At 48.3% G+C, this 536,707-nt stretch overlaps 195 protein-coding genes across 195 annotated transcripts in view; 95 read left to right on the plus strand and 100 right to left on the minus strand.

Moving 5' to 3' along the window:
• Positions 1 to 3,978: 3,978 nt before the first annotated feature.
• Positions 3,979 to 4,997, plus strand: PEX2_056450 (uncharacterized protein; the record flags this gene model as incomplete). The annotated part of the gene is made up of 2 exons (XM_016742919.1): positions 3,979 to 4,011; positions 4,068 to 4,997. 2 exons carry the CDS (start codon positions 3,979 to 3,981, stop codon positions 4,995 to 4,997), a joined length of 963 nt encoding a protein of 320 aa, XP_016595641.1.
• Positions 4,998 to 6,250: 1,253 nt separating this feature from the next.
• On the plus strand, positions 6,251 to 6,781 carry PEX2_056460 (uncharacterized protein; the record flags this gene model as incomplete). The annotated part of the gene is made up of 1 exon (XM_016742920.1): positions 6,251 to 6,781. The coding sequence occupies one exon, from the start codon at positions 6,251 to 6,253 to the stop codon at positions 6,779 to 6,781; it is 531 nt and encodes a 176-aa protein (XP_016595642.1).
• A 38-nt stretch (positions 6,782 to 6,819) lies between these two features.
• Positions 6,820 to 7,278, plus strand: PEX2_056470 (uncharacterized protein; the record flags this gene model as incomplete). Its single annotated transcript, XM_016742921.1, has 2 exons — positions 6,820 to 6,984; positions 7,198 to 7,278. 2 exons carry the CDS (start codon positions 6,820 to 6,822, stop codon positions 7,276 to 7,278), a joined length of 246 nt encoding a protein of 81 aa, XP_016595643.1.
• Positions 7,279 to 8,119: 841 nt separating this feature from the next.
• PEX2_056480 (nitronate monooxygenase) lies at positions 8,120 to 9,446 on the plus strand (the record flags this gene model as incomplete). Its single annotated transcript, XM_016742922.1, has 4 exons — positions 8,120 to 8,132; positions 8,259 to 8,520; positions 8,595 to 9,096; positions 9,156 to 9,446. The coding sequence occupies 4 exons, from the start codon at positions 8,120 to 8,122 to the stop codon at positions 9,444 to 9,446; spliced, it is 1,068 nt and encodes a 355-aa protein (XP_016595644.1).
• A 3,861-nt stretch (positions 9,447 to 13,307) lies between these two features.
• Positions 13,308 to 15,214, plus strand: PEX2_056490 (putative PB1 domain protein; the record flags this gene model as incomplete). The annotated part of the gene is made up of 5 exons (XM_016742923.1): positions 13,308 to 13,322; positions 13,381 to 13,530; positions 13,583 to 13,918; positions 13,968 to 15,113; positions 15,185 to 15,214. 5 exons carry the CDS (start codon positions 13,308 to 13,310, stop codon positions 15,212 to 15,214), a joined length of 1,677 nt encoding a protein of 558 aa, XP_016595645.1.
• Positions 15,215 to 15,533: 319 nt separating this feature from the next.
• On the minus strand, positions 15,534 to 15,893 carry PEX2_056500 (uncharacterized protein; the record flags this gene model as incomplete). The annotated part of the gene is made up of 1 exon (XM_016742924.1): positions 15,534 to 15,893. The coding sequence occupies one exon, from the start codon at positions 15,891 to 15,893 to the stop codon at positions 15,534 to 15,536; it is 360 nt and encodes a 119-aa protein (XP_016595646.1).
• A 574-nt stretch (positions 15,894 to 16,467) lies between these two features.
• On the minus strand, positions 16,468 to 17,385 carry PEX2_056510 (Phenazine biosynthesis PhzF protein; the record flags this gene model as incomplete). The annotated part of the gene is made up of 1 exon (XM_016742925.1): positions 16,468 to 17,385. One exon carries the CDS (start codon positions 17,383 to 17,385, stop codon positions 16,468 to 16,470), a length of 918 nt encoding a protein of 305 aa, XP_016595647.1.
• Positions 17,386 to 17,686: 301 nt separating this feature from the next.
• PEX2_056520 (uncharacterized protein) lies at positions 17,687 to 18,990 on the plus strand (the record flags this gene model as incomplete). The annotated part of the gene is made up of 3 exons (XM_016742926.1): positions 17,687 to 17,806; positions 17,889 to 18,691; positions 18,750 to 18,990. The coding sequence occupies 3 exons, from the start codon at positions 17,687 to 17,689 to the stop codon at positions 18,988 to 18,990; spliced, it is 1,164 nt and encodes a 387-aa protein (XP_016595648.1).
• Positions 18,991 to 19,479: 489 nt separating this feature from the next.
• PEX2_056530 (aspartate aminotransferase) lies at positions 19,480 to 20,969 on the minus strand (the record flags this gene model as incomplete). Its single annotated transcript, XM_016742927.1, has 4 exons — positions 19,480 to 19,581; positions 19,665 to 20,507; positions 20,588 to 20,719; positions 20,790 to 20,969. The coding sequence occupies 4 exons, from the start codon at positions 20,967 to 20,969 to the stop codon at positions 19,480 to 19,482; spliced, it is 1,257 nt and encodes a 418-aa protein (XP_016595649.1).
• A 1,712-nt stretch (positions 20,970 to 22,681) lies between these two features.
• Positions 22,682 to 24,425, minus strand: PEX2_056540 (RING-H2 finger protein; the record flags this gene model as incomplete). The annotated part of the gene is made up of 4 exons (XM_016742928.1): positions 22,682 to 23,123; positions 23,212 to 23,746; positions 23,799 to 24,186; positions 24,243 to 24,425. The coding sequence occupies 4 exons, from the start codon at positions 24,423 to 24,425 to the stop codon at positions 22,682 to 22,684; spliced, it is 1,548 nt and encodes a 515-aa protein (XP_016595650.1).
• A 1,630-nt stretch (positions 24,426 to 26,055) lies between these two features.
• On the plus strand, positions 26,056 to 28,083 carry PEX2_056550 (uncharacterized protein; the record flags this gene model as incomplete). Its single annotated transcript, XM_016742929.1, has 4 exons — positions 26,056 to 26,120; positions 26,224 to 26,542; positions 26,599 to 26,765; positions 26,808 to 28,083. 4 exons carry the CDS (start codon positions 26,056 to 26,058, stop codon positions 28,081 to 28,083), a joined length of 1,827 nt encoding a protein of 608 aa, XP_016595651.1.
• A 603-nt stretch (positions 28,084 to 28,686) lies between these two features.
• PEX2_056560 (phytanoyl-CoA dioxygenase family protein) lies at positions 28,687 to 29,931 on the plus strand (the record flags this gene model as incomplete). Its single annotated transcript, XM_016742930.1, has 1 exon — positions 28,687 to 29,931. One exon carries the CDS (start codon positions 28,687 to 28,689, stop codon positions 29,929 to 29,931), a length of 1,245 nt encoding a protein of 414 aa, XP_016595652.1.
• Positions 29,932 to 30,959: 1,028 nt separating this feature from the next.
• PEX2_056570 (serine/threonine protein kinase) lies at positions 30,960 to 33,929 on the plus strand (the record flags this gene model as incomplete). Its single annotated transcript, XM_016742931.1, has 1 exon — positions 30,960 to 33,929. The coding sequence occupies one exon, from the start codon at positions 30,960 to 30,962 to the stop codon at positions 33,927 to 33,929; it is 2,970 nt and encodes a 989-aa protein (XP_016595653.1).
• A 558-nt stretch (positions 33,930 to 34,487) lies between these two features.
• On the minus strand, positions 34,488 to 35,523 carry PEX2_056580 (putative mitochondrial genome maintenance protein Mgm101; the record flags this gene model as incomplete). The annotated part of the gene is made up of 2 exons (XM_016742932.1): positions 34,488 to 34,761; positions 34,907 to 35,523. The coding sequence occupies 2 exons, from the start codon at positions 35,521 to 35,523 to the stop codon at positions 34,488 to 34,490; spliced, it is 891 nt and encodes a 296-aa protein (XP_016595654.1).
• A 190-nt stretch (positions 35,524 to 35,713) lies between these two features.
• PEX2_056590 (uncharacterized protein) lies at positions 35,714 to 36,212 on the minus strand (the record flags this gene model as incomplete). The annotated part of the gene is made up of 4 exons (XM_016742933.1): positions 35,714 to 35,782; positions 35,957 to 36,021; positions 36,071 to 36,102; positions 36,154 to 36,212. The coding sequence occupies 4 exons, from the start codon at positions 36,210 to 36,212 to the stop codon at positions 35,714 to 35,716; spliced, it is 225 nt and encodes a 74-aa protein (XP_016595655.1).
• A 103-nt stretch (positions 36,213 to 36,315) lies between these two features.
• PEX2_056600 (biotin--[acetyl-CoA-carboxylase] ligase BPL1) lies at positions 36,316 to 38,599 on the plus strand (the record flags this gene model as incomplete). Its single annotated transcript, XM_016742934.1, has 5 exons — positions 36,316 to 36,382; positions 36,445 to 37,081; positions 37,133 to 37,699; positions 37,758 to 38,029; positions 38,091 to 38,599. The coding sequence occupies 5 exons, from the start codon at positions 36,316 to 36,318 to the stop codon at positions 38,597 to 38,599; spliced, it is 2,052 nt and encodes a 683-aa protein (XP_016595656.1).
• Positions 38,600 to 38,769: 170 nt separating this feature from the next.
• On the minus strand, positions 38,770 to 40,134 carry PEX2_056610 (uncharacterized protein; the record flags this gene model as incomplete). The annotated part of the gene is made up of 1 exon (XM_016742935.1): positions 38,770 to 40,134. One exon carries the CDS (start codon positions 40,132 to 40,134, stop codon positions 38,770 to 38,772), a length of 1,365 nt encoding a protein of 454 aa, XP_016595657.1.
• A 369-nt stretch (positions 40,135 to 40,503) lies between these two features.
• PEX2_056620 (dienelactone hydrolase family protein) lies at positions 40,504 to 41,465 on the minus strand (the record flags this gene model as incomplete). Its single annotated transcript, XM_016742936.1, has 3 exons — positions 40,504 to 41,014; positions 41,086 to 41,167; positions 41,228 to 41,465. 3 exons carry the CDS (start codon positions 41,463 to 41,465, stop codon positions 40,504 to 40,506), a joined length of 831 nt encoding a protein of 276 aa, XP_016595658.1.
• A 1,153-nt stretch (positions 41,466 to 42,618) lies between these two features.
• Positions 42,619 to 43,617, minus strand: PEX2_056630 (alpha/beta hydrolase; the record flags this gene model as incomplete). Its single annotated transcript, XM_016742937.1, has 2 exons — positions 42,619 to 43,533; positions 43,585 to 43,617. 2 exons carry the CDS (start codon positions 43,615 to 43,617, stop codon positions 42,619 to 42,621), a joined length of 948 nt encoding a protein of 315 aa, XP_016595659.1.
• Positions 43,618 to 44,303: 686 nt separating this feature from the next.
• PEX2_056640 (Aldehyde dehydrogenase, C-terminal) lies at positions 44,304 to 49,487 on the minus strand (the record flags this gene model as incomplete). Its single annotated transcript, XM_016742938.1, has 7 exons — positions 44,304 to 45,837; positions 45,889 to 46,504; positions 46,553 to 47,162; positions 47,218 to 47,718; positions 47,904 to 49,057; positions 49,107 to 49,306; positions 49,363 to 49,487. The coding sequence occupies 7 exons, from the start codon at positions 49,485 to 49,487 to the stop codon at positions 44,304 to 44,306; spliced, it is 4,740 nt and encodes a 1,579-aa protein (XP_016595660.1).
• Positions 49,488 to 50,664: 1,177 nt separating this feature from the next.
• On the plus strand, positions 50,665 to 51,555 carry PEX2_056650 (dihydrodipicolinate synthase family protein; the record flags this gene model as incomplete). The annotated part of the gene is made up of 1 exon (XM_016742939.1): positions 50,665 to 51,555. The coding sequence occupies one exon, from the start codon at positions 50,665 to 50,667 to the stop codon at positions 51,553 to 51,555; it is 891 nt and encodes a 296-aa protein (XP_016595661.1).
• Positions 51,556 to 51,730: 175 nt separating this feature from the next.
• Positions 51,731 to 53,863, minus strand: PEX2_056660 (uncharacterized protein; the record flags this gene model as incomplete). The annotated part of the gene is made up of 3 exons (XM_016742940.1): positions 51,731 to 52,771; positions 52,818 to 53,740; positions 53,800 to 53,863. 3 exons carry the CDS (start codon positions 53,861 to 53,863, stop codon positions 51,731 to 51,733), a joined length of 2,028 nt encoding a protein of 675 aa, XP_016595662.1.
• A 1,045-nt stretch (positions 53,864 to 54,908) lies between these two features.
• On the plus strand, positions 54,909 to 56,493 carry PEX2_056670 (alpha-hydroxy acid oxidase; the record flags this gene model as incomplete). Its single annotated transcript, XM_016742941.1, has 9 exons — positions 54,909 to 55,002; positions 55,061 to 55,094; positions 55,147 to 55,249; positions 55,318 to 55,552; positions 55,618 to 55,770; positions 55,844 to 55,918; positions 55,977 to 56,230; positions 56,286 to 56,362; positions 56,418 to 56,493. 9 exons carry the CDS (start codon positions 54,909 to 54,911, stop codon positions 56,491 to 56,493), a joined length of 1,101 nt encoding a protein of 366 aa, XP_016595663.1.
• Positions 56,494 to 57,228: 735 nt separating this feature from the next.
• Positions 57,229 to 57,634, plus strand: PEX2_056680 (uncharacterized protein; the record flags this gene model as incomplete). Its single annotated transcript, XM_016742942.1, has 3 exons — positions 57,229 to 57,366; positions 57,443 to 57,501; positions 57,589 to 57,634. The coding sequence occupies 3 exons, from the start codon at positions 57,229 to 57,231 to the stop codon at positions 57,632 to 57,634; spliced, it is 243 nt and encodes an 80-aa protein (XP_016595664.1).
• A 333-nt stretch (positions 57,635 to 57,967) lies between these two features.
• PEX2_056690 (uncharacterized protein) lies at positions 57,968 to 59,564 on the minus strand (the record flags this gene model as incomplete). Its single annotated transcript, XM_016742943.1, has 3 exons — positions 57,968 to 58,071; positions 58,120 to 59,287; positions 59,346 to 59,564. The coding sequence occupies 3 exons, from the start codon at positions 59,562 to 59,564 to the stop codon at positions 57,968 to 57,970; spliced, it is 1,491 nt and encodes a 496-aa protein (XP_016595665.1).
• Positions 59,565 to 60,352: 788 nt separating this feature from the next.
• Positions 60,353 to 61,981, plus strand: PEX2_056700 (cytochrome P450; the record flags this gene model as incomplete). Its single annotated transcript, XM_016742944.1, has 2 exons — positions 60,353 to 60,757; positions 60,821 to 61,981. 2 exons carry the CDS (start codon positions 60,353 to 60,355, stop codon positions 61,979 to 61,981), a joined length of 1,566 nt encoding a protein of 521 aa, XP_016595666.1.
• A 651-nt stretch (positions 61,982 to 62,632) lies between these two features.
• egl3 (putative extracellular endoglucanase/cellulase) lies at positions 62,633 to 64,314 on the minus strand (the record flags this gene model as incomplete). The annotated part of the gene is made up of 4 exons (XM_016742945.1): positions 62,633 to 63,624; positions 63,687 to 63,784; positions 63,848 to 63,912; positions 63,976 to 64,314. The coding sequence occupies 4 exons, from the start codon at positions 64,312 to 64,314 to the stop codon at positions 62,633 to 62,635; spliced, it is 1,494 nt and encodes a 497-aa protein (XP_016595667.1).
• Positions 64,315 to 65,659: 1,345 nt separating this feature from the next.
• On the minus strand, positions 65,660 to 66,148 carry PEX2_056720 (Ribosomal protein L7Ae/L30e/S12e/Gadd45; the record flags this gene model as incomplete). The annotated part of the gene is made up of 3 exons (XM_016742946.1): positions 65,660 to 65,815; positions 65,873 to 65,992; positions 66,044 to 66,148. 3 exons carry the CDS (start codon positions 66,146 to 66,148, stop codon positions 65,660 to 65,662), a joined length of 381 nt encoding a protein of 126 aa, XP_016595668.1.
• Positions 66,149 to 67,504: 1,356 nt separating this feature from the next.
• PEX2_056730 (NRDE family protein) lies at positions 67,505 to 68,518 on the minus strand (the record flags this gene model as incomplete). Its single annotated transcript, XM_016742947.1, has 2 exons — positions 67,505 to 68,401; positions 68,453 to 68,518. The coding sequence occupies 2 exons, from the start codon at positions 68,516 to 68,518 to the stop codon at positions 67,505 to 67,507; spliced, it is 963 nt and encodes a 320-aa protein (XP_016595669.1).
• Positions 68,519 to 69,200: 682 nt separating this feature from the next.
• On the plus strand, positions 69,201 to 70,313 carry PEX2_056740 (HVA22/TB2/DP1 family protein; the record flags this gene model as incomplete). The annotated part of the gene is made up of 3 exons (XM_016742948.1): positions 69,201 to 69,229; positions 69,295 to 69,444; positions 69,509 to 70,313. The coding sequence occupies 3 exons, from the start codon at positions 69,201 to 69,203 to the stop codon at positions 70,311 to 70,313; spliced, it is 984 nt and encodes a 327-aa protein (XP_016595670.1).
• Positions 70,314 to 71,498: 1,185 nt separating this feature from the next.
• Positions 71,499 to 76,364, plus strand: PEX2_056750 (putative eukaryotic translation initiation factor subunit eIF-4F; the record flags this gene model as incomplete). The annotated part of the gene is made up of 6 exons (XM_016742949.1): positions 71,499 to 72,143; positions 72,288 to 75,197; positions 75,254 to 75,574; positions 75,639 to 75,722; positions 75,779 to 76,152; positions 76,214 to 76,364. 6 exons carry the CDS (start codon positions 71,499 to 71,501, stop codon positions 76,362 to 76,364), a joined length of 4,485 nt encoding a protein of 1,494 aa, XP_016595671.1.
• A 1,207-nt stretch (positions 76,365 to 77,571) lies between these two features.
• PEX2_056760 (universal stress protein) lies at positions 77,572 to 79,111 on the minus strand (the record flags this gene model as incomplete). Its single annotated transcript, XM_016742950.1, has 3 exons — positions 77,572 to 78,300; positions 78,355 to 78,745; positions 78,801 to 79,111. The coding sequence occupies 3 exons, from the start codon at positions 79,109 to 79,111 to the stop codon at positions 77,572 to 77,574; spliced, it is 1,431 nt and encodes a 476-aa protein (XP_016595672.1).
• Positions 79,112 to 81,088: 1,977 nt separating this feature from the next.
• On the minus strand, positions 81,089 to 81,889 carry PEX2_056770 (uncharacterized protein; the record flags this gene model as incomplete). Its single annotated transcript, XM_016742951.1, has 1 exon — positions 81,089 to 81,889. One exon carries the CDS (start codon positions 81,887 to 81,889, stop codon positions 81,089 to 81,091), a length of 801 nt encoding a protein of 266 aa, XP_016595673.1.
• A 5,058-nt stretch (positions 81,890 to 86,947) lies between these two features.
• PEX2_056780 (uncharacterized protein) lies at positions 86,948 to 87,642 on the minus strand (the record flags this gene model as incomplete). Its single annotated transcript, XM_016742952.1, has 2 exons — positions 86,948 to 87,553; positions 87,616 to 87,642. 2 exons carry the CDS (start codon positions 87,640 to 87,642, stop codon positions 86,948 to 86,950), a joined length of 633 nt encoding a protein of 210 aa, XP_016595674.1.
• Positions 87,643 to 88,957: 1,315 nt separating this feature from the next.
• PEX2_056790 (S53 family peptidase) lies at positions 88,958 to 91,355 on the minus strand (the record flags this gene model as incomplete). The annotated part of the gene is made up of 8 exons (XM_016742953.1): positions 88,958 to 89,030; positions 89,086 to 89,228; positions 89,291 to 89,922; positions 89,976 to 90,066; positions 90,116 to 90,233; positions 90,287 to 90,769; positions 90,822 to 91,085; positions 91,147 to 91,355. The coding sequence occupies 8 exons, from the start codon at positions 91,353 to 91,355 to the stop codon at positions 88,958 to 88,960; spliced, it is 2,013 nt and encodes a 670-aa protein (XP_016595675.1).
• Positions 91,356 to 92,217: 862 nt separating this feature from the next.
• PEX2_056800 (phosphoribosylaminoimidazolecarboxamide formyltransferase/IMP cyclohydrolase) lies at positions 92,218 to 94,261 on the minus strand (the record flags this gene model as incomplete). Its single annotated transcript, XM_016742954.1, has 4 exons — positions 92,218 to 92,373; positions 92,440 to 93,925; positions 94,017 to 94,143; positions 94,243 to 94,261. 4 exons carry the CDS (start codon positions 94,259 to 94,261, stop codon positions 92,218 to 92,220), a joined length of 1,788 nt encoding a protein of 595 aa, XP_016595676.1.
• Positions 94,262 to 95,087: 826 nt separating this feature from the next.
• On the minus strand, positions 95,088 to 96,266 carry PEX2_056810 (INSIG family protein; the record flags this gene model as incomplete). The annotated part of the gene is made up of 2 exons (XM_016742955.1): positions 95,088 to 95,456; positions 95,544 to 96,266. The coding sequence occupies 2 exons, from the start codon at positions 96,264 to 96,266 to the stop codon at positions 95,088 to 95,090; spliced, it is 1,092 nt and encodes a 363-aa protein (XP_016595677.1).
• An 828-nt stretch (positions 96,267 to 97,094) lies between these two features.
• Positions 97,095 to 99,521, minus strand: PEX2_056820 (uncharacterized protein; the record flags this gene model as incomplete). The annotated part of the gene is made up of 4 exons (XM_016742956.1): positions 97,095 to 98,299; positions 98,369 to 98,422; positions 98,482 to 99,021; positions 99,089 to 99,521. The coding sequence occupies 4 exons, from the start codon at positions 99,519 to 99,521 to the stop codon at positions 97,095 to 97,097; spliced, it is 2,232 nt and encodes a 743-aa protein (XP_016595678.1).
• A 1,585-nt stretch (positions 99,522 to 101,106) lies between these two features.
• PEX2_056830 (DEAD/DEAH box helicase) lies at positions 101,107 to 103,224 on the minus strand (the record flags this gene model as incomplete). The annotated part of the gene is made up of 1 exon (XM_016742957.1): positions 101,107 to 103,224. The coding sequence occupies one exon, from the start codon at positions 103,222 to 103,224 to the stop codon at positions 101,107 to 101,109; it is 2,118 nt and encodes a 705-aa protein (XP_016595679.1).
• An 817-nt stretch (positions 103,225 to 104,041) lies between these two features.
• On the minus strand, positions 104,042 to 105,289 carry PEX2_056840 (uncharacterized protein; the record flags this gene model as incomplete). The annotated part of the gene is made up of 8 exons (XM_016742958.1): positions 104,042 to 104,229; positions 104,321 to 104,484; positions 104,540 to 104,603; positions 104,657 to 104,737; positions 104,788 to 104,891; positions 104,956 to 104,972; positions 105,040 to 105,117; positions 105,179 to 105,289. The coding sequence occupies 8 exons, from the start codon at positions 105,287 to 105,289 to the stop codon at positions 104,042 to 104,044; spliced, it is 807 nt and encodes a 268-aa protein (XP_016595680.1).
• Positions 105,290 to 105,535: 246 nt separating this feature from the next.
• Positions 105,536 to 106,122, plus strand: PEX2_056850 (mitochondrial 37S ribosomal protein uS13m; the record flags this gene model as incomplete). The annotated part of the gene is made up of 3 exons (XM_016742959.1): positions 105,536 to 105,538; positions 105,710 to 105,949; positions 106,078 to 106,122. The coding sequence occupies 3 exons, from the start codon at positions 105,536 to 105,538 to the stop codon at positions 106,120 to 106,122; spliced, it is 288 nt and encodes a 95-aa protein (XP_016595681.1).
• A 353-nt stretch (positions 106,123 to 106,475) lies between these two features.
• On the minus strand, positions 106,476 to 108,013 carry PEX2_056860 (WD repeat WDR12/YTM1 family ribosome biogenesis protein; the record flags this gene model as incomplete). Its single annotated transcript, XM_016742960.1, has 2 exons — positions 106,476 to 107,818; positions 107,887 to 108,013. The coding sequence occupies 2 exons, from the start codon at positions 108,011 to 108,013 to the stop codon at positions 106,476 to 106,478; spliced, it is 1,470 nt and encodes a 489-aa protein (XP_016595682.1).
• A 216-nt stretch (positions 108,014 to 108,229) lies between these two features.
• Positions 108,230 to 110,859, minus strand: PEX2_056870 (uncharacterized protein; the record flags this gene model as incomplete). Its single annotated transcript, XM_016742961.1, has 3 exons — positions 108,230 to 109,046; positions 109,106 to 110,640; positions 110,707 to 110,859. The coding sequence occupies 3 exons, from the start codon at positions 110,857 to 110,859 to the stop codon at positions 108,230 to 108,232; spliced, it is 2,505 nt and encodes an 834-aa protein (XP_016595683.1).
• Positions 110,860 to 111,706: 847 nt separating this feature from the next.
• On the plus strand, positions 111,707 to 114,981 carry PEX2_056880 (putative zinc metalloprotease; the record flags this gene model as incomplete). Its single annotated transcript, XM_016742962.1, has 3 exons — positions 111,707 to 112,601; positions 112,651 to 114,722; positions 114,784 to 114,981. The coding sequence occupies 3 exons, from the start codon at positions 111,707 to 111,709 to the stop codon at positions 114,979 to 114,981; spliced, it is 3,165 nt and encodes a 1,054-aa protein (XP_016595684.1).
• Positions 114,982 to 115,450: 469 nt separating this feature from the next.
• On the minus strand, positions 115,451 to 115,780 carry PEX2_056890 (mitochondrial 54S ribosomal protein bL34m; the record flags this gene model as incomplete). Its single annotated transcript, XM_016742963.1, has 1 exon — positions 115,451 to 115,780. The coding sequence occupies one exon, from the start codon at positions 115,778 to 115,780 to the stop codon at positions 115,451 to 115,453; it is 330 nt and encodes a 109-aa protein (XP_016595685.1).
• Positions 115,781 to 116,530: 750 nt separating this feature from the next.
• On the plus strand, positions 116,531 to 117,046 carry PEX2_056900 (uncharacterized protein; the record flags this gene model as incomplete). The annotated part of the gene is made up of 1 exon (XM_016742964.1): positions 116,531 to 117,046. One exon carries the CDS (start codon positions 116,531 to 116,533, stop codon positions 117,044 to 117,046), a length of 516 nt encoding a protein of 171 aa, XP_016595686.1.
• A 315-nt stretch (positions 117,047 to 117,361) lies between these two features.
• PEX2_056910 (zinc metalloprotease) lies at positions 117,362 to 118,994 on the minus strand (the record flags this gene model as incomplete). The annotated part of the gene is made up of 5 exons (XM_016742965.1): positions 117,362 to 117,594; positions 117,652 to 117,844; positions 117,900 to 118,646; positions 118,708 to 118,890; positions 118,980 to 118,994. 5 exons carry the CDS (start codon positions 118,992 to 118,994, stop codon positions 117,362 to 117,364), a joined length of 1,371 nt encoding a protein of 456 aa, XP_016595687.1.
• A 1,132-nt stretch (positions 118,995 to 120,126) lies between these two features.
• Positions 120,127 to 122,326, minus strand: PEX2_056920 (translation initiation factor eIF2 subunit gamma; the record flags this gene model as incomplete). Its single annotated transcript, XM_016742966.1, has 8 exons — positions 120,127 to 120,157; positions 120,217 to 121,021; positions 121,085 to 121,202; positions 121,274 to 121,306; positions 121,384 to 121,397; positions 121,693 to 121,880; positions 121,936 to 121,957; positions 122,059 to 122,326. The coding sequence occupies 8 exons, from the start codon at positions 122,324 to 122,326 to the stop codon at positions 120,127 to 120,129; spliced, it is 1,479 nt and encodes a 492-aa protein (XP_016595688.1).
• Positions 122,327 to 122,931: 605 nt separating this feature from the next.
• On the minus strand, positions 122,932 to 124,459 carry PEX2_056930 (putative 60S ribosome biogenesis protein Mak11; the record flags this gene model as incomplete). Its single annotated transcript, XM_016742967.1, has 2 exons — positions 122,932 to 123,492; positions 123,545 to 124,459. 2 exons carry the CDS (start codon positions 124,457 to 124,459, stop codon positions 122,932 to 122,934), a joined length of 1,476 nt encoding a protein of 491 aa, XP_016595689.1.
• A 673-nt stretch (positions 124,460 to 125,132) lies between these two features.
• Positions 125,133 to 129,651, plus strand: eaf1 (MYB and HSA domain protein; the record flags this gene model as incomplete). The annotated part of the gene is made up of 5 exons (XM_016742968.1): positions 125,133 to 125,176; positions 125,257 to 125,385; positions 125,484 to 128,287; positions 128,353 to 128,510; positions 128,566 to 129,651. The coding sequence occupies 5 exons, from the start codon at positions 125,133 to 125,135 to the stop codon at positions 129,649 to 129,651; spliced, it is 4,221 nt and encodes a 1,406-aa protein (XP_016595690.1).
• Positions 129,652 to 131,429: 1,778 nt separating this feature from the next.
• Positions 131,430 to 133,325, minus strand: PEX2_056950 (uncharacterized protein; the record flags this gene model as incomplete). Its single annotated transcript, XM_016742969.1, has 1 exon — positions 131,430 to 133,325. One exon carries the CDS (start codon positions 133,323 to 133,325, stop codon positions 131,430 to 131,432), a length of 1,896 nt encoding a protein of 631 aa, XP_016595691.1.
• Positions 133,326 to 136,612: 3,287 nt separating this feature from the next.
• PEX2_056960 (DUF4419 domain-containing protein) lies at positions 136,613 to 137,218 on the minus strand (the record flags this gene model as incomplete). The annotated part of the gene is made up of 1 exon (XM_016742970.1): positions 136,613 to 137,218. One exon carries the CDS (start codon positions 137,216 to 137,218, stop codon positions 136,613 to 136,615), a length of 606 nt encoding a protein of 201 aa, XP_016595692.1.
• A 2,465-nt stretch (positions 137,219 to 139,683) lies between these two features.
• spp2 (spliceosome ATPase-activating subunit SPP2) lies at positions 139,684 to 141,273 on the plus strand (the record flags this gene model as incomplete). Its single annotated transcript, XM_016742971.1, has 1 exon — positions 139,684 to 141,273. One exon carries the CDS (start codon positions 139,684 to 139,686, stop codon positions 141,271 to 141,273), a length of 1,590 nt encoding a protein of 529 aa, XP_016595693.1.
• A 289-nt stretch (positions 141,274 to 141,562) lies between these two features.
• On the minus strand, positions 141,563 to 144,596 carry PEX2_056980 (U3 snoRNA-associated protein UTP13; the record flags this gene model as incomplete). The annotated part of the gene is made up of 3 exons (XM_016742972.1): positions 141,563 to 144,279; positions 144,332 to 144,359; positions 144,423 to 144,596. The coding sequence occupies 3 exons, from the start codon at positions 144,594 to 144,596 to the stop codon at positions 141,563 to 141,565; spliced, it is 2,919 nt and encodes a 972-aa protein (XP_016595694.1).
• Positions 144,597 to 144,928: 332 nt separating this feature from the next.
• PEX2_056990 (uncharacterized protein) lies at positions 144,929 to 147,838 on the plus strand (the record flags this gene model as incomplete). Its single annotated transcript, XM_016742973.1, has 4 exons — positions 144,929 to 144,964; positions 145,218 to 145,574; positions 145,631 to 145,866; positions 145,921 to 147,838. 4 exons carry the CDS (start codon positions 144,929 to 144,931, stop codon positions 147,836 to 147,838), a joined length of 2,547 nt encoding a protein of 848 aa, XP_016595695.1.
• A 713-nt stretch (positions 147,839 to 148,551) lies between these two features.
• On the minus strand, positions 148,552 to 150,445 carry PEX2_057000 (ubiquitin carboxyl-terminal hydrolase family protein; the record flags this gene model as incomplete). Its single annotated transcript, XM_016742974.1, has 2 exons — positions 148,552 to 149,717; positions 149,785 to 150,445. 2 exons carry the CDS (start codon positions 150,443 to 150,445, stop codon positions 148,552 to 148,554), a joined length of 1,827 nt encoding a protein of 608 aa, XP_016595696.1.
• Positions 150,446 to 150,772: 327 nt separating this feature from the next.
• pre1 (proteasome core particle subunit beta 4) lies at positions 150,773 to 151,505 on the minus strand (the record flags this gene model as incomplete). The annotated part of the gene is made up of 4 exons (XM_016742975.1): positions 150,773 to 150,850; positions 150,908 to 151,031; positions 151,105 to 151,354; positions 151,409 to 151,505. The coding sequence occupies 4 exons, from the start codon at positions 151,503 to 151,505 to the stop codon at positions 150,773 to 150,775; spliced, it is 549 nt and encodes a 182-aa protein (XP_016595697.1).
• A 396-nt stretch (positions 151,506 to 151,901) lies between these two features.
• Positions 151,902 to 153,722, plus strand: PEX2_057020 (ribosomal RNA-processing protein RRP9; the record flags this gene model as incomplete). Its single annotated transcript, XM_016742976.1, has 1 exon — positions 151,902 to 153,722. One exon carries the CDS (start codon positions 151,902 to 151,904, stop codon positions 153,720 to 153,722), a length of 1,821 nt encoding a protein of 606 aa, XP_016595698.1.
• Positions 153,723 to 154,688: 966 nt separating this feature from the next.
• PEX2_057030 (uncharacterized protein) lies at positions 154,689 to 156,489 on the minus strand (the record flags this gene model as incomplete). The annotated part of the gene is made up of 3 exons (XM_016742977.1): positions 154,689 to 155,990; positions 156,211 to 156,330; positions 156,394 to 156,489. The coding sequence occupies 3 exons, from the start codon at positions 156,487 to 156,489 to the stop codon at positions 154,689 to 154,691; spliced, it is 1,518 nt and encodes a 505-aa protein (XP_016595699.1).
• A 1,001-nt stretch (positions 156,490 to 157,490) lies between these two features.
• On the minus strand, positions 157,491 to 158,779 carry PEX2_057040 (uncharacterized protein; the record flags this gene model as incomplete). Its single annotated transcript, XM_016742978.1, has 3 exons — positions 157,491 to 157,934; positions 157,997 to 158,348; positions 158,403 to 158,779. The coding sequence occupies 3 exons, from the start codon at positions 158,777 to 158,779 to the stop codon at positions 157,491 to 157,493; spliced, it is 1,173 nt and encodes a 390-aa protein (XP_016595700.1).
• A 1,975-nt stretch (positions 158,780 to 160,754) lies between these two features.
• Positions 160,755 to 161,509, plus strand: PEX2_057050 (coiled-coil-helix-coiled-coil-helix domain-containing protein; the record flags this gene model as incomplete). The annotated part of the gene is made up of 4 exons (XM_016742979.1): positions 160,755 to 160,831; positions 161,037 to 161,144; positions 161,299 to 161,326; positions 161,468 to 161,509. The coding sequence occupies 4 exons, from the start codon at positions 160,755 to 160,757 to the stop codon at positions 161,507 to 161,509; spliced, it is 255 nt and encodes an 84-aa protein (XP_016595701.1).
• Positions 161,510 to 162,493: 984 nt separating this feature from the next.
• PEX2_057060 (60S ribosomal eL36 domain-containing protein) lies at positions 162,494 to 167,245 on the plus strand (the record flags this gene model as incomplete). Its single annotated transcript, XM_016742980.1, has 11 exons — positions 162,494 to 162,635; positions 162,839 to 163,005; positions 163,086 to 163,262; positions 163,367 to 163,710; positions 163,779 to 164,055; positions 164,108 to 164,876; positions 164,937 to 165,049; positions 165,101 to 165,832; positions 166,148 to 166,276; positions 166,680 to 166,865; positions 167,162 to 167,245. The coding sequence occupies 11 exons, from the start codon at positions 162,494 to 162,496 to the stop codon at positions 167,243 to 167,245; spliced, it is 3,120 nt and encodes a 1,039-aa protein (XP_016595702.1).
• Positions 167,246 to 167,767: 522 nt separating this feature from the next.
• On the minus strand, positions 167,768 to 169,302 carry PEX2_057070 (putative UBX domain protein; the record flags this gene model as incomplete). Its single annotated transcript, XM_016742981.1, has 2 exons — positions 167,768 to 169,106; positions 169,166 to 169,302. The coding sequence occupies 2 exons, from the start codon at positions 169,300 to 169,302 to the stop codon at positions 167,768 to 167,770; spliced, it is 1,476 nt and encodes a 491-aa protein (XP_016595703.1).
• Positions 169,303 to 169,650: 348 nt separating this feature from the next.
• pup3 (proteasome core particle subunit beta 3) lies at positions 169,651 to 170,466 on the plus strand (the record flags this gene model as incomplete). The annotated part of the gene is made up of 4 exons (XM_016742982.1): positions 169,651 to 169,653; positions 169,698 to 169,749; positions 169,807 to 170,261; positions 170,323 to 170,466. The coding sequence occupies 4 exons, from the start codon at positions 169,651 to 169,653 to the stop codon at positions 170,464 to 170,466; spliced, it is 654 nt and encodes a 217-aa protein (XP_016595704.1).
• A 651-nt stretch (positions 170,467 to 171,117) lies between these two features.
• PEX2_057090 (uncharacterized protein) lies at positions 171,118 to 171,846 on the minus strand (the record flags this gene model as incomplete). The annotated part of the gene is made up of 1 exon (XM_016742983.1): positions 171,118 to 171,846. One exon carries the CDS (start codon positions 171,844 to 171,846, stop codon positions 171,118 to 171,120), a length of 729 nt encoding a protein of 242 aa, XP_016595705.1.
• Positions 171,847 to 171,898: 52 nt separating this feature from the next.
• On the minus strand, positions 171,899 to 172,585 carry PEX2_057100 (epoxide hydrolase family protein; the record flags this gene model as incomplete). The annotated part of the gene is made up of 3 exons (XM_016742984.1): positions 171,899 to 172,009; positions 172,066 to 172,193; positions 172,264 to 172,585. 3 exons carry the CDS (start codon positions 172,583 to 172,585, stop codon positions 171,899 to 171,901), a joined length of 561 nt encoding a protein of 186 aa, XP_016595706.1.
• Positions 172,586 to 173,865: 1,280 nt separating this feature from the next.
• PEX2_057110 (Major facilitator superfamily domain, general substrate transporter) lies at positions 173,866 to 177,591 on the plus strand (the record flags this gene model as incomplete). Its single annotated transcript, XM_016742985.1, has 10 exons — positions 173,866 to 174,418; positions 174,467 to 174,721; positions 174,767 to 175,135; positions 175,186 to 175,271; positions 175,797 to 176,041; positions 176,111 to 176,282; positions 176,330 to 176,581; positions 176,672 to 177,182; positions 177,233 to 177,269; positions 177,324 to 177,591. The coding sequence occupies 10 exons, from the start codon at positions 173,866 to 173,868 to the stop codon at positions 177,589 to 177,591; spliced, it is 2,748 nt and encodes a 915-aa protein (XP_016595707.1).
• Positions 177,592 to 183,255: 5,664 nt separating this feature from the next.
• Positions 183,256 to 184,513, plus strand: PEX2_057120 (TauD/TfdA dioxygenase family protein; the record flags this gene model as incomplete). The annotated part of the gene is made up of 4 exons (XM_016742986.1): positions 183,256 to 183,460; positions 183,514 to 183,843; positions 183,899 to 184,273; positions 184,329 to 184,513. The coding sequence occupies 4 exons, from the start codon at positions 183,256 to 183,258 to the stop codon at positions 184,511 to 184,513; spliced, it is 1,095 nt and encodes a 364-aa protein (XP_016595708.1).
• A 1,135-nt stretch (positions 184,514 to 185,648) lies between these two features.
• On the plus strand, positions 185,649 to 186,478 carry PEX2_057130 (glutathione S-transferase family protein; the record flags this gene model as incomplete). The annotated part of the gene is made up of 3 exons (XM_016742987.1): positions 185,649 to 185,779; positions 185,842 to 186,047; positions 186,105 to 186,478. The coding sequence occupies 3 exons, from the start codon at positions 185,649 to 185,651 to the stop codon at positions 186,476 to 186,478; spliced, it is 711 nt and encodes a 236-aa protein (XP_016595709.1).
• A 1,813-nt stretch (positions 186,479 to 188,291) lies between these two features.
• On the plus strand, positions 188,292 to 189,012 carry PEX2_057140 (glutathione S-transferase family protein; the record flags this gene model as incomplete). Its single annotated transcript, XM_016742988.1, has 2 exons — positions 188,292 to 188,345; positions 188,401 to 189,012. 2 exons carry the CDS (start codon positions 188,292 to 188,294, stop codon positions 189,010 to 189,012), a joined length of 666 nt encoding a protein of 221 aa, XP_016595710.1.
• Positions 189,013 to 192,201: 3,189 nt separating this feature from the next.
• Positions 192,202 to 195,057, plus strand: PEX2_057150 (CheY-like superfamily; the record flags this gene model as incomplete). The annotated part of the gene is made up of 1 exon (XM_016742989.1): positions 192,202 to 195,057. One exon carries the CDS (start codon positions 192,202 to 192,204, stop codon positions 195,055 to 195,057), a length of 2,856 nt encoding a protein of 951 aa, XP_016595711.1.
• A 494-nt stretch (positions 195,058 to 195,551) lies between these two features.
• On the minus strand, positions 195,552 to 199,100 carry PEX2_057160 (endo-beta-1,2-glucanase; the record flags this gene model as incomplete). Its single annotated transcript, XM_016742990.1, has 10 exons — positions 195,552 to 195,662; positions 195,728 to 195,900; positions 195,968 to 196,239; positions 196,298 to 196,367; positions 196,421 to 196,688; positions 196,753 to 196,876; positions 196,935 to 197,185; positions 197,239 to 197,584; positions 198,173 to 198,264; positions 198,324 to 199,100. 10 exons carry the CDS (start codon positions 199,098 to 199,100, stop codon positions 195,552 to 195,554), a joined length of 2,484 nt encoding a protein of 827 aa, XP_016595712.1.
• A 1,252-nt stretch (positions 199,101 to 200,352) lies between these two features.
• Positions 200,353 to 201,988, minus strand: PEX2_057170 (glycoside hydrolase family 1 protein; the record flags this gene model as incomplete). The annotated part of the gene is made up of 4 exons (XM_016742991.1): positions 200,353 to 200,495; positions 200,547 to 201,043; positions 201,102 to 201,388; positions 201,461 to 201,988. The coding sequence occupies 4 exons, from the start codon at positions 201,986 to 201,988 to the stop codon at positions 200,353 to 200,355; spliced, it is 1,455 nt and encodes a 484-aa protein (XP_016595713.1).
• A 433-nt stretch (positions 201,989 to 202,421) lies between these two features.
• Positions 202,422 to 204,022, plus strand: PEX2_057180 (putative MFS hexose transporter; the record flags this gene model as incomplete). The annotated part of the gene is made up of 2 exons (XM_016742992.1): positions 202,422 to 202,574; positions 202,631 to 204,022. 2 exons carry the CDS (start codon positions 202,422 to 202,424, stop codon positions 204,020 to 204,022), a joined length of 1,545 nt encoding a protein of 514 aa, XP_016595714.1.
• A 322-nt stretch (positions 204,023 to 204,344) lies between these two features.
• On the minus strand, positions 204,345 to 206,043 carry PEX2_057190 (Major facilitator superfamily domain, general substrate transporter; the record flags this gene model as incomplete). The annotated part of the gene is made up of 4 exons (XM_016742993.1): positions 204,345 to 204,588; positions 204,649 to 205,479; positions 205,530 to 205,771; positions 205,828 to 206,043. The coding sequence occupies 4 exons, from the start codon at positions 206,041 to 206,043 to the stop codon at positions 204,345 to 204,347; spliced, it is 1,533 nt and encodes a 510-aa protein (XP_016595715.1).
• Positions 206,044 to 206,614: 571 nt separating this feature from the next.
• PEX2_057200 (DUF427 domain-containing protein) lies at positions 206,615 to 207,051 on the plus strand (the record flags this gene model as incomplete). Its single annotated transcript, XM_016742994.1, has 3 exons — positions 206,615 to 206,695; positions 206,752 to 206,938; positions 207,017 to 207,051. 3 exons carry the CDS (start codon positions 206,615 to 206,617, stop codon positions 207,049 to 207,051), a joined length of 303 nt encoding a protein of 100 aa, XP_016595716.1.
• Positions 207,052 to 207,777: 726 nt separating this feature from the next.
• PEX2_057210 (p24 family protein) lies at positions 207,778 to 208,615 on the minus strand (the record flags this gene model as incomplete). Its single annotated transcript, XM_016742995.1, has 3 exons — positions 207,778 to 207,927; positions 208,008 to 208,387; positions 208,456 to 208,615. The coding sequence occupies 3 exons, from the start codon at positions 208,613 to 208,615 to the stop codon at positions 207,778 to 207,780; spliced, it is 690 nt and encodes a 229-aa protein (XP_016595717.1).
• Positions 208,616 to 208,911: 296 nt separating this feature from the next.
• PEX2_057220 (SANT/Myb-like DNA-binding domain-containing protein) lies at positions 208,912 to 210,720 on the plus strand (the record flags this gene model as incomplete). The annotated part of the gene is made up of 3 exons (XM_016742996.1): positions 208,912 to 209,005; positions 209,064 to 209,181; positions 209,244 to 210,720. 3 exons carry the CDS (start codon positions 208,912 to 208,914, stop codon positions 210,718 to 210,720), a joined length of 1,689 nt encoding a protein of 562 aa, XP_016595718.1.
• A 267-nt stretch (positions 210,721 to 210,987) lies between these two features.
• PEX2_057230 (uncharacterized protein) lies at positions 210,988 to 213,416 on the minus strand (the record flags this gene model as incomplete). Its single annotated transcript, XM_016742997.1, has 2 exons — positions 210,988 to 213,209; positions 213,272 to 213,416. The coding sequence occupies 2 exons, from the start codon at positions 213,414 to 213,416 to the stop codon at positions 210,988 to 210,990; spliced, it is 2,367 nt and encodes a 788-aa protein (XP_016595719.1).
• A 1,611-nt stretch (positions 213,417 to 215,027) lies between these two features.
• Positions 215,028 to 216,380, minus strand: PEX2_057240 (Aldolase-type TIM barrel; the record flags this gene model as incomplete). Its single annotated transcript, XM_016742998.1, has 7 exons — positions 215,028 to 215,120; positions 215,182 to 215,521; positions 215,573 to 215,804; positions 215,865 to 215,973; positions 216,026 to 216,154; positions 216,209 to 216,252; positions 216,308 to 216,380. The coding sequence occupies 7 exons, from the start codon at positions 216,378 to 216,380 to the stop codon at positions 215,028 to 215,030; spliced, it is 1,020 nt and encodes a 339-aa protein (XP_016595720.1).
• A 3,542-nt stretch (positions 216,381 to 219,922) lies between these two features.
• On the plus strand, positions 219,923 to 220,993 carry PEX2_057250 (uncharacterized protein; the record flags this gene model as incomplete). Its single annotated transcript, XM_016742999.1, has 1 exon — positions 219,923 to 220,993. The coding sequence occupies one exon, from the start codon at positions 219,923 to 219,925 to the stop codon at positions 220,991 to 220,993; it is 1,071 nt and encodes a 356-aa protein (XP_016595721.1).
• Positions 220,994 to 222,465: 1,472 nt separating this feature from the next.
• On the plus strand, positions 222,466 to 224,304 carry PEX2_057260 (glycoside hydrolase family 72 protein; the record flags this gene model as incomplete). Its single annotated transcript, XM_016743000.1, has 4 exons — positions 222,466 to 222,570; positions 222,625 to 222,662; positions 222,716 to 222,741; positions 222,797 to 224,304. The coding sequence occupies 4 exons, from the start codon at positions 222,466 to 222,468 to the stop codon at positions 224,302 to 224,304; spliced, it is 1,677 nt and encodes a 558-aa protein (XP_016595722.1).
• A 456-nt stretch (positions 224,305 to 224,760) lies between these two features.
• Positions 224,761 to 225,235, plus strand: PEX2_057270 (uncharacterized protein; the record flags this gene model as incomplete). The annotated part of the gene is made up of 4 exons (XM_016743001.1): positions 224,761 to 224,769; positions 224,867 to 224,938; positions 225,004 to 225,074; positions 225,166 to 225,235. The coding sequence occupies 4 exons, from the start codon at positions 224,761 to 224,763 to the stop codon at positions 225,233 to 225,235; spliced, it is 222 nt and encodes a 73-aa protein (XP_016595723.1).
• A 1,245-nt stretch (positions 225,236 to 226,480) lies between these two features.
• On the plus strand, positions 226,481 to 228,646 carry PEX2_057280 (uncharacterized protein; the record flags this gene model as incomplete). The annotated part of the gene is made up of 3 exons (XM_016743002.1): positions 226,481 to 228,375; positions 228,472 to 228,545; positions 228,612 to 228,646. The coding sequence occupies 3 exons, from the start codon at positions 226,481 to 226,483 to the stop codon at positions 228,644 to 228,646; spliced, it is 2,004 nt and encodes a 667-aa protein (XP_016595724.1).
• A 2,053-nt stretch (positions 228,647 to 230,699) lies between these two features.
• On the minus strand, positions 230,700 to 233,984 carry PEX2_057290 (putative short-chain dehydrogenase/reductase; the record flags this gene model as incomplete). Its single annotated transcript, XM_016743003.1, has 11 exons — positions 230,700 to 230,762; positions 230,816 to 231,540; positions 231,597 to 231,622; positions 232,030 to 232,362; positions 232,426 to 232,650; positions 232,703 to 232,931; positions 232,983 to 233,050; positions 233,104 to 233,366; positions 233,416 to 233,496; positions 233,550 to 233,651; positions 233,706 to 233,984. The coding sequence occupies 11 exons, from the start codon at positions 233,982 to 233,984 to the stop codon at positions 230,700 to 230,702; spliced, it is 2,394 nt and encodes a 797-aa protein (XP_016595725.1).
• An 807-nt stretch (positions 233,985 to 234,791) lies between these two features.
• Positions 234,792 to 236,093, plus strand: PEX2_057300 (M20 family metallopeptidase; the record flags this gene model as incomplete). The annotated part of the gene is made up of 1 exon (XM_016743004.1): positions 234,792 to 236,093. The coding sequence occupies one exon, from the start codon at positions 234,792 to 234,794 to the stop codon at positions 236,091 to 236,093; it is 1,302 nt and encodes a 433-aa protein (XP_016595726.1).
• Positions 236,094 to 236,796: 703 nt separating this feature from the next.
• PEX2_057310 (Amino acid/polyamine transporter I) lies at positions 236,797 to 238,548 on the minus strand (the record flags this gene model as incomplete). The annotated part of the gene is made up of 1 exon (XM_016743005.1): positions 236,797 to 238,548. The coding sequence occupies one exon, from the start codon at positions 238,546 to 238,548 to the stop codon at positions 236,797 to 236,799; it is 1,752 nt and encodes a 583-aa protein (XP_016595727.1).
• A 954-nt stretch (positions 238,549 to 239,502) lies between these two features.
• Positions 239,503 to 241,981, plus strand: PEX2_057320 (5-methyltetrahydropteroyltriglutamate--homocysteine S-methyltransferase; the record flags this gene model as incomplete). The annotated part of the gene is made up of 4 exons (XM_016743006.1): positions 239,503 to 239,513; positions 239,572 to 239,893; positions 239,953 to 241,878; positions 241,937 to 241,981. The coding sequence occupies 4 exons, from the start codon at positions 239,503 to 239,505 to the stop codon at positions 241,979 to 241,981; spliced, it is 2,304 nt and encodes a 767-aa protein (XP_016595728.1).
• Positions 241,982 to 242,676: 695 nt separating this feature from the next.
• PEX2_057330 (Proline iminopeptidase) lies at positions 242,677 to 243,891 on the minus strand (the record flags this gene model as incomplete). Its single annotated transcript, XM_016743007.1, has 4 exons — positions 242,677 to 242,745; positions 242,811 to 242,929; positions 243,019 to 243,669; positions 243,774 to 243,891. The coding sequence occupies 4 exons, from the start codon at positions 243,889 to 243,891 to the stop codon at positions 242,677 to 242,679; spliced, it is 957 nt and encodes a 318-aa protein (XP_016595729.1).
• Positions 243,892 to 244,869: 978 nt separating this feature from the next.
• On the plus strand, positions 244,870 to 245,758 carry PEX2_057340 (uncharacterized protein; the record flags this gene model as incomplete). Its single annotated transcript, XM_016743008.1, has 4 exons — positions 244,870 to 244,970; positions 245,024 to 245,212; positions 245,294 to 245,495; positions 245,585 to 245,758. 4 exons carry the CDS (start codon positions 244,870 to 244,872, stop codon positions 245,756 to 245,758), a joined length of 666 nt encoding a protein of 221 aa, XP_016595730.1.
• Positions 245,759 to 246,260: 502 nt separating this feature from the next.
• Positions 246,261 to 247,658, plus strand: PEX2_057350 (metallophosphoesterase family protein; the record flags this gene model as incomplete). The annotated part of the gene is made up of 4 exons (XM_016743009.1): positions 246,261 to 246,390; positions 246,440 to 246,897; positions 246,964 to 247,247; positions 247,313 to 247,658. The coding sequence occupies 4 exons, from the start codon at positions 246,261 to 246,263 to the stop codon at positions 247,656 to 247,658; spliced, it is 1,218 nt and encodes a 405-aa protein (XP_016595731.1).
• A 291-nt stretch (positions 247,659 to 247,949) lies between these two features.
• PEX2_057360 (tyrosinase family protein) lies at positions 247,950 to 249,267 on the minus strand (the record flags this gene model as incomplete). The annotated part of the gene is made up of 2 exons (XM_016743010.1): positions 247,950 to 248,679; positions 248,735 to 249,267. The coding sequence occupies 2 exons, from the start codon at positions 249,265 to 249,267 to the stop codon at positions 247,950 to 247,952; spliced, it is 1,263 nt and encodes a 420-aa protein (XP_016595732.1).
• A 1,167-nt stretch (positions 249,268 to 250,434) lies between these two features.
• PEX2_057370 (uncharacterized protein) lies at positions 250,435 to 252,043 on the plus strand (the record flags this gene model as incomplete). The annotated part of the gene is made up of 5 exons (XM_016743011.1): positions 250,435 to 250,861; positions 251,176 to 251,230; positions 251,286 to 251,348; positions 251,410 to 251,508; positions 251,575 to 252,043. The coding sequence occupies 5 exons, from the start codon at positions 250,435 to 250,437 to the stop codon at positions 252,041 to 252,043; spliced, it is 1,113 nt and encodes a 370-aa protein (XP_016595733.1).
• Positions 252,044 to 252,408: 365 nt separating this feature from the next.
• On the minus strand, positions 252,409 to 253,383 carry PEX2_057380 (3-oxo-5-alpha-steroid 4-dehydrogenase family protein; the record flags this gene model as incomplete). The annotated part of the gene is made up of 1 exon (XM_016743012.1): positions 252,409 to 253,383. One exon carries the CDS (start codon positions 253,381 to 253,383, stop codon positions 252,409 to 252,411), a length of 975 nt encoding a protein of 324 aa, XP_016595734.1.
• A 681-nt stretch (positions 253,384 to 254,064) lies between these two features.
• On the minus strand, positions 254,065 to 257,529 carry PEX2_057390 (ubiquitin-ubiquitin ligase UFD2; the record flags this gene model as incomplete). Its single annotated transcript, XM_016743013.1, has 6 exons — positions 254,065 to 254,162; positions 254,216 to 254,365; positions 254,418 to 256,461; positions 256,513 to 256,723; positions 256,782 to 257,413; positions 257,500 to 257,529. The coding sequence occupies 6 exons, from the start codon at positions 257,527 to 257,529 to the stop codon at positions 254,065 to 254,067; spliced, it is 3,165 nt and encodes a 1,054-aa protein (XP_016595735.1).
• An 889-nt stretch (positions 257,530 to 258,418) lies between these two features.
• PEX2_057400 (J domain-containing protein) lies at positions 258,419 to 259,602 on the minus strand (the record flags this gene model as incomplete). Its single annotated transcript, XM_016743014.1, has 3 exons — positions 258,419 to 258,960; positions 259,020 to 259,271; positions 259,332 to 259,602. The coding sequence occupies 3 exons, from the start codon at positions 259,600 to 259,602 to the stop codon at positions 258,419 to 258,421; spliced, it is 1,065 nt and encodes a 354-aa protein (XP_016595736.1).
• A 546-nt stretch (positions 259,603 to 260,148) lies between these two features.
• Positions 260,149 to 260,642, plus strand: PEX2_057410 (uncharacterized protein; the record flags this gene model as incomplete). The annotated part of the gene is made up of 2 exons (XM_016743015.1): positions 260,149 to 260,215; positions 260,311 to 260,642. The coding sequence occupies 2 exons, from the start codon at positions 260,149 to 260,151 to the stop codon at positions 260,640 to 260,642; spliced, it is 399 nt and encodes a 132-aa protein (XP_016595737.1).
• Positions 260,643 to 260,873: 231 nt separating this feature from the next.
• Positions 260,874 to 261,749, minus strand: PEX2_057420 (nicotinate-nicotinamide nucleotide adenylyltransferase; the record flags this gene model as incomplete). The annotated part of the gene is made up of 1 exon (XM_016743016.1): positions 260,874 to 261,749. One exon carries the CDS (start codon positions 261,747 to 261,749, stop codon positions 260,874 to 260,876), a length of 876 nt encoding a protein of 291 aa, XP_016595738.1.
• Positions 261,750 to 263,542: 1,793 nt separating this feature from the next.
• PEX2_057430 (uncharacterized protein) lies at positions 263,543 to 264,791 on the plus strand (the record flags this gene model as incomplete). The annotated part of the gene is made up of 3 exons (XM_016743017.1): positions 263,543 to 264,172; positions 264,226 to 264,423; positions 264,480 to 264,791. 3 exons carry the CDS (start codon positions 263,543 to 263,545, stop codon positions 264,789 to 264,791), a joined length of 1,140 nt encoding a protein of 379 aa, XP_016595739.1.
• A 194-nt stretch (positions 264,792 to 264,985) lies between these two features.
• On the plus strand, positions 264,986 to 265,225 carry PEX2_057440 (uncharacterized protein; the record flags this gene model as incomplete). Its single annotated transcript, XM_016743018.1, has 1 exon — positions 264,986 to 265,225. The coding sequence occupies one exon, from the start codon at positions 264,986 to 264,988 to the stop codon at positions 265,223 to 265,225; it is 240 nt and encodes a 79-aa protein (XP_016595740.1).
• A 580-nt stretch (positions 265,226 to 265,805) lies between these two features.
• PEX2_057450 (uncharacterized protein) lies at positions 265,806 to 267,350 on the minus strand (the record flags this gene model as incomplete). Its single annotated transcript, XM_016743019.1, has 1 exon — positions 265,806 to 267,350. The coding sequence occupies one exon, from the start codon at positions 267,348 to 267,350 to the stop codon at positions 265,806 to 265,808; it is 1,545 nt and encodes a 514-aa protein (XP_016595741.1).
• A 564-nt stretch (positions 267,351 to 267,914) lies between these two features.
• On the minus strand, positions 267,915 to 269,930 carry PEX2_057460 (TCP11 family protein; the record flags this gene model as incomplete). Its single annotated transcript, XM_016743020.1, has 2 exons — positions 267,915 to 268,961; positions 269,016 to 269,930. The coding sequence occupies 2 exons, from the start codon at positions 269,928 to 269,930 to the stop codon at positions 267,915 to 267,917; spliced, it is 1,962 nt and encodes a 653-aa protein (XP_016595742.1).
• Positions 269,931 to 271,355: 1,425 nt separating this feature from the next.
• cp9 (putative serine carboxypeptidase) lies at positions 271,356 to 273,005 on the plus strand (the record flags this gene model as incomplete). The annotated part of the gene is made up of 2 exons (XM_016743021.1): positions 271,356 to 271,596; positions 271,651 to 273,005. The coding sequence occupies 2 exons, from the start codon at positions 271,356 to 271,358 to the stop codon at positions 273,003 to 273,005; spliced, it is 1,596 nt and encodes a 531-aa protein (XP_016595743.1).
• Positions 273,006 to 275,436: 2,431 nt separating this feature from the next.
• Positions 275,437 to 276,034, plus strand: PEX2_057480 (actin-binding ADF family protein; the record flags this gene model as incomplete). Its single annotated transcript, XM_016743022.1, has 3 exons — positions 275,437 to 275,699; positions 275,798 to 275,928; positions 276,009 to 276,034. 3 exons carry the CDS (start codon positions 275,437 to 275,439, stop codon positions 276,032 to 276,034), a joined length of 420 nt encoding a protein of 139 aa, XP_016595744.1.
• Positions 276,035 to 276,658: 624 nt separating this feature from the next.
• PEX2_057490 (ankyrin repeat domain-containing protein) lies at positions 276,659 to 278,353 on the plus strand (the record flags this gene model as incomplete). The annotated part of the gene is made up of 1 exon (XM_016743023.1): positions 276,659 to 278,353. One exon carries the CDS (start codon positions 276,659 to 276,661, stop codon positions 278,351 to 278,353), a length of 1,695 nt encoding a protein of 564 aa, XP_016595745.1.
• Positions 278,354 to 280,065: 1,712 nt separating this feature from the next.
• PEX2_057500 (uncharacterized protein) lies at positions 280,066 to 283,260 on the minus strand (the record flags this gene model as incomplete). Its single annotated transcript, XM_016743024.1, has 4 exons — positions 280,066 to 282,163; positions 282,221 to 282,576; positions 282,633 to 282,744; positions 282,845 to 283,260. The coding sequence occupies 4 exons, from the start codon at positions 283,258 to 283,260 to the stop codon at positions 280,066 to 280,068; spliced, it is 2,982 nt and encodes a 993-aa protein (XP_016595746.1).
• A 488-nt stretch (positions 283,261 to 283,748) lies between these two features.
• PEX2_057510 (uncharacterized protein) lies at positions 283,749 to 283,904 on the plus strand (the record flags this gene model as incomplete). Its single annotated transcript, XM_016743025.1, has 1 exon — positions 283,749 to 283,904. One exon carries the CDS (start codon positions 283,749 to 283,751, stop codon positions 283,902 to 283,904), a length of 156 nt encoding a protein of 51 aa, XP_016595747.1.
• Positions 283,905 to 284,128: 224 nt separating this feature from the next.
• Positions 284,129 to 284,997, minus strand: rsm25 (mitochondrial 37S ribosomal protein mS23; the record flags this gene model as incomplete). The annotated part of the gene is made up of 2 exons (XM_016743026.1): positions 284,129 to 284,477; positions 284,567 to 284,997. The coding sequence occupies 2 exons, from the start codon at positions 284,995 to 284,997 to the stop codon at positions 284,129 to 284,131; spliced, it is 780 nt and encodes a 259-aa protein (XP_016595748.1).
• Positions 284,998 to 285,450: 453 nt separating this feature from the next.
• PEX2_057530 (pentatricopeptide repeat protein) lies at positions 285,451 to 287,814 on the plus strand (the record flags this gene model as incomplete). Its single annotated transcript, XM_016743027.1, has 1 exon — positions 285,451 to 287,814. The coding sequence occupies one exon, from the start codon at positions 285,451 to 285,453 to the stop codon at positions 287,812 to 287,814; it is 2,364 nt and encodes a 787-aa protein (XP_016595749.1).
• Positions 287,815 to 288,152: 338 nt separating this feature from the next.
• Positions 288,153 to 289,842, plus strand: PEX2_057540 (putative RecQ family helicase RecQ; the record flags this gene model as incomplete). The annotated part of the gene is made up of 4 exons (XM_016743028.1): positions 288,153 to 288,235; positions 288,287 to 288,408; positions 288,466 to 288,500; positions 288,550 to 289,842. 4 exons carry the CDS (start codon positions 288,153 to 288,155, stop codon positions 289,840 to 289,842), a joined length of 1,533 nt encoding a protein of 510 aa, XP_016595750.1.
• A 513-nt stretch (positions 289,843 to 290,355) lies between these two features.
• PEX2_057550 (KH domain-containing protein) lies at positions 290,356 to 292,459 on the minus strand (the record flags this gene model as incomplete). The annotated part of the gene is made up of 9 exons (XM_016743029.1): positions 290,356 to 290,379; positions 290,434 to 290,962; positions 291,063 to 291,271; positions 291,329 to 291,496; positions 291,552 to 291,604; positions 291,672 to 291,693; positions 291,883 to 292,041; positions 292,097 to 292,176; positions 292,246 to 292,459. The coding sequence occupies 9 exons, from the start codon at positions 292,457 to 292,459 to the stop codon at positions 290,356 to 290,358; spliced, it is 1,458 nt and encodes a 485-aa protein (XP_016595751.1).
• Positions 292,460 to 292,707: 248 nt separating this feature from the next.
• PEX2_057560 (acetolactate synthase regulatory subunit) lies at positions 292,708 to 293,932 on the plus strand (the record flags this gene model as incomplete). Its single annotated transcript, XM_016743030.1, has 3 exons — positions 292,708 to 292,731; positions 292,788 to 293,689; positions 293,755 to 293,932. The coding sequence occupies 3 exons, from the start codon at positions 292,708 to 292,710 to the stop codon at positions 293,930 to 293,932; spliced, it is 1,104 nt and encodes a 367-aa protein (XP_016595752.1).
• Positions 293,933 to 295,021: 1,089 nt separating this feature from the next.
• PEX2_057570 (uncharacterized protein) lies at positions 295,022 to 298,048 on the minus strand (the record flags this gene model as incomplete). Its single annotated transcript, XM_016743031.1, has 5 exons — positions 295,022 to 295,363; positions 295,444 to 295,619; positions 295,680 to 295,997; positions 296,066 to 297,010; positions 297,067 to 298,048. 5 exons carry the CDS (start codon positions 298,046 to 298,048, stop codon positions 295,022 to 295,024), a joined length of 2,763 nt encoding a protein of 920 aa, XP_016595753.1.
• Positions 298,049 to 298,433: 385 nt separating this feature from the next.
• Positions 298,434 to 299,573, plus strand: argB (ornithine carbamoyltransferase; the record flags this gene model as incomplete). The annotated part of the gene is made up of 1 exon (XM_016743032.1): positions 298,434 to 299,573. One exon carries the CDS (start codon positions 298,434 to 298,436, stop codon positions 299,571 to 299,573), a length of 1,140 nt encoding a protein of 379 aa, XP_016595754.1.
• Positions 299,574 to 300,332: 759 nt separating this feature from the next.
• Positions 300,333 to 303,522, plus strand: PEX2_057590 (Monooxygenase, FAD-binding; the record flags this gene model as incomplete). The annotated part of the gene is made up of 4 exons (XM_016743033.1): positions 300,333 to 301,305; positions 301,368 to 301,674; positions 302,033 to 302,111; positions 302,170 to 303,522. 4 exons carry the CDS (start codon positions 300,333 to 300,335, stop codon positions 303,520 to 303,522), a joined length of 2,712 nt encoding a protein of 903 aa, XP_016595755.1.
• A 1,086-nt stretch (positions 303,523 to 304,608) lies between these two features.
• Positions 304,609 to 305,638, minus strand: PEX2_057600 (cut8/STS1 family protein; the record flags this gene model as incomplete). The annotated part of the gene is made up of 2 exons (XM_016743034.1): positions 304,609 to 305,468; positions 305,563 to 305,638. 2 exons carry the CDS (start codon positions 305,636 to 305,638, stop codon positions 304,609 to 304,611), a joined length of 936 nt encoding a protein of 311 aa, XP_016595756.1.
• Positions 305,639 to 306,122: 484 nt separating this feature from the next.
• On the minus strand, positions 306,123 to 309,769 carry PEX2_057610 (ATP-dependent RNA helicase MTR4; the record flags this gene model as incomplete). The annotated part of the gene is made up of 4 exons (XM_016743035.1): positions 306,123 to 306,303; positions 306,352 to 306,917; positions 306,974 to 309,545; positions 309,672 to 309,769. 4 exons carry the CDS (start codon positions 309,767 to 309,769, stop codon positions 306,123 to 306,125), a joined length of 3,417 nt encoding a protein of 1,138 aa, XP_016595757.1.
• On the plus strand, positions 309,678 to 310,152 carry PEX2_057620 (cytochrome c oxidase VIIc family protein; the record flags this gene model as incomplete). Its single annotated transcript, XM_016743036.1, has 4 exons — positions 309,678 to 309,740; positions 309,796 to 309,970; positions 310,030 to 310,062; positions 310,127 to 310,152. 4 exons carry the CDS (start codon positions 309,678 to 309,680, stop codon positions 310,150 to 310,152), a joined length of 297 nt encoding a protein of 98 aa, XP_016595758.1.
• A 445-nt stretch (positions 310,153 to 310,597) lies between these two features.
• On the plus strand, positions 310,598 to 315,048 carry PEX2_057630 (Elongator subunit IKI3; the record flags this gene model as incomplete). Its single annotated transcript, XM_016743037.1, has 9 exons — positions 310,598 to 311,735; positions 311,789 to 311,881; positions 311,933 to 312,492; positions 312,542 to 312,695; positions 312,751 to 313,093; positions 313,156 to 313,424; positions 313,484 to 313,617; positions 313,668 to 313,947; positions 314,009 to 315,048. 9 exons carry the CDS (start codon positions 310,598 to 310,600, stop codon positions 315,046 to 315,048), a joined length of 4,011 nt encoding a protein of 1,336 aa, XP_016595759.1.
• Positions 315,049 to 316,182: 1,134 nt separating this feature from the next.
• Positions 316,183 to 316,458, plus strand: PEX2_057640 (uncharacterized protein; the record flags this gene model as incomplete). The annotated part of the gene is made up of 1 exon (XM_016743038.1): positions 316,183 to 316,458. The coding sequence occupies one exon, from the start codon at positions 316,183 to 316,185 to the stop codon at positions 316,456 to 316,458; it is 276 nt and encodes a 91-aa protein (XP_016595760.1).
• Positions 316,459 to 316,820: 362 nt separating this feature from the next.
• On the minus strand, positions 316,821 to 318,089 carry mvd1 (diphosphomevalonate decarboxylase MVD1; the record flags this gene model as incomplete). Its single annotated transcript, XM_016743039.1, has 2 exons — positions 316,821 to 317,964; positions 318,019 to 318,089. 2 exons carry the CDS (start codon positions 318,087 to 318,089, stop codon positions 316,821 to 316,823), a joined length of 1,215 nt encoding a protein of 404 aa, XP_016595761.1.
• Positions 318,090 to 318,284: 195 nt separating this feature from the next.
• Positions 318,285 to 319,151, plus strand: PEX2_057660 (cytochrome c1 heme lyase CYT2; the record flags this gene model as incomplete). The annotated part of the gene is made up of 1 exon (XM_016743040.1): positions 318,285 to 319,151. The coding sequence occupies one exon, from the start codon at positions 318,285 to 318,287 to the stop codon at positions 319,149 to 319,151; it is 867 nt and encodes a 288-aa protein (XP_016595762.1).
• A 379-nt stretch (positions 319,152 to 319,530) lies between these two features.
• PEX2_057670 (SNAP receptor PEP12) lies at positions 319,531 to 320,406 on the minus strand (the record flags this gene model as incomplete). Its single annotated transcript, XM_016743041.1, has 2 exons — positions 319,531 to 320,049; positions 320,110 to 320,406. The coding sequence occupies 2 exons, from the start codon at positions 320,404 to 320,406 to the stop codon at positions 319,531 to 319,533; spliced, it is 816 nt and encodes a 271-aa protein (XP_016595763.1).
• Positions 320,407 to 321,180: 774 nt separating this feature from the next.
• PEX2_057680 (nucleoporin NDC1) lies at positions 321,181 to 322,978 on the plus strand (the record flags this gene model as incomplete). The annotated part of the gene is made up of 2 exons (XM_016743042.1): positions 321,181 to 321,353; positions 321,406 to 322,978. 2 exons carry the CDS (start codon positions 321,181 to 321,183, stop codon positions 322,976 to 322,978), a joined length of 1,746 nt encoding a protein of 581 aa, XP_016595764.1.
• A 426-nt stretch (positions 322,979 to 323,404) lies between these two features.
• PEX2_057690 (AAA-ATPase Vps4-associated 1 family protein) lies at positions 323,405 to 324,205 on the plus strand (the record flags this gene model as incomplete). Its single annotated transcript, XM_016743043.1, has 4 exons — positions 323,405 to 323,515; positions 323,613 to 323,891; positions 323,967 to 324,040; positions 324,091 to 324,205. 4 exons carry the CDS (start codon positions 323,405 to 323,407, stop codon positions 324,203 to 324,205), a joined length of 579 nt encoding a protein of 192 aa, XP_016595765.1.
• A 4,809-nt stretch (positions 324,206 to 329,014) lies between these two features.
• On the minus strand, positions 329,015 to 330,558 carry dspC (dual specificity phosphatase YVH1; the record flags this gene model as incomplete). Its single annotated transcript, XM_016743044.1, has 4 exons — positions 329,015 to 329,456; positions 329,542 to 329,892; positions 330,161 to 330,388; positions 330,515 to 330,558. The coding sequence occupies 4 exons, from the start codon at positions 330,556 to 330,558 to the stop codon at positions 329,015 to 329,017; spliced, it is 1,065 nt and encodes a 354-aa protein (XP_016595766.1).
• Positions 330,559 to 335,379: 4,821 nt separating this feature from the next.
• Positions 335,380 to 337,514, plus strand: znfA (putative C2H2 finger domain protein; the record flags this gene model as incomplete). Its single annotated transcript, XM_016743045.1, has 3 exons — positions 335,380 to 335,705; positions 335,804 to 336,931; positions 336,986 to 337,514. 3 exons carry the CDS (start codon positions 335,380 to 335,382, stop codon positions 337,512 to 337,514), a joined length of 1,983 nt encoding a protein of 660 aa, XP_016595767.1.
• Positions 337,515 to 338,560: 1,046 nt separating this feature from the next.
• PEX2_057720 (putative acyl-CoA thioester hydrolase) lies at positions 338,561 to 340,184 on the minus strand (the record flags this gene model as incomplete). Its single annotated transcript, XM_016743046.1, has 5 exons — positions 338,561 to 339,111; positions 339,173 to 339,354; positions 339,409 to 339,705; positions 339,762 to 339,826; positions 339,891 to 340,184. 5 exons carry the CDS (start codon positions 340,182 to 340,184, stop codon positions 338,561 to 338,563), a joined length of 1,389 nt encoding a protein of 462 aa, XP_016595768.1.
• Positions 340,185 to 341,343: 1,159 nt separating this feature from the next.
• On the plus strand, positions 341,344 to 342,611 carry PEX2_057730 (uncharacterized protein; the record flags this gene model as incomplete). Its single annotated transcript, XM_016743047.1, has 3 exons — positions 341,344 to 341,384; positions 341,460 to 342,511; positions 342,565 to 342,611. The coding sequence occupies 3 exons, from the start codon at positions 341,344 to 341,346 to the stop codon at positions 342,609 to 342,611; spliced, it is 1,140 nt and encodes a 379-aa protein (XP_016595769.1).
• A 977-nt stretch (positions 342,612 to 343,588) lies between these two features.
• On the minus strand, positions 343,589 to 345,094 carry PEX2_057740 (pepsin-like aspartic protease; the record flags this gene model as incomplete). The annotated part of the gene is made up of 1 exon (XM_016743048.1): positions 343,589 to 345,094. The coding sequence occupies one exon, from the start codon at positions 345,092 to 345,094 to the stop codon at positions 343,589 to 343,591; it is 1,506 nt and encodes a 501-aa protein (XP_016595770.1).
• A 2,990-nt stretch (positions 345,095 to 348,084) lies between these two features.
• PEX2_057750 (uncharacterized protein) lies at positions 348,085 to 348,844 on the minus strand (the record flags this gene model as incomplete). Its single annotated transcript, XM_016743049.1, has 2 exons — positions 348,085 to 348,526; positions 348,633 to 348,844. 2 exons carry the CDS (start codon positions 348,842 to 348,844, stop codon positions 348,085 to 348,087), a joined length of 654 nt encoding a protein of 217 aa, XP_016595771.1.
• Positions 348,845 to 350,573: 1,729 nt separating this feature from the next.
• Positions 350,574 to 352,223, minus strand: PEX2_057760 (FMN-dependent alpha-hydroxy acid dehydrogenase; the record flags this gene model as incomplete). Its single annotated transcript, XM_016743050.1, has 4 exons — positions 350,574 to 350,746; positions 350,803 to 351,472; positions 351,528 to 352,033; positions 352,091 to 352,223. The coding sequence occupies 4 exons, from the start codon at positions 352,221 to 352,223 to the stop codon at positions 350,574 to 350,576; spliced, it is 1,482 nt and encodes a 493-aa protein (XP_016595772.1).
• Positions 352,224 to 353,275: 1,052 nt separating this feature from the next.
• Positions 353,276 to 354,460, plus strand: PEX2_057770 (3'-5'-exodeoxyribonuclease; the record flags this gene model as incomplete). The annotated part of the gene is made up of 5 exons (XM_016743051.1): positions 353,276 to 353,308; positions 353,381 to 353,558; positions 353,616 to 354,106; positions 354,161 to 354,351; positions 354,409 to 354,460. 5 exons carry the CDS (start codon positions 353,276 to 353,278, stop codon positions 354,458 to 354,460), a joined length of 945 nt encoding a protein of 314 aa, XP_016595773.1.
• A 3,002-nt stretch (positions 354,461 to 357,462) lies between these two features.
• Positions 357,463 to 358,080, plus strand: yphA (tyrosine phosphatase family protein; the record flags this gene model as incomplete). Its single annotated transcript, XM_016743052.1, has 3 exons — positions 357,463 to 357,578; positions 357,631 to 357,829; positions 357,889 to 358,080. The coding sequence occupies 3 exons, from the start codon at positions 357,463 to 357,465 to the stop codon at positions 358,078 to 358,080; spliced, it is 507 nt and encodes a 168-aa protein (XP_016595774.1).
• A 557-nt stretch (positions 358,081 to 358,637) lies between these two features.
• PEX2_057790 (class I SAM-dependent methyltransferase) lies at positions 358,638 to 361,546 on the minus strand (the record flags this gene model as incomplete). Its single annotated transcript, XM_016743053.1, has 6 exons — positions 358,638 to 359,312; positions 359,361 to 359,954; positions 360,008 to 360,179; positions 360,635 to 361,114; positions 361,166 to 361,440; positions 361,502 to 361,546. The coding sequence occupies 6 exons, from the start codon at positions 361,544 to 361,546 to the stop codon at positions 358,638 to 358,640; spliced, it is 2,241 nt and encodes a 746-aa protein (XP_016595775.1).
• Positions 361,547 to 362,699: 1,153 nt separating this feature from the next.
• Positions 362,700 to 362,948, plus strand: PEX2_057800 (Integrase-like, catalytic core; the record flags this gene model as incomplete). Its single annotated transcript, XM_016743054.1, has 1 exon — positions 362,700 to 362,948. One exon carries the CDS (start codon positions 362,700 to 362,702, stop codon positions 362,946 to 362,948), a length of 249 nt encoding a protein of 82 aa, XP_016595776.1.
• Positions 362,949 to 363,490: 542 nt separating this feature from the next.
• PEX2_057810 (uncharacterized protein) lies at positions 363,491 to 364,075 on the minus strand (the record flags this gene model as incomplete). Its single annotated transcript, XM_016743055.1, has 4 exons — positions 363,491 to 363,567; positions 363,634 to 363,799; positions 363,852 to 364,000; positions 364,045 to 364,075. 4 exons carry the CDS (start codon positions 364,073 to 364,075, stop codon positions 363,491 to 363,493), a joined length of 423 nt encoding a protein of 140 aa, XP_016595777.1.
• Positions 364,076 to 368,978: 4,903 nt separating this feature from the next.
• Positions 368,979 to 370,987, plus strand: PEX2_057820 (putative amino acid transporter; the record flags this gene model as incomplete). Its single annotated transcript, XM_016743056.1, has 6 exons — positions 368,979 to 369,552; positions 369,598 to 369,911; positions 369,963 to 370,122; positions 370,178 to 370,189; positions 370,238 to 370,442; positions 370,495 to 370,987. The coding sequence occupies 6 exons, from the start codon at positions 368,979 to 368,981 to the stop codon at positions 370,985 to 370,987; spliced, it is 1,758 nt and encodes a 585-aa protein (XP_016595778.1).
• Positions 370,988 to 372,117: 1,130 nt separating this feature from the next.
• Positions 372,118 to 375,098, plus strand: PEX2_057830 (uncharacterized protein; the record flags this gene model as incomplete). Its single annotated transcript, XM_016743057.1, has 5 exons — positions 372,118 to 372,358; positions 372,425 to 372,674; positions 372,810 to 372,931; positions 372,984 to 373,023; positions 373,076 to 375,098. 5 exons carry the CDS (start codon positions 372,118 to 372,120, stop codon positions 375,096 to 375,098), a joined length of 2,676 nt encoding a protein of 891 aa, XP_016595779.1.
• Positions 375,099 to 375,512: 414 nt separating this feature from the next.
• PEX2_057840 (Haloacid dehalogenase, type II) lies at positions 375,513 to 376,313 on the minus strand (the record flags this gene model as incomplete). Its single annotated transcript, XM_016743058.1, has 1 exon — positions 375,513 to 376,313. The coding sequence occupies one exon, from the start codon at positions 376,311 to 376,313 to the stop codon at positions 375,513 to 375,515; it is 801 nt and encodes a 266-aa protein (XP_016595780.1).
• Positions 376,314 to 377,308: 995 nt separating this feature from the next.
• Positions 377,309 to 378,400, plus strand: PEX2_057850 (ankyrin repeat domain-containing protein; the record flags this gene model as incomplete). The annotated part of the gene is made up of 2 exons (XM_016743059.1): positions 377,309 to 377,387; positions 377,457 to 378,400. 2 exons carry the CDS (start codon positions 377,309 to 377,311, stop codon positions 378,398 to 378,400), a joined length of 1,023 nt encoding a protein of 340 aa, XP_016595781.1.
• Positions 378,401 to 378,492: 92 nt separating this feature from the next.
• PEX2_057860 (Short-chain dehydrogenase/reductase SDR) lies at positions 378,493 to 379,341 on the minus strand (the record flags this gene model as incomplete). Its single annotated transcript, XM_016743060.1, has 1 exon — positions 378,493 to 379,341. The coding sequence occupies one exon, from the start codon at positions 379,339 to 379,341 to the stop codon at positions 378,493 to 378,495; it is 849 nt and encodes a 282-aa protein (XP_016595782.1).
• A 1,892-nt stretch (positions 379,342 to 381,233) lies between these two features.
• PEX2_057870 (uncharacterized protein) lies at positions 381,234 to 381,452 on the minus strand (the record flags this gene model as incomplete). The annotated part of the gene is made up of 1 exon (XM_016743061.1): positions 381,234 to 381,452. The coding sequence occupies one exon, from the start codon at positions 381,450 to 381,452 to the stop codon at positions 381,234 to 381,236; it is 219 nt and encodes a 72-aa protein (XP_016595783.1).
• Positions 381,453 to 383,195: 1,743 nt separating this feature from the next.
• On the minus strand, positions 383,196 to 385,239 carry PEX2_057880 (RAD52 DNA repair protein RADC; the record flags this gene model as incomplete). Its single annotated transcript, XM_016743062.1, has 5 exons — positions 383,196 to 384,223; positions 384,272 to 384,455; positions 384,511 to 384,690; positions 384,756 to 384,842; positions 384,895 to 385,239. The coding sequence occupies 5 exons, from the start codon at positions 385,237 to 385,239 to the stop codon at positions 383,196 to 383,198; spliced, it is 1,824 nt and encodes a 607-aa protein (XP_016595784.1).
• Positions 385,240 to 385,575: 336 nt separating this feature from the next.
• On the minus strand, positions 385,576 to 386,636 carry PEX2_057890 (UBA and UBX domain-containing protein; the record flags this gene model as incomplete). Its single annotated transcript, XM_016743063.1, has 3 exons — positions 385,576 to 386,082; positions 386,151 to 386,494; positions 386,555 to 386,636. 3 exons carry the CDS (start codon positions 386,634 to 386,636, stop codon positions 385,576 to 385,578), a joined length of 933 nt encoding a protein of 310 aa, XP_016595785.1.
• A 1,191-nt stretch (positions 386,637 to 387,827) lies between these two features.
• On the plus strand, positions 387,828 to 389,013 carry PEX2_057900 (uncharacterized protein; the record flags this gene model as incomplete). Its single annotated transcript, XM_016743064.1, has 7 exons — positions 387,828 to 387,867; positions 387,932 to 388,002; positions 388,073 to 388,095; positions 388,160 to 388,218; positions 388,273 to 388,388; positions 388,447 to 388,530; positions 388,582 to 389,013. 7 exons carry the CDS (start codon positions 387,828 to 387,830, stop codon positions 389,011 to 389,013), a joined length of 825 nt encoding a protein of 274 aa, XP_016595786.1.
• A 654-nt stretch (positions 389,014 to 389,667) lies between these two features.
• On the minus strand, positions 389,668 to 391,194 carry PEX2_057910 (sphingolipid delta(4)-desaturase family protein; the record flags this gene model as incomplete). The annotated part of the gene is made up of 3 exons (XM_016743065.1): positions 389,668 to 390,483; positions 390,562 to 390,840; positions 391,006 to 391,194. The coding sequence occupies 3 exons, from the start codon at positions 391,192 to 391,194 to the stop codon at positions 389,668 to 389,670; spliced, it is 1,284 nt and encodes a 427-aa protein (XP_016595787.1).
• Positions 391,195 to 391,424: 230 nt separating this feature from the next.
• On the minus strand, positions 391,425 to 393,110 carry PEX2_057920 (methionine aminopeptidase 2; the record flags this gene model as incomplete). The annotated part of the gene is made up of 7 exons (XM_016743066.1): positions 391,425 to 391,481; positions 391,540 to 391,626; positions 391,678 to 391,839; positions 391,892 to 392,155; positions 392,207 to 392,808; positions 392,907 to 393,014; positions 393,071 to 393,110. 7 exons carry the CDS (start codon positions 393,108 to 393,110, stop codon positions 391,425 to 391,427), a joined length of 1,320 nt encoding a protein of 439 aa, XP_016595788.1.
• A 591-nt stretch (positions 393,111 to 393,701) lies between these two features.
• PEX2_057930 (ankyrin repeat domain-containing protein) lies at positions 393,702 to 394,973 on the plus strand (the record flags this gene model as incomplete). Its single annotated transcript, XM_016743067.1, has 1 exon — positions 393,702 to 394,973. One exon carries the CDS (start codon positions 393,702 to 393,704, stop codon positions 394,971 to 394,973), a length of 1,272 nt encoding a protein of 423 aa, XP_016595789.1.
• Positions 394,974 to 399,013: 4,040 nt separating this feature from the next.
• On the plus strand, positions 399,014 to 399,715 carry PEX2_057940 (uncharacterized protein; the record flags this gene model as incomplete). The annotated part of the gene is made up of 1 exon (XM_016743068.1): positions 399,014 to 399,715. One exon carries the CDS (start codon positions 399,014 to 399,016, stop codon positions 399,713 to 399,715), a length of 702 nt encoding a protein of 233 aa, XP_016595790.1.
• A 341-nt stretch (positions 399,716 to 400,056) lies between these two features.
• PEX2_057950 (porin) lies at positions 400,057 to 401,331 on the minus strand (the record flags this gene model as incomplete). Its single annotated transcript, XM_016743069.1, has 5 exons — positions 400,057 to 400,206; positions 400,283 to 400,981; positions 401,048 to 401,136; positions 401,192 to 401,225; positions 401,284 to 401,331. 5 exons carry the CDS (start codon positions 401,329 to 401,331, stop codon positions 400,057 to 400,059), a joined length of 1,020 nt encoding a protein of 339 aa, XP_016595791.1.
• A 360-nt stretch (positions 401,332 to 401,691) lies between these two features.
• On the minus strand, positions 401,692 to 403,951 carry PEX2_057960 (asparagine synthetase B; the record flags this gene model as incomplete). The annotated part of the gene is made up of 9 exons (XM_016743070.1): positions 401,692 to 401,734; positions 401,793 to 401,897; positions 401,958 to 403,216; positions 403,276 to 403,424; positions 403,487 to 403,522; positions 403,581 to 403,607; positions 403,682 to 403,737; positions 403,800 to 403,850; positions 403,926 to 403,951. The coding sequence occupies 9 exons, from the start codon at positions 403,949 to 403,951 to the stop codon at positions 401,692 to 401,694; spliced, it is 1,752 nt and encodes a 583-aa protein (XP_016595792.1).
• A 1,589-nt stretch (positions 403,952 to 405,540) lies between these two features.
• PEX2_057970 (E2 SUMO-conjugating protein UBC9) lies at positions 405,541 to 406,201 on the minus strand (the record flags this gene model as incomplete). Its single annotated transcript, XM_016743071.1, has 2 exons — positions 405,541 to 405,794; positions 405,910 to 406,201. The coding sequence occupies 2 exons, from the start codon at positions 406,199 to 406,201 to the stop codon at positions 405,541 to 405,543; spliced, it is 546 nt and encodes a 181-aa protein (XP_016595793.1).
• An 851-nt stretch (positions 406,202 to 407,052) lies between these two features.
• PEX2_057980 (uncharacterized protein) lies at positions 407,053 to 408,196 on the plus strand (the record flags this gene model as incomplete). Its single annotated transcript, XM_016743072.1, has 3 exons — positions 407,053 to 407,241; positions 407,331 to 407,708; positions 407,957 to 408,196. 3 exons carry the CDS (start codon positions 407,053 to 407,055, stop codon positions 408,194 to 408,196), a joined length of 807 nt encoding a protein of 268 aa, XP_016595794.1.
• Positions 408,197 to 408,305: 109 nt separating this feature from the next.
• On the minus strand, positions 408,306 to 409,592 carry PEX2_057990 (HNH endonuclease signature motif containing protein; the record flags this gene model as incomplete). Its single annotated transcript, XM_016743073.1, has 1 exon — positions 408,306 to 409,592. The coding sequence occupies one exon, from the start codon at positions 409,590 to 409,592 to the stop codon at positions 408,306 to 408,308; it is 1,287 nt and encodes a 428-aa protein (XP_016595795.1).
• A 990-nt stretch (positions 409,593 to 410,582) lies between these two features.
• On the plus strand, positions 410,583 to 411,302 carry PEX2_058000 (uncharacterized protein; the record flags this gene model as incomplete). Its single annotated transcript, XM_016743074.1, has 1 exon — positions 410,583 to 411,302. One exon carries the CDS (start codon positions 410,583 to 410,585, stop codon positions 411,300 to 411,302), a length of 720 nt encoding a protein of 239 aa, XP_016595796.1.
• Positions 411,303 to 411,683: 381 nt separating this feature from the next.
• On the minus strand, positions 411,684 to 413,480 carry PEX2_058010 (uncharacterized protein; the record flags this gene model as incomplete). Its single annotated transcript, XM_016743075.1, has 4 exons — positions 411,684 to 411,782; positions 411,848 to 411,940; positions 411,997 to 413,246; positions 413,309 to 413,480. 4 exons carry the CDS (start codon positions 413,478 to 413,480, stop codon positions 411,684 to 411,686), a joined length of 1,614 nt encoding a protein of 537 aa, XP_016595797.1.
• A 1,718-nt stretch (positions 413,481 to 415,198) lies between these two features.
• On the plus strand, positions 415,199 to 415,944 carry PEX2_058020 (BTB/POZ domain-containing protein; the record flags this gene model as incomplete). Its single annotated transcript, XM_016743076.1, has 2 exons — positions 415,199 to 415,372; positions 415,432 to 415,944. 2 exons carry the CDS (start codon positions 415,199 to 415,201, stop codon positions 415,942 to 415,944), a joined length of 687 nt encoding a protein of 228 aa, XP_016595798.1.
• An 824-nt stretch (positions 415,945 to 416,768) lies between these two features.
• On the minus strand, positions 416,769 to 418,039 carry PEX2_058030 (uncharacterized protein; the record flags this gene model as incomplete). The annotated part of the gene is made up of 2 exons (XM_016743077.1): positions 416,769 to 417,535; positions 417,592 to 418,039. 2 exons carry the CDS (start codon positions 418,037 to 418,039, stop codon positions 416,769 to 416,771), a joined length of 1,215 nt encoding a protein of 404 aa, XP_016595799.1.
• A 635-nt stretch (positions 418,040 to 418,674) lies between these two features.
• On the plus strand, positions 418,675 to 419,471 carry PEX2_058040 (ubiquinol--cytochrome-c reductase subunit 7; the record flags this gene model as incomplete). Its single annotated transcript, XM_016743078.1, has 4 exons — positions 418,675 to 418,790; positions 418,995 to 419,103; positions 419,170 to 419,223; positions 419,382 to 419,471. 4 exons carry the CDS (start codon positions 418,675 to 418,677, stop codon positions 419,469 to 419,471), a joined length of 369 nt encoding a protein of 122 aa, XP_016595800.1.
• Positions 419,472 to 419,986: 515 nt separating this feature from the next.
• Positions 419,987 to 421,481, minus strand: alkA (DNA-3-methyladenine glycosylase II; the record flags this gene model as incomplete). Its single annotated transcript, XM_016743079.1, has 4 exons — positions 419,987 to 420,050; positions 420,104 to 420,226; positions 420,328 to 421,266; positions 421,330 to 421,481. 4 exons carry the CDS (start codon positions 421,479 to 421,481, stop codon positions 419,987 to 419,989), a joined length of 1,278 nt encoding a protein of 425 aa, XP_016595801.1.
• A 4,489-nt stretch (positions 421,482 to 425,970) lies between these two features.
• Positions 425,971 to 427,271, plus strand: ecm33 (GPI-anchored protein Ecm33; the record flags this gene model as incomplete). Its single annotated transcript, XM_016743080.1, has 3 exons — positions 425,971 to 426,028; positions 426,084 to 426,912; positions 426,968 to 427,271. 3 exons carry the CDS (start codon positions 425,971 to 425,973, stop codon positions 427,269 to 427,271), a joined length of 1,191 nt encoding a protein of 396 aa, XP_016595802.1.
• Positions 427,272 to 434,039: 6,768 nt separating this feature from the next.
• On the minus strand, positions 434,040 to 434,252 carry PEX2_058070 (uncharacterized protein; the record flags this gene model as incomplete). Its single annotated transcript, XM_016743081.1, has 1 exon — positions 434,040 to 434,252. One exon carries the CDS (start codon positions 434,250 to 434,252, stop codon positions 434,040 to 434,042), a length of 213 nt encoding a protein of 70 aa, XP_016595803.1.
• Positions 434,253 to 434,879: 627 nt separating this feature from the next.
• Positions 434,880 to 435,995, plus strand: PEX2_058080 (putative HLH DNA binding domain protein; the record flags this gene model as incomplete). The annotated part of the gene is made up of 1 exon (XM_016743082.1): positions 434,880 to 435,995. One exon carries the CDS (start codon positions 434,880 to 434,882, stop codon positions 435,993 to 435,995), a length of 1,116 nt encoding a protein of 371 aa, XP_016595804.1.
• Positions 435,996 to 438,116: 2,121 nt separating this feature from the next.
• PEX2_058090 (ANP1/MMN9/VAN1 family protein) lies at positions 438,117 to 439,563 on the plus strand (the record flags this gene model as incomplete). The annotated part of the gene is made up of 4 exons (XM_016743083.1): positions 438,117 to 438,289; positions 438,398 to 439,008; positions 439,074 to 439,124; positions 439,181 to 439,563. 4 exons carry the CDS (start codon positions 438,117 to 438,119, stop codon positions 439,561 to 439,563), a joined length of 1,218 nt encoding a protein of 405 aa, XP_016595805.1.
• A 2,192-nt stretch (positions 439,564 to 441,755) lies between these two features.
• Positions 441,756 to 443,781, plus strand: PEX2_058100 (Zn(II)2Cys6 transcription factor; the record flags this gene model as incomplete). The annotated part of the gene is made up of 6 exons (XM_016743084.1): positions 441,756 to 441,838; positions 441,906 to 441,977; positions 442,032 to 442,454; positions 442,513 to 442,734; positions 442,793 to 443,070; positions 443,141 to 443,781. 6 exons carry the CDS (start codon positions 441,756 to 441,758, stop codon positions 443,779 to 443,781), a joined length of 1,719 nt encoding a protein of 572 aa, XP_016595806.1.
• Positions 443,782 to 444,099: 318 nt separating this feature from the next.
• Positions 444,100 to 446,005, plus strand: PEX2_058110 (serine hydrolase domain-containing protein; the record flags this gene model as incomplete). Its single annotated transcript, XM_016743085.1, has 4 exons — positions 444,100 to 444,655; positions 444,712 to 444,822; positions 444,875 to 445,139; positions 445,198 to 446,005. The coding sequence occupies 4 exons, from the start codon at positions 444,100 to 444,102 to the stop codon at positions 446,003 to 446,005; spliced, it is 1,740 nt and encodes a 579-aa protein (XP_016595807.1).
• A 550-nt stretch (positions 446,006 to 446,555) lies between these two features.
• On the plus strand, positions 446,556 to 447,140 carry PEX2_058120 (uncharacterized protein; the record flags this gene model as incomplete). The annotated part of the gene is made up of 4 exons (XM_016743086.1): positions 446,556 to 446,641; positions 446,721 to 446,776; positions 446,878 to 447,041; positions 447,111 to 447,140. 4 exons carry the CDS (start codon positions 446,556 to 446,558, stop codon positions 447,138 to 447,140), a joined length of 336 nt encoding a protein of 111 aa, XP_016595808.1.
• A 921-nt stretch (positions 447,141 to 448,061) lies between these two features.
• Positions 448,062 to 448,733, plus strand: PEX2_058130 (iron-sulfur cluster assembly scaffold protein; the record flags this gene model as incomplete). The annotated part of the gene is made up of 2 exons (XM_016743087.1): positions 448,062 to 448,509; positions 448,576 to 448,733. 2 exons carry the CDS (start codon positions 448,062 to 448,064, stop codon positions 448,731 to 448,733), a joined length of 606 nt encoding a protein of 201 aa, XP_016595809.1.
• Positions 448,734 to 449,500: 767 nt separating this feature from the next.
• On the minus strand, positions 449,501 to 451,570 carry PEX2_058140 (ABC1 kinase family protein; the record flags this gene model as incomplete). The annotated part of the gene is made up of 4 exons (XM_016743088.1): positions 449,501 to 449,748; positions 449,809 to 450,381; positions 450,441 to 451,045; positions 451,128 to 451,570. The coding sequence occupies 4 exons, from the start codon at positions 451,568 to 451,570 to the stop codon at positions 449,501 to 449,503; spliced, it is 1,869 nt and encodes a 622-aa protein (XP_016595810.1).
• Positions 451,571 to 452,243: 673 nt separating this feature from the next.
• PEX2_058150 (serine/threonine-protein kinase) lies at positions 452,244 to 456,792 on the minus strand (the record flags this gene model as incomplete). The annotated part of the gene is made up of 10 exons (XM_016743089.1): positions 452,244 to 453,081; positions 453,141 to 453,591; positions 453,651 to 453,855; positions 453,912 to 454,787; positions 454,841 to 455,644; positions 455,698 to 456,130; positions 456,183 to 456,247; positions 456,307 to 456,336; positions 456,394 to 456,528; positions 456,601 to 456,792. 10 exons carry the CDS (start codon positions 456,790 to 456,792, stop codon positions 452,244 to 452,246), a joined length of 4,029 nt encoding a protein of 1,342 aa, XP_016595811.1.
• A 687-nt stretch (positions 456,793 to 457,479) lies between these two features.
• On the minus strand, positions 457,480 to 458,721 carry PEX2_058160 (dihydrofolate synthase; the record flags this gene model as incomplete). Its single annotated transcript, XM_016743090.1, has 1 exon — positions 457,480 to 458,721. One exon carries the CDS (start codon positions 458,719 to 458,721, stop codon positions 457,480 to 457,482), a length of 1,242 nt encoding a protein of 413 aa, XP_016595812.1.
• A 582-nt stretch (positions 458,722 to 459,303) lies between these two features.
• On the plus strand, positions 459,304 to 460,639 carry PEX2_058170 (uncharacterized protein; the record flags this gene model as incomplete). The annotated part of the gene is made up of 2 exons (XM_016743091.1): positions 459,304 to 459,314; positions 459,391 to 460,639. The coding sequence occupies 2 exons, from the start codon at positions 459,304 to 459,306 to the stop codon at positions 460,637 to 460,639; spliced, it is 1,260 nt and encodes a 419-aa protein (XP_016595813.1).
• Positions 460,640 to 461,296: 657 nt separating this feature from the next.
• On the plus strand, positions 461,297 to 462,149 carry PEX2_058180 (kinase-related protein; the record flags this gene model as incomplete). Its single annotated transcript, XM_016743092.1, has 2 exons — positions 461,297 to 461,336; positions 461,473 to 462,149. The coding sequence occupies 2 exons, from the start codon at positions 461,297 to 461,299 to the stop codon at positions 462,147 to 462,149; spliced, it is 717 nt and encodes a 238-aa protein (XP_016595814.1).
• Positions 462,150 to 463,476: 1,327 nt separating this feature from the next.
• Positions 463,477 to 466,569, minus strand: PEX2_058190 (NACHT nucleoside triphosphatase; the record flags this gene model as incomplete). The annotated part of the gene is made up of 6 exons (XM_016743093.1): positions 463,477 to 463,585; positions 464,043 to 464,594; positions 464,650 to 464,978; positions 465,045 to 465,259; positions 465,328 to 465,931; positions 465,988 to 466,569. 6 exons carry the CDS (start codon positions 466,567 to 466,569, stop codon positions 463,477 to 463,479), a joined length of 2,391 nt encoding a protein of 796 aa, XP_016595815.1.
• A 4,614-nt stretch (positions 466,570 to 471,183) lies between these two features.
• On the plus strand, positions 471,184 to 474,121 carry PEX2_058200 (Regulator of G protein signaling superfamily; the record flags this gene model as incomplete). Its single annotated transcript, XM_016743094.1, has 6 exons — positions 471,184 to 471,447; positions 471,510 to 471,613; positions 471,674 to 471,799; positions 471,875 to 471,964; positions 472,018 to 472,801; positions 473,300 to 474,121. The coding sequence occupies 6 exons, from the start codon at positions 471,184 to 471,186 to the stop codon at positions 474,119 to 474,121; spliced, it is 2,190 nt and encodes a 729-aa protein (XP_016595816.1).
• Positions 474,122 to 474,644: 523 nt separating this feature from the next.
• Positions 474,645 to 475,592, minus strand: PEX2_058210 (uncharacterized protein; the record flags this gene model as incomplete). The annotated part of the gene is made up of 1 exon (XM_016743095.1): positions 474,645 to 475,592. The coding sequence occupies one exon, from the start codon at positions 475,590 to 475,592 to the stop codon at positions 474,645 to 474,647; it is 948 nt and encodes a 315-aa protein (XP_016595817.1).
• Positions 475,593 to 477,125: 1,533 nt separating this feature from the next.
• PEX2_058220 (putative GPI anchored cell wall protein) lies at positions 477,126 to 477,795 on the plus strand (the record flags this gene model as incomplete). Its single annotated transcript, XM_016743096.1, has 3 exons — positions 477,126 to 477,229; positions 477,289 to 477,434; positions 477,503 to 477,795. The coding sequence occupies 3 exons, from the start codon at positions 477,126 to 477,128 to the stop codon at positions 477,793 to 477,795; spliced, it is 543 nt and encodes a 180-aa protein (XP_016595818.1).
• Positions 477,796 to 478,894: 1,099 nt separating this feature from the next.
• On the plus strand, positions 478,895 to 481,679 carry PEX2_058230 (ribonucleotide-diphosphate reductase subunit RNR1; the record flags this gene model as incomplete). The annotated part of the gene is made up of 3 exons (XM_016743097.1): positions 478,895 to 478,913; positions 479,048 to 479,205; positions 479,262 to 481,679. 3 exons carry the CDS (start codon positions 478,895 to 478,897, stop codon positions 481,677 to 481,679), a joined length of 2,595 nt encoding a protein of 864 aa, XP_016595819.1.
• A 922-nt stretch (positions 481,680 to 482,601) lies between these two features.
• PEX2_058240 (Glycosyl transferase, family 25) lies at positions 482,602 to 483,902 on the minus strand (the record flags this gene model as incomplete). Its single annotated transcript, XM_016743098.1, has 4 exons — positions 482,602 to 483,367; positions 483,417 to 483,484; positions 483,533 to 483,676; positions 483,732 to 483,902. 4 exons carry the CDS (start codon positions 483,900 to 483,902, stop codon positions 482,602 to 482,604), a joined length of 1,149 nt encoding a protein of 382 aa, XP_016595820.1.
• Positions 483,903 to 485,802: 1,900 nt separating this feature from the next.
• On the plus strand, positions 485,803 to 487,469 carry PEX2_058250 (F-box protein; the record flags this gene model as incomplete). Its single annotated transcript, XM_016743099.1, has 3 exons — positions 485,803 to 486,565; positions 486,688 to 486,942; positions 487,033 to 487,469. 3 exons carry the CDS (start codon positions 485,803 to 485,805, stop codon positions 487,467 to 487,469), a joined length of 1,455 nt encoding a protein of 484 aa, XP_016595821.1.
• Positions 487,470 to 489,499: 2,030 nt separating this feature from the next.
• Positions 489,500 to 490,937, plus strand: PEX2_058260 (RlpA-like double-psi beta-barrel domain-containing protein; the record flags this gene model as incomplete). Its single annotated transcript, XM_016743100.1, has 3 exons — positions 489,500 to 490,360; positions 490,463 to 490,648; positions 490,698 to 490,937. The coding sequence occupies 3 exons, from the start codon at positions 489,500 to 489,502 to the stop codon at positions 490,935 to 490,937; spliced, it is 1,287 nt and encodes a 428-aa protein (XP_016595822.1).
• A 384-nt stretch (positions 490,938 to 491,321) lies between these two features.
• PEX2_058270 (fumarylacetoacetate hydrolase family protein) lies at positions 491,322 to 492,430 on the minus strand (the record flags this gene model as incomplete). The annotated part of the gene is made up of 4 exons (XM_016743101.1): positions 491,322 to 491,428; positions 491,497 to 491,866; positions 491,940 to 492,076; positions 492,154 to 492,430. 4 exons carry the CDS (start codon positions 492,428 to 492,430, stop codon positions 491,322 to 491,324), a joined length of 891 nt encoding a protein of 296 aa, XP_016595823.1.
• Positions 492,431 to 492,901: 471 nt separating this feature from the next.
• PEX2_058280 (uncharacterized protein) lies at positions 492,902 to 494,615 on the minus strand (the record flags this gene model as incomplete). Its single annotated transcript, XM_016743102.1, has 7 exons — positions 492,902 to 493,239; positions 493,303 to 493,442; positions 493,495 to 493,650; positions 493,702 to 493,858; positions 493,912 to 494,266; positions 494,317 to 494,508; positions 494,565 to 494,615. The coding sequence occupies 7 exons, from the start codon at positions 494,613 to 494,615 to the stop codon at positions 492,902 to 492,904; spliced, it is 1,389 nt and encodes a 462-aa protein (XP_016595824.1).
• Positions 494,616 to 494,865: 250 nt separating this feature from the next.
• PEX2_058290 (cupin domain-containing protein) lies at positions 494,866 to 496,008 on the plus strand (the record flags this gene model as incomplete). The annotated part of the gene is made up of 3 exons (XM_016743103.1): positions 494,866 to 495,112; positions 495,205 to 495,639; positions 495,704 to 496,008. The coding sequence occupies 3 exons, from the start codon at positions 494,866 to 494,868 to the stop codon at positions 496,006 to 496,008; spliced, it is 987 nt and encodes a 328-aa protein (XP_016595825.1).
• Positions 496,009 to 497,181: 1,173 nt separating this feature from the next.
• Positions 497,182 to 497,664, minus strand: PEX2_058300 (uncharacterized protein; the record flags this gene model as incomplete). The annotated part of the gene is made up of 1 exon (XM_016743104.1): positions 497,182 to 497,664. One exon carries the CDS (start codon positions 497,662 to 497,664, stop codon positions 497,182 to 497,184), a length of 483 nt encoding a protein of 160 aa, XP_016595826.1.
• Positions 497,665 to 501,753: 4,089 nt separating this feature from the next.
• PEX2_058310 (putative arsenite efflux transporter ArsB-like) lies at positions 501,754 to 504,065 on the minus strand (the record flags this gene model as incomplete). The annotated part of the gene is made up of 3 exons (XM_016743105.1): positions 501,754 to 502,101; positions 502,187 to 503,928; positions 503,990 to 504,065. 3 exons carry the CDS (start codon positions 504,063 to 504,065, stop codon positions 501,754 to 501,756), a joined length of 2,166 nt encoding a protein of 721 aa, XP_016595827.1.
• A 1,413-nt stretch (positions 504,066 to 505,478) lies between these two features.
• On the plus strand, positions 505,479 to 510,488 carry PEX2_058320 (uncharacterized protein; the record flags this gene model as incomplete). The annotated part of the gene is made up of 12 exons (XM_016743106.1): positions 505,479 to 505,639; positions 505,699 to 505,835; positions 505,921 to 506,616; positions 506,697 to 507,284; positions 507,344 to 507,472; positions 507,856 to 508,452; positions 508,504 to 508,977; positions 509,036 to 509,228; positions 509,275 to 509,424; positions 509,480 to 509,970; positions 510,022 to 510,231; positions 510,295 to 510,488. The coding sequence occupies 12 exons, from the start codon at positions 505,479 to 505,481 to the stop codon at positions 510,486 to 510,488; spliced, it is 4,020 nt and encodes a 1,339-aa protein (XP_016595828.1).
• A 360-nt stretch (positions 510,489 to 510,848) lies between these two features.
• PEX2_058330 (acid sphingomyelinase family protein) lies at positions 510,849 to 512,821 on the minus strand (the record flags this gene model as incomplete). The annotated part of the gene is made up of 3 exons (XM_016743107.1): positions 510,849 to 512,481; positions 512,533 to 512,618; positions 512,684 to 512,821. The coding sequence occupies 3 exons, from the start codon at positions 512,819 to 512,821 to the stop codon at positions 510,849 to 510,851; spliced, it is 1,857 nt and encodes a 618-aa protein (XP_016595829.1).
• Positions 512,822 to 514,033: 1,212 nt separating this feature from the next.
• On the plus strand, positions 514,034 to 517,678 carry PEX2_058340 (putative MFS monosaccharide transporter; the record flags this gene model as incomplete). Its single annotated transcript, XM_016743108.1, has 5 exons — positions 514,034 to 514,081; positions 514,396 to 514,791; positions 514,917 to 515,048; positions 515,136 to 515,604; positions 515,652 to 517,678. 5 exons carry the CDS (start codon positions 514,034 to 514,036, stop codon positions 517,676 to 517,678), a joined length of 3,072 nt encoding a protein of 1,023 aa, XP_016595830.1.
• Positions 517,679 to 518,338: 660 nt separating this feature from the next.
• On the minus strand, positions 518,339 to 520,042 carry PEX2_058350 (Major facilitator superfamily domain, general substrate transporter; the record flags this gene model as incomplete). The annotated part of the gene is made up of 1 exon (XM_016743109.1): positions 518,339 to 520,042. The coding sequence occupies one exon, from the start codon at positions 520,040 to 520,042 to the stop codon at positions 518,339 to 518,341; it is 1,704 nt and encodes a 567-aa protein (XP_016595831.1).
• Positions 520,043 to 522,790: 2,748 nt separating this feature from the next.
• PEX2_058360 (uncharacterized protein) lies at positions 522,791 to 523,009 on the minus strand (the record flags this gene model as incomplete). The annotated part of the gene is made up of 1 exon (XM_016743110.1): positions 522,791 to 523,009. The coding sequence occupies one exon, from the start codon at positions 523,007 to 523,009 to the stop codon at positions 522,791 to 522,793; it is 219 nt and encodes a 72-aa protein (XP_016595832.1).
• A 308-nt stretch (positions 523,010 to 523,317) lies between these two features.
• On the plus strand, positions 523,318 to 523,902 carry PEX2_058370 (SAM-dependent methyltransferase; the record flags this gene model as incomplete). Its single annotated transcript, XM_016743111.1, has 1 exon — positions 523,318 to 523,902. The coding sequence occupies one exon, from the start codon at positions 523,318 to 523,320 to the stop codon at positions 523,900 to 523,902; it is 585 nt and encodes a 194-aa protein (XP_016595833.1).
• A 4,422-nt stretch (positions 523,903 to 528,324) lies between these two features.
• Positions 528,325 to 528,996, minus strand: PEX2_058380 (uncharacterized protein; the record flags this gene model as incomplete). The annotated part of the gene is made up of 1 exon (XM_016743112.1): positions 528,325 to 528,996. The coding sequence occupies one exon, from the start codon at positions 528,994 to 528,996 to the stop codon at positions 528,325 to 528,327; it is 672 nt and encodes a 223-aa protein (XP_016595834.1).
• Positions 528,997 to 535,760: 6,764 nt separating this feature from the next.
• PEX2_058390 (glutamate dehydrogenase) overlaps positions 535,761 to 536,707 on the plus strand; it is a gene marked incomplete at both ends in the record, with an annotated part of 1,585 nt that continues 638 nt past the window's right edge. Inside the window, 3 exons of the mRNA XM_016743113.1 lie at positions 535,761 to 535,809; positions 535,950 to 536,080; positions 536,140 to 536,707. The exon at positions 536,140 to 536,707 is cut by the window's right edge and continues 638 nt beyond it. Of these exons, the coding sequence (XP_016595835.1) occupies positions 535,761 to 535,809; positions 535,950 to 536,080; positions 536,140 to 536,707 (748 nt within the window). The remainder of the gene's footprint in view (positions 535,810 to 535,949; positions 536,081 to 536,139) is intronic.

Consider the following 536,707-nt stretch of genomic DNA (forward strand, 5'->3'; position numbering starts at 1 on the left):
CCTTCTTATTGATAGAGGGGCGGATATCAACGTCCCGAATAATCAACAAGAGACACCTCTCTATAATGCTTCCCTCAAAGGTCATACTGAAGTTGTACGCCTCTTACTAAATAAGGGGGCAGATTTTGATTATCAGACCGAAGAAGGATGGACGCCAGTGAACATTGCCTCCAATAGAGGATTCTCAGACATTGTTCTCCTTCTTATTGACAGAGGGGCAGGTATCAACACCCAGACTAAGTTTGGAGAGACGGCTCTCCTCCGCGCTTCCTACCAAGGTCGTATTGAGGTTGTCAAAATTCTTATTGCAAAGGGAGCAGACCTTGAAATTGCGAATAACTATGGCTATACACCGCTGATCCTGGCTTCCCGGGAAGGCTTTTTGGATGTTATTACTGTGCTACTCGAGGAGGGAGCAGTAATGGAAGCTGTGGACAATGGTGGTAGAAAGCCCCTATACACGGCTATATTGAAAGGCAAGCTGGAAGTTACCAATCTGTTGCTCGAGAATGGGGCGAACATTGCTAGCGTGACCAAAGGTGGCCACACGCCTTTACATGCCGCTTCATTCGCCGGTTCCATGGAGATTGCCAAACTTTTGCTCAAGAAGGGCGCGGTTATCGAAAGCGTGGCGAGAGGTGGTCTCACGCCTTTACATGTTGCTTCATTGAATGACTCACTCGACGTTGTCAATATTCTGCTCGAAAAGGGGGCGGACATTGAAAGCGTGGATATCTGTCTAGGGACTCCGTTACACATAGCTTCGGCTTCGGGTCATCTAGACGTTGTTGATCTACTGCTAGAGAAGGGTGCGGCTATTGAGAGTGGGAATTTTGATGACAGAACGCTCTTACGCTACGTGTCACCATATGGTCAACTAGAGGTCATCAGCAACCTCCTTCGTTCTCAAAAGCTCAGGATTGATATTCGGATTAGAAGAGGCTGCACGCCACTCTTCTATGTTGTCGCACGAGGCCCCAAAAAAGTGGTGAAACTTCTTCTCCCACGCCTCGCTGCAAATTCGAAGGATCGGTATAGCGTGATGCGATTATTAGCCACTGCAAGAAACGGTTATGAAGAGACCATCGAACAATTGATCACGCTAGCAGGGCTGCAGTCAAAGCTGGGTGGACTTGGTCGAGACATGATCTGGTGGGCGATAGGGATTGGGCGCGGTCGCATCCTTGGTCTGATACACCAGTGGTGCTACACACGAAGCTTTGGTGCTCGAATCCCTCAAGCTAGCGACGACAAGCTATGGTATTTGGTCAATTTGGACCTGGGGCGGATTTGCGATGCGTGCACTCGGCCTATCCTGATTGATACTTCATATCGCCGATGTGAAGGTTGCAACAATTTCAACATTTGCTTAGAGTGCGTGGGAGTCAAAGTGAAATGCCTGGATACTGCTCATGAGTGGTTCCCTTGTGGGCCTGGTGGTTTGGGGGAGGACGAGACGGATGAGAAGGACGAGGTTACGAAGAAGAAGGATCGGGATGATAACTGAGGCGCTCGCTCAATTGTATAATATTCTGCTTGCACATCGCAGAGTGTAGGAATCTTCGGCTAGAATCCTCGTTTATGTAGCCAAATCCATCATCAGCCTCCATAACCAAGGATATGGCAGGTTTTACTGCCGATTCGAAAGTATTCGGGCAACTGGTTATAGACAAAGCTCAATAGCCAGGGCAGGGTCAAGGGCAGCAGTTCCATATGAAAGTTTGATTTGTAGGTCTGTTTTACTGATTTAACTCTTAACACTGATCAAGTGTGGTGTGCAAAGACTTGAGACATTAATGAATAATATTCGTCTAAAGAAGATTCTGCATCACGATTCCTTTCGTAAACGTAAAGCTCTCTCCTAGGACCTCACATGCTGGAGATGACCAGTCCTGGATGACAGCATCTCTATCTGTGATTCCTAGTAGAGATTGTAATAAAGTGGTGGTGAAGAAAAGGGCCGCCGAGAGCGGTATAGAAGTAGGAGGCATTTGTTCCGAGTCGAACATGAAAGGCAAACTGATGTAGATCTCCTGCAGCAGGAGTGAAATGGCGGTATATGGCTGGTCATGTGTTAATATGAAATCATTACCTGGCAACCCTTCGGGTGACAGGATATCGAAATTGTCAATGACTATCCTGTTCGCTAGAATGCGGGCTAGACGATAGTAGTTCCACATTCGAGCATACCAAACATCCCGATAAATGTATTGTGGCCCTTTAGAAAGCTTGTGATAGGCCCACGACGCAGGAAGTGAAGTTTCCCAGTTTTGGAGGGCTTGATCACTTTCTATGGCCAGTGCAACTAGCTGGCTGGGTAGAAAAAGGCTCTGGTTCGCCAATCCACGAATATTCACCAGGGTACCCATGATAGCAAATAGTCTCATTGCTGATAACAAGGGATCTTCGTTGTCTAGTGCGGCATTTGATGACGCTCCAAAGCGACCTGGCAATTCTAATAAAAGGTATGGGACCGTTTTGCCACTGATGAGGCACGCAAGTGCCTTGAACGTATTAGTACTCAGCAATTTCTTGCTCTCTAATGGCATATCAACGTACTGTGGTGTAGCAGATCTCTATAACTTCTTTCACCGGTGAAATTGGCAAACCATTGGTAGAACATAAATAGCCCAAGAATGCAGCAGCGCCGTGGACATGATTTTGCCAGGCATGCGAAGAGGAGGGGTTATCGCATGTTATCATCTGAAACATCAACTATCCGTCAGTCTTGTGGTGAAATTTATATTAGTGGGACATCAGAGCACAGAACCTCAAAGATAGACAAAATAAAACTTCCAGCGATAGATTGTTCAATTCCAGAGGGCTGAGGGCCGATAATCGCTTTAGTGAGGACTCTTATAGCAAAATTATATTTTTTTCGCGCCAGATTCATCATATTGGGGTCTTTGTGGACAACGGCGAGTGCAGCGAGACCAACAGAGGTAAGGCTGATAGTAGCAGAAGATGGGTTCTCCGCACGGGAATCCATCCAATGCTTGCATCCATCCCCCAAGATGGTAAAGTTGTCAGAAAATACTTTTTGTGCAAGTTCTTCGATATTGAAAGTGGGTTGTGTTGCGAATAGGCTCCGACAAGTAGCGTACTTGTTAGCCGTAGTCAACCCGGTACTTGAAGAATGCAACTTTTTAATTGTGGACTTGGTCTGGTCTCGAAAAAGTAGATCTGACTGAGACCTATAACCAGTGCAGGCTAGACCGGCTCGAGCGCACTGACTACATCTTGGCCGGAGGAGATTGCACTGTCGAGTTGTTAGTAGGAACAAGGGTGTAGATAATTTTTGTGAATCAAACCTTGATTCTCCTAGACCTGCAGTTCCCACAAGCCGGGCTAGCTCTGGTGGATGCCATGGATGGTGGCAAAGTGAGTTTCCGAAATAATTCAGTCAAAGGACGTTGCAATGGGAGCTGCACTGCCGCTTGAGCACCAAACTTTGTTTCTTTGCAGCTAACAAAATGACCCACGGTGTATTTTTAGTGTGGCTATTGAGGCAGTAAAGATAGGGTCAGATATATTGTGAGTCTTGAGTTGTCCTCCAGAGCTAGATAATCCAGGCGAGGGTGGAGTAAGACTTCGTTAAACGACCCCTCATTGGTTGTAAAGACTGCGCTAATCCACGACTGACTTACCCAAATGGGAATAGCGCTAACATCAATGGTGATTTGCATAGAAGTGGGATTGGAAGACACTATACCACGACTGGCTTGTCTAATTGGGAATAGAGCTGACGGTGTGATCAAATTATTTGCTATGCTATGAATGAATTGCCTAATGCAGATAATGTCAATGACCATACGTAGGGCCATATGTTGAGTCACATTTCTAAGTATAAAAGGAGGAGAGACTAACTTGTCTTCGTTATTATTATCTATTTCTCATTCGATTCCTACAGTACCTTGTTTCCATCATTTTTAAATTCCTCTCTATACACTTCCCTTTCAAATATCACTTCCATCTAAAATGAAACCTATCCGGAACGTCGCACTATTGGGGGTTAGTTCATCAACAATAAAATGGTTGTGTTTGTTATACTAATGTGCGGTCAACAGAAAGGATGGCTGGGATCTGCAATCTTGGAGCAGCTCGTGAATAGTGGCTTTCAAGTCACCGTGCTGAGTCGCACAGCTCGCTCTGTAGATGAACCCCCTTCCAGCGTCAAGACTGTGCAAGTCGATTATTCGTCCATCGACAGTCTTGTAGCTGCTCTCCAGGGTCAGGATGCCGTGGTTTCCACCGTCGGTTCATCCGGTATTAGCGCACAGAAGACGGTCATCGACGCCAGCATTCAGGCTGGTGTCCGACGCTTCATTCCTTCCGATTTCGGGGCGCTTACGACCAGACCTGGAGCAGAGTCACTTCCACTGAACGCATTATGGATAGACATCCAGAAGTACCTCAAAGAAAAGGCACTAAGCGGACAGATCGAGTACACACTCTTTGCTGTTGGGCCCTTCCTAGAATTTGTCATGTCGATGCCATTTTTGACCGACCTTCAGACTCAGACTGCTCCACTTTATGACAATGGCGAACATACTTTCAGCTCAACTAGTGTGTCGAGTGTTGCGAAAGCCGTTGCTGGTGCTTTGAAGAATGCCGCAGAGACCAAAAACCGCTTGGTCAGCGTTCACGACATAGTGCTGACTCAAAACAAAGTTTTGAATCTGGCAAAGAAGTACTCGGGGCCTGATCTCAAATGGGTTGAGAATCCAGTGGACGCAGCGGCTGAGCTTGGGACAATTCTCGAAAATACCAAGCAAAGCGACCTGGACCTCTTCAAAACACTTGCGCTACTGAAAGCTGCGCTCTTGGGTGGCAAGTTTGAAGCTGAGTTCAAGAACTTGGATAATGACCTTGTTGGAGTGCGCCTTCTTTCAGATGATGAATTTGAGAAGATCTTTGCCACAGCTTTTAAGCCAAGTCAAATGATTGCACAGGAGGACCTTGAGGCAAATGTTGAAGGGATTCAAGGCGAGGCTTAGTAAGAAGCTAGAAAGGTGCAGATTTTATTACAAGGACTTTTATTCTGTATATGTGTTTCCTGTTATTAAGTGCTCTTGAAGAGAATTTGATTTTCTTTTTCTTTCTTTTCTTTCTTTTTTCCCCATTTAACACAGCCTAGCGAATATTTCTGGTTCTGGTGGATTTAGCCATAGGTACACCCTGCGAGGGGCATAACCATAAAAGGCAGGAAAGGCGAGAAACTTTGACTTTGACATATCATCCGACATACCCGAGCTTGGCCGAAGGAGGCAACGTACTCCGCAACTGCTCGCTCTTTTGATATTATTGAACAAGACCCTTCACTGTCAAAATGAACAGCCCCACAGAATATCGTGGCAAACAGTGTGGCTGAGTCGGTGGATTATAGGAACCGACTTGGAGTCTTGAATGGATAACATAGAATATAGGATGCTGAACAAAATGCCTGAGTGCTGGACTTCAAACTGTTAAAATCCGTATCTTACTGAGGAATTGTTTGAGCTCTTGGGTGGTGGATAGCATTCAGAGGTCATATCATCAACTTTTTAATAATCGGCTGCTTTGGTGGTGGTTTATCTAGATGGATGGAATATGCCGAGCTGAAAGGTTGCCACAGGAGACTGACGTAAAATGCGAGTCTGTCAAGATACCGGGCAGCTGCGGACCACGGTGGACAATCTTGGAAGCCATGAAGAACTGATGTCAAGGTATCCGTTTTTTTTTGGCTCTCAGAGGTGTTTCGGATGGAGACTGGGGTGTCCTATTTGCGAACCAAATTCGTTGAATGATTGGATCGATCTGAAGTGTAAGAATCGAAATTCTGGAAACGCGAGTTCCACTCGCAAGCTGATGACGAAGTGTTCAAGATGACGAAGCGTTCGAGACCGTTTGTGGAAACCTCAGCCGCATGTTCTAATTGGTTGGTTGATCTCGGAAGCCAACCTTATTGACTGAACCCACATGTATAATTGTAGTTTATCCACATCCTTCGAATCTTTTTGGTCCTCTCACAAAGTTTCATCCTCATCCGGACGACTCCACCAGGCGCAATAAAAAGATGGACATCCGCAGATATGGCATCCTTTTTCTTTCTTTCTTCAAACACATTCTTTGATCTTCAAGTCACTCTTTTTCTTGAAGTCAGTCATTCATTCGAGGTTGATCCTCCACCACTGTCACTTTAGTATCTCTGTAAACCAGGTGAACTATTTTCCCCTACCACTTTCACTCTTTCAATTTACAATCTTCCATCATGACTTTCAACGTCTTCCTTACCGGCCTTCTCGCTGCCACCGCTGCTGCCCTCCCCCACTCCGCTCGATCCGGGGAATCCGGCGCCGTTGAGACCCGCGATTCCAGCAGCGGCAGTCTTCAGATCGTCAACAACATGGGTACCAACGTCTACCTGTGGACCACCTCATCTGAGGCTGGCACTATGCAGACCATCAGCACCGGAGGTGACTACAGCGAAGGCTGGACCACCAACTCCGATGGTGGCGGTATCTCCATCAAGATGTCCACCAGCGAGAGCGAGGAGAGCGTCCTTCAGTTCGAGTACACCCAGGATGGTGACACCCTTTACTGGGACATGTCCTCCATCGATCTTGACTCTACTTCCGAGTTTGTCAAGTCGGGCTTCACCGTTGTCCCCAGTGACTCGAGCTGCAAGACTGTCTCGTGTGCCGCTGGCGATGCGGACTGCAAGGATGCTTACCAGCTCCCAGATGACGTGAACACCTACTCTTGCTCCCTGAGCGCCGGTTTCACTCTGACTCTGGGATAAATCCTCGTTTTTTTCTTTTCTTAAAACCGGCAGGACCGATGGATTTTTGTTTTTGTTTTTGTCTTTTTTCTTTATCATTTGCAGAATTTTACTGCCTCCTTGGGTGCGTTTATACACTCTTGGAAATGTATATAAACTTCTGCAGAAGTGGATATATACTAGCAGTGAGCTTATCAAGCATCACTAGCACAATACAAGAATGTGTTTAAAAAGAACATATCCCGACTATCTAGGAGTAGGTGTAATTTGATGTTCACCCGATTCGCCCTGCACGTCTCAACGGGTTTCTTGTTATTGGTATTAACCTACTGGGAGTTTGTGTAAATGATGGGGAATTTGGATTTTGTTGAAATCATGGGACTGATGAAGCTCTTGAGGTGAGTTATTGTTGAGGCTCTGTCTTAAGTATATACTAGGGCCTTGCTCCTCTTTACTACAAGACTGATACTTCTCACTCCTCTCTCCCTCTCTCCAGCAACAGATATTTCAATCCATAGTCTTTCTTGCTTTCGCTCCACCACCAGGTGTTGACGGACACAAGCATAATATAGCCACATCCTTTTTTGTCTATTTCTGAAGTTATCATGCACACTGCGGTTAATTTCACCATGAGGGGTGCTTTACCCCTTTATTCCAGTCAATCTATAGAATAGACAGGCTCAATTGGGACTTGAAATGAGTAATTCGTCCACATCCATCCTCTTGGGGCATATGAAAATTTCCGTAAAGAACACATCGTGTTTTGCCGTGCCCTTCAGGATTAAGAAACGGAAATTCTAAGCTAGTCAAAGGTACATTGGCAAACGTGGTATGATGCTTGCATATTAGGCTGGTGGACCGGTGATCCAGCCAAATATCACCGTTTTCGGTAGATGGTTTGCGCCGAGTCTGACCTGGTTTCTTCCTTTCGTTCAATAGCATCAGTCCTGCTCAATTTGTGATATATGCTTGTAAATCTTGTGCTTCTGAAACTCAACACTGTGAGATGTAGATTTAGCTGCGAGAAGTGACCTTTTGATCCCAAGGACCGGTGAATTAAGGGGTTTTTCCTCGTACAAGAAAAAATAATGGCCGATGCGGAGGACAGGGTAACCCCGGTAGTAAGCGGAATCTGCATCTTGGATAGACACGTGAAGATTTCTGCCTTAGGTGTCGACCTCGAACCCCGCTACAGTGCGGGTCGTGACTAATCTCTCGGTCAAGTCGGGGGGACCGAGGCTCATCGCGAGTCTGTGAACCACCGAGGTTGCTTTGCTTTATAGGTCGGTTACACCCCATCCGTACCTCCTCTTCCCCAGGTTTTCTTTTTCCATCACCTTCACTCCACATATCTTCAAAATGGCGTCTCCTCGTAAGTGACTTATATCCTCTATGTTTATTTACCCTGCCCATTATTTCCATGTGATCTCCTATATGACGATGGCTCCACATGGGCCCCATCGCCACAACATCGATGTTAACCATAACTGCTGAACAGAACAAATCCGCACCCCGATCACTGATCTGCTCAAGATCAACCACCCCGTCCTGCTGGCAGGCATGAACGTGGCTGCGGGGCCCAAGCTGGCCGCCGCTGTCACCAACGCTGGTGGTCTCGGTGTGATCGGTGGCGTTGGCTACACCCCCGAGATGCTGCGCGAACAAGTCGCCGAACTCAAGAGCTATCTGAATGACAAGAACGCTCCCTTCGGTGTCGACCTTCTCCTCCCCCAGGTTGGCGGCAGTGCCCGCAAGACCAAGTAAGAACTTTCGATCGCTGCGGCACTTTTTCCATCGTTGACACGTGCTAATCCCGTTTTGTTTCGGCAAATAGCTACGACTACACCAAGGGCAAGCTCGGTGAGCTCGTCGATATTATCATCCAAGAAAAGGCTAGCCTCTTCGTTTCCGCCGTCGGTGTTCCCCCCAAGGCTGTTGTCGAGAAGCTGCACGGTGCCGGCATCCTGTGCATGAACATGATCGGTCACCCCAAGCACGTCCAGAAGGCCCTTGATGTTGGCGTTGATATCATCTGCGCTCAGGGTGGTGAGGGCGGTGGTCACACTGGTGATGTCCCCACTACCATCCTCATCCCCACTGTTGCCAAGTTGGTCGAGGGCAAGAAGAGCCCTCTGACCGGCCAGCCCGTGCAGGTCATCGCTGCCGGTGGTCTGTTCAACGGTAGCTCCGTTGCTGCTGCTCTTATGCTCGGCGCCTCCGCTGTCTGGATCGGTACCCGCTTCATCCTGTCTGACGAGGCTGGTGCCCCCGCCGCTCACCAAGAGGCTGTCCGTACCTCCAACTTTGAGGATAACATCCGTACTATTATCTTCACTGTATGTATCCCCTGGCTATGCTTTTAACGAGATGTTCAGGTTGCTAACAAACGATATAGGGTCGTCCCCTCCGTGTCCGCAAGAACCCCTACATCGTTAACTGGGAGGAGAACCGCCACGAGGAGATTAAGCAGCTCACCTCCAAGGGTATTATTCCCGTCGAGCACGATATGGAGAACTTGCCCGATGATGTCGACGATGAAACTCTGGACAATGCCCGCCCCTTCCTGATGGGCAAGGTTGCCGCCGTTGTCAACGAGAAGAAGTCTGCCAAGGCTATCGTTGATGAGCTCGTTGGAGATGCCGCTATCCTGCTCCAAAAGGGCAACAAGATGGTTGCTAAGCTGTAAATATACTATTCCCCTATATGTCTCGGTTTCTATAGTCATCTTCAGCGTTGAATAATCAACCTCGGCCGGGAATATTCCCGGCCGAATTTTGGAATTTACCTATTTTATTTTGCTCGACGTACCTGGATTTGTTTGATATGCACGGAGTAATGTAGTTAGCGCTGTGTAATTCCCTCTCAAGCCCGTTACGGAGTTTCCCTGTTATTTCGAAAACCTTCCATGATCCAAAAAAAGCTCTTAAGCGCCGGGGTGGGGTACACTATCACCAACCACTACTCAGTATTCCACGTGGAGATTACATCCACAATCCCTGTCACCGGCATGAACTAGTCAATTCCTGATATAAATAGATTTTTTATCCTTGCTTTTCTCATGAAAGGTAACTATGCTTCCCGTGTCTACATGTGCTCGCATGCTGTCGATCGGTGTTATACTTGCTTATTTTGCTTAATTAGATTAGCACACGAAGACAAGCAAAGATGTCAGTTATGCAGAAGCTTGGTACAGCCCATGCTGTTTAAAATATTTATCAAAACTTAACTCAGAACGTCCTCTCGTCGCGAAAGGGGTCGGCATGAAGATTATTGGAGGTAGCTGAAACACATGTATAAACGGACGTCGAGTGATATCCCTGCAGGCGTATCTGCAATTATTTCCTTCTTTCTCGCACGGACTGTGACGAGAAATGCAACTCTGATGAATGACCATGCGCAATATACGGGTCGTCCACCGCAAACGCACGAGATATTCCTACAAATTGAGGCGTCCATTCAACGACAATCTGGACAAACAGCCAAGATGCTGCACGCCACCTTTATTGAGTTCCAAGTAGGCATAGGAGATGACTAGACGGCTACTATAGTCTCTCTGGGCAGGCTTAATCGGTTGGACTCAATTAACACGCAAAAAGAATTGCAACGCAAGGTACACACATGATGCAAGTGGTTCAATCGGCGATGTGCAAGTGGGTCCAACAGCCCTACCTACATCCATGGATGCGTATGTAGGTAGAACATATCGGGCTTAGCTCCAAGCATTAGGCTTACCAACTATGGAATTCCCCGAGCCAGGCAAAAGAGGTCAAACTTGTTGGTTTACGTATCAATGTCACAATTAGTTGGCTGAGTACTCCGTAGCTAGAAGTTGGATGCACGGCTAGTGCATTAAGCCAATGGCATCATAGTTCAATAATCGAAGGCCCAACACCCGATAGTTCAGCCAAGTATAGAGAGCATCTAGCAATTACATGCAGCACATGAGGTGCTCGAGCAACACAAAGCTAATTCAAAGCGGTTTGACGCGTTCCTGTTGGAAATGGTCTGTAAAGCTAATGAGAAGCAAAGCGGAGATTTCAGTTACTAAATATAAAAGTGAGTGCAGGATGGTGGACCACTGAGCAAAAGAGAGTCGATTATGACCAATGATGATTGATATGACGCTCTAGGAAGCATCCCTAGATCGTAGCACACAACGACCATCCGTGACTTGGTCCTCTAACTCTCAACTCACCGTATTCCTTCGTGTCTATTTTTGTACATATAGATACCTTCCACGTGCTCATTGGCTCTCACGCGTAATTACTCAACAGGATATCTAAGAAGATAAAAGGATCGCCATCTCCTCATTTTAAACCGCCCCAGTTACACATTCTGCAGCTGCTTATCTACCTAATAATAGACTGGTCCATCAATCAGCGGTCTATGCCCCGCAAAATAACCAAGAGAGCCTGAGGATCTACACCCACCGAGTTCTCAATGATCTCACATGATGTGATATTTTCTGTGCGTATTGCAGCTGTGCCGTCTTGCAGGCCCCGCACGTTGGTGGCGGACTCCGGAGAGATTCTGGCCTATGATTCACGGTTATATCAGGGTCTAGAATGTGCTGATCTCTTTAGGTACGGCACTGAGCCGTCGAGATTGAAGAATACTTGCCAGTCTTCTGGTGGATTTGAAATGCAGCACGATGTCGATGTCCTTCTCAGTGTTTGGCCAGGCTCCGCCAGTGCAGGCCTGAGAGCCGTTGAGAAATTAACAATATCTAGATTGTCACGTTTCACCCATCAATCAATATGTCTACCATTGCGCTGTACGGTTCGTATGCGCATAAGAATGGTATCCTGTCCATTGTTTGTAGGTATCAACTTTAGAATGTCTGGTGAGCGGATCGGGCCGGTTCTATAGTGAACCATGGGAATTGAACACTCAGATTACCTCGGGACCTTCGGCTAGTATAGACTATAACTGCAGGTATATTGTATTGATGTTGAAGTTAGAGGAAAGTCCATGAACTTCAATTGACCTGGAACAGTTACTTACTGTTGAGGTGTTGATGTGGGCCGACTCGGTGGTGCTATGTTGGGCCATCGGCCGTTCTTACCCGGATATACACCACCGACTAGGACTTGGCGAGAAGATAATCACAAGCCCAACACACGTTCAGACCAAGATACCAAGTCGTCCACTTCAATACAAGCAGGATGGGGGATATTCAGTTTGCTTGTGTAACACCTCAAACTGAACCATAGTACACCGGAGGTCGAACGTCGAGGGTGAGCACTAAAACGGAAAGGGAAAGGTCGTGAAGTGTATATATAGCCTTGTGGAGAGAGCATTGGCCCCAGGGATTCTAGGAGGATGCCTCTAGGACTATGTATGGAGTAGCAATTCACTATCTCGAAGAACCCTAGTTCCTTTTCAAGAATGGGGAGCGAGATGTTGGATAATCCATACACTCGGGCCCTGTCCAACTCTAAATAAAGCACTGCAAGCGCCGTGGCGGGGAATGTATTGAAGTGACAGGGGGGCCGAGGACCAATGAACCATGGATTCTTCCACGCGATAGACCAGATTCAAATTCCAAGAGAAAATCCCCGCACTGTCCAGACGCGGCCTTTTGTGATAAGTCAAGATCACAGTTCAATTATAGAGTCAAGTCAAAGTCAAATCAATCTTTTAGAAGTCAAAGCCCATGAAAGATTGGGTGATTGAGGAGTTAAGTTGGCGTGTCACTCATAATATGTCGAAAATCTGCCCACTCACAAGCTCGGCAGTACGAAACCCCTTCTGTGAGATCCTATTGACCAAGACGTGCATAATTACTGCAGCAAAGCGGGTTATTTTTGTCCCATCACTCGGTCAAAGTAGCCTTTCCAGTACTTCCATCTTTTTCCCCTGCCCCTCCGTGCAGCCCCTCTGCAGGTTCTCTAAGATTTGGGCTTTTTCTTTGCTTTTTTCTTTGGATTTTGTTAATTTAATTTTATTTGACTCTACAATTTCATCTTTTCTTTTTTTTTCTTTTTTTTTCCTTTCTTTCTTTTCCCCCCCCTTACCCTCCTTATCCCGCTAAACCCCTACAATCCTTCTGTCCAAGTTGCTGGGTCACCCCCTCATCTCCACTCTCCAACCGTCAAAGAGGTTAAACCAATTACTTCCTCAATTGTATCTGATATCACCGATTTTGGAAGTGATGATATTTCTATAAATAACATTTCCAACTGATATCCCAGCCTTTTCACGTCAATCTCGGGATATCACACGGAATTATTGGACTTCAACCCGCCAATCCGCCGGTCCTACTCCCCGCAGCTCGTTCCGCCCCATCAGGTTGTTCTTGGCCCCTTTTAACTATCAACCCTAAGGTTTTTTCGTCACACCGACTGAGTCCTTGGCTATTGGTGCCGATTATATTACCTGCGCTTTCCCGGCTTTGCGCTGGTGAGCCCACGACAAACTGGCGGCTTCTACGGAAATATTACCGTGCCCTAGAGAGTTGGATGGAAAGTACCGACAAAGGCTTTCCCCAATCTATATCATCTAGGCACAGGAGACTCGGGTCAATAATTTAATAGATTCCACGACAATGTCGCTCAAACAAGTAAGTAAATCTGATGTGAACTCGGAACATTACGCATACTGACATTGGGGTCCAAAAGGAAATCGAAACATGGGTGCAAGCCCTCGATGCCTATGACAATCAAGAATTCAACGAGTCCCTGCGGTGCTTCGATCAGATTGCCGACACATCAAAGATCTTGTTCAATTGTGGAGTGATATATGCAACCCTAGGCGAGCATCATAAAGCAGTAAGTGAACTGATGAGATGTTTTCCCCAACAGCTGATTGATTTTGGTACAGGTAGAATGCTACCAACGTGCTGTCGGCCTAGACCAGTATCTAGCAATCGCTTACTTCCAGCAAGGTGTATCTAATTTCTTGATCGGGGACTTTGAAGAAGCGTTAGCCAACTTTAATGACACCTTGCTGTATCTGCGAGGAAACACTTCCATCGACTATGAACAATTAGGTCTTCAATTCCGCCTCTTTTCATGCGAAGTCCTATTCAATCGCGGTCTCTGCTATATCTACCTCCGACAAATGAACCCAGGCATACAGGACCTCGAGTATGCAGCCAAGGAAAAGGTTACCCCGGACCACGATGTGATTGACGATGCCATTCGCGAGAATGCAGATGTATGTAGACTCTACTAACCCACTGCGATGAAAGCTAATTTAGATATAGGGCTATACCGTCTTCTCAATTCCAGTGGGAGTTCTCTATCGCCCCAACGCAGCCAAAGTCAAGAATCTCAAGACAAAAGACTACCTAGGCAAGGCTCGATTAGTTGCCGCATCGGACCGCAACCAATCATCAGACCACCAATGGAATCCAATGCCCGTCGATAAAGAAGCCCTCCAAGGACGCGAAGGCGTCTCCTTCGCCGCATCCCACCTAGTCCGCCAAAACCTCAGCAGTCGCACCCGCCAACAATCCGAGCCACCCCTGAACCGCAACGTATTCCCCCCAACACCACCACCAGACGACAGATCCGTCAGCACAGCATCCGGATCAGGATCAGCATCCGGCCACCACCGAACATCATCTCTCCGAACCGTCCGTCCACCACGTCTCGACCTAGATCGCGCAGGCGCCAGTCTAGACCGCCGACCCTGTCCCCCAGAACAACCATCCACCGAGAAGCCCCGGATAGGAACTACGCGAACAGCCTCCGAGCCGCGCGGACCATCCTCACGACAGAACAGCACGCGCGGATACACACCAGAAAGCAGCAGTCGAGGCAGCTCGTCCCGCGAACAAGCCGGCCACCGCAGAAATCTCAGTGACATAAACCCAAAGACAAATTACGCACCGGAACCAGACTACGGCCACACAGAGCCGTACTCAAGCCAGCGCAATCTAGCAAACGCAGGCTGGGGCCGCGGATCCCGCCACCAACCACCCCAATACATCGACGAAGCAGAAGAGTATAACAGCGACGCATACGACGCGACAACCCTCAATGACGGCGCTTTCGAGCTCGTCGCTGCTCCACCGGCTGGACCGAGCCAGTCAGCGCAACAACGCCGTACTCGTTCTCCGACACGGTACTCCCGTCATGCGAATCCGCGAAGACCGGAGACACAGAAATTTAGAGTTAAAGTACACGCTCCTGATGATACGAGGTATATCATGATCGGGCCGACGATTGAGTTTGGGGAATTTGAGAACCGGATTCGGGAGAAGTTCGGGTTCAAGTGTCCTCTGAAGATGAAGGTGCAGGATGATGGGGATATGATTACCATGGTCGACCAGGAAGATCTGGATTTGCTAGTTAGTTCGGCGAAGGAGGTTGCTCGACGGGAGGGAAGTGAGATGGGGAAGATCGAGGTGAGTTTATCTGTCCTGGATCCCTTTTTTTTTTCGAGAATCGTTTTTTCCTGACTGGTTTTGTTCTTTAGATATGGGTGGAAGAGCGTTCGATGATTTGATGCATGACTGGATTTTCTTTCTCTGTTGATATTAGCATGATTTTGTCTATACCCTGATTTGCGTATTTAGCATGAAAATACGTCCAATGCATGAGAAATGTTAATGTAATTTTCTTATAATTTGCGTTTACACTTGAGAGAGCGTCGTAGGTAGGTAGGATTGTCTACTACTTAAACCAGGAAGAAGCTTCGCTTGAGACGGCATAAGATTGGGGGTGTTGAGAGGTCTATTGCCGAGATGGAGTGATCTCCTTACACCCTTTGCCATGGTGGAAATTGAATAAAGGCATGAGCGTTGATTATTGTACTAATGGTACATTCAAAATGGCATCGTTCGCTTCGCAGCACATGTACATGTACTAAGCGAATGTCTCCGTTGTTTCCGCATATCCTGCTCATTTTCCAACAGTATCTTCTGCACACAGCGGGTTCCTCTAGGATCGTGCTTCACTCGGTCGTCATTGAGGATGTTTGTGAGAGTTGCTTTGACTTGGTGGTGGTAGTCGCGGATTTGGTCATTTGTGGCATCTGTGGCATTGCCAAAGCTCGACACTAGCGGATCTTTTTGGCGAGGCATGGAGTATGAAGTGATTGATCGTGTGATAGATGGAGGGGAGTGTAGGGTGGGCAGTTCGGTAGATGTTGCTGCTGAATGCCTGTTCTGAGATGGACGCACCATTTTGGATGTGTGTATGATGGAAGATGGAATTATTGGATTTTATGGTAGAAAATAAAGGTAAACTCGCCTTTAAGTAAGAAATATATCTGATACAATAGAGGCAAAGTACCAAGCTGTGTCACTGAGGTGACGTCTGGCCGGCATATCTGAAACCTGGCTGATTCCTTGTCTGCCACGAAACGATACGTTTAATGTTAGAGGTATAAACATGGTAGTTTCCGCCAATCGCAAGTTGATTTACGCTTAGACTTTGTCTCGAATTTCAGATCCTTGTCAAAGGATGTGTCTATGACCTATCAAGAGTAGTATGTGATGCTAGTCTCTAGCCTGCAGGGTTGTCGCCACTTGGGGGCTTGTGCATGACAACTACAAGGATGGGCTATATCAGACTCTTATTTTATGTCCATCATTCCCTAGCTTGGTCATCCTCTATGATATAATGTAAATATCCTCAAGGATCTAGAATTAACCGGCTAGGCAATGTGTTCATATGTGTCAATGTGTTTCAATTCAGACTTGCTTCAGGCGTTAGCTAGATGTCCATAATAAAATTACTCCGTGTCTCTCCAGTCTCCTATTCAGTATCAGTCTCCCAATACTTTGTCTTTCTGGTCTCTCCCTTCTCCGTCTCAAACTCGGCAGTGCCTCCAATCCAACAGCCCACAACGTTACCTCCCCATAGCTTAAACCTCAAATCCATCTCACGATAACGGTCCTCGTCCAAACGCTGTCTAATCTTAAGTCTCTGGTTAGGGTCGAAGATCGTGCCATTTAGCATGATCGCAATAGCCAAAGCAGTCGCAGTATCCTCCCAATCTCCAGCATGTTTAGGGATCTGCCTCACTTCGTATTCATGCGGGTTGTGGTCGTCGGCAGCATACAGGCACAAACCATTGCTTTTAATCTTTTCAAGAAGCTTTTTGCTGAGAGGATATTCCAGGTCCAACTCATTCAACTTTGCAATCGATATGATCGGAATCATCGTCTTTACTATTTTGTTCGTGCCAGCATTCCGGACTTGTATTCTAGGTGTTATGTCATCTCCATCAATCTCCAACTGAGACAGTATGGCGTTGATGTGGTTTTGAGGCACCTCCTCCATGACTGAACAAATCGGGTAGGAGAATTCAACCCAGGTGCTGTCTTTGTCTGCAGTCTTCGTGATCATCGCTTCAACACGACCGTTCTTACTCCGGATGCGGAGGTCGTTCCTCGACATCTTTCCAAGCTTCGACAGGAGCCACACAGTTCCGATCATTGCATGGGCACACTTATCTAGTTCATAGAATGGGTGCCAGAGGTGGATCTCATAGTCGCAGTCTGAGCCAGCGCGTGGGGGGAAGGCGAAACCGATAATGTGGTCGTGGTTTGAGGCAACCTCTTGCATTTCTTCATTGGACATACGCTTGTCGCTTACCATGACTAAAAGGGTACCGTCACCATCTGGACCTCCAGGAGAGACTCGCAAGAGGTGAACTTGGGCATCCTCCATTGTGGATGGATGTGGTGTAGGAAGTGTAGTAGATTGGTTAGATAGATGGGTTGGTTCTGTATGGATACAATACCACTTGAGAAATGATGAGTTGCATGATGAAGAGTACGAGAACGAAATGCCAAGGACAGTTTATATAGTTAGTGACATTCCTCATCCCATCTCTGTACAACTCATACCCCGGGCACAAACAAATACGGGGTGCGGGAAAGACCACCCGCGCAGTGACGTTGAATGTTGATCGACAAGTGTACAGTTGTATAGCGACACTACACACATTTCAGACCATGCCACTCCCACAATGACCGACTTAACACCAACCCTCAACAACCTGCTTTCAAAGCAAGGCTCATCAGTCCCGCAAGCCAGAAAACCCTGTACAGAAACCGCCGACGAGTTCTTAAAGGAGGCATACCGAATCGTAAGCCATGCCCTCCGCACTCATTCACACCCACTATACCAAACCCCAACAAACCAGAAACAAAATCTAACAAAAAGCCCAGAACTCACACATCCACTCCCTCCTCCAATACCTCCAATCAATCCGTCACGCCTACCTCTCAACAACGCAACCACAACGCCGCAACCAAAACACAAGCACCCCCAACCCCAAAAATGCGCCCCCAACCACACAAACAAACCTCACAGACCCCGAACGTGACGCAGTCGACACATCAACAGCTCTCCTCCTCCGCGACCTAGCAACCTCAATCGCAAACCTCTCCTCCGCCGAATCCCTCCGCCAAGAAACATCCTCCACCCTCCTCCACAAGAAATACGGCCACTCCGCCGCAGGAGCCCTCCTCTGGCGCTGGGCCGGTGGAAGCGGCGCACTAGACAGCACCAGCGACGACAATGAGGGTAAATCCGCTGAGCAGGTGCAGGCAGAGGAGAGCGCGCGGTCGTTAGCAACTATCCGCGAAAGCGTGCTTTGGTTTCTGCGTCGCGGGCTTGAGAGTGCTGTTGGTGTGCAGCGTCGGATGGTGGAGAAGAGGATTGAGAGGGTTCGCGAGAAGGAGAAGAGTGTGCTTTATAAGGTTGCTGCGGGGAAGACTGCTGGTGGTAGTGGGAATGGGGGGAGGAAGGTGTCTGTTTCTGTGTCGGAGAGGACTGGAGCTGGAGCTGGAGCTGGAGTTACGGGTGGGGGTTCGTTCGATCCTACTTTCCAAGCGCCTGATGCGGCGGTTCTGAGTGAGGCGGATACGGCTCGGATCGAGGCGCAGCTTTCCCCAGAGCAGTTGCAGCTTTTTGCTGAGGAGAATGATTCTATGCTTAGGCATTATGAGGATACGTTGGGGAAGGTCCAGTATGTTTCTCTTTGATTGCTGGGTTTGGGGGATGGTGCTAATGATGTGCTCTTTTAGAAACGCCGAGAAATCTCTCCTTGAGATCTCCTCTTTGCAAGAAACACTTGTCTCTCACCTCGCTACGCAGGAAGAACATATTTCTCAGCTTATCTCGGACGTGGATACCACGCAGACGAATGTTGGGCAGGGAAATCGTGAGCTGAAGCGTGCTACGGAGCGACGGAGTACGGCGCAGGCTGTCTTCTGGGGTACTGTTGGGTTGTGTACCTGGCTTGTGGTGTGGGATTTGGTCTTTTAGTCCCCATACTGCTGGACAGGTAATATCTCATGAGCTTCAGGATGCATTTTTATACGATACCAGATACCATATGTCTATTACATTGAAATGTAGCATATTATCTCAAGGTCTCTTGCTCACCTATGTTGTAGGACGTGGTAGCTCTTGTTTGGCTGTTTGGATTTATACTTCCTGCAGACCATCGAATAAAATAATACCACAACAATTTTCAATGCCGCAATGCTATACATATACCTATGATTTATATGTCATGCGTGTTATGCATGTGATACTACGTAAATGCAAACCCAGACCCACGAGGTCTATCGAAGGGAACGAGAAATGCGAAACCAAGACCGAAGTCTCAAAGTATGGTGAATTGATGCGTCATGAAAGTCCTTCCAAACTTTCACAAAAAAAAAAGCTTGAGTTCCAAAAGCAAATAGAACGCCAAACCAAGTCTCATCGAGCGTTTCCACTCTATGTCAAGACCGGGGTATCAGGTAGGTATCACAACTTAGCAGAGTCACGAACAACACTATCAACCGCCTCAGCGAAGTAGTCAATGTTATTCGTGTTCAAGCCGGCCATGGAGATGCGGCCGTTCTTTGTCTATAGGGAAAAAGAGAGTTAGCAACCACAATCCCAGACAACATATAACCAATACACCAACAAGAAAGAAAGAAAAAACATACCATGTAAACATGCCACTTAGAGCGCAGCGTCATAACCTGCTCTTCAGACAGACCAGTGAAACTGAACATTCCAATCTGCGAAGTAATATGATCCCACGAACCAGGCGTACCACGCTTCTCAAGACGTTGCCGTAAACCCTGTCTCATCTCCAAAATGCGACCACTCATCGTGCGCAGATCTGCCTCCCACTCTTTGAAGAGCTCAGGATCATTCAGTACGCGACTAGCGATACGCGCACCGTACGCAGGCGGGTTGGAGATCTCCGAACGCTGCAGAATAGCAAGCTGGGACGCGATGTGCGCGGACGCAGCAGCCGCATCCGGACCAGGCGCGGAGACGAAGTGGAACGCTCCCGTGCGCTCACCGTAGAGACCGAAGTTCTTAGCGAAAGACTGCGCAACGCATAGCTCGAAGCCCTGCTCGACGAAGTAGCGGATGGCCCAGGAGTCGCGGACCAGATCGCCGGATGCGAAGCCTTGGTAGGCAGTGTCGAAGAAGGGGAAGTGGGAGCGGGCGCGCATCAGGTCGGCGATTTGCTTCCATTGGTCTTCGGTGGGGTCGACACCTGTTGGGTTGTGTGCGCAAGCGTGGAGAAGGATTACGGAGCCTTGGGGGGCGGCTTCTAGGGCTGCGATCATGCCGGTGAAGTCAAGGCCTTTCGTCTTGACGGAGAAGTAGGGGTACTTTGCGAGGGTTAGGCCGACGTTTGTGAAGATTTGGTTGTGGTTTGCCCATGTTGGGTTGGAGAGGTAGATTGCGGGCTTTTGGGGGTGGAATTTCGAGAGGAAGAGGCCGCCGAGGTGGACGGCGCCGGTGCCTGAGATGGTTTGCAAGGTGCAGATCTAGTGGGGGAGGGTTAGTTTGGTTTTGTGGAGGCGGGGGCGGGGTATTGGAAGGTATTTGGAAGGACAGAGGTACGTACTCGTTTTTCGCTAATTGCAGGGCTGTCTGCGCCGACGATCAGCTTCTGGGCTGCGGAGGTGAACTCTGCGAGACCACCGATGGAGAGGTATTCGTGGTTGAGGGTGGGATCGTTGTGGATGGCGTCATCGGCCTACAGATGTTGATGTTAGATAAATGTGAGCTCTGGAGGGATAGAAGAATAGAAGAAGTATGGATATTACCTTCTTGACAACAGGCAGAATCCAGGGCTTTGCGTTGTTGTCGCGGTAGGCACCAATGCCCAGATCAACCTTCTTATCGGAGGGGTCTTCACGATACGCCTTCATAAGACCGAACAAAGGATCTTCGGGTGCGGCAGCCACAGTGGCCGCGGTAAATACTGAGGGATTAGAGGAACCCATGATGTGTGATGATAGGGAGGAAAGACGATCTCTTGCGGATTGAATCGAAGTCATGGTGAAATTATATAACCGAGAATATCCAACGTAAGTTTTTTTCCCCGGAATCCGACACCGAAACGGGATATTCCTGCTTGCGTTCACCGGAATGGAGTGAGGGGGTGGGGTTTGTTTTGCGGGAATCAGCACGCGCTGTTTTGTAATCTGAAAGAATTATTGTATGTTGTACATACGATGAAGTATTTTAGTCTTTTATGTCTCTCTTATATTTATCTAGCTCTATATCCTCGGCGCACAAGATACCGAGGGACGACTTGCGGTATCTTTCTCGTTAGACTTCACATGCTAGTATATCTACAACTGTAGAATATAACCATGAATTATAAGTTATTCTATAGTCACACACAATACAAGTACAAATCAAAATAACCCCCGGATTGAAATCTCCAACATATTCCCCTCTCCGACAGGCTACACCCGCCGACGAGAAACAGTGTGTCATACAACGCCGACGGAAAAAGACGCAATGTGGGGACCCTTCTGGAAGGCCAAGCTTGTTGCATGATAAGTCTCGGCTCAGGGGTTTGTATGTCTTTGTCCGTACGGAGACCGGAGTTCTATATTATCAATTACACTTGGCATATGTGTACTACAGTAATAGTGTCGGAGTGTTCAATTCTGCACACGTAAGACCCTTTCCCTCTTCCAAGCAATTCTAGAACTCCATATGGTAACTCCATATGGGTATGTGTCATTCCCCCACACTTGTGAGGGGACGAAAATAACTCAGGAGGATCCCGGGACGGAGAAATAAGCAAAGAACTTGGGGATTAACAATTAGGGCGGACTTTCTCCGATTCCATTCCCCCACAAAGTAGAGATAATATATCATCAGAGCGTTATTATGCTAGTTTATGAACGTAATTAATATGTATCTAGAGAGATCTAAGTAATAATGTATCCCTCACGTACTCCACACCGGATATACTTCATCGGGTGAAACCAGATTTTATGTCAGCCGCTGATGCAATCATCCCGATATCAGCCAATCGGTCAGAAGGTAACTCGTGCCTGGCGATCTTTAACATCATGGGTATGTTATAGTCTTCCCGGGTTATGAGCTTTAGTAAGGTCTTATGCATATTTCATAATGACCTCGGGAACGTTAGAAGATAAGTGATATGATCTGATATTGGTTCTCGAGATAAAGCCGCGGAACCCATGGTACTGCTCCCTGCTGACCTGGCACAGCCTCAACTATATTTGTAAGAATATTTGACGACAAATAGGATGATAGCTCGTAAATCGATGATGCGGATGAATATCAATCCATGGATCCGAGTCTAGACCTCCTGTCCTCGTGATAGAAATATATCTCTATCTAGATATATGCACCTAAACTCAAATGTATGTAAATTGATATGTATGTGACCCTAAATTCATGATATACAGGAAAGTATATGCAGAGAAGAAACCAGCAGATACAGATAAGTCACTGAGAAAACCAGTCTCTCTTTTCCTTCAACCCCCATTCAAAGAAAACGCCAATGCTCTTTCAAACAATCCATAAAGTAAACACGAAAAAAAAATAAATATCATAACCCATAAAAAAGCAAACGCCATGTAGCCTCCTACCGAGGACCTGAAATCATCTGAATCGTAAATCGAAAATATATGCAAAACATAAAAGGAGTGATATGTAAAGGAGTGAATCATCATGCAGTAGACGGCGTGAGATGGACGGGCGCCGGAGCCGCCGGAGAAGGCGCAGCATTGTCGGCATCAGCGGAAGACTCAGCCTCAGCACCGTGAGCGCGTGTTCGGATACGGAAGCGGTCGCGTAGACGGGTGGTCAGACCACGACGTGATCCTTCCTCGGGCGCAGACTCGCCTTGGTTTGCTTCGCGGACGCGTCGGAGTGCCGCAATGCGCTCCTCGACGGTGGCATCGCGCATTCGTCGGGCGTTAAGGGGTCCATGGAGGTAGTTGGTTAGACGGCGATGCGTGTGGCGGGCTTGCTGGCGGGCTTGCTGGCGGGCCTCTTCTGTTGTTAGGACGGGTCCGCCTTCTGTGGGTTGGTCGGCTTGGTCGGCTTGGTCGGTGTTTTCTTCAGTTTGTTCCGGGTTTTCGGGCTGGGGTGGGTTGAGGTCAATGCGACTGTGATATGGTTAGTTTGGTTCATGTATGGAAGTTGATATGTTTGATATCAAAATCAATATCAATATCAATATTAAATAAAACCTACCAAAGGGGACAGGTGCCAGACACGTTCATCAACCATGGATCAATGCATTCCATGTGGAATTGGTGATTACAGGGTAGGACACGTAGGTCTTGGCCCTTGATGAAGTCATCTGTGCAAATCGGACACGAGAAGTTACCTGCCTCAGGCATGTCGGTCTTGGCTTCGGGGGCTGTGGCAGTGGGGCGCTCGTTATCATCTGGGGTTGGCATTTCGGACTCGTGGGGCGTCGATACGCCCGTATTTCCATCGGCCTGGTGTTGGGAGTGCTCGCGAGCAGCATCCTCAGAGCCCATAGACATTTCAACGTCTCTTTTGGCAGCCTCCACGTCATCGTTTTTGTCATCAAACTTGACCACCGGTATAGTGTCTAACATGGCTCGAGCTATACCTCGGGCTCGGCTTTGCCGGACTCGCCCGGCAATTCGGCGAGGGCCGTATCGCTCTGGATGGCGATGAGCCCGGACGGCACCCGTGATGATAATACCCAGGAATAGGGCGGTAATGATACCCGTGATACTGTACAGGATGATCATGGCTGGGGGAGAACGTTAATGGACTGGACAAGGTAGAGGAGTCGGGATGCGAACCTGTGTTGGGACTATCACCAGAGCCACCTGGGTCACCATCGGAAGGAACAGCTGAGAGATACGACATTGAGACGATACTGATAGTTGTTGGTTTATCGAAAGCACTGAGGAGTGCAGAATACCCGGCTTGGCTTGTGAATGTGAAGATATTGGGATAGCGTGCGACGGTCTGATCATCGGAAGTGAAATTGCAGCCGGTAGCTGTTTTGCTGTATAGCAGAATGGCTGCAGCGGATTGAGCAGAAGTGACGTATTCAATTGTCTCGTCAACTCGGATATTTCCGGTATAGTCCTCCTGGTCGCAGGATATGCAAGCGATTTGCGAGCTCTTTAAATCGAGGGAATTGCTTGGGATGACTTGAGTGGCAGTGCCAGAAACATTAAAGGACTGGTAGATGTCAGCAATGCCCCAATATTTCGAGCGTATGCGTATGCGTATAGCACCTTGAGTTGGGCCGTGGTTGATTGAATCAGCGACTCAGCTAAGGGGACAAGCTTCTGGCCAGTCAAATTGCCACCCTCAATTTGAAACCCAGTGGATTGAATTTGGATTGTAGTATTTGATGGTAGCGAGACAACCTCTGCTTGAACTGAGAAGAACAAGAGAAAGAAAAGAAACAGCCCCATTATGCGGGAGACGGCGGAATCGAAGAAATAATGTGGGGGTCACATTAGTCAAAATGGATCATACAAAAAGAAGAGAAACCGGGAAAAGTAGAAAATGAGGGGAGAGGATCGGCCCTAACTGGGGGGATCCAAGCGGATAAGAGGGAGATTAGAAGATTTCTTTTTTTTTTATTATAAATTGGATTATTTCAATTATTTCGACTATTATGAAGTAGATTATTGGATTATTGGATTATTGGATTACATGATTATATTTATTCAGATAAATTATGTACTTTGTACGGAGTACTTTATACATAACTACATGTATGTACTTTCTCTACAGAGTACGGAGTACTTCGTGTCGTATAGATACGTTGTAGATATGGCATGATGTATCTTTTATCTCGTACTCCGTACTTGAATTGACTATCGAATGTGATAATGCCCATTGACGATCACACTACATCTATCACATTGTGAACGTCATCGCTAAACTTACCCTCAAGTAAGGGTAGATCCTTCTATGATGCACCAAGCATCGTTCTCGTATTCGGCCGATTCGCCCAACTTGCCGATTAAAAATCCCGGACTTCCGTTCATTGTCTTACTTTTTTTACGTCTTGGGCTCTTTGCTTTTTATTTCCCACTTCCAACCCCCCCCCCCCGACATGAGAGATTTAACTTGATCATCCCCATGGTCTGATCTGACATACTGATCTGACACCTTCAATAGACTTCTTCAGCTCTAGGATTATTGTTCCACGATCAACGCTTCCCCCACAGATACCTATTAAATCGATGCACCCCATGTATTTTGACCCACAAAAGAAAAGAGACAGAAAGGAAACCCCAAAAAAGCAAAGAAGAAGAGGGGGTCTCTCACAAAAGGACCACTCAAAAGGACCAAAACCTTATTAAGTTCTTTGATGTTCAGTGTCCAGTGTCCAGGCCGAGAACGAAATCTGGAGAGGCGAACACCCGGGGAGACATGTTTTAAGTAAAGTTGTGTTCTAGTTTAAGTCCCCGCTTTATTAGTATCTGATAGAAATCTATATAATGATACACTTATACTCCGTACTTATAATTCTACATTCTATACTCCGTATCGTGTGATCTTAATCCTACTAACCAATATTTCTCCTAAATCAGGGTTCTCATAGTGGCGAAAAGAGTAGGGCCTCGGCTCTCATCAGGCCCGGAGTGCATTTGTTAGTACCTCCGTATATCACTGTGGGAAAAAAACAAAAAACCCAAAAAAAAAAAAAAAAAAAAAAAAAAAGAAAAAACAAAAGAACGAAAAAAACAAGACAAGAGAAACACAGTGTAAATAAAGTGAAATAAAGTGAAATAAAGTCGGATAAGACAGCTCTAGATCACCTTAATATCAGAAAAGATAGAACGTAGTAAAAAAATAAAACAAAAAACCACAGTATATGTATTAATAGAAACATCTCTCTCTCTCTCTCTCTCTTCTCTCATTTTTAGCTTCGTCCCCCTCTCTGAGCGGCAAAACCCGCCCTTCACAAAGTTCAATTCTTCCTTCCCCATCCTTCTCCATTTTTTCCCCGTCATCAACTCGCATCTCCTTTTTAGGACATGTCGTGAAAAGAGGACCTGATTTGCCTTCATCAACTCCGTGGGCAGCATCATGCCCGAGACTGCCATCCCGAGCCGGGCCTGGCAACACCGCTTTGACGGGAAGCCAATCTCCCCGTAAGCCCTTTCCATAGACCTTCCGGGGAATGAGCGATGACCTAGGATGCCATCTATAGTCTGAACCCTCTTAAGTGTCCTCTAACCCCGTATCCTTTCCTAGGACCCCCGCCATCGCCGAACTCGATATCGAACGGAATGAGTTAGCCCACACTTGGAAACGGTTTATCAGCCTCCTCCTACCCCAGGATCAGGTTCAATGGGAGGAGCGACCACAGACGGTACTCGACGTGAAGACCTTACTCGGCAACATCAAGACATTCTGGATGTCTCGTCCCCGACCACGGGTCTTTAGCGACTCCATGGACCTGTGCGATCGACTCCTTCCGACGGTGGACACTCACGCGACCCTTCTTTCTACTCTGCCGGACCATATGGCCTATAGCCCCTTATTCTATGGAGTCGTCCAGTCAGTGATTAAGGTGCGTGGTCCGTTTATACACACGTGTCTCCTCCCATTTGCTAACGTACGGGTCAGGCGTCGTCACATTATCCACGGGTAATGGAAGGCTTAGCTACTGCCTTGCTAAATATTCACGATGCTCTAGGTCTCCCTAGTGATCCTAGCCTAATCTCAAGCGCCGTCCAACATATTACGAAAACCTACACTCTAATATTCTTCTTTTTGACCGAATTCATGGACTGGTATGTTCGGAGGTCCACGTGCCAGTTGCTGAACATGCATAGCCAGGATGTGTACTCCGAATTTCATCATCTGGTCATCTATATACAACTGCAAGCACAGAATTTTCCATGGCAACATGCGGTCATGGACGTCGACGATGAAGAGGAGGACCCGTATAGCCCTCGGGCACTGTGGGAGGAATCTCGACTCAGCCAAGTAGGACGCCGGGGAAAGGATCGTCGGATAGCGGCACAAAATACCATCACTCGTCGACTCATCTGGGAGATTCAGCAAGACGCAGAGGAGCGTAATCGGTATAGGGAGGGTCGGGATCGGTTGTTGGCAGAGACATTGAGTTCTGTGCGTGAACAACTACAGCCGGTCAATGAACAGAGCAGTGGCATCGTTTGCATAACCACGCCTCCAGCCCCAAATATAGGTAGGAAGGCATACGCATTTTACAGCTCGATCCACCCATCTAACCCAATTTTGATAGACACATCTTCTTTCGAATGGTCGAGGGGATCCAAGCGCCGCCTCGCACGACTTGAGATTCAAAGCTCATCCAAGCACCTCCAAGACTTCTTCGATAGTGATGATCAGATTTGCGACTATGAATCCGATGTCAAGGTCGTCGCCGAGGGTAGTATCGTTGCATCTCTACAACAGTGGGCCACCAGTTCGCGATCTCAGGCCCTAGCCGTGGGCGGGACTCAACCTACCGCTTCCCTCGACCCAGTGGCTCTAATTTCAGCCTGCTATGCCTCCTTCGCACGTCAAGCTCGATTGCCTGTCGTCTCTCATTTTTGCACCCTTCCTAGCCAGGAGGCCAAAGGGCTGAATCTACACGAGCAAGGCTTAATTGCCCTCACCTACAGTATTATCCGGCAATTAATCAACTGGCTTCCTCCTGTAGTCGACAGCGACGCTGTACTGGATCTCAGCGCCGAGCGGTTTCGCCAACTAGACGGAACGCTCACCAGCTGGAAAGCCGCTCTATCGCTAGTCGATACCCTCTTACAATCCGCCCCACCATTGCTGGTTTTTATAATCGACGGTCTAGACGCCATCCACAATCCGTCTACTGACGGAGCGATCCGCGAATTGGTCTGTGTGCTGCTCACCCACACCCGGCGCCAACCCCAAGGCGGTCTCAACGGGCAAGGCCCTACTCTCCTTATGAAGGTCCTCTTCACCGTTACCGGAAGACCGAGTGCCCTCGTTGAGACGATGTCTGAACACACACTCATCCTCAACGAATCCAACAAATCCAACCAACCCACGCCGTCCGAATCGGTCCTCACATCGGATCTCGGAGCGGTCATGATGAATGCATGAATTGCCACGGGTGCCCAGTGCCCAGTCACGCACCGTTTACGAAATTCTTTTCTGCTCCTGCTTTTGGCTAAAAAAGACGTTTTTGAAATTCAAGCATAGATTTGCGTGGGTTGGGAATATTTGGATCTTATGAAACAGGCACAACACGGATGCCACTTATTTTATGCATGGGGGTTTGCCTCTCTTACAAGGCAAGGCTTTCCTGTGCTCGGCGTTCTCCTGTTGCTTTTTGGCGTCCGGGAGGACCGAATGGTTTATTTGGCTTCTTTTTTGTTTTTGTGCTTCAGTGGTAGCGGTAGACCTGTACTATACTGCTTGATAGCTGTGATACCCATCTAGGTCTAGAACTCTTTTTGCTATTCTTTCTCTCTTATTTTTTTTTCTCTCGAAACTTCTCACCTGTAACGGAAACCATTTCCCGAGTCGCAATTTGATGTCCAGTACTCCGTTCTCCACTCCGTATGTCCGACCTCAATGCGGGGAGCCCGATGGACATTGGTTTCCGCCCGAAAAATATTTAAACGATTTACCGAAGGCATCAATTAGGAAAAATACACATACATTCCCCTAATATATGTTGGATTCCGATAGATATACGCAATAATGAACGGCCACGGAGTTACATCTCGTCTCTACTCCCCCTCCACCCCCCAACTCCCCGAGTTCAAAGACATCTGCTCGCAAACCACAAACCCAGCAACCTACCCACTAGCCTGCGAAGTCCAATCTAACATCCCCATCTACGACCTCTCCGCCCTCGAATCCACAGGCCTAACCTCAGACCTAATTAATCGTCTCCAAGATGAATGGCATCACATCCTCCACACAGGCCCAGGCGTCTACGTGCTACGATCTATGTACGCACCCACAAAATACTCAACAACCCTGAACACCACAAACACCGCCTTCAACGCAATCATCGCCCGCGAAGCCGCACAATCAAACAAGAAAGGAGACCACTTCGCTGTAGGCGGCACAAATGACCGCATCTGGAACTCCTTCTCAAAACACGCCCTCCAAGACCCACCCTCCTTCATCGACTACTACTCAAACCCATGGCTGGCAGCAGTCGCTGAGTCCTGGCTGGGTCCGGCCTACCGTGTGACTGCCCAAGTCAACGCAGTGCACCCGGGCGGCGCGGCACAGGAAGCACACCGCGATTACCACCTCGGCTTCCAGGAGGAAGTAGCATGCAAGCGCTACCCGGCTGCGACGCAGCTAACATCGCAGTTCCTAACGCTGCAGGGAGCTGTCGCGCATACGGATATGCCTGTCGCTAGCGGGCCAACACGCTTCCTACCTTTTAGTCAGACATACAAGTCTGGGTATCTGGCGTGGCGAAAGCCTGAGTTCCGCGCATTCTTTCAGGAGAGTTATGTTGCGCTTCCGTTGAGTTTTGGAGACGGGTTGTTTTTCAATCCGGCGCTTTTCCATGCTGCTGGGGCCAATCAGATGGATCCTGAGAATGGGGGGTTCAGACGGGTTGCGAACTTGCTGCAGATAAGTAGTGCGTTTGGAAAGCCTATGGAGACAGTTGATTCGGTGCCGCTTGTTGATGCCACTTGGGATTTACTGGTTGAGCGGTTCCGGGCTGCTGGCGGGGTTTTGGCGGGACAGGAACTTGGTCCTGAGACCCATTCGTTGCAGCAGATGGAGATTAGGGCCTTTGTGCAAGCTGTTGCCGAGGGTTATCCTTTCCCGACGAATTTGGATCAGAGACCACCAGCCCTGAGTGGAATGGCACCGGAGAGTGAGCAGGATATTGTTGTGCGGGGGTTGGAAGGTGGTTGGGATAGGAAGCGGGTTGTTGCTGCGCTGGAAAAGATGCATCTTGACTCGCGGGCGTGAAATTGGGGTTGGGTATTTTTGACCACCCCCTGCGGTCCAGGATAAATTAAATAATATTATTAGGTCTGATGCATCTAGAATCAGCCTTGTGTCCTCCTTCCCCGTTGGCTAACCAAATACTCCGTAGGGTGTGTTTGATCTCAAGCCACCCGCTGATGTGAGGTGCTCATTGGACGATCAGACACATCGAGATGTGGGGTGGTAGTGGACCTGCATGTGGAAACTCGCGTTCACGGTCCTGTTTGAGGAGTCTTCGTACTTTGTAAGTACGGAGTAGTATTACAGGGGAGTATGTATAAGGCGAAATGGAGAAGAGGGTCTTCAATAGTCTAGAGTCGATCGGTAATATAAGGACACGGACTAAGAGAAAAACAACGAATGATGAGGCTGGAAGGATTCCACAGGGGGGGAAGAAGGCGGTCTCACATTTTTGCCCGTTCCCCCCCAACGGGTCCTGCTGAAACACGGCATGTCCGTTGGATGTGTCCATGAATTCGCGTTTTCTACTTTAACACTTGCTCTTCTTTCTTACACACACTCTCTTGCACTTGACATTCTCTTGGATTTAGTCATTCGTTTATTGTACATATGTACTTTGACGGCTTTTGGTTGATCTTTCATTAACGCACCCAATTCGCCGATCCACATCTCCACCTACGTCCTGACCATTGACATTGAACGATCGACTACCGAAGTTCTACGCACACTGGTCCGGGAATCATAGCCACCCATAACTTGACCGCTGTCGCGTGAAAAAAAGTGCGGCCGCGGAAGTTTTTGGTTCACCCGGCGAGGGGGAGGCGAAAAACAACAGGGTTACCACCCATTGGTGTACTATAACGGGACTATTTTTTTTCGCGAGTCTCCACCATACGCACGAAAGCCTCCGCAATCGAACCCATTAGTTTAGGGGCCGATCTGCATTGACTCAATAAAGGCCCTGCTTGCCCTCCGAGCTCCTTGCGATGGGAGGTTCGAGTCTTTCTACCAGGCGACTGACGGCTCACCGATTCGAGCAGCTACCCGACATGCCAGACCATGGCAATGGGATGTTGAATCCCAATGACGTGACTATTGATATCCCTCTGACGGAGACCACTTCGCGTGGTCAAACGGGCGCCCGTAAATGGAACACGAACACTAGCCCCCAGGACGGTATCTCGCAGACCACGGAGAAGGAACCTATCATTGGCAACCATCAGCGTGGTCCTGGCGGCAGGCGTCGCACCGATACCGATATCAATGAATTGTCCGGAAAGCCGGCTGAGTCGCCCGAGGACGGCACTATCAACCGTATGGGCCGTTTCTACCAAGCTGTCCTGAATTACTCCCTCATCACTCGTTACTTGATTTATGTTCTTCCCATTGCGATTTTGATCGCGATTCCGATCATTGTGGGCGCTACCGTTGCGCCGAATGCCAAAATTGGCGGTGTGCATATCTACTGGTTTTTTACTTGGATTGAGATCGTCTGGGTCAGTCTGTGGGCAGCCAAGATCTTCGCCCGTTACATTCCTTATTTCTTCCAGTTTTTGTGCGGTATCGTCAGCTCCGGTACCCGCAAGTATGCGCTTATTCTGCGCGCTCTCGAGACCCCCATTGCGCTCTTGATCTGGTCTATTGTTTCCCTCGTGACCTTCCTGCCTGTTATGACCTTGAATCCTAGTAAGCAGGACTCCGGCGACACGGGTGTTAAGGCGTGGGAGAAGTCTATCAAGAATATTCTGCTTGCGCTGCTCCTCTGCAGCCTCATCTACTTGTCCGAGAAGGCCCTTGTGCAGCTCATCTCGATCAGTTACCACCGCAAACAGTTCGACGCCAAGATCCAGGTCTCTAAACGCAATGTGCACTTGGTCACTCTCCTGTTTGAGGCTTCGCGCAACATGTTCCCTGTGTACTGCCCTGAATTCAAAGAGGAAGATTCGCTCATTTTCGATTCCATCCTGGCTCAGGCTGGCACCTTGGGTGGCAAGCGGTCATCTGCAATGCCCCTCCGCATGCTCCGTCAAGTCGGCAGGAACGTCGGCCGTGTCGGCGACAAGGTCACCGCCGCTTTTGGACATGTCGCATCGGAGCTTACTGGTAAGCAAGTATTCAACCCGACTTCGACGCACACCATGGTTATCGAGGCCCTTGAGCGCAAGCGTCATGCTGCTGCGCTGGCCCGCCGCATCTGGATGTCGTTTGTGGTCGAGGGCCGCGAAGCTCTGTACATGGATGACATTGTTGAGGTCCTGGGTGCTGAACACGAGGCTGAGGCCGAGGAGTGCTTCATGGCCCTTGACAGGGATGGCAATGGTGATATCAGTCTTGACGAGATGGTCCTGACCATCACCGAGTTTGGACGCATGAGAAAGGCCCTGCACCACAGCATGCACGATGTCGACCAGGCTATCCGTGTGCTGGACAACCTGCTCATGTGTGTGGCTGGTCTAATTGGTGTTCTTGTCTTCATTTCTTTCGTCACCACTGGATTTGGTACCGTCATTGCAGCTGGTGCCACTTCGCTGCTCTCTCTCAGTTTCGTCTTCTCCGTTACCGCTCAAGAAGTCCTTGGTTCCTGCATCTTCCTCTTCGTCAAGCATCCCTTCGATATCGGCGACCGTGTCGAGGTCAGCGACAAGCCTTTCATCGTTGAGCGTATTTCGCTTCTTTTCACTGTCTTCCGCAATGTTACGGATTCCCGCATCACGCAGGTGCCTAACAACATTCTGAACAGTCTTTGGGTTGACAACTTCACTCGCGCCAATGCTATGCACGAACAGCTCATCATCCCCGTGGCCTTCGACACTAGCTTCGCTGAGGTTCAATTGCTGCGCCAGGAGATGGAGAACTTTGTTCGTGACAAGGAGAACAGCCGTGACTTCCAGCCGGATATCGACATCGAGCTCGATGGCGTTGGTGATATGGACAAGCTCCAGCTGCGTGTCGACATCCGTCACAAGTCTAACTGGTCTAACGAGACTATTCGCGCTGCCCGGCGATCCAAGTTCCTGTGTGCTTTGGTCCTAGCCGTTCGCAAGATCCAAGTTCGCGGTCCAGGTGTTGCCCTTCCCGAAGAAGAGACTGCCGACGCCGCAGATGCCGATGACAAGGGTGATGATTCCGGTGCTGGTGCAGGCGCAGGTCGCCGCAAGTCTACCCAGGGTGGCGGTGCGGACTCCTCCAAGCCCGACCCCGGTGTCGCCGCTGCCGCCGCAGGCATCCTCAACTACGAGAACACAGCCCAGTCGACAGGATACGACCAAACCCGTTCAGGAACAATCACCCACCGTGTCTCCACCCATACCAACGCCGAGCGCGAAGCCGCTATCGTCGAAATGCTCAACGCCCGCTCCCCAACCGTCGACGCTGGCCGCGATGACTACGACAGCCACGAGAACGCCCTCCACCGCACTGTTACCAACGCTTCCCACCAAGGCAACCAGCTAAACGTGCACAACGGCAGTGAAGGCATCACCCGCGGTCTATCAACCGGCCACCGCAAGCTCGGCGAACGCGTCTCCTACAACGAGCACGATCACTACTCCGCCCCCAGAAACGCCCCTCTCTCCCCAGTTCCCGCTGGCATGACCCCGTCCTCAAGCCAGGTGCCCATCCTCGAGGCCCCTCAGCCAGGCTCCCGTGGCAGCGCCCGCTACGAGCCCCGTCCCCACTCAGGCCAGGACCAACACCAGAGCACTGTCCAGATGGTCGGGTCCCCAGACCCTAACCCCTTCAACGGTGGCTACTATGCCCACGATACGGGATACAATCAGATTCCGGTCGGCGGCTACAGTGCCGAGAACACACCGGCACGCGAGCGCCGCGACTCGAACCCGAATATCTCCGGCGTGACGGCGTCAAGCAATTACCAGCTCTCAGATCGATATGACCCTGTCTCCCCGCCGTCTATCTACTCCCCGCCCCAGCCGGCGGCTCCACAGCAGGGTGCGGCCTACAACACTGCCCCACTGAGGAAGAAGGATAAGTCTCCTTATGGGGAGCGTGAGACTTGATCGTTCCTTCTTTGTTTCTTGTATCAGTAACTCTCTTTGATTACCCATTCTTGGCTACCTACTCTTTTTTTTCCCTTTCTTCTTGGGTTGTGCATATTATGCGTGTGATGTCGATAGATTCTTTTCTCTGCGTTTTTTGAGCCGCATCAAAATTTCATCTCTTGGTGGTGTGCGGCTATGAAGCTATGCTATTCCTTATTTTTGGGGGTTTAAAATCAAATTTACTTTCTTTTTTTTTTCCAGCTCTCTTTTAATATGATTTTTACTGTATAACTACGGCATCTACATGTCAGATAATAGGCAAGTGACATGAAAATAGAGCAGAAAGTTGTCAGTCTAACAGGCGATGTATACTTCATATTGGGAGAGAGCTGTGATGTAGCAATTAATACCCAGAGAAACCGATGAAAACACTCCAATGAAAATACCGAGTAGAGAAACAGATAATATTCCCATAATCCAACATATCCAATACAAAGTGATATAATACAAGTCTGACCGAGTCTAGGTAAAAGCTAAAGCCCATCTAGTCCCAACATCCAATTTCATCTTCCCATCCTATTTACCTCCAGTCTCCTTCCAGGGATATCCAACAGGATCATCCTTCCGAATCCAGATCTTAGTCTTCCTCTTATTAACCACATGCTCAACAAATACCTCGCGCGTGTACTTGGCCTTGTACTTGCGGATCCAGCGCGGGTCCCACAGTTCACTCGCAATACCTAGATCCTTGCAGCAGCGCACGAGCGCGTTCGATCTACAGCCTTCCGTAGCAGTGGGGATTCCGTCCGGGGAGAAGTAGTCCTGTTCACCGCGGGCGACGGAGACGAGGCTGGAGTGGGAAGTGTGTTAGCTGAGCGTTCTTGTTCCAGGTCCAGTTCCTTTACTGATACAGGCTAGGATAAATCGAAATCAAGACTGGTTGACAAGCTTGCAAGATTGTAAAAAAAAACCCAAGGAATAGCAAATCTGCTTACCGTCCATTACAAACAAGGGCATACTCCCTCGTCACCGTCTTCGGCGTAACGATACTCTCACTCCGCGGCACGAGACCCCACCCACCAGGCCCAAAAGCGCGGTTGAGAATCCGTCGGTATTTGATCTCCGGAAGGTAGAGGATACCATCGGGCTTGATCTCGACCTCGTCCGGTTCCGTCTCGGCCAGCAGGATATCGGCTGCTTTTTTGGGGAACGGTTCGGCGGATAGACCATGGAAGGAGCGCGTCCAGTCGATTCTTTCTTCGGCTGGGCTCTCGAGCTCGAGGGGTTTGTCTGATAGGCCTGTTTTGGAGATGTTTTCGGTTGTTGCGCGGCTGGGGGTTGAGCCTGGGACGCGGGATGCGGGGACGCCTGTTGGGATGGGTGTTGAAGCTGAGGGTGCAGGCTTTGTGGCGGAGGATGAGGGTGAGGGGGAGGGCTTAGTGGTGGATTGATTGTTCTGGTTTTTGGTGGTGTAGCTGATTGCTCTTTTGGTCATCGGGTTGAAGAGCTGGCTGACTCTGGGATTGGGGGCTCTTGAGAAGCGCGAGAGCTGTGTCGCATTTTGGAGGGTCTCGATTGCCCGCCAGGACTGGATACGAAGAGGAGCAGACATCGTGGCTTGTATTATTGATAGGGGAAGGAGGAGGGAGGTCTTGCAACGAGGTGAATATATGCGATCACGTGATATGGATTCGATAGCTTTATTCTGTTAATGGTCGGATGGTCGGATGGTCGGGTATGTATTGAGTGGGATTGATTGAAATGGGCTATTTGAACATGGTATTATAGATGTGTAGAGTACATTATGCGTCTTTGGTCTGCGTTCGCTGGTCGTTGCCCTGGCGCTTCCAGCACTCGCGGAAAGCTTCCATCTGTGTTGACTAGAGTCAGTATGATCTAGATAGCTGAAGCTGTTTGCTGTTGCTGCCATTCATTTGACTCCGGAGAGGTGGTATAATGATCATTGCAGAACTAGCCCTCCAATAGCTTTCAATAGCTTTCAGGTGGCCTGATACATGTTCAGATTGGTGGATATTATAGCTCACCTCTTTTTTGCATTCACGCCAGTCCTTCTTTGCGTAGTAGCAGTCATTCATCTTATCCTGCTCAGCTGATATGTATTAGTTTCACATCTGTGACTCGAATTGAGTATAACTTACTATGACACCCTGTGCTGAAGATCCGCTTGTCCCTGCCATTGCAGTTAGCATCACACATACCAGACAAATGAAAAAAGCCTCACCAATCATCCGGCTCATCATCATCCGGGACAACAGTTGTCTTCTCCACGTTATTCGACATGGCTGGGGTATGGTAACAAGGAAAGTTGGAGAAAGGCGGTTGGCCTCGGCGGAAGATGGAGAACTATCTTATCGCGCTGATTTCCCTTTGCAACGAAACAACAATGGCGACGCCAACGGGCAATAGCGCTGATTTCAGTGGCAAAAAGCTCAATGTCCTAGTTTACTCCGGTTCGCTCACTTTCCTCAGCCTGGCAGCTCTGCCGTTTTCTGACCCGACGACTTCTCAACAGGAAATGGAACCACCGTTGAGTCAGTCCGTCACTGCCTCTACACCCTCCGCCGTCTACTCGCCAACCACTATGCTGTCATCCCGGTGACGGGCGATATGCTCCTCAACGAGCCATGGATTACTACGTGCGCCATGCTGGTCATGCCCGGCGGCGCGGATTTGGGATACTGTCGCACACTTAATGGTGCGGGGAACCGGCGCATCGCGCAATTCGTTCGCAATGGTGGGCGGTACCTCGGTCTGTGTGCTGGTGGCTACTACGGATCCAAGCGTTGTGAGTTCGAGGTCGGGGATAAGACAATGGAGGTTGTTGGAGATCGCGAATTAGCTTTCTATCCGGGCATCTGTCGGGGCGGGGCATTCCCGGGCTTCGTTTACCATAGCGAGGCGGGGGCACGCGCTGCGGAGCTTGAAGTGGCTAAGGATGCTTTGAACACTGGCACGGTGCCAACCAACTTCCGGTCGTACTACAATGGCGGTGGTGTCTTCGTTGATGCGGCGTCGCTCGCAGACAAAGGGGTTGAGGTTCTTGCGAACTATACTGAAAAGTTGAATGTCGACGGAGGGGATGGTACGGCTGCTGTTGTCTACTGCAAAGTCGGTAGTGGAGCAGCAGTTTTGACCGGACCTCATCCTGAGTACGTTTTGAATTTGAATTGGCAGGGTTGATTCGCTGACTTGTGAACTAGATTTGCGGCTGTTAATCTGGATCCAAAGGCGGGTGGGCCTGAATATGCCGACATGGTGGCGGCTCTCGCTGCCGATGACAAGGAACGGACTGACTTCCTAAAGGCTTGTCTGTCCAAACTTGGACTCGAGGTCACGCAGGACACGACAACAGTGCCTTCACTGTCATCTTTGCACGTGTCTGGAATCGATGCCGATGGTCCCATGGATATCTTGTCAGGTCTTGGAGCTACATTTACCCAAGAGGGCCAGACCGAGTATCTCAAGGACGAGCACGATACGTTCCGCATTGAACGTCCTGGAACATGGAATCTTGGCGAACTAGAAGAATCGCTCCCCGCAGGATCCTCGGAGTCTAGCGATGGTATAGTCGATTACCAGGCAATCATCAAGCGACTTGTGTTCCATGATGATATCCCATCTTCAAAACTGACTCCATACTTCAATCACCATGCATTCTATTCCCACCTCCGTCAATATCAATCCGAGTCCAAGGGAGAGGCCACAACATTTGGCTCTAATCTCTTATACGGAGAGGTGGTGACTAGCACGAACACAATCCTTGAAAAGTAAGCATTTCGGTTGATAAGTATGGTCCTGGTTGGCTTTGTCTCTAACGAGCAACAGGAACACGAAGCTGCTTCGTCAGCTACCGCAAGGGTTTACGGCTACCGCTACAGCACAGATTGCTGGACGCGGTCGCGGATCCAATGTCTGGGTCTCACCAGCAGGTTCTCTCATCTTCTCAACTGTGGTGCGCCACCCGATAGACAAGATTCAGTCAGCACCGGTTGTGTTCCTTCAGTACCTATCAGCCATGGCAGTAGTCAGAGGAATCAAGAATTACGCCAAAGGCTACGAGAAGATCCCGGTCAAACTTAAATGGCCGAACGATATTTGTACGTGCCGGGTGGTTTATTTTATTACTACAAGTTGTTTGTTAATAACCAATCTCTACAGATGCACTAGATCCAGATGATCCCGAACAGAAACGGTATACAAAGATCTGCGGCATCCTTATCAACTCCCATTTCATGTCAAACGAGTACATCTCCGTCGTCGGTATTGGTGTCAATGCCACCAACGCCTCTCCGACAACCGCGTTGACCACTCTCGCCGCACGCTACGCCTCCCCGGGCGCTGCAGCCGCTTCACCTGTCATGCTAGAGAGGCTCCTAGCTCGCATTTTGACTACCTTTGAAGCCTTATATACCCGCTTCTTGCGCACGGGCTTTGATCGTGGCTTTGAGGCTATGTATTATGAAGACTGGCTACATATGCACCAGATTGTTACGTTGGAGGAGGAGGGCGGGGCTCGCGCGCGCATTCAGGGTATTACCCGTGATTGGGGTCTTTTGCTAGCCGAGGAGTTGGGGTGGAATGATCGTCCTACGGGACGTGTGTGGCAATTACAGAGTGATAGTAACAGTTTCGACTTCTTCCGTGGACTAGTGAAGCGGAAGGTATAGATCAAACCAAAATAGATAAATAGGTCGAAATATCCATGTCTATAACTACAAGTTTACTATAATTTTCCTCAGGGACTAGCCAGGCAGAATCACTGTCATCATCGAGCGGCAGTCGCAGGTCATGGATCTTGCCAATATTCTTGAAATGATAGGTATCAAGCCGAACATGGTTAGGGTGCCATCGACTCGGCCCAGGAGACCCATCGTCGAATACACTCGTCCACTCTCCTTAGCGACTCTTTCTCCGCCTCGACCTCAAACCATTCCCGATGCTCCTTCCCGCACTCAGGACATTGTCCTAAGTCTCGAACACGGAGAGCCGCTAGCTCCAGGTGAATGAGCCGTTCCACGCGATGCACATGCGGAACTTTCCTTCCCGGTACTAAAGAGGCGGAAGGAGCCCTATTCCGGCTACTGTGGGATGGGGGCACCCTAGTAGGGGATGGTGACGAGGATGATGATGGCGTATAAGGGTAGTAACGGATCAACGTCAAGTCATAAGAGCATTGTTTACTCCATTCAGCGAGTCGACGGTGCACATTGCTTGTGCGTCCGATTTTCAGCCGGAGCGTTCCGGGCGTGGTTGGTGTTGGGTTAGAGGTGAGGGCATTGAGGTCTTGTGCTGCACGGATTGCTTCGCTAACGCTGCGTGGCTGGGTGGGTGGGCGGAGGTGGTTGCTACTTTGTGGGGCTTGGGGTAGCAGAGAAGATGCTATGTCTCGCGGTACTGCGGATTCAGCACTCCGTGTTGTGGTAGTTGTTTGGGGCGTCACCCAGAACATATAGATATAGCCTTCGTCGTCGGCACTGGAGATTGGTTTTGCTAGTTCTGTGGTAAGAATGGATGTTGTCTGTGGGGAAAGCGTGGACGGAATCCACGATGACAAGGATTGTGTTTGTGGGAAAGAAGGCTTCCCCGTGTCCGACAAAGACGGCCGGGATATCGGAGGAGTGGGTGACACTTGTGCATGCTGCGGCTTTCCGGCTGAGGCAGGCAGTTTGATCTTTTGGCTCGAATTTGCAGAAGCCGAAACACCACTTGTCGGGCGAGGAGGTTTGGGCCGCTGAACTGAGGTGGGCTTGTCATCCTCGCCGCTGTCCTCCAAGATTTGGAAGCAACAGAAAATAGTCTTTTTCTTCGGCCGACGCTTTTCACTGGGCCTACTTTGATTTGTCCGCCTTTTATGGGGAGGTTTTGGCCCTTGGGAGACTGGATCATCGTTTATTTCTAGCACACCCAGTCGATCCATTAATGTATCGATGCTTGTCCTCGTCTTAGCCGGGGTGATGACAGCCGTAGGGGGATTCGCCGAAGAGTCCTGATCTTTGTGCTGCCAGCAGTACAAAGATGCCACATCTATAGCTTCTTGGCGAGGATCCTTCTTTCGAGGATTAGAAGCAGTCGATGGATTCGGAGATGCTAAAGAGCGGCGGCAGGGCCGACCTTGGGCGGTTATGCCTCTACATGTTGTCGCTGGGTTTCGAGAATCCGAGCGAGGAAGCAAAGATTCTGGAGTGTTTGAGATTTGAGGCATGTATGAATGCAAGCGATCAAGCAAAAGAGATGGTATTGCTGCGACGTGAACTTATTGAACAGGAAACCATTTGGGGCAAAAAAGACACTAAACCGCATGGACTGCGGTGAGCTTCCAGAATGCATTCTCCACTTGGAACTTGGACCACGTCAGTGGGACGCAGAAGGGACATTTTGTTGTTTTGATTTCGACGATTTTGGTTGCACCGCCACATCAAGGCGGTGCAATAAGTGGCTGTGTCCATGCTGTCACTGCCCCACAACTATTCTTACATCCACTCGCTTCCTACTTTCTGCAACATACTATACTTTCTTTCACTCACTTCAATCGATTAAACTCAATATAGAAACTCAATATCTCTCCAGTCTATTAATACTTTTCGAACCAGGCCAGTGCCTGATTCTCTGCTTCATCGGCCTGTCTACTCGCATCTTCCAAAACAAAATCAGCCCTGACACAAAAGCCATGGCCGGCTCCCTCATATACCACCACTTCTCCTTTCCCAGAACTGGACTCGCTGGCGAATACTTGTTTGATCTGCTCAATATGTGGAGGCTTCAAAAATATATCTTTGTCCCCAACCGCAAAGCTCACAGGGATTTTAATCTTCTCAATCTCGATAGGAATCTCGAGAAGACTAGGATGGCCTGTAAACCCAGCATTAAGCAGTGGCTTTCCGTTCGAGGCTATGTCCGCTCCAGCAGCGAGATTGACGATATGCTTTCCACCCCAGCAGAAACCTGCTCCGTAGAGAGGAAGCTCGGCACCTTCGTTCTCGCGCACGGACTTGAAAAAGTCCCGGACAATAGGCCATGATACTTTGAACGTATTGTAGTACATGAAGGGTAGCATTTTCGTCAGCATTGAGGCTAGGTGGTATCTATAGCTTGGATTAGTGACCGTTTTATACAAGTGCGATCCGGGCGTCTGTTATTTTAGATATCGACTTACGGCTTCATAAGCCAGGATGTGAGTCCACTTGTCTTTAGCACCCCTTTTGTGGCAGACATCATACTGACTGGGGCCGCATGCCCTAATATTACTATCAGTAAGCTATCCAGCCTGAGGGGTCTCTGATGACACTAGGACATACCGTTCATGAAGTCAGGCAGGTAAACGAGATACTTCCCCTTTTCAGCGTAGTTGTCTGCTAGGATTCGATTGTTCACAAACTCCCAGCCGAAGGCGTCGGGCACTATGATGATAATGCCCCGATGAGGTACATCATTTAGAGGCTTGGTCGTGTAGGCCTGTAAGCCATGAAGAGAGGTGACTTCGCCACGGGGAGTGCCTTGGTGGACATGGCCACTAAAACAGTTGGGGCATGACATGTTGAACTGTAAGGTCAGGAGGCTGATAGTTGCACGATGTAAAGTGCAAGAGACGAAGGACTTCCGAAAGGGGGGGAATTCCGCTTATTTTTGGGGGGCGTTCGGCCCAACAGACTTTCGGCTAGCTATTCGTGAAGGATTCCACGAGCTCGTGTTAATGTATGGAGTACTCCGTACTCCGTATTTGGTTAATATATATTATCGGATAAGCAACTGACCATGTCCACATGTGCAGGCTTCAGATGACATGTGGTGGCAGCCTTGCAGCCTGAGGCCTGTTTGCTCCTTCCTAACAAATCGATCCCTCTTTCATGCCCTCATCGTCTTCCTCTCCATTGCTTTGTTGTCATCTTCACACAGCCTGCTCAGGTGGGAATCAACTCTCAACTCAATGAGTAACAAACACTACTGGGCGTAGGCCTCTTTAAATCCCCGAAAGTCGAGGTTTTGCTCTTATTGAGCCAGTAAGTCGCGTCCCAATATATCTCTACGCGTGACAGCTAGAGCTTATACTGACAACCTAAGGTCTTAATCGTTCTCCTCAAATGAAGATCCACAGAGGTCGGGTGGTACTGACTTATGTGTATTGGACGCACTAAGACGACGATGTCTGATTGAGAGGATCGCCGGCAAGTCGCGCCTAGAAAGTCGCATTGAAAAATGGGAAAGACAGAATACACCTCTCCCAAGATTGATCATATCACCTTCAAAATTACATTGAAGACAAAAGCCCACCCTGCGATAGGCCGCGGTGTAGGTTGGCAGTCAAGCCCGCAATAACAGCCACAATTTGGGCGATGAGGCTTATGGGCGCGAAGAACTTTGGCAACTCTAGTCAGTTGCACTTCTCGGTTTTTTCTGGATTCCGCGTGCGGCTCATATATGGTCTGCCAGGCCGGATACACATTCATTCATTGCATGCAGAGCAGGGGATCATCGCACCGATAGCAATGACTCTCTTCCCTATGATTGACTAGTGTGGTTGACATACTAACGATCAGAGTAATCATGGCATAGATTTGCTGTTATAGATATATCTATTGGCTTCTTAAATTCCTAGATCGAGTCTAAGCAGATGTCCACGGCACCGGGGGTAGATCATGTGCATTGAAGCGCATCTTTGATGTGAAGTAAATAGTGTGTCCGTGTACTTTCACACCGAATTAATCCATTTTATCGCACGGAACACGTTCGTGTAAAACTCCCCCGAAGCCTTCACCAGAACCAGAGAAGGATATGACCAGAAATAATGAGGATAACCAGGATAATCATCATACATGATCGGTACACCAACTTCCTCCAGAGCCACTTTCATCAGTCGAGAGTCATCTCTCAATGTATCAGTTCCACATTCGACAATATAGACCTTCTTCAGATCTTTCAAGCGCGGGTGGAGGAGAACCGAGAAATATTTGTCTCCCGGCGGCGGCGCATAGGAATCCAAGAAACATTTCATCGCGGCCAATGTGTTGACAGTGTGAATAGCATTTTCTTCGTAAGAAGTAAATTGCTTCTTCTTGTCTTCCGGTACTGCATCAGGGTGCACAGTGCAAGGAACTAAAGCCACAATGCCTCTGACTTTATCTCCAAGTCCGGAATCGATAAGTCTCAATGCAACACCAAAAGCAAGATTAGCGCCTGCCGAGCCTCCCATGAGCACAACGGATGAGAGCGAGAAGTGCTCGAGTGTCCATAGGGTTGCCTCAACACAGTCGTTGAGACCGTGGGGGAATTTGAATTTCGGTGCCAGTCTGTATCCAATACTGACGATTTTCATGCCGGTGCTCTTGCTGATGTGTCGGCATGCAGCATCTTCGTGGTCAACGCTTCCCATAATCCATCCTCCACCATGCATAAAAATGCCGACTGGTTCGTCACCTGTCGCTGATGGAGGTGTGAAGACTCGAAGCCAGGCATCTTTCAGTTTGATATCTTCGGTTTTGACTGAATCATCAGGTAGCGGGATTTCGTATTTGGATATAATCTTTTGCGTATTGACCTCGGAATCTTTGAACAGGTCTTCAACTGTGGTGCCGGTCATGAGCAATGGTCCAATTTCTTGGACAAACTTTTCAAGGTCAGTATTTATTATATCTTGTGGTGGTTGTATGCAATTTACCTCATTCCATGCAGGCGCATATATTGGTGCCATCTTTGATTTTGAGACTAACAAGGATACGTAGGATGTTAAAGATGGTTATTTGCTGGTGGAAAAGTTAAATTATATACTACAGTCTTGATACAATAGCTACGGGGTAAAGTAATGATGTTTATTCTCTCTAATTAGATACTTGGTAATATCTAAAATTATGAATGATAGTTGAAGAGTGATAATGACTCATTATTATCATTATTTAAGCTTATTATGCTTATTTCCAAACGAGACTAGTCATGGCGCATCCATACTCATAATGACTCATGCATGCTAGCGACAGTAACCTTTGAACTCTATTATTTTGGACGCTAATTTATAAATTTATAAGAGATGAATGAAAAGAGACAAAAAGTTGGTTTCATTTTGCGTTGGCCAAGTAATTCAGTCTTGTATCGGCCCCCTAACCCTAGGCAGACACCGAGTAGAGTCCGGAAGACATAAAAGCATGGGATGGATGCATTTGATCACGATTGATACATTAATCATAAATTTATTGAGCAAGGTTATCATAATATATATTAAATGCATTCGATAAAATAGCCAATCATCTATTTGAGCATTCTCGGAAGCATAGTGTACAGTCAAACTAAAGCGAAGTGTGGTGCGGATATAAAATGACCTACGCTTACAATCATACATACATGTAAAGATCCAGTGTTTACTGTGCTTATATCACTTCCATTTCAGTGCTCATCTCCTGCTGCTTCTTGATCACTGGGTAGCTTTAGGATTTCCCTTAGCGCAACAGCATCCTCATCACTATGGATCCCAAGTGCAACACTAATACGCCCCTGCTCAAACATGCTCCCTACATATACTTTTACCTCTTCCACAAAGTATCGCAAAATATCCAGTTTCCCACTCGAGACAGCGGCGACAAGTGCATTGTTGGCCTGATGCGGTAGATTCACGCCTGCTTTTGCCTCCTCCACCAGATATTTGACTACGACGAGACTTCCCCAGCTGGCAGCCTCAAGCGCACAGTTGAAAAATTCCTCATCATCCTCAAGATCCACATCAATGTTTGCTTCCTCCACGAGGTATCTCACAACATCCAGCCTGCCATTGAAGGCAGCGGCAACGAGCACATTGCCATGGACTCTCACATGAACTAGAAGATCCACGGCTGGTTTGACCTCCTCCACAAAATATCTCAAGATGTCCAAGTTTCCACGTGTGGCAGCAGCAGCCAGCGCACTGCCGTAATCCCCACTCTCAAGCGGGAGATTCACGTCTGCTTTTGCCTCCTCCACGAGGTATTTGACTGTATCCATCATATTACACGAGGCAGCGGCTGCAAGGGCGCTTCCATACCTGCTATTGACATGGCATTGGTTGACGTTGACTCCCTTTGCAATAAGAGTAGCACACAAAGGTATGCAATTATTCATGGCGGCCATCATGAGCAAATCTTCTCCACGGGTATTTTCTTGGAATGGGTCAAAATCATTGCTGTCACACCACTCTCGGAGAGTCTCTTCATACAGTGAGAGGTGAGCTATAGCGAACATTGGTGTTGTATTTGGGGCCAGACCTTCATGGTCTATGAATTGAAATGGAAGATCGTGCTCGGAGACGTGATCAAGCCATCGAATGTAGAAGACGCTACTTCTGCCAGGTGAACCAAGGAATTTCTTAAGCAAAATGACAGACTGATCTTTTTCGGTCTGCCCAACAATGTAGACTGGCCAGCAGGTCTGAGTGTGCTGAGAGAAAGGATGTGCCGGATTCAATGGATCCTCGGAGCTTCCAGGAAGTGTTGCTGGGCCAAATGTTCTCATAAGAGACAGAAGGCACACCTGCGCACAGTAAGAGCGTCCTTGTTCATATATTTCATGGGTCTTCTCGAGATACTCCCGCGCTGACAGGTGGAAGTATCTCCATCGACCATCGGTATCAACTACCAGCAAGTTCTCACAGATTGAGAGCAAAGACTCTTGCTGGATACAACTCGCCAACTTGATGTTTTCGTTCTCAATAAACATGCGAGTGGCGGAGAGGAGCTCCTCACTTGTGAGTGGATAAGGAGAATACAGCACCCACTTAAGCGCACATTCTGCTATAGCTTGTTCCGGGGGAAATCGGGTGCGGATTTTCTGGCATATTTGGTTGTACATCTCATCCAGTCCCTTTGGGAGATTTTCCAGTGCGTAATGAATTGATTCAACGGTGTTGCATTGTATCATCTGCTTTATCTGGAGGGCAGCCCACAGGAACCTGTTCTCCTCGTTAGCATAGAACTTGTTCGCTCGTCAAATGGGGTCTTACATGTTGTCGCATTTGTCAAGAATAACTCGAATAATCGTGTCCTTCATAGCGTTCACATCCGATCTGGGATGCTTCTTTCCAAATTTATCCATCTCGTTGGTCACAAACTTCTCAATGTCCTTTTTGTTGTCCTGGGCCTGGATGATGACAGTTGAACTTGAGCCATATTTTGCGCTAATGTTCTTCTCAGGCCGACTAGCAACAAAAAGCTTTACTCTGCCTTTGTCTTTAGTCTCGGCAATGGCACTGTCAAGCGCCTCGATCAGGATATCAAGTTCATCGTCAAGAACTTCATCCAAGCCATCAAGAATGATGAAACTTGTTGAATATAAGTTGAATGATTCCACGAGCTGACGATGGCATTCCGAGGAGCCGAGTCGTGACGCTCTATCAGTTGCTCTTCCCCGTGCATCTCGAAGGCTTTTCCTGACCGATTCCGTACTACTCTTTGGGGCAGCAAACTGACGAACTAGGCTTCGAAGCACTGGCAGTGCTTCCCGCCGATCTTTCTCGTCTTGGTTGCAGAAGAAATAGCCAAATCCCTCCATCTGTGATCCCTTCGTGTCCATCATATGCTTGACTACAGCTGAAGTCAAAAAGGATTTTCCCGTGCCAGCTAGCTTTTGTCAGAGGCATAATATCTTTTAAAGTTTAACAAACTCACGAGATCCTTGAAGCCACAGGGTACTGTGCGAGGGTGAATCCATCCACTCGCGAAATCTCTCATCTTGAACAAGCCAATCGCCCGTGTTGGGCTCTCTTCTTTCTTCGATCTCATCGTGATGACGGCCATACTGTATACCTGAGACCCATCCGAGAAGGTCCCTCCGTTCTTGGTCATTGACCCACTGGAAGACGTGTTCCATATGACGAGTGATTCTGTTGAGGGAGCTTTGAGCTTCTTGGAGATAATCTTTGAACTTAACTTCCTGATGAGCGTGAGCCGTATCTTCGCACTTGCCAGCCGCTTTTACAAGCTCCTGTTCCAATTTTTCCAATTCTAGCAGCATGTCAGATGGCTGCGTGTGGTCAAAGATAGCCTGGCAAAATTGCACGGCAGTGTTAGATGAAAGATCAGACGATGTGACCAGCAGTTCCAACACGCATCCATACAACGCGACAATTGCATCGTGAAGTCTATTAACGACGTCCTTTCTCCCCGTCCTCTCGGGGTTGTATATCTCATAGTAGACCTGGCTGCAGAAGATAGCACCCGCCACTTTGTCAACAACAGAAAGCAGGGCGCTTTTTTCTTTGTCGAAAGTATCGACCCCCTATAGTACTCACTGTGTAAGTATTAGTCTTTAGTTTCTGATATAAAGAACCAACCTGGAGGATTGACTTTGCCACAGTCCACACTCCTCCAGCACCGGGGGCTGGTGCAAATTGAATGGCTACATCCCCAATTCTCTCTGCCCAGTGGACAATCTGGACAGTTGTTTCTCTCACTGGGAGCTCATGGTTTCCTATTCGGACCTTCCAATCTTTAGCCAGGCTTCTATCCCGCTGTCTTTTGGCCTCTATTTGAAATGATTTGATCTGATCGATCATAGGCTCAGAGCATTGTCGATTCATGCCTCGTTTCTCGAGTTCTTGTTGCGATTTGCGAGGCAACTTGCCAAAGGCTTCAAGCCACAAGTCACGCTCATCGGTTCCTAATACCTGGGTTATGAGGTTGATATCCGCATCTTTAGGGGCTCGAGGTGAAAGAACTGCTTTGCCATTGCTTCCAGATGTTGTACCTGAATGATTGATAGGATCTTCTGGTGGTGTGCGACGTTTCAATTTTGACACAAGAGTTTTGAAACCCATGATTTCTTCTCTGACCAACTAGAGGTAAAGACGTCTTATTGATCTTAGAAGTGTGGGTTTACCCCTCATTTCTGCTGGGCGCTTACTATAATCCATACTATCACTATCTACAATACAAGGCAATTCACAGCTTGAAAAATCTATATTTATATCGTGCAATCTACTTCATGATATCATAGCTTAGTACCCATATTCACATGAACCGCCTTAGTCTGGCTATATGCCTCCAGACCAGCCTCTCCCAACTCGCGCCCAATGCCACTCTGCTTCACGCCACCGAAAGGAATGCGCGGATCGCAGTCTTGGCTACTGTTAATCCAGACCATACCAGACTCAATCTCAGCGGCCACGCGGTGAGCACGCTCCAAATCACGCGTAAAGACAGCTGCGCCTAGACCGTAGGTGGTATCATTGGCGCGACGAATAGCCTCTTCCTCGTCATCGAAGGGGAAGATCACCACGACGGGACCAAACACTTCTTCACGGGCAATGCGCATAGAATCCGTTGCATTGACAATAACAGTAGGTTGAATAAAGTACCCATTCTTATTCTTCTCGTCAGTCGGTGTGTGCGCAGCACCACCAGTGAGAATAGTAGCTCCTTCGCTCTTGGCGATCTCAAAGTAGGAGAGGATACGATCATATTGCGCGCGTGTCACCTGCGGCCCGTGGAAGACGGACTCGTCCCACTGGTCGCCGATCTTCACAGCCTCCACTGCCGTCTTGTAACTAGCAGTGAATTTCTCAATGATATCGCGGTGGACGAAGATCCGAGAGGTGGCGGTACAGATCTCGCCTTTGTTAGACATAATACCGCCGTGCGACCACTTGACAGCCTGATCCAGATCCGCATCAGGGAAAACCAGTAACGGGGACTTGCCGCCTGTCTCGAGCGTGATGTTCTTCAGTGTGCCAGCGGCCATCTTCATAATCTCCCGGGCGGTCATTGTTGATCCTGTGAATGCGACCTTATCGATCAATGGGTGTGAAGCGAGCGCGGCGCCGGCCTCGCGCCCGTAACCATTGACGATGTTTACCACACCTGGAGGGAATCCGGCCTTCTTGATCAATGTACCAAGAATAAGAGCGCTGAGTGGGGTCTGTTCGGCCGGCTTCAGGACAACTGTGTTACCACATGCTAGTGCAGGGCCAAGCTTCCAGGTGGCCATTGAAAGGGGGTAGTTCCATGGGATGATCTGGCCAACTACACCGATGGGCTGGCGGATTGTGTAGGCGAACTTTTGGGGAGTTGTGGTGATGGTTTGGCCGAAGGTCTTATCAGCCCAGCCACTGTAATAGCGGATTGTCGAGATTGCCTCGGTGAGATCTTCATCGACGGCGACGTGGTATGGTTTTCCTAACTTAAATGAGCAAATTATCTTTTTTGGGGTAATTTTCGCACATACCATTATCCCAAGCTTCAATAGAAGCGAATAGCTCTCTGTTCTCCTCTATGAGATCAGCGAGTCGGGCCATTAACTGGCCCCGCTCTGTTGCGGGCAGTAATTTCCACGAGGGGTGGACCAGGGCCGCTTTGGCAGCCTTCACGGCACGGTCGACATCTTCGGCACTCGCGGCTTGAACGGTGGCAATGGGCTTGTCGGTACTAAAAAATAGTTAATGAGATGTACGGAGCAATTCCGATAATCGGTAATGACATACGCGGGGTCAAGAGATGTGATGGTCTGGCCTCCTGTGGCGGGCACAATCTCGTTATTGATGAAGAGGCCGGTGGGCTGCTTATAGCTGTGCCCGTTAGGGGTGACAATATCAATGAAGAGATCCATTTTGTTATTGAGTTAAACAGTTTTCAGAAATTCCAAGTCTCAAGGCGCGTGGGGTATGATATAGGGACATTCCTCCAATGAGGTTAAGCCCCTTCAGGCAAGTCCTTCCGATATACTCTCCGCGAATGTTAGCGATATTAGTGGATGGAATACAACATAGATAGAATACTCCGTAGTGAGTCTCAATTTATCTTAATCTTAATAATGTGAAATTATCTGATTATTCAATAGACATACCAAACTCTCATGTCATTCTCATGTCACATTAATATATGTTTACATTCTTGCTTTTGCTGTTAGCCACGTTCTCAGCCCTAACGTGCCACTGAAGTTGCATTTTGCTCTCGGGCTCGATTCGATGTAGCTGAATATTTTTATCCCAACAAGAATAGAATATGTTACAAATGCAAGGTTGACCTAGGAAGAAGCAAAGAAAATGAAGTATTGTGGAAGCTCAACGGAGCTGAAAAGCGACGAAGGATGTAGTTACGCAGAATGTCTCCTTGGTACGAGGTTCCTCTAGAGAAATAAGATGAGTCCTAACTGAATATTGATCCTAGTACATTCCCAAACAAGCTTAAATCCTCTAAAGGGTACCCAAAGTGAATATTAATTGACCTTTGAAGTCCTCCGTACCGGTATCGGAGATGCAATGACATTAAACGGCCTTATTTAGACCCTGCAGATAAATCAATGTGAGATATATCCTGATCGGTCCAAATCACAAGATGCATACGAAGCTATTGATGTAATTACAGTCAAGTGTGTGACCATTAATAGCCTGCATGACACGATCTTAGCTCTATCTATGTACCGTCAAGCCTTTCAAATTCTAAACGACTTGGGCAATCTTATCGATATAATGTACAATCCCTTTGAAGCAAAATCACAATATAAAGAACATAGAATTAAAAGGAAAAGAGGCCAAAAGAGCAAGAAGCCTTCATTCCGATGATAGTGATACATCCTAAATAGGAAACCCGTCCCGAAAAGGAAAGTCACTCCTCTACAACATGGAGTGAACAGAATCTTGAATATAGAAACAGTAAGAGATTCCATAACCAAGTCGCCTATATCTAGATCACGACCACTTCCTACGATTCAATTATACTCAACATCTTTCCAACCAAACAACCAAACCATCTCTCCCTCACTCTATACCTCAACAACCTCCATAATGGCCTCTCTCCACGGAATCATGGTGGCCCTCATCACCCCCTTCACAGACGACAAGACCGCAATCGACGAATCTCGTCTCGAAGCCCACATTGAGCACCTGATCACAGCAGGCGTGCACGGTCTCGTTCCAGGCGGCAGCACCGGCGAATTTACCACAATGACAGTCGCCGAGCGCAAACAGCTAACCGAGCTCTGCGTTAAATTTGCCGCTGGTCGTGTCCCCGTCGTTGCCGGAACAGGCAGTCTCTCCTCCGCTGAGGCCGTCGAGCTCTCCGTGCACGCCGCGAAAGCCGGTGCCGTCGCGACAATGGTCGTGCCACCCTACTACGACCCCGTCAGTCTGCCAGAGCTGCACGAGCTTCTCAACGAGATCCACACTGCCTCTGGTCTGCCCATTGTCTTCTATAATATCCCCGCTGCGACTGGGATCACGCTGTCCCCCGCTGAGATTGCGGGTCTGTCGAAGGTCGGCGTTAAGTACCTTAAGGATACCTCTGGTAACGCGCCGGCACTGACGGAGCTTATCTTCGGTCTGTCCGATCAGATTGTCTCATTCAATGGATGGGATACTTTGACTTTCTATGGTCTTGCTGCTGGTGCGCCGGGTGGTGTCTGGGGTGCGGCGAATATTATTCCTGAGTTGGCAGTTGAGCTTTATGAGGCTGTTTCTGTCAAGGGAGATCTGAAGCTTGGGCGCGAGATCTGGGCCAAGGCTTGGCCGATTTGCAAGTTCCTTGAGTCGCATAGCTATGCCGCTGCTGTTAAGACTGGTGTTGAGTTGATTGGGCAGCCTACTGGTGGTCTGCGCAAGCCTTTTGCTCTTCTCAATCCTGAGTTGACAGCGGAACTTAAGCAGTTGTTGCAGAATGCTGGGGTTAAGACTGTTTAGTATTTGCTGTTGTGGATTTAATTATTTAGAATGCTTTATGTCGGAATGAGAATGCGACAAATATTATCTACGGACTTTATTGAATATACAAACTTGGAGTCATCTTCTTCATTGCGTCATAAAAGTGCATATTACAAATCGTAAAATATAATCAAGACGAAAATAGCCAACTGTGTCAACAAAATAAGGGCCATGTCTGTCCTTGCTTTACAATATCAACCCACGATGGCATCGACTCACCCCGGTTCGCAGTCAGATGCTCATCCTGCTTGCGCCATACCTCAGTGATAATATTTCTAGCAGTTCCAAAAGCAGCAAATCCGCATACTGAGCTTGCACTATCCAACATACTCATGATCGCCTCTCGCCTTGTACTTGAGATTGCCTCACATCCTGCGATAAACAACGGCCACGCCGTTCCAGGTCCAGTGGGATCATCTTCGGTTAATGTCGCACTGCACGCCTGAAGCGATGCAATAACACTATCAACATGACCCTGCAAAGCAGCGGGGTGTGTCTGTCGAATTCGTTTGTAAAAGAAAATTACTAGAGCTGCATTCAACGCCTCCACCATATGACCGTGCGTTTTTGAATCAGGGTGGAGCTCCAGGACTCCGGCTCTTGTTCGGCCTAAGCTGAAAGAACAGATCATGTTTTCCAGGCGCGTGCTACGTCGTTGTAGTGTTTCCCATGCTTCGAGGTTCATGGTCTGACCTGCTTCACGGGCAACGCGGAAAGTCTCCAAAACGTTGGCTAGTCTTGTTGTTTGCGAGACAAGGCTAAGCCATGTTTCTGGGATGCCATAAATTTGCTTGTATAATGTTTCGGGATAACTTCGTGAGTCCTGAAGGTGGATGTCATGAAGTCCCGAAGTTTGATCCTTGGGTTCATCAATATTCAGATCACTATCTGAGTTTTGTGTTTCGAGGCGGAGGAAATCGTCTAGCCGAGGATTTGGCTCAGTACTTGCCATTTCTTCTGAGTCCGGTGTGTGTCGGGATTGAAATCTAGAACCAAGCGCTTCAAACGAAGAGGAAGAGAGGTTGTAGTCATGTAGAACAAATGTGCTTTCGCCGACTATTCTTAGCCAGGTGTAGACGTGATGCAAAAGCCGTGCCTTTTTCGAAATTCGAGTCTTTGAAAGTCCTCGAAGACGCAGTAACCGCTCTGCATCAATCATAAAACACCGGGCGTGTTGTTGTTGACCAGACATGATCTGTGAGAGTCAGAGTCATTCAATTAATGTCAAAGGGCAAACTCACCGTGTACTGTATGAGAATGCATGCAGCCATCAGCTGGTCTTTATATTTTGCTTTCTTTAAACCTTGGGTTTCTGAATGGAAAGAAGCTTGCATGTGATCCTTAGCTTGGAGGTATGCCTGATTGGCAACCTTCCACCAATACTCAGGTGGGTTTGTTGATATTGTCGAGGGGTTCAAAACAATGTGAATAGCAGAGCAGGCGAGCAAGCCATACAAGTTTGCAAGTTTAGCATGGCTGATCTTTTCTGTCCCAAGAAAGGTCGAGTCACTGTATGTAACCACCGCCGCCGGGACGTTCAAAATCTTCCAGGGCGACTTTTGTCGACAGGGAATGGCCATTATGTGTGGGATCACAATATCCTGGAAATGTTTAAGCAGGAATGGTGCATCTTTCAATGCATCTATATCAGCAGAAATAAGCTCTGCTGGTGTCTGTTGTGTTGTGAAAGTTTGCAGTAGATCATCGCTGTGGTTTGAGTCAATAGGTAGCAACCCCATCTCTTGACTCATATCAAATGATATATCATTTGGCATACTCAGAGCACCGTTTGTTGCAAACTCTGTCTGATCTAGACCAAAACTCAATAGGTCGGACCAATGGAGGAAGTCGTCAATCTGAGACAGGGAATCAAGTATTGGAGAGGGAGTAGGCTCTTGCAGTTTCTCAGGAGCCACAGTGTTATCTGCTTCAGCTGCAGAATTTGTATCAGACTTGACGGTTTCAATTTCGTGCACCAATTTCTGCTCTGGCTTTTGTGTTGCTGAAGAGAAATCGAGAACCGCAAAGGGTCCAATGACGATATCACCCTCGAGTGACCGTTCAGGGTCGCGCAGTCTTGAGTCAACCTCTGCCAGCGATGCATCAATGGAGCCTGATATAAGATCAGACCCAAGGGCAGTGCTCATAGAAAGTCTAGATTGCTCTAGAACATGGGTCAACACCAACGGATCCAGTTTGTCTCATACTGTCAGGGCCATGTACCTGAATAAAGATACCGGCGAGTTCCCCGAGTACTCTCAATCTCCTCATCGCTACCAGTGCGCATCCAAAAGACCTGATCGGAATATCCCTCGCATTTCACGCCTAATGCTCGGCAGGTACGACAAACGGGCCGTTTCTGATCACATTTCACATGCCGGCGTCTGCAGGTGCTGCACCCTCCCAACGCGTGGGACCGGCGAGGTCTTAATCGCTTAGATGGCACCATTCTCGGAGGATTCGATAGATTCGATTCAAAAGGAGCTTCTTGCTAATTCAATTCCATTTTGGAAAATAGAAAGTCGAAGTCATAGCCAACCCCGCCAAAATCGGAATCGCCTTCTTCAATGGGATGTCTTATCGGCTTATCTCCCCGGAATCACCTTCCCTCATCTTTCGTTTCGTTCCTTTTTAACATCAATTCCATATCACCTCTCTGTTTGTCCTATGTTGTAGATCATAGTTGGACAACCAAAACAGAATATGGGTCAGTTAGGTTGAGAATACAGCTATCGACCCGTTTTGCCTAATTTTATTCCGTAGTGGATGCCGCCGTGGACTTCATACCATTGACAACTTAAGAACGCTGAACATCTTTTCAGAACTAACTGTTAATAATAACCATAATTGACACGACACTCGCTCCAAATACCGAGAAAACAATGTTTTCAACATGAGCAACTTTGGTTTTCTTTTCGTAGAGCCTTTTCCTCTCAGGCTTAGACCCAGCACTTAGCTAGCCCATGCGCAACATCCTCGACGCTCTTGTATGACTAGCGCTAGCACTATACTATATTTTTATAGGTCGTAAATAGTAATTTGATAAAAGATCTATGAAATTAGACATCCTTAGCCCGTGACACCGTCCACGAAATCTTAATCTAGCAAGCGGTTCCGATGATCATCTTCCACGATAGGAAACTAAACCCAGGAACTAATCAGTAGCAAAGAGAAGCTCCTTGTGTGCAACTCAATCCGGCAATTGAGAATGGCCTCGGAAGAAAAGAGCTCGTCTGGGGTCCTTCTTATTTGAACAGTGCCATCGTCACCTTGCCCTATCCATTTTTCTTAGGCAATTTTCATCATCACATCCCAACGGGCACAATACAACAATGGCTCACCGCGGAGAGACCCTTCACAAGGATGTATGCTGCATTGCTGACCTGAAGAAAATGGGGAGCAGTCGGCTGGCTCCGATGGTCAGAGGTGAGTACCATGAATAGTTCACAACAGCGATTCATTGTGCCAGTGCTGATCCCGATAGACTACTACAATGGAGGAGCTATGGATCTAATTACGTATGGAATTCAACAGCACAGCGACTAGTCTATCCCCCTAACATCAGACTAGTCTCAACGAGAACGAAGCAGCCTACGACCGGTACAAGATCCGCCCCCGGATCTTGGTCAATGTCGACAAAATCGACACAACCACAGAGTTCCTCGGCAGCAATGTGTGTTACTCTGTTTCTTCCTCGCAGAAACAAATACGCAAGTGTAAACTCTAATACTCAAATCACAGGTCTCACTCCCATTCGGCTTCAGCCCCGCCGCATCAATGAAACTCGCCCACCCAGATGGCGAGCTCGCGACCTCGCGCGCAGCCGCAAAATACGGGCTCTGCATGGGTCTGTCGTCGTACTCGAATTATCCGCTCGAGGACGTCGCCGCACAGGGAGCGGGTAATCCGTATGTGATGCAGATGTGTGTACTACGGGACCGGTCGATTACGCTTCAGTTGTTAGAGCGAGCGGAGAGTATGTATCTTGAATGGTTATCTTCCATTGTTTCATTGACCGGGCTGAGCTAATGCCCTTTTCAGAGGCGGGATACAAGGCGCTGTTCCTATCTGTTGATGTACCTGTGCTAGGCAAACGTATCAACGAATACCGGAATGAGTATACCATCCCGGATGATATGTCATGGCCGAATATTCTCAGCCACGGAGCGGATCACTCAAACCGCACTGAGTACGGTATGTCTTGTGAAGTTGATCTGTGGAGTTGGTATGAGGTTATGGAGGGCATGCTGATGTTTATATTTTGCAGATCCCAGTTTGGATTGGGAGGAAACGATTCCTTGGTTAAAACAGAATACTTCTCTGAAGATCTGGCTTAAGGGTGGTATGTTTGCGCTGTCGAGTGAATCAAAGCAGGTGACAGTTCCACTAACGATTGGCAGTAACATCCCCCGAAGATATAGAGCTGGCCATCAAATACGACGTCGACGGTGTCGTCATTTCGAACCACGGTGGTCGGCAACTAGACGGTGTGCCGTCAACATTGGATGCATTGCGGGTCTGTGCCCCTGTAGCTAAGAATCGAATCCCGATTGCAGTGGATGGGGGTATCCGACGAGGCTCAGATATCTTCAAGGCGCTGGCTTTGGGGGCTAGCTTCTGTTTCATTGGAAGAATTCCGTTCTGGGGGTTGGCTGTATGTGTTGGCTTCTTCTTTGCTTTTTTATTTCATTTCCAACTGACCAATGCAGTACAACGGACAAGAAGGTGTTGAATTGGCGATTCGGATCCTCCGCCAAGAACTGCGGATCACCATGGCATTGGCCGGGTAAGTGATTCTTCTGGAATGCATAAAAAGAAGAAAGAAGTCTAATCGGAAGCAGGTGCCGGACGATCAGCGAAATTCAAAAATGTTATCTTTCCGTTTTGCAGCCGGACGGAATCCTCTCAAAGTTGTGATGGGTATTTGCTTCGATGGATGATTTATTATACTTCCCTTCTATTATACATGATCTACGGAGTGCAATTCTTCCTTGCATAGAAGATATGTGCAAATGAGGTCTCAATCAAATGTCTCACATTCAAAGAAACGTCAGCAATACGATTACCTGTCTAATACAAGCCGCTTGCCAAGACCTTGGCAAGCCTCCCCACAGGGCTGAAGGGCCGAGTCGGGATTTTCAAGTTTCCACCTGGGCCTTTTTTCGTCAAGCTCAAAGAGGCTGTGCAATAGATAACCATCTAGTATGTTGTACGGAGTACTCCGTAGGCTTAGACTGTACAGACGTACATAGCCACAGTTCTAGAAGTAAATATAGAAAGAAAACAATCCTCTCTTACGTAGACTGCAAAGCCTCAATGTGTGGACCAGGCAGCATCATTCGGATTAGTCCCTAAACCTAGGTACCTCAACTCCGTACTCGTATGTTGTACACTCAGCTAAGCCGAAAGTATTGGAATGCGTACGGAGGAAGCGCGTAATCTCCTTTGTTGGGCGCTAGTTGTTTCATTTCCCTCATTTCACTTAATTTTGGCCGATCCTCCACATTATTGGGAAAACTACATATAGCGCCGTTTTCTCTTTTCTCTTTTCTTCTCTTTTCTATATTTTCTTCTACATCTACAACATCACTACCTTCCAACCTTATACCTTATACCTTATACAACCCTATACAAATACTACATACTACCACAATGTTCAACTTCAACTTCTTCAAGTCCGCCCCGGCCAATGAGCCCGCCACTGACGGCTGGAACGCCAACACCGTCACCATGCAGCCTACTAGCCCCGCTGCCCCCTCAAGCAACCAGAACGTCGTCTCTGAGCAGCCGGTATGTTGATATCCTACAAAATACATAACTCATATTTCATATTGCCAAAACAAATATTAACATCTATCGCATCTAGGCCAGCCAAGAACAAATGCAGCTGCGCGGTGGTGGCGGCGGTGGTGTCTGCTGCGGAGTGTACGTTCCCCCTCTATCCCCCGAGTCCAAGCCACAGAGTCATACTCGGTGCGCGCAATAAAATTACAATAAACTAACTTATCCCAGTTGCGCCGGTATCGCTTGCTTCGAGTGCTGTGAGATTTGCTGCTAAACGATCGGATGAGATTGGATTGTGGCCGTCGATGCGCTCATGCGACAACTGTTGATGTCCTTCCTAAACGGGAATCATCCTCTACCGCGTGGCCTCGGCGGTCTTTCACGTGATGCGATTTGATGTGATTTGATTTGATGGACTTCCCTTTTTTTTTGCTATACTGGATCTTTCTACGCTATACCCCAGAACAATGCCAGTAATGGAGTTCAATTTCAGATTCTTATGTTCGGTTTAACTCGTTTTGATATATGTAGATGATCATTGTCGTGGCTCGTGAAGTAGTCATTATATTCCATGGACAGGTCGGTTGTCAGTCTTTTGGTGTGTCGGCTAAGTAAAAGGGCGACGGGAGATCGCTGATCGCAATGCGGCGTCTACGTCCCATACTCGGAAACCTGGGGCGCGGCCGAGAATTCTGAAGTTTGCGAGGAGTACTGCGCTCATGTCAGTGATATTAACAAAAGAATCGACGGTTAACTCACAGTCAAAGAAACACTCAACATCCAAACTATACGACGACGAAGTCAAGGACTCCGACTCCATCTTCTCAACAGGAGTAGTCCCATCAGACGAAGCATAGAGACTAGAAACCGTCTCCCGATCCGGCGAAACCCCATACAGAGCTCCAACCAAAGCCTCAGGAACATCAAGCCTCACCGCCGACCCCTCAAGCATAAGACCCCGATGCTCCAAATATCCCTGCACATCATGACAATCAAACCACTCCCCATCGAGATCCAGCAAACGAATCCTCTCCTCCGCACCCATCCGCACCCTCCTCCCATCCACCATTCCCTCTAACATACCAACAACCGGCTCACGCTCCCCACTCCAATCCTCATCCCAATCCTGAATCCCGCCCCGCTGCAAAATCCTCTCCATCCGCCGCAAAATCTTCCCAGGTCTCCGACTATTCTCGGGATACACGGGGTTCCCGTCGCCATCCACGCGCGGGAAATGCTTCCCCGCCCCGCCGAGCGTGTAGAACGGCATCTTAGAGAACTCAAGCCCGCTCCCGATCTCGGAACGCAGCGTGCGTCGGAAACTCCGTCTTATGCCGGCCATGTCGTGGATGCAGGGCACGAGTCCGAAGACGCGGATTAGGAGGGCCGGATCGCTGCGTGCGTCGGTTATCCAGCGGTAGGTGTGCTCGAGGCTGAATCTGTGCAGGCGGCGGGAGAGGTTCGATTCTTGGTGGCTGTAGGTGTAGATTGTTGTTGTTGGGAGGATGCGGTTTATTAGTGGGGATGGGGAGCGGGCGCGGTTGTATAGTGCGTATGGAGAGGAGATGTTGGGGTCATTCTTCTGAGGATATGTGTGGGACACTTTGTAGCCGAATGTGTCCTTGTTTCTCGATGGACGGTTGGTATGCTCGAGTTGGAGATCATTGTTGTTTTCGGAGGTGGATCGCGTCTTGTTTATTTCTGCTAGGATGAGTTCTCGTGTGCGGGCGAGGTAGTCCACGCTTGGTTGAAGAGTCGAGTCGTTGTTGAGGTTATTGACTGCGTCGGAGTGCGCTCCGTCTAGGTGATTTGATACATTCTGTAGTGTTTGCTCTAGTAGATTGACACGAGACCTGAGAGTCTGGATGGTATTCTCCTTTTTGAGACGATAGGTACGTTGTGCCCGTCGGATCTGCAGACGGCGTTCCTGTGGAGCTGGTCAACTATGTTCGGATCTTTCTATCGCAGGGCCGATCGGGATCTACCTCGATGGCAGTGGCATCTTTAGCCTCTAATCTCGGTCGGCCTCTTTTCCGCACGGGACGATCCGGAGCAGCCGAATTTCTGTCGGTCACTTGGTCGGGGATCTCCGGTGCTTGGGGTCCCTTTCGGGGTCTTAGATGGCTTTCATTGGAGGTGTTTATGGATGTTTCTTCTTGTTCTTGTGACAGTTCCAGGTAGGATCTTGACGATAGCATGTCCATCCCGAGTCTTTGTATCTGCAATTTTGAGCTTAAATAGTAATAGTCCAATTGTTGTGATTATCAGAGGGCACCCAGTTGAGGTTGAGGTTGAGATTGACGTTGAAGTTGATTACAATTCATTGATCACTCATCTTTGGGAATAACCTCGGCCTAGCCAAGAACGCCAATGCACTAATGCGCTAATGCGGACAGGGGTTTCCCCACTGACTTACTGATATTTGCACGTCACCAACTATGCACATACAAAAAGTACAAGATATTTATAAAATTATCCAAGTTGTGCACATTCCAGGACGTTTGCTGTCACACGAGAAACCCCGTTATTTTATTCTGACACCCAGACCTCTCCATGTGCGAAGTACAGGTGACTTCTCTTCTCCCATACCGTGTCCCGCTAGGACCTCATGTCGGGTGATACATTCAGAGGAACCTGGAATTGGAAATTACCCAGAGAATAGGACACCTATGAGATAATACGGTGACTCCGACGCAAACTCGGGTCTAAAGACACACCAAGTAACAACTCCGAGATCCAGATCGGTGCAGAAATTACTTAGAGTGCGAAATCCGAATTGCCGATCGAATATGACATCCACTGCGACTGTCATTGGCTATTTGCCCCTAGCTTTGTGGCGATCATACCTAATCCTTGTTACGGAGGCTTTCCCCACTTATGCTTGGACCCCCGAGGCAGTTACATTCTTATAAGACCAGCTTGATTTCTTGCAACCCTCTGGAAATCCAAACCCTCTAACAGAACGCGACCAGAACGCGACCAGAACACGACTATGACTCTGTCATTCGTCTTGGGTTTTGCGGCCGCAGCCGTCGTGCTGCAGGTCATTCGTATGGCAATCAACTCATGGCAACATTCGCGTAATGCTAAAAGCCTGGGTTGTGGCAGTGTGCCAATGTACCCGTGCAAGGATCCTTTGGGAATCGATAACCTGAAACAGTCCCTGGCGGCAGACAAGGCCAAACTAGTACCTGAGTTGGCCGAGGAGCGTGTCAAGATCATTAGTGAACAGGAGAACCGCTATGTCACTACATTCTCCATCCGGAACCTCGGTCGCACCCACATTTTCACTATCGACCCTAAGAACATCCAAGCTATTCTGGCTACGCAATTTAAGGACTTCGAGCTTGGTTCTGTCCGTCGATATAGCTTGCATCCGCTGCTGGGCACTGGTATTGTGAGTCACATGCTATACCTTATTTATTCTCTGTCTCCAATTCTGGGTATTGACTGCCTATAGTTCACCGCGGATGGAGAGGAATGGAGTCGCTCCCGGGGCCTACTTCGGCCTCAGTTCACCCGCGAGCAGATCAGTCAATTGGATTTAGAAGAGGAGCATGTGCAAAAGGCCATGCAGGCTCTACCCGTTGCAGCCAACGGATGGACCACCACAACCGACATCCAATCGATCTTCTTCCGCCTGACCATCGACTCCGCCACAGAGTTCCTCTTCGGTGAAAGTGTCGAGAGCCAACTAGGCGCTCTAAACGGTCTAAACAGACCCGAGGACTCCTTTGCCAACTACTTCGACAAGTCCCAATGGGTCTGCGCGCAGCGCAGCCGCTTCGAGAAACTAGCCTTCCTCGCCGAGAACAAGGAAACCAAATTCTCCGACAAACAAGTCCACTCGTTCGTCGACAAAGTAGTCTCCAATGCCCTCGCAGCTTCCGAAGCCGAAAAGAAAGCCTCCCCCGACGAAAAATCCTCCTACGTCTTCCTCGAGGCCCTCCTAGAAGTAACCCGTGACCCTATCGAGCTCCGCTCCCAACTCCTCAACATCCTCCTCGCAGGCCGCGACACAACCGCCTCCCTGCTAAGCTGGACAACCCTCATGCTATCCCGCCACCCAGAAGTCTTCACCAAACTCCGCGAAACAATCATCTCCAACTTCGGCACCTACTCCAACCCCCAGAACATCACCTTCGCCACCCTGAAATCCTGCCAGTACCTCCAGCACGTGATGAACGAGGTCCTCCGTCTGTACCCAGTAGTCCCCTTCAACCGTCGCAACGCAACCCACGACACGACGATCCCGCGCGGCGGCGGTCCGGACGGGCAGGATCCCGTCTACATCCGCAAGGGCCAGTCGGTTATCTACACGACGCATGTTATGCAGCGTCGTAAGGACCTGTGGGGTCCTGACGCTGACGAGTTCAAGCCTGAGCGCTGGATGAGTCGGAGACCTGGTTGGGAGTATATCCCCTTCAATGGGGGGCCGCGGATCTGTATTGGACAGCAGTTTGCGCTTACGGAGGCTGGATATGTTATTGTGAGGCTTTTGCAGCGCTTTGATCAGATTGAGAATGTCTATCCTGATCAGAAGATTCGGTATGGTCTTACTTTGACTAGTGCGCCTGCTGATTTGGTTACTGTGCGTTTGCACCAGGCTGAGGATGCGTGAGGTGGTTGGCGATTTATTATTTTCTTTCTGTGGTTCTTAGGCGTCTGGTTGGGTTTGCCCAGCTAGCACTAAGATCTGCTTCAGTACGTTAATTTGTATCGGTTTCTTCCTGGCAGAGTTACTCTTCGGGGTATGGGCCTATGATGATGATGAGAACGACGTTTTTACCTACCTGTTGCATGTGGTTATGAATTCACTTTATATTATCTGGATTTATCTTTGCTAGGGAGAATATTCATCAGTTTCACATCCAAGATGTTAATCTAGGGTATACAGTATCCACATAAAAATATTAAGCACTGATATGTTTCATCAAATCAGAGACAAGGTTGATATTTCAGCACTGGCCACGGGTATTGAGCATATCAGAATAATACCGAGACCCACTGGATATATCGGGGGAAAAGACAGTTTGTTGCTAGAAATATAGGAAATCGGTTCTATAACTACATCAAACCCTATAAAAGACACACACAGTATTTGTGAAACATTCGAATAGAATTTATATATATATAATCGAAATAAATCGAGAAGAAAGAAGAAGTAATGTATAAGTGTAAATGAACAGGCAACCCTGGAAGAAAACGCTCACACCAAGCCACCAATCAATAAAATCTCCCCTTTTGGCTTAATCAACACGAGGTTTACCCCTTAGTTGACACACTGGTAGTAGTAAGGGTTCTGCTTAACGCAGGTGGTACCAGTCTCGCAGACAGTGGGGCCAGTCCAGTTGATGCCACCGCACTGGTAGTAGTGCTTAGCAACGTTTCCGGAAGAGGGGCTGGCAGAGGCGGTAGGTACCTGAGTGTAGGCCTTGGCAGTGGAGGTGGCAGCAGTGGTGGCAGCGGCAGTGACAAGGGTAGTAGGGGCGACAGTGGTGGTGGAAACAACGGGAACAACAACAGCGGCGGAAGTCTCAGCGGGAGCGGAGGTAGTCGCGCTGGAAGCCTCACTCACGGAGCTGGGGACCTGGACGTTGCTGTTGGGGGTGGAGGTAACCTCGATGGCGGCGGCAGTGGTGGTGGAAGTCTGGGCAGCGGTGGTGGTAGAGGTCTTAGCGGCGGTCGAGGTGGAGGAGGAAGAGGTGGAGGAGGAGGAGGTAGAGGCAGTGCCGTCGACGAAGTACTTCTCGAGGATGGGGAGGTAGGTAGAGTAAGCAGGGCCGTTGCTGGGCTCCAAGCTGTACATGTAAGATCCCCACATGGGACCGGCGGACCACCACTCGGCGCCCATCCAGACGTCGCTGTTCTCGGACATGTAGGCGAGCATGCCCTCGACGGCGGCCTCGCAGTTGGCGTTGACACCACCGGCGAACTCGCCGATGAAACCACGCTTGTTGTTGTCCTTCAACCAGGCGGTGGCGGACTGGAGACGCTCCTGGCCGATGGTGGCGCTAACGCAGGACTCGGAGGTACCGGAGCTGTCGCCGTCAAGGTACTGGTGCATCTCGTAGACAATCTTGTCCTCAGAGTCAGTAAGGGCCTTGAGGTTGTCGTTGTTGGTAGTCCAGGACCAGGCGCCGCTCCAGGCGTTGCCTTCAACGAAGATGTACTGGCTGGTGGCACCAGCGGCACGGATGGCGTCAATAGCGGCCTGGTTCAGGTCCAGGACGAGGGTCTGGTCGAGGTCGTGGTACTCGTTGTCTAGAGGATGATGTTAGTAGATAGTTTGATAGGGTGAATTTTACTATTGGGTGACGGCTTACTGGTGTCGAAGATGACCTTCTCGTCGGAGGCGAACTCGGTAGCAACGGTCGTCCAGAAGGCCTTGAAATCGGAGGTCGAGGTGATGATGTTGCCATTGCTGTGTATCGAGCATTAGTATGATGCCAATAATGGTGGGCAATTCTGTATTTGGTGCGCTTACTATCTTCCGTAGTTGTGGGGGTCAAGGACGGCGTAGGCACCGCTGTCGGTGATGAACTTGATAGTCTATAGAACGAAACTGTTAGACCTCAGGGGGAGAACAATAGCCACGACAGACATATCACGTACAGACTTGAGGTCGGCCAGGTAAGTGGCATCGGGGGTTCCGGTAAGGCTGGTAGGCACCAGGCGCTCCATCAAGAAGGGCACACGGAAGACGTTCATGCCGGCATCTCTCAGGATCTGAATCTGGGAAGTCTTGGGCCAGGCGTAGTCTTGGTTCAGAGTACCGGGGATGTTGCTGCCGAATTCGGCACCAGACTCGCTGACACCGACCCAAGTGAATCCACTGGCAGCACGCTTCTTGATATCAGCGCTCTGCTTGGTGGGAACAACGTCTCTTCCTCGGGGGTATGCGCAGGCCACGGTGGCGGCGCTGGCAGCCAGAACAATGTTGGTGAACTTCATTGTGAAATGTTAAAGAGAGTGAGTGTCGAGTTTGACGGTAAAAGAATGTGATGGAAGAGAAGTAAAAGAACGAAAATCAAGAAACCAGTCTTGAAGTTTGAATGAATGTGAATGAATGTGAATGAATGTATGCAAGAAGCAAGAGTGAAACCTGCGGAGGCCGTCTGTTATATAGCCATACCCTGCTCGGAGGCGTCAAATAGTGCTTGGTCTACGGGGTAGACTAACAGGCAATCCAAGACAAAGTGGGTTCCTTGTTTGAGATCTCTCATAGAGAACCGCCTGGAAACCCTTTCGGCTCAATTATGACCGGTATACCGGGAAACGCTAACCCTGACGGCAGAGGAGGAGTCCCTTCTAGATGGCGGATCTCTCCACCACCGAAGGACCCGGTTAAAACGGTCGAACTTCCCAAAGACCACTAGTTCAGGCACGAGCGGCCAAGGATATTGTACGGAGTAAAGCCCCATATTGTCCATAGCCCACACCCAATATGTGGGAGATTAGCAGTCAACACTTAGCTCCATCGCCTGATTACATGTGGAGACGAAATCGCTAAAGGGAGTCAAAGCCGGTTCAGCTTCCATTTCGTTAGTTTAGACCAGTCTCGTCCTCGAAAAGGGTGCAATCTAAAAAGAAATTGTTCTGATACACTTGCGGAATCGGCTAACCCGTCTTGGGTGTAGTGGCCGAAAAACGAAGCGCCGGGTAAATGAGAAATGCTCAAGATGAAACATCATGTGGCATTTAGCTTCATCACTGTTGGTTCCCCGGCATAATTTTCCAAAAGGAACCCGGAGGGTCCTCTGCAAACCTGTAAAGCAGGGAAACTCATATCGAAGCCAAAGTAGGGATTATCCACAATTCTAATTAGTCCCGGACATAATTTATAACCCGAATGATAGGAGTTCAGGAGATGTTTTGGGACTTTTGAAAGATGCATGTGATATGCTCCGGTCCACTGGGGTAACACTGGGGTGGTGACCTCCCCTCTCGTATCCGGAATCAAAGCAGTCGGAGCTGCTGAATAGATTTCCTGTGATGCCAAGAGAAGGGCTACCACGGGGTATAAAATGGACAGAGGACAGACCACATGTCAAAATTGGACACCCCGCCTACCGCCTTGAAATGTACGGAGTATCATACCGGACTTTCCAGCGGATCATTTACAATACGCACATTCTATCCTTAATTTCTTATGGTTTGGATTTGCTGCAAATAAATTAGACTAGGAGTTCCAATTTATTATCATATTGGCTAATTCTGGTGTGATCTGCAATTGTAGCCATTCCCAAAATCAGTGGTTCCGTATCCAATCCTCCTGGTCATGTCTAAGATGGACATCTTAGATCATGAGACGCTCGACCTGGTTCTTGATGGCACGGATCTGAGCGGTCAGGTCACTGGCCTCGTTGGTAGTGATAGAGGCAGCGATGACGGGGCGGGAGACACCAGTGGCACGGCCGAGAGCCATCTTGCTGGGGACGTAAACGTAGGGAACCTAGTTTAAATAATTAGTCCATATGCTCGGTGGAGGGCTTGAAGGTATTTAACTCACGTTCTTGTCCTCGGCCAAAAGAGGCAAGTGAAGGACAATAGCGAGAGGGCTAGTATCCGCGGCCATGATGACAAGCTCACTAGTACCCCGGTTAAGGGACTTGGTGCACTCGTTAGCGCCCTAAGACGATGGTTAGCTTAATCTGAGAAAATGGTGAAAGCGGATACAAACCTTCTTCAGTTGGCGGTAGTGAGCGGCCTGCTGCACAAGGTCGAGGAGGCTCTGGGCAAGGGCCTCATCGGCGATGGGCCAGGCGGCGCTAGTATCTTCAGCCATTGTTTATGTTGTAGTTGAGAAATTAAACACCAAATCTTAAGAAATGGCTCACTCGGTGGATCACGGCCGTGTAATTGCAACGGAAAATAGAAGGTATATAGATTAAAGTTATGTTGAAGACGATCGTGAGAATTTTTCTGAGCAGACCGTTTTCATACACCGCCTACTAAATTTGCACATTTTCTGCCATGTCAGTGCTTACCGCTCTTTTTCTATTGGTCACCCTTCGGCAATCCTATCGGGTCCACCGCCACCCACACCTTGAAAAAAAGAAGTTTGGTTGACTCCTGGAGACTAGAGTCATTCCATTGAGGATTTAATAAAAGCTATGCTATTTTATAAAGCAGTATCAGCAGAATGTAAGGACGGCGTCTGACGTGCGAAAAAAAATTAGATCAGTGGTCTGTATATGTCAAGATCTATATAATTGGATTCGTCGACAAAGTGCTTTTTATACTACTCTTCAGCTATGGTTAATGAATGAATGAAAAGTCTTACATATACAAGTCTACAAAGCATGCTTTTTGTTGCCGTTTTCACAAAGCCGCATAACCGGCCAACTATTCTTGTCTATATATTTGTATTCGCCAACAACGTGTTTCACTCCAATCCAACTACAGATAGGGAATAAGTAGATTATACCACCATATATTCGTGGCACTGTATTTCGATAAATTCGGCCTAATACGGCGAGCAAAAAAAAAAAAATACATACTGAGTAAATAAGTTAGTATCTGCCTTTAGAGTAGCGCATATTTAGAAAGGCAATACTATCACTCTCTTTGGACATCCTAGGGAGAATATACTGGCCTAATGCTTTCATTGCCATCGTTCCTTTTTTTATTTTTCTTATAAAATAAGAAGGTACAGGGCCCGAGGCGATTGAGATGAGCTGCTTGCCGATTTGGGTAAATTATATTCGCGTGACGTGGGCTTCGAACTACAGTAGGTGCCCACGTGACTTCCCAAAAGCGTATTATTCAAAAAAGTAGTAAAAACAAGCCACATCTTATCTCCATAACGAAGGACATGGAAAAGAAAAAAAAAATAGGTAGCTTCTCTTTGATTGAGCGTGTCATCCTTAGTGCAGGGGCCATGCTAATCTTCTCTGTATATTTTCATTTGACCATATGCCCCGAAGGGCGAAAAGATATCCTTAAAGTTCTCTATAACCTCGTTTTTGGGCAGAAAACTACCGCCTACTTGTTTTGTCATCAAATTATTCGAGCTGTGATTGGATGTCTCAAGCTTACTTGTCACGTGGGGTGGCAGGCTTCAATTCGAATTCTCAAGTAATACTAGTGTGCATGCATTAATCAATTATGGAGTCTAGGTATTCACTAAGCTTATAAGAAGCTACTCCGTGATGTTGAATTCAAATGAATGATCGCCTTGCCCGATCGGCACAGCCTTCGCATCATTGTCATACAGCGTTCTTTCAAAATATCGGACTCGCCCATCTGGTCGTGCCAGGAGAACAGTTTGTTTCTGCGTCCCATATGACCCACAAGTGTAACTCTGGTCAGGGGGTCCATTTGTCGGGGACTCATCCTCTACCCGAGCCGCAGCGACTTTCTCTGCGTCTTGGTCACGATCATTTGGACCACCGATGACAGGAACGAAGATGGTCTTGTGAAGATGATGGATGTATGTCTCAATTGTGGCATTCTCATCTGGCAGTCGTGGTAGACTATCAGTGTTGAGAACCTGCAGTAGACGATCAATCAATGCATCCTCGTCCGCCCCGTCTCCCTTTTGTACATGCTCATCAATAGCAGCTTCCATCAACTGCTCCCCATCAATAATCTTTGGCCAGGTCCTGTCATCAAAGCTTGTGTTGCTAAGCCCACGCGTCTGGTTTTTCTCCGTTGCCACCCAGGTGATCTGGTCCATGTCTGTGGAACGGTTGGAGACGATGGCCAAGGGCTCGTTGATATGTCCACACACCAGACTGAACCCCCCCACCTGTTTTGCTTCTGGGCTTGCCACGATGCCTTGTACAAACTCCGTGGTATCTTCTCGCTTGTCGGTGGACCCGATCAACCAGCTGTTGACGATGACGCCCCGGCTGTAGATTCCGATAGCTGCGGTGGTCGTATCCTCACGGTAGTTGGTTAGAACTGCCACCTTGCCATGCTTGGTGACCCCCATCCAAGTGCCATGTGTAGATCGGGCTAGGTCTCGTGAGCCGAGGACATGTGAGGCTGGCTCCGGCCACCAGTCTGGGGATGATGTGGGACGGTGGAGGAATTCCTAGATATGTTAAGCTTGGTATTTTACCACTTAGAGTGAGAATATACTTACATCTCTGTTGTTGATTATGATCAACGAGTATTCCGGGTGGGCAGTTGAGATCAATGCGATACACATAATTTAGGTTTCCGAGGTCCACCGGGGTAGTTGAACGTGCGGGGGAATAACAATGCAGGATTCACGGATTTAACAGCAGGGTGTATATAAGATAGAGTAGAAGTAAGGACTTTAAAGAAAATGTAATGCTGGAAGAGAAAGAGGAACGGGCCATCATATGTCGAAAGGAACTAGTTAAGGCATCTCGGGTGATTGGGCCACTCGTTAGCGACATGTGCCTTGTCGGGCTTGTGCCTCCAGTACCATATTTAAGATAATAACATGATTCTTAAAAACAAGATCTAAAATATATGGAGATCTATGTCCGAGATATCCATTGTCTTCCAAACACATGACTGAATCATTAACAATGCAAAACAAAAAAAAAGGGTCTCGCGTGACGTCAACACATTGATTCTTTGCCCAAATGGGAAATGCAGTTCTCTTGAATAAGGGAGTCTATCGTGAAATGATTTAGGTGTACGGGGTACGGAGTACTATTTCTATTTTTACAGTTGCGACTGTTTGATTTCTTTTTTTAAATCATATATACCCCTGAACTATCTTTGTTGCCTTGTTCTCCTCTTTTTATTTTTTTTTTGTTCAACTTCGGTGTTCGTCTCAGATCAGCGGGGCTGACTGAAGACACAAAATCCCCAGGGATTTTCTTTTTTTCACATCTTCAATTCACCCAGGCTTCATCATGTTTGGAATCTTTGCGGACTTGTTGTCGTAAGTTCAAATCATCATATACCCCGGGAAAAGATCCGCAACCTAACGCAGATCTATCTCTATAGCTCGGTCATCACGATCCTCTTCCCCGTTTTCGCTTCTTACAAAGCTCTTCGTTCTTCTGACCCCTCACAACTCGCACCATGGCTGATGTACTGGGTGGTGCTTTCAGTAATTCTGTTGGCTGAGTCCTGGACAGTCTTTATCATCGGATGGTATAGTTCAACCTGTTCCGTTTTAAGAGGATCTTAAGCTAATTGTGACTCGATAATTGTTCAGGTTCCCATTCTATAGCTGGATCCGCCTCGGTTTCATGTCCTATCTTGTCCTCCCTCAGACGCAAGGGGCGCGCTTACTGTACCAAGACTACGTGGACCCGTTCTTGACACACCATGAGCGGGAGATCGAAGAGATGATCGGCCACACCCATGAGCGGGCCAAGGCACTGGGTCTTCAATACTTCTACCAAGCCATCGATTTGATCCGGCAGAAAGTCTTGGGTCTCCCCCCGCAACGCCCCACGACACCCCCTCAGCCAGGTGCCGCTTCCTACGCGCAGTCGCTACTATCGCGGTTCAACATCCCCGTTGCCGGAGCTCCCGGGGCGGCCGCCAACACAAATGATTGGTTTTCTGTTCTCAGCACTGCCGTGGGGTCAGTCACATCTGGAAAGACCCGGGAAGCGCGGGACGAGGAACTTTCGGCCAGTGGCAATCTTCTCCAGCGCCAGATGCAGTCTATGTCTGGGGCCGAGAAGGCTCACTTTATTTCCTCGCAGCGAGAGCTGCTAGATCACCTCAGGTCGACTCTAGCACAGGAGGAGCAGAGCACCCCTCGAGGTGGGCTTGAGGCTGATGATCTTGCCTACGGCGTGCCGTTGCGTAAGAACCGCAGCGAGAACTCGTTTGAGGTGGTTGATGATGAGGATATAGGTCGTCGCTCGGAACGAAAGACTAGCAGTGGATGGAAATCTGGTTGGTTCAACAGCGAGCAAGATTCCTCTGCCTCATCTGGTGCTGAATTTGCGGCGCGGGCTGTCGATGAGATTGCCCGGTCGCGCGCCGCCGGGCACGATCGATCATGAGTTTGTCCGCGGAGATGTTCCGCTTTTAACAGGGGTGTATCGAGTAGAACAAGAAAACCAAAATAGAACTTGAACAATTTGCTCTTGCTGGGTGAGAGATGGGGATGGGAGACATGCAATGTTTCCATGGGATGGGGGTTTTCCTTTGCTAGATAACAGTTTATTCGAATTTGAATTGAATATTAGCTGAAATATCACTAAGAACAACCGAGGATGTTAAGCCGAATCCCTCCGGTCGGAGGAATAGCCTTGCATAAAAGAGTTCACGCAGATGCACTGCAAGGACGGACGGACGGGGGGGGGATATGGGGAAGTATTTGATATCCCTGTGCCTTGATGGCTACTATTGAGTGTTATTGAGCCAGGGGTGCATTTAGGAGATAAGAAGGGGAACCATCTATGACATGTATACATAGTGTACTTTTAAATACCCGAGTACCTAAGTATCTTGTATAGATGTAGATGTAGTAGATGTAGATATGGGGTCATCATAGTGGCAAACGGGTAAAATGGGGCATTTGGGGACATAAGGAGGGTCTGTCAGGTTCCAGATGAATAGAAAGGACTCAAGAGGCATAGTAGAGTCATAGTTATTGTTTGGTAATATCTATGGGTCACTCATTTTATGTACATTGAGGCTTATATATACTATACTTCACTATGTAACTATACACTGTACTCCATAGATTCTTTGTAACAGGTGGGTGGCGTTGTAGACATAGTCCCTCTCGATCTTTTTCTATTTTACTCTCACTTCTCTTTCGGAAATTTCATTAATTTCATTGTTTCTAGAGATTCTTAAGAGAATCCATCACATAAAACACATTCAAAGGTACGTTGGTCGACACCGGAACCCAACTCTCTTTCGTTCTGCACTTTCGTTTTCCACAAACCCGAATATTTTTTTTCACCTTGAATTTTTTCCCTCCCACCATCCTCTACCCTTTGAAACAACCCTTTTAAATCCACACTGTCGACCAAAACGCTGCTCTTGCTGCGTACCTGGTCTTCTGTGTATTTCGGAAACTCGTTTTCCTTTTTTTTCTTATCAAGTTTCATCCCTTTTAACGACCTGCAGTTAGGTTTGGATGTGGCCTTGTTACGCCTCCGCGTACTGACATCACCTTCGTCTTTTTTTCACGAAATTTCCTCCCTCTTCGCGCGTTTAGACGTACAACCTGTCTAATGAGCTCGAACCCTCCTCAGTCGGGCAACCAAGGACAAAGCACCGCTACTCCCGCCGCTTCGACCCAGCCCGCATCCTCTACCCCCCTGGCTGCCACCCAGGCGCCAGCCAGATCTTACGCAAACGCAACTAAGAAGTCCGCGACGGACTCTACCGCCGCACCCGCCACCGTGGGCGGTTCAGCGCAACATGGGCAGTCGAGCTCCGTATCTGTGAACGGCAAACCCATGCAAAATCAATCTCAACAGTCGGCCTCTTCTGGCGTGACCATTGTCAATGGAGCTCCCACTGCTTCGGCTGCTTCCTCCGGCGATCACTCTCGCAAGCCCTCTGTGACCATCACATCGAGCGGTACCTCCGGCTACATGCCCAACGGCGGTGGCCCGGCCAGTCGGCCCAACAGTCTTCAGTTCGGATTCCAGCAGAGTTCTCCCAACATGGGTGCTCCCGCTGTGCCGGCCTCTAACCAGGCCCAGGCTGGACTTGGTGCCCCTTCGACAAACCCCCGGGTGACTTCTCCTCAGACTTCTCCCTCGCCTATTCCTCAGCCCGCATCCAGCGGCGGTCGCCCACCCCCATCGACTTACCAGGCGCAAGGAAATGTGCCGAACTTCGGTAGCTTCGGAGAATCTGCTGATGCCAACGTAAGTTTCTCGACTCCTTCCCTTTTGAGTGATCTTGGGCGCGCAAATGTGGATAAAGCGTGGCACCACCTGTGCGCGACTTTTTCTAAGTCCCCATCGTTTTTGTACTTGTTTTTGCTCACATAGATGTGTTCGATTTCATAGGCTTCTCTCGCACACGGTGCTCAGCACTTGCGTCGCGAGTCCTCCCAATCTACCCACAGCGATATGAGCAACCACATGGGCAACGGCCCCGGACGTTCCAGCTACCAGGGTGGTCGCGGTCGCGGTTACTCCCAGACCGGCTACCAGGGACAGCAGATGCCATACTCTCCTAACCCCGGTTTCCGTCAGACTCCCAACCAGCCGCGAGGCGGTCCTAACATGGGTCCCCAGTTTCACGGCTCAAACCAGGGCCGTCCTTTGGCGCCCTACCCGAACTCGCCTCACCAAGCCAACCGCAGCCCTGCCCTGGCCAACGTTAACCCTACCACTCCTCAAATGAACCAGGTTCCGATGGCACACCCCCAGATGCCTCAGCAACCTTACGGTTACGGTCAGCACATGGGCCCTCAAGCTGTGAGATCCCCCCCTTCTCGTACTTCCCAGGATCCCTGGCGTCGTCCCCAAAGAAACCTTACCAGCTCTTGGAGGCGCAAAGACAAACCTGCATACTCACCCGAGTGCCCCGTGGATCTTGCGCCTGAAAGTGGCCAGTTCGAACAGATTCTAACAATGGTTAAATTTCAACAGTCATTCCCCAACGCCTACGATCCCAACTACGCTGGTTACTACAACCCGAATGGTGGTTACTACATGGGCCCGCCGTCTCCCCAACCTCGTGCTGCTGGCATGCCCTACAACCCTCAGTACATGGGACAGCAATTCCCTAACCCCATGCCTCAGGCGACCCCACTTTCACGTACTCCCTCCCAGGTATCTACTGATCGTCCAGGTTCGAGCGTCGGCCAAGGACCGGCACCCACTGGTCCTGCTGTCGCAGGCCACACCCACACTGGCAGCCGCGCATCCAACAGCCCCGCTCCCAAGCCTCACTTCATCATCCCCTCAGCTAAGAAGAGCCCAATCATCATCAAGGACCCTAACAGCGGCTCAGTCAAGACCTTCGAAAAGAACCCCGCATCCCCTGCTCGTGCCACTCCTTCGCCCGTCAAGTTCACTCCTCCTCCCACATCCACTCCTCCCCCTCGCACTGCCAGCGCGTCTGAGCACACTCGTACCGAGAGCAAGCCGAATGCCACGAAGACCGACGAGGAGAAGAAACAGGAGCTGAAGGATGCCGTTCGCCTGAAGATTCAGCAGGACGAGGCTGCTCAGAAGCAGCGTCTGGCTGATGAGGCAGCTCGCAAGACCACCGAAGCCAAGAAGGATGATACTGAGTCTGTCCGGGCTGCCGTTGAAGATCTTAGCATCAAGGATAAGGCCGCTCCCGTCGAGGAGCCCAAGAAGGTGGTTGCTGCTGAAGAATCAAAGGAGGTTGCTGCCCCCGCCGAAGAGCCCAAGAAGGCTCCTGCTCCAGCCCCCGCCCCCGCTCCCGCCCCCGCGGATGACGATGAGATCGACTTTGATGCCATCGAGCGTGAAATGGCCGAGATTGAAGCCAAGGAGCGCGCCGCTGAGGAGGACTACAACCGCGCTAAGCAAGCCAAGAAGGAAGAAGCCGCACGCAAGGAGCGCGAGGAACTTGAGAACTACGAGGCCAACATGAAGAAGGCCGAGGCTGAGGCCGAGGCTCGCGAGATTGCCCGCGAGAACGCCGCCCGTACCGGAGGCGGCGAAGCCGCCCAGGATGATACCAAGGATGCGTTTGCCTCGCTCAAGAAGGGTGGATACAGCGCCACTGAGTCTTCCACCCCTGCCGACAGCGGTGCCGCTACTCCTGTTTCATCCGACATGGGACCGCCAGCCAAGCCCGCCAGCGCTATTCCCAAGAAGCCCGCTGGCCTCAAGCTCGATACCCCCAAGCCCACCGAGCCCCAGCAAGCAACCGCAGGCATGAAGTCTTTGCAGAGTGCCAAGTTCTTGGAAGACCTCAGCAAGATCACTTACCCATCGACCATCACCCCTCCCAGCACCGAGATGAACTCTGTTGCGCCCGAAGGCCGCAAGTTCCACTACGATCGGGACTTCCTGCTGCAATTCCAGGCTGTATTCAAGGACAAGATCTCCATCGACTGGGACGCCCGTCTGCGGGACACAGTCGGTGATCCCACCGACTCTTCCCGTCCCCAGTCCGCCCGCACTCCTAGCATGGGTAGCCGTGCTGGCTCTCGTAGCGGCACCATGGGTCCCTCAGGAGCCTTCCCCAGCATGGGCAACTTCACAGGCCGACCTGGTCAGATGCCCCCTATGGGTAGCGGACCGATGGGCAGCCGCAATGCGTCCTTCCAATTCGGACGGGGCGGCCCTGGTGGCATGGGTCCTATTGGAAACATTCGCCAAAACTCTGCCGGTGTTCCTCCTCGTGGCAGCTCGAGCAAGGGTCCCCGCAACGACAGCCGACAGAAGAAGCACGGTGGCCGAGGAGACGAGGCGCAAAACAAGTCGATGCCTCTTACCGCCGGCATGGATCTGAAGGCAATTCAAACTACCGCAACTGGCTGGAAGCCTCGCAGTGTTGGCCAAGGTGCTGCTGGTCCCGCCCCTGGTGGTGATACCGGCTACTTGGCACCGGATGTCGTGCAGCGCAAGGTTAAGTCTGCTCTCAACAAGATGACACCCGAGAACTTCGACCGTATCTCTGGTCAGATCCTTGCGATTGTCTCCCAGTCCAAGGATGAGACCGACGGTCGTACCCTGCGCCAGGTCATCCAACTCACATTCGAGAAGGCTACTGATGAGGCTCACTGGGCCCCTATGTACGCCAAGTTCTGTAAGAGCATGCTGGAGAGCATGAGCCCAGAAATTAAGGATGAGAATATTCGTGACCGAAATGGCACCGTTGTCGCTGGTGGAAGTCTGTTCCGCAAGTACCTGCTCAACCGCTGCCAAGAAGAGTTCGAGCGTGGCTGGAAAACCAACCTGCCTGATAAGCCCGAGGGCACTACTGAAGAGGTATGTCGATATGCAGCTAAACCTTGTTTTCTCCCTGTACTAATAATCGATCACAGATTGCAATGATGTCTGATGAATACTACATCGCTGCTGCCGCTAAGCGTCGTGGTCTTGGTCTCGTCAAGTTCATTGGTGAACTTTACAAGCTTGGCATGCTTACGGAGCGTATCATGCACGAGTGTGTTAAGAAGCTTGTGGACTACGAGGGTATCCCCGATGAAGCCGAGGTCGAGAGTTTGACCAGTCTGCTGCGCACCATTGGTGCCAGTCTCGATGCCTCTGAGAAGGGACCTGCCATGATGGACGCCTACTTTGCTCGCATTCACCTGATGGTTGAGACACCCAACTTGCCCAGCCGTCTTCGCTTCATGCTTCTGGTAAGTTTCTCCCTAGTTACTCGTCTTGTGGGAGTAAAAGAAAGAATACTAACATGGTTTCCAGGATATTATTGATCTGCGTTCCGCCCGCTGGGCCTCCAAGGATGCCGATAAGGGTCCTCAGACCATCATTGAGATTCGCGAGGCTGTAAGTAACCTGCATCGCTGTAACCCACCGTATCTCATCTCTAACTCTTGAAACAGGCTGCCCGTGCCGCACAAGCCGCTGAAGCTGAACGCCAGCGCCAGTCCAGCAACCGTGGAGGCGGTGGCCGCATCCCCATGGGTCGCGGTGACGCCCGCGGCTTCGGATACGGAAACCAGGCCCCTCCCCCCGATTACGCCTCTAGCAAGGTTGGCACTGACGATCTCCGCCGCCTGCGTGCGACTCGCAACACCAACCAGCCCATGTCATTCAGTCCTTCCAGCCTTCTCGGCTCGCGTACCAACAGCGGCCGCAAGAACCTCGGTCCCGGCGGTAGCCTAGTCCGTGGTAGCGACGACAGCGCTGCCAGCAGCCGCACCGGCACTCCTACCGGTAGCAAGAAGGAAGACAACTCTTCCATGAATGCTTTCAGGTACGCAACCACCCCCAATGCTTTTCTCCTCCGGAGCTCCCCATGCTAATACCCTCCCCAGCGCGCTTGCTGCCCTTGAAGATCGGGATAACATGGCCACCTCGCCGCCGTCAAACCCCACTTCCCCGATGCTCACCAAGTCGCAGCCCGCGGCCGCGGAGCGTCGTCCCTCAAAAACCCCGTCTATCAAGGACGGCGAATCCACAGCATAGAAAGTCCTTAGGAGTTAATGATCAACGTTTTCCATTTTCTTGGTTCACAAAAAGATTTCTTCATTTTCGTCATTTTTCATTGTTTTTTTCCCGTGAGGAAAGCCATGCGCCTTTGTTTTTAATCGGTCGTCCCTCTGCATTTTCCGACTGGTCGGTTATCCCCTAGGACTTCCTTTTTTTCTCACTTTATCACGGCTGGTTTTACTTTTTTGAACTTCTTTCGAAAAAGGGACCCGATTCATAGTGTACAATTTTGACATCTTTTTCAATTCTTATTGTTTCTTTTTCCCTCTTCTTCTTCTTCTCTTTTCTTTGAATTGAGAAATGGGTGTCGAACCGTGATTGAGAGTAGGACTTTGCTTGCAATTGGACTTGCTGAATCACTTTCTATTTCATATTCCTGTCTTCTGCACATCTAGTAGGGGGATTTTACTGTGGAAGTGGAAACTGGCATGGAAAGGCTGATTATGACGGTGATGAAGGGTTTGATGATGTTTCTTTTGCTCTTTTTCTCTTTCTCCATTCTCGTGCTTTGCATATTCTCCCTTTTGCTCTTGCCCTTGCTTTTCTCTTGACCTTGTCCTTTTTTCTCAATACCCGGAGCAACACTCAGCTTTAATGTGATTGAATGAATGCTTCGCCTCCTGGCTACTTATGATATCTTTCTCTATAAGAAACTAGGACCTCCTCTATTGTATATAGATCCATGTAAGTGTACTAAATGTGACTATGGACTTCTGATAGCCTGGATCAGTATCCATAGGTAGACCTGGACTTACTTAGGTATACTACTTAGTGACTACGAGTAATCAAATAGTTACAGGAGATCTACACATCTGTAGGAGACTAGGCAATCAATGTCTATGGATTCATTCGGTGAATTCTCACTGTAGGCACAAGAGGGGAGAGAAATACACATGGCCAAAACATGTGAAACGTGTAACCAGGTCAGAACATCCCGAAGAACAATAAGCGATGAGGGTATTGAGCTGGGGTATAACTGTCAGTCCCGTCGCGAAACGACGTGATTCCCGACGTTTACTCCGTTTGATAGCAAGAGACCGAAGCAACGTGAGGTGTGAAATCGGATGGTTCGTATGGATCGTGAGTATGCGAGAAAGCGCGACGGTGTAATGTATAGCGCAATGCGCGCAAAATGGCAGAAATGGAGATAAAGAGCCACTACAGACCAGGCAAGCCATGCTTTTCAGGATTCAGATTCCTTCGTGTTGTCGCTTTTGTCGTTGTCATTATCTGACACTTCAATCACCGGGATAGACACGGGATTCTTGGTTGAGTCGGAGGGCTCATTCGCCTCATGTGGCCTGTCAACCTCGGTAGGGAAGACTGACTCGGGAGAATCGGGATGATCGGATGGAGACGGCGAGATCACAGTCTTGTCCAGCGAAGGCGAAGGAGATGGCTGAACACTATTGCTAGTAACGACGCTCTCCTGAGAGCTACCTGCTGGACTTCCGATACCAGGACTCGACATAACCACTGCATCCAGTGAGTTCCGAATAGGGTAAGTTGAGTCGGAGTCATCGTGGCTAATGCTGCTACGGTCTGAGACCGACAAAGAACTGCGCGAGGCCGCATTCGCGTATGATGCGGGGAGTCCAAGTGCCTTCGCTACTGCAGCCTCCTCGTCTGGCAGCATGGAAGTGCTGCTATCGTTGCTGGGACTGGCGCCGAATATCTGACTGCCGCGCTGCTCACTCATTTCCAGGATATGGTTGTAGCTGCGCCGTGTTGGGTCTGCGCGGCGCTTCTTCTTTTTCTTTTCGCGCTTCGGTGAAGGTCGAACGACTATCACCGGGATGGGTGATTGCTGGAGGCAGTATTTGGACACGGAGCCTGGGAGCAGACTGTGCACTCCTTTCAGGTTGCGTCCTCGTGTACCGACTACAAGCATTGCAGGCTCGTATATGCGGATCTAGGGGATGTTAGATTGGTATGGGGTAACAATGGGGGTTCTTGGGAATGTTACCATGCGTTGAATGATGCTCTCAACCTTGCCCACAGCAAGTTCCAGCACCAAGCTAATCGCCTTCTCATCCTGGCTGTTTTTCTGGATTACCTGCTCAAATAACTTTTCAGCCTCCTCGCGGTACTTTCGCTCTTCGATTCCGACATCGCTGGCTATGCGAGAGTCTTTCTCCACCGCTCGAAGACAGACGATCTCGTCCCCGTCATCCACCAGCTCGTCGATGAGCCATTCAAGGGCGAATTCGGAGTAATCATTTTGGTCGGTTCCGCACAAGAACGTCCTGCTGCGACGTGTGCTCTGGTAGCCTTTGTGTTTGTAGTTTAACGTGAGGGAGAAATCGGTAGCATCGAAATTATCAAAAGTGTCGAAGGAGACTCCTCGCTCGTAAGTTCTGCTTTATATATTAGTACACGCCATTTCACATATATTTTCTGAGCAAAACATACTTCGGCGGTGGTGGAGACGGCCCTCGGTTCAATTGGGCAGCTTTTTGTTCCCTTTCCTTTTCTTCCAATAATTCCCTCGTCGGGGTATCCCCATATGACAGCCGCTTTTCCTTGAAGCTCGCCGAGCGAGTGGGGAGCTGTGCCTCTGCAGCGTCGACGCTAAATTGGATGGACCTCCGTTGGCTTCTGGGCTTGACCTCACCAGAAAGGCTGCGGGTGTTGCCGGACCCCGCAACAGGGATCGTATGATCCCTGAATTCGGGTCGCCCTGCAGACTCCGATGAGACTTTAGGAGAGGTTGGCACAGACATTAGGAGGTTTATCTTCCGCGCTGATGCAAATGAACAGGGGTATAACGGGTCTGTTGGTTTTCGTGGAGTGTATATTGACGTGAATGACGAGAGGTAAAAGCACGTATCAGCGGCCACGGGGTTGTTGAGGGTTCCACAGGACCAAGCGGGGTTTTGATATCATGTTTTGAGAGAGCCCTTTCAATGGAAACCAGTAAGATTAATGGTCACGAGTCATCTTGCTCGAGCTGGAGAGTGACGGATGCAGCGAGGGGTCAGGACGGTTGGTCAGGGCGGTGATCACTTATCGATAAGATTCGGGAGCTCAACTGTGCTTATGTAACACCGACAGGGGTCCACGGGCCCAGTGATTGACACAACCCTATATAATTAGAAGCTTCATTTGTGTTGACTAGTTCATATGGGGAAGAAGCTATTAAAATTCATGTTAGTTCTATCTGAAACCTTAACTTGGGTACTAGGCTTAGATGGGAATGTCAAAAAAGAAAGAACCCTGCCCTTCTACTCCGTACTTGTAGATATATATATTCACATTTAAGAAGCAAAAGGTTGGAAAAGTTCTCGGGAATACCAAGTCAACGCTATATACTCCGTACTGTACTCCGTATAGCATCAATTCCCGAAACAATAATAATCACAGATTATACATAGGAAAGTATCTTGCACAAAGTATGCCTTTTTTACCGCCTTCACATCTAAGAAGACATTTCAAAAGACCAACTAGAAAGACATCTCAAAAGACCAGCTAGAAAGACATCACAAGGCCGCAAACGCGGCCGACTATTCTTGTAGTAATAATACGTGATAAAAGGAGTACAGATTAGCATATTGCGACATCTCGGGCAACATATTCCGTCCTAAGCCACAATCAAAGGACCCACGTAGTTTATGATGTTTATGCATATAACATGACTAACTTCATATTTCGAGAACCTCCGACATCCGCACGGATACAGAGTATCAGATAACGGAGAATGATGCCAGATAGGGGAAGATCTCTTGCAAATAACCCCAAAGAGCCGAACCAATAACATAACCAGTCCAGATCGCCCAACAATCGAAGAGCATACCCAAAACGCCTAAGCCCCCCAGCCTCAAGATTTTCACTCACTAGCCCAATCTACTAACCCAATCTGGAGCCCGCACTACCTTACTTCTAACAAAGCCAAGGTATCCATTCGAAGCAAAAAGAAGCGAAAAAAAATATAACCCCCCCCTCCTTAACCAACCTCCGTGGAGTGTCCGGACACGTACGGAGTAAATAATAATGAACTAGTAAAACCCTTCAGACTATCAACGCGTAGCGGCGCCCTATGCCGACCTAGCCGCGATGATCTCACACTATCTGCCCTTGGCTCTGATCTATCTATCTTATCCGGCGGTGAAGATCATGGCGTGCTGGCGAGCTGCACTTCCATTTGGCTGGGAACGCGCTCGGACCCGCTGATCGACGAGGTCACATGTGCGATTCTGCCGGTTTGAATAGGACTATTTACTGTACTATAGACCAAGGAGTACTTGCTACGGAGTAGATGGAAGTTTGTTGAGGATTTAGAATTTTTATTGAATTTTGTTTTCTGAGGGGAAGTCAAGACACTTTTCGTGTATATCGGTTGGGATCACAATGTCTTCCCCCCGTGTTTTTCAACGCTCCAATGCACAGTCTCGACCTTTGAAGGGAGAGCTGAATGTTGGGCCGCTATCACAGATAGCCAAGAGATGAGAGAATATGTAATAAAATGTCCATATGACATGAAAAACAATGAAATGTCCAAAATGGAGATTCGCCAGATGCGACCGAACCAAAAACGCCAGAAAATAGAAGATGAGAGATGGTAAATATAAGCTCGCTCCAAAGACATCGTCATTAAAGCATCAGGGTATCACGTATATATCGCTTGATTAGGGCACACAAGGCAGAGAGAGAGGTGAAGAGTGTAGTCGGGGTCGTAACGGAGTGGGAGTGATCGAGCTTAATCAATAAGCCTCGATCATGGTTTGCTCTTGTGTACCAAAATACCCTTGCTCAAAGAGATGGGGTTGATCAGAGCCTGCCAAGGCAATAGCCGTAGTAGCAGGCTCCTTTTCATCGAATGCCTCCAGCGTGGGCTGGGGCGGGGAAGGTGGTGTCGCCTCGTCCTCGGACTCTCCGTCTGAATCAGCGAGGAGCTCAGGTGGTGACTGTCGTGAGGGTGAGCGAGTCAAGCTCAGATCGTCCAGATCCTCCGAATCGTCGTACTCAAAGTCCGAATCTGTGTCGTCGGCGTCGTCATCCTCCTCCAGTAGATCATCTTGGAAGTGAGCCACCGGTGATGGAGCACGGCGGCGGACGGGAGGTGTGTTGATAACGAATTCAGACTCATCGTAGTCGGAGTCGTCGCTGTCGCTGAGTTCAGAGTCCAAATCGGACGCATCCTCCGGGTCCCAGTCTTCCTCGGGCTCTTCGACCACACTCGAAGCCCATTGGATGTGTTGACGAGAGGAAGAAGAAGAAGAAGCCTTGGTGGCTCCGCTGACGGTCTGGTTGAACCAGCGTTCTTGTTCACGCTCGGCATCGGCAAGATCGTACATCAGCGAGTCGAGGAGGTTTGCGTGGCCAACGAGCAAGCGCAGGTCGTGGTCTGCCCGGGAAGCTTCACGAGTGAGCTTCTTCCGGGCGGTGTGGGCGAGATAGTATGTCTGAGTGATGCTCATTTTCTTTTGTTGGCGGCGACGGAGGAGAGAGTCGAAGTAGGGGGAGGGTTTGGAGGTATTAGAGGTAACAGATGAGGAGTCCATGGTGGGCCAGACGAGCTTTTGAAGGATTATTGGGTATGACTCTTTGGTGGTGACTCAATTAGGCGTCATCCAGTCACAGTGGATCGTCGTGGGGCGGTGTGATAGAAGGGATAAGGGAGTAGATCAACTTTGTTATACATGAAAGTATACTGTGATAGATCAGATGTTGCTTCCGGGGGGACGAGATCGATAGTGTAACAGGTTTAAAAAAGTAGATCTTGGATCTTGGAGATATCAGAAACAATTCCAGGACAAGAGGTTTATATTTAATCTGACAAGGCAGGCTTTTTCTTTTTTTTTTTTCTTTCTTTTTTTTTTCCTTTTTCCTTTTAGTCCGATCGACCCGAAACGGAGTTTACGGAAGATGAGAGATCCACCGGAAATAAAAAAAATGGAGAAAGGGTATACGCCGAGCCCCGAGTTATGAATAATGCACTGTTCGCTTTCAAGGTTCCCATTTTCTAGATCTTCACCGCTACGTTACACACTGTGCTTAGATACTTACAGCATAGGTACTTATTTACATATATAAGAAGTACATATTCTCCAATGTACTTAATTCAAAATGTCCAATTTTTCAGATAATGCAAGTGAGTCACATACAACGGCGCTCGGATGACCAATCCGCCGTGCCGTGGTCCGTATCGGAGGATAACAAACCGATCGGAATATCGGTGGCACCTTTTGCCGTTTATTGTATTTTATTATTTTGTTGCCTTAATTCCTTAATTCCTTAATTCCTAATTCCATTTTTTTCCTTTTCTGGTTAGTTTGATTACAGATACAATCTTTAAGGTTCTCCATAGAACCTTGGAACTAAGGTTTTGGATTACATAGCAGTTCGATTTCCAATCACAGTATGCCAAATCACATCATCTATCTTCCAAGGTTGTATAAGATATAAGATTTCACTGTAGCTGACAATTGCTTTGACCACATGTCGACGTGTCGGGATCCTATCTAGGTATCCAAGTTGACAAATTATCCAGTGAGTTGGCATGTCAGCATGGAGGCTCTTGGAACATTGAACCTTGGAAGCCAAGCCACCTTGCCGTATGCGTATTTTGTATTATGCAACACTACCCCTCGCCTGTACTCCGTACTCTCCCTAGACGAGTACGACCACTGCATAGCCTTGGCAGCAGTGACAGACTAGCATTCCCCAGGAATTCGAGATTGACCAGGAATCCATGCATGGGTAGGCTGTGCGGTGGGGACGCCCAAGAAGGTACTTTAGTGACTATTGGCATGTTGTATGCACAGATCCTCATGAGGCCATGAGGCAACATAGTTCCAACACTACTCCGTACCCCAGAACGGTTCGCTCATCGGTTCTACAGCGTTGCCTACGAACGTAGAAAGTAGGTTGTACGTTGTACATTCCACATGTGACACACAATGCGGCATTGCCGGATTTCATTGGTCCCCACATAAAATCTGCTCAAAACAGAGAGAGAAGCCTGACACTGCGCCCTGCAAGGAGGGGGTTAGATTAGGTGTTTCTCGCTTCAGGATACAGGTACAATGTATAGTCCTTACTGCATACCTGACCATGATAGCGTGTTTGGCATGCGTCACATAACTTCAAACCTGCCAAGGTCAGGTCACTGGTTTTCAGATGTCAGCCTTGGACCTTGATCTTGGCGTATTAGTAAGGTAAGGTCCATGCGGATATCACCGAAGCAAGGTCCACTCCAGTCGCTTTTCAGATGACCTAAGCACTTAAAAAAGGTCCACCTGGGCAGGTGGTTCGCTCGCATGGCTTACCCTTTCGAAACACTTCGAATCTCCACTTCATAGCCCTACGGTATACCCGAATACGAAATGTCTCAATTTTTTTTACTGATTATTTAGGCTTTAGGCTTCTCTCATGGAAAACGTTCTAGGTATGTAATTTGTCTTCTAATCTTCAATCAATGATTAACAATATCGACTGAATACGAAGAATTTCCCAATTAGGAAATGATGAGGTCAACAGGTAAATCTAGCCACAGTCTAGAACAATTGAATTCAGGGTCTATGTTGTGGGGATACGGAGATAATACAAAACAATAATCATCGGGCAACGACGCCATGGCTGGTTGTCAACCACTTTATTGAACGCCCAATAATCGACATCGGATTTTCGGCTTTTGACTAAATTTTCCGAGATCCACTGTGACTGGTATGACATCAAGGACTTTAGCTTCGGACATTTGTCATGTATTACCGTTGGCTGAGAGATGGATTCTGTTGATTCTACAAGTGGAGGATTCCTAGGTTACTAATTTATTAGGGATGATGTGAAATATAGCATGTACCTATTGCCTGATGGGCTGAGATCAAGGAAGAACACGGAGTACTCCGTAGACGAGAATCAATTATTTGCTGATCATCATTCGTCCAAAATAGGCGACATGGTTCGCTTGAGGCTGATAATGATTGATGCATAGATTATGCTAATTTCTTAATAACCAGCATAAACACAAACCAAGTCTAACCATTAGAATCTATGCTTTGGTGCCCGTGCTTATGCCTTCTTAGGTAAGTAGCTCGGCCCTCTGCAGACAGCATTTCTCCGGTTCTCGGCTGAAAACTCAGCTCCGTCTCCGAGTTCCGTGTCCGCGTGGATCGTGCACTGTGCACCCTTTATGCTATGGTATGCATTCTCAATCCACGTTAAACCCGTTAGAGTTTTGGCTTTTGTTCACATTAGTTATAGCTATCATTCACGGGTGATCGACACGTGAAAAAAGAAGAATGTGACTCGATCACGGGACTTCGTTGCCGGTGCTCGGAACTGATCTTCCTCCACCGCCAGATCGAGGTTAGTTGCGGGCTGCTGGCTATACGGCACATGGCTACGGGGCTAGTCGGATGAAATCGTCCGTGTGGATTCAATATTACTCACTTTGATGCTCCGTACTCCGTATATCGTAGTTCCTCGTGACTCATGATGATCATTGAGGCATTTTTTTTTTCTTGAAGTTGCAGTTAGCGGGTTTCTCGTTGCACCCATGTGGATTTGTTGAGATATATACGGAGTAAATTGATTTGAGCTATCCGCTGCTACTACTCCGTAGTTATACTAACAAACTTACATTGTCGTACTGCATATTTCGGTCAGATGATAATAGTGAAGATATAGGGCGGGCGGTTAAGCGGCACCCCGACGTCCGCGAGTGGACCCGTTCCTGGCCTGAAACCTATCATTTCCAGCGTCGATTTCACAGGGTCCTCAGATTCTCCTGTATCTTCAAATCCTGGAAGTCCTTCAATGTCCTATTATATGTTCGGCAAACAATTCCAGAAACAAGCTATTACTCGTGGATGTTAAGATCAAGAATCAGGGGTTGTTGATAGCCTAATCACGTCCGTTTCATTCTAGCTAAATGGGATATTAGTAATTAAAGTGCCTTTGACTGCTTCTCCTTGAAGAGCCCCTAGAAAAAGCATGCTGCTGGCGCCGCAACTGATATAGTAATCGACAAACCCTTGGATTGGGAGTTCTTTATAGAGCGTTGTTTAGTAGTCGATGTCTTAGTTGATTGCTTATTATAGTCTTATCTTAGTTCCCGCTTTCTAGTTTATTCGAGGCTGTAGCTACCTGGACTAGGAACCTGGGGATTACTTCGAGAAGCGATCAACCGAACAACCTTATCTCTCCACACCCACCACGTGCAGCACTGACCACGCGATTCTCTACAAATAGGTACAGTAGCTCATTGGTAGGAAATCTGGTCATATTGCTAGGGAAGGTGATACGAGTGGGCCACGCAAGGCGTTGTCAGGTTGATTCTTCCAGTAGTCGTATACTTCTCTCAAATATTAGCTATGTATGTCTCTCAGTATGAGCACTTTACTATGTAAAACTCCGAATAGCTTGTGAACTAGAATTCACTTGACGATGGCCCATTACATGACTACTGGGGGTGATTCTAGATAAAAAGATATCCAATATTGGAGATGATTTTGAGGTTGTGAGGTTTTGTTTGATCCTACACAAGAATACTTAGCCGCGTTTGCGGCCTTCCAAGCTCATGACGTCTTTTTGATTACTTTTTGGTGGTTTTATATGTCCTATGTTTTATAATTTTTTTTATCCTTAATTTCATAGATGGACCGCAGAAAAAGGCAGAAAAAAAAGACTTGATTTGTGTACACTAGGGAACTAGAGACTGCGTGGAGATTGTGAAGAACTGGGTATTGGAAGCAAGCAGGCTTTTAGCGGAGAGACCATGTATGTACGTGTTCGCAGTGGGTACTTGTATATACAGACAGGAGAGTATACTAGAAAACCTTCAGTCAAGCATAGTCAATTTCACATTGGTCAAGGACCTCATATCCGAGAAAAGAATTCAATAGGTCAAGACTACGACAAGCTTGGTCAAATTTGGCTCAATTTCTCTTCTTGGCAAGCCCCTCAAAGGGCCTGGTCATTGGATTTTAGATTATCATCTGTTCCACAACGGCCTACAAATTCTGCGGTGAATATCTCTAGTTGGAAAGCGCCACCCTCACTTGACAGGGTTGAATATAGTATATGTGGAATCGCTTATCGATTCATAGTGCGTCTAGATTACTCTAACTCGCGCAAAATTAGGTGTTCTTTTTATAAATACCTCTTTGCCACCTGCAAGCAAATGAGCAGTGCGTGTAATTTGTCAAAACAAAGAACTAAGCAACTGTAGAGTTGTGAACAAAGCTGGGAAACAAACTTCCAGGGCATGATCTGCGCTTTGATCAATCTCTAGCCTATATGTCTCCATAGAGACTCGCTTGTTCATTAGTATCCAATATACATGTATGGTAGAAACTAAGCCATGTGATGGCGTTGCCAATCTACATCTAGCTGCGCCGCACTACCTAGCATAATCAATATAACTACAAAAAGAAAATACAGACCATTAGCTTAAAAAGAAAGATAATTGATTCACGCTCAATGAGCCATGCTCAGATTAACAAACAGTGGATGGTCAAGTGACGCCCAGGACGCCCAGCCAGCACCAGTCACCAGGAACTCCAGCAAAAACACAACCCTTCAAGATTCAGCAATAAAACGCATCCCTTCAAGACATATCACCTCACATATGGCCTGTAAAACAGTTCGTTGCCAAGGTGATCAAGAACAGCAACAGAATGGTCAGGGTCCATCATACGAAGATCAGCATAAGCAAGAGCACGATCAATAGTCATCTCAATGTCGTGCAGGTTATGGGTGTAGCCATGTAAGCGAAGCTTGTGCAGAACAGCCCTGATCCAGTTGACACAGTTTTGGGGAGGATAAGCACCCTTAATCGGCAGCTGAACAGACTGGAGGAGGAGCTTGATGGTATCCGGGCCGATTCCGTCGTCAACTTCTCCGATTGCCATTCTGACGAGAAGGGAGTCACACGACTCCGGGTGGACATTGGTCTTGACTCGGTAGGTCCATTGGAAGTCGGGATTGAGGTCGCGTCGCATCACTGGGTCAGGCGAGGATCCGTCAGTCACGTCGTAGGCGTGGTAGCGTTCGGTGTTCGAGTCCAGGACGAGGATGGCCCAGTGGTAGGCGGAGAAGCCGAGACGCTTTCGGTAGTCGCCAAGAGACAGCTCGCCGCGGTGGTAGACGGCCACGAACAGCTGGTAGATGTCGGTGGGTGGGGAACCCGAGATGGGCCCGCGATCCGGGGGAGCATCGCTGAGCTATGTGTATACTCTTGTTAATTACTATTCTGTGGGCTTCAATTTTGAAGGATTATACTCACAGGAAGCTCAATTGGAAACATAGTCATGATGCCTCGGAATTTGCACGCGTGTGTGTGGTTGGGACTGGTCGAGGTTTTGTTTACTTGCTTTTCTCCGGTCGAGCTCTTAAGCGGAAGCTATCAGCGGCTTATTTGCCTTTTCTACGCTACCGCCCGAAGGATGTTTTGATGACAATCTGGTCGTAGATGCCTGCCTAAGATGTTTTTATGAGACCGGCAGCTCATTGATGATAGAAACGGACGGAAACGGGGTTTTTATATCCCCGGTTCATAGATATTTGAAGCTATACAAATCCTCCCGCACGGACCACCCTGGCGTATAGTTCGAAGGCGGCCACCCACCCCCCTCGATTTTCGAGCATCAAGGACCGAAGCTATGTATAACTAATAGTAACTTAAACGAAACTAATACATAAGAGAAAAATGAGAAACAAGTCAGAGGAATTAGATCAATCGAAAATGGAGACTGTCTCTAGCTGCCTGGTAGACCAAGATGATTCTCACATTTGGGGCACTTTAGCATAAACCATGATAACACTTAGTGACTGTATAATTTCTGACAGGCTTTGTTATTTGAAAGAGAATAGATAACTTGTGCTCTTTCAAATAATCTGGATTCATGCATATGGTGACATGTCTGTATTTGGTGAACATGTGCGAGACACATATTTTGTTGAAATCCCAGTCGATTAAAACGTTGATGGGAGTCAACGGACCTTCTTTCCCTCTGAAATCAGTCCATATAATCTTCCAACAGCGGCATAGGCCGAAACATATACTATTTCCAGGGTACGCGTGGGCCAATTTAAATGCTATCGGCTTCGGTGATCTTTTCTAACTCTAGTCGGCTCTGATGCTACGCTATTAAATATACTCTAGTGGGCATAAACCCGTCTCAGCTAGGTAGGATGAAGATATTTTGTTTGCTCTCTTTGTCCTAAACGAAGCACAGTAACCCTGACGGTAGCCTGCAGCAGAGCTGTAGCCTGTGCGTAGCTGTTGGTTTAGAATCATTCATTCAATAACGAGAATGCAGGAAGAAGAGAGTTAGAATATACAAAAAATTCACTCAAGCATCTCATTTTGCACTTGGTGGTCCAAGTGCTCCATAAAACCATCTCACATTGAATATACACATAAATAACAAAGATAAAAAAGGAGGCACAGCCTGGACATGAAAATCATAGAGAAATCCCCATACAATAGCCAAATGCGGACCGCTGGCTTCTTAAGGGGACTCTCGGTAGTTGCCCAGAGTAACTCGATACTTGATGTTCATCAAGGCGACACTTGAAAACACTCAACATGCAAGTCTGTTACACAAGATCTGCCCTTATTCATCTCAAGGCAGAGACAAGAACAGCTTCTTCATCTCAGGGAAGTTAGGTGTGCCCAGTCCGGTAGCGGGATCCCATCTGCATGGCACGTTAGTAAAAAGCCTATCGTCAATGTACAAAAGATTGTACTCACCCTGGAATAGCACTGAAACCCTGCGTATCACATCCAACATTGGTACCGTTGGTGATATCATTGAGGACGCGTGGGTGAGCGTAAAGCACGGGGTTCACGAAACCAACAGGGCCCTTGCCCTTGTGAATACGTTCCTCGTTAATCTACCAAGAGCAGAGCCATTAGCACCAGACAATCAACAAACAAATTCGGAGCCTCAACTTACCAAGTTCAGAACCGAAGCGAACAACGGCGACGCCAAGCTAGAGCCGTAGTAGTGTTCCCTGATTCCACCAGTGTAGGCAGGGAACACAGCGCCATTAGCCGAGACATCAGGATAAGCACGACCAATGCGGTTGTAGAGACCCTTTGTCGTGTTAAGGTCGACTTCCAGCTCAGAGTAGTACGGGTAGGTCAGCTTCGCCTTCTCGAAGTACTTCTCCACGGCTTCCTTCTGGTAAGCGGGCTGCGGGAAGTAGTTGGAGAAGCCACCAGAACTGCTGAAGTTGGCAGCAGTACCACCCAAGTTAGCGTGCATCACGCTCTCGGCATCCTTGACGGTCTGGTCGGCGTAGAGCATGGTGCCACCGACGGAGGTCACGTAGGGGCAGTTAGAGGGGTACTGGGGGTTGAAGATCTTTCCTTCGGGTCCGAGGCATCCGTTGGCGGATCCATCGCCGTGGAAGGAAGCAACACCGTAGTCGCCGGAGGCGAAGAGGATGGAGTGACCCTGCAGGCCGAGCTTCAGGAACTCATTGCATTGACGCTTGGTGTAGGCGACGGGGAGATCGGCCTCGGCTTGGCCGTAGGAAGCGCTGATGACATTTGTGGGCTTGTAGATTCCGCATTGGAGCTCGCCTGTTTTTGTGTAAGTGATCAGATCATTTTGATTGGTGGAAATGGTATGTTACCTTTGTAGCCACCGGCACTGGGGTTAGGGTAGACCGGATCGATATCGGGGTTGTCGCCCGTTTCACCGTAGGCACTGTATGTACAGTAAGACTGGGGTTGTTAGCAAGATACATTTGATTTTTGGAAGAATATAACATACACCATCGAGAGCGTCAAGGAAAGTGTTGAACAGGTTAGTGGTCGCAACCTCCTGAGGCTCATAAATCTGGTCATCAACCTGGTAAAGGGTCACGGTCTGGGGGTAGATGAGGGAATAACTGGTGTTGTTAGAAAAGAACAGAATAGCAAGTAGGGGGGAAATAGTACTTACGCCATATCAATGTCAATGTCCGATTCACCAGTATTCAGCGGGCTGTAATCAGGCACCGAGAAGTTGGCTCCATCAATCAAGGCAGGAATGGGGTAAGTACCCTGGGGAACCCAAGGAGCATAGTTCTTGTAGTAGAGATCAATATCAGTCTTGGAAAAGTAGTCACCCTGCTCGTAGAGACCAAGCGAGTTGCCCTCGGCTGCCTTTTTGGCCTCGGGGATGTGGTACAAGGCCCTGATGCAGGCCGGGGTAATGTCAGTTCCACACTTCTGGAGATCCGCAGGAAGCGACTTCGCCTTCTCAGAAATAACTGCAGTGGTGGCAGACTCATCGATGCCCTTGGAATGAGCCAAGTGCGACATGCGCTTGGCCATGTTGCTCTTCTTGTCAATAGTACTGAGCTTCTTCTTGACAATGGGGCTGAGCTTGACACCAGGAGTAACATAGTCAATGTGTGCCTGGATGTGCTCAGGGACGTGGTACCTAACACTGTTAACAGAGTCCAAAGTAGTTAGAAAGCAGGAAGAAGACTTACTCCTCGCAGCCAATCTTTATGCTGGAAGTGCTGGCATGCTCATGTTCATAGAACTTAGTCTTGAACAATTCCTCTACTTCATGCGCGTAGGCATCAAAAGCCAACCATCCCTTGTTATCGGTGTGGACAATCCGGGATTCATGAATCCCAGACGACTCAAGCCAGCGACGAACAGCTTCAACCGAATCCTTGGAAGGAGCGAACAGATCATGAACTTCCTCTGAAGTCCAATACTGTCCGTACTTGGGAGAGCTCGGGTCAGAACTATACAAGTATTAGTGACCCCACATACCATGGAGACAAAACACATATAGAAACAACATACACAGCCATGAGATACTCATCACCCTTCTCCAAATTGTTCTGGGTAAGACCAATGCGAACAGGCAGCACGGAATCGCGCTTAATGCGCTCGCCCTTCACCCAATCCACATGCTCACTGCGCTTTTCGTGCAAAACATGCTTCACCGGTGCTGGGACTGCTCCAGAAAGAGCAGCGATCGCCAGAGCGACACAAACCTGACGTACCAACATCTCGAGAAATAATGGAGCTGTGATAGTACCTGATCATCCTGCATGGACAGGGGAATCCCTTCCTTGATATAGACGCGGGAGCAGCTAATCGCGATGGTATGATTGTAACCTCAATTTCCCCATTTTGAAATGGCGAAAAGGTACCAATTAAATTAGACAGGTCTGATTGGATATGACCTGTAGTATCTGCATAATGTTTGAGACACCAAAAGCGGGATTCGACATCCGACACGAGAGATCAATATCCCTATTGGGGATATTGGTCTCGATATCTCCGGAATAGCCGAAGAGTGAAGATAATCGCAACTTCTGGGGCTTATTCTCTCAATATTGTGTGTCATTGCTTGGTTTGGCTTGGTCTTGCTTGGTGTTTTTGCTTTTGTCTTATCTCAGAGGCGCGTGCTAGTCTGATGAACACCCCCTCGGTACTGCGGAGCTCCGACGGAGAAATCCTTCCATATTGCAACGATTCATTTTGAGCTAAACTAGCGCGAGGGGAAGGCGTAAGACTTGTTCAGACTTTAGGCATTCGTCAAAAAAAAAACAAGCATCGGGTCTCGGCATCAAACTCTAAATGCGACATATTAGGGCCAATGTCGTGAGGGCAGAGGGGGGAAAAAAAAGGGGCAACTCGTACTTTATTTTCCTTTTTCGGTACTTGTTGAGATAACAAAACTACTATATAGCACGTGTACTCAAAATATATGTATAAATTTATCTAAATCAAAAGGAAAAACCTGACATCATCATCATATCGAATAGCCATCAGTGGAAACCACAGAGATGGCATCTTTTTTTTTTTTACGAGAGGAAAAGGGGAATAGAGGAAAAGAGACCGAAAGACGACAACCAGTAGAACAATCTAGTGGTGGAAGAGACGGACGCCCTGCTCGACGAAGGTGATGCCCAGCTTCTCAGCAGTCTCGAAGACAGGGGTGTCGTTCTGGCTGCCAGTGGGAGCGGCGATGTACTTGACACCTGAGCGGGCGGCACGGAAGACGTTGTCGATGAAGGGGAACTAGTGGAGACAATTAGCATTTACCACGGAAGAGAAGATAAGCGGACATGAAAGGGGATTACATACGAAGGCATCGGACGAGACAGCGACCTCGCCGAGATTCTGGAGCCAAGCCTCACGCTCCTCCTGGGTGAAGGGAGCAGGGACCTCCTCAAAGACACGCTCATACTCGGCGGTCTCGGCCTCGGTGCGGGGGGTCTGACCGGAGCAGAGCAGGTCGATGGCGTTGGACTTGTCAGCACGCTTGGTTCCCTGCTTCCACTTGATACCGATGACGCGCTCGTGGAAGCGCATCCACCAGTTGTCGGCCTTGTCACCAGCCAGACGGGTGCAATGAATACGGCTCTGCTGGCCGGCGCCCAGACCGATGATTTGGCCGTTCAGGGCGTAGCAGACGGAGTTGGACTGGGTGTACTTGAGAGCAATGGTGGCGACGGTCAAGTCACGGAGAGCAGCCTCGGGGAGAGAGGTGGTGTTCTTGGGGGTGATGACGGTGTTGAAGGTCTTGCTGGGGGAGATGACAACGTCGTTGCGGTGCTGGGTCAGCTGGACACCGTACAGAGTGCGGGTCTCCTCAGGGGCCGGGGTGTAGTCCTCGTCCATCTGGAGGACAAGGTACTTGCCGCCCTTCTTCTTGGAGAGGATGGCCAGAGCCTCAGGTTCGTATCCAGCGGCAATGACACCGTCGGACACCTCACGAGAGATGATCTTAGCTGTGGGGACATCGACGATGTCACTGAGGGCCAGAATGTCACCGAAGCTGGACATGCGGTCGGCACCACGGGCACGAGCGTAAGCCTGAGCCAGACCGGAGGTCTCGATATCCTTGATATCGTCGACCATGTACACCTTGCGCTCCTTCTCGTTCAGGGGCACACCGATAGCGGCACCTGCGGGGGAAACGTGCTTGAAGCTGGCAGCGGCGGGGAAGCCAAGAGCCTGCTTGAGCTCCTTAACCAGGGGCCAGGCGTTCAGGGCATCGAGCAGGTTAACGTAACCAGGAGATCCGTTGAGGACCTTGAAGGGCAGCTTGCCCTGAACCATGTAGGCAGAGGCGGGCTTTTGGTGGGGGTTGGTGCCGTAGCGCAGAGAGAGCTGCTGCAGACCGTTGCCAGCATACTCCTTGCGGAAGAAGGCTGAGATAGCGGAGTCGTAGTCGGCAGTCTGCTCGAATGCCTTGAGGGCGTACTGCTTGCGGCTAGCCTCGGTGATGGCGCCCGCCTCGAGCTCCTTGAGGAAATCGGAGTAGTCACGGGGGTCTGACAGGATGGTCACACGCTTGTGGTTCTTGGCCGCAGCGCGGAGCAGAGTCACACCGCCAATATCGACCTCCTCTACGGCCTCATCGATGGTGACGTTGACCTTGGCGACGGTCTCCTTGAAAGGGTACAGGTTGCAGACGACGAAGTCGACCTTGGAGATCTTCTGCTCGGCGAGATCCTTCTCGTCGGACTCAATATCACGGGCGAGGATACCACCGTGCACGGCGGGGTGGAGGGTCTTGACACGGCCACCGAGCATCTCGGGGGCGTTGGTGATGGCGGAGACATCCCTGAAAATTAATTGTCAGTTCCTGGGCTTTTTATTGATCACAACGATTTTTTTTGTATTTCGTTGCATCATTGACGACAGAGATAACTCACTCGACAGGGAATCCAGCCTCACGGATCATCTTGGCGGTACCGCCAGATGCGAGAAGACGGACTTCCTGCTTGACCAGACCCTTGGCCAGGTCAAGCAGACCAGTCTTGTCATAGACGGAGATGATAGCTGTTCAATCCCAAAATGATGATATTAGAATTGATCCTGAACTGCTTGGAATAAAATATATCATAGTCCGGGGAACTATGAAGTCCAAGAGTAACATACCAGTCTTTTGTTGAGACATGATGGATCCAACGGTCGACACTAGATCTGTTAGAGAATGAATTCCCAAATCCAACCGGCAATTGAAATCAATTGATATCAGGAATCGAATAACATACCTAAAACAAGCGAAGAGGGTATAACAATTGACGAACAGAAGAAAAAGAGGAAAATATGACTCGCGGGGTTGGACCTTGGACCGATTGCGGCGGGGCTCGATAGCAAAAAGCTGTGTTACGTGATCGACTTCAGCCCACTATGGCACCAGCCAATCAGAGACCGGCATTGTCAAGAGGGTCTTAGCGCGACACGTGATCTTGGGCTACAAAAGAGATTTCTCAGAGGCGCCATCTTCTCTTTCTTTTTTCTTCTTCATGAACAACGCAAAACTCACATTCTACTCAAAAAGCGTTCCTACGAAGACTCGTCTGATGAAGTACGGAAATCGTATAGAGAATGGAGACCAAGTGCCAACTGGCAAAGGTGTCGATCTTGGGTGCAGTGCCTGCTGACCTCTGGTCATGTAGTAGGGATTGCAATGATTGATTCTACATACCAATCGAAAATAATAAATATCATTGAAGCTTTTGAAACTTATTACTTTTTGATCTTCGTATATCATTATAAATCTTAGGGTTCTTGACTCCGCAGCACAATTTCTTTTTTGCGTAGCGAATTAAGTCATAGCGGAGCCGATTTGACTTGTATTACAATTCTTTTATCAGATTTATCAGAGCCATAGTTATTTCGAATATACATTAAAACGTTTCATGCCCTCCATACAAGGCCGTTCCCCAGTAAAGCTCGAGTCGATCCTGAACCACTAAAACTCAGCCGCTTTTCGAGCTTCATGGCTTCATGACATCTCTAATGCCAGCTCCGATGGCAAGCTGACGGCCAACATTTCCAAAGCAGACGCACGCGCAGAAAATGACACTGGCAACCCAAGTACGGACTGCAATGCTCTCCTGTGTAATGCCTGCACCCAGCACATTCTCCAGTCCTGTTCCATTCAGAAGACTGGCACCTAATGATGGGCCGGTCGATGTGGGCACAAGCTCTGGCTTGAGGCCGAGAACCACTCCCATGCCAGTCAATCCAACGGTGGTCGAGAGAACGAAGCCAGTCGTGGTGCGGTCAATCAGATACCAGAGAACGGGGTTGGCGAGCGCGAGGGTCAACGATGCTTGCGTGGTAGATTCCCAAGGGAGTCTCCGCTATATAAGAAAAATCAACATGTCAGCATTGTCCCATAGAAATAGAGAAAAAATAGGAAGTGTAAAAAACAACACCTGACCACTTACCATAGCAAACGCAATTCCAACAAACGCTCCAACACTGCGGGCAACAGTAACCCAAGACGGGGTGCGATCCTCACTCTCCTCCTCATTGGTACCCGCGAGCTTCGAATCAGGCTCGCCCTCGCGCCAGCTATCCAACCAAGGAAGCAAGTTACCCAGAGCAATACCAGCAAAACCCCAGAAGCCCAAATATTGCCATGAGTCGTAGTAATGAATATTCTCCAGCTTGACAGGTGTAATCCAATGGTTCTGATGAAGATGAACCGTGATCACACCGTAAGCAAGACCAAATCCAAAGAGCAGCACGCTGCTCAATGCCTGCGGCAAGATCACGCCCCGGAACAACCCATGGCTCAGCCGAGACCGAGTCCTCCGCAACGCCATCCGCCGCGGCTCGATGGCCGATTTCTCTGCTGCGCGCTGCAATGGCTCGGGCGGGAACTCTGCTGCCGGGCTGTTGGCTTCCGTGCCCCAAGGGCTGGACTCGTCGCGGAATCCGTCAAACGCCGTGGGCGAGTAGATCCCGTATAGCGTTGATGAGGTCAGGTTCATCACTGATCCTGTGCGACTCACGCTCGTTGAGTTCGATGTTTCTGCTTGCGGGTTCAGGTACTCGGGGCCTGTTGACTCGGCCGGTGTTGGGGGTCCGGAGGACTCCGTTGAAGCGGGTGTCAGGTCGAATGGTCGTCTCGGGCGCGGACGCAGGATGCGAGGCTGTTCGTTCATGATGGGTAAATGGATTATGGTTTGTGTCGTGTGTTGAGTTCAAGTCTTCTCGTTTCTGTTGGGTTTTCCGGGGGAAACAGAGTCTCCGATGGCCGGCGCAACCAAAAAAAAAAAAAGAGCAAAATCTGTGGTTTGTTTGTCCCACGCGTTTAGGTGATCCCAATGTTATAGGTAGAGCTTCAATATATTGTACAAGCTGCTTTGTACGCGTCTGGGAATGTGTTAGAGGCGAAATGTGTAAATATGGGGAAAGGAGAGAATCGAGCGGGATATGACGCTTACCGGAAATATAAACTTCCTCGATGCAATTGGACAACAAGGGTTACCTTGCTATTTATGTATATCAAGCTAGGTCGGGGGAATTCAAGGAAGAAGAATATGAAACAAAAGTACGAATATGAAGTGTCTCAACAATTTTACCTTGGGAATCCGCTTCGTATTGTTGGCCACACCACTCTGCAGCAATTGTATCCACTCTGAGACCGGACACCCGTACTCGTATGACTGAGCTTCTAACCGAGCTTCTGACCGAGCTTGTGGGTTGAAATGGGTATGAATTATTTTGAGATTATGGGAAAGAAACAATCCAAAGCTACATATGTATGGAAGTGGGCAGATGTATGAGGAGACAAAGAGGGGGAGAATTATCACATGCAGTGCACATCAGATGTCAAGGTAGTACTGGCCACTTATATCAAGGGCTTAGATGAAATTGACTTGAAATACAACCATTCCGAAAGGGAATGATACGCCTAGAACACAGGAGAAAGGACAAAAGAAACAGTAGATCGTGATACACAAGATTTCAAAACAAAAACGCCAACCCTATTAGTCTTCCATCGCGTCGTCTCCGTAACCTTCCCCGCGTGGGCCAGCTGGACCCCTCGGGGCAGGGGACGAAGCTTCATGTCGTGCGTAACCATTGGCGCCTTCATAGGTAGAGGAATTTTCGTCACCGTCCACGTCATCTTCGTCGTCCTGATCGTCAGAGAAGTCCCCTTCCTCATCGGCTCGGAGAGGGGCACCTCCATCATCTTCTTCGCCAGAAACTTCGCCAAGGAGTTCGCGGTCGAGATCGTCCAGCTCTCCCTCCATGTAGTCATCGGGTCCGTGCTCCGGGTCCCAGGTTGGGGTACCCATAGCTGAGGGCACGGCCCCCAAGCCATCAGGATGGCCGTGATTGCCCTTGGCATGTGACGCTGCAGCTTTCTTGGTAGTGCCAGGAGTGCCTGTTACACCCGTAGACTTGCGCTTGGCAGCAGCACTAGGGCGAGGACGTGGGCGGGATCGGTTGTTGGAGCTTCGCACATCAGCTTCCAGGGCCGCCTTGGCCTGGTATCGCTCCTCTCGCTCCCTCTTGCGATCCTTCTTGGGACCATTAGCTTCAGTGTAATCCCAGCGATCGAGTCGGCGAGCAGCTTTTCGCACTACAGAGAGAAAGACGTTTGCACATTCTCCAAAGTCATCCTCCTCTTCCGGGTTCGGGAAGAGACCACCCTTGCCCCACGAGGTTTCTTCGTCGTCTGTATCGTAGCCCTCGGGTAAACCCTGAAGCAAGCGACCGTAGCGCGCGAAAGGAATCTCAGTCTCCCGTTTAGCACGGAGAACGCGGTATGCGTTTGATTTACGTTTGGCGAGCAGATAGTCAATCCTCTGCCGACGATTTTGCTCAACAGCTATCTGGTGCTGTGTAAGTGGCCGCATCCGACGCATAGTTGGTGCTGAAGAAAGCGAAGGCTCAGCAATGAAGCGATTAAGAACTGGATGGTTGGGGCCTGGGGGGGCGGGGGAAGCATCAGGGGTATGTTCCATCCTCGTTTTCAAGATAAGTCGCTGCTGGCCCACGGTTCGATTAAGTGATGACTCCCGCTTGGCCTGTTTGGGGCGCGGACGAGAGTGACCAGGGGTCATTTCATCATCCTCGTCATCCAAGCTGCGTTTAGCAGAAGGGTGAAGAGGGGTAGACATAGCGGAGCCACGACCTCCCATACCAGAGTAGTCTCCTGCGAATGATTCTTCGTCAAAGCCATATTCTGCGGGTAGGAAAGGTTAGCGTTCCGAGAACGTGTATATAAGACAGCTATTCAAAATGGCCTGCTCACCTTTCTTGGGTCGCTTGGGAATGCGTGGTAGTGGTTCCTCTTCTTCTAGGATGCCTGCATCAAATGTCAGTCAAGTCCTATTTTCAACAGTAGTCAGAGCTAGGCACACGTACGCTTGCGTTCTAGTCTTTTGGACTCCCCATATTCCTGTTCCTCAGGTGTATCCAAATTCTCCTCACTAGCTTGTTCCTCTGTCAGGATATCAAAGGCAGGTACTTTCAAAGGAAGGCCCTCAGCACCCTCGCCTTCCACACCTGGACCGAACGGATTGTTCAGTGCAGCCTCGCGACTGAAATCACTCTCTAGATACCACCACATCAGCCAAAGGAACGCCCTAGCGCGACTTTGGCTGCTTAGTGTAGATCTCATGACCAGGTCGAAGAAGTCTCGCGGAGGAAAGAAGTGTGTTTCCGACACTTTGGGGGCATACTGCGCCAGAACAAAGATCAAGTTCACTGGGTTGGTCCGAGGTATACTCTGTCGTTTAATCTTTTCCAGGGTATTCGGTTGGTCTACATCCTCTGAGGCTCCCTTAAGAATGGACTTGAGACGAGGAGCATCCTGCAGCTGCTTATAGGCATTGGAATCCTGATGCGCTTGTAGTGAGGGGATCGAGTGGTAGGTTCGGAGTTGAGCACGCATTTCGGGGAAGACTAGAAACCAGAGAAATAGCGATTAGCACGGAGGTAAATTATGTTATGGCATAGCTTGCAAGCGTACAGTTCAGAGTAGTGTTCATGCGACCGAAGTTGACCAGCAGACAGACCATAGCCATATTAATAGCCGCGGGCTTGTCGTTTTGCAATTTATCCTTCAGAATCTTGCTGGTCTTGCTGCTCCGGGCCATTGCATTGATGTAGACATCGGCGAAGTCCATTCCCTTCTGTCCGTCGGGATACCGCGTAAAAACGGGCGTCTTGTCCTCAAAGACCAGCTTCAGGAATTGATACTGGATATCTTTGCGCCATAGAGGTATGCCATCATCTTTCTTCAGGTGTCGAATCTTGTTGCCGGAGTAGACAGAGCCAATTGTGCCGTTCGCTTGCCGCCTTGTACCGACCGTCGCGCTGGCGGTCATGCCGTGAGACTGATCATCCGCAGCCTCGGAAGCCGCAAAGGACTCATCCATCATGCTATTTTCGAAATCGGCCATGTTGGGCTCTTTGAACTGGTAACAGATCGGCGATCAGATTCTAGGAGAATCGCAGGTTGTAATATGAAGTGCCCCCTAGGAGGCGGCCGATGAAAGAGGCAGATGTAGTATAGGAGAAAAGAAACAAAAAGCGAACAGATAAAAGTGAAAAGGAGTGCCAAGTAAAAAAAAAGGGAAAAGGGAAAATGAAGGTCAAAAGCCGGAAAAAGAGGAAGAAAGCAGAGCCGAGTGGCCCATGAAGGTATAGCTGGTGTGATATCTACCCGTATCAGAGACCTCACGCGTTTAATATGCGGCTACGCTAATGCCACGCATTTTTGGATTTGCAATTTAGAGAGTAAGCAACGTGATAAAGTACCGTTGAACTAATGAACTAATGTATATTATTAAGGCATTCTAGCCCTGGGGCCTCTAGGGCTTGGAATATGTACCTTTGGTGTATATTTTTCAAATATTTGTCAACAAATTTACCGATATATATCTTGAATCCTACTGCGATTCTACATCCTACTGGAATCCTACTTCATGGACTAATATAATTGGAAACACTTTTTCGAAATTGCATTGGATAAGAGAACTTTCCTTCTCGTGGCCATTGGTTCATTTTTTTCCTCCCAATTCGAACCCGAGAATTCATAAGTATACCAATTATTCCAGCGGCGACAGCGTCCTATCCCCAAGGTCCGAGAAAAATGATCAGAATAGACAAGGAAACGAGGCAAGGTGCTCCTATTCGGAGACAATCAGCCTCCACGGACCCGATAGCAGAGGACATGCAGTTGCAGGTCAAGCCAACGCCATACAGAATGCAAAGAATACCCATTTTTGGTTTCGAAAAACACCAGCCGCGCCGTGAGGTGTAACGGCGAGATAACCGGTATTTGAAACAGCCCGGAGAAAGAAAGCGCCCGTTTTTGTTTTCGAAAGAAAATCGACTGCAGAACGCACGAGGGCAGCAACAGAAACAAATGTCCGCCATGAGATACCGACGCTGTAAAAAGTCTATGCTGCATATGATGAATGCAGCCATAACAACACCGAAGATGAATGCGAAGAGAAAAAGAGAACTTTTCGAGATGATGAAAAGTCATCAATCTCCGCTCGGCGCACGCGCGTCACTCGAACGTGTCCCCGGTAGGGACGCTCGAACATAAGGGGTATCTGACGAGAGCGGACATAGGAAAAAAAAAGACAACGCATTCTATGATGTTCATGCAGTTTCGATCATAGGTTGCCCGAAGAGAGAAGTGGTGTCTCCCAGGAGCAAAAAAAAAAAGACCGGACTGCGCGAATGCCTCGTATCCATACAAAGCAATATTGAAAAGCCATGAATAGAATCAGCGAAGAGAGACATGAGGGGAACAACAAAGGAAACCAGATTAAAGCATACGCAAACGTGGAAAATATGAATCTAAAACAAGCATAAGAAAGTCGTGCAGTCATGACAAAGCCGTCCCTGAGAGATAGCACAGGTAGAAAAGAACTCAGGGACTCAATCTGATCGTATCCGTCAACGAGAGACAAAAGAAAATAAAGCAAGGGAGCCAATCAGACCCGAGGGCATCGTCAAAAGACCACGACTGATTTACCACCAGGAGGATGGGCCGGAGGAGCCGGAGGGGTTGCCGTAGCTACCACCGCCGCCGCCGCCGTAGCCAGCACCACCACCACTACCTCCGTAAGAGGGAGCGGCAGCACCGCCGTAGCCGCTACCGTAAGAGGGGGCAGCACCACTGGAGCCACCGTAACCGCCGGAACCGCCGAAGCCACCACCCATGCCACCAGGGACACGACGCACGTCACGAGTGGCAGTAGCGCCACGGCCACGGCCACCACCACCACGGCCACGTCCGCTGAATCCGCTGCCCTCGCGGGCAATGCTCTCCAGGAAAGCGGGAACCTCCTGGTGGGCCTCCTTCAGGAGCTCGAGCAAGTCACGAACAACACCACGGTTGCCACGGTTGAAGAATGCAGTGGCAATACCGGTGTTACCGGCACGACCAGTACGACCAATGCGGTGAACGTAGTCATCAATATCGGTGGGGAGATCGTAGTTGATAACGTGGGTCACGTTAGGGATATCGAGACCACGGGCAGCAACGGCAGTAGCAACCAGAATGGGGCAGCGACCGTTACGGAAGAGCTCTAGAGCACGCTCACGCTCGCGCTGGGTACGATCACCGTGAATAGCGGTGGCAGGGAAGCGCTGGTTAATGAGGAAGTCGGAGAGCGAGTCGGCCATGCGCTTGGTCTCAACGAAAATGAGTGTCAGACCAGTGCTGCCATGGGTGTGGAGAATGTCCAGCAGAACGGAGCGCTTGTCGGCATCCTCGACATACTCGACCTTCTGGGTGATGTTCTCCGAAGTACTTCCGACACGACCAACGGACAAGAAAATGTAGTCCTTAAGGAAATCACGAGCAAGCATTTGGATATCGCGGGGGAAGGTGGCCGAGAACATGAGGGTTTGGCGATCATCAACACCGGGCATATCCTCACCCTCGACAATACGGCGAATTTGGGGCTCGAAACCCATGTCCAGCATGCGATCAGCCTCGTCAAGAACAAGGTACTTGATGTTAGCCAGGGAGATACGGCCACGCTCAATCAGATCAACCAGACGACCGGGGGTGGCAACGAGGAGATCGCAGCCACGCTCGATCTGACGAAGCTGGGAGCCGATGTCTGCACCACCGTACACGACGCAGGGACGAACCCACGAGCGGTAAGCGAACTTGCGGGCCTCCTCGAAGATCTGAGAGACCAGCTCACGGGTGGGAGCAAGAATGAGAGAGGTAGGGTAAGCCTTGCGCTGGCGGCCGTAGCTGAACTGACCACCACCACCACCCTGGGCAGGGGCGGCAGAGGGACCGCTCTGGAAAGCCTGGGAGAGAATGGGGAAAAGGAAACCACCGGTCTTTCCGGAACCAGTCTGGGCACAGGCCATAAGATCACGGCCGTTCATGACGATGGGGACTGAGTATTTCTGAACGGGAGTAGGGATGACATAGCTGGCGAGCTTGATGTTGGCGATCAGGTGGTCGTCCAGAGGGGGGTTAGTGAACTGGGTAACAGGCTCTGGGACGTCGTTTCCGGAGGCCTCGACGGGGATATCATCGTAGTTGGCGAAGTTGATTCCAGTCTGCTGCTTAGAGGGGTCGTTGGGAACTCCGAACAGCTCGCGCTCCAAGCGAGCATTGGCGGGGCCGGGAACGTGCTTGCCGTCGCGCCACTGGCCATCGCCCGAGCCGCGAGCTTGCTGGGAGCCACCACCACCGCTGTAGCCGCCACTGCCGCTGCTACCACCACCATAAGAAGATCCTGGGTTACCGTAAGCATTGGGATTGAAGGGTCGGAGTTTTCCATCGGGAGTCCAGCTGGTCATACCGTTCGCGGGGCCACGAGGGCTGAAGTTGGGAGCGTTAGCGTTGGCCCAGTTGCCACCACCGTCACTAGAAGATACAAAATCAGTTGTCGCTTCATGAGGTTCAGTCTTTTGGGTACTGTACCGAGGACCACCGAAGCCAGGTCCAGAAGGGGCAGCGTCGGCGTTAGCACTAGGCCCGGGGGCGGGACCAGGACCGGGACCACGCTGGCGAAGGTGAGGAGGAATGTAGGCAGCACGGCCCACAGGGGCGTTACCCTGGGGGGCGTGCTGAGACTCGTTGAGGGAAAGGTTTCCCATTTGCAAACCGTCGGCCATTTTTGCGGTTGAAAATGTCTATTGCGGAACAAGAGTTAGAAGCTGTCCGATATCGACCAAAGCAGGTGAAGCTGCTATGGCGTACAGTTTTTTTCTGCTTCGCCGGAAGATGGTTGGTCGTAGATAGAGCGCAAGTGGTTTGGAAAAGATACTTGCAAAGAATAAAATGTACCTTTAGAGAGAGAAGAGAGAGAGAGAGAAATAGAGAGAGACGGTGAAAAGATCAAATCGCTTTTCTGTTTCAACTCGATAAGAAAAAAAAAAAGATCGAGTGGCAAACAAGAAAGCTCAGTAAAACCACAGAGAAGATGAAAAATGCAAATCTCCCGAATCTAAGAACTCTAGAGAGAAGAGAAAGAGAGAGAGAGCGTAGTGAGAAAAGGGATGATGGAGGGGGGTTGAATCAAGAGAGAAGAGAACGGGTGGATGAAGTCTGTGGGAAGGAGGCAACAAAAGTTGGAGAGTTTGGGGCGCTGTGTGGCTATTGGAAGTACTTTACAGGAACCTATTTTTATGTGTGAGCACCCGCCTAACAGAAGTACCGATCAAGTACTTACCGCCACTGAAGAAATTTCTACTCGCCAGTTGCTGCTCGCGGGCGGTCTGGACGCCGTGTCTGACTAAGACAAGAGGCAAATGATCTGAGTGGATGATTTTCCAGTCCACTAAAGTATATCACCACCTACGTGACCAAGGTAACATCCATGAATATGATCTATCAAGTTATGATGATGAGAGTCATCGGAAATTGAAATTCAGGGGTTTAGGGCGGGGGTTAAGGTTCAAAAATAATGTATAGTTGATCTAACATGATCTCTTACGCATCATACTGTTCTTTCTCTTGCTGTTGCTGCTGGCCTCGCCGACGGGCAATCCAGATACCTACAACGGCGACCAGAAGGAAGAAAATAACGGCCGGCTGCAGGTAGTTGGATGGTGTAGCGGCCTCGGGAGCATCGGGGGCATCGGGAACTTTGTCGGTCACACCCGGCTGTTGGTCGAGTTCTTAAGATATCCAAGATCATCAGCCACTTCCGACCAGCAGCAGAGGAAACATCGCGCAGACAGTCACCTGTCTAAAGCTCATCGCGGCTACCTTTGTCCTCAGTCTCGGGCTCAAGCTCGAGCTCACCGCTCTTCACGATCTTAACAGCCAGCTTGGGCTTGTCGCCGGATCCCTTGGGAACGTTTTGGATCTTGTCGACAATCTCGTAGCCCTCAAGGACCTCGCCGAAGACGACGTGGCGGCCATCGAGCCAACTGCGTAGTTTCAGTTAGTTATTGCACCAAAGGAATCATTGCAAGGGATACGAACGAGGTGACAGCGGTGGTGATGAAGAACTGAGAGCCGTTGGTGTCCTTGCCGGCGTTGGCCATGCCTAAGAATGGTCAGATGCCTGTGAGATCAAATCAAAGGAGTGGAAATGCCTACTCAGTTGGCCCTTCTTGGTGTGACGCAGCTTGAAGTTCTCATCCTTGAACTTGTTGCCGTAGATCGACTTTCCGCCGGTGCCTTTACACACTTAGTATCATGTAATATAACCTGCTCGGAGGTTCACAAACCATCACCCTTGGTGAAGTCACCGCCCTGAATCATGAAATCCTTAATAACACGGTGGAAAGTAGAGTCCTGGTAACCAAAGCCCTTCTCGCCAGTAGCCAGAGCGCTAGAAGTGGGTTAGCATATACAGTATAATCGTTGGAGACTTTGACATAGCAAGTTCACCATACCGGAAGTTCTCAGTGGTCTATAGAAATGATAATGTCAGCAATAACTCTCAATCGCCGATTCCATAGGGATATAGTTCTACGAACCTCAGGGACGGTCTTGCCATACAAGCCCATCACAATGCGACCAAGGGACTCATCTCCATGCTGAATATCGAAGTAAACCTATCACCAAAGATCAGTACGGCTTGCATATAGACCGATCCAGAACATCAATGTCAATCACCTTGGAGGTAATCTTAGGGCCGCGAGGCTCCTTAGCTTCTTCAGCCTGAACCAGCGCAAAGCCGACGGCGAAGACCAAGAAAAGGGACACAAAAAGATTCCGGAAATACATGCTTGCTAATTGCCACTGCTCTGGTCGGATACAGTGAAAGGGGAAGATGAAGCAATTGGGAAGGGGAGAAGGCCAGCTTGCAATGGCGTGCGGAGAATAGACGGGTTGGTGCCGAGAAATTCAGGCATCAAAGAGCTACGGAAAAACGTTAAACGTTGACGGAGGATTTCTCCCGGAGTTCAACGAGAGCAACAAGTGACGGCTCCATACGATTGTCAGGACACCAGCCGGCCAACACAATTCAAGATGGTATGATAGACACCGTCAAAATGCAATACATCCTCTAAAGAAACCCCGCTAATAAATCTTAGGTTTTTATCCTTGGTGTCAATTTCCCCGAGCGGAACCTGCTCAAGGCAAGCCAACCCTCATTGCGCCCGCAACCTCGATTTCCCGACTAACATGCATTGAGCGCCACAGAAATCCCTCGAGACCTTCTTCGGAATCGGTAGCAACAGCTCCGGCCGCCTCATGTCCCGCTTCAACATCCACCCGACCTGCCGCGTCGGCGAGCTGGCCAACAAGCAGGTCCTCGACCTCACAGCCGTGCTGTCCGATATGAAAATTGAGAACGATCTGCGCAGAGAAGTTCTGAACGATATCAAGCGCATGAAAGAGACCGGAACTTACCGCGGCCGACGTCATGCGCTGGGCTTGCCTGTGAGGGGACAGCGGACACGGACTCAAGTGGGTTTCCCTTTTCCCTCTCGTGCTCTCTTGATATATCAGCTTGCGCTGCTATATCTCAAAGACTCTATGTGAGTTAATTGCTGACAAATGCTCAATAGATCAAAACTCCTGTCAAGTTGAACCGCATGGAGCGCAGACTATAAATTTGATGGTGTCGTGTTCGATTGTTACTTTTATGGGATTGTCTCACTATTTTGCGCGAGAGGCATGGATTTGGCGTTTTTGATTCATGGCAGTCGACTTTTGCCAGTTTGTATGTGAATGGAACCCCTCTGTGGATGTATTATAGGCTAGACATAAACCCGGGGTGAATGGAAGCTTCAAAACAAAACTACATGTACGGCAAAGTCGTATTGACTGTCAGATTGCAGTTTGATATATATCCAATTCCGAGCTAGAGATATACGCGAAGATGGAAAAGTAAGGAGAAAAAAATATGTGTAAGTCTAAACTTTTGCCCTCAACCAAGTGTTAAACGCCAGGCCCATATGTGCACTCATGCCTTCGAAGACAGCACGCCTTCGCCGCGGTTGATCTGGATCCGCTTATCCTCACCTGCGCTGACAATTCCCACCGTCTTGTCCCAGCACACGCTGAACACCTTGACACCTTCACCGCCAACCCGCTTGCTATCCGACTTACCCTCCTCCTCGAGGCTCTTCCGGGTAATCGAGTAAACACTCTCACCAACAACACCTTCCTTGTCGGTCTTGGTGGAGCGAATATCCCAAATTCTGCAAGTGCCGTCGTGGCTACCGCTAATGAGACCGTATGTGCTGTGGGGGTCACGGGCCAAGCTGACAACAGCGTTGGTGTGGCCTCGGAGAGTCATGGCAGCTACAGTCGTGGCAGATGCACGGGGGTCAATCAAAGTGATGTGGCGGGCGGCAGTACCGGCAGCCAAAAGGCTAAGTTCGGGGAGGTGCTCGAGCGAGAGGAGTGAGTGTGATGTGGTGCGAGTGTCAACCAGAGAACCAGTGACCAAATCCCAGGTCCGCAGGGAGTGATCCCATGAGGCCGAGTATCCAACTGTAGCATCTTTTCCGTCGAAGATAGCAGCAGAGACAGGTGCCGTGTGAGCTGACAGAAGAGTCAAAGGACCACGGTGAGGTGTGGTGACGGATGTGTTCAGCTTGCGGCGCTTTGTATTCCGAGCATTGCTAGAAGGAAGCAAGTTCTCCGGTGCTGCCGGAGCATCGGCCTTCTTAGTTGACCAGAATCCAACGGTGTTGTCTGCAGAACCAGTCAACAGACGGTTGGACTTGGCATGAACTGCTAGGGACTCAATTCCAGCCTTGTGACCGTACAGCTCCAGCTGAGGAGAGATTTTGCCGGTGAAACCACCTTCACCCTCGGTATACTTCCACAATCGGACCGTGCGATCAAGACCTGCCGATGCGATCTGGTTCGGGGAAACAAACTTGGCGGCTCTGATAGAAGCGGTGTGGCCACCATCGGCGGCGGCAGGAGAGGTTGCGATAGTCTCAGCAGACATATTCCAGATGCGAAGCAGACCATCATAGCTTCCTGATAGGATTCTTTCCTGGCCCTTGGTGAAAGTCGCACCTGAGGCCCAGGATGCAGCAGGTGAAGTCGTAGAAAGGACGTCTGTTGCGCTAACCCAGTCATCGTGCTGGAACGAGGCAATGTGAAGGGGCGGGATCAGAGCTCGAACATATTCAATTTCGAGGGTCGTCTCAGCAGAGATACCGTTGTCGACCAAATATTCATCAATCGAGGTCCGCAAAAAAGTTCCATTGATCAAAAACTCAAATGGAATGGGCTTTTCGCTTGAGAGAAGGTTGTTCACAAGGGTCGACAGCGCATATCGTCGAAGTCCTTTTTAAAGGAAGAGTCAGTACTTGATATTACCATTTATAATTTTTGATCGGCAATGGGTCTCTCACCAGTAGGAACAAGAATTGGGCCGGTGCTTTCAGGCAGAGCAATATCCTCCTGCTGGCTGATAAGCTGCACTCGAACTTGTCTCAGCGCAGACTCTGCTGCAGCAGAGGTGACCAAATCTTCACTCATTGTAAAATCGTTCAAATTGCTGCCGATGTTGCAGATGGAATCTTTTTTGGTGGCTGTCGCATTTTCGGCGGGTGAGGAAAAAATACGGTGACCCGTGCGGCACACTTACGCAGAGCGCGGAGATGGCTCCACTCGGTCTACATAGTTGATTGCAATACACTGTAGCTTTGCCATATATTTAGTGAATACGTTGTATTTCTATTGCGTGGATGGGATTTATCCTCTGGGCGCTCTTCGAATCTCTGAAATAGCACGTCGCCGGTAATCCGACTCTGCAAACAAGGCCTCAATCAGGTCAATCACTTCCTCAACAGAGAACTCCAAGCCCAGCTCCCCTTCGAGCCAAAGGAATTTGATATCTGCGAGGGAGCTCTCCAGGATATTGATCATATACTGGAAACGGAGCCAGCTCGGAACGTAGACGGCAGTGACAGGCAATGCCTCGGCATCACCATTTGTTTCAGGTATGAAGAGGTCCTCCAGTTTTGAGAGTTGATTACAGAAGGAGACCAGTTGCCGTGACTGATCCTCCGAGATATCACCCAAATCTTCAATGTCAATGACCACCTTGTTGATCACGGTAGACAAGAGAGATCCAACTGATTGGAGCAGCGCGGAATGAGACAGTATAGGTTGCCATTCCTTGTAAACATCGCGAATTCGATCGACGGTTGCACTAACAGAATTCTCACAGTCTGCTTGGAATGGCTGCTCAGAGCATTGTCCAAATCCTTGGGCCCCATCAAGCAGATCTGTGACAATCGTGCGCTGCGTCTGCATCTCTTTGCTATACGCAAGTTTGCCAAATTTCTCCAAAGCTTCAACATCGGACTGAAGTCTGGAGAGTTCATGTTCTTCGACCAGTTTCCGAATTTCATCGGCAAGGTACAGGCTATCATTATACAGGTACATCTGCCCTGAGGTAAGTTTTAGTGAGTAGAATGTGGATGATGTAGCTTTGAACATAGCCAGGATCAAGGTTGGCAATGCAAGAAGACCAGCACCAGAAGAAGCGACACGGGAATTGGCATGGCTAAGCTCTAGTTAGTTTGATGCGAAAGGGAGAAAAACGTTGAAAAAGGCACGACTTACGCAGGCTGCGAAATATCTTTTGAGTCGGTGATTTGCTGCTGAACGACCCCAAGAACAGACTCGGGGATATCGGTGATCGTGAAGACTTCCTTCAGGGTGACCTCTTTTGGTGATGCGGACCCAGTTGTATTCTTCTTGCCGGTTGGGTTTGTCGCTGCCGTGTTCTGGGGCTGCGAAGACTTATTATCGACTTTATGGTCATCTTCCTCTTCATCCCCCCAGCCCCAGGCATCATCGGCGTCATCATCTTCTGTAGAAGCAGCTGCCTCTGATTTGCCCTGATCGGGGGTTTCATCAATGTCCTCGTCATCAAGACCCCACGCACTAACATCTTCCTCTTCTTCCTCGGGCTTTGCTGTTTCTGCTTTCTTGGGCTCATCTTCTTTGTCGTCATCCCAGTCCGCGTCCCAGTCATCATTGCCAGCATTCTCCAATAGAGCACCCTCGGTCTGAGAAACTTTTTCCTTTTCAATTCGTTCGACCTGTTTAGTGGTTCCCTGACTGGCGGCAAGGACTTTGCGAACACTATCGAGCGAGTCGACTCTACGCCGAGTCAACCACAGGCGTGGAGCTTGGTTGACCCACGAGACGAGTTCTTCTTGGCCAGTCCAACCCCAAGACTCTATCTGCTTGGTGAACCGTAGAACATGGTCCAGGACGTTCTCAAACTCGGCGAGACCACCTAGATCGGTGGGAATAGCGGAGGATAGCCAACCGGAGATCGCCTTCGAGGAAATAGTTACAATAAACGATTCGGAGAAAGTTGCGGACACCGATGACGGTAAGTTTTGTCGCAAGTAGCCCAAAACGCTGGAAAGCCGATCCAAAGTCTCCAGTGCGGTTGTCTTTGAGGCCTCAGGCTCAATGCGAATGCTGTTCTCCGTCACCACCACACCATGGCTGGTCCCATCCGGGTGAGGTAGCAAGATCGGATTTACGATCGCAGACAAGAGATCCCTTTGTAGTTTCTCAATGGCAGATGTGAGGATATCCAGTCGGGCCAGCGACGTAATAGTGTTCTCAAGAGAATCTGCATCTGCATCTCCGCTGGAGACATGGAATTCGCCTTGTTGTCGGTCAAATTTCAATTGATCGGCCCAGCGCGAACGAAGCGCCTCGACAATCTCGGATCGCAGCAGTGAGACCTCGTCAGATAGTATACCCATCACATTTGTATTGGTAAAGAAGGCATCCTTTCCAACAGCTGCGTCGGTAGACTCCAATTGCTCAATGGCGGTGGTGATCTGGCCATTTCTGAGAGCAGCTCGCCCTGTTTCCAACTGCTGGCACAAACGGTGCACCTCCTCTAGGGTACCCGCTACGGCCTGATTGAAGGCAATCTCCGTCTCAACCAAGGCGACTTTCGCCCTCGCATCTTCAACCTTCGCCTGCAGGGGTTCGGTGTGTTCATGCTGCGCGACTATTTCTCGCGCAGTCAACCTGGAGCGTTCTATGTCGGCGTGAAGTTGTTTCGCTTGGACAATCCAGTCGTCGGCATCGAAGGTGTTCTCGCGACTCAAGGAGCTAATCTCATTCTAATAAAGTAAAGCAGCGCTGGTCAGTGATCACCACGTGTGTAGATGAACATTGGGATTTCGTACCTCTACCTGCTCACGCGCCTTCGATATAAGCTCAAGTTCCCTGGCAAGAGCAGCTGCCGGGAACTTACCAGCAACTACACTCTCCTCAGGATACGTGCCCTCGGCGACGAAGCCAAGCACCGCCTGGCACAGTTCCTCGGTATTGCCTGTCATGACGCCAACTTTTTCGTAATGAAGCACCAATTTTCAAGGAACACGAGCCTCGGAGCTTCGGAGATACAAAGTGTAGATGCACATGTAAAGGAAGAGTTGAGCTGTCAACAACCCGTGACTTCCCAAGGTTTGGGCGTCACCGCCCCCCACGTGGTGTATATTGGTGTATGCTTTTCGCTCTAGATCTATAAATTCACTAGAATTTGAATAAGACTATATATCCTTTGAATATGACTGGTTGCAATTAATTGGAAATCTAATATTTCTCTCTTTGTTATAATAAATTCTTTCAGTTGCCCGCTTTGTAAGGAAAACCGGAGACTGAGGTCTCCCCCAAACTTGAAAAATTCCGGGTCCAACACCCTTTTGAAGACATCTCAGACTCACCGTGTCTCGAATTCTCCCCCTGAGTCGGAGAACGTGTTTTCTGTAAGTCAATTTGATTCGCGTTCTTAGTCCTTCATTGCCTATGGAGGGGTATCAAGTGCATCAACCTTCTATCCCCAAATTTCTCCTCGCCACCCCACCTATGTCAATTATCCTTGTCGATATGTCGCAGGCCTGCTGGATATGTCCTTTCGGGACATGTTTTGGAAAACATCCTATTATTGCTGCTTTTGTTTCTATTCTATTCGAACCCAACTTGGAGTGAATATGCTTCTTTCATCCGAGTTGTGGTTGTCGTTCTTGTTATCAGACTATTCCCTGGGCATCCATCCATCATGAACGGGCTTACCCTCATGACTGTATCGAATTCCTAATCAATGGATAAGAATTGCTAACGAAAACAACCAGACTGTCAAGCTTCCGGCGAAATATCTTCACTGGGTCTGTCCCATTGATCAATATGTCGCCCTCGGTGCAGAACAGTCACTTTAAACTGCTGCAGCAGTTCAAGCCTGATTACTCGCCGAGCGAGTTCACTCAGTATGAATCACAGCGCACCGGCATGAGAGTGGTCGTTATCGACCAACCGGGTCCCAAAGTGAACGGTTACTTTGTGCTTGCTACTGAAATTCACGATGATTCGGGTGCTCCTCATACTCTGGAGCACTTGTGCTTCATGGGTTCCCGCAATTACCGTTACAAGGGCTTCCTAGACAAGCTGGCTACCCGGGTATACTCCAGCACCAATGCCTGGACCGCAACTGATCACACTGCCTACACACTGGATACCGCAGGCTGGGAAGGCTTTGCTCGTATCCTGCCAGTCTACCTGGAGCATGTGATTGCTCCTACTCTGACTGACGAAGGCTGCTATACTGAAGTTCACCACGTCGATGGCTCTGGAAATGATGCCGGTGTCGTGTATTCCGAGATGCAGGGTGTGCAGAACAATACCGCTGAGCTGATCGACCTAGCAGCCCGGCGATTGACCTACCCGCCTGGTGTGGGCTTCCGCTATGAGACAGGAGGTATGATGGAACAGCTTCGTGTCTTGCCCGCGGAACGAATTCGCGAGTTCCACCGTGAGATGTATCAGCCCAAGAACCTGTGCCTGATCCTCACCGGAGAAGTCGACCAGGACAACATGCTGGAGATCCTGGATAAGTTTGAAGACACTATCTTGGATGTCATTCCTAGCCCAGAGGCACCATTCAAGAGACCTTGGGTGGATTCCAAGCAGGCTCCCTACTTGGAGAAGTCAGTTATTCAAAAGGTCGAGTTCCCCGAAGAAGATGAATCATTTGGTGAAATCGAAATTCGATTCATGGGGCCCGACTGCACTGATACCGTGCTATGTAAGATACAAACCCCCAATATTGAGATAAAATACTTACAGTATCATAGCCGGGGCACTTAATGTGTCCCTTTTGTACTTGGCCGGTTCATCTGCAGCTCTGCTAGAGAACATCATTGTTGAGAAAGAACAGCTCGCCAGTGCCGTTTACTACGCAACTGAGGACCACCCTAGCATGGAGGTTCGTTTCACATTGACCAGCGTGGAAACAGAGAAGTTGGAGAGCGTTGAGAAGAGATTCTTTGAGATTCTCCAAGATGCAATGACCAAGGAATTGGATCTGAAGTACTTGAAAGAGTGTATCGCTCGACAGCGCCGAACCTGGAAGTTCTCGACTGAGTCTTCTGCCTCTTCCTTCGCAGAGTACGTTATCTCTGATTTCCTGTTCGGAAAGCGCGATGGCTCGACCTTGATGGATGTCGCAACTCTGAAGGAATATGATGTCCTTGAGACCTGGACCGAGGACCAGTGGCGCTCTTTCATCAAGAAATGGATCTCGGATGCGGCTCACGTCACTATCCTGGGCGTCCCATCCAAGAAGATGTCCGCCACATTGAAAAAGGACGAGGAGGACCGGGCCGCCGCGCAGAAGGAGCGTCTCGGCGAGAAGGGCCTCAAGGAGCTTGCCGACAAACTCGAAAAGGCCAAGGCGGAGAACGACAAGGAGATTCCGCAGGAACTTCTGGAAAGGTTCGCTATCCCTGGAACCGAGTCAATCCACTTCATGGAGACCAGCACGGCTCGTTCAGGTGCTGCCCTGAAGGCCGGGCGCCCCGACAACAAGGTCCAACCCCTTGTGGATGCCGACAAGTCTGACCAATCCCTTTTCATCCACTTCGAGCATATTCCTAGTAGCTTTGTTCAGCTTTCAGTTCTCATCTCAGCTGATTCTGTGCCCGTTCAGTTGCGTCCATTGCTTTCCATCTACACCGAAGCGTTCTTCAACATTCCGGTGCAGCGTGATGGCAAGACGATTGACTTTGAGCAAGTCGTGGTGGAATTAGAGAGAGACACCGTCGGATACTCGATGGAGACTGCTCGCGGTCTTGGAAACTCGGAGATGCTCCGTGTCTCCTTCCAGGTCGAGCTGGAGAAGTATGCGAACGCCGTCGGTTGGCTGCAGGAGCTGTGCTGGAAGTCCGTCTTCGACGTGGAGAGGCTCCGCGCCATCAACTCCCGTCTCTTGGCCGATGTGCCCGACTCCAAGCGCAGTGGTGATGACATGCTTGCTGCTGTACATGTGATGGTTCACTACGCAGAGGAGTCGATCACCCGTGCCCGTTCTACTTTGGTCAAGGCTCGCTACCTCAAGCGCGTCAAGCGTCTGCTCGCTGACAAGCCTGAAGAAATAGTGAGCCGTATGGAGGAGATCCGCAAGTCTCTCTTCCAACCCGACAACGTGCGCATCATCGTCATTGCCGATCTCGAAAAACTCCAGAACCCCGTCTCGGCCTGGAAGCCCTTCGCCGACACTCTGGGCACCAGCACTGAGTTGCGGCCTATCACTGACCGACGATCCCGGCTGAGCGATGCCGGCAAGGTCATTGGCGGCAAGTCTTACATTGTCCCCATGCCCACTGTCGACTCGTCTTTCGCCTACGCCACCGCCCGTGGTCTGGACTCGTACGATTCCCCGGATCTGCCCGCACTGCTGGTCGCGATTTCGTACATGAACGCTGTCGAGGGTCCCCTCTGGGTTGCAGTCCGCGGAACTGGTCTGGCATACGGTACTAACTTCAGTTACAACATCGACACTGGCTTTGTCAACTTCGATGTGTACCGGTCCCCGAACTCCCACAAGGCGTTCGAGTCTAGCAAGCAGATTGTCGAGAACTATCTGTCCGGTGCTACGCCTTTCGATCCTTTGATGCTTGAGGGTGCTATCAGCAGCATCGTGGTCAACTACGCCAATGAGCAGATGACTGCCGCAAATGCCGCCCAGGGCAGTTTCATCCGCCAGGTCGTGCGCAAATTGCCCAGCGACTATAAGGAGAAGATGCTCAAGAACGTGCGCGCTATCACCACCGACCAGATCAAGGGTGCTCTGCGCGAAATTATCTTGCCGTTGTTTGATCCCAAGACTGCAAACTTGGTTGTCACCTGCGCGACTGTGTTGGAAGAGGTGAGTTGTTCCCTAAGCTTCGCTTTGTAGATATAGATTGCTAACTTTTGATTGCGAATAGACCATCAAGCAGGGCTTCGAAACTTCCGGCTTCACTCCCACAGTTCAGCCTCTTAAGGAATTCGAGGATGACTATGGTCTGAAGGTTGGTGATGAAGAAGATGAGGACGATGAGGATGAGGACGAGGACGAAGATGATGATGACGAGGACTCCGAGACCGGATCGGAGGATAGCGAGGACGAAAGCGACGATGAGTGATATGTTTGATGAACAATATATCCATCGGTAGCGAGGTAGATCACATAGACGAAATTGTAGTGTCAAAAGACTCTACATAAGACAGTGCTGAATCTACTCTTTTACTTGCTCCAAACAAACTGCAACCCAGTAAACACCTCGATCTCGACTGAAACAAACAAAGCTGAAAAATTCGCACTATATGAAATGTAGTCACACACATCCTCAAGAGAGGTAAATATGGTACACGCCAGAACAAGACCCGCCAGCAACCAACCGTCTTGCCTGAACATCCAATCTTGAAGACTACAATAGCTCCAAGAATGGATAAATCGGTAATTGACCCCCTACTTTCTTCCCACCATCACAGTGAGACGGTATGGGTTCTAATCAATCCAACCGCACCCCCGTGACCTTTATGGTATAAATCCCGTCATATCCCACGGACAACCCCCGAACAATTCAAAGGTCGGACCCAGAACGAATAAAATTACCAACTCAACTCCTTCCGGCCCTTAAGAGTCCTCCGGATAAGAGTCTTACGCCCATTCCTATCCTTCTTGCGCGCCAGGTATCCATGGCGGCGCTTCTGGACCCGTCGTGACGGACGGAACGTCACACGGCGCACGCCTAGGGAGGCACTTGCGGAGAACGAGCGGGACTGCGAGGGTGCCTTCTGGGAGAGGAGTGATGACAGGGGTGAGAAGGCGGAGGCGGTTGCGGTTGTAGTTGGCGAGGAGAGGCGGGCGCCGAGTGTTCGCGAGGGTTGGAAGCGGGTTGGCGTAGAGAGGAGGGAGGAGAAGGATCGGGATGAGAGCATTGTGGAGGGTGTGCTTGATTGTTGCGGAATTTGAGCGAATCTATTGTCGGGTGGAGTAGATATGTTAGCTATCCGGTTGGTTTCAAGGCTGGAAAGGTTGTTGGCTGCTTTGAGTACCTGTTCATCGGGGTTCGCATGGCCGATGTGGTGGCCCGGAAGGTTGAGGGCACGGCCCTGGCGCGGAGGCAGAACATTCTGACGACCCTGGCTTTGTTTGGAGAGCGATTGAGGTGGGGTGGGAGAGCTTTCTGGAGTTGAAGATCGAGTGAGGCCTGGTGGACAAGACGCGGCGTCGGAAGACAGAAAATTAAGCGCGGAGCCGCTGGCACGGACCCGCCTAGAGATGTATGGCTGCCATAATGTACAGTCAATTTCGTAGGGGATATAGAGGATGGAATTGGTTTGATTTTAAGTGTAAGCATCTTCTTATATCCTATATCTACTATATAACTATGTTCGTTTGGCTGTCAATAAATATCCAACTATAGTTGCAGCGCATCCCGTTAAGAGGATCTACCCGATCGGGACTAGCGTCACCGAACTTTTTTGATCTCGAGATGCGAAATGCTCAACGTCGCTCGTGCAACTCTCCGTCCTGCTCCCAAATTATACTGAACTCGAGAGAAACTCTACTCCCAGTTCTACCAATCCCACAACCAGGCCAAACCACTCCATAATCACCGCCACCACCGCCCTTCAACTTCAAAAAACCACCCTCTAAACCCGGCGAAGAATACCAATTCCACCAAAATGGCAACCCAAGGTCCTCAGGCCCTCCCCCCGGTCACAGTGCAAAACACACAGACCATCAGCCAGACCGCCGCGCATGAATTCCTAGCCGCCTACCTGGACCGTGCCGCAACAGACCCATCGTTGCAACCCAACGCCAGTATCAGCGAGCACGGTCCCATCTCACGGACAACCACCGCAGCGCCGAACCTGATCCTCCACAACCTGAAGCGCGTGCAAGCGGGTCTAGCTGGTGAGCTGCTCGGTCGTGATCTGACTGTCGCGAAGCAAAACCCCGGAGAAGATTATTTGGATGTTGCTGCGGGTATTCCGCAGACCAACAACCACGATCAGCTGGACGATAGCAATGATCTTATCATGAATGATGCTGAGTTCGGTATGGAGGCTGAGGCTTTCGCGGATCAGGAGGCCGGTGTCGATAAGGAGGAGCGCAAGCGCAAGAAGAAGGAGAGACGGTTGGCGGAGAAGAAGGGAAAGGCCCAGGCGAAGGCTGAGGAAGCTGAGGAATCCGATTGAGTCTGTGGTGTGGGTATATATTTGGTTGTGGGCGTTGCTGCATTGGGTCGGAGTCTCTTTTCTTTCATTCGTTCTATTGCTCTATACTCTGAGCTGGGTTTGGGTCTTGGACGTACAAAAAAGTACTGCATTTCATGTCTGGACAAAAAGTGTCATTTAGAGTTTAGACGGATTGCTACAATCCAATCAATACATAATGGAACATTTCCAAGCCTCGCTTTTTTCTCTCCTCGAGATTGGTGCCCCAGCATGTCACTAACACCAAAAAAAAAATTCCATATCATATGAAAATCGCCAGTAACGCAGGTATCCAGTTTACAGCTCGCGGTCCGCGGCCTTGACAGGCTTTTCACTGTCTTCCTCCTTGTTGCTGGTGACCTTGCCACCCTTCCAGCCAAGCGCAGCAAGACGCTCGGTGAGAATGGGGTGGGAGTAGTGGTAGCTGGCATAAATTGGATCGGCGTCCATAGTGCTCAGATTTTGGATCTGAAGCTTCAGGAGCGAGGAAGCGAGCTTGTCGGAGTAACCAAGTTTCTGGGCAAATTCATCTGTGAAACGCTGTTAGTACAACTGAGCGTGTATGTAATAGATCGAACGGAACATACCGGCCTCAAATTCGAACTTCCGGCTAAGGATGTTCATGAGAAGCTTCACAACAGCATCCATAGGAGCCAGGGCGTCGGAGAAGAGCAGGAAACCAATCATGATAGGCTGTTCCTTGACAAATCCGAAGGACTGGTACAGCGACTTGTTGTTAACAAAGACAGAGAAGAGAGCGAAGATGTAGAACATGTGGGCCTAGGTTCCATAGTTAGTGATAACTCGCTAGAAGGGCAACTGAGCAAATTCATACCTGGGCAATGCCGAACAGCTTGGTGGTGTGGCTGAGACTCCAGTGGCCAAGCTCGTGGCCCAGCACAGCAACAACCTCCTCAGGCTCGGTCTTCTCAATCAGGGTATCGTAGATAACAATGTGCTTCTTCCATGGCAGGCCGTAGAAGTAGGCATTGCTGTGGGCACTACGCTTGCTGCCGTCAATGACATGCAGCTCAGACAAAGGGAACTCGAGTCTCTTTGCCAGGTTCTCAACACCAGTCTTGAGTTCACCGGGCTGAAGAGGAGAGAGCTTGTTGAACAGAGGCAGAATTGCAATGGGGTAGATAGTAATGGCGAAGACCTGGAGAAAGACACCGAAGAGCCAGAGGTAGTAGTAGAACGAGCTGTCGAACTTCTGCACGATCTTAAGAATGGCACTGATAATGGGAGCTCCCAAAACAATTCCAAGCATCTGACCCTTGAGCATATCCGTAATCCAAAGCTTGAGCGTCTGCTTGTTGAAACCGAACTTCTCCTCGAGCACAAAAGTGTTGTAGTATGAGACGGGCAGCGAGAGGATAGTGCTTAGAATGTTGAAACCGAAGAAGAATACCAATGTTTGACAGATTTCGCCTTGGAACCGACCGGGGAGGTACCGAGCCAGCAGCAGACCGCTGATGCCCCAGATCTTGGGGAGGACATCGCCGTAAATGAATGCAAGGTTTTGGATTTGACCGTAAAGACCGGAAACGAAGCTGAACTTGGCCTTTGCGCGACCGTATGCCTATGATGATATTCCAATGAGCCTCTATATATGTTATGACGTTGCATCATCGTGTTCATACCTGACTCTGGTCGAAGACCTTCTGGGTAACCTCCCCTGCGAGAACCTGGGGAGGCTTTGTCCGTTGCAGAAACTTGTACTGTCGAAGTGAGAGGAAACCTTCAAGGACGAACTGGCCCAGTGAAAAGCCCACGAGCACGTTCTTCCATGGGAAGAGCGGGCGATCGAGCAAGCGCGCCAGTTGCTAAAGGAAGACAGTTATCAGCGACGTGTCCACGGTGGAAAGCAAATTCACCATGTAGAAATGATGGTTTCTCAATCAAATCAACTTACCTCGAGGATATACATGATTGAAATCGCGCAACTAGGCGAAGGAAGGGGACGTTGTTCAAGTCAGAAGATGCTACTTTGTTATTATCGGCAGCCTTAGTCAGATATCATGCATGATGGCCCCGGGGGCATTCTATGGGGCCTAACGCAACGTCGATCTCAGTAATTAAACCTAGTATTAATGAACTAAAGTCTTGTTCATTTAGGCCGAATATCTAACGTACGACATGAGGAGTTATTATGAGTTAACTTTTTGGATTTTGTCTACCAACATTCAAATGTAAAATAACTTGTGCAAGTGCCATCGCTGAAGTCTATAGAACTACTAACAGTCGAGCAGAACAATACTCGAAAATTGTATATCATCTATATTTTTATTCTCTTGGTATCGCTTAGCTTTCTCTAAATATAACAATATCAAGTAGCTCAGGGCGCATGGTCATCCATTTGCGAGGCAATACGAGTGGTCGTACTCCGAGGTGTGAAATATATACATCCGACATGCGGACTATATATTGGGAGCCTCTACCCTCATTTGCAAATGTTTTTATTTTTATTTTTACCAGACGAAGAGCCTCATAAATCGATTAAACATGCAGAAGCTCTTAAATTGTGCCGGCCCTAGTTTCCCTGCATTTTAAACCACAGACCTGTATAGGCCTATCTACATAAGATCCCGATGATGCAGACAAAAAAATGAGCAATGAACAGGAAACCTCTTGAAAACAACTCCCTCGTACGATGGAAATAAAAAGCACATATCTTATTCGCCGACCTCACTTGCACTCCGTTCGTCGTCCGTCCCTCAGATCAAAACCTAGCATGCAGTCACGGACCAAATAAAATGGTCGCTGACATGCATGCAGCAGGTAAACTGATCGAGGTGGCGACAATACAAGATTGCATGTCTCCTCCATCTTCTCTATTCAGCCGGGGGAATCAGTTAAATCACGTCTTTAATTTTCCGACTCGTCATGACCATAAACTTTTTTGCAATCATAGATTGCAAGACTCGTGTTCGAGGGTTGGTGGGGTGAGATCGTTGTTCGGCGATATAGCAAGATTTATGTGCAAATCAAATTCTCCGACATAACGGACCCCATTCCCCAAGCTCCCCATTTCGAACTGGGAAATCGTTCAAAGGATTGCTTTACTGCTGCACAGGCTCGAGGGTGTTACCACTGCAGATCGAAATAGTTAGCATTTGTCATCAGAAATAATATCAAACCCGTAGACTTACGCAACAATGTTGGCCCATCCAATCAGACGCCAGTGCTTCTCGATTCTGCGAGAGATGGCGATCTTCTCGCCAACCTCAGTACAGGCGGGACTGGTCAAGCTGAGCTTAGCGGCATCGGCCTTGACACCGAGGACCTTAGCACCAGTAGCGGTGGAACCAATGTTAACCATCAGAACTTCGTTCTTAGCAAGCTTGGCAACCTTGGCCTGCTTGCCGTCGGCGGTCTTGACACCAAGAAGGCGGCGGAGCAGGAAGTAGTTGACTTCAATCTCGGTGTAGATAGCGGGAAGACGGCCACGGTGACCGAGAACGAAACCGACGAGACGATCGGCACGGCAAAGGGTGGGGTCGACACGGGTACCAACACCGATCAAACCACCGGGAACGGCAAACTTGAGGTCATTGTGCTCAGCGAAGAGAGACACAATGCGGGAGAAAATGGGTCGGCACTGGATCTTGCCCTGCTCGTCCTTGGTGACGAGACCGGGGCGGATCTCGATCTCATCGTTCAGCTTTACAACACCGGTAAGGATAGAACCACCGGCAACACCACCCTTGAGCTCATCGATCTCGGCACCGGGCTTGTTGACATCGAAGGAACGAATGATCATCATGTGAGGTGTAGCCTCGAAGTTGCGGATAGGGATAGGGATCGTCTGGACAAGTGCCTCGTTGACAGCATCGATGTTGTACTTCAGCTGAGCGGAAATGGGGATAACGGGCGAGCCATCAGCAACGGTACCACGGATGAACTTGAGAATGGACTGGTAATGCTCGAGGGCATTATCGCTTCGCATGAGATCGACTGTTTTATTTTCAAACGTCAGTGCTTCATTTCATCGACAGTTGGTAAGAAACATGATTTTACCCTTATTTTGGAGAATGACGATGTGGTTGAGCTTCATAATCTCAATGGCAGCCAAGTGCTCCGAGGTCTGGGGTTGGGGGCAAGTTTCGTTTCCGGCAATCAAGAGGAGAGCGGCATCCTAGTAAAATAATGTTAGCTCATCGCCGATTCCTTGAAATCCCAATAGCTGCAGTGGGGGATGAAACCTACCATGACCGCGGCTCCTGAAAGCATAGTGCTCATCTGTGCAAAGCTGATTAGCATGAACTCCGAAAAGAGAAGCCGAATTTCCCTAGATGCGCAAGGGAATGAATACTAACCAGAATATCGTGACCTATGATTGAATATTAGCAGTGTTCCAACTTTGGACAGAGACGGATTTAGCGAACATACCAGGGCAATCGACGAAACTTTTTTTTTGTAAATAGAAGGTTAGCTTATACTTAATAGATAAAGGAGGAACCTCCAGGTTGAGAGGTAGACTGGGGATTGATAATACCTGAGGTGACGCTGTATGAGATGTTAGACTAGGACCACTTGAGGAAAGGCTCTGAGATGGGACTTCAGAGGGGAAGGAGCATGAGTACATACAAGCAACTGGTAACGGCCTGTGCATCCTTCGCGCTCACATGGCGGGTCGACTTCCTTCTCACTCTTGAAACTCTTGTAACATGTGGGCCGGGGGCACTCGGGGCTGTCACACTTGTAAATCTTCGCGTTGGCGTAACCAAGCTTAATGGTAATGTTGCGCTCAAGCTCGTTCTTGAAACGGACGGTTTGAACCTCAGAAATGGCCTTGACGACGGTAGATTTTCCGCTAGAAGTATATTAGTTTGTGTGTAGGAAGAAAAAGGCGAGAAAGGGTATCTAACTGAGCGACATGTCCGATCGTGCCTGATAATCACGTCAGTAAATTTGTTATCTAGAAAAATGGAATCCAATAGATGTAGTGAATTTCTGAGCGCAGAAGCTTTCAAAAACTAACAGTCACATACCAATGTTCTGAGTAGCTTGGCGGGCAATGATCTCAGGCGAAAGAGGCGTCAATTTTGACAGGTCGAGGGTTTCCGGGTTAGGCTGCTCGGGCAGTTCTGGGCGCTTCGGTTGAGGAGCAGAGTCAGCCTTCTTCATAGCAGACTTGAGAGGCTTCTCCTCCTGCTCAAGGGGCTCCTGGTCCTCGACCTCTCCGCGAGCATTGTGGGCATCGAGTAAAGGTGAGCCGGGCTGGGATCCCTCGTCGGAGAAATCGCCGTTGGAAGCCATATTTGCAAAGTAGGATAGAAATTCAACTCGCGATCAGCAGCGGTGTTGAATAAAAGCGCAAAGTGGTTAGGCAAAGCTGGTGGATAGAAGGTGGAAGGTCGGATGAAAATTGCTTCCCGCGGGCGATATGATAATGAAAGAATGTAGGTGGGGGATTGTGTGTAGTGGAGAGCCGGGCGGTGTCTGGATGGCAACTCTACATTTCCTCTACGTTATGACGGTTTTAGTAAATATATTTGATATACAATTCAATTGGGCGTTTGTTTCAGTTATTCTATGTAGTTTTGATGATGTATCTCGGTTTATTGTGGGTGATTCACTCATCTTTGCCTAAGAAAATCCCTGACGACTAATATAGTTGCACCATCAGGTGCGCCACACAGGGTTTTATAGAGTAGTGATGGTAGTGACATACTATGTTGTACAACATTCTTAGTTGAGTTGAGCTTTCAGATATAAAAAGAAGAAATAGTTCAAAACATAATCATAATTATTCTCTAGGGCAATAGACTCGGGCTTTTTTTTTTTTCATACTCATGATACATTGGTTGCCTGGGGATCTATTTGACAGTACAAAGGGTATAACAGTTGAGAACAATGAGAGGTTACTCATCGTCACTATCACTCGATGACTCCACCTCATCTTCAGAGTCATCTTCGGAGTCTATCAGTGTAGACGGATCCTCCGCAGGCAACATGACGAAGGCAGCCAAGCATGTGATGCGGTTACCAGTTTCATTGGTAGCCAAGAGCTTTCCAATCTGAGTCGTATCCTTCTTTTCTTGCTTTGCTGCAGAAATATCTTTCCCAGCAACCTTCCAAATACGGACGACTCCGTCGCTGTTGCCGGTGACGACCAAGAAGTCGTTGCGGAGTTCCTTTGCTTGACCTTCAAGATTGAGAATTTCGAAATCCTTGATGCGGCCAGGGAACCCAGCTTCCTTTCCACCAAGCTGAGCAACAGGGGTAGCATGGGGAATTGAGCATTCAGTATCCTCCTCCGCTTCTTTCATTTCTTTGGTCGAATAGAAGATCACTCGACCATCCTCTGTAGAGACAGCCAAGAAATCTTCCTTTTCACCACCCTTCAAAGGCAAAGAAACATACTTCATCTGGTGAAGTTTACTCCGTGGGCTAGGAAGAACTCTGCATCTGGGAATCGAGTCCTGTGCTAATAGTCAGAAATTTGATCAATGATATACCATCCAGATAACTTACGATTCCGAACACGACTGCACCCCATTCGAAAGCAACAGCGAACTCCTCTCCCTCAGAGTCCCATGCAATGCGCCGACCTTCTCCAGTGCTCCACCTCGACTCCCTGACACCTTGTAGGACTTCCCTAGTGAAGTTCAACACACCGGCCTTTCTGCCGGTCACGAGATTCCACAATCGCATACATTTCTCTCCTCGTCCAACACTGAGCATAAGCTTCATACTGGGGTGCACTGCAAAGTGGTTTACTCCAGATGGAGCAGCTCCGGGAGGCGCCGTGTCACCGCTTGGTCGACCTTGAACTTTTGGGTTTGGTGCTTTGATAGTTGATACGACGGTCCAGTCACGGGTCTTGGAGACGGAGATTGTGTTGTCCTCTCCGGCTGCGAGTAACTTGGTTCGCGAAGGGAAACTCAACGAGGTAATACTGGCAGTGTGGTGCAACAATGATCCTAGCTCACGGTTCCGGGGGTTTTCGAGGATCTTCTTTCCGGCGAAGGTTGGCACGGAGGGGTAGTCTTCATTCACGGCAGGGGGTGCGGCGGAGATCGAATACAAGTTGATGCGCTCATCTGTACTACCACTAGCCAGCATCACCTTTTGGGCATCGACAGGGTCGGTGGATTTGGGTAGTGGCGACAATGCTAGACAACGAATTGCAGATCCATGGGCTTCGAATAAGAAAGTGTCCATGCATTGAATGGCCGAAGAGTCAGCCTCAGCTTTGGCTTTGAGGCTAGAGGCTGGGACCCCAACAGTGAAGCCATGGAGCACCCGCTCATAAGAGCCAGTGACAACTTGGACAGTAAAAGCTGCATCGAGAGTCTCAGAGGGAGCAGGGACAGATTTGGTAACCTTGGGAGGAGTACCAGCGGCCTTGTCCTCCTTGGGGGCATCGGTTCTCTTGCGTTTCACCATGATTGTTCAAATAATGATTGTGATTTGTATATTGTAGATGTGAAAGCTTGATCTGGAGGGCGGACAACTTTTTTTCTTGATTTTCTGCCGGTGGTTTATCGGCCGCCTTGATAGAAGATAGATGCCTGATTTGAATGCGCCTTATGGCCATAGTTATGAGGTGTCTAATCCCTGATCAAAACTATGCCTGAGGCCTCACATACGCAAGCGGAGAACAACTGAATGCCAGAAAAATAATACAGTGCGTTACCAGTTGATGAGGACAACTTTTTCGAATCACATCAGTCTTTGATAACCATATAATAACCCATTAAAAGAGTAACTATTTTTACACCAAGTTGATAATATATTTTATTATTTTTTTCCTTCATCAAAGGGAATTCTTTTGAAGTACCAGGTACCTGGCCAAGCCGTGTAATTTTTATAGAGGGAGCGAGTAACTGGTTGTACCTAAACCAACATCCTTCCCGTTCTTCCACATTTTTCATACCGCCCTGTAACCTCATTTTCACCCCCTTCGAAAAGATCCTGCTCTAGGTGCTTTTCATCGCCTCCTCCCCTCCACACATCATTTTCATCTTTTTCGAGCGATTTTTTCCATCTGGATGACCTCGCTCGATCAGTTCCCCTTGTTCCCGCGTTAATCGGATGCTGCGTTCCGAAGCTAGACTCCATGCTCCGTGACGAGCTCCTACGATCTAAAAACGATGAGATCGCGTAAGTATTAATTTTTTTTGCGACGGGAATTCGATTGGGAGCCTAGAAAATGATGAATTTGTCGCTAATTTGGTGGTTAGAAACTGTTTGTCGCGCAGAAAGCGCAAGCTCAGCGCATTGTATCTAGCCACGGTCGGGTTTGGCGCGACCGAGGACGCTCATTACCACCAGAAAGAACAGGCCTTCCTTGACGCCAACGATCTATCCAAGTAAGTTCAATCACCTTATCACTATATTAGTGGAATTCACTTTACGTTTATTTATTCATATTGGTTTATAATTTTTCCAATGCTGATTCCCTATCTAGAGGTCGTTATTTCAATGAAGCTACTCTTCCACCGCCAACCCATGTGCGCGCGCGCTCACCAAGTCGAAATGCAATCCCCCCGACAACAGCTGCCATCACCAGTGCCAAACCTGTCGCTGGCATCACTCTACCCTTAACTGTCGATGGCCGAGCTCCGCACGCGACCGAGCCTCAACAGCCCGGAACGCCCGTTCTCGACCAACCTCAGACCGCGACACCTGATCTTGCGCCTACGCCCGTGGACACAACCGGAACACGTCAACCCTCAGTGCCAGCCATCAGCCCTAAGCTGCCGAAGGATCTTAACGTGCCACCGATCGCTGTGCAGTCACTAGACTCATTGCGCTCCGACCGGAAAGGTAGTGTACCGATAGCGGAAACGCCGCCCAGTGCCTACGACCATGACGGAAACCAAGCAAAGATATCTCCCCGCGTACCGAAGCCAGCTGCGACTGGAGTTCCATCACTGCAAATTCCCTCCGATCCTCTTCGAAAGAAACACGAAGTACGACCCTCTCTTACCTTGGGGCTATCTCAACACGAACAACCACCATCACCTGCCTCCTCCATTGACCCCTACAATAATAATACACCCGTTCCAGTTGCCGCATCACCCGACACAAGCCCTGCAGAAGAGGTGGCTGAAGATGTTGGGACGATTGATCGCCCAAAACATAAGCATGACCGACCTGCCCATGCTCGTCCGAGCTTGGTTCCCTTGACCCCAGATGAGCAATTACGCCTCGAAGAAGCTCAGTCAAAAACCGACCAGCCCTTGAATGATGTGATGACTGATCTACCTTCATCGAAAGAGGTCATTCTGGAGAGCGTGGACACTGGAGCCGATACGGATCGCATGGATATCGGCCAGGAACATGAACCCGTCCCCTCTGAAGCGAAACCACTGCAAGGACCCGAGACAACTGCGCGAGACTCGTTGTCGCCAACCGCACAAGTTGAAGCCGCTGTAGATTCAGCTGTCGAGACTCCTACGGCCAAAAAGCTTTCTATTCCAGCTACTCAACCTGGTTCGACACAACTAGAGCGCATGACCACTCGGGTATCATCGGGAGCCATTCGACACAAGTCTGTTTCCGAGATCCTTGGAGAAACCCCTAAGAGCGTTACTCATGATAGAAGCCACCCAGCTACCCCATCTGATCAAGGCACTCCTGACTCTGTTGCAAGAATGCGCTTCAAGGACCGGAAGGAGCGGGAGAAGGAGAGAAGCCGACTCTCGACTGTTGTGTTTCCCAAGCAGCCAGCTCAGCAGGAGAAAGCCGATATGGACCTGACGCACCGAGACATGGATGCAGTTGCCAAGCTGAATGAAGAGCAAGACTATCTTTTCACATTATTCTTGAACAGAGCGTACGCCCCTCCACGGGGAACGAACCTTAATACTCTGCTGGCATCTGCGCACAAGACTTTGAGTACTAGCAATCATCTGCTTGAATACCAAGAACAGATGGATTGCCGTACTCTCCGGCGCATCTATGCTCTTCAAAATGCCAATCGATGGCCATTGCGACAATTAAAACGCTCTGTCGAACCTCCCCGCCAGGGAACGCACTGGGACGTTGTCTTAGATCACATGAAGTGGATGCGAACCGACTTCCGGGAGGAAAGAAAGTGGAAGATCGCTGCTGCAAAGAGTTGTGTCGATTGGTGCGCAGAATATGTCAACAGCGACGTGGAACATCGGACCCTGCTTCGTGTCCAAACAAAGATTCCAACGTCAACTCCGGTAGAAAGGGATTCTTCCAAGGCCGGTCTCAGCCCACCCTGTGACGATGTAGGTGATGAAGTGTTTAGAGTTGGTCATCACACTCCGGATCTCATCCCATCTGCCGAGGAGGAATCAGTCAGTGATGGGTTCAATGATGAGCCTCGGCACGATATTCACGACACAGTCGCCCCCGCTGCTATTTTCTCCCTGGGCTCGGATGAGTTCAACTTCTCAATTGACATGACCCCCGCCGCCGAAAAGTTGTTAGATGAACTGCCGATATATGGACCACTCCAGATCGCCCCGGGCACGAACGCACCAGTATTCAAAGTCTCTCCTGACACAGTTTGGAAAACAGAACTACTACCAGTGTCCAAATTTGCATCGGCGAAGATTAACTTCCACGATGACGATAATCCTCGCAAACGGAGCCGATATGACTACTCCCAGTACGGCAATGATTTGGATAATAGTATCACCGAATTGGCGCCCGAGCAGACAAATGTTGCGCTGTTCCGACCAGAGAACAAGCCCATTCGTGATCGGATTCACCCTGGTCATCAATTCCGGCCTCCAACTGAACACCCCATGCCATCTGTTGGTTTCTTTGAATCGCGTTCGTCCTCACAATGGACTTACGCTGAGGATGATGAACTCCGACGCTTGGTCAAGGAGTACTCTTACAACTGGTCTCTAATTTCCAGCTGTCTTACCCCGTCATCACTCTTTACATCTGGCGCCGAGAGACGGACTCCTTGGGAATGTTTCGAGCGATGGGTAGGACTGGAAGGTCTTCCTGCGGATATGTCCAAGACTCAATACTTCCGAGCTTACCACCAGAGGCTTGAGACTGCCCAACGCACTGTTTTGGCTCAGCAGCAGGCTGCCCAGCAACAGCAGCAACAACAGCAGCAGCAGCAAGGTGCCAACGCTCAGCCTCAGCCACCCGTCCGCCGGAGGACTACTCAGCCTCTTCGGGTCGACCGGAGACGATCTTCGAAGCACCTTGCTCTGCTTGATGCGATGCGAAAGCTGGCTAAGAAGCGGGAAACTATGCTTCAGAAACAGCAGCATGGTATGTTTGGAATAGAAACAGGTCACATCGTACTAAGAACTCCGCTGACATTTCATTTTTTTAAGCTTCCCACCTCGCTTCATTGCGGAAAGCTAATGAGGCTAACCAGCCCAAGCCTCCGATCTCGTCTCCGGCTGAGTTCAGCCGGTTGAAGTACGACAGAGAGATGAAACTGCAGGAAAGGCAGGAACAGTACCGCCAGCAAATGATTGCGCAGCAAAGAGTGAGTGGTTGTTAACGTCCCTACATGACGGCACTGTGGCTTATCCCCCATATAGGCTAGTCTCGCAGCGCAGCGTTCCGGCCAAGTACCTAACCAGCAGCAAATTATGAATGTGCCGGGGCGTAACAACGCCATGCCCCCTACTTCCAATCCTAGCCTACCGGGTGGAACTCCGAACGGAATGACAAACGGCATGCCTCCTGCTGCTGGTGTCAACCAAGCCCGCCCCCTTCCAATGCAGAACATGCCTAATGGTGCACAACCCAATGGCCAGATGCCTAATGGAATGGCCATGAAGATGATGCCCCAAGCTCAAATGCAGCAGACACCAGGGGCACGACCAGGCCTGCCGATGCAAGCCTCTCCTGATAACACACGCGTGATTCGAGAAGCCAATCGATTGCAGGAGCAGCAGCGTCTTCTCCAGTCTCGGCAACAGCAGCAGCACCCTCCTCAGCAGGGCCAGCAATTCCACAACCCGCAATTTGGGTCTCAGGGATCGCCGAACCTGAACATGGCGAATGTTAATGGTACTCCTAATAACCCTGCTATGATGGCTGCCCTCCAGAATCAAGGGGGAATGCAGAGTCCGTCGTTCCACGGTAGTACACCACAAGGCGTCTCAACCCCTTCGCCTCGTATGGGTCAGCCTAATCCTCTTTCGAGCGGTGTTGTGCCCCAAATCAGCACTCTCCAAAGCCAGATTCAACGCACGAACCCGAATATGCCCCCCGAGCAAGTGACCAAGCTGGCCACGGACCGGCTCAACCAATACCAGCAGCAGCAACAGCAGCGCTTGTCCCAACAAGCAGCAATGAATGCTGCCGCAGGTAGCATCAATGCAAATGCCGTTCAGGCTAACTACCAAGTTCCCCACGAGGCTAGTTTCCAGACTCCGAACGGCGGTTCTGCAATGCAGGTCCCTCAAAACCAAGGGTTCTCCCCAATGATGCGGGTCCCCCAGGCTGGTCAGCAAAACCGCGTTGGCCCGACTAGCTCGCCCGCCATGAACGGTGCTGCACCCCAGCCCAGCCGCAGTGCCACTCCTCAGAATCAGCGCAGCGGCAGTGCTCAAGCTGGTGCCGTCCAAGGTTCCAGCAAGAGCCCACACGCTCCGGCAGCCCAGACCGCGACCAGCTAGGAGCTTGCTCAACTTGTCCCCTTTCTTCCCCCCCTGCAATACCTTTGGGAATCCCTTTTCCCTCCTCACTTTACGTTCGTCTGTACATACTTACACTAACCCTTATGCTGATTTATTTTTTCCACTTTGTGCTTCACCGTTGACTCGGATTATCGCGCTACACCTACACCTACCTACACCTACCCCATTTGTTGACCTCTACCGCATGTGTGTTATTTTTTTTTCCTTTGGTTTGTTGAAAATGATGTTTATCATTTACTTTGAACTTGATATGCACTGGCTCTTTTTACACCAGTGCTGCTCTGAATTCTGGGCTTGGGCTTGTATCATTGGGAATAGGCGAAACTGGGACGGACGGATTATTCTAGGAATTGAAATGAATTGTATGATTAGTTTGGAGGTTGTTTTCACTGTTTCTGTGTAGCTACATACATACACTTGTAGGATTCTGCGGTAGCGCTTGCCAATAACCCCAGACCTTCCGTCTCCCTGACTACGTGTTACCTCATTTCTATCCTAAACGACTTGCTTTCTCTAACTCCTGTCTTAGCTGGTCGCAGAAACCCCCCATGAGACCTCCTAATTTATTCATAAAATCCATCTAATGAGCGAGTTGACACCAGGACTCATCTCAAGAGAACCTTGAGTGCATTACACTCTGTCAAAGATGCATCGGCTATGTACATGACTGGTATGGATAAAATCCCATGTGATTTGACTACAACTAACATGTAGACATGTGAAAGAAATACACCTTCCCTATCGAGCCTTTATTCAATGCGTTGCACAAATACCGGTTCAGAAGAAAAGCAGCAACACCAATGATCACGTCCAAGACAAGCCGAGGAGAAGACATCATTGATTCCGCTGCTTACGTTGACAGATACAATTGTATTCAACGTCATCAACCCGCATGGTTCCATTGCAAATGCGGAAGAAGATGACGCAAGACGCGAAAAGAAGGAGCTCAATGAGCTAAAAGGTGAAAAATGATCTCTGAACAATTTGTGAGGATACAATCAAACCTTGGACACTCGGAAGAATCAAGGCTGGTCTGGAAAGTCTGCTTCAGAGGGGATCAAGGAGATGCATTCGGACCTTCTGCATTACCGTGAAGAGAGGGCGATGCAGGTGGAACAGACAAACGGACATACCTTGAACCTTTTCATCGGTGAGCCATTCAAAGTCTGCTTGTATAAATTGCTTTTCTAACAATACCATAGGACATGCTGTCTCTTACATGCGGATATTTGATCTGCGTTACTCGTTTCTTTCCACATAAGCCTACTGTTGTCATCAAGAGAGATGAGCAATGATCCTGCTTCCATTTGTCAATGCCCATAAGCGAAGACACTACCAAAAAAAGTACCCTGAAATGGCCACTGGTGCAAGCCTGCCGTGCTGAGGTGTTGGAATGTAATGGTACAGGTTAGAGTCTCTCAAGGTGATAGGGGATATGATGGAATTTTGAGTGGTGCGGAAATCGCACTGATCCAGCCACCGTTGATAAATACCCATGATTTCAACAGTTCCATATCTGTCGGTCAGTTCAACTGTTCTTCAATACTTACCATTAGATGAAGCCCACTAGTTGTCTCTCCTAGGCAGTTCTCCGATCTTTTCGTTTGGTCTATTCAAGAAGATAATAGACACGAACCAAGGTTGCTACTACGTAAAAAACAGGTAACAATGTGGAGGAATCCTACAAAAGAATCGGCTGGCAGTATATAGAAGTATGAAATAGCTATTTGAGGTAGAAGAAAGGTTGTTGACATCTCTCATGCACAAAATACTAGGAATGAAACCCGTCCTGATGGGTGTCCCAAGGCAAGAGTGTTACCTTCTACCGCTGAGCAGCTAGGTCGAAACTCAGTAGGTAACCACAGTACCTTTTTGCCTTGAAGCCCAACCCACTGATTCTCCCTTATGGATATTTCGACATTCGGCTTGGAAGAATTGGAGGTAGGGTTGTCAAACCTGGACTGAATATCAAGGAACCCAAGGTTGGTACACAGATATGAAACGTCTTGAGCAAATTTGAGGTTGGTAACCATTCCATCAACCTTTAAGGTCTGCACTAAAGCACCTTGGGCAGTATTCCAGAGACGGACTGTTTTGTCAACAGAGCTGGATGCTAGAACCAGACCATCGGGGGAGAACGCCACACACGAAACTGCACCTAAATGGCCTCTGAGGGTCTGCTGCAGGACACCCGTCACAGTATCCCAGAGCCTGACTGTTTTGTCAACCGAGCTGGATGCCAGAATTCGGTCATTAGGGGAGAATGCCACGGAAAGAACTGGGTATGAATGGTCTGTGAGAGTTTGCTGTAAACCCCCTGTGGTAGTCTCCCAGAGCTTGACTGTATTATCATCAGAGCCGGAACATAGGAACCGGCCATTAGAAGAAAATGTTACGGAGAGAACTGAATCTGAATGACCGTTGAGGGTGTTAAATACACCGGTTTCGGTTTCCCAAAGCCTGACTGTCTTATCATCGGAGCCGGATACTAGGAGTTGGCCATTAGGAGAGAAAGTCACAGATAAAACCGTGCCAGAATGTCCCTCTAGAGTTTGTTGTATAGCTCCTGTGGTGGTGTCCCAGAGCTTGATGGTTTTATCTGAAGAACCGGACGCAAGGAGTCGACCGTTAGGGGAGAATGCTATAGACTCAATCGAATCCGAATAGTCTTTAATAGCCTGCTGGAAGCCCCCTAACGCAGAATCCCAAAGTTTGACTGTCTTATCCGTGGAGCCGGATGCGAGGAGTTGGCCATTGGGAGCGAAAGTCACGGATAAAACCGCACTTGAATGGCCCTCGAGGGTATACTCTATAGCTCCTGTCACGGTATCCCAAACCCTGATCGTCTCATCACTAGAGCCAGATGTCAAAAGTCGACCGTCAGGGGAGAATGAAATAGATGAAACCGAATCTATGTGCCCCATAAGACTCCTCTGTAAGGCCCCTGTGGCGGTGTCCCAGAGCCTGATTGTCTTGTCAACGGAGCCAGACGCTAAGATTTGGCTGTTAGGAGAGAATGCCACAGAAAGAACCCAGTCCGAATGCCCCTCCAAAGTATATTGTAGGACTCCAGTAGTAGTACTCCAAAGCCTAATTCCCTCATCAACAGAGCCAGACGCTATGAGTTGGCCATTAGGGGAGAATGCAACCGAACGTATTGCTTCTAGATGGCCTCTTAATGTTCTCTGTAGGGTCCCTGTAGTAGTATCCCAGAGGTTAAGTGTCTTATCCATTGAGCCAGACGCCAAGATTCTACCATCTGGGGAAAACCCCACAGACCGAACTGGAGCTGTATGACCCTTTAGATTCTGTTGTAGGGTCCCCGTAACGACTTCCCAGAGTCTGATCGTCTCATCACTAGAGCCAGAAGCTAGAAATCGGCCGTCAGGGGAGAATGCTATAGAGTAAACGGAACCCGAATGGCCCCTAAGAGTCTGCTGTAAGACACCTGCACTGGTATTCCAGAGCTGGATCGATCTATCAGTGGACCCAGAAGCCAATATTTGGCTATTTGGGGAGAATGACACAGACCGAACCCAATCTGAATGGCCCTCTAGGGTCTGTAACTCTGCGTTCCAAGCCTCTTCGACCTCCGGTGGCCTATGTATCCAGCGGGGAAGCTCTTCTTCAAATTCTCGTCGAATCCTTGCCATCTTTGGCGCAAAAACAAGTCCTGAGCAATAAATTTGGAGGGGGAATTTATCAGCAATTGGTGCATTTTTAAGAACAAATCGCTTTGCATCATGTAGAAATTCGGAAAGTCCTTGTCCTTGGTCCTTATCATCCTATAGAATTAGCGTTGATCACTTATGAATTCTCACAGTTACGGTGACTCTCACGGTGACATACATGTACAGCTGACTGTAATAGTTTGATAAGCCCCACGATTTCTGGCGAAAGACCCAGAATACTCATTGCTTCCATCCAATGCAAGAAGTGCCTTCGGAGGAATGAAAAGGCCTCGTGCATAGTATCCAGGTCCTGGCTTTGCACTAGATGTTGGACCCAAAAGCGGCAAGCGTATTGAAGCTCGGGGGAGAGGCAACGATTCACTATCCGAACATCTATCTCTGCACGTTCGGTTCCTTCACTCGGTAGTCCGCATATATTTTTCCGCAAACTGCGGCATAAATGAAGGCATCTCTCGGTAAGTCTTTGATGGGTCTCTTTCTGCTCTACCCAGAATAAAGACTTTTCACGTGTTCTTGTATCTAGAAGGAAGTCCCGGAATGATAAGTGAAAAGGCCGCACCGGCATTGTCTTGTCTTTTGGCACTCTAAGAACCGAGTGTAACGAGCTCAATCTGAGACTAATCAACCTCTCAGGGAGACCGGTCAGGTTCGAAAGTGAGATGATTGAGAGTGGACTCTCAAGTATCACAATTGTTCCAACCACATCCTTAAACTCTTGAACTAGTCGTCTTATCTGTGCTTCGCTTTGGCCCTTGAGAAGTCGGTTTAGCACGGGAAGGTATGTTCCATCTAGCTTAGATCCTTCACTTTGGTGTGTAAGGATCTCATTCAGACTATCCGTAGGATCCCATTGAGGATCCTTGAATATACGGCACACGGTAGCAGCAAAGATAAACAACGGAACAGATAGATTAACAAGAGCCTCAGTCTCTGCTTCCTTTAGCCAATCAACAGGCAGTAAGCGTTCCTCACGTATTTCTAAAAGATGGTACTTTAGGAATAGTGATATATCGTGTTTTGTGACCGCCTCCGGAATTTCATGAAGAACTACATCCTGATAGTCGTGCTCGGTGAACTTAGAAAATCCTAGACGAATGGCTAGTTCGGGTCTGCTTGTTAAGAAGATTCTGAGGCGTATGATAGTTGACTCTTGTAGCCGTGGAAGCAGTTGAAGTATGACTCGTATATCGCTATCCGCTTCACATTCGTCTAGTGCGTCAATCACTATGACCATGGTTGGTATATGCTGATTGAATCCTTTTAAGCCGAGTAAAGGTTGGAGAAGTAATCTGTTGAATTGCTCCTTTAGCGACTTCGCTCCAATACCCGGGTCCTCATGGAGTGCTCTTCGAACACCAGGGATCAACTGAGGAATGCTAGTCACTAGTTGTCGTGAAAGTGTTGGAAAAAGCTTCATGGCATGTCCTCGATCCCCTTCACCCCTCTTAAAGAAGAAGCTTGCTCCTAGTGACCTAGTTTGCTGGAAGTATCTTGCCGATGTTCGAGAAATGGTTGATTTCCCCGTCCCTGCCATTCCATTTAACCAAAATACACTTTTTCTTTGTGATGATGATTGTCCCCATTCTGAAATTTGGCAAAGCAGATCGGTTCTAGTCCCCGGGAGACATTCATTCTCATGTTGGTCCATATATGAATCAAACTCAGCCCCATGCGCAAGGGGCAAATTGTCAAAATCTGTGTTTTGGTCGATACGCTCGGTACTATGAGTTATGCCCGTGATAAGCGTACTAGATACATGCATAGATATGTTAACTGTTACCTGTTATTGGGAAGAAGAGTTGTAGAACATACATTTGATCAACGTGCAAAGATAAGTTGAACGATGATTTGTATCTCTCGAGATCCTGGATGACTCGTTCCACCTCTCTGCGTTTTAATGGCCATTTCAAGGCTCGAAGGCCGAATCGACTCCACATTTTCTTCCCTTTTCTCAGATCAATCTTCTCTTCAAGGGCACTGAGCCGTGAAGAACAATCGGTAATATTGCCGAGAAGCTGCCCGGAGGTGGATAGCAGTGTGCCATTATGGCTTTGAAGAAACTCCATGAGCTTTTGAAGAATCAAGTTCAGACCGGCAACCGTCCGTTGCAAAGCTATAATGTCGTCACGCGCATCTTTGACCTCCTGAATATAACCCCCACAGAGTTGTAGGACACTCCCCGTCAATTGTATGACGGCGATAACGCTGGCCGCAATATCCATTTACAAACGTAGAAAGACAAGAGTCGTGTACTCCAGTGGGTAGGTAAAATGCGTCAATTTTGGGAGAATATAAGATCTCTTGAGAAAGGAGAGCAAAGAGGGGAATAGAGGGGGATGCACAACATAGACTCCGCCCGTGGGGCCAGCATTTTACTGCCAAGTCAAGAGAGAGGCCAAGGTCTGAGAAAATTACAACATCAACTCGTCTAGTAATAACAACATTGACAACCTTGCCAAGTCTTCTGAACGTTGAGGTATCAATACTCCAAGCGAAAGCGAAATTGAAATGGACGCAACCAACTGACTGACCCGATAGCTTCACTTGCCTTGTCTGACCAACGACCAATCCAATACCCTAGGCGGTTTAGAAACTGGTTTGTAAACTGGTTTGTGCTTTTTGGCACACTTCGGCTTCTCCTTTTCATACATCAACCACCCAGACACCGGCTGAATCGAATCAAGTCCAGTCTCTCTAGTCGAGATAACTGGGCCACAGGGCTGCATCTGGTAGTAATCGTCCACGAAATATGGAAGGTTTCGCGCGTAACTATGGCCCTTAGAACCATCCAGCATTGCCCCACTCGAGGTAGCTTGTATGCCGATCAGCCCGGCCACCATCACAGTGTCGAATTTGTGCCCAACATTATTAACTGTAACTGGCACAGAGACATAGCCCAGAGGAACTTTATCTGTGTCTATGCAGCGTGACAAAGCCTGGTCAAGCCCGAACTCCGTGTCCCGTTTCGCAAAGCCTTGCGAGCATGTTGGAAGGATTTGTTCTGGGTACAGCAGCTTTCCGTCATTACCCCAGAAACAAAACACCGATATCTAGCTAGTCAGGTAGGTTGGTCCGCTTGCCCCACCCCTTCTGTCGGCACATTTGCTCCAGAAACTCAGTACATCCGGTGCTTCGGGGTTGTCGAACGAAGCGACGAAGTTATTCAGAACCGGTCGAAGAAGCTGAGCAAACCGAGCAGGCTCATCCCCCAGCCGAGCCAGCTGAGCAAGTTTCGTCACCATAAGTTCTCAGTCTTCACGATCACCGAGCAAAGTGACCGACGGGATTCCGCACCGTAAAGTGAATTGGTATGAGAAATACTTCTGCATGGAGCCCATGATTATGATAGCTGCTACCACTTCGTCAGACGCAGTCGTGGTGCTAAAAGCTGGCATGATCCAGTCCCGCAGATCCGGATCCACCACACGCTCTTTCATAAACTCTGTCAAGCGCATAGCCATTTCACCAAAGTCCACAGTGTCCAAGGTATCGTTTGTCATGACTTCCAGACGGACTGTATCCTTATGTGCGACGAATAGATGTCGTAGTTCCTCAGAATGTGCAATGACGAAGAAACTGAGCTGTGACAGAATGGTGAACCACACGTCTTCGGGCCGGAGCACAAGGTTGTGGTGTTGACTGTAGGCGTGGAAGACGGCCCAGACAAAGCCATTTTCGGATGCGGAGATATAAGATGTGTCGAAGAGGTCTTTGGTAAATGAGCTCCCGACCAACCTTTTGCTGCCGTCATGCTCCTTTGGACAGGATTGTTCGAAGAGCTCTTCGACCTCGGCGACCCTTTGGAGTTTCCATCCGCGCGGTGGATGCTTGGCTGTAGTGAGGGTGATAGGCATGTTGGAGATAGAGTGAGTGGGTGAGTGAGTGCGAGAGAAAGAGAGTATTGTCGAGAGAATTCCGAGTAGGAGTTCAAGAGATAAAGTAAGAAATAAACCAGTTTGAGGAAGATAAATCGGATGTGAAGAGTGCTGAGAGACTAGAAATAGAAAGGAAGATGAAGATGACTCTAAACCTTCAACATAGGGCTGTACATAAGGAAGGTACCATGGACATGTTCTTTGAGTCACCAATGTATCATCACTCTTACATCTTGCTCATTTGAAAAGAAAAGGAGAAAGAAAAAGGCTCAATATAAATATTCATCATCTCTTAAAATCATCGCTGCCAGGTTAAATCAGGGTTCCGATTGAAAAACGACGTAGAAGTTTGCACAAGACGTCGATGAAGTTTAGCCGCAATCAGAATATAAAAGGCAAAGACAACCAAGGAGAAGACCAAGCCAGCCAAAACGACCTTTTACCAATGTTTATCGCCTTCTGATCTCCCGTAACTTGGACACCCGCACCCCCCAAATGCGTACAGAAGCAGAGCGTATTATTCACAAAGACAACGGTGAGCCATTTGGGACGCATCCTCGAAAGATATTCAGCGCCGAAGGAGCGGATAATGCGACTGAGGACCATATACACGGTGGCTGCCACAAGTGGTGGTGCGCATAGAATGAGCATATCCTGCAAGGCCCATGACTTCATCTCAAATCGAGACTCGTGGGACCATGCTCAGCTGTAGTACTCGAATGTCTCGCCTGGTTTCGTTCATTGTTAGCCGTAGGGATAGAACTCCACCTAGGGTTCAGTTCCAATTTGGCCGGGGTGAAAATTGATGTTCATATTAGCGATATGAACAAGAGTGTAGTCTGTCTATTCGAAGAAAAGAATGGGAATCACAGGGACATATAAAGATCTAACACCGTTGGACCTCTAGGGCTATTTCTACATTCCCAACCGGGAAATTTCTGAACGAATAAGCCCTGGTGTGGGGCATCTCCGGATCCACTTGGATTATGCTTCTTTCGTTCTATTAAGCTTGCCTGTTCGGCATATTTTTATAAATTCTACTATCTCTGTGGCAAGAGAAAGATGAAAAGCTAAGATTCATCCATGGGTGCCCTCCTGCTATATAGTAGACCGATGGATATCTTGAAACAAACTAACCCAACAATAATCACGAAAGGAGTGAACTACAAGACAGGACGGTGGGGTAGTCTAATATTAAACTTGTTGCTTGACCACTTCAGTGGCTCTCTATTTGAATCCCCAAAAAGCGGTGTTAACAAACTTGGAGCTGGAGATTGAAGAGGGAAATCCGATTACGACGTCGAGAGGCAGTATGTTCACAGTTCCTGATTATGTTGCCGGCCCAGATCATCCACTTCCTTCTCTGCCTAGAAGTCTACCTAAGTATTTACAAAGGTAGCCTGTTGTCTTTGATTGCACCAAATGAGTGGGAATCTGATCTAAACAAAGGTCATATTCACTGGCGTCTTTCATTAATCGCTATCACTCTTCTACCCTCAACCATGCCCCCGGTGTTATTGTACAAAACAGAAGGACAAGACAACAATGGAAGTGGAACCATAAAAGAAAGGAACCTTGAATAAGAAATAATTGTCCTCAGAAAATTCTTCGGACAACAGAGAGCTATCTCTGTTATAAAGGTTCCAAAAATTAAAAGCAAGGAGATGAGAACAGAGCTCCTTTTGTTTAAATGCTCCTGACGGACGGACAATGGAGTGCTCAGAAAAGTACAGTCAGTATCCACAGAGGCCTGGGTAAGTCCAACCGATTGGTTCCCGAAGGAGGTCCTTTCTGAAGATCCGCCAGACATGCTTCGTGCCAGCTGAACTAGAACCGAGGCCCTAGCCCAGTTTCAGAGTTGACTGAACCGCAGCAAAGTCCTAATCAGTGCCCTCAGGGTCCCCTTCACTGGACAACAGTAGACATATGTAGCACATGAATCTGGAGCTGAAGAGGTTAAAAAATTTGAAGGGTACTCAACAGGAACCACGATGTGCAATGTGGACCTGGAGTGGTATGAAGAAGGAAGAAAGAAGAAGAGAGAGAAATGGGAAGGGGAGGGGTATTTATACCTTCCCAGTGGCTTAAGGTCATGGGGGAACTGGGGTTGGTGACGATTTTTGTCCCAAAAGGGAAGGCACCTCGCAGGGTTGTGTTGGTGAATGAGGTGATTTTCGTGAGAGTATTTCCCATATGGTGTATTTATTGTATTTCTAGCTAATGGTCTGACTCAAGGCACTCAATTTCTGATGAAGAACTAGACAATGAATATCCGTAAGTTGTATGTAGAGAAGTATGTTATGTCGATTGGATTACCGCCGTCTATAGAAACTCAGATTTAGCCGCGCGCTTCCAATTTTGCCACCGCCCACGAGCTCTCAACTATCGACTGCGCCTCGAGCTCTTTCTTCCCTACTAAGCACTTCATTCGTTTCATCGTTGCGATGTCTTCGCGTGGCCATAGCGAGGGCGGGAAACCGCTGTCCAAACCAATCTCTCTATCTTTATCCAGTTCAAATGGTCCTCCGAAAAAGACCGGTTTCAACCTCCAATCCTCAAATCGCGGCCGTTCCACAAATTCCCCAGCAAACGGCCGGTCGCTGCCCCGGCGACCTCACCAGCTCGGTGACGCCGATGACTCCGACGAAGATGAGGCCCCTCCGGTCCACGAAGAAATCTCAGGGTTCGACACCCACACAGGCGCCGCCATAACCGCGGACGGACAGGCAGTCGCGGACGCAAATAAGCTGCTGATCATCCCCGTCACGAGCAAGAACAACTGGCGCGACCGGGCGGGTGTGAAGAAAGGCAAGAACCTGCTGCCGAGCGAAGTGCAGGCTATGCAGGAAGCGCAAAAGAACGGACAAGCACCTCCCGGAGAGCCTACAGTAGAGACAGATACGCCCAGCATGGCGTACGGCTTGAGCTTTGCACAGCAGTCTGCAGAAAAGGCAGATAGTGGCGCAGCAGTGGACCAAGACCAGGCCATGCCCGATGCGAAACCTGTCGAGACCAAGCCTCTCACCGACGACGAGATTGCCATGCAGGCGCTGATTCGAGAAACTACGGGTGACAATGAACGGAGGTCAGATCTTGTGATTGAGTCTGCTACAAGGGAGGAAGAACCAGTCCACTACAGCGAACTCGGATCTTTCCGAACAGATGTGGCATCCCGACCTGAGCCTGCCAGTTTGGACGCCTACAATGCCATTCCTGTCGAGGAATTCGGCGCTGCGCTGCTACGAGGAATGGGCTGGAAGGATGGTCAATCTATCGGACGAGGCAACTACAGCAGTGCCACAGCTGCAGAGAAGGCGAAAAATCCTCGTGTCCCAGAACGACGACCTGGGTTCCTCGGTATTGGCGCAAAGGATTCTTCCGGCGGCAAGGGAGCCGAAACCGAACTTGGAGCCTGGGGAAAAGCGGCTATGCGCAAGGCGTCGAGGAAACAGGGGGAGGAGAATGACAAGGCTGAGGGTGTGTACATGCCTATCACGATGCGGAATAAGAAAACTGGCGAGCAACTCACCGAAGAGGAACTCGCTGCTCTACAAAAGGAGGCCAAGTCCAAGCCTCCCAAGGAAGACGACTGGCGCGAGCGACGGGATCGCAACCTTGAGAAGAGTGGTCGGGACAAGGATCGAGACCGGGAATACCGCAAACGAGATTACGACGATGAGGAGGATCGTTCTCGTCGGAAGACTGGGTCCTCGCGACGTGACCGTGATCGCAGTCGGTCTAGTGGCCGCCAGTCTTCTAGTCGTTCCTCTCGATATGATGATGACGACAAAAGCAGACGGGACGACCGTTCCTATCGGGATCGAGACCACGACCGGGATCGTCGCCGGGACCGTGATGATGATAAGGACGACCGAAGGAGAGATGGAGATCGAGAGCGGGACAGGGACCGCAGCCATCGATCTCGAGATGATAGATACAGCAGCTCGCGGCACTCGTCTCACTCATCTCGGAATGACCGAGACCGAGATCGTGACCGTGATCGCGACTCTCGTCGGAGTCGTCGCGATGATTAGAGGCTAGATGTTTTAGCTTAGGGGATTGAAGTGCATTGGGGCGTTTGTACAGGACAAATCGATGCTTCTTTGGAGCTACATATTCCCTTCATCTGTTATTTTACCACGAAACTCATCCAAAAAGAGATACCCTGAACAATCAAAAATATATGGCTTTGGCCAAAGAACACTTTCCATGATACACTGTTCAATTCTATAAAGAGATGGCTTTTATCCTTCCCACCCATGGTACTCCAAGAACGAAAGCGCCAAATTCAATGTACAAACAAGGCAAAAGACTAAAGCCAGACTATGCTTCCAACATAATAACGTCCTTCTCATGCTCTTCCTCGTCACTGACATCGCCCACAGTCAAATCACGCAGTCCACCAAGTCCAACACCACCATCCATCTCACCGAGAACCCACTCAACCAGGTAGCTGTCATCGACCAGCTCCTCAACACGCTTGTAGTGTCTCTCAGTGTACGCAGCCAATGCCTGCAGGATATCCTTCAGACCAGCCGCAGCACGACCCTCCTTTCCGCGAACGGACTGGGTCGCAAGCTCCACGAAAGTAGACGCAGGGTAAGAGCGGAACAGAGCATACAGGATGCGCTGTGAGACGCGCGAGGTGCGCGCATTGGTGTTCCAGTCCCGGAGACGGAGCAGGAGTGTGCGCAGATTGGCAGGGTCCAAGTTCTGCAGGACTTCGTCGATGGACGGGTTACCGGACAGACTGGCTGCAGCACGCTCGCGGTCCTCGGCCGGGACGGTTGGGTCGTCTGCGGCGTTGATGGCGGAGGTGAAGAGCGAGAGAAGTCTACCCGGGTGGTTGAGTTGCAGGGCCAGAGTGATGGCTTCACGGTAGGCACCGGCGCGGATGTAGTTCTGCAGCTCTTGGTCCTGTTCGACGCGAGCAGAGCTGGCGTTGACAGCGGCTGTGTAGGTGGATGATGTAGTATCGGTCCAGAAGGTCACTGTTGCGTCGGCGGAACCAGAGGCAATAGCGTAGGGAGTGGTGTTGAGCTTGGAGGATGTTGGCTTCACGTCTGCGCGTGAGCCGGATGGGGTTGGGCTGGCAAGAGCCCAGACTCGGTCGATGTGGTTGTCCAGGGTCGTTTCGAGCTCGCCTGTGTAGGGGGACCAGATCTTGACTAGGCCGTCTGCGGCGGCGGAGGCGATAAGGGGTCGGTCCTGGATGGCGTTTTTGCGCGCTGTGGCGGCCTCTTCGTCATCCTCGTCATCGTCGATTTGGTTGTTCGAGACTTGCGGAGGTGGGAGCCAGAGGACTTTGAGAACACTGTTGGTGTGGCCCTCGAAAGTCAAGAGACAGCTGTAGTCGGACAGACTCCACAGTTTGACGGTCTTGTCACCAGAGCCTGTGACTGCTAGGCCACGGCTCGTGCTAGTACGTGAATCTGAGTTGATGATCGGTGTGCCTTGCGGGGCGAATCGCACCGACCAAACACCTCGCTTATGGCCACGGAGGACACCTACCGACGAGCCTTCGTCGGCGGCCCAGATCTTCACGGTGCGATCTTGTGATGCTGAGGCAAACAGTTCAGATGTAGAATCGATATCAATGGCATTAATATCCTTTTCGTGAGCCTTGCGAGTATAGATGGCCTTAGAATAGTGTGGCTTTTCTCCTGTCAGTGGGGCTAACTTGCTTGTGTCCCATCGCTTGATTGTGCGATCTTGCGAGCCAGTAATTAGGAATGCTGGCGGGTGGTTCAAGGGGTCGTTATATGCGGCACTGCCAACAGGAGGGGGCACGCGCGGAAGGGCGATTGCTCCCAAGGACTCGGCGTGGCCGGTGAAAATAGCAAAGCAAGTATAAGAGGATGTCTTCGGGTCGATACGCCAAAGACGGGCTGTGTTGTCTTTAGCACCAGTCGCTAGCCAGTGTCCTGACCAGTCCGCATCAATGCAAATGATAATATCGTCGTGGCCTTCAAGGTGTGTGACATCAGCACCGAAGTACTCCTCTCCCTGAGTTGAGGGTCGGTCTTCCGAGGGAGCAACTGAAACTACACGAATACTCTCGGTGTTGGTGGCCAAAGCAAGCATCGATCGATCAGGCCCGATGTAAGCCAGATCAATGATCTCGTCGTCATTGCCGGAAATGCGGCGGATAATCGCCAAAGGCTCCAAAGTTGACCCTGGCTTATAATCAGACAGCGACTCGAGCGAGTGGATGCGGAGAGTCTGATCTGCATGGACGGTGAGGACAAAAGGCAGACCAGGCGAATACTGGATAGCCACAACACTTTCGAACTCCTCTCCAGCTTCTTGTTCCTCTGTGATCTCGCTTCCACGGTTGCAATCCCAAACTCGGAGCTTGCCGTTCTCTCCACCGATAACGCACAGTCCGCTATCCGCAATGAAAGCCGCGGCTTCCACACTTTCCAAAACAGGAATGATTCTGCGAGTCTTCCAGGTACGTGCATCCCAGACGATGACAGTCTTGTCTCTGCTGGCCGAGATCAATGCGTTCTCTGATGGAGAAAAGGACATACTGCGGACAAGTGAAACATGTGACTCGAGCGACGCAATGGACTTTCTCTTGTGCAGATCCCATACGCGCATTTTACCATCTTCACTGCCAGATGCTAGGCGGAATCCTGCTGTGGAAACCGTACGGGCAGAGCCCTCCATATCTTCGTCATCATCCTCCGTAGCCTGTTGCTTGGACTTGTTCTTCTTAGACGACTTGGCATCGCTGTCGGCAGTAGGAACCTCGAAAAAGCAAAGCGCAGAAATGACACCACCATGGCCATGGAAAGTGTGAGTGACAAATCCACCTCTGATATCCCAGACCTTGATTGAGCCATCAGCACCACCAGTGGCAAGCAGTGTGCCAGTAGGGTCAACGGCAATGGTCACAACGGGAGCTGTGTGAGGCTTAAGGGTTCGGAGAAGTTTTGCTTCAATGGTCTGAGAAGTTTCGTCGAAAGTTGAGAGGCCGTAGATTCGCATGGACATCGAGCGCGAGCAGACAATGGCGTGTGAGGCGGAAGGCGTGACTGGACAGATTGTCAGTGTTTTATTCTCATTCCCTGGGCATGCAATACTTACTGGCCAAACCTGTGACAATTTCTCCATCCTGCAGCGTTTATGCGGTTAGCGCTTTGCAATTGACGAATATCCCCAAGGTGACAAAACATACCCCCTCCAGGCTAGTAAGCTGGTTACCAGTCTCCAAATCAACGATCAAGGCATCCTCGCCGACGCAGCTCAGCAAGATGCGCCCACTGGCATCCAGCGCGGTGCTACCGCCGGTGTAAATGGGGCGGAGCGTGCGGGACGCCTCAAAAGTGGTTTTGACAATAGCTTTCGACATGACTCTGTAATATCTCGGCGTAAAATCGTAGAATTTAGCACGCCATTGGCCAGTCAAAGAGCCGTAGAGATTGAACGATCGCAAAAAACGGCAGCTTGAGCGGGCAACTTTTTTTGATGTTTGCACTGTTTGTTTGGTGATAAGATATGGCTCGTGCCTCAGGCCAAGTGTAGCCGTATCACTAACCACATGTGTACTTTCAACCGCCAGGCTTTCGTCTGATTGTACTTCATCGCTTGTTATTTTGAGTCCACAGGGCTCGGCAGGTATTGTGTTAATGGTATACTAGAAGGTGATGTGGCTGCGCTACTAGCCCAGTGACCTTGCACGATATGGGTCGACAGGCTTATTTGAACCGGCTCGCTTTGGTAAGCTTCACCTTTTTACGCGCGTACCTCCCCCTATATTTGCAGTTGAAAACCTTGGGTCTATGGACCGTGACAATGGATTATGCTTTATCTCGAGAAGCCTAAAGTCTTCTGAAACCGAACCAGTCACCACCTGACCCTGTCTCATTATTTCTATCCTGATATACAAACCCATCCCAAACGCGTCTTGCCATACATGCTTAATTGAGCGTAGTTCTAAACCTGATTGTACATCACATTGACTGATTTCAAGGGCCGGTCCCCATACGAAGCTCCCGATAATGCGGCAGTTGACCCCTCCACACCAGTCCGCCGCATTTCCAATGTCCATGCAGACAATTATATGCAGCAATATGATTCTCGAGGACACCCTGTTAATCCCGAGTCCAGAACTCTAGGGAAAGAACTCCGGAGAGCAAAGAATGATATCCTTTCAACAATGGGGATTGTCGTCAGTGGAGAAGACCGAAATTCCAGCATCACTAATGAACAGCAAAAGATCAACCAGATTGCGAGTGAAAATGACTTCGGACTTGTCATAACAACTCTTGATCAACTGTTCATCTTCTTTGGTACCTGGTGGACCTCTTCAGTCACCGGTCGAGTACAGGTAAATGCACTACCGACTACTCTAAATGTTGATTGCGCTGACACTCGAATGTTCAGACTTTCCAGCATTATGCCCATTCCGCATTACTCAGTGTCATACAGTCCGAGAGAGATACCGCGGGAATTCTCAACTTCTATTTTTCGGGAATTCCTGCCTGGGCAATGTCCAGTGGGTTGGCTATAGCTCGTGAAACCCCGCTGAAACGGATATTTGTCTCTTTCCGGGATTACGTTCAGTCTTTGACAGGCGACTCACTCGGAGTTCGTTCTCTTTTCGGGCTTTTGTATACAGGGTAAGTATATTCTTCGTCCCTTTAGATATCCAAGACAACTAACCATGATTAAAGGGCGAGAAATGCTGTGCTCATGTTGTCTATGGAGTTCTACATGTACTCCACACTCCAATCTCTTTCCCTTGTGTCTCCATATGGAATTCCCGGCGCGAAACTTTTGCTTCCCTTTGGCAGAGAATCTTTGCTGCAACTGCCACCACTGCCCACTGATTTCTCCCCTCACTCCCTGGGGAATTCGCTCTTGGAATTGTTAATCTCCCCTGGCGTTTTAGTGTTCCTCTATGGGTACTACTTGCGACCAGAGCTTGAGGAGCGTATCTATCGGTTGATCAGACGACACCTTCCGAAGCCAGCCCTTCCGGATGAACTCTCAGTCCGCGTTGCCTTTGAAGAAAACCTGATAGAGTGGGTGGTTCCCACCCTGGGCCGTAGATCAGACGAAGAATTATACCGCGGCAGACTCACACTATTCGAAGACATCAAGTTCGAACTGGCCACATTTCGCAGATGGGTATCATCTATTTTTGGACTAAGATCGAACCAATTGACAGAGAAACAAGCTCTCCAGTCCCTGAGTGATGAGAGGCTTCAAAATCTACGCAATTCGATTGAGTCGTTGCAAAACGAACTTGTCGGAGTCCAGAACAACTTTGTTGCCGAAGAAGGGCCAAATGATCCCGTGCCTAGGCCGCCGGGGATCACTCCCGATGCCCAGGCTGCCGCTCTTGCATCACGAGCACGATCACGACCAGAGGATGCAAGTCGACCCACGCATTTGACTCAGGCAGAATCGGTTATCGGGTTGAATCAGGTGCTTACAAATGAAAACCGTATGTCTCAATCGCCTGGGGAAATGAGCAACGACTATTTCTCCGAGATAGCCACTGCTGGACAAACGAGTCGTCTCTCGGCTACTTCAACCCCGCAGGACGAAACAGCTTCTTTGCAAAATGGTGAGGATTTTGCTACGGACCGACAGAGCTCGCGATCTAATACTCTCTTCTCTCGCTCGTCATCACCAGAAACATCACCTCCCACGTCGCCTCGCGTAAGAGCATCCTTGATTCACCAAAGCTCTGACATTATCACGATGCAGCTTGAGTTGATGGGCCATCAGAACCGTCAACCGCAGATCCAACCCTCAAATCCTGCTCAGCTGAATGCACTAGCGGGCAATAATGTGTCACCATCAAATCCAAATCCAGATGCCATGGACAGACGATCCATAGCCGAGTTCCTTGAAGCTCTGATCTTAAGTCAGGCCCAGCGCCAGGCCCAGCAGCCTCTAGCGGCAGAAGATCCGGATGGCCTCTCAAATATCACTGCCGGACCATCCAACACTCCCCCTCAAGACTTGGGTGCCCCTGAATTAGACCCCCAAATTCCGGCCCCAGAAACTCAAGCCACCGACGCCCCAAATTTAGAGTCAATTGAGGAAGCATTAGGGTCATGGGTTCCAAACATTCTCCCAGATGGCGTGGAAGAACCAAATGACGATGAGCCCACCAATGAATCAAACCTTGTCGCAGATGCAGACCATAATGAAGACGCCCAATCCGACACCCTTGTCCAGCCAATTCTACCCTCCTCCCTGATTCCTAGGCAACTGACGAACACATTGTCTGAAGTCCACCGCGTCACTCTTCTTTCGGCATATCCAGTGGACTCCCTCGCATCCCATCTCGCCGCTGCAATCAGCGGCATCATACTCGCACCGCTTGAAGCACTCTACCTTCGCTCATTGACCCGATCCTGGATTATCTCACACCCTTCCTCCGTTATGCGTCTCTCAGATGTCCATCCGTTGGGTCTTTGGTTTGGCGGACGAACTTGGCCAGACATATGTTCCTATTCCTGCCGACTCGTTCTCGTGAGAGGAATGCAAGTTGCGATGAGAGCGGGGATTTGGGGGTTCCTGGTGGGCTCGACGATGCGGATAGGGAGGAAGTTCTGTGGCTGGGGAACCTTGTAATGAATATTTGTTTCTTTTAGCCGTTTCAATTCCTAGGTCTACCACATTTCCTCTATTTCAATTGTAGTCTCAATGATTACATAGTAACAAGTGGAGTATGTCGATATGTCGATATGCAATTCGAGAAGTAATGAGGGTGTTTTCTAACGGGGTCCCCTTTCTAGCTAGAATCAAAATCAAAACTATTCCTAACCCTCAAAATGTCTGCTCTCTTCCATCTTCCACACTCCTGGAAGCTTGACATCTGGTTGATTTTATCGTAGAAAGTTGTCGGGTCTGGACATCTATCCCTCTCAAACCAAAGCACAGGATAGAATTTGAGTTACCAGATTATAGAAGAGTTGGAAAATGACTTTAGTCGAGAAATGCCGTTTAATCCTAGGATTAGTGCTCACACATCCAAATTTCCTAAGATGTTCTGGCCTTGCCAATACTTAAACTGTCATAGAGCTGTTTGGTCCTAAGAAAAAGCGATGGTTAACCTTTAAAGGTACCTAGTTCACAATTCCCCTTCATTTGTTGTGTAGATTCTTTTGAATTGACTGACCAATAGTGTACCGACCAAATATATAGAAAGTGGAAGATATTGAACAAACAAAAGCATAATGTCGTCATTATTTGATGGTACATTGCATTTACTCTCAAACACAAAAAAACGTAAAAGACAATAGCAAGTTGAAAGCCCAAGCCAACTCAGGTGTAACCATCTCAGATCATACACGCCCCTTTCCTTTGTTTCCCGGCACCTTGCGCCGCTCCCAGACCATGAGATATCCTTCGCGAGTAAACAGTGTCTCACTTTCCGCGCGCTTGACAAACAAATCCTGAATCTCAAGCCACTCAGGGCCCTGCTGCTGCTTCTCTGTGGAACCGCTGTTCTTAGCGCGAGTGTTCTCGGCTTCCATAGCTTTATCATGAAGCTGGACAAGCCATGACACCTTCTCGCTGCCACCACCTGCTCCGCTGGAAGAACCGCCGGCTCCTGACGCAGCATTAATGCCCTTATCCACAGCATCATCCATTGCACCGGGTGCAGCGATGGCGGGATCGAGGATAATGTTTGCGACAAGATCGTAGAGGATTGGCTCGCCGGGTGAGCAAATATTGGGATTTGGCTCGACATAAGGAGACATATCCAAGTTGTGCGGAGAGGGGAAGGTGACAATGGTTGGGTTTCGCTCAGAAACAAAGCGGTTCTTGCTGAAGCGCTTGATATGGAAGAAAAGGTAAGGAGGAAGAGGGTGGAGGAGACGGTGTCGGACACGGTGGGCCAGTTTCTCTGACGCCGTGTAGCCGTTATATTTGTTCAACAGGGTAGTCAAGGGAACCTGTGGGATAATCGACTCCCGGTTGGCAGATTGGAAGAGGGGTGTGGGGGGTAGATCCAATGTGAGGATGAGGAAAGGAGTGACCTGGCTATTGATTGTGCCAGATTCAGTGAATACCAAACGGGCGTTTTGGGTGTCGGAGTGAGCGGTGATAGCTTGGCTTTCAATCCGTACACGGCCCTGAAACGCTGCGTGAACAACACTTGTGGGTGTTGGTGAGGGCTTCTTGGACCCTCCTAAGGCGAGGTGAAGGCAGTTGAGGAACCAAGACAAAAAGTCCACGGGATCTGCCTGGTTTGTGAGAGTGAACCGTTTCGAGGATCGCACGGCAATCTCCTGTAGTAACTCGTGCGGAGACACATGTGACCGGAACGCCTTGGGGTTCCATAGCTTGCGCACCAGCGTGCTGAAACGAAGAATTATCTCTGGTGTGCCAGGCGTAGGGAAGTCGTGGAGGAGGAAGAAATTGCGAATTGGCAAAACGTGTGCCAGTAGTTGAGCTACTACATTAACGTAGTCGTTGGCTTTGATGTTGTTCATGCCGACAAACCCTGGAAAGTATAACAATTAGCCCCCAAAAAAGCCCCCTTTCGATCTTATCACTGTACAGGCTCTTACCTGGTCTGTACCTCGATCCAGAAAGGTCCCAGGCATCATGCACCTCCCTATCGAGCTTGACCACTTGGTTCTTTGTGTAGTGTGGATCAACCACATACTTGATATCCTCCAAACTCTTGTTATTTACTTCGTATCCTTCAGGCAGAACATAGACCTTCTTCGTGCCAATGTTGATGAAGACGTGGTGTCCAACTTCAAGGGCGTGAAAATATGCATGCGATTTTGGACCACGACCCTGGAAGTATTTGCCGCAGACGAGGCATGCGTACACATTGATGTTGGACAGACTGATGGAGCACAGCTTCTCGAAGTCGAAGTCCAGGATTTCACGGTTGATCGTGTCTAGGTACAGGTCGCCGTAGCCTTCCATGGGAGCGCTTTGCCGCTTCGGAGCGCTGAGTGCAGGTGCATCTTCGTCAATATCCGAGAACCCGGAGGGATCTTTTTCGCCCTCCTGGAGCTCCTCTCCTTCTATTTCAGCTGCTCCTAGGACATCCACATCATTGCGATCCTGTCTCAGCTCTTCGCTGCTCGTTGGGAATGCGGGCACTGCGCCGTTGCGGGAATCGAGGTCATTGTCGTCCTCGACGCGCGCCTTTTTCGATACAGGTGAGCCAGAGAAGTCTTGCTCCAAGGGAAGCTCTGCGGGTCTTTTCGACATTGTGAGATGGTTTGGATCGAAAAGTTGGTGGTCCCGGAGTTCTCGACTTTCCAGAGCTCGGGATGCGACTCAGTTGCAAACAAGTCAAACGCCCATGGTCAGACCAATGCCAAGCGTTCTACTCCGTATACAAAATGCTATTCACTTCGAGCGGTGAGCTTATAGGGTTGTATTTGCCTATTATTCATTCAAGACTATCTAGGAATCTACTCCTTACTTGACTTCCAAAGTTGCTACAGCCTAAATCATGCCGACCGTTCGATTATCTCAGAATCAAGGAAAAACGTCATAAGATGTGATACAACAAACGCCGTGGTATGTCGACCTTCAAGCACTCCGGACCACCTTATCGTTATCCACAGGGATTTCTTTCACACCATCCTTCGTCACGACCTTCACCAGCATCTGTGGAAAATTGTGTCAGCATAACGGCATTTGAGCATAGCTTCCTAAATAACTTACGCCTTTGTAGTCAATTGGTAGTCTGCGCTTCAGCTCGTCTGTGCACAGGGTGAGGAGCGCAAGGCCCTCCTCGAGGGAGCAGTCGGGGTGGTGGTGTTTGTCAAGGATAGCGAGGCAGTAGTATCTAGCAGAGTCAGCATCAGTTATCTCTCGCCTGGACTTTCATATCGTCCATCACCGCGGACCATGGAACATACTGGGCATAGCCGTGGGCAGCATATGGTAGGGGCGCCAGTGACGCTAGATAATCAACCCAGTACAGGTGAGGCTTCTCAGTGACTGGATCTATACCACCTAGCAGCAGGTTTACTGTGTAGGGACTCCGTGACCGCAAGCTGCGTGCCAATTCTCCGCGGACGAAATTGGCGACGGCGGAGGGACTGAGCTCGGTGTCGTTGCGCATGCTGTAGAGTGCAGCGTTGGCTTGGATGTATTCGGCAAATTGAACTAGCATAGGTATCTCATTAGCATCTTGTTTATCTCATCGGAGAAGCTACATACCGGTATCTCCAGACTCGCCAGAGAAGGCCATCAATGTGTGCTTGTTCAACTGTCGTGTCTTATCATCCTCGGCCTTGAGAACTGTCGGGCCTCTCATTGCGGCCTTGGATGCAGCAAGAATGACGAAGTCCTTGCCGGCGATACCCAAAAGAACCTCCCTAGCGAACTGTAAGTGACCATTTGTAGAAGCGAGATTGCCATAAACTTACATATTTGCGGTATGGGAGATAAATAAAAAAAATAACAAGCAAGTAGATGATCAGAGAAGACGAAGGGGAGTAGTGGTTAAGTGAGGAGGACCGCGCGGTGAGCTTGACGCCTGGAGCTCCCGTGAGGTCAGCTACCTGCTGAGTCAGCCGCCGCTTAGCGCTTTTTTTTTCTGCCAAAAAAAAGTTGAAGTTTTGATCTCCGCAGTCCGAGTCTTTCCAGAACGCCATACATTCGATTTCTTTATACAGAGATCAAGAACTGACAGGTTTGACAAAACGTCGCCATGTCGTCCTTTTTCACTGTACCCAATTCCCAGCGCAAGAGGAAGAGAGACGACCGCGCCGGAGCCCCAGGATCGAAAAAGCGAGGCGTAGATGCCAAAACCGACGGTGGTCGACGCACCAGAGAGAGAGAAGAATCGATCTCAGGCAGCGACTTGGATGAAGATGCCGCAATCGATACGGCAGAGTCAGGCGACGAAAGTGGATCGGACTCCGAAGATGGCGAAACCGCAGCGGATCGAAGATTGAAACTCGCTGAACGCTACCTGGGTAACATTCAAGAAGAAGTCGACGAAGCTGGATTTGATGCCGCAGATATCGACCGAGACTTGATTGCGGAGCGATTGAAGAAGGATGTCGATGAATTCAAAGGACGGACGTTCCGTCAAATCGCTGCAAAACTATCCGTTCCCACGGCGCCCCATTCCTTTTTCCGCTCAGATACCCAGTCAAACACTGCCATTGCAGTCCACCCGCCATTTGTCTACATTGTTTCCAAGGATAAGACTTTGACCAAGTGGGAATTGGCTACACCTAGTGTTCCAAGCTCTACAGAATCGACCGGCGATAATGATACCTCCAAGCGGCCCCCGCGTCCCCAGCGCAAGAAGCCCAAGCGTGTGAAGTATGCTCGTGGTATGCGCAAAGTTGGCGAATCAGGCGAGGACCAAGGACATACAGGAAGCATCATATCTGTTGCTGTCTCGCCTTCTGGAAAATTCTTGGCCACCGGCGGAACGGACAATAAGCTTATCATCTGGGACGCAGAGACTTTGACGCCAAGCAAGACTTTCTTGCACCACAGAGACTCGGTTTGCAGCTTGTCTTTTGCCCGCCATATCTCCACGATGAGTTCCGGAGAGCAGTTGTTCTCCGGCTCGTACGACCGCACAATTAAGACATGGTCTATCAGCGGAGCGGGTCACGCCTATGTTGAAACACTCTTCGGCCACCAGGATCATGTCACCGGAGTTGCTGCCATGACCATTGATGAATGTGTCAGTGTTGGTGCTCGGGATCGCACTGCCCGTTTGTGGAAAGTTGTTGAGGAAACACAACTCGTGTTCCGCGGCGGCGCTTCAAGAAATGCCCCTTACCACGAAAGCAACATCGACTGCATTGCCCCTCTTCCACCCACTCACTTCGTCACTGGCTCAGATTCCGGCTCCCTCTGCCTTTGGTCGGTCCACAAGAAGAAGCCACTCTACACCGTCCGTCTTGCTCATGGCTTGGACCCGATCCCCCCTCTGAATGTGTTATCACCCGAGACAGACGAGGCGACTGCCGCCCACAACACGCGCCACATGCGCCCCATGCCCCGCTGGATTACCGCACTCGCTACTCTACCGGGTACCGATGTTGTCCTCAGTGGCAGCTGGGACGGTTTCATTCGCGCATGGCGCGTCTCAGAAGATAAAAAGACCCTTATCGCTCTGGGTCCCATCGGTGCAGGCTTACCTAGTACCGTGACACCACCAGACACCCCCTCGCAGCAACTCAACCAGACTCTTGCTCTTGATGCCACCCCTGCGGCTGAACAAAAGGAGCCAGAGCCTTTGATTAAGGGTGTCATCAACGACATCGCTGTCTTCGAACGACGCCCTGAATCTGATATGCCCGGAGCTGAATCTAAAAAGTCCGAAACCGAGCACGAACCTCGTGGTTTGTCCATCATCGCCGCTGTCGGCAAGGAGCACCGATTGGCACGGTGGAAGTGCTTCAACAACAATTTCCATGAGGGCCCCACTTCGGGAGGCCGCAATGGTGCTGTTGTCTTTGAAGTTCCGTTTGCTACTAATGACACCGTGAAGGCTGATGTATAAATTTTGTTCATAATCTTCTTGTCTCGATCTTGGTCATTGACCGAGTAAAATGGGGAGCGTTGCTCGGGGTCAGGTGTATTTGGAGTCACATCTGTGTATTTTACCATTTTTGCATATTTACCGGATTTCTTCGGTGCATTGAAGTATTCAATCATATCCCTATTTCAAGCAACATTGTCCGTGAAAAGTACACCCCGTGATTAGGGTAAAGGCACTACAATCTTATATTGCTTCCATCTAATCTCGTAATGTTCGTTGTTTCAGCAGCCAATGATAGCCAAGGATTCCTACGAATTCTGGGTATGCGTTATATGAAAATGTTTGCTGGCTGTTCTTGTCGGTTTACTTTGCTTTCAGATAGGGTGTCTACCAGGTGGGTCAGTGGCAGATGCATTTGTTTTTTCGAAATAAACTCGTAGACTGTTGTAGATACATGTAGTTATGTATCATTCAGACACAAGTAATATTAACAATAACACTACGAAGTAAGCTAGTGCGCTCTACGAGCAAGTTTGGTAAGAGTATAAGATATGAAAAGTAGGGACTTGATATAATAGGGCCCGGTGAATTTTTCATGTGATCTGATAATGGATTTTTTGGCCACTTTTTATTGAGTGCTAAGAGACTAAGTTCTTCGACTGCAATGGAAAAGGGCAACAAAAGATCAAGATCGAACCGGCAAAGGATAAGTAGGGGTATTCGTAGAGTACGGCTAAGCCAGTGAGAAACAACATGAGGATGGGGTCCAGCCGTTGAAGGCGTCGGAAGGAAAAAAGAGGGAAATAAAAAAGCGAAAAAAGGTCGTGCTTTTGATATCAAGATGAAGGGAAAAAAACAACGCCAACCATGTCCACAGTCCTCTTAGCATTACCCAAGCGCCGCGCTGAAGCCAAAACCCAAAACAAAACATTAAGAGGGTCGATAAGATGCGAAAGCAAATACCGCGTTGGCGGTTGAAAGATTTCTTTAATATGGGGAGAACCTAGCACGTCGCCTCTGTGTAGTTCTTCTCACTGGACCGACAGGCTGGTCTTCGTCGGAATCATCGAGGGTGATCGCATTGTGGGCAGTGGTCCCATTGTGGATAGAACGGCGCGCAGTTGATCTAGCAGGCCTAACAGGCGGCGAAGATTCCTCTTCCTCGGATGAGTCAGGAATTGATTCAGGTGGAGGCCTCGCGGTAAGCCATGGAGCATTGCTGGGGGCTTGGAACCAGGGGGACTGCTGTGGATATTGTAGACGAGCTTGACGAGGCGGTGCCGTCTGGATTGCGTCTTCGTCAGATTCTTCCGAATCTTCCGAATCTTCCTCGACCATCTCTCTATCGTCCGATTCCCCTGAGACTTCCTCTTCGTCCTCTTCCTCAGAAGCCTCGTCGTCAAAGTAAGGTGTGGTGTTTCTGTAATTAAGCCCAGTCGGTATGGGATGGTGGCCACCCTCAACATCATCTACAACGGTACCGGTGGAACGGTCTGATTCAGATTCATACATATCGCCACTCCCGAGGCGATGGGCATCACTTTCAATGAAGGAACTTGTGGGCGGGTGGTCGTTTTCAGCATCGATGAATGAGTCTGACTCGTCATACTCATTCTCCTCTTCGCCTTCTTCCTCTTCCTCTTCTTCGTCGTATTCAGTCCCATTGGTGTTACCTGAAACGAAATAGTTGCCATGACCCATTGGGACCGGCGGTGCCAATGGGATCATGCCAGGTCCATCCATCAAGTTTTCAAGGCGATCGAAAAGCTGCCGGCCAGCACCTGAGGGCCAGTTAGGGCGTCCAGGGAAGGTAGGCCCGTAATAGTGAAGCGCAAAGTTTCCCCAAACACCATCATGGTCGTCGATGTCGTCGAAGTGGTCAGATCCCCCTAGCTCGCCCTCGCCCTCGCCCTCTTCCTCTTCCTCATCCATATCATCATCCAGCGAGTCTAGGTCAGTCTCACTGAAGTCGGCTGAGTCACTGTCATCCGTCTCCTCAGAACCCGGCCGGTATCGATAGCCGCATCCTGCGCAATTGTCTCCTTCTAATTCCCACGAGCAGAGCGGACATCGAACGACTCCGTCCTCAGTGTCAACGAAAGGTTTGGGTGGGGGAGCTTTGGGCTTGAAAAGACCCCCGAATAGACCTCCTTCGGTTGGATGATTATTGGCCTTATCTTGGTCTAGTCTTTCTGCTTCGTCCCTTTGGTTCTTTGTATGCTCTGTGGTCGTTTCTCCCTTGTCTAAAAGCTCAGCTCGACCTGTGAACATCTGCACAACAGCCCGAACCTGGAACATGAGAGATTTGTCAGATACAATGAAATAAATTAAAAATTGGATTCTTAGAGCTCACCAAATAAGCTGGTGCTGGTTGGGTTTTGACGGGTGCTCGGCAATCCGGGCATGTTCGCTTTGATCTTCCACCAGCAAACCATGATGATAGACACTTTATGAAGTATTCCGGTCAGCTAATAGCATCAACGAGATAGTGAAATATAATGAAACTCACTGAGTAGCAGAAAGTGTGCCCGCAGGCGATAGTAAACGGTTCGTAAAGAGGACGGATGCATATACCACACTGTATTAGAGTGCGAATATCATCGACATGGCCTTGGAGGGTGTTGACCAGCTGTATAACGCGCGTTAGTCCACAGTTTTCAGTCACTTCAATCAGATGCGGGAATTGACTTACCCCCGATGCCTCGGCCCCAGAACCACTTCTAGCTGTCATTCTGACCTTCTGGGGCTCTTCAAGAGCTGTTATTTCCACCCTAGGGGTGTGGCCCATCAGCGGGGTGCGTGTGAGGCTTCTTGAGGCGAATGCGCGAGTGTCGACAGGATGCGGTGGGGGTCCCGGAAAGTAAAAATTTCGCGAAGTGGCAAGGTGTAATCAACAAGTTTTCGCAGAAACAAACGCTAAGAAGTCGAAGAACGCTGCGAGAGATAGCGTGACGGTCTGAGATTGAGAGAAAGGCTCGAGGAAGAGCAACAATATGGCCCAGATTCTTTAAGTGAGAGGGCAGATGTTTTGGTGGCCTCAGGCAAGAAATCACATAATCATGAGGAAGGGGCCCCAAGGAGCTTCGACCTGGCAACTTTGGAAGTGACTCGTCACTTTCTTTTATCGATGGTCTTCATATGACAGTCACTAATTTTGGACTTGTCGAACTTTCTCAAAGGTTTTGTGAAAATAATCTGCATGTCAAGTGCAACTGTACACCTCTTACAGGTGAAGGGACTTTTCTATATGAATGAAGCCTTCGCAGACCCTTATAACACAAAGAAGTCGCCCGTTTTTGACTTCGCTTTATCTTTGGTTCCTAGGACAAGACCATGTGAGCCAATGACTTGTATCTTTCTTCAACATTATAGCCGATCAAAGTAAATTCGACCTCACTTGCGCATCTAGATCTTGCATCAACTGGTTCACTAACAGATCATCAAAGACCCTATGCAGCACGATTCAAGAGCCTTCAAAGCCTGTGATTGAACTTGAGGGAGTTTATGTCTCTAGGGTCTGATTAACTTGGAGAAAATACTCATTTAATTCCAATATCCGAGCAACTGCCTTTATTTCTCAATATCTTCTTTAGTGAAAACCAAACAACTTCAATTTCCCATATAACGAAACAAAAACGTCAAATCGTGACCCAAGGACCCCAAGAAAAGACCCGCAAGAATGAAAGCAGCAATCAAATCGTTCAAAATCAATGATCATCTCATCATAAGCTCGTCAGAGCCATATGGCCAGAGCAGGCCAAGTATTTGTAGCTTCCCTGGTACTAAGCTTTACTTTTTAGCAGTGTGGAGCTGTTTCTTGTTCCATTGCTGTTTTAGTTCGTCCGAGCGAAGGTGATTGCCATCGGACATGCCCTTCTGGACTTTGTCATCTTCAACAATCTCCTTATCCATATGCTCCAAAAAATCGATCTGTTCGCGAATGAACAGCTTGAGACTGGCCGTATCAAATTGACGCCTTGCTCTTTTCTGGTCCCGCATGAACCGATTGGCATCACGGAATCGATCCTGAAGCATCTCGAAGCGATACTCCGCAAATTGATGATACAAGTCACCGAGTATTGAGACGGGACGAACCGTTGTGAGAACACTATCATCCTTTATGGATGACGATCGGGGACGGAAAGATGTTACCATTGTGATCCGCTCTGTCATACCCAGTGCCCGAAGCGCTTTATGCTCGATATACCGACCTTGCAGAATCACGGCCGAGCCCTATCCACCTTTGTAAGCTTGGAGTGTTCCAAAGTTGGTAATATGACGGATAAAATGTCTACCATTTGCGGCCCGCGGACCTTCACCACCTCACCGTTTCCATTTCTGAGAGCGGTCTCGCCACCGATCATGTTGGTACAATCGGACAGCATAGTCACGCAAACAAACGGGTAACTATCAGTGTGCCAGTCCACGATAGGACTTTCATCTTCTTGCAACTCCCCTCTGGCCTTGCGCTCTTTATTCTCTGCCGCAGCAGCAAGATCCCTCGATTTATCTTCCTCGCTGCTCACGGAAAAATTGATGTGGCCAATCTCAAAATCCATGGCAGGGACAAGATCAACGCCAGCGATACTTGAGACAATCTCTAGAGTCTCGGGACTTTTCCATGCATCATAAATGAACGGTGCACAGCTTTTAAAAGGGTCAGCACCTTATCCCATAAATGGGTCAATATGCTAGACTCACTCCGCTGCATATCCTCTCAGTTGACATTGGGCCAGGTCACTCGAATATTCGTACTTTTTTCGCACCTCCGGGTTCAAAATCTCCTTTCTCATTTGCTGGACAGCTTCGGCAGAGAACAGTGAGAACGGTTCCGATACACCGATAGGGGAAACCCCTTTGCTACCAGAGAAGCCCAGCTCTTCCATCGTGTACAGTTTCGAGGGTGGGGTGAACTCCAGATGTTTCGACGCATCAAATGTGACAAATTCTGGCATTGAGGCAACTTTCTTCGACGGGAAACCCTCTTTGTTACTGGCCAGCAATGGCCGCTTGCCGATTTGGAACCATGCTGCCGACGAAGGTATCGGGGCGGAAGTCAATGTTTCCACGGTCGCCATCTTGATGCTAGATCATGAGCTTCATGGCTTTCTCTCATAACTTCTATCCCGAAAGAGACAATACTCCATGACAATCAATTATATGTTTGCCAAAAGGAGCATTACCTTCGTTTCGGGGTGGGATAAAACCGAACATACATTTGCTATCTCTGGTTCAAGACCTCAAAGTTGCCGGACTCTGATATTGGGGAAAGTAATAATTGGAGAGTATCTATGTTATTTTAAGGTGTGTAATATGGAATATTGGAATATAAGTGAGCATGTCAAACTATTCAGAACAGCAGAGGCAAAGACGAATTTATACCTTCGATCAGGTCTTCATCGCCCAATCGAATCTCGACCTCTTGCTAGCAATGACAATACGACAAAGATATTAAGCTTCGTTCAATACGAGCACCATCCGTGACTTCATCAACTTTTGTGCATAACCGACCATCTAGCGAGCCAGATAAGCAGGGGACAGGCCTCATGTTCTATGCATGCAAGATTACCATCGATGATTATGGAAATTGTTCCCAATTTCGGTTTAGCATGACTCATAGATCAATGCTCCACCCACATCTCGAAGCAACAGGGTATGCCACCGGGGACTTGAACCTCATTGGCTTCCATTGCCACAAAATCACTCCCCATAGGGCTCCATGGGAGTTCTTAAGATCAAACGGGCGTGGGGGATAAATACAAAACACCACCTAGGGTGTTACCGATACAATACTAGCATTGATGCTCCGGTATGCTATCGAGTGGAAATTTTGACTCGTTTTGGATATAGACTAGTGTAACCATTTCAATAGGGTTGCTTATCACAGGGATTTTCGTCGCTATCTCTGTGGTGTTGATAGCGGCCTCGGTGCCGTTCTTCCATAGATCCTTGGAAGAACTGTTGACGCCCATGTTTCTATCTTTGTTCTCTCTCTCCGTGTTGTTTCGGTTGAAGATATTCGAGTCGATCCTCCAGTCTCATGCCAAGTCTATTTTCTCGCTCGAATCAATACTTCCGGTGTTTACGACCTTTCTGAAGTATGGAAGTATCTCATCTCTTCAGAGTCCCGCGACGAACTGTCCATCGACGCCTCTTCTAGTGACATGTGATGCTTATACAAAGACAAGGATTGATCCTAATCAAGGTTGGATAGTGGGGGTATTTGGGGGAGGGTAAACGGGTAAGTGGAACAATGATTAATAACAGGGCTGGGCACGTGGTCCTTGGGCTAATCCCGTGGCATTTTCAGTATGCTATATGCGTCTCAGTCTTTCAATATGGGCTACCACTTGAGTTTGCTTTTTTTTAACAAAGTACTTTTCCAGTATCTACTTTGCATTCACTGCTCATATTAGCGCCGGTGTCATTTGTAGACAGACCTCGGTCTTAACAGCTTACATATTGCTCAAAGATTGCGGCCACTATTGAATTTGTTGACAAGGCTGGAATTTAATCGGCGACGAGATGAGAGCTCGGCTCTATCGATGGACTGTCTCTACATGTTTCTGCAGAGTAATCTCACATCTCTTGGTATTGTACTGGAGCAAAAAGATACATACCGCAAAGCACCTCTACATTTTTTACTACGTTATCATTCATATGCTGTAGGTAGTGCTCACAAATATATATAGACGGATTAGAACTTTGCACTTTGAAATGGAACCTTAACCTAAATATTTTAGTGGGTCAAATTAGACAAAACTAAATATTATGCATATGTAGATATTTCCTTTTAGAATTATATGGAATTGAAATCAGTAGATAAATACATGGTGTTATGCGGACCTCGGGACTTATGGTTGGGGTATTGGCGGATCTCCGCGCCAAGACTGCGGATCCCCAATTCTTCCTGCGTCCAACACTAACTTCTGCTCCAATCAACCTCCACCTCCAATCTGATTTTCGAGCAACGCTTTGGCTTTCTATTTTATTTGATTAATTCAATTTCATTATCCCATCCAAACACAGGAGATATACAAACTCACTGCGACAATGGCGGCCGAGTCAACGTCAACCCAAGGAGACTCCCACGACAAAACGTGGGAGAAAGCGGAGAGGAAGTTCACACAGTATGTTCCAATGGTTCTTTGGTCCACCTCTTTTTTGTTTATCCCTTTTCAAAATGTAATATGGCGTTTCTGAAGTTACCTATGATCGTGGGCGCGGTCCGTAGATGGACTATGGGGTCTTGAGAGGCTAGCCCGGTAGTTGCATATTCATTGGCCTGAATGCGTGTGGCGATTATCCATACTGATAGCTAACTTGTGATTTTAGTAAACATGCTAGCGAGTACTACGACCCATGCCAAGACTTTGCGGATCGGAGTCTCAAGTGTATGAAACGGAATGCCTTCGAGCGCGAAATGTGCCACGATTATTTTCAGTATGTCAGAACTTCATGTGATTTGATCAATACTTTGACTTGCCCTCCATGCGATGGATGTATCTGGATTTTGATCCACTTCTGGCTAGCTCGCATGATATTGTCATGTTTATCATACGTCTGAGCTTTTTTACTGACTGATTACTTTGTCTAGAGCTTATCGTGATTGCAAAAAGAACTGGGTAAGTTGAATACAGATCTTCATCATTACCGCCTCAATCTCTTGTCTCTTGCAGTTTTTTTTATTCTACCTTCGAGATCCATTCCATCGACTTTGATTATCGATGGACGTCGGGGTATATTCGGTCGCTAACAAGGCACAGCTCACCCAGAAGAAAGTTTCTTTGACGCCTCAGCCCAAATGAGACATCCTCTATCATACCGGATTATGCTTACTGAGAAGATCGACCAATCTCCTTGCTGGCAAGATCCCTCACATCCGCAAAGTAGTTTTGCATGTCAATACGGAAGGTGTGCTCTTTTATCAGTCCAATAATCTGAAGCCTCCCAAAGCCAATATCCTAGCTTTTTTTTGTCGTGAACAGCTATGTGATTCGAACTACTGTTGCGCATCGCGATCTTGCGAGTCTGGTAAAAAATGCTATTTCTGGCAAGTCGAAACGTTTCATGGTCCGGCGCTGACCTGCGAGATAAGCAGCTTTCTCTTTTTGGGGGTTTTTTTCCTGCGGCCTGACTTCTATTGGCGCATCGCACTATCTTTCGAATAATTTCAAGCTTGTACATTAACATTTTCATAACCTTGGGGTCTTATCTACCTTGGCCAGACGTAGAGCTTCTGAGATTCATATTTAGCTTAACACAACCTTCGGGATACAAATGAAAAATAAACAATCAAAGTCTAAAAATACACATACGTTAGAGCTATTTAAGGTTGGAAGCAGTAGGTAGCCTCCCGAGGTCGGGGTGGATGTCTCGAGATTTTGATATGGGTTAATTTCATTGTTTTCAAGTGCGACCTCGTATCCTAATTACTACATAGGGGCTATACTGTATATAAAAATATAAAGCTCTGATTGAAACAGCTTGCTTTTATTTTATACATCTGTCATCCATGTCATTTCTATTTTTGAACAACATACATCGATGGTGCATACAACGCATACTTCAAATGTTGGTTTCTTGCCGGCAGTATGGTGCGGGGACCAACTGACCGCCTACCATTTGGTCTCCTTCCCCGCCAAATAAAAAAGTGACCGGAGTCGATCGTTCAACTTCAACTCAGATCATTGACCATTTTTAGCCCATGCTGTGCTTTGCACAGTGATCAGAATATTCTGCGAAAGACGCCGATTGAATAGTTTTCCCGCAAATTGAACAACACCTACACCATGAGCTCTAACAATGACGCGGTGTTTCTGCGTCGCAACAACCAAATCCAAGATGCCATTGACTCACAGAACATGAAACAGGCCTTACAGCTGCTCGAGAAGCGCATGAAGAAAGGCGAGAATACTCAGTTTTTGAAGGCGAGTGATCCATAGCATTGTTCATTCTGAGATCTACCATCGCCGCGACGCTGTCACAAGTACGGGACCAACTAACACGTGAGACCACAAGAAAATAGGCCTGGAAAGCGAATGTCCTCTTCAACCATGCGGATGAAACCCATAAAAAGAAAGGAATTGCAGAGACTATCGAGCTGTGCAATGCCGACCCACCAATCTCGGATTTAGACTCTCTCGACATACTCCATCGCACGCTGCGGAAGATGGATGACCATACCGAGCTTCGGAGTGCCATATGGGAACGAGCAGCTAAGGCAAAACCACAAGATCATGCTCTTCAGATGAGGTGGTTCACGTTCGGATATGAGGCTGGTGATTGGAAGTCAGCCCAGAAAGTGAGTGGGAAGAAGCACATGCTACACTGGCATCGTATCAAGGCCCAAGTTGCTAATGAGTGCCTTTGTTCTTACTACAGGCTGCAATGAGTCTTCAAAAGAACTTTCCTCGGGAGCGAAAGTACTATTTCTGGGCTATTTTCCTCTGTTATCTCGTTTCAGATGACGTGGCTAGCTCGGACATGGACCGCAAGTTGTTTGGGACACTTGCCTATCGCTTTGCTCAGAAGGCAGTAGCCGATGTCCCCTCTAACCCGGTATGTGCTTTTTCTCCAAAGACTACATACTCACTGGAAGTGAAGATTGGATATAAGATTTGGACATAAATGACTGACTGGACATGATTTATGACCTACTACAGACTGAATTGCTAAGCCCTCCGAGAGCCATACAAACCGCCGAGGAACTTCTCTTGGTTATTCGAATTCTCGAATCGCAGGATCGCTGGGCAGAGGTTGTGCAGGTTCTCAATAGCGAGAATGCTGGTCTCAGCTCTCGGATTGTTAATAACGACAGAACCTTCATGTCAAGCAAAGTCACTAGCTTGGGGGCAGCTGGACTCTGGGAAGAAGGGCACTCATACGCCAAAAGCCTGCTCACCGTGTCTGAAGACGAAGCAGAGCGCAGCACTCTACATGAGCGCGATGATTGGAAATACTGGAACTTGCTCATTGCAGCCGTGCGTCATCTTGACAACATTCCAGGGTATGTATTGCAATATTTTACTTCTGCACCATTAAACCCTCAGCTAACAATGATTGCTTGCTTCGTAGGCTACTTTCCGACACGCAGCAGCATATCGAGAAGTTCATCGAATTCAGCCCAAAGTCCCGCAATGCGCACATTGCTCTCATGGACATAGTCCTAACCGGGTTCAAACGGGGCGAGCGGACAGAGGACGATCTGGTTCTTGCGTGCCAAAGATACTTCGAGCAACACAAGCACAAACTCTATGCTTTTAAAGACTTACGAGGGGTCTTAGAGACCCGTGATGATACTTTGATTCACCGAGTATCTCAGCATTGCATGGACATTGTTGAAGGGAAACCCGTGAGTGCAAATCCTGCTAAACTCAGTCAATGCGAGCTAACCAACTTCCCAGGACGATGCCATTCCATTGATCAATGCGTACAAGCTGCAGTACTGTGACCGGATTTCAGGCAACAGCAATGCATCTAAATCCATTATTGAGACTCTTGTCCGCAATTGCCTTTACTTTTACGATGCATTCACACTTTTAGCAAAGACCCAAGACTCAAAGAATGAAAGCCAACCAGATACTGCTTCCGCGATGGAAAGTCGGCCCACGGATGACTTCTGCATCATTGCTGCAATGGCCCTTCTTCAACCCAGCCCAGCTGGCCAGGCATCTGAAAAAGTCAGCAACACTGCCCTGATTCGCGCCGCCGGGATTCTGGAACGCCTTCTAATAGATTCACCCCATAACTACGAGGCGATTCTTATGTTGATCCGCATTTATCTTCTTCTTGGCGCTGGCTCCATTGCCTTGAGGTGGTTTGGCAAGCTGTCCCTCAAGCAAATGCAGTATGAAAGTGTTGCTCATAACCTCTTCACCCGCTTTGCCACCATCCACCCTCATCCCGCGCCTTCCATTGAGGGTGCGGAGTACAAGGACTTTGATGCGCAAGTTGGATTCATCGCCGCTCTCGACTTTTATCGTAATGCAAACTTCACTATCAAGAACTCTTTGATAAAAGGGCTCGACGATGGGACTTATGTCAATCTAGATGACTCAATCGAGCTTCAAAAACGTATCAGGGACAGTGTCTGCCGGAGAATGTGGGCTCTGGACTTACGGCGGATGCAAAGAATCCGCAAAGGAAAACACTTGGCCCTCCATGAGGACATTGGTCAGTAATTCTCATACTCTCTTGTAATTCTGACATACTTGAATACTAATTACTCTATAGCCCAGGATACATCACCAGCTCAAGACCAGCGGAAGTATGATGGTTTTATGAACCTGGAACGTTGCGATAAATCTCCATTTGAGCACCGATTGCGCGCAGGCCCGATTCCTGGTGTAAGTTCATTTGCTTAAATGACACCGTGGCACCGACTAATATCAATATAGGAAAACTGGCTGGCATCCGCCCGGCTCACTGATCGACTTTTCAGTGTTCTTGAGAGCATTAGTAGTCAGAAGCCAGTCGTCTTGAAGCTAGAGCTGCCCCAAATCGACAAGATGTCGCTGTCCCAGACTGATGATGATCATACCGAGGCCGAAAGGGATGCCACCAAGATTCACGTAGAATTGCTGAAAGTGGCTTTGTTTATGGCTGGATCCAAGGCCCATACTTCTACCGAAATTGAGACTGCTCTTGGCGAGGTAGAGGATTGGTTGAAGGCCAAGAGAGAGGATCTAGCTCTGGAAGACACTAAGAAGTCTTCTCTTATCACGAGAACGACCATCGAGTTCACCTCAGGAATCCCTGGTGCACCAACATGGGAATATTTCCATGCCATATGGACCCTCGTGGAGACCCTCAAGGCTCTATGGAATATTTTCGATCTGGATTCTCGAAAGGCCATTAAAACTGCCAAACTCCCTGCCGAAAAAATGAAGCAACTGAACACTCTTGTTCGTGAAGTTTTCGAGGATGTCCGTTCGAACACCCGAAGTTTGAAACAGGGCCTTGCCGAATCAGCTACTCTCAGTACACTCATCGACATGGTCAAGCTAGGCGATGCAACCGATGAATACGAGAAGCCGCTTCAAGATGTTTTGGAGAAGGTGATGGATGAATCTGCACTCGAATTGTTCTGCGGAGAGCTGAGGGAGAGCTGGGAGGAGGCACTCGATGGAGTGCTGACTGCTAGGCTTTAGTGCCGAATTCCAAACATGCAAGGAATGAATCATGTGTCCATGAAAATACATAGTTAGAGTACATGTAAACCAAATCCATGACAGAATTGATGTTAGCAAGTCAGATGCAATCCATCCATCTAGTAAGAGGTCGATCTATAAAATGAGGGCAAATGACTATCACGTGCGAATGCCAAGACATATGAAACGTTGTGCCTGAGGTGTCAGTGACACACGCTAGTCCCAATTAATACAGCCCTAGCCCTAGTCACTCGCCTACCGCACCAACGCCAAGGCTCCATTTTGCGGTTCCAGGCAAAAGACCAGGCGATTTTCACACGGCTCCCTCACCTCCTCTTCGACAACCTCCGCCAACCCCTTCAGTCAACAACCGTCGAGATGGCCGAACGCTCCGGAATTGTGGTCGGACTCAACGCGGGCCGGGTACGTTTTCACTGTCTCTTTGCACCATGTTTTTCGGTCGTTTGAAGGTCTCCCAAGGTCTCTTCTTTCTCTTCGTTCGGTCTGTTGGTCTATTCAAGACCAGTCGGGTCAAGGTTTATCGCGGAAACACTGGGAATCATCACGGCAAGGAGGATTGCGATTGAATCGTCTTTTGGAAAAATCAAAGACTCGCTGGGGAAAATTTCGATATCACGGGAACACTTTTTTTTGGATTCGACTTTGGCACCGAAGCCAGCACTCGCCTTGCACGCAACCCTGATCAGACCACGCCATGAACTACCCAGACAGACAGACACGAAACGCGAATAGAAGAGAACACTGGGACCTGCGGCCGCTACATGAGACTTGGCGAAACAGACATACTGACTGGGCTCTGATATAGAAAACCACCGCCCTCAACACCCCCAAGACCCGCATCTCGCGCACCAAGGGCAAGTCTTCCCGCCGTACCGCTTTCGTCCGCGAAATCGCCCAGGAGGTCGTTGGTCTCGCTCCCTACGAGCGCCGCATCATTGAGTTGCTGCGCAACGCCCAGGACAAGCGTGCCCGCAAGCTCGCTAAGAAGCGCGTACGTCTACTCTCAATCCTTTTTCCGCTTTCGTCTGGTTGGCTCTGTTACTTGGATTATTTTGGATTTGGGTCGTTTTGGTCGAGGTCTTGCTGTATCGGAACGGTACTGCATGGGCTATGCATGTCAATTCTGCAGAACAAGATTCATTTCAATCTCTGCTTGGATGAGCCCATGCAATTACTGTTCTGTTTACTGGAGACTGAGATCATGACTAAGATCAAACAATTTCCACTGGGATCAGAGCTCGACCAGTCGATTCATCGAGTTAGCACTCTTACTAACTTCGTTTCTAGCTCGGTACTTTCGGCCGCGGCAAGGCCAAGGTTGAGTCCATGCAGAAGGTTATTGCTGAGTCTCGCCGCACCGCTGCCCACTAAATTCCTGTTTTTCTTTCGTTTTAACGACTCGACGCAAAAAAAGCGTGATTCTCGGATCGGAAAGGGGGTTTCGTGGCCATTGGGCGTGCATGAAGGGGAAGGCAAATATGGGATTCCTTCTCTGTCGTATGGAGTGAAACCATAATGAAAACAATTATTCAACCATTTCACGTTTGATATTTGCAATTGAGCCACTTTCTAAATGGAGGTTTACATCGTAGATGGAAATGTGTATGATTGCCGAAGTATATGGAGTGAGCTTTGACTTCATCCATGATATATGTGTGTCGACAGCATCTCAAATGCTATACATATACACCGTGCACTTGTTGTCAGGTCTAGCTTGCTTTTGTCATTGAGGCTATCTATAGAAATGAAATTTGAAAGGCATGTGGCTTAAGTCTATACGCACATCTTAGATTTTTAATGCGTCTTTAAAGGATACGTCACGTAGTCAAGTCATGATCATCAAGAGCAGCACATTTCGCTCACATGAACTATATGCATCTCGTTATCCCAATCTCATTTCTTACCCGGTAGCTTCAGCCACTTAGGAATACCGCCACTCTTCCGTGCCCCGCCGGGCTTATCGCCGCCCTGAGCGCTATTCGGACCCGGCTGTGAAGGAGCGGGCACATCTTCTTCCTTGAGCTCCGGCGGTTGCTCCACCTTGAGCTGTTGAGCCTGGCTCCGAAGCTCGGGGCGTAGAATCTCCGCTCGGCGTTCGTGAACAACCGAGGCAGCGTTATCGGACCAAGAGAAGTTGACAAGCACACGGCCAGCCAGCCCTAGGTCTTTAATCAGATGCTTCTTGTCTGATGGAGGTATGGCGTTTGTATGCTTGGATCGGGATACACCATGGACAGTGAGTGTGAAGTTCTCACTGGCAAACGGTGGAGCAAGACACCCGCGTGCGAATTCATACAACGACTGCCCTGTGTCCGAGGTGCCAAATTTGGCGACCACTTGGCTCTGATCTGGGAAACGGATCTTCACATTGACTTCGTGAATTGCTGCTCGCCTTGCCGCTTCTGCCTCTGCCTTGGCGGCGATCTCGGCATCCGTTGGCAACCGCTTTGGGCGAGAGGACTCGTTGAGTAACCGCTGGTGCAGTTTTGCGTGCTCGATAGAGGGTATGTAATCACTCTCATTGTAGTCTAATTTTGCCGACGAAGGAATGTCTTCCGAGGGAGGGGAGAAGACAGTAATTGTTCGGCCAGAGTCGGCTGTGGAAGTGGCTGGTTCGGAGATAGATGGGGGAGGGGCAACTTCGGCGGTGACGCTGGAAGGCTCTTGAGCAGGCTCTTTGCTTGTATTGTCACCGGGAACTGCTGTGGGCTCTGCACTCTTATCCTGTGTCGAAGGAACCTCATCCTCCGACTTGAAGAATTCGCCAATCTTGAGCATGGCTTCTTCAATAGGCTCCTCGGTCCGTCGGAAACTGAGTCGAATAAGAACATTGCCACTGTTGAAACCTAGCTGGGCTAGGGTCTTTTGTAGATCCGTAAAGCTTGATACTTCACGTTCCAAAATCTGAAGGACGGGGATCTCATAGTACAGTCGTCCGGCGACATCTCCGCCATCGGCAGAGGGCACTGCCCGTGAAGTGAGGTTCCGCACTGGGCCACTCCCTGCAACTCCCGCCTCGAACTTGCGCAGTACCATCCATAGTGTAGTCGTACTAGGGAACTTGTCAAGTATGCGGCCATTCGGGGCATCACGGGCCTCAGATTCGGGCAGCTGTAGGCCGACGGTTACGACTGACGGAGAGCGAGAGAGTTGAACAAGTTCAAGTTTTGCCCCAGAGATGAGACCAGAGAGACGGTAGGAAAGAGAAAGGTCTAACTGCTTGCGATTGTGTCTGTTGCATAGGAAAGTCCAGGTCAGTGTTGTCGTCGGAGAAAAGGAACACCAACTCACTTTAATGAATACTGGCTAGCATTATATCCAAGCTTCGAACATGCTTCTTGTAGGATATCGGTCAAATGTTTGGTGGGAGTGGTCTTGATTGTTGCCCGCCTGGCTGTCGCGTCGATCACCACAACGTGGGCACTCATTTTGTATGGAGAACACTAGAACACTAGCTCTGACAATACAATACAGAAGGTTCAATATCTCAATAAAGCGATATAATATGGACAAATCAAAGTAAAGAAGTAAAAAAGTGTGAAACTCGAATGCGGGGAGAAAGAGGGCGCAGAAAGTAGTCGAAGGTCGCATACGAAACAGGCAGCGGTGCGGGCGTCATCTGAGCTCTCGCGTACCTCAGAGCTTCCCCGTCATCAACTCACCTCCATCACCTCCCCCAACCCGCCCCCTTCTCAACCACATCTTCTCTTCTATTTTCTTGTGCTTTAGCTCTGGAATATCGCTGTTATATTGAATTGCATTGAAACACTGCAATAATGGTAAGAAAAATGCGCCCTTTGTCCCTATCGTCTACGAATCTCAGGACCTCAAAGCTGACCGACTTCTCCCATCACAGTCCAACCCCTTCGATATCAGTATGCCGGAACATTGTCCCTCGTGAATATCAAAACAATATACTAATCGTTCTGCAGATGGCGGTGCCTGTGTCGCCATGGTGGGCAAGGACTGCGTCGCCATCGCCTGTGACCTTCGCCTGGGCATGCAATCCCTGACCATCTCCAACAACTTCCCCAAGATCTTCAACTACGCTCCATCCACCTATCTCGGCCTGACTGGCCTCGCCACTGATGTCAACACCGTCTCCGATCTCTTCCGTTACAAGGTCAACATGTACCGGCTGCGCGAGGAGCGCGACATCGCACCGCAGACCCTCGCCAACCTAGTGAGCTCATCGCTGTATGAGAAGCGTTTCGGTCCTTACTTTGTCAGCCCTGTGCTGGCTGGTATCAACCCAACAACGGGGAAGCCGTTCATCTGCGGCTTTGACAGCATTGGTTGTATCGATTTCGCCAAGGACTTCATTGTCAGCGGAACAGCAAGCGACCAGCTCTTCGGTACTTGCGAGGGTCTGTGGGAGCCTGATCTGGTATGTATCATTGGTGTTATCATACATCCTATGCTCTGTCTAACACGCTTTGTCATCATAGGCACCCGAGGACCTCTTCGAGACAATCTCACAAGCGCTGCTTAGCGCCGTGGACAGAGATGCCCTCTCCGGTTGGGGTGCCCAGGTTTACATTATAGAGAAGGACAAGGTTACCCAGCGGTTATTGAAGGGACGACAGGATTAGATTTGGGGAAGTGGTTGTTTTGGGCTTTCCGTTGGTTTGAGGGCAAATCCCGGCGTCTACGGTCTTCACTGGATGATATGTGCCGTGTACGGTCAATCAATGACGGGATAGCACAAGAGCAACGTGAGAGCGGTTGATACCTGAGCCGAAGGGCAATTTTGTTCTTTGACTCCATGTTTCTCTTACTCCTATCACGATAATAAAAGGCCCCCGTTGTCACGTCACGGTAGTGTTCCAATTTGCATTATAAATCCAACGCATTAACTAGGGAAATAGACAAGGTCCGGTTTTCGAGAATCAGTGACCATCCCAATCTGTCGATTTGATTGACCTTTGCCTTTGTCCAGGCCTTGTAACTTACGGCACGCGGTCTAGCAAGCCTGCAAGGGAAGAGCTAGATGTCTGTCTTCCATTTTTTTGAGTTATGTTGGCAAAGGGTAGTTTTTTCTACACTGTTTCCTTATCCACGAGTCCAATTTCCGAAGAGGCCACTAAGCCAACGTATCGATATGAAAACAAGAACAACACTGAACACAAGTAGACCGAACTCAACAGACAAGATCACTCAAGAAATCGGGTCTTCTCTTATCTCAAAACAACCAACGCGTTGCTAAACGCCAAGTGATCAAAGGGGTCGATCCAGTGAGACCTTCAATAACCATTTCTGTTGGCTACAGCTCCGTAGGCTGGTCCATTATTGCTTAGGAACCTTTTGATATCAGACGCCAGCAACTCTGGGACTTCCCATGCCGCAAAATGACCACCGCGATCATACTCTGTTTCCTGCACAATATCCCCAATGGACCGACACCACGCCATAGGGCACATAATGATCTCCTCCGCGAACTGCGCCACTGCAAAGCGCACACACTGCGGTGCCCGAACCCCGAGAACTTGGTCAAGCGACATATAATTCAGGTCTTTCTTTTCCAGCAGATCCTCCTGAGATTCATCCTCCGAGATAGCCGCACTTCCACTACGCTTCGGCGCCGACGCCTCGTAGTAGATCCTCGTTGACGCCATGGGCCCAGCTGTGGAGAAGTAGTATACACTCACCCAGGTCAATATCTCCTCATCCGTCCAGGAGTAATTGTCGGACCAAGTGTGCATTTTGTCATAGATCCAAGCTAATAATCCGACGGGGCTATCGTGGAGCCCGTAGCCTAGAGTCTGTGGTCGAGTTTCTTGCTGTTTCATGTACGCATTGCCGCCGGTAAAATACCCTAATGTCCGGGCGATGTAGCCACGATCTTTTGCTGAGAATGGCACAGATAGAAGGGATTTGATGAACTGGTAGGGACTTCGCCATGGATAGGGTGGTGTAACGGGAATGAAGTTCAAATGGATGGCTTTGGTGTGTTGAGGGTAGTACTGAGACATGGTGCGGGCGATCATGCTGCCCCAGTCGCCCCCTTGAATCACTACTCTGGAATTAGTTGGTCTCTTTTGGTGGGCGCAGATAGTGCTTGCCGTATTCCTCGTAGCCTAGTGCCACCATCACTTTGTGTAGAGCTTCGGCGTATTGTGCCAGCCCGAATCCTCTCTAATTTGGTTGTTAGGATGCATTTGACTAGTGCTGATGCATAGTATTCAACAGACCTTCTTGACGCCCTGCGAGAATCCAAAATTGGGCAATGAAGGTGCCACGACATCGAATACTGGGCCATCCCCGTTACTCTTAGTGAGAAGGGGGATGAGCTTGGTGGCTTCGAGGAAGCTGCCAGGCCCTGGTACAATAACAAAGAATTAGCAGGCGCGATCAAGACATTGATACAGAAAGTCCTAGGGGAGAGATACACCCATGAATAAAAAGCAATGGAATTGCTTTTGAATTTCCGCTCGGATGATGCACGGTATGTATATTCAGTTCCTCGAAGCCCTCCACTCCTACTCGAACATTGACTTGCTTGAGTTGTTCATTCAGCTTCAGCTCTTGCGCACGCCAGTCAAACTGCTCGCGCCACACGGCGACGAGTCTTTTCATTTCAAGTAAAGGAACGCCCATATCCCACCCTGAAGCATCAAGCTCATCGGGGAAGGTGGTGTGCTCCAGCTTCTGGCGGAGCTGCTGGAGTTGCTCGTCCGGAACGGCGATATTGTATGGGGTAACTGATGTCATTGTTCTAGAACATGTCAATATCAGAGTTGATGAGGATTATTGGGATGGCAAGGTTGCTACATATACACCGGATTTTAGGCTGCGCGACATGGCTTTCCCTTACCGCTCTTTGCTCACTGAGTAACTATGACCTGATTATTTCATAAGCTCAAGGACTTGCCCAGGTGCTCAGTGAGCGTCACCTGAGCAAATTTGGAGAGCAGCTAAGTCAGCAGCTAAGTCAGCAGCTCACCTCGATAAAATGCACCACGCTAGGCCCAGCACTCTTGACTGTTGTCCCTTTACGAAAGGCTGGCGTTATCAATGTGGCGGTCGATCCTGGTTATTTCGCCTCCGGCTGAGAGGTAAATCGGTAGTGGGGCCATATTTATTGGGTTTACTATTCTGCGGCTATACCACTATTTAGCTTGCCGAACCTTGCCTCCACGATACCTTCTCTATATACAGCCTTGCTGCTTACCGCTTGCTCCTAGGAATACGACTTCAGCTCCAGTGATAGATATCCGTAAAAATATTCTAAACCTATCGTTTATACCTATTAGATGATCTAGCCGCTTATAACGAAATTTACAGCTCCTTATTTGCCTAATATATTCTCACTAGCAATTAGAAAATACCTTATTCTAGCTAAAGTATAATAGGAGTTCCTAGGAGGTCTTAGACCTTTCGTATCACTATAATAATTAGTGAGATGATATAGATCCTAGCTTGATTCCTCGGTCTAATTATACGCATTAAAACCCACTTTACTTGCATATAGTCTTTTTTATCATTTACCCGGACGCAAATAGTGTACTTCACCCGATTGAGCTAAACCAACAATAGCCCCTTCCACGCAAGTGAGCTTAATCCGCGAGGCCCGTTCTTCTCTATCAAATACCAGACATCGATATAGACCAATGGCTGTGAGATATAAGCCTTTCATGAACTTAGTCTATATGTTAGTTGTTTAGATGAGATTTATATTGCGCTCCGCAAAGCCCACAAAGCCCACAACCCAACCCAACCCAACCCGCAAATGGGCTGGGATTTGTGACCTCGGGCCTACCGGTGGGCTATTGGCCCGGGGTGAAAGCCCACTGGGCCTTGATGGGGGCCCATTAGGGCCCAAAAAACACCAAACAATACAAATATTCCGAAAAACGTGACTTTTTTAATTACTATATGTATAGACCATTAATAATGAAGTATATTAATCACGTTTAAATGCGCGAGAAAACGGGCTGTTTAAAAATATTAAAAATTGTAAAGGTTCACTAAGAAAGTGATAGTGCTCCTATATGAATATTAAATACATATCTGATATTGAAAGATATATTATCTATGACCAGCTACATGCAGTTGCAGTTTGGGCTGCGCAAGCTGTTGACACTCGTCTGGAGCTCCTGCGAAATCCCGCAACCTCTCTGCCAGAAAGTTATGCCACAAATTCACCACCCCTGATCCTCATCGGTGGTAAATCGCTTGCCACCTATCAGCTCGTCAATGAGCTTTCGACGGCGCTATCCTCCAAATTTTCCTCCTTGGTCCGACTTCCTTCTATCGAGTCTCTCAATACTGTTACCATCCCCGACGGTGCTACCGTTCTCGGCTTGTCCGAATTAGATGAGCCTCTGATGCGAGAGGTGACCGACGAAAGGATTGAAGCACTCAAAGGACTTTGGAGGTCTGTAAGAAACATTTTATGGGTATCAAAAGGCGCTCGGGCCGAACAGCCATATTCATACATGATGTTCGGTATCGGGACGGTCGTCAAATTTGAACAGCCGAATATCAATTTCCGGCTACTGTATCTTGACATCCTGGACAAGGAGACTAGCTCTATCATCTCAGGTATGGTCTTAAAACATCAGCTGATTGATGAATTTTCCCGCTAGGAAGCTGTTGATGATTTGCTCTGGTCTTCTGAACCCGAAGTCTTCATTGAAAACAACCAGATGCTAATCCCACGTCTGTACCTGAGCTCGAGGCAGAATCTCCGGGCCAACTCCTCTAGTCGTGCAATATTTGAGCAGGTTGACCCGGCAAGGGCAGATGTGAAGCTTGTGGGCTCTGGCGACTCTTTCCAACTTGAAGAGGTCTCACCGCTAAGGGTACCCCAATTGAGGTTAACCGGCGGTGCTCCGGTCATGATCCGTATTTGCCAGTCCTTACTGTAGTTTGTCAAACTTGTCTCGATAGGTTGTCACGTCCTCCTCTACAACTTGATCAAGGCAGCTGTCTCCCAGGAAGCTGCCAAGGACCGTGTCAATGTTCAGTTCACGACATGCAGTCGTCAATCTGGTGGAGAATTGATCTGGATCCACCATGCTATTCCTGCGCGTCTTATCAAAGAGAAATCTCCACGAGGTACATTGGTCTTCGTCAACTTTGCAGCACCCGAAGGACCTGACACACACGTGGCACGAACAATGGAAACCTGTGTGCCTGAGGACTGTGTGATAGTAAGTACTGCTTCATTATTCTGCGACAAGCTGTACACTCGCCCTGAAGCCGAGTTCGCCCAGTTGGGCGATGTCCTTCAAGCTGCGTGGAAATCTGTGATGGAGAGTAGTTTACCTATCGGATCGAGGAATTCTAACTTACTAAACGATATACAGGGCCACAGTCCGACAGTCAATTTGTCAATGGATGGATGGCTCAACATGGAGCTGGCTGCAGCGTTCTGACCAGCCGCAACCCCAAGGTTGGTCCAGAATTTATTCGGGCCGTCGATAATATTAGAAATCACGCATTCGATGTCCAATATTAGCGACTCCGGATGATATGACGATATTCTAACATAAGATCACGAATCACGGGACTCGGTACGCCATGCCGTAAGCCTAAGCCGACGTCTACCGAGACAGCAGTCCCGTCTTTTTTAGGGGCAAATGAACAAAGCTTGGACAATTCCCTGGTTACTACGGAGTAGTCATTCTGTGTACCGAAAATCTCACTGCATTGTGAATTAATTCGTCAAGGGAAATGTAGGACTGTATTTGAGATGCATAAACCTAACTAGAGGGCACTATAAATTAGATATACGAAGCACTAGTAGAACGACATGGTATAGACAAGTGGGATGTATAGTCAATCGGCAGAGATAGATCACCTAGGACAAATTGGTTCTCGGCAGTCCGCAAGCTCACGGAAATCTATATAAGGGGAAGACCTCCCAAAGAGTTTCCATTCACCGGGATGGGAGTAAACATAAGATTCACCAATTGAGCACGAAGTTGAGAACGGAACCAAAAGAGTTACCATGAAGAACCCACATCATGAGGATCATGTCAAAGACATCATCGAAACTGAAAATAGTGCATACCCTAATGAGGAAATCATAAACTCCTTCAGTCCAGAGGAGCAGAAGAAAATCATCCGAAGAGTTGATATTCGCTTGGTTGTTACTATGGGATGTTTATTCATTGTCAGTCTGTTGGATCGAACAAATCTCGGAGCTGCCTCGGTTGCAGGGTAAGCCTAATGGATCGCAATTGCCTGTACAGCAGGTCTATACATACATACTCAGCTAACCAAACGCAGAATGCAGAAAGAGCTGGGTATGAACGCATCGAACAATGGCTACAGTATCATTTCGTTGGTATTCTTCGTCACATACACCCTCTTCCAGATCCCTGCCACAGTCATTATTCGCACACTTGGACCTCGAATCTTCCTCGCAGGCATTGTGACTCTCTGGGGAGGCGTTATGATTGTAAGTATGGATGACTTAAAACTAAAGCGTTTTGCTAATGCTCCTAGGGTTTCGGCTTCGTCAAGAACTGGGAATCCATGGCTGGCTTACGCGCAATCCTCGGTGGTCTAGAGGCTGGACTGTTCCCCGGCAGCGTCTATCTTCTTAGTACTTGGTACCCTCGCTACGAACTACAAAAGCGCAATTCTGTGTTCTTCCTTATCGGAAGCGTTGCCTCCGGCTTTGGCGGTATCTTAGCCTACGGGTTATCGCAGATGGATGGGCTAGGCGGGCTTTCCGGTTGGCGGTGGATTTTCATTGTAAGATCCCAAATGCTCTATGCTCTCTGATTATCGCGGGAGATCTGATTGTCACGGGAAGAAGCTATACTGATGATATATGGAAAACAGATAGAAGGCCTTCTTACGTGTGTCCTAGGCCTCGGCTCCTACATTTTGCTAGTCGACTTCCCGGATAAAGCTCCGAAGTCCTGGAAATTCCTTAACCAAACCGAAGCCTCATTTATTATCACGACAATCGAACGTGATAGAGCAGATACCACTTTTGAGCCTTTCTCTCTCCAAAAATATCTAGCATACGGCAAAGACAGTAAGGTCTGGGCATATGCGATCTTATATATGTTAGCTACTATGCCTAGCTATGCGATTGCATACTTTCTTCCGATCATTCTGCAAGAGAGCATGCACTTTTCCGTGGTGAAGGCACAATGTCTTGTTGCCCCACCGTATGCTTTTGCGGGTGTGGTGATGTACATCCAGGCAGTTTACTCGGATAAATGGCGTTTGCGGGGACCCATTATTGTTGGAAACGCGCTTGTGGCGATTCTTGGGCTAGCGCTGCTAGGTTTTCTTAAGGATCCGGCCCCCCGGTATTTTGGAGTCTTCTTAGCTACTGCGGCTGGTGAGTGAACACTCTTGTCTCGTGGCTATAACTACTAATGTCTGTTATAGCAAATGCAAACTGCCCGGCGATGGTATCTTGGCAAAGGTAATAGTGATGCTTCCAGAATGTGGTTTTATCTTGGTTTCTAATAGGCTCTAGCAACAACATCCGCGGCCAATGGAAGCGAGCCTTTACATCTGCGACATCGATCGGTGGAGGCAGTATGGGAGGCATCATTGCGACAACAGTATTCCGCGCTCAAGATGCTCCTGATTACATACCAGGTCTAATCGCGGCTATATTGGCCAATGGTTTGATTGTCGTGGTTGCAGGCCTACTCACACTTAAGTATAATCGGGCAAACAAGCGAGTCGATGCTGGAGGAAAGCCGATTGAGAGAAAGATTGGGTTCAAGTATACGTATTGATAATGCTGTACAGCCAATACAAGGAATGTTAAGGAGAGAGAGTTGTATGAGGAAACAAGACGAAGAGACCCCAGACTAGAACTAGTTAACTACCTAGGTAATCAATCAATATTGACTTGAGGGATTCCAAATATGGTCGACCAATGTTCTTGTAGTTCTTCTTTGGCTCTTATGACATGGTCTGGCAGGGTTTCAGTGGAAAATACAGGAGAGGAAGAAAGAGCTATCATTTTTTTCTGTCAAGCATATGCATCGGGAATATCAAAGTCGGTCGGTTAGAGAGCAGTCTATATCGATGGTCCTTTTTCGCCGTTTCTTCCACTTGGGTCGTGACCTCCTCTTCTGTGAGGTCGCTCTGCTCAGGGCCCTATACCCTGATCATCTCGCCGGTCAGGCCGTAGGGAAGCTGGGCGAAGGCTGGTTTTTAAGGGAAAGAAATAATTGACTGCATTCAGCTAACTAGTAGAGAGAGAAGGAGAGAAAGGAAGATCAATCCAGGCGAGGAAGCAAGGTCCTATCTACTCAAAGCAGAAACGGTTTTAACACGTAGATGAGGGCTCTCTGCAAGACACAGTCGGCCTGGTAGAGGGAAACCAGTAACGCGAAACATGTGCAAACTCTTGCGGGGCGTAGTGTGTAATGGCCGCCACTGGAATAGGGACCGGCCCTGTCATGAGACTGTCTATACAGCCCGAGAGGATGGATGTGTGTGTCAGTATAGAAAGAGTCGGGTTTCAAACACCTCACTTGCACTGAGGCCCTAAGACTGGCTCCAGCTAGTCAAAGCAGTGTCGTCCTAGTTGACTGGTCCCTGGGCCGTGATGTATGCTTACTAATCAAACTGAGAAACGCGTAGCGTGAGAGGCTTTGTCGACCTTGATAATCCCTGGGCACTGAAAAATGGTGCACTAGTCTATGCAAGTAGACCTGTGAAAGCTATGTTGCACTTTATTTCTCTCTGAACTGCTTCGCCCTCAGACGAGGGAGATAGCCGATGACAGCCGAATAGTGCCGAGTCAGCCGGAACGGGAGCTAAGAGGATGGGAATTAATCCGAATGGACCAATGAAATTACCACTATCTTGGCTAGGCCTGATCTATCAAAAACGCCATCAACGCTTAATATTGCTAATAATACGAAGTACATATTGCCCTAAGCACCTGTATTTTACAGCCGAGTCTTCCGGTCCAGGATTGGCCAGTTTCTTATAACCTTTATTACGGAGTATACATAATGTGCTACTTTTACTTTGCTAACTCACAATAGCCCTTGTGCGCTTCACGGAGTATACGGAGACGCCAAGACTAATTGGGCCGGGCCGTCCCTGGCAACCTTAGAAATCACATGTGCGGCAGCATTGATTGATCGGAACAGAGGTGATAAATTCACCCTACACTCCAACATATTCTATTCTAAAAATTTCGGCTATGTAACTATGCTGATACACTGGTTTGATCGCTAGTTAACGGCCATATATTCAACAAATATCACTATACAAAGCAAAGCGTAAGAGAGAAACCAAGGTTCAGGCTAGAAACCTGTCAATCAGACAAAAGCTCTTATGCCATAGCAACTGCGCAAAAATAGAGGAGGAGGAGGAGAAGACGAAGAGGAAGAAGAAGGTAACCAGTAAGGAGCTAAGCTACGATGTGCAGGGCTAAAGAAGCAAGGCGAGTAGACGAAGGCAGTCACGTGAGAAGTCTTAGACAATACACTAATGTACAACATAGAGCAGGGGTTAATTCTGGGGAACCCTCTCGGTCCGTGGATATTCCGGGTAAATTACCCTGTATCCAGCAAAAGCCAAGTATTGGTATTTCCCAAGGTTGGTATTTTGACCACTTCCGTCTGCGAGCGCGGATTGGGTGAACGATAAAACCACCCCCGCAGTTTTAGCGAATGTTGGTACTTACCGGTACTGACATTGCCCATAGCATAGCAGTGTCACATCATTATCGGCTTTTCTGTTCATATTTAGCTATGAATGATTCCAAATGCCCATTTTTATATTTGTATAAATCATAGCTCTCATCAACACAATGGCAACTTCCGCTCCATTTCTTCAAGGTGTTCGTGATCGGGCAAGGATCGTATGCTGCCAGTGTCACGCACGGAAAGTCAAATGTGATCTACAGACTCAATCAGAAGGCACTTGTTCGAATTGTTATAAACATGAATTGGCCTGCCAGTAAGAATTATAAGGTGGCAAGATAACTACGGCATTGCTGACCATTTCTCTCAGACCTCGTCCCAACCGAAGAATGACCGTTAAAGAGAGGTACACAAGGCGAGCGGCGAGATCTCCAAGATCTAATGCACCAGCTTGTCAAGAGAAGCCAGTGACTCCAGAAACCTCAATCATTTGCGAGAAACAAGACCAAGGGTCTAATGTTCCAGCACCTGAACCACTACATAGACAGTACCTTGGCGGAATGACTTACATGCTGCATAATGCCCCTGGTATTCCCCCAAACTATCGCCGGATCACAGCGAACTCAACGACCAAGAACCAGGCGATCTTGACGATAATAGATCCCATGTCACCACCACCGGCAATTTTATTAAGTGCCTATGTTGACGCCTACTTCCAACATGTTTTCCATCGATTGCCTGTCATCGATCGTGCCGATTTCTCTTCTAGCAGGCCTTCGGTAGCTCTTCAACAAGCAATTTGCATGGTGGGAACTATTCTTCGACATCCGAAAGGACCAGATATTCTGGCTGAGAGTGAGAAATATTATTACAATGTCAAGACTCTTATCCACACCAATCACGAGCAGGACCCAATTACAGTTCTTAAGGTCATGTGTCTTTTTTCAACACGCAACATCGCTGGTCCTGTATTATTGACCATCGATTCCCCGTGGCAGTGGTTGGTTATAGCAATAAGAGTGTTGCAGCAAATGGGCCTGCACCGCGAGGAAATATGTGCTGCTTTTGTCAATCCAAAGATTGCACGGAGGATTGCCTGGTCCCTTTTTGTGCGTGTGTCTCCCAAATCTATCTTTACTTTTACTAATGACATCCAGGTTCAAGATACACTTGTATCAGCTGCATTTGGATGGCCTACATCTATCAAAAAACATGAGTTTGACGTTCGACCCCTGACGGAAGAAGATTTCGAGTCTTCTGGTATTCAATCCTTGCTTTTCATCGAGCTAGCCAAGATAATTAGCATTCTGGGTAGTATATTAGACCTCCGGGGGCGGAGTACTAAACATGTGCAAGCAAAGGTACGTGCGCCTCGAGTCATTTAGCACAACATCATCACTCCAAAAAAAATCATTCATACTTACCTCTACGGCCATGACAGCATATAGAGATCTTCCATTCCTTAAAAGATTGGATCCGCAATCTTCCAACGACTATGCACATTTTTGACGCGAATGGTCTTCGAACATACCGGCAAGATGTCTTTGAATTACACCTTACGTATTTTGGCACTATTATATCATATTTTCACCTATTCAACAGCCACGACATGACATCTGCCCCCAACATTGTATCTTTGGTCGCCTCTTCATGCATGGCCCGCTTATACCAGGAGATTGACTATAGGGACGACCTCAGTTATCTTCTTGGTGCACACAATTGGCTGATAATGGTGGCCGCAATACCGCAACTTCTATACAACGCTGCTGAGTCCTCACTAGAGTCAGATAAGTACTGTTCAGAAGAGCTTGACATTCTTGTGTCGTCCTTGGAGCAGCTTCAAGCAAGACTTCCCGGGGCAACGGTGGTATTGAACGCAATCAACAAACTCCGAACTTCACGCAACAGTGGTCGAGTCCAAAATACGACAACAATCTTTGAACCGCGAGAAAATGCTTTTTCTAGCCAAGAGTATGACATGTTAAGCTTCCGCGACTTGTTTCCATTTCCAAATTCACTGTCGCCAAGGCTTTCACTGTGGGATTCTGGGGACATATTCCAAGAGGTGGAATCTCCCACGGGCGCGCCCGACGACCTTGACCGGATCTTAGAAGAGTTCTCGGATCTTTCTCGAATGGCATTTCCCAGTGTACCTCAAGGTTTTTTCTAATATTCTCTTATAATCACTGTCGATTTTGTTTGGATATCAGGATGTTTGATGTTTGTAAATAATCTAGGGAAGCCGCCTGAAATAAGCGTATGTAGTGGGTCCGTTGGAATGGTCTAAGGCCACATGTGTACTGAATACTGCGTAGTAGATTGAGAAATCTCTAGCAGATGATGGGCTTTCTGTGAACTTGCCGACTAGCGAGAATCAATTGCTCCTTGGTCAATTATCGCCTAATTCCTCGCCGAGAAACCTTTCAGACCGTTTCCTACTTTGTGAAGAAAAGCAGATGCCGTATGAAAGAATCAATCGCCGTGCATAGGGATATATAAGCCTGCACAACGAAATTCGGACTTTTGGGCTTCGATTTTAGGCTGAAGAAGACCCAATCAAGCTATAGCAATGGTGTCATAACTAGAACTTCCATGGGCTATTTTAGTTCCGAGGTTGCTTTTTGTTTGAGGCTTTTCACGGTATCTATTATAGTCCATATATGAATTCAGGAGAGACTAGCCATTCCCTTGGTGGCGTGAAAGTTCAAGAGCATGCTTGCCCAAGTATAGTCCATGGCCATAGCGGGGGGCAAGAGTTGACAGAGCAGAAGAAGAACGCTGCCAGGTTCGATGGGAGAGAAAAAATAGCTCCTTCAATCTCGCAATTCCCCAGTTGAGCGCATTTCAGCAACAGTCTAAACCCGGTCTACCCCGTTCCGGTGCGCCGCTACGCTTTAAAGGATGGCAGCTATGGCTTGGTAAATTCAAGGGTGAAATTGGAACATTGGTTTTTCATCATCAGAGGGGAAACATGAGGTATGCGTCTAAGTTGATATACAACCAATGAAATGGCTGGGGGATCAAATTACTACATAGCGGCCTTCTTTTTCATTTGGCCCTAGGGAAGCCGGAGCTACTGTGTCGGCGGGCACCAGCTTTCGGCATCTGACGGCCCGAAAAGAGTGCTGACATAACGGCAAATCACTCTAGATTATTCACTATATAATTTCTCTCGGTAGACGTCGGCTGTTGGGATATGGAGAGGCATTGTTCGGATGTCATTAGCTTTTCCCTTGTACCGCGCCCCGTGGCGTCTGATCGTATGGTGGTGATCCTTTTGTGTTCTAGTCGCCGGCAACACACACTCAAAGGCGTGCTGTTACATCACTAAACATTCTAATCTCGGGGAAGGTGTGCGTGATTGGCGGATACGCTATTTCTGGAGTCGATGTCGAAATCGCCTGCCTATCACAAAACACCCCTGTCCTCTTCTATGCTTGCCAAGTTCTTCCTTCGTTAGTCTACCCCACTTTTCGTAGATGATGCTTCACCCTGCCGAGGAGGCATTCGGCCGCTAGTAGCACTCAAGTTCACAATAATTTCCACCTACCCATTTACCAAGGTCTACTTTCGGGAGGCAGGTGGACGATATTCGTCAGTATTCATCCACAGCGGGGTTGCGATCAAACATGGGCAGAGCACTGTAGCCGATGCCAGATTCGGAATAGAGATACCGGTAGATCTGATGAAATAGGATATAAAACGAACTTCCTTCCCCTCCATTTCAATCAGCACGACTGTATTTCAAGATTCCAAATCCTCTGGACAACGAGTAAACTCCTCTTTACCATCATGGCCCCCTCTTTTACCTCCGAGACCGCAGTCCCTGTTTCACCAGGCCCCGGACAAGCCCCTTTGAAACTCAGTGGTGCTTTGGATGCTTTTGAGTCCTTTGACGTCACGCCAGTCATTGGACGCGAATTTCCCAATGCAAACCTGAAGGACTTCTTGAGTTCCCCGAACTCCGATGAGCTTCTTCGAGATCTTGCCATTACCAGTCGGTCACATCTCATCTCTCATAATAGTTCTAGGCTCATAACCTTATTTTAGTTTCCCAGAGAGGAGTCGTCTTCTTCCGCAAGCAAGATGATATAACAGATGACATGCAAAAGGAATTGGCTCAGCGACTTGGAGAGCTCTCGGGAAAGCCGAAGACTTCTGGATTACATGTTCACCCAATTGCTAACTCACGCCGAGAGCATGGTGTCAAGGACGACGAAATCAGTGTGATCAACTCACAGGAAGGAAAGAAGCTGTACAAATCCCGTGTTACCCGCCACCAGACTGCCAGAAAGGAGTGGCATAGCGACATCACCTTTGAACCTATTCCGAGCGACTACACGATATTGCGTTTGACCGTTCTCCCAAGGACTGGCGGAGGTAAGCATTAATCCTCCTTCTCTTATGATCTTGTAGTACTCATACACAAGTCTAGATACTCTGTGGGCTTCGGGATACGAGCTATATGACCGCCTTTCACCACCTTACCAGAAATTCTTGGAAGGGTTGGATGCAACCTTTTCCCAGCCTCAATTCAATCAGTTTGCAAAGGATAACGGCTTCGAGGTTTTCAAGGGCCCTCGCGGTGCCCCTGAGAATGTCGGAGAAGACCTGCGTGCTGAGCACCCAGTAATCCGCACCAATCCTGTTACAGGATGGAAGAGTGTCTTCGCTATTGGCACTCATGTGGAGAAAATCAACGGATTGAGCGACCAGGAGAGCAAACATCTCACCGACTGGTTCGTAAACTTGATCATGGAGAATCATGATCTGCAAGTGCGCCACCGTTGGCAATCCCCGAATGATCTCGGTATGTCGCCTCGTATTTATGTTTGGAAACTGCTTGTAGCTGACATCTTTGATAGCTATCTGGGATAACCGGTCCACATATCACGCAGCAACTTGGGACTATGAAGAAGTTGGTCCACGGGCTGGCCACCGCGCTGTCAGTCTTGGAGAAGTGCCGTTTTACGACCCAAAGAGCACTGGAAGACGGGAAGCGCTGGAGAGGGAAGCGCTGGAGAGAGAAGCACTTGAGACAGGCAAATAAAGCAGTCATCCCCTTATACCCTCTATCAAGGCAATTGTAAAATATCGCTTGTGATTGTCTGTTACCGTAAATGGAAAAGAGTGTGTCGACGGTTATTTTGTTTTATATATTACTGCATACCAACACGGTATCTTTTTATTGGATTCAATTATCGTCCTGCTTGACTCCCATAGTTCAAAGTTCAAAGTAGAGTATACTGACTCAAAGCCTCTCTGGTCAGTTACGATTTCAATGCCCGCGTTTCGTCATATAATTGTTCGTGATCCCCTTGGATCAAATTCCCCATGAAACTTGGTGTTGGAGAGAAAACTATAGATCTGAGGACAACACGAATTGTAATGAACTCACTGACTGACTGACTCGGAGGAACAGAGAAGAATGGAATGAAGATCAGGATCTATCTACACTACAGTCCTGAACAAATACAATCCATAATCCATATGCGTCTGTGTGTTACGACGAGCCCCTATTTTCTAGCCTAGGTAGAAATTCAATATTCGGAGCTTTCCTTGTCGGGAGAAACTAGCGATATTTTTTTTTGGATCTCAAGACTTGACACATCTTGAGGTTCCATTGCTTTTCTCCGCGAGGGGAACGAGTTCACCAAGCTGCACTTTAGAGATACAGGTGGGGACTATAGCACGGCTAATTCCCGCAGTTTTCGTACCCGACCGTCGCCGAACTCAACCGAAAGGTCAAGCTTCGGCCCGACGAATGACCCCCTTCCACCGAAAAACCAAGACCAAACGACGGAGGCTTCTTTTGGCGACCAAAAGATCCCGCGAGAATGGGGTACTAGTGATTGCTGCCCAGGGAAATAAGTTACCCAACTGGTTAGCATCGATAGCATGGAGCAAGGTCGGACAATATATCGATCGCCAAAAAAACCCTAATTTTCCTATCCTAGTGGAGGCTTAGGCTCGGCATCCGGCTCAGGAAGCGACATAATTAGTGATAATGACATAATTGGTGACCCTTGGAAACTACAGGATGTATACAGCTCAATGTTGAGTCGCAGGGCATAAGAGTCCCCATATACTCCCCGGAGTTGTGTCCTCATACCCTCAGTGCCAGCTCATTCGGACATACTTCAAGACTCTCTACTCTCTTACCCACAGTCCGTGCCTCCCTCACCATGTCGTCTGATATCACACTCTATACCTGGAACACTGCCAACGGTGTCAAGATCTCTATCACCTTGGAGGAGCTTGGTCTCTCCTATAAGACTGAGCCAATCGATATTGGAAAAAACATTCAGAAGGAGGAGTACGTGTATCCTCCACATCCCTAACACAGAAGGTTTCCTGCTAATCACGATCAAAACTTAGGTGGTTCTTGAAGATTAACCCCAATGGCCGCATCCCTGCCCTCACCGACGGCCCACAGCGCGTTTTTGAGAGTGGTTCCATTATGCTTTACCTCGTCAACAAATACGACACCGACCGCAATATCAGCTATGCGCCTGATACTCCCGAGTACATTGAGCAGGTGTCCTGGCTGATGTTCCAAACAGGTGGAATTGGTCCAATGCAGGGTATGTTGGAAAGACGAGATGGATTTCTCGGGCATTTTCTGATTGTCATGTCTCTAGGCCAAGCAAACCACTTCCGACTTGTCGCCAGTGTCCGCTCTAACTACGCCATCAAGCGGTATATCGACGAGACCAAGCGCCTTTACTCGGTCCTGGAATCCCGTCTGAAAGAGAGCACCTACCTGGCAGGCTCTAAGTACACAATTGCCGACATCATCAACTACACGTGGGTCCGCCGTGGTCCTCAACTGCTGGAGATCGATCTATCCGACTTCCCGGCTCTCAAGAACTGGGTAGATGAGATTGACAAGCGCCCTGGGGTGCAGAAGGGTGCGGACGTGCCTCACCTTGACCGTACAGACGAGCAATGGAATGAGATACTCCGAAACTCTCGCACTAGGATTGATGGAATGACCAATTCCGATCAGTATTAAGCGATTGGGATGTATTTTCTTATGTGCTATCCTATCACGAAAGGCATTGTCTTAAGCAGGTGATATCTTGTTTAGTAATACAAAATAAAACCAATACAATAAATACCACGTTCAATGATTTGATAGTGTTCCAAGAGAAACGAGAGGGTTCCATTCCCAGCGAAGTCAGAAGAAGCAAGAAGCACTGTTGTGTGAATGTTCTTTGGGATTGAAAGACCAAACAGGCTCACAGTATGGTCGACCAGCAAACTCCTTTCTCGGCGGAATCAGATCGATCAGAAATTATTAGTCCAGGTCTTCAAAGTCATTTAACTCTGCGTAGAATTCCACCTATTTAAGGTAATATCTTATTATTCTAATCGATTCGATGTGCTTTATTAGTCAAGTTGCTTAAGCCTGCAGAAAAAAAATATTCTGCCTCGAAGTACACCAAGTCTATTTAGCCCTGAAGTCTGAACTGTTTTTGTTCGGTCTTCACACGACAGAACCATCTCCTATTGCTGCTATAGTCCATACCTTAGACTTCTCAAGTCACCATCACCAGTCTCCTGGTCAAACTTCAGACTCCTCAAATTCACCTCACTCTATAACCAACCATCATCTAGCATGGCTACAATCATCGGTGCTCAGGTGACCACCTGTTCCACCCGGCACTTCTCCACCCATCGGCCGCGCCCCGATAGTCGCACGGCTCGCATGGTTGTAATGTCCTACCTCATCTTCAGCGTGGTACTTGCCTTTCGTCGCGCCAGCGCTTGAAAGCTTGCGGCAGAAGAACTCGTAATCCCCAGACAGCAACAAGTGAGTACCCTGGTAGAATTCTGAATGAATGCCATTTGACTTGCGGCATGTCATATGGGAATCCACGACGCTGACGCGATATAGGCTCCATCTCCCACTCTGCTTCCACGCACACTAGAACATAACTATAGCATTTGTGACGTGTATTCAACATTAAATCAGTTCGCCTTTCTTGTGCTGCTTTGTGAATGGGTTCTAATTCTCGATATCGGTGTTGGTGCCGACACGGGACCTCCGATACCATGCATTCGGTCGAGGGTGTTTGATTAGCTGTCTCGACGCCGCGCGCGACTGGATATATGATCTTGAATTGCACAAACATGTTCAGTATATCCTGTCGAAAGCCACATCAGCGCACATTATATACAAATATATCCAGATCAACTCCACGAATGTAACGAGATACCCCTTCATTTCCAGATAGGAATATCCGAGTACACAACACCTTGTGTTCCAGGTTACAGCGCCACCCTTGTAGCCCACTGGACTATATATTTCAGTTCACATTTTCAACTGTACAAGGGAATACCCCAATTCGGTTCCTGAAACTGCTCCGCTGCCCCGTATTTCTCTTTTTCTACCTCCCTATAATTGGGTGAGTTTAATTAGACAGACAAGTCGAGGACAAAAACGACTTCCACGGCGAGCAATCCATAATCTCAGAGGGTCAAGTACAAGCATGAGGTTCGGCTCGGTCGGTTTCCCCACTCCCGCCGCGAGTCGCCTTACCACCCACATGATGATCCACACTCGGAAGTATTTTGACTATAACGGCGGCCTTGCTCGGTTGATTCGGCTTCGGGCAACGCGGCATGAGAAATCGGCGGGGTAGGCTGGCCGCCATTGCCAAGAAGTCCTATTTGGTTCCTGAATATCATGGTAATTACCAATCGACATAGCCCCACAAGCCATTATAAATGTAAAGGAGAAGAGAAAAGACAGATCTATAAACGTTTATCGCGTTATCGCTTCTCCACGAGTCACACACTTCTCTCAGCATCCTCTACACACAATGGCACCATTCGGCAAGATCTGGTCCTACAACCCTAGCCCCCGGGTCATGAGAGTGCGTCCTGCATACTCACTTGTTCCAAGTGGCTGCTAATTCAGGCCTCCAACAGATCCAGGCAGCTGCCAATTTCAATGGTCTGGAGCTGGCCATCCCGGATTTTGTCATGCGCAAGACCAACCGCAGCCCCGAATTCCTGTCTAAGTTCCCGTTCGGCAAGGTGCCCACTTTTGAGGGTGCCGACGGCACTAACCTGATCGAGACGGATGCCATTGCCGAGTATATCGCTCTGAGTGGCCCAGCCGCCGGGCAGCTGATGGGCAGCACCCCTGTCGAGCGGGCCACGATCCGGCAGTGGATCTGCTTTTCCCAGGGGGAGGTCATGGATAACGTGGTGCAGCTGGCTTTGTGGCGTCGGGGGGCCAAGCCCTACGATGAAGCTACTGAGAACAGCGCCCTGGAGCGTTTGGATCGCTCTCTCACCTTCCTCGATTCCCACCTGAAGGACCGCGCCTGGGTTTGCAGTGAGGATAAGATCAACATGGCCGATATCACACTCGCCTCAGCGCTGGCCTGGGGCTTCTCCATGGGGATCGACGCCGAGATGCGCGCCAAATACCCGGTCACCGTCGCCTGGTACGAACGTGTCATTGACGTCGACGAGGTCAAACAGGCTTTTGGCGAGAAGAATTTCATCGAGAAGCGTCAGGTTCCTCAGGTTTAGATAGATCAATCGACTACAAAATTTGCATGCAAACTACACAATAAATGCAGCTACGCTCATAAAAATGCTTCGTATTGACAGACTAAAGATATCATAAACAAAGAGCACCGACATAACATAATGTAATTGGCGCAGTGTTCCAGTCAGGTGACGGACTCTGTTTGCTCGCCCTGTCTCTATATGTGCAACTCGCTAGTAGCTTAGCTTCTTTGTCCTCTCCTTCCTCCTAGACTAATGCAGGGGGTTTCCAGCATCGATGTTACCCGTAGAGTCTGATTCATCACACAGTCAACTCCGCCCTACAGCACACCCTACCGTCCAACAGAACCGACATGATATACATGTCAAACCCCTAGTACAAGAGAGTGCTCCATGCCAAAACATTTACGTTGGTAAGCTGATTGTTGGGCTAATATTTGGCACCTTGGCCTATGTTAAACGCCTTCCTAACCATTCTTTTTTTCAGCTCAGTTAGGGCACCGAGCTGTACCGAAAATTTAAAATACGCCGATCACCTGTTCATATAGTGGCAATCCGTGCCGAAGTATTGGTATCCTAGATCTGCTTGTCATCTAAATAACTAAATCAATCTTATCCATCGTCCTGGGCCTGGCAAAAGTTGAGTTATCTAAGTCTAAACTTGCAGCAGAAGAGGCTCACAGACCGGCCTATCTGAGACCCTATTCCAGAGTTCCAATGTATGATTGAATACTGAGTAGGACAAAGGAATACAAGCTAGTACTACTCATCGCAGCCAAATGAGCATCGTATGCCAATAAGACAGAGTTCTATCGTGGCAATATGGCAGGTCAAAACGACGAGATGGCCGAGCCCACATGCCTAGCAAAACGAATCAAGATTGGCAATTCCATGGCTCAAATCAATTTGACTAAAACCATTGCAATACCAAATCCCTAGAGACGCCATCCATTGACGAAGAACCCCCTTCAGAAAATAGTGGCCTTGATTTGCTCAATAGTTTGAGGCCTACATTTGAAGAGCATGGCTTTCTGCGGAAGCATGCTAGGAACGTCAGTCATGGTTTCAGGGAAATGACGAGGAACTCGTGGCCCCGAACGGCCAAGATCACAATTCTGAATCAAACTGCAGTGTTTCCGAGTACAACCCTTTTATTCTGGGGGTCTAGATCCATATGAAGGGAACTTCCTCGAGTTCTAAGTCTGCATAAATTCTGCTTTGTCTTGGCTAGTGCTAGAATACATTCTACCCTTGGCTTTCCTCGCTCGGACATATAGTGTATTACGTTTCATATGTTGGTTGGATACCTGGATGTTTGATGTTTCTGTTTTAGAGATCAGCCATCAGCCATCAGATAGTTGGTATATAGTCTAGGGTTTCTTTATCCTCATTCCCTATACAACTCTATCTCCTTCACATTCCTTCACATTCTTTATATTGGCTATATGGCCCAATCAGGTTATCGCTAGTTAAATTGATTGTAGTTGCTAGGAACATGAATCACGCTTCTACTGGCTTTGCACTCATCTTAATAGGCGGGAACAATCAACCAGGATGCCTTCAGGCACCGAGACTTTGTACGCTGTACCTCAAAAAGGCTCCTTGATTTTCATATGTCGTGGATAGCCCACCATTCCTTTGTTACAGGTGTCTTTTAGCCAAGCAGAACTCCATAACATTCTATAACAAATCTCCAATAACTAATTATGTACTTAGAGCTTACTCTCGCAGAATATGTTCTCGACCTCGGCAAAGCTATAGTAAAATTGCAAACTTCACGGGTTGAGCAAGGTCCCGGATGGCTTAACGCATTTACCAGAAACAATGTGCTTCACAGGCAGCGAGGTGTGTTATCCTGGTCTAGTGATTAGAAAGCTCCTATGTGGTAATAACCGGTAGGAAAAGGCTCATCTTACCTGCGCTGCCAGCCTGACCAAAGCTGTAGTATCCGGCAAGAATGGGTTGGCATCGTAGAGGATCACTTATGATCCAAAATATAGCGCCTGAACTCCAAGTAGATACATAATCCAGGCAGTGGTTGTGTACTGCAATGCAACACTTTATGGGCCTAATTCTATGTGTAACTCGCCTTCTTTAGGCCTATTCAAGACTACCCCGCCAACGGAATGGACGACGCATTTTGGTAGGCCCGTCGTACCGGAGTATACTATCATTTAGGGATCTCTAAAGTCGACCAGTTCAAACTCGAGGGCGTCATTGCTCGGTCTGGCTTTTTCGAGGCTAGATAGTAGGCAGGCGTTCGGAACCTGGCTGAAATCGGCCGGCTGTGACGTAAACTGCGGGAGTGATACAACTCCCTCAAACTCGGGGATAAAATGCATTCCCTGGGCAATACTAGTCATTTTGACGCGTAGGTCGATTGCCTTCCCGTTATAGACTGCCCGGTCTTCCATAAAGAGCCAGCGAGGCTTGGTCTGGAGTATCCGGTCCAAAATTCCCTTCAAACCTAGATCGCTCGACATCGATGTGAAGATGGCTCCGAGTGCGGCTGACGCAAGGAGGATGAGTGGCGTGTGGGTGCTGTTAGCCGCGATACTTCGATACGATCGCCGCGGCGGACCCCATTAGCTCGCATAGCCTGTGTGCTCCATAGTAGTAGACTGACTCATATAGTCTATAGACAATGTACAACACCTAATATAAATTAGTAGTAGATCTGTTCTATAAATGACCTCAGATGTACCGAGTACCTGATATTCCCGTAGATAATGGCCGGGTAAACCAGGTACCGGGTACCTGATGGCTCATCATTCTGGTCTAGATCCCGCTGATCCTGCATCGCAACCTCCGTGCACCTCCGCAGAATTCGAGAAAAAAACAATGACACACAAAGAGAAGAACGATCATCAAAGGGAAATTCAAGCTTGAGAGAAACTTCAAACTCTTTCTGTTAGAAACATTATTAGCTCTACCTGACAATCTATGAGCTCTTAATAACTCCTGTTTCAGGTCGAGTGTCTAGACCGCCCGGCCCCCATCGAACTAACGGAAAATCCCCTCTCCCCTCCTTCTGGGCCGTCTCTCTCCAATATTTCATATTCTGGTGGATGTATGTCGAAGTCATCTCGATCCATCCACCATACCTATTATTTATACAATTGAATGCTATGGTCGTTGCCCTAGGAATAAACAACCAGACCGAAACAACGAATCCTCGAACCGACCTCACCTTCACTTACCACATGGACTATGCCCGACACGCCCGAGCCGGATGTCTCTCATGCTGTCCAGCCTTGTCCCACCATGCCGTTCCCCTCCTGCAAATCCGAATGCATGACCGGTGAGGGACTAAATGCCGTTCATGACGACGGAGATGTGCAACGGGACTTGGGAACATGGAACGATGGTGCTCAGACCACTGCCATTGAACATTTGGTCACACTGAAAAAGGGTTTGCGGGCATCCGACACCGAGCTGTTCTGGAAACGGCTTATGGAGGACATGACATCTATAACCAAAGCTCAGTATGGGTTCGTTGCCCGGAGGGTGCACGGGAGTGAGCCCATGCCAGATCTAGGAGGGCGGCGCCCGTCCCTTTTTGGTGCAGCTTTCTACTACAACGATGGTTACCAGACCGTTGGTTTGCAGCGAAACAAGTATTTCGCGGGCGGGAACCCCTTGCTGCATATGGACCACGAACGGCCCTGTTTGATCCCCGATAATCTCAGCTCACTTGTATCGTTCGGCGATGACCAATTACCCTTCACCGCCGATGGTTATTTGGCGATTCCTCTATTTTCGGCTGGAAAGTGCCTGGCGCACCTCGGGTTGATGTGGTCGAAAGATGGTCTTCGGCACAGACACCTGTCCTGGTCCTTCCTGGAGATGATTCTCCACTCGCTCGAAGACTTGATTATACAACGACTAGACCCCGGGGAACAAATTCTAGATGAAGTGTTAGATTCTCCGACAACGAATACCTCCGATTTTCACACCTCCCAGACTGCTGCCTTCCACCAAGCCGCTGATTTCAACTCACACCCTCTCAAACCATACGCCCGAAGCTTATCCCATGAGCTGAGGACCCCGATGCAGGGTGTGGTGGGTATGCTTGATGTCATGCACGCTACAGTGCGCGAGGCGATAGAGAGTAAAACTCCTGTCAAATCGGGCGGGATTTTTCAATCTCTCAAGGAGGGGATTGAGATGGTTCAAGATAGCGCGAGACGTGCCGTTGAAGCGGCTGACAATGTCGTTCATGCATACGAGCTCAACATGCAAATCCCAAAAACACCACTCCGGGAGGAGCCCGATAAATTGGGCGGTCTCACCGTCCCACCTACTATACTCGAAACCCGCCCGAGCGTCTTTGTCGAAGGGAAGAATATCGCTGTAAATCCATACAAACGGCGGCGGAGCCTACCGCCAGAAATGAATACACGACCAATACGCAAGCAAAGACTCCGTGCGGCTTCGTCGCGGCAAGAGCTTTCACCTCGCAGCGAAGAAGTCAAGAATGCCGTCCACGAAAGTGAGCAGATCGTACATGCTATCCCAGCCCGCCAGTTCGAAGCTGTAATGGCGAACATGGTCGATCCACGCCCATCCCTCGCAGTTCGACGATCAGCACCTCACTTACTCCTTGAGGGCATTAATGTGAACCTGAGAGGCTCTGCTTTGCGTTTTACTAAACTCCGAGATCTTCTCCGTTTGGTGATCAATGAGTCTCTTCACGTTGGTGGCCGACCGGACTCTGCCGTTAGCAATGCAACCGAGTTTGGTGAAAGGATTGAGATTCGGTCGCGGTCCTCGAATGGTGAATTGTTCACCAAGGTTGTAGACTGGTCTGTAGACCCATCATTACCGGACACGCTTCTTGCCGATGACCGTGATCTGGCTAAACTGATCTCATGCGTCTTTCTCAACGCGATTAAATTTACTAATAACGGCACGATTACTGTTTACGCAACCATTGACCCCAAGAAGAATGATGTTCTTATTCTTGTCCGCGATACTGGCCCGGGAATTCCCGCTGCGTTCCTACCCAATCTTTTCAAGCCATTTGCTCGTGAGGATGCATCGACCACAAGAAGCAAAGATGGCCTGGGCCTCGGTCTCCTTGTGGCCAAGGGTCTTTCACGCAAAATGGGTGGCGACTTGACCTGCGTGCGCTCGTCGACTTCTGGTCCTACACGTGGTACAGAATTTCGGATTCGAATCCCCGTAAACCAACGTGAAGCTGAACTCCGCCCTGCAACTCCCAGTGAGAGTGTTTCGACGCCATCTACCTCTGCAACCGACCAAACACGACAGGGCAGCGTGAGTAGCCTTCTTTCCGACCCATCTTCCTTTAATTCTCCTTTCATCCTCCCCCAAAGCTGTCAGCTGCAACAGCCGACACCGTGTACCACCGACGGAAATATGTCTGAAAGCCCGACACCACAGCGACCGTCATCACAAACCCGTTTGCATCGAACTCACATCTCCGGTGATGCATATGACAAGAAGCTTGGGGAAAAATATCCGCTGCGGTTTCTAGTTGCCGAAGACAATCGAATCAACCGGCGTGTACTGGTGAACATGCTACGCAAACTTGGCTACCGCGATGTACTCGAAGCGGCCGATGGCAAAGAAGCCGTCCAAATTGTTGAAGGCATTCTCTCCGCGTCAAAGCCCTCCACTACCCTTGACGTTAGTCTCGACCCAATGCAAGGCGTCATCAATGAGCCACCTCTGGCTACAAAAATAAAACCCATCGATGTCGTCCTAATGGATCTTTGGATGCCTGAAATGGATGGATATGAAGCCACCTCACGAATTCTCCAGATGGTCGACAACCATCGGGACCAGCATGCTGCCTTTGAACAACCGAACCCCAACAGCCCTGACTCCATGGAAATGGATCCAATTCCCAACAACTTTTGTTCGCCATCACCTCCCAAACCTCCCACAGTTCTTGCCGTGAGTGCCGATGTGAGCGACGAGGCATTGAATCGCGCCTCTAGAGTGGGAATCAAAGGCTATATGACGAAACCCTACAAACTCTCTGACCTTGAACGGTTGATTCTCGAATTCTGCGGTGGTACTAGCAATCCCGTTGTCTAAGTCCTAGTATAACCACTAGGCCCATTGATTGAAGATCATGTTGCTTTCTTGGATTTCAACGTCAAGACCATTATATACCCATTGTATGCGGATATTTCCTTCTTCATGTACAAACCCCTCAATTGCTTTTGCCTTTGGCCTAGAGGCCTCTCAGGTTACGATACGCATTGACTCGGCGATCTATTCATTTTCAACTGCCATATACCATCGTCGTCACTTTTTTGGCCACTTTTATGTTTATTATCCCATTTTGGATACAACGATTGATGATACATCACAAGCGATCACTCTGCACTACATAGAGTCATTGAATGAACATGTAATAAGACATACCGAGTCTTGAGTCCTAGCCAACGTGTTTTTCCCCACTCTAGACAGCCTTATAGCTATACACCAGCACTTAAATCCCGTAAATTTGATCATGACTGTTGTACTATTCTTGTCTTCTATATGAAACTATGATCGTAATCCGCACATGTTGATCTTAGGCTGCTCTAGTTGCAAAGTGTGAAATCAACCAATCCTACATCAGGAACAGCCTCCTGGGGGAGGCAGAAGTCGACGTTTTCTCCTTTGAGATGCGTGAAGACCCGAGAGTACTCAGCCTATTTAGAAGCAATTAGCGAGTTCCCTTCCACAGAGTCCTTTAGAGCCATCCGGGAGAACATACCTCAATGATGTCCACAAACTCATCATATACGTTATCCGCCTTCATCTTCTGACGAACAAAATCGGTCACTCCCCCCAAAATTGCGACTACGGTGGTGACCTTGCTGTCCCAAGTGAGAAGGGCAGAAACTCCAGTTCCATCAACACGAGTGGATTCAGTGCTGCCATAGATATCTGGAGAGTTGTGTCTATTAGCACCATACCAACAGCACCACCTTGATACCTGAAAGAGTTCACTTACTCTGCATTTTCTTAGCAACAACCATGTTTCTCCACCAAGCGAGTCCGACAGACTTGTTGACCAAGATTGTCGGGAATACACTGTACGGCGTAATGACGTCTAGTTCCTGGACAGTCTGGTTCGAGATCGAGGGGATACCAGCGTTTGAGATATAGCCTGTTACATCGCCTGTTGAGGGGTCGGTGATGTTGTTAATTGAGGCGAACATGCCGGGCACTTTCGTGGCAACTGAGTTGCAGGTTCGAACGCGCTCGGCGTTTTTAAATACGCGACTGGATAGGAAAATGTTAGTATATGACAGTCTGTCTCTGCCTTTTGTTGAAGACTCACCGGACAATGTCGATGTCGTAGTAGGGCATCTCCAAAACCTTCCAGGTTTCGTGGCTGGAGAACCAAAAGCCTGTCTCAAGATTTAGTGACTGTTATATCGTCCTCATCTTGGAATCAACAAACCCTTTTGGACAGTGATAGGCCCGAACTCGCCGAGTTCGTAGTCCACGCTCACTAACTGGGATTTCTTAACTTCCCAGAGTGCTTGTTTATCGGCTTTCGACAGACCGCCGAAGAATTGCAGCCAAAAAGTGAAAACTTCGCCTTCGAAAGGGTCGTCGAGTAGATCTTTAGTCTCACATAGATACGACTGATCCGGGTGGTTGACGGGGAGGGACTGATCTTTGATATCAATGACGGTACAAACCCGGCCATTGCCTTTGTAGAAGATCTGATGAACAGACACAATATTAGTGAACCGGTCAAAATTGAACAGGGGATCGTGGCAGATGTACCTTAGCGGCAGTAGTCTTAGTGTAGTCCATCCAAACCTGCCATTTCTGCGCGAGTTCCCGATAGTTCTTATTGCCTGTGTTTTCAAGGGCCTGGATGAAGCCATATACAGCCCATACAAGTTCACTAAACAGATATCTCTTGTTAGCCTGGAAACCAGAACAAGGGTCAAGAATCTACATACCCGTTATCAAGAGCAGGCACGCGGTTGACCCAATCCGATCTTGGAGTCATCTCCAGAGTATCCGCCGAGACCCAGGGCAAGAAACCTCCAAAGCCTGGGTAAGTCTCGTTGAATTTGAGATAAGTCTGCAACTTTTTCTGCATAATAGAAGCAGCTATTTTGGGGGCATCTGCTGTGTTCTCAGGTGAGAGGAACCGAGCAGCCTCTGGAGAGCCCGCAACAGCCTGGGTATACAGCATGATTTGAAGGGACTATTGGGACATGAGCTGAGAATTTCTAAACAATGGGGGAAATGAACACCAACCTCTTTGCTAGCAGCACTGAACGTGTGCTTGGCTGTTGCCTTTCCGGTCACCCAGTCGATATTGGTGCCATCGTAGGAGATACCATTGTTGCTGTTGTATGAGATGTTATTTTGGTGGAACTTGCCCTCCCAATACAGCATGTCGTTGATAAAAGCAGTGGGATCCTGGAGGATCTGCTTTTGGGAATACTGATGGGCAAAACGACATGAGGGCTCTTTGGTATGTCCAGATGCCGATGGTAGAGCATTGACCAGGGTTGTCCATGTCAAGACATGACCAAATTTCTCGTGGAGACGCATATCAGGATTGTCCAAAGTAAAGAATTGGATTGAATGACGAGCTGGGCTGGTTAGACATCAATAAACGGATATCTCGAGTCATATAAATACCATGTGTCTCTGGTTTGAAGTGGGAATCGCGCATTTGCCCGAGCTCCCATGTCCACGAATTATATCACATCACGAGCCTCTGGGGTCCCCGCATTCCGAGAAGCTTTCCCCTGAAAAACGCCGGTAAAATAATCTGATAATGCGCTGAGGGTGCACGCCACCCATGTTAGACGTTTACCCGTTTGTCCGGCTCGTGACTATGCGAATCGATTTCCGCTATAGGATGGGATCTTCGACCAGGATTCTTGTGGGGTCAATTAGCCGAAAGGAAACGGAGAATCGGGGAATTATAGATTGCGTGGGGAAAATCTCAGAATGTTTCCAAGTTCCCCAGACGTTGATCACTTACTTGATTCAGACACCAGTTATTTACCAAGTGAAACATGTTGCAGAAAATATTTTCATTTTTAATTATACAATCTAATTTAGTCACTTGATATAAAACAGCTTATTACATAGCACTATGAAGCTTATTCATAACAACCGTCGCAAAGTGTCTGATGCTTTCGAGTCTAAGCGTGTCAGTATATCAAGGAGCACCGACAGATCATTACGCGCTCGAGCCGACAGAGGAGATGCTTCATGCTGATCGATGATTTCGAGGAGACAAGCTCCTATGAGTCTAATCTTCTCCACCTAGATGGTCATCAGAACTTGTCATTTGACAGGGAAAGCAGAAGAAAGGGAAAACTTACACATGGTTCGCCGTTAATCTGCAATGCCCAGAAAGGGGCATCGCGAATGACTCGCAGAAGATCGCGTGCAATATCAGTTTTTCGTAATAACAGCATTTCATTTGGCGCAGGAGGATAGTAATTAAACTCTTCAAATTTCTGTGTGATTACCATCTTCAGACAGTGCAACGAGACGTATACGTTGGCTGCTTGAATGATATGTAGTCTCGTGAGTCTAGACAGCCGTTGGTTGTCTTTGTTGGCGTTTGACATAAGATGATCATATTGTAAGAAGGAGGGCAGGTCATCGAGAGACGTTGCAAAAAGCACGTAAAGATGGTCAAGCCTGTGACTTTCTTCTGCTGTGGGAGGTTGACGAGGAAGTAAATTCCCATTTTTGTGACTATCCAACAATCGCATCTCTAAAAGCAAATCGGATGCACTTTGCCAGAGCCGAATGTTTGCGTTAAATCCTGCAATGAAACTCTTTTGAGTACTCTCAGCATCTGGAACAGCACTACCCGGTGTCAAGATTGTCTCATCTTCGATCCCTGTTGGATAGCCAATGGTGATGCCAGAGTTGAATGAATATTTGTGAATAGTAATCGGACGATTGTTCAGAATGGCTGCCGATTTATCGCCGATATAGGCAATCCAGAATGCTCGTCGGCGGAACTCTACTTCGAGAGAAGTGAGCCCCTGCAGCGAATCTTCTTCATGCATCTGCATCACTTGGGCCAATCGGGTAGCTTCCCCAAAAATGTGCCACGACAGTCGTGGTTTGCCGGCCGCATGCATGCAGTTGGAATGGAAATATCGAATGGCAACCGAGTTGGCATTTGGGTATTCAAGATCAGCTTCCAGATATGTGGCCAGGCAATTTCTAGAGGCTTGCAGAAATATGTCTGCGATCCCCTCTCCCTCGGGAAAGATGTCTTTCGGAAGGAGAAAGGCTGCTTCTGCACAGACAGCGGTAATCAAAGTGAAAGAAAGATCCGGCCACAGCTCTGGATATTTAAGACTATTCACTCCATATATGAGGCCATCAGCTCTCGAATTCCTTCCTTGGGTCACGAAGAACCCTAGCGCATCTCGGAGACTAGGTTCATGAACAAGTGGAGTCAAGGGATAAAGATATTCAAAGAATAATTCGAAGCAATGATTGATAGTACGCTCTAGATGTGCTGATGAGCTTTGCACAGAAACTACCCGCTCCAAAGCATGCCATCGCTGTAAAGCAGAGGTGATTCTTATCGAGGCGACATCGGAAATAGATGACTGGACTGTATGCACCGTCTCAGGGGATAGAGCGGGATCAAGTACCGCGAGATCGGCGTCCCATGCCTCTATTGGAACTGCAACCGGTGCGGTCGAACTGAGATTTTGAGTTATCGAGCCGTGTTCCGGTACCTGCAAGGCTGATGCCAGGGGACTATGCAGGACATTCGGATAAGCCACATCATGCGACCTTTGTCGCCTTGATTTGGGCCCACGTCTAGCGATAGGTAGGTCAAATGTGCATTGTGTCCGAGCCAGACGGCAGTTGGTGCATATTGACGATTCACCCGAGCAGTCACACTATGATAATTTAGTTTAGAGTGGCAATAGGGATTTTCGTCTCATACCTTTGCTTTTCTCCGACGGCACCGATCGCATGCTCTAGTCGAGGAGCGCGAACGAGATGCAGGGCTGGCCATCACATCTTTTTTGTCGGGAAAACTCGTCGGAGGTTAGGGCAGTTGGGAAGTTGCGTAGGTGGGGGATGTGCCTCGGTCAAATACTCCCATTTCCCCGAAAGCCCCCCAGGTTTTTTTCTTCTTGGCTTTGGGGTAATTCCGAAGCTTGGTTGATTAAATTAAATCAATCAATTTATATTTATTAACACGAGCTTGAATGCCGTGTCTATTACGTTTTTGAAGGTAGGGCTACGACGTAGAAAGTGAAGCAAGAATTCGAGATCAACTGTAATATCTAACAGAATAACGTCCGTCTAGTCTCATGGAAGTTGTTTACAGTGTGCTCTAGGCTCATCAGAATCTATCCCATTGTTCTATTGGGATTCAGAAGAATTGACACCCATGCGTTCATCGAACATGCCCTTCAGCAGCAAAGCGGATTGCTTGGGTGTTCTTTCCAGTGTGTTGTAATCGGTGAAGGTAACGCCGAAGCGAACCCCGTATCCATCTGACCATTCTGGAAGAAGGATTAGCTCAAATATCCTGAAGTATGAAGCAGGAAACATACCTAAATTGTCCATCAATGACCATGCGAAATAGCCTTTGATATCAGAGCCATCCTCTGTGCGCGCTCTTCCGACCGCATCGAGATGATCTTTGAAGTATTGGATTCGGTAGGTATCGTTGACAGCCTCTTCACATGTCATCTTATCCTCGCCAGGACACGGGCATCCATTCTCTGTGATATAGATGGGCTTGCCATATGTCCGATAAACTCGTGTCAAGTGCTTCCGGAAAAGTTCCGGGGTTGACCGAAGCCAATGGACACCACTCTTTTCTCCGACTGATACACCTTGCTTGTTTTCTTGTAGTTCATCCACATTCCCCATGAAGTCAGTCTCAAGCGCAGGTTCATCACGGTGCCGGGCAAATTGGGAAGTGTAATAGTTCATTCCGTAGAAGTCAATGTCGGCCTCTCTAAGTAGAGCGAAGTCTGACTCTGTGAAGCTAGGGAGTCTCTCGCCGAGCTGGTCTCTCATGCATTTGGGGTAGTCTTGTGCTAGACTGTCAAAGATGTTAGTCGCTTGATTCGTTGTATCCTTGAAATTCAACACAAACGTACCAAACGGGGTTCGCAAACCATCCGATGTGGAACTGCATCCGGCGCTCAGCAGCCTGCTGGTCGCGTTCGTCCTGACTATCCCAGGGCTCGTAGTAGTCACCATTCAGAGAGATACCAATCCTTCCTTGTTGAGAAGCCCGGAATTTCCGGTTATATAGAGCGACAGCACGAGCGTGGCTCATGATCAAGGCTTTCCCGACAATCCATGGCTCCGTAGTAGTATCGCCCTCTGTGGACTGTGGATTTATACTGCTTCGCCCGGGAGCATTTCCGCCGGTGGCGTATCCCTAAAAATTGTGTTAGCTGTCGTCTGAAATGGGAGGAAAAAAGAAAAGGACAGGGGGAATAGAGGTACATACAAAGATAGAAACAATCCACGGCTCATTCAGTGTGATCCAGTTCTTGACTCGGTCTCCAAATCTCTCATAGCAAATTTGTGCATATCGCTCAAAGTCAAGCTGCGACTCTTCCACATTTAACCAACCTCCGTATCGATCATGGATACCTTGAGGAAGGTCCCAATGATAGAGGGTGACCCATGGAGTGATTCCCCTGGCAAGCAGGGAATCGATGAGTTTGTCATAAAACGCGATGCCAGCTTCGTTGACTGGGTCGTTCCTTCCTCCTAGCGGAATAATCCGCGACCAGGAAATTGAGAATCGGTATGCTTTCGCGCCGTACTTGGAGAGAAGGTCGAAATCCTCCTCGAATCGGTTGTAGTGGTCACAAGCGATGTCTCCATTGGCCCCTTTGGTCCTAGTAGGTTCAAGGTGGCAGAAAGTATCCCAGATCGATTCCCCGCGCCCATCTTCATTCACAGCTCCTTCGATCTGATAGGAAGCTGTCGCGAATCCCCATTCAAAATCGGCAGGCAAGGATACTGACATATTGGCAATGTTCAACACAAAACCACAGAAACAGTGTGAAGTATTTTGAAAGAGAAGAAGGTGACAGAGCTCTGCACCCAGCAGATTTCAAAGCTATATTCCTCAATAGCCGGGGAATTGTGGCGTTGAAGTGGATGGGGTTATCCCGCCGCACGTCGAAGGATAAACGGCAAAATTGGCATTTCGCCGATTCCCCGAATCTCCAGACCTTCGCATTTTTTCCCCACGGGGCAATTCCCCGCAGAAATACGAAATCATGGTTTCTCTCACATGAAGACCTTTAGGGCTGTCGCAATGCGTAGAACTCGTTGTCTCCACCCGACAGTCTCTTCTATAAGAAGTGCAAGGAAGCCTTCGGGCTAAGACCTCCCATATTTCGATCATAGGCAAGCCCGCTTCAATTGTCCTTTACTCTCAGTTGAAGTCTGCAATCATGGCTCCTGCTGCCGCTCATGCCGCCGAGGGCATTATCTCGTCCATTGACGTGAATGCTATGCCGCCCTTCTGGCGACGCAAGAATGGCATTCTGCTATACTTTCTGCTTACTTCGTCCCTACTCGCAAGTGCGGCTCTCGGTATTGATGGAGTGAGTCATGGTATTTTTTCTACACTGGCGTGCATTTTACTGACGATCTATTATAGTCCATGACGAACGGTATGCAGGTCTTGGAATCCTGGCAAAATCGATTCGGACATCCAGAAGGCGCCACATTGGGTTTCTTTGGAGCAGCTAACGCCATTGGCGGTGTCATCCCGTTCATTTTCCTCAGCTGGATTAGCGATAAGTTCGGTCGTCGTCTACCCACTGCGCTAGGGTCTGCCGTTATCATTGTTGGCGTGATTGTCGAATTCTTTGCCACTTCCTTAAACATGTATATTGGTGGCAAGATCGTTCTGGGCATAGGGTCTTCGCTCATTCAGATGGGCGCACCCGTTTTGATCACAGAGCTGTCCCACCCCAAGGAACGTGTACAAGTCACTACTTTCTACAACACCTCCATCGTTCTTGGCTATGTGATTGGGGCCTGGGCAACATTTGGCTGTTACAGGATAACCAATCAGTGGTCATGGCGGCTCCCTACTTTGATCCAAATTGTCCCCTCGGCCTACCAATTCTGTCTCATTTGGTTCTGCCCCGAGTCTCCTCGTTGGTTGATTGCAAAGGGTCGTACCCAAGAAGCCCGCCAGATCCTCATCAAGTTCCACGGTGAATGTGACCCCAACTCGGAGTTGGTCGCCGTGGAGTGCGCTGAAATCCAGCAGGCCATTGATAAAGAAGCAGAGAGTAACATGAGCTGGAAGGACTTCTTTTCCTCTCGTGCAAATCTCAAACGCCTGTTTCTCTGCTTTTCTACCGCCGTTTTCAGTCAGAGCTCGGGCAACCTGCTCGTCTCGAATTACTTGACCCAGATTCTGAAAGATACGGGCCTTAAGACTCAGTCCGAAATCACACTTATGAACGGAATGGTCACTCTCTGGCAGTATATTGTCGCGATCTTCGTTGCGCTGGTCATCGATAAATTCCGCCGTCGCTTTTTCTTCCTCACCGGTTCCGGTGGTGTTGTTGTCACTTTCGTCGTGTGGACAATCGCTGCCCAGCAGTACCTTGAGCACAACTCTTTGGTGGCCGGTCGTGTCGTTATTGCATGTATATTTTTCTTCCAGGCGTTCTACACTTTCGCGTGGACCAATCTGATTGTCACATATTCGCTGGAAGTTGTGACGCTTCAGATGCGTGCTAAAACATGGGCATTCGTCCTCCTCACCATTCAGGTGGCATCTATCTTCGGAAGCTATGTCAACCCCATTGGCCTGAAGAACCTTGGCTGGAAGTTCTACATCTACTACTGTGTCTGGGTCCTTATTGTCTTCCTCGTGGTCTACTTCTTCTTCGTTGAGACGGCCGGTCCCACGCTTGAAGAATTGGCTTATCTGTTTGAAGGTGAAGATGCCAAACGTGGACTGGTTCACAAGGTCGCGGAGCAAAAGGAACAAGTACAGTATGAAGAGCATGTGGAGACCAAGTCGGCGTGAGATACTACTATTCCTATGGGCAAACCATTATTATATCATGAACATAATTCTTCAGATGAATAAAACTAATTAAAAACAACCATGTTCATCAAAAATGGAAGACCATTTTGATTAAATGTTATAAAAAATAATATTGATGGTACCAACACTGCCTGGGGGTTACTATGTAGTCACCTTGCCTGAGCTGCTCACATACCTATCCTATTGCTCTCCCCTACTCTGCTCTTTAAATCATCGTGTTGCTTTCTAGCTTTGCGCTTGCTCTATATCTCACCAATATACCCTACCACAACTGTCTCCGTGTAATTCGGTTTTGTGGAATTTATTGCGTTCTCTTTCCGCGACTCTCGAAAGGCAATAGCACGCTGAGGATGATGAGAAGTGCGAACAAGGCAGCGCAGACGAAGAGAGGCGTGGTTGTTTCGACATTTGCGTAGCTTCCAACGATAACTCCAACAATGCCTCCGATTCGGTTGAACACCACACAGATGGCATACCCAGTAGCACGGTGTGCTGATGGCAAAATCTCTGGAGTGTATGCATACATAGTTCCATAGTAAATGTTTCTGCAACCGGCTAGTTAGTCAGACAACACGAAACAAAGAAAAAAACAGTGTATCACTCACGTCGCAGCAGATATGGCAGCAGACACGCCAACATTTTGGGCTGGAGTCTTGATTTGCGTGTATGCAAACTGCAAGACCATAGTCAAAAGCGCCCCCAAAGCCATGGTGCCTCGACGGCCAAACAATTTTGTTTCAACCAAAACTCCAGCAATGACAGGACCAACCAGACCAACGACTTGATTGATGGCATAGTTCCTCCAAACTAGATAATTGGAGCTGCTACTGACCTTCGCTCCCTGAGATTTGAGATAATATGGAAGGAACACATGGTATAGAGGGCTAACAACTCCAATCACAAACCAGTTGAGCATGATGACCAGGAACGACCAAGTCAACTGCTTCGTTCGAAAGAGTCCGCTGAAGTGGGCTTTGATCCTGACCGTAGACCAGACTGATTGTTCTGTGTTCTTCACGTCGCCTTCGCTGCGGAGGTCTTCCAAAGTGAGATCAAATTGTCGGTCATATTTTATTGACAAATTTGTTAGGAACAGGATTATCTCCTCATCGCGATTTTGAGAGACAAGCCATCGGGGTGTTTGCACGATGCGAATTAAAAGGACTCGCAATAAGCTCAGCAAAAGCGTGACGCCCCCAATGGTGAAATGCAAGTAACGCCATCCCATATTGTCTTGGTAGGCACACGCTGCAGCTGAGGAACAGCTGTAGTTGCTCATGAATGCCCATGCAAGCAATCCTGTTATGGTGTATCCCACTGCCCACCAGATCGACATGAAGGTCACTAGCCAAGATTTATTTGCCGGTAGGAATTCCAGCAGAGTAACCGAGTCCAGGATATAATTCCCGCCGACGGCCGCGGAGTAGAGGGAAACCCTATAAATTTAATTAACAGACGATCACGTATTAAGAAAGGCAAAACAAACATTGTTGCGAAAGAAATGTATCCAGGCATCCCACCCGCGATGATTGTAAATACCGCCGCAAGCAACAAGGAAGAGTTGAAAGCAAGTCGGCGTCCAATGATATCTGCTGATAGACCCCAAATAGCTGCGCCTGCCAGAAGGCCGATTTGGGATGCCAGAGCAATCCCCTTTAGTCTTTTGTCTGGGCTGCCGTATTGCATGGTAACCGCGGGCATTGCGATACTCTGACATATCACTAAGAGCTAGAGGAAATTTCAGCGGTGCTCTCTTTGTCTGATGGCAAACACAAGTCCCTTACTGAGTCAACGGTGTAGCCAAAGCCGTTTAGGAAGAAAAGCTTCCATTGAAATGGAGTCATACCAATCTTGTCGATGGCAGTGTTGATCAGGGACAGCTTTCTAGCCAAAACGGGGTCAAACACGGAACTATCGAACACATCCTCGGATTCAACGACATAGTTCTCAGCTTCTTTGCTGACTGGCCCCAAGGATCTAGTTGGTTCAGTTTCCGGCATGGCTTCCCTGTGATTTTGCGAGTAATAGATATCGAAGAAAGAGTGAAGCTTTTCAGACCATGGTCAAGAGTTCAGATTATAGGTCTTCTATAAAGCAATATAATAACCATCCAGACACGCGAATGGAGTAAGTCTATCTTAGCCCTGGATAACTTCCACATCTTGGCACCTTAAAACTATTGGTATAACCAGTAAGAAGAAGGCGCCATCGACGCACGATATGAACAAGATTTGCCTGTTTGGGCATTTTCAATCGCCAAGCACTGTAAGAATAGGTCCCTGCAGGTCAATTCCACTATGGGCTACTCCGTAGCTTGTCTACCGTCGGGGCTTTGAATCGGAGGGTTCAAATGGGGTTAACGGTGGATTCGCTTGGGCCTGGTCTTGGCGTGAACGTGGACATGTCCCTCTCCAATGGCGCAATCACATCCATTCTTGTCGAGTTGTATCCTGAAAAGAAGGACAAGGGAGAATACACATATACATTGCCCTATACTGAGAATTTCAGATTCTACCATACCATAACCCAAGAAGAAAATCAGTTTCACGTTCCGTTTCCCGAAACATCATCATGCCCCGAGCTCTAGCTAAAGTGGGGAACCGCATCATCGCGGAGACAGACAGTTGGCAGATTGTGGAGAATAACATCTATGTAAGTTCTTCGAGATTGAAGTTGCATTTAAGATTGACTAACTTCATATTGTACAGTTTCCCCGCTCAGCAATCATCGATGATTCCATTTTGCAAGACTCCGATCGTTCCACCTTTTGCCCTTGGAAAGGCCATGCCTCTTACTGGAATCTGAAGGTGGACGGGCAGACTTTGGAAAACGCAGCGTGGTATTACCGGGAGCCCTACGATGCAGCGGCTGATATCAAGGATCATGTTGCTTTCTGTAAGTCACTCTTCATCGTTTGTTTTGCAACTTGCCGCAATTTCTTGTTATATCTCACACTTCATCTCCGATGAACAGATAGTGACAAGGTCGAAATATCACAAGAGCCATGATAAGGAGGCATATTAGGATGTAGCGATATATATGGGAGTGGGCAATGGTGAGCATGCTGTGTCAGAGGGTTTTCATTTTGCCGGCCTTGAACAGTCTGGGTTCTACCTATATGTTTCTAACGGATTTTGTCCTATATAGGGTAAGTAACCACAAGATTTGCAAAAATGAGTTTAACAAATTTGCTTAAGTCGTAACTGGTCCATGTAATAAGCTTATATATCGTGATTTATATTGAACCACTGAGATGTCGACTGGTATAGTATTGTATGCTGCCCGGAGCGTAGCATCGTTGGATGTGGAGTTTCTCTAAGGATATCACTGTTTGTACGGCCTTGGGTTAGGCAATAGACAATCTTGAGTGGCTACAGTTGGCTTGGGCAAATATCGTTTTCTAGAACGATGTACGAAATACAAGGGAAAGAAGAAAAGACATCATTACATCCATTATCAAGATCGACATCTGACCATGCTCCAAGCACTCCGCACCCTTTTTTGCTGAAACACTGACCGTGTGGCCTAACCAGTTCAAAGGGACTCCGAGAAGTCGAAATACTTTCGACCAGAATTTAAAGATCTGCCGTTCGCCAGAAAAAAACAGTATAACACATGCAAGAACCAATCATCAAGATTCACGTAAACCGGCGTGCGTGACCGCGGCAGAGGCGGAAGGAAGATGCAAGGTATAAGAAACGAGATATGCTGTAGGAAATAAGACAACGCGGGACCTAGGTCAACTTCTGCTTGATGAAGAATGACCGGAGGTGCGAGAGTTGCCAGGCGCAGGCGGCGGACAAAACAGCGAGCTGGATAAGAGTCCAGCGCACGACACGCGAGTTGGTGGTCTCAGACTGGTCACGGAATTCAGACTCACGTTCCTGAAAAAAAAAAAAGAATTAGTATGTCTCAATCATCCATAGAGATCCTAGCCATAGATCGGATACGGGGTAATCCTTACCCGCTGGTACACCTGCTCACGACGGATATCGTGCAAACGGCTGTTCAGATCCTTGACCCGCTGAACGATATCCTTGATTTTGTCCTTGTCCTCAGTCTCAATCTTGCTGGTCTCACCAATGGCAAGGTCGACAGTGAGCTTGACGGCGCCCGGAGAGTTGGACAACCAGCTGGAGGTGGCATCCGTCTCAGGTGTGAAGCAGATTCTATGCTGGCCAGCATCTGCGGCAGAGAAATGAAAGCGTCCAGAGTGGCTGTCCCGCTTGGACACAACGCGGTGATCATTGTCGAAGGTCTCCTCGACGGTGATGTGCATCTTCAAGCCGTGGTCGATCGTGTAGGTACCGCTCTGAGCATTGATGACTTCCGTCTCGAAACGGCCTATTTATGGTAACCATCACAAGTCAGTTTCAAATTCCTTCGTGAAGGCTGTAGAGATTATCGCATACCGGCCACCAGAGTATCCTTGGGCAGGTCCTCAAAGAAGCACTTTGTATGCCGGCCCTCCATGTAGAAGTAAAGGGCATTGGTTGGGAGGAGGAGAGAAAATAACGAGAGAAGAGTCAATGCTGACGCCAGCCATGACGAGGATGTCCCAGTGAAAACCATGATGAGGAGTTGGGCAATTGGATAGTCGCACGGCCAAGTCCTCCTCTCCGTGAAGGTGTCAACATCAGGGACCGCGGTTCCTCACCGCCTGCCGTCTCCGGAATGCCTCCCTTTCGAGCGGGAAGCCTCTGTCGATGGGATCTTAAATTTCGACATTCACTAGTCTTTATTTCATCAAACAAAACCTGCTTTTATCTTTCTGTCGTCGCTTTTTAAAATTTTAATCGCTAAATACCGAAGGAATCCCTCCTTGGTGTCGTATCCAGGCAGATCACCACTCCGATCGAACCGCCAATATGGCCGCGGCCGATGTTCGCGACATGCTGGATTTGCCCGCAGAAGGGCAGCCCAGACCACACAAGAAACAGAAGGTGGTCGAAAAGCGACCGGGTAGGTGTAATGCGCTCTATTAGCAATGGGATAGATTACTGACAGTGTCCCGTTGCAGAGGGTATTACCCGTGAATTGTACGCGCTACTGGGCGAAAGGGCGCCGCCGATCGCGATTAATGAGAACAAATATAAGGGCCGTCCGAAATGGATGAACAAGCTGCGCGTCCGACCGTGGTATGTTGAAGATCCGGCTCTTTGAATATCTTGAATACATGCTGACGTTGGATCATGTATAGGAGCATGGCCCCGTTCACGAACAACGCCCGTTCCGACGGCCTGGTTTTGAACCACTGGCAGAGAAAACACGAGTCAGCGCGACCACCTGCTCCCGCACCTGCACCCGTACCGGCAGAGTCTCAAATGGAAGTGGATCAGCCCAAGGAAGAAGAGAAAGAGGACGTACCGAAACTGCCGGAGCAGGAATATGCCTTCGCCAAGTACAACGTTAAACCGCGTTTGCCCCGTCGATACACAGACGACGAGTACACTCGACATCTTACGAATGATGACTGGTCACGCGAGGAAACGGACTATCTGGTGGATCTCGTCACGGATTACGACATTCGCTGGGTGCTCATCGCAGATCGTTATGACTACCAACCACGAATGGACACAAAGCCGGATGCGAATGCCATTGTGCCTGCAAAGCACCATCGGACAATGGAACAGATGAAGGCGCGATACTATCACATTGCTGCAACAATGCTCTCAATAGAGCACCCACCCTCAGAGATGTCCGAGGCCGAGTTCGAACTACATGAGAAAATGCTCAAGTTTGACCCCGACCGAGAGCGCGACCGCAAAGAACTAGCCGCCCTTCAGCTCAACCGCACGGCCGACGAGGTCCGCGAGGAGGCAATGCTACTCGAAGAATTGAAGCGCATCACAAGCAACGAGCAGAACTTCATCACCGAACGCCGGGAACTCTACTCTCGCCTCGAGGTTCCCATCAGCGTCGGCAACACCACAATGTATCAGTCCAGCGCGGGCCTTTCCCAGCTCCTACAGACCCTACTACAAGCCGACAAGAGCAAGAAACGCCGCTCCATCCTTGGCGACGGTGCCATCCCAAGTCCCGCTGGTCAGACTCCATCCACTGCTGGTGGCCTAGGCCGAGCCGAGACACCCGTCACACAGGCCGCCAACAAGAAGGGGTCTATCACATCAAAAGAACCCAATCAAATGGTACGCACACTCACCACAGCGGAGGAGGCAAGGTACGGCGTCCAGCACCACGAGCGTGTCTCAGCAGGCGTGCAATTCCGCAGCGACCGTGCCCAGCGACTCACGCAGGCCAAGTCCAACGTGCAAACCCAAAAATTGGCAAATGCTCTATCCGAGCTCGAGATTCCCGTGCGCCTGTTCATGCCCACTGAACGCGTATGCAAAGATTTCGAGAAACTCATTCAGTCTGTCAACATGCTTCTCGACGCCCGCAAGGTGTCCGAAAAGGTTGACAGTGAAATCCGTGTACTGGAAGCGGCGAAGACGGAGCGCGAGCGCAAGTCACGAGAAGCTGCTGGTATCTCGGGGCCAAGTGACCCGGAACATCCCCATGTGAAAAAGGAGACGGAAGACGGCGACACTGGCCTTTTGGGCCATTCTACTGCCACACAGGGCAATGGTGCTCAACAAGGGGATGGTAATCACAAGCGGTCTGCTAGTGTGCTCAGTGCCGTAAGCGACAAGAGCAACAAGCGACAGCGGAGATAGAAGATTTACCTCTCTACTGGTGGTAGTACTATACCCTTATTGTGTGGAAGTGAGAAGTGTAAGATGTATTAGGGATGAATTACCCATATTTCTGTACGATTAATGACACCCGACTGGGAGGCATACTCAATAATTGAACCAACTCCATCCCCCGCGGGTAAAAATAACAGCAGAACTGGCCCCAGAGTCCTCGATAACAGTATTTGTATGCTTGTCCAACCAATATACCCTCGTTACTCCTGCAATGATCGTTGCCGTGCATCTTCATCACTCTGCCTCCACCACCAGACTTGTTCGGCTCGCCCACCGGCTTCCATAAAAAGCCCCAGGCATCCCAATGCACTCCTGATACGCACTCGCAAGATCCTCAGCCATATCGCTTCTGGTAGAATTTGCTCGTCCCAGGCCACTCGACGGACGCTCCTCGTATTGTACTGGTGGTTCCTGGGGTGGTTCTTTTGCAGGGACGTTCGAGCGTCTCTTGCTTTCCCTGTTTCTGGAAAACTTTAGTATCCAACGTCCACTACGAGACCGGGAAGGTTCTCCGTTCAGTCTGTCCGCACTTCTGTCATTCGATGGATCGAAGTACACGGACGGCCGATAGTTTGTCTGATCCATTGAAAAGCGGCGCACACCAAGTGGTGAGGCGTCTGGAGTACAGACATTGCGACTATGGGCTGAATCGTGGTACTTGTCTAGCTGTGGTTGTTTACGTGTGGACCGGCTGCCTTTCGCCCATCGACTTAGGAACGTCTCGTCGACGTCTTCGATATAAAAGCTCCTTGCAGAACTTGGTGTCTTTGCAGAGGTTGGGGACTTTATAGAAGTCGGGGACTTTGCGGAAGTTGGCGACCCAATGTGCTGCGCCTGGTTTGAACTTGTACGGCGGGCTTCCCCTGTAGACATTCCTTCACCGGCCAAATCCACTGCCAGCGGTGCGTGCCTATCACCTCGAACTGAATGGCTCTTCATTTTGGCCCACATGGTTGGTGTTAAAATAGGTTCCCCCTTGGCATTGGCAAGACATTTGTTCATGGGACACTGTTGGCTGTCAGACTCAGGCCCTGGTGTGTCTCTTTGCCAATTCCCGTTCGGAAATGGACTGCTGTTCCCTCCAACTGTTTGTGGGCCATCCTCAGTATTCTCCACCAAGCTATAGCCATAGCCCATTCGCCGGCCCCCGGTCATCCAACCGGGACTGACTCTGCGGTGTGGCCCAACACCGTTGGGACCATTGAAGATTCCATGAACCTGGGGCGATTCCCAGTTTGCCGCATCAAGTTGCTCAACAAATCTGCTCTTCAAAACCTCGGCACCTGGTTCCCGTTCATTTTGGACTAAACCAGTCTCAGCTGCCATTTGTGTATGAATATTGGGTAAGCTCTCAATTGCATTTGCAGCATGAACTCTCAGCGATTGAACGGCAGATGCCCCCCGTGAAGGGTTGCTGCTTTGGCGCGAATAGAAGGAGGACGCATCTCGTTGATGAGACATAGCTTGGTTCTGATGCTCGGAACCCCCAATTGTCGATGCTCCAGATCTCTCATGGGATTGAAAGTTCTCTTGCGATACCATTTGTGGCCCATATCTATTAGGACGCGGCAGTTCCGACATGGATGGACTAGCTGATAGCGGTCCGGACCCTATGCTTGTGCCCGCGAGTCTGTGCGAAAGGTCTAGATCACCAAGATGCGGTACTCGGGGCTCGGGGTGTGCTCCGGGAGAGCTTGTTCGTTGTCGTGTTTTGGATACTGTAATGCCCGGATCTTCCCTAGCTAGCGACGCCGAAGATGCCGCACGGTAATCGTTAGGACCTGATCCCATGTAATGAGCCCAGTCAGCCACAAGATTCTGAAGGTTCTCACGGCTGCTGCTGCCGATAAAGCCTTCTCGAGCACGGAGACGATCTTGATTTGCTGGAGCTAATTCATCTTGGCTGGCATGAAGACTTGGGAGAGATTTGGTGAACGGGTTTTGCTCTCCCGACCGCTCATTTTTGAATGAAGACATAGAATGGCTACCCATTCCTTCAGTTGCAGGGTTGGTATAGGGTGAGCGCCCCTTCAAACTTCCTGGTGGCGTGGGTATATAATGCATCCCAAAGGGAGTTCCCGGGGTGTTGTATTGATCATGGCCCTGGGCACCCGCCCACATCTCCAAGTTATTTCGCTCACGACTGTGCTCTATTAGATCATGTAGCCCCATTCTGCGAAACGCCGGGCCTCTGGGCGACACTTTCACTTGGTCGGCATGCTGAGGACTGCCAATGCACTGGGCATCACTGTCGTAGCCGCGTGCACTCATCAGGCTGCTTCCCATGTCCCCAACCATTGATAGCCCTGTAGTGGCTTTGAGTGCATTTGGCTTTAGCTTGAGTGAGAAGGGAAAGATGGGGCGGTGTTCTCCGGACTGTCTGGATTCTCTCGAGAATCGATAACGGAGACGACGCGACAGACTTGTAGATCTCCGCCTGTGGTTTCGGACAGGGGCTGCGGTTGATCCTGGTAGAGGGTCTGTAGTGTCTTGAGTTAGCCGGATGCAATCTTGAAACAAGTATTGATCTGAGCCTTGCCTTGGGCCTGCTCCCTGGGACCATCCACATTCTCCATTTGACCATCTTGACATGATTGTGCGAAGACATTTGGAGAATCAGCTCGATGTCCCCTTCGGAGACGAGGACATGTTATGAAGAACATTTGGATAGTTATAGAATGTTTACAAGATGAACTTCTACTATGTGTGCGTAAATCCCTCCTCATGGGCATTTTGGGGAAGGAACTATCGTGCCTTCCACTTGAAAGCATCCCGAGGTCGCTCTTACGACTTATTGTGATGATCTGGATCCATGGATCAATTTAACGCGTAATCTAAGCTTCAAGGTTACAGCCTCGGAAACTTCAAAATTCAAAAGTATCCACGCATAGAGGCAGAAAAGCAGTATTGAGAAAACCACCCGTAACCTATAAATATGTGCATTTAGACTCATCGCTCATCTACTCAACGCATTTAGAGCTGCACCATGATCCAACAAAGCACGGTCGACTCATGATTCCCATTTGATACAGCCTACATGTCATTGTCTAGCGCTGAACCTTTCGACTCTCGAAGTTTCCTGCTGAATCTCCTATTTATACAAATGACAAATCTACTTTCACAAGCACCATCCTTAAAAGGAAACCTTGTATTATCTTTATGCGAGCATAAAGTTACATGGTATACTTTGTACACACCCACCTGATGCAGATGGCGCATGATCTGATCAAGACTTTTGACACTTTGAATTCAACCTAGCCACTTAGATCATGACCAGTGCATCTAGGTAGCATGGGATTTTTCAAGGCAAGTTCTACCTCCACATATTGAAAAACTACCCTTCAATGGGCGTGGATCTAGGATACATGACATACTAGAGTTTGTATGATCTTTCTCTTCATACAAAATACCTAGGTAGTGGATACCATTACCGAATACATACTAGTGCTAAAAGTGGGCCCGACCCGGGCCGTACCCATAAGCCCGTTTCAACCAAGGTTGATCCCTATCCTGTACTACGGGTACACGGGCAACGGTAGGACTGTAGTGCCACCAAGCCTTGCATTGTAGACTGCTGGTAAAACTACAACAAACACCTCAAGGCGCTTACTGATGTACATGACTATACATTCCACAATCCTGGATAGGGAAAATCAGAGCATATCCAAGCCTTGAGAAGCCAGGCGATGGCGCGTGTCTTTTTCTTTTGCCCTATAGTCATGATTAGTCATGGCCGACATACTAGGTAGGCCTCAATACTGAATATAAATACTCACTGCTTGATGGTTACAATGAAGTCAATCCGTCAAGTTCAAGTTGTTTGATGTTTCACAGTACAGCATATGCTGCAGTGTAGCAAAATAGCAACGAATGAGAAACCAAGTCAAGAATGACGATCTAAGTCTCTATGATGATCTGATATTATACTCTCACTACCTCGAAAGTTGCTGAATGTCCTCTTTCGGGGCTATAAGTTTCTCATGGACTTGCTTTTAGCTCGTTTCGTATAAGTAGCAAATATTTGGACGAGACAAGGCAAACCTTTCGAATGAACAATATATCTGTCTCCAGTTTGGATAGGAATCTGACTACCGTTATCTTGAAATCAATTTTACATTAAATAGACTGAACAGTTGTTCAATTGATGGAAGCTACCAATACTCGACTAGGAGTTTTCCTGTAGATGCGATACATATCCTCTGCGATGCCCTGAAATCTCCCTCGCGTTCAAAGACCATCGATTAAGTAGGGAATCCCAAACCTACAATGGTATCTCATAGATTAATTGGGATGTAAGAAGAGTCCTCCAATTGAGATGCAATGTACAACTCCGCCGCCGTTTGAGCATCACAAAACAGAGCAATTGCCTGCATCCAAGATTAGTTGGTCTTGGCTCCATAATAACACAAGCTGGAAATATATTCTCACCTGAGCTGTCTTGAACTGTGCCTTTCCACCTTCACTTGCAGCGAAATGAATCCGGTATTGACTCTCGGAGTCGATATATGAGGGATATTTGATAGTCTCGGTGGTCTTGGCGGTTTTTGCAAACAAGGACATACTCTCCACCTCCTCTTGGGATCTCTCTGTGGCTGCCAAAACTTTCAGAACCTTGGGTGCTATAGTCAGTGCGTCGATTCCGGCGAGCATAATCAGCTCATCAAGATTCAGTGCCACACAGGCTTTCAGTCGTGTAGGCAGAGAGTTTTGGTGATAGAACTGCTGTGCTTGCACACAGACACCAAGAATTGGGTTTGTGTCTTTGTATCTGCTAAGTAATTAGAGGCACGCCCAATATTCAGCGAGATTTGCCACTCACCCTTCGTAAGTTTCAGTTTTGAGCTCATGCACAAACGGTGAAACTGATATACAGCCCGCTTCACCCGCAAGGATCGCCTGTTCTATCGAGAAGAGAGTGGTGGCCAAAGTCTTTATTCCAATTCGCTTGAGCTGACGCGCAGCCTGCATTCCCTCCCATGTCGCTGGAATCTTGGTAACCAGCCGAGACGTGTCGAAATCGGGGTCGACGATTTGGCAGATATGATGAAGTCCTTCAGCATATAGATTAACATCTCTCTTTTTGACGCAAAGCCTGAAGGATCTTATCTTACGCTGAGCATTCGCAACTATAGCTTCCGTATTGTAGGAGTAGCTCGGATTGACCATAACATGAACATTTCCATGGACAGTTTGGATCACCTCGAGGGCCAGTTCAATACCCTGGACCGGTCAACTTCAGGTATTCGCATCACTCAGTTTAATAAACACCTACCACCACCTCCACAGCAAGCTCCTCAAGGGTAATAGTGGCAAATTGTGGGTGGATTGTGGTCGCCAACACTAGTGATCTCAACAAGACGGCGCTTCTACTGGGCTTAACAATCTCCGCTTGAATCTCGAACTGTTCTCCTGATTAGCATACACTAGCACAGAGTGTCTAAATATATTCCCATACTTGGTTTCCTGTTGCATCTTGAAAAGGCCCGATCTCTTTGGAAGCTGAAGTGAAAATTTCATTAGCTTTCTGCCTAAAGCAATTGAAAAGATTCTCAACCTTCAGCATCGTATGTGTCAATATCCACCTGTGTTCTTGAGCGAAGGTATTCCAGTAAGTTTACAGTCGCCATGTTGTGTGTCGTATTGAGCGGGAAGTATAATAAACTTGCGTGGGTACTATCATAACACTGTTGACTTATTCGCTGATTTGGAAGAAAAAGAACAGATTTTGTATATAATCAAATGAAACTTATCCACAGTCGAGTTGAAGATGCGACTCCATACTTAAATAGTTGTGGGAGGGGAATAAATTGATATCCACTAGGACCACCTTTGTTTCACCAGTGGCGAAGTCGAATTGGCCTTCTGCCTGTAGCCGATGGTCTCAGCCATAGATCCATATGGGTGACAAAGTGTGCTACCAGGGACTTTAGTCTTACTGGCTATTACTGCCAGCAAAAATTTATATAGGTACTCTTAATTCCCTCTTTATAGTCGAGGACTCGGGTGCCGGGGCACTAGGGCCCCGGGCGTGACCTTGCTGCTATCTACGTTAGGCCCTAGATGACTTAGGACTGGACCCTACTTATCGACCTTGTAATGTAAAAATCAATGATTTTTTTTATCTTTTTAATACAAACGGAGATACACTCAATTTTTATATGTATATCTGGTACTCTATAACTATATAATACCTTCAAAATAAAAGGCAATAGGTGATAAGTTATAGATCTACGTTGCACGTTCATATATGCATTGTGCACTTCGTCTCCCGCAGATCCCAGTCGCACTGTCTCTGCGTGTACAAAGTCATAGTTACACAATTTATTGAGATATAGACTAAGAATTTGGCAAATTATCTCTATAAAGTTCATGCCTAGTATAACTAAAGCGTGCACTGTTCTAATGTTTTATGCTGTAAAAGTGAGCTTACGATGATTGCTGTTTTTTGGAGTTAGAGTCAGCGGGTTTAAGCGCCTATCATGTATAGCTCAATTCTTTGACCTCAAGTCCCATAGCTAACTAGTTAGGTACCTATGTTTACACCAATGTTTGCTCAATCACCATTCACACCCTCAGAGGAATTGAGCAAAGAAGAGTTGAATTCGCAGCCCAATCCAGCTTCAAGCCAAGAAAATCATGCGCCCACCATAATTGGTCATGTACCAGAGTTTCCAAGGTCATACACATTGTTGGTGCGCCACCATTCGGATTTTCTGTTAGACCAGGAACTCTACTTGGCACCAGCGGAGATGGAATGGAGGGACTGGACACGATTTGCCCATCGATTCCGAAGTTTGAGGGACGCACAAGTGACCAAGCGATATCATTTTAGTCAGATCCGACTTTCGCGCTTGGATTAGGCTGTGCGTATCTTTCGTCCGCGACAGGCAACCACCACCTGGGTCTACAGTGTCGGGACTTCGAAACACAGGGGCTCCCAAGTTACCCGATGCTTAGCCCGACGAGGAAGATGGGCACTCAACTCTAGAATACTAAATGACCTATAGCATGAAATATGCGCTTTCGTTGCTGGCCTCATAGTATCATCTGCATGATTAGCCTTCCTCGAACATAAGATGAGAAAAATATATTCGCGGGTACCCAATATAGAAAAGGAACTATATACTCAATAGAGATGCCATAGTATTAGCTTTAACTTTCACTTCATGAACTTTCATGGGCCTCTTCACTCTAATATTAACATGTAAATATACAGCTCAACACACCAGAGGATTACATTCAAATCATCCACATAGAATCAGATTCTAAGACTATTTTCACCTTCATGGTGGAGGTCATACTCATCAAATAACTCAGAATAATTCGCTAGTCCAAGTTTACCGCATGTCTCCTACCTTTCCGCACTAGGGCCGATCTCATGTATCTGGGGGGTTTCAGTAGTGGAAAGTTCGTGCACTTGCTCAGAAGGTTCTAGCGGCAGTTCGTGGGCGTCGTTGTAAGGTTCTATTGGATATCCCCTCGATTCTTGTGGTGGTTGCAGAGGGCTGTGAGTCACAAAAGGCTCCCCTTGTGACGACGAAGGTTGCTTCTGCTTTCGGCGATAGACCAACCATGCTATGAGGACTGCAATGGCGACACCTGCAATAGGACCAATGACAGCGCCCGCAATCCAAGCCTTGCTGGCACTTTTTGTCGGGACCGCAGTGGGTGTTGGTGATTGACTGGCTTGCGAATCCGCCGTTGTTGGAGCTGTGGTAGTTGTGGAGGATTGACTGGTTCGTGACGTTGTAGTGGATAGGGTCGAAGAGGAGGCTGGAATTATGATTAGTCGGAGTATTCGATCTATAGGTCTTGTGCCTTGAAAGGGCCATGATGAGGATGTAGTACTTGACTCAGTTGTTGTTGTTGCTTGCAATTCGCGATATATAGTGTTTGCTGCCCAACCAAGCCCACAAAAGATATTACTAGCCGAGGGTGTCGCAAAAGGGGATGCTTGAAAGATTGTCATAGTGACACATGTAGCGGTGCCACTATAGTGAGGAACAGGGCCAAGTCAGTACTGTATTCATCGGTCGGAATCTACTCATCAATTAGTAACCCACCAAGAACCTGAATCGCCATCATCATATGAGATCATGTTATTATTGCAGTCTGTGGCAAATGTGCATGAAGTCCCGTCGCAACCGACTGCATAGCTCCCCGATGTAGTCCATGTCTCTGGATCCATCATTGCCTCGGCTATGAGAACGGGATTAGTAAAGCTGGTATAAAGGGTAAAATCTTTTTTATGGAGGGTATTCTCACTGGTTGACGGGCCCAGATACCATCCCATAAAACCGGTTTCACTTTGCAATGAGGTGTCGAACTTGGTGGTTTGGCCATTGACTGCATAGGACCAAAGACCTCCGCTGAAAAAGATCAGCGTGAGGCATGACCAAAAATGCGATAATGAAGTGAGAATCATTGTATTTCCTCATGAACTTGGCATCTATCAATTCAGAATAAACTGATTAGAATGGCTGCACACCCACGTGGTGGACTATGATTCAAAATGGGACTGGCCAGAATCAAGGATTATGATCACAGAATAAGCAGCTTAGCCTGTTTGCTTTTGTGCGAAGACCGTGTTGCTTATACTAACGGACCTTCGGCAATTGCTCGGTCGGAAAAGGGGGCTGACAGTAATAGGTATTTGAGTTATGCTCCCACTAAATTGATATGAACGAGACTACTAGTACAGAGTAGGTAAATGCGCGGTATTAGAAAAATACGAGATCTTGCTGTATACTCCGTATATCGCGACTAAATTGTGTACTTTGTACCAATTGAGGCAGTTCAAGCAATCGAATTTGGCTGGATGGCGCTCATGGACCAATCAATAGCTTCTGTTCGCCCCACTTCAAAGTTTAGATCGACTTGGTAATCAGCAAAAACCCGTGGACGGACCTGAACCCCCCAACTCGGCCCAAAGTTATGATCCATCAATTTTGTCGCACTTCGTAGAGTTCTTGCTTGAATCACCTATAGTGGGGCTTGCGGAAATTAGGAAAATCCTGGCTCAGCCGCATGTAGATTTAGTTGCTGACATGATTATCTCTATGGCTTTCTTTAAACATCCCAGTTTCTTTGATCCGATTTCATATATCTCCACCCATTTCCCCCTCCCCCCTTTTCGTGTCACCTTTGAGGCTCTTCGCTCATCCTTTCAATGTCAACCAATTTAAGGAATTCGCGCTCCTTGCGCTTAACAATCGCCCTAATACTTCCATTTGCGCTCATTTGTTATCTTTACTCGTGGAGACAAACACCCACCTTGGTCTCCAGTCCTATACCGAAATCTTCCGAGACAATAAGCAGCACAGGGAGCTCAGCTTCAATAGCAGTCCCTCCACCGCCACCTTCGACTAACGATAATCATCCTACTACTTCTACTGCACTCATTTACACGCTTCCAGATAAGGTCTGGCATTCCGCCAAATTCGATAATCTATCAGAAAATCAACGGGAATGGACCGGCAGCTGGACAAAGAAAAATCCCTCTTTCCGACAAGAATTATTGACCGATCGATCCGCTGAAGCATTCGTTCGCGCTCATTATTTCAAAACGCGACCGGATATCGTCGAAATCTATGAAGCCCTTCCAATCCCGATCCTACGTGCGGACCTGTTCCGCTACTTGGTTGTACTTGCCGAAGGCGGGATTTGGGGCGATTTAGATACCTCGTGCGAGAAAGATGTCGCCGATTGGGTACCCGTGGAGTACCGAAATAAGAATATCGATATGATTGTCGGATTGGAGTTCGACATGGAATGGCGAGGGCCGGGAACGGAAGTTGCCTCCCAATTCTGCAATTGGGTATTTGTTGGACGGAAGTCTTCGCGCAATCTTCAAATTATTGTTGACACTGTCATCGATAAATTGAAAGGCATTGCCAAAGCCAACGCCGTGGGCATCGAAGGGATTACCCTGGAAATGCTTTCGGACGTGGTCGACGTGACAGGCCCGAAGATTATGACGGTCGCGATCATGAAAAGTCTCGAAAAATTGCTCGGCAGGCCCGTCGATGATCGGGATTATGCACACACTAAGCGGCCCAAGCTGGTTGGTGATGTTTTGATCATGCCGGGAGTCTCTTTCGCTGCTCTTCAGAACGGGAACCCGACGGACCAAGGCGATGCTCTTGTGACGCATCATTACGAGGGCTCGTGGAAGAAGGAAGATGCAGAAGCCAAGGAGCGGAAAAAGCAGAAGCAAGAACAAGAACAGCAGCAAGGGTGATCATCACCACCTGCTGCTGCTGCTCCTGCAACCCGATTGAAGTACGACAACGAGCGAAGAGCGGCGAGTTGCTTTTGCTTTTGCTTTTCAGTTCCCCAGGTGGGATGTCATTTTTCGCCTGAATCTCCAACGGACAGGTTGAGAGATTCAAAGAACATATTATGTAACTATCATCAGGAGTTTTGTTCATTTTTGGTTTATATGGGTTAGCATGGGGCATCAATCAAGTGTCGAGTTTTTCCATTCATCATTTTCGAATCCTCATCAACATAAGTTCAAGTCGTCTATTTCCCAGAGAGATCACGCTGAGGCGGACGCCCGTATTCTGTGTAATGGGACATGTCTGAACAAGACCAACCAGATCACGATAGGTATTGGCAGCCCTGCAATGTGAAGCTTTAGCTTTTAAGCCGCCTAGTGCACCACCCAAGCCTCGTGTCTAACGCAGAAAGGAATAGAAGCGCATGTGGCGCTCGAACTAAGTACATAGTGAAATTGGGACATTGGGAAATCAGGACCTCAGGAGACAACGAATGGTTAGTGCGCTGAAACCCCCAAAAGAGATATATAAAAAAGAGAGCCGCCAATCAGAACAGCAAGTGGAAGAGGTACAAATTGACTAGACGGTGGGTTAGGAATTCGTCTCAATGGGTTCAGTTCAAGGAATTAAGATAACCCTTGTCAGCTTGCTTGGGAAGTTCTGAGGATTTCGCCGCTTCCGACCGCCAAGGACGGGCACGTGACAAGGCATTACCCTACAAAGTACGTTTCTTGTAGATCAACAAAAATACCGTGTGGATCAGTTAGAAGTCGGATCTTCCCGATCTCGGGAGCCTATCGCTTTGCTCAGTGGTGGAGCTGGATGGATGTACATACATACCTACTCCACTTGGACTAAAAAGCTTGACTATGCCAAGAGAAAGATATCGAGGCAAACGCACGGCGTGTATAAACTAGACCAGCTTTGAAAGGTTCTCCACTGCAAGTACCCGAAGAAGAACTCCTGGCACTAACTTAAAAAGCGGAATAAGGTACCCAAGCCTTGTTATTCGGTCATAATCTAGATTTTCAGCATTCTCCTACACACATAGAATTTCTAATGAAGGAAACTCGCCGTGGAGAACTAAGCACGGGGTAAGAGGTAGACCTCGGACCTCCTCTAGGAATCTAGATACTTGCATTTGTAATTGAAATGAATTGAATACATGGGCATATACTCGCATCCAAACATATTAAAATCGAGCAGAATGCGAGGCGGTCAGATACCGCCTCGTCGCTTCCCAATTTGTATATTCCAAGATTATTATGTAGGCAGTCGGGGCTGTCCAGGTGGCACGTGGTACCTGTGTTCATAAGCTCACCTCCTTCTCTTTTCTTTCTTCGTAAACAACGCGTACAACTGTTACACAGACGCCCCCAAGTTTCATCAACAGGTTTGGCTATCTCTCTCATATTCATTCCTAACAATCACAATGACTGACTTGAATACAGCTACGATGCGAGTTCAACTTCTTCTAGCAGGATTTTTCCTGCTTGTGGCAGTTGCCCTAGCTAGTATTCCACCCATTGAGATCAAGGTAAGTATCTCTACACTGTTCGGGGGATTTAAGCAACTAACTAGGTCAACTCAGGGATCCAAGTTCTTCTACTCGAACAACGGCACGCAGTTGTGAGTTAACAGACTCTTTTTCAGGGTTTTTCGGTCGCTAATTCTGCGACTAGTTACATCCGTGGCATTGCCTATCAGGGTATGCATTCTAGATGATACTGATCTTTCCATGGCCTTAACCTGACATTATCTAGAGGACTACAATGCCGGAGGTGCCCAAGGTACCGGTCAGTCAAGTGACACTCACTACACTGATCCTCTGGCGGATGTTTCTCACTGCGAACGTGATATCCCATACCTCCAGCAACTGCGCACTAACGTCATCCGGATCTACGCTGTCGACCCTACTAAAGACCATGACGCTTGTATGCAGAAACTGGCCGATGCAGGAATTTATGTGATCGCCGATCTCTCCTCTCCTCAGTTGTCGATTGTTTCTAACTCGCCAACTTGGACCGTTGCACAATACGATCGATACATCGCCGTGATTGATGCACTGCACCGGTATGACAATGTGATTGGATTCTTTGCCGGGAACGAGGTTGTGAACAAAGTCAACGAGACGATTGGTTCAGCATTTGTCAAAGCAGCAGTGCGCGACATGAAAGCCTACATCAAAGCGAAGGAATACCGGAAGTCCCTGGGATTCGGGTATGCGACTACTGATCAACCGGATTTTCGCAATGAGCTGTCAGACTATCTCGACTGTGGAAATCAGTCTACTGCTATCGACTTCTTCGGTTACAACATGTACGAGTGGTGTGGAGACAACACATTCCAGGGCTCTGGTTATAAAAACCTCACAGAGCAGTATAAGGACTCCCCTGTCCCAATCTTTTTCTCCGAGTATGGATGCAACACGGTCAGACCTCGCAAGTTTGGTGACATTTCTGCGATATTCGGACCAGACATGGAGAATATCTGGAGTGGTGGCATCGTCTACATGTACTTCGAAAGTACCAACAACTACGGGCTTGTCTCTGTTGACGGAAACTCTCTGAGCACTCAGCCAGACTTCAGCTATTACTCAAAGGCAATTCAGACCGCGGCTCCCAGCGGTGTCAACAGCGGAAGTTACACCCCCACAAACTCTCCGCACGCCTGCCCCACCGTCAATGACATGTGGTTGGCAAAGTCCAGTCCTCTGCCACCATCTCCAAACAAAGACCTGTGTTCATGCATGGTAGAAAGTCTCTCGTGTGTGGCCAGTCAATCTCTTCATGTAGACCAGTATGGCGACCTGTTTGGCACAGTGTGTGGAAGCGACAAGAGCGCTTGCGATGGAATTTCTGAGAACGCAACCACGGGACAGTACGGTGCCTACAGCGCCTGTGCCAGCAAGGATCAACTCTCCTACATATTCGATCGCTACTACCAAAACCAGAAGAAAGATCAGTCAGCGTGTGACTTCAAGGGAGCAGCGTCAATCCAGTCCGCCAAGGACCCTTCCGGAAGTTGCAAGGCACTCCTTAGCCAGGCTGGCACACCTGGAACGGGCCAGGCCACAGGTGGAAGAACGTCCGCATCCAAAGGGGCAGGTACTAATCTGGCGAATGCAGATAATTTTGCCGGGTTCTTCGTGGTCATCTTCTTTACAACCATAATAGTTTCTATCACAGATGTCATCTTCCCCACGGACTTATGGATCGAGGTATGGCTGCGCGCTATTGTTGGCCGCATTCAAATCTGGCTTAGGCAGTGATATCAGATAGTACCGAGAGTTCCACTCGTTTGCGACTCTAATAATTGAAACAAGGTTGATATTTTGACAATTCCAGGTAGCTAGGCCGAAGTAGTAGTAATGATACCAGATTTATGGACAAAGAGTGAAAGGTATAAATAGCCATGATATCAAACTTCATCTCCGGTGAATTTTTACATTTAAATAGTACTGGATAAAGTCAATCCTCACACATCCATATTTATTATGAAGTGTGGAATTTGTCCTTCTTTCGCTGGTAGGTATCCATCCATCCATGGCGGGTGGGCATAGACACGCTTACTAATCAATCAGTCCCCGCCCCACGTGGGGCCAAAGACCGGGGCTTACAATTTTTTTTACAAAAAATTACAGATCTCTCTCACGCCCACATCACATCGCATTCCCCTCTTTGAACCCTTTCCCTCGTTTTCAGACTTCAAGTCAAATACCGCAAAAATGGGCAATGTAAGAAACAATTCCCAAGCCATATACACAACGTCAGACCATTCTGAGGTCTTTGTTTTGGCCCCTCAACGCGCAGTGAACTAACAATACTCGACAGGGAGCCAAGGCAAACATGAAGCGCGAGCGCAACGCGAAGGACACGAAGACCGCCAAGTCGCAGACCAAGAGCGTACGTCAACGTCATCTCCAACACACATATTGTCCGTTCAGCCACTGACCCACGTCCTTATCTAGAATGAGAAGGCCATGAGCATCCAGTGCCAGGTCTGCAGACAGACTTTCCTCCAGACCACCAAGGCGCCTGCGTACGTGATTTCACACCCCTATACCCTCCAAGTGCTTTCGTTCCGTCGGTGTATATGGGAATTCCCTGCTAACATCTTCGCGCGATTATAGCCTCCTCGAGCACGCCTCCAACAAGCACAGCAAGGGTCTTCCCGAGTGCTTCCCCGGTGTCAGCGCATAGACAATCATCCCGGTGGAACCGAAACCAATCTTCTTTACGATATCACGGGTTAGCATGGCTTTAGGAGTTTTGATGAAAAGCGAAAATATCTAGGAACTGGACTTGGAAGAGTGGACATTCTACGTAGGCAACTATGTAGGTGTAGGGTGTGAGATCTTGTAGTGGTGGTGTGAAGGCCCCTTGTGATTATAGATGCAGTTGACTATACATGATCTTTCTCTTTCTCTTCCTCTATTCTCATTGATTTTGCGATATACTGCTAACAAAAACGGTTGAAACCTGTCTCGATCAATACCTCAGACACGGAGCACACTTGCGGAGATTAGATATAGGCCACAGTTGTAGGCCTGTGGGGCGAAGAAAGATTGTAGGGTGGTTTCCTTTTTTATATACTACGCCATATTACGCTAGGGAGATTACATTGATCACAATCAATATAATTAGCAAAGATCTCAATTTCAAGTTAATTGAAGCAAAGAAAGTTGGAAAGATAGCAGAACTATATCTCGCGAATGAGGAGTCACATGGAAATGCACGTGCTCAGGTGATTGCTGACAGGCTCCCTTCCGAATGTCTTGGATTTCTCTCACTAACCATAGCTACTTAGGTAAATGCGACTTCTAGGTCCTAAAAATAGGCGCCCAGCGACCGATACTTAAAATGTGGTTCATTATGAACAACATGGTCTTCATCAGGCGCACCCTCGTTATCAAAAACGGCAACAAGATAGCACCATGTCCGTGGCATCTGAATGCACTCGACCTTGACCGCCAAGATAGCCAAGAGGCGGTTGCTATGCTTGATAAAGAAATTTGCAGACTTGTACTTGAGTGAGACTCTTCCTATTTACCTAAGTCGGGGATTGGAGTGCGGTCTCTCAAAGCCAAAGTGATGAGACATGTCTTTAAGCGGACCAGTAAAAGTGGGAGGCTTTTTATAGTGTAAGCTCAACTATTGGGCGGTTAGTATTGGGGGAGACTATGGCCGATAGGGCTGCGAATTGTATGTGCCAAAGTCGCTGCCAAGTTAGAAATGAGCTAAGAGTGAAACTGTTGCATGCAATGGCGCTCAGGTCGCTCGTATAGGAGTTTTATGCCCAGCGCCCAGCCGCAGGGGGAAAATTAGTGTTTGGGTGGAATAAAAAATAGAACATCTGCTGTTGTAGAATCTCCCTGTCTCTTTTGTTTTGTTTTCCTCTTTTTCCCCCCGACAGATCCCCGCGTGGGGGATAAAAACAATCCCAAGATGGAGACAACACCCGGCGTGGTTGCTCTGCGGCAACTCCCGAGCTCAGACGGTCTCCACGATGAAGAAGCACCCGAATACACTAGACACGATTCCTCATCTGATTCTTCTCCGCTGCACGACGAAGAGCTTCCATCATATAGCCAGGCGCAGTCAGCGGAACAAATTCCAAGCCGAGAGCACAGTATATTCTCTCGTCGATTGCCCTGGGTATCTCTATTGTCAATTATTTACATTGGCCTCGTCATCTATACCTGGGCCATGACGGTCATGCTATCAGCCCATCCCCTCAAAGCCAAGTCCTGGGTGTACACGATTGACAGCTTACACCTCCATTACTATGGTGAAAATGGCGCAGATTTCCATCGAGAGCGAAAGATCTATCGTTCTGTGCGGACCATTCAGACATTTATCCAAGTTGTTACTCTTCCCTGGATTTCCACAGTGTGTGCTAGTGCCGCTGTAAGCTTTGCGCAGAATAGAAAGAAATCTATGGGCCTCCGGCCAAGCCAAGCCACAACGTTGGCTGACCGCGAGTGGATGGACTTTTCTTTCTATCGAGCAGTGGTTTATGGGAGATGGAGGCAATACGGCCTCAAACTACTAGCTGCCGCAATCTTCATATGGGTGTTTGGTCTCATCACATATCCCATCCAGTCGCTCTTTCTCAGTTCACAGTCTGTCAAAGTCCGGACTTACCCCGAACAGAGAGCTGATGTCTACGACTTCCGCTCGGTTGATCGTTCGGATTCATCATCATACAAAGTCGGCAAAGATGTGTTGCAAGTCCGCGATGCTCTCGGTAAAGCGAACACCTATACCTACCAACCTAACTTGTGGAGTAACAATAGTGAAGTACAATTCTTGACTCTCAGCGATATGTCTTCTCAGACGTTCTACTCCCAGGTTCCAAGTGGTTTCAATACAGGATTGCTTCGTCAATTTGCGCCACGTGTGAACTCCACAGCTACATATGAGATCATAGACGCGTCTCAGTTTCCGGTCGACTGCGGCTCGAGCTCGGAGGCATTTTATGCCGAGTATTCAGCTTCGTTCGCATGGTACACTGCTTATTCTTGGAATATCATTGCGTGCATGCCCGGAAATATGACGGAGTCACCTTGGCGGACGGAACGCAACCGACAGGACTTCTCTGAGGTCCTCTATCTCAATATGACACAAGATGAGTACGCCTCAAGAGATAGCCGGGCAACTCTTTACCGAATCACTGTGAACACTACGGCCGGGTTCTTTGAATTGCCAAACTATATGAACCAAGGTGTACCTGGGCCCTTACTGGCCCAAGATCCGGTGGCTCTTTGTGATCAACATTGTTTAATGCAAATACACTCATACTACCCGTCGAATTATCGCCGCCGTGATGAAAGTACAGCAAGCAGCACTCTCAAAGCTGCATCGCTGGGTCCCATCTCAGCACAGAGCAAAGGACCCTTGTTATCGACCGCCCTGGCAACCTTTGGCCCTGGTTCTTTTATCGACACATTTATGCAATTCGGCGCAGCCATCAAGGAAAACAAGGCTGCAGATGGGTTGTTGTCAAGCGTGATATCTACATGCATTGCGAACCCTACCCTCACCAATCTTCTAGGGTCTTCCTCTCTAGAGTGTATGTCCATTGAGGCCTCTCCAAATGGCACATGGTACCCTGCCGGGACACAAATTGCGCAATGGATTAATCGGCTCCAACAATCCGCGGAGTCAATTCCGCAAGTCTTCACAGCTGCGGCTTTTCTTGCCAACAAGGAATTCCTTTCCGCTCAGGGCGGTGGATGGTCTATCAACCAAGATTTGGGCGCCGATATGGATCTTCCATCAATCTCTCGTGTGGGGATCATCGCAGTCTCCGTCTTAATGGGACTTTACTTGCTACCACTGTTAGCTTTGTCATTATATACAGATTATTACCCATGATGAACCGAAATGTTGGATTCCTTTATGATGCTATGGCTTGGTGCCTTTGCTGGCGATAGTGTCTTCCTTTTGCTGGTTGGATGTAAGACTGATAAACTTCCCGGGCCTTACGAGATGCATGGCGTTGTTCGGGGTATGTATAAATACTAAGTTCAAGGACACTGTCACTTGTTTCTAATGATGTGATTTAAATTAATAGTTCCGTTTGGAAAGCAGAACGTTATTGAGCCATGAGTCAAACATACATAGCAGACAATCCCCTAGTCCAGATTACGAAACTAACCCTTAAACCTCGAATCGAATATCGGAAGTCTGTAGATGATAATATAGCAGATCATTCTGTCTCCGCGACAACGTCCTCCTGCGTTATTTTCTTTAAAAGAATCTAAAGGTTTAGGAAATACTAATATATAGGAGCTTTATGATCTCAAGCAGAAAGAAGAAATATTCTAATATAACTGTAAGTACGAAAGGAAAATAGTGTATCTGGGCAGACTCAATTACCTTGATGCATGTATTACAGTCGTCAGCTCTAGATAGACTAGAGCGGCTGTATGATTTGAGGACGAAAAGACCATAACATTTACAACTCTAATTAACCCCTCCTCTCTTGTCAGACTCGATGCAGATGCGTGGTACAATTACTCAGTGGAAGCCCAACACCCACAGGGCATGGGACGACTAGTTAAAGCCGTTCCAAGAATCAGTGCGACATACGATATAGCTCCAACAAGGGACTATAAAAATAAAACCAAGAGAGATAAACCAGCAGGTATTAGAGGCCCCGTATGGCCAATCTTTGCGATCGCGGATATATTCCGTCAAGTCATGAATATCTCGAGGCTGACTATAGATGGAAGAGATATGTCAGATGCTCGTCTTGTTTCTTAAACGGTCGGCTCCCGGTCCAAAACTTTTTGCCAACTTACAGATTGATGCCATGATCACGCAGTGAAACTATAGGGGCTTACAGCAGCCCCAGCACCCCTGTGACAAACCGAGTCAACATTGTATAGGTTTAGAGTATTAGTTGGTTGTAAGACGAACCTCGAATCCTGAGGCCTTCTGGGAAGAAGTAAAAAAAGACTTGGTCAGTATATCATCGAGACAAGAATAAGTTGGACGATAATGAGAGGTCTCACCTGGCCATACGGACAACTTGGTGGCTCCGTTTGGCAGACAGCAGCGCATATTGTGTCTTGAGAACGAGCAACGATTGCCAGACAAAGGACCGCAAGGATTAGAGTCGGCAGACGGAGGATTCCTGCAGACATCGAGAGGGATAAATAGGCCTAAAAAGGTTTGTTTAAGGAAGATAACTGAGGACACAGTGTTCTGGACTAAGTGCAAAATATATTTTTCTTATGGGGGAACCCCTCGCTAGGCTCCAGGGCTGTGACAAATCTTCCCCTTGTAGATAAAGAGAATGGAGTAGAACGCTCAAAGAAAATGTTTCTTTCTGGTCCTGATCCAACATCAATTATTCTCCAAAGTTGTTTACAACATATATTGTCAATGACAAAGTGTAAGAGTTCCTTGTTAATCTCACTTTACTAACAGAACCAGGCAACTAATTACTACCAGGGCCATGGCGAGGTTCGAGCAAAGTATACGGCCCGCGAAGCAAATGCAGTTCCTCCAAACCTGGCCTCTCGCTTTGAGAGAGATGCGCTATCCTTATTGCTCGCCCTGGTGAGCAAACCCGTCCTCTTTAAATAGATCCGTGCAAGTTCTAGCGTGCCTTGATCCTTCGACTTTGAATTTCGTAGTTTGGGGCTCGCTTGGGCGATGACTAATCGGCGGGCGGGCCGGCTCGGGAGGCAGCGACCAAGCGGACCGCCCCTGGGAGATCCTTGGAAGAATGCTTGTGTCGCGGAAACAGACCGTGTTTGTCGGGTCCAGGGGTATATTACAAATATCTTTCTCTACAAAATGGGGAATTAAACTATGCAGGTCTGGTCATATGGCATGTCCCCTCCTGTCCCTGTCCCCCGATATAATAATTTGACCGCAAACCCCTTCCAACCCTCTTTCAGATGCAAAAGCCAATGGCAGTTACGTATCCACCTCGCCTTTCTTGAATGTTTTAGTCCAAGACTGGTATGAATGTCGGGAATCCAACACTCGATGGGCCTTGGATGATTTGTCACCTGATGATGCCGAGTTCCGGTCTGCCAAATGTAGCCCGATATCATTGAGCTATCTGGTCTCTCATTTACCGAATGACTTGATCAAACAAATAGATTTGAAAATTGACATGTAAGAAAACATCCAACTGTGGATGAACCTATCTAACGGTAAAACCACCATCAACTCTAATATCCGCACCATTGATCATGCCGCTAGAATCCTATTCCAAAAGTCAGAACCAAAGACTTGATCCATCAAGCCGAGGGTACTTACCTGACAAAGAAAAAGTACGGAATCAGCAACCTCCTCTGGAAGCGCAAACTTGCCCGTCGGTATATTCGCCAAGAAAGCGTCACGAACATTCGGCTCTCCCCAAGCCTTCCTCCCAAGCTCCGTCCACGCCACGGTCGGAGAAACAGTATTAGCTGTGATACCCCGGCCACCCCATTCAGACGCCATACTGCGCGTCAGACCCAAAAGCCCAGCTTTTGATGCACAATATGCTCCATGCCGGTGCAGCGCGGCATGTGCCGCCTGAGATGAAATGCTGACGATTCTTCCCGGTGGCGGTGGGCTCGGTGATGATTCAGCGGCTTTGGTTGCAGCGAAATAAAGTCGAGCAAAAGCTTGAGAGCAGAGCATCGGGCCGTAGAGGTTAACGGTCAGATGCTTCAGTGTCTCTTCAGGAGGTGTTATCTCCATGTCGCTGAGAGATACGTATCCAGCTGTGTTAATAAGGATACTTGGGAAGGCTCTTTCAGTCGGAGAAGACGAGGCTGGGTCAATTATTTGCTTCTCTAGAGAGTTGAAGGCCGCCTGCACGGAGTCTGGTGAGGTGATGTCGCATTCATAGGTGTGGATGTCATCTAGATTGCCGCTTGCGCCGTAGCTGGATTCGAGAAGCTCGTCGCGACGTGCGGCTTCGAAGGGTGCGTAGAGAATAGCGAGACGGGCACCTTGTTGTCTCAGCTTCTGGCCTATGCTTGATCCAAGGCCGCCTGTAGAGAAGTTAGGTTTCCTTGTGTCCGGCCTTGCATTTATATGGCGTCCCTACCCAAGCCGCCAGGCATGATGGCTAATCTGCGAGAGAACGCCATTTTGTACAGAGTTTATTTGAATATATCGACAGTATATCAAGGGGGGAAGTGTTCAAACGGAAATACCAGGGCATATGAACTTCAATCTACCCCATTCTCCGCTTCCAAGGTTGAGGGGAAGCTGAACGCTTTCGGAAATGATCCACTTAGTATCCACTATCCATCCCCACACTTATGTCATTTGGCAGTGAAGGGCAGCAGACCATCTTTGCTTACTTTCACATTGATATACTATACCAAATCAACAAGCAATTTATGTATCCTATTGAACTATGCGATAAGTTTACCATTACTGGATTACCTCCAGAGCTCAATCCGACCCACTCAAATATATAAATTGCATCAACATCGCTCTTTTTTTCAACTTCTACTTCACAACACCCTATTTACCTCTCCTTTTTCTCTCCTGCATGAATATCAACATCATCTAAAACGGCCTGATTCTCTTTCGCCGCCGCAATTCGAATCCTCTTTATTTTCCTCGTATCAACATCCACCCGCCAAGTGTAAGCCCAAGTAATCAGGTTCATAATGATCGCCATACCAATGAATCCCATCGCAATTCCAAAAGAGATCGCATATCGTGGTGCGAACCGAGAATTGAACAGTTGAGACCCCACAGCACCTCCGATCTGGCCATAACTATTCGCAAATGCGATTGCGAAGGCAGATCCCGTTGCGCCCTCGGTGGTCTGGACTCGCCAGGGCCACATCATTGTATACCTGATTGGTCTTAGCATGAAGTATAGATATAATATAAAATGTTTGCTTTGGAACATAACTTACCACGCAGTCGAGAAACCTCCTGCTATAATCGTCGCGGCATATACACCACCGTTGTTTGGGAAGGCGTACAGGACACCATAGCACGCTAGAATGACAATCATGAATCCAAGTGGGATGGCTGGTTGAGGAATACGCCCAGTATCTGCAAAAATACCAAACACGAGAGTCAATATCACTGCGAAAACCGCAGATGGAATGTTTAGTAACTGGGCTTCACCCATAGATCTTTGAGCATTATTAGCAAATGTACTGTGCTCTTCAAGTTGGAACAACTCACGTGAATCCAAGGTTGGAAATGACCGTTGGTTGGTAGAAATTCAGACCCGTCGTGCCAATAGTGAAGAAGGCCCAACAAGAGAGGAAAAGCCAGATTCGCTTGTTTTTTAATGTCGTGATAAGTTCGCGCAGGTTGAAGTTAGACTCCGCCGCTCGGGGAGAGTTGCTAGGTAGGCGGGCTTGGGTGAAGGCCTTTTCTTTTTCGGATAACCAGGATGCAGTTGAAGGGACTGTGGAACAGTGGTTAGTTATGCTTAGCACTAAAAGCTAGAAGCACGTACAATCAGGTAAGAAGAAATAAGTGAATATTCCCAGTAAGACAGTGAAGATTCCTTCCGTTAAGATAAGCCTGAGAAGCATTATTAGCATATAGTTGATCTTTCTTGGAGGAGGTCGAAATACCATTTCCATCCGGATAGACCACCAGCAACGACACCATTGAAGGCAAATGCAAGGACACCACTGATCACCGTACTAAAGTTTCCGAGTAAAGTCACAAGGACAATCCTTGGAGCAACTTCATCGGGTCTATACCAATAGCATAACTGTAAGAGCATTCCTGGCCATAGGCCGGCTTCGAATAGCCCGAGGAAGAATCGGACAACATATAGACCCTGTCTGTTTGTCACAGCTGCATGGCAACAGAGAACAATACCCCAAGAGACCTGTAACTATTAGTGCCAAATTAGCTAGAGGCAGAACAGTTCAACGTACCATAATCCTAGCTTGCCAAATTGAAGGTCGCACGCCCTTCAACAAAAGGTTGGACGGGGCTTCTGCAATGATGTAAGGGACCTCCAAGGGATTAGTACAACCTCAGAATTGACGCTTAGTCCGAGTTCACTCACATAATACATAGTTGTAACCAGATTATACTGGTCCGAGGTCATTTTCAATTCAGTCAAGATATTATAGGGTGTGCCTTTGTCCATGGTCCGGGCGTATGAGACCTAAAACCTTGTGGTCAGTGATTTTCCACCCGCATACACAATAGATACTCTTACATTGGTAAAATCAACACTTTTCAACATATACATAATAGCCAGCAGGGGAATCAGATGCCAATCGATGCGTCGTAAAAGCTTCTTTTCCTCTGCGCTACTGAGCGTCGCACGCGCGCGCATCAGGGTGGCATCATAACCAGGGATGTACTCCTCTCCAAAAGACTTCGGAGTATCATCACCATTGCGGTTGACGTAGTGTACATTTCCTTTCGCCGGTATCGGTGTTTCATCCGTGGAGATAATCCCAATTTGACCTTTCTCTGCTATCTCAGAAGACATGGTGATCACCGATCAGTGTCTCTTGTAGCTGGCACACGAAAGAAAGGTTCTACTGGAGCAATTGTAGTGATTTATGTGGGAAATTGAAGCCATTAAATGGACTCTAACATATCTGATACTCCGCATTCTCACGAAGCATCAAAAGTTGCTTATCTCCAGTGAGAATTGCGCAAGATGAGCAAGAAACTGCTCTGCATGGCGTACATGCAAGGGTCTACCTAGCGTTTTATACTGAGCTGTGGAATATATTTGCCGATATCATAATTCGAGCTAAAAGCCTCGCTTGCCGTGCGCTGACAACCCCTCAATTAGAAAGCCGGATGTCAGCTATACTCCATCGTATCACCCATATAGTTGAACAATCCGTGAAGATTACCTCCCATGACTGCACATCAAGAGTAGTTCTCTGGAACTTAACAATGCAATCTCCTCATTCAATGTTGATTCTTGGCATTTCATGATATCAATCTCATAGATGTGAGTTTCTATAGCGCCTATTAAAACCCGACCAAATAACGCTTTAAGGTGGACAGAGCACGCGATAATGGAGCCATGCTCGGCAAATGCATGGCTTTAAAATAAGACAGTGGATTTGCCGATCAAAGATAATGCATCTCGCCAAATTTAGCAAAAAAAAAGTAGTTAACAATAAGCGCTAAGTACCATACTCCAGGCCTGCGAGTACACGCCATTGCGGGGAGATAATACCTAATCGGCCCCTTTCACTTCCTTTCATATCTTTCCATGACCTTCAGAAACATCTTCATAGGTCCCCGACGTCTGTAACACTTTAACGGACCAAGAAATATGAAGGCAAATTACTTTTACGCTGTCGCATCTCTAGCAAGAGTGGCGCTGGCATCGGAATCCCAACAACCCTTGATTGCAAAAGTGACCCACGATAACGCGAAATCTCCAAGCGTGAACTTGGACGCAATTATCAATGAATCTCCCCTCTTATCATTCCACAGAGACATTGTACAAATTCCGTCAATCAGCGAACATGAGGAGACGGTTGGAAACTTCCTCTTGGACTTCATCCGCTCACACAACCTAACCGTTGAGAAACAAATTGTCACTCCGGGAAGCGACACCGAGCAAGAAAGATTTAATATTTATGCCTACACTGGGAATAACAGGTTTCCCGAAGTCGTGCTCACAAGCCATATTGATACTGTGCCACCTTTCATCCCTTACTCGCTTCATCAACCAGCCTCAGATAACACAGAGAATCTGACATTCAATCGGTCAGACCTGATTATCGCTGGTCGCGGGACAGTGGATGCCAAAGCCAGTGTCGCAGCTATACTATTTGCGGCACTGGAAACACTGGATGCCAACCCAGACGCCTCAATCGGGTTGTTGTTCGACGTCGGCGAGGAGAAAAGTGGGATTGGAATGAAACATTTCTCAAACTCCGATCTCAACCCAGCACCACCTAAATTCCACACTATCATATTCGGAGAGCCGACAGAGCTCAAGCTCGTCGCGGGACATAAAGGTACCCTCGGATTCAAGCTTATCGCTGAAGGAAAAGCCGCGCATTCGGGATATCCATGGCTTGGGAAAAGTGCAGTCTCTTCAATTCTTCCTGTTTTATCTTACCTCGACACTCTGCATGATGTCGTGCCGGAGAAAGGTGGACTTCTCCGTAGTGAGACGTTTGGTCAATCGACATTGAACATTGGAGTCGTGCGCGCCGGTTTAGCTGGTAATGTCGTTCCTGCATATGCCGAGGCGACAATTTCCGTTCGTCTTGCAGCTGGAAATCCAGATGACACGCGAGAGATTGTGAGGAAGGCGGTTGAACATGTGACTGGTGGTGATGGAAGCGTCTATCTTGACTTTGGGAACACCGAGAACGGCGCTCCGCCTCAATATCTTGATTTTGACGTCGATGGGTTTGACGTGATTACTGTGAACTACGGGACTGATATTCCTGCCTTGAAGATCAGAACGCAGGGAGGTCCAAAAGTGAAGCGTTATCTCTACGGGCCGGGGAGCATTCATGTTGCCCATGGTGATGACGAGGCAATCACTGTGGGAGAGCTTGAAGAGGCGGTGCGAGGATACAAAAGATTGATCTCGGCCGCGCTGGGTGCCCACTAGATATAGGCCTTCTTTTAGCTTGCGAAATAGATCAATGCTACAGCGATAATAGTCTACGCTCTCAGTCATATCTACGAGGCTACAAGCGGTTTGCTAATCAGGCCCCACACGACATCAAACCATCAATCGAAGAAGTCCGGTAGACAGGCGGACGCCCATAGACTGCACAGCAGCACCCGGACCCCTTACGACTGAGGCTCATGCAGTGGAGTTCGATCCCTGCTGGTGCTCTGGGATGACATAGTAGTGAGTGATGAAAGGAACGGGTCATCACAGACACCACTTCACACATGCCTCGGGGGCGACATGAAATTGGCCCAGCCCAACATAGGAATGGCCGGGCACCGACCCTGTCAGTAGCAAACCGCGGATCTACACCCCAAAAGGGGCAGTCGGCAGCATCTGCCTTGAGATAGGATCTTCAAGGCATGACACCAAAGAGGGAGAGAAGAGGGATGAAGTATGCATGTCCTTTCGCTGGTATTGTCCAGATCAAGTTCTAACGGTAATTTCTCAGAACGAGACTCGCGCTTTTGGAAGACCAAAAACGCAAGACCTCGAACACCCGTCATGCGTACTGCAGAAAACATACTTACCAAAACCACCCCTATGTGGATCCCAGATCAACCCCTTTTTTGTTCCCCATCCCGAAGTCCCGATGACTACCAGGAAAAGGGAAGCTGCTGTAGAACTGCTCACTAGTTCAAACAGCAGTCGTACCGGCGGAGACATTCGTCTTCTCCTCATGTCCAACAAAGTGCCCTGTCTCGGTATCTGAGTCAACAATTTTGAGATGCTCAAACCAGATACCGTTGGACTTGCGCCACCACTCGGCGATCGCGATTATAGTCACTCCGCCCATGATCACAATCGCATAGTTGAACAAGCTGGAATCCTTGTTGATTGCACTGTCCGAGTAGGCCGGGGCGCAAAGAACAGCAAAAGCGAACCCGTTCCACAAGAAGGTAACAACAGCGGCGACCACGCCAAACCGGCCTAAATCCCAAAAGCCTGGGCGGAAGGATTTACGCGTGATGAAAGCGCGGCCGATTCCAACCAAACCGTATGCTGCGAGGGAACCCGCAGCCGAAGTGGAAACCAAGCTAGAGAAGGCCACTTGCGATGGGAGCTGAGTGCAGAGTAGAAGCGCGGCAATAGAGGAAATGAAGATGACAGCGTTGTGAGGCTGCTTCGACTTTGACACACGCGAGAGCACGTCACTGAATGGGAAAACGCCGTCGCGTGCCACGGCGAATACAAGGCGTGATACAGCAACCAAAGAAATCGAAGTGTTAAGGATTGCTCCAATCATCGAGACAATGGTCAGCACAACGTGTGCATGTGGACCAAGCGCCATCGCGTACATGTTGATGAACGGCTGGGGCGCGCTAGTGTTGTAGAACGTCTCAATCGGAGGCATGCAGAAGAGAAACAAGATAATGATCGGGAAGCCGCACAGCGCAGACGCAACGGTTGCCCAAAAGATACCCTTCGCGGCGGCTTTCTTGGCCGAGACGGTCTCTTCTGCGACATGGCCCGAAGCATCCTGTCCTACAAGACAACTGCCGACCATGTACCAGGACAGAACCCAGTTCAGCCCGGGACTGGTTTCCCCACCATTGTATGTAGACGTAAACACGTATTCGGCCGACTGGAATCCGTATGTCTTAGACACGCCGATGGGAAGCCAGATGAAGTTGAGCAGCATGTCGATGATGATAACCGTCACACCCGCTCGAAAGACCCAGGAGTACATGCGCGGGGGTAGGAAATTCAGCGACGTAGCGATCGCCAGGAAAAGAAGCGAGATAGCCCATGCCACAGCGCGCGCTCGGACGTCGGCGGTTTCATATGGGAAGCTGGTCTTCGGGTCAAACACAACGATCTCGGAAATCAGGTAGTTGGCGACACCGAACGAGTCACTCGCGAGGAAGGCGGTCCACGCAACCAATGTCCATGCGGCAACGAGGAAGGAGATGAAGCGGCCGACTTTACCGCCTCCCCAGGATCGGAAGGCCCAGTAGTAAATTGACCCCGCGGCGGGATAGCTTGAACAAGCTTCGGCGAGACAGGCGGCCGTGATGACAGACAGTATGCTACCGGAGACCCAGGAGCTCCAGCTGAGAGAGTTGTTAGTGATGTGATCAATGCCGCGGGAAACCGCACCCGGCGGGAAACGTAGAACATACATGGCAGCCGGCCCACCTCCACTAAGGGCGATATAGAAAAGCACACGTATTCCTCCAACGCAATTCAAGGCCGAGAAGGAGCAGGCGAAATTGTCGAACGAGCCCCATCCTCGAGCCAAGACAGAGCGATAGCCAAGCTTCAGGAGGTCACGATCGTCTTCGTTAGTCATGGAAACTCCATCAGAGTTCTGGTCCTGATGTTCGATATTCCGAACATCTTGTGAGGGGTTTGCTGCATCGAGCGCAACAACGTCAGGTAAGGTCATGATGGTTACTTTTTTTTTGATCTGTCTTTTGAGAGGCTTGGCACTTGACAATTGCTTCCTTTTTTCCCAAAGAAAAAAAGTTATGTTCAATTAACTTTTTCCCATCACGATATCACGTGGGCCGATCAATTGCTTGAATGGATCCCGACACCGGGGTTTGCTAGGGGGTCTTCTGAGTCATTTTTATTATTTTAGCAGAAAGATTGAGAGAATTATGAGGAATTGGCTAGAAAAGATACTCCATAAGGATTAATGAAGTTCAAATGTTATCAATTGGTAGTACAGCATACATGTATCAATGCATGTCAGCTTGTTGTCCCCGGGTGAAGTGGCGGGGTCAATTGACAGCGTGTACACGGTTGCCCCGTGCTCCCTGAGTTCTGCATTTTCTGATTGACTTTAGTAGGCTTGACCGCTCATTAATTGAGAAATTTCTCTATTTGTGTATACTTTGTATTCTGACACGTACAATAATATGCAAGGCCCTTTCTGGAAAAAAAAAAAAAAAAAAGCAAAAAGCAAGAAACAACACTAATTCGCAATAGTTGTAACCAAATCGTAGAGGTCTTATCGGTGTCTTAATGGCGTGATCATCCATAGGCGGACCGATCACGGAGATCATGGGGTATTGGTACTGGACGAGGACTGAAAATGACAGTAAATTACACAATATCCCCACTGGATGTCCCTAGAAACCCAGCATCCCAGGGACACAGGTGTACACACAGGTATTGTATCATGTATCATACAGTATTGCTGCCCCTCTAACTTGCATGTGGATCAACACCCCATTCGGATTAGCGTGTGTTTCCTCCCCCTCCATATTTCTTTCGACATTTCCCAGACCTTTTCCCTTCTCTTTCTTCATTCTCTCTCTCAAAGGCATCGGATTTGTGAAAATTCTATCCTTGAGACTCCTTTCTTCTTTTCTCCTTTTCACACACATCCATCAGAATGGTTCAATCGTATGTTATCTCGACTCTTTTGAACACTTACCGAGACAGTTGCTGATTATCTGGTTAGATCTATTCTGGGTTTCCCCCGCATGGGAAGACTCCGTGACCTCAAGAAGGCCACCGAGGCTTACTGGGCTGACAAGATCTCCCGCGATGAGCTCCTCGCTGAGGGCAAGCGTCTTCGTCTGGAGCACTGGAAGATCCAGAAGGATGCCGGTGTCGATATTATTCCCAGCAACGACTTCGCCTTCTACGATCAGGTCCTCGACCACCACCAGCTCTTCGGAACCATCCCCGAGCGTTACACCAAGTACAACCTCAACCCTCTCGATGAGTACTTCGCCATGGGTCGTGGTCTCCAGAAGGAGGGCATTGATGTTCCCAGTCTCGTATGTGCAAATCATTACAATGTACCCATCCGAATTCAGTATGCTGACTCAATCAACAGGAAATGGTCAAGTGGTTCGACTCTAACTACCACTACGTGAAGCCCACTCTCCAGGACAACCAGGAGTTCAAGCTCGCTGCTGAGCCTAAGCCCGTTGCTGAGTTCCTCGAGGCCAAGGCCGCTGGCATCATCACCCGCCCCGTCCTCCTCGGTCCCGTCTCCTTCTTGACTCTCGGAAAGGCCGACCGTGGCCAGAGCGTTGACCCCATCACTCTGATTGAGAAGCTCCTTCCTCTCTACGTTGAGCTTCTGTCCAAGCTCAAGGCCGCTGGCGTTGAGGATGTCCAGATCGACGAGCCCGTCCTCGTCTTCGACCTTGCTGAGAAGTCCAAGGCCGCCTTCAAGCCCGTCTACGAGAAGCTCGGCTCCCTCGGTGCCGAGGCTCCCCGTATCACCTTCGCCACCTACTTCGGTGATATCGTCCACAACATCGATGTCCTCGCCGACCTCCAGAACCTCCACTCTATTCACGTTGACTTGGTCCGCAACCCCGAGCAGCTCGACACCGTCGTCGCCGCTCTCGGCCCTAAGCAGATTCTCTCCGCCGGTGTTGTCGACGGACGTAACATCTGGAAGACCAACTTCAAGGTCGCCATTGAGAAGGTCGAGAGCGCTATCCAGAAGCTCGGAAAGAACCGTGTCATTGTTGCCACCTCCAGCTCCCTCCTTCACGTCCCCCACACTCTCGCCAGCGAGAAGACCCTTGATGCTGAGGTCCGTGACTGGTTCTCCTTCGCTGTCGAGAAGGCCACCGAGGTTGTCGTGATCGCCAAGGCTGTCACCGAGGGCCCCACCGTCCGTGAGCAGCTCGAGGCCAACGCCAAGTCTGTCCAGGCTCGTGCCTCCTCTGCCCGCACCAACGACCCCGCTGTCAAGGCCCGCCAGGCCGCTGTCACCGCTGAGATGCACAACCGCAAGTCTGCCTTCCCTGAGCGTTACGCCGAGCAGACCAAGACCCTCAAGCTCCCTCTTTTCCCCACCACCACCATTGGTTCCTTCCCCCAGACCAAGGAGATCCGCATCCAGCGTAACAAGTTCACCAAGGGTGAAATCACTCCTGAGGAGTACGAGAAGTTCATCGAGAAGGAGATCCAGGAGGTCGTCAAGGTCCAGGAGGAGCTCGACCTCGATGTCTTCGTCCACGGTGAGCCCGAGCGTAACGACATGGTGCAGTACTTCGGTGAGCGCCTCACTGGTTACGTTTTCACCACCCACGCCTGGGTTCAGTCTTACGGCTCCCGCTGCGTGCGTCCCCCCATTATTGTGGGTGACATTTCTCGTCCCGCCCCTATGACCGTCAAGGAGTCGAAGTACGCTGCTTCCATCTCCCCCAAGCCCATGAAGGGTATGCTCACTGGTCCCATCACTTGCCTGCGGTGGTCTTTCCCCCGTGACGATGTCCACCAGTCCGTCCAGGCTCAGCAGCTCGCTCTCGCTCTCCGCGACGAGGTTGTTGACCTTGAGGCCGCTGGCATCGCTGTGATCCAGGTCGACGAGCCTGCTCTCCGTGAGGGTCTTCCCCTCCGCACTGGTGAGGCTCGTGCTGCCTACCTCAAGTGGGCTGTTGACTCCTTCAAGCTCTCCACCGCTGGTGTCGCTGATGGCACTCAGATCCACTCTCACTTCTGTTACTCTGAGTTCCAGGACTTCTTCCACGCCATCGCCGCTCTCGATGCTGATGTCCTGTCCATTGAGAACAGCAAGTCTGATGCCAAGCTCCTCAAGGTCTTCATTGACGAGGCCTACCCTCGCCACATTGGCCCCGGTGTTTACGATATCCACTCTCCCCGTATCCCTACCGAGCAGGAGATCAAGGACCGCATCGAGGAGATGCTGGCTTTCCTGACCCCCTCCCAGCTCTGGTTGAACCCGGATTGTGGACTCAAGACTCGTGCCTGGCCCGAGACCAAGGCGGCCCTCACTGCGGTAAGAAACATCAATTTCCCCATAACTGACGTTCAAAATGCTAATCAAACACTCACAGATGGTCGACGCTGCCAAGTACTTCCGCCAGAAGTACGCGCAGTAAATTCTTTAATTTACCATTAATTTAATGAGGAGGTGACAATCAACCTGTCACCTCAGTACTGGGGAGTTTTCTTTATTGATGAGTTACGACGATGATACCAAAAGTTCAACATATGGGTTTCAACGGGTTTTCTAGAGGATACCAAAAGCGGGCCTGGAGTTTCAACATGACTGACGATTTTAAACTGCGCTGGCCGGCATCATGACCTACTGCCGTCGTGATGCTCGGTTGGTGCTGGTTTTACCATTTCAACATTGTGTGGTTTTCCACATACAGCAAGCTCTACAACCTTGCTTGGTCAGATTCGCATTGTCGAGTTTGACCTACTGTCTCTATCATCGTGTAGAATCAGCTGTCAATATTACAATATTACAATAATCTGTGTCTCTTGTAGATTTGGTGTATTTTGGAGAAACAAACCGGCTTCTCCTGTGGTGTATATGGGGCTTACATCAATCTAAGCTATAACAGTTGATGTCTGGACTGAGCAATTTTGTTAGGTTCCAACTAAACTTAACAATGAAGTTGAAGTACAAAGCCCCCTGAAACTGCTAATTAAAAGTTGTCGGTTTTAGTCCTCATGCGGACAAATTTCTAAATAGGCCTAGCAGGTAGGTACAGTGGATAGCACCCTAGGCGGGCCTTCTATATAATTTCTCGAGACAGTGGACCTGTACCCAATCATCCAAGCACCTTTAGTGAGTAAATTCAAGCTCAGCGTACTCATCACAGACCTCAAACAGTTTAGTCTGTGTGCCAGGTTCCTAAAAAGATGTTAGCACGACCATGTCTCAAAAACCAGGTCAATCAATGCAGATGCTGTACTTACAGTAGCACTATGACCGGCATCAGGAGTCCAAAACAACCGCGAGTCCGGCAAGCCTTTATGCAGATCCCAAGCTGTCTGCGGTGCGCAAACAATATCATAGCGGCCCTGGATAATAGTAGCTATAAGATACGGAGTTAGCTACACTCAAATCACAATATATCTAGATCAGGAGTAGCGAATGACTTACTTGGAATATGCCTAATCTTACACAAATTTTCCTCTTTCAGAATCTGACCCTCCTCCAGGAATACCCCATTCGCAAAGTAATGCGCCTCAAGCCGAGCATGAGCAAGCACCCATGCATCATCCTCGAGTTGGGCAAACCCCTCAGGATCCGGTCTCAAAGTGCCAATACTCAGATCCCATCGGTTCCACTCTCTCGCTGCGGCGATCCTTGTCTCGTAGTCCTCTGAAATAAGGAGGTCATAGTACGCCTCATTCGGTCTTGCCCGATCCTTTTCAGGAAGATAATTGACAAATGCTTCGTAAGCTTCAGGGAAGATATTTGCTGCGCCAATAGACCCACGCGAGAACTCTAGCTCCGATTTCCTGCCAGTGAATATTCCCCGTAGTATCAGGGAGCCTACCATCTCCGGGTAGGCTTGGGCGTAGAGCAGGGACAGGGTTGAACCCCAGGAACCCCCGAAGACGACGTGCCATTTTGCGATTTGGAGGTGTTTACGCAGCACTTCAATATCGGAGACTAGGTGCTGACTTGTATTCTCCCGTAGTTCAGCCGCGGGCGTTGATTTCCCGGCGCCACGTTGGTCGAACAGCACCACGCGGTATATGGCTGGGTTGAAATATTTCGTGTTGTTGTATGAGGTGTGCCCGCCAGGTCCACCATGAAGGTAGAGGACTAGCAATGTCAGTATTTTGGATTACCAAGTCTAATAATACTAATGGGATTGTGAGGAGGGGGGATGTGTATTTTGACGGAGGTCAATGACGGTGGTCTCTTACTTGGTTTCCCATCTTGTTTGCCGTACTGTTCATAATGTACAGTATGAATATCGCTCACGAGCAGTCTGCCTATGTCAAAGGCAGCTGAGTGGGTGTACCCGGTCAGTAGATCGGCCATATTTAATTTCCAGTCGTCCAGTCGTATACTTGTAGTAAGTGGCTCAACGCGGGGTCACTGTCTCTAATAAGAGGAAAATAGTGGTGGTGGCCTTAGGCCGTTATAAATGCCTCAGGCATCAACTCCTCGGATTGCTAGTAGATAGCCAGGCAGTATGCTTCTTGTAGAATCAACTCTCTCCCTCCTTTCTTCCTGGCCCTATACAGTAGTCCCAAGAAAAGTCGCGCAAGAGTGGCTCATATATTAGCGAGTCAGTGATATTTTGAATGTAACCCAATTTGGGTTTTCTCTTCTTTGATTCTCCTTACCTTCACAGGAACATAGAGTTTGAGTTTCATAAAGAATATCTATTAAATAGTAACCATAGCACGTTTTACCAGTATATTAATCTCACATAATATCCGATCGTATCTGATCCAGTTCGGCGTTGAGACTTTTTTCCGTTATCGGGGCATATTAAAGGTAAATTTGGAACAAATGAGAAGGGGAAAGGATCACAGATTCATGGTGTGAATAAAAATCGACATGGATATAGAGGGCGATCAGGGTCTAGTGGAGGAGACAAAGAGGGGAGAAGGTTATAAGACGGTTATCTAGAAGGCAAATGCTTATATAGGACGTAGAGAAACTACATGGGCCACAAACGTCTCATGTACATCTTAAGATATATGAAGCAATGGTAGGACTGGGACGTTTCTGAACTCTCCTGCATTTGAATAAGCTCCAATGCTGATTATAACAGCCGCCAACACCCGTCTTGGCGCGTCGCTAGGTAATGTTGAATCCAGTCGGACTTCGCCCCACATGCTGCTTTGTGGTGTATAAATACTTTCTTCCATGGCTACTGGGCAAACATAGCTGGCGATGAAAGATGGTTATGGTGCTGCAAAAATCCCTCCAACTCCCTCTATACACATTACCCATAACATCCCTTGCCTTGCCTTGCTGAAGCTCAAACACACCAAACCCACAAACAACATGTCTGCTGAACTACCCGAGCATTACAAAGACCATAGAGTCTTATTAGAGCTAGAGCTTGCTATTGATGAACTTGCCGAGCACAAAAGCACAAAATTGACGTGTCAGAACTCAAGCGATTTGGTATTCTTCACCAGCGCTTAACCCTTGATAGAGAAGATTCAGCCTACAGGCCTTCCTTCTTCGCGCCATATCCCAGCATCCAAGCGCCCAGTGAGAACATCGTTGATGAACTCCAGTCAACTTTGGCATTCGAGGACACCTGTTTTACGGAGCCTGTCGACCGGGCCCGTCAGGTTGCAGGCCCCTGGTCGTTTTATGTCCCCTACGGGCAGCATCCTCCGTGAACCTCGAAAGAGTGAGATTACCACTATCCCGAGCTGTCTCGCTTTAATGCATTATGACCGCTAATATCATGGGATAGTGTTGATGATTACAAACCTTACAAGGATTTGTATCAAGATGATAAACCTGAGTTTGGGACTTTTAGGATGACGGATGTTCGTGGGAAAGCTTTACCACACACCAAGGCATTCATGTACAATGACATGGATGCGACAGATGGGATAATTCTTCGTGGGGAGCTCCTGACTATTCTCCGCCTGATGCTGGGCCAGCTGAGGAAGGTACGCCTCCTTCAGCATAGGAAAGCGCCGGTAATGCTTGATCTCTCATTCCCACTTCCCACTACAATCGCTTACCAAGTATTCTGCAGGTCTTTCTGGTCTCGTTTATGGGCAAACGTGCCCGCGCATTTGAGTCCTATTTCAACGGCCAAGCCCTCGTCCTACGTACTACGAAACTCTACAATTTCCCCGAAGAAATCTCGATCGGGTTTAAGAATCGTGCAGAGTGGTATCTCAGCTCGCCGACAGGGGATACGTTCTAGGTCGGGGCTTCGTTGTTCTATCTTTATTTTCTTTTTCGATCAGCGAAAGCGTTGGATTATTTGCAGGCATACCAAATTTAACTTCGGCTTTGTTCTTTGGCGCTATGGTTTCCCCATGTTACATGTATATATTTTGTCGTCTTGCCCAGGTTTACACACTCTAAGCTCAGTTGTGGACTATGTGCTGTGTTACATAACGAAAGAATTGTGCTCAAGAACCATGTGTTAGTGTTACAATATCGAGGAATAGCATAGTAACCCTGAGGAACCCGAATTCGAAATACAATGTAATTTCGAGCTAAAGGGGCCATTGCTAACACTAGCACTAGCGGTAGAGGCATTATTTTAGGCCCGTGCCGGTTCTAGAATGTCTAGGAGCTTAAGGCCGACTTAATTTAGAATGTCTTGGCACGAAGCTACTGACGTGATGGACTGTGAAACCACAAAATCCTATCTCCCCGCACTTCCAACTTGATAACCTTTGATTCAAAATTTCTCCAATATGGTGCCCCGGCTAGACGTCAGAGCATTGGACCAGATCGTACTCAAACCACCGAAGGATCGAACCCTGCGATTCAGAGAAGATGGAACATTTCACATTGGAGTCTTTGAGGATTTGCATTTCGCCGAGGGTATGGCGTGATAGCCCATCAACAGGGGGTCTCTTGCTAATCCTTGCAGACGACGAAAAAGATGAAAAGTCGAAAGAAGTAATGTCAAACATCCTCTCGAAGGAGGACATCGACTTCATAGTCATCAATGGCGACCTAGTGTCCGGCGAAAGAACCAAAAAAGCTGATTCAAGCAAATATATTCACTCGGTCGTTTCCCCACTCGTCGAGCAGGGGTACAGCTGGGCATCAACCTACGGCAACCACGACAGCGAAGTTAATCTCAATCCCAAAGATGACATGTTCAAGGCCGAGCAGAAATACCCCAACAGCTTAACGCAGAGTAGGATCTCCGGCGACAAGGCTGGAATAACGAATTATTATCTACCCGTATTCTCACATGGACAGAAAAATACCAGCACTCCGGTGCTACTACTGTGGTTTTTCGATTCGAAGGGTGGACATTATTATAAAAAGGAAGGAGAGGATGGGCCTGCTGTTAAGAGACCCAGTTGGATTCATGAATCGGTATGAAAATCCCTACCTGATCATACCTTTTTCTTTCTAAGAAATAACTAACTGGCTGCATTCAAGGTCGTTGAGTGGTTCACCAAAACCAATTCCAACCTGAAAAAGGAGTATGGAAAAGTCATCCCATCACTAGCATTCTACCACATCCCCGCCCACGCAATGCTCGAACACCAACAAACAAGAGGCATAAACCCGCGCCTGACGCCCGGCGTGAATCGCGAGTCCGTTCACCCGCAAGGAACCGGCGAGTGGCGCTATGACGGCCAAGACGTGAAGTTCATGGATGCGCTTCTCCACACTGAAGGCTTAATCGCGGGATTTAGCGGCCACGATCACCAAAATGACTGGTATGCGCCTCCAGCAGGCAATAACCATAATTTGCATGACTCAAAACACTAATTAAACATCGCAGGTGCTTTAAATGGGACGGCTCTCTGGTGGATCATGGTCTAACCGGGAATGGTATAAATATGTGCTACGGTCGGCATACGGGGTATGGCGGCTATGGCAATCTAGTTCGCGGTGGACGGCAGATCTTACTCCACGAGGGCAATCTCGCAGATGACACTGAAACGTGGATTCGATTGGAGGATGGATCGGCCCAAGCTCGTGTCACGTTAAACACAACTTACGGCCAAAATCCTTACCTTGCTGTTATCAATGGTGCTGGAAAGCTTGATTCCTTCATGCAGGGCTCTTTGCTTTCTTACTCTTGGTTGTGGGTTCCGATTATGATACTCTCGCGGTGGAGAATGTGACGACTTCTTTCAATAGAGGTCTTGGATTGCTATATTATTTTTTGATTGGACCTAATTCATGATTGATGATTGGATTAAGATATTCTGCACGGGGACAGAGATATAAGTTTCTTGCCTTTCAGAGCATTTCAAGCGTCACTTCTCGAGGTCTAAATCATGGACTATGTACAATGTTATCCTCTCTATAGTGAGATGACTTCTCCCATTTCATCCATTCTTGTCATCTTCCAAGCGTCAAATTCATATTCCAGGGGCATAGCTTTAAGACATCCAATCACTGACCATCGCCGTTTACAGGTAGATGTAGCAGAAAGGACCAGAGACAGTGCTCATGATATCCCGCATAGCAACAGTCTCGCCACCAGCATAACCAATATTAATGAGCGTATCGAGAGTAGTGTTAGGTGAAGCAGGACCATTCAAGAAAGTGCCAGTACCAGAAATAGCATTCAGACGCTTGCGGAGGTTCAAGTTCTGCCAGATCCACCAGGTACGATCAATCATACCGTGGTGGAGCCAGAAAGCAGGGTCACCGGGGCTGACGAAGACATCACGGGAAGGATCACCGCCCATGGAGTAGTGACCACCACCGTGCACACCGATGCTGCCACTTCCGGGAACACCCTGCATGTTCATCTGGAAGTCGTAGACATTGTCGTAGCGCAGGATCAGGTCCACGATCGATGTGAAGTTAGCGTAGTCCTGGATGATCTTAGTGCTCAGATCGCGCTTCAGGCAGCGCGGGTTGTATGCGAATGGGTTGGCTGTGCTGCCGGTTTCACCTCCGGGCAGCATTAGCGAGACCGGGCCCAGGTTCACAGAGTAGTTCGTGAAGGGGCCGCTGGTGACGCAGCCGCCTCCGTTGCCGGTGGGCAGGTGGATGACTGGGTAGCTACCCAGGCTCAGCTCGATGTCGCCGACGGCGTCGATGTGGGCACCGTTGCCGGACATCGAGGTGTCGCTGCCATCGAAGACTTGGGAATTTTCCAGGCTGCCGGCATCAGCGCCCCAGTTCCAGTAACTGTAATCATGTTAGATATTAGGGGACTTGATATCCGAAGGATCGTTAGACTTACGGGAAGTCACCAGTGTAGCCACACTCGTTCCGCATGGCTTCTTCGAAGTTCCAGATGAAGTATCGGTGCCATCCCAGGAAGGTTCCAGTGTAGTGGATGGTCATGGTCTGGTTGATGTGAGTAGCGACGAAGTCATCGTAACGGGACCGCGCACCAGGGGCCCTATCGGAGGGGGTGAGCGAGGGCAGCTCCTGGAGGCAAAGGATGGACTTGATGTAGGCCTTCTTCTGGGGGCTAGAGAAAGCCCTCCAATCGCGGCGAATGCGCAGATTGCTCAGCGAACAACCACCGCGCTTCTCGATGTCTGAATCGCTTGAGACACTTTCAACGGAGGCATTGTATGCCAATCCAGCCAAATTGTCAAGCTGGGACTCAGCGACTGGCAGGGAGGTGGACGCAGCGGTGGGAGTTGCAGCGGTGGGAGTTGCAGCGGCGGGAGTTGCAGCGCTCACAATGGCACTCCCCGTGGCAGCGGGCATAGCCCACGCCTGTGTGAACAAGGCTCCCAAAGTGAGAATGGAAACGGCAACCATGGTGGCGAGTTGAATATTTGAACCTCTGAAAGACCAGTAAGTTCCACACCAAGAGTTTAGGAGAAGTGGTGATTGAGATGAGAGGATCCGGGTATCATCGTCAATTTAAAGGCGAGGTGCATATGCCAATCACCCCTATCTCGGATTTCCGAGTCGAACTAAGGCATAGTCGTGCCACTATCTTTTTCTTCTGCATAAGCCCTCATAATCCACCCCCTCCTCTGCTGGGACCTTTTTAGGGCACCGGGATGTGTTCCGCTTTCTCCACCGCCGGGAGATCCCGGCAAATCAGGACGTTGCAAGATTTGCACATTTCCAATTTGGGCCGATCAGTCAGGGTCCTCTTCCCACTTGAACCGCTGGTTCACTCACGGCTCGGCCCTTTACACCCTTTCCAAATTTCTTCCCTGGATCATACTAAGACACAGAGATATCAAAAAAAAATTATATTGTACCAATGCAAAGGCAAGATGTCAGCAGCATCAGCCACCTCGTGGTCCCCTTGTTTCTTGGCGGCTTGGCAATTTGGCCTAAGCCACATATCCAATCAAAGCGAGACCCCAAATTGAATCCGGTCAAAAGCCAATCTGGGACAGACATTCCGGTACCCTAACTGCATAAACTCCGAGGAAATACAATCCACCTGCTATACAGCTTCCACCATACCCGTGGCTCATATCCCTCCATGTGCGTTTCTTACCGATGCTGCTAAGTCTGCCCATTGGCCAAGTTTCTAATGACTAACTAGTATCCCAGCTATCGAGCCTGAGGCGTTCTGGAACGTCGTATATTTAGCTAAAGCATTTTTTTTATGCTGGCATCGGACTTAACTTGGGCCCCGACAGTGGCTTTGTGTCTCAAGAACGGCCGAAAAGAGGCTGTCGACCCGAACCTAAAAAGAAGATAACAACAGGTCATTGGTCTGTGACGCTGAGTACAACAGAATAGATGAAACCCCTTTACGAGATTCACGCCACATACCTTCTTTGGCTTCGGGGGCCACAGTAATAGTACAACATACGGAGTAAAGCTGAATGTATTCTTAAAAATTAGGACACGACGCATTATGCATTAAGTTGGGTAAGACTTTTGATGATCCTTTCGTACTCCTCCTCCTTCGTAAAACCAAATCCCTGTCCGATCTTGCCTTCCAATGCTTAGCCCTCCATGAATATCACGATACCCACGTCGGACGGCCCTCGTGGCGGAGGCGCGAACCTCCCAGATGTTAACCATGGGCCTAGGATTATCATAGCCACTGCCATCACTACTTTCGCTGCATTAATCACCGTTTTGGCTAGGTTCTACGTCCGTGTCTATCTTATTCGCAATGTCGGGTGGGATGACTACATTATGGCCCTGACGATGCTGCTGTCTGTCTGTGGATTCGCAATTATCGTCCCCGAGGTGAAATATGGTGCAGGCAGGCATGGAGCCTACGTTCAAGGTACGGCTGTAACGGCAATGCATTTGAATTATGCTACGCAGGCTATTTACATGTGGGCTATTGGCCTGGTGAAGGTATCAATTGGGCTATTTTTGCTTCGTTTCGCACCCCAGAAAGGGTTTAGTATCTTTATCTGGGTTGTCATTGGTGTGTAAAGGCTTATATCTCTTGTTTTGTGACCCGGTACTGATCAAATCGGCTCATTATAGTCCTCATGACGCTATACACTGCAATCTGCTTTTTTGTCCGTAACTTATCCTCACATTCGGTTGCGGACAGCAGTTAACAGGTTGATTTATAGACTCTTATATTCGAGTGTGACAATATCCGAGCAAATTGGGATTTTTCGTTGAAAGCAAAGTGCCTTTCTCCCAAGCAACGGTTAACTATGAGCTATGTAAACGCTTGTGAGATTCATTGACATGATATGCGTCTGATTGAACATTTCCTAACCTGAATAGCACTAAATATTCTGACTGATCTGATCTTCGCGGTTCTACCTGTCTTTATGTTACGGTATGCTTCACGGACATCGCTTTCTCGGGCGAGAGACTAATACAATCATCAACAGCCATCTTCAAGTCAACAGCCGAGTGAAGGCCTCTCTGATATGTATCCTGGGTCTGGGAATTTTGTGGGTGGCTTTCGATCTAATCCCATCATAACCCATACTAATTATTCTATTTCCTTCCCAGTGCCTGCGCAGCCGCCTTCGTCAAGATCTCTATCCTACCCAGCTACGGCCGAACAGGCGACTTCCTCTGGGACTTTACAAATCTCACAATCTGGGTCGTGTAAGTCCTCCATTCTACCACATGCCTCTGAAACCACCCTCAAAATCCCATACTAATTAATAACAGCACGGAATCCAACACAGGTATCATCGCCGGCAGCCTCCCAACCCTCAAACCTCTCTTCAAGAGAGTCCTCGGCACATACGGCTCGCGGTCAAAAACAACCCGCGAGTACTTCGGCAGCAAGAAATATAAAATGCACTCGATGTCCCGATCAAGGGGGCCGCCACTCCAATCCCGAGGACATAGAAGCGGAAATCTCAGTGTCATCGAGTACGACGCTCACCCGAAGACTACACCGTCCCAGATGGCTTCCGTGACAGGCTCGGCGACGTATTCTGGAAGTCGAGCAAGCAATTCTAGTGAGGAGCGGATATTGCCGATCCAGGGTGTGGGAATTGTTCGTACAACTGAGGTGATAGTTTCGCACGAGCAGAGTCCTCCAGAAGTGCAGTCCAGTCCTCCTGCTGTGTCAAATTTGGGTAGGATGGGGTCGCTGAATGGCTTGCGTGTCAATGCGGATGATAGGGTGTAAATTTGTGTTATTAGGAGTTATACCTAGGTGGTTTTTGTATGTATTTTGATACCCAAATACGATATGGGCATTTAATCTATTTGTCGATGGCAAATGAAAGCGTCTGTTGCGCATTTGTTACACATCCTACTCCAAAGTAATCAAGTCTATGGTGGATCCTAATTGATATCCCGCGATGAGATTTACAATATGGAGCAATCGCCAATTACGATGGTAGATATTTAAAAAATGAGGCAGGGAGTAATTCAAGTTCTGCCACACAGAAAGGTAGTTCGTATTTGGATATCAAGGCCCGGGACGGTGGTTACAAAAGAAAAGTCGAATGGAAAAGAAAAGAAAACCCACCTGGAGGAGCTCCCACCATTTCACATCCACGAACATCCAGGGACAACAGCACCCCTCCCAGCAACATCCTTCTCCCCAAACTTATCAACATACCACTTCCGTCCCCAGCGCGCATGGGGCAACATATTGGTCACCGCATTGACAACAAACACCACGGCAGGCAAAGGCAGCGGTACAGCGAGCTTATCAGCCGCCCACGCAGCAGGCACCAACCAAGGCGCAAGACGCAACGGGGGAGCGATCGCCATGGAAGGTGCTGAGATGGAAGCAGGGAGTGCGGATAATGGGGCAACTGCCGTACCAGCAAGTGCAAACCCAATCCACTCGATCCATTCGAAGACGTAGTGCGGGTACAAGATGTATCGGAAGACACCACGGGTAGGTGGAATGACGTAAACCTTGTGGAACTTATTCCGGCTGCCTTGTGCTTCGTCTCCGGCCGGGGTTCCATCATCTGTCTTTTTGGCAGCGCGTGTTTCGGCTTCTTCGCGTCTGAGTCGGAATAGTGCTGTCTCTGAATAGATGTTTCCGGCCATTCCAATGGCGAATAAAATTACACCCACGGTGGGGAGGAGATCCACCACCGCAGAGCGAGATGGATTCCCGCTGCTAGCTGTGTGGAAGCTTGGGATAGTCGACACTGTATATCCGCGCAACCAGCCGGCCAGACATGCTGAGTTGAACCAATTGAAGAGCATAGCGAAGGACATGATGATGACGTGGATTGGGGACATGCTGGGGGCAGAGAAGAAAGGGGAGATGATAGCACGGTTGAAATAGTGGGTGCAGTACAGAGTTACAATGAGGATGTTGGACATTGGGAGATCAGTGAATGAGGGCGCATATGGCGATGGGGTGACCATGCAATATATCAAGTTGATAGGACCGACAATCTCCATAACAGACCAGGCAATGCGTCCTGGAATGTTGAAGACGGACTGCGAGGAAGTTTTGCCGGCTGGATGCCAGGATAAAATCCATTGAGCTACCGTCATCTAAATGCACCGAGTTAGTTTTGTGACATCATCTAGGGCTTCAGGGTCCTGACCAAGGGGAAGTATTGGAAGCAGCATAAGATAGGTGTATAGACAGCCGGAGATGGAGGGAATAGCTCCACGGCGGAGGGCAGAGCTTCCCAACAAGTGGAAATAGTTGCACCCATATTGAACAATTGAGAGTTGAAAGAAGATTGAAGATTGCGGAGGATAAACAAGAAGCTTGAAAGCTGGTGATGTGGAAGGCGGTGGGTCCCGGGTAAGGAGTTACTTCGTTCTCGTTCTTCCTCTCCCTCTTCGTCTTTTATTACTTTTTTTTTGGTCTAATTCTTTTTTGAAGAGAACAAACAGTGATTACTATACTGCTCAAGAGTATGTTTTCTGGCGAGATTGTGTGTGAATTGTCAATTTTAAATGTACTCTGTACTACTTCGAAGACTGCACAAACGAAACCCTCCTACAACCACAAAGGGTAAGACAGCAGGGGCAAATTGCACAGATTGAGCAAATTGGCAAGAGGGCTGGTTTCGTTTGATTCTTTACTTGTCAAAAAGTCACACACATAAATAACCCGAGGCATAATTCCACATAAACGGAGTGTAGTATTCTGTCCCGTGAACGCCAATGGAAATGCCCCTAAACAAGCAAGCTTGTGAATTAATTCAAAAAAGCGACCGCTTCTTAATTCGATGTGTCCATCCGATCATGGACCATTTCCCTTCGTTTGCCAGCTAATTTCTCTGTCTTGAACGCCTCGATCTTGGCTTTGAGTTCGGTGTCTAGAAAAGGTGGGTTAATAGTGGAACAACACTGGGTAAGGAAAATCGCTTACCAGCCACCACATCTTCGATCTTCAATGGGACACGGTTGAATGGATCGTGAGGGTCACTGAGGAGATGCGAGCGAATTGTGGCGCGGTCGATGGAGATCCGCGAGCCGGGGAGGATGACTGGGTCATCCATGAGGGAATACATAAGAGGATCTAAAAGAATTAGCAGCTGTTGAAAAATGGTGTTCAGATAAGGGGGAAATACCGAGGAACTCTTCAGGAATCTCGCCCATGTCTTCCTCCGCTTGATCATCGGCCTCCTTAGCAGCCTGAACCTTCTTCTGCAACTGACTCCAATGACGGAGCTGCTCGGGGGATTTCAGCGACCACTTCCGGATAATGTCGGCTGCCTTCTCGAAATTGGCTGGCTTGTAGGATCGGCCATCACGGGCAACAGCCAGGATGAAGTTTTCCTTGCCGATCAGGTTAAGATAGACGTCGACAATCTCACTCAGAAGAGCGCGAGGGTTGAAGCCGTATTCCTGCAAGTTATCCACTCGGAGGTTGGAGCTCTTGGGTCCCACCATTGCGTCCAGGTTATAGTCCAGCATGTCTGCGAGTCGCTGCACAATTTCAGGCATTGTGAACGAGTCAGCAAGCGCCTCGGTGAATAGCTTGAGCATTGCCACGGTCTGGTTAGTCAATTGCATGTAGCTTTTGGCGCTACGCTGCGCTGATGACAGATGCTCTTCCCGCTGCTGACGGGTTGCAGCATCCATTGAGTGGCCCTGTGTATTCAGCTCAGTCTGGGTGTTGTGGATAGTCTTGAAGGCACCGAATGACTCGTCGAGTACGTAGGTCACATCGTTCAATAGAAGATTGACGAATTGGACGAAGAAATCCAGGTTCTGGTTGGCTTGAAGGGACAACTTCTCCCGATACAGAGTGTTGGGCCAGATGCATTTGATGATCTGGAAGATCTCGTAACGGATGTTGAACTTGTCGTAGAATTGAGAATGTGTTCCCGTGAACTCTGCCTCAATGTAGAATTTCATAACCGCATGGAGGAGATGCTCGTTAGCAAACGGCATCGAGTTGAGCAGGTCGACCAAAACACCACTGGCGCCACCAGGGCGTTTCCAGGTGCCTCGGAACAGAATGGAGATCAGTCCGGCTTTCAGGTAGGGGTTCTTAATATAGGCGGAGCTCTCCAGGAATGTGATGCACAGCATTACCAACTCATCGCCCTGGGTGGCGGTAATGATCTGTGGCATGCACCACATGATAAACTTGAAGTTGCTGACAACGTCCTCCAAGAAGTACTCTGGTAGGCATTTGAAAACTTCGGGCTGCTCCTCTGGAAGAGGAAGGGTAACCTGCTCCTTGGGGAAGTTCTTTCCCGAGACAAGTCGCAAAAGCCACACGGTAACATATCGCATGAATAGCATTGAACGAGCCTGCCACTGCTCGTCGAACAACACACCTTGCAGACTGTACTTGAGGGCAATACCCAGGTCGAGCTTGTCTTTGTACTTCTTCAGGGCCATATCAAAGGTGCGCAATTGCTGGGGATTGTTGAGCCAGCGAACTCGCTCAAGTTCGAATTTAGTGATTGTACTCTCCATTTGTCGCACATCCTTCTCGAGTTGCTCCATCTTTGACGTCAATGATTCACTGCCGTAGTGATGAGCGGCGACAGTCAGGAAAAATATTTCAGTAATAAAGTTTGAGGTTCCTTCGACCTTCTTGGAATAAAAAGCGTCGGAAGCATGCTGATCAGCATTGATTTTAGTCTCATCCCGCATGTCAACTCGAGAATCGCGGTGGAGATAATCCGCATCAATTCTGTCGATTTTAGTAAATGCTGCGTCCATGAACGGCTCACAGAGCTGGTCGAGGCACGTTGTGAGATTGAACATGAAGCCATCCGACGATACTTGTGTAGGGTCGACCTGCATTGCTCGTCGTTTGTGATTGATGTTCATAGCAGTAGCGAACCAATCCAGAACACGATCTCTAGCCTCTTTCGAGGCCCGGATCAGGTGATTAACAACATCAAGAAGATCAGAGCTGAGCATCTGCTGTGTCATTCGAAGCGATCTCTGGGCATTGGAAATATATGCCTGGTCCCGGGTCTTAGGGCTAGAGAAATAAGACAGGGTGACGTTAGCTTGGAGAGGTGAGAGGCGGAACCATGGGCCCAGAAGAGTGGCTTTCTCGAATTCAGCAGGGTCCTTCGTGTTGTTAAAGAGGGAGGATTCCGTGATTGCAGCCGCAATGGAACCGTTGCGAACAAGATTTCGAAGAGCCTGAACAAACTGGTCAGACGTGGTCCAGGGAAATACTGACGTTTGACTTACAATGGCGTATGGCTTGTAGTCATCGTTAACGTCCATGGAAGAAAGCTGCGCGCTCAACTGCTCAACGGCAGATATGAAGGCGGGCTTAACAGAATCATCCTCGTCGAATCTTCTCACGGCCTCGTTGATAAACTCGAAGTCGATTCCTTTGTCGTCCTCAGGGTCGACAAGAAGGTACGCGGCTAACGATGATTGCGGGGACCATTCGCTCCTGTAGTGCAGACCGTCAGTATGAAGTGCCAGTGTAGTAACATTCCAGAAAAACGAACCCAAACATCTCTGGCATTGTAATCGCAAAGATACAGTAGCTCATGCACAGGCGCCGCGCCTCACATAGAACTTGATACTTTGGGTCATTATCTCCCGTCCGCCTCAGTCCCTTGTACAGCTTTGTGATGCGCTTCCAGCATGGCAGCAGATAATCAAGAGGACGCTGCCTCTCGGCCTTTGACGCTGCCTCTAGCAGGGCTTGGTCTAGAACCGCAACCTGGATCCGCAGATCCTGGCCCTCATTCTGCAGTTCACTCCGAAGTCCAGGCAAGTATGTGCGATTGCCATGAATATCACGTTGTCCTTCTTCCTTGAGGGTTACTCTGAATACGGCACTTAGTGTCCGGTCTTCAAATGCCTCAATGCTTTCGATTTTCTGTGGTGGAGGGGTGCTTGGGGCTGAGGGAGCGGCGGGTCGTGTGCGCTCTGGTGTAGCTACCGGTGTGATCTTGATCCGCTTCCCTTCTGACTGTTGCGGGGTTGGTGGCGCGTTGAAGAGGCGACTCGGTGGCTGAGTAGACAGTGGTGATTGTGATGGAGATGTGTTAGCTGAACTCTGTGCCGATTCGGAGTTGCCATCCAAAGAGGGCTGGACTGGGTTTGAAAGCTTCGCAAGTCGCTTGTTGCGAATCTTTTTTTTATCGAGAGTAGATGTCAGCCTTCAAGTCACTGCGGGGACGGGTCGGCTTCATAATTTGAGCATAACAAGCAACTGACCTTGTCCGCATCGGAGAGTGTGTCCGACATGTTAGCTGAAAGTCAGACAATAAGCCCTTCGGAAAGGTTGGCAGGACCGCTAATCTGGTGGATCAGGTCGGCAGAATATCAATATTGTCGGGCCCGTGTGGGAATCATAAGGAGACGTGAAGGCGGAATAAGGCTGCTTCAAAGCCTCGAAGTGGGGGCAATGGAGTCTAGAATCCGTAAAAGGTGAAAAAGATGTTTGTGATTCCGTGATTCCGTGATGATCGCCGAGATTCGCTTTTGTTCTGATTCGATTCAGCGCCGTGATCAAATTTGACTAAGCAAATCTCATGGTCCATGGTTGGGCATGAGATACAGAGAAGGTACTTATAATTTGCGGCAACAGCCCGCGTGAAATGATGTACCTGTGAAGTCACTTTTTCCTACATACATTGAATGGTTTAGCCCTGGAGGCGATTGTAAATAAAACAAAGACTTGTGCTATAGTCCTTTCTGCATACTCTTTTGTATGTTGAAATATTAGACGATTTGATATCTACCAACCCAGCCATAGCCACGGCCATTGTTTATATACTTCAAACCTATGGCCGTAACCTCAACATTAATGTCACGCGATATGTAACTACATATATTTCTTCATATGTTGCATATATCACACCGGAACATGACCCAGAAATGAAAACCAAATAGCCCAATTAAACCTCAGTAGAACCAAGAAGACAAAAGTCAGCAAAATCTTAGATGCATTCATAACTCTAGGAAACATAAAATGTACAACTAATGAACAACCAATGAGCTGAAACTCCCATAAATGCCACCTTTGTGGATGGACTAGTGATATTAGAGCACGTTCATGCGCAGAAAAGCGCCCAACAAAGGAACAAGATGCCATAAGAAGGTGCGGTGTAAGCCTCCAAAGTCCGCAGTGCATTTAATATCTCCCCTTCATCTTCAGTTGATCCAGACGCCGGCAGTTCGGCATCTCCATCGCACGAGCCTTCTTCATCTTCTCAACATCAGGGAACAGCCACCCCTGCGCTTCTTGCAACCTCCTTTCCCGCTCATGGGCTTCAGCGTCACATTCATTCCGCAGTGTCCTGACATATTCCACCTCCACGCGCGAGTCTAGCTCTCGGAAGTTTCGGGCACTAAAGTTATCCACGTCGAGGGGATTCACAAAGTAATTGAGATTGAGCTTAGGGGTCGTACGGCCAAGGGTATGCGGTGAAACGGGGGTATCGAATCGATAGGAGGGTCCGGATGGGGTCGAGGAACCAGAGAAGAGAGAAGAGAGAAGCGGCAGGATAAATAGAAGGATAAGCGGCAATAGCTGGCGAAGGAAACTGCGGCCGTCAATCTGAGCTTCCTGCTCAGTGGCTGCTGCGCGAGGCCGGCGGCGGGGCGCCTGGCCTCCAAATTGATGCACTCGGAATCCCGGGCCGCCTCCCATGTTGAAGACGAACTGCGGACCGCCTATAGTAGCACACGATTAGTTCAGGTGAATTGAATATCAGAGGAATAAGTAGTCGTACCGAATCCACCACCGCCCATTCCGCCAAATCCACCGTTGAAGAACCGGTTGAACATCTCCTCGGCTGAAACCTCCTCGTCGAATCTTTGACCACCCCCGCGGGGAAATCCACCACCGCCGAACCCACCGAAGGGGGACGCACCGCTCGAAGCGCTCGGTCCGGGCTGGAACCTGCTATCAGGATCGCCGCCAAATTTATCGTACTTGGACTTCTTTTCCTCATCGGAGAGGATCTGGAAAGCACGCGAGACCACTGCCACCGCGCATGAGAATCAATATGTCAAGATATGGAGCGGGGTTGCTCATTGCTCACTCTTGAACGCTTCATCCGCGCCTTCATAACCGTTCTTATCAGGATGTGTCAACAAACTCTGCTTGCGGTACGCCTTCTTAATCTCATTGTCTGTTGACGAGCGCTCAACTAGCAGAATTTCGTAAAACGCTGTAGGCTGGCATTTTCGAATCCGAAGCACAGCGGCTTTTTGGTCATCCGTGTACTTGCGATCCTGGTTGCCCTGCTTGTGGTCGCGCGACGTCGCACCTCCGCGTTTGGCATCAGAACCAGATGCCGAAGCCGAGGGCATAGCGACCGTAGTTTATGAGGAAAATCTAACAGATACCGGACGGCGCTTGGTTTTTGGTGCAGGAGGGAAGAGGGGGGCCGAGAGAATCTGGAGGGTGTTCGTTGAGTGGCGTGGGACCGCGGATGAAGGAGAAGCAATCCCGCACGAGATATGGTTGGGCTGGCAAATTAATTAAATGTACTTATGAGATGACCAGAGTAAATTACCGGCCTGATCAAGATGCAGCGAAATCAGAGTGACAGGTGTGGCTGATTCGGCGGGCATAAATTGGGGAAAAAGCGTGGTGTTAGGTGTCTTTGCCAAGCGCCGGAACGTCAATTGCACTGGACATTGCGATAACATCACTCGCCGAACTGATAAACCTGCCAACATCTCCAAGTCGGTGATATTCAATTGTAAGTTGTCTTGAGGTTCGCCAAGTTCAATTGAAAAAGATATGTCTTATTAATATACCGCAGCAAAGAACAATCCTTGGCTGTCAAAGCTCCAAAGGCCTTCCGCTTTCATCAAACAAGTCTAGCTCCGAAGCTCAATACCTCACTCATCATGGCGGACGATTCGACTGTCGAAGAGACAAAACAGACAGTAATCCAGCGCTTCCGGGCCTGGGGTGGTAAGTGGCCTATGAATAGTCTAGCTTTGTCGGCCAACCGTCGAGGCAAGACAATATCGCAAGTGATCACTTATTAATGACGTCTCTCAACGCAGAAAACTCATTCCCACCCACGTTGCTCGCCTCCATGATCGCAGCCCAGCACATGCGCCCCTTCCAGTTCTTCCCGATGATCTTCCCGCCTGTGCTGATCTTCTCCAGCTATGCCAACCTGCAGGGCTTCAAGACGGACACTGCCGGCATCAGCGCGGCCTTCTCGGGGCTGTACCTGCTTCTCGCAGCCCGCCGGCGACAGCCGTTCATGAAGAAGTTTGGTGTTCGGGGCGTCGTGCGTGGTGCGACTCTGGGTTTGGCTTTGGTCAACATGGTCGGTGGTGGGTTGGCGTACACTCTAGGTAAGAGGGAAGAGGAAGAGGATGCGTCATGATTAAGGTGACAGCTTGTAACTATGCGAGGATCGCGGCACCGCATTGGTGTCGCGCTCTGTCATGTACAATATGTGTATCAAAAGTGGTTTAGTTGTGCGTTTGGAACGTGGGTGACTTCAGGTCTCGGTGCCGGTGAATATGGGTTTGTTTATGGAATCATTCATGCATTATCATTGTACAAGTTGGAAATAGACCGTAGGAATCCTTTAGTGGCTACCCCGTCTAAGTATCTACACTTTAGAGTTTCCAGAATAGAGGTGCTCCGACGACAGCACGAACTGTCGCACCTGTTCAGGGACCAACCAGTTCAGATCCTGGGGAGCCGATTGCAACGCCTCGCGGGCTCTAGTTGAACTCACGGGTTGGTCAGTGGAGAGACGACCCTTCACAAGCTGAATCCTATCGGCCCATTCCCTACGCGCGCCCTCGCCATCTCGGTCACCTCTAGCAAGGGCCGCCACGTATCCCAGCTGCTCCTCTTTCCCACCCCACTCATCACTCGGCCGCATAGTCACACGCAGCCGGTGCTTTGACAAGAAAGGCCCTAGAGGCTTCAAGGTATGTTCGGGCGGATAATACTTGGAATTGAAGATCCGGATCAAAGTATCGTAACCCGTAAGATGGACCTGCTCCAGCGGCATGGGGTAAGATTCCGATGCCTCGATGGCAGCTGCCTTATCGACGAAATAGGGCTTCTTCGTAACGCCGATATCGACCAACGGGAGAGTTTCGACAGCGTGTGTGAATCCCGAAGCGGCGAAGGCCGGTGCCGATGCGAGGTGGGCGCGGAGATCCCGAGCGAACAGCTCCATCATCACGAGCCGATCCTCGAAGGAGGCTGGCTTCGATGGTTTGTCTGCATTTTGTGTGGCTAGAAGGAGAAGCACTCGAGGGCGGGGCCGGGGATTTTCTAGAAGAGCCGTGCTCACAATGCGGAGGTGGGCGCAGGTGGGGGGATTGAAAGACGAGTCTAAGACATAGAGTGTCTCGGATTCTGCGGAGTGGTCGGGCGGGATGGTTGTTAGGACCTCGAAGTCTTTGGTCGAGGTGAGAAACCGCTTCAGTAGTGAGGCATACTGGGTTCGGAGGTGTTGGAACGAGGACATGGTTCTCAATTTTTTAACTGCGCGTCATGATCTACAAGGAACCTTGGAATGTTGCAATGCATGCGGGATGTATGCAGGTGTTATCAAGACTGATAAGATGACATCTTGTCACCGCCTTCCCGAGGTCAATATACAACACATTATAGAGATCCACATCTCAAGATTGAAGATAATTCTAGAAGACAGCTTCAGCATTCACCATGGTTCGCAGAATTGAGATCTCCTAGCACAATTACGAGCAATTCCTACCAATTCATACCAATCTGGGGAGTTGGGGAGGGGTTCCGACAGGGGTCATTGAAATTTTAAGCTGGACGTTTCATCTTAGAAAGCTTCTCCGTGTCGATAAGGGATGTGCGAAATATGATAATTTCTATGGAATATAACGCGATTTCTATCAAGTCGGTTGTGCTAGGCATGACCCCTATCCCTCCACAAACAGAGATTTTTCAAATTCTCGATTTAGTACGCTCCGTACTCCGTACAACATATACGTTGGATGTACAACTAGTACTCTGGGAAATTAAACACTTGGAACAAACGATAGACCGAAGCCCAAGGACCGTGCATCAAGTTTAACCTTGGAAGACTCCGTAGACCTTATCAATTCACCCGATACGGAGTACACGACGGCTCATTTAATAAATATGCCCCACGTACTCCGTACTCCAGACGGCATTTAGAGTAAATTGTGTAAATCTTCAATTTTATGGAAATGAGAAGATAGATATACCCGTGGAGTCCAGAATTGTCAAGTTTATTTCTCAAAAAGCAATTTATATCCCGAGAAATGGTGGAAGCGGGGACCCTGGGACACGGGAGACTGATTTATGTGAAACCTTCGGCCTAGTGTGTATTGTATATCCCGTATTATTACAGCCGAGATCAATGCCCTTTTCCCGAATATCCCGGTGATCTGCCCGTAAATTTTCTCTCTTCATCTTCTATATTCTCGGGCGGTGTTTCCCCATTGGCATCTAAGTACTCCGTACATTGTAGATGGGCCTATAAAAGTGGCCCCGGATACGATCAGACTTTTCTGGGATGCACGTTCAAGTATGTCCGTGCCCTAAAACCCCGTTTGCCGATATGGTCCTACGGGGTACAAAAGGTATGTTGTACGGAGTACACAACATAAGTTCAATGACCCCATAACCCCTATTAAGCACTTCATGGAAATCGGGGCAGATAAAGACAGGGTCTCAGTGACGCCACCGACGCCACATCACATCAAGGAAGTTCAGTTCAAAGCTCATAGGCTTAATATCATATGGTTTTTTTTTTACGTGAGATTAAAGGTCCCAGCCCAACTGCCCACGGGCTCTGGATAAATACACATGGACCAATGAGACTTCCGTGCCTGAGACAGTGGATATCATTTGCCGTCGATCCACCGGTATTACCGACTTTGGAATTTAGTACTCCGTACTTCGTACTCTTGGATACAGAGTATATAATATTAAAATTAAAATTAAAATGATAAGTATCGTTTAATTTAAAGGAAATTAAACAAATGGGTTAATTACCTGGAGGCTCCATCATTTCTTCCTTCTTCTTTCCTTCTTCAAGCTTGCATTTCTTGACTTCTACTTCTTCTTCTTTTTCTTCTCTGTGAGAAGCCATACGTTCCTTCCCTACGAATTGATTTCGTAACTTTGCTCAGTCGCTCTTTCCAACCACACTCACTTAAAGCCGAACTCGCTCAATTTGCTCTTGCATTCTTGCTTCTTGACATCTCTCTATCCCCTCACTTTAACCTCTTGATATCCACCGTCGTTACCAATAACTTCATCATGGTTGTCTTGAACAAGTTCTCCGTTGCCCTTGTGGCCGCTATGGCTGCTGTTGGTCAGGCCACTCACGAGGGTCTCCATGCTCGTCGCGTCCTGGCTCGCTCCGTCACCCCTGTTGCCGAGGTCTCTACCTCGACCGTCCTTGTGGTTCCCACTCCTGTCGAGCCAGCTCCTACAGCTTCCTCCGCTGCTGTTTCTGCTCCCGCTGAGGAGACCTCCGCCGCGCAGTCCTCTTCTGCCGTGCAGTCCTCTTCTGCTGTGCAGTATTCCTCTGCTCCCTCGGTGGCTTCCAGCGCCATTCCTTCCGTTGCTTCGTCTGTCGTTCCCAGCGTTGCTTCTTCCTCGGTCGTTCCTGGTGTGAGCTCCTCCGTGCCCGCTGGCACTATTTCGCCTATCGCTTCTTCCAGCAAGCCTGTAGTCACCCGCACTCCCGTTAGCTTCCGTCCTACTGGTCGTCCCACCAAGTCCTCTCCTGGCAGTCTGACCAGCACTGTGTCTGCTCCCGCTGGCACTGACGTCCCTGGCGATGACTCCGTGACTGTGACTTACACCGTGACTTCTGGAACTTCCACTAGCGTCATCACTACCACCATCTCCAAGACCGCCACTGAGCAGCACACCGTCACTGCCGTACGTGTTGTATCTGATATCTTGCCCTTTGTATTGAACTAATTTTGATATAGACTGAGTCTGGCGCCGAGGTCTCGGCCACCAAGCCTGCTGAGGACACCACCGAAACTCGCACCTCCACCATCAACAGCACTAAGACTGAGACTGTCACTCTTGTTGAGGCTCCCACTCCCTCCGGTGCTGCCGGCAATGACTCTGGTGCTTGCACCGCAGTTACTGTTACTGCTACTGTCACCGAGACTGTGACTGCTGTATGTGCTGCTCATTCACCTAACTCATGCATCAAAAACTAACATTATTTCTCTAGGGCGCTGCTGAGACTCAGACCCCCGGCAATGGCAACGGTGAGGGTGCCCAAAGCACCTCCACTGTGGCCGCTACTTCCTCTGAGACCACCGCTGCTTCCACTGAGACCGCCGCGGATTCCACCACCCGTGTTCCCATCGGCTCTACCCGCATTCCCCTCACCCGCACTCCTATTCCTTCTTCCAGTGGTTTCGCTACCCGGACTCCTTCCGCCAGCGTTACGCCTACCCCCGCCTCCAGCGGCCTGCCCTTGCCCACCGGCACCCCCAGTGGCAAGCCTTTCTTGGCCAACTGGCGCCGCCGCTTCATCTAAACAACGCTGCTAATGCGAGGGGAGTATCCACCTCCCCATGGCAGCGAGTTGCGAGCCTGTTGATGATCTGAGAGAAAGTTCCGATTTCCTTCTACTCGCGCAGAGGCGTGCTGGTACTGTACCTATTTTTTTCTTGGCAAGTTTCGGTACAAACGGTTTCCATTTCACTTCTTATTTACGCTCCATTTTTTGCCATGTTTCTTCTTTTCGACTTCTATTCTTGCAATGGACTTGTCATGCTGGATGGTGCTTTGGACCCCAAGCTTTCCCTGCCTGCTGGCTACGTTTTGCAGGCCGCGCCCAATCTTCAACTTTTCGGCATGACATTTCCTTGCGTTACATTTTTACCCTCCAATGTGAAATTGACCCATTCATATGACCGGTTTCCATTGGACTCGGAACATTTTCTCACGTATCGTTTTTACGGGTGGTGACACGTCTGCTTTGAGGACTGGATCTCGCCTTTTTCTATTGTGTTTGAAGGAAAAATTCATCTTCTTTAATCTTTACAGATCTTCATTTTGCGAATGATCTCATACTTTGCGCTGTTTTTCGTCTTCATTTTTTTCTTTCTAGGTGGAAGGCCGATGAGGGTGAGCAATATCGGTATCCTTAGGAAGAGAAACTGAATTGACTTGAGGCTTTTGCCTGTTTACAAAAAAGACCCCCTTCCTTTGTAAGATATGTAGAAGTAAAGTACATGAGGCTCTCCATCCTGGGGTTATGGTAAGGCTTGGCCTCTGACGGACATGTCGATCAGTGTCGATCTTCTTGGGTTGCATCAGGAACAACACATAGGGATATCTATGGATATATAATATACATAGGTATAGTAAAGATTTGACCTGATGTTTCGTGTCTCGTGTCATTTGTCCATGCCAAAACATTAATATACATCGAATAGGATATGTAATATACAAGATTCGAACACTCAACTTCACCCCCAGAAGAGCTCACGGCATCCATCCTTTCATCACCATCCAGCCTGGCTCCCATAATGACTATTGATATCTACTACGGTATCGAATCTAACGCCTCAACCCCTTCCCTCGCAATCCGCTCCCGCATAATCTGCCATTCAACCCACGTCACACCCTGCAACAAACAATCCGCCAGATCATCAAGTTTGCCCGGGTCAACAGCAGCCACCTCGTCCGCCATATCAGACTGAGGCGACACGGGCAATGAAGAAAGAGATCCACTCTTCAAAGAACGAGACCCCTTCCCTTTCCCCTTCTTCGACGTCTGCGTCTGGCTCTGCCATTTCCGCATATAACCACCCGCAACACCATGCAGAGCAGGACACTCGGATTTATCCGCAAGCACGATCTTATCGTCAGCAGCAATACCCAGCTCCAGTTTTTTAAGACTTCCGTCCGTGTCTAGAGAAGCATTGGTGTTATTCTTCTGCATCGCAGCAGAAAGCCATCGTCCAACAAGATCGATCTTAGCCTTCTTCACTTCTCGCGCGGTTGGTTTCTTCTCCTTGACCCTTTTCCCGACCTCTGATGCTGTCCCCTCGTCTCCTTTCCCTGGAACTGATGACCCAGATCCACCCTCAAGCCAATACCTCACTACCCGTCTCGGATCAACGCCTCGAACAACCAGATCCGCAACCTCCCCGCCCCTCTCCTGTCGCAGTGTATGGAGAACGGCATACAGCATACCCTCCAACAAGCCAACACGCAGCGTCCATTCAAGCACGGCACTTCCACCGCCTGAGCGGAAGCGCTGCCGCTCTATGAGCACGTGCGTAGGGCGGTATGCAGCTATGAGTGATGTGATTAGGGTATATGCATTTGCAGCGTACAGGTCCGGGGAGAAGCCATCTTTTTCTTTTGTGGTAGATTTGGCGATCTTGACCTTGACAGGCAGGACTTTTTGCGTATCTACTGGGAGAATAGCTTGGGATGATTCCGTGGCGCCACCAGATCCTGATATTGGTTGCACGGGTTTGATTATACCGGTATTATCCCCGGGTATTAGGTCCAAACTTGATATCTCAGAAACAGCAAGTTTGTGCCAGGCTGTTAACTCTGGCGGTCTGGGGTTTGCAGCATCTATCCCAATACCTGGACCCCCCGAGCGGGGCACTCGCAGATGCGCGAATGCGAGGTTCTGAACACCCATATCGATGCTGAGGATGCTCCATGGTTGTGCGGGATTTGATTTTGACAAGTCTGCTGACTTGATGATTATCTTTGTCTTGTGGTTGCTTGAGGGAGTTTTTGTCAACACCCGCCGATCGACCTGTCGATCTTGGTTTGGGCAGGTGCTTGCACTATCACTAGTATTGGTAATGTGATTGGGACTACTAGTGATGGCACCCTCTGCAACACCATCACCATCACCATCACCATCTGCGGCAGCCGACTGCGACTGCAACTGCAACTGCGAGTGTGAATGCAACGTCAACTCCGCTGCAATGCGCTCAATAAGAACACCCTTCGTACCAGACGATTGGATACCCGTTGCTCGCGCAATGCGCTGCAATTGTACTGATTTCAAGCATGCGAGCCAAGGGTGCGTTGGGGAGTACAGTGCTGCAGAGAGACGCATTGGGGGGTTTGTTTGTGCTTGCTTGCCAAGGGTGGCATTTGGTGCGGGGTCTGGGCTTCCGGTGCAAGCACGACAAGTCTCAGATTTCTGTGTTTGGCTGTGCAGTAGACCCGAAATGGCAATTTTAGGCTGGATGCATGGGCTTTGGAAGGGATTGGATTCTTCATGGTGGATGGATTTGCTGATCGGTGCACGGACCACTGACGTTCGCGGCTACCGTGGCACTGGGTCGGGATTGAGTTCGTAACTTTTGTTTGTTTCCATGGTTCTGTGGAGGTTTAGGATCGTAGAGCATCATTTTCTACGAGGTGTGTAGTATTGACATAACAAAATAGATATTATATGCGCCCTCTATTTCCCAGACAAAATATAACACCGAGATCCCCTTGTGTCGGTAAAACACCCGGTCTGAATAGTAAAAATCCCCCCAATAAGCAGTAAATGCAAGGCGCTGAATGGCAAGTCAAAACAAAACAATCACCTAGGTAGAAGACAGCAAAGCAGCAAATAATAACCGACACCAAGAATTCAAAGAGCAAAAGTAAAGACCGAAACAAGAGCAAGTTATACCAATGCTGGCTGCTCAACCTCCGCCAATGCAATCTCATCTCGGAGATACAACAACGGAGCCCAAACACGCCAGTGTAGCACACCCATATGAGCTAGCCGCATTCCAATACGCTCAATATCCGACTGCTGTGGCGTCAGAGCCAGGGACGAAGTATTCACTGTCTTCACTGAACCAGACGCACCAGCAGCCCCAGTCTGCGGCACAGCACTACTCAGAGTGACAGACAATGGAGCCCTTTGCGACTCACAGATCGCCAATGGCGACAGTGGCAAGTATCTACGAGCCGCCGCTAGGGTGGTAGTAAGAATCTTCCCCCGCATGCTATTTTGGAAGAAAACAAAGAGCTCGGACTCATTCGAGAGATGCCACTCGAGTGCTTCCTCAATGGGAACAATGACCTCGTCCGCAACGACAGGGTCGAGCTGCAGCGCGGCACAGGCAAAGCGGGCAATCTCTAGCGCGATACAGCGCATATTTTGCGTCCAGCGCTTTCCGCCACGGTGGTCGGGATCGTCGTCGTTGTTGTCTGGGTTCCCTGCGATACGGTTCTCCAGATCCATGCCGTCTTCCATTAGGGACCAGATGCGTGACCGGAAGGTGGTGTAGGTTTCTTCTGGGGTGGAGAGATACCGCTTGTGTTTGTTGACGTAGGACTCGAAGATGTACCAGGCGATGTCGAGGTTGATTAGGTTTTGCACTGTTGAGCGGAGTTGCCAGAGACGCTCGGAGTCGAAGAGGAAGGTTTCAGGGAAGTTGGTGGGCGGGGCGAATTGGAGGAGTTGGCCGGAGATTCCGCGGAATAGGGCTTCGAGGGGTTTAAGAGTGTCTTCTGTTTCTGGGGTTGAGGCTGTTGATTTTTGGGCTTCCGCATTTGCGTCGTCTTGACGGGCTTGCTCGCGCACGGATAGGTACCAGTTGCGGGCGGGTTCGACCTGGAAGCCGCCGCGATTCATTTTGCCTTGGAAGTATTCTTGGAGGAAGGGGACTGTGTCTTCGATGAGGAGAACGCGGAATGCTCGAATCTGATGATTGGCGACATCCTAAGGCACGAGTTAGTTATCGTTGCAAGACAGAAGGGTTTAAATGTGACTTACCAACTTCATCGCCTCAAGAATAGAGAACAATGTTCGTAGACCATTGACAATCTCCCGGGGATCCTGAGACTGTGAACCTTTTTCGATTTGCTCGACCATGGAATCTGCCCACTCGTCTCGCATTGGAGCACAATGTGTTTTCAGGAGTTTCGCCAGCCATTTCGCCAGCGTAAGCATGTCGAGAACGCCTTTGCGTATTTGTTGCATCAGTAATGGAACTTCTAGGTTCTGCATGATAGTTGGGTGGTCCCGTTCCGGAACAAGGGTCTTGATGACGTCCTGCAATGTCTCGAACAGGGCGGGCAAACGGGGATCGAAGGTGCGTCGAGTACTATCACTCGACTTGACTTCCCCAGTGGCGGCATCGGCAGTCGCAGCATGGTAAGAGTAGATAGTAATCTCTGCGGCTAAGGAGTCCCAATAATCCGCAGCTTCTTTCCGCTTGCGTTGGCCCTTCTCTCCATCTAAGTCGGGCTTGAAGTGCAGGTCGCGGTCGAAGTTAGCGTCCATGCGGAGGTTGATGTTGCTCATGATACAGGGCAGGTCAAGCTCGCTGAGAGTTTTCTTGGTAACGGGTGGAGATCTCCGAGCCTTGCGCAGTAGCCGCTGATCGCGGGAATCTAGACCCAATTCTTGGGGTATACTGATAGCCTCCGGTGACGGGGAGGGTTCTCGAGGCCGAGAGATAACGGCTGGTACCGGGGATGCAGCTTGTCGAGCTCCATGAGGATAGGCGAAGGGCTGTTGACGACGACGAAGAGGATTAATGGAAGGTCGGTCATCATGATTGTGGGAATCTCGCCCCTCGTTCTTGTGGTACTCTTTAGAACGACCACTTCCAGCACCATATGCTTCTAGAGGGCCTTCAGCTCCCTCCTCCTGCGTGCGGGCTTCTTTTGTGCCTTGTAGATCCATCGTTAAACACGATATATCTGAACCTCCCCTACTCAAACAGTCAGATAAAAGGAAGATTTTGGGGTGGCAATGGCGAGACCACGCCATGCGCCCAAGCACTGCACAGGGCGACTACGCCCCTATGCAACTCCCACAACTCACAAATTTAATAGCCCCCTGTTTGCCTCAGGCAGGCAGCCAATCCGCAGTCACCGAAAAGTGATGCAAGTGAGCTGTCAATTCCTGTGGAGCCGAGGATTGCTTGGATCTGCGTCGATCGCCTCGTGGTTCCGATCAGGGGTGCAAGATAGGGAGAAGGTAAAAAAAGGGGGTGGAAATTAGAATCCTTGAAACAAAACAAGTATATAAGAATCAGAATAAAAGAGAATATAATCCTTTAGAACAAAGAGATGTAGAGTATGAAACGATTCTCCCAAAGTAGAAAAACCTGGGGGGAATTCCAGTGTATACTCTCAATAGCAAACAAGTCCAAATTGGTCTCGAAATTGCACAAAGATGCAGGACAAATGAACAAATCAAAGAAAAAAAAGAAAAGAAAGAAAAGGAGTTGGCAAAGCGACCGGGATGAACTGATATAGGTGAGTGTATCCCAGATCTACACCGGATTCGGGTGGACGCAACCAGCACATTCCCATGCTGCTACCCGCGAGCAGACTCCCCTCGACTACTTGATATCTCGACATTGTAACATCTTTTCCATTTCCGATTTGAACTTGCATCTGCACTTGAAGTTCTGGGAAAAAAGGGGGAGGGATTATTCGCCTCACTTTGAACTTTGAAACCAGCACTGGCCACGTGAGTGTGAGTCTCCTTTTCTCGGGGAACCACTGGATGCAGTCGATTTGCGCATTACCAGGTACATAGTACCCTCCAGCTGGCAGAAAAGTGTTCACATAGTACGGAGTGTTCGAGGAGAGATGAAGCAGGGCCCCTCTCGTCGAGATCAGAATGTTTTGGTTCTGAGCCTTAGTTCCTTGATGCCTGAACGCCTTAACTCCATGATGCCTAATAAACAAGGCCACACATCCCTTGAGGCAACCCTATACTTCACCTACTTCACCACTTAAATCCAAATTGATCTTCTCGTTCAGCTCGGATCTGAATAAAATTACTGTGATTCAGGAGGCATCCACTGCTTATAGAGGGATATGAGCTCCGACTGACCTCTCAAATCCACTGGCTATGACTTTGGCCCCAATAACCGGCTGGCCTTATTGACACCCAAATCTGGCTCAACAACCGCCCGCTCAATAGATCAATGACCACCACCATGTCTGAAAAGAAAGAGATAAAAAGGAAACATGATTTCCACGTGGAATCTAGTCTGTATCAGCATCCTAGATCTTTACTTCGCAGTATCATCTCGATTATTTGCCAGAAAGAAAAGTATTCTCATAGGTGTGCAAAGCACGGCGAGTTTCGATCATGAATATCTCCGCATTGCTATACTTCTTTCATATCCTATGGGCAACTCCTGGATTTGTCCTTTCACGAGGAATTGGTTCATACAATACTTCACAATTTGAAGTACATATCTTGCCCGGCGTTTCGGACCTTCCACCCAGCTGGGCTGGTCGTCTTCCGGTTCCGGGAACAGAGGATGGAAATGAAATCTTTTTCTGGCTATTCCAGTCAGAGCAGCCGGCATATGATGATAATTTGATCAGTAAGTCTGAACTGGAAAAAACATACAAAGGTGATTGCTAACCAAATTGTATAGTTTGGTTCAATGGCGGCCCTGGCTGCTCATCCTTAATAGGCCTGACGACCGGCAATGGACCCATTTCGTTCGATGGTAATTCAACTCGATTTATTCGCAATCCACACTCGTGGACACAGCTGGGTAATGTGCTTTACGTTGATCAGCCCGTCGGCACTGGCTACTCCACGGCCAGCTTCCCCTACCCGGTTAAGGACAATGACCGGGTAACCACGGACTTTACGCAGTGGCTGCGTAGCTTCTTCGAATACTTCCCGCATCTGCAGTCAAAGCAAATCCATTTAATGGGAGAGTCATATGCAGGCATCTACATACCCTATTTTGCATCGGAACTTCTCGAGGGTAATAATTCCCTACCTCTCAACGTTCGTTCAATGTCTCTCGGTGACGGATCTTGGGGAAATGGAGCAGCCATGGCGTCCGTTGCAATGGGCAAATATCTCAGGTCACAACTGAGCCTCCTCCAAATCCCCGAAGACGTCTTGTCTGTCTTCGACGAAGCAGACAAAACCTGCGGCTTCAACGACGTGTTAGCAAAATCTACCATATACCCTCCTCAGGGTAAAATCCATATCCCCGGAAACCCAGAGTACTTCAACCTCCGACGTCGAGACCTGACCAATGCCGCCAATTCCGCATGCGACATCTCACCCACAACCCCGGAAGAAGTCCGCAGCTCACTTTTCAACTCAACCTGCTACGGCCCCTGCGCTGCCTTCTCCACAGCAAGTGATTATCTAACAGCCATCTCCACGAACCGTACAACCCGCGGATGTTTTGATATCTACGACATCTCCCATGACTGCAGCGCCGTGTCGGAGCTCCCACTAATGGCAGAGTACTTCGGCCGCGCAGATGTCCAGAACGCCCTGCACGTCGATAACAGCGGACCCTACAGCGCCTGCAACTCCACAATCCTAGGCACGCTCCTTTCAGTACCCTCTCCCGTGCCGCCGGAGTATTTCATCCTCCCATCTCTGGTTACCAACCACAACATCTCGCTCCATATCTACTCCGGAGAGTGGGATATGATGATCAACCACTTCGGCGCGGAACTGTCACTGCAGAATATGACGTGGCATGGTGCGCAAGGCTTCGCGGACAAGCCGAAGAAGCCGTTCTTTGCAGATAATGCTGCACCGTCGGGGACTAGGCAGCTCTTGCTCAAGCATACGCCGGTGGCTACTACGCTCTTAACTGCCACTCCCACTGCTGCTGCTGCGGGTACGTGGGCTATGGAGCGTGGTGTGTCGTATCATCTCTTCCGTGGGGCTGGTCACAGTGTGTTTGTGAATAAGCCACGCGAGATGTTTTCCTTTGTGAGGGATGTGGTTGTTGCTCCAAGGGCTGGTTGATCATGGGGATTTTGGGGATTGGAGCTGGCGTATTTTGGGTTTTGGTTATCGAAATCGGTGTTTAGAACATGTAATTCCTCTAGAGTTCTTTTCTATCTTCAAAATTCATGGACAAGTTAGTATTTGATCAAAAAGGTCATGTTGAGCTCGTAACAAAAATAGTAATGGAAGGCTTTCGGACGATGTCGACAAAAATGTTGCATCATATAAGAAATCACCAAAAGCAATGTGATCTCTGGGTTCAAACGGTTTTTTTCGTCATTTGCCTGTATTATTCGCAAGAAATCAAAAAGATCACACCAATCACTTACTTCGATGATCCCCGTCTTGCGGGATATATATAACACCATTTTGCTTCATTGTACCAACTGTTTTGGTGAAGTGTTTAATTTGATATCCCAGCTACGATGGATATCTTAATGGATTTATACTCAGTTAAAAAAAAGCAGCAGTAATATCATGTTCCATATCTAAATCGAGTTGTTCCCAGAGTATACCGTATCTCGTTCACAAAGACCACAATGTTACCAGATCTCTGTCCTAGTGCAACAAGCGCATGGATGATAGTCTCACTATGATAGAACTTGTATGTATCAAGAGCAACCTTGAGTCAAGTCTACTTAGGGTTAGTCAATAAGTGTTGATCGTGATCATCATGAGCCAGCATGAGTCATGATGCATCACGATGAGGGGGAGTTGCACATAAACCAGCTTCTCGGCATTGACTACGTACATACCCGTAGATATCCCCTCTGGTTATATAAAGGCTTAGAATTATTCATAGCTCTGATGTATCCTGGGTAAAAGAAATTCATGATTCTGTTTGATTCGTTCATGCAGCTACTCATCTGAGAAAGGCATAAAAAACGATGTAACCTGCTAGCCGCAACAAAAAATACTATGCCAAGATTCTCTCCCAATAGATGGGCCTTTGTCAGCGTTAAATCACCGCCTAAGGGAGATGATATATCACGAAGCATCCGTTTACTGATGGAAGAAGCTCTTTGCGACCATTTGTCTTGATGGGGCTAGCCGACACTCTGAGTACTGCCTCTGTATTTGAGTAGAAAAACTCCTAGAACATGGAAAACTATTTGTCCTGTCATCGAGTTCCTCCTTTTGTAGGAGCGGGTATTCCCGGCTTCTTTCTGACCTTCTGTGCAGTCTGTCGAACCTTACCAAGCTCTCCACCTTTGACATATCCCACCCAATCCAGCAGCACCTTTGTACAGCATCGATGGTATGCATAGTGGCATTTGTAGTTGTAACTCGTCATAGAGCAAAATCCGTTCCACTTCTGTACCATCGCTGCCACCAGCGGTGTACCAACACGCTCATTCTGTGCATTAATATCTCCACCAAACGAAAGAAGGAACCCCATCATCTTCCGATTCCTAGAAAATGCTGCTCCATGTAGTGCTGTCCCGTGCACGCCTCTACCAAGGCCTTGAGAATCCCAACTCGGTAGATTCCGTAGTTTTCTCTAACCCCTCGACGATGGTATCAAAAGCTTCAAATAAAGAAAATTTCAACTGCAGCAAGAAACGCACACCGGATCAGGGCAACGCCGCATGAACAGGATCAGACTGGACCAAAACATCAACTAACTCCATGAATTTCCTGACGTATGCAGCAACCTTGACGCATAAACCGCGGAAAATAGGCTCATTCCCCCCGATGCTGATCTTGGTTCGTTTATCCCTCACGCAGCGGTCGCGCTGGCTTTCGTGTGCTGAGGTGATATCGTTTAGAATGTGTTTTGCATCTGGAGGTGAGGGGCTTGACGTTTCGATGATGCGCTGGCGTTTCGGGGAATGATCATAGAGCAAGTACCCATAGTGGGGAGATTGGCGACGTTGTCATCACGAGTGACTACTCCGTACTCTCTTCAATGTTAGTCAATATGTGTATAATCGCGTGTCTTGAGAAAGTGGATGCGCGTTTCAGCATTTCATGGCAAAGAGAAAAGGAATGAATGTTTTATTCGCACAAAGCTGGCGCAAAGGAAATGCAGGCTTGGCCGAGCGGGGAAATAATCAGAAAAGGCCCAGGGGGAATGATTGAAGCCCAAGTGCTCTTCTTTATTCACATCACACATAAACAATTCACTGTAGGGCCACGGGTAAGTTATATTCTCGTAACCCTCCACGGCCTATGGCTGAGAGCACCGACGGTGAAATGGCATTGAAGTCCAGGCACTGACTGGTATGTAGGAGTCGTATGATATGTCAAAAATAATCCAATCTTTCGAAGAGATATGAATTGTTTTCATACGTCATGATCTACTTCCTTCCCCGCATAATATGGGGTAAGCCAGGTGATCTCACATTGTATGACTACAAAGTATCAGCCCATCCATTTCCCTTTTCTTTCCTTTTCTCTACTTTCCCCTCTTCTTCCTCTTTACATCTCACATCTCACATCTTCCACCATGACAAAAGGATTTGCAACCATCACCCCCGAATGCGAGGAGGTATTCGACGAGGTCAAAGGCACCGATAATCTTAATTACGTCATCTACGAAGCCTCCGCACACGACAAGAAGATCACTGTTGCTGAATCCGGCAAATACAAGGACTACACTGAGTTCCTCTCTCACTTCAAGGATGACACTCCCCGATACGCAGTTATAGACTTCACCTACGACTCTCCCGCCGGCGATGGCCAGCGAAGCAAGCTAGTCTTTATCACGTGGTATGTAGAGACACATTGTATCACCCTCACCTTTGGAGAGGGGGTGATCTCACAATCGTCGAAGAGTACATGGTACTGACTGTTGGGGTTGCGGGTAGGGTGCCCGAGGCTGCGGGCATTCATGACAAATCTTACTACACCTCGAACAAAGATCATCTCTTCTACGAGCTCCAGGATATCAGTCTCCATGTCCTGGCACATTCCCAGGCGGAGCTGGCTCATGCTGCAAGTATGTATACTCTGGCCTCGTGAACCATTGGCTTCATGGCTAGTATGGTAGTGATCGGAACTGACCTTTTTTTACCCTAGTCCTGGGGAAGTTCAAGGCTCTCTAGAGGAGTCTTTGATCTTCAACCTTCTTCCTGAATCATGACTTCCTAATCATGAACCTGCTGTATGAAGCGATTCACAAATCATGGGTGGTCCAGCTATGCTGTTCTAGACACATTATTTCGCATTACAATATTTTTTACAACTAGAATATGAGGACCTGTGGGATTGACGCTGAAAATGACCGCTTTTGAGGCCAGAAAGAGCTCCCTTGCCACCCGTAACTTTGGACCTCCTCCGGCTTAAACTAATAAGTACTAATATTAGACCGATCCTATTCTTTATAAGGAAACTCGAGCTAGACTAGAATATTTTTATAGTCTTATAGCTCCCTCTAAACTTTAAGCTAAAGACCCTAGGTATCGCTATTATTAAACGTTATCAGGAAAAGTCCTATAACTAAGAATAACATAGGAATAGAATATAGGAATAGATATTATATTTAATTAAATAAAGAAATATTAAGAAAGAAATTACTCTAGTCATATAATGAATAGACTGCGACATCGCCCATGGACGGGCTCTTCTTCCATCTCCGCCTTTTTTTTCGCACTTTCTCTTTTTTCACAAATTACCGGCTGACATAGGAAGGGGAACAAGTGAAGAGAGAGAAACGAGAGTAAATTATCATGGCAGAAAGCAATTCTCCTACCTCGAGCCAGTTGGAGCTTCCGGAATCCCCCTCTCAAATCATCGGCAGACGCAGAAATCGCCTTTTGAGCATCATCAAGCAAAACGATCTCTCTCTCCTCCGTCAATTTATTGCCTCGTGCTCTCCCGAGGATGTGATTGCCCCTGGGACACCCTACTTGGAGGACACCTTGTTCAGTGCAGCCTCTTACGGTAGCCCCGAGGCTCTTCGCATCCTCTTGGGGGTGTATGCTGCAGCCCCAGAAATTGTTAAAAAGCTCAATCCCAATTTCCGCCTGCTGCTCGACGCATGTGGTGCAGCAAATATTGATGTCGTGCGTTTCATCTTGGACAGCCATGCCGATCCAGAGAATCCGTTACCGCTCGGATCGGTGGATTTGCATCAGAGAGATGACTCCGGAGATACGCCGATTCTCGCCGCTGCGGGGTCGCTGATATATCCCGATGAAGATGCCGACGAAGTGGAGGATGAGGGCCTTGATCGGAATGAGTGGATTCGGAATCGGATTACGCGAAGCCATCAGTTGATCAATTTTCTTCTCGACCGGGGCTGTTCAGCGACAGATGTCAATCCCCCTTTGCCAAATGGTCTCTCGCCTTGGGGAAATCAGGTTCAAGACAGTGTGATTGGACTTTCTGTGTCAACGGGTAGTGGTCCATTAATTCAACGGCTCGTTGATTCCGGTGCCGATATATATCTCAAACATCAACACATTCATCACCCCAGAGTACCACTTCAGTCCAGTACCACAGACACTCGCACGCATGACGTGACTACGCTCCATCTGGCAAGCTTATTCTATAATTCTGATGCTGTCAAATTGCTCTTGAATCATCAGAATCACAAGGCCAACGGCAACCCTGACCTGACTTCCTCCTGTGACAGTGACGGGCGGTTTCCATTACACTGGGCAGCTAGCGGCAGTGCCGAGTCTGATTGTGGACTCCTGGATAAGCAGCTCAAAATCTCAGAAACCCTTCGGCTGCTCCTCGACCACGATTCTACTGGTATCAACCTTGTTGATAAAACTGGATCTACGCCCCTGCACTATGCTGCTAGAAGCCACGCTAGATGCGGTTGCACCCAGTATGCTGAGCTTGCTATCCGCAATTTACTCGAATATAAGGCTGACCCTCGGATCCCCGATGGCTCGGGCCGTACTATCCTGCATCTACTAGGGTACCACTCCCATCAAGGCGACCCCATCAACACCACGCTCCTGGAATCAATCTTGTCACATGGTGCCAATATCAACCATACGGAGAAAAACGGGAAAACAGCGTTGCACGTCTTTACTCAGAATCTGCGACAGGTCTCAGCGGCAAAGTTCCTAATTGAGCATGGAGCGGATTTCAGAGCTCGAAACACTTTTCGCGAAACGCCTTTCCATGCGGCAGCGCGAGGGTTTTTGAGTGATCATGTACGCCGTGATGGGAGAGATCCGGAAGTGACAACCGCGAACAAGATCAGACTTCAGGATGAGATTATGCTTGCTCTGAACAAAGCTGCTGGGGAAGATGCCGCTATGTTGATGAACCAACCAAATGCGGAGGGTAAAACTCCGCGAGACTTGTTGGAGGAGACCAGAAATAGGTGGCAGGGGATAGCGCGGCCCATATCCGGCCCTGGGAGAGGCAGAGGTAGAGGCAGAGGGCAGCCAGTAGGAGCATAATCACAGATGAAGCATATCTCATAAAAGTGGCCATCGTAGTACTTCTTACAATTCTTCTCTCATATCTGATTTGGTATGCCCAATCCACGAATACTTAATGCCCCTCTTGTTTAAATTTGGAATTTGCGCCAGATTTCAAGGCTTTGAGTCAAGGATGCTGGGGAAAGTCTTTTATACTCCGTCGTTATCTAAACAAGGCACATCTTTAGCAAGATTTGGGACATGAGCCATATACATGGAGCCCTATTTAAAGATGACTTTTTCGTTTCAAATAACTGCCTCGTCCTTTTTACTGTACTAAAAAGATATTAGAAATGACATTTTAGATGAAAGAAAAACAACACAGCTTAGACTCATGTCCTGCAGATGAAATTTATCAAACAAAGAACGGATGAGGAGAGTCCATATCATAGGAAGTTTCAGAAATGTACGTAGAGCTTCCATTCTTCATTAAAGCTACATTGGATCTCTGAGTGTACCATTGATCTTGCTCTGAACATAGGTACAGACTAGTTCTGAAACGAGTGATATAAGTAAATATGACTGAACATTCATGACATGTGTAGCATATAGAGCGAGAAGATGTCAGTTAGTTGCAAAATAAGCAGTGTTCCTTAAGACATCATATACAAAATCGCTACCCAGTTAAGCGCACGAGATTTGATCCAATTGAGTCGCGCCAATCATGCCTTTTATAAATTAATGGCCAATGATAAAGCTGCTCGCAAGGTGCTGATGGTGAGTTTAGAATTTCATTATCTCGATACATTTTACTGACGATAGAACTAGGATACAATACCATTCAGCAAAGAAGTCTAGAAAGCTTCGAGACTGATGGCTACCTTCCCTGGCCGTAAGGACTGTCCTTACCGCCAGGCTGCTGAGCTTGGATTCGACATACAAGAGGCAGTCGCTACCGCGAATCCTTTTCGGGTTGCGATGCTAACATATGCCAGCGAGTTTCTCTACTAACAATCCTTAGAGTAAATTGCGGAAGCAATAGGGGCAGGACCGTAGTTTGCGAAAAGTAGCAAGGGGCGAATGGTACAGTCAAGTCCGATTGGGCGGGTGAAATTATAGGGTCGCAACGATGAGTGCAAGATAGAGAGGCAGAACAATGGAAACGTGAGAGAAAAGAGGAAGAGCAGCGAAGAACAGCGAAGACGGGTCTTTCAAGTCGGAGAGCATAAGAGCAAAACTAACCGCATCAATTCACAGGTCCACCGTTTACATATTAAAAATGTTCGCCCTGACTAAATATATATGTATGAAGTGGAAGTTTACGATAAATAAACATCAATTCATTTGAAACGTATTGTAACAAAGGCCGGTTCTTTCACGGGATATTAACTCGCTAATGCATAGAAAAAGAGAAGCACAAAGAGCACTAATTAAATGCATGTATAATCGATAGTCAAAAGAGATTCAATGACATGCCCAATAGATTTCTCGTAGCTCAGTTCTTTCAAAAAAAAAAAAAAGAAAAAAGATCAACCCGCTAAATCATGGATAAACAGAATACAGATCGAGGATCGGAGTGCCAGGAAAGAGATGGTGTTGCAAGGAACCACCAAAGTCACGTTGCTGGCATGCACAATAGATTGCTCATAGTCATAATCGTAAGATGCGGATAAAATGAGCATGGGGGTAATCATGACGCATAGAGAGAACAAAATTCTCTGAGATGGAGCGTAAAAATATTTCATAGCCGCTTAGCGACGGAAAAATGGGGCTTGATTCGAAGAGAGAAGCGAGTCAGCACGCTGGAAGACATCGCCCTCGAAGAATTTATCACTGTACGCACTGGCTGGGGTGGACGGGACAGTGGCCTGCGCAGCAGGGCCGAGCGCCGCACTCAGCGGAGTGGCGGGGACGGTGACTGATTGCGGGGGCGACATCATATTGAATTGGAAAGAGGGGTTGTTGGTGAGGGCAGATGTTGAGACGGATGTTTGATGGTGTTGCAGGTGTGGGGTCTGTAGCGGAGGACCGTACAAGGCATTAGGGGGGGGGTGGCGATCTGGGTCTGTAAGGTAGGCCCAGGGGGATACCTCGATCAAGCGGCCTGCTTCCCTGCTTGCCTTTTGGACTGGGCGTAGGAGGATGATAACGTCGGCAGGTAGAAGTTGCATGCTTCTCAGCTCGCGCATCTCGTTCACTAGGTCGACGAACGACTGCATGAAGGATTTGCACAGCTGCCAGAACTCTCGTTGATTGCGGAGTCCGCCGCCTGGTTCTTTGATTTTCATGGTCGAGAGACGCTGTCCTAGGGCATCTGATACTTCCAGGCAAAACTGACATCGACGGATGAGGTTATTCCAGAGGATTTGGATCCCCTCTGAATCGCGTGACTGTTGAGCAGCTTCTAGACATCTTATGAATTGCCGACGGGCCAGTGGAAGTGCCCCGTATGCGGCATGGTATGTAGCGGTCAGCTGATGGAAGATCTTTTCGAATATTCGCTCCTCTTCGTTCTCATCCAGCCCGGTCAGCGTGTTGACCCGGGGAGCCCCAGGAACAGGCATAGGAGGGAAGGTTTCGCCTGAGCGAGGGGTTGCCAACGAGTGTGGCATAGATGTGTTGATCATGTTTGATCTGCTACTTGAACGGCTGCGTGCGTACGACGCTGAGAAACCAGGAGAGCTAATGCTAGTCTGGTTGGAAGTCATAGTCATAGGGTATTGAGGGTGTCGAATCGTCGTGTCGCTTCTCAATCGTCGTGTGGGCGGGGCAGGATCTCTTGTTGGAGTGACCAACGAGAGTTGAGATCGGTCTGGGACCGAGGGAAGTGGGTTACTTGGGCCAAGCAAGCGCTTTGTAGCAGAGCCACGTTTGTTGATGGTCTGGAGCGGAACATTGAGAATAGCGCAAGCATTCCGTAGCTCCACCAGGCTGCCAAACATCGTCAGCATCAGTGATCGTACATAGCGTGGATCACCGTTGGAAACGATCTTGGCGACGTTGTTGCGCAGCTGCGTGCCGACGTGAATGTAGGCGGAGATGCACGTCTCGCATTCGCGTTTGACCGTTTCTGTGACTGATGTGATTGACTCTGGGTCATTGTACAAAGTATTTGATGCCTTCTCGAGAGCATCATTGAGTTGGTCGACATGCGAGGAAGCATTGTAAAAGACAAGCTCGAGGCTGTGGCGTCTAGTGTCATCATGTTTGATCACATTGATCAATGTGTCGATATGGGAATGAACTTGAGCGAGAGCAAACAGAATACCTTTGGCAGTCTTTATTATTGGTTCATCGGATCCACGCTCACCCTTGTGTTCAGGTAGACTAGACATCCGATTAACCCAACCATCTCGCGGACGGCGACGCTCTCTTGGGCTGGTGGGACTTGGGGGAGTACTGTCATTCGTGGCTATTGGCGGCGCAGCCTGACGCGGTCGAAGCACAGATCCATGACTGAGACCCCGTAGATGGCTGTTTCGATATGGGCGCGTTTCATCCAATGTACCCAGATCGGTATTCTTCCGAGTGATCAGTCCCATTCTTTTGCTACGAGCAACTGATGATCCTTGGATTATGCCCTCGCTGTTGCTTCGATTGCGCTCGTTGACAGAGTGAGGCGCTACACCAGGTCTTTGGAGACCAGGTAGGTGGTAGTTAGCGCCTTGTTGTCCAGAGGCCATGCGATAGTGGGATTTTAGTGGGATTGGTGGTGCCCGTGATATCGATGGAGACCGAGATGAGGCTGCCGAGCTATCACCAGTGCTGGGAATTACTGGAAACCGGCCACTCAAATTCCGCTTTGAGGGGATCGGTGTTGGTATTGGTTTAATATCAAAAGTACCATCACTGCATGGGCACCCAGTCTTAGCTTATATCCACTTGGAGGTCATGAGATAAACAAACCTTGTATCGGTAACGATTTCGGGCTCGGGTGTACTCGTCTGTTGTCGTGTTTTCATAAGGAATCTCTTGAGTTTGGTTGTGGCTGCAACTTCTTTCTCGTTGTCGGTCATCCCAGATGGTGTCGCGTCATTCTCCGTTTCCTCTAGTATGTCACGCAGTGGCTTTCGCAGAGGATTCCCAATACACTTGAAAATTTGAAGCTTATGCATCTCGGAGAGGCCAACTGGGAGGTCAATGAGGCGATTTTGCATCACTGACAAAACTCGCAATGATTTCAATTTACTGATCTCATTTGGTAGCTCCTTGATTTTATTTCGGCTCAAGTCAAGAATTTCGAGTAATGGTAGTTTGTAAACCTAGCAAGCAGGATTAGCGCAATGCAAGCATAAAGCAAGTTTGTGATGGTACATACTCCTTTTGGGAATTCACGGAAGTTGTTCGCTCTAATATTGAGATAGCGTAGATGCGAGCACTCTGCGAAGCGATAAGGGATATGGAAAAGCTGATTGTTCGACAGAGACAGCCTTTATAGTAATTAGTATAGTTCAGAGTAGTGATGCCGTAGCCTAGGAACAGGCAACGCAAGACTTGATTATAGCAGTTCAAAGCAAGGCTCCGACGTACCGTTCGACCTCATCTTTGATCAAATCAACGACTGGTTCAGGGATCCTGGCAATGTGTGAATGACCAAGGTCAATGGTCAGCTTAGGCTTGACCACATCTGTGACAGCCTCACTGCCTGCCAGGGAACGCTTCGTGTCTTGAATGCCACTTTCAACAGCATGTCGCGCTAGCTCAATAGTTTCTTCTGGGCTAAGAGTTTTCGGTCCAGTCGGTTGCTTGCTAGTACTCTCCGACGCATCTCCTAAAGCAGTACCTGGTCGACTTCCATCTTCTGGGTACGGAAAATCATCGCTTTGTGACCCTAAGAAGCCACCTGACTCCGGCGTTCCATTTTCCATTTCATCTTCGTCTGTCTCACCACGGTTCAAGCGCGGCTCATGTATTGTGTCCTCGGGACGAGTCATGGCGGATGTCATGGCTGATAAAAGCCCGAATGTTGTCGATCAAACACACCCCAAAGCAGCACTTTCGTTGATGAATTGATGTACCCAAAAGCCAAAAGAATGCTCAGGTGTAGCGACCATTACCATATGAACACGCTCCGGGCACCTGCGCACAGCATCGTTGGTTGTGATCAAGTCGGAGGGGCGGGATATCTCGACGTTAGACGGAAACGGAGCTCGAGGCGGCCGTTAGGGTGGAGTCGGAGTGGAGGAAGAGGGATCGGAATCGTCAAGTGTCGAATCGGCTGGGTATCCAGTGGTCGACTTCAGAGCAGATTTATTCAAGACCGAGGGAAATAGTGCAATGAAGCTCTCATGGAGGTTGACAATCGCGGGCGCGATAAAGAGATTGGCCACGGTGGAGATCTGGCAGGTCGAAGAATGTTGTTATCGAAGCAACAAACGTCTAAAGTGTAAGGCTGACGCGAATAACAGAAAAGAAATTGAGACTTGGCCCTGGAATGAAGGGAATTGAGGACATTCAAGTTGGGCGAGGCTGGAAATCTTCTGATTGGATGAAACACGCCCAAACACCGGACCTCCGCAACTCTGCGTCTCGACTCCGCCTGCGTCACTATATTGAAATATCAAGGATCATATTTCATGATATTTCATGATAGGCTTAGGATCTACAAGATATGTACTAAAACAAGAAATGAATTGACCAATATTGCATGTGCTATCGCGTAAATAGAGCTAGGGAAGTACAACATCCAGCAGAACAGATCAAATAATATACATAGGCCATCAATATGAAAGACTAGGGGGATCAAAAACTCCTGGAAAAGGAGGCGTAGCATAATGATCCTCGAGCCAACTCCAACTCCAACATCTCAGACTCTTACAGAGTGACCGCCTCCGTTTCTTCGGTCTCAAGCTCACTTGACTCAGTAGTCTCTCCCAGATCTGGTGCGCCGCTGAGAGCTGATTTCCGCTGGTCCTGGATTAGAGACGTTTCCCGGGCCCATGTAACCCATTTGTCGTACTGCTCGTTCTCCATCTTCATACCAATGTCCATGTATGATGGTCCGAACTCAGCGCCATATGCCGCAGCTTCTTCCGCAGCCACCCGACGTTGAATGTCCTCCTGCAACCGAAGTTTGTAGAATTCTCGACGCGCAATATCGTAGGCGGCACTCTTGTTCATATCCGGGACGTTATTCAAAAGCCACAGCTGTCGCTGGACCACACTAGTACAAGGAAAGTAACACATTAGCATCAGGGGAATTTTCGCGTAAAAAGAATGAAAGCATTAGAATGGGAAACATTGGTAACACACCTTTCGCCGTCTAACCGCTTCCCTGGTTGTTGGATGCGGCTCCAATCGTAGTGTTCAAAGTCCTTACCAGTGCTCTCAAGAAGCACACGGGGCCGGGCAAGTTCCCAGGGGTGATCGCGGAAGAACTGAGTTCGCAATTGATCTTCCTCGTATTTGAGCTCGACAGGCTGGAAGAGTCGACTAGGCTTCTTGGGCTTTCTGCGCTTCTCTTGGACTTGGAAGACGACCTGCGGCTTCGATGACCCAGCGACGGTCTTCAACCGCTGCTGGACAAGCTCATGCTGAGGAGGGCGGGTACGAATGAGAGTTTCAGCGGGGGGGATCTCGCTGACCACACTGACCCATTGTGGCAGTTTGCTGGTCTTTCCACTAGCGAATTGGCTGAGTGCTGTCTGTCGCACCCGGAGGGCTGTGAGGTTTATTTTGCCCATGGCAGTCGGAAACAGCCGGTAGCTGAAATCACTTGAAATAAAAGAAGAATTGAGACACGACTGGAGACAGCAAATCAAAAGACAAGATATGCGCTGCAGGGGGACGAGGTGGTTGATGCGGGAGCGAAAAAGATGGGATTGGCAAAGGGCGGCTCCGATTGGTCGAGGGACGGACTCCGCCAGGCCAGAAAGTGCAGGGCCGTTCATCTTCAGAAAAACACACCTACGGCTTCCGAATCTTGACCCTCTCCCCCTTTGTCTGCTTTTTGCGCCCAGAAAGTAGACGGCTCTCTCTTGTGCGAGTGGCAAAGGGCTTTCTCTTGGATGCGGCCTGCCTAATGCCACGATGTCTGTCATCTCATGCCTCATCCAAATAGGTCCCCCAGCTCGCCAAGCCTGCGAATTCACCCCAAGCAGGCCTTGGATGAGCTTCCTCTCTTTCGACAAACCTCAATGCCTCCCTCGAAACCCCTTTCTCACACCTCCTCGGTCCGAAGACTCTGTCCCCGTCGTCCTCGGCCATCCGTCGCGTCAATAGCAGATATTTTTGTCGGCTCGCTGGTTCTGGCAAGCTTCTGCCACGAACACTCGCCGAATCGTCGGGGGTTATCGACAGTAGCCTGGGGTGCTTCAGATCATAATTTACAAAAATTTCAGAACAAAGGCGCCACTGGTCGCAGACAGCTACCACCCCGGCGACAACCAGAGTATTCAAGCTCAAGGTTTCATCTGTCGCAGCCCAAAAGATTGATCAGCAACGGATTGGCACGTACGAATGACGATAATACAGAGGAGTATAATATTGAGACCGAGTCACGGGAGGAGACGGAGGCAGACAACGACTATATACCATTGTGGCCCGCAAAGAGCGCGGACGCGGAATCGCGAACCCATTGTGAAAGATTTGATTTTACATATGATTTCGACCGCAGAATAGAGATAACAGAACACACCAAAACCGACATCGATCCCAAATTGCCGGACAAATACCCCCGCCAATCATTCCCGTCATGGCTGCATCCCGAGAAGGAGAAACACCTCTCTACCTCGAAATTGTACGAAAGGTCCTTGCGAGATTATGACTGGGAGGAAGCAGTGAATGCTGTAGCGCCATATTCACGTTACAAAAAGACGTACAAAGATGAGTCGCACGATCAAATGGAAATCCAGTCGGTTGAGAAGCTTGTCAGAACGTTGTGGGAAGAGCCAAACCCGTCCACTCAATACCTGTTCCGATTATACAGAGATATTCCTGCTCCGGGGGTAGCTTTGCTTTCGAAACGCACCCGCGGTGCTCTTCTGCGTTTGTTCGCGCATCCCCGAGATCGACGATGGGTAGATGCTCGTCGCTACTTGGCATTGGTGGACGACATGGTAACTGCACGCCTCCCTTTATCCCGATCACTCTGGTCTTCTGCGATACATCTTTCTGGCCGAGCCAATGGCAGAGTTCTGAAACGAGATCTTATCCGAGCCGTGGGCATGTGGCAGAAGATGGAACACATCGCTGGAGTGAAGGCTGACGAGGTGGTCTTCAACATCCTATTCGACATCGCAATCAAAGCCGGCGCATTCAAAGTTGCTGATCGCCTGGAAGAGGAAATGACTGAACGGGGCTTGAGTTTTTCACGCTGTGGAAAGACATCCAAAATCTATTATTTTGGAATGATACGGGATGTTGAAGGTATTCGAGAGACTTTTGACGACTTTGTGAAATCGGGCGAGATCGTCGACACAGTCGTTATGAACTGCCTTGTTGCCTCCTTCCTCCGGGCAGGCGACACCCAAACTGCGGAGCAGCTCTACGCTCGGATGCTGGAGAAACAATCAAGCAATAACAAACGCCTTTCGCATTCGGACGATGGATCCCACGATGGCGGGTCAAACTTGAGCTATGACATGCCCCAATATCGAGAAAGATCTCGGGAATTGGGCCGCATATTGAAGAAGTCATCAGCACTCAAAGAGAAGTTTCCAGAATATCACCGTGCTCTCCAGGATTCTCTCTCCATTGCACCCGACACGCGAACTTTTTATATCTTCCTACGACACTACGCCTACAACACTGGCCAGCTCGATAGCTTCATGGCTGTCATGCGTGACATGGAGAAGACCTTTGTCGTCCCACCACGTGCTATAATCTACCTGTTTCTCTTTGAAGGGTTCGCTCTTCATGGTAGGAGGAAAAAACAATGGAGTGCGGAAAACCTTCGATTGACATGGCATGCATACATTCGGGCTTTGCGTGACTCGAATGCAAGACTTCGTGGATTAAATTTGAACAACCGAAAGATGAAGTGGGAGAACCCACTAGCTAAGAGCGTGACAATCGATGTTGAGGAGCCACCAGTGACCGATTCTCCCAACGGGTTGTACATGGCTTTGCCAACAGAAGATACAGTTGGGAGTCCAGAGGGAGCTGAAGAAACTGCCGAGGGCTCTGCCATGGATAATTCTCAAAACAATGAACAAGATGCAAAGCCTGAGCTGGATGAAAAAGAGGATGAATCCACGGAGATAGAGGAACTCGATGTGGATGAGGTCTTCAACCCTCGTTCGCAGTTCCCCGGTGAAGCAGAGCAAGAAGAACTCTGGGACCCCGAGCAGCGTCTCGAAAATGGTCTTTTTGTTGGACGTCGGATGATCACCATTATCCTACAAGCATTTGGAACATGCTGTGGCCCCAAAGAGGTTCTCGAGGTTTGGTTGCAACTTGAGCGGCTTTGGCATCCACAGCAGCGCAAAGCGATTGATGTTTTTGCTGTCAAGGAAGAGCTTGACAAGCAGATGTCCAGGGATCCGCATCGGAACCACTGAACAAGAAAGGGGAGCAGCTGAAATTTGGAGTCAGCACTTGTACATTATTTTCCATATAGATCTACCATATACCGCCTCAATTTCTAGCGTGTCTTTGGCGCAAATGTATTATTTTACAAGAAGTCCAAGTCCAATTTGTAGACTCTATCTGCCTCATTCCTTACATCCTCATTAATTCTTGCGCCAAAGTGAATTAAATTAGTCCACTCAATCCCAAAAAGGAAGCGACAGGTTGCCACGTGACATCGCGTTCTAGGACGCGGTTGAAGGCTCAATCTTCTTTTCTACTATATTTTCACTTACCACTTTCACATTGTCTATCTCTGATATGAAGCACAATGGATCGTAACCCGGCAGTGACGCGCCAAACAGCCAATATGCGATGGGTCTTGAAACATACCTTCAAAAAGAATGAATTCCGGTTAGTTGACGAACTAGAGAAGAGGGTCAATTTACTTACTCCACCACATAGTCCACTTCAACGAGAAGTGATCGCGTCCGTCATAGAAGGGCAGGATGTCTTCCTTCAAGCATGCACTTCGTTTGGAAAGAGCTTGTGCTATCAGCTGCCTGCAGTTCTCAAAGATTGGGGCTGTGAGTTTTGACATCTCTTATTTTCAATGACGGGTAGTCTGACTTCAATATATCTAGTAACTATTGTCGTCTGTCCACTTCTCTCACTGATGGTGAGTGTGATTGCAGAAATCTCGCAGTCAAATGACTAATTCCTGACAGACAGATCAAGTGAACACACTGAAAGCTCTTGGTGTATCAGTCGCTACCATCAACTCCAATACTACGCATGATGAGAGACAGCGTGTCTTCGAGGACATGCTTTGCGGTCACCCAAGTACACGCCTGCTCTATGTCACGCCGGAGTTGTGTCTAACGGACAACTTCCGCCGCCGGCTACTCATAGTTCACAAGCAAGGTCAGCTCATTCGCGTGGCCATTGATGAAGCACATTGCATAAGTGAATGGGGACATGACTTCCGGCCCGCTTACAAAGAGCTGGGCTGGTTCAGGAAGAACCTGGTCAGTCCGACTGTTCCAATCACTGCCTTAACAGCGACTGCAACCCCCCGAGTCCGCTCGGACATGATCAACATCTTGGGTTTGGATCTTGAAAATCTCCGCATGTTCAACACTCCATCAGACCGTCCAAACATTCACTACGAAGTACGGTATCTTGCAGACTTCGCTGGTGACAACAGTGGCGCAGAAGACAGCCAACTACAAAATCTACTTAGATGGCTTAAGGGCATCCAAACCCGACGAGAGGCCCGGCTTGGCAGCGAAGTGACATATCTCCCTCCAATGTCAGGAATCGTATATGTAGGGACCCGAGCTATGGCTGAGCATCTTGCCAGCCGACTATCCTCCTCCTCAGACGAGATGGTCACGGCGATAGCATACCACGCTGGCGTGGAAGCCACCAAGCGGGCACACATTCAATCCACGTGGAAGTCATCTCGGTCATTCCAGCCGGCTGATGGGGGAAAGACACCCGTTTTCTCTATTATTGTGGCAACCAATGCCTTCGGAATGGGAATTGATAACCCGGATGTCCGATTCGTCGTCCATTGGACGCCACCACGAAGCTTTGAAAGCTTCGTTCAAGAATCAGGGCGTGCAGGTCGAGACGGCCGCGCCGCTGCCTCACTTGTCTACTACGGAATTCAAGAGAGGAACTTCATAGAGACTATGATCTACCGTGATACTGAATCCCACCGTGCAAATGGCCCCGAAAATCGAGAGGCCAAGCTTGAAAGCTTCGGCAAGGTCATTCGGTACTGTGAGAGTATTAGGAGGTGCAGACATGAACTGATCAAAGATTTCTTTGGTGATTTTGAGTTAGAAGAAATGGGATCACAATTGCCAGCCAGGGAGGGTGTGTCTGTTACGAGCCCATCCCCTTGCGACTTCGCCTGCGATTTTTGCAAAGAGGGTCATACCGGGTTGGCGAAGCGCCGTGAGAAAATGGCATCTGAGACTCAGATGGCTCTCCTATACGCGGATTTCGACTGATAGATACCGTCTTCTATTTGACGGTACTGCATGGTTTAGTATTTTCTTTATTTTCCTTGTCGTCTTGTTACTTTTGTTAAGTTTTCTGTTTGCATTTTTGAGGCGCCAACAGCATGAATGGCGCAGGGAGAGGGGATTTGTTTGTACTTCACATATACCAGAGACACAGACATGGAATCCAGTATCCGAGTCGCTCGGCAACTTGTGCTCGCTTCTAAAGAGTTTAGCCACAGCAAGGAATCCACTGTCAATAAGCAAGCCTTTTATTATGAACACAATTATGAAGTTTACCAAGTATGGAAATAGGTAAATCAAAGGGTTAGACACAAGGCAAACTGCTAGACTTTCTTTAGCAAAGACAAAGAGATCAGAAAGAGATTGGTGAAAAGAAATCGCTGTATCACCCTCGTTTTTGCAAACGACCAGGACATGCTTTTGTTTGCCGTGTATATCAAATGGACTGTGATTGGACAGCGGAAGGCACTACATTAACCCACCAAAACAGGTTTTGGCTTAAAGGCCAGGGGGCGGGGGGACCTGCAACTCAAGTCAGTAATTAGAACTAGGATGGATGGCATGCGAACAACGTACCGCGCTGTAGCTGCCACCTGCACCAGGAGGCGGAGGCGGCGGGGACCCCGAGCTAGGAGGTGGAGGAGGGGCCTCGCTAGCCGGAGCAGAAGGCGGAGCAGTGCCATCTGCCTGCTGCTGGGCGGCAGCCATTTGCTGGTAGTACTGGTAGTATGCGACGTAGTTCTGGTATCCACCGTAGGCAGCATATGGGTCGGCAGTGCCGTAGTACTGGGCGTACTGGGCACTGTAGTCAGCGGCAGCGGGGGTGGCAGCAGCGCTCGGGGAAGCAGCAGCAGCAGCCTGGCCTGCAGGGCTAGCGGAGGAAGTATTATGCTGCTGGCGATTGTTGTAGCCGCCGCCGTATCCACCACCGCCACCACCTCCACCTTGGTAGCGATCACCACGATCACCACGGTCACCACCGCGGTATCCACCGTAGTTGTGCTGGGGTGGGTTCTCCTTGAAACGCTGGTATTGTTCCTTGACATTGGTTAGAAGATCCTCGCAAAGCTCCTTTGCTTGCTGAACATCGTTGGCGTCAGGGCCACTTGAAAGATTGTTAGTAGAAGCTCATCAGTGTGGCAGAAACGAGCGAGGCAAAAAGCAAGTGAGAAGCAAAGTCAGTAAGAAAATAGATGATAACTCACGCCACATGGAGGAACATAGCCTCGTCACTTTCACGACCAGTGCTCGATTCAATGAAGCCAGATCCACGGCCCTTGATCTGAACACGGCAACGAGTCTGCTGTTGGATGTGCTTCACATAAGCACCGCCCTGTCCGACGACCTGAGCACGCAGGTTGAAACCGGGAATCGGCTCAAGATCGATGGGGATGCGCTCATCCGGCCATTTGCGCTGTATGAAATTAGCCAAATTATTATGTCAACAAAGGGGAAAAGAACAGTGCCATACACGGCCATACTCATCCCGCTCAACCTGTTGCTCGGGTTCCCGGCGGCGGAAACGTCGCTCGTCAACCAGGTTCGGAAGTTCTTTTTGCATCAGGTCATTAATCATCGCGACTGCTTTCTCCAGACCATCTTTATTGGTGCTGGTGACATGTAGGTAAAGTGGAGGGCTCTGGATCAGAATAATCAGCATTTGATCTCGCCAATCTTGGGGGGTTATTCCTTACTGCAGCAGTCGCCATGTTCTTGTCGGGGTAATAATTGCCGCGGGTTGTCACATCTTGAGAGAGAAAAAAGTGAGTGAGACCTTCTTTGCCTAAAGTTAAAAATATAAGAGGAAGTCGTACCGGCGCCGGTTTCATCTTGAATCTATAAGTCACGCAGCGGAGGTCAGCAGATGCAACAGAGGGTGAATTGGATGCTATGTTTTAGTGAAGGGTAAGCTTCATCCAGTCCGAAAGAAGAGAGCAGAACGATGAGGGAGCGAGATTCAGGGTACCCCAATCTTCTACAAGGAACATGACTGGAATATCAGCAAGTGACAAAGGGGATAATTACCATCTTCTGAGTAGATCCCTTCGTCAGGGTGTAGCGATTGCGCAGATCATTGATCTCAATGTCCTTGATGTAGTCACCATCTGCGACGTAGATTTCAGCATTCAACTTCGCGGCACCCTCGGCGGCGGGCGACTGGGAATTCTCTGTCGCGTTGTCGGCCTGTCCGACAATGTTAGAAGTTGGGTAGAACGAATCGAAGTGAGTGTATATTCACAGAACGGATTGGAGGGACATCAACGTGTTGAATGCCCTTTTTCGCCTGAAGCTGCGCATTAATCTTGGCTGCTGCTGCCGCTATAAAGACCACAATAATTAGCCATATGATCTGAATTGTGACGGTATATGAAACCGAGTGTAACGCACCTGCGGCGGCGGCCGGATCCACTGCAGATGGCTTTGCTGGAGTATCTGCGCCAGGGCTGCGACTCAGCGGGCGACTCAGCGGACTACGAGTGCGGGCCGACTCCGACTGTCTGTTGGACGGAGATCGAGAGCGTCGGTCAAAACGGGATCGCCGGGGCTCCGGCTCAGTTTGATCAAAGCGAGACCGCTTGACTCGATGTTCATCGTCCGCCATGGTGGAAGGTGGGGTAGAGTGGGAAAAAGGAGAGGAGAGGTCGGGGAAGAGAAGCTCAAAAGGTCCAGATCGATTGCGGGAAGGAGTTTTAGAGGCGGAGGCCGAGCAGCCAACAAACAAAGCCACGAAATACAAATCTGAGAAGATTTTAAATAAATTGAAAAGCTCAAAGTGAGGATAAGAGCTGCGAGTATTATATATTCCTCATTTCCGAGAGCTGGACGGGTTTTCTGGCAATCCCTTTTGCCATGTTGAAGATTGAAGGTCACGTGGTAAGAAATCACGTGCTTTTATTACTGGCAGATGAACTATACCGCTTTAGGTCTAGTTTACTCTGAGTCAGCGGGCGGTCGCCGAGGTCGGCCGATTAAAAAGAATATACCCGGGGCGAATCTGGAGTGAATCATCGCACAACCCATTCACATTACTTGAACTCCTCATGGCTTTCAGGCGTCCATTGACGCTGTCCCTGGGGTCAGCGTCGCAGTTGTCATCTGCTGCAGCTACTGCCCGGTCCCGCGCTGCTGCGCTTCCTCGATTCACCTCTATTCGTGCATCGTCGAGCTCAACTTCAGCTCTTGCCTACAAGGCATTGCACCGTCGCTCCCCTCTGCCTTTGCCAGTCTCCGATGCTTCCCCTCAATGGGATGCCCCGACCGCTGTCTCCTCCATTCTCTATGAGACTCCCGTCGCTCCCTCCAACCCACCCAAGCGGCACATCCTGAACTGCCTCGTGCAGAACGAGCCCGGTGTGCTGTCCCGTGTGTCTGGTATCTTGGCCGCCCGCGGCTTCAACATCGACAGTCTGGTGGTGTGCAATACCGAGGTTGAGGATCTCTCGCGCATGACCATTGTCTTGCAGGGCCAGGATGGTGTCGTCGAGCAGGCTCGCCGCCAGCTGGACGACCTCGTCCCCGTCTGGGCTGTGTTGGACTACACCGACTCCGCTCTTGTGCAGCGTGAGCTTCTCCTGGCTAAGGTCTCTATTCTTGGTCCTGAGTTCTTCGAGGAGCTTCTCCAGCACCACCGCGAGATCACCACCTCGCCAGACTCCCTGGACCACAAGCACACCAGCCTTGACCAAACCGCCCAGCAATACCACCCTCGCCACCTTCCCCAGAGTCAGGCTCTGCGTCACAAGCACGAGCACTTGGATGCCATTACCCGCCTGGCTCACCAGTTCGGTGGTAAGATCCTGGATATCAGCACTAACAACTGCATTGTCGAGGTGTAAGTATTTTCTATGTCCTGACTCATTCTTTTTGATCACAATTGACTCATTCGGCCTTCTACAGCTCTGCCAAGCCTTCCCGTATCGACTCTTTCCTCAAGCTGATCGGTCCCTTCGGTATTCTCGAGTCCACCCGGACCGGTCTGATGGCCCTTCCCCGCTCTCCTCTGGGTGAGCCCAATGAGGAGATCGAGAAGGATGCTGCCGACATTGTCGATGTCAGCACCCTGCCCCCTGGCTAAGCTCTATATCAATTTCCAACTCAACCCCTACATACCCGAATAGGATTGGTTTGATCTCTTTGCTTTGTGTATCTTCTAGTTTTCGCCTGGAGTTGACCTAATTTCAAAATAAGTGGCTCGGCCATTGTATGTAAAATGACAACAAATATTGTTTTCCTCGCATATACGGAGTACATGTTCCTTGCTTTTCCGAACATAAATTGATATGATACCTCAAGTAGCGGTGTACGGTTATTCACTTGATATATTCTGTGTCTGCCGTGGCGTTTCCTATATCAAAGGTCGTAGATATTCCATCACGCTTGCTCCCAATACGGAGTAGTCTCTCAAGCATTAATCATTGAGAGAAACAGTATTTCTAGCATGGCATTAATGGCATTTAATCAGGTATCAACCTATAGTCTATGGTGTGATTAGGGAAACAACCTAAGAAGAGAAACTAAGAAAGCAATGTAAATACTGCATATATCCATCTGAAAGAAGTTCCATCTAATTGCTTACAACTAGTGATATGTAGCTTACAACTAGTGATATGTAGCTTACAACTAGTGATATGTAAGACTGCCAGTAAACACACTAGCATGATCATGTGTAAAATATATAGGGTATATTCTGCAGTGCATAGCTTGTCAGCGGTACATGCCAAGGGGGGACGATAGCGAAGGTCAGTAGAAGTGCTCACTCACTGCATATATTTATGCCAGCCCACATTTATTTGTTCCAGTCCAGATAGGATATAGGAGGCTTTACCTTGCCAGTCAAGTCCTACCTAGATAGGAGCGGTATAGGCGTTTGATTTTTACTTATTGAAATAGAGGAGAAGTCCTTTTCAATCCTTATATATCTGTGCTTCTTTCTGGCTGTACTCCTACCCTTACTTTGATCTGGTTCCACTTAATTTTCATCGTTGGGATTAAACTAATAGCAGTCTATTAAGCACCCTCCTAAAGATAGGGATTGATCCAATCAAGCAAGTTCCCCATACATCAATCATTTAAATATGGGCACCCGGGTATTGCCGATCCAGCAGCAATGAGCACAGCCCAAGACTAATACCGAGACCTCCATTATACAGGTCGTAGCAGCTCTCTAAAGCCTCACTTTGGCTGCAATGCCCTTCCCATGGTAGAGGATGACATCCGCATAGTTCCCAATCAGCACCCCAACCTTAGCGACAGCATCCATCTCCAACGACTGACCGAGTGCCTTGCGCAGTGCGTCGTACCCAACCCCGCCCATGTCAAGATCGACTGGCAAGCGTGGACTCCTGGATATACCAGGTGGCACTTCAAAGGGTTCACGGTTATTTATCCGACCGATTGGCTCCTTTTTCTCGTAGAAAGCTGTTGCGTCGATTGAGGTGATTAGAATATTATTTTCTGTTAGGGGTGAGGAGAGGATGAATTCTGCTGTGGAGGACCAGAGGTAGAACTAGATTCGTGAGTAAGTGTTGATAGGAAGTCTTTTCTTCTCTCTGTGTGGGACACGGTATGAGTGAAAGGGATATGTACCGTTGCATCATGGATAAAACGAGGTTTTTGGTCCCCATCATCGCTATCTGGGGACCCCGGAACAGATATTTGAGGGACAGGCACAGTGATGTTGAGGATGGATAATGCTTCGCCCAGGTCTGGTAAAGATGGAATCGTGTTCCGATGGCTTTTGATGGTGATTGTTGTATTCAAGCCTGGATGAAAGCATCAGCATAATCAACCACTTGGATCCACACCATCTAGAAGGAACTCACCTGATATATAGGATGACATCAACGCCCGTCCTGCCTCAACGCCATCTACTCCAGCTGCGTCCAACGGGCACCAAAAGAAGTCGATGGGCACGTAACTGTTGTTGCCAGGCCCAACAGAGATATTATGAGCGGTGATGTGGGCCACAGCAGTGTCATTGTAGAGTATAAGAAGGTCAAGGAAGGGAACAGTAGCCGAGTAGTTCGTTGGATTAGTAAAGTTCGCCTGCGTAGACACCAACATCGACGATTCAGTCGTCTTTCCTAATTGCAATGAGACGACGCGTGGATTGATTTGGTCAAGTGAGTTGCCGATGGAAGCTATGACATGGTCAATGGCCAAAATATTCTTGATTTGTACTAAGATCTTCTAATTCATGAAAACATACTCTTCACGGGTACCTTGCCTTCCGCAGGAATCCCTCGCACGGCGAAGCGGCCCAACCCAGTTGAGACCTTGGCGTCTACGGTGGCGGCAACCCGCAGTACGACTGTTTTGCTACCGAAAAGCATTGCTTGGATAACCTCTGCCAAAAGGTCGTCATCTGTGACTTGTAATGGTGCTCCCTTGATTGCAAACTCCACAAGGAGTGCAGAAGAGCCATCTTCATCCTCCACCATTGTGGAGTTGGCGCCTTGCCAGTGGCTGATGTTCAACACACCAAACTTCTCTTCCTTGTAGTAGACATCTGCAAGGGCACGAACTTGCGGGACTTCTACTTGGAAATTCATCTCCTCTGGCAAAGCAATGAGAACCTTCACTAGAGCGGACACTGTGGGTTGCGAATCTGGAGAATCTGGCTCCGCGAAAGGGTTAGGAAGGGAGAAATGTGTATCGGACATCGTGAAGTTCTTCACGAGGTTGTCCAACGCATGTCCCGTAAATGGAAGAGGCACAGTCACGCTGCGCAGTAGATTGACAAGCCATGCTGGTGTGCTGGGCAATGGTGCATCAGATCCACGGACGTAGATAGTCGTTTCGAGACCTTGCATGAAGCTCGAAACTAAAAAGTCTAGAGGTGAACCCTCTCGACCTGGGCAGGTAGAGGTCAATTCATCGGGTAGCTGTTGGATGAGACCATCAACACCGACTGCAGTTTCCTGGCCAGGGTAAACGTCTACTGCACTTGTCTTCGCATTGGCGACCAAAATATAAGGATCCCCGGGTGAACAATTGGGCACCAGAATGTCAAAGCCGAGGGCAGGAACAGTGAGAGCGACGGGCGAATCAATCAAAGACGAAAGTAAGACATCAACTGCCATGTCACCACTATTTGCATCATGGACATTCAGCTTGAGAATATTGATCGTTGGCAGAGCAGGGAAATCATGTTCTGAAAAGGGGTTAGCTGATATGTTCCAGTACCAAAAACGACCGAATACACAATACCTTCAATGATGATATTGTCTGTCAGAACTTGAGTTCCTAAAGCAAACAAGCCTGACTTGAGTTGCAATGTCGCCTTGCCCTTCACATTGAGGCGACCCAATCTTCCCTCAATCCAATCAATAGCTATCGCGTGGATTCCTCGAATATCACCAGCCTCTAGATCAGCGAGGAAGTCGACATTGGTATGGCGGCCGGTACGGATGTTCACCTTGATGGAAGGCAATGCTGCATTTCCAACAAGCACATTCCCATATTCTGGGAGATAAACTTCAACATTCGATGGGCCCGTTTCAACTTCCCTGGCAATCCATGTTGCCAATCGACCAATGCCTCGAACCGACTTGTTTTTCACGCGGCCCGAGTCCATCACGAAGTCGCCCCGAATCCGGGCGCGAACACCGTCGGGTGTTGTAGAATCAATTGATACTGCCGTCGGTTTGAAGACAGCGGCTTCTTGTGCATATTCTTTGACCGCCGCCGGAGCAGCAAATGCAAGTACCAGTATCGCCAAAATACTGAGCGTTAAAATAGAGAGAGATATAACCGTCGGCCACGGTACACGGCTCCGCTTCTTGATGGCACCGTCGTCGGGCGGGTTCTGTGATGCGAATGAAGAAGATCGCGATAATCCTTCCTCAGTCCCGTATGTCAAGTCATCACGGCGGTTTAATAGAGGTGTTGATTCTGATGACAATTCATATGATGGCCTAGGGTGGTTGGCGGATGTTCTCTCCAGGGGCTGTTCAATAGGGCCGGACTGCTCATCCAACAGAGCCCGGTTCGCCGCATCCGACATCGCGGCCCCACCTGAATGAGATCGGGATATTCTTTGCTTGGTATTACCCTTCGATTGATCCTCAGAGTGGTGCAAAACATGCGATGACTCTGTTGATAATTGAGATGATGGCCTGGGCTGTTCGTCGGATGCTCTCCCGGAGCCGAACTGCGCATCTAGCAGAGGCCGGTTTGCCTCGTCAGCCATCGTGGCCCTAAACGTATGGATAAATCACAGTGACTTGAAGTTTCTAGAGTGGATAACAGTTATATGAAAAGATTGAATCCTAAGTACAGAGCACAGAGAAAAAGAGAGAGAGAGATGGAGGCAAGACGTAACCTTGGAAGAGGCGCCCTCGATGACGATAAGCCGATGATAACGGAATCCTTAGAACTGTGGAGAGATCGACACCTTGATACCTAAACTATTGGGCGACAAGGCACCAAAACCCTCGCACATCCACCGACTAATTTATTGGCTCGTTCATTGAGTCATCTAAGGTTTCTTCACTTCTAGTGACTCCCCCGTTCATTTTTTTCCCTTTCCCTTTCCCACAACACTCCAATTCCTTACCAATAACCCCCAGCTCATCATGGCTAGTGGTCTCACAGCTGCCGCCCGCTATGGTGCCCAAAGTGTAAACCAATTGGCCGGCTCTACCTCATTGCGTCGAACACTCCAGGCTAATGGAATCCGACGATTTGCCCACCAGACACCGACTCTACCTCCCACCTCTCCTTTCGCCCCTCGTCACCTTCTCTCCATTGCAGACTTGACCCCCACGGAATTCGCCACCCTGGTCCGCAATGCTGCCTCGCACAAGCGTGCCATCAAGTCCGGAGCCATTCCGGAAAGCCTTCTGGGATCCCTCTCCGGAAAGACCGTGGCCATGATGTTCAACAAGCGCAGTACTCGCACCCGTGTATCCACCGAAGCCGCTACCGTCCAGATGGGCGGTCACCCCATGTTCCTCGGAAAGGATGACATTCAGCTCGGTGTCAACGAGTCCCTATACGATACCTCCGTTGTAATTTCGTCCATGGTATCGTGCATTGTTGCGCGTGTCGCTAAGCACGAGGACGTCGCAGGTCTAGCACAGCACTCCACCGTGCCTGTGATCAACGCACTGTGCGACTCCTTCCACCCGCTTCAGATTATCGCCGACTTCTTGACTATCCACGAGTCTTTCCCAGCTCAAGCACACAAGCTCTCCAGCCTGGGTCTGGAGGGTCTTAAGATTGCTTGGGTTGGTGATGCGAACAACGTTCTGTTCGATCTGGCTATTGGCGCTACTAAGATGGGTGTGGACATGGCTGTTGCTACTCCTAAAGGCTACGAGATCCCTGCGCACATGATCGAGATCATCCAGCGTGCTGGTGAGGGTGTTGCCAAGCCTGGCAAGCTCACCCAGACCAACATTCCCGAGGAAGCTGTGAAGAACGCCGACATCCTGGTCACGGATACCTGGGTCTCCATGGGCCAGGAGGAGGAGTCCAAGAAGCGTATGAAGGCCTTTGAGGGCTTCCAAATCACTGCTGATTTGGCTAAGCGTGGTGGCGCTAAGGAGGGCTGGAAGTTCATGCACTGCCTGCCCCGCCACCCCGAGGAAGTGGATGACGAGGTTTTCTACAGCCCACGCTCTCTGGTCTTCCCTGAAGCCGAAAATCGTTTGTGGGCGGCTATTGCCGCATTGGAGGGCTTCGTTGTGAACAAGGGAAAAATTGTGGAGTAAAAACCGGTTAATCACCGAGTTTATAGAAATATGCTGAATACCTTTACCCGGCCAATGACAGGGATGATGATTTGATATTGCGGAGTCAACCCAACCTTGGAATGCCGAGGGTTCTCCGTTGCCGGCGAGCCAATCAAAGGATGAGCCGATGGCCTGGGGGCTTTCGGATGTGGCTCCTCTAAAATGGCGGGGGCTTCCGATTCTGAGACATAAACACTTTATTTTGTTCTGATGTAGATCATCCGAATTGACTATGTATATTGTATAATAAATTTGCTAGTTGTTAACTATCTGAAACCTCTAGTACTATACCAAGAAATCTAAAAAGTATAGGTACAATATCTACATTCGCCCTCGGGGGAGTTGCTTCACATTACTCCGAATCCGATATCACTATAAAAGATATAAAAATAGAATATGGAAACTGCTATTAAAAGTCTCAAAAGCTGCATATTCCCTAGCCGATTCTCGAGATTTGGGGAATATGACATGTATTCCACACTAATGCCTGTTGGAGCTCGGGAAATCTGAGGTAGAATGTCGGAATCATTGCTCACCCCACACTTCTCCACGCTCCGAAGGGCGTCTCCAAGACGGTTGATCGGGTAATCTTCTGGGGGGGAGTCCGAGCGAATATCCATAAAGCTTGCTCGAGAACCTGGGGTATCAATCATCATTCTCTCAATACTATCCCTGTTTTCGATATCTCCGAATTCTTCTACATTTCATTATTCACACAAAATTCACACCACACTCACAATGGGCTTCGAAGACAAGCGAGTTGCAATTGTCGGCGGCGGCCTAGGAGGCATGTCCTTTCTCAACGCCGCGCTGTATGCCGGTCTGAAGAACGTGCAACTCTACGAGCAAGCAGCGCAGTTCAGTGAAGTGGGCGCCGGGGTAAACATCACCTCGAACGCAAACCGCGTCCTGGACGCCTTCGGTCTGCAAGAAAGCATGATGCGCAAGTCCTCACGCAAGCTGCCCAGCTATATGGAATACCACAACTACAAGACCGGAGACTATGTTGGTCACATTGGTGAATTCTCGCAACCCCACGCGCGCCTGCTGCACCGCGCCCACCTACTGGACTCGCTGAAGGAGCGCGTGCCCGAGTCTAGCCTGAATCTGGGAAAGCACCTGGTATTCATCGACCGCAATACTGCCGCCGGTGCTGCGCCGTACACCCTTCATTTCCAGGATGGCAGCAGTGCCGAGGCAGATATTGTGATCGGCTGTGATGGTATCAAGTCTAATGTGCGCCGGGATATGGGCCTGGGAGACGACCCCAACTACTCCGGCCAGGTGGTGTATCGTGGATTTGTGGACTATAAGGACCTACCTACTGAGACAGCGCAGCTGCTGCGCAAGACTGTTAACTTCCGTGGCCCCAAGCGCCATGTCCTGATCTTGCCTATTGGTAACCAGGAGACGGGGACCGACCGTGCTGCCATCATCGGCTTCATGTCTGAATCGCTTGAAGCATGGGACTCTGAGAGCTGGATGTCCCGCTCGGATATTGATAGTCTCCAAGAGCATGTACGTGACTGGTGCCCGGAGGTGCAGCATATCATTGCTGGTCTGCGTAAGAGCTCTGAGGACGGCAAGATGCTCAAACAGGCGCTGTACGTGCGTGACCCGATCGAAAAGTGGTATGAGATGAAGAGTGGACAAAAGGATGCCGGTATCATTCTGCTTGGTGACTCGGCACACTCGACTCTTCCTCATCAAGGTACGTTGTATCCTATCTGTGTCTAGTCCTTTTGTGGGGCATTTATTAATGGTATGGTATAGGTCAAGGAACATGCATGGCAATTGAATCTGGTATTGCCCTTGCGACGGTCCTTAGATACTGGAAGACAGATGACCTAGAGGCTGCATTCAAGTTCTACCAGGACCTGCGCAAGCCCCGGACGGACCGGGTCACAAAGACCAGCTACGAAGCTGGCAAGTTGGCTAGCTCAGACTCTCCGGACCAGATGTCCAACAACTTCAACCCGGATGCATTGATGGAGCGTATGAGGTGGATTATGGAGTACAATGTTCTAGAAGACTTGAAGGTCAAGGGTCAGGGATATTTGGACTTCCAAGGTTCGCGCCTGTAAGCGGGTATGATATATCTTATGCTGGTATAGATATTTTGATAGCTACTCTGCAGAAAGAAATAGATATTTTCTAGATTTTCATATATATTCAGTTCCATTGCATCAAATCAGTACTCATCATGCCATAGTCGTATAATCACATGATTGACTGTAGAACTCGGGTTCGCAATGTTGGACGATTTCTATAGATCCGTCATATATCGGTCATTCCATCCCACGCCACTTATATATATTCATTAGCATTCCACTAGATCTCGATTTAGTGATTATATTTCTATCCTCGGGAATAATAAACTTCTTCAACACAATTGCCGGGGCCGCCCGACCACTTTCACATGCCAACCGCACGTGCAGCAACCTCCGCATTTCCAGCATCTTGACTTCTTCATCTCTAATCCTGTTCGAGGTTTCGGCTGGAAAACCCATCATGGAGGTAAATACTAGATTCTTGGACAAAAGCATGAACTGGATATTTAACGTTACATATATAGTTCAACAGCACCCCGGGAAGCTTCCAGTCCCGTCGCTCATACCCATCCCTCCGCCACATCTCTCTAGCACCCTTAAATCCACGATTTCCCATAGACGACGACACAGATCCAACAGATTACTTCAACCACCGCGACGATGAATCTGCAGCTAGCGGCACCCGCACACCCCCAGCATCATCCTATCTATCCAGCGTCTCAGTCCCAAGCACGCCACCGATCCTCTCCCACTCACGCAGCAACTCACGAAGCCGCCACATGCGCAGCAAAAGCTCTACAAGGATAGGACCCCTGAGCGACACAAATCTGCACAGCCGGGAGCTGGGTCATGCCCTCCATCACATCCCAAATACGCACAAGAAACAGTCCGGTATCTCGCATTTGCAAGGACGACGCCCCTTGCCAGACAGCACGCCGAAATCCAAGTCTGACGCAGAATGGATGCTCCGCGCAGGAATCGCTCTAGCCTCCTCGACCCGCGAGGAAAAAGGCCAAAGCTGGCTCTCCAAGCGCGAGAGCTCTACAAGTCTCGTCCCAGACACGCCCTTCGACGAAGCATCCACTAACCGCCACCACCACCGCACCAAATCGGGCACCTTGTCACGCATTTCCCGCTCCGGCGCTTCAACACCGGGCGGAGGTGGCGCTCTCTCTCGCGCCGGCAGTAGACGCGGCAGCCGACGCGGCAGCAGAGTCAATCTAACGATGACCGCCCTCCCGGCTGCATCTGCATCATCTACCTCAACGCCAGCAGAAAGGGTACCCATCCGGTCGGGCACATCCACAGGAACCGTGACACGCACAACGAGTCCCGAAGCGCGTGGCCGTAGTCCTCTAGTGCCAGACTTCGTAGACGCGCGCATCCGCGCCGAGATGGCATCGCTACAGCACCAATTCCCAGACGAAGACTCTGTGTACTGGGACAGGGCTGGCTCGGAAGAAGATGAGACTTCGTCTGAGTATTCGCGTGACTCTGATGAGACGCCGGATGACTTCGACGAGGCGGATCTGCAGCAGCTGACGCGTGAGCGTGGATTTGGACTCGGCTCTTGGATTGACCGGTTGGTTGAGTGGACGCTTTTCGGGGTTGACGAGTGGCCTGCGGGTGTTCCAGCTGCGACGGCTGCTTCGCGTATTGGGACGGCGGATACTACTACTACTGTTACATTTGAGGAACCTATGTTGGTGGATGGGCGGGCTGATGATACGCTTTCGCTTGGGTCGGTTGGGGATGGGGATTTGTCGGATGGTGATAGTTCTATTGGCAGTGCTGCTCCAATTGAGAAGCCTGGGAGTCAGGGTGGGTGGGAGGATGCTGGGTGGCTGTTTCGTTTGATGAAGCGGGCAATGGTATGAATTATGAATTGTTTTGAGCGATTGTCTTGGTTGGGGTGGTTGTCTGTAAATATTGTCTTGTTTTGGTTTACTTGCTTTCGGTAATTATTTCTTAGCTCTGTTGTTTGGAATATCTGAAGCTGGCTATACACGGCTAAGCAATAGCCCTAATAGAATAGGGGAATGACCCGGGGTTTACATCTTTATACTTGATGGCCAAAAGCTTTAACAAACTAGATAGAATTCCAATGAAACAAGCTAGCGTGAATGGGGGCCCTATCAACCAACAACGTATCAAAAATATGTTGCGCGATATGACAGGATCAGAACGTATGTTGCAGATCGAGTTGGATGGCGAGTGGCCCTCTTCTAATGTATAGAACAGGTTCAGATCTCTGCCACCTTTGCTGAAGCTGAAGAGCACAAGGATTGGGTTTGATGGCCCAAGATAGAAGTTTTCGCTCTGACACGCATCATTGGAATATGCGAGGGAACTGACACAAGTAATAGAGATCGATGCCAAGTTCTGAAAGTAAAACAGGAAAAGACAACTCACAACAGCAAAAGAGAACAAGAAGAAGAGATAAAAACAATGAGACATGAATGAAATGAAAGAGAGAAATTTATGCGACACCAGGGCGCCAGTGATATAGAAAGAGAGTATCAGAGTTGGAATGAAGTACAAAGATGAAAGGAAAGAGGAAAGGAAGGATAATGCGTATCAATCAGAAGACGACACACAAGCAAAGCAAGGAAGAAAGCGGAAGGTATTAAGTCTGAATGAGTTCATTGAAAGATTTGAAATCAAACAAGCTATAACAGCATTCATCTTCCGAAGCTCCAGCCGATAAAAAGAAGAAAACAAAAAAAAAGCTGTAGGTTATCCGCCTTGAGTACTATAACGCCATCTGACCATGTCGATTCTAGGGTCATGCAGCAGGTATCGTGATCGTGACATACGTCGAAAATTGCGCGGTCAAAGGGGTATGGACCGTCGGTCAAGCTCAAATGAGAGCCGGCATGAATGGGGGGACGTGAGGCCGACACGCAAGAGCGGTGTGAATTTAATGGTGGTCTTTCGTAAGGAAATCGGAGTGGCGTGATTTATCACCAAGGTCCGACCTTGACTGGTGTTCCCAGCCCGTAAGTTCCGGAGAAGAGCTGATCCCGTATGGAGCCCATGTCGTTGTTGGCTCCGTGGGACGGTGTATCGGGTCCAGCCATCCATCCCAAGCTCAAGCCGAGTTCGTTGACAGCTCCCTGTAGCTTTCCTCCAGAGGTTTGGTTGTGCTTGGCCAATTTTTGGTCCCAACCTCCGTACTGCAACTGGATGCCGCCTCCTCTTTTTGCTGCTTCCCGGATGACCAGAACCCATGCCTTGCACATCTCGTCGTAAGCTGAATCTCGTTCGAGGTTGTTCTGTGGCGTGCTCCAGCGAGGCAAGGCATGAATGATGTCGGTTGCCCCATCTAGGTAGCTCAAGGATGTGGATGCTTGGGATTCGTTGGGAGGGAGAAAGTTGGGGGTGAAGTCACTCAAGGCGTCAAGAAGGTTGGTGAGAGGCTGTCGGACTCGGTTGTAGGCATAGTCCGATTCGGTGTTGCCACCCAACGGGAATGAAGACTGGAGGGCGGCCTGATAGTTTCGAAGAACTTGAAGGGTCGAGGAAACATTTGGACGTGGGGATGTGTGCACAACCTCGTCAGCGAGTTGAGGGTGACGCTCGCACATGGTCCGTACAACGGTCCGCAAGGCATCTGTATCGAGGGTCTCTAGCAGACGAGGCAGAGATAGAGGTCGGCCTGAAACGTTCGGTCGGGAACGTTTGATGTTGCGGTAACTGTGGGGGAGTTGTCGAGGAGTGAAGGCGGGAGAATTTGTGGGCGAAGCAGACATGCGTCCATCATGGTCATTGTCGTCGTCGGCTTTCCGTTTACGGCTGGCATAAGACGACGAAGGTGTAGACACTGGCCATATTGTCAGTATACAAATATATCAAGGAGAACCACCTCGGGACAGAGAGAAGAAATTATTTCAATGTCTAGGGAAGGGATATCTTACTCATACGGGAGGGAGAGAATCGGGAGTTCTCGTAGAAGTGAGGCGGAACAGGAGGTGTGGCCACCAAGCTGTTCATGGTGACAGCCGGATGGCGTAGAAGAAATGTGATAGTCCAAAGGACTCGGATATCCAAAAGAGTGAAAAAGAAGAGCAGTAAGCAAGCTTGAAGAAGAAGAGGATAAAGGAGTTTGAAGTGGGGAGAGAAGGGTAGAGAAAGGTAGCGGTGGAGAAAAAGTAGGCGTTGCAGGTGGCAACGCACTCCCTTTGCGCAGCTTTTAGAGATCTGTGCCCTCAAAAAAAGATTTGACAAGGATTAGAAAAGAAAATTTTTATATATCTTTTTATAAAGATCTTTGAGGATAAATTATGAAAGATCAAATGTCTTCAAATGTTTCATTTTGGTGTCATCAAATGTGTCAGACAAAAAAACTCTCCACTGCTTTCGGAGGCTATACGAATACCCGCATCATCTACATCTACATTCTACGTAATAGGAAAAAGGAAAAATTGTGGGTAATCATATTCTTTGGACTCCGGCGTTCATGAAAGGGATATCGTATCTACAAGTACAGGGACTGGGCAGCAACAATATCGCGGCGGACCTTGCCCAGGGCCTCCTCGAACTTGCTCTCCAGGTCCTCGCTGCCCATCACCTTGGCAGCTTGCGCCATCTGCCGCAAACACTCTTCCAACCGGCGGAAGACACGGATCAAGCTACCTTCATAGACATCGGTCATTTTGCTAGGATAGTTAGTATACGGCTGGAATAATGGGGCGGGTGATGCTTACCAGATATCTGCAAATGACTTGCCCTGAGTCCACTCGTAGATCACCTCCATCAGCTCCCAGTGGAAGCTCTGCACGTACTCATCCTCATTCACGGCCATCTTAGACTCCTGCGACACCTTGGCAATGATGCGGGCCTGTGCTTGGATCTCCTTCAGTGGCTTCGCCAACTCATCCTTGGCCAAAGCAGGTGCTTCCTTGACCTTTTCTTCAAACACGAAACAACTCATGACAGACGCGATTTGCTCGGCAGTCAGGTTATTGAAGAAACCATTGAACAGCAACTCGCTCAGCATCAGTTCGTCACCTGTGCTAATCTCACAAGCAACACGAGCCTTCAACTGCACAACTTCGGCTTCGTTGATGAATCCGAAACGACGGAGCACACGCTTGCGACACTTCAGCTCATCAAGCTGCAAGATTGACATGGCTTCCGTAATCTGCTTCTTAATCGCCTTGATCTTTGCAGTCAGGTCCACCTTCTCGGCGTATTGCTCGTACAGCTCAGTCAACCGAGGTGAATTGTGCAAAGGATTACTCAGGAGGCGAGACTCAAGAACCTCGATTTTCTATCTTATGGTTAGCAGCGTGAATCATGTGTTGGAGCAACAGAATCTCTTCTTACCCGTAGCAGCTTCTTGAAGCTTTCATCCTTGATCTGCATGTTCTCAATCGGATCAAGTAGCGGAACACCGTCTGGGAAACGCCTCTTAACTTCATTAACAGACTTCATAACATCATTTCGAGAGCCGGGCGACGTGATATCCTTAGGAAGCATGATCCGGATGTGAGAGATTTCCGTGATGCAGCTCAGCACAACGGGCACGACCTCACTGCGAGTAGGTTCCCCTTCCTTTGCGGGGTGAACACCCGGCGGAAGATCTTGGAAAGACTTAGTGCCAATGGATGATCCTTCCGTCGTCTTCATCAAGACATCGACAATGTAAGATTGGTGAGGGGTCAATTTCTCAGTGTCATTGCTCGCTTGCTTACGCTTCTTCTGGTTGATCACCACGCCCCAACCGAAATCGAAATCCTTGTACTTAACGTGGATCAATCGTCCAGGGTGAATGAAAGTCAAAGAGTAGTTCGGGTGGGTAATGACATGCTGGACATCGTCGGCAAATGCGTCCAGTTGTTTCCGTAGGTCGTAGTATTCACGGATGGTACCCTCGTCTGAGATGATCATATTGGCGCGCTTCTCCTCAAGACCCTCAAGCTCCTTCTCCAGGCCTGAAACGCTTCCAGTGTTCTGGAACTGCTTGAAGCATCGTTCGAGCATGTATTCGGGCGAAATACCTTCCACACGCATCAGATTGAGAATCATGTTGTAGCCAAGATGGAAGGCCGAATTAAGTCGGTCCTGTTCACCGCGCACGATCTCCTTCGCGACTGCTGGGTCCATCTCCTCTCCGACCATCATGATCACAATACCTCGGTCATCGAGACCTCGACGACCCGCACGACCAGACATCTGGATGAACTCGGACGGGGTTACCCAACGCTGGCTAGTTCCATCGAACTTGCGGACACTGGTAAAGACTACAGTCTTTGCAGGCATGTTGAGACCGATGGAGAAAGTCTCGGTTGCAAACAGGACTTTGATGAGACCCTCCTGGAACAGAATCTCAATGGTTTCCTTAAGAATTGGCAGCAATCCTGAGTGATGGACACCAATACCTTGTTGCAAAAGCGGAAGGATGTTTTGGATCTGTGGCAATTGGCGATCCTCTGGAGACAACATTTCGATAGCACTTTCGAAAACCTTGGACACCATATTCTTCTCGGAATCGTCGTTGAAAGTCAGTTTGCTCATCTGTAAAGCACCTGCTTCACACTCTCGCTTGCTGAAGCTGAAGACAATGACGGGGTTGTAGTTCTTGAGCATGATCATCCTGACAATCTTGAAGATATCCGATGGGCCCTTATTTCCACCCTTGTTGATTTGCTTATCCTTGCCCTTGCCCTTGCGTTTGGCTAAAGCGTCAGCCGGGTCGTCGCCCTTCTTGTCAGCAATTGCACTCATTGCTTTCTGGAAGTTCTCCTCGCGGAAAACTCCCTTTTCATCCACCACGAGATGGATGCCCTCTCCACCAGCGGGGAAGAAGTAATTCTGGAGTGGGGTCGGACGATAGTTGGTGTACACAACGTGGCAGGGCTGGTTATGCATCTTCACAATCCATTCGGCGAATTGCATGGCGTTCGGGATAGTGGCGGACAGGAAAACATAGCGGACCTTATCAGGCAACAGAATAATAGTCTCTTCCCAAACAACACCACGATTCAGGTCTCGCATGTAGTGAATTTCATCAAAGATTACCCACTGAACTTCACGCATAATCTCGGAGCCACGGTACAACATGGAGCGAAGAATCTCTGTGGTCATAACAAGACAGGTAGCAGTGGGGTTGATGGTCACATCACCAGTCATCAGACCAACATCGCCAAACTCAGCAGCAAATTCACGGTACTTTTGATTACTGAGCGCCTTGATCGGACTGGTGTAGATCACTCGCTGGTTTTGTTTCAAACTTTGCGCAATCGCATATTCTGCCACCACGGTCTTTCCGGCACTGGTATGAGCTGACACCAACACACTCTCCTCGCGCTGGATTGAAGAAACTGCGACCTGCTGGAAAGGATCGAGTGTGAAGGAATATGTCTTTGCTGGGTTCGCCGGAGGCTTGTGCTGGGAGATAGGGACGTAAGGGTAGTTTGGTGGGATTGCGACTTGATGGCGCACTTGATGAGACACCACAAGTGCAGAAGTGTCTGTGGCGCCTGAAAGTCCTCCAGAGGCTGCGATTTCGCGCTCTTGCTCAGTTTCGAAAGAATCGGCGACTACTGGCTCGGGTTCCTGATCCAATCGAGGTCGCTTCGTCTCGGGTTGTTCTGGTTCGGATGGAGTTGCGGGGGCTTCGGCATCTGTTGATTCAACTTCCGCAGCGGGTGCATCGGCCATTGCAACATCCTCCTTCTGTTCAGGCTGGATATCTGCAGTTTTCTTCACATCTCCATTCACCTGTCGTTTTTTGTTCTTATCCTTCTTCAAGCGTTTTGGGGCACCCTCTGACGGTTTAACCGCCTGAGGCTGGTCCTCAAAGACGTCAAAGAGCTCATCCATCTCCAGCGGTTGGGATTGGTGAATCAACCACAGGAGGAGAATGAGCGGCGTAGGTAACCGGTCTGGACTTTTTCTGGTTGAGAAATTTAAAAGTTCTATCCACATGGGGCAAGCGGTGGGGGGAGATCCCGAGCAAAAGACGCTAAACCTGATCGAAGCAATTCGAAACCACGTGATTTAAGATCATCCCATTCCGCACCTCGCGATGTTCACTTCGGCTTCGTCCGTGTCCTTCCGATCGTCCACTCTCTCCTCTTCGTTACTCAAGGTTGGTACCTCCCACTGGGAACAAAACATTGCTCTCGCTAAAATTTTGATTTCAGATGTACTCCTCCGCTATCCGGGCCAGAATGGCCACCTCCTTCGCTGCCCGTCGTGGCTTCTCCACCACTCGCACCCAGCTTGGCAGCCCCTACCATTACGCCGAGGGTCCTCGCACCAACATCCCCTTCAACCCTCTCACCAAGTACTTCTTCTGGCGCTACTGGGCTTTCATGGGTTAGTGATCCCCAACGGACATATGCGCAGTGCCATGACTAACCCCGGGTACCATCTAGTTACCGGATTCGGTGCTCCCTTCGCCATTGCTGGTGAGTTATACCCCCTCTCTACGATTCCACGCCTTGAGAATACTCTGACATCTCTTCCTAATAGTCTGGCAAACCTACAAGACCAAATAGATTGCCCTTCACACTGTACTTTTCTTGCGATAACAGTCTGGGCGACCAGGTGGTCGAAAACTTGGATCGGGTTTGAAGCAGAGGCGGATATCATGTATAAAGCTAGAGATTATTATCGAAAATTGGTTCCGCCTATCACCGACCCCATTGTAGTTGTGTAGACGTTGAAATGCGTAGCTTAAGAGGACGTTGAAATATGGATGAAGTCATTGGCTGAGCCGCTGTGGAAAACCAAAAAATCTCTGGGTCGGCGCGATTCATATATCAGTCTTTACGAACACAACCACTCCCAAGCAACCAGACAGTTACTGTCAACAGGGAAGCAAGGCTGGTCTCTGGAATTTAATTTTCCTCCTTATCCTTTGAATTCCACACCTTTACTTCTTTGATCGCTTCATGGCGGGGTAAAAAAAGAAGCATAAAAAAAGTTACCTATTCCTGGAAGATGCGCAATTTGAGAAACGTCCGTCTCGCTGAGACGCAAATTGAGAGCGAGCTGCCTCTCACTGCTACGGCATGGGATACTGCTTCAGACTCGGTGGTGTGCACCTTTGGTCCGGCCGAGAACAATGCAATCATTGAGGTTAGACGGAAACGCCCTGAGATCACTTCAACAGATCCCCTGTCTCCCGAAGCATTTGAATGCATTGCTTCCTGGGATGCTCCGTGCCCTCTACCAGACCTGGCATGTGATCGTGTACTCTCCCTGCATTATTTTGCGGACAATTTGACGACCTGTCTGGTGCTAGAAGGAGGTGATATTGTCGTTGTTCGCGAAGAACCCCTTCCCGGTGAAGACAAGATTGAAATTGTCGGTTCGGTCGATGTGGGAATCACAGCTGCAGCATGGTCACCCGATGAGGAAATGTTGGCTCTCACCACCAGAGCCCAGACGTTCTTGTATATGACCAGAGACTTCGAGAATGTGGCCGACATTACGTTCGCCCATAGTGACTTGCAATCATCACAGCATGTGTCAGTTGGATGGGGTAAGAAAGAAACACAGTTTCAAGGAAAGAGAGCCAAGGCCCTCCGAGACCCGACTGTACCGGAAAAGATCGACCAAGGAATCTTGAGTAGCCATGATGATACTAGCACTACGATCAGCTGGCGAGGAGATGGGGCTTATGTTGCTGTAAACAGTGTCGAAGCAGATACTCGCCGTGTGATCAGGGTGTACTCGAGAGAGGGTACTTTGGACAGTGTGAGCGAACCCGTTGACGGGTTGGAAGGCGCTGTGAGCTGGCGGCCGTCTGGCAGCTTGATTGCTGGAATTCAGCGACTCGACGATCGGATCGATGTGGTATTCTTCGAAAGGAACGGACTCCGCCACGGCGAGTTCTCTCTCCGTCTATCCGAAGAGGAGATGAAATCATGGGCTTCTCGTATTCATCTTGCCTGGAACGTGGATTCTACTGTACTTGCTGTCAAGTTTCAGGATCGTGTACAGTTCTGGACAACAGGCAACTACCATTGGTATCTGAAGCAAGAGCTTCCTATCACGGTTGATACAAGTTCTTCGCTTCCATACTCCTTTGAGTGGCATCAAGAGAAGGCATTGCGATTTGTTGCTGGCTCCTCAGGTATGATTTACTTGCATGAAGAGCGAAGCAAGAATGAAAGCTGATTTGAACAGGATCGATACTGGACGCGGATTATGTATTCGATATCAACCATGGTTCCACGTCTATTCCAGATGATGTTGGCGCGGTCGCTGTCATCGACGGCAGTAAGTCTTCTAATAGAGCCTAGCTGTAAACATTACTGATAAAATCATTAGAAACTCTCAAACTGACCCCGTTGCGAATGGCTGGTGTGCCGCCTCCCATGGCGCACAACGAGTTGACTTTAGACTCCAACGCTATTGACGTTGCATTCAGCAAATCCGGAGCCCGCATTGCTGTGCTTATGAGCAACACGCTGTCCATTTACCTATGGTCTCTGAAGAGCCGACCTGTTCCTGTTCCTATCCTCGAGTCAAGTTATCCATTATCAGATGCCCCAACCAGTCGGCCCCGGCAGGTTGCATTCTTGAATGAGAACGAGGTATATGTGCTCAAGGACAACGGACCAAACTCGAGCCATATTGAGAGGACGATCCTGGATACTCGAACCACCGAATTTGTATACCAGGCTGCAGATGAAGAGCAACTGGCATCGATTTTCGCCGGAATTGGACACCAAGCTCTGTGGTTCTCACATGCCCGCCAACCAGCTCGTCCTGTCAGCTACTCAAGCATTGAAGAGTCGCCATCAGGAAATCTAGATATTGCTCCATGGGGCGAGAGCCCCAATGTTGACAGCCACTGGGCTCGTGTTGTCTCTATCTCCGAGGACGAGGTAAGATCATATTCACTTTGTATTTGGAGCTTCCTATTGACTTTGGTAGCGCATTTTGATTGCAATGACAAGAACTGGAGCCTTGTATGCTAACAAGCGAGTTCTTGCGAGGAACTGCACGTCTTTCCTCGTCACCCCATCTCATCTTTTGTTCACCACATCGGCGCATCTTCTGAAGTTTGTTCATCTGAACCGTGTGAATGGTAAGATCGATTTCTTGGGCGTTTGTGTCTTCATAAGCTAACATGGGGACTGCAGAAATGGAAGTTCCCGAGGATACACCAGAAACCGATGAACGGTGCAGAAGCATTGAACGTGGTTCTCGGTTGGTTTCAGTGATACCGTCGATTTTCGCGGTCGTACTTCAAGCTCCCCGAGGAAATATTGAGACGATCTTCCCTCGCGCTCTAGTATTGGCTGGAATCCGTACCTTCATCGACCAGAAGAAATATCGATCTGCATTCCTTGCCTGTCGCAGCCAGATGGTGGATCTCAACATTCTCCATGATTATGCTCCTGAGCAATTCATGGAAAACATCACTCTGTTTATTGATCAAGTCAAGAAGATTGATTACATTGATGATTTCATATCGCGCCTGTCGTAAGTCGATATCCAGTCTTGAAATAAATCTTGAAAGAAACACTCCACTAACGCTCACATAGGGAGGACGATGTGTCACAGACATTGTATAAAGACACACTGAAAATATCCCAGAACGTATCGGCAGCTGTTGCTCAGCCGGATGGTCCAGCAGTTTCCTCGGTGCCCAAAACTGGCAAAAAGGAGAGCAAAATCAACAAGATCTGTGATGCATTCCTGGCGGCTCTTCAAAGCCGCGTTGATACCAATTTGCAGAATCTGATCACAGCCCATGTTTGCAAGTCGCCTCCTGACATGGAGGCAGGACTGGGACTTGCTGCTGGACTAAGAAGTAAGTACTAGGCTCTTTCATCTTTTTTGATACCTGGATAACAACTAACCCTATCGCAGTACAACATCCCGAACAGGCCGAGGATGCTATTGCGCACATGTGTTTCTTGACCGATGCTCACCGGCTTTACTCTCACGCGTTGGGTGTATACGATCTTGAGCTTACATTGTTGGTTGCTCAACAAGCTCAGATGGTAAGACTTTCATGTGATTGTGTTATGACTTATCACTAACGAATTCTCAGGATCCTCGCGAGTACTTACCATTCCTGCGTAAGCTACAACAGCTCCCAGAGACTCGGCGTAAGTTTGAGATCGACAATCACCTTTCTCGCTTTGAAAAAGCTCTGGGACATTTGTATGCTCTCAATGCTCACGATGAGATCGGCGCATATGTCGTCAAGCATGTCTTGTATAAGGAAGCCCTTGAGCTATACAAGTACCAAACAGAGCAACAACGGCAAATCACTGAGCTCTATGCCGATTATCTACAGGATCAGTCGAAATACAAGGACGCAGCAATTGGTAAGTGGCTTGGTTGTAACACAGCAAGACAAAACGACAGCCAGCTAATTTTTAACCCCAGCGTACGAGTCTCTTGAGCTTTATGAGAGTGCTTACAAGTGCTTCAATCTGGCACACAAATGGCGCGAGTCATTGTACTGTGCCATGATGGCATCTCTATCCGAGGAAGATCTGGCTGCCCACATTGACGGTCTGGTCACAACCCTGGTTGACGAAAACAAAGATTACGTCTCGGCAGCGACCATCTACGCCGACCATTTGCATGACATCGTCACAGCCGCACGACTTCTCTGCCGCGGATCGAAGTTCGCCGATGCAGCGCGTCTCCTTACACTCCATGGCAAACAAAGCCAGGTTGCTGAAATCGTTGACTCCGGCCTTGCTGAAGCAATGGGCAACATGACGGACCTGCTTGCCGACTGCAGATCTCAGCTCAATGCCCAGGTCCCTCGGGTTAAGGAACTCCGTCAGCTTCGCGCTGCCGACCCGCTTGCTTTCTATGGCGGTGATCCTACCGGCGGAGACGCGGGCGTCGATATCCCAGACAATGTCTCCCTAGCCCCGACAGATGCATCTACGCTTGCTGGTCGCTCCATGTTTACTCGTTACACGGGTAACACTGGGAAAACAGGCAAGACTGGAATGACACGTCATACTTCGAAGACTCGCCGACGTGAGGAACGCAAGCGTGCTCGTGGTAAGAAGGGCACCGTTTACGAAGAGGAATATCTTGTCAACAGTATCCGACGACTCATTGAACGGGTTAACTCGAGTGTGGCGGAGACTGAGACCCTTGTCGATGCTCTGCTACGTCGCGGCATGCGTGAGCGTGCAGCTGCTGTCGAGAAAGCATTGCAGGAAGTTTTGACTATGTGTGCAGATTGCCGGGACGAGGTATTTGAAGTTCCTCCCCCCAATGCAAAGAATGAGGACCAGGAAGATGAAGAGAATGATATCGAGCCTACCGTCCCTCCTACTTACGGGGGCGGAGGTGCCGGCGTCTTGAGAGAAAGTATAGCTATTGTTGAGGGTGGTGGTGCCGCTCGTGTTAAGGAGATCCCTATCGTCAAGGAGATGAAGAAGTCTTCTTTGCTGGCTTGAAGCAGTCTATGAATATACTGCCTGCGCCAATTAGCATCTAGATTATGAAATGAAAAAAGAAAAGTTGCTTCAGTTCCAATAATTCAACTTGCAGGTATGTAACTTGAGGAAGTGACTTGGAATTTATAGCCCTCGATATATTGAGCTTCAGCCGTGAGCGGGGAAGCTCCACTACACAATGTCCGACCAATATATATATTAAACAGCACGGGGCTTCTTAGGATACTGCTATGAAGTGAGAACAAAAAGGGATATTTGACTTCAAGCACATAGCATCTTTGCGGCCAAGTCCCTATTCCATGTTTCTCCTACTTTGATCCACAGGTTACACTTGTATAACTTTTAGCAGCGTTCTACGGGTAACTCAGTGGTCTTCATAACGGCAATGAAATACCCTCCGCGGTAGCATATTCTTGATGGGAGCCTAGGCGTGAAAGTTGCCTTCGTACAGTCGTTGGAGATATTGAGTCTTATCATTGACTGTGGACATCCTGTCGCGACATATTAAGCGTGGTACACTTTGGTTCTATGGCCATTCTTCTAATATTACTTTTGCATTTTTCTTGAGGGATAAGAATATAAAAAGTGCTCAGTCTGTACGCTTGAAGAACTTAGTAAGTGAAGTATATCTCTTTGAATTAAGATAGTTGATCTCGAGCTTCCAAATTATATGTATATAGGCCCTCAGGACGAACACCCAAAGAGTTAACTGCAAGTCTATGTTGCACAAATGAACTATGGTCATCCACATAGTGAGAAGCGCAAGTGATGCGACTCCAAAGTGCGGGGAATATCCTGAAGCAATCAGGATGTATCCTATATACTACGTCTACCCAGATAAAGTAGTACAATAGACACAGATTTCTCACTGGATGACACAAAACTGACACATGCATGTTGTGCTCCCCTGAATGGCTAGTTGTCAAGTCAACTGAACGTTGTGTACAAAGTGTCCAGGATGGGGATATAAAAAATGGCCATATCCCACATCTGAATACCAGGACTGCAGCCAAGAAAGGATCCCAAAAAAGCCCTAAGCAAGGCCGTTCCTTTTCAAGAACCGTAAGTGAATCTGTCAGATTATTTATTAAGATTGTTAGCTGATGTCAATCTCTTGATGTCTTGATTTAGACTATGCACCTCTCTGCCTCAACATATATCACTTTCCTCTTGGGCCTGGGCACGCTAGCAACAGCCCAAGTGACAGCCAGGTCTATCAAATGCGTTTGCGACGGTATCGCCGAGAATTCCCAGACTGCCTGTGCTCAAACTGGTGGAAGCTTCAATAATACCGGTTGTGGATTTGCAGGTTGCTGTGTTTATGCCAATAACGAACAAACTAGGTTTATTGAAAATTGTAGGACGCTGGGATATGGCTTTAGGCGCTGTGATGATTGTCGTTCTTGTTGAGAGGACAACAGGATTCGCCTGATGGGGAGTGTAGTAAGACAGACGTTGGACTTTTAAAGTTGGAAGCGAACATTCTGATTTGCAAGGTTGCATGTATTGTGTCGTGCTGCGTCATGTCATGTGCAAGATATATTATTATAAGGAATGGAACCAGATGTATTGCTTCAGTATAAACCGGAATATTGCTGCCATGGTATTATTATGTTCTAGATTATCAGAGAGAAAAAGAAGATACAGCGAAGGAATATCTGCATCAAGCTTGCATGGCCAAGTTGAGATGTCCGCACAAAAACGGTGGGGTATCTTTCAGGCTGACAGACCTTCCAAGATTGGCCAAATTGGGAATACCGTATTCAAACTTTCTAAAGAGTGCTGAGGATCTCACCAGTCTCACTGACAAGGTGGTCCTCAACCTTGACGGGGCCCTCTCCGACGCCAGTCAAGATGACACGGCTCACACCATCCTTCAGAACTTCGACGGCGCGGGAGTCAACCTGATCCAGAGAAACACCAGCAGTGACATTGGCCAGTCTCTCGTAGAATACGCCGTTCCAACCCTCAGTGTTGGGGCCCAAAATAGCCTTGACAGTGCCAGCCACAACCTCAGAGTCCTTATCTTCATAGTAGATGACAGCATTTGGGCCAGCATCGAAAGTGTAAGCACAAACCGTACGGCCAACAACGCGGTTGATATCGTGCACAAGGCGGACGGCAGCACGAGAGACGTCATTCATGTAAAAGATAGGGGGCCACGAGTCGAGGCAAGTGGCGTGGAAAGTGTTCGAGTCACGCATGGTGATCTCGGCGAAGTCGTGGAAGTTGCGGTTTTGAATAGCGGTCTCAATGGCAGCCATACGCCCGGGAACAACGTTCTGGGCACGCTCAGCGAAGAGAGCGGAGGTAGCCACAGTGGTCTGCATTCCCTCGGTGCTAGGCACATCCTTCTTCTCGGCGCTGACGACCAGAACAAGAGCACGCATCTCAGGCCAGTGGGATGCAGGAGCAACTTCCTCAGCCAGGCTGTCGCTTCCATCAGCAAGCTCACCCGTACGCCATGCCACATATCCGCCCATCAGGGAGCGGCAGGCGGATCCGGAGCCTTGGCGCGCAATACGGCTCAGCTCTTTGGGGGACTGGGGTAGTTCGTAAAGGTCAGCGACGGCGCGGACCAACGCTGCGAAGCCAGCCGCAGAGCTGGCCAGACCGGCAGCAGTGGGGAAGTTGTTCTCGGAGACGATCCGGAGAGGGTGGGTGGAGAGCTTGGGGAGCGAGGAGTCGGCATCCTCAAGGGCCTTGCGGAGGGCACGAAGGTTGGAGATACAAGCGAGTGTCCGCTTGGAAGACTGGATGTCTTGGGGACTGCCGTTCAGGTTCAGGGTATCGGCAGGTGGGTATTCGGCAGAGCAGGAGGCAGTGGTCAATGTACGGAGAGAGCGCTGCGAGAGTGTGACTGAGAGGGAGGAGTTTGTCGGGAGGTTGAGAGTGGTATCACGCTTGCCCCAGTATCTAGAATATTTCTGTTAGAATAGAACTATGAGGGGTAATCAGAGAGCGGCATACTTGATGACGGCAATGTTCACCGGAGCAGTGGTGGTGGCCCGGTAAACAGACTGGTTTGATGTAGACGCCATTTTTGCTTCGGATGAATAGAAGAAAGAATAATAAATTTCTACAGAACTATAAGAGACCCGAGGGGGGATTTCCTACTTAGGGGGATTGTTGATTAGCCTGGGCGGTGAGGGGGCAAAATAATTTCTACGGCGTAGTTCTAGTTCCGCGTCGATGCGATCGCCATCCTCCAGTCATTGACCTCCAATTATTCAACAATGGGAGCTGCAGCTAGTACACCATCTGCGCCCTCGGTGGAGCCGCCAGCAGCAACTTGTCCTGTAGACCACAAAACTCGTGAGGTCTGGCTGCAACAAAATGGGAAATCACCTCATCCTACCTCCGATGTCCCTGGCGAACAGGGACAACCACGTGCCAAAGCTCAACGACCCCTATCAACAGACCGAGAAGTGAGCAATATCCCTCGAGCTGGTGATTTCAGCTCAGCAAGTGCTTGCCCCGAGGCAAACAAGGCCTCTTCATCCCCATACGCTGCGTCGCATGGTAGCCCGTCCAATGCCGAATCCGAGACTGGCCGCGATGAAGCCACTGGAAATTGGATCTATCCTTCAGAGAAACAATTTTTCGAGGCCTTGATGCGCAAGGGTAACACTCCTGGATCTACTGCTTCCGCCTCAGAGCTCGCAACTTCCGTAGCTTCCATTATCCCCATTCATAACGCCGTCAATGAACGCGCATGGGATCAAATTCTCGAATGGGAGAAAAAGGGCCCCTCGGCTGACCCCGGGAGCAAGAAATGTGGAGGACCAAAATTATATTCGTTCCGAGGACTTGGAGTCGACCCGCAGTACCTGAGTCCGCGTGCACGAATCAATGGATGGCTTGGCTACCAGCATCCATTTGATCGGCATGACTGGGTTGTTGAGCGTTGTGGTGGTGAAAAGATTGAATATGTTATCGATTTCTACCAGGGCAAGCCGTCAGGAGGCAACGAAACCCCATCGGGTTTGGCTGCCAATGCCAATGCCACCCCCGGGAAGCTCAGTTTCTTCCTCGATGTTCGGCCCAAATTGAACACTTATGAAGGCTGGAGGCTGAGGTTCAATCGCTTCACAGGTCTATGAAGGCATCATTGATGATCGTCTTCTGGCGGAATATGCTTTCGCACTGCACATACAAAGGCGACAACGGAGCACGGGCAGGATTTGGGACCCAATTGGGTGTATTTTGCATGTACAACACATATAATTCTGTACGATATCAAGCTACAGGATTAAGAGAAAGCGATGAATTAATGTTCTCTATTCCATACAAATCGAATCGAAGGTTGGCAAGGAAAGCGTAAACCAGAAGCAAGGGAATGGAATGAAGCAAAAGGTGAGATGCTTGACTAACGGAAGTGCAATCATGCAAGAGGGATATCGTGCGCATACATGACAACATTAAAGACGAAGACCGTGATGATAGCCAATAAACAAGAACGAGGAAAAAGAAGAGAAATGTTTATCCAAGGACAATTGCAAGCACAATAATAGCAAGGATAACGGCAAGGATTACGAACAGACAGCAGGCTCTGTTGCGCGCATTCTTCTGATATCTGCTGGCACTGCGCAACTCGACGTTGGCGCCTCGTGTGTCCTGGGTGACGTTTTGGACATTTTCGCTGATGATATCCAATTGCCCTCCTTGTTCTGTAACAATGTGCGCAACATCCCGGAAGAGCTCGTTTAGCTCTCCCACGCTTTGTTCAATGTTCCGGATCTCTGCCTCACGTTCGATGATCAGGGACTCCTGGAAGTCAACCTCGCCCTGGTTGGCCATACGGTGTTGCTCCTCCAATAACTGTTCTTGTAATTGGACATCGTTCTCGCCGGACGGATGCTCGCCTTCTTCAAATGCTGTACGCGCAGCGACTGCAGAAGCCCGCTGTTTCTCGAGAGCACGACGCTGGATAGTTTGGAATTCATCCAAGGTGGCCTTGAATTCGGACGATAGCTTCTGCTGAGTCCATTTCTGGGAGGGCTATAATTTGTGATGTTAATAAGAAATGCTCAGCAGTGAATGGAACTAGATGGATCATACATTAACGTCCTCCCATGTCTGGATCTGCTTAATCCCTTCTCCTACATCTCTAAACCCCGTACGAGTCTCTTCAAGCAGATTATGAACTCGTTCGCGCACACGCTCTGTATCGCGTTTGGTTCCGAGAAGAGCAATTTGGTTGGATAAGCGAGAGATGTTTGATGTCAATGTAAATAACTGATCTGAGAGCTGCTCGGCCAGATGGTCGAAGTCCGGATCATCACGGTACTGCGGGTCTTCATCCCTGCGCATGGTGGTAGGCTGAGCCTCCAGCGAGTTTAGCCTGTCAAAAGACATTCTATGTGTAATTGAAAAGCAATAAATGAGTGGTTAAAGTGAAGGCAAAAGAAACCTGGATTCTAAATGAGTTATCTGCAGGTCCCTGCTGCCTTCGATAAGCCGCCTTGGTGTGCAGACCGCCCTCACATGACGTACCATGCAACCACTAGGCTATATATGGACTAGCCCATGTGGCACAATACCCCATGCGCCACATATCACATGATTAGATGTGGCTAGTGTGTTTTGATGCCTCAAAATATTCCTAGGCGAACCTCGCCGTTGATTGTTTCTATCCGACCAGCTCAACACAACCAGCTGTCAGCCGCGACCATTCGTCAACACCTTCCCTGGTCCGCCAATTCCGTTCTTCAGCTCCCGGAGCTCTCCATATGACGGTCGTTCTGATCATGCTCTAATCTTCAACCATTTCCTTCTCTTCCACGAGCGCATCCCACTCCCAAGCTTACACCATGGCCGTCGTACAAACTCGGCCCTACAGGCGAATCCTGACTTCGGCCTTGCACCGAAGGTTTGTTCATGCGTCTGCACTGTCACTGCTGGTCTCTTATATCATCGCAATTGCGATCGGAGATAAATCGTCCTGTGAGTACATCGCAACCTAATTGGGTCGAAGCTCGAAGGCTCAGTTTCGAGTCCTGGAAGCACAAAGAACTGATCAAAGTACCCTATGCAGTTTTCTGGTTATGGTTTCCCTTTGGTAGCTGCGGTGTTCGAACCGCGCTACTATTCATATCCTCGCTCACCATTTTTGTCCTTCGCGTCAGTCAAATGCACATCGGCTCGAGAACAGCTAGCTCCTCGTTTGGCACCTTGAGATCCCTCACTCTGTTACAAATCGCGCAAACCTTTGGCTGGTACATCTTCTCGGCATGGTGGTTCACTGTGGTTTATGTATGGTCGTCTTCAAGTGATTCCAACCTCGAGCTTGTGAAACGGGGCAGGTACGTTGAGTATTCTTCTTAAATAACTAAGATTTGGACTAATGAGATATAGGCCACACGAGCGACCGACCCTGAACGAAAGGCCGATTTACCTCCATTCCTTCCATGCGCTCCTAGCATGCGTGCAAGCAGTGTTTCACCTTTACTACGACTACGACCGCATTGCAGTGCCCATCGCGGAGAAAAGCTCCAAAACAAATGACGAACGTACTCACCCAGTACCGCCAACATCCAAGTATCTACAGGGTGCTCTGCTGCCAGAATTGGCGGCCGGGGCTCTCAGAAGCGTCACTGTTGCTGGAGCATCCCTCGTGATTTACCCGATATTTTTCAGAAGCTTTGCGTGGAGCTGGTCTTTGTACTTTGCTAAGCTCTCCTGGAGCTTCCCGAGATCTGCAGCCGAGCCTCAGAGCTTCATTCCCTCGATTTTCCCCTACTTCTTCTTCAAAACTTTGGTCCCCGGAGTGATGCTTGTGCTCTCCTGGCAAACGGCCAATCTCTTCTATACTGTGTTCATCGGCAAGGAGCCTCTGAAGCGGGGCCAGCCACTCACAACAGAAGCCAAGGATCCAAATGGCAGTCTTCTTAGCGGCCTCAAGGCGAAGAAGGAAATTGTGAAGACTTTCGCGCTCTGGGAACTCAGTCTCATCAGCCAGCGCGTTCCCGACCGCCGGAAGGCAATTTTCAATGAAATTGATCGCGAGGGTGGTTCGGCTTGGTCCCAGGTTCTCACTTGCACTACCGATGTAATCAAGGCCATTAACACTCGCATCGAGGAAAGCAAAAATCCCGCACCTGTTACCAAGCCTTTGCCACAAGCCGAGAAATCCGAGCCTGTTCTTCAAACCCTCCCGCGACTCTCAGAACCGATTAAAGATGACAACATCTTTACTTCTGCCCCGAAGGCTACTTCAAGCCAGGACAAATTTGGCGATGCGTTTAGCTCGGCGGCTAAATCCTTCGGTCAGTCAGAAGACTGGACTCCAACTGCGCGAGCCCGAGTCCGTGATGTATTTGACCGGGCCTCATCAGCAATGCTTAGCCCTGAGCAGAAACAGAAATATCTCGGCTCTCCCCAGAAGTTCAAGCTACTTACCGGCGGCCCCTTTACAACTCATAAGCCCGAGGACATGAACCCTGTTCTGGCACAGATTCTTCGTTCGCCTATTGGTCAACCTCTCCGTCAAACATACGCCCAACGCCTCTCTGCTATTGTTCTTGGCACACCAGAGTCCTCTCTATCCTTGATTGTGGATGCAGTGGAGTCGTTGACTCGACTTCTCATTGCAAGCTTGGCCGAGGATCCGTATGGCAAAGTCCAGGCCGATGTGCCCTCAGCCGTGCGACTTCTGACCCAAACCACCCTCACCCTGGATGCATTTGCTCACCAGGGTGGATTAGATGCCCACTGGACCGATATCAACTTCCCTCCATCGAGCGATCCCCAGGCGCAAGCAGTTGCCCGTCTCGTTCCGGATGTTGAAATTGTGCTTGCTGCACTCCGCGGTGCTCTCAAAGATCTACTGACAGCCTTCAGGCCTTACTTGCGGGATATCGGTATCGCAGGCAAGGATCTGAGGCTAGCAAAGGAGGCAGCTGGCATCGATGGGGAGGAGGTGTTATGATCTATGATGGTCTTTTTTCCCTGCAATTTTTTTAATGCTCACTATATCTCATGATTTCTCTTCACAAAACTTCATGTATTGCTATCTCTCGTCCTGTTCTTAGTCCTATCGGGATCGATATCAGTGGACAAATGCATGGTTAGGCGTTCTGTTAAGATGGGCGTGGTGGGTGCTAGCTGAAATACAGTATCAGCTTTAGTAAATGAATACCTTATTTCCATCAACAAGATCATTTTGAATTCCAATTATTCTGTTAAGACTTGGATAGGTCCGATTTGCTCTTAGAAGTATAGGTCACATGACGGCGCTTTCTCAATCAACACCAACCTCATCGAGTCCATCCAGTTGTTCAGCACAACCTCCAAGCAGCAACGGAGAATTTGAAACACCCTCAGTAGACTAGAGCAACCATTTTGATTTGAAGTCATGTCATTGACAAACGTCTATCATGTGCGTCGGGTCGCCGATACCTCTGCAAAAGCATGTTTGATTTGCTACAAACCATCAACCAGTGTGATGATCACACCGGATAACAAGGTATGCAATCTCTTCTCCAACCCAGAGTATACTGTATAAGATTGTTCCTTCGCTTTATTTCCCATTTTTATGCATGTTAAGTGGCTAATTCACTCAGGACTTCTTCTACGTGTGCCCCGCACATTTGCAAGACAAGCATTTCTGCTCTCCAATTGTCGACACAGAGGGCCAAGCAAAACGGCTCAAGGAAGAGGAAATGGCCAAGGAGATTGAAAAGGTGAAAAAAGAATATGAAGAAAAACAACGACGAAAGAAAGAGCGTGAGAAGGCGTCTAGCAAGGACAATAAAGAGGAAAAAGATAAGGGCAAAGACGAGACCAAAAACAAAGATGCATCTGAGTCAAACGCGAATGATGAAAAAGACAGAGATGATAAGGTTCGTGTCTTTTTGCAGCGAAATGAATCAAGTAAAATGTCTCGTATGAACGTGTTGACTGATTCTCCTTGACAGATCGCTTCTATCCAGAAAGGTTCTGGGACGGAGACAAAGTCAGATGATTCACCTCGAATTTTCTCTTTGCACAAGTACGTGATAAACATCATTTTCATAATAGTGGCTCCTAACAGCGAAACAGGAATTTCTATCAGATGCGCATCGACCGGCTGCGCAATATTGAAATGGCGAAACGCAACCAGGAAAGATTAAGGCAGCCTTCACTGTTTCCCTCTGTGCCGTCGGGAAATCCTTAAAGTTCTCTTCAATCATATTCTTTGGGCGTCAATATAGGTAGTTTGAGATAAGTACGCCATATTGGTTCACCCATCGTCCTCCGTCGATCTGGCAGGCACACAGAAGCTCCTGGTAAAGAGAAGACGCTGCGAAATAACGAATGCATGTCTAACAACTGATGTCCATCGCTTCACGCGGACTGTTTAATGCTCTTATCAATAACTGATTATCAAACCATCTATTTTACTCTCTGTTTAACCGGGCTGCGGAGAACATCGGATGCAACCATGTGGAAATATTGAGTCCTACAAGCTTCATATCCTCACATCTCTACATCTTTATTTCTTAGCGGACTTGCCGCGCAATTCCCAGCGAATCATACAATCCACAGCCGGTGAAAGAAGGTTCAAGCCATCGACGTGGTATTGGCTCCCGGCACGGCACGGGGCGCACCTGACTCGGGCACAAACAGCCTTAGAATCCATATGAACGGAGTATAATGGACTCCATTTATCTTTCGAACAAACGAATTTCTGATCCTGCAGGATGCCAACTGCAGTAGCAAAGCCCCCAAGCCGGTGATTTCCAAGTAACCTGGTTATTCTTAGTACATATTTGTCTGAGAGGCGTCCAATGAGATCCCGTATTACAAACGAATCCTCAGCTACTCTCGCCCGGGCGATTACATACATCCCCAGACCGAAGATTACTAAAATAGCTCAGTGCCACGATGCTCTTCCTGTATTGCATGACCGTTGTGCTGCTAGGTGGGGATATAATAAGCACTAGTTGGCTAAAGCGAACCCTGTTTAAGACCTGAGGCGAAGCCAGCAAACTTATCGGATGAACCTGCTGCAGCCCTATTAGGCTTGCTTGGTTTGTTCCTGTGCCCTTTGATGGAACTAGTGACAAGCCTTGTGCGGCCGGGCAAAAGTTTTAGCAAATTAACTCATTTTAACACTAGTTTATAGTATTTGAATATTATGTAGGAGTATAGTAAACGATTTGTGGTTCTTGGCATGCTACTGATCTGAGAACAACACGTAAGAACGACGAGACGAGACAGTACATATCTCTTTACCAAACAGATATATGTTCGGCGAATCATTTTATTGACCTAAGAGCGCCGATTTGATGAAAGATGCTAGCCTGTAGATGTTGTTGCTTCAATTTCGGGGGTGTATGGGCGGCAGAGCAGATAGGCATGGACTCACTGTTAGGGGCAGGTTGAAAGAATGGAAGAAAAGAATCGTATTTTTTTCGGGAAATTCCAGGCCGCGTGTGGGGACTCGGCTCCCTCCGGCTTCTTTCGGAGCCATAGAGATGTCTTAGATGTCTTCAGCTGCTCGGGGTAGTGTTACAGAAGTTGTATGCGTCTAGGTCCTGTATTGATTGTGTAGGCCAATGCAAGCTTTCCATTGCAGCTTCGCGAAGAGCTGGAAAGTGTTGGAGATGCAAAAAGGACCAGTATGAGCAGTGCCTCCAATCTATGGAAAGGGCTTGCCCACTTCTTCGTAAGTTCGTTGCTGTTGGCTATTTAAAGCATGGAACTTTGAGCGTGACTGTTTAAATATGGCCATTACCAACTTTGATACTTCGGCCTATATCCATCTTCACTTTACCTTGGTAAAAATCACCAAAGATTATAGGGTGGATGTCTCTGAGATCCAAGAGAAATTTGACAAATTGAAGAACCTGGACTTGATGCACCGTCTTCTATCCTTTGGTGGATCGTCTTTGGCATGTCCTCTATTTGGAGAAAACTGCTATTCGGGACATTGTTTCTCTTGAACGTGAATCACTGCTAGCCCCTTATGTGTCTTTCCCCATTTTGCCGGTGGGCATTGTTGATGAGGGTTGGGCTGTAGCTGTTGCATCCACTTCTGTCAAGCTTCCTCCTGGATAATGGCTTTCTCACGTTGCAGCTTTTATTCTAAGCTCGCACGTCGCCTGGTAAAGCCCTTCTCTCGTCCCTTAGTTAATAGATTCAGAGGGAATAGGAATGAGAAATTAGTGGTCAACGGCAAGGTCCATACGTAGGTGGCTTACAAGGGTTGATTGTAGTCCCTCTGTACTCATCTGCTCGATTTTGATGTCCTGTTATCGTATGGAGCCAAAGAAGATAAATATGGGGATAGCATGGCCGGCACAGTGCTGGAAACGCCGGCTCCGATACGTGACGACCTGTGTCCTCCCTCACATTGCGGTCTTGCTATGTACGCGGGTATTAGGCAAGTGGGTATAAAAGTTGTTCAGTGGTGGGTGCTATGTTGTACTCTTGTAAGATGGATCTCTATAGTTGTTACTTTTCTCAACGTAGCTACTAAGTAATAAGCTCTACAGAGTACGTGTAATGCGACTTAGTTACCCGGCTGTTTACATTATTTAATAAGACATGAAGTCAATATAATTAGCCTAAAACATAAGTAGACAATTACATGCCCACAACACTTTTAAGACTAATATAGACAAGTCAAGATTCAACTACAGTTAACAATACAGCTGCCTGGAAGTGACACGATCTAGAATTTCTGGAGAATCGTAATTTCTTTCTAATTACTCCGTACTCTAATCAAGATTATTGATTGAATGCTGCCTTGCAAGTCGAGATAATGAATTACGCAGCACTAAAGCACGCGGCTGACGGAAATAGCACTATAGGTTTTGGATGCATTTATGACTCCTATATATAGTACTAATCTGAAATGATGAGCGTATGTTGTAGGTAGACATGAATATACCCCCTGTGTACTCCGTACTCCGTACTCAAGTGAGTATAGTACATGATATACATGTGTTGTTCAAACTTCGTTGGTGTAAATCCCGTCGTGGTATCTTTATTTAGCTACAAGTACTTGGTAGCCTATATTTGGTAGCTCACTAGTTGACAACAAATGTCGCCACGAAGCACAAGGCCTGTTCAACGCGGAGTATTCTATATACGCGCAGATATTATACAGCGAACGAAATGAGACTAGAGAGTACTATTTTTGAATGGTAAAATCCTTAGAACAAGGGTTATAGGATAATCCCATATATAAATGATTGTTTAAGGACTCTCCTAATTGGACTGCATCGTAAGTTACTATGTTCTGTACCTATCGCCCATACCAAGATACCAAGCCTAATCCCAGACACATTCGAAACAAACTTAAATGCCAGCGATCGACACAAGGCGATCACAACCGCATCCATTGATAAACTATGTAACAATGATGGATGGAAAGGACGTGGTACCTGTACATTTGTTAAGTTCCCCAAGCCAGACCAGATGGGAACTCCACCGGGGGAAGCTCCCCCTGCAAGGCAGTGCACTGCCCACCCCCACAAGGAAAGGGTTGCCAATCACAATATGAATGTGGCAAGTATGTATACAGCGTCTTAGCTTGTAGTCGAAGGGGCAGAAGTAATAAGGGCTTGTACACTAAGAAAATCTACAACTACTCCGTAATATAAATCATATTAGAGATGTGTGTATAGTATAAAAAGCTCTAATTAGAGAACAATACTCCGTAGGTTGTACAAGAGTTCTTCTGCAAAGATACAAGATAACCCCAGTAACAAACACATACCAAACCGATACCGGTAATAACAATACAAATACTCAACCAATCGGGAAGCCCAGGAAACAGACCCGCTTTGCACAGCCTCCTTCTGCTTCAAACCTTGGAAGTCGACAGAAGGGGGGGAAATTGAATCGGTCAATCCCAGCGTCATTGGCGTTACGCTGACCCTTGAAACATCCTGACAGCGCTTCGGTGAGTGGGGCCACTTTTATGTTGTAAGAAGAAACTTTGTGAGAGAAAGAGACAGAAGATGACAAGTGGAGTATGAGTTTGCGTGGATCTACCCTTTTGTGGGCTTTGGGAGAAACTCAGGGTTGTCCTTGGCGCGCGATTAACTACCGGAGTACGTTGCCTGGTGTCTGTTTAGCTGCATATGGCTCGATTTGATGGGATTTCACTCGGCAATTAAACCAAACCCCCCCCCCCCCCCNNNCCCCCCCCCCCCCCAAAAAAAACAAGGGTTAATCTAGCTAAGGCCACGAGTCGATTTATGCATGTTGATATGTGGTGCAGCCCTAGGGTAGGGTAAGCCGGGCTCGACTTCAATTACCATGTACGATTTGAAATAAGGTCTTGGCTTTGTCTCATATCGCCGACGCTGTATTACTCTCTATATTTGAGTTTGTGCACAGTGCATGTGTTGCTCTGTGGGACATGGCTCCTGGGTATCGACCAACGGGGGTATTGTGGACAAATCATAAGATGAATGGCTGGGTAGCTTTCGGAAGACATCAGGATGGCTTGGGTGTTTTACAATGGATTGATATCATAGGGGCTGTACAGATCAGCAGGGGCATGTCGGCCGACGTGCTGCCTAATGTGTGTCTTGCTTTTGTAGATCATGGGATGGAGCACGGAGTAATCTCCTGTCAGCTTTAGCGGCTTGTTTGGGAAGGCCGGAGGCTGTGTTTGTGAGCCTCACTATGCCATTGTCGATGCCTGTACGGAGTACGAAGTAAAACGACGTAAGGCAGTCATGTTCTTATGGCCGGCGACAATGTTCACTCTCCGCATGGGGCACGTGGTCCTCCCCAAAGAGTGGGTGCCTCAGTGATGATGACCCAGCTTTGCAGTCGTTCTCAAGCCCGAGCTAAGATGTACCGCATGTCGCTCACGACAAGCCCGGTGAGCCCCCTTGGTTGGTTGATATGATTATCCCGGAACCAAATTGAAAAAAACCAAGCCATAAACAAATATAAGTTGGAGCTTAAGCTTTCATGACTCGTAAAACTATGTATGCATGTATGGTATTCATCACTCATCTCAAAGATTGCCACGCCCAGCTTCATTAGCTGCCGGGACCCGCATTCCCGGAGGAAGGCGGATGGCAGGGTTAGCTCTTGGTCCCTGAGCCATGTTGACCTGGTATGCGATATCGACGCGGGCTTTGGTGAGACCGATGGCTGGCACGACCCAACCACCACAGCTGCATCGAAGACCTTGCCATGCAAATTTGCCGACATTGGATCCACAGATAGGATTGGGGCAAGTGAGGCGTCCAGAGAGAGGGGCATCGTCGGGGTGCGCACCGTATGTTGTATCCGCACTAGCATCAGCTCCATCCTCAGATGGGAAAAGACTTGGGCGCATCCAGGTCAGGGGGTGGAGGAAAACATGACCGCAATCGGCGGTTGCGGAGGACTTGGCGGTATTTTTCTTTTCTTCCTCATGCGGGATGATGAATGGAGTCGTTGCCAACTTAGTTCTGCGATGGGTTTAGGTTTAGTAAATCTGGAAGTTTCTTCCCCCCCTCGGGAGTATGGGTCTGGGGGTTTCATTGTGGTACTAACCTGCATTTCCGACATTTAATCTCGACTGTTCGACCGGTGGCGTCTTTGGATTGAACGGGTTGTTCATCTTCAAACCGCACCGACTTCAGCTCTGGGGCACGGCCACACGCCACACTGCCTTCAACATCGCGGCGATAAAGCCAGCGCTTGTACGAGGGGTGATCAGTGACATCATCTGGGCAGCCCATCTCATGGTACAAGTTTAGCTGTTCCATAAAGCCCTCATTTGGCTCACACAGGGGCCTGCTTTGGCGAACCAGCTCAAGGGCAGATTGCGGTGTGAGCGCCCCCGGCTGCCGGTGGAGCAGGTAGGCGATGCAAATGGCCGCGGAGCGGGACTTTCCCATCGCACTGAATCATTACATTAGCCAATGTACGTCTTTCGATGATAAGCGAGTCCAGGCACGGCTTTTAAATTTCCAGAAAAAGGTTCCAATATGCATCAACAGGATTTGCGCGATTCTTCAGCCACGTGTAGATCGCACTTGATGGACATGAAATGACGTAGGAGGCACGAAGCCACTCCAGAATATGCAGTCCACAAGAGGAAATAGCAACGACTGAAGAGCCGGGAGAGACTTTCCGCAAGGGAGACTGGGTAATTTGTACTTTGACTTACCAGTGCACGAGTACACCTCCTCCACTGTTTAGGCCGGACTGAATGAACTTGATAGCGGCGGGGAAATGCTCCAATAAATTTTCATCATCGACATCGTCAACTCCTATAGAAAGATGCTGGTAAGATTTGAAAGCCTCCAGTTCCTCAGCTGGGTTGAGACGCAGTACTGAGAGAACATGCGAGATGTCTGCGCGTGCCAATGCTGCTTTGTTTTTGGCGCTTATTATGCTACAAATGGCGGGTTAGCAACGAATAAAAACTGCCAAATCAGGAACTGGCAGTGCCAATCTCTAGCCTCAGCTCCATTTTAGCGACACTCGGGCAAGTTTTGCCTGTTAGTGAGGTGAGACTAACCCTCCGACATAGATATTGTGGCCTTTTATTTGATTCATGGCCATTTTGAGATATGGTGGCTGCAACTCGGCAGCAGTGAGATGTTTCGTTGATGGCGACAGAGAATATACAGAATTCAGAAGCTCAGTCCCAGTCTCAGTTTGATAACTTGACTCTTTTTTCTCTTAGATCTTGAAGGCGGAGGTTGAGCCTCGGCGCTGCCAAACTCAAAAAGTCTGATAGGGTAAGGGTATGACAAAGCAGGTGACTTAGGTGCCTCAGGCAATATATACTCTTAGAATTCAGACTTGGGCACGGAGTACGGAGTATATTTGCGGTTTTTGGAAATTGAATCTCTAATTGATTTGAACTCCATTCATCAACCCTCAAATATCCACATCAATAATTACAGCTGTAAGAGAGTGTGGATTTGTACACAACGTGGCACTTTGGCGGGCGGTCACCCACCGTATGTTGTATGAGGATCTCCCCACTCTGGGGTTGGTGCCTGCTACATAAGTACCTATTGTATCAACTAGTTAGTTATCGTTTCGCGTCTACTCTGTATATTGTAGAGTCTTTGTTATAAATTGAGTGGTAAAAAAGCAATTTAATTAGCCCCTTCCCCAAGGCGGGACGAAGCATTTACGACCAAAACTGACCACGCACTCCATAATTTCTACATAATTGTGAACGTTATGTGCAGTTCTAATAGTAGAAGTACTGAGTGTCTACAACATACGTTGTAGTCTTATATGTACTCCGTACTCCTTGCACAGATATACTGGGCCTGTGAATCATAGTGAAGTCTAGCAAAGAGTTTCTCGCAACGTGGAGCGCGATTTACATCCAACAAAGGCCAAACAGCCAACCTCGTTAGCCGACGATCTGATTTGCTATCCGAACTGCAAGGGGGTGCTCACGGGGCAACAAAAAAAAAGGAAGCTAGATTTAGGCTTAGTTAGGCTTACCGCGGGGAACTTGGACCTAGGCTGATCAAGAATGGAGCAATGTACGGGGCGGGAGGCCATATACGGCCTCAGTACTCCGTACGGAGTACGCGGTACGGAGCATGGAGTATAAAGGAGGCTAGCTTGTCCCGCATCACATTGACTAGAGACGTGACACGCGCTTCTAGGCTGCAGCCTTCTAAGGCTTAAGGCTGGCTGCGCCTCAGGAGGTACAATGGAAGCACGCACCCGACCTCTTCCAGGGCTTGAGTTTCTGCTGACGGCCTAGGCAGAGACTGGGTTTTATCAGCCGAGATGAACCGAACTACTGGGTACAAAATCCGTAATCCCCTCTTTGCTGACGCCTCTTGTAACCGAGCGTCTTTGCTGCCTGTCGCACTGGTAATCATTACCCGAAGCAAAGTGCGAAAACACACGCTTCGGCGGAGTTAATAGTGTAGCTTACCTAGTCCGCCATCACCCACTGCAATCTAATTTTTTCCTAAATCAGTTTAGGGCGCCTCCTGGAACATCAACTGGCTTGACGGGGACGATCGATGAGAAACACATACAAAATGGGCCCGGGGGAAAACTTTATTAGACTGGTCTTTGTATCCGCTGAGTACTCCGTACGGAGTACGGAGTACAACGTACACAGACGGAGTAATGAATCGACGTAGAGAGGTACCCCCCGCCAAGAGGTTACTGCCACTCAACAATTACAAAATCCTGAGAGCTACCTGGCAGAGCAACCTTGATTTGAAAATCATTACTTCGTATAGACCTTGAATGCTCTGATCAGAAGATCTGATCGTCTTACATGTGATAAGGCTCCAGGGGTATACATCTAACGTAGAGTTCACCCGTCTCCTTGGGATGAAACCCCATTATATTACATCCATATATTGTACTAACGTGGACTAGGACCTGAAATGTAGGGAGTAAGTACAATAACACCCTAGGCTAACGTGTAGAATTGGTATGAAATTTCCCAATTTGTCGATATTTCCCGAAAAAGAAAACAAAAGAATAAAAACCCAAAAAACTGAGATTTTCGTTCTCGAAGCTGATGTGGAGCATTAATCTGATTACTCAGCCCTGTTCCCTGCAGCCCTGAAGGGTTTGTTCCAACGTTCTTCATTTCTCTTCTTCCCATTCATCGCCAAAGACCAGGTCAATTTCCATAGTTTTTTTATCATAAAAAAATCCACTTTAACATGTCTTACTCTAACTAGAATGTTTGATCACACCACAAGAGTCAAGGTTCACAACCCCCCTGCTCGCAAATGACAGGCGGACCGGCAGTGTGGCAGTGCATGCAATGCTAGACGCTAAGTGGAGCGCACTAGTAAATCAGTGGGTCAATGTCCAACGACTCAGCATTGTCCGCTTTTTTTTTGTGGAGGCAAAAGAATGTTCTTAATGAATGTAGGGCCCGAATCCTCCGAACGGAACACAAGATCTCCTCGTATACTTCGTACTCCGTACCCATTTTTATGCACCATGAGATTGCAGATGTATTGTACAAATGTACACGCACCTGCCTGCAGTTCAGGATCCAAGAACCCCGTCAACAGGGGTGTTGTCGCATGCGCCCCCTTGCCCGGGAGATATTAAGCCTAAATGCCAAGAGTTTCCAAGATTTCCAAGAGTTCCAAGCCCCCCTCCGGTGTACAACATATATTATCACTGGTTGTAAAGCTGCACAAGACCATGGCTATCTTATACTTCATTCTCCCAAGGACTACGCGGGATTTACAGTGTACCCCTCTCTACCATTTTATCAACAAGTCCCAGTTCTAGAAAATCATAATCCATGGTTCCTCGAACGTGTTTCTTCTGCCGTTGTTCGAGCCGTTTCCTTGTCTCACCGAAAAGGTAGCCCCTGTTCGTCGGCACCTATCACCTTCTAGTGGCACTGAAATTCGTAAAAAAAATAATTATTCCATAGAACTTACTTGGTACTAGGATGAGGAGTGTGAAGATGGACAAAAGAAGCACAACGAGAACATTATATACCTCCTTCTAATGATGTGGACAACCCCATCATCCTCTGGGTCGCATTTGCCAGGCGTCCAATATACGAGAGATCCCCACCTATGAGGTTGACTGCACGGTCATTTTGCAATGTTCTGGTTGGCTTCCACGATCCCGTTAAATAATGTGAAGACTCCATATGGGGTAAAGCGCGTCACATAGATCAGCGGGTTCTTTGGAACTCTGGACCTCTTGGACTCCGGTCTACTCCGTAATCTGTTCTCATTCCCCGTTTTATGGAATACTGCGCCCAGATATCTTTTCTGGAAGCTATATGCTATATTGTACCCAGGTACTCCGTACTTCGTACCCATGGTTGAATATAATGCCTAGTGTATCGAACTAATTGAACTAATTGAAATAAATGAACTAAATGAACTAATATATTAGGCAAACTTACCGAGTCTGTTAACGCTAAGCCTTGTGCCCTAAAGACCCTAAAGAACCTGTTGTCATTCCAACGTGGCTTTTCCCACGCGAAGATCTTGAATCCAATTTCTTTTAAATATTTTGATTTAATTTTTTAATGAAAGAATATAATATTACCTCCGTACGGTCGTACGGAGTAAGTACATGCTATTAAATTCCTATTATTCATTATTCTAATTTTCTGGTATTATCCCTGATATTTTGCCCTGTAACTGGTATGTAACAGACGTGACCCATATACGAACAATACATACATATACGCCTTTCCACGTCACCCAAAGGCTTTAAGCCCGAGACCTGGCCTGGCTCGTCTGGTATGTTTCAATTTCCTCTTTTTTTTTTGCCTCTTTGCCTCTGATTAGTTGAACTTATTTCATCTCCCTTTCTTGAGGATGAGATCACCTTGCCCCCCTCTCTTTGCCTGAATTGGATCCAATCGCTTGCACCGCCCGAATTCCTACCCGATACCTCGATCTGGGCGCATTTCAATTCTCACCTTTTCTCTTTTGATTCGCTTTTTATTTGATCAGCTCCAGCTCCAGCTTCAGCTTCAGCCTTCAGCCTTTCCCTTTTGCCTTACACACTTTTTTTTCTTACCGGGCTTCAGCTAGTGGTGGGGTACCCCCATTTGCATAGAGTATGTGTACTCCTTTGTACTCGGATCTCTGGGCTTAATTGTACCTGTCTAACATTATTAGTTCCATTTTTTTCCTCTATATTTTTTTCCCCTCTATCCATTAAGAATGTGTGCATTTCCCTGAGTTACAGTGTGGCCAATTTCTATGGGACACAAACCCGGTTCTCCGTGTGTCACTTACGGGAAAACGTTTCATCTTATGAGGCGAATCGCCGAACAAGGGTCCCGAGGTAGGTCTTCTTCAGCCCTATTATCCCCCCCCCTCTACTACCCCGGTCTTTTATCATCAGGTCAAGTCCACTTTCAAATGACCTGACTCTCAAATTAGACTCACAAGACTTACACACTGCATGAAGTCCTCTATTAATATTTGTCGCCCTATAACTATTTGCCCTTCCACTCTTGAAGTAGGCAGAAGCTGGACCTTCTAAGAAACTCTTCATCGGAGTGAGGCTGGTTAACGGCCCGCTTATAAATCGGAGCTGGTTTCACGACCGACGTTTGCACTCAACTGGATTGGGTTATTGCTGGGATATTGAGATCTTGATTCGACCTGCTTGTCCCGATTTATATCAAGCTCGACCTAGTCTTCTGCCTTACTGGGGTCCTTACTGATCTCAGCCTGGGTTCATGTGAATGCGCACTAGCCATTGATTTCAATTTTGGCTCTATGTTCTGGTTCTAGAATGGACTTTCGATTTTCTAAGTCGCCGAGCTTCCATGATTTCAGAGAACACAGACGCCGTTCTTCCGAAAGATCTCATTACGCTATGCCCGAGCTGGCACTATCATCTCACGGCCCGTTACCTATAGCTTCACGAACTAGAACTACTATGAGCCCCGCCCCTCCACCACTTCCACCGCCAACCATAATTCCCGGTTTGGAGATGGGCCATGATCCCGGCTGGCAACACGGAAATCCACAAACTCCGACTTCTCTTCCACCAATTCACCCGAACTCAAGTTTGTTTGGAGGTCATCGACGGCCGGCACCCGCCTCACAGGGTGATCCAATGCAAATAGACGATTTAGTGGGGAGGCAGGGCCGAGTTCCCGTCTCGCGAAGCCCCGAAACTCAGATCCAGATCCAGCCACCTCTACCAGTTACAGACGGATTTCCAAATTCCATGTCGGTCATCTCGAATCCGGCGGGTCCAATGTAAGCGTACTTGATGCGCGAGGACTGCGAGAAACCTCTCGGTTTCGCAGTCCCGCGCGTTTTTATATCAGGTCGATCCTTGCTAACACATCTGACAGCTTGAGTGGCGAAAGAACCGAATTTTCCCTGCGAAGTGTCAAAGACTCGTCAAATGCTTACGATCAACACCTATTATCTAAAATTGGAAAGCCTCAAATAGCAAAACCTCCATCTCCAGGAGGATCTATCAGTCTCGGAACCGAAAACCGAAATTTGCTTTCTCCGCTCACTGTTCCCTCACGAAGCCCAAGCAATCTGCCATCGCCCGGGCCTTCAGAGGGGTCAACACTGGATGTGAAATGGCACAACAGCCCTCAGTCCGGCGGCGTTTCTCCCAGGACTAAGGTCAACTGGAGAGAGTATGTTGAAGGCCGAAGCCCAAGCGTGGAGAGCAATGCACCATCAACGGCACTGGATTACGACCAAGGATCTTTGCGGGATGTAAGCCGACGTCGTTATCGTGGAACAACGCCGCAGCGGGAAGATAGCATTAGTCTACCCAGCCGATCGAACCGTGGAAGCTATGACCAGGGCGTGTTTTCAGATATCGAGGGAGAGTTTTCGACTGACGAGCCGGCACCCCCGCAGCAATTCATTCTTCGAGAGCCCACTCCGCCATATCCGGATTCTAGACAGGGCATGAAACGACGGGCATCCTCACCTCCGCGTGAGCCGATGAGTGACGATAGACATGCATTGCACGTCGCTACAAGCAACGGAGACTTGTCGCAGCGAAGACTCGGTGGTCATCCGTTTACCAACACATTATCGGTCAACCCTAACTACCCCATGAGTCAACGAACCCTCTCTGCCGCCTCATCTTTAAGCATCCGGACCTCGGGCTCGTATTCGTCTACGTTGTCTATTGGAGGTAGCAGTATGACCAGTCTTTCTCCGTACGACCGGCCATCCCCAGGTGGTTTTTCACCAAGCTCCGATCTCGATACTTTCCACGAAAAATCAATTCTCAACCCCAGTTCTCCTGCGGCGCTATCTCAGGTTACTCTTCCAAGACTCCCAGGGCCTGCGTCTTTAGAACCGCCCGCGACGGACGCCACTGGAAAGATGTCCGTGCCGACAACTATTATGAATATGCCAAAGCCGGCCGCGCCGAAGATCGGCGGGCTATTCATCTGCGATTGTTGTCCAAAGAAACCGAAAAAATTCGACAACCCAGATGGCCTACGGTGAGCTGACGTCGAAATGTCTTCATTATATAAGCCGTACTAATTTTAAAATAGTGCACATGAGATGGAGAAACAGTACGCATGCGCCTACTGCAACCACCGCTTCAAGAACAAGAACGAAGCCGAGCGTCACCAAAACTCCCTCCACCTCCGACGCCATTCCTGGTCCTGCGCCGCGCTCCTGAGTTTCCAAGCAGCATTCCACCCCTCAGGCGCACAGTCCTGTCAAACAAATGCCGGAGCTACCCACGACACATGCGGCTACTGCGGGGAGGAATTCGCGAATTTCCCTCAGGCAGACTGGGATCGACGGTTCGAGCACTTGACTACCGTGCACAAATTCGGCGAGTGCAATAATTCTAAGAAATTCTTCCGCGCAGACCACTTCCGACAGCATCTAAAGCATAGCCATGCTGGCACCAGTGGAAAGTGGACTAATATTTTGGAAAATGCTTGCATGAAAGAAGAGCAGCCACCGGAGCGTCGCGAGCCGAGGGGACCTAAGGATAAAACTGCTTCTGGACCCCAGACTGGGGGGTCTTTGACGTCTAATGCCATATCGGAAGTTCTTAGCGAGCAATGACAATCAATACGTCGTGTCTCCCTTGATCGCGGATATATTCTGCCTTGTAGCGCCTAGCTACAAGACGGTTCCCGGCAAGCGGCTCTGTGCTGTTAATTGCATTCCTCGTTAGTTCATACTCCGGGGTGTTGGATGGTATCTTCTCTGTTGGAAAACCGAGACTCTAAACTCATTCGCATCTATCGATGGGTGAAAAATGAGAATCTTACATCTCCATCACATACCTGTTATAAGAAGACAGCATCACCTCAACATCGCTCAACCAACACTCTCACTCTCACCACACCCCGGAATATTTCATCATCTCTCACAAACAAAAACACCAAAAATACAAAAACTTCTCAAATTCATACTAGAAAAAGGCAAAGTGAAAACAAGACACTTACCAAAAAGCCAGCTAAGACACAAAAAAAGCCTGGAATCACGACCCGAAACGAACATTTTTTGAAATTTTTCCTTTTCCACGGAAGGAGAAGGGGGGCAAAGGGAGTTATAGTCGGGAACTGGATTTTTTTCAGTTGGATCAAAACCTCTGTGTATACCCTTGCATTGAAATAGCCTGGGAGGATTCATATCATTCTCATCTCATTTTTACATGGAGTCGGTTTCATGATTGGTTCGTCAACTGGGTGGACTGGAATACTGGAATACTGGATGGAATCATTTGCGGTTTGTGTCTATTTTGGTTTTTTTTTTTTGTTCTTCTATGCTCTTATATATATATTCCCCGCCCGTTTTATACATACTTTTGGATGGAACTGTGAGGCGAATGGAGGGGCGTTGTATATAGATTCTTTCCTCTTTGCATGGTAGCCTTTACAAAATATATGGCTTTTAGCCTCTTATCATTCTTATATCTTTCCAAGCTCTGCTAGTAGATTTCTCAGTATTGATTACTATTTGATATACAGAAACACAGAGTAATGTTCAACTAGAAAACGGCACAAGAAAATTTCAAACACGAAACCCCGAAACGATCTAAATCTAATAAGAAAAATGCCTGGCCCAACTCGGAAATCAAAAGAAACCACCCAACCAATTCCCATCTACTCAGTAACACTATCCTTAATACTCCGCAAGGCACTCGTCTTATGCGCAGGATCAATAGCAGCAGCATTCTGCGCCCGACGACGGGCATCAGCCCAAAGCATGAACTCTCCATACCCCTTCGGCATAACCTGCACATCCTTCTCAACAAGGAAAGTGTAGTTAAACATACCCGTGGACTTCTTCGTACCGTGCTCGACATCCCGAACCTTGGAGTCAACACGCACCTGCACCTTAGTGTACTTGGTACTATCACCCTCTCGCTCCTCGGGCTCCGTGTATGAGACCGTCGCGCGCAGGTACAGCACGCTGCCTACGGGGACTGGGTTCTCGAAGGTACTGGGATCGAGGGCGACGAAGTTTGGTCGGGCGTGTGCGAAGGATGCGGCGCAGCAGAAGGCTAGCTCGAAGGTCTGTTTTAGTAGGAAGCCACCGAAGATCATGAAATTGTGGCGGTTGCGGTATTGCGGTTGCATGATCATGGCGGATTTGAGGACGGTGTCGCTCATGAAAGCCTGGTTTGCGGGGCGTGTGGCTGCGTTTTGGGGATCTGGAGGAGGTTAGTATTGAATCTAGCGGATGTAGTGGGTAAAAGGGTTCCTGGGGCTTACTCAGGTAGGACATCTCCTTTGTCCACATTGAGTGGATCAGGTTGCTCTCTTCGTCATCGGGAGATTTCTCCAAGAGACTGCGTGTGCGATGGGCCTTTTTGGCTTTGTAATTTGCTTCGCCCTTTTGGAAGAGGCGCTTTTCCTCTTCTGTTTCAACGATAAGAGGAGCCACTGGGACAGGCCTAGTCATGTGATGTTAGTTTGAGTGTATTGCTCGATAAATGGGAGGAACATACGTCTTGGTAGCTGGGTCCAGTGAGACCATTGTGAAAGCACAAGTGATCAGGACATCTTCAGGCTTCGCCTCCTGTCCCTCCGGGCGGGCCTTGGTGACCTGAAGTGAAATTTCCATACTTGATCGACCTGTCGCATAGGTACATTGGCCGCTGAGCTCAAGGTCACAAATTTCCATCAGCGGGTTCTCAATGGTGATTCGGTCACACGCCGCAGTGACAGTGGATACACCGTCACCCGTGTGACGGTAGGCAACGATGCCAGCTAGGGCATCGAGGTCCATTAGAAGTGAGCCCAATCTAGTCGGAATGATCAGTCAAATGCTCCTTTGATAGGTAGGGTATTAAAGACGTACCTAATATGCCCGGAGGCATTGAGATAAGAATCTAAAAGCCATTTGTCTTGGGCCAAAGGCAAAATCTACCGGCCAGTTAATGTCAACATACTGATTTTGACCTCACGAAATCTGAAACAATATACGTACAGCACTGTAATAGCTATCCGACATCTTCTTTGGTGAGATATCGCGCTTGACGCTTTGCCCAGCATTTACCTGCGGGCCAGCCTTCTCAGCCTCGCGACTCTGTGTCAATGCATCGATCCATGGCGTCTTGACACGCATGGGCATCCACGTGTGCCGGGAGTCTGCCTGAGACGGCGTGGAGTGAAAGTCCTGAGTGTTGATAAAGGATGGCTGAGCTGCGACTGCGGCTCGCGCGGGCAGCGCAGCCAAAGATTTTGAGCGAGCAAGCGCTGATCTTCTACTGAGGCCAAGCATTTTGATGTCAAGGAACAGTGAAGCAAAAATGAGATACAGGCGTAGCCGCGTAGATATGCCGGTAGATTGTACTCCGTACTAAAAATGACGATGTCCCGAGGACCCGATGTATACCGACAGCCGTAGGGGCCAAGAGAGATCTAATTGCACAGTGGCTTGGCAGAAAGTGACCGCCCTAGTCACTAGACTTTCATAATCAATTTCCTGGCAATTTCCTTAGTTCACTTAGATTTATTTGAATTGAAGTTGGTGCTAGGAACTAATTCTCTTGGCAAAATGCACTAAATCTACATATTCTATTGTATTGAAGTGGGAACTCATAAGGCTATATGTTGTGTCTGCTATGGCCACTGTACTTTGCCGTAAGGTCTACCCGATCTGGTTAGCCCCCGGGGATTCTCGGCCCGGAGACGAAAAGCGATGTCATCACTTCCGATTGGGGGGCCCAGGGGTTGTTATGTTTTGAGTGGATGCTGTGTGTATGTTGTAGCTAGGGTGACCTCCAACGCAAAGTGTAGCGTACAAATACTTGAAATTAGAGAGTCACAATCCGGCGACTCGACTCCGGAGTCATTAAAGCTGCGGTAAAACGAACCCCCTGTTAGCATACATATATATATAAGCATACTACGAATCGTCCTTATGGGTTTTGCAGCTTTGAAGGAGGGTTCCTTTTGTATTGTGCTAGATGGGGTCTTACGAGCTTTCAAGGTTGAAGTTCAATACGCTCAACTGCAAGCTACTTTTTTGTTTCACTTCCTTGTATAAAGGGAGAAGGAGATACACGCCATAGCTTTTGTATTGGAGTTTATTTAAGCCTAACCTGATGTACTCCGATAGCCAAACAACGTCAGAATGAAGTCATTCATAATCTATTTATAACATTCACTTAAAAGGCAACTAGCTCCTGTATTATTGTATCAATTCAAATTACTATATTGATTGGAAGGACCTGGAATCAAAAGATCATCTTTTTATAACATGAGTGACCCAACCAACCCACATATCAAAGAGCGCACCACTCCTCAATGGGGCCTTTACCAGCGAGAGAACTTCTGGAAACAGAATGAAGGAACAACACCACTCTTCAATACTGGCAAGTCTTCACTTCACTTCTTCCAAACCTACAGAAACCCTAACTTCTACAGACCCCCAAAAAATGGAAGAAAGAGCCAAAGAGAAGCTGAGCGAGGGTGGCTGGTACATACTACCTCCCCATAACACCAGACCAGCGATATCCCAAGACACATAGACTAACCCCCGAGTCCCCCAAAGGTACTACGCCTCCTCAAATGCAGGAATGTCACACACACACCTCGCAAACCGACAAGCCTTCTACCGCCACCGACTTATCCCAAACCAACTAATCGACACCAACAACCGCTCAACAAGAACAACGATCTTCAACCACTCAGTATCTGCCCCAATCGGCTTCGCCCCAATCGGAATAAACAAAATCTACCATCCATCCGGCGAAGCCGCTGTCTCAAAAGTCGCCAACGAGCTCAACCTCCCCTACTGCCTCTCGACAGCGGGCAGCACCTCGATTGAAAAAGTTGCATCGGCAAATGGACCTAAAGGGACAAGGTTCTTCCAACTGTACATGCCACACGACGACGAGCTAACCATCTCACTCCTAAAACGGGCCTGGGAAAACGGGTTCGACGCACTGATTCTCACGACGGATACATGGCAGCTCGGCTGGCGACATGACGACGTCGCGACGTCGAATTATGCATTCTACCGCGGATTCGGCGCTGATCTTGGACTTTCGGACCCTGTTTTCCGGAAGAGATGTGCCGCAGACGGAATTGATCCCGATGTTGATGTTGTTTCTGCGTCGACGAAGTGGATTGATTCTGTTTGGCATGGACGGGCTTGGTCGTGGGAGAAGATTCCTTGGTTGATGGAGACTTGGAGGGGCATTAGTGGAGGACGGCCGTTTGTTATTAAGGGGATTCAGTCTGTTGGTGATGCGAGGAGGTGTGTTGAGCTTGGGGTTGAGGGGATTGTTGTGAGTAATCATGCTGGGAGGCAGGTTGATGGGGCTGTTGCTAGTCTTGATGCGCTTGAGAGGATTGTTGACGCTGTTGGGGAGAGGATTTATGTTATGTTTGATTCTGGGGTTAGGGGGGCGAGTGATGTTGTTAAGGCGTTGGCGTTGGGGGCGAGGTTTGTGTTTATTGGTCGACTTTGGATTTGGGGGTTGAGTATTCAGGGCGAGGATGGGGTTAGACATGTTATGAAGTCGTTGTTGGCGGACTTGGATATTTTGATGAGTGTTGCTGGGTACAATGGGGTTGAAGATTTCAATCGGGATATTCTTGGTCAGTATCGACTCTGTTGTGATGTGAGGATGGATGCTGATTTTGAGATGCAGAGTCGGATCCGAAGAATTATACGCTCATACCGCAGAAGACCTTGTGAATGGAAGATATTTCGGGGTGGATGCTTTGTTTAATTTCATCTACAGTATCCTCTACCTTGTACACAGGGACAGCTTGTTACTCTACAACTACTACGAGACTCCTACATGTATCTGGTGAATACCTAGGTGACTAGCTCTACAATGAACAGGGATGTGATTAAACTTCCCCCCTCCCCCCCCAAATGTATTCCGTGAGACTCGTCAAGTGACTATGGATCCCCAAAAGCTCAGTCACTCGTCAAAGAACTCGCACGAGAAAGCCCTGTTTGATTTGGGTGCGGGACTGCATGGGCCTCAACAACTTGGTGATGTTGATGTCTTCATGCATGGGGCACCCATGTGCTACGGGACCCTCACCCAACACTGTCTCGAGAGATGGTGGTCGAGAGGGATGGGGGGAGAGGAAGAGAAGAAGAGAAGGAAGGGGGGTGGGTGCCTTTTTATACTCTCAACAACACGTACCTTCCTACAGTTTGCACCTGCCTTTCACTCGCCTGACTCGCACCTTCTCTGTTTGTCAATGTCACATGTCACCCTCTCAATTGATATGGGCAGTTCCTATATGAAGGTGTGCATTTATTACACATGGTTACAGTTGGAAGCTTTTTATTAAGAGATTGTGGCATCTTGCCAATAATATTGTAGACTTTTGTCTATCTGAATGAAAATAATAGCAGGTCATGTCCAGTTCAAATGAAGGATACATGTTGGATGTTCAACACGAAACGAGTGATATATGCAGCTAGAAAAAAGCCGAATAGACAAGGTGGCGTCAACATATGCTAGTATGAGTGGGTGATCGTATGTGGACCCGGGTGTATTAACAGAAGTGAAGTGATGTGCGTGTACAATAATCGACAATGTGCACGGAAAAGACGTGGGTGACAAGTGAGTGTACAGTAATACAAAGAGCAGAAATATGATTGCTGCCAAATCAAAAAAAAGCCAAGAAGTGAAAGATGGGCTAAAATGCGGTTCAAATAGCAAATGCGCCAAGCATGACCGCGAACATAGACCAGCTAATGCCGCGGATGAGGTGGGTTGCAGAACTGTCGAAGATTGTGGCCGTTGCTGACGGGGTCGATGATGACGTGGCGTCAGCAGTAGACGCAGCGGTGCCAGTGACTGGCGGTGCAGTGAATGTCCCATTGCCCTGGGACGTGGATGAGGACGAAGAGGATGAGGTTGAAGATGAATTCGAGTTCGACTTTGAGGCCGAGGCCGAGGCCGAGGCAAGCGCGCCGAAACCGATCTGTCCATTGTCGAAATCGAACACAGTGTAAACGTTTTTCAAAAAGACATCGCCGACGAGCCAGTTTGCACCGTTGGATGCATAGCCGACAATGGTCGAAATGCAGTAGTCCGAACCTTCTGACTCGGTGTTTCCGACATAGTCCTTAGGGGAGACGTTATATTTGACACCAGAGAACTCGAACTCTATGGTAGCAGTGGAGTTACATGGGATCAGATAGTTGTTCGGGTTGGAAGGCTGTTGAGATGAATGAGGGACGAGAGCAAACAGGGTTTTGGCGTCCGCAGGAGGGATCAGGAGATATGTGGTTCCAGTGTCGATGGTAGCGGATTTTCCGGAAAATTTGCAACTTTTTCCATTCACATAAGCATCATCCACGGGGATGCTCCAGATTTTGTCGTTGGTCGCAGTGTATGAGATGGTGCCATCGAATTTGGTTGTATCGACACCACCAAAGTTGATTTCCCCATCCTTGTTATTGTCTGCTGAGCGAGAGAGACTGAAACCAACTAGGTTTGACTTGATGAGCTTTTTCTCAGCTACAAGATCCATGAAAGATGGCAAATTCCACCCTTCAGTACGCGACCGACCCAGGCCCAGGATCCCGTCGAATGGGTAACTCTGAAAAGTTTCCGAGGCATTGTTTGCTAAACCGAAAGTTTGCGAGACTTCAAGCCCTCCAATTGAGAGGATGTCTTTCCCCATCTTTCCGGAGACCTGACCACTGCCGTAAAAGAGGCTGAAAGTCGAACCGTCGGTGGTGTAGCTGGTTGATGCAGACTTGTCGAACTTGTGATGACGTGTGCAGACAGGCTCGGTGCATTTCGAGTCGAAAACCCAGGTATTGGGTGCTCCAGTGTCGATTGCCATCCACATTTCTTGCTTTTGAGAACCTACTTGGACGGGAGAGAAGTATGAATAATCCGTTCCGTCCTGGTCCAACGGTGCACTGTTTGCCAATGACGGTTCACGGGACTCGACGATCTTATAGCCATCGTCGCGGCGAACGGGCATTTTTTTCAGGTCAAGGGTCCATGGTTTTGTGTCGGCTGTGTTGGATGTATCGGTGCTGTCGGTACTCTCGTCGGATTTCGGTTCAATCAACGTCCATGGAACAAAGCGACGTTCGACTGTAGTTTCCGTGGAGAGTTTCATCCGCAATTCCCATGGATAAAAGGCGTGCACGCCCGAAATGCCAGCAATGAAGACCAAACATGATGAGAAATGCATGATCCCTGGGGGAGTTTAGGCCAAAAATGTAGAAGTCTGCATTTGATGAACCGATGCTGGATTCAATTGGAGGTCTCTCTATTCAGTATAACCGCTGTTTCGCTGTATGGTGGAGCTCAGGGATTGAGGGCTCGAGAAGTTGAAGGACTGAATTAAGCGATAGACTGAAGTTAAAGAGAAAAACGAACACAAAAGACAGGGAATTAAATAATGAATTGTAAAAGGTCAGGGAGGTTGGAGAGACTCAAAATGTGCCCGTGAAAGATGTGAGGGGGGTGTGGCGGACATGGTCTCCACCGTTAAAAAACCCCCCTGACGAGAAGTAGGCAAGAACACCAGTTGGCTCTAAACTACAATCGGCTTAGTTCCTCACGGCAGGGACTTATCCTCCACTTGTCTAACGCTCATTCTAGAACTGATCGGCTGCTTCAATGAAGCTAGTGGAGTCCAAGCTTAATGTTCTTCTACATCAAGGAATTTGAACGGGTCATCATAGAATATTGATCTTGAATCTGAATCCTTCGACTATTTTTATACCTACTATTGACCGTGATTGCTGCATAAAATCCGGGGGTGTGAATGTATGGATGGTCTAAGAGTAAACCACATATGTAACATGGAACTAAGCACTTAAACAGCTAGACATTAAAGTCCTTCATGGGAACACACAAGGACGAAAATAGAAGTCGAAAAAGATAATTGAAGTAAAATCTTCAAATCCACAAAATGCGACCGTACTTTGCATAAACACTATTCGGGGTATATGTTGTATAAGGTCTAGACTCGCTGGGGTTACGCCTCCACTTGGGTCGAGAACATCTGATCCTGATAGCCCTGACAAACCACTTTTCTTTTGGACACTTATATCTCCTTACAAGTCACCGTTCACTGCGGAGTAAACTATTATTGATTCAAATACGGAGTACACGTACTCCGTATATTTCGACCTGACTCAATTAATTGGAAAGTATAATAATGGGAGACCTAAACCGGACCTATCATGCAGATCACGAGTCAAGTGTGGAGACTGACTCTGAAATTGAATCGAACACATCCAGGACTTTCATAGCTACATCACAAAGCTGTGCAGATGTCGAGGCGAATGGTGGCTCTGTCTTCTCAAACCAGATAGTCCAGATAGTCTATCATGAACCGAGCCCAGTTATCGCAAAGCTAATACTCCACATACCACATGTACATTAACTAGTTAAATAAGTCAAAGTACAGATGTCATCCAAACCCTACAAGTCTAAAAAGCTCTTGCACTTCAATTTTGGAAAGTCACCGCGTTGAACGTTTTAATTCTCTGAACAAAAGCCCACTACAGTAGTCACATGTGTAACAATTATTAGTACCTCGGTATAGATCGAAGTTTGGATATTGTTGGCAATATCTCAATTCGATACAAAGGTCATGATATTAGCTATCCCTCCCTCGAAATTCATATGTTGGGGTGGGTGCATGGTTACTGTATGGATTTGGGTCGGCTAAATAGGCCTGCTGAGAAGGGGACCTACTCGCGACTGGCCATATGTATAGTAAAATAATAGTAAAATAATAAATAAGCCCGAAGAACCCAAAGTCCCTAAAATACGACGACCCAAGGAAGCAGCACATTGTATACCCAAGGCTACCTCGAAGTATATCGACGTCGACATAATTATGCCAAGGCATAGAACCAGTAGATCGATACAAATCCAGCCACAACCCCTTGCAGCTCAAACAACCATAGAGCACCAGCCACATATAGCCGGAACGCTCAAAGGCAAACGAGAGTCATTGAAAATAAAGAGGGACCAATGACGCACACACCTAGCAAAATCCCAAAATCCCAAACTCATCGATTGATAAATCAATCAGATAATAACCCCAGCTCTCCCCGAAATAGCCCGAGCGGGACTCCGACCTTCCCCACGAAACACCCGAACCACATCCATCCCACCGATTCACCGGAAACTGGAAATTACGGGTGAAAATAAAAACATACCTCGGAACCGCAGAGATTTCCCCGCGGTGCTGGAGACACGGAAGAAAGGAGAAAGGAGTGGGCTGATTCGATTCTGCAACATGCTGAATTCGGTATCCTAGCCCCGGTTCTTCAGAACATGAATAGGCCGACGTCATTGTTCCCGAGCGACACAGGACTAGCGCTGTCGGGATCGGAGAATATGCAACGAATATCAATTGGGGTTATTTAGACACCTGTCTCGGCATGGCACATGCGTCCGATGGGCCGTGGTGCATTCGTCGGCGAGAATCGACATAATGACTCACTTGTCTGGAGCTGCAGGTGATCTGGTGACCTGGTGACCTCGGGTTAACGGTGCACTGAGATTAATATTATTAACGGTGGAGAGGAGGAGTTCCGGAAGCCCAGGTGGATCTGCTTTCGTAGATCATGCCTGGTGGGTATCGGATTGAGTGCCTCGGCATAACGAAAATTGCGGTGTTTCGGGGATTTTTCTATCTTTTTCCATTAGTGAGGGCATTGAGTCACCTGTGGGAATGTATTGGTGGCAATTTAGTAGATTGCATAAGGTGTGCATAGAAGTGCTCACTGTGTGTCATGATTTGTTTTCACTTTGTATCTTCTTACTATGTCCCAGTAGTGTATCATAGACAGAAGTGAAACTGATAGAACGAACTTTCTAAAAGACGTTAATGGAAGAAACTGTTTGTTCAAATTGGAATGGATAGTAATGTTCAATTGAATTGGAACAACTCGACAGAGCTGTAGTGGAATAAGATGGATAGAAACCAATAAAAACAAAGCCACTGTTCGGCTGGTTGACACCATGGAGGAAGACATCCACTCCATGGGGAAGTATTACATCAAAACGCTAGTATCTCAAAACAGTAAACCCAAACAAGAAAAAGACAAGATAAAGCCTGAACAATGTGTCAAGCGACAGAAGAATTCGTTTCATCACAGACCCGTCAACGGGACTGAAAACAACAAGAATAGACCAGAGACAGGAATCAAAAAGACTCTACTTCCTCTGAGCGGTCTCCTTGGGTCCCATAACATCATCAAGGAAGCCAGCCCAAAGCTCACGTATGACACCAGGCTCAGAAGAACCATTTGACCTGCGCTGGATCTCCTCACCGACACGTGAGCGGCTGACGGCCTCGGTAAGTGAGAACGGGTCCAGATCGATGGCGTGGTTATCGACGACCTCGCTCATCGCGCTGGCGGGGACGTCAGTGCCGGTGCCGGACACAGCGTAGATCTGGGGCTTCATGGGTGGGGCGGTGGGTGTTTGACTCCATGGGATGGAGGGGAGCTCGGGAAGGACCGGGACTTGGATACCGCGTTGCAGAGGGGCGGCGTCGAGGTCGGCCATGCTAGGCATGTAGACGAAGTCGACGGTTGAGGAGTCGTTCAGGGCTTTGGTGGCGCGGGAGGTGTTGAATTGGCGGGAGGAAGAAGAGCTGGAGGGTGTTAGTTTTGGGTTTCTTTTTTTTTTTGAGGGTTTGAAATAGAGGCTTGGGTGGATGTATAGAATATAATGGAATGGAATGAGTGAGCGGGACATACTCTGAGAATGCATTGCCGTTGATTCTGCGCATGGCGATGCTGAAGGCGCGGGATTGGAGGACATCATGGTTGGAGAGAGTCTTCTCGCCGGTGTTGGCGGGTTGGGCGGACTGGACTCCGGTGATGTGAAGGCTGCGGCGAGCAGAGGGTGCCACGGGCTGTTGGGAGAGAGTGCGCAGAGCGCGGAGAGATGATGAACGGGGAGCAGTCATTGTGATGGTGTGAAGTGTATAAAGCTATAGCTTATTGAGATAGAGCTATGTTGGGAGGGTAGAGGCGGAGGTCTCCAAGTATAGTGGAAAAGGGGAAAGTGAGAAGTAAAGGAGTATGGAAATATGGGAACAGGACGATAGGGAGCTTTATACTCCGTAGAGCTGAGAATGGTTGGGGAGAGCTATGAGGCCACTTCTTGGCGGTCTGGACCCGTTATCGATAGTGTCGAACCAAAAAAAAAGTAGAGTACGTCAACACTGGGTATCAGTGAAAGTCTTCACAGATTGGGAAATTTAAAATGAGATTTCTAAAAGATAAGCTGTGGCAAGATGTATAAATCCCCTCTATATATACCTTTCACTCGTGGATGTGCTATGAATGTGCTGAGTTCAACAATTCTCCCGGACAGAGATCTACGGCGTAAGTACAAGGTACCCAGCGATCGGGACTGTAGGCTACCCCGTACCCACCAGAACAAGTGACAAGATGTATCCTCAGATGTACCCGGTACATCACTTCCCCCAGTACTTTGTACTTTGTACTTCTATCTTGTATATCTCACCCCTCTTCCCTCTTCCACCGACACTCCTGAAACTGGTGATCATTACGTCTTCTTTGGATGATCATCCAATGAAATAATCACCAACATAGATATCGGCCATTATTGGTGGTCTTCCTGCAGAATGGGGTAATCTGTCGAATAGTTACTCCGTAATCATGCTCATACTTTCCAAGGATGTACCACGTAGGACCCCCTCATTCAATTCTCCTAGGGGAAAGTGGAAAAAAACGGGGATCCGGTCGGAGATACCTGAAAAACGGTTCCATTTATGCATATCGACATCTAATCCCTTGATCGTGACTGGTTCCTACAATTCGCTCCCACCTTTCTCTCTCTCAACTGGTGAGTCGGTCTGCACCACACCCCGGAAGCACGCAAGCCATCAAACAAGAATGGACATCCAATTTTGGGAATACCGGGGTTAATCGCCGATCCTCAACTGTTGAGGAATCCCATGACCTGATAGTGGACCTCAATAGATTCTAAGAATAATATGAGTCAAGACGAAGCAAATTAGTGTTGGACTAGTCCTTTAATAAGTGGAGCGGTGAGACTCGGAGTTGCGTCCGCCTTCCGATTGATCTACACATTTTACCTATTCTCTGTGCTACTTTGTACACGGTATACACGATCATTCCATGTATGCATATCCCTGATCATCTAACTCCGTATTTTGTATGGTGCTACGTGTCCGTGTAAACATTGAGATTCATGCTTTTTGCAACCCCGCAATCGCTTATTGTACCCGGAACGTTCGGATCGAAGACATCGTGTTGAGATCAGCAGACCTTGTAGGTGGCTGTGCTTATATTGGTTTTGTGGCCAGGGGCTTCGGGGTATTCGATAGCTGTAAGGACCCGGCCTGGGCAAGCATCAAGAAATCTTGGCAAGAATCTGCTTAAAGTATTCCCCTTCATCCCTACAATGTTTTAGATCAGGTGGTCTTTGTTAGGTTGTACGGAGTACTTGGCAGGTACTAGTATATTGGTCGCTAATTACTGCTTTACCGGGGACAACTGTATAGCAAGCATAATATACATGCTGTACGGAGTATCATAAGCTCTTAAAAAGTTCATAGATCGTCACATCCCCGCACTACGCGATTGGTCGACCGACATTGCAATCCCAGTACAACATATTCATATGTTGTACTCAACTTCGCACGTTCAAAGTTTCGACCCAGGTCGCCGTCCTTTAGCTATGGCCCGAGCGTACGGGTGCTCGTGGGACGCTGGAACCAGGTGGTCGACATCCCCAGTGTGCACGAGATCAGGGGACGCCTCCGCCAGGGATGTGATACCAATATTCCGCATGGATGTTTCCAGTTCATCTTGCATGACTGCGAGAAACTTGAATCAGCAAATTATAAAAGCAGAATGTCAAGCCATCACTTACTGTCAATCAGATGCTCTACTCCTTCCTGGCCATAATTGGTAGCAAAAAGCATGCTCCGGCCCATGCCCACTGCCGTTGCGCCCAGACAAACCGCCTTCAGGATGTCAGTTCCACGCCGAATACCACTGTCCACATACACCTCCATATGATCAAAGACCTCCGGACAGCGCTTGTGAATCTCCAAGAGTGTGATAATCGACGGCGGACTGGTATCTAGGTTGCGACCGCCGTGGTTGCTGAGCAAGATACCATCAAGCCCCGCTTTCATGGCGAGCAGCGCATCATCCGCTGACATCACACCTTTCAAACACACCGGCTTGTGCGTGTGCTGTTTCACCCATTTCAAATCCTCCCACGTCAACCCGGGATCAATGAATCCAGCCATGACGCGACCGAGACCCCCACCTTTCTTGTCGTTATTCGCCTTCGATGGCGACATGGGCACTGACAAGTTCTCGTCTGCTTTGACGCGCTCGTCGGCTTCGCGCTTACCGGGCCACGCGGCATCTACGGTAACAAAAATGGCTTTAATGTTCGGATTGGCTGAACACTGGCGCAGCAGAGCGGCGGACTTTTCTCGGTCCCTGTTGACGTATAATTGGAAGAAGAAGTCGGCCGTGGGTGCTGCCGTACGTAGCTCCTCCATGGTGTAGGATGAGTTGTTTGAAATCTACCCACATCGTAAGCATAGTGATTAAGAATGGCAACACATGATTTAAGCTTACTCCTTGTATGATTCCTTTCTTTGCGCAGGCTCTGGCAATAGCACACTCTCCATCCGGGTGGATGAGCTTTGCCATTGCTGCTGGGCTCACGAATAGCGGGAGATTGTAACTCCCACCGAGAATATTTGTCCGGGCATCTACTGAACGGACGTTTCTCAACACTCGCGGCCGGAACCATATGCGGTCAAAGCATGACTTATTGGCGTTCCGTGTGATTAAATCTGTAGCCGCGCTGGAGTAGAAGGCCCAGGTCTTCTTACTGGCAGTTTTCGAAGCCACGACCTCAAAGTCGTGCGAGTTTATCAGTGTGTCCAACGGGGGTTTCTCATTTTCTAGTACCACCTTGGGACTCTGCCCCGGTGGTGATTTGGCCCACTCGGCGTCAATTGTAGACTCATCGAGGGTGCCCTTAAACTTTTCCGGGTTGAGATTGTTCTTCATTACGTTGGGTGCATGGACTTCTGAATAGGCTTTCGTTGCATCTCTGCCTGCATGTTTTAGGATAACTGTTCGCGACGTAGATTAGATATCGTCCTCGGCTGATGCATTTGTCGGTGACGTACTTGCAGATCCTCCAGGATGCTCTTCCAAAAAGTCGGTCACGTCCCACACCTGCTTGTCGATCACAACCCAGCAGTCTTCGGACGTTTTGTGCTCTGAGATCTGTTGAGCGGATAGAAGCTTTTGGTCTGGCATTGCTGTCACGCGGTATAAGTGGGGGTTCTTGGATTAGCTGGGAAAGAATTGAGGCTGATATTAAGCGACACCGGTCCTGTATGTGGAGCTAGGGAGGAGAATTAATGAGATAGATACGAAATTGAACTAGCCATCCACAGCAAGCTAAATACTCAGCAAGGATCTGGGGCGGGGATGGTCTTCGGCAATGCCCCCGGACTTACTCCGGACTGCGCGAGACAAAGCTTCCCGAGCTTCGTCTGAGCATACAGCTTCTAAGGCCGTTATACGGAAGTGCTGTATATGGAAACCACACTTATATGCGTGATGTGCTGGTCTTAGATAAAGTTGTCAGGAATCACCATCATCATGTTCTAGATTGTCTCATCAATGTTGAGTCTCGCGCAATCAACTCCACACGTGTTTGTCGTACAGAAATGTCAAAAGATGAATGCTGTTTTAAAGATAGCACAAGATGTTGGCTTTCAATCTGAGCTTACACAGACCTAGTCGGGTCTGGTCATCTAAACTCTGAAGTGTCTTGAATCGGCAAAGCACCGACTGGACTACGGATTTCACTCCGAGCGGGTCCCTGGTCCCTGGTCCCTGAGAGTCACTGCCATGATTCTCAGGCATCAGTGGACACCAGCCACAGCAAACGCCTCAGCCCTAGTGTGGCTGGACGTTTTCCGACCGTGAGTCAACACACATTTTGCTTGACAGAGGAAGCATTTCATCAACACAATAACAAGGTTTATTACTCTATTCATCTGATGCAAATCAACTCTGCCGTTGGCTGTGCTTTTAAACTTTTCCGCCGCAACATCAACTCGAGTGTGAGGTCGACAGGCATAGATAGACCTGTCTCGTTAGGTCTGTTTCGCGTCCAAATACGAGCTTATCAACTAGCCCAATAACGCAAAGGCTGGATGGTCCATGGAAAGATTGAGCTGACTCATTTCGTAGGTTTTCATAGGAGTCACAGCTTGGCTGGCCTGTCTTCTGTAAATCCCATAACTGCTGGAAATCCCAGAACAGTCTCCACAACTGGAAGACAACAGACTACATTAAAAATGGCTGAATCTAAACCCCTCCGATATGTTGATGTGGGTCCTATTTTCTTAAAAACACTCACCTTCAAAATGCTAGGCAACTCATAGCTAACTGCGAAATACTAGATTGGTATCAACTTGAGTGATCCCGTTTTCCGCGGTGAATATCACGGAAAGCAAGCACACGAAGACGATCTCGACGACGTTATCCAGCGTGCTCGTGATGTAGGCTGCTCAAAGTTCATGGTAACCGGCTCAGATCTTGTAGAATCGAAGCACGCTGTCCACGTCGCCAGCAAATACCGTAAGTTTCAACCTTGCCAGGACTTGCCCTTTTGTTACTACTAACGAGGCTCTGCAGCGGGCTTTTGTTATGCAACCGTTGGTGTGCATCCATGCCAAGCAAAACTCTTCGACGAATACCCAGAGGGTCCGTCAAAAATGCTGGAGGAGCTTCGCGCTCTAGCAATTGAATCCTCACAATCCGGCCACGCCGTCGCATTTGGCGAAATCGGCCTTGATTATGACCGATTGTTCCTGAGCCCCAAAGAGCCCCAGCTTAAATATTTTGAGGCCCAACTAGACCTGGCTGTTGAGATTCAGCTTCCTTTATTCCTCCACTCCAGAGCTGCAAGCGAGGACTTTGAGAGACTCCTTGCCCCAAGGCTTGCCAAGCTTCCCAAGCGGGGACTTGTGCACAGCTTCACGGGGACAATGGATGAAATGAACCGGATGATTGCGCTGGGTCTTGACGTCGGTGTTAACGGGTGCAGTATGAAGACCGAGGAGAATCTGGAGGTTGTCAAAGCTATTCCACTCGACCGACTTCAAATCGAAACTGATGGGCCATGGGTATGTACTTTGTTCTGAACTCTAGTCAGATCTTCGTGGCTAACTCTCTTCTAGTGTGAAATTCGTCCGTCTCATGCATCTGCAAAACACCTAGGCGGTGCACCGGATCTGCCGAAGGCTGTGAAGAAGGAGAAATGGCAGAAGGGGTGTATGGTGAAGGGCCGGAATGAGCCTGTCGCCATCGCTCGTGTTGCTCATGTTATTGCTAGCGTCAAGGGTATCACTGTAGAGGAAGTTTGTGAAGCGTAAGATGTTGATTCTTCCTGATGCTCGGCTCCATGCTAACTCATTTTTCTCTCCAGTGCTTGGAACAACTCTATTAGAATGTTTGGATTGGGCGAGGAGTCGCCTTGATTTTTTGGTATCGCCGCGGGTCGATGATAAGAACAATGCATGCGTGCTCTGTGGCACGCTATCAAAACATAGTTCAAACCTATCTTTGAATGTGAGCCATATTGGTTGCCCAGGTGCCGTAGAGGTATAAATAACTCGGACTTAACTTCTGTAGTATTTTTCATACGTCATTCCTGGCTGTCATTAGTTCTTTCCTCACTTTGCTCCCTTCACTCGGTCTTTCCTCATTCCTCATTTTACCCTATCGTGCCTTCTCGCCACAGCGTCATCTTCTTCAGGTACAGCCTTCCTTGTCCTTGTTGGATTTGTTATGGTCATTAGAGTTGGGCTTCCGCATCTTTTGAGACTATCTTCCTTCTCCGTTCTTCTAAGTCTATCTATCACAGCAAAGAAGGCCTTAATTTCTCATCCCTCTCATCAATAATGCATCTCACCAGCAGCATCCCTTATCCAAAATATTTCTAAACAACAATGAGAAACTCGGAACGTCGAAACCAGAAGACGAGGTCACCATCTCGAGCGTAGTGCCCTTGCTTGCGCAAGTTTTCTCGGCGTTCTTACATACATCTATACTTTCTCAATATTGTCACTAACATGAGAACACATCAGACTTGTCGATATGATGTCTACTAGATACGAAATGATGCTTATCTGATCATGGTACTAGCACTAGCATGCAGTGGGGCCTGGTCCCGAATATCACGGAGTACAGCAACAGCGAGTTAAGAAGGCACAGCGAATCGCTCTTAAAGGAGGAATATGTCGCTACCACGGTATGGGAAACGGTACCTATCCTAGTAGAGGCTCTTTGCCTACTGAAAAATTTATATAGTGGCAAGACTACGCTTACCCAAAGCCTGCCCCAGATAATCCCTCCTACAGTCACCATATCCGAAGCCATCGACTGCCAGCAGTTAGCCAGCTTTGTTTGGAAGCTTACAACTGCTTCCCTCATGCAGGCCCGGAGGTGTTTGTCTTTGTGCCTTGTATTTTAGGTTGCAACTGGCTATATTAGCAGCCTCACTTCCTCAACAGATCGTGATCCTTCTTCTCTCCCCCACCATTTTTGTAATAATTCGCTCAACACTACATGGAATCTTATATTATACTGTGATTTTGCGAGTCACCTGAAGGACTACAACCTGACTGGTGGCTGGAGCCTCATCCATCTACTTGGCGTTGGTTTGGCTATGATCACTCTTTTTCGCCCGCATCGACTTCTCTTTCTACCGCACTGTTAGCATCGGTTTTTGTAATCATGCCATCAGCTGTGTGTCCATTATGTAATATTTTTACGAGTGCGTCCTGTTTTGATATTCAAGACAACAACTCTCAACTTCCACACTCTTCTACTACATTACACGCAATATTTAACACTACGGGTATAGGACACTGCGAGTATAGGATCCATATCGGCGCCATACTTGACTCCAAATTTTCCAATATACCTGCTCGAGTAAAAGAGACATATATGTACCGTTCAAGTCACCACAATGACACCGGGCGCTGTCGTATAACCCCAAAGAGGCTACCATTGCCGGGTCATGAACTCCATCCAGTCTGCTCTAAAGGGCGCTAAGACTCTCCTATACCCAGCCTGTTCTTCCAATTGTCTGACCCTCCAGGTGTGAACAACTTCGTGGAAGTTGTCCCCAGAATCTCGATCGGGCTCTCCGGACCTAGATCTTCTTCCCTATCCTGCTCTTCCTCTACCATACCTACACATTGTGAGTGAGTTCACGGTTCTGGCTAGATACTGATTAATAACAAATTTTGACATTTATCTCTCCCAAAGCTACTATATCTGACTTGACACGCGCGAATAACTCCGGGGAAGTTGTCCCCGGCGTTTATCGATCAGCATTTCCAATAATGAATCTGCAAACAAACGATCTCAATGAGATCAAAACGGTCACGTACAAAGACTGTCCTTCTGACTGTCTAATACTAGGCTAATATAACCATATAGCAAGCTTGTGGATACCCCCTACAATAGGCCGGAGCGTGAATATATCAAAGCGAATTCAATCAACGTTCATCTGTATCCAGTCTGTTCGTATTGTTACTATAGCGATCTAAAGCCCTCAGCTTACTCAAGTACCACCCCTCCCCTTCCCTTCATCCCTATCCTTCACTTCTTTCACCATACCTACGCATTTCAACAGGGTCAACTGTTCTTTTGCCATTTTCCATCTGTAAGTTCACGGCCTCGGCTAGCTACTGATCAATAACCGGGTTTGACGATTGTTCATCCCATAGTTCGCCATGTCTGATGTTACAAGCGTCAATAAATTTGGAGAGGTCACGACCGGAATTTATAATTTATAAATCCAGCTTCCAAGCCTCAATATGAATGCCGATCATGCACAAAGACTGACCTTCTTACTATGTAATATTCGGCTAACAGAAGCTACGGAATTAATACCAGGATGATATAGTAAAATTTGGTTGGGAAAGTTTCTGAGATGAAGCATATGTATTTGAATTGCACCTACGTGCTTCAAGGGAATCAACTACTCCTTTTCACTATCATATTCTACTTGTCTGCTTCACCTGTGAGTTTATGGTCTCGGCTATCTACCGATCAATAACAAGTCTTGACTTTTATCTATCCCACAGGTACCGTTCAGACCTCACACCTAAAGGTCTGTATTCACGGACATCAATTTACACGCAAGATACAAGATGTGAAGATTATAATGTTCGCAGACTATTTCTTTCACTGTCTGACGTCCGTCTTTAACAGAAGCTATAACATCAATACTAAAATGAAATCTTGTGTCTTGTCCAGGCAAGCATCTATTGGATGAAAGTATAGTATTTTTTTGTGCCATATGTCTATAACAATCTGAAGTCCTCGGTTTGCCCAAGTATTCCCCCTCCTCTTCCCTATCCTTCTGTTCTTCACTTCACCATTAGGATATCCGTTCCATCTATCAGTAAGTTCACGGCCTTAGCTATCTATCAATAACAACTCTTGATGCTAATCTACCACAGATACGATGTCTCAGATAGAGCGTGTGAACAACTTCGGAGAGGTTGTACCGGGGGTTTACAGATCTAGGTCCCCAGACCTGTATATCCTTCCATCCAACCTGATGGATGTCAAGACAATTATGTAGAGACTTTCCTTCCAACTGGCTAATCCGAGGCTAACATAACCGGCATAGTAAGCTCGTTGATACCCCTTACTACAGGGCCGAATGCGAGTACGTTGAAGCAAACTCCATCACTGTTTATCTCTTCCCAATCAAGACGAACAAAGTCTATGAAGCGGATAATGCCTCAAACAAAGACGCCAACCTCGTCATGGAGAAGCTCCTCGATGTGAAAAATCACCCAATCCTCATTCATTGCAACAAAGGAAAAGTAAGTTTTCCCATTTCTAATAATATATGTCTTACGATACTGACTAAATACCCAAATAGCATCGAACTGGCTGTATCATTGGCTGCCTTCGCCGACTCCAGGGATGGGACCTTGTGGATATCATCCAGGAATACCGACTTTATGCCGGTCACAAAGCCAGACCCTTGGATGAGGAGTTCATCAAAAACTACGAGCCCGGAGAGATGAAACAAATTGCTCTCGATGTCAACGTTGCTGCTTGGGGGCGTTAGACGGCTTCAAAGCCCACACTCTCGTGTGCATCTTGGTACGGACACACAATTTTGGGAAAATTTTGGACTACGGAGAAGTTGGTGGATTTGGTGAATTTGGAGGTTCCTTTTGAGTTTTGGATTTTGGACTTGATGACTTGTCGCTTTTGGATTTTGGGGTTTAGCTTTTTGCTTTCAGCGTTTTGTTTACAACAATGCCCCGGCTTGTGACTAAATCAAATTGAAATTTCTCTGGGCATGAGTGCAGGAGCACTGATATGGCCAAGAATAGATTTCCCTGTGCAACATGCATCTTTTAGAAATTACCTAGGCATCGCTAAATTTACTAGAAGAATGATTCAGGGCCTTTGTTGTGGTTCTCTGATTGCGACACCCATGGCAAATAGTGAGGATTTCACGTCTGGGAAGTACTCGTGGACCAATCCACCGTTGGTTAAACTCGTGGAGTCACTAGCAAACATCTAAAACTACTTCTTAACACTCAATCATTTAGAGAGCTATAATCATAATTGATGTGTTATTATATATCAAAGCAAAGATAACATCATATAAAGAATCTAAAGGCCATCAGCTATTATAATGTCCGTATCGAATGCCTCCATGTCTTCTCTAGAATCATAATCCGTCACATAGTTCCCTGCATAATCCACTAATTCACCCTGGTCCGAGAGAAGCATAGTATCGTGACCACCGTATGAAGTATGAGAAGACCCAATTGTTGAGAACAACGTATCAAGGGACGTTTGAGTCGATTCCCCGATGTCTGTGAAGCTTGCCTCGCTGAGATTGTCCAAAAGCTGGCCCTCGGATTCGCTAGTAAATAAATACACGTCGCTTTCTTCATTGTCGTTATGATGTTCTGTTTGGAAGGAGCGACGTAGTCCTAGGTTTCCGTTGTTGGACTGTTGTTGATCCGTAGAAATGAGACGCTCAGGCTCATCTGATCCAGTAATTCCGCTTGATAGACGCTCTGTCAAGAACACTGAAGGACGTCTTTTGATAGGCTTTGTCCTGGGCACATTTTTCTGGAGGACACGCCAAAGTGATGAAAGGAGCGCATTCCTGCAACTTGGAAGTTGAGGCTGTATCGTCAAGTGATCCGTGTGCTGGGAGCGAGTGAGCTCTAACAAGTCTGCTAATTTAGCATTGGTGGATGGATCCTTGTTTCCTGCCAACATTGATGATATGGCTTTCGTAATTATTGGAATTGTCACTCCTCGCTGGTTGATCGCCTAGGTGAAATTAGTACTTCATTTGCATTACTAAGACCAAGAACTCACATCCCGATATCCAGGGTCGAACACTGCAGGATATATATCTGCGAAGCTCTTAGTAGTGTCATGTTGTGAGGCAAGAATCGCGGGATCTTTGATCAAGTTGGAAATGACCAATCTGTGGATTCCAAGGTCGAACAAACAGAAGAGTTCTTCACATGATGGGTCTAATTCATCTCCAGATATGTAAGCCGTCTGTGGTCCAAGAACTTCAGAGGAACCCTTGTTATGCATTGGGTGTAGGAATGCGGATTCTGTTATTCTCTCTAGCACTCCAGGACCGGCGACAACCGATTGAACTTGCCGAAGAAGACCAAGCTCCAACTTGGAACAGTCCTGGGCTTGTGGTACATCGTTTGCCTGAAATCGATACTCCACCTCAATGTCAATTGAAGCCAAGGTAGCAACCGGTACACCGGATGGAGGGCACGCGTCTGGGGGATTGGTCATCGAACTAGGCAAAGCCCGACCCCTTGTGTTTTTCCGTACTCGACACTCTCTATGCAAAGCAAGTTCGAGGCAGTGGAAACCAGTAGTGTCAACGCAATGTTCACGTCTGCCCGTCTTGAGCTCAACGGAGAATCCCAAATCCGACCAGATCTAGACCAAGGAATAGTCAGTTTCCAATTTGGTAAATTCTCTTCCGCACGCACCTCAATATCACAGAGTTTGCTGCTTAGTTTAGAGACGAATATCGCTACTTTATCTCGATCCCAATTTCCTCCGACGAAGAAGCGCAGCTCTAGCTCCGGTGCCTCCGTTATCCACACACTTTCAAGATTTGAGAATTGTGCGAGGTCAATTCGTATTTGGGGAGTTCCATGGCTTGGTGGTTGGGTGAAATGAGCCGATGCGGCCAGATGAAGCTGCAACTTTGAATCTCGGATCCGCAAAGTGGATCGACCCAAATCGAGTGTTTGTGCCATTTTGGAGGGAGTTCATCGCCAAAGCATTATACTGTTCTTTTATAAATTGAGACAATCATTTAAAGGAGCGATTCCAGGGTTAGTGGGGTGTTGAAAGGGGAAAGGAATCGTCGGACCGGATGTGGCTATGACCTACAGTACACCGACGGGGCACATGACTTCCAAGACCCTTTGCCCTAGAAGGCGTGCACCCTATTTTTAAAGAGCAGCTTACTTTCACTGATGATAATATTCAAGACTTTAAGTTTTTGGCGTAAGTTGAGCTGAGAAGCTAGGTTCTTCATATCCATAGATAGATCTTGCTTGGATTGAAGATTGTTGCTCAACCCTGATCATGGCTTGATAGCAACACACCTCAGACTAGCGTAGGTAATCCATTGGCTCCCATCTTCTCTTGTGGTGCCGTAGCGAAGCATTCGGCAGATCTGCTCCATCGCACTGTTCTTCTTCTCCTCGCTATCTAAAATATCCAGCATCTGAGCGCCGATCAGTCTCATAAATCCTTCCAGTCCACCGTTATCAGAGGTGGTCAGCTCCAGCGGTTGTGGATTAAGTTCAATCATCTTAACCTGGAATCCGACGCTCTCAAGGATGCTCTTCATATAGACGTCGGACGGATAAAACCAAGGGCACATAGCCTCCGCTGTCTCAATTGGGACTCCATGGTTGACAAGAGCGAACATAAATGCTGTGACTTTTTCCGGTGCATTTCCATGTCCGCACATCTCGAAGAAGAACGTGCCCCCGGGCTTCATTGATTGAAATATATTTTCCAATGTGGAGATTCGGGTAGATGGGTCTTTCAAGATCCAATGGAATGCAGCATTGGAAGTGCTAAGTTTTATTAGCAAGGTTCCATCAGGAAGTGAAATCACGAATACCAACACTTTATCCCATTTACCATTCATAACTTCTGCATCTTCTTCAAGGTGCCGACAATCAACAACGCGGAAATCCGTGGCCGCTTCACCGTAGTCCAATGTCTTGGCCGTGTTGATCATGGACGGAGAAGAGTCGACGCCCATGACATAATTGACCGACGAAGCAAAGCTGGTGGTAAACTTGCCATCACCACATCCGATATCTAGAACTTTATCCGTCGGATTGAATTCTATGCTTTGGACGAGGGTCTGCAAAATGGGGGACAAAAGAAGCAGCAGCTGCATAGGTCTAAATTTGATCAGCGCATACAATATAAGACAAGAGTTCATGACTACAAACCTCTGTAGACCAATAGTCCTTTACCGGAACTTGTGTCTGTGCCATTTCCAAGGTATCTTCAAAGTTGTATGGATGCTTCGGGCAGGTGGTTAGAATAAAACAAGAGCGCTGAGAGAATGATATACGTTTCATTTATGAATACGTCTATTTCTGATCGACGAATACATGTACCCATGACATGATGTCATGATTCAAATATTCAGCCCATATTCAGCTGTTATCCGGGCCTTGTGTAGATATCTCGCGTAGTTTTACAAGTTCCACTGTGCTGACGTGGTACCCATCGGCAAAAACGGACAAAAATGGATATTTCCAGGGCAGGTTTCAGCTCGCCACAACCCAGTGCCACATAACTCGATGTAGGATGGACCATGGTATTCGTGGATCCCTACTAAGTAATCCAACTAGGCAGATTTTCATATCGACGTAGCAAGCCACATAGAGACATGAATTATACTCTACTATTTGTCTATTTCCATAAGACTCAGAGACAGGGACCATATCTTCGAGGAATGTTCTTGGATTGGCAAGTGGAGGTTCCGCAAACCATAAGAAAGGTTCTAGAATTTCTCTATCTCATGGTAAAATTGCCCACGCTTTATTTAAAGACAAAAGTATGTATGATGTACATATAGATATGTTCCGACATTCGCGTACCTAGCCTACTAGACCCACGACTCACACTCGATAGGTCCCTGCTCGATAACTCTCGGGGATGACTAGCGAGAAGTCCGTGTGGATCGGTAAGTAGCTCCAGTGCTAAATTGCTCTTGATCTGCGAATAGCTTGACATGTCATCCACAAAAGATCTTCAGCTCACGGCGTATTCCGGCTTCGTTCAATCATTATCTCACCGCACTGGCTGCTAGAAGACGCCATGCATAAGCCTAGACACTTTCGGGTCTACTACGTGCATGTTTTTTTCTGAAAATGTACGGAGTCACAGTAGCCAGCCACTCTGTTTGCAGCCCTCGGAAATGACTATGAACCTCCTAGATGACCTGAACTTCGCAACCGCCTGCCGGGTTGCGTTTGCTGGGTTCCTCCGCCTCGGAGAATTCACCTATAAAGCAGACGACCTCGGCACACATTCTATCCTCTTAGCAGCAAAGCTAACGCGCTCTGACGTCATATTCTCGTCCTCGTTACACCATGTGCAACTCACGCTCAAGTGGAGTAAAATGGACCGTCGCCACGAATGGGTGCAAATCATTCTTGCAAAAACAGGAGACGGAGCGTGCCCGGTGAACGCGCCTCAGAAGCTGCTAGAGGACCAGAGGCCCCGTTGTTCTCCTTCCATAGAAAGCCATTCAGTTGCAACAATTTTCTCTCTGCCTTATCTACTAAGCTGAGAGCCCTTGGGTTAAAGGCGAACGGATACCCGCGCCACAGTTTTCGGAAGGGTGCGGCTCAATATGCGCACGATAGTGGGATTCTCGATGACTAGATTCAGGTTCTCGGAAGATGGACCTCAGACGCATTCAGTATGTATTTCACGACGAACGCGTCGGTCTTGTACAAACTCAAACACCAGCTTCAGACAGGCTAGCCGGCTCCACTGTCTCTACTAGTTCCACCACAGTTCCCTCGACCATCCTAGTTTGGCCCGGGTCATTTGGGCTCTATCTGACGCCACGGTCTAATGCGTTTTCGTATAAGACCACAACGACAGGTGACCCGTTACAGCCAAACTACACGCACCTTGTCCCTCCAGACTGCGTGAGGTCACCAGTAAAACATTCCAATTTGTCTAGATCTGAACATAGAGAGTTGGAATAAGGCTTTGGACAACTCGTAATTGGAATTGAAAGCTACTATCTCCAATAAATTCAAACCACAGGAGGCCCGTCCGTTTGTCAATAAGATTTATGGACGGGGCTGATCACTGTATAGAACAGATCAACAATGAAATCCATTCAAACTGACGAAGGCAACGAATTTCACAGCTCGATTATTCTTGTTCTCTCCCCCCTGCTTCACTCTTCTGACTCAAATAGTCAAGAGTTTGATGTCATCTTTAAAATTGCCATCAAACTTCACTTTCACGTCATAGTGAAGCCACACTTCTGTGCTGTATATCAGCAAATTAAATAGATATAAGGGCAGGAAGGGTTATTTAGAATTGACTGTACCGTTTCCATTATCTAGATAAAGACGGATCTCTCCTTCTGCGAGGAAGAGGTCAATCTTTCCCACAACGCCGTCTTTCAAATTGCCATAAAGGTTGAGGATATGTGCCCCAAACACTTCAACCCTAACACCCACTTCCAAACTGCTAACATCGATGTAGCCAATGATCTGAAAAGTCAGTATATGATGGAATTTAGGGAATCTGCAAACTTTCCTTGACCGGCCCGAAGGAGAAATCAATGCTCTGAGTACTTTTGGCGCTAGTAGGAGGAACTACGGGCAGTGAATTGACAGATGGAATTTGCGTGGCGCTGAAGATAGTTGGCTCTCCCTCCCTCTTTTCTTCCTGTGTCACGGAGACAACAAAACCTAGTTGAGTTAGCTAGGATCAATCATAAGGTAGTCATGCATACCGGCGCGGACTTCGTCAACTGGCGGCGACATTGTCTGTTATCAATGGTATTGTAACTGGGTTTTAGAAGTATCGGATGATCTTTGCCCTGGTGATTTCTAGCTATTGAGAAGAATCTTTACCCATATTTATAGTCCGACATAGCCCGTTAGTTATCGGCGAACATAAGCAACGTTCAGTAATAAATAACAAGGCGTGACTTTCGAGTCTACGCATAAACCTAACACATATGTCACCTTACTCTAAAAAGCTTAAGCCTTTTATCTAGAATTTGTGATCTAGACCATGACGAGTTCTAGGCCTCGACCATAAAGATGCCGAAAGCAGCTATTATCCCATCCGAATCTACCGTTAACTTATAGAGTCAAATAACAAACTTTAGGATCGGAGAACCATAGTTCATCTCATACCTGGCTTATTAACGTATAGGTTGCATTGTCATTTATGAAGACGTAACTATCGTGATTGACACAAAGCCTGATTCGTTTGCAGGTGACTTGGAAAAACTGGTAGAAGCGGAAAATCTTGTAAACCAACCATTTCTTCTTAGTTGTACCAGTCCCGACGTCTACACCAAAGTCTGGGGGTTTGCAGATTATTTTAATGCACGCTCGGAGGATTCAGCCCCCTCTCAAGCGCGCAATCTAGGAAGAGTTCACTATGCACATGCAGTCATAGACAATTGCGGGTGTAAGAATAATGAGCATACACAAATGGTATTGTCAGAGTCTTCTTTTACGCAGAACAAAGTACCCTGGATTGTACCAAAAACGGTGGAGTTGTTGCTTACCTAGGTACTCTGTGTCATTTTTAAATTTAGTCCCGATCAATAAATCGGTCAAATAGCTAAGACAGATTGACTTTAACTAAGGTTTGTGGCTGCGGCCGAAACCTTAACTTTGCGGGAGCACACTCAAGGGTGCAAAAGATTGACGAGCGTGTGATGACTCTCAAATCGTTTCCTTCCGCTACGCTCACAGTTAGATTTCTTTTTGAAGACAAACACCATTATTTGTGGCTTGCTTGCTACAGAGTAACTAATGATACTAAGACTACTAAAGGTGAGAATAAGCGAATAAGAAACAACAGTGCATCCGATAGCAAACAAAGAACTTATACGGCCTATTTACAGCATAAGAAGAATGAATAAGCAATAGATATGTTGGAAGGGATTTTAGAAGAGACTTACGTCAGAGAATTCAAGACTACGTGGGCACGAGCGTACGATCGGGAACCTTCACTGCGCTTGCAGATATTTCTGTTTGCTAGACAAAGATCTTTTTTTGTAGCTTACTTGCTACAGACTACCGAAAGATTCTGAAATTTACAAAGTATTGAATATATTATAAGAAACAATATCTCAACGCAATTTTCACGATAGCGAACGGAGAACCTAGAGGAGACGGGTCCAGCTTGAATACCTGCCTACAATCTGATAGGCAGTTTATCTGCACCAGACCAGCGTCTCATAGCGGTTTTTCCTTCCGCCCACCCTAATTGGCCGTGGCTATAGTCCCTAATATACAACAAATAATCCATGTTTTCCTCTTCAGGATCCTTCGAAGCCCGACCAAGAACCACCCGCAGGTCTAACAACTTTCCCACATCAGTGGCGCTCCATAATAAGCTGCGTCTTTAGCGAGTCCTGTGCAAGAAACCAATCCTTACTCTGCAAGTATGCGACTAAGTTAGCAAATTAAGTATCTGAGACATCTGTTTTCAGCTAACATCAAGTGATTATACCCTATTTATGAAACAGCCTATGGTTACACAGATATCGAAAAGCGCCGATACTATCGATATCCTGACTGGCCTGAGCTTCGTCCCGCCTGATGGCATTCGGGTAACACTAGAATGCATAACGTCATATAGCATTATAATGCTATAGTGTTACTATGAACTCCACATCATTAGCACCTCGTACCAGTATCGTGTGCTGCTAAGAATTATGCGTACCAAGAGACCTGGTTGTGTCTGGCATAGCTCACGAAATCAAAATAAGCTTTAGTCATTGGCATCTAGGCATTGGGAGTATCTACTTTTGACGACAAACAAAGTTTAGTTTAATTCAACGGCATGGATCTTCCCACGCGGACCCGCTTTTTATCCGCAAACGGTGCCCGCCCGGATAGGGCGAAGCCTAGATCATGGCACCTGTGATGGAATCGAATGCACAACCAGGGAAGAAGACCGTGAATGCTTGGAACTTATCATCACGACCTAAATCGTGATGATCTGGTCTAATCTAGGGGCAAGTTCAAGTGACTTTCTGACCTAATGACTAAATGTGATTAACATCAAATTTTGTTTTATATCTCAAGTATAAACGATTGTATACGTTGATTGTTTTGTGGGTTCCTGTCTACAGGATCTGGAATTTTATCGATCCCGTAATACTATTTAGTCAGTAGTTAGTCAATATTTACCGCAAGCAGGTATAGAAGTTGAAATTCTCATTTCTTTCATCTAGATTATCTTTGTTGTGACTAGCCGGTTGGTAATCAAGTAACCGTGGAGCAGTGTCTGGTGCTACCGATCCTTTACTTGCCCTCTATGCCCCATTCTGTAACATTTAAGTTTTCAATTCCAACCAGGCCTATTCGTTATGCTGGTGGCTAGAAATCTAGGCTGACGATGACATGGTCGAGAACCTAAATGCTATCAGAGGGATCCGGACATCCCCTATATCTATAAATTATTCCTCTTTCGCCCTAGAAATCCGGCATCCCAAGCCCATATTCTAGTATCGAACAAGTTCATAACCCATACAATTATCCAACTAACCTCAATCACCCCTTGAAGAGGCAGTTATGTCTGTTAATACGAAAACCTTTTCCACAGATTTATATGGCGAACATCAAGGCCGACATCCTTCTATGGACGACCTCAAGAATTCACTCTCAGAACGCGTTAAATTGGCCCTTGTGAAGCTTATTTCTGAGCGCCCTGGCACCACTTACGTGGATTATGATGGCCGAACTGCAACTGTGGCGGCACATGGAAAGCTATACGATAGTGTGTCAGCTGAAGAACTCACCTTTGGCCCTGATGGTTCTAATTCTTCAAATGGACGTTGGAAAGGCTGGACTACGGCTCATTTAAAAGCCGATTTTCATTTTGAGGATATTTGGTCTTATTTCAGTCTATCTGTTTGAGATATCCAGAAGCTCTACTTTGGTGGCTTAAAAGCAGGTAACAAACCGCGGAGAAAAGTAGTTTTTTTTACGTAAATAATAAAAACTGGGAACTCTAATGTGATTTATATGCGCGCTATCTACAGTTCTTCCGGAAATTGTTGTTGGGATCAACCGAGAAGCTATGACATTTACGGGATAACAAATGGTGATCAGAAATGTATGGTATTCACCAGGTAAAGTTATATTAAGAAGTGTTATCTATCCCTCTCTTCCTTAAGTCTGAACTCCTCTTTATACCCGCCAAAATGCATTGAAACTAACAAGATCAATAAAGGAGTGATGTAAGAGAGAGACAACAAAATGTCATGTATAGCTGCCAGTATGGATAGATGGATAATTACATTTACCGAGACGCCTTGCAGGAGTTGGATCCCAGATCATGGGTAGCCTGCCAAAATCACACCGAATTGTCATAACAAGATGTTTAAACAGTAGGGGCTGTTGGTATCTAATGTTCGTGGTCAGGAAAAAATAATGAGGGCCATCAGTTGATTGGGGCTGGAAGAACGCGGTCGATTTAGATGGCCGACTTCAAGGCTCTCATTTTTTTTATTAGTTGTCATTCTCACACAACCCTAAATCTAGAGATGAAAATTTAGGGCAAAAATGGCCTCTAATCCGACCTCTTAATCGAGAATCTATCTGTGATCTGGCTGAGAAAATTACTGACTACATTCCCGATAGCTAGCAGCCCGATACAGTTCGCGGTCCATCACCACCCTTCTGCCAGACAAAAGGGAAAATATCAGGCTACGACTATACCTCCACGAGTGTGGTTGGCCTATAAAGCACGAATGCTTAGCGCCCATCATGGCCAGCACGGGAGCGTAAGTATGCCAAGTGCCAAGCCTTCCGCGGAAGCAATGGGGTTGGGATCCGAAAGCCGGTTCACGCAAACAGTTCGCTGGGTCTAAAATCCTTCGGTTATGAGATCATTTTGACTGTCTTAGTCACATGCCAATTTCGCGAAATGTTCGACATATCCGGACGCAATAGCAATCACTGACTCTTTAAGAACTGTTGCTCGCTGCTATCAAATTCCCCCAACTTGAACAGACAATAATTTATAAAGAAATCTCTACGAGGGAAAGCCGTTGATCCCTTAGAACCGCACCACTGCGGTCTGGTCCAGTATTGCGGTCCTACAAACAAGGCAAACGTAGAACACCCCGTGATATGTATATTTTATGCAGATTCCGCCAGTATTTGAGTATTTCACTTTCAACACATAGGTTATAGCCATATGTTTATATATCACTATTTTTTGCTGAAAAGGCTAATTTTTGGACAATTTCTTAATGCGTTAATACTTATGCGTCTAATCTAATTATATAAAAAATCTGCATCTTCTCTTATCCTTTTTGGAACACGCCCTAATGAGCACCTCTGTGTGCTACTTCCCCCTTGTAGGTGGCTGTTATTAGGTAGAGGAATCTCTTCATCATCCAGCCCAATCAGCTGATCCTCAGTAGCTCTTCTTTTTCCCAACACTCGTAAACCATGCCATTGAGCGGTAGGAAGTTCGATCCCGGATAGACCTTCTTCCTCCTCCTCATAATCATCCCTGATAGGATCAAACTCATCCATGGATCCTCTTTGTACCCGTTGACGCGCACGTGGTAAACCGTTGTTATCTCTTATCGTGCCAAATAAATCCTTATCGATAAGCTATCACGTGTGGCCCCCATCCAGGTGGCCTGAAAGTAACTGTAGCACTTTCAACTATCTAAGGTCAGCGATGCCAGGGGATGAGTTGTCAAAGGATCACCTGTATGCCCAGAATGGCCAGGATGAACATGAAGCTCAATCACTCCTGTCTACCTCAAGTGAGGAGCACGATTTAGCTTTCCACCCGGAACCCCTTCCGTCGCCGATCCTCCCGAGTAACGCGACAAATGGCAAATGCCACTCCGCAATCTCTCAACCTACGGCCGATGGAAAGCGCCGCACACCGCGCACCATGAATCGAGTTCGATTTAACCTGGAGGAAGAGCTCGAAGACCCCAATCGCATTTCCATTGAGCGTGCTCTCAGCCCAGACGACAGTCCGGATGACACACTGTGGTTGGAGGATGAGGACTATGAACTTGAAAATGGGGGCCCAGGAACACATCACAGTGGACAATCAATCCCTCTTCTCACAAATATTGAAGCGCCTAGTGTGACACTTGCGACATCAGACGATTTCTTCCCCGAAGACCATCTCGAAGATGCGCGGCCGCGGAGTGGGATGAAAATGGCGTTCATGAACATGGCCAACAGTATTATCGGGGCTGGAATCATTGGGCAACCTTACGCGCTTCGCCAGGCAGGTATGACGGTGGGGATTATGCTGTTGACTGCCTTGACCATCACAGTGGATTGGACCATTCGATTGATTGTGATCAACTCTAAGTTGAGTGGGGCGGATTCTTTCCAGGCGACTATGCAACATTGCTTCGGGAAAAGCGGTCTCATCGCGATCTCGGTTGCGCAGTGGGCATTTGCATTCGGCGGGATGGTCGCATTCTGTATTATTGTTGGTGATACTATTCCACACGTCCTAGGCGCTTTGTTTCCATCTCTTCAGGATATGTCCTTCCTATGGCTCCTCACGGATCGCCGGGCCGTTATCGTTATCTTTGTTTTGGTTGTTTCATACCCATTGTCTTTGTATAGAGACATTGCCAAGGTCAGATCTTTTTTCTCCCATACTAGTTATCAAAGACTAACGGTCAGGTAGCTGGCGAAAGCATCCGCCTTAGCATTGATTAGCATGGTAGTCATTGTCGTCACGGTCATCACCCAAGGCTTCCGGGTCCCGCCTGAATCGCGTGGCGAGATTAAAAGCCACCTCATATTCAACACTGGCTTTTTTCAAGCTGTCGGGGTCATTTCCTTTGGTAAGTTTTAGCTGTCCCTGTCAATAGTTCAAAAAAACCTGCTAACAATTTTCAGCTTTTGTTTGTCGTATGTTCCTTTTTATCCTCCTGATATCACAATCGCTAATTTCCACAGACCACAACAGTCTTCTGATCTACGGCTCATTGAAAAGGCCGACACTCGACCGCTTCACCCGGGTCACACATTACTCGACAGGAATATCTTTAGTGATGTGTCTAGCAATGGGCATCGCAGGGTTCCTGTCCTTCGGGTCTAAAACGCAGGGCAACGTTCTGAACAACTTCCCATCAGACAATATTGTCGTCAACATCGCACGATTGTACACTTTCCCCATTGATTCTGATATTTAGTTTCTTGGCTGACTTGACTAGTTGCTTTGGCTTGAACATGTTGACTACACTACCGCTTGAGGCATTTGTCTGTCGTTCCGTCATGATAACCTACTACTTCCCCGATGAGCCGCACAACACCGTTCGGCATGTTATCTTCACAACGGCGCTGGTGGTGACTTCGATGGTGTTGTCCTTGATAACCTGTGATCTGGGAAGTGTGTTTGAGCTCATTGGCGCGACCAGTGCTGCTGCTCTAGCCTATATATTCCCTCCTCTCTGTTACATCAAACTTAGCAGTGCTACGCGGCGAGAAAAGATCCCGGCGTATCTATGCATCTGCTTTGGGGTGCTTGTGATGGGTGTTAGTCTAGTGCAGGCGGTCATCAAGATCATTCGAAGTAAGTCTACCCCGGGAAATGGCTCTCATTGGACTCAATTGAATGGCTATTTGGTCGCACCCTCAACACAGGCACTAACATTCAAATTTGTCTTTGCAGATGACGGCGAGGCTCATAGTTGCAGTGCACCCTAGACGGGGTTATCGAGGAATTTCCACAGATGGCGGCGGTTTCCACTCCCAGGGTGCCCGAGAAGTCCCTTGGAGCCGTGTTGCTATGTACATATTTACCCACTTTGAACAAATATATGTTGTGTATAATACGCTACAATAATCCCATTCGCAAATTGCTATATGCTGGTGTTTATGTAGGAGTGAATTGCGATGTCTCAGGATAGGTAGCGGGCACTTCAACGGTGACTGTGTGCCTATGTAGGCAGGTAGTGTGTAGATATACCCTGAAGTTAAACCAAGTACGGCGAAGAACACCCTCCTCGTGCCAGCGATTGGCCGCATGCGCTTCCCAACTTCGGCTTCGCGGCCCGTCTGCCTCGTTTCTCGTCTTCTACAACTTGTACAACTCCGCTCACTCTTTACATCCCCAAACTCCACGATTTTTATCAATGGCTCTCTGACATCCACGGGTATATCTATAGGGCTTCACTATCACGTGGACGTTTTCACCTGTCCTAAAATGACTCGCACGTGGACATGTCAGTCCCCAAGGCCAAAATACCTCGATGGAAGGTGCGACGGACAAGTCGCGACCTTGGAAACGCAGTATACAGCATTGCCCCTACCAAATTCCAATTGTTTGCGTATTCACAGACGCGTCACGTCTTTGATCCCAACTGATCCTGATTGTTCATTTATTTATCCTCTTCCCATCTTCTCTCTTTCTTCCTTCTATAACTACTCTCTCTCCCGTTTTTCTCTCTCGCTTAGTCCACTCTGGTTTGAGACGCCATAGTGGTTCTCACAGTCCTTGTATCTGGTAAACCCTCTGCAAGTTGACCATCTCTGTCTCCTTCACTTTCCAGAGTTTCAAGTCCACAGAGTATCCCCCTTTGTCGTCTGTCCCTTTGGGACCTTGCGTGTGCTTTTTAAAGTATCTTTTCATTTGCCCTTCCTTCGAGGGGCCATTACTTCTGAGCTAACCTCCCACCTCCCTCCTCTCACTCCCCCCTCACCCTTCGTGCTTTGGCCAGCCAAAGCAAAGTCCCGACCCGGTGACACGTTGAAAACTACGTGCCAGATAACCGCATCTATTATCCTCATATTACTGTTCTCGGCGCTTCACCCGCCACGGGAAGCGCACCAGCAAGATGAGTGAATCCGCAGAGCAGCTCCGCAAGATGCAGATTCTTCAAATGGTGATATCCAGCCCCACCCACTTCTTCGTGGACCTTTCTAACCAGCGGCATCAACAGGCGGACCTAGGAACCGCTCGGCGTGAAATGATTTCGACCGCCGATATCAAGACTCAGGCTCGCTCACAGCTTGTTGACATTGAATCCAAGCGACTTATGGATCAGAGAGATGAAGCTCAATTGAGCAAATGGGCAAGTAAGTGCCAAATAAGAAAACACTCCTGTGCCCCTTTGACTTTGTACTAACTTGATTTTGTTTCAGACTTGCACACTGAGATTGGAGACACTCACGGCATGGAAGACCTCGACGACATAAATTCTGGCCAGTCCCACCGCGCTACTTTGCATGCCATGTTGCATGCCAATGGAAGTCAGCCACGAACCTATGCCAATCACCCTTACCCACCTCCATCTGCAGGTCGCGGAGGTGGTGTCATGGGAAAGAGAGGACGAGGTGGTTTTGTCCCCCCTCCCCCTATGGGACCTGCTGATCTTCCTCAGGCTTTTGCAAGGTAAGAAGTTGATTTACTCCGACCTTGAAAACATCTTAATTGACGAGAGAGAAATCACAGAGCCACATTTCGTGGAAATGTTGGTCGCCCAGGACGTCTGGGACCGCGCGGTCGCTCGACTACAATGTCGGCCAGCATTCACTTGGACCCTGCGTTAAACTACAACAACAACGAAATCGATCCTCACGAACGAAGGGGACGTGGACGTGGCAAGGGCAGGGGCAGGGGCAGGGGCAACGCCCAGGAGCAGGCCCATGGTACGTTTTGATGACCAGCACAGAAAGAGAGCACAGCTGACAACGTTCTTAGTTCCGTCCACCCCTAGCAGACTCAAGCGGCCGCCTCCAGGGTGGGTGATTATACTTCTTTTGGTGAAGCTTCTATGTTAACTTCTTGACCAGTGTAAACTTCGCAGCAAGAATCTCCGAGCCAGGAGAATTTATGTCCTTATTTCAGTCTCGCCGAGCGACTGAAACATACGAGAAATCTAGCAACACAATTGTCTCTGCTCCAATGCAGAAGGCTGCATCTGCACAGAAGTCTATTCCGTCAATCGAGCAAAATATCAAAATCCCTCTGAGTGGTACACCCAAGAGCAAGACGACGCCATCTCGTGCTGTTGCCACCGCAGCCAAGATTTCCCAGCCCCAAATGGGACCCTATGTAGTGGAAACACCCCTTTCAACTCGTGTTGTTCCTCTTGATCAGACTGCATCTTTCAAACCCCGCAAGGTCCAGCCTGATACACCCAAATCTCCTCAGCCACATAACAACCCCCCTCCAGTAGAAGCAACCCCACCATCATCTCATTCTGTCTCCATACAACGAAGTGCCAAGTCTAAAAGACTGAAAGACATAGCGACAGGCTCCAGGGCTCCTTATCCACCAGTGGTCGCAATCGCCGTGAATGACATTCAATGGAAGGTTTCGCCCGGCGAAGAGCCACGAAAGAAGGGCACGGCTCCTTTGAGCAAATCAGTAGTCTCATCTGAAAGCTACATGCCCCTCGCCGAGTCTAAGAAGTCACCCGTCAGCAAGGTCGGCGGAATCAAAGACAACAAGCAGAATGTTCCTCCTGATAGCCAGAAGGGGAAAACCATGCAGCAAGCCCAGCAGTCTCAAGATCTTCTCGGCGATGATGATTCTCCCGTTAATGCAGCAGCGAAAGCCCCTCACACTTTGAAAGCAGTGGCCATCCAGAGTCCAGGGACTGCCGAATTGGCAGGTCTTAAGTTTGCCGAGAAAGCCAGGGGCTCAGTGCGTGTCAAGAGTATTGACGAAGTCATTGCTCCCAAAACAACGAGCAATGAGGCCCCAGAGGCGCAAGCTCGCCGCGATAATCAGAGTCAAGAACTTGACGGTTTTGGAACCTATGGTCCGCAGATTATTGAAGAGCTTCGCGACATCCGCAGAGACATTCGTTCGCCCCAAGACCTAGCCACTACCCGTGATATCGAACGAATACTTGAATCTAAATTGCTCCAGCTAGTCCCTACGGCATATGCACCGCCGCCTGCAGCACCTATAGCCTCAGATATAGAGAACCGGCTGGGTAATCTGGTGGCACTTGTGGAATACCTTTCAGCATCGCAACATGGGACTAACACTGCTGAAGTTCCCTCGGCTGCCCGGCGCGACCTTACCCCCTTTGAGGGGCACAGATCGCCGCCCCCACCTTCTTCCAGTTCAAACTCACCCCCGTCTGCTGATAAACGCGCGCACAAGGTACGTGTGCCCGGCCTCTCGCCAACCAGGAGTGAGAGTTCCGACATTATTTCGCACTTCGAATCACTTCAGGTCTCAGACAAATTGGTTGCACCCCTCCAGCCGCAACGTGTGATCCCTGTTCCAAAACTTCGTCCGCTGGATATCCCAAAGAAGAGCACTACCTCTGATGCGTCTGTTCAGGTTACTCCCGCCATGGTGTCACGTTCAAAGGAGGAAATGAAAAGGCCACGGACTCTTAACGATTCGATCTTTGCAGGACCTGTAGGCCCTGTCACTTCCAATTCTAACGTTTTTGGGCCTAATGCGGTGCTATCACAGACCACGACTCGGGGGTTGAGCGCGAATCATCCTAACATCCCCAAGCAACAGGATGCTCAGTCAGCCGGTGTTCGTACAATCGGCCCTGCACCATACAAACCCCGTGTTATTGGACCTGCCCCTTCTCCATATGAGCAAACTACATTGCGCGATGTTTCAGCAGCCCACGTTCGTACTGTTTCCGTCCAGCGCGTCAACACTGAGAATCGGCCCTCATTGAATGTTACAAACCGTGCTTCGAGCTCCATGAGTCAATCCAGTGATCCAGCGTCCCACCAAGCTCCGGGTCGACTGTTCTCGATGCCTGACCCTGCAAAAATTCTCCAGCCCAAAGCGAGGACTACTGGTTCATTCCCTTCCAACCCATCTCGCCGCTAGTCAACAGCATACAAGTTCCAGAGTCTGAGTTTCAGTGGATTTCTTCTTCTGCTGGCCTCAGCCAGCTCTAAAAATCTATGGTTTCTACTTCAATGTCGCTTTCATCCATTCTATGGCCTAGTTGAGCTTTGAGATCTTTCACTTTCCCGGGCTCATATTTCAGTTGTTCAATTGTTCAAAAGCGAAACATCAATGATCGTTTAACGGGCTGTGTATGATTAACCAAATACTTGAACCTTCAATCAAGTAATTGTTTTTTTTTTCTTCCTCTTTCACTTCAATGTAGATGTAGGCGGTTTATTCCACAGGGCTAAAGGAAAAGATGGGATTTGGAGTCAGACATGTAGTTGGGAAGATACCGAACAGATGGAGGATTTGGATCTATTGATTCAGGGTCTGACTCGGTCATTCCATTCACAATTCACTTTCTATTCCAAAATATCGAGCAACTTCAATCAGACCCGAGCCTCCAACTCCAACCCAACGATCGACAACCCCTTCTTCTCTGGCTCGTGCAACGTCTCTACTATCCCAAGCTTCTTCCAACTCTCTCTCGAGATAGATTGTTTGAAATCCGCATATCTTAGCCGCTTGCAAGTCCTCAAGATGGGCTGCGACGAGACAACATTGCGAATTCTTGAAACCGAATCTGCGAGCAGCACCATCATAGACCTCTGGCGACGGCTTGTAAGCCCCGAAGTGCTCTGCACTAGTAATGTGCGTGAAAGGCAAAGAATTGTGTCCTTGTAGGTCTTCGAGAAGTTTAACATTCCCATTGGATAATGTAGACGTCGAAAATTTAGTATTCAGCAACGAAAGACCCGGCGCACTGTCAGGGTATGAGTCAAGTCGATGCCAAGCGAGCGTCAAATGTTTGAGATCGTCCTCGTTGAATAAATCCCGGAGACGCCATTTGGTGAGAATATCTTCCAGCGAAATTCGGTTGTACTCATCTACTGACATAAAGGGCTTAGATGTATCGTAGTTGTCTCCAAAATTCATATATGAGCGATGCCACTCCTCGGAGATCTCCTGCCAGCTCGAAGCGGACATATCAGAGACACGTGCTCGCATATCGGGACTCGGAGATCGAGCTTGGTCTTGTAGAACCTTTTGTGCGGCGGCATTCAGTTCGTTCGCAATGCAATATCTCCATTCCACAATTGTCCCCAGGACATCGAAAAATAGCATTGAAGGGGGTTCATCCCGTGACATCTTTGTGGAAGGTTCTTTGAGAGATATCAAATAAGGAAGGCTTTTGTATGAACCATAGATTATACTGTCAGTGATAGAAACAGAACTTGATAGAATAAGCAGATGACTTTACCGCTAGGAACTGATGTAGGCGTTGACAAGATGGTCTCGCAATGAGATCGGGCTTTTTTAAATGTAGCTCTTTTCATCAACCTCGGGATTTGATTGCTTACAGTTGCATGTGATTGGTAGGTGGAAAGTCTTAACAAGGCCCCCGGGTATCGCGGGTTTAGAATATTAGGCGAGGCGCCAAAACTCCATCGGTAGTGTAGTCTCCAGATTTGGGATAAATCGGATCGAGGAATTTTAATCTCGGCTCCACCCATAGAATACCCATAGGCTGTCGATGGACGAGAAATAAGCAAAAATCATAGTAATAGCATCTTGCAAAAGTTATACTTCTACTATGCTAGTTCGTTGTCTCTTCAGAAAGATACTGGAGTTCGTGGGTCGCAAATCAGAAATAGAAGTCATTCTATGGGGTTTAAATTGAACGGTTTGAATTCAGCTCTATAGGTTTCCTCGTTCCTATTCAAAATCGTCATCTCTTCGTTTCGTTCGTTTTCCCCTGCCTGGTGATTGGACGTTTAAAGTTATGGGTGGTGACCTCAAAAGCGGTCCTTTTCAGCGTCAATTTTATAGGTCCTCATATTCTACTTGTAATTTATCGCAACTAATATGGTATATGGGATGGCGATCGAGGCCACTCGGTGGAATATATTGCCCAGTGAGACGATACATTCCCTTTACCTAGGTAGGCTAGACATAGTATGAGGTAAGCACTAAATCTGCTAACTAGTGGACATGGATGATAGCAACGTACCTTGACCTTGTCCTACCCTTCATTCTCTGTATTGACTCCAAAAGCTGGCGCCGTACTTCGTACTTTGTACAAATCCGTGGAACAAATTATTAGGTGAAAGGTGTTGACTTCCCGATCATATAAAAACTAGACGATGGAGGCAATGAAAAAGTCCAAAAATTACCTCGAGCATCGTCGTACGCAGAATCGCTTGGCTCAGCGCAGGTTCCGTCGTAAGTAGCCAAACAGTCGATCTCCCGTCTCATCGGAGGCTTATGTACATGTACTGATCGGTTCTCCAGAACGGCAGAGCCAGCAGAAGGCCAAGGCAGATCAACCACCCCAGCAGACCCTAGAGCCACCCATATCGGCGACCGATAATCCATCTAGCGTTTTCAAGTTCTCGAGTGGAACCTGGCCGACATGCCCGAGCACTATCAAATCCCCGGACGGGCCCATCGGGTTTGGGGTTAACTGCCTACAAGGCGGCGCCAATGGACTGATCGGCATCCAAAATTTCATAAACATGGACGATTTGAAGGATTCAACCCTCTCAAATCTCCTTGCCGGCCCGTCACCGGGCATATCTAACACCGATTCCACTGAGCATACTCTCTCCGGCAGCGATCGAGACTCCAACCCCAGGCATCCAGGTCCTCTAGCAAGCGCAAGCGGAAGCAGCAGCACTCACAGAACTACACCAGACAGTTCCGACACAAAACTCCTATCAAAAGCGCTAATAGATATATCAACGCCCGCTAGTGCTATTAGTGCTAACGCACCCCTTTCCGGGACAACAAGAAGCGACGACGCAGACTCAGGCTGTCTTTCCGCGCTTCATATAGCCGCACAGAAGGGGCACCACCGGATCATGCGCGTGTTACTCAAGCAGGATATTGAGTGCGACGAGCTTGACAGCGATGGGCTCACGCCTCTAATTCATGCGATAATCGGCGGCCACGAAGAAATTGTCGCGTTGCTGCTTATGCACGGGGCGTGTATAGACCAGACTGACCGCCAGGGTCGCTCGGCGCTACATTTTGCGGTTACTCATCGCCGCGAGGCGATATTGAAAATTCTTTTGGATTATTGCGTGGGCCACCAGGGACTCATTGATGCTTATGATAGTGGCGGGCGCACGCCGCTGCATATTGCGGTCGATAGCGGGTTTGAGGAGGGCGTGCAGGCCCTCTTGGACCGTGGAGCTAGTGTACATTATAGGACCAGGAAGACGGGGATTCCGTAGGATGGAATATATATATGGGTATGTCAGGCGCGAGCATCAACGGTAACAGAGCAGTTCCAAATGAAGCAGCAAATCCCTCTCTGTCAATATCCTTATACTGCAATCTTCATAATCTGCTCCACGACATCCAAGCCTGTCAACTTCTTCAGCATTCCATCAAACATCCCAAATGGCAGGACACTAATCAGCCTCACAACCCAAGCCTGCTCTCCCCTCCAAATAACAGGAGGTGGCTTCTTCTTCAGCAAATCACCCACAACCGCCGTTGCCCACTGCAAAGTCGGCATTCCCCCTTCAGCAAAGGAATCCTGACTTAACGCTTTTTCCACCACCTCGCGCGCTGGGTAATAGATCGAATTCTTTGGAAGAGTTGGCGGCTTTGCCTCCTTTTGATTCTTGATCAGATTGGAGCGCACCACCCCAGTCTTCAAGTCGACAACAGTGATCCCTAAAACGCCCAGCTCGAGTCGCAGAGTGTCAGATAACATGGCAATAGCAGCCTTGGATGCTGTGTACACGCCCTGGAATGGCAGTACGGCGACAGAGCCCACGGACGACTGGTTGACGATCAAACCGCCATGAGGACTCTTCAGCAGCAGAGGCAAGAACGCCTGCGTGACCTCGATGTAACTCCAGACGTTCAAATCGAATAAGCGTTTAGCGTCGGCGATGTCCACGTCAGATACGGGCATGACATACTCGGCGCCGGCATTATTGACCAGGATGTCGAGATTCGGAAGCTTGGTAACGACGTTCTTGATCGACTCACTGGACAGTACATCCAGCGTTAGGGTTTCGATGCCGGCGGATGTGACCTGGTCTAGTTTAGAGGGATTGCGGGCCGTGGCGTAGACCTTTAGACCGGCGGCGTGGAAAGCGAGGGCAAGGGAGGCTCCGAGGCCACCATCGGAACAACCGGTGATGAGGACGGTGCGGGCCATTTTGGATTTCGGGGGGCCTCTATAGATAACGGTGATATCGAAGGCACAGTACAGTTCAGATATAAAGGGTTTGCAAGTTTATATATGAATTCATCAGTTTATTTGTTTCTTGGACTTTGGTCCGTTATAGCCCTGAAGATGGTGATGACATAGTACTTTATTTCCCCGGCTCCGATCTTGACCAATCGACAGAGCTGTTGATTATACTATAGATGTTGATTACCCGTGCCAACGCCGATCAACCGGCTCAATGTACCTGATGTATCTTTTGTATGGGATCCACAGCAAAAGAGTACAAAGGTAGACCCGATTTGGGCTAGGCGCGGGTGTCCTGATTACCCGATCGGGTCAGCCTCATAAGAGGCCCCGGGGCCTCGGAGACTTTTTTATTCAATTGTGATGTGGGGAAATCGGCTTCGGAGCTATTATACCATCGGGAGTATTAGTGATAATTGGTAAGTGGTTTCACTATTAACTGAGTGTAGAAGTAAAGAATACAATAAGAACCGCCGAGTCCCATCCGATATCTAACCCTAACTCTCAATAAATAAGTCCCCTTAGCCAGAAATGGCACAATAATTTCGTTACCAGCATTAATATCCCTCTCAGACACGTGTCGCACAACTCCGTGGATCCAAAATTATAACCGAAATTCTTATCCAGAAAATGAAAGCAGTCGCCGAACACATTTGTAATCACCTCGCTGGCATATGCTTTGAAAACAAGGTGCATTTGAAGAATCTTACCTTCGCAGCCGCCTTTTGGGGAGACATGCATAGCCTTGAGATGTGAGGGAAGTGGTTCGGTCATTCCAGGCGACACGCAGGGGAAAGGCTTATCCCAATCGAGTCACAGGCGCCCTTCACTCTTTGATAGTGACGCAGCAAAAAAAGAAAAGAAATAATATGAATAATATCATAGAATATAATATAATACAATATCATGCAATTCAAGGTAAGAGACAAGAAAAGGGGTGTAAATATGATATATCACACTACTCTACCAATCACCGCATAGGCCAAATCTACCACACTACAAAGAAAAAGAAAAGTAAACATGCGTTTCAGGTTATGCATCCGCCTAGACTATTTATTCCAATTCAGCGGAATAAGAAAAGACCTCCTTCCCGGGCATGCTGCATATAAGTTCACCAAATCCAGTATATCCAACCTTCATTATTTGACGGGGAACACGCTTCCCGTTCCGGCCGTTCTAGGACTTTTGTACTCAAATGGACCTGTCAACGTCCTTTTGTTTTTCTCCTTTTTTTCTTTTCTGACTCATGTACCCTCTGGCTGCGGTCTGGCTGCGGCTGCAGCGGTCAGGAACTGTTTCGGGACGTTGAAATTCGGGAACTCGATCGGGGAAAGACGAAGCGACATCCGGCGGAAAGTACAGAACGGTCTGGCCAAAGTACATGACAGTTATATCAATATCGGCATGTGTAAACTTGACGTGGTGTGTGATGTACGCGGTGCTTGCAAAAGTTGAAAATCCCCTTGTCTTGCTGTTTGTGATATGTTGAACTACCGAGTGTGTCTGGAATCCCAGCACGAGACATATCAAAATTTCAAAATTGGCTACTTTGACTAGACTATGCTCGTTGAATCATGCACTTTGGCACATAGATGGTTTTCTGTGAATATCCTAGTTATACCCTGTCACCCTAATCAATCTATTTTTATATGCCATGAATTCCACCGCCACTAGACCAGGTCCGTGTGCCTTGCGTTGAATATTTTTCCATTCACACATCTAAACCAGATTTAATTTAGTCAGACAGACTCTGCTGAGTTGTAAATAAGTGTACTTACCTTCGAAAGCATAGGATTTGCGCCTGTAGGGCTGCTGTACTTCCAGGCCATAGGATCGTTTCCAAGTAGGGATGTTGATCATGTTTCCCTATGGAGGTTAGAAAATACCTTCAAACTATATTGTTTATTCAGGCCTCTCACTTGTGTAATTGTCAAGTCTGTGGCATGCTTGTACCCTTGACAGTTGCTCGAGTATAAAATAACCAAGACCAGAGCAAGGAAGACGAGACTGAGACCGACAACAACAGCATCTGCTGCTGGAGTACAGGACCAGCAAAGACCGATCGAAGAAGACATTTTGTCTCGAATAATGCCTATGAGCAGCGGATTTTGACAATGAAAAGTATTATCATGGCCCTACGAACGTGGATATCCATTCTTCTTTAAACATAAAATTTCTTATAATGATATGTGGCAATCAGCTTCGCCAAAGCAACTCGACCAAAGAAAACCCATGTCTACTTCCCATCTCGGACAGTGCAGAATTACAATATCCTATAGGCACCACGAAAGCGAGAAGCCGGAGAATAAGCGCCGATCGGTCAACTCGTGGCCTCAGCACTTGGTCATCGCCTCTGTGGCCCGGATCCCCTCTCTGGTCGTATGCATCTAACGACATTGGAGGATTCAAAGATGATGCAGTAGCTTGCTTGGGCTTGGGGGCCCGATCCAAAATCCCTGTCCCACTATTTGTAGATCTTTATTGTGTTTATTTAATTTATTAATTTGATTCATTTTTTTGAAAAAAAAATCTTATTTCCGTGATTTTTGATCTTTTTTTTCTAATTCCTATCAATTCATCAATTCAAGTCGGGGAAAGCCCTAAGAGGGGCACTTAACAGGCCCATGGCTTTCTGTCAAAAAAGCCCAGGATATCAGATCCCCAAATTAATTACTATTAGTACACAAGGCAATCGATACTCGGCTTAGGGTTGGCGATATCAGTGAGAGGTAAATAATACCGAACATGAACCTATCAACCCTATAAGCCCTCGGATTAAGTTGCCAGGCACGGAGTACCCAAACACCCGTTAAGAAGACGCGTGGGCCGGGGACAAGGTATAATACAAGCCAGGAAGAATGAAAAAGCCCCATTAACCAAAAAAAAGCAAAAGAACCAGAAAGGACAAATCGCACCGCACCGTACCACACCCTTGAGAAATTCCACTCTCTTTTTTTCCCTACTGTCCTGCGGACACTGATCTAGGCACCAATCCGCCAACCCCGAACCAATTGAGAACTGTTCACTAGGCCATGGACCTTGTTTCTCATGAGGTCATGCATTAATCCGTTAATACTAGCGTACCGACAAGGCGGACGGTGAAGATTGCGACCCGGTGCTGTGGGTTTGCCATGCATATGGGAATCACCCGGGTAAATTTTCTTGTGGATTCATGGCTTTCTTTGGTGCTGGGGTCTGCATGTTTACTGCCTGTTGTCTTTTTCGATTGGTTCTAGATTCACCCTGTACTTTCACGCTAGCTCTCGGGCCCGACGGGAGAGGGGGCAGAAGGGGCAGAAGGGACAGAAGGGACAGAAGATCCGGATAGACTTTCTGCTTGCTTTTTGTTGTACCGGCCTCTTGGGATCAATCTTAGGAGGATCGACTCTTCCAATCCCGGTTCGTACTTTTGTCAATTTTTGGTGGCAGGGACTAGTTGGGTTATTGAGTTTCATTTTTGATATGATTGATATTTCTGAGACATAAGCCCGGGATCTAATCTTGCCATTGTACTCCTGAAGTCCAGAATGCTCCAGGTTCGTTTTAGAATAACAAAAATAAAATATGCCAATGTGAAAAAACGTGTAGATATCCAGCTAACCCATGTGTTTTCCCCCGCTAGGATCCCATGGATCCATTTGCTTTGAGGACTCCGGAACGCCTGCCATATTTCCCCGCCGTGATAACCATATTATGACGCCGTGGGCCAGAGGTGAAGATAAAAAAGAAATTTCGATGAAATAGGAACGCTTGTAGGTGGAAATTGCGCGGTAATGCACCCTCCTCGAGGGCGCAAGAGATAAATCAGATCATGTTCATTACTGGCTTGGTGGGCGAGGCCCAGAAGAAGGCCCAGAGGAGTCAACATCCGAGACCCGCGGCCGTTTTGGGTCGTTTGGACCGGGTGCTGGGACCCCTGGATATGCGCCAGGTGTAGCATCGGCATTGGTGACGTCTACCAATGGAGGTCTTTTCCCGTTGAGATTCTGCTGGGGTGGCACACTGCCTCGATTCATCGCGGCTGAGTTGGAAATGTTCCTTTGGTCAATGTTGGGCCGGGTCAATGGTCGATACGATGAGACAGAAGGACCTCTGCTGACCGGACTGCTAATTCCACCGCCAGGAGCACCGACTCTGCGCTGCAGATCCGTTGCAGGATTGACAAAATCGCGTGTGTTGTTGTTATTGGTGGGTGGTGCTGGAGAGGCGCTCGACAGCATCGGCCTAGCAATAGGGATGCTTTTGGTATGGTCTACACCAGCCGTCTTGCGGATGGAGGGACTCTCTGCGTGTGGATCAAATTGAGGTGCTCCCGGCGGGACGGAGTTTGGGTTTTCACGGAGGAGGTCCACTGCTCTAGCGGAATAGAAACCCGTTGACGGTGTGCCTTGTGGTGGGTTCATGTCCTGATTTCCCTGAAAGCCGCCGGGACCGGTTTCCCTTTTCACCGTAGGCTGGGGGATGTTGTTTTGTTGGGCATTCTGACCCACCGGCTGTTGCGGCGGGACTGATAGTCTGGGGTTTGCGAGATTTTGAGCAGGACCTTGAGCGGCCATTGGTCGACCTTGTACCGGAGCTGGAGATGGGATAGCTGATGCATTCTGTCGCGGATTAAGGGGGTTAGGGCGTCCCGCTTGGCCCGCACTATTCCATCGCTCTGGTTTTGATGGTGTTACAACAGCAGGGTTAAATCCTGCTCGAACAGGTGGTCCTCGCTGAGGCGCTGGACCGTTCGTTGGCACATGGCGCTGCTGTTCTCTATGGGCCTCCGTATCTATTACGATCTCATCAGGATTGCCTATGTCGGTTTCAGCTACTCCAAAGTCGGCTTCATCAAAGAGGTCACCTAAAGACCGTTAGCCAAGATTCAAGATTGTGTATTCTTGACACATACTGCCAAACTCTCCATCCCCCTCGAAAGAAGTATTATTCCCAGGATTATTGCTTCTCGCTTGATGAATAGGACGAGGGAGGGGTAGATCATCCTCTTCGGGTGCACGTTTTGGTGGAGGCAGTTGTTTCTTAGCAGGCGGCGCGAAGTCAGGGTGACGGTGGAGATCTTCAACATCCCATCTTCCCTATTCTGATAGTCAGCATAGCATATGACAAATTGGATGACACCGGGGATCTTACAGGCGCTGCCTTGACTTTGGTCACCTTGGCCACATAATCCTTGTCATAGATACAGTTACCCAGCACGTTGCCAAAGTTTCTCAATGCACGTTTCAAAGCATCTGTTGTGCCTTCTTTCTTGGCCTTCTCAAATGCTGCGGCCTTGCCCTTGCAGTTCTCGATATGCCCGTAGCCAATATCCTAGAAGAGCGTTGCAGTTAATATAACAAATCACCAAAATCCATATCTCGAAGAGATCCCTTTACCTCATGAAAGGTTCCATCCCTCAGGGTAACTCTCATAATGACTGAAAGTCCCAAGCTGATCTTGCCTGTGTTTTGGTTCTCCTCAACCTGATAAGCGTTAGCCAACCCCAAGCAGTTGATAAATCTATGATCAACGCACAAAATCAATCTGAATCGTCTGGATTGAGCTGGACCAGCCATTGAATCCAAATACCTCATTCGCAAGGTTAATGCATTTGTCCGCAGAGAGATAGTGCACTTTCTGCCCCGCAGCACCAGGTCGCGCAGAGATGTATTCGGGTCCCAACTTTTTATCAAGACGGGCTTGTAGTGTTGCAATCTCCTGTGCAGTGTATTCGCTGATGCGGCGTTGGGGTTCCTCGAATGGGTTTGCTGTGGCGGCTCCTGTAGCGTTCGGCATCATTATAGATCCCGCACCACCGCGATGTTGGTCACCAACGCTGAGATTATCACTATCAGTGCTCGGTTCCATGGGATATGACATTTTCCAGGTCCTGGGTATTGGGTCTCACGCTGGCATGTTCTGTTGTGGATGAGTGTCGAGTTCGATATTAGAGATGTAATGACGGCGTGTCGAGCGCGTTGTCAGGCACCAACACGCGGCTCATCGCGACATCACCTGACGATAACGCGATAAGATAAAGATTAGAGCTTCATGAACCAAGCCGATTCAAGTAAACAAAACACATTACTATTTTAAGGATAGTCGGAGATTATTGGGGATTTTCACATATGGAAGCCATTACTCGGGATTTCATCTCATTTCTCATTCGTTGTAAAAGCTATCTATCCTTTGGGATGAAGGAGGGTATGGCATCAATCATTGGATGACGAGACTGGCACTAGGGACCAGTCCTAGTTCCTTCAAAGTCTCTCCGAAGAACTCATTATCAAACACCTTCTTGGGGAAAGTCTGCACGAAGCTCTGAACCTCGATTCCATCCTGTTCCCTCAACGCGGCGGCAACCTCAAACAACGTAGTTTCAACGGGCAGTGTCTTCAGGATGTTACCCTTGGATGACTGGAATCGTAACCGAGTTTCCGTATAGGCGGAGGCAGGTTTAGAAGTAGCGGGACCGGAGGAAGTGGGTGCCGGGGCGGCAGCGGGTTGGGGGGGAGGAGCCAGACCGGCACGCTCAGCTCGCTGCTTCTCTGCTTTCAATCGACGCTCCTCCTTGTCGGCCTCGATCTTTGCCTTGATACGCTTCTTGGCATCGATTTCATCCTGCTTCTCCTTCTTCTTCTTGGCTGCCTCCTTCAACTGTTGCTTCCGCTCGAGGTCCTCCTTCGCATCTTGACTTTCCTTGGTGCTCTTCCTTCGGATTTCCTGATAGGAAAAGTCAGCAAAATACCTCTAGTCACTAAATTGCCAGGACCAAAACCAGGTATACACACCTCATTCTTCTTCTTGTCAATCTTGTCTTGTTCCGAGAGTCCTGCGCGCTTTGCCGCAAGCTTCTCTCGCAGCTCTGCCAGTCTCTGCTTCTTCTGCTCCTCGGTCAACGGAGCAATTTCCTCCGTAGACTCAGCAAAATCAACATGTCCCGACTTTGACGCATGGAACTCAGCCTGTGACTGGCCTCGGAACTTCTTGCCACACTCGTTGCATACTAAGCTGCGTGGTTGTTCGCCTGGTTGAAGTGCGGGGCTCTCTTCGTCTTGTGCCTCTTTCGCCTGTGACTGTATCTCCTCCAATGACTTGTCTTGGTTGTCCTCGAGCCACTGGAGTGCACCTTGCACTATTCACCCAGTCAGAGAATATCCCACTATGAATATCAGGGGAAAGGGCAGAAACTTACAGCCACCAGTTTTCGTCACTGCGAGCTGAGCGCGCTCTTTGTCGAAGCCCATTTCAATGAGCTGGTCTAGGTCCGATGCCATGATGACTGTTGGGGCGTGAAAAAGATAGCTGTAGGAAACACTCGGAAAATGAGCGCAATTCGTCAAGCTTGAAGCAGATAGGTGGTTCAGAAGTGAGTTAGATCGCGAGAACTGAGTGGGTGACGTATCAGAAAGGCGGCGAGCGATAAGGCCCACTTGCCTTCCCCGGGTTTCTATGGCATCAAGTTCTTCTCAATGGCGTGTCCGAGGGAGAACCCGATATTTACACGCCACTGAAAGAGTGACAATGTTAGTTTTCCCTCTCTATGTTTTATTTCACTTGTACTACCCATGCACACCTCTCCTACTTATGTATTTGGGCGGCTGTGTGGCGTGGCTCATAGAGCTGAATAAGCATGCAACTTGAAGGCTGTGGTGTGCAAGATGTATCTAGGGAAGCCTATCAGGTGTCATAGACAATAAAAACACTAGGATGTATATATGCTTATGTAGTATATATACAGGGAGGTACTAGCAATAGTCCACTGCAAAATGTCACTGCAAAAGACAAGATACCTGCCTTGTAGATATCCTAAGCTTTACTGTGTTTAAGCCACCAATGGTTTAGGATGTTGATTAAGATTTATTGGCAAGTTGGATTAACATCCAATATTGAAACCAGCATAACTTGAATGGGGCAGAGGGATATGGTCACATACCTCAATGCCATAGGTCCATGCACTCAAATTGTGGAAATAAAGCATATGCTAGCTTGTTATAGGCATATATGGCCAATAAGCAATCAATAGAACATCCATTGAAATACATACAATTTAACCAGAAGTGGGATGGCCCCACCACAAGCATCACATGCAGGTCAAGGAAGATGTTCATTCGAAGATACGAGGATGACACAGCATGCCGGGGAATGGTAGTGAGGCATGCCAATAATACATACACAGTTTCACAGCCAATATCCCAATACAATAGACAAAAATGAAGTAGGCAAATGTTTCACTTCCTATGTATAGATTGTCAATAGTGACATCACCTGACTGTTTGCTGAGTCAGCCAATTTCCCCAAAGTGCCCAAGTGTACAGTAATCAAACTCCTAAGGCATCACATCGGCTTAGACCTGATAACCCTCCCACACCTTTATTTCCCAATCGGAGCCCAATCGCGTGCAGTCATCTGTCCTCCTATCATCTTTGCTCCCTTTTCCCACCTTTTTCACTCTGACCACGTGCATCATGACTATCCAAATTGAGCCCTCTGAGTTGGGCTTCAAGCGTGCGTGCCACATCCTGAACCTGTATCAGACCTGCCTAGATCAACAGCTCATTTCATGTAATAGGTCCTTTCAATCATGAAGTATGCCAGGTCCTCCGCCTGAGCAACCCGAACGAGGAATCTGTGGTCTTCAAGGTATGTGTGACACCCCCCTCGGCCTTTGTCGCGGGACAAGCAGTACTAACATATGTCCTCGGCGCACTAGGTCAAAACCACCGCTCCTAAGCAGTATGTCCCGACCATGCTCTGCGCAATGCCTACACTCAAGATTTGTTGTCTAACCATATTCCAGTTACTGTGTGCGACCTAACTCCGGCCACATTGAGCCTGGCAAGACCGTCGAAGTCCAAGGTTGGTTGATAAGCGAGTACGCCTGCATTACACCGGGCTAACCATTTTTGGTAGTGTTGCTTCAGGCTATGAAAGAGGACCCTGCCCCGGATGCCAAGTGCAAGGATAAGTTCCTGGTACAGGCCGTCCCAGTCTCCCGTGGTTTGGAGGATGCCAGCGTTGCCCAGATTGTATGCCCACAATGCCGAATCGCGAATATCAAGGCCAGTAACTAATATCTACATTCAGTTCGACCAAACTGCCAAGGCCGACGTTGTTGAGCGCAAGATTCGAGTTGTCTTCCTAGCATCAGATGCCACTCCCAATGAATCGGTATGCTACTCAGCAATCATCTATCCACCTACATGGTCTAACTTTCACCAGGTGCATAATGAGGAACCTCCAGCGTACGCTTCGCCTGGCGGCGCAAACTTCCAGACCCCGGCCCCCAAGAAGATCGACTCCGATGAACCCTCCCCAATCCCTGCTCCCGATTTCTCCGACAAGAAGTCCCAGTCTCCCCAGCACGAGCCCGCATCTGCCATTTCAAATGCCAGATCCGCCGCCGTCGATGCTCTTCCCTCAAACGAGGACCTCAAATCCCAGCTGTCTGAAGCCAACGCCCAGATCCAGCGACTGAAGGACCGACTCGCAGACGAAGGACTGCGGCAGCGCAAGACCGGCGGAGAGGCCACCAGCAAGGCTGTGCCTGCCACCCTGCAGCAGTCACATGCGCCGGCGTCCAGTGGAGTTTCGATCAAGGGTGTAGCATGCCTCTGCTTGGTCAGCTTCTTGATCGCATACTTCTTCTTCTAAGCTCGTCTCCTGTTTGTCGCTTTCTCACGGTCAATCTGGATTCATTGCACCTCCTCTCTGTGAGCTCAATGCCTCCGGTCTAACGTCGCTGACGCCTCTCCCAAATTCCCATCTACTTTTTGTCTCTTGAAGAGCATGCCGTTTTCTATCTGTTCTAGCATCAGCCTTTCTCTGCGTTTGCTTTGAATTTTCCGCCCCAGTATCCATACTCTACTTTCATGTTGTTTCCCTGGGCTCCCAAACTCCCCTTGAAGCCGGACGTCTGTCCGTCTTATCCTCGTTGTCGTCGCTTTCCTTTGTTTTTACCCTTCCTGTCTTGTCTAATATCATTTTATGATGAACGGACTCAGCCTCTCGATCGTTTCTTTTTGTTTCATAAATCATTCTTGAGCTCGGCATAATTCATGTGATTGCTACTAGAGCTAAGTCCATGTCGTACATACTTGGGGACTTTGTCTCCCTTCTTTGGTAATTGGTTGATTGCAGTCATTCGGTTCTGTCCTCGCGCCTTAATGGGTTTTACACGCAAGCACCGGAAATGACAGGCCAATTCTATTGTAAATAAATATATCTACCAAACACAAGAACTCCATCCAATAATTTATGTCACTGAACAGCTAGGATTCAAGACTAGACGTCAAGGCAGAACAAAATCTAACATTGAATCTCGCTCTCCTTCCATCCATCACCCTCTTCACCCGCCGGACCCGCCGACGCAGCCGAGATGCCCTCACCACCACGTCCATTCCACTGCTTAGACGCGGCAGAATCACCACCGCGCTTCGTGCCACCACCAACAATCCGTCCACCCTGCTCGCGCTTCACACGACACCACGGACCAACATCCTTATCCAAGATGAAAGTATAAATGACCCAAACCCAGCTCCGATGGCAAGGCAACGGCTCATAGAACTCCCTCGCAATCTCATGGAGCTTATGCAATCTAGTCCAGGGAATAGCAGGGAAATCGTGGTGCTCGTTATGCAAGCCGACATTGTACGTTAGGATGTTGAGCGGGCCGTAGTACGAGTATGTCTCCGGGGGAGGCAGGGAGTCGAGCGGGTGCGGGGCCTTGGGCTTTTCGTTCTTCTTCAGCTCCGTCAGAGACTCTGTGCCGCCGTTCTTCACGTTTGAGAAGAAGTAGTGCTCTGCGATGAAGTGGCCTGCGCAGGGGTGCAGGGATCCGGCGAGGAATGAGCTCATTATGAAGTATAGCACTGGCTGCATGCTGCCGCATAGTTTGCTTAGGACGTAGTCGAAGCTTATTTGGACGGCGAGGTTCAGGAGGTGGATGTAGGTGAAGGGGGGACTGTAGATGAACATTGGGCGCACGGCGTAGAAGAGGATCTGGAAGGTGCAGAAGAAGGTTTTGCCCAGGAGGGAGTTTAGGAAGAAGGCTTCCACTGCTGTGGGGAGATCGGTGTCGAGGCCTGTTACGCCGAGGGACTTGTGGTGCGTCAGGTGGTAGGGCTATTGATGATTGTTTTGTTAGGTTATGGCTTCTCTTAGAGTCCTTCTAGTTTCTGGGATGTGGAAAAGTATACGTACTCTGAATGCTGCACTGTACGGCAGTCCGATAGGGAGGTTTGCGAAGATGGCGAGCAACCGGTTGGCGAAAGCGGACCGGAACGCCAGGTTGTGTGAGATCTCATGAATGGCGAGGAACAGATTCTGGTTGCAAGTCGCACCGATCACGTATGCTGTGACCAGGAACCGCCAATCGAGCATTGAGGTGTTGCGGAGGAGGTAGGCACAGGTGAGTTGGAGGGACACGACGCCGAGGACGACCCATTTGGTAAGAGGCTCGGGACCACATAGTTTCGTGACCTATAGACACAGAATATCATGAATCAGCATTGCAATTGCATTTGTTGACGCTGTCTGTCGCCTATGAAAGTGGCCAGGTGTATGTCGGAACTCCGCAAAGCTCCGCATGGAGTCTCAGCTAAACCCTCATACCACCATGGGGGCCTTTCAAACAGGGTCACGTACCTCCGGATGGGCCTTAATAATTGCCTGCCGTCTTGAGCGGTGCGGCTCTTCGGTGTATGTCCAGAAGAAATGGTCCTCAACTAAAGCCTCAGGTGCCTGGATTCTGGTGGACTCTGGCTGTGTTTTGTCGGATGCCTTGGCTGCCGACACCCGGAGGTGCGGCGAACTTGTTTCAACAACCGCAGACATGATGGAAATTGGTATGTGTCGAAGTTTAGGCCATGAGAGATAGGAGCCGATTTAAAAAGTCGGAAGACGGTTGTTCCACGTGGGGCGACACGGCATACTTGATGGCTGGAGGCTTGGCAGGATCGGCGCTTTGATGTCAGGGTTTTGACTCTCCAATCTATTTAACACATTACTAATAGGAGATTTCTTGGAAAGATGCTTTTAGTATTTATGAATGTCTATGAAATACATCAGTAGTCGTCGCCGCGACTAATAACCTCCTTCACATTCGGGCGCAACACAATTGTCTAAAAAAACAAGTCAGTAAACAGTCCAAGTGGAGAGATTCCCAAAATAGAAACATACATGTTCATATTGGGCAGTGTATGAGCCCTTGATATCGCAAAGGGGAGGGTAATCCTGCACAATTCCAGAAGAAACCAAGTTGTTCAACTATCTTTGTTAGCTTCAATGTCTCATATATGGACTTCGTCGTTAACTTACGCCCAAAAGGTACTTGTCCTGGCCAAGGCGGTCAATGTACCGGCGACAGAAGGGAAGAGTGCCAAAGTTCTTGTTGATCAGATTCAACAAGTTCTTGGCAGAGGAAAGACGTAGGGGAACGTTAGGAGCGTCGGAGGCGAGAGCGTAGTGCGAAGTTTCCATCTGGGGCTATGTTAGCTTTGGTTTCTCGGCCCAGTAAATACAGTAAACTTACTTCCTCTCGCACGTAACCTTTACCGGTACTACCGAATGTCTCAATGGCAAAAACTTCACCCTCTTCCATCTTAGTCTGGTCGCTGCTCTTGACAATAGGCACACTCTTGCCACCGTGAATGACGTGCTGGTCAATGTTGTGACCGTTCAAGTTGCGGATACACTTGACGGGGTGCATTGTGCCATTGAGTTCAACTTCATAACTCTCCATAGCTTCTTGAATGGCGGCACCAATATCACTCATACGGACATCAATTCCCGCTTCCTAGAGCCCCGTCAGCTCTGCTTGAAACAAAAAATTAGCAGGAAAACTTACCCGGATACCGGTGTTGGTGGCGTCCTTGACAGCGGCAAGAAGAGGGTCGTATACTGGGTCAAAAGTCATGGTGAAAGCACTGTCCACAATGCGGCCATTAAGGTGCGCGCCGAAGTCGACCTTCATCACGTCTCCTTGGTTCAGGACCATCTTGTTGCCCGCGTTCGGAGTATAATGCGCAGCGCAGTGGTTGATGCTCAAACCGCAAGGGAAGCCCATACCACCCTTGATGTTATCACCTTCCTCCAGACCTGAGTGCCCTGTCAGAGCGCGCACTGAATCTTCGATACCCTCCGCGATCTCAGTTAAAGTCTGGCCGGGCTTGATGTTCTTCTGCGCATACTGGCGAACTTGACGGTGAACCTCCGCACCTTGACGGTACTCTTGCAGGAAGTCATTGTTCATACGATCGAGGTATCGTTTCTCTTCGTTGGTGGTACGGTAGGCATTGTCGTTTAGGTATTCGACGATCTCGCCCTCGGGGTATTGGCCGTTGGGGAAGAGGTTAGACACGGGGACACGCGGTGGCTCGCTCTGAACCTTGGCACCACCCTTCTTCTTGCTCTTCTTCTTGGGCTTCTTCTTCTTCTTCTTTTTGTCGGCTAGAGTTGACCCCGCTGTTAGTTCAATCCGGCCGGCTTGTGTGGGGTGGGGTGGGGTTCCGGAGGCGCAGTCACGAAAATAAGCCTCAAAAACTTACCTCCAGCAGCTCCAGCCTCTGCGGCACCTTCGCCTTCTTGGGCGTCGTCTGAGTCCTCCCCCGCCTCAGCGGGAACCTGATCTGCCGTGGGGGCGGCTTGGACGTCCACTGGAATCTGATCAGTCACCCATGGAAAAAGCAAACAGGGAATTTGGGAATCTTACGGTCCAACTGATCCAACTTCTCCGTAGTCTGAGCTGCCATATTGAATGTGGCTAAACAAGTGGTATGTTCAAAGGCAAAAGAGGGGAATGTCGGATGTTGGGGAAAGAATTTTGCTGATAAGATAAGGCGATTTCTTGGAGATTTTCTTGGCAAAAGACCTGTTGTTTACATGCACTACGACAAGTTGCCCTCATAATGACAACCTTGAAGTTTATACATGAGTCATATGTAGACTTCAACGCAGGCTTTTACTATCATACTTACTATCATACAGAGCAGAAGTTATCCAACACCTCTCATCCACATTGTCTATTATCGTCTACTATTAAGATGTCGCTACTTCAAGTCCCCGTTGAACTGCTACTAGAGGTCTTTTCGTATCTAGAATTTGTTTTTGATCTCGGCTCCCTCTATCAGTGTCATCCTCTTTTGTATACATTGTTAAAAGACAGAGTCGACGAACTTCTCAAGACGGAGCAGTCTCTTCAACCTCTGGCGTGGGCCGCCGCGAACGGGAAGGAATTATGTGTTCGCAAGCTGCTAGACGCAGGTGCGTGGTTTAATGATTTGTCCCCGGGAAAATATTCGTTGTCCTGCGGCTGGTATACCTAGCGGGATGATCCTATGACAATGGCTACAAAGTATGGTCATGTTGGTGTTGTCCGAATGTTCCTCGACCATGGAAGAGACCCAACTCCAGCGATCAACGAGGATAGCTTCCAATCCCACCCTGATCTTGATTCCCTTATCTCCTTCGTAAACCCATTGACAGCCGCAGTGCTAGAAGGTCACACTTCAGTTGTCAGTCTCTTAATTGGAAGTGGATTTATCGACCGATGTGTGGAACCACCCCGGAAAAAGGAGTGGTGCAACCTATTATTATCCTTGGCGGTCATGAAGAGGCACATTCCCATCATCAAGCTTCTGCTTGCAGGAGGTTGTGATTCCAATGCTACGTGCCTGTCTGGGGAGGCCCCTTTGCATCATGTTGCCGCAGCTCCTGCTACGAGCACGACTATGGAAATTGTTCGTCTTTTAGTTGATTCCGGAGCTGACCCCGTGAATAGAGAATTCAATTCTCCATTTTCACTTGGCTTGAAAACTGGCAATGAGCCGTTCGTCAATTACATTTTCGAACAGGGCATTGCTTTTGATACTGAAGTCATCCTGAACATGGTTGATGAGATATCCGGACAGCACAAGAGAATGGCGTCTCTCCTCTTGAAGAGGGTTGATTTAAACCACACAATCAAATTCAGCCAAGGTGCACGATGTAAGCTCATATGTGGCGCTATAGCTGGCGGCTTCGAGGATCTGATGGAGAGATTACTATTAGCGGAGCCGTCTATCTTCGCGAACTGGACTTGTATCTTTGGTCATAAAGATATTATGAGTCTCGCTGTTGCGTCTGGTGATATCCGAAACATAGAGTTTTTGCTTGGACTGGGCAGATCTCTTGATCACGCCGTGACTTATCCCGCAATAATTATAGAAAAAGACACAGATGGAAACTGGGACCCCGATGATTGCCCTCCTTCAATGATTCTCGCGCTTAACCGGGGCCGTGATGATGTCGTAAAGTACCTTATTAAAAAGGGCTTTGATGTCGTATTTGCGTCAGAACATGGGAACGATCTTTTTAAAAGAGCACTTTATCTGGGCAAAGTGGAAATCCTTAAAATACTTTTTGGGACTTCTATTCCATCAATTAAAGATATTGCGTTCTCAGATGATGGTCTGTCAATCCAGCTTGCAGTCTTAGGAGGTGAAACCGTCTTCAGATTACTCCTCGAACGTGGAGTACAACTACAACCGAGCTACGTTGGACATTCCCGCGCATTCGCATGTGCTGCTCTGCTAGCTAATGTGCCTATATTGAGGATATTTTTGGATGCGGGTTAGTCTAGATGTGCGGTGCTTAGACCATGGCACACTCGGCCTATTATTTGACTCCGATGAAACTAGAGGTTGCACACTCCTCGGTCTTGTGGCTCAAGCGAAATATCGAAACACCGCAGAAGCTGCGGTTGATCTTTTGCTAGAACGGGGGGCACAGCTCAAACAGCTAACTGGCTCTTGCGGACACACGCCTTTGCCCTGCACAATCTTGGGAGTAGCTGGAAGAAATGTTATCAATGTTGAATCTTTCGTTGGGAGAATAGCCAAGGGAAACACATACGAAGATAGATTCAAACTACAACTATTCGATGGCAAATGTACCGACTGCGATGTACTAGCAACAAAGCTTCTATTGGAGAAAGGGGCCGATCCTCTCTTTGTGAACAGAAATGGGAAGTCCGCCTTGACCGTGGCCGGGAGCGCATGGAAAAATGATATCCGTGTGGTCAAGATGCTGTTAGAATATATTGACCAAAACCTTCCGATCAGTACAATCAAGGCTCATATATTAGCATCGATGGCCCCTTTTGACGCTTCTTGTGGCGCTTGTTGGGACAAGGAGAGACCTTCTTTGACCATACAAAAGACCCTTTGGATTTATTATTGGCGCAAGGTTTACCCACGTTCTAACGAGTAGTTGGATTTAGTACCCAGGTATGTATGTAGATTTTCATCAGAGATTTTGTTTAAGCATTCTCTACTACTATCGAAGAAATAAATATGTTGAATAGGTCACCTAAAAGTGTAAAGCCCACATTAGCTACTAAGTCAAACTATGACGGAACAAAAAGTAAGAAGTCTATAACCTGAAATGGATATGGAAACTAAGGAATTAAATCTATAATTTGATACTATATACAACTTCCATATCACATGGATACCTATAAGTCTTAATTAATAGGTTTCCTTTGTACTCGAGCTATACGAAGCCTCATCAATTGACGGTATTCGGCTGACCCACGACACGTTTCCGGATCAAATGTTGCTCCTTTGCTAAATAGCAGCCTCGCCATTACATCCTTTCCTTTTTCTAGAGCAAACTGTACAGGTCGACAGTCACCGTCGCCACTAGGGTCAGCGCCGTGGTCGAGTAAGAGCTTGACAGCCCTAGGTCGGCCATAGCAGACTGCCAAGCTCAAAGGACACAAATAAATTCCTTTTCGGTTCGCTTTGTGGTCTTCATCTAGGACAGCCGACTCATTCAATATCTTTTCTAACAGATCGTCAAGACGATTGGCAATCGCTCCCCTCAAGAGATAGCAACGTTGAGTATTATTGATCTTCAAAACGTGATCCACATCAATCCAGCTTAGTAGTAATGATCCGATCTCATGGTTCTTCCGTCTCGGTCGAGAGAATTCACGTAAGACTTCGGACCATTCCAATCGCCGCCAACAAAAGTTGTTTGATAAAAGGAGCTTCATAACGGGTAGGTTGTCCGATTTTGCAGCTTTGAGTAACAGACTGTCATCTGTATATAAATCTGTACCAGCCTCTACCAAGAGTTGGGCAATTTCCAGATTTTCAGATGATGATTTAGTAGCGGCAGCTAGGGCAAGAGGCGTCATGCCATCCAGGTCGCATGTATCGAGGTTGCAGTAATTGTGTTCAAGGAAAAGCCTGACAATTGATACATGTCCCATTTCGACCGCTTTGCATAAGGGAATCGCAGCATGTCTGTCATTGTGTTGGGGTTTGAAATCGGCCTTGTGTTCAAGAAGCAGTTTGACTACTGCAACATGCTCTTCTGGGATCGCGACAGTAAGCGCTCTTTTGAATAAATCTCCTTCTTTTCCGGTGTTGTGCTGAATGCAGTGGGGTAGAAATAATTCGACAAGATTGGTGTGTCCATTCAATGCAGCGATCACTATTGGTTCTTGGCCTTTGGAGACGAGGTCGTCTAATATCTTTGAGCCGCACATCTGCAACAGTTTCCGCGCACTAATTTCCTTCCCTTTTTCGGCTGTCCATGCTATGGCTTTCCCAGGTGAGTCTTTAGCGATAGCTCTGTAAAGACCCCTGTTTGACAAAGCATGGAAGTGGCGGCTGGCCCGTGTGAATGCATTGAGGTCTGGATAGTCGAGGTGGCTGGAAATCTCCAGTAGCATCTCATTAGGAAGTTCTGAAAGAGTCGTCATTTCGATGTTGTTCGATTGTTGAGAAAGGGGATGCGTGTTTTAGGGACCAAAAAATGAACCAAATCAGTCTATCGCTTTAGGTTGAGCTGTTTGATTTGAATACCAGGCGGTTATTAGGATCTCAATTTCAGTGACGGGGCATGAGGGAATATATACACTCTCCGGAGATCTGCTTTGTATCGTGTTTTACGTTGAATAAAGCGAGTGTTTCAAGTCGGCGTCTGGTTCTTCGTGCGTAGCTCTTTGATCTGGAGATCAAATTTAGTCTCAAAGGATATAACAATAACACTATATATGAAAGAGTGTTTCATTGTCTATTTATGGGTACTAGCGAGTACAAAGACATAGATACAGGCACAAAGTCCCCAGCTATTTCAAATTATATACTACCAAAGGGGAGCGTCAGCTTCATCTCAGTTTCAGCTCAGATTCAGAGTTGAAATGTGGGGATATCGTTTTGAGTGGGATTCTTTCAAGCGCTCAAGTTGAAACTATTTTGGTGCAACCGGATTTTTGAGAGTAAGAAATTGCTCACAGCCGTGATAATGCAATTTCATCAATAGGTGCCTCAATTTAGGGACTGTTTCAAGACAGAGACTCTTGACATGTTGGGGTTTTCTCACCCAGCGCTTGTAAGCGCTGTTGGAAATTCGACGCGAGTATGAGACCTAAGGATAAGCAAGGGGTTGAGGCACTATCATTGCTTTGAAGAGAAATCCCAGGCACCTACTCGATAGAGTTAGTGTACATTGTCGGGCTACGCCATATATTTGTTGACTTCATCATGACTACCTAAGCGCTTGAGGTATATTTCACATATCCTTGACATCAACACTCATCATCTGGACCATCGAGGGCACCAGCGAACCAAGCCCGAGTCTCTTTCATATCAATCCCACTTTCGTACTACTCATACACATTATCCCTGAGACATCGAGTCCCCATAACCAACCCCGAGACTCCAAGAGCCAATGCCGCAGCACACACTCTCTCATCAACAATTCCACTAGCTGCAATGAGATGTATATCACCGAGTGCAAGCTCATGACGAGCATCCGCAACCTCTGGAAGGAAAGAAATCATAATCTCGCAATATGTGGATCCTTGGGTATCTCAAGCTAGCCAAGGAGTGTTCTCATTGGATCAGTCCACCGGAAGGTTGATGCCCGAAATGGCATAACCTAGGATCTCTTATCTAATCTGATCATCAGCTAGAGAATGCCTATGGGAATTGTAACTGCCCACGTGCCTGGGTCTGGGTGTAAGTGATGATAAATGTTGTATTCGAGGGACAAGAAAGGCCAAATAGACTTATACTACACTATAGAATCTGCCAATAATCAATAGCGATAACGAGGTAGACTTGTAGAGTCGATCGACCTCGAACCGCAGTGACGCCACTCCGATCTTCACCTCCGATCTTCTTCCGCTTCTCCCTCCCTCTCTCTCTTCCTCTTCCACCCCTCCCCCCACCTCCTTCCCAGGCTCTTCTTCCTCTATTTATTTCGATGTCACGCCCTCTAAACACACCACAATGCCTCCATCTCGAGTAAAAGCAATCCTCCTATTTCCACGCGCGGCCCTCTCTCCCTCCCCTTCAACCTACCGGAGCATCTTAACCCAAACCCCTCGACCACAATTACACCCACACCGACAACAACCACAGCAGTTTACAAGACCAAGCATATCCTTTTTCTCAACTAGCAACCCAGCCCGAGCCCGCGAACTAAACTTCTATGAAATCCTCGACGTTCCCATAACCGCATCAGCAGCGGAGATAAAGAAGTACACTCACACTCACACCCAACATCCCTCCCCCACCCCTCAACCCCTCCATATCCGATCCCACATTACATATATATTTCCAATACTTACACAACCTCTAGACAATTCTACGCGCTCTCAATGCGCCACCACCCAGACCGCAACCGCACAGACCCAGACGCAAGCCAACGCTTCGCCCGCATTTCCGCCGCCTACAACGTCCTAGGCAACGTCTCAAAGCGCGCAGTCTACGACCGCGACCACGGCTTCCATGTCGCGCAGCACGCCTCACCAGGCCAAAGCCACAGCCACCAACACCCGATGGGCAGCCACAGCAGCTACGCCGGCTCGCGGCCCGCGAGCGGGCTGAGCAAGCGGCGCTCTGCATTCCATGGTCCACCACCTAGTTTCTACGAGCAAGGCGGGTATGGTGCTACGGGGAGACAGGCGCAGGGATGGGCGCCTAATGGTAGTGGTAGTGGTAGTGCTGGGATGGGATCGGAGTTCGGGGCTGGCGCTGGCGCTGGCGCTGGAGCTGGGACTAAACATGCTGATCCGGAGGATTGGGAGGGGTTTATTCATCGGAATCCTCTGAATCATTTTAATGCTCGGGGTCATTTCCGGACCCAGGAGGCGGAGGATAGGAGGAGGAGAGAGAGGAGGGGGACTAGGAGGATTGATGAGGATCGGGTTGGTCGTGAGCCTGGAGTTGATCAGACGGTTTCAAGATTCTTTCTTTGTTCCGGGTGTTTGATTGTTATGGTTGTTGTCGTGGATTTCTGGCGGTCGGTTCCTAAGGTTGTTGATGGGAGGAAGACGAGGAAGCAGGCATTGTCTTCTTAACGGAGTTATCACATATAGTTTCTTGATATATACATAGTTCAAGTACATTGCTGGCTGATGTACTCCTACTCTTGCATAGCTACAAGGACACCTTGTGGTGCTCTAGATTGTGTGAATCGATCGGATTGATCAACAAAGGAAACAGTTGGATTTGATATACAAAGGGTGACGGAGCAGAAAGATCTACGACACACACATGGTTATTATCTTGGAAACCCCCGCCATAATCATCGTTCTGGTGAATCAGCAAGACAAGTGAACTAATAACTGAAGTTTACAAAAATCTTCCCAAAAGATGGTAGGCCATCTGTCAGGTTCCTGGAAGGCTAAGATCCAGACGTTTAAGCCTCGAAGGTGAAGCTGGCGCCGACCTTGTGGGCAGCCTGGTTCAGGTTCTGGGTATCGAAGGAGGCACCGAGGCCGAGGGTGACACCAGGGCGGAGCAGGACGTTGTAAGCCAGAGCGGCAATACCACGGTCGTTGATCTTAGCCTATATTGCGAGAAAATTGCGCGATTAGTCGTGATTCACAAGGGCTATATAAACATTTTAATTGCGTGAAACGAACCTTGGCGAAGGAAGAGGGGTCCAGGCGGTACTTGCTGGCGACCTCGAGGCCGACAGCGTTGCCGGAGGTGGAGTCCCAAGAAGCCTTAGCACCGGCCTCAACCTGAGCGTTGACGCGGTGGTAGTAGCTGGCGGAGAAGAGGGACAGGTTGTTGCTGGCGGTGATGGCAGCGGAGTACTGAGCAACGCTGTAACCGACGGCGGCGGAGTACTTGGTGATGGCGGCCTTGTTGACGTCGTAACCACCCTCAGCACCGACGAGGAAGCCCTCGTGGCCGAGAACGGCGTCGAAGTTGGCGGAGGGGCCGTTGAGGAGATCGAAGAAGGCACGGGCGTTCAGGTTGGGCTGCTTGAAGTACAGGTTGAGCTTGGCACCCTTGGACTGCTTAGCGGGCTGGTACTGGGTCAGGATCTCAGCCTTGAGGCCCTTGGCGATGTTGTTGTCGAGCTCGAGCTTGGTGTCGAGAGCGTTGGCGGTGGTCCAAGCCTGGGTGAGGGTGAGGCCTGGTCGGAGTGAGCATATTAGCCTAATCCTGTGCACCTTTGCATCCGAAAAAATAAAGAAGTTCACCCGGCGCGCTATTGGAATGCCGCATCCGAACATCAATGGCATTGGACGGGCTTTGTGCGCGCCGGGATCGGGTGGTTTTTTGTGGAGGGGGCCTTTACCAGTGGGCGCATCAACGTATTTGGCCTCGAGCTATAGGCGCACCAGTTAGCAATTTGCGGGGTTACGTAACGGATTGGAGATTATATCGTAACGAACCTGACCAGCAATGGGGCCCTCGTGAGCAGACTTGCCCTTAACGGTGAAGGTGACACCGTTGGGGGCCTTGGACTTAACCTCAAGGTTGGCTAAAAGCTTTTGATCAGCTTTTAAATCTTGAATCAATGGAGTGGATAAACAAACCGGCAGCGCCGTGGTAGAAATCCTTGTTCAGGAGCTATCGGAATGAAGTATTAGCCAAGGTTCTGAGTTTTGTTCCCAACAGTTGTGCGTACATCGTTGGTCGCCTTGGCGATATCGGAGAAAGCAGCGGGGGCAGACATCTTGACGAGAATAGTCTAATTAGAGATGGAGGAGGAAGAAGTGGTTCTATGAAGAGATGAGGAGAGAGGAGGAAAGAAGAGTTGTGATGATGTTGGGGGAACCTAGGGGCTTAGCACGGGTTAGTGGGAGGGCGGTGATTGGCGGTTGCCCGGCTGCCGGGAAAGCCCGCCGGTAATGTTAGGCCAGGGCAGGTCACGTGTTTAAGAAAAAATACATAAGAAAAATATTGAGATCATAACATTATACCGACTATATACCAAAAGGGTATATATACAATCTAATCCGGTACTATATCCCCAAAGAAAATGCTAAATCAGAAAAGTTCACATCCTTTTTGTTTATATGCTCTCTCAGACTTTTTACTCCGACTTGTCATACTTCTGGTTGTGGATGGCGATGGCTCTGCAAATAATGGTTAGAGAAAATGAATCAAATAGGGAATAAGAAAACAATAGCTCACCTTCCACTGGGATCGCTCTGCTTGGACCAGGTAGGGGTCCAGCGCTCGACAGTGCCGGCACAGTAGGGAGGGAAGTGCTCATCGAACATGGTACGGTACCAGTATCTATACCCCATGTTAGTTTTCAACAATACTATAAAATGGAAAAGAAAGTGGGAAACATACGCCTCCTTGGTGTCGGGAACATCAGTACCCCACTCGGGCTTAGGGTTCTTCATCATCTCATCGGTGACCTGGCGCTCGGCCTCATCCTTCAGGCCGTCAATCCAGCTGTAGCCAACGCCATCGCTGAACTGCTCCTTCTGGCGCCAGAGGATCTTGTCGGGCAAGTAGGCAGCGGTCCCGGGCTCGTCGGTGGTGTCGAAGGCCTTGCGCAGCATGTGCTTCTCGATACGCTCGGGGGTGATCATCTTGTCTTGGGGATCGACACCCATGCAGGTCTCAAGGAATTCCTTGTCGAGGAAAGGAACACGGGCCTCAAGGCCCCATGCGGAGGTGGACTTGTTAGCACGGAGGCAGTCAGCCAAGTGCAAGTTCTTGACACGGCGGACGGTCTCCTTGTGGAGCTCCTCCTTGTTGGGAGCAGCGTGGAAGTAGAGGTAACCACCGAAGATCTCGTCGGAACCCTCACCACTCAGAACCATCTTGACACCCATAGCCTTGATCTTGCGGGAGAGCAGGTACATGGGAGTAGAGGCACGGATGGTGGTCACGTCGTAGGTCTCGAGGTGGTAGATCACGTCGGAGAGGGCATCGAGACCGTCCTCAACAGTGAAGGTGAAGGGGTGGTGCTTGGTGCCGAGGAACTTAGCAACCTCAATGGCAGCGGCAGTATCGGGGGCACCGGGGAGACCGATGGAGAATGAGTGCAGCTGCTGGAAGGTGGTGACGGTCGACAGCTCGTTGTCATCGTCAATGCCAACCAACTCACCGTCCGCGTTCACATTCTGGGGCGCGTTGCGGGCAGCTTCGGCCATACGGAGGGTCTCACGCTGGGCGATAGACGCGACCAAGCTGGAGTCCAGACCACCAGACAGCAGAACACCGTAGGGCACCTCAGCCATCAGACGCTTACGGACGGCCTTCTCGAGGCTGTGGCGGATCACCTTGTAGTCAACAGGGGTCGATGGGACGTTGGTGGGGTCCCACCACTTGGGCTCGAAGTAGCGGGTCAGAGTGTCGGTCTTGGAATCATAAATGTGGCCGGGGGGGAAGGCAATGATGTCGTCACAGACGGGGTGCAGGCACTTGAGCTCAGAGGCAAAGTAGACGGCGCCGGGAGTCGACGAGGACCGGCCAAGGTAGAAGCTGGTGATACCAATGGGGTCACGAGCAGCAACAACGCGGTCCTGCTTCTTATCCCAAAGAACCCAAGAGAACATGCCATCGAGGTGCTTGGGGGCATCAAGGCCGTACTCCTCATACTAGTATATATCAGCATTTCGACTCTAGCTCCGATTCTGTTATATCTGGCCTGACGTACCAAGGGGATGATAACTTCGCAATCAGAGTGCGTCTTGAAGTTGTACTTGTGGTGAAGGTTCTTGCGAATGAGGCGGTGGTTGTAGATCTCACCGTTGACGGCGAGGGCGAGGGTGCTATCATCGTTGACGAGGGGCTGGGCACCGGAGTCTAAAACGATATTGTTAATGAATAGATCTTCAGACTGTTGATCGTTCAAAAGGGTATCATACCAACACCGACAATGCTCAGACGCTCGTGCGCCAAGACTATGAATCACGCATTAGCATACCACGCCGACACCGAAGTAATTGCGTTTTAACTCACTAGTGCTCTGGGCACAGAAGTTTCCACCTGTTGGAGAACTTTTGTTAACCCTATGATCCCCACATATACCGCGCAATGTTGTAACTCGGGCTGTGACTCACTCCAATCGGGACCGCGATGGCGCACACTATGATCAGGATACAAATCAGTGAGAATTCTATAGATTGCGAATTGCAGATTGCAGATTGCAGCAATTGAAAAGGGAATGGGGATACTCACGCCTTGGCCATGCGCAAAGCGGTAGGCTTGAACTTTTGCACATCGGGATGACTATAGGACTCGACTTAGTATTCCGCAAATTGGTATCCCACCAGACGCGGGGAGTTAGGGCAGGACATGACGCACTGGTGGCACGCGAAAATTCCACACATGATGGGCAATTGAGAAGTGTGGTTAGAGATGAAGATCAATTGGGAGAGAGAGAAGAAGGGTACGGAGTAGAATTGGCTAATCGTCCGGTTATATGGGGAACCATAGAACGGCGATTTTTTTCAAATTTGCCCCGGTGCCCTCCCGGCGGGGCGAGGGGCGATGTCGGCCAAGTCTTTGAGTCACCGATAAGAGATAACAGCCCCTGGACAATTGGCCCAATTACGCTCTACGGAGTACAGGTTAAGGATTTTCCTACTGTGGTTAGATTTGTGACTATATTAGCGGGTTCCTTTTGTCGGGTCATACTACTCCGTACTATTATAGTCTATCTCAGTCTGACAGGGGATCCCTGAAGAGTGAGTTGATCCAATGTCACGTGATAATAATCCCCCCCACCATGAACTATAGCCCTAGCCAAGCCTCTCCTTGACAAAGTGTACTTTCCTTTCCGTCTAAGGGAACTCATAATAAATATTAAATGTGGGATGTGTAGCCAAGAATATCAGTACCCTACTGTGTTGATCACTGGCTTGCTTCACCACAAGCATGTCTATCTATTGCTTCTAAAAGCACGGTTGGAGACCATTAAAACGAGTCCGTAGTCACATTCGGGAAAAACATATTCCTCGTATGGCTTCCCTACCATCAATATGAAATCTCTACGGAGGAAATAGTTTTCCTTTATGAAGACGGCTAGGAAAGTCGGCTCTAGGGAGAAAGTACGGAGTCACTAAAGGCGATATCGCACCTATTTCGATATTATTAAGACCATGACGATCTATGTGAGACCTATTAGAATTATATCAGTATAAGTGACTCATATATCTCTTCTGGCTTCTTATTTTGGGTCTCGGAAACAGAATGGGATCATGCCATCTTCAGTTTTTTACATTCAATGCTGACATGATGCATGCCGAGTTCCGCTTTTCTAAGTCTAGATTGTCCCGACCTCGGGAGGTCCCAAGATCGAATATAACTATGTAGTCGATGGTGATACTTAGACTGCATAGCTCTAGCTGAATTGGTAGATGACACAGTGTTTAGCACACGATCCTATAATTTTGAGATTTCAAATGAAGAAAGATTTACCAATTTGGGTTTGGTTCATCAAGTAAATACATTGGTGTCTGGATAATTGAAGATGCAAGTTAATGCAGCTTTGCAACACACCCACTATAGGCTCATCCTATCAGCGCAGAGATGCATGGATGTTGGGTTGGCTGCCCAGGTGATTTTACCCATGCAGAGAAGCAAATGAGCCCTGGAGTACGATATCGAATTTCTTCTGCGAGAGTCATCCTGTACTCAATACATGGCAAGCCTAAGCATCCCAAAAAGGAGCATGTATGTGGTATCATTGTTTCTGAATGACCCTAATCCCAGAAAACGCCATCCATTGGGATATGTAGAAACGCCATGCTCGCGATAGAAAAGCAAAACTTGCTCCCTTCATTAAACAATAAATGCATAATCTTCCCTCAATCTCCCCGGTGTCCCATGCTGAAAGAGAAGAAAAAAAGTAAATGACCCATGCAGCGTCATCGCTGTTTACGCTTGGGTAACTTAAAAGCCTGGTTGGGCTGGTTTCCTAGTTTGGCTGGTTTTCCTTGACAACCATGCGGACCCTGCGTTCGTATTGGGGACGGTCCTTCTTGAAGAGGTTGTAGGCCTCAGCCTGCGCAGGTGACTCGGGGTTTGGGTCATCCAGGAGATCTTGGATGCCAAGCAAGAGCTGCTTAATAGTAATGGCAGGTCGCCAACCCTCCTCTTCATTCAAAATGGACAGGCAAACCGTTCCGGAAGGGTAAACATTAGGGTGGAAAAGTGCCGGTGTGAATTTACCTAAAGGGTTCTTGTATTAGTATTTTGTTGTCACAAAATATCATAGTGATAGCTCCCAGCAGAAGCTCTCTTCCGGCGAGCTGGCACAGGAGTATATTGCACAAGAGATACGTACATTTGGGAGGCTTCGTAGGATATTCTAGAAGCGTGAAAGTATCTAGATTAGTATAATGATCTTCAGTGGTCAGGAATGTATTGCGCTGCTCACCATCGGGGAAAATCAAGTCGATTTTGAAAAGTCCGCCTTCCCAGAGGGTGTTAGCCTTCCCTGGAATAGCACATTCCCAGTTCTTCAGGTCTAGGCCACCCTGCGGGGCACGTTTCGGCTTTGCGACAAAGCCAAATGGGTGGTCGCGACGCCATTGCTTTCTAGGGAATCCATCGAAGTTAGTACGGGGCAAGGGCATGGCGCAAGTAATGCGCAGAATCGCGGAATCCGCTGGATAGGAAATATGCTTACCGCTCTTCTTGGAGACGGTTCTGGCACAACGACATCCTGGGTGGTGTTCAGCGGGCAAGTAGCTGAAATAGGTTAACTCGCGGTGAAAGAAGATCAAGCAGCAGAAAGATGCAACTTGGTTTCAAATAAGGTGCAGAGCACGATAAGTTGTTGAGTTATGGGTATTGAGAGAGGGAGAAAGAGGTGAGGTGATGAGTGGAAGATTTTAAAGGTGGCAATCGTCAAAGCCGGGGAGGTGATAGCAATTGACCTCCCCACGCGAACAATGAGTTTGCTTATGTAATACATACAGGGGACTGGCCCGGCCTTGTCCAGGAACCTCCCAAGAAGCCTCACTGCTATGGTTAGGCATAAATAGCAATTACAACTGGCTCTGTGGAGTGTTCATTTTCACTGTAATTCAAGTGACTATATATTTATCCATTTTGTCTGGTGGTCCCAATAATGAGGGCAGTACTAGGCATGCAGGGCTATACACTTGCACTTAGCGACTTGATTATTATAAACTATTGTTACTCATACGAGCTCAGTCAATCAAAAAATTGAAACGGCCACTTAATTACAGCTCCTGTTATGTATCATGGGCTGCATAGACAAGATTGAGGGTGTACAGCGTAGGCCTCGACAAGTGCTACAGAACTATAAGGATTTTGGTCACCTTCCCGCTAAGTGGGCCGCTTGGACGATTGGGCCCTGCCTCGTTCCAGGCGTAGCCGTTCGCCCTAGCCGGGATTTTCGGCGTTTCTGTTTAGAGTACTTGTTTGAAAGTGCTCTTTCTCCTGCAACATACAGAAACATATGGCGACACCATCTCACTGGCCGGGCGGCATTCCTCGAGAAATCAAACGTCACGCAACCGACGTGTCTCGTGATGAGATTGAAGAACAGGTGAAAGGGTGGCTAATTTTTGTCCGAGAAAGCTGGCTTCCACGACCAAGCGACCTTGATGCAGATAAAGAATACGAATTGCGCCAACGCCGCGCCTTGGTACAACAATGGGCTTCTGCTTCTCAGGAATTCCGTGACGTATTACTCTCCGGACAATCTTGAATATTCCCTAACTAATTGTACGTCAGTCATATCACAATCGTGCTATAAGCGAGGGAAATCAGTTTCCTTCTTATCCTCGCGAGGCATTAGAGCGGGTTTATGCATTCATGCCTTGTGAGCCGAACCATGCCATCTGTATGGCACCTGTTGAAGATCCTTTAAACAAGGCCCGGTGGGTTAAGCTCGCGATTCTCTTTTATCGTTACGATTACGAAGCAGGACATTGCCTACCTATCATGAACCCTATCCCCAATATGGCTGTTCCCAACCCTGCCACTCCTAACACCCACTCTGTGCCGGATTTCCTTCCCTGGTATTATCTTGAAAGTGCTTGTTTTGGCGATATCTACCTTACTAAGATGGGGAGTGTTCTGTATGAGGAAAATACGAGGCATTTCATGATAGTAGATGAGGAAGGGTTAAAAACAGCCCGTTTGACGTTGGTTGAATTTGCTTTGAATGGAGATATCAGGCACTCAACCTTGATCCGTCCTTTTAATATGTTTCCTCTTTCCTAAGACCTTTTCGTGAATGGAAGGGTTGGCGTGCTAGAAGCAAAAGAGCGTTCAGGCGGTCGTGCCTATCAGAACACACCGTGAGCTATCTTCCCGTTCCTCGGTATATCTACGGCTAACGCAGATTACATAAACAGATTGGATATGGACCTACAATTCTTGATCTTCTAGAATCAGTAGGTGGTATGACTCCTCCAGGTGTGGACTATCGCAAGCAGTGGGAAGAGGATGTCGAATTATATGCACCCGGCTATCTGGCGCTCGAGGCTGTTGGGCAGGGGGGAGAATATGATCTTAGGAATCTTACCGCTCCGATTGAGATCCCAAATGGCCTAAAGGCAGTGTATCAAAAAATTTTGAAATCCGGGTCTCATTAACGGACCATTTAGATAGTGTACAAAGACTTATAGGACTCAGGGTTCAAAAGTACTCCTGATCCGTCAATTAAAAAACAAGAAAGAAAGAAAGAAAAAAGAGCAATTCAAACTACTCATCATCAATGTCATCAATGTCTGGATCCTCGTCGCGAAAAAGGTCCTCTGATAGTGACTTTCGCCGCGCCTTCGTTTGGTTTGCAGCTAATTCAAGCAACATATCAGAATCAGCAGACGTACTTGACGCTGCACCCTTCAGAAGTGGTTCGTACTCATGGCCTAGCTCTTCCACCAAAGCTAGCAGCATATTCCGAGGAAGATAGCGGCCAGGGGTCCCCCAGAACAATTTGCCATTTGTGCCATGTAAAACGTTCACCGCATGGTCCTTGGCTGCCTCAGTCTTATCCGTATCTTTGGTGTATTGCCATGCCCTTCTGAGAACTTGCACGCAATAGTGAAAATAAAGATATCTGGCAGCGGGTCGAAAGTCTGATATAAACTTCAGAGAGCGATTATCAAGGTTTCTATAGGTCAATCCGGACTTGTCGTCAACCATGTTGTCGAGGTGATTCCAATCCTGGTCCAAGATCTTGATCTTAAACTCTCTTGGTTTGCGATTCAGCCAATTCAGCATCTCTGAGATCCCGGCGTCTTCTCCAATGTCTGGGACAATGACTATCTTCCCGCTGTCGAAGTAGCGCTCGAACTCAAGACTGACCAGGAGGCCATTACGCGGAGAAAAGATGCCTCTTCCTTTCCCAAAAATGGCATCCATGGTTGCTTGTCCATGCATATAGCCAAATAAATGTGCAGCAACCACACTATGGGATGCTCTCCATTGGTGTGTTATTGGGCACCACAGCCAGTTTTGATCCGGGTGCTTCGCATTGTATGCATCAATCATCGTGCGCTTCCACTCACTCTGATCACTTCTTTTGCGCTTGCCAGCACCAGTCCAGGAGATGTTTATACCCATTTTGGATGTGGTAAACAACCGCATGAATGAGGCTCTTAGCGTCCTTTGCGGTTTGTCTTCACCAAGCCTTGTGGCTCTGGCGTCGCAAATCTTCTCAGCCTGTCTATGGGCATTGATCCTTTCGAGTATGCTTTTAGCCTCCTCTGTCGCCTTCCAGTAGATCTCTTCACCAGAGAAGCTGCCTTGCGAGATCTTGCGATCTATAATCTCTCGTTGTACTGACAACCTCTCGACCTCTACGGCTTGAGACCAGTAGTTCTGGTCAAACAGACCTAAAGTTTTCCATTCTTTGCGGGCATAAAGAATGTCGCGCTCAACCTCCACTTTTCTTTTCTTTAACGCCTTGATCGTAGACTCAGAGTCGGAGGCTTGGGGTGACTCTATGGAGTCGCAGGGGTCTTCAACTGGTGCGTGCGAAGCCATTTTGATGAGTGTATAAGAGGGCTTGGTGGATGGATGGATGGCTAAAGAATGAACACGATAATTGTTTTTACATTGACTAGTACATCTAACTTTGGGAAGGTGCTGGAACTAAACCAAAGATGGAGTAGATCCCGTCATTATTATCCAATTGAGATCAGCTGCCACCCGTAAACCCATGGACCCGTGGAAGCTTATTCACCAGGCATACGCTTCTTCCAAGTCGCTAGCACACCTACATACAGTTATGTGCATGTATGTATTTAAGTTCTCACCATGGACAACCCGATTTACTCACATTTCTTCGTTATTCTATTCTAGGCTATTTGATAGTAGCAAGTAAAGTAGGCGGGAAATGGTAGGTGGCTAATCCTGATTTAGGGGAGTATATATCTCGCCTCGATATAGTGATATGGTTTATCGCACTTAATATTTATATCTAGATTTGAGTGATCTTGATCAGAATACAATCAGTTAAAGGTATAGACAGCTATTTGGTTGATGCTATCCATCGGGGCATTCATTTAGAGCAGCACGCTATGGACTTCAGGTCAACCCTACCTGATACAAGTATCCATTCCCATTACAACTTCAAATGCAATTTTTTGAGTCACTGTCACTAGCTAGGAACATTCCACTTCTGATCTTTACCTACAAAATCATGAAACAAAGACATTCAAATGTTCTCCAAGGTAACAAAGAGGGTCTATAATGCCTTCTATCATGGACAATAGCTATCCCAAGTCTTTGCAAAGAAGGGATCCAAGGCGGAAATGTTTCTTTATTCGAACCCCGGATCAATCCTCGACAAAGGCTTTGCCTAATAACAAAACTTTGTCGGCATCTGCCGACTCCGGTCTGAGGAGTATAAAGGAAGATCTACCCATTTCATCTCACATACTCATCCCATCCACATTGACCAACCCTCCGGCAAACTCTAATCAGCAATATTTACAAAAGATAACCCAAAACTACATACTATCATCTGTCATCATGTGTCATTCAATTATCTGGTACTATGCCCTGTGCCAGCACCAAGACCAGGATGCAAGCTACCAAATCGCATGCCACAAAGTCTACATAACGAACAACGAGTGCACCGAAGAGCAGCACAGTACATTATATTTCTCGCTTATAGGAAAATGTCTGGAATGCAAGCTTGAGCAGCTGGTCTTGCGCCAGTCTGTCTTCCGCGAATGGCGCAGAGAAGACCTTTTGGCTGCACTAAACGATGCATTTCGATATAGCAACGAAGATGGCTGGACTATCGATGACAGTGACGCTGAGGAACTTGATATGGAAACGTGGGTCTCCCAGTCTCCTGGGTCTTTCGCTGACCGGGTTGAGAACCGGGAGACCCGTGCATCCTTCCACAAGGGTCCAGCACGTATGCCGAGCGTAGTGCAACAAGCGTCGATTCACGTATCTTCTGTCGCTTTGGTTGGTTATACTGATGATTACGCAGATGATGAAGAGTATGTCTACGAGCCTTCGCAGGAACCTCGGCCGCAGATGCGCCGGCGCTGGCGCTCTTGGATTCCGCTTCCTACTAGGTTGGTGCGCAACCAGCAGACTCCTGCATATCGGGCGTTTATCACTGATGACGATATGTCGGATACAGAGTCCTTGCTCGGCACTTCTAAGGCGAAGGAAGACCGTCGGACTTGGCGTTCCTGGATTCCCCTTCCCGTTAAGAAGGTGTCGGAGCAATAGGTTGATGATGAGAGTGGTGGGATGGAAGACTTTGATTGGAGTTTTTGAGATTTCATAAGAGTCTGGATGATTAATGTTGAGATACTCCATAGTCTGCGTTTTGTTTTGTTTTGTTTTGAGGTAGAGCGACAATCGACATCAAATGAATCGAACATTATCATTAACATAGTTAAGTACACAAAAGGGTATGAACATAAGCAATTCGTTATGTAAGACCCCCGCTCAAACTCCTCAGTCGAAGAAAACTGTGCTATGATTTTGTTGCCATCGAGTACTTGGCCATCAGCCACATTCACGGCCTATTGTATGTGCAATAGTCGAGAATGCACAAATTAAGAAATGTGTGTCATAGCGTACATAAAAGGGAATGAACACGAGCAATTATTCCGTGTAAATCTCCTGGTTGAACTTCTCGAGGTCATAAAATCGTGCAACGATTGTGTTGCCATTGAAAACCCGGCCTTCGAGCGCGTTCACAGCCTATGGAATAGTCAGTAATGCACAAACTCACATTTGAATCAAGATGTAGATCTCAAAAAGCTTACCCGTAGACCAGACAAGGGATGGTTAAATTTGATAAAGACCGGGACTGGGGTTCCGACATCACGAGCGATGAACACTCGCTCCACGGGTCCATACTACGAGCCCTCCAAGTTAGTGAAAGCCCCAAGCCCATTAAGGAAAGGTAACGTACCTTGTCGCCACACTCCTGTCCAATCTCCTGCATCAACCCACCATTTTCACCCCTCTCCATCTCAACATCCAGGTCCATACCGTCTAGCATGCCCTGTAGTTTGACCACTTCGCTCATAGGACCAAACTTGCTGGTTTCATATTCACCCTTCTTGTTGCTTCCAATGATCTTGCCTCGTCCAGCAGGTGTGACAAAACCACCACCCTCTGAGTCCGGTCGCTTCTTTCGCTTCTCAAGCTTGACTTGCAGCGGTTTCACTATACCAGAACCAGTAGCGCCAAGTCCAGATCCCTCTTCCCAGCCCCACTTGGTAAGCATTCGTGATCCGAAGGCTGCTTTGACATCCGCCGGTTTTTGGGCCAATACAGCTTCGAATTCGGCTTTGGAGGCTGGGATGTCTTCTGGGGGTGGCGGAAGAGCGTATCGAACTGGAGCACGGGAGATTGTTGCGGAGCTAGGTTGGAAGGTGTCAAGGGGGCGTGGTGGTGGAGGAGGCGGTATGACTTGTCCCGATGATGGGTTCTCGGCTCTCTGGAAGCGGCGCATATATGCGTCTTCGCCAGTCGGATCGTCGGGAATTCGGGTGGGATGTTCAGTGCGAGACGGAGGTGAGGTTGGAAGTTGGGTCTGAACGGCAATGGAACCGTTGTCGAAGCGTTGTCCTAATGCTGCACGGCGAGCAAATGCATCGTCACCGGATGGGTCATTGGGGATAGAAGCTGGCGGTGGCACATCATTAAGATTTGGCGGCGGCGCAAAGTTACTCGGAGGCGCAAATTGTCCTGGTGGTTTTATTTTAGTCTGGACATCCTCACTAATCGTAAAAGACCCGAACATACGCTTCTTTGGCCGATCATCCTCGCTATCAGAATATCTGCTCGGTGAGCGCTTTTTGACATGCGCATACAAAGCATCCTTCCACTCGCGGATTTCTCCGATCGTCTCGTCACTATTACGGTATTCCGCGAAATTGGTAGGTCGAGAAGGGTCGTAGATGTCTTCCCAGTTCTGGACAGCATGTGTTTCAAAGTTCTTCTTGCGCTTCTTTCTTCCACCGCGCTGTCGCTTCTCGCGGGCATACTCATAATCATCATCTTCCACAGCGGTCCAATCAGCCAAAGTGTTCTTTGTCGGTACCGAAGGATTAGCTGAGGGCTGCGGTTGTGGCACTGCCTTGGGTAAAGTATGTTTCGGTTTTGGCTTCTGCGCTGAAAGCTGTGGCCTTTTGGGGGGTTGGAACCGAAGAGAAGCTGTGGGGAAAAAAATTTCAGCATGTGACGCTCTATTTATTCAACAAGTCAAGCGTAGATACCAGGATTCAGTTGTTGCTTCTTAGCCGCCGCGTCATCGGGTTGAGGTTCAGTCTCCGGCTGTTTAAAGACAACAGGGGCACGGGAGATGCTGCCAGGCGTATCTGCAGAAGCATTAAGTAAGTTGGCATACAGTGACATGCCCCCTTTCGGAGGGGTGGGATCAGAAGCCATGACTATCGCGGCGGTAAGAGAGTCCACGGGTGTGTCGACGGCCTGAGAACGTCGGCACCGATTAAACGCGATAAGGCTACCTTTATCAGCACTCTGCCTAACTCCGCTCAACTCTCCGCCTCCATCATTACATCTTTCGCATATGGAGGGGTTTTTGTTTCCTTTCAATTTTCTCAATTTTGCTCTATTGTGTCTATTTTGAGGAATTTCCGCCTCTTTTTAAACAAGTTCGGCTGGCAAAAGTGAGGCTAAGGACAGCTCAAGCCTACCTACATCAAAAATCAGATACAACTACCCGTTGACGCGATGGCCCAACAAAGAGAACCCCCCAAAGCACTAGGCAAGCCAAAAGGGGTATGTACATTGCATTACAATGCCCAACCTAAACCCTATCAGCCCACTTAATTTCTTAGCCAAACTCTCCAATTTTCTGTCTGTTTACATATCAAATGGGTTCTCCAGTACTGATCTTGATCTAGTCTCTCAATGCCCCTATTGCAGCTTTTACAATGGCTGTGATCCTTTGTTCATACTGTTTTAGCTCTATCCGCACTGCGCGGCGAGATGCCCAAACCCAAGCTCCCGGGTCTGGCTCTCTTCAGCGATCTACGCCATTGGAGAGAAAAGACGAGTCCTGGGTTCAACAAGCACTTGATGAGAGTCGAGCGCAGAATGCTGGGAAGGGACGAACTTGATGTGCGCCTACATAAATGTACATATGTATGTTGAAAGGGCGCTTTTGTATATGTATGATATAGAATTAATCCACTACAACAGTGTTTGATAAAGAATTTGTGATACCAGTATGTGGAAATCTTTGTTCATTGAGGTCCTTTGTTGCTAGATAGGTGAAAATAAAGCAGAATCAACTGGAAGTAACATCTGCATCTTCATATTCAATCAGAATTTTCAGTGTATGAATGATCATGCACCGGGAGTCTAAGTGTATTGACAACCCAGTTCAATCTTGAAATTGTTCATCATGCGAATAGTGAAGGAAAAATGTGTGCTTTGGCCAAAGGAATTGCAAAGTGCATTGTGAAAGTAAACAGGGGGTGGTATGAAACTATCCAGGCACATCTAAATGCCTTTGCAATAGATGAAATGCGCACAAAGCCAATGGCATTATTGGTTTGATGCAAGTCAGGTTAGTAAGTAAACCTGATCAAAATCAACATCTGGTTGATCCTTAAGTGCTGGCATTAAACACTTGAGAAACAAGTACAGATTGAGGGTTGTCAAAGAAAAACTTGTGAAGGGAGAAGTTGAAGAAAAGAGGGAAAAAAATAATTGCGGCAAATTTAAATAGTGTGTCACGTGGTTGCCCCATATGTTTGCACATCCACTCCTCTATCTACTATCAGCCTGGGATACATTTTATACAACACATAACAGCATCAAGTGGAAGACTGGAATTCAAAGGCCACCGCTTTAACCTAGCATATAAGTTGTGTTTTCCATTCAAACTATTTAATATAGTTATCGTGTCATTTTTTACATGGCTACAATTATGGTCTCTATGCGAACATTGCTTCAACTAGATTTGAAGCAATACAGATCGACTCATGTTGACTTTCACACAAAACTAGAGCACACATACAGACTAAGTTGCTAATTCAAATGCCTGAACTTTCTCGTTGTTTTGTTCTCCCAATTCCTACTCAAGTACCTCTCTTCCCATTTGTCTCTCCTCAACCGCATCTCTCTTATGTTTCAATATGGCATCAGCTAGGAACTCCTCCTTGTTTTGCCAGGCACTAGGTGGTATTCTTATGGAGGATCGTTTCTCGGATGTGACCATTGTCTGCCAGGACGTGACTTTCAAGGCCCATTGCTCCATCATCTGCACACAGTCTCACTTTTTCGATGCCGCCCTTAAACATAACTTTCAGGTAAGATGCTCAGTACCCGATGTCTAGGTAATTTTACTTGCTCGCATGTTCTTTTCAAGGAATCCATCAGCAGGACCTTCAACCTACCTGAGGACGACCCGGAGACCATCAGACGAGTCCTCTGCTTCCTCTACCAGCAGACTTACGATGGTAATGACCAAGAGGGAGAGCCAAAATGCAACATTTCAGGCAACTATGAGAACCTATTAAGCGGGCTTGAACACAGAAGGGCTGCCAGTGCTTGCAACAACCTCTCTGTCTACCTTGCGGCCGACAAATTTGGCATCTTTCTTCTCAAGGAGTTTGCTTTGTACAAGCTTTCTGCGTGGCTCGAAAGATACTACATGTCATCATCGTTCCCGAGAATTGTTCTCCAAATCATGGTATCAATGCTTCCTCATGACTCCAGTCTTCTCAATGTACTCGTGGACGTCATTTCGGGCAACTTCTATGAACTTAGCTGCAACAAGGAGATCCTGGATATTATCCGAGATCACGGTGAACTCGCATCTCTCATTATTGCGAGAGTCGTAGAGAAAAAATCCCAAGACTGCCCATTGACAAGGATATGAAGTAATCTTCAATGCGACCATGGAGACGGAAAAGTTTCCTCACATGGACTTTTTCTGCTGTGACAACGGTCAGGCTCAACATGAAGGTTGACATCAATCTGCCATTTTCGAAAGCATTCTCGCTACTTTCAAAATATACCAAAGTTACAACCACCGAAATTCGGATACAACACTGATACAAAGGATGTAGAACCCAAATAGGTACGGTGCTCTGGAGGTCTCGTGCGATTCATACCAGAGGCTTTGCAATAGTCGAGTTAAGTTCTTATCTGCCATTTCCTATTAGGTAGTTTCAATTGCAATGTGTCCTTTATCTTTCAAAGTAAAATAAGAGAGCTATTTCTTTGTTCAAGTATGTGTATTCACGAGAATCGGTGAGCATGTAGAACAGGTGATGTATATACAGAAAAGACATGCAAAATCCAGGAAGATGGTAGACAAGTTTAAAAAGCAACAAGAAAGGAAAAAAAGGCCATGCTTTGAGGCACAGTAATCTTTCAGCTAAGATGCAGTGAGCATGTGAAGACATGTGAAAGCTGTTTCACATGTCAGAGCCTTAAAGTCTGGAGAGAGACTGTCATCTATCCCGAGACCTGGTATGTTTTCAGAATGCAGTAGCCAAAATTTACTCGCTAAATATTGATCTGCAAATATCGAGCAACAGACCACCCCTTTCAGGTCTATACAGGTTGTGACGAAAGGAAAAAGAAGGGCTTGGCCATCAGAAGCGGTGGGGGTGCAATGTTATAGAATCGGACATGAAGAGAGGAGTCTGGAGGTTGGAGATTGTAGGTAATCTCTTGTGTTTTGATATATCGTGGGTATCAAATAGATCGCTGAGCTTCTTCTTCCATTTGGATCCTCAGCGCGCCCTCATGCTGCAAGGTACTGATCTGCTTCCGCAGGTATTCGTAGGTGAGCATAGTAGTCATGGCAGCCGGGACGGCCCGGAACAGGTTGACGCCGATCCCGGAATAAAACGCACGCCATCCTTCTTCCTTGAGGATTGTCTGGAATGTGCGCACCATGCCATTATAGCGTGGGCGACTGAGCATTCCATCTGACGAGGATATGCCGCCCGCCCGACCGCGGTCATGCGGATGTTTCAATCCGCCGCGGAACGCAACCTCTTCGTGAGATTGCGCCGGAATAGTCCGCTGCTGTGTTTGGAGTCGGGTTCGCAAGACCTCATGCGGGTATGTGACTGTGCTTGCACAGATCTTGCTGAGGAAAGTGGCGACGGATATTCCCACCCAGTGTGAACTACCGGTATCAGGATGTTCACCGATACCATAGCCTGTCAATGCCATCTTTAGATATTCGTAGAGGGGGAATTGAATGGCCACATGGGTCAGTCCCAGCAGAGCCGGGGTAAGGCCAGAGTAAAAGGAGCGAAGGCCCTCGATTTGATACATCTTGCGAGCAGCATCCCATGTGCCTGAGTACTGCCACGGGGCTCGCACTCCTTCACTGTTTTGTTTGAGGCTTTGTGACATGAGCCTGGTCTTGATTACCCAAATGGGGTTCGTCACAACCGTTGAGCATGCACCGGCTGTGATTGAAGCATAGCCGCGGGATAACCACCAGCTTCCTGTAATTTGGTCAGTACTTACGAATGACCGAATCCTCCATTCTGGAGGTACCTACCTGTCTGGTCATAGAAATATTCACGAGTCCGGTCATAGACTGCTAGATAAACAGCCCAGGTGGGAAGATATCCCAGCAACATTGGACCTAGTCCCTGATAGAGACCGCGAACGCCATCTTCTCGCCAAATCCTCCTTCCACTTCCGAGCATGCCACGATACAACACCCCCGAGGCAACTTCCTTTGCTCCTCCCCGCCGAAACCCACCCTGGGCTTGGAGCTTTGTTTTGATTACATCAAGAGGACATGTGACAATACCAGAGGCCACGCCAGCGCTGGCTCCACAGAAAGGTGCTATGTAAAAATTGGGTATCTTGGTGGAAAAGATCTCGAGGCGGGCTTTGAAATCAGAGCTCGGTGCGGCGGGCACATTGGAAGTATTGTCGACATGGATTGACCGAGTTTGGCTTGGGGAGCTGTTCGGAGCGCTTCGGCCGTTTGTAGTCATTTTGGTGGCCGGCGCTCACGCAGCTTATCGAACCGTACTGAATCAACGAGGGCTCCCGGACACGAGCATATCGGGTGCTCGATCCGGAACCCAAGAACCCTATTTCAAACCGAGCTGGGAAAGAAATGTAGAATATCCAAAGTCCAAAGTCCGTAAATGGTGTAAAGAAGAAGGTGTGAGTAATGACGGAGGATTGAGAGAGTTTTCGGGGCCGATGCTTGCCGAACCCGGTGCGATTGCGTTGAATGCGCAATGTTCTAATATCTTGCAGCACGGACGTGGGCGGGGTTCTCAAGACAAACAAGCTTCTTAATGTAAGCAGGGATCAGTTGTTGCTTTGATGCTTAACAGATCCCATTCCTGTCAAAGCAAGCGATAAGGTTGAAAAGGGGATATGACATAGGAAACCCATCCGCTAGGTGGAGTGCCCCGATTGACATTCCCAGTTTCTTCACCGCCTGAGGCATCTATAGATCATGTGATTTTGGCCTCAGGTGTAGAAATGCCGTTTCAGGACTAGCCGCCCGAGCTCCGTTTTGCACAACCTCGCAACATCGGGTCATCTCGTGTTCCAGTCGGATAGCCTTTCCAACCCTTCACCACACCCACGTCAATTGGGATACCCGGGATTCAAAATGTCTGCCCCTTCGCTCGCCAGTTACATCGTCAAGCGCCCATGGCTCAAGAGCTGGCTCACCCCTCTCTCCCACTGGTACACCGATGCCGCCGGCTACAGGAGACTCGGACTCAAGTAATTCTTGCCCTCCCACACCGACAACCCCTCGACCACGAACGATTAAGACAAGGATTTGGAATTGGCTGGTCGAATTCGTCGCGCACCGGTGGCATATCTTTTGAATGCAATCGCAGTTGTGTCGAATTTGCCCGGAGGCCCGGTCTTTCGGATATCGTTCGCGGCAGGGTTGGACCGAAACACTTGCTAACCGCTAACTAGGTTCGATGACCTGATTCCTGAGGAGAGCGAGAACGTCCAGAAGGCCATCAAGCGTCTTCCCGCCAAGGAGGCCTACGACCGTGTCTTCCGCATCCGCCGTGCTTTCCAGGTTCGACCGACCCCCCTTCCTGTATAATCCGACTGGCGCAGAACCTAACAAATGTGTCAATTGCAGTGCTCCATCTCCCACACTCTCCTTCCCGCCCATGAGCAGATCAAGCCCGAGGAGGTGAGTCCCCAACATCCAAATTTCGTCCTCCCCGCATTAGTCCCCATATCGGCCAATCCTGTTGCACGGATTTGTCACATCCTCACATCCACCCTGACTCTGTTTTGAAACATATATTCACCACAACGATCACAATGCTAATGATGCGAATCAAATAGGACGTCGAGTACCTTAGCCCCATCATCCGCGAGATCGAGAAGGAGGTTCAGGAGCGTGCCGACCTTGACAACCTTGTTGTCCGCAAGTAAGCCATTGCTGCTTGGTTCAATGGAATATGAAAACAGGGGGTTGGGGTAGCATTGTTGTTGGCATTGAATAAACGCCTGGTGTGCTTTCTTTGTAATGGAATGGGCGTCGTCGGCGGCCCATGGCTTGGTTACGCAGCCTGAGTGTACTGATACTGTACAAATCGATTTTCTTCGCGCGCTTATATCTTTGGTCAATCTTGTAATCGACAAGCGGACCTTGCACCTCTTGACGTATTGATAATCTTTAGTAATGACTAGGGCAGTTCGAGATACTATGCGGGTTGTGGTAGCTGGTCAAATTGGGGCGGTAGGCACCCAACACTGCATATGCATAACATCTTGAATCATGCCTCTTTGCTCATAACCACGAAATCAGAGCCACAAGTCCCTCCCAATGGTCGACTCTATACACTATGGCAATATTCATTATGCAGCACCATGTCAAACGCTCAACATCCAGTAAATACCACGGTATCAAGACAGCCTAACTCGCAGAGGTAGTACTTCTAAGTCTCTTAACCACCAAGAACTGCCACATCAACGTCCTCAATCCGCCACATATACCACATAAACAGACTCCTGGATCAACTAAGTAAGCACATTTTCTACACCATGAACAGAGCCACACATACCTATATGGTGCAAATTTGGCAGCAAGTTCAAGCATATCCTTTTCAGCCATATATTTGAACTTACCACCACCCTTGCCCTTGAGTTTGCTCACATCACGACCCACAAAGGCAGCACAGCCTCGTCTACTGAGGTGTCAATAACTCCTCCACTGAACTGCAACACAAACATCTCCCGGTCAAGAAACCAAGAATTTGCATAGGACAAAAGCAAGAAATGAACTTACTGTACTCCCAGATCTCCAGTAGAAAACACATCAGTGCGCTTGAGCGCAAACATAGCAAACATCTCAACTGACCACTTCCCCAATCCACGAACAGCAATAAGCTTCTCAAAAAGCTCCTCATCAGTAGCACGCGCCAACATCCTCGCCCCAAGCTCTCCACTGGCGAACTTTTCCGCAAGTCCCTGGATATACTCCGCCTTGCGCTGTGACAGCCCCGCTGTGCGCAGGGTAGGGATATCACACTTGGCGACCTGATCCGGTGTCGGGAACTTTGCATGTCTATGTCCATCAGGTGCAACAGTATCAGGTAAATCGAACAGTGTCAGAAATTTGTTCCTGATAGACTTTGCTGCCGCGCCGGAGACTTGCTGGCCGATGATGCTGCTGGTCAGGCTATTGAAGGGGTCGATTTCCTCTGCTAAGCCGGCAGGCGAGAAGAGCGGACATGGATGCTGTTCGATCACTGTTGCAATACGTGGATCTGTCGCTATGAGATGTGCGGTGGCTGTCTCGAGTAGTGTCCCGGTTGTGGCCGTTGGCCGTGGGAGGCCGGTTTTAGAGGGCGAGGCATCTTCTGCATGCGCTGGATAGGCGTTTACTGTTGAGCCGTGGGGCGTGATGAGAGTTGCATTTGTTCGGTGCGGGTCGACAGGGCGGTCGAGGGGAGGCGGGGTCTGAGGTCTGAATATCGTGGGGTTAGTGGTTGAGGGCTGGTTGTCTGTTTCTTGTTTCTCTGTGACTGCTGGCTCAGGGGACCAATAGGAGGTTCCTGTTTTTGGTTTCGTCTTTGTGAGTTTTATATCTGATTTGTTTGACTTTGTGTATGCCTTGCGAGGTTTTGTCACTGCGCTGCGTTGAACTCGTGTTGCTTCGCTCGGAGCTGAGCTTTGTAGTAGTGGTGTCTTGATGGTTGGTATGGAACCCAGTCGGGCTGAGCGTCTGAGTGACATTATAGGATGATATATGAGATAACCCGTTTTCAATGGCCTATGTACTCCGTACTGGATCTGAGGAAGTCTCGAGGGGGTTATAGGGGAAGCCGGGGTTTGCGGAGGTGCGGAGTTGGAGGTTTGCCGCGCTACCCCACGAGTGCCAAGCATAATGGCGCTCTTCAACAGCACCTGGGAGACACGCAGGCTTCTATCATTGAGCATTGATTCTCGATATGATAATTGATTTCATTGTTCTCGTACATGCTTGTAGAGATACCACTTTTCTTACATGACACATATTCAATTACATCTAACTTCCGATATTTCTCCCCTCACCAAATCCATATGTATATATATATACATGTTCCTTACTCAACGAGCCCAAAAATATTATTTTTACACTTCCACACAGGATACGAGATAGAATATATCACTGTATATTTGTTATTACTTTTTTTTTTAACCCGAGACTGTCCGCCATGGCTTATACCTATGAGTTATATTGAAATATACAGGACTAGGATCTGAAATTGAATTGCAATTCACTTACCCTGTCTTGCCTAATGGTAGAGGCAGACTCAAGCACCTCCTCAACATCCGATTATTCGGTTCGAACTAGCGTAGGCATCGTGGATCGTCTGCAGCATACATCGGCGCTCGCCTTTGCTGTGACTGTCTCTGTGCTGCCGTGACAAGCGTCGGCTACCGTCGCACCTGTTGCAGTCACTCATTCCCAGTGACTTTGAAGGTTTCGTTTGAGCATCGCATGGAAGCAAAATTTGGCACCGAGAGAGAGTATATAAAGCTTTCCATGGTAGACTCGCGGCTCGAACTTCTTGAAAATTAGAATTCTGCCAACGAGAGTGATGTTCTCAATATAGCTTAGCTTGGCATATGAGCACCGGAGAAGATAATTGAATGCGTGGATTTATTATGTTTAAGATTCCAGTTCTGTATTGTAAGCACTGTTATGATTTACATTGACGAAAGACCGAGAAAAGTCTTCATCTACATACGTGTACACATAGATAGAATCGAATTCAAGCTATTTATATCAAGGAAATGCTGGCATGTCTTTAATAAAGTAAACCGTCGCTATAAATACCCCAAGCTAGATCCACTCCATGGCAACAGCCAGAGAACCAAGATTGGAAGACGTAGACAGAAAAGTGTGAAGAGGATTGTACCTCGGATTTAAACGGCAAAGTCACGCGATTGGATGCAGTATACTCCGCTGTAGCACAGTTCCAAGGAACTACAACATATCCTAAGAACACCCCGTGGACCGAAATTGAAGATCCATGGTAGATCCGTAATACAATACAATAGCCTTTAGATGAAATCTAGACCAACTTGACGGATCAAGCATAGATATACGGAGTACCCCGTACATAGTTAGTGATATATCGGAATGATTCTATATTAGAAGAATTGTTTAGCCAGGTACTCCGTACTCCGTACTCCGTAGACATTACATGAGCCTTGGACAGATTCAGGTGCTCATGTCATCGCCTATAATTATTGACCCACTCGCCGACTAATTATACACGGGAGGAAAAATAGAGGAAAAAAATGAAAAAGTGGAAATGAACCGAACTTTCATCTATTTCATGCTATTAAAGATTGACCAGTAAAAATAGAGATTAGTATTTAGGCCGAAGCGTTAAACCGAGTCAAGAAGACGTTGGTGCATCAGTTCGAAACAAGAATAGATCCTTGTCTGTGAGACCCTTGGTCATAAAAGCCAACAGACAACGAGAATCACAACGCAGAAAAGTTTCGCATTGCAGCCTCAGTCTGCAAGACCAGGATAACCCGGATTAGGGTATAAACACATACCCCAGAGTGGCCGGGCGAGCGAATTGTACATGTTTACTTTTCGATCCCGGTCTCTTGTTTTAGAGAATGTGGTCATTCGTGACCCCTAGATAGGTACACGCCCGTTGCTGAGCGTTCCACGCATTCCGGTACGTGGCCAGTCTCTCGGTCTTCTAGGGCCGACAGGACGGGAATGTGAGTTGAATGCCATGAGACAGAAATCACCATACGGAGTACACATGTGTCTTGTACTGTGACAAGTGGCAGTTTAGCACGGCCAGCACAGAGCTGGGCCTAATTTAATGTTTCAAGGTATCCATATTTGTGGCGTAACAAGCATGGGCAGGTATTAATGTCCGCGATTGTCAAGTATTTTGCAATTTTGCAGACTTGGGTTTTGCTACATGACGACGCGGCCATTATCCATAGTTGAAGAGGTTGAACATACATCATGAACCAAGTTTTCTCATAGGATTCTAAGCGATCGAAAAAAAAAACATATCACCTAGTGGAGCGGTGCAAGGTGGGGTGAGACGTATCAAGTAACTTAGCTCTGTTCTGAAACATTTCCCGACCTTACACTGTAACATCTCCGACAATAATATAATGACTTTGTTGCCACCCGAAAGGGAATATTTGTGTCAGTTGGGTAGATATTGAATGGTCAATACAGCAAATTCCATTGAATATTGAAAATAAGATGCGACGGAATCTCTGTAGAAGATTTGCTGGGCTGATGAAGTTCTAGACATGGCTTGATGGTTGTGTTTTACTTATGGATCAAGCTCGACGGGGCCAAAGTTATAGCCGGGGTACTGCATTACGAGAAGCGCACAGATGTTGAAATTTTCATTTCCCAGTACGCTGTACATTGAAAATTTCCAGATTAATGTGTCGTTGGGATCGTCTTGGAGCTGCATCATTGTGATTTAAAGCTGTACATCGTACAATATAGGCAAGGCAGGTGCATGTATACCCGTCTAGCGAAAGTACCTAGTTGGGTACAAATAGAAACTGTGGCGAAGTTTCACAAAATCAGTTGTGATCAACTTGCGATCTCCGATAGTTAAATTACCTCTTATACCAACTCCTGTGCGCATAGCGCATAAAATATGGGACAGGGGATCGGGCTGCATAATTTGACGTTGAAGCGCAGGTTTCCTGTGGCATCATTTTGCATATCATACTCGCGAGGGGGTGATCATTTGGCCTCATGTATGTTGTAGAGCTGTATTTTCGGGAAACAGCGAGGATTGACTGTGATCCAGGGCGAGTCATTCCAACGTGCCAATCAGAAGTCGCGCATACCGGGAAATCGACGATAGCGGCAGGGGGCAGGTCCATAGAAGGCTCGGGTTCCGCAAATTTAGATCGGCCACTATCAAAGTGAAAAGCTTCGAAACCAAGTTTTTAGATTGCGTGGCTAGTGTTTCGGGTGGGAGAATGGTTGTTGATATGTTCCGTACGGAGTGTTAGAGGGATTCAGGGATTGACAAGTGTATTGCATGATGATAGCTATCGGGGTTGGATATTGTCTCATATAAATGCGATAATATCCATTAAGGAACGAAGTTATAGCACAAGACATTTGAAGATCTACAGGGGAGTCTCGAGCGAGCCTGGTCGCATGGATGACGACAGCAAGAGATAGATAGGATGGGATGGGGCCGTTGATAAATTGGCTAGCGAACTTCTGATTGACCCATTGTCGTCAAGTGCTGTAGGATTGGGTGTTCGGTATAAGCTAGTATTTATGCGTTATTATTAGACCGTCTACTCCGTAGTATTAACGCTGTATCCTCATAAATTTGCATGGGACTTTTTTTGTCCTCATGTCCAAGATACCGAGGATAGTCATTTAGGTGGGGAATGCTCCGTACGGAGTACGGAGTACTTTTGATAGGGCTAAGCGAAGCTATAGAACAGTGTACAAATGATGGTTGTGTACTCCGTAGAACGTACCGTGGCAACTATCATTCATACCAGGCCGAGGCCTGATCACCTAGTCCCCAAGTTGTACAGATTGTACGGGAGCACATAGTACCTTGCTGAATGCATGGCCCAATTTGAAAACAAAAACATCTACGGAGTATATCATTACTACTCCGTATGTAAACAATGAATAGCTACAGATGAACTCCAATGATATTCTATATCCATGAAAACATCGAATCAATGAATCATCTACGGAGTACGGAGTACAACATAAACCAAAATACCCAACCAAATGGAGAAAGGGGGGCGAATGGGGGTGGTACCAAGAGCGAACTAGCGTGCAAAAGCAGGAATTGGTCTGGAATTATTTAAGAATTGAGTTTTTTATTTTTATTTAATTTGTGATAATTTAGTAATTGGGTAATTTGAAGTAATTTGGAGTAATTTTCAATTTGATAGTGGTAATTTTGGTACCTTTGGTAACCGTGGTAAAAAGTCAGGCTAATCAGTGAGGTCGAAACCGGCGATAAAATACCTGGCACTGCCCTGGCACGGTCCTGACATGCCGGATGCGGTACTGTGTGTGTTTTTCTTTTCCCCCTTGGTACCCTTGGTATCGATAACCCATATAAGTAAAAAAGTGGCACCTGGTAAGATTAGAATACAAACAATCTCCACCTCCCCTTTCCTCGCCCCAAGGCTCCTTCTTCTTCTTCTTCTTCAATTTCTCCTCCAACCTTCGTCCATTCGTTCTTACCACATTTGAGAGTTCCTGCCCTATCCCCCTTGGCAGTATTTCCGCTTCCCTCTCGTTTGAAGCGCTTCTTCTCTAATCACTCATTGCGAATTTTCCTGCTCTAACATTCCCATATCTCTAATCGGTACGTACAGCCCAATTCCCCCTGATCGGAAAATCCCGATCCAAAATTCATCACTGACATCAGATTTAGAATCTATCATGTCTCTCAAGTACATTCTCCCCGCGCTGGCCGCCAGCCAGGCTGTTTTCGCTGCCTGTGAGTATTCTCTTCCTGGCATTAGCATGAACCCACTAACATTAGCATCACATAGCCTGCGGCGATACCAAGATCCAGACCCAGAGTGATGCTGATGGAATCAACACCTGCACCACCATCAAGGGTGATATCACCATCGACAAGTCCTACAGCGGCGACCTCGCGCTTAACAACATCGAGAAGATCACCGGTGGTCTGATCTGCAACGGTGGTCAGAATGTCACCTCCATCACCGCCGGCTCTCTTGCCTCGATCGGCAAGTCCTTCGACTTGGAGGGACTCACCACCCTGACCCTGCTCGACTTCGGTCTGCTCGACTCCGTTGGTTCCATCAACTGGGAGGCTCTCCCTAAGCTCCAGTCGCTGTCCTTCGCCAAGGGTGTCACCCAGGCTGGCGATGTCAGCATCGCCAACACCGGTCTCACTGACCTGAACGGTATCACCCTCAAGACCGTCGGTACCTTCAGCATCCAGAACAACCGTGACCTGAAGACCATCAACATCAACAACCTGATGAACGCTACCGATCTGATCAGCTTCTCGGGTAACTACGATACCCTCTCGGTCGATCTCCCCAACCTGGGCACCGGTACCAACATGACCTTCCAGAACATCTCTTCTGTTTCCCTGCCTTCCCTCGAGAAGCTTACCGGTCAGCTTGGCTTCTGGGGTACCAAGTTCGAGACCTTCTCCGCTCCCAACCTCACCCAGACCGGTGATCTGATCTTCAAGGACAACTCCAAGCTGTCCAACATCAGCATGCCCGTCCTGAAGACTGTTGACGGTGGATTCACCATTGCCCGTGATGACAAGCTCTCCACCATCAGCCTGCCCTCCCTGAAGCGTGTCAACGGTGCCATTGACTTCAGCGGTACCTTCAACAAGTGAGTGATCTTGCTCCCATGGCTTTCTCTACGCATAAATACTAACAGCGAATAGGCTTGCTCTTGGTGCTCTCACGGACGTCGAGGGTAGCTTCAACATGCAGAGCACCCGCGGTAACTTCAGCTGTGACGATCTCCGCAAGCTGAAGAGCGACAATGTTATCAAGGGTAGCTTCAAGTGTGATGCCACCAACGCCAACCCCACCACTGCCAACGGCGGCTCCGGTACCACCTCCTCCAGCTCCGGCACCACCAGCAGCTCTGCCAGCACCAGCTCCGGTGCTGCCTTCATGACCGGCGCCAACGTCCCCGTCGTCGGCATCGCCGCTCTCTTCGGTGCCCTTGCCCAGCTTCTGTAAAGGGTTGATTAGTGGAGGATTCAAATGACCTTGGGGACTTTTGTACAAAAGTCTACCAAGCAACGATCTCAATATTCGTTCCCCATTGCAGTTGTTACGATAATAATTCGGTCTTTCGTGGAGAAAATTCGCAATGTGGATTCTGACCTCGAGAGATGCTTCCCCGGAAGGAGTTTTTCTTATCCTTTGTGTTGATTGTCTTGCTATGTTCCAAGGTTCGCTCATCGCGTCCTAATGTATTTGGTTGCACTTTGTAACCTGCTTGTTCCCTGTTGATATACCGAGAGGGGAGGCTGCTTCGGGCCTATGAGTGTGATCTCGGTTCTCGTTGTACTTCTTGTGTAAACATTCCTTGAGCTTTTTTTTAATGCCGTAATATTCCCTTTTATCCTAGTCGCGTGCAAGCTAATGATTGTAATTGTACCGCTTTTTACCCCCAACGCTCGTTCTCCAGAAACGTAGCTCTCTTCAATACATACGTATCTATCGCACTAGTAGTCTTGAAGAGCTAGCGACCCAAAGTCCGTTTGACCTCGGCATCCCCCTTGGACATTATGCTTTCGCAGACTTAGCTGCCGTTCGTCCGTATGATCTACGCACATGGATCGATCTGTCGCCCGATTTTCTATATTCACCAAATCCCGAAGCGTCAAACACCTTCCAGCTTTGGCTGTTCCAAGCAAGAGATATATCCACCCATCACGAATACTATCCCATAATCACGGCATATATCCAGCCCTCAAGCATTAAATCTACCGTTCAGCCTACTGAGACACAGACTAGCTTCCACCAGATCCCTGAAGTCAAATCTCCGCACTCTTGAATCTAGCCTCCTTCATTTCCAAATCCCGCACCGCAAAGTCGAACACAACAAGCATCCACATCCACATCCCGTCCACAGCCCACACAACAAGATCCCAGTGAATCAACTCCAACACATTACCTAGATTGTGTCTAGCTACAAACCTACTACTATATTGAGCCCACCCCTACGCCCCCGTCTTATGCCGAGGTCATACCGATCAGCATCACAATGACAGTGGATCATGGTGGGTACGCACTAACCGCTAGACGCTGGGCACTGGATATTGGTAGAATAGAACATATCCATGTGGATGGAGTGTGTGCGTTGTTCTTTTTCTTTTTTGGCCCGGGCTAGCTACTAGGTGCCTTGGTAGCGGGATGGGCCATGGATCATGGAACAAGGAACACGGATCGGGGAATCGATCAGACAGAGGGGCTAGAAACGGGAGGGAGATAGGAAGTCTTCCCCGGGACTCTCTTGTCCTGTCGATCGCTGTTGGGTTTACTCTTTGTCGGGATTCATGAGGTGGCAATGCTGGATTTGCGGAGTGGTTGTTCTCCGGTTATGGGTTGGTTCGGGAGAGAATTAGATAGGATTAGTTATGTTACATAGTGTATAGACAAGAAGATGAAGATGATAAGGTATAATTTTATGCTAGCAAATATCCACTCATCAGTAGGTAGGTCTAAATGCTATTATGCTGTACCTGTCAAAAGATAATAGACATTGTATATGCCAGGGATATAATGATAGCACAATATAGGGTTATGTCCGTATTCGTACCAAAACTACCATGTGCGTCTCAGGGATCATCCTGTGACTCGCATCAAAGTCTCGAAACAGTAAAAAATGGAGGCGCCAAGACCAATCTAGCTGATCGGGAAAAACTCGATCAGTCGAATCCACAGCGCCGGGCCGAGTCGCTCGATCCGATTCGAAGACCCCTCCTGGACGGGCGAGAAAAGATTAGGATCGCAGCTAACTCGAAATGGATAACAGACATCAACAAAACGTAGTGTGATTGGTGGGCTGCTTTCTCCGCATGGATATGGGGTTGAAGGAAGGCTGGGATGTTGAGCGTTTTGATAGACTGGGATGACCAATCATGGAGATAAGGACTATGTTGGCTATTGTTATATGGATACTATTTATTCCATACTTTATGCACATATTGAGCTATTGTTTTACGATAGTGTGCTCATAAGATAATTGTTAGAGTAGTATCCAGTTAGTTGCAACTAAGTACGCAGAGTGCCATCCCGGTGGCTGGGAAGAGGGGAATCGGCGATCTTTACGATCTGAAGAACATTGTGCATTAGTCTTACGGTCGCCGGAATCTTATCGTGAGTAACGAACTCCCAATCGTGAAACGGGGAAGTGTCAACCGCGCGATTTAGACCAAGGAGCGCTATATCGTGTAGAGTAGTGGTGGATTGGATGACGACCATGGAGGGGTGTTCGATGTGTGCTTGCATATCAAAATTGCCGCATGTGTCGACCTACATAGGCTCCAGACCGTGCCTGCACGGCTGAAACGCACAAGACAGAAAAAAGCCATTATTATGTAGAAACTAGAAGATAAAGACGGATGGAAACTGGGGACGGCAGGCCACTACGCTGCAATGATCCGTTTATGGTTTGTTTTAACCTTTTGGTTTATATAATTCTGTTCTTTTTGTTGCTCTGAGTTTCGGATCCCTCGTTTGAATCGTTTGAGACGTGCTAGCAGATATTCTGATCTCTCAGTGTCAAGATCCTGGATCTACAAAAAGCAAAATATACTTGCAAAACATACTTTGATGGGATCTGCCATGATTGCGAGCTGAACAACACCGATTATGATTTGATTGGCCAGAAATCTCGACGTCTATAACGTGGTATATTGTACGTACTTTGTACTTTGGGTAGCTTTCTTAGTGCCCCCGATCTACATTGCCATTGACGTGAACAGGGAACTGCTAAGTTAAACTCTTCGTGGGGGTTGGCAGCGCCGAGAGTGGAAATTGACCCTCTTTTTTCCTTCAGAAAAGGAGAAAATGGATCAGAATACGAGGAAACGCCCTCGCAGTATGTAGGTAATGTTATCCTCTTGCCTACAGGGACTCAGCACGTAAGAACAAAAAGTGGAGAGGAGTGCAAGACATGAGCTGGCATTCGAGATTATGGAGTACTCCAGCGTAATATCAAGGTGGCAAGGAGTTATTCCAAACGGAGCTCCGCTTTCGTACTTTGTCATCTCATACTCAAATCTCGTACGAATATGATGCATGCCGTCCGAAGCGGAAAAAAAAAAGAAAAATTCAAAACAAGGGTACCTGAATAAAGATGCACATCTTTAGGTCTGGCCGACCAGGGTATACATCCGCCTTGCATTGGAGGCAACCAGCGATCCAGGTAATGGGAAATGGTGGAGGCCCCGAGCGCACCATAGTGCGAATCGGTACGGCAATGCATGCTGTAGGAACTAGATCCAGACGATCACTACGGAGTAGAACGAGAGAGAAAAGGTGACTCCACAAAGTATCTATGTTGCCTCGATCGCGAACTCCACGGGGGAGTATCAATGCTGTATGTGTGTGCATGCATGCACCATGCAGCCTCGGGAAAGTCCCTCGAGTGTGACCTCTCAGATGCGGCGAATTTGAGTTCCAGGAGTAGTCCATACAACATACGTATGTACTATGCACCGCGAGCGTCTACTAGATCTGTATACTAGGAAGTTGTCCTTGCAGGAGCCGGTGGCGAATAACGGAGTACATCAGTCGGGGAATAAATTGCTGCCCACAGGAACTAGAGAGTTCCTGCATGCTCGTTCTTGGGGTTGGGGGAGTTCAAGAATTGTGGGCTTTTGGTGTGGTTTTGAGATCCTTTTCCCTAACGTACTTTTGAACGATAGACGCTCGCTGCCTATTCGGGTAATCCGTAGTGAACCTTACACCCAAGATTATATTGTACTTGTGCAAAGTGGGCAGTTAGGTGGTGAGATCCACATGGCTTTTTGACTAACAGTTATGATTGTCTGCCCTTGCTGCTCATGCCGCCGTCCATATTAGACATGATCATGTATGAGGATAACAATTATTGTCTACCAACGCTCTTAGGCGGGGAGAGTACTTTGTTTGGTGCCCAACAATTCGTGCAGATGACTTCTTCTATCGAATAGACTAAAAGGATACATAGCCCCTTCCGTCTTGGGATCAATCTGACACGAGCCTGCATTTTCATGCTTGCCACTCAATAGAACGAGGGGGTAAATTATAGGCGTCCGAGTGGAGAGACAACACGCACAGTAGTTCACTGTATGTACAATCTTTGAGAGGGGCTATTTAAAGTGGAAACAGGGAAGATGACAGTCACAATTGAAATTTATATTAAAAAAAGCAGAGAGGTCAATATCGCACTTGAGGAAACCGATCGTATCACGTACCATGGACTAAAGATGCGGGTGGGTACAATCATTTCACAGGGGGTTGTAACAAATTCCCTAATCCTAGTCGCCATGCTACTCCGTTTTTAGCAAGTATAAACAGGGAAGAGGGCCCTATATCGTGCATGAGGCGCTTTTAAGCGCTTGGCGAGGATTTAGCCCCGACGATTATTTCAGTTGAATTGAAACATCTCAAATCATCAAATAGTCAAGTGACTTACATCTATTCCATACATTAATCTATAGTATGAAAATAAGATTTCAACTAATTATACTGTCCCCGCCATGTCATTGACAGTTGAAACTTGACAGGTCAAGAGGCGGTACGAGAAGGCGACTATTGGGAATGATTTAGTAGGAAGAGGGCATCGGAGGTGCTCATTGGCGCCGGGGGTACGGTAAGCTTTACGCTGACAGCGTGGAGGCAAAGAGGACCTTGGAAAATGGGTGCTAAATTTGTGTAGTGTGGCTTGTTCCTTACACATGAGAGCCGCACGGGACGGGGATCATGTCCGAGCTTGTAGCGAACGCTGTGTAATATCGAAAGAGGGGCTACAAAACTATAATAATCGGATCCTCTACAGCCACCCTGAGAATACGTAGAGGAAGGCGTTCATCTTATGCGAGGTACGATCGACCTCGTAACCTACGGCGCAGATGTCTACATCCGCGATAACACGCACACCCATGCGGATAGGGCCCATGATGAAACAAAAGTCTCAAAATCGGCCCCAGAGATATGGATCAAAGTCTATTTTTTGATCCGCGAAACTCAAATATTTCGATTTGGTATTGAGCAGATCTGAAGAGGGGATCATAAATGCACGTCACTTAAAATAGTAAGGGAGGGAACAAAAAGGACAAGCGGGAAGATCCCTGGGGCCCAGATTGGTCCGGGGAACTCTCGGAAAAAATAATTTAGAGAGTTTGACCGAACTTGAATGGTTCGTGTGAGAGTTTTCCCCTCGATTTAGTTGTTGGTACGTGCCGTCTGCATATGGGAGGCGTGCGAAACTTAGTGTGAGCCACCGATTGGGTGCATATGTTGTAAACAGGGAACAGGGAACAGGGAACAGGGAACTACAACATACGTGAACTAGGGGAACTGGGTTTCAGATTGAAGTCTGCAAAGCACGGAAGATACGACATTCAGGTGAGATTATCTCTCCCGGTGTGGAGTTTGCCTAATGTATGGAGTAGAATGCATACAGCATAGAATTGCAAGTCGATAATTGTGGATTTTTATCACGGTCGTTAAATGATAAAATAACAGAATAATAGGGATTGTGAACATGAACGGCCAGAACGTGGGGACTAGTGTGCTGGATGGAGACGCCATGAGGCAAGCTGATTGACTGTAGGGTGAGACGGGAAGGGGAGAATATGACAGCTCTATTTTCACAACCCACCATTGGATCTTGTAGCGAAGACAGGCGACAAAGATTCAGGGATGAGTATTAGATTAAATGTATGGTGTAGGTTATTTGATATTTTGGAGATTAAAGATTCAAATAAAAAAATAAAATAAAAAAGGAAATTAAGATGATAATATGATAATATGATGACTGAACGTAGGGCTCTCTCCACTTGGGGGGAACGTGTCCATCTATTTAGGGTTTTTTTTAGGGCTTCACCAGAAATAAATCAATAAACTTAACTTAACACATTACGAACTAGATATTATTTAATCTGACTTGTCATTTCTCTAACGTCTGTGTGTCAAACAATTCCAAATCCTCTTAATTCCAATGATTGGCTGTCTGACAGCAAAGGTAACCTGGTCTTTGGGTCTCGTCCGTCCCAACTCGCTGGTTTCCTCGATCATGTCGTTTCGGACCTATTCTGGGGATTCGCTTACCTGACGATACTGATTGATTGATTTTTGTTAATCCTAACGCTGAAACCGTCAATGGCGCTTATAGCTTCCTGCTTGTAGACCCAATTATTCCCAACTCCATTATATAGAGCTATGATCCTTATTCTTGTTGATGCCTAACTCCTCGCATGTATCACCGATGACACTCCCGCAGTCCTTGCTTAATTCCATTTATCTGAGGGGCAATTTAAATTTGCTAGAAGCGCCTCGAGGGGTATTGGCTCGTTGATAATGGGTAACCCCTTGATACTGTAGCACGATCATAGAAGTTTCTCCTGACTATCGATGCAGGATATCAAGATGCATGTTAAGATTGTGTTACATTAAGCGTTTCATCATCTATCGAGATATCAGCGGGGATCTGATGGCGAATACGGACATGGCCGCGCATTCACGTAGATGACTGTGGAGTATGCGCAAGTAAACCTTAGTTTTAATTGTTCACTGTTTTTCAAATTACTTTTTTTCTATCTCGAGACTTCATTAGCACCAACAATTTACATCCGTATGCGTTCTCCGGAGGTTTTGATAGGGAACATCCAACGTCATTAATTGGGATAACTATTGATGCAAGGGCCATAATGCCTCTATTTTATCTTTTAAAAAAAAGAATAAAATCTTCCCCGTGTCGATCGCAACACCCAACAGTTCGGTGACAAATTAGGGGTCCTGGATCATCATGAACCTTTCTCTCGGGCTCCATCGTCTTCCCCTCATTCGTGGATCTAATAGATTAGTATGTGAGGTTCGGTCTGTGCATGATGTGACAGATACCTCTGTGATACCGAATATAATTATTTTCTTCTCTGGCGCTTCCTCCCGGCCCAAGCGGGCACTAGCAAGTGGCCCAGAGCACCCACCCGGGATGCTCATCTTGCTTCCCCGTCGTGATGAAGCTGTGGGGCAAAGAAATGCAACTTCTGTCTGTATGACATCCGAAATTCCGCGCTTCATGTCTGTCGAGGATCGGCCTTGGTTCACGGTTCCCCTCGCCTGGGTCTGGAGAGGCCCTAAGATCTGGGAATGGGGAACAAAGTACTACCCCAATCTACATATAAACATGCTTCCCAGCCCGCATGGTATCCCTTTCTATCCATTGTCTCATTGTATACACCCGCCTCGTGTAGCTTCTGATCTTGCTTCTTCTTTATTCTGTCTATAGCCCTGTCCCCCTTTCTCCATTGCTGTGCATATACAACTTTGTTTTATCTGCACTCTCGCCATTCAATCTACGACCTCATCGACCCGACTCTACACAAGAACACGAATCACCCGTGATCTTTCAGTATATATCTCGTCCGCATACTTTGAACCACTTCGACACTCTCGTCACTGCACATATCACGCATTTCTCGACGACCAACTACGATGTATGAAGAAATGGGTTCTATTACTGAAGATATCCCTCGCCGCTGCTCTCTGCCGTGAGTTATCTCACTGTCTCGGTATCAGCTCTCATATCCTAACCTATTTTCAAGTTCTTTCAAATCTAGCACCAGTATGGCCACCTCTGATGTGGGTGAGGAGCGCCGACTGCCTCCTCTTCCTCAGATTTTGCCTCTGCCACCCCGTGGTCCTTTTAGTCCCTTCAACGTGAAGGATGCTCTTGTTCCTACCACCCCAGGGCCCCAGGACACTTTCCAATTCAAGTCGCCTTGGGCAGCTGCTGAGCACATCGTCACACCTCCCTCACCGGCCAACTCCGCCGAGAGCTCTTGGCAAGAGTCATTTGCTATGCAAAAGTCCACCTCGGTCGATTGGCCCAATGATCTCTCCCAGAGCGAGATCATGGCTTTGGTGGCCCCACAGAACCTCAACCGCAAGGCTCCTCTACAGCAGCTTTGTGGCCGTAAGCGCAAGGGCAGTGCCCAATCCACTGAAGATGACCAGCGCGAGAAGCACCGCATCGCCGAGGGCAACCGCCGCAGCAATCTCAGCGAGCTGCACCGCCAGTTGGATAGCCGCATTCACGATTTCTTCCTTGAGCGTGCAGGCTGGAATCCTTCCAAGAGCCTTACTCAATCTAAGGAGCACATCGTGCAAGGAGCCATCTACCTAGTCGACTTCATGCTTGCCATTATCGTCCACCTTATCCGCCAGGAACAGGTCACACCGCAGCTCTCGGAGAAGCTGCAGCCCCAGGTCCGCTGCATGCAGCTGCAGCAACTAGTCAGCTCCCTACAGCAACAAAACCAGACGGCCCAGCAACAGCTCAAGGCCACCAAGGCCGAGAACGAGATCCTCGCTGACCGTAACCGCGCCCTTGAGTTCCAGCTCAAGTCCTACGAGCAGATGTTCCGCTCCCCCAAGTCCGAGAGTACCTCCCCCGGCCCCGTCCTCGAGTTCCCCGAACACAAACGCCAGAAGAAGAACGGCCTGCCTGGCATGCGCGTGCTCTGCGACGAGATCGCTGCCAGCATGCCCTCCGAGCCTTCCTACGCCGCCCCCTACTATGACTCCATGCCTAGCTCGACCTCGCAGTCCTTTGGCAGCTCCTATCTCACTGCCACCCCGCCTATGACTGGTCCTTCTTCTCCTGCCTTCCCTCCTTCTCAGTCTTCGTCTTTCTCATTCCCCGCGCCATCACGTCGCCACTCTCTCATTGCGTCTCCATAAATCCGCAGTGAAGATTGATGATGCACGCCCGATATTGAACACTGTCCCTGTTCACTGATGATATCATGATTCCTTCTCTACCTTTCTCTCTCTGTGCCGCATCCTCATTCGCACATGAGACCCTTGCAGCAGCTGCTGCTCTCCCTTACTCTCGGGTCCGTTAGGCTTAGTCCTTCCGTTGTCTTCCCGCTCCATGTGCATTTAGCGCCTGCATTGTGTAACAATATTTTCTTTGATCTCGGGGATGAACAAGAGGTTCCCAATTTGCTTGAATGCTTTTCCTTTGTTGACTGATTTCCTTACCTCGGGGTTTCCTTTTGTTTTTTTTTCTTCTCTTGGACAAAACGGTGGTTTTTTCTCATTTTTCTTCTTTTTGTCTCTTGTCCTTTGGCGTTGTTTTTTATATGGATATATGTTCGGGCGGATATTTTGGCTTTTGTTCATTTCTTTATTTCTTTATTTCTTTTGTCACTTTCTTCTCTTTTTCTATGTCTATAACTATGACTCAATGGATCATCTTCGATGAAAATCATGTTCTTCTGTAAGATTATGGTAGTTGTGCTACTAGACTGTAACACGCGTTGAGCGTCGCCATATGAAGCCCTCCTATTAGCCTTGGAGTGAGCCGAAGTACATTGGGCACGATTTGTGTCTCTCCTGCTATTTCTCATGTAATCGTGATATGTCAATGACGCGTATGCCAATCCTATCTCTTGTATGATGTACTGGCTATATTGCTATGCTTTCCTAGAGCTAGCGCGACTTTGATTCGAGAAGTGATCTCCGATGTATTCAGTCAACTATAATACAGCCATGCAGCAAGTGATGGATTCCAGGTTCATATTCTGGAAACTGTAGATGTAATATAATTCCTCGGTCTATGTAGAATGCGACGTAGCTCGTTGTTTAGGTTGACCAAGTATTTATGTGGCTACTTTGCCCCTTTTCAGTACATAGTATAAACATACAGTCATTTACGACACATTCCTTGAATACTGGGCCTACGACATAAGAATGCAAATAATGTTCCAACTGACACCTGTGAAGATTTCTTCTTCTCGGGGACGAATCAGCTGTCGATCATTGGAGAGCTGTCTTAGGCATCAGCCGGTGGAGACCAGTGCAGACTTGAAATGGACAAGTGTTCTGGGAGGCGTTTTGGATTTTGAGAGATGGGAGATTGAATTGCTTTTTTTTTTAAAATGAGAAGAACAATTCAAAATTATACTGGCTGCTTAAAATCTAGAAATATAGAGGTGCCTACTCCGTACAACATACTCCGTATATGTTGTGGTATAAAATATGGGTTGGGCCCAGGCCGTGTCTCACTTTAACCTCGTGCTGAAGATCCCACTTGTCATTTCCGGTTGTTTTCTTTTTGTATGTTGTACTTTGTGGTAATTAATTTGAAATGATTAGAATTTTAGGGGGAAAAAAAGAAAAGAAAAATAGCATTACCATTTTCCGTATTAGAAATAACAAAAAGATTCAAATTTAAGAAATTCGATAGTAAAAGTAGGGTTAAATGTGTACACGCAATCCCTGCAGAAAAAAAAGTGCCTACAAAATAGGGGGGACAGAGTACGGAATACGATGTACAGCACATTGTACCCTGGACCTGCGTGGCAACAGAATAGGATGAGACTGTGATATCCCCCATGTCGTAGGATTCAATAACCCCTAAAGTGCACAGAGTTCTAGATGATCAAAGCTATTAATAAAAAAAAAATAAAAGGGTCTGTCTCAGCTGTCAAGTGTGTTGAGGGGATCCAAAGGAATAACTTGGTATGCTTATTTGATTAAGTAGAGTAGTAGAATAGTAGAACAGTAAAATAGATCTAATAACTATATAGATACTTATAATTATGCTCTTAACTACGGAGTAGATCTTATAGAATATGTAGAAAGAAATGTAGTGGTTGTCTTACTGATCTCAGCCGTTCTTGGCAGGCAATCGCATTTCCCCCGATTCCCGATTCTGTTTTCTCCCTATCAACCATTCGCCTCACCATTCCTCTCCTCCTCTCTTCTCCACATTCGTTCGGGGGGTTTTACGACGAGTGTTCGAGACGGGATCGCCCCTGAATTTCTACACAACCTCATACCTCGTTATCTCTCATCATGTTGTTGCCAAAGGGCGGTGTTAATTGGAAGTCGGCCAAGGCCAGATTGCCCCCATGGAGGGCAATCATCGTTTTATTAACACGGACGCGCTTCTTGGTCTCCATAGCCTTGACCGGTCTGTTGATCCTCATGTGGCGCGGTGTCAGCAGGTCTGCATCAGAGATGCAAAGGTGAGAGAACATGCAACCCATCATCCATCATCCATCATCCATCACCCATCCGGAAACTATTCATACTGACCCGACTGGCGCCGACAGCTTCTACTGCTATGGTTCCAGCAAGTCACCCATGGAGATGTCCATTAATGAGATGGTCGAATGGAGTGCGCACGCCCAGACCCCCGTCCTCTTCAACCGCCACGAACCCTACGAAGTCAACTCCACCTCCATCACCGATCTCGACCTGAACCCCATCAAGTCTACCTCCAAGGCCGCTCTCAACCGTGAACGTGTACTCATCCTGACCCCTCTTCGTGATGCCGCCCCTTACCTGGCCAAATACTTCGACCTCCTTTACAAACTGTCTTACCCACACGAGTTGATCGATTTGGCCTTCCTTGTTGGTGACTGCAAAGACGACACCCTCGCAAACCTTGCCTCCGAACTCGACCGCATCCAGAACCACGCCGAGGAGAAAGTTCGTTTCCGCAGCGCAACCGTTATTCAGAAGGATTTCGGTGCCGATGTAGAGATGACTGTGGCAGAGCGTCACTCGTTCGCCGCACAGGGTCCCCGACGCAAGGCTATCGCCCGTGCCCGGAATTACCTGCTCTACTCTGCTTTGAAGGCCGATCACTCCTGGGTCTACTGGCGTGATGTGGACATTACCGACTGTCCCGAGCGTATCCTGGAGGATTTCATGGCTCACGATAAGGACATTCTCGTGCCAAGTATGTGATTTTGGTGAATTTGGATCGGAGGTTGGACAGCTGGCTGACAGTGATTTTTCTCTTAGACATTTGGTTCCACCGCTACAACCAGGATGGTCATGATATCGAGGGTCGCTGTATGTATATTCGTGACGCTCTGTGCTGTGCAGATTGCTGACATCTTCATTCCTAGTTGACTACAACTCATGGATCGAATCCGACAAGGGCCGTCGTCTGCGCGCGAGTCTGCCTACCGACACTATTTTGGCCGAAGGCTACAAAGAGTACGACACTGGCCGCACCTACTTGGTGGGCATGGGCGACTGGCGAAACAACAAGGATGATGAGGTGGAGCTTGACGGAATTGGCGGTGTCAACATCCTCGTCAAAGCCGATGTGCACCGCTCCGGCGTTAACTTCCCCGCATACGCTTTCGAGAACCAAGCCGAGACCGAAGGTTTCGCCCGCATGGCCAAGCGAGCTGGCTACCAGGTGGTTGGACTGCCCAACTACGTGGTCTGGCACATTGATACCGACGAGAAGCCCGGTAACCTTGGAGACCGCAAAGCGTTCTAGTTTCTACCTGCATTCCGTCCGCCGGAAATCTCGCTTAGGATCAAGTTGATCTTTGATCCCACCCCGTCGTCGAACATCCACCATTATCCATTGCCCGTGTGTTGTCTTCCCGGTGATTACCATCGGGGAAAGCTTTTGGCCACGGCGTGTTTCACTTCCTTTCCTTCTGACCTATTTTATTTCCCTTTTTCTTCCTCTTTTTGGATGGATGTTTCGCGACGGAAAGCCTAATGACTTCCCTAATACAGTATCTTCGTGCCGCGTTCTAGGGAGTGTGTGTATTTGTTACCTTGGCGCTACGGGGGAAAATGTTGTTTGGCGGGTTCGCAGGTCTATAAAGTTCGTTCTCCAGGCCTCTTTCCTTGACATACCGAATTTGTGTCTCTTGGGACACACGCATCCCGAGTTATGGGGATGTGTGTATATCCGGGCATGTACACTCGAGTGATTCAATCTCGATCATCTGTTCTTCTTACGCAAAACCTACATTAGGGACCGAGAACCGGACTGTCTACTGTCATGTGTCGCTTTCTTGTTTCCAAGTCTATTTGATTCTGATTCTGCTATGCAGGTCACCTCCAAATTGCCCTTTCTATTTCATCTTTTTTTCGTTTTGTCATATGCTGAGCTGGCGTCCTTGACTGTGTTTTTTTGAGATGAGGGGCAGGATATCAGACCAACTCAGTTGAAATCCAGATGCTGTGTGATGAGTCTAGATTTCTTGCGGATGAAGCAAGGCAGATATCCGCGCTGCACTGCCCTATCTGCTGAGTTTCATGTATATAATAAATCGCACGATTTCATTCCCTGCAAATATCACGAGGCGTATTACCGCAAGTAGTTTAATTGAAGATTTCCTAGCACAGACCTCGACAGCGGAATATCAGATCTCGGCGCAAACCGATGGGCTGTTAGGCTAGTCGAAGCTTATTTTTCTTTTTCTGGCAACATTCATTTAGAAATTCAAGTCCTCTCTCATTCAACTCTAGATACTTGGCCAATGTAAAGAAATCAATCCCAAAATCGCAAGCTATAAACTTACCAACCAGGAAAAAGCCCGAAGATTCCTAGTCTATACTCTCTAATTGGTTACCACTCTCGACAATGATATGGGCTGTAGTTGGTATTCGCTGACGCAATCAAAGAATTTGCTTTAGAACTTCGGTGAGGGCTAACGATATCCTCAGGCCATAGTTTATCGTCTGGTGAAAAGTACAGCCATTTGGAAAAGAAAGGCTGAGTAGAGTGCTTGCCCGCCGACACTTTCTATTCGGTCTAAGTGAAGCTCGTGAAGCTGCCTCAAATATTCAACGAGTTCTTTATGGGTCGATGGCAATGGCATCTTGGCTAGAGTCTATTCAATGCTTGGCCTTGAATGCGTTTGGTAAGAAGAAAACATGCTCCGCCATCTTGCTACCATTCTTCGACCATTTGGGGTATAGATATTGAGGTTGATGCTAAAGACCCGATATTAAGGACTTCAAAGCTGGGTGGATCGCTAGACCGCTCTTTTAAAATCACGTTCGACCCTAAAGACCATACACTACTAACACTGTAGAAAAGCTTCACGTGGCTCTGGTAGCAGCATGCATCTTAACGGGTTGGTGACCAGCTATACGCTGAACGGGTATTATCGGCTATTTGGTATAATTCCTTTTTTGAAGGGATGTAAGGCTGAGGTCAGCATGATTCAAAGCATTTATAAATAATAGGAGGGGTCAAACGCACGATGTAATTTCTCAGGGGACCTGAGGTCTCAACTATTGGGCCAAGCTTGGAACCTTTGGGTACCCTTTTTAATCCTGCCGCATCTACTTACATAGATAGGTATATTAAGGGCTTGGATAATCCTTTATGCAAAACAACTTAGCTGAAAACCGACCCTTCAAGATATGGGGCTAAAACGTACAAGTGCCTAACGGTGAAGCTAAGAGGTAACGTAATCATTCAACCCCCCAACAGATATATGCTGCCTATCTCGAGCAAAGATTGAAATAATCTCAAAAGATGAAAGGAAATAATCACTACTAACCCACTTTGTTTGAAGGCGCCTCCCATCCGCCTAGTACTGCCTTTATCTTTTCTTACCTCGACGGAGATGCATCATTAGAGCCAAGCTTTGTTACTCCAGCATGGGATCTGCAGGATCGCCACTATAATAGGCCCCAGTTTCGCTCGGATGAAGCAACACGATGCCTCCCGTATCCAAGACGTGCCAGGGTTGCGCGGATTCAAAGGTGCGATGTGTCCGGGATACCGATATCGCATGTAATCGGTAGGAATCAGAACAACCTCCCTCAGAACTCCGTGGAAGAAAACTGGGGCTTATCTAAACAACACAGATGCCTTCGTTTGGGAAAAGAATGTCAATATCGTCGGACTGGTCGTCGATTTAAGGGCTTCCACAAGGACCGGTGGGCAGACTTTCCGTCATGATAATATCGTTTATGATTTAACACATAACTCAGTAAGATCGCGGCTCTGGAGTTGAAGATCAATGAACTCAAGGCCGATCGGGGCGGTCTAGAAGGAAATGACACCAACACAAGCACGCGCAGCACATCATCAATTGACGGTGATGCTCCGCTTGAAGACATCATCAGCCGAGACTTTCTTGACACAGAGACGGCCGAAAGATATCTAACGATATTTAAGACCAAACTGACCCCACATTTCCCATTTGTGGTTGTGTCCCTCGATGTATCTGTCCAGCAGCTCCGCAAGGAGAAGCCGTTCCTATGCTTAGCGATCCTTGCATCTGCTTCGTATGAGAACATGCCACTGCAACGCGCGTTGGGGAACGAAGTTAAGAAAGTCGTTGCATCACGCATGGTCATCGGTGGGGAAATCTCCTTTGAGTTGTTGCAAGGGCTGTTGGTGTTTCTCGCATGGTAAATCCCAACCTATCAATACTTTGATATCATAATTGCATCTGACAACATATGGCAGGTCGCATTATCACTCACGGCCACACCGTTATACTCAATTCCTTCAACTGGCCATAGGCCTCATGATAGATTTGCGGTTGGATCGTCCACCACAGACGCGGACGTGGAAGACAGAGCTGCGCTTTGGGCTTCAATATAATCTGCAGAATCAGACGTTTAATCGAGCTTCTTGGGGGAGCAACGAGCAGAGGGCTGTCTTGGGTTGTTACTATTTGTCGTCATCGTGAGTTCCTGTGCATTTGGACCTTATTGGACATTGGTTGATAGTGATTTACCTTTAGGATTGCGATGCTTGTGCAAAAGAAATCTACCATTCTGCGTCTCCCGTACCAGGAAGAGTGTTGCAAGGCTCTCCATGAAGCCAACGAGTATCCTCACGACAAATACATCAGCTATGTGATACAGCTCCAATTTATTGCAGAGAAAGTCGACAATCTATCTGCAAAGCATGGAATTGACTTGGAAACACCTGGATCAGGGTCAGAGCTCTATATCGCCAATCTGAAGTCGGATCTGGAAGCGTTCTACCGGCATCTGCCCTTCGATATCAACGAGAGCTGTAAGTCTCAACAGAACACCATGCTCATTTTAAAAGAAAGAGTTGAAGCTAACTTGAGCTCTGAATAAAGTTCTTCTTGCTATACAATACCACGCGACAGGGCTTTGCCTATATCAACTAGCTCTCAACATCACCAACCAAGAGTCTCAATCACCATTTGACTCCAACTCCTGGAGAGATGAAATGGCGTTCTCGGCATTTATCTCAGCCAATTCGATCCTCAACCTGTATATTCAACTTCCATCCAACGACGAAGTCGGATTCAACAATACGCAATGGGTACAGATAGCGTTTGCATTGCTAGTTGCCTATCGGCACACCGTAGCAGCCTACAAACCAGATCAGGCTGCTGCCTTCCTAGAAACTCTGTCGAAGTTGCGATCGAGGGTTGGGGCGTTGTCTACTTCAGATGTAGACATGAACGGCGCTCGGGATGCTTTCTTCGACTTTGGAAACCGTATAGCTCGAATTGAGAACTGGCTCGGGGAACATGGTAGACAGGAAGACAACTCTCAAAGTGATGAGAGCTTTGATGAATATCGGTATACGTTATGCTTGGAGCCGACAAACTTTGACGGGCTTATTGGGGCTGCGGAGCATCTCGATGTCCCTTTTGGGAATGAGTTTTCATCTTCGGCAGATGACTTGCAAATTCCCCAGGATTCTTTCTTCGCATCTTCGTTTGAGCAGATTATGGGTGAATGGGTGTGATTGTCGATTCAATATTTCATTTTATGATACTTCCTTATAGATCTCTTTTGTCAACATCTTTCAACTGTTCGTATCATTGCAAAACTGAATCCTGAAGAAGACGTGAAAAAGAACCCCAACGTGAGATAATCAATTGAATAGGCAGCAGTGCTAGGAGTTGGAATTTCGAAATTGCGATCAAATGCTCCTTCGTATCGCCGAGCCGATGTATACAAACCGCCAAGACCTTCAGTATCACCGACCCGACGATGTTGGATATAAAAGAGAGATACGGAGACAGCAAGAATCTAAATCCAAATCAATTTCCATTCTTCCAGGATGCTCTCAATTCTTCACGCTTCGGCATTCTTCTTGCTCTTCTCTTCGGCCCTCTCTTTCACCCCATGTCCACTCCTCGGCCCTGCATTCCCTCCATTCTCCCTCAACGGAGATGACAAGACCATTGCAAGCGCTCTGAAAGAACTTACTAAGAAGTTCGACACACTAGTCGCAACAGACACTGGTACTCATGGGGATGTCTCGCCAAACACCACTTTCAGCATCGCCTTGTTCTCGTCGGACAGTGGGGATGCCGAAAACGAGCCCTTCTTCTGGCAATATCATCACACAGCCCCTACATTGAACAAGTCTGCAGTAGGATCTTATGCTGCGGACACAGACAGCATTTATGGCATTGGTGGTCTCACTGAGGTCTTCACTGTGTGGAGTCTGCTTCTCACGGGAGATGGAGACCAGATCTTTGATGATCCTGTTACCAAGTACCTCCCTGAGCTGGGTGATAATACAAGGGAACAAGATATGATTGAAAAGGTAAGGTGGAATGATGTTACTGTTGGTCAACTTTCGAGTCATATGTCTGGAATTGGGAGAGACTGTAAGTAGAACACTGAACAAGAATATGGTTGGTGATCAGAACTAATTCATGAACAGATTGCTCGAAGGATGTGACTTTACAAATAAGTTCTTCTGAGGCGGGATTACCTTCACACCAGGCTATCCTCATGCCTTGCTGTGATGATGGTTCCAAGTGTGATAGCAACGGTATGAAATTCAAATCCGTGCTTACTATCTCTATATGCTAATCTCTCCATAGATTTTATTCGATACCTCGCTAACCAAACTCGCGTGGCTCCAGCGGGGGGAACCCCTAGCTATTCCAACATGGCATTCCAGCTTTTAGGCTACATAGTAGAAAAGCGCACAGGAAAGCCATTCAGCAAAGTCCTTCAACACGACATCTTTGACGTCCTAGGCATGACCGAGACCTCAATCTTTGCGCCAGACAAAACCACTGCAGGAATTATTCCCGTTAGCAAAGAAGCCAGTGGTTGGTTAACACACCACAAAAGAGACGAAGCGTAAGACCATATTCTCTCCACACATCCCAGCCACCAATTAACACTGCCTCAATTCCAGATCAAAGTCTCTTTTCTCTAGTATCAAAGATCTCGCAATAGCCGGCCAGGCAATCCTAAACTCAACCCTCCTCAGCAAACCCCAAACAAATCGCTGGTTCAAACCAGTCTCTCACACCTCCAACCCAGCCAACTCCATCGGATCTCCATGGGTCATATACAGCGCCGGCTCATACCCCAACACATCCATGGTGGATATCTACACAGTTCTCAGCAACGAAGGCAATAACGAGAGCCTCTACAGCTCATACCTCGGCCTAGTCCCTGACTTCGGCGTCGGCTTTGCCATTCTCGCGGCTGATACAGAAGCCCCGGCTGATCTTAACGCGCACGCGGATATAATCGGTGATGTCGTGCTAGAAGCGTTGATGAAAACGGCTATTGAGCAGGCTGCCGAGAATTTCGGTGGCGCATACAAGGCTTCCAATATCAATTCATCTATTTCTGTTGGATACGACAGCTTGCCTGGTTTGTATATCCAGGAGTTTGTCAGTAATGGCACTGACTTCCGTGCCACACTCGCTGGAATTGTGGGCGTCGAGAAGCAGGCGGATCTGAGTATTCGGTTGTATCCTACACAGCTGGTTGAAGATTCTGGCTCGGGCTCCAGGCAGGCTTTTAGAGCTGTCTTTCAGGATATAACTGAGCTGGCGGATAATGACACTCCAACTTGTGTGTCCTGGCTAAATCTCGATAAGCTTCAATATGGAGGCCGTGGCCTGGATGAGTTCATCTTTTCTCTGGATCCGAGTGGTCAAGCCGTCAGTGTTGAGATTCCAGCTTTGCGGGTCTCGCTGGGGAAGAACTAGCAACAGAAGGGCTGACCACAGTCATCTTCTTGCTTATACTTTTTTTTTCTGTGTGACATCACTTTTGGACTGTGTTTCGCGTCCTTCGTTATAGGTAGAGCTGTATCACCGAGCACCAAATCTTCACTCCTTCGACCTCCTTTCTACCTAGTAAAAACCAAAACATCATTCTCTCTTCATCCCTCAGCAAAGTAACCCAAATTGGGCCAAATATAAATATGCACGTGACTCATCACGCCCGTGCTGAAAAAGCGGCTCAAATAGGAAACCCCTAGGGAAAACCCGGTATATAAAATACATACATCCATGTAGTTGCAGACTTCGTACAGAAACCGCCAATCGACAATCCAATACATTCCATTCCATTCCCTTTACCATGTCACTTCGTGTCACCCGTGTCTTTCAAAGCAAAGCCCCCGCTTTCCCCCACGCGCGGATACCGCTCCTCCGCGTCCCGCCATCACATTTATTCTCCTCCTGCCCCTCAGCCTCGATTAAAATATCTCAAAAAATACCCAGAAAATCAATCCTAACCTTCCAATCCCGCAATATGTCTTCCGCCCCTGCCAAGAGAGAGTTCCTCTGCATCCTGCCCGATAAGCCTGGCGCGCAGGCGAAGCGTCTCGAGGTTCGCCCGTGAGTCTTTCCCCAGCATCTGGATTCCAGCATGGGATGTGTGTCGTGGGAGGATGAGTCTTGCTAATTATGTCTTCAGTAAGCACCTCGAGGGTGTTAAGCCGCTCGTTGCGTCTGGTGCTATTGTTGCCGGTGGTATGTGACTCTCTTTATTTTCGTGTTCTTTTATCTAGATCGCGTCATGGAAAGCTCGCAAACATATGTACATATACTAACATTGAGTGTTTCTTATCCAGGCGCAATGCTCAATGCCCACCCCGCTGATGGCGAGACCCCCTCCTTCAAGGGAAGCATGATGCTTGCTGTTGCGGAGAATGAGGCTCAGGTGCTTGAGCTGCTTAACAAGGATATCTATGTCAGTTCTGGTGTGTGGGATATGGAGAACGCGCAGATTATTCCGGTACGTTACGCAGAAAGAGAGCTAGCTGGTTTCTTTCCTGCTCATTGCTAACTTGCTTTTCTGGTTTAGTACAAGTCTGCTGTTCGAGAGGCTTTGTAGTTGCATATCTAGTTGTTAGCTTTGCATTGGGTCTGGGACTTGAGATTTGTCGTTTGATATATTGAATGACAACGACTCATCATTGATATTGCGCTGCATCTAGATGCCTTTTGGGTTCTCCAAATAGTTCTGTTATGCTTGTAGGATGGAAGAAGGAAGACTTTGAAACTATATCACACTAGTAAATTGGCTAATGAGTGAGCAATGCCGAAAAGGATACATACGGTTAGCCTGGTACTTCTTTTCTCCTTTGGGTATGCATATCCCGATTGGAACGATTAGAATAAGCCGAGGAAGTGGAACTATACTCCGACTTGGTCTCCGAATGTAACTCCGCGGGAATAAGATCTGTCCAGTCCAGATGCAAGAACGTAGTAATAGCTCGATAAACGTATATTGTATTTGAATCGCCAAAGAACATACAACATAGAACATCGAATCGATAATTGATCGCCAGGGTTGAATTTACGCCTATCACTTCACTCCACTATTTGATATCATCGCCCAACAATTGGCTCAAGGAGAGGCGGAAAACAAGAGGTTGACCGGGCGAGTCCACCGCGGAGAACTTGAGTGGTGCAGAAAGGTCGCCACCTCTGGGAACTGATATCACCAGGAGGCACTCTCACTGGCACAGAGAGATAATCCCCCAACTTTTCCCATCTAGCGCATCATTTAAAAATCACAATCGTAGACCGAGGAAGCGATAAAGCCGAACGTCATCTTTGTCATGTCCGACGACCGGCGGATCCGGCCAAAGAGACTACTCCATTAGGACTAGCGTGCTTATCTAAGGCTCGATCAGATTATTTATGAATTCATCACTTTCTCCCTATCAGATCCATCTTTTTTTCGCCTTCAACTCTCACCTGTGAAAACAAATACCTCCATCAAATATACCCATCATAATAAATCCACACAATGTTCAAGCGCCTAGTCACCGTCACTCCCCGTGTCGGCTCTATCGCCACTCGCAGTGCCCTTTCTCCCCTCACTGGCCTGCAATCCGCTCAACCCGCCATTCGCCGCGCTGCTCCCGCCCCAGCTCAGCAGCGCAGAGGATACCACGAGAAGGTCCTTGATCACTACAACAACCCCCGAAATGTCGGCTCCATGCAGAAGGGTGACCAGGACGTCGGTACCGGTCTCGTCGGTGCACCCGCCTGTGGCGATGTCATGAAGCTGCAGATCCGCGTCAACAAGGAGTCCGGCCGTATCGATGACGTTGTCTTCAAGACTTTCGGCTGTGGTAGTGCTATCGCTTCGTCCAGTTATCTTACCGAGCTCGTGCGCGGTATGACCCTCGATGAGGCTGGAAGGGTTAAGAATACCGATGTGGCGAAGGAGTTGTGTCTGCCTCCTGTCAAGCGTATGTCTTTCTTTTTTTGATGGATGATGACTTTGGTCGGCTCTGATGCTAATTCATACAAAATAGTGCACTGCTCCATGCTTGCCGAGGACGCTATCAAGTCTGCCATTGCCAACTACTACACCAAAAACCCCAACACCCGTGCCACAGATCTGTCCGGGACGGGCGGTGTCATTCCTGATGTTAAGGTCGAGTCTGCCGGCAGCCCTGCTGCTTCCATTTAAATTCGTTTCTCTTTGCTTTAACGGGTTGAGCTTATCGGATGGATTCTCCATTTGAATGACGCAACCCAGTCGTTTCGTTACACGAACTTTGCGATTTTATTCCGAGGTTGTCTTAATACACAATCATTTGATCGAGGATGCTCGTTTTTTTGTCGGAGAAAATCCACAAGATCGGGTACTTTGGGATTCGTTGTACTTGTTGCCACTGAAAATGTGCGCCAAGAGATGACGATGGATGAGATGAAAACGAACAAATTGCCCCATTTGTTTGATGTACATATTTCCCTTTTTCTTCATACGTTCTGATACGTTTTTCTTTTCTTTTTTTTCTGCGATGGCGCCTCGGTATCTGGGATCCTTGATCGATATCTCATCTCAATTTTCTGAAAAGCAGCGCCTTGATAGTTTCCAATGAAACAACGAAACCAGATCAGTTATCCTTCGTAAAATTTAGACTCGGAAGTAATATTAGAAGCAGTCTATGATTTTTAATTTATCCACAATCTATCTATTTATACAAAAGACCACACCGGATCCTTGCGTTCAACATAGCAGAACGACACCCGGAAACATAGAACAATCCAGTCAAGAGATGAAGAGGCCATATGCGAAAAGAAATATAGAACGCCATCGCTGATGCACAGAGAGACCACTCAAGACAATCCGTGCCAATGAACCAACCAAAAACAAGGGATATAATGGAAAAACAGAACAAACGAAGAAAAAGCCCTAAGCGCAAGCCATCGGCAACAAGTACACCACACTGTCTAACCGCTCCGGAGGCCGAAGCGAGTCTTCAAGGACAGGAGAGTCTCGTAAACAGACAATTTGACCTCAACACGAAGGTAGCTCGCGTAGGCATACAAGAAGCGGAAGAAGTTGCGGAAGATACCACCAGACTCCTTGATGATCTCTAACTGCTCCTCAAAGACAGTGCGTGTGGCATACCGCGCGAGGATAAGAAAAGAGCGCATTGGGCCCTGGCGTGTGTGTAGGTTTTCGTCTAGGCTGCGAGCTGGGAGGGAGTTAGTCCATAACGCCCAACAGAATTCAGCGCCAAAAGTGAGATACATACTGAGATCATTGGTCTTCAAGATGAGAAGAATAATCCGCGGAACCTGGCCCAGCAAGACAACCAGTTGTTGTAGCATGCCTTCACCCAATGCACCGGAGATATCATCTTTCTCTTTAGCCGTCCGCGCAGAAACGACGCTCTCCTTGGTGAGAACGCTGTAGTCTCTACCGGTAATGGCACTGGCAAAGAGCGGGAACTGCTTGTCCGTGACGCCGGCGACCTTGAAGGCATACTCGCGCATCCGCGGCACATCCGCGTCGATAACGGCTAGCCACAGCTTGGCGTAGTTGCGGCGGAGGTCGCGGTCGATATTGCGGTAGAGTCCGTGGTCGTAGAGGACGATGTCGAAGTTGGGGTATGAGCGGGTGTGGTTCGGGCGGATGGCGATGTTGCCGCCGTGGGGATCGCAGTGGAGTGGCGCGTTGTCGCCGAAGATCATCTCGTTGAAAATGTGTGCGAGAGCGGCGGAGACTTCGTCGCGGTCGATGTTGTTGGCGTCAAGGTACTCCAGGTCGTCGGGACGGTGGCCTGCGATGTACTCCATGACCAGGATACGTTTTTGGGACCACATCACTGGGATCTAGTTAGCTTCAAGTTATGCATACAAAGTTAGGGTTGGCAGCATTATGAACCTTCGGGAATGACCAATGGGGCATCGGAGTGCTTCTTGAAGTACTCGCTGGCATGAGTAGCATTCTGGGCTTCCATACGGAAGTCCAGCTCTTGCGGCAGCGAGAAATCCATTTCCTTGGACAGCCATTCCAGGTCATATTCAGGGAAGAAGCGCTTAAGCATGGAGAAAGTGAATCGAGTCAAAGCCAAGTCCAACGGCACCCATTCGTCAAGCGCGGGATGCTGAACTTTAACAGCGACCTTCTGTCCGGTTTCCTTCAACGTAGCAATGTGCACCTGTGCCAGGGAGGCAGCGCCGATGGGTGTCGATTCAAAAGAGGCGAATAACTCATTCATATCCTGACCTGTGTCCTTGCGGAAGAGCTCGCCAATTGACTCAATTGACGAGACGGGGCATCTGTCCTGGAGCGGGATGAAGGTCGAGGTCCATTCGATGGGAAGCAGGTAGCCCATGCTGCTGAGATGCTGGCCCAATTTAATGAAAACTGATCCATTCTTTTCTAGGACTCGGAGTGTACGCTCGGCGCATCGCTTGTGGCAGGCACGAATCAGTGCGTTATGTTCTTCGGGGGACGAGGCGTCTTGTTTCAGGGTAACACGGTAGCTGTGAAGATTCGAGGTTATGTTAGCGATCTCGTCAGGGCGCAACATAGCAACGGTTTATAGAGTCAAATTATTTCACGTACTCATTGATACACACAGCCAGTGTGCCAACAACGCGCCCACTGCGTTTCGCTGCCTGGAAGGCATGCTCCGCTTGGTCGGAGAACGTCACTGCGCCCAGACCAAGTATACTTCCAATGAGAAACCATCTGATAACACTCCGCTGTGATGCACTCATATTGGGCCCATTTTCAGACTTGTGCTGGCTCTTAGTCTCCGCAGACAAGAGAGGCGAAGCCTTCACAGAAAAAGAACGGCGTGAAGCGGCGAGGGTCGAGCCCTGGGAAGACACTGAACGACCCCATGATGAACCGTTGATTGTACCGTAAGAGGGCGACTGTCGTAGCGACGAGTTCGAGGTCAGAGAAATCGAGGATCCAGATGGCAAGGGTTTGGGTGTTTTCCCGATCACCGTTGCGGGATCAATCTTGAATGCCCGCAACGGCACGCGAATCGCTGCGCTCATTCCAGAGGCAGAGGCCAACGGCCAGAAAAAAACCAAAAGAAAAGGGGAAAGGACTGATAGTGCTTGTAGGCGTTTCTGGGCTCAATACATCGTATGATTCTTTGTCGGCTCAGCGGGATTTTTCACGGTTCTCGCCGCCAATCGGCTTCGACGCTGCACGTGATCCCGATCTATAGATCGGCCCATAACAGACGTCATAGCTAATTTGGTCCGATGATGGGATTGATCATTAGATCTGAGAACAAAGCAAAGGCAGGAAAGAAGCGTACATTCATACCATAAGAGAGAAAGAGAGGGAAGGGGATGGGAACTAAGGGCCCTCAAGCTGTCAACAAATACAATATCCCGAGATGTCTATTAGTTATATTACACTACATTGTACAACTTGAACTGTTTACTTATAAGCTCATATCAAGAATACCTATGTAAATTAGAAGAAATTATTGATTCAAACAAAAAAAAAGAACCATAGACTCTATGTGCAACAACCAGTGCTCACATAATAACAAAAGGGCTTTTACAAAGGAGTAAAACCATGCACCATCACTCCAAAGTCCATTGAGAGTTGACAACGCCGTTGCCTGTGTATGTAACAGGGCAGTATGAGCTAGATAAATCGGAAACGCAATAACACAAACATAGAACTTCGCAGTAGACCCTTTTGGACGTCAAATTACGTCCACTCAGAGTCTGCGAGTGTTGGGCGGCGGCGACGAGGGATGATTGAAGGTCGCCGACTCAGCGAGTTTGGAGTCTTGTTGTCTTCCTCACGAAGCAGTTCAACGTGAGTCATTCTGCTAGAGAGGGGTCGGGCAGACCTGGGCCGGGCAGCGGCCGCATTGCTTCCATTGGCGGTAGATCCAAGAACTGGGTTGTTACCATCCCGACTGCCAGGTCTCATAGCCAGAGACGAAACACTGAGAGAGTTTCGCGGGTGTCGGGGAGTTTCCCGACCTTCCAGATATCCCCGTGACTGGCCGTTGCGGCTAGATGAGGGCGTGGATGGGGTAGAGGATGCCGAGAATAAGATTGGAGGGGTAGTGCATGTGCTTTGTCGTCGGGCTGTCGGTCTGCGCTTGCTGACGCCATATGCCTCGCTGGATCGAACCAGCTTGCCTGCCATATCTCTGACAAGGATTGCGGGGTCATTCTCCATGTTTCGAATAGCGTCGAGAAGACCATAGGTTGCGAGTAGCCCGCCTTGCTCTTCGTTTGAATCACAAATACTGGCTATTATACGCAGAAGATTGAGTCGGACGGCGGCTTTGGTGTGGTGCAACTTCTGCCTCAGTCTCTGGAAGATATCGGGCCGCGCAAAGGTGGATGCAACGTGAGGGCTGAGTCGGAGAAGCTTTTGAAGAGGTTCGAGCGTGTTTTCGAATGCGTTAGCTTTGGAAAGCTTCAAACATTCTGCAATGGCACCAGTGAATGTGATGGGGCCCTCGAATGTATCACTCTCAAAAATACCATCCAAGAGATGTTCTTCAACCTTGGCGGTTTCTTCTTGAAGCCTAATTGTTATTCATTGTCAGCTTTGCGACCAGCTACGCTTTCGGAACGGGAGACAAACCATGTAAAAATAGCATCCAAGGCAGTGACTTGCCAATATGGATCCAAGAGCAAAGATATGTAAAAGCCCAGGCCCTTGTTGCGCCACAGCTCCCTACGGCCAACTTTTCCAGACTGTGCCATGTCGCAGAGAATTGGGAGGGCAAACTCTTTCAGCGGGCGCTCTGTGAGTACGATCTTTTGCAGAAGCGGTACAATGCCGTTCAGTGCAGCATCTTCTTGCCGAGACTTGTTTAGACGGCACATATTGTAGATGGTGTTGAGGATCTGGTTCGAGAGCTCGCGGAAATGTGCTTTTCTCAAGTTTGATCGAAGTAGATCGGTCAAGACATCGATGGCGTTCGAATTCTGGAGCGAATCTAGAGTAGTTGAAAGCATCGACAGATTTTTGATAAATTTCAACATCGTAATTTGATGGACTGGGCTCATTCGCCTCAGTTCTTTCAAGACCCCTTGAATCAATTGTTAGCATAGAACATTGTTAATGTTCCTAGGAGGTAGTCATCCTTACTGTGCAAGACTGTTCGTTCAGAAACCATCTCCTTGACATGATTCTCGGCCTGCGAGAATATGAAGAAGATATTAGCAATACGACCCTCGATGACTTCTGTCAACTCCCCATCTTCATCCAGAGCACGGCTTAGAACGAGAGATAAGGGATCAAGAACGGAGTTGCGGGACAATATTCTGCAGAAATCGTTCTTGGGGGTGGAGCCCTACAGAAAAAGGTTAGAGCCGAGAAGATGCAGTGAAATGAAGGCGAAATACTTACTTGCAACTCAAAGACACTCCAGATTCCGTTCACGCCAATCAAGACCAGCTCGCGTTCATCTTCGTAATCGTCCTCTAGGAACTCGACTAGGACATTCAAGCCTCCAGCACTGACAAACATCTGGAGAGTTAGGGTGGAAGTCTGGTACATCTGCTGCACGAAAACCGCAGCTTCAAGTCGAATTTCGCGGGGGTACTTCTTGGATGCAAACTCATTGATGATAGGGATTCCGCCGACGAAGCAAAGGTTTTCCTGGACCTCATAGTCATCGTAGATGATTGCGTTGACAACTCTCAACAGACAGAACACAATATCACGCCGGCGAGTAGTGTCCAGAATCTCGAGAATTGGCAGCATGCCATGAGCACTGATGATGATGTTTTTGGTCTCTGGGAGATCATAGAAAATCGTGAACAATTGTTCAGAAATCTCCGCAAGAACTTCTTCGTCTTGGGATGTCTTGAGAGAGTCCACAAGACCCTCAACTTGGTTGCGAAGACGTGCGTATTTGTCACGTGCGATATTCTCTTCTAGATCCACCTCATCAAAGCCTTCTTCCAGTTGCGCAAAGGGGTCATCCTCGTCTTCCTGGTCCCCCAGCCATGAGTTAGACAGCTTCGAGTTTAGCATCAATGTACTTTGATCCGAGCCATCGTCGCTCTCTACCTGATCTAGAGCAGCTTGGTCGGCTCCAAGAATATCAGAAAAGTCCTCATCATTTTCATTCTCAGCAAATCTTTGGATCTCAATGGTAGAGCGGTCGCGCTTCACAGAAAGCTGTTTGCGCAGCTGGGGATGCGGGCCACCAAGGTCGTCATCTACTTGGTTGTATCCTATGTTTTCATGAATAGGCGATGACGGATCATCCTCAAAGTCCTGGAAAATGTTAGAATCATACAGGGAACTTGAAGTCTTATGGGAGACTGTACCTGATAGCCACCCAGTTTTTGATCTAGTATATCTTCATTCGCCATAATGAGATCTGAATAATCATCGACAGAGTTCTCTTTAAAGACATTGGTCGGACGAGGAGCTGGACGAGTACGTCTCGGCATGGGATTTTGGGCGAGGATTGGGACATTTTGCATTGCAGAAACGGGGGTATTAGATCCAGGCGGGGAGATCGCAGGGCTTTGAGGTTTCGAAGGCTCTGCTACAGAAGGTTTGATGGGATATGGTCGAATGGTCTGCAGATCGTCGTCCGAGAAGCCTGAGTTATCCTCAAAGGGATCAGAACTGTCATCCGATTTGAGTATTGTCCCATCAAGTGATGCAAAAGCTTTAAGTCTCTCAGAAGACAGCATGCCCCCGAAGTTATCATGTGGTCGTAGATGCGGCAACTTGAGTGCGCTAGGAGAGATTGCAGTAGCAAAGTCATCATCCCAGTTGTCATCCCCCGCTAACACAGGTGAGCGAAAGCGATCCGTAGGTTTGATAGAGGTAGGTGATGGCAAGCTATCGACCAATGGGTTATTTCGGGTAGATGGCATGCCTGAAGTACTGGGGTGGTCTGGCCTCTGCTTTTTCTTTGAAGTCCCCGTCTCGGGTGACCGCAAAGCCTCGTTCCATTCTTGGACACTCCTGACGGCTTCTTCATACTCTGTAGACTTCTTGGGGATTACAGATTCGGTTCGGCGCGCATTGACGATCCATGGATGTTTAAGCAATTTTCTTGCCGAGACTCGAAGGTTGGGGTCTTTTTGGAAGCATTGCATGAGGAAGTCTTTCACGGCCTAGATAGAGTCAGTATTGCATAAATATGCCTGACCAATCGGTAAAGACATACCGGCGAGGCACCCTGCGAAAATGGAGGGTGATCATCGTTTACAATACGAAATAGTGCTGGCATGGGCTGCATGTTATGATAAGGAGGTTTCCCCTCGAGTAGCTCGATGACAGTGCATCCTAAGCTCCAGATATCGGAAGCGGTAGTTGCGCCTGAAAGCTCGATTACTTCGGGGGCCATCCAGTACGGCGTACCAACCACGCTTGATTCGCTCAAGCCCGTGGTCCGACTCGCCACACCAAAATCTGCAAGCTTGACAAGTCCTTCCTTTGTGGTTAGAATGTTTGCACCCTTGATATCTCGGTGAATAACGCCCTGTTCATGCAAGTAAAGTAGACCATGAAGAACCTGGGACATATAAAGTCCCACAAGGTTCTCAGGGAAACGACCAAAGTTCTTCGCAATGGAATGCAACGAGCCATTTTCGCAATATCTATAAACCATCAGTTTCATTCTCCATTGAACTTGAGCTAGGAGAGACATACTCGAGAATGATGTTCAAAGTTTCAACAGATTTCACAAATCCGTGGTACTTGACAATGTTGGGGTGCTGTAAGGATCTATATTAGTACTGACCTTGTTGATGTATTTTGACGGGGTGTGTCTCACATCGAGATTTTTGAGAAGGTCAATTTCAAGCTGTTGCGTCGAGTGTTAGCATATCAGGCGAACGCCGAGAACGATTCGATCCCATACCATGATAACGCGCAATTCACTCTTGGGAAGATCCGTCAACTTGATTTGCTTGACGGCGACAGTCTCCCCAGTATTCCAATTCAACGCGCGGTACACGGAACCGAAAGCTCCTTTACCCAGACAGTCTCCCAATTGCTAACATCAACACCCAAAGTCAGCATCTGCCCAATCCATGTTTTGCGGGGAAACAGGACACCATATCCATACATAGTCCTTAAGCTCTGCAACATCCTTGGCTGACGATTTCAAAACTTTGTCTTCCTTCGGTTTCTCTTCTCGCTTTGTCGGACTCGTTCCGACTCGTGTCAATCGCGGCTTTATCGGGGTTCCGGGGGTTCTCGAGGAGGGGGTGAGAGGGCGAGGCTGCCCTTCGGTCCCTTCGCCGGGCCGAGCGACCATGATGGCAGTGAACTAGGATAGACTGTATCCTAGCACGTGTTCGAGTTGGCTGTCGGTCTCACGATGTGGTTTGAGGTAGAGGGGGGGTGGGGTGAAAGCCGAGGAAGGAGGCAACCTTGAAAGAGCTGATAGCAACGGTCTGAGAGGTCATGTCCATAGGTTCTGATAATCATAATTGTCAATTAATCCGAGTCTATCAAGGCACAAACAAGCATCACGAATGACCGTTCGCGTGCGGACATTGTGGGGAGGGTCTCACCAAGCGGACATTACAGCAGTTCAGCTCTCACGCCCTAGAGAGCTGTTTCCACGACAAGTCGAGGTGCATGTAAGATCTTCAGATGGATGGAATTACCATGCAGTATTCTGAAGAATATAGATCCAGTAGAGGCGACAATAAAGCGCGAAGGGGGTTTGTTCGCAAAGAAATCGTGATTGTTTTGAACTTTCGTGCTCCACCCGCCGTATCATGCAGGCTGTGCTGGACAATCGCCGATCAGCCCTACAGTACCTAGTTTGATGGAGTTTTTGTATTTAACCAAAAAGAATATGATTATTTAATATATAATTATAGTTTACTGGGGGGAGCTAGAGGTTGAAAAAGAAATAAAAGGCTTGTTGTTGCCGCTAGGGGTTCTATTATTTACTGATATAGATCGGGGAAATCCAATCGATCTATACAGGGTATCATTTTTGAGCACGGAGAAGGCGCAACACATCGGAGACAAGGTACAAGCTACCAGCAATGACAAGAGGACCCCCTTGAGAGTGCTCACTAGCCCACTGAAGGGCGGGGAGTAAATCTCCTTCAAAGCTCTGGACCTGGCCAATGTTTTGTATAGCTTGAATAGAAGAGGCGAGCTCTTGGGCATTAGTTGGTTGGACCCAGGGCATTCCGTCCACGGGACCAAACTCGGCGGTGGCAACTCGGTCTCCGGGCCGGATAATCGAACCAAACACCCCAGCCAGATCTTTTCCACTTGATGCCGCAACAACCCAAGTCACCGGTTGGCCTTGAATACGCATTTTGCGATCCACGTACTTGCCGAGAACTTCGGCAGATTGCGCGTTGTGAGCACCATCAAGCAAGATAGGCTCTGCACGAGGAATCAAAGGTTGGAGGTCAATTTTTTGCAAACGGCCCGGCCATGTTACATCGGCCAGATATGGAAGCAACGAGAATGCATCTATCTCAGGTCGTAGCTGAGAAAGGGCAAGACGAAGCGCAGATACTGCACAGCACATGTTTTCTTGTTGGTGAGGCTCTAGATCAAGCTTCTGGAAATAGGGTGCAAGTGCCGGAATCTGTTCGGAGACTGTCGCGGGAGAGACAAACAAGGAATCAATACTCAGTTCTTGAATGTGAGCCTTGACAGTTTCAATCACTTCCGAACTGTTCGTATTGTCTACCACACAAGGCACTCCAGGTTTGAGGATGCCCGCCTTCTCACGAGCAATCTCTCCAAGTGTTGACCCGAGGAAAGCCTGGTGATCCATCCCTATCTTTGTAATGACCGAGACAATAACATTATTCAGGATATTTGTTGCATCTAGACGGCCACCCATGCCCACCTCGACCACACCAACTTCGACCTGTTCATGGTTGAATATCTCGAACGCTGTTGCGGTCAACAACTCGAATTCGGAGGCACCGATGCCTAGGGTTTGATCTCGTAGTTTGACTTGGTCTTCGATCTGTCGGAAAAGGGATTCTTGGACCACTTTTTCTCCAATTGTAATACAGTCCCACCGATCAATTAAATGCGGGGAAGTGAAGCGACCGCAACGCACTCCGCCGGTGGACAGCAGATGAGAAAGGTAGGCACTGATAGATCCTTTACCGTTGGTTCCAGCAATGTGAATGGACTTCCACGAGAGCGGAGTCTGCTGAAGCAGACTCGCGACCCGACTCAATCCTAACTCAATCATTCCTCTGAGTGTAGCGTGATGAGAATTTCAAGGTCAATTGTCATTATCGACCCAATGATCGAGTAATGACAGGCGTCTTCGGTGCTTCAAAGCTCCATTGTCAGCAAGAAAAACAAAGCTAGGATGAGCGCGCTACGGCAGTCCACCATCAGAGGTGCGAGCTTACCGTGATCGGAGGAACAGGCCCCACGTGATGTTCTATATATTCATACCTCAGGCAGCAGGACTTTCGTTGATCACTACAACATATGATAGGTGTTTTATAGAATCTAGCTATGGACCAGTTAGTTAAATCACGGAGCTCAACGAAGAAATCCTCTATGTTTATTTCCCTTAAAGACCTTGCACAAACATGTTATTGGAAGATACACACGTGACCCAGCCACTCTAGCCACCTTCAGCCTCAGGCATTAATTTCTCTAAAATCCCAATCTATCTCCCCAGTGTCCATCAACCATCTCCACCGTTATCGCAAGTCGCATTCTACTCCGTACTAGTTCCGTAATTGCCCTTTTGGTTGTTTGTCCTTCTTTATTGAACTCTTTTTGTTTTTTTCTTCTTCTTTTCAGTTCAAAAGACAAAATGGGTATCCCGTAAGTCATTCCATCCTTATGTTGGCACGCGACATGCGCCACTACTTCGCCGCACGCTGTTGACTCCAATCTACAGTATGTGGCGTGAGCCTTCCAAGGCCGAAGCATCGAAGTCTGCTTCGGAAAAGGACTCATCTTCTACTGCACGCTCGTCAATTCGCCGAGGACCGTCACGGCACAGTAGCTCCCGCGTGCGTCGCGCCGATATTCTCGCTTCATTTCATTCGCAGATCATTGATGAGCTTCGACGCGGCACCGTGGAACCCAGACGCGTGCCGCGCTTTTCTTTCATACCACCAAATGGGGCTATTGAGAATGCGGTGGCTCTGGAACAGGCCGAACGTGATGCCCTCGTCTGGGCCCAGGCGCGCGCCGCGAGTGCACCCCGACAGACAGAGACCGCAAACCAGCGATTTAGGAGTCATCGCGATCAAGCCCTGACCGATCTCATCGGTCGCATAGACGGTCAGCCCAGAAATACCAATGCTAGCCCTTCCTTGACTCCCAACTTCGCTCCCGCTCTCGCATACCACACCAGCGCTTCTTCGACTCCTTCGGACAGCGGCGTTCGTCTTCCCCCTATGCGTGAGAGATATAACAGTGATCGCGCCTCGAACACCTCATTCCAGCCAGATATACCTGAATCCCGGTCTCACAACACACAAACCCGGCCAACCCGAGACCCCGTCGTAGACGGGCTTGGAGATCGCCAGCGCAGTCCTAGTCCAGACGCAGAGCGGGAAACCGATGCCTGGGAGACTTTGCTCTCAACCATTACACCCGATGCGACTCTACCATCGGCTAATACTTCTTTCACCTCAACTTCTGCCGCTGCTCCAGATATTTCGCGCAATGCTCGTCCTCGGAGCTCTGTTAACTTGACGCAGATGACTGCGGAAGCTGCCCGTGCTCACTTTGCACTTGATCCCTATCCTGACCAACTCAACCCATGTGACTTCTCTTCCTCCGATGACGAGGATGCTCCCTCTACTTTCCATGAATTCATGGGACGGGCAGGCCGTTATCCCGATCAGAATTCGACCATGAGCAACCACCCTCCCGTTCCTATCCCTACAATAATTCCTGCAAGCGTTCTTGCTCTCTCTGACGGTCGCCGCCAGAATCCCTCCCTCTCCGACCGTCACCACCAAAATGATGATCTCCACCATATGCAGGTCATCTTAGATCGGCTTGCCCGCCGTGAGGATATTCCCGACGACTGGTGGGCCGCGGCCGGTCTTGCACGCACCCTCGATCGTGGTCTCAGTGCGAGCATGGACTCCCCCAACACTGAGGGCGCTTCTCGGACCACCCGCGACAATTGAATACAGCTGCCCATGTGGTGATATACTGAATGACATATTTGATATTAGAGATATTGGCGATATTGGAAACGGTGTTTTTGGGGGCGTTTCTTTATAGCAAATTTTACATTGTTTTTTTTTTAGTTTGATTTTGGAACAGCGTTGACAGGGCCTTTTGAGGCAGTCGTGTGATCTTAACATTCTTGTCTCCATATTTTGTCAGGTTTACGTATTGTCGATTATCATTGGACAAACGGACACGAACGGCCTCTAGGTCTTTTCAGGCTTTTATTTCGTTAATTTTGACCTTTTGGACATTTTTGAATTTCCAGGTATTTTGATTCCATGATATAGAGGATGAAGAACATAAAAACACGTCAATTGTAGATATTTACTCTGTACCTGCCAAGTTCCGTGACGTATGTCTCGGAGTACAGCAGTCCCCACTTGAAGAGCCCCCCGCCAATATGTCGAAGAAGTTATGCTTAGTCCAACATCTCAAAGCAAATAACAACCATACAAAGTAGTTAGATCCTATGTGGAACATTGACTTATACGCCGATCTCCAACAATCAAGCGTATCACAACACGTCGCGCAATCCCACCAACCCAGGGCCCTTTCTTTTCAGATATTTCCATCATACACATTTGATCCCAGCGTGACCTCACTGGCCAACCATGGATCAGCAAGTAGACCGACTGGTCAACAAGACCTGGGGTAAGTAGCCCCCTCATCTACCAAAGAAGAACAAGCACAAGCTTGAAATACGCCCTCTGCCACACCCCCCACGCCCTCTCAAACCCCATCACCAATGCCCATAACCACGACCAAAACACTAATAAACCGCCTTTAGCAAAATTCTGCTCAACAGCAGACGATGCGCGTCTAATGATCGCAATCAGCGGGATCCCAGGCTCGGGCAAGACTGGCCTAGCAACGATGATGGCAGCTCGGATTAACAAAATCTACGCCTCGGAGAACCCAACAACACCAACACCGATAGCAATCTCCCTCCCAATGGACGGGTACCACCTGACGCGAGCACAGTTAGCCGCCATGCCGGACCCGGTGCACGCTGCGGCCCGAAGAGGCGCGGAGTTCACTTTCGACGGCGAGAAGTTCCTCGAGCTTGTGCGTTCTCTGCGAGAGCCGCTTACAGCTCGGACGGGCACTCTCTACGCGCCGAGCTTTGACCATGCTATTAAGGATCCTGTTGATGGTGATCTTCCCATTCCGGCAAGTTGTCGCGTGCTGTTCTTTGAAGGGAATTATCTTAGCTTGGATCGGGAGCCGTGGAAGACAGCTGCTGGGTTGATGGATGAGCTTTGGTTTGTCGATGTTGATTTCGAGGTTGCGAGGAAGAGGTTGGTGGTTAGGCATGTGAAGGCGGGGATTGCGAGGGATGAGGTTGAGGCGGATAAGAGGGCTAGAGAGAATGATTTGGTTAATGGGAGGGAGATTGTGGATCAAAGGTTGCCGGTGCAGGAGGTTGTTTCTAGTATTTTTGATCCTGTTTGGCAGAAGTTATGACGATTGGGCAATTTGGTGATATTGACGAAGGTCTATGATGTACAGAGTTAATACTATGTTGATATGAGTATCCCAACTTTGTTCTGTGTGAGAATAGTCTCCATACAATAAGGCTCTAATCGAGAGCTGCCCTTCCAACGGTGCATACGGTGCATACACACATACCTAGGTAGATATATAGCTACGACTTGATATAGAAGTTGATTGGTTCGATCCATACATGCATACATCTATATGCACCTATATACATGATTAGAGCAGCTATCAACTCTTTTACTATTATAGTAGATCAAGAAGACATTCAAAAAGATCAAGTAAAAAAAGACATCTCGAAAGACCAGCTAGAAAGACATACCATAAAGACATCACAAGGCCACAAACGCGGCCGACTATTCTTGTTTATTATCAGTTAATAGAGCAGGTATAGGTAAGTGACTTAAGTAGGTGAGCATGGTGAATAAGCCTATAGGTAAATCAGGTATAATATTAAATTCAGAATGAGACTTCGCAGAATACGCTTAATGTCTCTAGTTAGCTTCGGCATCTCCGTAATACGCAGCCAACATACTATGAATCATCTGGGCTGGAACCCAAGGATCTCAAAAAATTGGCCCAACTCTGCCTTGCAATTTTACATATTCAGACTCATCCCCCACCAATTGGGCGTGTCATGGTATTTCTCTGCAGCTTTCAATGCATTTGCAAAAGAGCCATCTTGCGAAGGTAGATTCAATATAGCACCCTCCGAGATCAAGAACGCGACGGTGTCCTTTCTTCCAAAGTAGGCAGGAGTAACTAGCGCACTTCTACAACCACCAATAAGTAAGGGCATGTTGACATCTGCCTTGGCCATTTTGACAATATACCTGACACATCGGATGTTGTCAGCAGCAAGAACGCTGCCGTACCGTCCAATCTAAAGGGCTATACTGAGAAATTCAGCGGATCTTTTGGCGAGATAAAGCATGATTTCCACACATTTGTTTTGGGAATACTCGTTGAGCTTTCTGGGGCTCCTAATTTCTTCTTCGCCTCCCTGAAACGCCCTGAAACCTGTGAATACTGCTGCTGCGGCGAGAGCACTCTCAAAATGCCCATCGCGTAGGTGCATCTCAACGACGTCTGCTCCAAGCCCCAGTAGCAAAAACTCTACAACATCAAGATGCCCCCGGTAGACAGCAATCTCAAGGGAACTGGGATCCTATGCACCTTCAAGGAACTTAGCCTTGTCTAACCCAGATTCTAGTATTGGAAATCTGAAAATCTTAATAGACCCCGCATATGAGGCCTCATACAAAACCTCCCTCAAAAGCCTGCTTTCCAGATGTCATTTGAGATCTGGTGTAACATCCAGTGTCAGGCATTTGAAAACCTCGGGACGGCCATACCACGCAGCCTCTTCTAGAGGCGTGGTCAGGAAATCCAAATCTGCATCGCTATTGCCAGTAGGTCGAAAAGTTCAAGGTGGTCTTCTCTAATAGCTTCCTTCAAGGCAGTTTTATAAACATTTGTCTTGGCAATCATAGGGACCTGCTCCTAGATCTTTACCAGTGTCTCACATATGGGATGCTAGCCCATTTCTAAGGCAACACTCAGCGGGAAATAACCATTTTCGGGGTGCACACTAGGATCGATATGCAGTTCTTGCCACCAATAATTAACGCATAGGAAAAGCCCCAAATCGCAGGCCCCAAAAATGAACATTTCCGTTGAGGTGAGGAGCCCGTCTGACCTCGCTAGCTAAAATATCGCTCACACCATTCCCAATGCCTTATACTGCTGGCACCTGGTCCACCAAAAAATGTGCTCAAAAGCTCATTCAGATGCGACAAAGTGCTGGGATCTCCTTGCTCTGAGGCTTTGACATGGTCGGGCCAGAATAAATCGACATACTTTCCAAAAGGATGGACGTCAATTTCGATCTGATCCGAACATTGTAGCGTATTTGGCATCTCGTCGCTCCCTGGGGTTTCTTTTTGTCGGTCCAATGGCTCGAGAAGAAAAGCCACACAGGTGGTGGCGGCGTATATGTGCGCGTCTATGATTTTCCAATGGAAGCTCTCCAAGTAATCCACTACCGATGCGTGGGAGGGACGCCACTTGTTGGTCTGGGAGTCAATGACCAGAAGATTTCGGCATAGAGATAATAAGGAGTCTTCGCTGATGCAGCTGGACAGATGTAATCCGTTTTGTTGTGGAATCATTCGAATGGCACACAATAATTCCTCACTGGACAATGGCGTGTAGGCGCACGTCACCCACATCATGGCGCGCCGGACCAGATGATAGTCTGACTCTTCCAGATCCTGAATCTCCTGAAAAATGTCATCATAAGTGCTTCTTAAGCCTTTGGGGAGTTTTTGCACATGATTCAAGCGACCGGAAACCGCCTCTTCGGTTTTACAATTTCTCAGTTGCTCGAGGTGTAGGTATACCCACTGAAACCTGTGAAATAGCCATATTAGTGATGGTCCCGAGTTGGACAAGGATGCAGTCTTACATTCCATCACAATGCTCTAAAAGTCTTGCGGTAATCTGGTTCTTCCAAGCTAGGAGGGCCTTATTGGATTGGGCCAGCTCCAATATTCTTGCATTGAGGTACAACTCAATATCGGCATGGTTGTCATTTGCTTGGATCTCGATGTTAGGTCGGGTCAAAAATTGATTGCGAATATCTTCATCTGGGCGGCTGACAACAAAGACTTTGACTGGGTTTTTAGCAGCACTCAAGAGACCATCAAGGAAGGTGATGAGTACACCGCGGGTTGCTGAGTCACATTCATCGAGTGCATCAAGCACCATAGTCGTTTTTGGGAAAAGATTGAGGGATTCTAGAAGAATCCGCTTGCAACTAGCCATATCCAGTTTGGCTCCTACCAACTGACGTGACTCACATGTCTCTCGAAGGCTTTTTTGGATATTATAGGGGTCGTTCGATGTGGTAGAAAGCTGTCGGACAAAACTACTCAGAACCGAAAGGGGGTCTCTGCGACGGCCGTCGTTTCGGCTGCAGTAATAAAAGGCAAACCCTTCGTGGTTCTTCCCTTGTGAAAGGGTATCCTTGACATGATCAATTACCTTTGAAGCCAAACAGGTCTTGCCAACACCGGCTGCCAAAGTCAGTCTTGTTGTAGACATTAAGAGAAAAAAAAGAAAGATGGGGGCAGCCAGAACCTACCCAAACCTCGAAGCCATAATACGGCGGATGAACTGCTATCTTCCCATTCGCGAAAGTCCTGATGACGTAGCAACCACTCTCCGGTATTGTCTGTCCGTCTTTCCTTTACTGATTCGTGGTATGTGGTGTAAGGCTCATTTGAAATCCACTCTAGAAGTGCCAGCGAGTCCCTCTTGTCCATTTTCTGAAAGCAAGCCTCAATGCGAAAATCGATGCGTGCTACTGGAGCCTGGATGGCATGCAGTTCCCTGAGCAACGTCCCATCAACATCTGCACTTCGTCGGATTTCGCACGACTGCACTGTCTCCCGGAGCTTAGCTTCTTGACTTGATACGCTGGAGAAGAGCCCATCACTCGGGCTCACGATTGACCGCATAAACTGCTTAAATGTTGACTGCGATAGTAAATCCTTTGTATGCAATAGAAGCTCCAGTAAAGTCTTGTAGACTGCGATCAGAGCATCATGCAATGCCTGCAGCATATCCTCTGGAAGCTGATCACGATGGTAGACTGACTCGTATACCTGGCAGTGGAAAATCACTTGGACAACCTTCTCTGTCGTTGCCAGGACGGCAAACATTTGCTCATTGGCATTGATTGGGATCTAATGACTAAATATCAGAAAGTTTTTAGATGTCCAGACTCTGCCGGAGGCCAAACCTGTAAAATAGCCTTGACTAAACCCCACGGAGGTGATGCCTGTGGCGGTGCAAATGGGATAACTATATCGCCGATCTTTTGTAGCCAAGTCGCGGCCTTGACAGCATAATCTCCTATGATGATCTCATGTCCAGCAAAGGTCACCTTCCATTTCTTTTGTTTGCACATGTCTTCTTTCTCTTGTACAACTCCGATCAGGTCTTTCACACGATGTTCGTTGGTAGTCTGAGTCTGCTCAGTAAATCCTAGCGCTGTCAACCTCTGTCTGGCGTCATCGGGCAGTTGTTGGGATGCTCTTTGCCAGAGATCCTTGGAGGAAGATGATGTGAGGGTAAGGAGTTCTGTCATTGGAAGTTCATGGCATAAATCCTCCGGCTGCAATGTTCTCTGTGAAGCCGGTGACACACCGCGGCGAGGCCCTGAAGAATTGACCCTGGTGGCAATTTCGCCATATTGAACATTTGTGCCCTTCGACAAGCGGTTCTTTTCGGAGTTTGGGGTCGCCGACAGGGATCTGGGGCTGTGCCAGTGCAATTTGGTGCTGAGCCGTTCCCATTTAGAACTACGGCTAGGGAGAGGCATGTGTGGCTTGACTCAATCCGATTTCTAAGGGCGCTCGTTATGTACACGAACGAAGCAGAAATGTTGATCGCGAATGACAGGTGCTAATAATGCTAAAAGATGCCTCTGCTTGAGGGGAAAGGAAAAGTTGGGTGGCTTAAGATATAGATGGGAAGGAGAATGAGTAGCTGCTCATACCAAAGTAGATTAATCGATTAGCGTGGGGAGCAAGGCTCATTATTCAATATCCCGGTGGAATAGACCTGGCATTTCATTGATAGGTATGCGTACCCGATGGGGCAGAGTGAGCCGACTTTGTCCAATACCAGAGCCGAACGTCTGATTTCAGATGCATGCGTGCTTACCTTTGTGGGGCCATGCCACGTTCATTAGCAAATGAAGTAGCGGGTGTGTTGGAAATGGAGAGTTGATTAGCTATTCTATTTGATCTCAAGAGTAGTGGGTATTGACCTTACATAAACCTGTTTATCAGAATTCGCCAACAGAATATGATAGCGCAACAAATTTGGACGGTCATTCCTCACCTTGATAATTTGACCATCTCCGCCGGTACTTCTTCCTGTTGAGTTCAAAGGACTAAATATACCACCGGTTCATAACTCTCCTATTGGATACTACCTCATCGCCTCTTTCATCACCGCCTTCTTGAAGCATATACTACTCCCTGGTTATATATATAAAAGTCTCGTACATAAATTATGCTTTTTCCCCCGCCTTCAAATACATAAAAAAAGACCAGCTAGAATTACCTACTAAAGAGATATTTTTAGGCCGCAAAGGCGACCGACTATTCTTATATATAACTGCAAATAAGGCTTTATATTCACGATTGAAGACGGTGATCTTCTAAGGTAGCCTTTCCGATATGCAGATCACAATAACTCTTAGGACAGAAGGCTTTAATGTTACTAATAACTAATTAGGTTCTGACCTCTGGCTGGGATACACCTTCGCATACTTAGTCGCCCGTAGTAGGTGACACTTCACTCCCCTCTTTATCTGTTCAGTCGTGGCTCCTGTATATATATCCTACGCATGCTCCTAAATATAGATAAAATGAAGAGTCATGAACTTAATGATACCCTATAAATTACTCCACAAGCCCGAGGTGAGTTGGAAATGTCTAGAAAGTGAAAAGGAACAACTCCTAGCACAAACGTTTTCTTCAGTCATCTAGCCTTGTGAATTAATAGATAACCTCTAATTAATGTTTAGGTAATCAGTGAGTGATCAGAGCCCTACCAGTTGATTTGAGTCACTAAGCACTAACTAGGCACTCATTGGACTTCACTGATTTCTCATGCGAGGGAACTAAGCAGCTTAGTGAGCCTGAGCCCGGTCTTAGAGTAACCTATATTCCGTATACATACTGTAGACAGGATATCTGCGGTGGAGTTGACTGTATTAAGGTCTACTCCGCCTGCTCGACCACACGTGGGTCTATTAGAAGTGGGCCTTGGATAGATTATTTGTGTTGATTCTCTAGTTCTTGTGTTTAAGAATCGAAGATTGGTCCAAAGGCAAGCACCCCTCTTGCCTTGAGCTCAAAGACCACTCGTTTCGTGAGCCCCGGGTTACTGATCACACACACAGCTTCCGTGTCAATTTCTCGGACGAGCTCTTGGAAAATTGGCACTATGTCCACTTGGCCGCTGCTGCCGGTGTCAACGACAGGTGGGTTGAGGCAGAGCTGATTCACAAGGCTCAGGATGTCTGGGCCGTACGTCCTGTTCCGATTCCACGTCTGCCAGATGAGCTGCAACTGCGGGCGATTCTTCTCGCCCAAAAACGAGAGACATGGCCTGATTCTTGATCCCATGGCAACCACTACCACTCGGCAAAAAACTCGCATTATGTGAATAAAGCCGTACATGAGCACCCCGCACCTCCAAAGGTGGGTTGGTTTCTGCTCGATACACCGGGTTGTCCAATCGCCTGCCTATGGATACTACGCAAGAAAAGCTCCTACCATCGGGATTGGGGAAAGTTGCAAAGCTGTGCTAATCGTTGAGCGGATGATTGGAGAGTTCTAGCACTTTAACGAATGCAGTAGATGTGTGACCTGGAGTCGGATATCATGCGATGAGATGCTCTGGTAAAACTTGCACCCGGCGGAGAAGAGCCACGGATGGACGATGGGCACAATGATGACCAGGACAAATCAAAACGCTGGAAGCCTGAGCAGGTATTGCCCGAGAGATAAGCCTTGCGAATGTCGAGCTTGATCTGAGAAGACCAGCAGTAGGGTTCTACTGCTAACCAACCGCCGAATGGATGTATGAGTTCGAGATAGTTATGTATTTTTACCTAGAACGTAGGGTACGCAACCGCAATAAGGGTAATGACATCAACGAGTAAAGCATAGGATAGAATAATCACCGGGACGGTAATCGCCCCTGAGTCTTCATTCAACCAATACTCCTTTGATACCAGAGCCACGAGGCCGCCCGTATACTATAGGAAAGCTGCCACACCGCATCCGCTATGAACTTCACCATACTGATATGATTCAGCGGCTCGCTTGCGCAGCCCGAAAGGAGCTGACTGCGATATGCAGCATGTGCTCCGGAAGATGGCATTTACTACTAGCGGGTGTCGAGCAAGACCGCATACGTTGATGCCTGCTGCATTAATGAATGCAAGAAGTTTATGTTGGCTTCTTATCATAACAACAATGAATGCGATTGAATTGGCGCAATAGACTAATGAAAGAAGACGGCGATAGATTGTGAGAATGAGATATCGTATTGAGGAAAAGCTCATTCGTGGCCTACGTTGAGCTTCAACATCGGCTTTGGCGAAAAGCCTGTTCCAGTCCTAGATGCTATACACGCTTAGGTGTGCATTGACTGATATCGCAAAACTCGGCTTGTTTGCATGCGCGGGAGGTGGTATTTGGAGCGGGGGTGCCACTATGTGGGAGTGTCGTGGGAGTATCGTGTAGCAAATATAGAAACGGCTTGGATGTGTTTGAACTAGCGAATGGAAAGATTCACAGGATGTAACAGTGCAACGAGCTCAATCAAATCTTATTCTATGTAGTATTGTGGAATGTATGTCGGGGAGGCTCGGGGATCGCAACCAACCCACCAAAGAGCGTCTCTGGCCCATGGTGGTTCATGAATGTATTTCGTATGATCGAAAGATAACCACTGTGTCCGGAGTGGACCTTCGTGGGTCTCCTAACCGCTTCCGTCTAGCACCGCAGTACCAAAAGTACAAGTGGCGCTTCTGTGGTAGCATCGTTTCACGTACCTACCCTGCTACGACATCCCGGGCGAGAACTACACTGATACACATGCATCTAGTTGCTTCTTTACTAGTAATTCCTATACTGATAATTCTTACTAATTAATTACTATCATACAGCTTATAGCTTTAACTATGGAGTATGTTTAATACATTGTATGAATTCGAAAGAACACCATATTTATGACCTGTGGCGTGCATGCATTAGCGTAGTTCTCGCCCGGGCTTTTGTAGCAGGGCATGTCGCTGATGTACACAGTAATATTACATGAATGAGTTATTATACCTCATACAACTCCAGAGGGCCGTTGGAGCCTTAATTTGAAGACTGCAGACTGGGCATCCTGGGATCCAGCGAACTGCCCGTCAGCCTCGCCCATAGGAAGACATTTTCACCCTTGCCCAGATCTAAGTTTCTGGCCCCTGAAATGTCCTGAAAGTGTGTCCGCCACTTCCATGCACCTAGGCGCCTAGCATGGAAGTAGCGTGAGTCGACCTGTGTCCCACCTCCCAACGGCCCGCGTGAATTTGCAACCGATAATATTGCTTATATATACTATACCTACCTGTATATACATACAGGCCTTCGCAACTGGGTGCGCATGACTCGTCTATAGGAAGTTGTGGGTAACAACTGAGGGGTGCGTTGCAGACTCCCCAATCTTCCCAATGACAGGGCTTCACCCTCGAAGCCTCTCCGATGACCCAGTAGAGCCTAGGTACCTGCAGCTAAGAACTTGGGGGGGGGTAACATTTGCACTAAGAGCGGAAGCTGACGGCTCAGGGGCCGCTTTGCACGTGTTAGCACTGGGATCCCATACCCACCATTCCTCAACCACCAGCCACGATACGCCCAGTTAATTTACACTGGCTGTGACCCTTGTAAGTCTGAGAGCGCACAGTGATGGAACAAAGCCTCGCTCTAGCGCCTGAGAGTTGTGTACGACCGTGAAGTGAATCCCCTGATTCCCCATAGGAGTATCCCAGCCGTCTTTTCCTGTACCCAGCGTTGAGCCTAATCCCACCATCCGTCCCTGCCAGTCCTTTATTGAATCGGTCTATTTGACCCGTTTCTCAAATCCGGTAAAAAGGTGATCGGTACTTTCTAATAGTCTTTTCGGGTCTTCAAGGTAATCGAATATGACTTTCACCCGCCCCCGGGGAACCGACGGTCCTATCTTCGACTCTTTAGCCAAATTTTATGTAGCGGTGGCTATCACTTGGACGACTGCTCTGCTTGCTGGCTCCATATTTCTGATCTTCAATCGCCACGAGCAATGTATTCGCATTCGCAACTTGCGTCTCGTATTGAGCACAGTGGCATGTCTCCATGTCTACTGGATTTTGTGTATGGTCTCATATTCGATGGGTGGCAAAAATGTTTGCGTCGCAGAATACTGGATCATGAGCATCTATTTCCCCGTGGGAATCGCTCTTTTCCAGGCAAACAGCATGCAGCTCCTGAACGTCTTTGGTGTTCAGGAGAAGCTGCTTTTGACAGCGCAGCAACCGCACAGACCCCACTTTATCGATCCTGCAGAATCGTCTAGTCAGTACTTGACTCGATGGAGACAGCTCAACATCGTACAACGAACCGGATTGGGCATTGTTGTTGGGATTTTTGTTCAAGTCAGTGCATTCTACACCCCTGCTCCCTGGCGTTCCCCACTCATCTCGTCTCCCATCTATAGCTATTGCTATCACTTTCTATCTTCCTCGCCTCCCGCAAATTTCATACCTTTGGCACCTTCTCCGAACATGTGAGCGCCGAGGAATGCCGGCGAGGCCCTGAATGGTAAGTACTTTGGCTTAGAATGTAATATGGTCGACTTTATTCTGATATGAAACCTTCAAGGATTCCTTCAATTCTCTGGCAATTGCTCTGGTCTTGGGTATTCGCGCCATACATTCTGTGGAAGATTCGTAAAATTCATGATATCCATCACTGGGGGCTTCAGATCACTTGCTGTCTTATCGCCGGGTGAGCATTTCAACAGTTGCCTTGGCATCACCATCCTATGGGATCACCCAATACACATTGCTGACAGATCCATAGTTTACCAGGTTCGCCTATGTGGCTCGCCGCGCTATATTCGACAACCAATGTCTGGGCAGCTATCAATAGATACTGGGTGCCATCCCTTTGGTAATAAAAGCCCATAATCAAATCCATAAAAACTTGAATAATAACACTCGCAGGTTTGCTCCCGGTATCATGACAATGGAAGCTGTTACTATCTTCTTTCCATGTTATGAGCTTATCGTATCCAAAAGACAAAGGGATCGTTTTCTGGAGAAACTCCAAGCATGGAATGAAAAGAAAGCAACCAGCGGGGAAAAATTGAACTCGCTATCATCACGAACTCCAAGCGAAGCCAGCCGCGTGCCTGAAGTTTATTCCCGAGGAGCTCTAGAGAAGTGCTTGGAAGAAGACTCCGGTGCACTGCTCCAATTTGCCGCGGCCAAGGAATTCAGCGGCGAGAACGTCATCTTCCTGAATTACGTGCGCGACTGGAAAGCTGCATGGGCGAACATCGGTGAATCGGAACCGGAATACGACTGGAACTGCGATCCTGAGTATCATCGACTTCATTTCTTCAAGATCGCAGTTGAGATTTACGCAGCCTACATCGACATGAACTTGGCAGAATATCCTATCAATATTGAATCTCAAATTTACTCAGACCTACGGGAATTATTTGGTGAAGCTTCCCACATTATCGGCCAATCTGTGTTAAGCATAGCTGGAACACGCGCCAACGGGAATCTTCCAGAATCTTACAACGGGATGCCAACGTACAGAAAGAAGTTGTCCACTGTGGTAACCGTGGAGGAAGACACTCATGCTCTGTGCTCAGATGCGCATTTTCACGAGGGCCAGAGTATCATGCATGTTGAGTCCCGTGTGCCAAATTCTGTTATCATTCCTGCGAATTTCACAGCCGATGCTTTTGAGCAGGCTGAGAAGTCTATCAAGAATCTGGTATTCACAAATACCTGGCCTAAGTTTATTGATTTTTCGAGCGACGTATCTATTTATTCTAAGCAATCATGCAAAATATCTGAATAGGTTTCATGTGTTTGAGTTGACGAATGAGACCTTGGAATTTTCTCAAAGTATAATAGTTGTTCACGCTGGACTTGTTATTTTGGTATTTTGGCATTATGATATGTGTTCATCATGACCACGACAGTCTTAAGGGAAAAAGACACCCAAAAAAATACATCTAGAATGACATTTGAAAGTGTTATTAGTATATTGTCTCTAATATCATACCTACGTAGATCAAATAGATCAGAGAGCGGCACCTGCCGTAGGTGTCGGACCCAACTTGTGTCTTACATCCATCAGCCATCCACTTCGAGTAAATTCCGATCACATCCTATAATGCTACTACTATATGACTCACGCCCTTCCATTTTATCCGACCTCCCGGTTGGACATGTTTTACATATCTTTTCTAGCCTTAATAAAGTACAGAAAGAGGCAGCGGAGATCTTCAAATTACTGAATGAGAACGAGAACTGTGATGGAAATCAATGGATCGTTGTTCTCGGCCTCTCGCAAAGAGCCATCGAAATTCTCGACGGCGAGCGTCGTGATATTCTTGGGGGCACTTCATTCCGATTCCAATTGGAAGGAAGCACTGGACTTGTCAAGATAGTCCCATCAAGCACCCACCCTATGATCATAAATGAGTGCTTGACATTGATCGATGAAAAGCTCGATTCAATGGGAATTCCATGGGCTGGTTGGGGTTGGACTGAAAGGGCCACATACATGCTCGAGGGTAATGATACTAAAGGCAAGCAGCCCGATCAAGCCTTCATACCACCATCTCGCCGCGTTGCCCGGATGGGACTCTCAGAGCGGTGGCCGACCCTAGTGATTGAGACTGGTGTATCGAAGTCACTTCCTCGCCTACGCCTCAATGCGAGGGATTGGTTTGCTAGTTCAAACGGAGAGGTCCGTATTGTTCTATTGGTTGGTATCACAAATTCCGAAATCCTCTTTGAGAAATGGCAACTAGCTCCTATCTCCGAACCACGTCCTCTGACACAGGAATCGATCGATACGCTACGCCAACAAGACCCCAAGATGCCCCCTCTCATTGGGCAGCCAGCATCCGGTCAACAAGCCTACTGTGCACAGGAAGTGTATTTGAAGCTGAATGAGGTGGTTGGCAATCCCTTGGTCCTCCCGTTTCATGCAGTATGTGACCGAGCCCCTCGAGAAGGAGAAAGCAATATCGTAATTGAAAGGAGTGATTTTGAACAGATCACAAAGTGGATATTTGAATAATTGCTCCTGTTAATGACGTTCCGTACCCATTGCTGTAGTAGTGGGTTTATGTCATGTTGATCGCTGCTTAGATGTTGTCTAATTGCTTAATTCACGTAAAGGTCTACTCAGTTTCAGTCAAGTTAAACCCATTCAATTAAATAATTGGCTAACCGGGATTGGTTCTGATCCGGGTAAGTGACGAATGAAGGGCTAGTGTTCGTGTTGAATGAAAATTTTCAGATCGAAGACGACGCATGTACTTTGTCCGTGTTCCGGTAGACTACCTGGTGATAGCCTATCGCCTATGCTTACACGTTGAATACCCTGTAGGCTATGGAATGAACTGTTCCATGTGAAGTTTTGTGGCAGTATGTTGAACTAGCTGTATCCGAATGGTCTCTTTTATAAAACCTGAAGGAATGCCGCAAAGCCTTCATTGTCATAACCATACTCGTTCTCTTTCCGAACATTCCGCACAAAATAATTCAAATTGCAACATGTAGGGACCAATAAAGCAGTTGGTATTGGTGTCATTCCAGTATTAGACAGAACCCGACACATTGATCAATGATAATTTCTCCATATCCCGGCATTCGATATACTCGAGCTCAGTTACACTCGCTTTTCTCTCAACGTCCCTATCTTGAGAAGAGAGAAACATTTCTTTCGACTCAGTATTTGAGCAATGGCCATCTGTAAAAAATACATTTTCAGGCGTGTCCATCCCGTATTCACCCCATTCCTGCTCTCCAGTCTCAAGGTCCTCGCAACAGATAGCGAATTTAACTAAACAATCCAAATGAACACGGATCAATCCACGGTAGTACTCTCCATAGTCATTTTCCGGGTCTTCGGGGTGGAAGTGAGAATCGATAAAGTTAACATAACCGACCATCCCCCCCGGTTTATCGTTAATCTTTGGCCATGGTGACCCATATTCGATAACAGATGGCTTTCTAGGCGCCGCGCTAGCCAAGATTGATAGTATACAGCGATCATCTAACAAAACTGCGTAACCAAGGCGAGGAACACCACTACACACGTAGAAGCCATGGTTTTCGACCCATTGTTTATGTCGACGTTGGATAACGGCTTCCGACGCCCCCTCTAACGCGGGGTCCTCAAAGATAACATTCCGATAACCCTCGCGGATCATTTCAACACATGTGGCGCCAAGTTGATGGTAGCTGCGCTCGTAAAACTCCAGGCCAGCCATACAGGCCTCGTCGAGCTTTTCAATCGCTCTAGCCCAGTCTTGATCGGATGTGTTGCGGTAGGAGGTGCGATAGATGGCCCATCCCCATGGCCAACCCCCACTCTTACTAGACTCGTAGTCTAAGAAGTGCGGTACAGACTTCCACTCGGGCTTCGCATGCTGTCGATTGATTCGTCCGAAAAGGGTTTCTTCGGGTGGGAATTCAGATGAACGCCATGGTGTAGACCATGACTCATCATGAAAGATACTGGGTGGACGAGGGTTCCAGGGCATGGTTCCTGGAATAAGGTTGTAAGTGTATGCATGAGTTGTCCAGGAACTTCCACAGGCGTCAATCTTCTCTTATGACTCACTTAGCGCCTGGGCGTTGAATGTAACCCCCGAGGTAAAGTCAGGCCACTACCCCCCACCAACTGGGCATCTTGTCAACGAAAGAGAACACTTACCAACCTCTCCTAGTCTCTAGTAAGCCTCTCTGATCAGAATGCTTATCCCATTCGACGGTTTGTGGCATTGTTTACGCCCATGAAGAACGCGCTTGAGTCATTGATGCCATTAACAAAGCGTATAAGTGGACGTAGAGATACTCCTTCACACACATTAACGCTATTTCTTATACGTCTCTCGGATTCTCCTGCGAGATGGAGGCAAGGATCGGAAAACACGGATGGAAAACACAACACCTCAACTTCCGATATCTCCTGGCGATTGCCTCCCAGACTTTACGTGTCTTGAATGCATAGTGCCAATACCTGTTTCTGTGAGCCTAGGGCGGAGATTTTAGGGACAAGCCCGAGATGGCCGGACCTCTTTGCAATTCGTCCCAACAGTACGGAGTACAGGAATGAATAATGTACGTGTGAGGGACTTACTACGGTTGGCAAGTGGAGAAACAGACCATCGATAGGCCTCCGTCCGGCGGGCATCGTTTCTACCCTGACGGTGAGGTATGGGTAACAATTAAGCGCCATCCACTTCCGGGATAGATTATTTGAGAAACTGCAAACTTGTCACAGCTACCACAATTCTATGGACAATAGAATATATCTGCGTTAGTGGAAATGTTAGTCTCTAACCGAAGGAGGATTGTCCTACTACATTAGTACATTTTATTGTTCTTCAAGGTTGCCATTTGTTAATTTGCTGTGGTACATCTAGATGTTACTGAAGTTATTAATAGAGCTCGAATCCTCTAATCCCTATCTGGGTCAGCCACTAAGACACATGAAATTAATGAAGGAAAATATAAAAATTTCTGTCTGACGTAGATTCTTACAAAATACTACCTTTAAGATGAATAGTCTCAAATTTAACCTCTCGAGTAGCACAACTGTGATGTATGTTGTATTTACTCCCACCTCAGGCGAACTGACAGGCTTCGCCCCTGTATCCGGGGGATAGGTCCCTGACGCTAAACCACTTTGGGAACCGAAGTGCCACAAGCCATGGGGAACCAAAGATACATGTATCATGATAACAGGTATTGTAAAGTATATTCAATATGTAGTGCCCAGTCACAGGGGTACATCTCTGTAAGGCCCTGAGTGTAATGTAACAGACCCTGACCCCCATCGTGGCTTCCAGATTGATGAAACTGCGGTTGCCCGATTTCTCTCCCCCCCGTTTTCTTCTGGTCGAGACCTTATCTTCCTTACAACTTCGTCACTATTTGTCTTTCACTTTCCCACACTCTCTCTACAGTCGCTCTTTAGCCCACACACACTCTTTTACTCTAGACTCGCTGTGCGATCTTGAATCCAATCTTTCAATCATTTTCAATTTCCCGCCGATCTCCAATCTTTCATCATGCTCTTCAACAAGTCCATCTTTGCCGTCGCCATTGTGGCTTTGGCTAACGTCGTGACTGCCACTACCGTGCAGACCCCGGCCTGTGTTCTCAAGATCATCGGGTATGTTTCGAAGGAATGGAAGGAATGCCCAGTGGAGTCCCGAGCTGATGACAATCTAGCAACCAAGCCAACCCGGCCGATTCGAAGACTATCTGTGGCTCCAGCGCCAGCAAGATCCAGTCTGACATCTCCAAGAACTGTGCCGATAGCGATGCCTCCCTGAAGTTCTTCGCTAGCAACTGCGCCCAGCTCGGCCACAAAGTTGGTAAGGATTATAGATGCCCGAGAGCATGTTACATCATTGAATCGGCTAACTTATTATCTTCTTTTTAGTCACTGATGTTTCCACCACTACCGCTACCTCTACCGGCACTTCTGAGAGCTCTACTGCCACCGGCTTCGTCACCGCTGTGTCCTCTGGCTCTGCCACCCACACCGGTACATCTGCCGTCGCCACTGGCACTGGCACCAGCGCTGCCGCCGGTACCTCGGGAGTCAGCACTAGCACCGCCTCCGGGACTGGTAGCGCCGCATCCCCGACCTTCAACGCCGCTTCGTCCGACCGCCAGTTCTCTGCCACCACCTTTGTTGCTGCGGTGTTCCTCGGCGCTGCTGCTTTGCTGTAACAAACCGGTATTTACTGAGAGCAGCCAAACGCGAATATCGAAATATCGATGCGAGCACATATTACTAGCCTTGATGTTGCTGCTTTCGATCTGATTTGAATCACCGTGGTTCAGGGATCTGGTTCGAATTCTCTAATTTGTTGCTCTTCTGATGCCAATTTCTGAATCCCTTGAACTTTTATCTTCTTATTTGCCAAACTCGCATTGATTTATGTGCTCTTCGCCTTCCCACGGGGCAATTCTTGAAAACACCGAGGTCTACCTCAATTGCCAATCAGTCGGTTGATGTAAACAGATTCAAATGAACTCCATCAATAGCCAAGAGATGCCAGAACGCCCCCCTTGTAGAAGAGGACAAACTATGCATACAAGGTACTCCAAAGGTTACCTGAACCTCTTGAGCCCTTGATCAAGACTATGTAGATCCATCACATTGATATGTAACGCAGCAAGGGGTCACAAAGTTGCGATCGAGCCTCTTGGTGTTGCATATGATGTTGACTAGGAGAGGATGGGGTGAACCTCAAGCTGTCAGAATCAATTTCAATCTAGCAGATCTAGCATTGGCATTTAAAGATCATCTGAGCCCGGAATGCTTGAGGCCGCTCGGCGGAAGGCCATCCGATGCCATGCACCCACGCGCGACCATTCGCGTGTTCACGTGACCATTCGCGACCTGCAATTTGACTGCAAGGCTCACTCTCACCGCCTGTTCTAGATCCACACCGCCCTCTGTATCCCCGCTAGTAAACCCACGCTAAGATCATTAGTATCACTGCGCTAACTGTATTTGGTATAAATCGATGTTTTCTGCCTGGCAGGATGGAGGTTTGGAAGGAAAGGTAGGTGGATCCATGTTGGTAAGCTGAAAAAACGCGGGCACGCGAAAAGACAACGCGTCCACTCGGCAACCAAAGATTCCTCTGCCCCTCTGATCTCTTCTTCTTCTCACACCCCTCTACGGGCTTCATACATTCATCTTTCCCCCCTTTCTCCATACTCTAATATCATCTCAATTCTCTTGCTATTGTGATCTTGATACCCTTAATCACTACCTTCTATTTTTTCCAGCCCCCTACCAAACTCATCACTATTCAAAATGTTCGTCTACAAGAGAGGTAAGTGCATACAAGATTGTCTGATACATAGAGGCATTGGTGGCGAGAGATAGCTTCTGCTCCTTCATCTCGCCACAGCTGCCTGGTCCCGCCACAATCTTGAGATCGAGAGCTAACGAGAATACAAACTGCAGATGGACGCAAGGAACGCGTGCAGTTCGACAAGATTACCGCACGTGTCTCGAGGCTCTGTTATGGCCTCGACCCCGAGCACGTTGATGCTGCAGCCATCACCCAAAAGGTCATCTCTGGTGTCTACCAGGGTGTTGGCACAGTTGAGCTGGATAACTTGGTATGTTGGCTTGCTTAGCCCCAGCTTGTGGCATTGTGTTAACATTTCAATCTCAGGCTGCCGAGACTGCTGCATACATGACCGTTACACACCCCGACTATGCCATTCTAGCTGCACGTATCGCCGTTTCCAACCTCCACAAGCAAACAAAAAAGCAATTCTCCATGGTCATCTCCGATCTCTACCATTATGTGAACCCCAAGAACAATAAGCCTGCTCCTATGATCTCAAAGGAACACTACGAGATTGTTATGAAGCACGCCGAGGAGCTCAATTCTGCCATTGTGTACGACCGTGACTTCAACTACAACTTCTTCGGATTCAAGACCCTCGAGCGTTCATACCTTCTTCGGATTAACGGCAATGTTGCTGAGCGTCCTCAGCACTTGCTCATGCGTGTTGCCGTCGGAATTCACGGCGAGGACATTGAGAAGGCCATTGAGACATACCACTTGATGTCCCAGAAGTACTTCACTCACGCCTCCCCCACTTTGTTCAATGCCGCTACTCCCCAGCCCCAGCTTGCATCTTGCTTCCTGGTTGACGTGAGCGCAGACAGCATTGAGGGTATCTATGACACTCTCAAGACCTGTGCCATGATCTCCAAGACCGCTGGCGGTATCGGTCTGAACGTCCACCGCATTCGCGCTACCGGTTCGTACATTGGTGGAACCAACGGCTCCTCCAACGGTATTGTTCCTATGCTGCGTGTGTTTAACAACACCGCCCGCTATGTTGACCAGGGTGGTAACAAGCGCCCTGGCGCTTTTGCCATCTACCTGGAGCCGTGGCACGCCGATGTCTTCGAGTTCCTTGATCTGCGGAAGAACCACGGTAAGGAGGAGGTTCGTGCCCGTGACCTCTTCTACGCTTTGTGGACTCCCGATCTCTTCATGAAGCGCGTTGAGGCCAACGGTGACTGGACACTCTTCTGTCCCAACGAGGCCCCCGGCCTGGCTGATGTCTACGGTGATGAGTTCGACGCTCTCTACGCGAAGTACGAGCAGGAGGGCCGTGGCCGCAAGACTATCAAGGCTCAGAAGCTCTGGTACGCCATTCTCGAGGCTCAGACTGAGACTGGTAACCCCTTCATGCTCTACAAGGATGCTTGCAACAAGAAGAGTAACCAGAAGAACCTGGGTACTATTCGCAGCTCCAACCTGTGCACTGAGATTGTCGAGTACAGTGCCCCTGATGAGGTGGCTGTCTGCAACCTGGCTTCCCTCGCCCTCCCCACTTATGTTGACTCTGCCCGAGGCGAGTATGACTTTGGCAAGCTCCACGAGGTCGTGCAGGTTCTCGTTCACAACCTGAACAAGATCATTGATATCAACTACTACCCCGTTCCTGAAGCGAAGAAGAGCAACTTCCGTCACCGCCCCATTGCTCTCGGTGTCAACGGTCTTGCTGATGCTTTCCTGGCTCTGCGTCTGCCATTCGACTCCCCCGAGGCTAGACAGCTCAACATCCAGATCTTCGAGACCATTTACCACGGTGCCTTGACTGCTTCCTGCGAGATTGCCAAGAAGCTTGGTACATATGAGACCTACGCCGGCTCTCCCGTCTCGCAGGGCATCCTGCAGTACGACATGTGGGACCGCACCCCCACCGATCTCTGGGACTGGGCCTCCCTGAAGGCCAAGATTGCCGAGTCTGGTGTCCGCAACAGTCTGCTGGTCGCCCCCATGCCTACTGCCAGTACCAGTCAAATTCTGGGCTTCAACGAGTGCTTCGAACCCTACACCTCGAACATCTACTCCCGCCGTGTCCTGGCTGGTGAGTTCCAGGTCGTTAACCCTTGGCTCCTGAAGGACCTGGTCGACCTCGGTCTGTGGTCCGACAATATGAAGAACCGCATCATCGCCGATGGCGGCTCCGTCCAGAACATCCCCAACATCCCCGCCGACATCAAGGCCCTGTACAAGACCGTCTGGGAGATCTCACAGCGCAACATCCTGCAGATGGCCGCTGACCGCGGTGCCTACATCGATCAGTCGCAGTCCCTCAACATCCACTTGAAGGAGCCTACCATGGGCAAGCTCACCAGCATGCACTTCGCCGGCTGGAAGATGGGTCTCAAGACCGGCATGTACTACCTGCGTACCATGGCCGCCTCCGCCCCCATTCAATTCACTGTCGATCAGGAGCAGCTCCTCGTTGAGGACACCAACATCGCTCGCTCTAAGAAGCGTACCGGTGGCACCAGTGCTTCCGCTTACTCTGCCATTCCCCGTACCAATGGCGCTGAGGCCGCTGCCGCCAAGGTCGTTGCCCCTGTCGAGGAGACCCCACGCACTGTGGCTGCACCTGTTGTTGTTGCTGCTCCTGCTGTCGAGGCTAAGGGCATTGACGCTGCCGCTGAAGCTGAGCCTGAAGATGCCGAGAGCAGGGCAGCTGAGGGTGATATCTTCTCTGATGCGGTTCTGCAGTGCAGCATCGAGAACAAGGATGCCTGCATCATGTGCCAGGGCTAAAATTTCTTTGCCTTTAATGCTTTTGGATGTTTCGCTTTGAGTTTTGTGCATGGTCATGTCTTCTGCCGTGGCTTCTTACGTGTACCCATATTATGATTTTGATGGACTTTTTTCTTTTTTTCCTTTGTCTGTGTTTCGGCGTGGGTTTGATATTTGCAGGATTTTCTTATTATTACTTCAATAACGTGTTATCTTATTCATTCTTCTCTCATAGACTTTGTAGACTGAGTGTAGATATTCCCTTGTACAAGACTAGCCTCCTACGCCAATTGAAGTCTCCCGAAACTCGTCCCAGTCGCCTCCGGTACCAAACAGACTCGATATATTTACAAACAAGGCTATATAGGACATCTACTATTCTTTCTTCGACTCATTATAGTAACCATATAATGGCATCTTCATCACGCTTCCGCATGAAACATTGAGGCAATCCATCTTCGTATAGGTCATAACGCAGCGCATATCACCAGTGCTTCCTTTCATCGATATGGCTGATAAGGTAACTCGGCAAAAGAGGCTTTCAGGCTCGATCCATGCACCTCCCTGGGTGATGATACCCCGGCATGCTGGTTCTGCATGACCGTCCAAGGGGGCATTGTTTCTGGAGGAGAGATTGTTTTGTGAATCTTGTCATCGGATTTTCGGGTCTTGAGATAGAGAAGGGCACCCAAAGCGCACAGTATCGGGAGTCCAACGCCGGCGCCGATTCCGATTGCGATTTTCCCGGTCATAGTTAACTCTGATGTTTGAGAGGCCGAGTCTGAAGAAGGCGATGATGCGGAGGAGGGTGTCGTGGCCGTGTCTTGTGTCTTCGTCGATGTTGATGAAGACACAGCTCTGGCAGTAGAGGAGTGTGTACATAATGGATGTAAACCCTAAAGTACTTTTTACCACCACTTAGAGGTTCCTCTTTCTGTCAACTTCAATTTATTTGCTTAGGAATGTAAATAGCCCCCTTCACCATTGTGATCTCTCCAGGAATCACATCCAGCACATCTACATCACCCCATGTTGCATGAACGGTCCGTTCTCCCTTCAGAATACGGTTGATATTGAGCATTGTGCTATACATCACCCCCCAACTGAAAAACTTTTCTTCCTCGCCGGTCTCATCATGGATATCGGAAAATTTTGCTCTTGGCCCTGGCTGATGGAATCCGCCCGTGATAGATGGGTAAGGTGCAAAACACTTCAAATGGCCATTACCACACATGCGTCCAACAGAAACGTCAAACTGGGCACCAATATCGATTTCTTCTGCGAGGCCAGACGGGTTGACCGATAGGGCCGCGAGGATCCGCTGCGCACCCCTGTAGCTCACAGCATAAAACATTGAGCAGACTGCGTCATTTGCTGTGCACGCAAGTCGGCTGTGGTTGTGTCTCTCGTAACCCTCGAATATTGGAGGGTCGCGCCACTGAGGGAGAAAGTGATGGGGCATTGGAATAGTCGGGTCATTCGGGGTAAGGTAAAATGGCAAATCAGTTTTACATGACATGCCGCAGTGGCCCAACCATAGAATGTCCCAGTCATCACCGTATGGTGACTGAGTCGGAGCTTTCTGGGTATCCTGGAGCTGGAGGGCTCTGACTGCGTGGGCGAAGCTCTGAAGCTGGACTTTGATCGATACATCCCAGTCCGAATCGTCTTCCATAATAATAGCACTCGCTAATCTTTCTTGGACAATCCTAGGCAGACATTTAGTTGAAGTCAATCATTGCAGTTTCAACCACATACCGCTGAAGTCCGTTGACATGCGCCCGTCGGGCAGCGTACTCAGTCTGTTTATGGCCATGATCCCAGTTCTAGAAAAGTCAGTCGTCGCGTGTATTGTATAACTGTAGAAAACATACATATGGATAGGATTTAGCATCTACTTCATCTGTAGTCACGCCGTCGATCCATTCGACGTGGAAATTGCTGAGGGATGAGCCTAGAACGATATTGTCCCGCTTGTCAGGCCGGCTGATAAGGTTAATAGCAAAGACTTTTTGCACCTAAATAGTCATGAGTTGAAAGATCTCCAGGATAAGCTTGAAGTGGAATCAATACCCCAAGGGTTTCATTTCTGATGGCATCGAAGTTGTCCCAATCATGCTGGTCACTCCAGACCTGCTGGGTGGAGGCGGTTATGCTCGGTCTCAGCTTGAAGAAGAGGAATACGACACCAAACAAGACCAAAAGAAGCTGCACAAAGCGTTGTTGGAATGCAGAAAACACCATGCTCAGCTGTCACCGGGATAGAGATGGCAGAACGCGTTGGCTATCCTGAGCGCGCAGAAGGCGACCCTGCTTTCTTAATTTCTTCAGAGGCGCCGAAGGCCGATGTGCGGGCTAGTTACCGACAGGGGAGGGAGACCCTAGTCCCTATATCATCGGTCTTGCTGAAGGATGGTTGGTCGATATATTCGTCAGATCCCCACTGTGACGAACTTGACTAGCGACATGAACCCGCTGGGATTTGAGAGCGCATGAGTGGCCTCAAGTCATGTGCGTGACGCTGGCGTGCATAGGGCTGCTGGGACCCTGGTTCAAGCGCTAGCAACAGAGGACATGAGTTGCCAATAATCGGTTGGCTATTCCTTAGAGGGCAGTGATTTACTGATTTCACCTGATGGACGTACATGCGCCTGGGCCTCTTCGCGGGCCGTGCCGCTGGTCCCGCGCTGCTTGGAGACTTGCAGTGTCGCGCTTCCTCATAATTCCCTAGCAAGCATCTCTTATTGAAATTTATTCTACCCCACGATGTCGAACGCGTCGGATTGTACAGAAGAACGTATGAAACTACCCAGTGCTCTATACAATCAGAAAAAAAAACCAGAGATTACTCATCGAGCGCAAGCTCGACGTGCCAGTTGCGCGCACGCAGCCACAGTCGCAATGCCGTCAGCAATCGATTACTACAGAACTAAGCGCCTGGTTTTTACTCCGGAGAAGATATTTAATGGACTGAGTACTCAGCGTCACGCGGATTAAAGAAATAGAAACGCAAACCTATCTATGCGACCATACACAAGAGATTGGGGGAAACTGGTGTTATCACTCGCTTCCTATCACATTCCCTGTGCCCTCGATAAGAAGCGATATAATTACTAACTTATTGGTCTTTTTCAGCTGTTTTTCGATCCACTTCAGCCGTACACCACGACTAGTAGGGATTGTTTGATGTATATCTATAACTTTGATTTTCGTACACTGAGCGATCAGCAAGGCTCTAACATAGTGATCTCGCAAAGGGGCCACCGTGGTTGCGTTCGGCGAAAATGGCGGTATATCACCTCCACCGTGAAACCAATACCCCTCACGAATATAGAATCGCAGTTTCCGAAGCTGGGTAGATTCTACTTAATGATTTTTTATGGATTGTACAATACAGTTGCATAATAATGGGCAATTTTATGTTCAGGGGAGAAGAAGCGGGCCCCATAATTTTCCAGGTACAAGCAGTGTATTTGCTAGCCAAAAAACTGGACTGATCCCCTCATGACAAGTTAGGTTGTACACGTAATGTCGACAAAGACAAGGGCTTTATCATGCGAAGGTCTTGTAGATAAATGTTTATGTCTATCAAATTCCAGTGCTCTGGATTGGGGCCTGGAGCATAGTCTTTCTACTCCAACGTGGTCCCGGATACTCGCCATTTTTCTAACTTGTATGCACACACATTGCACCTCACGCTTTGTACTCCGTAGGGACTCTAGATTGTGATGATATTGTAGCCTTGCCTATTACCGTCTGATCCGAGAGATGCTAATAAATTGCTGAGACAGTCTCAAAATCCCTCATCCTCTTGGCTGAACGATCTTGTAACGTTTGGTGGAGCATAATAATCTGGGGCTCTAAGGGGCCAAGCGTTCAATAAGCACTTTCTTTTGATTGGAACTTCCTTCTTTTTCCTTCTTCTTTTCTCCTCAATTCACTTCATATCCCGGTGGACTAGACCTATTGTGGGGTCAGGTGACCCTAAAAACAGGTTCAGATAGTTAGTTTGCCGTTTTTTATTATTTTTTTCACAGATATCTCAATTCATGCAGTTTTCTCTGCCTTTTGCTCCCTATCTTTAGCTCTCAGAGAATCCAATTGGATCCGTAAGTATATGTTCCGTTGAGACACCTCACCAGCAATGACGGCAACACTACCCCTGGAACTGTTATTCCAGATTGCAACTCTTCTGCAAAATGATGGAAATTCTCTAGTTCCATGCACTTGTGTTTGTCGCTCATGGCAGGCGGCTTTTGAACCCCTCATCTACTCCAACCTAGCTGTCTATAGTGACGATAAACACAAAGAAGAGGGGCAACGTGGAATTTCTCTCCGAAATTTCCAAAAGCTCATATCCGGCGATCATGCTATACGGAAAACCTACATCCGAAAGCTTGAATACAATATCCTCGTCCCCTACGAAATCTTAGACTGGATCGCACGCAAACACCGGGAGAGTCCTGAAAATTATAGCACAGATAACCCTATCCGAAAGGACAACGATCTATCTTTTCAGACAGCTATGGTTAGCCTTTTCCAAGAGCTTCAATCATGGGATCAAAATTCCCGTCTGAGATTAAACCTGGCTATTCGAGGTCGTCGGCAAGGTCTTGCACCGGAACCACATACTCAGCATTCAGAAATCGCCGGTGACTATCGTTGGGATTATCGAGATGGGCATATATTATCGATTCCCCCATACAGAGCGCGGTTCCTCAAGGATATGTCGGATCTACCATATCTTCCGTGCATTGAGAAGCTCTCTTTTCTAAACCGTAATCAAATCTGGACTGGCGCAATGCGGACTATAATTCAACGTTGTACCCAAATCGTTGAATTGGAGCTAGATCTTGAGGAATTCGTCCGTCCAGACCACCTGGAGTATATACAGGCACGTCGCGAAGGTGAGCTATATCCTTTTTGCTGTGAACTTCCATTAACCCTAGGAATTTTACTAATAGCTATATAGCGTTGTCTTCTTAAGTCGATTCTATTCCGAAGAGCCTAAGAGTGCTACTCTATCAAGGACATGATGATGCCCCGTGGAAACCGGCCATGTCCCCACTCAATGTCATCCCTTCTGGTGTTGATAGTGTGAGCTCCAATTTACGAGATCTCAGTATTCACCTTCAGCAACTGAAGTTGGTGAACACCACTATCGCATATGACTTTTTGTGTCCTTTGGATGAAAAAGGTCAGCCTAAACCGGGTTCTTTGCAGTTGAACTGGCCCTACCTAGAGGTATTAGAACTTGAGGGTATACCACCTTGGCTTCCTTCAGGTAAGAAATCGGTCCCTCCTGGAACAAGAAAGCACCAAAAGAAAAAGTTGAAGTATACCCAAGACGTCTAATAACAAACAAATCAAACAGGAGAACCAACTTATCATAACACACCGGAAGACCAAGGCGAAATTAACGAGATTGAAAATTGGGAAGACGTGATATGCGATGTCGAAGCGGGATGGGGCTGGCCGGAATTACCGACTGAAGAACATTTCCATCGACTTCTCATATCGCTCGGCTATGCGGCCCAGCGCATGCCCCGTTTAAAGAACATGAAAATTGAGGTGGAGAGCCATCGCCAGTTTACCTCCTGTCTCCAGAACAAGGCCGACCAGATTATCTTGAAATGGGAGTGTTTTTACCCATATCGGCCAGATATTCGGATGGCAAAGGCGTGGGATTTTGACTTGGATGATGTGAAAGGTCACCCTCAATACGAGGATAAAAGTTCTGTGATACTTCGGACCTGGCCGCCCAACACCCCTAACGCATTAAACCCCGAGAGACCTTGGAACGAAACTTAAAAAGCATTGGCGAGTCGCCACTGGAAGACAAGGAAAGTACTACAACAAACGTCTGAAACCAATGATCCAATAGCATGGAAAGCTACACTAGTTAGTCAAATAAACGAGTTGGTCATCATAGTACAACCAATAGGCCCCGAAAGAGGCAATGGATAACGGCCGAGAAGCCATTGCGAAACACAAGGAACAAAAGCAAGGACCTTTGTGAGAGCGTTTTCAATTTGGGGTTGCAAGGAGACAATCCTACTAATTTCCCCGACGCAACTTCGTTTGTTAGCTATTTCCATATAATTATCGTGTGCGTAGGGATCACGGGCACGCTCAGCGGCATCACGTAATTCGCCGGAGGGACTTCGGGACTACCTAGTGACGCAGTACAACCCCAGTGGCAACCCCCACCGTCCTTGAACTTCTTCTGCAAATTCTTGCAATGTGCATGTATGTATGCTATGCAACCATGGTCATTCAATCCTAATCCGGGGAGATCTTCGGTCAAGTGGAGCAGAGGGGACTGGATAAAGTGGAATACAGTACGGAGTATGGATTGCCAACCAAATTCCCGAGCTCGTACCATGTATCTGGTGCGATTGCTACGACAGGGTCTAACTCCCCTCTCGGGAAGAGAATGGTTGGGTCTGAAATACAAAGATACTGGGGGGCCGTGTAGTCAGAGCTCTAGGTGCATTTCAATTGTGCGAACATAGTCAGCACCCTGATGGGGTTCTCGGTATTGATTATGTAGGTCCTGTTGGAGATTTCAAGGTTGTTCAGGATGTGTGCGCTGTGCGCTGTGCCCTGCATTTTGTGTTCGGGCTGGTTAGGGCTGGGAAGAGGGGTTGAGTACGGAGCACTGGATACGGATTGAAGTGAGACAGGTGAGATCTTGCAAACTGAAGAGCCTAGATTCCAAGGACGCTTAAATGGTTCGGAGCACTCCGGATATTCGCACAATAGAAATCTATTAGATCGGCACTATTCTCTCACTAAAAATCTAAAAATCTAAAAAGACTAAAAATTAAAAAACTAAAAAAACGGCTTGAAAACTTAGACCAAGTCCAGACCGTTGGTAGTGGAGAGGATTGAATTGCTACAATAATAGCACTCCGTACTCCGTACGGAGTACACAGGTAAAACATGTCATCCCAGTTGGATTGGCTTAAAGGTCATCTTTGTCTTACACATTATCCAATCACATCGGTATTCACACCCTCGGGGTCCGATACAATACACGTCAGACTGCGAAAAGGCAGACTGCATTTATTCTGACCAGTCTTCCCCTGGGGTGCATACCTTGTACGAGACACACGTGATTTGCAAGGAGACTAAAGACATCTGCAGCAAGATATGATGAAATCTCAATACATAAATATGAAAAAGAGCGGATATGGTATCCCTCGTGAAAGAACCTTGAAAAGAAAGAAAAACCTTGCTGCCTCTGATAGGTCAACTGGTCAGGTACGAGAGGCAAAATATGTGGGTCGTGAAACACCACAGGTAGGCAGTAGGATCGTTGGATCGGCTGAAGCAGCCGTCGGTCTATCCCCAGAGGAGATTAGGGCCAGGAGAAAAGTGGCCTGTGTGGCGCACAAGCCCCTGGGCGCTTTTTTTGTTCCAATGAGAATCTACCGGGACATCCGGCTCGGGTACCTGGAAGATGCGATTGTGATATTTCCCGTGTATATGTTTTATGTACTCGGTAGGATATCACATATGATGGGAGTAGGATAGAGTGTAAGGAATGAAAGGAGATGAGTTGTCCAATGGATCGTGGCTTGATTTGGACCATGGGTTTGGTGAATAAGTGGGGACTGGTCACCATCGAAGTGGGCCATTTTCCTCTTTGGTGCCTTACCTTTGGTATTTTATAAAGTCGAGACTCTTCCCCCCCATTCTCTTTCTTCTCAGTCCATTCCTTCCTTCTTGCTCACTCACATTCCTTTCGAGTGCCTATTCCTGCTGTGCAGTTGATCAATCCTTTAACCAACATCACACACACACTCTCTCAATTCATCTATTCTGATTCTTTCGCAATGGCTCCTATCACCAAGACTCTTGCCCTTGCTGGCGCTTTCTTCGCATTGACTGGCTACTCGGCTCCCGTTGCCAAGCGCGCCGTCGTTTGGGAGACCGTCACTGATATCGTCTGGACCACCGTCGATGTCACCACCACCATCTACCCTCAGGCCACTCACGCCGCTACTGTCGTCCCTGTGGTCGCCAACGCTGTCCCTACCACTACCGCTGCCCCTGTTGTTGTCTCTACTACCAAGGAGGCGGAGAAGGCTGCGCCTGCCACCACCTCCTCTTCCACCACCACTACCGCTGCCGCCGTCCCCACCGTCGAGGCACCTGTCAAGGAGAAGGCTGCGCCCACCACCACCTCCTCCACCACCACTGCTGCTCCCGCTGTGCCAACCACCACCTCCACCACCACAACTGCTGCCCCCGCTGCTCCTACCGTGGAGGCCGAGACCTCTTCCGCTCCCGTTGTAGAGGCTCAGACCTCTTCCACCGCTGCCCCTACTACCACCAGTGCTGCTACCAGTGCTGCTACCAGCGAGTCTACCAACACCGAGACCACCAGCAGCAGCAACACCGGCGTCTGCTCCGAGAGCTCCCCTTGCGACGGTGACATCACCTTCTACGACACTGCCACCACCGCCACCAACCCCAGCTCCTGCGGCACCACCAACGATGGTACTGTCGAGAACGTTCTCGCCCTGCCCCATGGTATCATGACCGACAGTGACTGCGGCAAGACCGTCACCGTCACATACAATGGCCAGACCGCCACCGGTATCGTGGTCGACAAGTGCATGGGTTGCGACAACGAATCCGTCGATCTGTCCCGTCACTTCTTCGCCGAACTGGCCTCCATGGACGCTGGCCGTGTCAGTGGTGCCAAGTGGTACATCCACTAGACGCTGCGTCGATCGCGCGTTAGTGTTGATGGCCATCATTATGAATACGAACAACGGACACATCTCTGGTAGATTGCGCGAGCGGATATGGTCTTGACGACTCTTCCCTCTTTTTCCCCTTCTTTCCACTTCGTTGTGATCATTTCTTCTTCTTTCCTACTCTCTCTGAGAACCCAATCATTCGTCTCTCAGAGAGACCGGGCCCTTTTTTACCATCCGTCCACTCTCTTGACCCAGGATCTTTTTACCATTTCGCGTGTCCCTAGCGGATCGCATTCACATTTTACCCATTTTTTCACGTTCATAGAATTTTCTTCTCTTCGGAGTCTTCTTGCGCAATACTACCTATGATGGACCTCATCCGGCCATAAAACATATGCTTACGATCCCCGCGCGCATGCTGGCAAGTCATGGACGGTTTGATTCTCTTGACGAGATCTCGAACATGCAAATGCGACAGGGCAATTATGATTACGATGATCATGCTCGTGAAACGCAAAAAACCCCCAAAAAAACACAGGCCATATTGCAAGAGACGGATCATTGAATGAAATTCGTTTCGTTTGACTTGTATTTGTTTGCTCAAGTAGTCTCTCGAGTATTCGTAGTAGTATTTCGGTATTATTTTCGAGAATTGTTTGTTAGTACGAGTACGCAGGAGTGTTGCCTGCCCACTTTTGAGACTGTCGGCCCAAAACGGGAAATGAATTACGACAACGCAAGGCTAGTGACTATATTGGTCCATGCTGAGACAACTGCGCCTCACTTCTAGTGGGCCTCTCTTTCCAGGCTGTGTGTTTAGAGTTCTATTGCGTTATTGTGTTAAATTTGGATCTGCTGAGAACAAAGCGCTCCGGCGATCTCTATGTCTTGCCTGTCTATAATCTAGCCCCATACCCAATCATATCGATCAACAACCAGATAACCCAACTCAATCGAATACCACACCATTCCTCAGCGTTCCAATACCATCAATAAAAATATCCATCTGCGTTCCAAGAACAAGATATTTAGGCGGCGAAAGACCGGCGCCGACACCTAAGAAAACAAGTTAGCTCAGCCAATTCCAAGGCATACAAACAAAACAAATAAAGACAAAAACTCACCACCAGGCGTCCCCGTCATAATAACACTCCCCTTCTGCAACGTCGTACCCTGCGAAAGATATGACACCAAATATGCGCAATCAAACAAAAGATCCGCAACATACTCCTCCTGCCTAACCTCCCCATCAACAATCGTCTTCAGCAACAGCTTACTAGGATCAGCAATCTCGCTCGCGGCAACAAGACACGGTCCCAGCGGCGCAAACGTATCAAACCCCTTAGAGAATCCCCATTGTGGGACACGCCCCGCAAGTGCCGGGTCGCGCTGCAGCTTGCGCGCGGAGATATCGTTTCCGACTGTGTAGGCAGCTACATAGGAGAGTGCATTCTCTGGGGAGATGTTCTTAGCGTCACGACCGATTACAAGACACTGTGGGCGTTTGTTAGTATACCGATAGTCTTTACCCAGGAATGGGTATTCGTAAACAGGGAACTTGTCTCACCAGCTCGCCTTCGTAATCTGCCTGTGAGTCCTGGGCGATCTGTGGGATTGCTACTGGTGCGCCGTGGTCGTGGATTGTGGTGTTTGGCTTGAAGAAAATGAATGGGAAGGGGGGTGGCGTGCGGCCGGCTTCTTTGACTGTTGACACGATAGATATGTGTATAAGTAACTGGTCTTCGGGTGTTCTCGTTTGATGATAGGATAGGAAAACCTACCATGCTTTGCATAGTTCAATCCAACACAACGCAGAATAGGTACATCTGCCTGCGCCAATGGGCCTAGTACGGTCTTCACGGAGACGATTTCGTCGGTAACGCGTGTTTTGCCTGTGGTGTCATAGAGGTCGTCGCCTTCTATTACACGTGCTTGTAGCTTGTCAGACTCGGTTATAAAACCTAGGTCTGTTGTTGGGGTTGGGAGGATGGGCTCGCCGCGTAGGATGCGGCCGTCTGTCGCGATGAAGCGAATTAGGCGTTTCCATGGGAGAGACATGTTTTCTGGCTCTTTTGTTATCGGTATTGGGTTTGTCTCTATTGGAATTGGCTTATAGAGGGGCACTCATTCCGGGCGTTGAGGGGTTATATGACTCTTTGCTTGTCGTTATGGCGGGGATAGGTCGGGTATACCGGGTTTCTCGGTTGTAGTTCCGGGATGGTGGTTTAGTAGATAACCAAATGAGAAAAAGAGCATGCGGGGAAACTGGGGTATGACTGGTATGACGAAATATTCGGACTTTGATCCTTGAGTCGGTTGATGTGCGACTAGTTTTCTTCCGGAAATGACTAGACTGATATTGATCAACAGAAGCAAAGGGGAAATCATTATATATCTGATACCGATTTACACAAAAATGAAGAGAGATTGGAACGAGGTATACATCGAATATGAGGTTCCGAAGAAATTATGATAGGTATGCATTCATCTAAGAGCGAAGTAGTATATTTTGTATGAAAACTTCATTTTCTACAATTCCGATTTCTTCCAGGCTCGATCAATCTCTTTCTCGGCATCATATCCATAGCACCACATCTGAGTCGCCGGGTCACTCCACTGATTAGGGCTATGACTGAAAGGCAAACCCAAAGTCTCAGGCTTCATAGCTACATCACGGGCTTCCTGAGTCGGCCCATCGGCGAAATGCCACAGCTTTCCATTCAGAAGACTGGCCTCCTGCATCATTCCAGCTCGCTCGATGCGGACCTGCTCGAAAATACTCAATGCTTTGGGGATGTCTGCGGTGTTCTCAATTTTAGACAGTGAGCGTGCTAGTGCTGCGCCGTCTTCGACAGCCATTGCCGCGCCTGTGCGATTTTAGTGAATTTTAGTCACTTTGTTATCAATGTTAAGTGTGCTTTTGCACGTACCCTGTGACATGTAAGGCAGCATTGCATGTGCTGCATCTCCTAGGAGTAACACCTTGCCATTCATCCAGCGAGATAAAGGGACTCCACTGATCAATGGCCATTTGATGGTTTTCTCGATAAGTCCGATAATCTTCTCAAGCCTAGAAATACATTAATAGAGATATAATATAAGCCCAATTCATTGGTACATACCGACTGTCCCATCCTTGGAACTCGCGTCTCATATCCCCAAGAGTATTTTGCTGATCCCAGGTTGAGGGGTCACTGTCATCTGGATGCGAAAGAACCATGTTGAAAGACTTGCCGGCTCCGATGGTGTATGTCATTACGTGCCGCTGATCACCGACCCTAGCAAAAGGCTTAGTTGAGTTTCAAAGATCCTTTCATACTTGTACTGACCATATATTGAGAGCTGGCTTTTCCAACAGCCAAGAAAGTTCCGGGTCTTCCTTGATGCGCTCCACGTCCACAGTAGCTCGGTAAGCTGCGAACCCGGTCTTCTCGAATGAGGGCTTGCCGCTCTGGTCAAAAATCCCTCGAGCAACCGACTTAACACCTATCAACGATTAGAGTCGGTCATATCTATCTGAATAGCTTTGGGATATATACCATCTGCAGCAACGATCAAATCAGCCGAAGCATTTTCACCATTCTCGAGAACAATGCTCGGTTCCTCGACGTTATATCCCACAACTCGCGAAGCAACCTTAACCGTGACACCCAGATCTAGCGCGCGTTGATGTAGCGCAGAATGGAAATTTGCGCGGTGGATCACATAGTACGGCGCGCCGAACCGTTCTTGGAAGCTCGGGATGAGTCGCGTGAGCCCAATAACATCCCCTGATTGCCAGCGTCGGAAGGAAATGAACTCTGGCTCGGTCACATACTCTTTCAGATATGGGTCCAGACCGAGTCTGCTTAGGAGGCGGGTTGAGTTGGATGGGATTTGGATACCAGCACCGACCTGATATAGGTGATTAGTTTCGGTTGACATCAATGGAGGAGGATTAGTACTTCTCCGAGCTTCTGTGCTTGCTCGTAGACAGTCACGGCGTGGCCGGAACTTGCGAGCGCGATGGCTGTTGCTAGTCCGCCGAGTCCAGCGCCGACAACGATGATGTTTAGGCGGACCTTTGAAGGAAGGGTCTTTTCACACGATAATGGATCGTTTAAGAATTCGAGGCAATTGCTGGGATATCTTGGGATCTACGGATTCATTAATATATAGGAATCTCACATTGCCATTCCGGAATGCAACTCACCTTCAACGACGCCTGAGAAACATGGCCATTGACCTGACCGTTGGACACCATCTTGCCTACTGTCACTTTCTTTGTTTCAAGAGAAACAATCGGAGCTCATCAACAGCGCATATCGTCGGACCACCGCCTTTAATGACCCCTCAGCTGGGAACGCACCGGGGAAGACTATCCGGTGTTTCCCCGGACTGTAGCAAGAGCCGACGATTCTACGAAAGTCAAGATATATTTCAGGGATCATTTCTCCATATAATGTAGATAATACGATCCAAGGATCTTTCTCATTACCAGAACAATCCCAACAATGTCTTCTACCCAAGTGGAAAGTGTCATCGACACAGAGGAGCAGCTTCTCGCTGACCTTGAAGCAAGCAAGACCCTCCCTCTGTGGAAGCAGATGGCACGTCTGAACCCACCCGCGCCAAACCCAACAACAGTCCCAAATGTCTGGAAGTACAGCGCCATCAGACCTAACTTGGAGCGCGCTGGAAAGCTCGTCCCAGCAGACCAGGCTGAGCGCCGGGTGCTGATGCTCACCAATCCAGCTCGGGGTATGTACAAAGCTATCCTTTGACTGCGCATCGCGTTTTACCTTTCTATTTACTATATAATGGGAAAACCCTTTTCTGAACTCTTATCAAAGATGCCCCCTTCACCACCGACACCCTCTATGCTGGTCTGCAGCTAGTGATGCCCAACGAGACCGCACGTGCTCACCGACACACGGCCTTTGCCATGCGTTTCATTATTGAAGGCCAGGGCGGTTTTACTGCTGTCCACGGCCGGCGCATTACGATGCAGCGCGGAGATGTCATTCTCACCCCGACCTGGAACTACCATGACCACGGCAAAGATGGTTCTGGACCTATGGTGTGGCTGGATGGGCTGGATTTGCCTAACTTCAGGCACTTCCCTGTGCACTTCGTAGAGCACTTCGATAAGCCCCGTTATCCTGCGGAGAACGTTGATAGTACCACTTCGCCGTTGGTTTTCCCGTGGTTTACCATGAAGGCGCAGTTGGATGGGGTTACTGGGGAGTGGGTTGCTAAGAGATATTTGAAGGAGGATGGGCGTGAAGGTATGTTTTCTGTTGTTCTATTTTTTGACTCCGTAGATGAAAGGATGGCTAATGTTTTCCATAGTGAGTCGCGTCCTTGGAGGATGTGCTGAGCGAATTTCGGCATCTAAGGCTTCGCCTTCCCGGCGCGAGACTACGTCTGCTGTGTATCATGTTATCACTGGCAAAGGCTACTCGACTATTGGTGATAAGGAATATACCTGGGAGCAGGGTGATACCTTCTGCGTTCCGGCATGGTACAAATACCAGCACTTTGCGGATGCTAAAGAACCGGTCTATCTGTATCGGTTTGATGATAAGCCCATGATTGATGCTTTGGGCTTCTATCGGTCAGAGGATATGGATGTTGAGTCCCTTGTGGACGAATGAGGCCTTTAGTGTAATATGACTGAATAAGGATAAGAAGCTTATGGAACTTAAGATGGAGAATATTAGTAGACTACGCCAAAACCCGCAAACCCGCAAACCTGAAAAAACCCAACCCGTAATAGGTTATAGACTATATTAGGTAACCTATATAGGTTAGGTACTAAATAGTATAAATATAGGAAGAGTCTAAATTATATAAATTATCTAGTTTTTACTTATATTTTATTATATTTACTTTTTATATATTGACTATTTGCCTTTTTAACCTTACGGCTTCATTGAGTGCTCCCATCCAGACCTTAATCTCGGCCCACTACCAAGCATCATATCACATAAGCACTAAATGGCTAGGTAGTGTGGGTGAGTTTTCTTTTCTGGCAGATCAAGCGGTCTGAAACCTGCTCCTCTGAAAATTTGAATATTTTCTTACACTGTAACTGTACTGACCATGGTGACCCCGATTGAGATGAATAGTCTAATGTCTCTAGATGATGATAGCCCCCATGGCCAAGAACCTCGCACGCAATCCAGACCTAGCGGTCAAATAGAGTTGACCTCTCCGTCAAGGAGGTCTCAGCATGAAGAGCTCCAGGGGCCCAGAACACAAACAAAGCTCGACAATGAAGAGCAGATAAAGGAGAAAGAGACCCTGCCTCTCAATTCTTCCGCGCCAACCACAGACCTAGACCAACAAATTCCAAATTCCAAGCTTGATCTCAATGAAGAGGCTAAAGACTCCAAGAGCCCACAAAGAGATAGAATTTAGGAAGTCTAAGTATATAAACTATCATATATACTATTAAGTAGAATACTAGGATAATTTAACTAAGTAGCGAATACTAAAGATAGGAAGCTAGGTACAATATATAAGCAATATTATCTAGTCCGACCTAGACCTATTACTAGGTCTAAGGATTAGACCCAAAACCTTACCCAGACTAGGTTATGCGGAAGACTATATAAGACTAATTTCTATCAATATTGCAAATTCCATGAACCCATTAGGCCTTCTTCCAAACTCCATTGCTCTTCACATAAGCACCATTGGCGATACAGTCGGGGCATGGATCCCTTTTGGTTTGCCGAGGTGCTCTGTTTTCTGGATGATGCCGCACCTAATAATCGTATAATTCATAAGCCACACTTATCAACAAAAATTCTAACCACAACAAATTACCAATGCGGTAAGTATTTTGACCATGAGACAGTTTGATACGCACTCTCCGGCATGATCCTCAGTCCAATCAAGTCTTCCGTTAAGATAAATCCTCGACCCACACAATAAAAGGCACAGACAAAAGAAACTGGCATCAAAGCACGAAGGGGGATTTCCAAGTTAGGATCCAGCTCAGGATCAATATTCCTAAGCCTTGCAGCGAGACGGCTGATCCATCTGTTTTTAGACCCTCTTTTCCGCTTCATTGTAGCTTGTGCCCTTGCTTTTGTTAACTCCGGCCGAAACATTTTTCTATGAAAGTATAGTGAAAGAGGGCCTCCAACCAACGCAAAGGCCAATGTATTCACACTAGTGATACGCCAAAGTAACTTCTCTGTCGCGGACGGAAAGGTGGAATTCCAGGCAATAAGAAACACAGAGCTGAAGAGAAGGATTGTTGGGGCACAAATTATCTCCGCCCGGGTATCCACGTTTGGCATGAAATGACTTGGAATGCGATCATATGGTCGTCGCTCCGGCAGAGTAAATAGTGGTATATGTATATAGTGTAGGATTTGAATGTAGTATTTCCAAAATCGAGCACAAAACCACTCATCCCGCGAGAGGAAGTCGAGTGGTGTTTCATACCACTTCGATCCGAAATTTTGACCAAGATTATCCCGAATAATAGCCAGGGATTTCTTGGGTTTTAATATGATTGGTTTGTTGATATCCATAGGTTTGTGATACCAGCAGTAGGATGTCACGAGAAAGACCAGAATAAAGGAGAGGGTAGTGAGCTCGAGGGTGGTAAGAAAGAGTCCCTGGGCAAAACGAAAGATGCAGTTTAAAGAGAACCATAGGGCTTGCGCTATTGTCATTAACCTACATAGGTAAGCATGGTGAATAAATAGAAAGGAAATTTCAATCAAGGTAGACCGTGACTTACCTAGCTAGTCCATCTGCTTTACTCTTATCTTTAATTTCCTCTTCTTCCAATATGGGATATTCAACGTATCCCTCCTTGACTAGGATATAGAGCTGCTTGGCGTCCAAAGGAAATGAAGGCAAAAGATCTATTTCCGGGGGCTGTATCCAAAAGCCCCCCATATCGGCAAAGAACGCATGCTTAATAGTCCAATCTTTATATCCAGCCTCATAGAAATTCTGCTCCATCAGCTTCGACATCACACCGACGTATGACTAAGTTATAACCCACCTTAACAGAGCAGCGCGCAGATGACCATTGGCCCAGAGCTAGCATCAATAGGAATTCGGATCCGAGTATTGCAATACAAGCAAGATCAAATTTGTATCTCCATTTTCTGAATGCGCCATCGGATTGGGCAGGCAGATTTGGAGACACGGATGTCCAACAACAGAGAATGATTGTGAGAACGCAAGTGGATAAAATTCCCCACGTCCCTCTCCCGTCGGGCTCAGGGACCCAGCCACGCGAGGTTGTGATAGTGTCGTTCATGATTGATATACACCTGAATAAGATGTTAGATCAAGTTTTAGAGGAAGCTTAATATAGCTAATCGAGTCTACCTAGCGGTAGCGCACTTTCAGGCTAGTGGCTGATGGAAGGCGCCCGAAAAAGCATCATTTTGGCACTACGGTTTGATTACGCGCCCCTAAGACTCACTGATATGCAGGAGCCTAGGAAATGGGCAGCTGATCGGCGTGATTTCAGTACAGTAATTGTTAAATCTGCCTTGCGACCGCTACATCGCCCATGATGCACGGGCACTGCCTCAACCACCCATGGCGCCTGTCAAGGCTCTACGCGGGTCAGCAAGGTCTCCCTTTAAATAACAACTCGGGAAAGACAGAACTTAGCAACAGAGCTATTTCAGCTCCTAACTGCCCACTCAATTCTCGGGTGGCTATGTGCAGGTGCCATGAGACCAAGAGTTTCCAGGCGCTAGCCCTCCCCAATCAATGATAAGTGATAAGTCTAGTTCCAATTAGAAGGGTTGGGCAGCGATCTGCCTAATCTGCCCCTAGTCTCTTATTTGGCCACACTAGGGATAGCGGGATGCTCTACCGATGTAACAGTGGCTTATTAGCTTGCTGTGGGAGCGGGTCTCTACAGTGGCTTTCATTGGGCGACAATATGATAGCGCTGCGGACGCTATATGCGACTAAAAGCAGAGCTAGGGCCTAGCCGATCACTAAAAGAGATACTTAATAGAAAGGATATATAACTAGACTGTGATATTGCCCATAGACGGGCAATATCGCAGTCTATATATAACTATAAGTTACTACTAATAAAATTAGTTAACGTATTTCACATGCGAGCTGGCCACACAAGCGAGCTGGCCACCCCACCCAACCTACCAATTTTAAATACATTTATCTCAACCATAACGCCATTAAATTAATTCAACTAAATAAAAGGTCTATCTGGACATGTTTCTCTTCTATGCCCTGGCAATCTGCATATTCCACACCCCCGGGGGGGCCGCGTACGTGGCTGAATAGCCGATTCTCCAGGTATGCCGGGGCCGGGGGGAGGTGCCTGAGTTGCTTCCTGTTGCTGCCCAATTAATATAGAAGCTTCAAGAACTGAGAGGCCTTCTTCAGCGGGTATCTGCCTCCGGGATCTAGTACGCTTTTGCTTCTGCTTCTCGTTGGCGGCGCGTAATTCCTTGTTTTCTTTGGCGAGTAAGATAGCACCTTGCATTGTAAGACGGAAGCCTTTTACAAGCTGGTTTAATGCACGATTTGACGGGCTAGGCGGGCTTCGAGATCTTTTACGAAGTAAAGCTTTGATTGATAAAGCCTGACGACGTAGTTCTTTCTCTGTAAAGGGGGTTTTCGGGGTAAAATTCCGGCTTGATTCACTACCCCGGCTGGCTAGGGGGGTTAGGGTTCGAAGCCGAATATCAAGCTTAGAAATCACTCTCTCTGGTTTAAAAGGGACTAAACCAGCTGCCCTAAAGCTATTTTTAATCGTCTCCGATTTAAAAGCTTCAATTCGTACAAAGGGGTAGGCTTTAAGGAAGTTAAGCTTATCAATATAGTTAATCCCATTCCGCATTTTTATTTTAACTATCTGACCGTACAATCGTTTTAATACCGCAAAATAACTAATATCTAGAGGTTATAAAAGATAGGATAAATAAGCTAGTATATAAATTAGTATTACCTTATTTTACTTATAAATTATATCAAATTTAGGTATTAAATAACTTCTATAGCTGTTAAGTACTAGAAGCCAGTACCCTCCCTTCGTATACGAAGAAGTACTAAGAATAAAGAGCTTTTCTAGCTAACAAAGGCTAATTTCATCAGAGGTCTAGCTATTAGGACTAACTTCAAAACGCTAGTTCTCTAAGAGGCCTTTAAACTATAATTTAAGAAAGACTTTACCTTTAAAAATCATATACAGAGGGAGGGCCTAACCTAAAGTATTTATACACTTAATTGTAGTCACCTATTCACGATTTCTAGGTTATAAAAGTAGTCGCCGACTGTAGAATTCACTCCTTATAATAACCTTCGCTATAGCTATTAATCCTATAATAAAACCGGTCTTATCAAAGTTATAGATATCATCAGGATCGATTCTAAATTAAAGGATTATCTTTTAAACCAAATCAAACCACTCCCTAATGATTTTAGGGTCTTTACATTTCGCACGCTCGTAGTTATACCATTTCGAGAATCGGGAAGAGAGGAGAGGACGCCTTTTAACAAAGTTCGTAACCCAATTTTCACCGACCGAAAGAACCAGGGTAGTTCCACGCTTTTCAAGAAGAAGATCCGCCATTTCTCGTACCATAGAGGGCCGGGGGGCAGCTCCACGAGAATCCATAGAGAGTATCCATTTTTCAAGAGATTCCTCTTCAATTGCAGTCAATTTATGTGAATTGGCGCGAGAAATCGCGCGGTTTTGTATATCATGAAGGCGGGTAGAAAGGGTAGATCTTGGAACATCAAAACGGCGCGCCACTTCACGAATTGAAGAGATTTCTTGATTCTTAAAAGCCTGGATTGCTAGTAAGATCCTACCCTCTTGCTCTGTTGAATTTCTAGAGCTTCGGGAGCGAATTGGTGGCATGGTGGGTAGTTGAAGAAGAAAGGGTTAAATTAATTAACGCGTTTTGGGTGGGGTGGCCAGCTCGCTTGTGTGGCCAGCTCGCATGTGAAATACGTTAACATTCTGATAGTAGTAAATAAATATAAAGACTATATATTACAATAATATTAATATATAGATAGATACTATTTCTATTAGACTATTTACTTTTTACTTTTTAGAACGAGTTTTAAGCTTATTTTTAACTATTATTACCCTTACAAAGGATATACTCTCATTAGCTCTAGGGCGAAAGTGTTGTGAAAAGGTCGATCAAGTGATGTAACACAACTCCACCCTAGTAAGTGGAGATTTCACAATGAGAACATGCGTTGAAGATACTTTCCCATAGACACAGTTCCATTAAACTGTAAAACAGTGTTCATTGACATCGTAAGATCGTCTGCCTGCTGTGCGACAAAAAGCCACCCCAAACAAGCATCGAGAGCATCATAATCTATAAAAGAATTCAAACAACAGCCTCCCACAATCCATAAAATCAAGCCAATACGTGGGGTTTGTCACTTCTGACAATATACACTTCTCCAGCGAGAACTGCACATCCAACAGCCATGGAGATAGCAATGATAGGAAGGTTGACACGGGCAAATTCTAGACTGCCGACACGGATATGCTTTCTCGCCAAGATATCCCGCCACAGCAGGCCAGCCAGCGAAGCACTAAACGCAGTGCTGAATGCGCCATAGTTGACTCCGAGTGCCATGCTGTAGATAGTGGCCCACCATGTGCGATCGCTGATTGGAACTCCGCTGACTTCATGGATCTTTTGCCATGCTTGGATAACGCGCGAGAGGAGAATCGTGGTGCCGATGTTTGTGCCAGCAAACTGATAATTGGAAGATGACGAATTAGCGGGTTCGAAACGAGGGTGGAAGAGTGGAAAAGTGGTCAGCGGATTGGTCGATACTCACATTACACAGAATCACAGATAGGAACCCCATTCCACCGATACTGCCTACTGTTCCGGTCTTTTCTACCCAGTGGTCCCATCCGTACGCGAATACCGGCACCCAGCCCTTCGTGACAAGCGCCTGCACTAGGATAAACATGGTAAAAGCGAAGGGTACTAGTGCAAAAGGCATGTGGGATACCACAACCGTCACTGTAGGGAATGTCTCTTGTGACCAGTGATAAATATCACCAGCGAGCGAGACTAACGTGCGTGGGCCGTTGTCCTGATGGTACGGATATCCCCGCTTCTCCTCATCTATCGTCGTGTCGGTTGTTTGTCTCGAGTCTAGTGCCTCAGGAGTACTTGCACGAGCTAACTTTTTGCTGTCAATCGCAACACCGCCTGTTGGCTGAAGTTCGGGGAACTTTTCCTTGTCGGCGAGGGCAGAGACTGACAATGGAGTGCCACATTCTGAATAGGGATTCTTTGATGCGGTATCACTATTGGAGCTCTCAAGTGATATGCCGTCCTCGGTGTGCTCACTGCGGTGGCGCAGGCTTGTGGCATCGTATTTCTCCGACTGCTCCGGCCCTAAAGTCTCTGGGTCTATCTTTTCTGGTAGTGCTCGCTGCTCCTCTCGCTTGCGCATTTCTCGCTCTGCCTGTGCATCCTCAATATCCTGTCGACCCTTCGCAGCAATCTCACGGGTGTCGTGGCGATGGAGCCAACCAAATGCGAGATCCCAGCAGAACATGACGAAAGCAGCGGGCAATGTGACCCAGAAAACGGGATGCTCTTTGCCCGACGCATTGATTGCTAGGAGGGTGATAAGCGTGGCAGCCATGATGAGCCCCCCGAAAGATGCACCCTTTTTGTCTAAGAATGGGTTCATTATCTCTTCTAGTGAAAGTTGCTTTCCCTCCTTATCATCAGCTTCCTCTTTCTCTTCGGCGCTTCCTCTGGCATGAGGGATGTTGGGGTTCACGGGTGGTTTTTTCTTTTGGGCCTCAGACAGCTCATGCATTGTGATGGAGAGAGGAATAAGAGATTCGTCGGCAAAAATGATATATAGCAGGAATGGGAAAAGGACGATTGCCGTCACAACTACGGGAACGATCATGTTGGCTGTGTAGACAATGAACTTGATCTGGAAGGCGCCAGCGAGGACCAGGTTGGTGGGGTTTGAGGAGACAAGAATCGCGGAGGCGATGTTGGCTATGGCAAACTGGCTGTGGATCCAGGCTCTGGGGTGAACGATATTGCTTGATACACGGGTCATGTACGCCAGGAACGCTGTACCGGATAGAATGATCGGGTCGTTTCCGATGAAGCTACCGAGGCCGAAAAAGAAGACAAACAGGTAAAAGAATAGTCGGTGACCGACCTTGCCTGCCTTTTGGAGGACCTTGAAGGCCAGGTATCTGATGAGGCCAGAGGCATCGATTGAGATGGCAATGTAGGCGAGTGTGAGGAAGAAGACCATGATATCAATGGGGTTAATGTTGTCTGCTCCCACTATTCCATCATGTACCTCTTTTCGGCCAATAGCCAAAATAGCGAGAAGGAAAAGGTCCGCTATCAACGGCGCCGTGATAAAGTTCAATGGAAAGCTAAATTTCACTAAAACGGGTTGCTTGTCATCGCGTCGAGGGTGCGTCCGGTGAGGTATTATGCGCATGGCACTCAATAGGTTCAGAAGCCCGTTGGTGATCCATCGAGGCAAGTATAGAGGGATATGAAATGGGAAAAGGACAATGATATCTGCATCGCAAAAAAGTACAAGTTAGTCTCAATTTCACATTGAAGGCCTAGCCACACTTACTAGTAATAACAAAAATTATTAGGGTAATGATTGATCGCCAGCTTTTGATTTTCGAGGTATCTAGTTCGTCGTCCATTTTGAATATTTGCTCTTTCCAAGGTTCACTTCAAGAATATGCACTGGATAATAGCTGTGGTTGTCAGGTACCAAGTCAGCCTCTCTCTCATGCTTCAGGCGCAGTCAGACATGGTGACAAAATACCGGAATGCGAAAAAAGAAATTTGCATATCAAGATCGAACTCTTCTTTTTATTGCAGACACATTATCCTCGTGCAAAAATTCTGTAGAAATTTCAGCGACAAATATGGCGATCTTTCTTGTTTTTTGGCAATCGAGGATAAGGAGAAATCTTGTCCGCGGGTTGTGCTTGAATGCCAGGGAAGTCAAGAAATTGTCAAGAATGTGGGGAGATCCAGTGAGCTGCCCCTCATAATCCCATCGGAAAAGTCAAATTATTGTGACCTACGCCGGGCACAAGTGGGAGCCCAGCTGCTAATGAAGACCCTGTCAAGGTGTGGGAGGCTGTGGAATATCTCCGTTTTAGAAGCGGGTTTGTGGATCAAGGATGGGCTTTATTAAAGTTGCACTAAAATCCAGGCGAAGTACAAAGTAAATCACTTTCTTCAACGCTAGTGGAACGTTGCGAAGCACGAGCCGGGATAGGAGAGAAATTTTCGCCTCAAGGTCTGAAGGTCTGAGCCTCAGGCCAAAGAGCAATCAAAAAAGGGTAAGACATGCACGGGACACAGAGGACATATCTGATTAGCTTGTATTAGATGACAAGAAATGCCAATACTTGAAGTCAAGAGACTATTGGAAATAGGATGGAAACCCCGCAGTGTCTGCACATGGAAGGTTGACCGTCACTTTAATGTTGGTTTTACTTGGCCGATCCATGGTTCGGGCAATATCAGTCCCAGCCTTCCTCCCACTTCTCGCGACCCGTTGAATCATTAAATATTTCTTACTTCTCCTACTTCTCCTAAATCATAGCTTCGATTGCTCGGAACACTGATAAATCCACCGACACAGCCACTGCGCGATATGCAGACATGGGACCCAACTTGCCAATCAGCGGGAGCTGGTATCGCCCCATCTCGTATTCACGCCCGGGTTGCTGCGCCCGCCCAAATCAATATCACGGGGCACTTGTCGCTCCGAGCGCTAGAGCTTAACGATAAAGGCTCTTCCTTGGGTGACCCAATCCCAGCTTGACCGAGGCTCTAAAATCCAAGATGAGGCTGTTGCTGACAAAATAACTCGTACCCTGGGTGCGGTGCCCTATTCGCTCTGTTGATTATGGTCAATCTGGGGGATAGCGCTGCGTGAATAAGACGGCCCGGAAGCTCCCTGGTTTCTTTCCCTATTTCTTATGATATCGCGTCGAGCCGCATTAAGTCACTGTCAAGATTAGGGAACAACATATTAATATATGCCTTTTCTGTTACTTTATCCAAAAGTCACCGTCACCGGAGGCAGATAACATGCAATGCCAGCAATTCCCTTTATTGCCTCATTTCTAGAGCATGCTATCGTGCATCGTGCTACTGCATCGCCCCCTAATGTGACTGCGGCTGCAAGTTCCTCACAACTCGAGGTTGTCTGCGCCTGGCCGGTTTCCGGTCAATATGGCCCGGGCACCCGATTCCTGTGGGTTTCCCTGCAGAGAGACAGGCAGTGTTACAATGATATACTAACACACACCTCAGATACTATATCTTGATTGCAGCCTGTGTGGTCGCTCGCAAAGTAGAATGGATTCGGAACGCTTGTCTGGCCGCTGTGTTACTTTTCCCCGCTATTGCGGCTCTTCATGGGATTGTGCTTGCTGCGCTTCATGTCGACGGTGAGTCTAACGACCCCTTTATCACAATTGATGTTTCCCGCCCGGCTACTACCACCGAAGTGATCAAAAATCTAATATTCGATAGGCGCTATCGATATGGATGTCTATGGGGCATTCCAGCTATGCGCAATCGGCATATTAACCGCCCCAGCGACCGTTAGGCTGTCACGGACCTACTTCAATAATCCCGGCCGTGATATCATATTCTTGTGGACAGTCCTTCTCCTAGTCGGGCTAGTAAGCTTGATTGTGGAATTCATGCGCCTCAACCCCACTATTTGCCCAGGTGACGACCCGGCAAGTATTTTCTGGGCCTCAACAGGGGGCGCAAAAGGTGGTGTATTTCAATATGGCTCCAACTGTAGCATTGTTTGTAATACGGATGATGGGCCATTCTCACCGTTGCGACTGGACGCAGCCGACAATATCTACGTGATTCCAGTGCCTCATGAGCTGACATTCAATGCTACGACGCTCATTGCGGCTGCATGCTGCATTCCTGCCATCCTGTCGTTGGTATCTATGTGGATCAAAATTCTGGATGATAACTGGGAGAAGTTCTCGACTGGAAAACCTAAGCAGAAGCCAGACGATCTCATTCTGGGAACCAACGGAGCTACTATCAACCATATGACTGGAATCACCAACAAGATAAGCAAATGGCTGGCTCTCATTGAGATACCAGTGTTTGCTGCTGCAGTGCTGGGAATCCTCGTTAAAGGGGAAATGAACTTCTGGAGTACGCCACTGAGGTACCAAACAGAGCCTATACAAAGTATTGGTAAGTAAATGCTATCCCTTATCCAACTCTGGCGATTAAAAACCCAAGCACCGTAAAGCTACTAACAGACAAATGCTTAGGTCAATGGGCGCCAATCGTTGGTACAGCACTCGCTGCATTAGGATCACTGTATCTGCTTCTCTCTGCGGATATGAAAGCCGCAGAAAAAGAAGATGGACAGCAACAAGAGATTATTGTGGGGAAATGCCAAAATTGTGACTGTGCTGTTTCAGACACCGGAAGCAGTTCTCGACGAGACTCTAGAACAAGTGCCGAGAGACAGGACCTCGATATGGAACTGAAAGCCATACGCCGCCATACTACCAACCAAACCAATATCACCCAGCCCGATCTAGGAAGACGGAAGGTTGCCCGCTTATTCAATGCAGCAAGTGACTTTATGACCACCAAAGCTCACAACCAAATCGAGAAAACGGGGTTCAAACCCGAAGCGAAAACAACTTACCCGGAGACACCAGGAGAGAGATACAAAAACTCAGATCTCCAAAAACAAATAGACAAATACAAAAGGTCTTCTACACCTGATAACCGATCAAGAGCTGGGAGCAGCAGGGGCTCCGTAGACAATGGCGAAGGCAGCTCAAGGAGGCCCCGGAGTCCAACGCGGCGTTCAGTGCCTACCCCAGCTGTCTCACGGCCAAGATCCCGTCAGACTCACTCGAATTCGCTCCCAAGCGGAGGGATTTTTGAGACATCAACCTTGCAGTGTCCTCCTGCGTCCGCGTCCGCGGGTTGGCAACGACAGTTGAGTCCGTTCGATATAACGTCGACCTCGCGAAGCAGAGCACCATCTATTTCGGAGGTCAGCCCCACAGCTTCATCACCGGGGCTTCAGGTACCGCCGGAGATAGTGGTATCCGCCCATGACAGTAATTGATTGTTTTATCTATGGGGATCTGGTGTTTCCAATGGCGCGTGTTTTACTAGGATGCGGCTAGTCCGCTTTATGATTGCATGACTTGATTATGTTCTGGGAATATTTGTTGGATTAAACGATGTATATACTACACGGTGTAAATATACAAGTTTGCTTCATATCATGACACTTTCATGAAACAAGCGGTCTGTGCCCTTTTCCCGCTCTTTTCTAATAGTTATATCTCGCAAGTATCTCGCAAGTAATGAGCAGAAAGAAGAAATATGCCCAATCAGATTGAGAAATCTATCAGAAAAAATCGAGATAATTATGAAATGAAATCCATTACCACGGTCCTCCAGAACTGGTGTTATCCACACCGCGGCAACACCGGATAGCCATCCGGTCTACCCCCGCCCGACACAACCCCAGAAAGAGTTCCATCCCGGCAGCCCCTGATCCGACGATAATCGTACGATACTATCAAATGGCATCAAATTCACCGGATAACGAAACACCTAACGGGCGGCCCTCCAAACGGCGCCGTGTAGCCGTCGCCTGTGATGCATGCCGAACCCGCAAATCCCGATGTGACGGCAAACGGCCCAGCTGCTCGCTATGTCAGGATTTAGGATTTGAATGTGTTTACACGCCACCGCCAGCGGCCACTAATCTCATTGTACAGAAAGATTATCTGCATGGGCTTGAAGATAGGGTAAAGAGGCTTGAGGAGTCTTTTGGAGCTGTTAGGGGTGATTTGGATGGGTTGGCGAAAAGGGTTGATCGTGGGCCCGAAAAGGACAGGAAAAGGGGGTCTGCTATCTCTGGTCATAATGTTGGGGAGAGTCAGGGTGATGCGAGAATTGCTACACCGATGCCTAATTTGATTGGGACGGAGGATTCAGTCGACGGTATGGGTGCAGTGATTTTTGAGGATGAGGAGGATTCCGGGTTCTTTGGTAAGTGTATCCACTTGATAAACGAGTTCTAGATTGCTAAAGACTTACTAGGCCCTTCTTCAAATATTGCATTTCTTCGGCATTTGTCGAGCGCTATTGTTCAGCCGGGGTATTTCCCTTCACCTGGCGCCGCTGAGGGTGGCTTCGTGAATGCATCGAGGCCATCATCACCTCCACGTCAGAGAGGGCAAGATCAGCGCATACAAGTGAACATATTTGCATTACCGCCGCAGGCAAACACTTTGGAGCTCATCCAACGCTACTTCTCTAACACGGGCTTGCTATTTCCGTACATATACCCGCCCTTCTTCCTGGACATATATCACCAGATGGTACGGGAGAACTTCAGTCGGGTAAGGAGAACTTGGCTCGGCTTGTTAAACATGGTTCTGGCTATGGCTACTATTGCTGCAATTCCTGGAAGTGCGAGTGCAGATGCTCGGATCAAAGAATCGGATGTCTTTTATCAGCGTGGCGTTGGCTTGTGTGGGAGTGAAATCCTGCGAGGGACAACCCTAGAAGTGGGTAAGTAGCTCTTGAATTTTGTTTCTTTCGAAAGGTTTTCCTGACTGTGTTTCCTCAGTTCAATATTTGCTCCTGATGGGCCAGTACCTCCAAGGCACGCAAAAGTCAATACAAGCATGGACCGTCCATGGATTAGCCGTCAAAGCCGCTCTTCAGCTTGGATTACATTCACGGCATGCATCTAAACTATTTTCTCCTATGGAGCAGGAGATGCGAAAGCGGACTTGGTACGGCTGTGTGGTTTTAGACCGGTAAGTGGCTAAGTCTCTGAAGACCGAGCATATGCTGACAATGTAGAACTTTGAGCATGACTTTTGGCAGACCGGCAGCTATTCCAGATAGCTACGTCAAGCTCGAGCTGCCCATGAAACGGGAATTTGAAGATTCAACAGGACCTGCGGATGAAGATCCAGCGGCCTTGAGCGTTGTATTCTTCAACTCAACGATGTAAGTGGTTCAGCTCGACACCCATAGAAGTCCTATTTCCTAATATATATCGAAGTGGACTTTATAAACAGCTTTGGAACGTCCTAGAGCTTCTCTATGGCCAAAACATCGGCTGCGACGGCCCATTGCCAGTCAGCGAAACTGTGGCCCATATCTTCGGCTTAGAACAGCAGTTGTTCTCCTGGGAACGGTCGCTTGCCCATCCATTACAACTCATATCTTCGGCTAGCATTGCGAATCTGCCTCATGATCAGATGTCATCTAATTCCCAATATCTCTCGTTGAAGTTTCAAGTCATCCTGACCTTGAGATATCTTAATCTTCGAGTGTTACTCCATCGCCCAATACTGGTCAAATTCATCACCGCAAGCAGGTCCCCTGATCGCGATCCTCAAGATATGAGATTGTTGCAACAGATTGGTATGAACAGCTTACATATATGCGCTGATTCCGCGATGGAGATCATTGATATCGTACATCACATGGTATCAGAACCTGGATGGAAGCACAGCCTCTTAGGGGCTTGGTGGTTCTCATTATACTATAGTATGTTCCCAATTTCTCGCTCTGAAGTTTTGGATGCTGACAATTCCATAGCTTTCAACGCGGCACTGGTCCTCATTGGAGTGGTTTGGATCTACCGTGATACCAACCTAACAAGCTCCCCAATGACAGATCAAACAAGCAAAGCCAGACATTATCCCGGTCGCGCAGTAGCAGCACTTTCCAGGCTCGATGAAAGAAACCGGTTGATTGATAGATGTCGGTATTACTTGGAACAATTCAGCAAGGTCTTGAATGATCATGGTCAGTCTCTATTTCGTCTTTTCCATGCTCCTGGGATTATACTAACATTAGTGTGTGTATCAGAAACGAATTTTGATGCCTCAATTACAACCCTTCCCGTTCTCCATGGTAATCGAGCAGGCCTCACAGGGGACGACTTCAATTTCTCGCCATTCGGTATGGAGCTTGGCGAGTTCATGATGGATGGGGATCTTGTTGCGATGATGGATCGTCAGGGACTTATTCCCGTAGATCCCGATTCAGCCTTTACTGCTTGATCTCTGGAAGTGTTAATTATGTACCAATATTATATTCCATGGCAGCTGGTATTGCTATGGTTCTCTCCAACCTACTCTTGCCCGGCACCTGGTGGTTTTTTCATTATGCACATCACCTGTAGTGGATTATGCGAAAGATACAAAGAGCATAGAGCGGAAATTTGTTTTTTTTTATTATTAATTGCTGCGCCCCTCACATGGGGAGTCGAGTTCCATGTTATGGGGATATATATAGCTACGATGAAAGCATCGATAGAAAGAAAAGCCGTTTGAATGGCAAAGATTTTCAAATATTAGCTTGGGTAGTTAGTACTGTCCAGAGTTAAGTGTCTCAACTACCAAATGATCAGCCATGAGCTCTCAAGCCGCAAGCTCCTTTCTCCGCTCAAGTCTCGCCCGATACGCCATCTTTGAGATCAAGGTTGCCATTCCAGCATGGTCGCAGTCAATATGAGGCTTCTTTCCCAGCAAGATATCACCTTCTTGTCCATCTCGCTTAGAAAAGTCGAAAGCCTTCGGCTTATTACAGTTATACTGTGCATTAGCCGCACGAAGAAGGCATATCTCATTTTTCATGCAGTCGTCATTGCAGCTCTCGACTTCGAATCCGCGGACACGTCTCGCCCAATAATCTTGGAAAATGGTCGTATTGTGTTCCATGGCGACAGTGACGTTGTGCCAGAAAGCTGGAGTAATCTCGGCTTTTGGATCAGTGAGCGGAGGAGAGATCTTGGATCCGTAGTCTGCTTTGACGGAGTAATAGGGTACCCATTGTGGCTTTGTTTGGAAGGATGGGTCGCTGATGTTGGCAATGTACTGAGTGTAATCCAGGATACCGAAGGTGACCGGATCGATGTCGTAGACGCGGAAAGAGGGTGAGCCTTCCGTGGGCGTCACCGCTGGTGCGATATAACCAATTGCAGTGGCTGTGTCCCAGTCTCGGTTGTTGTAGTCGGAGTATGCGACCTGAAATCCATCCCGGTGCGTATGACCATAGAACAACCCTGCAATGGTGGCTTCGTAGCGCTGTACAATCTGGTCGAAGTACTCTGAATGGTCGCGGAAATGATCAGGTACACCGGATGGGATGTGAGAGATCAGCCATGCGCGTTGGCCTGCGTCCTCGGCGGCCTGAAGTTCATTGATTAGCCATTCAAATTGTCTCCGTGGGTCCTTCCCCATTGGTTCCTGATACATATAGAAGTTGTATATGTAGTAGAAGATGCTGTTGTAAGATATTATGCGCAGGTTGCTGTCGGGATGAATGGCCGAGTATGACGCAAATTGGTCTGCAGATTTCACGGAAGGAACGCCCGTGAGTCCGTACCAATCTTCGGCAAGAGCCTCGTACGTCCATTGGGGATTAGCTTCACTCGAAGCATCAGGAGGAAAGAGGTTGAGTGGTGCGGTGTCATGATTTCCTATGGCAGCGTACACAGTGCCGATATCTTTTTCCATTGCACTGTACGTGGCATTGAGCCCGTTCAGGGCTTCGGCCTCGTCAACCAACCAGATATCGTGAGCCACCACATCGCCGGTGTAAATAGAGAACTCCGGATTAATGTCTGCGATAGCAGCATGCAAGCTCTCCTGAAGTATTTGTGGTGGGTCACACTTTGTGTTTCCAAATGGTCCACATGGGTGTTCCGTGTTCTCTGGTGCATATTTATCCGACCAAAATCTGCAACAGATTGGCTTGGAGCATTCGTAGCTGGACCCAGGCTCGTAGAGGAGGTCCACATGTGTATCGCTGAAATGGACAACCTTGAGCGGTGTCTTGCCGCTAGGTGGCGGCCTCGCAGTCTTTGGCTTGGGTGAGGGGAACGTTAGACTGTAGGGATGGACATCAGGGTGCTTGCAGAGCCCGACCAAACTAGCGCACAGTGTCTTGGAGACGTCGGAATTAAGATGTAAAGCTCTGAAAGTATCATGCAGTGCAGGTCCTTCTTTCTTGATAATCCCAGTGCAGACATCTGGGTCCTCGACCTGTACACTTATGATTAATGGAATTGCGGAAGTAAGTCCATGAGAATCACAAACGTACCCGCTGATTTTGCACAACCCAGTGAATACATCGATCATGAATTTTTCACCAAGCCCTGCGGTAACTTTGATGCTACCGAGGAGAACCTGTAGAATTGCATAGAGTAAGCTCAGGATCTTATATGCAATGGAAATGCCAGGCATAATCATACCTGGCAGGCACCGCAGTCCACTGCATTCTTGAAGTCGTCCCAGATAGAAGCGATGGACTCCTCAACTTGAGTCTCGGCTTGTACCCCCCGGAGAGACGCCGAAATCCCCAATGCTAGCAACAAAGTGTTGAGTCTCATCTTGACGAGGATTGACTAGACGAATAGACTGATTTGACAATGATAACCTTGAAAGCAGCCAGGGCACTCTGTACCTTCCCAGCGTTGATGCAAACTTCTGGGTGGTTGATATCTTAAATATCACGGGCCAAGAGCAGCTGGGCAGACCCTTTCGTACTTTTCCAAATGGAAGGTGATCATACAGCTCGCTTAGACGGATTGAACTAAGGGCCTACATCTTGTTCGGTTCCGACATAACCTTGGGGTGGCTTTTTACCATGTGATAAGCAATAGAGTAGCATTCAGTATTCCTCTCGAGATGGCTATGTACGTTGTAGTTGGTACATTTGTTCATTAGGCGCAAAGCGTAGTTGAGCGGGGAGAATTCTACAATAAAACGCATAGAAGCGGGAATTAACAGTAGCCGATCGGTCAAGAGGGGTTCTCGCGACTACATACTGGAATAAGAAATGGAGCCAAGAAGCTAGCAGGTAGTTCCTTGTAACGCTGCGAGGCCGCTGGTCTCAGGGGCTGATGATCATAGGCTGTTAAGGTCCTCTTGGCATGTTCGCATATACTCGGGAACTTGCGGCCTTGAAATAGGAGTCGTCGCAGGGTTCAAAATGAACCGTACAACGTACGAAGTAGTAACAGAATATATATGAATGATCAGTATGCATAGCACCATTAAGCCCATGCTCATCCGGTAATATGAAGATCATTGTGGGAAGCGTCGGTCCATCCTACCAATCGTTGTACATGCCAAGCTCAGTGCCTGCAGCGTATTGGCTCTGTCGTGCGGGTTATCCCGAACGAAGAATTGTAGGATATTGATCTGAGGCAGAAGATCAATATCCATGCTTATATCTGCTGCTTGAGTGTAAGGAGTAGGCGAGCTGCAGTTTTTGGCCTGATGCATCACACTAAAAACCGGGAATAGCTCACTGTCGATCGCAAATATCACAGAACCGCCGGTCTCACGCACGAGTTCATCAATTAAGTCCCTCAGCGCAGCCTCGCAGCACCGATTCAATTCAATACAATGACTGCCAGGTGTATCAAATGCGTGAAACTCTTGGGTTCGGGGAAGACGGAAGGGCTCATGTATAGGAACCATGATTGATGAATTGCCTATATAGGCGCAAATCAGCACAGCCCCTGACAGAGTACTCGTACAAGTATCCTGCGAACGAGGAATCACAATAGCGCGTAATCCGCATAGTGTTACATCTCATGGGAAGCTCCAACTGGTCCTCGTCATGCGCTGTGGGTCTCGCGTTCGTATGTTGTGCCAGAATTTCATTGGGTGAGGCATATGTGGAGACCTTCATTATGGGATAATCCCTTAGAAATGGTATTTGTGTAGCAATGAATTTTTGTATTTGTGTACTCCGTAGTATCATAGCTTTAGACCCGTAGCCTCAGAAGAGAGGTCATAATTGGGCCAAATTGCAAGAAAAGGAAAGTTCAAGGTGATTGGCCGCCCAAAACCGGGGTAAAACCTTGAACGGGTCCTAATTTTCTCTTTCCCCCACATTCCTTTTGACATCTTCAACTTCTTCTTTTCTTCCCCCTTTTCCCGTCTATCTCAACAGCTCCAACCAGATATTGAATCTCTATTCCTTCAAATCTCCTCTCTCCCCGGTCCTCCATACCCTGGATTTGGGCTCCGTTGGGAACGAGACGATGACGCCTCCGCATACGCGCCATTTCAGCCCGCCTACGATCGCAATTTTACATTAAAAACCGAAGACTTCAATCGTCTGCAATACTCTGCGCTAAATTCGGGGTTGTTAGAATTGGACTGTCCGGACTGTCCGCTGGGGCAGTCCACCGTCAATTTTGTCATGGAGGGTCGTCAACAAGCTACGCTGGGTGTTTCGATCACCTTTTTCTCGATCGCCACTATTTTTGTCGCCCTTCGGTTCATTTCTCGAATATTTATGGTCAGGAAGATTGCGTTACACGACTGGTTGATGTTGGTTGCATGGGTAGGATCCCCCGACTTGATCCCTGCATGTACCCGGGGATGTAGCGAGAACGGACTCGATCTATTGGCGAACCGGGCACATCATTGGAACCTCGTGCTAGAGCTTGGAGGCTAACCAGTCTGCAGATAATCGATTTTGGCTTTTCCTTCTCCCTATTCTTTGCTGTCCGGAATGGTCTTGGCCTCCATTCAAGTGACATCAAGCCTGAAGATCAACTTGCTTTTAATAAGGCTAATTATGCATTCACGGTCCTTTATGTGAGTTACAGCTGCCTTTTCTTTTACCTCCCTTTGTTACTCCGCAAGACAATAATAAAAAAAAATGGCATGCTGACAACCATTTAGAACCCGGCGTTAATGGCCGTCAAGACCTCGATCCTTGTCTTCTTCCTAACCTTGACGCGCAATCAGAAGGTTTTCCAGTGTGCAAATTATGTCACTCTGTTTATAGTAAACGCAGCGGGCTTGGCATTAACATTGGTCAATGTTTTCCAATGTCGACCCATCGGCGCGGTATTCCTTTCCGACGTCCCAGCCTATGCGAATTGCACCGATATTGTCACCCTGTACCTCTCCTCGTCCCCGGTGAATATTATTACGGATCTCGCTATTCTGTTGCTTCCGATGCCGCTTTTGACAAAAATGCGCCTACCTTTCAAGCAAAAGATCATTTTGGTGATCACTTTCTCCTTTGGTTTCTTTGTCGCCGTGGTCGATGTGATCCGAATTGCCTTTCTTCAACAGGCTGCCATCTCTCGTTCGCTGGAAGTCAAGTCAATTCATATTCAAAACATCGGAGGGGTAGATTTCAGTTGTACGACTCACTCATCTCCCATATTTGAAACTAACTTGTGAATTGAGCTGACAGCGCGGATTTCGCAGGGTACGCGTCGCTATCTTTCATGTGGTCTGTCGTCGAAGTCAACGTGTCGATCATTTGCGGTTGTGTTCCGAGTCTCAAACCTCTCGTCACTCGTCTTGTTCCGAAATTGATTAGAGATACAAATGATGAGACATCAACTTCTTCGCCTCATGGACTCTCTGCGGGCGCAGTGGGGGAGAGTCAGGTCGCAGTGCCGCCTCCGGCTGCAGCCCCTGGTTCGCCAGAATCTCCGTCGCTACTGCCATTGCCACCGAGCAACGAAGGAAGCAAGGATCTACAGAACCAAATTGATGGAATTTCTGCTGGTCGACCTAGCTCCCGGGACTCGGAGCCCATAGGTATATTGGATTTCCTAGGTCACCCAGAAACAGCACCCCTTGATACAGAGGGAGGAACCCATACGAGCGCATCTTATGCACCGGATATCACGTTTTTCGATTTTGTCAACATGAAGAACCCGGAAAGTATGCTGAAGCTAAACAACAGAGAGTCGATTGCGCCAATTGCATTGACCACGCTACTATTTTTCCTTTGGGGTTTCGCATACGGCTTGCTTGATATTCTGAATTCCCAGTTCAAGAGCATCGTCAATTTAGGTCCGTGGCATTCCTTGGGTCTTCATGGCGCCTACTTCGGCGGATACGTATTTGGCCCTCTGCTGGTTGGCCAACCCGTCTTGAAAATATGGGGCTTCAAGTCCACGTTCATAACTGGTCTTTGCATCTATGCCTGTGGAACCCTCATATTTTGGCCTTCTGCTGTTTTAACGTCGACACCTGCGTTTATTTTGTCAAATTTCATCGTCGGGTTTGGTCTAGCAGTTTTGGAAACTGCGGCAAATCCGTTCATTGCACTATGTGGACCACTTGAGAATTCCGAAATCAGACTCAATATTTCACAGGGTGTTCAAGCTGTGGGAAGCGTCTTGTCGCCGCTCCTGGCGAAACGGGTTCTCTTCAAGGATGTTCGGGATGTCGCATCTTTGGTTGACGTACAATGGGCATATCTTGGGATCGCTTTATTCGATGTGCTATTGGCAGTGGCGTTCTATTATCTACCAATCCCCGAAGCTTCGGATGAAGATTTGGAAGAACTAGCAAATCGACGCCGAGAAGACAATATGACCAAAGTGATTGGCATTCCGGTCGTTTGGCTGACTCTCGGCCTGGGAATTTGGTCTCAGTTCTTCTACGTGGCTGGACAAGAAGTACTCTCAACAGCTCTTCAACGTTTTGTTATAGCCGCTCGTCCAGATTCATCACTCGGGCCATTCGATTTCTTGACTATCGGACACAGCGTTTTCGCTGTGGGTCGCTTCCTGGCCGCGTTTTCGCAGTGGTTCCTCAAACCACGCTGGATTCTGATGGTCAGCTACATCGGTATGATCGTCTGCTCTATTCTTTGCATGAAAACAAGCGGTACAGCAGCAATAGTCATGGTAATGCTACTCTATCTCTTCGAGAGCGGCGCATTCAGCATTATCTTCGCCATTTCCCTTCGCGGCACAGCTCAACATACGAAAACAGCCGCTGTCTTGCTGACAATGGCCGTCAGCGGCGGTACCTTTTTCCCGTTTGCCGAGTACGCGGCATACCTCGCACACGGCGCGTCATATTCCTTCTGCGTTCTAGTCGCGGTCTTCTGTGCCGGTGCCATCTTCCCGATCTACCTCAACCTCGTACCCGCCGTGAAAAAGCAAGTTGACCCTGTTCCAAACGAGTATCTCCGCCGGCATCGCCGCCGAACTCGGAACCCGGTCGAAACCATGCACCGCGAAAAGGATAATCCTGCTCTCGGTGGTGTGCTTTCACGTCCGCGCAGTCTGGCATCGAATCCAGACCACTTACCGGATCTTCTACTCCCAGAGGAGATTCACCAAAATTCCCTTGCTCATAATCTTCCAAGGGCTAAATCTAGCTCTGGCTCTAGCTCGCGTGTCAATTCGACTTCCTCTCACCATTCTGGCTCGAAGCAACGGTTCACCGCTAGAATCGATGATTCATGATCGTTGCTCGGCGAGCTTGACTGCTTCCCTTGCATCTTTCCTTTTTCCTCTACACCTCACCACATTTGTGAACCTCTTAGATACCCTTTTGCTTTCTCTTTTTGGGATTCGTGTGACAATATTTAGTCACGTATTTTCTCTGTGCATATTCTAGATGCCAATCCTTTTTTTTTTTTTTTCTTTTGCAGCATTTCAGCGATGGTGTTTTGACCAAAAGCTCTTCGGATTCTCTCTTCGCTCAATATTGGTTTCGCCGCCTAATGACATTCAACTAATCTCGTGATCAAACTTGACTTATCACCGGAATCAATTCTTCTAATGTGTAACTTCGATCTGGTTTATTTTCGGCCATGAGAATGTCCTCATATATATGCCTTCCCTGTTCGCCGGGGTTTCGCCAATCATACTTTGAAGTTGGCTCGACCCGTACCGGCACCCTACTAAAAAGGCTACTCAAGATAGGAGGAAATTTTCATTCTCAGGTGATGCATATAAACATACGTATTTCTCATAATGTTCGATGAAGTAAGCTAACTTTAAAAATAAACCATGATTCAATACAAAGTAGGTGGTGAATTGACCTGCTTTCATTACATTCGACTTGAGTGGCTTCATCGCTCTTTATTGGTATGAACGTTGGTTCGGTAAAAAGAACAAGGCTTAGGCATTAGGGGTGTTGATCTGCTCCGGCTCGCGCTTCCCGCCCAGCACCCGCCGCCAAGTTTTGATCATGTTGCTCGTGTTCAGTGCAACCAGCTTGCTTGTTGGCATCAAAAACAGCTCGTCGATCTCCTCCAGCGTCTTGTCTTTCGTCTCAGGCATGAAGAACAGTTGGTAAAAGAAGCCTAGCGCGGCCAACCCACCGAAGAAACCGATCGTCAGGCCGGTGTAGGTCATGGCCTTCTGCATCCCCTCGAAGTTGTATGTCACGATGAATGACCACAAGTAGAGGAACGCAGAGCAAATTGCCATTCCCTGGCTGCGGGTGTTGAAATCAAAGCTCTCAGCTGGGACAACCCAGGTCAGGCACGAATACGCTCCGAAGAACGCCATGTACAGCACCAGGCCGGAGAAGAACAATCCCAAGGCAGTCGCCCTGTGCGCATTGAAGTAATCGATACCACTGTTGGTATACAGATAGCCGACGCCGACCAGCACCAGGCCCACGATGAACATCAGGATGTTTTGTGCCCACACGCGTCGGCCGAACCTGTCCATGGTGAACACGGCAGGAATGGTTCCGAAGAACAGCGCACCGCCGCCCACCATGGACATCAGGACTGACTCGCGGTCATTGAAATTCATCTTGGCCATCAAGTTCGACATGTTGTACATGATCGCATTGATGCCCGTCATCTGTCCGAAGAAGATCATCAGAGTGGCGTAGACAAGCGCACGTCGGTTACGCGGCTGTCGGCACACTTCCATGTACCTCTGATACCACAGCTCGTCCGCGGACCGCTCGACATCATGTTTGACTGTGACTTCCATCAAGACGTACTCGTCCAGACTTTTCGGGTCCGACATATCACGCAGCGACTTCCACACCTGCCACGCGCGTCCGTACTTGCCCTTGGATACCAGCCAGCGGGGGGATTCCGGCAGGAAGCACATGCCGACCAGCAGGATGGTTGAAAACAAGAGGGACGAGCCCAGCATCCAGCGCCAGCTGCCTGACTTGACTTCAAAGAATACACCGCCCGCCGCATAACCGATGATCTCTCCGAATGCGATCATCAGCTGGTATACGGACACCAGGTTACCGCGCACCGCTGGCGGTACACATTCCGAGATATAGATACCGACACAGCCACCTTCGATTCCGATACCGATGCCCAGAATGAATCGGCCGGCAAACAGCATTGACACATTGCGGGATCCCGCGCAAAGTCCTCCTCCCAGTGTGTACCACAAACACGAGATGATGATCGAGTTGCGGCGTCCAAAATAGTAATTCAGCGGGGTCATCATGAGCGCGCCGGCCATTGCGCCGAGTGGCATCAGTGAGGAAATCAGCGAAACGTCAGTCGCCAGTTTTGGGTCGTCCAAGCCCGTCCACTCGCCAGACGCGATGAAGTGCTTGCGAATACCAGGCAGCGCGCCTGAGATCACAGACTGGTCTAATCCACTCAGCATACCACTGAACGCGGCGAACACACCCAACGTCATAACTAGCATACGTGGGCTCTTCATGTGTATTGGTATCTGCGTGTACGCTATCCGGTCATACGCTGATTCGTTGCTGAGATACTGCTGGCTCTGCATGTCGCGAGCCTCGATCTCTTGTTGACGCTCCTCGGGAGTGAGTTCATCGTCGATGAACTCCTTGCCCATGGCGTCGGGCTTTTCAACATAGTCGGTCATTTTGTGTGGGTCGAAGCATTCACGTAAGAAAGCTTGTTTGGGTTTAGAATGGAAAAGAAAAACAAGGGTCAAAAGGAGAGGACCCTAATGCCCTCTATATAAGGGATGTTTAGAAAAAAAAAATTGTCAGCGGGATATCGTTCTCCCCCAATTCCCCGACCTCCATGCCCCAGACCCCCACAGACCCCACATCACCCCCAGAGGACCCGCCAATTAAGTTTTTTCCTTTTTTCTTCTTCTTTTTTCCTTCTTTTTTTCTGAAAAGCGTCGTCGCTGTGTTCCAAGTGTCTGTTATTGTGGCGTTATGTAGGTTTCAGTCTAGTAATATATACAGGGAATGCTGTGTATCGGGATGACACCACCTTCAATCATAGTGAGAGTGGAAGGCTCAGAAGTTAGGGTTTCTTCAACGGCTAAAGTCAAGTAGGGGTCAGAAAATGTAGACCTGTCCTTCCCAATCTGCTTTTCGTCAGTATTCCCCCTTCAATGACCTCGCATTGCAACAAATCCCAAATTACAGTTTGTAACATTACAGACCTTAAGCCTTTTGTTGGAATGACCGGGAACTTACGGCCAAGCATGCCTAGCTCGATCGAGTATTTGATGAGCGACGCCTCTAGTTTACGAATTCGGGAAACTTTTTCCCCGCTCCCCCACTCTATCCCCCCACTTTTTCCCCAAAAGACGTTGGTCAAGTGACAAATATGGAAGGATCCGGCACAGAAGTTTCTGGGCTCATACAATTTACCCCATCTGCCGAGCCGGATGGCTCCGTTAGACCGGGGGTTGGCTAAGGGCGCCGAGTATTTTTCTCCGAGGACAACCCGGCAGGGGAACAAGAACCCGGGGACATCGAAGCCGACGGAGAGATACCGAGACAAAATCCGAGTTAATATCGATTCAAACCACTATAGTGATGGACTACCAGTATATTCTCTTTTCGTATGCAACTACACTGCTTGATGATATTCCACCACGTCTCAGCTGACGGTATTGTCGGGCGTACCAGACTTGTCGGATATTTTGACTTTCAGGAAGAATTGGGAATATACCCAGACGCCCATACGGAGTACAGAGTCTTGCCGAAAATCTCCCGAGCCCCATACTAGGCGTAGCGACGTGCCTGGCCTGACACTTGGTGCGGCTCGGACCTCGTCCGAGATTGGTCACAGAGAATGCAATGCCACCCGATACATCCCTACACGGCAAGTTTCGTCCACGCCCGCCCTGGATCCGGAGGCGCCAAAAAGTAAAAACCCCTCTAGTCAGAGTCGCCCATAGTGAGGCAATTCCCAGGATGTCGGGATAGTTTTGATTGCGAGTTCGGATGAAATTATAGTTTGGCAGAAGACTTCCCTGGCTTCCCCGGCTCCGAGTGTTGATGTCATGAGACATCGCCACCCGAACCTTCGGTCCAAAACCGAAGCCGTAATTCCCCATGTACCTGCAATGGATCGGCAGACCTGAACTCACACCCCCATGGGGAGCTCACCGAAATCCATTTCGGTATCCTTGTTCTTACCTGGTAATCGGCCCGTGCCAAGATGAGTAAAGTTGCCGAATCATTGTCGGGAGCCCAGAATGGAAGGAATAATGTCAGATCTCACGCCCATTTCCTACCGACAGCGCTTTACCAGCCTCCTATACTAGAAGCTGCATGGGGGCCTGATATCTTCTAGCATTTAGACCTGGTAGCCTAGCTTAACTACTCCATAACGACACTGATATTGCTAAAGCGATCTGCCATTACTGCACATATAGGCTTTGTGGTCAAGTGGAACTCCCAACCTACCGATCTACAATAGAGACGCTAAATTCGTCAGTATCTTCAACCACTTCCCCATAGACTACTCCGTACTACAACCTGGTAACTGGCAATAATGGGCAAAGCTAAACTCAATGCCATGTTCCCCGCATATGCTCCTAACATCCGCAGAGACTGTTTCCCCACGCCTCAAACCCCCGCAATTCCTCTTCTCCCAACGCATTTGTTCACCGGGAACCACTCCATCTAAAAAGTCTGGAGTACACTGATCCGCAAACCAGAGAACTGCCGCTCTCTGACACCCACAAGCGCCTTGGCTACCCCTCAAACATAGAATACTCAATTAAACTCCCAAATCTAGGCCTCCGATTCCCGAATACCATTCCCCTATCTATCGGCCCAATAACCCGATTCGTAACACTGACATCATTTATCGTACTCACAGACTCTCCTTCTACAGTAATAGCGTAGTGCAGAGAGGTTGACCCCGGTATTTTCGGTAATGTTCCCCAGATTAACCTGATTATAGTGGTAATACTCAAAGTACTGATGTGAGTGCACGTGGCTAAGAACTCGGACAGTCCACACTGGATGTTCGAGCTTTCCAGGACTAGCTCGCGGACCTGCTCGACGTGCCGTGGAAGATTGAAAGAAATGCTGAAACCGGAGTCCTCGTCATCGCCGTTGTTGCTATAACATCATTGTGGTGCAGCACTGTTGATTGGATAGACTTTTAGCCCTCGTGTGTGACAACACGTCGTTTGCCTGATATGAAGGGCGCAATTTGCGTTTCAACTAATATATTTCGAGCACTTTGCGGTGTTACCGCAAATTAATACAGCCCTCCATGGATTCATACATGGTTGAATGACAGAAACAAGTTCAATACTTTAGAGCCTTTCACATTCCCATCGCAATGCAAAAAAAAAGACATAGCCTTCATATTGGCGAAAACGAAAATGAAACAACGATAAACAACTCTCTCATTGAACTTTCTTGGGCTCCGCGGTATGTTCATCTCCGATTGTCGGCTTTGTAGCCCGAATGGCCACGTAGCGATGGATGTTATAGTATTGATAGCGCAGCCACGGCATTGATGAAATAATTCTTGAGGTTAAATGCCCCATGAAGAGGAAATAGATGTATGCAACAATGAAGAAAAGGCGCAGCATCGGTTTCACGTTTTCCGAGAGATTGGTCATCTTTTGCTGAGATAGCGTTTCTGCCCTAGGTGGATGGGACCTTACTCCCTGTTTGATCGTCCTTTCCCTGACTCCATCTCTCTCTCTCTCTCTCTCTCTCTCTCTCTCTCTCTCTCTGCCCGAAGCAGCAACAGCTTGCTTAATGAAACAGATGGTTTTATCTCACAATATCTTTATTTCTATAAAACCGGCTTACTCCAGAAACAACATCATGTAGCACAAGGAAGCTCCCAGGATTTAAGATGTGCAGAAACCCTTCAGGCACTACTTTCGTGTCTGCTGCATGCACCAGTGTCTCCATAAATAAAATGGAGCCAGCTGGAGACGAACAGCCGTTGATCGACAACAACCCCATGCTACAATCCTACTATTGTTCCATCGAGTCAAGAATCGGTTACCGATTAATTCTTGGTGGACCACGCCATTTTGGATACTACTCACGTGATACTTGGTTGCCATTCCCCCTAAGCCACGCGCTCCGCGCTATGGAGGACAAGCTGGAAGCATTGCTAGATCTTGGACGAGGTGCTTATGTTCTTGATGCTAGGTGTGGCGTCTGTCATGTTGCTATTCACCTGGCAACCAAATATGGGTTGAAAGTTCAAGGCATCGATATCATCGATCATCACATTGTCAAAGCGAGGCGGAATATTGCGCACTCCGGTCTCCCTGAAGGACAGGTTGCGATACGGAAAATGGATTATCACCATTTAGACGGCTTTGCGGGACGTTTGACGGCGTCTACACAGTGGAAACCTTTGTCCACGCTACAAAGCCTCAGGACGCGCTACGCAATTTCTTTCGGGTCCTACGTCCTGGAGGGCGCCTTGCGTTGTTCGAATATGATCACAGTCCACTCGAGAATGCCGAAAAGGCAGCGGTTGATTCTATGAACAAGATCAACGAGATCGCCGCCATGCCGACTCATGCCCTATCGCAACCTGGAGTTTTTCAGTGAATGCTCGAAGATGCTGGCTTCACTGATGTCGTTGTCCGGGATTATTTTCGAAACATCAAGCCAATGACCCGATTTTTCTATCTGCTTGCTTGTACCCCTTTGCTTATTGTTTCCTTTTTTAGTCTGGAGGCTTTTTCATCAACACTGTCGCAGGAGTGGAGTCTTATCGGGGTCGCCTACACTGGCGGTATGTGGCCATTTCAGCTTCAAAGCCAAGAAGCACTGATGAGACGAAGAAGGTTCTGTAGATACACATACTCCGGTGCACCTTGGGTACTTTGGGGGGGGATATACTTTTAAAACATCCGTTCAAGATAATCGGGGTTGAGAAAACATAAGATTGCACTCTATCAAAGATGTTATAAGAAATATTCCCATAAATCACGGCTCAAAAGCCTACGCAAGAAGGCTCGTAGTATTTTATACACCAGATGGTTGCTCCCGAAGGGAGATAAAATCCTCAATGTAGAGCAAAAGTCGACTGATGGTATAGAAAGCAGAGATAATTGTGATGGGGATCAAAATTCGAAGGGGTATCCTGGCATCTAGATCTTGGTTTGGCAATGTCGCACACCATTTCTCAAGAAATCCTGCAGCAATTGGGATTTGAAACCAATTTTCCCAAGTCTGTGAAAAATCTCGATGGCTTCCCTCAATCGGAGGCACATTTCAGCGAGAATGAGACGAATGTGATGGCAGATTCTTGCTTCTAAGCATCTCAACCACATTGTGTATAGCGCCGGAAATAGAAAAAGCAGCATGATCGATGCAGAATACCCTCCACATGATTATCTCTGTGAATGTGGGAAAACAACAATCCCACCCTGCAATGAATGAAATGCTGAATATGACAGCTATAAAGAAAGCAGGAAATATCCAAGCTGGAGATAGACACAGCCAAAGATCAGAATGGAATCGGTCCCAAGGTCGAGAACTGACTGATCGGGAAAAGATGCGAACATGAAGCATATGACCAAGCCGTATGTAATAGCTCCAGTGGAAATTAATACCAAATCGCTGTTGGCTGAAATATTCTAGAGGGGTCTGATACAATTGACCAGGTAACATGCAGTGGGTCTGACAACAGCTGTCATCAGTGAGTTCTTTCTGATTTTCCAAGAGCAGGTCCAATTACATGCCGCTGTGAAAAGTCTCGGACGCTTTGTACTGTTTGAGAATCTTTGATAGAAAAGTATCGATGTCGGGAAATATGAGGTTTGTAACAGGCGGCAGATGCAGCAAACATAACAAGTGCAAATGAAGACGCTGTCAATTCCAACGTTGTCAGGGGAAGATGTACGCAGACTCTTTGGATTATGCCTGCAAAGAACCAACGGGTTTGGACAAGTGATTTGTACTTCAACAGATAATGCAGCTGTTGGGCGTCGATGGGAAAGCCCTGAGGAAAATCCGGGGTTTTAAATGTATCCCCCCAGCATTGACGAAGAAAGCATGCACCTGTGTCCATTTCGTCTTGCTGTTTAGCGGTGGATCGGTTTGAAATTGCTAATTTCAGGATCAATGGGAGCGAAGAGAGTTGATAGAAGACATTTTATTTTCCCTCGGAGCTATGAAAGTTCACATACCTTGACACTTTTTCTTGCTTTTGGCCACTGGCCGAAGGTAATTCCAAATATCAAGTCGGGGCCGAGGAGGGCGATGCAAAACATATTGAATTTGTCGAGCAGTTGATGATACCATCTGTCACTTTTTGAGCCAACATTAGGGTAAACCGAGACCCAACAACAAAGTATCATCGTCGTACCACAAGATAAATAATTCTCATAGTACCTCTGCTATCGGCTGACTCAACTCAGCCATAGGCTGGAATATCCGTCAAATTGCCCATTGAGGGTGAACCGGACGTACCTGCATATAGTCGCAACCTGGGGAAGAGGGCCAGCCAAATGGTTCGAATTTAGGGAATAACCATCAGATCTTGCGTACCCAGTGCAGTTATAAAGCACCACATCATGCATTGAGACAAGTTCGTCCATGAAACAATATCATCCATGAGACAACATCATTTATGAAAGAACATCGTCTATGAAACAACATCGTCTATGAAACAACATCGTCTATGAAACAACATCGTCTATGAAACAATATCATCTATGAGACAATATCATGTATGAGACAAGATCGTTCAGGAAACAGGAAAGTAGAGTCCAAGCAGGAAGTGGAAAAGCATGGAATATGATGATATCAACACTCTTTCGTGGGATATCTGCCCGTATTACAGGAACAATGAGGCGCATCAGTGTGCGCTCTAGCACTTTCGTCTCATGTCAAGTTGGTTGACAATGCTTCCAGATCACTCGACGGTGCGTGTTAATCCCTGCCGTAGCTAGCCACATGGGGGACACTTCTGAATAAAGAAAACTCTCACGTGCAAGCCCAGTAAAGGAATATGAAAATGGCATTATGTGATTATAAGCGATGTTTGTTGATCCAAAATTGTAGAGTCTTATAGACGAAAGGTCACATAGAGGGAAGAGAGTTGTATTGTGTAAGAGACGAACTCCCAGAATTATATGTTCGCTACATGGGTATCCTGGGCTGTGACCCGATCTGCCAAGCAACCACAAACTGATCTCAACACAAATCCAGGGTGACGATATCCAAAAACCGAACTTGTGATGCATGCATTGAGGGAGCAGCTGCAATTAACCTTCTTCACCCACTAGAACGTGGGTAACTAAGCAAACAACAAATATCAACTTATTTTTGAAACCAAGGACTGCGATATAGAGATCTCTACTTCGTAGTGTTGACCATTATATGTCTGGGTAAACGCTTTTTCAGTTCAACCCGCGTTTCAGACACCCTAAATGGAACATATGCAAAGGCCAGAGCCTCCGATCGCAACACTCGAAAAATGGTGATCTCGGAGAATTTTCTTATGATGGCCACCAGTCAGGGGCCGCGGAAGGCTAAGGGACTCCGCAGGTGGCAAGGGTAGCGGAGAAAGCGTCGAACTAAAATCCAACTAAAGAGCCGATAAGAAGCCTGACAAGGCTATAAGAAGGCTAAATGGGGGTCTGGAAGGACTAACTAGCGTCCCCGGTCTCAGCTACGCCACAAGAGATCTTTGCACCGACTCATCTAATAAAGGCAAATTATGTACGATGTACGGAGTACGGAGTACAGCATATGTATGTAAATCCTTCCCACATTGTACAAATGGTGCAATATACAACCCTTTTTCAGGGTAAACCTTAGTTTTTCTCTGAAACAACCCTATTCATTTTAGAGAGAAGTGGAAACGATCGTCTCTAATCCATCAACCTCGGCATCTAAGTAAACCAAGTCATTAAAATTAGGCCGCATAAGGGCTATTCTTGTCCCAAAACCTAAAAAAAAAAAAATTTACCTAGGATACAACATATAGTATCTGTAAAATAAAGCGGACACGGAATTTTCACCCAATTCTTCCATGATATTCAGATCCAAAAAAAAGTCGCCCCCCAAAACGCACAGCCATCACAGTGTCCAAGGGGCAGCCACCAGCGGTAGCCCCTCGGATTGGATCTGAGCGAGTCCACTTCGGAACAAGCGCAAACTAGTGGGGTTGCCAGCAAGTGGTTCATCGTCTATTAGAAAGACGATTCTGTTTATTTGTTGGTACAATTACCGATGGGGATTTTTTTCCTCCACTGGACCCGAGATTCGGTGAACCGTACTACTTTGTACGGAGTAGACCGAAATGATGTGCACTTTCCTAAATATACCCGCGTATGTCGTATTTTCTATTCTACTAAAGCGGACAAGTGCGATCGGCATTGGGGCATCGGCGTTAGGGGGTGAGTTTAATTTTTGAATTAATTTGGTCCTTTTTTTTTATGAAGGCGCAATATTTGGGCATTTGTCTGTTTTTGTATCTTAGCTCCGAGATCATTCCGTAGCCTCGGCCGGCTTCCGGTGTTCCCTTAGGGGCTACTAGAGAGAGAGAGAGTTAATTGACTCGTGATTTTATATGGATTGAGAGTGTATATAGATGCAATATGAATAGACCCATCCATCCATCCGATCTAATAAAACCCGGACAGATCTAATAAAACCCTCGATGATGAAATCCGTAGCACAAGTTGCCCGTGAGTAAATGCGGTGTTTTGCACAGAAGTCAGCACCCAAATCCCAATGTGTAGAATCACCGTATTAATGCTGGTGACCAAAAGAAAAAGCCGCTGGACAAAGAACCAAGGAAAGAAACAAAAAAACAAGACCGCTAGATGTGAAAAACTAAACCAAACCCAAAATATGGCTCTGATGGATGCCATGTCGCCCACCTAATGTGAAAAAAAAACAGAGAGTCAGAATCGAAAGAAGAACAGTTCTCGAGGGACTTGGAACATCTTCAGCCGCGCGCACTCCGCGGCCGTGAGTTCTGCGAAGATGAGTCGTGCATGATATCCGGCGCCCGGGGACCAACCATCCAGTCCTCCATCGCAAGCCATTCACTCCAGCTGCGCTCGGCAGCCTCGATCTCGGCATCGAGGGCCCCCTGCAACGGACGCAAGAACGGGATGGTCTCCAGCGGAGGGATGTCGTAGTCCTTTTTCACAGAGGCCCAGCCGCCACTCTTTGCGGCGAAGAGGTAGTTGCGACGCTCTTGCTCGTGTATGGGCCCTACACCGCTTCCCCAGTCGTCGCCGAAGAAGCCGTGCAGCACACCTGGGAAGTCCATTCCTGTTGCGACTAGGCGACGGATGTAGGGGATCAATGAGATGGAGGGTGGGCCTGGGGGTTGTGTGCCGGGTGGTGGGATGTGGTTGGCAGAGGAAGATGAGGATGGTGAAGTTGAGTTGACGATTGGGTTCGGTTGGCGCTGGAAGGGGAGTCGGATGTTTAAGAATGTGGAGAGGGCCTGGACGGGCACGCTGTGCTGGGCATGATCTAGGAAATAACTTTGACAGCTTTGATAGTGGGGGTACCATCCAAAGATATCGAAGTTGTCGTCTGGTCTTCCTGGTGAGGCACCGGCTAGACCGATCATGGTGGCCGGATCGAATTGTGGATGGGAGTTCATGGATGTGTGTGGTGAAGGTGAGGACGAATGGGAAGTTGAGGTTGAAGTTGAGGTTTGTAGTCTTGGAGGATCTACTTGTCTATTTTTTTCCCGATGCTTTTCTTAGTTTGTGTTCTTTCTCTCTCTCTCTCTCTCTCTTTGCTGGTCTGTTCGGGGCTGCGCCTCTTTTCCCGAGTTCTGGAAATCCAGTGGGGTCGAATTGCGGCCCCAAATTGAGTGAACTGGAGGGGTAGTTGGGATGAAAGGCAGACTGGGAAGGGATTTTTACTTGGAAAAAATATCCCTACCTCGACGGACTAGGAGAGATACTCGACGTCGTGAAGGGGAAGTCGGGGAGGGCGGTGCAGAGCGGAACAGATCCCTGATGGTCCCGAGTCCGCCTCGAGGTTGGGGCTTGTTGATGGACATTTGTTAGGGAACCATCTAGGATGTTCAGATGAGAGATTGGGGGGGATGTTCAACATAAAATACCCATTGGGGATATTAAGTGTGAAGTAAAAGAACTGTAGACATACATGTGAGTTCTAATTTCCAAGAGGCAGGGAGAAGAAACGGAGAGGGAAAGAGAAGAAGGAAATCGAAGTAAACTTGGAATCCAAGAGAAAAAAAGATATCAGAATTGTTCTGGAACGTCGATGGAAGAGAAATGGGGTTTCTAAGACTAATAAGAGACAGAGCCCAACGTGTATACGGAGTATTTCTGAATCGGATCCATCGACGGGTCTATCCGGTCAGGCCAATCATTCTGAGATCTGCTTAACCACGGGTTGACTGTGGATATCGATCTAGGGCAAGTTTTGGTTTTGGTTTTTTTCTTTTCTGATATATACATTAATACGCTTATATTACATTTTACATTCCCCGGTACCTGAATACTTCAAGGCTCCTCACTGATTATTGATTTCAACTACATAGCACGTCTTTCTTATTGGTCCGAGGCAACATAGCATGCTAATAATACCCATCTCCTTTTGGCAAAAGGTTTTCTAGTTCATGAGATAGCTTCATCGAATCATAACGGGATCAGAAAGAGAGAGAGAGAGAGAAAAAGGGGCCCCCTTCACGACTGGGACCTCCTGGTCTGTGTTCAATCAACCTAAGCCCGGACTGGCCTACTCGCTGCAAGGCGCCTAGTCATGATTGGAATATTAGTTCACGAGAACGTCTGCCTATTCCATTGTCGGCACTGCCAATTGAGTGAATGTAAATATATTGAACCATGTGCCCTGCAGTGTATTACCCCTCGTCATGATCATTTTACATACTCCATAGCAATAATTGAATCAAAAATCACATTGGGTGTGACATTTTTATAGTGGGTTTGCATATATAAGTCAAACATGGATAGTTGATCTGTGTCTCCATACTAAGTACGGAGTACATACCCCTTCCTGCCGAGTTCCCACAAACCGGGTTCTTCAATATCGCGTGCAGCACAAAAGACCCGGAAACCCACTTCGGCTGTTGGTATCTGTCCCCATCTTTCAATATTCTAATGTTTCTTCTATTTTTATTATATACACTAAGATACTTCTTACAAACTATGTAAGCCCACATTTCCTTCAGGGGCCACAGTGAAACACTACCTCACAAATATAGCCACAGATTGCGTCACTGGAGCACACGAGCTAAGATCTACCAAACAGAAGGGCCAGAGCACACAGCTAAAAGAGCAAAGGCCACCCATCGAGCAGTGAGAATCAGAGCCCCCTTTAGCGGGGAGCTCTAAGCTCTGACCCGATCGCGCCTCCCAGATAAGAAATGACAGAGCTGATCTTTAGGGGGAATGAACATCTCTGTACTCCGTATGGAGTACTCTCTGCTTCATATTGAATACCAATTACGAATTCAATCTCGGTGTGTGTGTTTAATTTATTTATTTATTTTAGTTTTCTACTCCTTTTCTGGAGTCAATATGGGTCCCCCTTCAGCTGCACAAAATCTGGTGGCGCCGGGCCAGGGGGTAAGTAAAGGGCGGAACTATGCATGTCGCATTCCCCTTTACACATTTTGTTCGAGTCATAATGTCGGAAGATTTCGATTGGGCCGAGCTTAGTGCATTCATCTCCGACCAAATCTAACATTTCTATGGAACCCGCGCAATCCGATCATTCTACTCTCTCTTTTCCGCCATCCCCGTGGAATTCGCCACATGAATTCGCCACATGCGGAGCTCCAATCAGGTCCACACATTTTCCATTTGACAGGTGAAGGGCGATTCCTCAACCGTATATGACCTGTGTCGGTATTCAGCTAGGATGTGCCGTTCGAGTCAGCCAGTCGGAATAACGAAGTGGTCAAGAAGGTAAGAAGGGTGTTATTCATAGACCTCAGTTGAAGATAAGATACAACGAATTCAACTGACTCTCTAGCAACTACTGCCACTCGAAAGTTGATAAGTCATGAGCACTTCGCATTACTCTTGCCAAATTCGATCATAGCGCGCACGATGCATTGGCTTTGCTGATGATCTATTACATGCACCGAAGACCCCAAGATCCTGAAGCGTGGCGGGCACTTTGATCAGCCCAGTGATGACAACCCGTTGCTCCTTTTGCATCGGAGCGGAACCAACACCATAGACAGGTATGATACATATTGTCCAATGCCACGTGAGTCAGGGTTTGCTGGAGGATGATCTGTCTGAACTTGCACATCGAACTCGACAACTAGTACTCGGTACTCGGTACTCCGTACGCAGTATCTATGCTCAAGTCTGCGGATACCCCTGGAAAGGTTGCGGAGCGGGCGAATAGATTAAGGGGAACTTTGAGCTGCCGCCCAATGACCATGCCCTACGCCATTGGTACAAAGCATTTGAAACAAGCCGGTCGCTATGGATATTATGTCGTTCTAAGACATCATAGTCGCATGACCAAGTGCCATGCACTGCAGCTGGTGTGTTTCCGGATAAAGCTCCGCAGCGAGTTGGCGACCGGCCTTCGTTGCCAAGAGCATACGAGTATGATGTATAGCGTCGTAGCCTCGATCCTGTTGGTTGTCAACCACCAATAGTAATAGCACTGCCCAAGTACTCCGTACGCAGAAAGCAGACGTAGGTTCCCGCCGACCGCCATACTCAGGTTAGGTCAAAAGCATCAAATATTTCTGTGATCAATCAAGAATTCTTATTGCAGACGAGTCGCACTATTGCTATAAGGGTCCCAAAATTTGCTAATCGCCGTCGCAACTCGCTGCGCACAATCGTCACATCCTTCATACATGTGTCGCGACGAAGAACATATGCACAGGGATAGCACACCAACGTCCTCGGTCAAGAATGGAAAAGCGGTGAGCATAAGACCCTATTCGCAACAAGATCGCCGGCGTTTATATATCCGAGCAGTATCGAACACGATCTATCAACTCACGCCTCAACACTCGACACGTGTCACCACACAACGCTAAGCAGATCAATATGATAGCCCCAATCTCTACACAATAAAAAGAAAAACAACCGCAGCCAGCGCGAAGATCATCGGATGATTTTGATCCATCTCCTCCATTCCCCTGTACACCCTCGTACAGTAATATGTTGTACAATTGTACAACTCGTGCCCATTTACTCCGTACCCCGCGAATAGCGCGGCACTGGCGATCACTAGCCCACTCGGCAGGAACGCAGCGCCCCAGGCGACGATATTGTGTTAACCCGTGTGTCATGGGCGCAGGGCGTTATCGATAGGGAAATACTGGACGAATGGGAAGTTTGCTATTGTCATTCTGATGTGCGGGATCGGTTGGTGCGGAGAACGCCGTTTTCCTGGGGGAGTTGGACACCATCCACTTTTGAGTGGCTTAGTGGATACCCTAGTTGGTGAATACTACAAAGGCACCTCCTCTGGGAGGTTATTTATATTTCATATGAGGTAAGTGATGGTGTGGTGTTGGGTAATATTATAATAGGACGGAGTACTCCGTCCGTACTGGTGATGGTAGTCGGGATGGGTCTTGATGGGTGTTTGGACATCGCGGCAGGTGTGGATGAGTTGACTTAGTGCTGGGGCTAGCGTGGAATTGAGGCCCATTGCTATTTTTTTCCACGTGGTTGAAATGCTGATGGTCATGGGTATACCAATAAAAAAAGATCATATCAAAGTGGATAGGCTGCCTTTGCTACCATGTATATATAGTCTGCTAGGCAAAATATTAGGTGAGGTTCTCTTAGGTTGTTATATTTTATGGTTATTGTCTCTGTTTGCATGGCAATAGCAACTCGATGGGTGGTGGACAATCCTTCAAAGGTGTGCATTGACCAGATAAAACCAACCCACCTGGGCGGCCTTGGAGATCATGATCAGAGTGGAGAATACTTTACCTTGTGTAGACTACACTAGTTCGATGTATATCTGGATGCACAGATCTTCCATATAAGTAAAGACAATGAGCTCGTGATTTACACAGCCTCTCATTCGTCAGATCGCACGGCATGGCAAGTCCACGAGCACAAGGACGTCCAATGTACTAATGATAGAAACCCAAGCACTGTCTACGATGGCGCAATGAGCGAAACATAAAAGGAGACATCCATCGCCCGCTAGGAGATCTAGAGATCTACCCGTCAAAAAAAGGGCGACGATCTCCACGTCTGCAATTCTCCTGCAAGCACGTTGTCGAACGCGAGATCAAACCGCCGGATCTCCGAGATAAGAATGCATATGCAGACACTAGCGAACGGGAACCAGGAACCTTGGAATTTAGTCCACTGTCATCCCTGGAGACTAGAAGGAATTAAGCTTCTGGATCTGCAAGGTAAATCCACTGGGTCCTGAGGGGCCCTTGTCCCACATGTGTGACTTGATGGTCATGTGTACAAAGTACAGAGTACAGAGTACAACATTTGATCGGAAGTTGTCTGCAGGTGGAGGTTGACTCCTCTTTGATGTAAACACGTGCATGGAATACCTACCTAGGTAGTCATATCACATATCACACCACGGGTACCTCGGGAATAATAAAACAAGACGGAGTACGGAGTATGGCCCGTGTGATAACCGATTGACTCTACATTTGGCTTCTCGGTGAGGATTCCCGCAGTAACCCCAGGAAGCGACACGCAGCCTCCGCAAACCGCTGTCAGCAAGGAGTGGAGAGGTGCGTCCTGAATTTTGGCGTTCCGCGAAGAGCTGCAGCGGGCAACCACTCGAGTAGTGGACGGTCGCATGATGTCGACGATCTACACATGTCCCAAACATCATGATATCTGTTGCATTTTGGGCTTTATTTTAATAGTATTCACCGTATGATGTATCGTTCTACGTGTGGAGGACAGCTGGGCAGTATGATTACTATAGTAATATTAAATATTAGTTCAATCATAAGGTTAGGGATAAACTAAGTGCTAGATACTGAAGCTCATGGTGTATCTTCGATAGTACTTGGCTGCGCCGACAATCGGGGGATCCAATGCAGTTAATCGGGTCTTGGCACTACACGGGATTGGTGCCTGACCCAAGCCGGGGGAAAGGACAAGCCCTTGAAAATCGGGTTGCACCCACCGAGATGACTATTAGGGGGCAATTGACTGGACTGTCGGGATCTGGGTGGTACTGCGGGTATTCGGATATTTCTGATTCTGGTTTTCTGCGACTATGAACATTCTGTAGCACAACTTTTTTTTTCCTTCTCTGACTAGATTTGTGTCTGGAAATGCCCCTCTACCCCTCCACCCCTCTACCCCTCTACGGAATACCCCTCAGTTGAATTGATCCGGTGGGGTAAATAGAGGGGATTAATTGATTTAACCCAAAAGCCGTAGATAAAGGAAAAATGAGTAAAAAGTGTTAGAAAGCAAAGACGATCAGATAAGCTCGGTGGGCCAAAGGTGGCAGGCTCCATTTTTTGGTCGCCGTTTATGGTATAGTGTGCACGTGACTAGGTCTGCAGCCGAGCCAATTTGCCGAAGTTGGTAGCTGGTGGCGGAGAACTCGAGTTTTTATTTGCCTCCATTCTATTTTATTTTTATTTTTATTTCTTATTTCTTATTTTATTCAATCCAACTTTATAGGATACTACCTAGGTACGGAGTACGGAGTACTTCATCGCCAATAGGTCGATCATAGTAAAAAACTGCAACTCGTCGCATCATGCATTTCTGGTTTCGAAGTCTCTTTTTCTCAGCCTCTTAGTTAAATGGGTTACATTCAATAATATCAATAAATGTTATATTTTTTTAATGTCGGAGAGGAGCGATCCGAGAATACGAATTGAACACGGAAGAGATGTTAGGAACAAGGAAGATTTAGGAAGGCAAAACGAGTTATGATTGATGGAAGGTTAAAATGTAGGTAATTCATCTGGGGGAACCAAAAGTGTGGCAGAGATAAGCCAAATTCTGTGCAAATTCTGTGACCTTAAACCATAAGATAACATTGTTCGGGCCCCGAACTTCGGACGTGCTTCCCACGGAAATCATTGGAAATCATTGGGTTTCATCTTTCTCTTGGATCTTCTCCTTCTCATTCGTGCAACCTGGTCTTCTACTATTATTGTAGGCTCTAGGCACATTCACCAACTCCCGTCCCTTTTCCCCTCCCATCACCCGGAATCTATCGTCCGACTCCGGCTTTGAATATCTTCTCCACATCTCTATATAATTGTAGAATCCTCCCCTCCATTCTCTCTCTTCTTCATCTACTCTCTAAAATCTCAATTGTCTTATACGCTGCTCTTGGGCATTTCTAATTATAATTATTTAGATCACTGCCTAGCATTGATCTACCTTCCAGCATAAAAAGCACAGTATCCACCAAAAACCCGCCGACATGAAGCAAAACCTCCCCTCCGAGCCTGAGTTCGAGCAGGCCTACAAGGGTATGTCTTTTACCTCTCTCTCTATGCCAATACCATATCACAATTTTCTCCCGACTCAATCCCTTCCCATCGGCATCTTTCCGGCTTGTGGCTCCACCGGGCATAATTTCGGGGTGACTCAGCTAACAATCCCGAAACAGAGCTCGCCTCCACCCTCGAGAACTCCACTCTTTTCGAGAAGAAGCCCGAGTACCGCAAGGCCCTTCAGGTCGTCTCCGTCCCCGAGCGTATCATTCAGTTCCGCGTTGTCTGGGAAGATGATAAAGGCCAGGTAAGACTTTTTTTTCCTTCCGAATATTCTCAAGTTGCCACAATTCTGACTTGGCCTAGGTCCAAATCAACCGCGGTTTCCGTGTCCAGTTCAACTCCGCCCTTGGCCCCTACAAGGGTGGTCTCCGTTTCCACCCCACCGTGAACCTTTCCATCCTCAAGTTCCTCGGTTTCGAGCAGATCTTCAAGAATGCCCTGACCGGCCTTAACATGGGTGGTGGTAAGGGTGGTTCCGACTTCGACCCCAAGGGCAAGACCGACAACGAGATCCGCCGCTTCTGTGTCTCCTTCATGACCGAGCTGTGCAAGCACATCGGTGCCGACACCGACGTTCCCGCCGGTGATATCGGTGTTACCGGCCGCGAGGTTGGCTTCATGTTCGGCCAGTACAAGAAGATCCGCAACCAGTGGGAGGGTGTTCTCACCGGTAAGGGTGGCAGCTGGGGTGGTTCCCTCATCCGCCCCGAGGCCACCGGCTACGGTGTCGTCTACTACGTCGAGCACATGATCAAGCACGCCTCCGGCGGCAAGGACTCCTTCGCCGGCAAGCGCGTTGCCATCTCCGGCTCCGGAAACGTCGCCCAGTACGCCGCCCTCAAGGTCATCGAGCTCGGCGGTTCCGTCGTCT

This window comes from Penicillium expansum, assembly GCF_000769745.1.
Source record: "Penicillium expansum strain MD-8 chromosome Unknown contig190, whole genome shotgun sequence".
In the NCBI taxonomy this organism is placed as follows: Eukaryota; Fungi; Ascomycota; class Eurotiomycetes; order Eurotiales; family Aspergillaceae; genus Penicillium; species Penicillium expansum.